The 526173-nt window shown below is 39.7% G+C and overlaps 2 protein-coding genes and 1 long non-coding RNA gene across 9 annotated transcripts; 2 read left to right on the top strand and 1 right to left on the bottom strand.

Moving 5' to 3' along the window:
• The first annotated feature begins 133105 nt into the window (after positions 1-133105).
• Positions 133106-203788, top strand: FXR1 (FMR1 autosomal homolog 1). Of its 6 annotated transcripts, XM_049881805.1 has the most exons (19): positions 133107-133121; positions 133308-133377; positions 133814-133903; positions 165201-165253; positions 166690-166783; positions 174105-174176; positions 174590-174738; positions 174969-175062; positions 175487-175603; positions 176472-176642; positions 179967-180045; positions 183896-184005; positions 190156-190242; positions 191954-192011; positions 192099-192161; positions 195538-195741; positions 197578-197778; positions 201964-202055; positions 202761-203788. In XM_049881805.1, exons 3-19 carry the CDS (start codon positions 133853-133855, stop codon positions 202929-202931), a joined length of 1866 nt encoding a protein of 621 aa, XP_049737762.1. In that variant the 5' UTR covers positions 133107-133121; positions 133308-133377; positions 133814-133852; the 3' UTR covers positions 202932-203788. The 6 variants fall into 6 exon arrangements, with proteins under 6 accessions (XP_049737742.1, XP_049737762.1, XP_049737752.1 ...); XM_049881785.1 differs by having other exon boundaries at positions 133106-133121; positions 191954-192161; XM_049881831.1 differs by lacking the exons at positions 133107-133121; positions 133308-133377 and adding an exon at positions 198464-198544 and having other exon boundaries at positions 133787-133903.
• Positions 203789-211489: 7701 nt separating this feature from the next.
• On the bottom strand, positions 211490-216253 carry DNAJC19 (DnaJ heat shock protein family (Hsp40) member C19). Its single transcript, XM_049881906.1, has 6 exons — positions 216113-216253; positions 215125-215176; positions 214974-215047; positions 213908-213987; positions 212901-212971; positions 211490-211630 (listed from the first exon to the last, which is right to left on the bottom strand). Exons 1-6 carry the CDS (start codon positions 216113-216115, stop codon positions 211560-211562), a joined length of 351 nt encoding a protein of 116 aa, XP_049737863.1. The 5' UTR covers positions 216116-216253; the 3' UTR covers positions 211490-211559.
• Positions 216254-216554: 301 nt separating this feature from the next.
• LOC126074976 (uncharacterized) lies at positions 216555-498902 on the top strand. Of its 2 annotated transcripts, none has more exons than XR_007517091.1 (3): positions 216555-216641; positions 443517-443587; positions 498815-498902. It is a non-coding gene; the product is annotated as an uncharacterized LOC126074976 (long non-coding RNA). The 2 variants fall into 2 exon arrangements; XR_007517093.1 differs by lacking the exon at positions 498815-498902 and adding an exon at positions 493319-493492.
• Positions 498903-526173: the final 27271 nt, after the last annotated feature.

Genomic DNA, 526173 nt, shown 5'->3' with positions numbered 1-526173 from the left:
TGGGGAGTAATGGCACTTTGATTACTTGTCTTCCATGGGATTTCTTGGCTCAAACTATCATTGCCAAAGTCAAAACAAGACATGAAAGAAACTTCAGCTGCTTAAGTATTTTATAAATAGAGAATTAACATATTATGGTCCAAGTTGTTGCCTGTTCTCAAAAATCTACGTTCTGACTTTTTGAGACATTTAACAAAGTTTTATTACCAGCAAATTTCATCTAGCAAATTTCAGAAGAGAGATTATTTTAAAGGCATCATAAAATTTTACATTGAATTTTAGAATTAATAATGCTGGATACTATCTTAAATAGTATCATTCATCCAGTGCTCTCAAAGTTTGTCATTAACCTTTGCCACAAGGGAAATAGCTTTATTTAAAGATTGCTGTGGCCCAACCTGAAAATGATACATTCCTCTGATATCTTACAGCAATATCATTTTTAGAATCATTTATATGGCTTTTGAGTTAAGTTTTGTTTTCTTGCAATTGTTTTTTGCACAATAAATTTTAAAATAGCATAAGTATATTTGTTACCTTTGTTTGAAAGATTTCCCCTGAAAAGGAAGAAAAATGGCTAGTTTAGTAGGTTCTTACTCTACCATACTTTCCCAAGACCCTTCATTCCCACCACACACACTCGTTTATAATTTTATTTGCATTAATTACTTCTACTATCAAGATGCTATTTAATAAACTTCGTTTGGTTATATACAAAGCTTACAGCATGACACCATGAAGAAGTACCTTAACCACAGAAACCAATGAGCATATTTTACCCTCTGGAATCAGGTTAAAACACTATTTGAGTATGTAGGCACCCTCCCAACACAAGCTACAAATCTCTTAAAAAAAAAATCTGTTTATACTGAAATTTTATGAAATGGTTTGGATGTGTTGTTATTTACTTTATCTTTTTCAGCATGAACTATGGTTGAAGTTCCTTTTCAAAATAATGTTTTGACAGCTTTGTGAACACCATGGCATTGAAAGGCTAGAGTTTCATCAATGAAGTTTATTCAGCCTGTAAAGACATGGTCACCTGATAATTCTAACAAATTTGTGATCATAATTGAACACAGTAAAATAATTGACAGAGATTAATCTTAAGTGATTGGGAACTTTGGACTTCAAAACCCTCTAGAATGAAAACTTTTCACCTGTCCTTAAAACTAAGAGGTCAAGTATTCATCGACCAATAAAGGCCCCTGTCACCTAGAAAACACCCTTTGAAATCCAACTAACTCCTTCACTCAGACACCACCATTTTCTATTTTATCAGAAAGTTAAATTTGCCATTCTACACTCCAATAAAAGTTAAGTTGTTTTTATCTGATAATTGTAAGATGTACTGTATGTATCTTAATTTGTAAGTTTGTAATGCTAAAGCTGAAGGCTGTTCAATATAACAGGAGTGCTGGAAATGAGGTACAAAATGCTGGAATTCAAATTAACCAATAAATATATTTTAAAATATATCAGCAGGACTCTAGAGGATTCCATTAATGTTGAAAAATAGAAAAGATTTAGGTTAATTTGGTAAGAAGGCAGGTCAGAACGTTTACAACAGTGGTATAGAATTGTATAGAGATGCAAAATTTTTCAAGAGAGCAGAATTTTTTCAAAAACGCTGACTCTAGCTGTCACAGCCCTGCCTTGGCTAAATCCAGTGGAGAGATAGGAGGACTTTCTAATTTGCTTTCCCTCTATTTTAATAATAGCTGTGCATAAGTAATTTATGAAAGGCCAACCAGACAGTGGGCAACAGAAAATTAAACTCATTTTATCTGAAAGCAGGTGGATTTCTATATATCATTAGCATGCATAGAATTCTCACAATGTTATTTCTCATACTGATGGAATGTAACCAAATAATATATGAGTTTTTTGCTTATGCACGAGTGAAATTTTTAGATAAAAGTGGCAGCCCCAATGGCAATTTTCTGCAAAACGAAAACTAATTCTGCCAAGCTTCTTATTACTGGAAAGGCTCGTTTGGCTTGCATTAGAGACTGACATAAGTGACTTTAGGATTTTACTAACAGATTAGATGAGATATGCCACATACTGTAATATTATTAGAGAATGTGGCAGCACTGGGATGCTTCGCAGCACTTATTAATGTGACCAGCACAAGTAAATTGTTTTCCTTTATGACACGGGCTTTTGAATTTTTTTCTCTGATTAGAGTGCTTTTTTTTTAATGGGTGTTTTTTCCTGACATTTAAAACAACTTTTATTTTACACTCCCCAAAATTGCACACAAATGATGTTTTGCATGATTCAGCTCAGTGCTACTAAATGCATTACCTATGCCTTATTTCATGATTATCACCTAGGCAGAGGGTAGATATGTATTAAGAAAGCAGTTTACACAATACTAAAGTCAGAATTATTCTAACAGAATATCATTCTAACTTACAGAAAAGACTAATCTTCACGGCTCTGAGGAATTTTTACCATTAGTACCTTCCACTAACTCAATGTTTGTGTGGGTTCTACTCTTAGTTTCTAACAAAATCTTGAAATTGGATCATTAAAAATGGTTATTATAATACGAATACCTCTATTGTTCTGTTTGACCTCCATCCCAAAATTCATGCAAGTATATGAAATATTATAGTTCTTTTTATTCTGATGAATCTTCCCTTATCAAAAATTACGTATCGAGCAAAATACTTCTTGCTAAGGTAGGCAAAAATATAGGGGGAAGATGGGAACCCTTGTCACCTTATAAAAGAATCAAAAGGAAAAATGGGAGGCACTCGAGGGCGTATTTTTGCTCAATATTTTTCCTTTTCTGTGTTATCTTTTCCTGATATAAGTTTTTACCTCTTTCCGGTTATAGAGAGCTGTTTTTTCCCCCCTTTTTAAAGTCCTTTTGCACTTCATTTTCAGAGAAGGAAATTAATGGAAACTGTACACACGGAGCTACCTAGATAACTTGGCCACAGGAATGCATTTTGGAAAGTGCTATGCAGAGTCCCAATTTACACAGTGGTGCAGGTGAGGGCTGTCACATCAGACAGATGAGAGGCCAAATCCCATCCCCACCATTTTACTACCCACCAGACTGTAGGCAAATGACTCCTCCTCTCTGAGTTCTCATTTCCTTGCCTACAAAATGGGATAATGATAGCACTGACCCTGAAGGCTCTCTGTGAAGATTACATGCAACTGCATCACCTGCTGACCTATTCTACCTGTCCCTGCAGTAGAAGGGGAGGTGCCTGGAAACACAGGGAGGTCCAATGGGTTGAAAATCATTTCAGACCAGTTCCAGTAGTTGTTCTAGGTTTCTGCAATAAGAAGTCAAGAATGCTTTAGTTGAGACACAGAACACAAAATAAGTCGGTGAGATAGTCCTCCATGAAGTTTCAGGAACTAATGACTTTTCAGCCTAGGAATGAGTGAAGTCAGCCATTCCTTTCTTAAGTCACTTCTTGGCCCAGAACTTGGAGACCTTGACCCAGCAGAGTTAATCAGAATCAACTGTGTGTCCCTAACTTCAGTTTTATTAGAGCACTTATCACACTGCCAGAAACCCTGGTGGCATAATGGTTAAGAGTTCAGCTGCTAATCACAAGGTCAGCAGTTGGAATCCACAAGCCACTCCTTGGAAACTCTATGGGGCAGTTCTACTCTGTCCTCCAGGATCGCTATGAGTTGGAATCAATTCAATTTCAACGGGTTTGATTTTTGGTTTATCACACTGCCTTGGTAATATTTACTTAAATACCTGTCTTCCTTCCATCTTGAACTCCTTGAGGTCAGGGACTTTGTCTTTCCAACTTTGTAATTCCAGGAGCTAGCACTGGATACTAAAGTGAAGTTACTAAAATGAGTATCAATGAATTTTTCATGGACTTGTAATAACGTTTGAGACCTGAAAAGAAATATTTCCTGCAAAATAAGGAACTAAAAATAAATTAATGTGTTTAATTGAATTTCCACCAACTGTCTCATTAATGTTCTCTTCACTACCTGTGAAATTTAATATTCATAAAAGTTTCATTACATTAAAAAAGTGAAGTATATTTTCTCACCACAAAAATTCCTGAGTATGAAGGATTACCAATAAATTAGTCAGTTACCACATGCATTAACGTAGCCAAATAATTTAGGGTGTAAAAGTATTAAAATCCTTTCAAATTATTTTGATGTGTATGATTTTTTTTTTATGATGTGGGGTAGGGCCTGTGAAGGTGGGAGGGCCCAGGCGCTAGGCAGTCCTAAACAGCCTGATACACAGGAGTGGAAGAGTAGGCCAGAATTTGAACAGGCTGGCTGAAGCATGGTGAGGGTAATCAGGAAAAGCTTCTTAGTGGAGGTTTCCTGACCTTCAGGATAAAGGTGGGGGGAGAGATGGTTTGGAGAAGGGAGTTATGCTCACCAGAACTAATCTTATAAGTAAGCAAAGTCAGAGCCTGGGAGTGTTTTCTGAGGTGCTAAACAGGACTCCCACCTCCCCCAAAAAACTTTTCCAATATATTTTTTGAGATCTAAAATCTACTAATCAAGAATAAGAACTTAGGTCAGCTAGTAAATGTACCTGAGAGATATGACCCTTTAAATAATAAGATTTACTTAGACCATAACTGTAATTTTAATTTGTCTTTCCTGAACTTAGCTTTGATAGGAAAAGAGGGTACGAGGGCACTAAATGGCCAAAGAGAGATATTCCTGGGATATAAGCCCCGGTGTCAGTGGCCAAAAATGACAGCAGTCTACTGAATTCACTGAACACTGCTCCTGTGGCTCCACTTGAGACAGCTTGCGTCTCTGATCCCAAGCCCAAGATAAACATAAATTGTGGTGAACCATCTGTTGGAGAAGTGTGAGTTGTATTTGATTCAGGAACCACTGAGGGCTGACTAGTTGCGGACCATCTAGGTTAAACAACAAGGATGGAGAATTACCTGAGGCTGAGAAAGGAACAGGGAGCATATATATCAGATGGAAGCAACCACATTCTTAGTGAGCCAATGCAACAGACAAGAAACAGATTCATCCTGAAAATACCCTAAAGGCAGAGCAGTATGTATATACCCAAACCCATTGCCATCAAGTTGATTCTAACTCATAGTGACCCTACAGGATAAAATAGACCTGCCCCATAAGGTTTCAGAAGCTGTAATCTTTATAGGAGCAGGCTGTCAAATCTTTCTCCCATGGAGTGGCTGGTGGGTTCGAACTGTGGACCTTTCGGTTAGCCACCAGTTGCTTAACTACTGAGCCACTGGGGTATGTATATATATATTTTTATATTTATATATATATTTGCTCTACATATTTAATTTACATTGTTTTCCCATATATCCCAACTAAAAACCCCAGCAACCCATATATCCCAACTAATATAGTAAAATGGTTTCTAGGAGAAAAATATTTAATGGCCACTGTGAAGTTTCATATCTGCATGACCTTTGGGTTGGCAATATCTGTGATCTTAACCCAACACTGGGGAAACATCCTACTGGGGCACCATAGGTTTAAAAGCAACTTAATTCAAGCCAACAAATAACACGTACGACATAATGCCAGGACATTGGCAGGCAAAGTGATAATTGGGACTCATATCTGTCTCAGATAACTCAGGGGAGGCATGGAAATTCTCAAGCCTCACTGTTGGGGTTGAGTAGACCAGGAGTTTATAGCAAGTCGTTGAGTTTATAACCATCTTTCTTATTAGTACCTAAATTTAATTTATTCTTCTAAGATATACTTTAAAGTAAAAACTACTTTAAGAAACCCATGCAGTAGTTGGAAGAAGAGTAGTTATTTTTACTCCATTGTTTTGTTTTATTTTATTTATCCTGTGTTTTCCATGCGTAAAAATGGTTGGTATCTGTAATGGATTGAATTGTGTCCCCCCAAAATATGTGCTCACTTGGTTAGGCCATGATTCCCAGTATTGTGTGGTTGTCTTCCATCTTGTGATTGTAATTTTATGTTAAAGAGCATTAGGGTGGGATTGTAACACCCTTACCAGGTCACATCCCTGATCCAATGTCAAGGGAGTTTCCCTGGGGTGTGGTCTGCACCACCTTTTGTCTCTCAAGAAATGAAAGGAAAGGGAAGCAAGCAGAGAATTGGGGACCTCATACTACCAAAAAAGCACTGCCGGGAATAGAGCATGTCCTTTGGACCCTGGGTCCTTGCACAGAGAAGCTCCTAGTCCAGGGAAGATGGATGAGAAGGACCTTCCTCCAGAGTCGACACAGAGAGAAAGCCTTCCCGTGGATCTGACCCCCTGAATTTGGACTTCTAATGTACCAGGCTGTGAGGAAATAAATTTCTCTTTGTTTAAGCCATCCACTTGTGGTATTTCTGTTATAGCAGCACTAGATGACTAAGATAGTACCTAAACAGTATTGATGAGTTTTCCAACTCTTCCCTCAACATTCTTTTTCTCTGTTCTCATCATAAAACACTAAATCTGATACTCTGTAATATTTAGATAATTTCAGTTCCATCAAATGAAGAAATCATAGAATGATTATGCTACAATTTGTCTCTATCTTCTAATTAGTGGAAGGGTCCACTTGGTCTTCTAATTTGGGGAGAGGGTCTGTTAATCATTAAAAGACTTTCATAAATGTTATTTTAAAAAATGGTTACCATTTATTTTGAGAAAACACATCAAGGGTCTTATTTAAAATAAATGATTTCATCCTTTCAATATCAGGGAATGAAAAAAAGGATATTTTTCTCAAAGTATGAATGCCATAAGGGTTTTTCACATTGATTCATTGCTTATAGATAAAAACAACTTAAGCTTATTTTTGTTGTTTATAGGGTAAGTATAAAATGTTCCACCAAAATAGGTAATGACATTTTTGTGTCCAGAAATGTGCATGTAAGTCTAATTATGTATTTGTTGTCATTTAAACATCACCACCATTATTGAAACAGAAGTGCCAGTACTAATTCTTGCTGTCATATTTTCCAAAAATGAAAATAAAGCTTTTAAGTAAAATGCTAAGGTTTTCAATGTGAATTACTCATTCTTTGCATAGCCTTAGCTGAACACCCTCAGCAAAATAGCTAAACAAAAGCCTATCAGGGTTCTGGTTTCTAATCTGGTTAAGAAATACATTACAGGATTTTTCTTTTTTTTAACTTCACAGTTAATGGAAAAGTTTTCCTTTCCTGAAACTCAGCAAAGAGTTCAAGAAAGCTTCTCTATCTGCTGCAGCCTCCATCTAATTGAAATGCCATGAGCAGACCTTGAAAACAGTGGCATTAGTCACACAGCTAAACAAACCACCTTTGAAGATAGCCATCGACCAATCAGAACCATGCCCCAGATGATCTTTGTAGCAATAGCAATCCATTAATAATAACCGAAGCAATGATCTTTCATGCCACCTTTCTTTCAGGTAGGACCACTGCAGTGGTAATCTCTTAGAGAAACTATTAAGCTACCTCAGTGTCCTTCACAGAGGGCACTCTGCCTGCTCCAACATTCATTTCCACTATAATTTTTTTTTCTCTCCCGTTGAAGTGGCTTTTATTCTCACTGTGGCACAAGCAAGATGATAGGTTTGAAGAAAAGAAGAAATGGTTGGGAGAATAAATGAATTGAGGAGAAAAACATATTTCCCGCCACACCTAACTCTGAATTTCAAAGTTTTTAAAGAAAAGGAATGCATTAAATTATAATATCCAGTAGTGGTTCATCTACACTAGTCCTTGTCATTAAAGACAATAAATGTGTCTAAGTCACTCAAACTAATTGTAAATAAAGTTTTGCAGTATTTTCTTACTCCTGATCTTAATATAACAGGAGCCCTGGGGGCCGAGTGGTTAAAGTGCTTGGCTGCTAACCAAAATGTTGGTGGTTCAAACCCACCAGCCGTTCCATGGGAGAACAACATGGCAGTCTGCTTCCATAAAGATTACAGCCCTGGAAACCCTATGGGGCAGCTCTACTCTGTCCTATAGGGTCGCTATGAGTTGGAATTGACTCGATGGCAGTGGGTTTGGTTTTGGTTTTGATCTTAATACATATGAGTTGAAAAGGTGAGAGAATGAGAGGGTAATAGGAGGTACAGTCCAAGCTGTACCCCCAGCTGCCTACCACCCATGAGCTCCACATTGCAGTCTATGTGTTATTTGTCTTTACGTGTCCAGTGTCTCACATGGCATAGGTGCTCAACAAATGTTTTATGAATAAAGGCTTGCCATAAAAGAACATATCAGGGGTAAAACCAATAACTATATTGCTAAATATGCTATAGTCTGCTCAATAGTTGCTTTTGTTTTTATTTTGAAACCACGTTTTATAGTTACCAACTTCTTTGAACTAGTCAGGGAAAACACTTCCTCAAGCCCACGAAATGTTTTAGCAGTTCCAAACTTTTCTCATCACTTTGCACATATCATGGTGAATAAATAACCAAAGGATATTTGGGATGTATCACTGAATACAACCAGAATGCTCCTTAGAAGCAAGGAGGGTTAAACTTCAGTTCACTTTGGACATGTCATTAAGAAAGGCCAGTTGCTAGAAAAGGACACCATATAAAGTAGAGGGTCAGCGAAAACAAGGAAAACCCTCAATGGGATTGACTGGCACAGTTGCCTCAACAATGGACTCAAACATACAAACGATCATGAGGATGGTGCAGCACTGGGCAGCATTTCATTCTGTTGTACTCTGGTAGCCATGAGTAAGAACTGTCTGGATGGCAAACAACAACAACAACATTAATGATTCTTATATTTAATTGTTAAAATCTTTCTCTATCCAAAGTCTGAATTGACTGGTTCATTTGTGTAATAGGTTAAGACTTTGAGATATTAACAAATGTGGATGTGAATTTTAGAAATTGAAGTCCCAGCATATCTGAATTGGGTGACTTCAGACCTAAATGAAAACTCCATTCTGGATTAAACTAAGATTTTCATTTCTACTTTTCTAAAGAAACCATTCAGCCTTTTGTCAAAGTTTTACTGCTTGAAAAACAAAGAAGGCAGAAGTCAGGATTCTAACCTGGATAAAGAATTGCTTGGTGCCTGTTAAGAATATATTCACAGCTGGGCTCAGAGAAGGCACCTTGTTCAACAGGAGGGTAAGAAATAAGACTGATAATGTTAAATAAAGTTAAAACCTATAAATAACTTCATAGTCAAGATAGATATATATCAAGGCTTAGTTCCACATCCTGACACCTAAATTAATCTTCACTCAGTGGTATTTTTCCACTGTGATTCTGCTAGTTCTTTGTAAATTTGAAACTAAGTACAGACTAAGTTTGTTAAAATAAGGAGATAGATGGTAGCTGTAAAAATCTTGACTGTCTGAAACATAAAGAGTGCATAAATTCAAGCTTTAACTTATATAAATAAGCTTATTATCTTAACTGCTTTCAAGGAATTCACCCAGTGAATACCTGAGCCCTAAATCACTCCCCCTTAGCCAGATGAACGATGTTTACATTTCAAAAGGCTTCAGATTTAGAGTTGATTTAATCTTCGCTCTTTCCTAACTAATGGTCAGTTTTGCATTTCAAAGACTCCAACAAGTTTGACTCAGTCCATAATCCATCATTAACCACCCACATCAAAAATGTTTATACGTCTCACTTTAGAAATACTTAGTCAAACTGTACCAAGAATAACAGAACTGTGCTAAGCTAGAAATCAATGTTTAGAAAGTTGTAGTTTGACGACCTCTTGTAAATTTCTCATGCCTCCCCCTGCATCCTCTTTGATGTGAAACCATTTGCTTTTGTTTACTCTGCCTTTTAAATACCCCACTGTTCTACCTGCAAGGCAGGCCACACACTGCAGTCTTTTTGAATACCATGTGTTTCTCTGTTTCATGAAATAAAATTATTCCTTCAATAAAATTTTTGTTTCAGTTTCTATCAGAGCATCAGTCTAGTGTTTACACTAAGACATAAAATTTCCCCCTTTCCTAGATTTTTATTTTACTCAGTGATTCTTCTCACTTGGTCAGAAGTATGCATTATTTCAGGGAAGAAGGGATGTCCTAAAAGAAAACAGGGTGCATCATCATTCAGTTCTTGCTTCCTGACTGCCAGAAACAGCTCTTAGAACTCATAGCTTTTTAGAAAAGGTTATTATAGAAATTTCCAAACAAACACAAAAGTAGAGAGACTAATATAATGAAATCTTATATACTCTGTCCTATAGGGTCACTATGAGTCGGAATCGACTCGACGGCACTGCGTTTTATATACACAACACCCAGTTTCAACCATTATCAACTCAAGGACAGCCCTGAATTAGCTATACCATTACCCACAGCTTTTCTGCCCTGAAGTTTTGGAAGCAAATCCCAGACATCATATCATCTAACCTATAATACAATATACAAAAGATAAGGACATTTTGTGATTCCCTATTTCACACCAGTGTATATATTGTAAAGATGTATTAGCTGAAAGAGACTAATTCTTTAAAAATACATAAAACTGATATCATTATTACACCTAAAAATGTAACAATAATTCCTTAATATCATTATATATCTACTCAGTCACACTTCTCTGATCATCTCATAAATGAAACACAGTCTTTTATTTGCAAAGTCCAATATTAAAGAGTTAAAATTTAAGCTCAGATTCAGGAGATAAAGTTTATTCATTAGGGAAAAAAAAAAGTGTGAGGAGACTGGCTGAAGAGACATAGTATCTCACCCCAAAGGCAAAATAGAGGTTATTCAGATTAGGGGAGGTAAAGAAATCATGCTAGATGTTTCAAATAAACTGGAGAACGGGTCTTGCACCCACCTCTTTGAGCCAAGAAGCCCCAGAAACCCTTGGTAAGAGAGGCAGGCCATGTAACCCCTCCAGGGTTTAGATGCAAACCTAAGTTTACATTGAATTAACTGGGCTTTGAGTATCTGCCTCTCGGTGGAATGAGGGCTAGAGATAGATATTAATTTAACCTATAGAAAAATGTGACCTGTATTTTATTCTCAACCAACTTGGTGATTTATTTTTATAGGTTGGGAACTAGGACTGTGGGTTTGACCTGCTCTGCATGGCTGGCTGGCCAGATTCTTGAAGGACACAAAAATAATATTGAAACTCCCCTGGAAAAGTTGTGTTCTTAACTGGGCCCCCAAATGAAAGAATTATCACTTTTGAAAATGATTCCTTTGTGTCCTATGAAAAAGAAAGTTTCTAAATTCTCATCCCTAGGATTATTTGGCTTCCTGTTGGTAAATTCAATACAATGTTCATTAAAAAAAAAAAAACCCAGTGCCATCGAGTAACATGCAAACAATAGATAATAATAGCTACCTTGATATGTTTAAGACTCTGCTTTAAGCACTTTATATATCCAAAAAAACTATTGCCAAACTATTGCTGTCGAGTCAATTTCAACCCATAGAGACCCTATGGGGTCTCTGCTTTAAGCACTGTAAGCACTTTATATATCAAAAAAAACTATTGCCAAATTATTGCCGTCGAGTCAATTTCAACCCATAGAGACACTATAGGACAGGTAGAACTACCCCATATGGTTTCCAAGGAGCACCTAGTGGATTTGAACTGCCGACCTTTTGGTTAGCAGCCATAGCTCTTAACCACTACGCCACCAGGGTTTCCAGCACTTTATATAGGTTACCGTATTTAATTCTCATAGAAGTCCTTTGAAGTAGCTACTATTATCCCTAATCAATAGATGAGGAAGCCAAAATCACACAGCCAGTGAGTGAAAGACCCAAGAGATTAACTCAGTGTGTTACTCATCAAAGTGTGCATATCTAATCACTACACTACCTGTGTTCCTCTCCTTCTCAGGAATAGTGTCCCCAGAAGTGACATTTCCTTGAACTCTTAACTCTTCATGAGATTTTTGTCTTCAATTTTAAACCTCAAAGTATAGAAAAGGACAAAAGATACTTGAAAAAAATAAATTCTTCAGAATACTACCTCATATTGATGCTTTACTGTTTTTTTTTTAACCACAATAAGCTTTGTATTTATTATCAAACTGCTTTTTCCAAGTCACAAGTATTGAGTCTGACCTGGTATTCATAACCAGGCTTTCTGTAATTTCACGTCAGAGTTATGAAAGAAAATTATGAGACAATGGTTGATAACATCGGAAAAAAAATCCATATTTACAGAAGATTTTTCAAGTGAGTTACTATGATTTCTATTCATTGCAAAAAAGTATTTGAAAAGACAAGTGTGTAAAGAAGTTATCCTACAGTGAACAGAACAAAGGCCATTAATGACAATGATGTGAACATTCAAGGAATTATTAAAAGAAACTTTCACTTTGAAGGAAAATTAATTTACCCAGAATTTAGTGCAATTGTTGAAATAACAAAATTAGGGAGGCAAGGCAGCAGACCTTGTGGCCAAAGTTTTACCTAAAGCTGTATCAGCTCTTCTGAAGGAGAAGACGTATGGCTTTCTCTTTTACATTTTGTCAAAAACCATACTCAATGGTCTGAATGAGATTAGAGGAATCCCGGCAGTCATGGTCCCCAAACCTTCTGTTGGCACAGGACAGGAACCATTCCCGAAGACAACTCATCAGACATGAAAGGGACTGGACAGTGGGTAGGAGAGAGATGCTGATGAAGAGTGAGCTATTTATATCAGGTGGACACTTGAGACTGTGTTGGCATCTCCTGTCTGGAGGGGGGATGGGAGGATAGAGAGAGTGGGAAGCTGGCAAAATTGTCACGAAAGGAGAGACTGGAAGGGCTGACTCATTACAGGGAGAGCAAGTGGGAGTGTGGAGTAAGGTGTATATAAACTTATATGTGACAGTCTGACTTGATTTGTAAACATTCACTTGAAGCTCAATAAAAGTTAATAAAAAAAAAAACACTAGAGGCATATGCACGAGTGGCTCTTTACATGCTTATTTCTTTAACATCATAGTTGTTGTTTTCTGTCAGAAATAATTAACACATCTTTGACCTCTGTTTTATCTATGCATATTTTAAAACTCATTTCCAAATTTTAGGGGAAAACAGCTTCATATCATCTGACTGTAGTTTAAAAAATACCTGTGACTTTTCTTGACATCAGAAATATAGAGAGCCTTAAGGACTTCTCAGGAACACTTGCCTTGAAACAAAAAGATGGCCTCTGTTTGGAGCTAGCATATTGAATAGCCATTTTTGGCCATAAAAGTAGCTTCATAGCTCTAATTCTATTTAGGAGCCTCTCTCCTCAACTGACCAACTAACCCACAAGGATAAAAAAGATATTAGGCACAACCCTTGGCTTCAAATTTCAGATAGTCTCACCTACTTTGGGTGAAATTGGCACTTCTTCTGTGGTCATACCACAGTTCGATTGTAACCTTGGTCTCCACTGTCCCAGGGAAGAGAGGCCACAGCCAAAATATTAGGGCAGAAAAATGTCACCAATTCTTGGTTTGTGAACTTCAGAGTGTGCAGACCCCACCCATTTAAATGATACTTTAAAAAATTTTCAGAGAGATAATTCCTATGTAAGATGCAATTCTACCGAATGAGTTTTGTGTCTAATGTTCTCTTTAGACCATATGTACCTGGTAAATTTTTTAAAAAGATGGTACTTTGGACTACAGTAGTGAGGGAAAGTTTCACACCTGGTATATATGAGATTTGAACTTCTCCTGGGAGAGCAGGTTGATATCAGATGAAAACAGAAAGAGCACAGGGGATATACTCAAGATTCAGCCATGGGGTCCCAAGAAAGTCCACCCAAGGGGGAATCCATCAGTGTGACTCCCAAGCCCGTTAGAGTCCCTTATCCCTAGTATACTAAGTGCTGACTTCTTTCATAAATGCCACTGGGTCAAGGATGGAAAATAACTTTTAATTACAGGGAAGATTTAGCCTCACTGTTTTGAGAATTTACCTCCAGGGCTTTACTCCATAAAAGGCCATGTGCTCTTAACAAATTATATGTGTGCTCCCTGCTTCTAGCTGAGGTTCTATCCTGTAGAACTCTATTCTCCTTCATCCTTCTAAGCCTTTAGATCTCAAGCAACCCTTACCTCAAGAATATGCTCAACCATAACATGAAGCCTTCCTGACACCTCAAATTCCTGAAACACTGTCCCTCTTTCACTATAAGTGGTATGTGTAACTTTATTATCACATAACCGTAATCATCTGTTTGCATATAGTTCTCTCTTACTAGTCTGTTCTTTCAGGACATAAATGACATCTTTATCTTTAGATTTTTAACTCCAATCCCAGTGCCTGACATATGTTAAATACTCAATTAAAGTTTCTTTTTTGTGTAATGGGAGAATGAATGGACTTTCATTATAAGTATCTAGGTGACCTCAATTAGGTAAATCAGAAGCCATAAAGATAAAAATAAGAACAGAAAAAGGGAATACGGAAGTCATTCCCCAGCCAAGCAGCACCAGACTAAATTGTGACTAAGGCCTTTTGACTTGGAAGCCCTCTTATCTCTATTTTAGGGACTCAATCTCCAGGACACCTGGTGACCTCATGATGTCCTTGAATGCTGTGAGCTTCTCACTTGGACTTACCCTCCCCAGGCAGGCTCCCATGTCCCATTTCTCTTCCTATTCCCTCTCCCCCAAATCCACCGTTCCAGTCTCTCTTTTAGCTCAATGCTCTGTGCCAGCAAACCGAAACCTTCAGCCTGTGCAAATATGTCATTATGTTTACCAAGTATGTTCTGTAGACCCAAGCCCCTTGAGATGCTTCATAAAAAGGGAATCCCCTGCTAAATTTGGAAAATGTTGTTTACAAAACTCCCCTCTTGTAGACCCAAAATATACATTTGCATATTAAAGGCTCAGAGAAGTCGCACACTAATATGGCATTCTGGAAATGCCATAAAAAATGGAACTTTAGTAGCGGACCTTCTAGAAGCTCTATTACCCCCCTCCAAAATGGGTGTGATAAAAATACAAGCTCGCCAACCAAAAGGAGTACCCCAAACTGAAGAAATTAGAGGAAATAATCTTGCTGATATGGCAGCCAAACAAGCGTCTCTCAAGTTATTTCAGCACTTATAATAAATAAAGAAAGGAACTCCCCAAATGTGTCTATTGATAGCTCCAATCTGCATGAATGAACTTTAGAAAAACCTCTAAAACCACAACAATTAGCCCAAAAAGACAAAATTAAGGCGTGGCAAATTCTGGCTGTTGCCAAAATCTTGCCACTAAGTTGTAGACTGGGCCTAATAGGAAAACTGTCTCATCCAAATTCCTGCACATTGCTATGATGCCAGCCTTACACGAAGATTCCCACGTGGGATGAGATAAAATGATTGAGACTTTAAAAAAAAATTGCTGGGAAAATTTTCTCAAGGTTGCCAAGCATGTTGCGACCAATTGCCCTACATGCCCTCACTATAATCCTGGAAAACACTTCAAAGTCCTACCTGGGCAATACCCTTTACCTTCCAGGCCTATGCTTGAATGGAAGCTAGATTTTATTCAGCTTGCACCCTCAAGTGGTTATAAATGCATATTAACAATGATTTGTGGATTTTCCCCTGCCATTTCACCAGCCTTTGTAGCAAAGAACTTCTTGAAAATATTATACCCACCTGGAGAGCACCAAAAACTCTGTAGTGATCAGGGAACTCATTTCACTGGTCAAGTCATCCTAGAACTCCTGTCAAGTTTTTTCCATTTATCAAAGGCTACAGCACCTCTCAGTCTTCTGGTCTAGTAGAGAGAGCTAATGGAATAATAAAGACCCAAATAGCAAAGCTTTGTGAAACTTTAAATATCCTGGACAAAGGCCCTTCTCTTAGTTCTTTTAAATCTGAAGTCCATACCATTTTGGATCTCACAAAATTATCCCCTGTGTAATAATTTAAGAGCTTGGCTGCTAACAAAAAAGTCAGCAGTTTGAATCCACTAGCCACTCCTTGAAAACCTTATGGGGCAGTTCTACTCTGTCCTATAGGGTCACTATGAGTCGGAATCAACTCGACAGCACCTTTTTTTTTTTAATGTGATAAATACTGGGAGACCCAAGCTGCCCGTACTGACCCTAACATTGTTCAACCTGAATTACTGAAGTTTTGCCAGTCTTTAATCCAATATTCTAAAGACTATCTTTCACAGGTTAGAGAAGCCTTTGAAGAACAGATACTAGACTCCAGAAGTCTACCTAACATTGCCTCAGGAAATTTTTTTTTTTTTTTGAAGAGACACCAAATAAAATACTCATTAGAACCCTGTTGGAAGGGGCAATGCTTGGCCTTCCTCACCAATCCATGTGCAACCAAATTAGAGGGAATAAAACCTTGGATTCATTTGCCACAGTTAAAAAAGATTAAGACTCCTCTTTGGACTAGCCAACCCACTGAAGAATTGAAGATTACATTTAAATGCCCTCGTGGCCAAAAGCAGGCGACATCTGAGGCAGATGGCTGACCCAAGACCCTGGACCAGGCCCGAAAATGCACATTTTTATCTTCCTTTTTACCTCTACTAATGTTTTCCTACATTGGGAGTATGCTTATGTTCACCATTTTAAAAGGTTTAATTGCTCGATACATGGTGCCCTCCCAACCTCAAGTCAGTTTGGCCTTCCCTGGTGGGCCTCTCCACTACAGGGATCTGATTGGGCCACTCTTGATCTGTGGATACAAGAACAACATCAAAATAGTTCATTACTATAGTAAATCACTATTACTAGATTTTTCAGCAATAAATGGCCTCTTTTTGGATCTGAACGGAACCCAAGCCATAACTTACCCTTTAGTCTTAACACAATCCTTATTTTACTAAATAAAGTCACCCAAAAAGAACTAGCTAAAGAATCTCCCAAATACACAAACAGTACTCTTCATATTGTATCAACAACTGTGGGATGGATTCACCTGGTTAACTCCCCAAGTGGGGAGGCTAAGTCAGGTTGCTCCCCTATGCTGGGAACAATCTAACCACACTCATATGAATCACCCAGCTGTCACCAGACCTATGGGATGGCTTCCATTGTCTGAATGTGCATCAGTTATAACCCTACAAACTACTGATTGGCCCACCACCAACTGGCTACAATGCTCAGGTATCTATTAGGTAACTGCTAATGATACCTTTCGGCTATGTGGAATCAACCTCTAGCCTGGTTCCTGTCAGGCTGGGTTGGAAGATGTACTCTGGGTCTGACCTGGACTCAAGGACATATTTTAATTTAACTCCCTTTGCTAGCTAATGTACCCATATTAAGGGCTTGATGGTCTCGATCATTGTTTCATTGGTGTGATCATTTAGTGGCAGTATTCACACCTCATAAAGGACTTGAAGATGTTACGGCACATACAGAAATATTAACCAAATACATACTCATTGCCCTAAATGACAGTGCCCATGGGTTTCAAGAGATCAATACTGAAATAGCAAGATGAAAAAAGTAGTACTCCAAAATACTTTCTCACTGCAGCTCAAGGAGGTACCTGCACCATAATAAAGTCTCATTGCCGTGTCTATATTCTCGACAATAATGCTAATATTACACTCTGTGTTAATCATATGCAATGTGTCGTATCTCACCTTAAATCCTCTGTTCCTTCCTTAATTGATGTAACAAATAATTGGTTTTCCTCTTGGTGTAGATGGTGGAAAAATTGCTACTTTATTTTAGGATCTTTATACTCTTCATTGTCTCTATTATTGTGATCGTCAAATCCTGTTTTGCTTTAGTTCAAGGCATTTTATCCATGAAATGCTGCACTTCAAAACCATTTGACCTTTCACATAAAATCATGCTGGTTTCACAGACTTTCACCAATAATTGTGTTGTTTAATCACCTCCCTTTTGTTTCCCTGGGTATGTTTCATCATTCTGGCCCGATGGAGAAATGTTCCTTGAATGCAGCCTTGTCTGTTAAGATGTTCCCCGTAAAACCTACTCACCTTGAAGATGAGGCCTATTAGCTTGGCAAGGTAAAGAAAATATTTTTTATTAACCAAAGTTCTTCAAAAAAAAAACAAACGAAATCCTTGCAGAAGAAAGCCTATGCTCCATTGTAGGTGATCAGCACTCCCTAGAGGAGCTTGATCAAAAGGGGTAAATGTAAATGGAAAAGTTTCAAACTGGCGGCACTTGTGCTGACATAAGAATGATGAGGCCAATGTGTATTTCCAGGAAGCAAAAGGTCAGGGTGCAAACCATTTGTTCATGGGACGAATGTGTCAAGATGTAAACAACTCGTTCCCAGGGAAAATATATTCATGACTGCAATCACGTATAAGGAAAACGGCTGATATCATTCACCTAGGTGGTAACTCACCCCCTCCCAGCCTGGTGGTGAACCTTTACATTTCAAAGGACTCCAAAGTTGAAGCTGAATCAATCATTAACCCCCTACCTTTCCTTTGTTCTCTATGCATAAAAACTTCTAAGTTGAGAAAGATAGTAGAGTGCTATGTATTTTTACTTAGTCCTGTCCAGCTCAAGCTCTATTATTGCTCAACAAAACTCCTTTCCTTTCATCTCTAACAGAGTACAAGCTTTTTTTCTCTGACAGCTTAATACCCTAAAATGATTAGTTCCTGGGGTTTTAATTTCAGGAATATCAGAAAAGCATTAATTCATAGTCTTCTGTTGACACAAAAACTCAGCAGATCTCATGATGAAAAATTCCGCTCCTGCTCTTTGTTCAGAAGAAGTGTACAGGATACTTAATGTAAATCAAAAGCCCTCATAAAACGTGTCTTCTGCAAGCTGACTTCCTACAGTGCTGTCTGGACTGTATTCTTGAAGAAAACTGTCTCCATAAGGGAAGCAAGTCCTTGGAGTCTTATGGTCAACCAAAAGAAAGTTCATACCATCTCTGGGGTTTTCAAAATGTTTTTATTAGAGACCCAGTCCACGGCCAAGGACAAGGCCTGAAAACCCAAATTTCTGTGTTTGTTTTTTCTACATTCTTCAGGCCACCCTAATCAATCTGGCCTCTTGTGAAAATTGCACTGTCAGGCCCACACCACTGAAATCTTAACTACAAATAGATACTGATCCATAGAACTACAAAATGCTGGTGGTGATTTTGTAACTATTATAAACCAGTGGACCTTTGTTTTCTTCTATTTGCATAAGCATAACTTTTAAGCAAATAATGCTGGTATGAAAATAAGTAGTTTCATATTAAGGGAATAGTTGGAAAATAATTACTGTAAAAAACCTATTGCCGTATAATTACTGTAAGGACAAAAAAAAAAAAAACAGAAAAAAGTATGTTACTCTTTCTTTAAATTATCTCAATGCAAAACCTAAATTAAATTTCACCTGCAAAAATTCCAAAAAGCAAATTTTGGGGAAAAAACAGCAAAGCATCTTTAATGAAGTTAAATTAGTTTTAACTTTTCAAGTTAATCTATTTTAGTTATTAAAGTAAAATCAACTTTTTAAATGCCTTCTATATTGGTTTATTCTATCACTCAATATACTGCTCTGCCTGGCTATCAACTATAGAAGCAGGTTCCTTAAATGCTTCTGGGGAAATTCAGGAAAGGGCTCCATCTGTTCTACAGCTCATTCTAAGGTTGGTCTAGATAGGAGGACTTTAAAAATCCTAGTTCATTATCTTAGGCGCTTCATGCTCTGACCATGGGCCCCATTACTAGTAACTGGCCTCTTGTCTCTATGACGAGGCCTTTACCTTATACCATAAAACTGGGCCCTGGCTTCATGTCCTATACTGCCTTGAGACCCTGCTTGGTTCTCCCCACTCCTCCCAGGCCCTGGAGGCTTGTCCGTGTATGCCAGCCTAGAGGTGGGGGCTCAGTCACCTAATTCCACTTTTAACTCATACTTCCTCCTTAATAGCCACATATTTTATACTCTGAAACCATCTACTGATCTTTAAGAACACCTAGTTCTCTACAGGCCCCCTAATGTTGCTGTCTAACCAGACTCTCCCTTCTCTCTGGATATTGTGGTCAGTCTAGCCGGCCTCCTCAAAGCACCTACATGACTCCAAGAGGTATATAGATTTGCCAGGTCCCCTCCATCCTGTCTGGACAGACTCTAAGCTACTCTCCAACTTCCAATCCTAACACCGATTCCTTAAGATTCTGCTTTTACTATGTCCATCAGCTTGTTAATTTTAGGTTTTTGGTGTATGCAGAAAAAAAGAAAAGCTCAGGATTCAAATGTAATATAAACAAAACAACAACAAAAAACCCAGATATTCAACGTTTATTTTAAAATTCCAGAATCTAAGAGTCAAGTAGGGATCTTACATGTGATCTTAGCTAGCTTCCTACTCATTGTACATATCCTTGACAGATGTCATCAAACCTCCCCAGGCAACCTGGCCTATTGTTAGACATTTCTTCTTTACATTGAACTGAAGTCTGTAGCACTAAGCATTCTGTGCATTTAATGAAAGATGGAAACAAAAGGGCACCTGAAACTCCTTATCATTCATTCATTCAATGAACGTTAGTTTAACTCCTACTATGTATCAGGCACTGTATTAGGCTCGGGAAAGCAAAGCCTCCTAGGAACCATTTTGAGCACCTTTTGGAGAGAGACTCACTAATAAATTCAAACTACCTTCTAGTTCCCATCAAGTCGATTATGACTTACAGCAACCCCCTGTGTGTCAGAGTAAAATTGTGCTCCACAGACTTTTCAATGGCTGATTTTTTAGTAGATCACCAGGACTTTCTTCCAAGGAGCCTCTGGGTGGACTCAGACCTCCAACCTTCCCATTAGCAGCTGAGTGCTTAACCGTTTGTGCCACCCAGCGAGACCATTTCATATTTTAATATTTCCTTATGTATCTCTGTACCTGTTCTCAGTTTGTAAATTATCACAGAAACTATCTGTCCTTGGCGCTGAGCTAAATACGAAAGATGCAACAAGGGGGGATCGGGACTGAAACGCTAAGAGACAGGTGCCAAGGAGAGGGAGATAACCAGGGTGACCGAGGCAGAGCGCTGAGTGGGCTGGAGGCCAGAGCGGTCTGTGAACTGAAAGGAAAGCTGAGATTCACGAACAGGGAGAGAAGGCAGAGGGAGAAGAGGAGGTATTTTGAATCAGAATAGAGGCAAGGCCTGTTTTTCATTGCCCTAGGGTCTCGACTGGACGGCACTGGGGAGGGTCCCAGTAATCAGAGAGATTTCTACAGCAGGGGTCGGCATTTCACAGGAAATTTTGTAAAACTACTGATTTTTTTGTTTCTTCAATGCCAATTTCCATTGCAAATTAGTTTCTTTTTCGTTTCACAGGTGAAAAGTACTTTTTTTTTTTTTTCTAAAATGGAGATAAAAATTGCCAATTTTTGAAGTAAAAATTATCCAACCTTCAATTTCCTCAGCTTGTAAGGAAGAGAACCAGAAGTCAGAATAATAATAATTAGGCCCAGACTCTAGTCTCAGATTTTAACTGCCTGATCCTGAACAAGCCATTTGACATCTCTGAACCAGAATTATTTTTCCATCTGTAAAAATCAGAGGTAAAACGTCTGACTCACTACGTCGCAGACGTGTTGCGAAGCTGTGAAAACCAAAGCCGTTGTTCATTCAAACTCTGACCCCTCGTCAGACTGTGAGCTCCCATTGCTTCTTCCGTATTTCACACTTTCGATTAATCTGCAAGTTCCACTTGTAAAATAGGAACCATGATCTTCATGTCCTGGTAGAGAAACTGAGACTTCCAAAGAGGAAGCAAAATTGACCCTGGAAATTTCATCCACACACACCTGACCCGGAAACCCTGGTGGCTTAGTGGTTAAGTGCTACGGCTGCTAACCAAAGGGTCTGGAGTTCAAGTCTGCCAGGCGCTCCTTGGAAACTCTATGGGGCAGTTCTACTCTGTCCTATAGGGTCGCTATGAGTCGGAATCGACTTGATGGCAACGGGTTTGGTTTGGTTTTTATATCTGACCCAAAGCCCATTGTCTTAACCAGGTGCTAAACTGAAAAAGAGTTAGCAACTGTAACTCCATGTGAGCACGTGGAAGGAAATGTCAGTAAGAGCTCTTGTCTTCCCTGTGATAAACCTTGTTTTAGGAACGAGGCAACGGGCTTCTTGTGACTCTTATTTCCACTGCAAAAAATAAGGCAAGCCTATTGTAAACAATTCACATACAGAACTATAAAGACTAAAACTTCAAACACACATGCTCCCCGCCCTGCCATCTTCAGTCTTGTTCCACTTCCCAATGGCAACCGCTATTAATGTGGAGAGGTATCCTTCCAGAGCTTTTCCACGCAGTGTCTGGATGTGAGCATGTACATCCTGTGAGTATACAGAGAAGATTTTACATCACTAGGGTTATTCTGTGTGTATTATTCTGAGATTTCCTTTTTTTCATTAATCAAGTGAAATGGGCCTATTTCCCTCTGTAGGTTGATCTCATTCTTATTAATGGCTACATAATATTCTACCTGGAATGTACCATAGTCAATCATCCTACTGTTGATAAACTTAGTATGCGTCTAATTTTTTGTCATTACAAGAACTGCTGTAATGAACATTTTTAGACAGGGATCTACAAACACCTTTGTAAATTATTTCTACAAGATTCTTTTTACATTTCTGGTTCAGGTAGTTTGTGCTTTTTTTGTTTTGGTAGTTGTTGCATCTATTCACATTCTTCCACAGTGTATGAGTGTGCTGCTTTCTCCACATTCTCACCATCACTGCCCATGTTGGTGAGGAGATTCTAAATCTATGCCAATTTGATGGACAAAAAATGGTAATTTGTTCTCATTTGCATTTTCCTAATTGCTAGGAAGATTAGCCATCTATATTGTATTTCCTAGTTATTTTTCTGGTTCTGAGAATGAATTATCTCTCAATATCCTTTGCTCAGGTTTTCCTTGGAATACTTTTCTTCTTCTTATTGAATTTGTAGAAGAACTTTACATATTGTGGGTAGTGTTTCCTTGAATATTATATGTACTGTAGATATTTTCTTCCAGTTTATTGCTTATCTTACAACTTTTATTATGGATTTTTTTTGACCATAGAAAATATTTTTATTCAGTTAAACCTGTCAATTCTTTCACTTATAATTTCTGAGTCTTATGTTTTGCTTAGAAACTAATTCCTTGGCTAAAGATCATAATAAAATATTCTGTATTTTCTTTTAGGACTTTCATGGTGTTATAATTTTTGTTGGCATTGTTTTCTGTCTGTTTATGTCTTTGTTAGTTACATTAAATAATTAATCCTTCTGGACTGTTTTTTCAAACAATAAGGATCTAATTTCATTTCTGAAAGGGCACTCAATTGTCCCAATACACTGAAGAGTTCATCTATTCTCACTGATTTGAAATGTGCCTTTGTCATAACTTTTCCCTCGTGTATAAACCAAAAAAACCAAACCCACTACTGTCAAGTCGATTGTGACTCCTTGCGACCCTATAGGACAGAGTAGAACTGCCCCATAGAGTTTCCAGGGAGCTCCTGGTGGACTTGAACTGCTAACCTATTGGTTAGCAGCCGTAGCACTTAACCACAGCACCACTAGGGCTCCCAGCACCTAGTAAACAAAAAACCAAGGTGCCCAATAAAGTGTGGTTGTTGCCACTGTTAACTCTGTTGTATACCTTGCAAGCATAAAGCAGCTTTCTGTTTTCACAGTGCTTTTTTTTTTTTTTTCAAGGGTCTTTTCTATTGTGTTCTTTTTTTTTGGATGAAATACAGGCCCAGGTCATTGAGATGGGGGCCGCAGCCATTATTCAGTGCTGTAGAAGGAAGCGAGGGTGAACTTGAGAAAGTGCTGGGTATTGAGGAACCTCAAGGACTCAGTTCCTCCCGTACCCGAGTCACGATGGGGGAGACAGAGCCTCTGTGAGAGCACCTGAGTGCTAAAAATTTATGAGGTTTTCATAAGATGATCCATTTTAAATAGATCATATTTAATCCTATTTAGGATCTGGTTTAGATGAGCTTTTCCTTTCAGTATAACCATTGTAAATGAAAAGTCCTGTCAAAATTCCAGCTTCTTCTTTAATTCACATTTGCATAAAATTAGCAGGAAAATAAAGTTATATTTGCATTTCGCATCGTTTATTTGAGCCTCATTTTAGACCAATAAATTCCGTGTTAAAAATCCTCAGCCTGTCCAGCTTGCTTACCTGCTAAATCAGCCAATTGACTGTGTTATAACCTTTATTTTAGGTGCTGTTTAGGGCTAAATTTAAACATAGAGGTGGTAGTTTCATTCAAACAATGAACAACTGTATTTTTTTCAACATTATAAAAAAGTATTTACTTTCTATCCATATGCCTAGAGATTTTCCTCTGGGCGCCTCTAAAGCATTGATCAACATGCTTTGTAACGTGTGCAGTTTCACATAGAATAGAAAGGGTTATAAAGAAAAAACGGAAAAAAAACACCTCTATTTGCCCGTAATGTTGGTCATCCTGCCACCAAGAGAGAGAATATATGTCTTTTGGATGGGGGACAGTAATTATTACGGACAGTAATTATTGTGTGTTTTAAAAGCAGAATATTACTTTCTGAATTTAATGTCCAACATGGATCCTTTAGAGGCACAAGATTCTAAGAAAACTAACATCAGATGTAGAACGTAGAGTGAATAATACATATTTCAGAAGTTTGCAGTACAGTATTTGAAATGCATTTGAATCTATCGGTACTGCGATAAAAATATAATTTTTAAGCCAATACTTAAACAGACAATGCAATAAACCACTACACCACCAGGGTTTCCAAATGCAATAATCACCTTTAAATGAAAAGAAAAATGAAGTTTTTTAAAAAATTAACAAAAAGGCCACTCAGTGCATACACAACCATGTATTTTTACATTTGCAAATAATGAAGCCTCACATGGGTTGTAATAATTGTTACTGGTTTTTAATATTGGGCAAAGCACAAATATAAAATGTACTTGAAGCTCAGCTTTAAGTAGATTATAAACATTTAATATAGAATGTTATCATAATTTTCAGAGCACCAAATTGCAGACTTCTGTCACCCACTTTCAAGCTTCTGAAGATCATAGTTAATTCTGCTGATTTATGGTAATACTTCAGCATTATCGTCCACAGCATCAGAAACCACTAACAAGCTTAGTATAAGCTCGGGCTGAAATGATTTGAGGTTTAAATTTCTGTAACGATTATAAAGTAGAAGGGGTAAAATCCCACTTCAGCAAAAAAAAATTGCGTTTCCACTCAATACAGCAATTATCCCCCACCCCACCCGCAGTAGCCTTCCCCCACTGCATTAAGAAAAGTAACTTTTAATGGACTGGCATTTTAAATTTGGCACATAGTCTTTTCTGAACGGTAATATTCCTAATTCAAATACATAATGCTCACAGTTATTCCTTGTTGAGGAAGATGACCGCTCTAAAAGCGATTCTGCCACCCCATCCTTCTAAAATGATTGCTCTTTTTAGAACAAATTCCATTCTAGAAGCCCCTTTTTTGAACATTAATTTACATTACATTCAATAGTACAGGAAATGGTTAGAAATCAAACATTTTAATGGCTATTATCCTCTTCTGGCCAAATTATTGTGCCTTGGTAATGTGTGGCCCTTAAGCAGATGAGGCCGGCTCATTGTCTCCTTCCTGGCTGCGGAAGTCAAAGGAAGCCCGAGGCTTGATTCAGCACAGCAGAACAGGGGTCTGTCTCCCAAGAAAAGGCATCCCCAAAACTGAGCGCATCCTTGTCAGCTAACACATGAGCAGAAGCTGAGAGACAGGAGATTTGTGGAGTCCTCAAGAGGAAAAATGTAGTAACGTCAACACTATCCCTGCTGCAAGACAGAACAGTGTTTCTGGTGGCAGAATGTAAGCAAAAGGAAGAACCCCGGGTCTCACACGTGAGGCTATATTCTCCTGCTTGGAATAAGAGAGAAACCCATTTAACAAGAACCAGCTTTGTGTTTTCTGTAAGAGAATAAATTCACGCCACCAGGCAGATCTTTAGCAAGTGTCTTTCTGTGAAGAAAAACCACCCATTGTCTTTTGTTTCTTAGAAAATAGCCACAATGGGCTAATGGGGGTGGTGGGAAGGTGCTAGAATGGCCTGGGATGGGGCAGGTTTGGGCTCAGGTTTGTACACCAAGAAGACTTCCTGAAGGAAGAAGAGATGGTCCTGCCATGTGTGCCTCCCTGACATCTAATTTTATAACCAAACAAAAAAGCAGGCTGGCACTTACAAAACAGGGAAAACACATGGGTAAAGAAAACAAAAATAATATGTGTTAATTCACATTGTTCGTCTCTGCATCAAAAACCAAAGAAGAAGGACTACCTCAGGATACCTTTTTCATTTGAGAGAGACAAGTCTGACCAAATTTTAGCAACCCTTAAGGCAAAATCTCATTCAGAATAACAACTGAAATTTCTGCAATTTGTCTCACCTCATAGAGGGTGAAAGTTGTTTTTGTTTTTTTTGGGTGGAAGAGGTCTCTTCAAAGTCTACGATGGACACAGCCTTCAGCTCCAGCGATGAGGGCTAGCTGCTGATGGAAGTGAATGAGAGTGGAAAAAGTCAAGGATTCAAGCACAGTTAGGTTACTGGGGACTAAGGCACTAAGAACAGAGATGGCAGGGACCATAAGGATTTGGTAGGGTGATGGCAAAAGCACCAGGGGAACAGGGCCTTCGTAATTAGGAACGGCCAACCAAGACACAGCAGCAGGCCAGTGGTGGATTTTCAGCATAAAGTGGGTGATGGGTCAAAACAAACAAACCAAAAAAAAAAAAAAAACCCCACGGAAGAAAGCAATTAGTCCTTTCACACATTTTGGAGCCCAGAGCTAAGCGAAGAAACCACGAGTCTCTCTAAGCTTCAGGATGGCTCCTTTTCTGAAGTTCAGACACTGACTCCTCACAGAGCTTTCTTTCCAAGATGTCATTCTCCCGCCTCCACACTCAACCACCAAACAAACAGAAATCTACTACGGTTCTCCCCATGCACTCCATTTTCTTCCAATCTGAGAGCCATTTGTGTGTATAATTGAAAATTAGCAGTGCAGCTGTTTGAAGAGAGTAATTTATCACAGCGTATTGTTCGTGCCTGACACTTTAGACCAGGCTCTAACAACCCAGTGGTTGCTGGGGGTTGAGCTGCAGAAAGTGATTCGGCTGTAATGCTCGTGCTCCGTTTCCCCTGCTTTGTTGCTAATTGTAGCCTCTTTTTCTCCATTGAATTGGGAGTTGAGTAAAAGAGCTTGTTTGCCCTGCGCGGTGAGGCTGCCAGGGCACTTGGGCTATTATCACAAGATACTCCTGATCTTTTGAAAAGCAGGAAATAGAATTTTCTCCAACAGGGAAAGTAATTTGCAATGCGTCCATTAGTTCTTCATTAAAGCAAGATTAAATTGCACGGCAAATCACATCTGTGTTTGGATGATTAAAGGGTGGCATTTTAGAGGCCAAAACTAATTACTAGTCAAAATGAATGGGAGTGAAAAAACAGTCATGTTTTTACATTAGATAGTGTGGCTTGTAATTAGATTCAAGCTAATTCCACTATTTCTTCTCTTTTAATGAGATGAGCCTGTCCTCATCTTTTTCTAGGCCATGCTAACAGCCCCAAATGTATAATTTTGATAATACTAAGAGTTTACTTTATTGAAATTTCTTTGCTACCTGCCACAAGTGAGTGTCCTCTCCAGTGGTACTTCATTACACAGAAACACAAGCTACTCGGCAATGCAGCTCACAACAAAAATCATTCCTGGAAGGAAAAGACTAATCTGAAGTGAATACCTATAAAGGTGTATATGGAAAAGTGTATGTTTTTAAATGTTACTGAAATTAGCCATCTCCAGAAATTTGCACAAAACAAATCCTCTTCAGTTGGGCAACTAAAGCAAGTACCTTCAGCAATGAGGAGTGCGGAGTGAGGTGTTACAGACATGGTTCCAAATTCAGTGTGCACTCGGGCGTTGTTTTCTCCTGCCTTGTAATGTAATTTTTCTAATATCTGCTCTATGTTTCAGCTTTTCCTGTAATTAAAGCATGTTATAATGGATTTCCCTCCGAGGTCAGTTTTTATTTTATTAAAAATGAACACTAGAAATTAAAAGCATTGCACCAAGGAAAGAAAACTTACCAAGTCTAAGGCTCTTCAAGCAACTATGATATTTCTCAAAGTAGGTCAAATTTGCTCTCCAAAATCTTTTTCCTAAGATAACAATAATCCCTTTTCCAGCTCCTATTTTTCTAATCTTCTGCATCTTCCTCTCCCCCCCAAAAAATGCCACAATGACAGTGACAGGCCTTCAAAAGACTTTTCTGTGTCCAAAGCAATGGATGCAGTCGGTCACGATGGGCAGTGTGTGCACTGGTTGTTCAAGTCCATGGTGCTTTGACTGCAGTACAGATGAATGGTTAGAGATGACCTCATTTGATACCAATTCAAGGAAACGGATACAACCAAAGTTAGTGATCTCTGTTTGGTACCACACGAACACCAAGCCAAAAACCAAACCTGTTGCCGTTGAGTCGAGTCAGACTCATAGCGACCCTATAGGACAGAGTAGAGCTGTCCCATAGAGTTTCCAAGGAGCGCCTTTTGGTTAGCAGCCGTAGCACTTAACCACTACGCCACTAGGGTTTCCCCACATCAACAAGTGGGTACTAATTGGTGCTCTTGTTAGCCATCTCTGGAGAGCGTCCAGAGTTTGAATAGTCCCTTAACCAACTGTCACCAAACTTCACCCAGGACCTACCAAGAGCTCCTTTCCCAGGTGCTTTGGGATAAGGCACAAAAGAGATACTAGACACGCTTCTTACTTTTAAGGAATTTGAACTGAGGATTCTTCTTGGTGATTTAAAAAAAAAAAAAAACTAGCAGTTATTGCACAAAATTTTTAAACCTATTTACGATTGAGATCATTGAAAACTGGAAAGTGACAATATTGGTTGTCATTCTACAAATGTTTCTTGAGGGCCCACTATGTGCCAGGCTCTGTTCTAGGTACTGGGGATGTAATAGTGAATGAAACAAAGTTTCTGCCCTCATGGAGCCTATAAAACGTAGAAACAAACAGTGACAATAACTTAAAGATGGTTTTAAGTTAGGGTGAAGAGGCCTGCCAAACACCCTATGCTGGAGGAACGCCATGGTGCTTATGAAGCAGAACATAGCTGTTCATTGTGACTTCTTCATAAAGTTCAATCCAGCACAAAAATAGTCACTGCTGCTCACCTCAGCAACCCTGGTCTGCAGGGACAGTGACCAAATGAACCATGAAGGGCTGGAAGAACAGCTGTCCTTTGATGGGGGTACCTCGATAGGGGGAGGAACCCTTCCTTGTTTATCCAAAATGCCCTACTGCTTGTTGCCATTAGCTCTTTCTTCATGGATTGGAGGCTAGTTGAGAAAGACGGATCTTTATAAAGGGTCAACCTGGCAATTTTTTTTTTTTTTTTTTGGAAATAGATAGTAATATATATATTACCCGTTGCTGTTGAGCAACCCTATAGGACAGAGTGGAACTGCCCCATAGGGTTTCAAAAGAGCAGCTGGTAGATTCAAACTGCCAACCTTTTGGTTAGCAGCTAAACGCTTAACCACTGTGCCACCAAGGGGCTATATACATATATATTTTTTCCTTTTTACAGAATCAGGCAAGCTATCCTGAGCCCAAACAATTTGACAGAGTGCCCAAGTCCCCTTATTTGCTCCATTTTGTAGGACTGAAGAGCTCCCTGCCAGTCCTACTCTGCAAATAATCTCAGAAGATACAGAATTGCTGCTGGGCAAACCTATCCTAAAGCTTCCCGTGTTGTGTTTTTCCCAAATATCTCCTGCTGGAAGAGAAACAGTTGTTAGCTCCCAAGTACCATTCAAGATTCTGAAACCCATTTGGATGTGATTATTTTCCAATTATTGGCTTAATCAGAATAACTGTGAACACAAAGAACTGCTCTGTGTATCCTGAGAGAACAAAAGGACATAAGCTTTAAATTGTGGCATAAGTAACTTGCTTTAGAAATACATTTTTAAATGTGATTATTACAATGCTTGGTTATGGGGGGCAGAACTCAGTGAACACAGTGGAGGAGACTAGGTCTATCAACTTTAACTCTGGGTTATTTGATTAGACACAAAACCAACAGACCAAAATAAAGACTTTCAAAACAAATACTCAAATTACTTCCTTTTTTAAAACTTTTTTTCCTTCCATCTATTAGTCTCCAAAGGAGTGGAGGAAATAAGATAGGAAATGACACAGATAATATCTAGGCAGATATGACAGTTTTCCTGCACTAACTACACTCCCGATAGCTTAATCACAGGAGAAACAATTGACAAATCTGAGAGGAAAGATCTTCGGGGGGCCTTCCATGTCCTACCTGCTGGAGCAGGAAGGGTGGGGAGAAGGAAGGAGGTCTACGTGTGCGAAATTAAAGCTTAAAGTGTGTTCAGCCACCCTAGCATCAGTTACACCACCTCATACATGTGTAATATGATGCCAAGTTTGCCAAAAATAATACATGTGTGTGTGCATAAATAGGTTTATATGTATGTGCATGCGTGTGTGTCTATATATATATGTTTGTTGTTGTTGTTGCTGGGTGTTGTCAAGTCAATTCTGACTCATAGCGACCACCCCTGTATTTCCATCATCAGAAATAATCACTCATTATATTTTGCTTTGTTTCCTTCTAGCCTTTTTTTTATGTAAATGTTTTATATATTCTAAGCTAGGCTTATAGCATACTGATTTTTGCCTTTGCTTTAAAAAAAGTTTAAAGGTAACACAGGCAAAACTAATCAGAATAAACCATGTGTCCTTCAGCAAATAATGGTGCCAACACACACAAAAAAATCTACACAACTATTAAAAATAATAAAATTGATCTATATAACCAACTTGGAAAGTTGTCTAGGATACATTATAAAATATGAAAAGCAAAATGCAGAACAATATGTGGTACATGGTCTCATTGAAAACAAAAAGGCTATGCACCTGTGGCTATATGTGTGCATGTACGTGTGTGTGTACATGTACCCCCATCCTCACATACATGTTTGTGTGAGCATGGAGATCTGACTGGAACAGCAGCTGTCTCTGGGGTAGAAACAGAAAGAAAAGGGGGCCATTTCACTATTTATACATTAATCCAGTGAACCAGTTCCCATTGAGCTGATTCCAACTCATAAATTTTATAATTAATATTTGTACATTAGGAATTTTTAAGAAAAAAGAAAAATCTTATCCCAAATTTCACTCCACCAGGTGTAGCCACCGTTAACAGGTGCAGAACCTTCTCATCTTTTCTCTGCGCATAGAACCGCCCACGCCCTTCACAACACGCACTTGCCATACGCACTTCCTGCTACAGCATCATACTGGCCCTATTATAAAATTTTCTTTTTTAAGGATACATGTTCTTAAACGCTAGCAAGTGGCCACCTAAGATGCATCAATTGGTCTCAACCCACCTGGAACAAAGGACAATGAAGAACATCAAGGACACAATGTAATTATGAGCCCAAGAGACTGAAAGGGCCACATAAACCAGAGACTATATCAGCCTGAGACCAGAAGAACTAGATGGTGCCTGGCTACAACTGATGACTGCCCTGACAGGGAACACAACAGTGAACCCCTGAAGGAGCAGGAGAGCAGTGGGATGCAGACCCCAAATTCTTGTAAAAAGGGCAGACTTAATGGTCTGACTGAGGCTGGAAGGACCCCGGTGGTTGTGGCCCCCAGACCTTCTGTTGGCCCAGGACAGGCACCATTCCCAAAGCCAACTCTTCAGATGGGGATTGGACAGGACAACGGGATAGAAAAAGATCCTGGTGAAGAATGAGCTTCTTGGATCAAGTAGACACTTGAGACTATGTTGGCATCTCCTATCTGGAGGGGAGATGAGAAGGGAGAGGGGTTTAGAAGCTGGCGGAATGGACACGAAAAGAGAGAGTTGAGGGAAGGAGTGAGCTGTCTCATTGAGGGAGAGCAATTAGGAGTATATAGCAAGGTGTATATAAATTTTTCTGTGACAGACTGGCTTGATTTGTAAACTTTCACTTGAAGCACAATAAAAATGAAAAAAAAAAAGAATACACGTTAACATCTTTTCCCACTTCTATCATTCTTTAACATTCTTTTTCATGGGTACAGAGAAGTACATGGCATGGTTACATCACAACTTACTTTACATGGGAAGATGTGGCTATTTCACTGGTCACATGGGTTCTATTTCCCACCCTCTTGCAACTCCTCTGGAAACCCTGCTGGCATAGTGGTTAAGAGCTCGGCTGCTAACCAAAAGGTCAGCAGCTCGAATCCACCAGGTGCTCCTTGGAAACTCTATGGGGCAGCTCTACTCTGTTCTACAGAGTCACTATGAGTCAGAATTGACTCTACGGCAATGGGTTTTTGCAACTCCTCCACACTGCACCCTGATTTCCCTCCCTGTACAGTAGTTAGTGATGAGCCACAGAATCATGTCATAAGAAGCTACCAAAAGAAAATTCCTCTATGAAACATCTTGATAATATGCTGGTGGTTGTAGATTCCTGTCATAGAATAGCCCTCTACACATTCCATGAATGAGGTTAAAAATAGCTACCATTTGTTCAGCAGTGCCTGGCACCCTTTGTACTATGCTGGGAATATTCCATAAACGTTTTCGTAACTTTCATACCATTCATTTATTTTCCTAACAACCCCATGAATAAGTGCTATTGTCCCCATTTTCACAAATAGGAACCAGGCTCATAGAAGGTAACACTCTCAAGATCACAAGTAGGTGATCTTGCTGGACAAAGCAGGTACTCAAACCCAGGTCTTTGTGACTTGCTCAGTTCCCTGCTCCCCACTGCCTTCATGAAAGTTGCATAGAAAGGCTTTGTGATGGAAAGTTGGTGTGTTCCTGAGTGAGTTTTAAGGGAAGCATGGATTTATTTAAACAGTCAAATTCCCTTGGATTTTACGTACAGTCTGAAACGAAGGTGATTTGAAGAAACAAAGCTTTACATGGCAGAAGGAATACAGTTTTTCATATCAGATTGCCTGGCTCTGAGTCCTAGTGGCAGCATTTACTCAGTAATGCATTTTGGAAGAATCACTTAACTTATGTGAGTATCTGTTTCCGCATCTTTGTAAAATGGAGAGAACAGCAGTATCTGCCTCAAAGGATCATGTCAAGGTTTCTTTAATTTGACCATGTATATTAAATGCTTTGCATGTTGGGGAGCACCAGTGCAAAGTGAGTTAGATAATCTTTGTTGTCCTGACTAATCAGCCAACCAAATTTCAGATGTGCTGTTAAGGGGAAGGCATTCATTCAACTTGGCTAGAATGTACTGTAGAGCTGTTGACGTGTTAAGTTGAAGCTATTATTTACTTCTACAGATAAATATGTAGAACATTTCTAACAGAAAAATGACTCAGAGTTAATAATTCAAACCTGACAGAGTCATCTGGGATTGTAGTGCCTCATATGCAGAAGATGTGTTAAACAATCAGATGAAAAGAAATAGAGAAACTCACCTAACGCTTGACCAGTAACACCGAGGATAAAAGCTGGTAGTGCTTTACGAGATAGTGAAAAGAGGTATTTCCAGTCATAACATAGCAATGCACTCAACTCTCATTACACGGTGCTGCCTACAGACGCTGCCAGAGTTTATTCTAACTCTGTTTCCATTATAATAAAACCTCACTTTAGAGTATTTATAATTCAGCCAAAATAATTTGCCACAGGAGTGTTTCAAAGACCTTTTTTTATAACCCTTTGAATAAAACCCTAACATCAGAAATTCTGAACAGTAAAGACTCTACCACTTGTAAAGCAGCTCTTGCTGGATGAGTGCGGAATTTTTGGTCACGTGGACTCTATTTCTATTAGATGAAGTTCTTTTAGTACACATTTGACCTTAGTTAACAGGCACTAATAAGAAGTGGAGGGCTTCAAAGCAGTTTTCTTTGGCATACCTTTTATTAAGAGGACAAATAGAAAAGACATTTGGATGTAAAGGAAAAAAAAATTAATTCATTACGTCATTCAGTCTAGCCCTGAAAATTTAGAGGTACAAAATATAAAGGTTTATGGGTTAGAACCGACTCAACCGCAACGGGTTTTGGTTTAAACGATGGTAAAGGCTATAAACTAAGGGAAGTTCGAGGTAGTAAGAAGATAATGAGAAATACTACAATAAAAAAAATCACTTCATCCAGGATTTCTCAAAATTTGTTCCCAGCGACACTAGATGTCAATAGTTGGCCTACCCCGAAACAAAACAAAACTAAGTAAAATAAACAATAAAATGAATTCAGTGGGTTATGTAAATTTGGAATATCCCAAGAGAAAAATAGCCCTTCTTGGAAAGTCACAAGGCACCTTAGCATATTAGAACTTCAAGGGATAAATCCAAACCAGCTTAATACTCAGCATTGCCAAAATTTAATTTTTACTATGTGACTCCCTTTTTGTAAGCAACCACTCTTGATCATGACACAAAAATTAGGAGCCAGTGATTTAATCCATAGAGTAGTTTCTCTTTGCAAGGTAAGAGACCATAGATTCTGAATCCCTTGTTTAAAAATACCGATTCCAGGGTCCTATTGACACTCTACTCCAGCCCAACCCCCATCTCTGTGATTATAGTGCACACTAAAGCTAGTTAGCCATTGAGATGGCATCTAGTAGAATAAACCAAGGATGTAAAATTGGTAGGCACTGTTTCTCTGGGGTATGATGTATACAATTTTTTAGAGATTCAAATGTATTTTGTTAAGAGTCAGTCTAATTGGGGAGAACATAATTGGATGAATGTTGTCATCAAATCAGTAGCTAAAAGTGCACCTGTGTGAAGTGACATTATGAGAACATTGAAAGGCCCGTTGTTGAAAATCTCTCCTATCTCCAGTCATGGCATTCAAAACTCCATTATTAGAAATTCTCTTGTTCTTGGAAACATAAATTGACATTATCTTAAAAAGCAACTTTACATTAGATACCAAGAGCCTCAAAATTGGGAAAGCCCTTAAACTCAGTGATTGTACCTCTGGAAAGAGAAATTTTTAATTCAGAAAAAAACTTGTTGTACAATGATGTTCATTGCAAAATGCATAATAATATTGGAAACAATCTAAACCTCTGACAGTGTATAAATTAATTCGTTTGTATTCATGTTATATCAGGTATCATATAAAAGTTTATATAAACATGGAAAATATATTGCTAATTTTAAAAGCAAGATTGTGTCCAGGAATTCGGGGAGAAAAGGAGGAGAGCTAAATAACTTTTAACTTCTGAACTGTTAGAATTTTTTAATAAACAACATACATCATTTTGATAATTTTTTAAATGAGATTAAAAATAGCCTAAGAATGTAAAAAAAAAAAAAAAGTTCAATGTTGCTTTGAAGTAATTTTAATTTTCTTGCTCAATCTTTTATGTATTTTTCCAAACTTTGCCTCCTAAGTATATATTCCTTTTATAATCATAATCTGAAGATTATTCTTTTTAAAATTTCACCAGCTTGAGACAGTTACTCTTATACATGGTGGTGGTGGGGAGTATAAACTGGTACAAGACATTCTGAAAACATTTTGGCATAAATATAAATTCCATTTACAATCCTAACATAAATTTTGTTTTAAAAAAATTTACCAAGAAGAATTCAACAGAGAAGTAACATTCGCCAGTCCATTGAGCAGTGATTTTCCTCTAAAACAGCTATCAGTTCTCTGAATTTCTTCCAGAGGAATGTAAATGGGAAAACTGGATGATTGACAAATCCTTAATTGTGACCCAGTCCTGGGCCTGATCTGAAGAGACTTGGGCCCTAGACCTGGCCCCACCCCACACTCATTCTGTACAAATCCTAGGCCAATTTCTTTTCCTGTAAAATAAGGAGAGTGGACTCAGCAATCTCTAAGTATCTCTCCAAAACAGAAATGCTACACAGAAGCCCAGACAGCCCAATGTTACCAACTTCTGTGAGTGTCTGCTGCCTCTAAACTTACATGAAGTGGGTTGCTTCTTTTTTACCTCCTAATTTCTTATTAATATCCACTTAGGAGCCCTGGTGGCGCAGTGGTTAAGGGTTTGTCTGCTAACTAAAAGGTTGGCAGTTCAAATTCACCAGCCATTCCTTGGAAGCCCTATGGGACAGTTGTAGTCTGTCCTATAGGGTCTCTATGAGTCAGAATCACCTCGACGGCAACAGATTTTTGTGTGTGTGTTTTTTTTTAATATCCATTTTATGTCCTGAATTGTAAAATTTCATTATCAGTCAGAATCCAGTCCAGAAAAGGATATCACATGTTCTGGGGTTGGTAACTAATGTCACAAAACAATGTATACTAATTGTTTAATGAGAAGCTGGTTTGTTCTGTAAACTTTAAAGTACAATAATATACATATATATTAGCAAATAACGTACAATAAATAAAAGATATCATCCCAGTTATTTTAACAGAAATATTTTAATAAAACTGTTGTTGACAAGATATGAAAAATTGCCAATCAGGTAATAAAAAAGGTAAAAAGAGAAATTTGTCATCGCGGTAGCGACTGAAGTAGCTTCCATCCTAGGGCTGAGCAAACAAAAGGAGGAGGTCGGAATTATTAAACTTAGAAGCTTCGAGTAGGGATCCTGAGGAGCTGAAAATCAGATCTCTGAGGGAGCGACACCACCAGCTGGCCCTATGAGAGTTGGCAACATTGCAAACAGAATTCTACTGTTGCTACAGGTACAAACTACCACTTTCAAAGTGAAGAAGTGAAGCTAGGGTGTTAGGAAGGAGGCAAATAAAAAGGAAGTCCCTTCTTCTGCCTCCAGCCTTCCAGCTTCTCTCTAGTGACCCCTACTGACGGATCTCACAGGGAGCATTTGGCAAAGCGGAAATGTGAATGCGCAGTCCGGACCTAGCAGCACACAGCTAAGTATAGAAGGGTGGGTTCGGAGCTGAGAGGTAACTGCTTAGTAACTAGCTCATCCTCCTTCCAATGGCATGGAGAGCTTTCGACTCTTGTTTCATTCTTTAAAGTCACGTTCTGTGGGAGCACTGACTCCCCCTCCTTGTCATTTCAAACAGAGCTTGATCTACAAAAGAAAATTAGGGAGATACGAAGATGATTAAAAGAAAATTAGCTTGGATGGATGTCCTTGAATGCACCTCCTTTATAACTCAAGACAGAACCTAGAGATATAACTAACACCAGTACGTAGAACTTCATAGGCTTAAGAAAGAGTGGTAAAGAAATGAGAATGGTTTGATCCTCCATGCGGGTAAGTTCAGGAGTAAGGAAAAAATAAAGCATGCTTAGATAGCTATCTGGCTGGTATGTGGTAGGAAACTAGCAGCTCTAGTTTTCAGTCTCTTTTCCCTTTTTTGTCAGTAACCAGCACGTTCTTTCCTTGCCCCTGTCCTAAAGTAACTATCTGTACTCTGATAAATGTAAAATTGAGACATTTATTTGAAAGTGAGGAGACAACTAGAGCTGGGGATAGACTGAACTCCATGCAGTGGAATCCAGTAATCCAATATAGTGGCTCAGCAGCGATGTTTTATAAGGGGGAAATGATGGATATGAAACACATTCAAATCAATCCCATTGCTGTTGAGTCCATTCCAACTCATAGTGACCCTATAGAACAGAGTAGAACTGTCCCATAGAGTTTCCAATGACAGCCCAGTGGATTGAACTGTCGACCTTTTGGTTAGCAGAGGTAGCTCTTAACCACTACCCCACAGGGTTTCTATGTAACACATTACTTGATTGGTGTTCACAAACTTATATCATCAAAAGACATTACTCGATTGGTAATTACAGGCTTAGATCATCAAAAGGCATTACTCGATTGGTAGTAGATCATTTTAAGGTGGGACTTCTAGGGCAAGAACTTGTAAGGCAGGACTTCCTGTAATGCAAGCTCGTAAGGCGATTGGCTTACAAGGGTATACGGGTCTTTCTTAGATTGGTTAAAAAGAACACTGCAGTAATTACAAGGGTATGTGGGGGCGTTTGCAATGTAGTTACGTCATCATCAGGCGACACTCCTCTTAGCAACAGCGCGGAATGCGGCTGCAGATAGTTTGAAAACAGAACCAGCAAACGAGAAATTGCACCCAGTTTTCAACCTGGCCATTTCAGATCTTCTCAGGTACGTCAATTTTTTGAACTACCTATTAAAAAAAAAAAGCCTCAAACATGTTGGCACCGAGTAGATTCCGACTCGTAGGGAGCCTATAAGACAGGGTAGAACTGCCCCATAAGATTTTCAAGGAGCAGCTGGTGGATTCGAACTGCCCACGTTTTGGTTAGCAGCAGAGCTCTTAACCAATGTACTACCAGAGCTTCAAAATTCCCTTGCTCCATATCTTAAAGAAATTGATACTACCCTTCTAATGATGGCAACTCTGAAAGCTCATTTAATAATTGCAGAGAGACATACCAAACCAAAAAACCAATCCTGTTGCCAGTGGAGTTGATTTGATTCATAGCAACCCTGTAGAACAGAGTAGAACTGCCCCATAGGGTTTTCAAGGAGTAGTTGGTGGATTCAAACTGCCAGCCTTTTGGTTAGCAGACGAACACTTAACCACTGCACCACCAGGGCTCCAAAAAGAGACCTTAGAGACCACATTTAAAAAAAATTTTTTAAATGAGATAGCTTCTTTAGAAAACTCAAAAAATGTTCTTCACAGAAAAGTATGCATCCTTTAGCTTGAACAGTTCTACTACTTGAAATTTATCCTAAGGAAAGAGTTTAGGATATGTGTGCAAAGCTAAAATCATAGGATGTTTATTATAACAATATTCATAAAATTTTTAAAAAATCATTAACAATCTAAGTGTCCAAAAACAAGAAGTTGGATAACAGCATCTCTACAATGGAGTATAATTACACACTAAAATGATGACATCGATTTATAGTCATTGGTAGAGAATATATTTACAATATTTTTAAATTTAAAAGCAGGAAATAAGATTACAAAGACTGCTGAGTGTTACCTCATTTTTTATAGAAAACATATATTTAATATATTTGGTTAGGAAAATTCTGGAAAGATACACATCAAAATGTTAGTAGTGTTCATTTCTAGGTGATACGATTTGGGGGTCATGTAATTTTTTTTCTAATTTTTTGTATTTTATAATTTTATTACAATAAACTTGTGTTATCTGTGAAATAAAAATTAAATTATAGGTGTATATGATTATTTGCCATAGAAAATTTCCAAAATCTATCAGTCAGAGTCTAGTCAGTAGAACAAAACCACACTCATTAGTTTAACAGAAATAATTTAATATAAAGAAGTGCTAACCAGGAAATGGGGAACTGAAAACTGACATGAAGACCATGAAAAACTAACAGATCAGGTTGTTTAGAAAAGATATAAGTATAAAGATAACTATTAAAACAAAAATACATGAAAGACAAGAAGAAGCTACCACACCTAGGTTTTGCCATAAAGGGAAGACATTTAAATTATTAAAATTTAAGAGCTTGGAGGAGGAGTATCAGGCAAATAGAAACAAGAAAACTTCATATGCATGGGAAAGATAAACAATTAATAACGAAGACTGAAGAAGAATTGATGCTTTTGAATTATGGTGTTGGAGAAGAGTATTAAATATACCATGGACTGTCAGAAGAACGAACAAATCTGTCTTGGAAGAAATACAGCCAGAATACTCCTTAGAAACAAGGATGGCAAGACTTCATCTCACATACTTTGGGCATGTTACCAGGAAGGACCAGTCCCTAGAGAAGGATATCATGGCTGGTAAACAGTCAGCAAAAAAGAAGACCCTCATGAAGATGGATTGACACAGTGGCTGCAACAGTGGGCTCAAACATAACAACAATTATGAGGATGGTGCAGGACCGGGCAGTGTTTCCTTCTGTTGTACATAGGGTTACTATGAGTCGGAACTGACTCGACGGCACCTAACAACAACAAGAAAGCTGTAGAAGTGATCTTGCTATCTAAACTCAAACCAAAATGCATTAAACGTGACAAAGAAGGAAGTGTTTACATGCTAAAAGCCAGAATTTGCAAGATATAAGTTATAAATTTCTATGCATCAAATAATGTAGCTACTACTTTTATGAAACAAGGTGGTACAGTCGTTAAAAGCTTGGCTGCTAACCAAAAGATTGGTAGTTCAAATCCACCAGCCACTCTTTGGAAACTCTGTGGGGCAGTGCTACTCTCTCCTACAGGGTTACTATAAGCCTGAATAGATGTGGGCAAGCATATGGGAGTACACCCATGTGCATATATAGGTTTGACTGTGGAGATTTCTACATACATATTTGTATGTGCTACATATATATTCATATATATAACAAAGTACAGAGGGAGCACAGACAAAGAAACATCCTAAACATAACCAAACACCTGGAGGGACCCTAGAGAATGGAAGAAATGATAAAGTAAAGGAGCTGAACAGACGATTTCAAAGGGCAGTTCAAGAAGACAAAGTATTATAAAACGTGCAAAGACCTGGAGTTAGAAAACCAGACGGGAACAACACGCTTGACATTCCTCAATCTGAGAGAACTGAAGAAAAAATTCAAGCCTCAAGTTTTAAGATTGAAGGATTCTAAGGGCAGAATATTGAATGACACAGGAAGCATCAAAAGAAGATGGAAGGAATATACAGAGTCACAGTACCAAAAAGAACTTGGTCTACGTTCAGCCGTTTCAGGAGGTAGCATATGAACAAGAACTGATCGTATTGAAGGAAGAAGTCCAAGCTGCGCCGAAGGCAGTGGTAAAAAACAAAGCTGCAGGAATGCACAAAATACCAATTGAGATGTTTTGACAGACGGATGCAGCACTGGAGGTGCTCACTTGTCTATGCCAAGAAATTTGGAGGACAGCTGCCTGGCCAACTGACTGGAAGAGATTCATATTTGTGCTCACTCCAAAGGTAATCCAACAGAATGCATAAATTATCAAATAATATTAATATCACACGCAAGTAAAATTTTGCTGAAGATAATTTAAAAGCCGTTGTAGCAGTACATCGACAGGGAACTTGAGAAATTTAAACTGGATTCAGAAAAGGATGTAGAATGAGGGATGTCATTGCCAATGTCAGATGGATCTTGGCTGAAAGCAGAGAATACCAGAAAGATGTTTACCTGTGTTCTATTGACTATGCAAAGGCATTTGTCTGTGTGGATAGTAACAAATTATGGATAACATTGGGAAGAATAGCGGGTTCCTGAACACCTAATTGTGCTCATGAGAAACCTATACATAGACCAAGAGGCAGTCATTCAAAAAGAATAAGGGGATACTGCATGGTTTAAAACAGAGTGTTAAAAAAAAAGCAAAGATGTCACTTTGAGAACTCAGTTGCACCTGACCCAAGCCATGGTGTTTTCAATGGCCTCATATGCATGTGAAAGCTGAACAATTAATAAGGAAGACCAAAGAATAATTGATGCCTTTGAATTGTGATGTTGGCAAAGAATATTGAATATAGCACGGACTGCCAGAAGAATGAACAAATCTGTCTTGGAAGAAGTACAACCAGAATGTTCCTTGGAAGCGAGGATGGTTAAGACTTCGTCTCACATAATTTGGACATGTTATCAGGAGGGATCAGTCCCTGGAGAAGGACATCATGCTTGGGAAAGAAGAGGATCCTTGAAAGAGAGGAAGAACTACAGGAGATGGATTGAGACAGTGGCTCAAGCACAGCAAGGATTGTGAAGATGGTGCAGGACCGGGCAGTGTTTCCTTCTGTTGTACATAGGGTCACTATGAATCTGAACCTACTCGATGACAACTAACAACAACAACATGATTAACTTTATAGCTACTGCCAAACTTTTCCAAATGGCCTTTATCATTTTGCATTCCCGTCAGTGTTTATTGAGATTTCCACTTGCACCGCCTTCTTTTCAGGTCTTGGTATCGTCAGTCTTCTGAGTTTCAACCATTCTAGTAAGTGTGTATTGGTTGTCTCTTGGTGTTTTAACTTGTATTTCCCCAGTAATTAATGATGTTGAATGTCTTATAATGTGTTTATTTGTCCTCTGTATATCTTCTTTAGTGAAATGTCATTCAATATTATATCTGCTTTTTAAAATTAGGTTGTTCTTGTTATTATTATTGAGTTGCAAGAGTTGTTATACATTCTGGATATTTTCCTCTATTAAAAAATATATACTTTTTTAGTGTGTATTATGATAAAAATGAAGAATTAGAAATGGGAAAAATTGCTGAGGGTAGCACTACAACAACTGTGATTGTTAAAACAAAGTTTACATTTAACAAACTTTATTTTCTGTATTTGTATAGTTATTTTCCTTTTTCTCTCTCTCTCTCTTCATTTCCATTTTAGAAAGCAAGTCCTCTTCATATATACGTGACACCAGGTCCTGAACACATAATTACTTCCCTCTGTTTTACTAAAATGATGATAGCCTCTTCTCAAGTTTTTCCTTGCTTCATTTCTAAAAGTAAATAAATAAAAACTTGTAATATGCAACTTTAATTAGTAAACTTGTAATTGCCGCTTAAGCAAACTATGCTTTTAATTCACCAAAATAAACTTTGGCTGTTGTCTTAGTCATCTGGTGCGGCTATAACAGAAACACCACAAGTGGATGGCTTTAACAAAGAGAAATTTATTTCCTCACAGTCTAGGAGGCTAAAAGTCCAAATTCAGGGCCTTGGTTCCAGGGGAAGGCTTTCTCTCTCTGTCAGCTCTGGAGGAAGGTCCTTGTCCTCAATCTTCCCCAGTGAAGGAGCTTCTCAGGCACAGAGACCCCAGGTCCAAAGGATGCGCTGTGCTCGTAGTTCTGCTTTCTTGATGCTTTGTTGGTCCCCCGCCTCTCTGCTTGCTTCTTTTTCTTTGTATCTCAAGAGATTGCCTCAAAACACAATCCAATCTTGTAGATTGAGTCCTGCCTCACTAACACAACTGCTGCCCATCCTCCCTCATTAACAGCATAGAGGCAGGATTTACAACATTCAGGAAAGTCACATAATACCTGGAATCATGGCTCAGCCAAATCGATACACATTTTGGGGGGGACATAATTCAATCCATGACAGCTATTAAATCGAGTTGCTACAAAGCAACATTATGTTGTAAAATCTATGCATATTTTTCTAAGTATATGTTACATCCAATCACTAGAAAGGGACCACATGTTTGGCAAAGTAGAGGATCAGTGAACACCAGGTAAACCCTCAATGAGAGGAATTGACACAATAGCCAAAACAATGGACAATGGGCTGAAACATACAAATGGTCATGAAGATGGTGAAGGACTGGGTAGCTGTTGCATTCTGTTACACATAAGGTTGCCATGAGATACCCAGTAAAGTCAACAAACAACATAAGTTGATTAATTTCCGTTCCACCTGCCTCTCTCCTGTTTTCTTTTGACGGATGAAAATAATTTTTTCCAGGCTTCAAAATGTCTGAAAAATTCCATAGTATCTAATATTTCCATCCCTCTCAGCCTTATCCCACCCTACCCTCCTCTCCCCAAATACCCACACAGGAAGTGAGGACATAGCATCAGCCTGAGCGCTGAAGAAAAACGTAAAATCCCAATAGTGTGGCATCATAGGGCTAATACAGATACCACCACTGCTTCTCAGAGTTAAGATGTTTTTAAAATTATAATTTACATACCAATTATAACCATCTTGATGACATCAAAAAGCCATATGAATTTAAAACTTAGTTTCAGATTAAAAAATTAAAAGCTTTCGTTTAATGGTAGTTGTAAATATCTCAGTTCATGAGATGTTCATTTCGGGGTAGCTGTAAATATTTCAGTTTATAGATGAAAACTGTAAAATACAGAGCAGCTAATGGGCTTACCAGGGTTCATGCCTACCACTTTGCACCCTGTTCTTTTTGTAAATTGTAGAGTTTTAATTTTATAAACATTTACTAGTGCCCTCTGGTGACAGCACACATAAGAATAGAGAAGTGATAGAGGCCTCTGTTCTCATGACGCTACTTTCCTTTAACAAATAGAGGTTGAGACTATTTAGTATTTACATAAAACAGCCTTCACTTTTTCTGCCCTGGTCCCACTGGGTGTGTCAATATGAATTTATATATATATATAGTCTTTTTCAATTTTTCTATCTCATAATTCTGGATATTGAATAATCAGCTTGGAATTGGTGCAGTGATACCATGGATATTACCCTCCACATCTTCTACGTCCAGCTTTTGTTTTTCAAAACCTTCAGCTTACATTTATCTTTTCACTTCATTCATGAAAAGAGGAGCAAAGGACAGGAAGTCATGGATGGTTCATTTATAGCTCTGCTGTGTATTACACCCAGCTGACCTCAGGCCACCCTCATTTGAATAAATAAATGACTCATAATAACCCTATAGGACAGAATAGAACTACCCCCATAGAGTTTCCAAGGAGCGCCTGGTGGATAGGAACTGCTGACCCTTTGGTTAGTAGCTGTAGCACTTAACCACTACACCACCAGAGTTTCCTTAAGATGAATAGACGTCAGCAATGGCCACAATCCACAGAAATGCCATCCCCGCTCCTGTCCAGCTGCCTCAGTCACGTTCCCTTTGTGTTTGTGGTTCCTGGGATGTCGTTTTGTGCCTTGTCTGGTGCCCCCTTGGACCTGTGGGGGTGGGGGCAAGTTCCTCCCTCTCCCCTCACCAATGCTTCTGCTTAGATTGCACCACACATGAGCTGTGCTAGCAATCTAAGGAAAACATTCTAAATGATCTGTATTTATTTATCCTCCTCTAATAAGGAATCTTGTTTTAATAATCGAAAGACCCCAGTAAATGGTTAGAAAGCAAATGAGGGTTTTAAGAAAATACCACTTGTCCTATTGTATTTCTGTGAATTTAAAGAATCAGATAGTGGCCTAGGATCTTGTGGCCTAGGAGCAAAGGGGAAAATGAACTATGATGACCACTCACAAGATAAGCCTCTTCTGAAGGGTATTCGTATCTTTTTTCCCTCTGGCAACAACTAGTGGTATTCCACAAATAACCTGTTCTCTGGTGACAGTCACATACCTTCAGTGTGCCAGGTGGGCCTGCCAGCCTCCCTGCTCTGATTCATCCGCCAACTTTGCTCAAGGCTTGATTTTCCTTGTTATCAGTTGCCATCCAGTTGATTCCAACTCAAGTGGGTTAATGTAAAGTAAAAAGATGGGAGAATACAGGGAACATAAAATAGTTCTGTTTGGAGATGGAAAGGCGGGGCCAAGATGGCGGACTAGGTAGACGCTACCTCAGATCCCTCTTGCAACAAAGACTCAGAAAAACAAGTGAATCATCACATACATAACAATCTACGAACCCTGAACAACAAACACAGATTTAGAGACGGAAAACGAACAAATACGGGGAAGCAGCGACTGTTTTCAGAGCCTGGAGCCAGCGTCCCAGTCAGGTAACCTTGGCACTGGACTTCTCGGCCCAGGGGAGCTGAACTCAAAAGTCTTGTGATGGCGCAAACAAGGGGCGCAGCCCTACCCCCCTGAACTGAACCCGGGAGGGGGCCCAGCTGGTCCGCACGGGCAGCGTGGCGACGCGGCTGGTGGGAGAAGTCCCTGGGAGGCAGTGACAGGTTTTGGAGCCGGGAGTGCAGCGTCCCAGCCAGGGAACCTTGGCGCTGGGCATTTGACTGGGTGCTGTTATGGCGGAAGCACGGGGCGCAGCCCTACTCCCCTGAACTAACCCCCGGAGGGGGCCCATCCGGTCTTCGGAGGTGGCACAGCGACGCGGCTTGTGGGACGAGAAGTCCCTGAGAGGCAGCGACTGATTTTGGAGCTGGGAGTGCAGCGTCGCAGCAGGGGAACCTTGACGCTGGGCTTTGGACTGGCAGCGGAGGATCTGACCGTGGCTTCAGTGGGCCAGACCCCCAGGGGCACTCTCCATACAGCCAGCACACATAGGCGACACGCCCCACGGGAATCTCAGATAAAATAGTCATTCCAAGCAAGACAAGCAAATTTGGCTATGTTCCGAGGTGCTACTCTCCTATCTCTCTGAACCCTCCCCCACCCTTCCCAGGCAGCTTCATTAACATTGGAATTTCCTGAGCCAGAGGGAGAACGACTCCGGATCCGCGGCGGCTTTGCTTCCCCCCCCCTTTTCTTTGGGGGGTCTTTTCCTAACCCGTTCTTCCGGCCTGAGAGAAGGAACCACAAAAAACCCAGAGACCAAAAATCCATCCCTAATTGGACTAAAAACACAGAACCAGCTCCAGCCAAGCATATATGATCCAAATCTCGGACTTCCATCCTTACAGGGAACAAGGTGGCAGTTATAATCCAAAGGCAGTTCTGATAGGGATCTAACTGCATTTTTTTTAGCAGATTTTCTGGAAAAACAAGTTTCCCAGGTCTGATATTTCTGCTTACTCAACAGAGCCCTAACTGACCCACAACAGGGAACTGAGGGCTGAAGCTACCCCCAGACAACCTAGCCTCTTGCCTTGGGGGTTTAAGGAGGGTGACACCTACCAATTAGTAGAGGTACTTGCATTGGGGGCCTAAGCTGCAGCTGCAGTGCCCTCCCACCAAGGTGCTATAGGAATAGAGACACACCTACCTCACTGACACTTGGGGGAAGCCTGTCAGCATCCTGCCCCCCCGGAGGGTGAACCCCAGCTGCTAATAGAATCTGGTGCACACAACTATCACCACTACTTCTCGACGTGGATAGGTGTTAGGGTGCAGCACACACTTGATGACCCAAAATCAGATTCTACTCAAGAATAGTGAATAGACTCAGGCATATATATCTGGCAACAGCCCAAACCAGCTGGTAATAGGTCATAAGTAAGTCAAGGGCTACAACAAACAAGATAGCACAATCTAGTAGCCCATCTACGTATATTGAAAGAAAACAAAACAAGATAAGACTCAGTGAGCAATTATAGAATAAACCACTATTTATTATATCTTAGTGATGGCTCGGAGACAGCAGTCGATATCAAACCACATAAAGAAGCAGACCATGACAGCTTCTACAACCCCCCAAACAAAAGAATCAAAATCTTTCCCAAATGAAGATACAATCCTGGAATTATCAGACACAGAATATAAAAAACTAATTTACAGAATGCTTCAAGACATCAGAAATAAAATAAGGCAAACTGCAGAAAAAGCCAAGGAACACACTGATAAAACAGTTGAAGAACTTAAAAAGATTATTCAAGAATATAGTGGAAAAATTAATAAGTTGCAAGAATCCATAGAGAGACAGCATGCAGAAATCCAAAAGATTAACAATAAAATTACAGAATTAGACAACGCAATAGGAAGTCAGAGGAGGAGACTTGAGCAATTAGAATGCAGACTGGGAAATCTGGAGGACCAGGGAATTAACACCAACGTAGCTGAAAAAAAATCAGATAAAAGAATTAAAAAAAATGAAGAAACCCTAAGAATCATGTGGGACTCTATCAAGAAGGATAACTTGCGTGTGATTGGAGTCCCAGAACAGGGAGGGAGGACAGAAAACACAGAGAAAATAGTTGAAGATCTGCTGACAGAAAACTTCCCTGACATCATGAAAGACGAAAGGATATCTATCCAAGATGCTCATCGAAAGGCATTTAAGATTGATCCAAAAAGAAAAACACCAAGACATATTATCATCAAACTTGCCAAAACCAAAGATAAAGAGAAAATTTTAAAAGCAGCCAGGGATAAAAGAAAGGTCTCCTTCAAGGGAGAATCAATAAGAATAAGTTCAGACTACTCAGTAGAAACCATGCAGGCAAGAAGGGAATGCGATGACATATACAGAGCACTGAAGGAGAAAAACTGCCAGCCAAGGATCATATATCCAGCAAAACTCTCTCTGAAATATGAAGGCGAAATTAAGATATTTACAGATAAATACAAGTTTAGAGAATTTGCAAAAACCAAACCAAAACTACAAGAAATACTAAAGGATATTCTTTGGTCAGAAAACCAATAATATCAGATACCAGCACAACACAAGGTCACAAAACAGAACATCCTGATATCAACTCAAATAGGGAAATCACAAAAACAAATTAAGATTAATTAAAAAAAAATGCTCAAAACAGGGAATCATTGAAGTCAATATGTAAAAGATCACAATAATCAAAAAGGGGGACTAAATACAGGTGGCATAGAACTGCCATATGGAGAGTGATACAAGGCGATATAGAACAATACAAGTTAGGTTTTTACTTAGAAAAATAGGGGTAAATATTAAGGTAACCACAAAGAGGTATAACAACTCCATAACTCAAGATAAAAGCCAAGAAAAACGTAACGACTCAACAAACATAAAGTCAAACACTACGAAAATGAGGATCTCACAATTTACTAAGAAAAAAGTCTCAGCACAAAAAAGTATGTGGAAAAATGAAAATGTCAACAAAACACACATAAAAAGGCATCAAAATGACAACACTAAACACTTATTTATCTGTAATTACGCTGAATGTAAATGGACTAAATGCACCAATAAAGAGACAGAGAGTCTCGGACTGGATAAAGAAACACAATCCGTCTATATGCTGCCTACAAGAGACACACCTTAGACTTAGAGACACAAACTAAAACTCAAAGGATGGAAAAAAATATATCAAGCAAACAATAAGCAAAGAAGAGGAGTAGCAATATTAATTTCTGACAAAATAGACTTTAGACTTAAATCCACCACAAAGGATAAAGAAGGACACTACATAATGATAAAAGGGACAATTGATCAGGAAGACATAACCATATTAAATATTTATGCACCCAATGACAGGGCTGCAAGATACATAAATCAAATTTTAACAGAACCGAAAAGTGAGATAGACACCTCCACAATTATAGTAGGAGACTTCAACACACCACTTTCAGAGAAGGACAGGACATCCAGTAAGAAGCTCAATAGAGACACGGAAGACCTAATTGCAGCAGTCAACCAACTTGACCTCATTGACTTATACAGAACTCTCCACCCAACTGCTGCAAAGTATACTTTTTTTCCTAGCGCACATGGAATATTCTCTAGAATAGACCACATATTAGGTCATAAAACAAACCTTTCCAGAATCCAAAACATCGAAATATTACAAAGCATCTTCTCAGACCACAAGGCAATAAAAGTAGAAATGAATAACAGAAAAACTAGGGGAAAGAAATCAAATACTTGGAAATTGAACAATACCCTGCTCAAAAAAGACTGGGTTATAGAAGACATCAAGGAGGGAATAAGGAATTTCATAGAATGCAACGAGAATGAAAATACTTCCTATCAAAACCTCTGGGACACAGCAAAAGCAGTGCTCAGAGGCCAATTTAGATCGATAAATGCACACATACAAAAAGAAGAAAGAGCCAAAAGCAGAGAACTGTCCCTACAACTTGAACAAAGAGAAACTGAGCAACAAAAGAACCCATCAGGCACCAGAAGAAAACAAATAATAAAAATTAGAGCTGAACTAAATGAATTAGAGAACAGAAAAACAATTGAAAGAATTAACAAAGCCAAAAGCTGGTTCTTTGAAAAAATTAACAAAATTGATAAGCCATTGGCTAGACTGACTAAAGAAATACAGGAAAGGAAACAAATAACCCGAATAAGAAACGAGAAGGGCCACATCACAACAGACCCAACTGAAATTAAAAGAATCATATCAGTTATTACGAAAAATTGTACTCCAACAAATTTGCAAACCTAGAAGAAATGGATGAATTCCTGGAAAAACACTACCTACCTAAACTAACACATTCAGAAGTAGAACAACTAAATAGACCCATAACAAAAAAAGAGATTGAAACGGTAATCAAAAAACTCCCAACAAAAAAAAGCCCTGGCCCGGATGGCTTCACGGCAGAGTTCTACCAAACTTTCAGAGAAGAGATAACACCACTACTACTAAAGGTATTTCAAAGCATAGAAAATGACGGAATACTACCCAACTCATTCTATGAAGCCACTATCTCCCTGATACCAAAACCAGGTAAAGACATTACAAAAACAGAAAATTACAGACCTATATCCCTCATGAACATAGATGCAAAAATCCTCAACAAAATTCTAGCCAATAGAATTCAACAACATATCAAAAAAATAATTCACCACTATCAAGTGAGATTTATATCAGGTATTATGCAAAACTGGTTTAATATTAGAAAAACCATTAATGTAATCCACCACGTAAATAAAACAAAAGACAAAAACCACATGATCTTATCAATTGATGCAGAAAAGGCATTTGACAAAGTCCAACACCCATTCATGATAAAAACTCTTAGCAAAATAGGAATTGAAGGAAAATTCCTCAACATAATAAAGGGCATCTATGCAAAGCCAACAGCCAACATCACTCTAAATGGAGAGAACCTGAAAGCATTTCCCTTGAGAACGGGAACCAGACAAGGATGCCCTTTATCACCGCTCTTATTCAACATTGTGCTAGAAGTCCTAGCCAGAGCAGTTACGCTAGACCAAGAAATAAAGGGCATCTGGATTGGCAAGGAGGAAGTAAAATTATCTCTATTTGCAGATGACATGGTCTTATACACAGAAAACCCTAAGGAATCCTCCAGAAAACTACTGAAACTAATAGAAGGGTTTGGCAGCGTCTCAGGTTATAAGATAAACATCCAAAAATCACTTGGATTCCTCTACATCAACAAAAAGAACATCGAAGAGGAAATCACCAAATCAATACCATTCACAGTAGCCCCCAAGAAGATAAAATACTTAGGAATAAATCTTACCAAGGATGTAAAAGACCTATACAAAGAAAACTACAAAGCTCTACTACAAGAAATTCAAAAGGACATACTTAAGTGGAAAAACATACCTTGCTCATGGATAGGAAGACTTAACATAGTAAAAATGCCTATTCTACCAAAAGCCATCTATACATACAATGCAATTCCGATCCAAATTCCAATGTCATTTTTTAAAGTGATAGAGAAACAAATCACCAACTTCATATGGAAGGGAAAGAAGCCATGGATAAGCAAAGCATTACTGAAAAAGAAGAAGAAAGTGGGAGGCCTCACTCTACCTGATTTCAGAACCTATTATACAGCCACAGTAGTCAAAACAGCCTGGTACTGGTACAACAACAGACACATAGACCAGTGGGACAGAATTGAGAACCCAGATATAAATCCATCCACATATGAGCAGCTGATATTTGACAAAGGCCCAGAGTCAGTTAATTGGGGAAAAGACAGTCTTTTTAACAAATGGTGCTGGCATAACTGGATATCCATTTGCAAAAAAATGAAACAGGACCCATACCTCACACCAAACACAAAAACTAACTCCAAGTGGATCAAAGACCTAAACATAAAGACTAAAACGATAAAGATCATGGAAGAAAAAATAGGGACAACCTTAGGAGCCCTAATACAAGGCATAAACAGAATACAAAACATTACCAAAAATGATGAAGAGAAACCAGATAACTGGGAGCTCCTAAAAATCAAACACCTATGCTCATCTAAAGACTTCACCAAAAGAGTAAAAAGACCACCTACAGACTGGGAAATAATTTTCAGCTATGACATCTCCGACCAGTGCCTGATCTCTAAAATCTACATGATTCTGTCAAAACTCAACCACAAAAAGACAAACAACCCAATCAAGAAGTGGCCAAAGGATATGAACACACACTTCACTAAAGAAGATATTCAGGCAGCTAACAGATACATGAGAAAATGCTCTCGATCATTAGCCATTGGAGAAATGCAAATTAAAACTACGATGAGATTCCATCTCACTCCAACAAGGCTGGCATTAATCCAAAAAACACAAAATAATAAATGTTGGAGAGGCTGCGGAGAGATTGTAACTCTTATACACTGCTGGTGGGAATGTAAAATGGTACAACCACTTTGGAAATCTATCTGGCATTATCTTAAACAGTTAGAAATAGAACTACCATACAACCCAGAAATCCCACTCCTCGGAATATACCCTAGAGAAAGAAGAGCCATCACACAAACAGATATATGCACAGCCATGGTTATTGCAGCTCTGTTTACAATAGCAAAAAGCTGGAAGCAACCAAGGTGTCCATCAACGGATGAATGGGTAAATAAATTGTGGTATATTCACACAATGGAATACTACGCATCGATAAAGAACAGTGACGAATCTGTGAAACCTTTCATAACATGGAGGAACCTGGAAGGCATTATGCCGAGCGAAATCAGTCAGAGGCAAAAGGACAAATATTGTATAAGACCACTATTATAAGATCTTGAGAAATAGTATAAACTGAGAAGAACACATACTTTTGCGGTTACGAGGCGGGGAGGGAGGGAGGGAGGGAGAGGGTTTTTTACTGATTAATTAGTAGATAAGAACTGCTTTAGGTGAAGGGAAGGACAACAAGGTCACACGACAACTAAGAGCCCAAGAGACAGAAAGGGCCACATGAGCCAGAGACCTACATCATCCTGAGAGCAGAAGAACTAGATGGTGCCTGGCCACAATCGATGTCTGCCCTGACAGGGAGCACAATAGAGAACCCCTGAGGGAGCAGGAGATCAGTGGGATGCAGACCCCAAATTCTCATAAAAAGACCATACTTAATGGTCTGACTGAGACTAGAGGAATCCCGGCAGCCATGGTCCCCAGACCTTCTGTTGGCACAGGACAGGAACCATCCCCGAAGACAACTCATCAGACATGAAAGGGACTGGACAGTGGGTAGGAGAGAGATGCTGATGAAGAGTGAGCTAATTATATCAGGTGGACACTTGAGATATGTTGGCATCTCCTGTCTGGAGGGGGGATGGGAGGATAGAGAGAGTTGGAAGCTGGCAAAATTGTCACGAAAGGAGAGACTGGAAGGGCTGACTCATTAGGGGGAGAGCAAGGAGGAGTACAGAGTAAGATGTATATAAACTTATATGTGACAGACTGACTTGATTTGTAAACGTTCACTTGAAGCTCAATAAAAGTTAATAAAAAAAAATAGTTCTGTTTGAAAATTATTTTACCATTATATTTGTTTGAAACCTGCCGTGGACTTTCTTTTACTTAGAGGATCGGTAGAGTTTCCCAGTGGGTTTTCCATGGAACAGTAGCCCCATGAAATTCTCTGCTAAATAAAGATTTCATGACCAAATAAACTTGGGAACTAATGCATATAAATCCTCCACCTGGAGATCCACAACGCACAGTAGCAAATTAAAGGTTCAGGGTTGCAGAGAAAGCTTTAATTTTGTTCACTCAGCGTTGCCCAAATTTATTTGACCACAGAACACTGTTCTTTCTTTGTAACACTCTAGCATCAGACAAGTGTTCAAAAAGCGTACTCTGGGAAATATTGACTTCAACGTTAATAGGCTAGCAAATCTTATAATTTACTTTTTCAGTGTAATGAGTAATTTTCCTTTAAAATGTGTGTGTGTGTGTGTTTGAGAATTCATAGAAATAAATCTAGGTCAGTGGTTCTCAACCACAGGTGATCTTGCCCTCAAGGACACATTTGGCAATGTCTGGAGACTGACGACGGCACTGGGTTAGGTTGGGAGACTGAAAGGCTTGGAAATCTATGCCAAAAGACCACAGCTATTGAAAAGCCTATGGAGCGCAGTTCTGCTCTGAAATACATGGGGTCGCCACAAGTCAGGGGCCAACTCAATGGAAGCTGATTTTGTTTTTTTTTGTTGGTGGTGACATTTTTAGTTGTTAAAACTGGGGGACTGTTATTACCATCTAGTGGGTAAAGGCCAGGAATGATGCTAAACACCCACAATGGACAGGACATCCCCCCCCCACCAACAAAAAATTATCTGTCCCATATGTCCAGAGTGCCATGGTTGAGAAACCCTGATCTAGACAGTGGTTAATGAGAGAGTGGGAGTGGAGGTGGGGATGAAGAGGGAGACTTTTATTTTTATTTTATACAAGCATAATTTAATTACTTTAGTAATCAAAAAAATATAGTTAAGTAATATGTATACATTATGCCCATACCCATTGCCATTGAGTCAGTTCCAATTTATAGAGACCCTATAGGGCAGAATAGAACAGTTGAAAAATATACCAAATATAAATTAAGAATTACCCAGATATAAGTGAGACCGTTCCAATATATGTCCTTTTGTGATTGACTTATTTCATTCAGCGCAGTGTCTTCCAGGTTCATCCATGTTGTAGCATGTATCAAGGCTTCATTTTTCTTTAAGGCTAAGTGGTATTCTGTTGTATGTATGTACCACATTTTATCTGTTCACCATGACAAGAATAGGTAATTATATAGAGACCAACAGTTACAGGTGACTACCAGGGGAAGGAAGAGGGGAGGGAAAGGGGATATTACTCTCTGGGAAGGAGTGAATTTTTGTCTATGGTGGTGGGAAAATTGGCACTGAAATGGTGTTGGCAAAGAATATTGAATATACATACCAGGCTGCCAGAAGAACGAACAAACCTGTCTTGGAAGAAGTACAGCCAGGATGCTCGTTAGAAGCAAGGATGGCGAGACTTCATCTCATGTACTTTGGACATTTTATTAGGAGGGACCAGTTCCTAGAGAAGGACTTCATGCTTGGTATGTTAGTCATCTAGTGCTGTTATAACAGAAATACCACAAGCGGATGGCTTTAATGACGGGAAATTTATTCTTTTCCAGCTTGGGAGGCTAGAAATCCAAATTCAGGGCGCCAGCTCTAGGGGAAGGCTTTCTCGCTGTGCTGGCTCTGGGGGAAGGTCCTTGTCACCAATCTTCCCCCTGTCTAGGAGCTTCTCAGTACAGGGACCTCAGGTCCAAAGGACATGCTTCCCTCCTGCTTCTTCATTCTTGGTGGTAGGAGGTCTCTCTCTTCTGTGCTCAATTCTCTCTTTTATACCTCAAAAGAGATTGATTCAAGATACAACCTAATCCTGTACTTTGAGTCCTGCCTCATTAATATAACTGTCTCTAATCCTGCCTCATTAACATCATAGAGGTTAGGATTTACAACACCCAAGGTAATTACATCAGACTACAAAATGGTGGACGGCCACACAATACTGGGAATCATGCCTAGCCAAGTTGATACACATTTTTCGGGAACACAGTTCAATCCATAACACTTGTTAAAGTAGAGGGTCAGTGAAAAACAGGAAGACCCTTAATGAGATGGGTTGACACAGTGGCTGCAACAATGGGTTCAAACATAGCAATTACTGTGAGGATGGTACAGGACTGGGCAGTGTTTAGTTCTGTTGTAAATAGGGTTGCTATGAGTCAGAAGTGACTCGACAGCACCTGACAGCGCATAACAAGGGTAATGGTTACACAACTTGACTAATTAACTGTTTTCATTGACCTGTGCACCCGGAAAAAAAAAAAAAAGATGAAACGGCAAAAAAAGTGTTTTATTTAATTTTATAACTACAACACCCCCCCCCCCAAAAAAAAGCAAACAGAGAAAAGCTGTGCCTTTTTTTTTTTTTTTTTTTATTGATACTACTTAGATACAACTAAACACTTTATGGGATTAATTATCTGAGTTCAAAGGTTTAGGGTCATGGTTTTTTGGGTCTATTCAGTCAAATGGCCTATAGTTGTTTTTAGTTTTTGTTCTACCTTCTAGTTCAATGAGTAGTGCCTGGGTCTTAAAAGCTTGCAAGCAGCCACCCAATATACAAAAATTGGTCTCTATTCACCTAGAACTGGAGAAGAAAAAGGAGACACAGGAATTAGAGAAAGAAATGTACTGCAGGTTTACTTGCCTCCATGAACTTCTACCTCCTCTGCCATCAGACCAGAAGAAATGGATGGTTCCTGGCTACCATTACTAAATGTTTTGATCAAGGACCCAATAGATGAATCCTTATCAAAAGGAGGCTAATCAGGGAACAGAACTTCAAATGCATCTGTAAACTAGACTTACTGAACCCAGTGAGACTCGGAGGACCCCTGAATCCATTGCCAGGAAATAATCTTTAAACTTTGAACCAAAACTATCTCATGAAGCCATCATTAAGCTAAACAAAAGTTTATCTCAATTAATGTTTTCCTTGAACATTGCATTCCTATAAAGAATTATCTATGAGTTAAGCTGACAACAGTTGATCTAAAGCACAGATGAAAATGTTAAGTCTAAATTAATGGTAACAAAAGCATGAGAAATCTCTGAAATACGAGAAACAGAGGAGGTTTCTGAAGAAGGAACTCTCCACCCAAAGTGTATAAGAGAAGATGTGTTGAAGGTGCTTGAGGGGTACTTCAAGACAAAAGCAGCAGGTACAGGGAGCTGGAGGAAGCCTGGAGAAAACAATTAGGTGATTATTTGGGAATCCACAGAAAGAGCAGCCAGGAAGGTCCAATCTTTACTATCTTGCCCTATTTATGTAATGACAGGGCTCAGATCCCAGACAAGAGTAATGAGTATAGATTTCTTAGTCCAGAGGGTAGATGGCAACTCTGAAGATACCAAGAGCCCCACACCTAGAAGATGAGGTATTGACCCACTGCATCTGCAACCCATGCTACCTCTCCGACGATCACTAGAAGCAGGTTAGAGTTAGAAGAAGAAAGAAACAGCATTTAAAATGGGACAAGAGAGAATCTGAAACAAGATGCAAAAAAATGCAGTATGACATTATCCGTAATGTTATAGTCATACTCCATGTCCTAGATAAATCTTTCTCCTAGATTTATCCCAGTTATTCAGATATATATTACATATATATACACACACATATATACACACGATATATATACATTTTAAAAAAAAAATAAAATTCTTCTACATGTGCACCAAGATACATGAGCAAGGATGTTCATAGCAACACTATTTGTAATAGTGAAACACTGGAAATAACCCAAATGTCATCAAACATTGATGAATAAATAAATTGTGGCATATTGATACAACTGACTACTATAGAACAATGAAAATGAATAACATTGCAACCCCACACCACCACATGAATGGACATACAAATTAATACTGATGAAAAAGCAATTCCAAAAGAATACATATCGTATTATTCCATTTACATAATGTTCAAAACAGGTAAAGCTATAGTATATAAGATGGTAATTAAAAAAAAGGCAAGGAAATTATTATCTCGAAAGGCAGGATGATATTTACCTCTAGAGGGTAGGATGAGGTTGTGATGGGAATGGTGATGGCATGTGTCTTTCTATCTGGCTGCTGTGAGATCCTTTCTTCTTGTTTGATGTCCTTCATTTGACTTACGTAGTAGCTAGGTGTGGATATATTTTTATTTATTATGCTTGAGATTCTTAGACTTTCTATATCTGGGCCTGGTGCCTTTCATCAGTGTTGAAATATTCTCAGCCATTATCTCTTCAAGGAGCCCCGGTGCACAGTGGTTAAGTGCTGGGCTGCTAACTGAAAGGCTGGCTGTTCAAATCCGTGAGACACTCCTAGGGACAAAGATGCGGCCGTCTGCTCCCATAAAGATTTACAGCCTTGGAAACCCTAGGGGTTAGTTTTACTCTGTCCTGTAGGATCACTGTGATTCTGAATTGACTCAACGGCAACGGGTTTGGTTTGGTTGGTTATCTCTTCTGATACTGCCTTTCCCTCCTCTCTCTAGTCCCTCTTTCCAGGATTCTGACTGGACATGAGCTTGATTTCACTCTAGCCTCCAGATATTTTATACTTCCTACATTACCGTCTTTCTGTGCTTCATTCTGCATAATTTCTTCTATTTCATCACTTTGCAACCATCATAGTAAAGATTGGTTTGAGCAAGTATCATCAAAGAATGCTAAATCTAAGGGGGAATGTTTGATGAGGAGCAAAGATATTTGCATGGTCTCAAAGGACCTCCGCACAGACAGTTTGCTAGTTGCAAGGAGGAAAACAATAGATAGTGGATAAACCAGGCAATAATAAAAATTAACACAATGAGAGGCAGATGACATCATGTGCCTCCAGGTGGGATATCCTAAGAGGGGCACGATGGCACATATGTAGCATTCTGGCCAATGACACATAACCTGAATCCAATCATGAGAAAGCATCCATCCCTTCTCATCTGAAGTCCCATGAAGAATTAAGCCCTACAGAAAATGACTTGCATGACTCTTTTCTCAATTCTTCACTCTAGATGCAGAGGAGAGAAGTTAATGCATTACATTAACTTGGAAATCCAAGGCTTCGTTCTCTGATGAAACTTTAGTTGAGAAGGGATGCCTCAGACAAATCCAGGTTGAGGCAGCCTATCAAACAACTAGCCTGTAGTCTTCCTTTATGTCAGTTTCAGGAAAGACAGCGGCACTGTTTAAGATTAAAGGAGACGTGACAATTAAATACAACTCTTGATCCTGAATTGGATTCTGTCCTAGAGAGAAAAATATAATAGATAATATTGGGACAATCAACTAAATTATAATATTGATTATAATATTAATATTATAATTTAGTAAAGTATTATATCAGTGTTAAATTCCCTGAATTCCAAAGTTGTACTATTGTCATGTAAACAGAATATCCTTGTTCATGATAAATATGCACTAAGTATTAACGGGGTAAAGAGATATGATGTACACAACCTACTCTCTAATGGTTCAGAAAATAATTGTATATATACACATCTATACATAGATGTGTATATACACCAAAAACCAAACCTGTTGCAATCAAGTCAATTCCAACCCTCTAGGGCAGAGTAGAACTGCCCCAGAGGGTTTCCAAGGAGCAGCTGGTAGATTCAAACTGCTGACCTTTTGGTTAGCCACCAGGGCTCTGTGTATGTATATGCTCCTTGGAAACCCTATGGGGCAGTTCTACTGTGTCCTAGAGGGTCGCTAGAAGTCGGAATTGACTTGATGGCATCAGGTTTTTTTGGTATATATACATACACATATGAAATCAGCTAAATTTTTAGGTAAGTGCAATATAGATGCTTTTAGCAGATACTTTGCTATGAGTCGGAATCGACTCGACGGCACTGGGTTTGGTTTTTTTGGTTTTAGCAGATACTTATATACATACTGAAGTACGTACATAGGTAAACCCCTGGTGATCTTAGAAATTCAAATTAAAACAAGATACCATTTTACACACATAAAAATGACAATTATTAAAAAATCAGGTAATGTCAAATGTGGGTGTTTTCTCCTTCCTAATGCCGTTTTGTTTGAGATTTCAGAATAAGCATGTTTTGTTTTATATGGAAAACCCTAAATTGTTTTCATTTTTAGAACAATTACAACACAATAGAGATATACCCCAAATAGGATGAACTCAGTCGGACCTTGAAGAAAGGACTCATCAATTAATAAAAATTTCCTGGATACCTGTGCCAGACATAGTTCTAGGCATATTCGGCCATAATCATGACAGATAATATTTTGCCTCCAAGTTGGTTAGGTATTCTCATGTAAGGGACCAATAATAATAATAATAGACATGAAAGCTAAAGAATAAATAAGAAAATTTCTGGTGTTGAAGAAAATAAAATTGGGTAACGTGACTGAGAGTGGGAATGAGAAGTGCCTTATCTAGTGTGATCAGAGAAGGCCTCTCTTGGAATCTACATTTATGTTACATCATGTTACGGATGGATTGAGTTGTGTCCCCCCAAAATATGTGTTGTAAACCCTAACGTCTATGCCTGTGATTATAATCGCATTTTGAGAATGAGTTGTCCTTGTCGTGTTAACAAGGCAGGATTAGTGTAGGGTGTATCTTCAGTCAATCTCTTTTGAGATATAAAAGAGATTAAACAAGCAAGCCAGTGAAGCAGAAATGGGATAAGATAGATACCACACCACATAGGGAGCTCCAACGAACCAGGAAACAAGCTGAAGAGGCAAGAACCTTCCCCTAGAACCAGCAGAGAGAGAAAGCATTCCCCTCGAGCCAGTGCCCTGAATTAGGACTTCTAGCCTCCTAAACTGTGAGAAAATAAATTCCTGTTTGTTAAAACCATTCACTTGTGGTATTTCTGTTATAGTAGTACTAGATAACTAAGGCACATCGTAAGTCATGTAAGAATCTGGGAGAAGATGTCCCAATCAGGAGAAACAAAAGGACACGAGTCTTGAGGACAATAAGCTTGGAATGTTGGATAGGCAGAAAGAAGCCCAGTGTGGCCAGAGAATAGTAAATAAGAGAGGAAATGAGAGAGAGCATCTTGGGATAGGCAAGGGCTAGATCATGGGGACCTTGGTAAGGAGTTCAGGTTTACTCTTGCTGCAGGTGGAAGCCATTAGCGTATGTTAGGGAGTGAACAGATCATATGCTTTAGAAAGATCTCTTTGTTTGCTACATGGAGGATGGATAGTATAAAGAAAGAGTGGGGACAACTATTATTTCTCCAGTTCAGTCAAGAGATGGTGGTTTGAACTAGGATTGTAGCAGTGGCAATGGTAAGAAGTGGTTGGATTCAAGGTTCATTTTGAAGGTAACGCTATTTTAGGAAATGAAGAATGAAAGCAAATAAGGTTAACTTGATTTTGGGCTCAAGCAATTGATAGATGATGGGACAGTTTACCTAGGGGCAAAGCCATGGAAAGAATCAGATTTGGATTAGGGTGGGATGAATAGTTCTCTTTTGGGCACAGTAAATTTGAGATACATATTGACATCCTTGGTGGTGTAATGGTTAAGCACTCGGTTGCTAACCAAACCCACCAGCAGCTCTGAGGGAGAAAGACCTGGAAATCTGCTCCTGTAAAGATTTCAGCCTAGGAAACCCTATGGGGCAGTTCTACTCTGTCATACAGGGTTGCTAGATGTCGGACTCAACTTGACAGCACACAACAATTGACATCCAAGAGAAGATGTGACTGAACAGTTGGATATATAAATCTGACCTACAGTGGACAGGTTTTGGCTGGAGGCATAAAATTTGTGAGTTGTCAGAGCACAGATGGAATTTAAAAGACATTGGATTGGGTGACATTATTTAGGGAGATTAGATAATAGGAAAAGAGGGATATGGTCAGAGCCCTTGGACATTCAAACATTTGGAAGTCTGGAGGAGAAGGACTAGCCACTAAGTGAGTAGGGACTTCAGGCACGTATACTGTAGCAGGAAGCTTTTTTCAAAAAAATTGAAGTGACCAACAGTTTCAAATGCTGGTAGGGGGTCAAGTAAGCCGAGAATACAGAATAAACAACAGGTGTTGGTAAAATACAGGTAATTGGTCATCTTTAAAGGTAATAGTGGTGAGGACAAAATGGAATGGTAAGAACAAAAATCTCTATGGAGTAGATTAAGAAGAGAATGAGAGGTGAGGACATGGAGCCAGTGGGTATAGACTGTGGCTAGAAAGTTTGCTGGTTTTTTAAGGATGGGTGATAATATACAAATAGAATAATCCTGTAGAGAAATGATAATCTATACTTGCTCTCATAGTTACTTGAAAGAGACAAAGAACAGGAAGGAAGGGGGGAGGAGAGAGGGAGGAAGGAAGGAAGGGAAAAAGAAGGAAACAATGAGGGGAAGGAGGGTGGGAAGAAGAAAGGGAGGGATGGATGGAAAATTGAAGGGAGGAAAGAAAAAAAAAAGTCACATTGAAATTGGTCATTAAGTCACGGCAACTTCTTAGACATAACCAAACACCTTCTGGGGTGAATTCCTAGGCTCAAATGTGAAGGACTGTAGACTCAGGGGACATCTACATCAATTGGCACAACATAGTTCATAAAGACGATGTTCTATTTTCAGTCACCTCATATGCATGAGAAAGGTGGACAACAAATAAGGAAGACCAAAGAAGAATTAATGCCTTTGAATTATGGTGTTAGCAAAGAATATTGAATATACCATGAATTACCAAAAGAATGAACAGGTCTGTCTTGGGAGAAATACAGCCAGAATGCTCCTTGGAAACGAGGATGGTGAGACTTCATCTCATATACTTCGGACATGTTATCAAGAGGGACTAGTCCCTGAAGAAGGACATCATGCTTGGTAGAGGGTCAGCGAAAAAGAAGAAGACTCTTGACGAGGTAAAATGACACAGTGGCTGCAACAGTGGACTCAAACATAACAAAGATTGTGAGGATGATGCAGGACCAGGCAGTGTTTTGTTCTGTTGTACATACGGTTCATACGAGTTGGTATCAACTCAACGGCACCTAACGACAACATAACACTGCTGATGAGAATGTAAAATGGTACAACCACTATGGAAAAATGGTATGGCACTTCCTTAACAAGCTAGAAATAGAAATACCATATGATCCAGCAATTCCACTCCTAGGTATATATCCTGGAGAAATAAGAGCCGTGACAAAGAATAGATACATGTGCACCCATGTGCATTGCAGCATTATTGACAAGAGCAGAAAGATAGAAGCAACCTAAGTGCCCATCAGCGAATGAATGGATAAAGAAACTGTACTACATACACACAATGGGATACTATGGAACTATGAAGAATAATGATAAACTCGTGAAATATCTCACGACATGGATGAATCTGGAGGACATTACGCTGAATGAAATAAATCTATCACAAAAGGACAAATATTGTATGAGATCAGTATTATAAATAGTCAAGAAAATGTTTCTATGCAGAAAGAAACATTTTTGGTGGTTACCAGGGATAGAAGGAGGAGGGAGGGAAAATCACTAACGTGTTAACTATATGGGGGAAGTCAGCACGACACAACCAAGGCAATGAAGACACTGAGAGGTACACAAGGATCAAAGGCAGTGACGGTAAATACTATAAACATACACAATCCTCCAACAACAGTAATAACAGTAATTTGTGAGTGGATATATAGGTGGAGCCCTGCTGGCACTGTGGTTAAAAACTACAGCAGCTAACCAAATGCTGGCAGTTCAAATCCACCAGCTGCTCCTTGGAAACCCTATGGTACAGTTCTATTCTGTTCTATAGGGTCGCTGTGAGTCAGAATCGACTCGACGGCAGTGGGTTCTGTTTGGATATATAGGTAGATACGTATGCTCAGTAGGCGTGTGAGGGTGTATGGGAGTACACCCAAGTGCATAGATAGGTTTGGCTGTGGATATTTCTACATATATATTTGTGTGTACTGCGTGTAAGTTCATATATATAATAGAGCACATGGGGGCACAGTCACAAAAACATCCTAGACATAGCTAAACACTTCAAGGGCCTGAGTTACTGGGCTTGAAGGCTAAGGACCATCGTATCAGGGGACATCTAGGTCAATTGGCATAACATAGTCCATAAAGACGATGTTCTACATCCTACTTTGATGAGTAGTGTCTCCGGTCTTAAAAGCTTGCCAGTGGCCATCTAAGATAACAACTATTGCTTTCTTATTGTCTGGAGCAAAGGAGTCTGAAGAAACCCAAAAGACTAATTACCAAGAGCCACAGCCTCCACTAGCCTGCGACCAGAAGAACTAGATGGTGCCCGGTTACCACTACTGACTGCTTTGACCAGGATCACAATAGAATGCCCCAGTTAGAGTGGGGAAAAAAGGTAGAACAAAATTCAAGTTCTTGAAAAAAGACCAGATTTACTGGTCTGAGAGAGTCTGGAGGAACCCATAAAACTATGACCCTCAGACACCCTTCTAATTTAGAACCAAAGCCATTCCCGGAGATCACCTTCCAGCCACATAATAGACAGGCCTATAAATAAACAATAACACATGTGAGGAAACTGCTTCTTAGAATGATCATCTATATGAGACAAAAAGCAAAGATGAGAAGGCAGGAAGAGGCAGGAAAACTGGACGAATGGAAATGGGAAACTCAGGGTGGTAACGGGGAGAGTGCTGACACATTGCAGGGATTGCAACTAATGTCATGGAACAATTAGTGTATAAACTACTGAATGGGAAATGTATTTGCTCTGTAAACCTTCACCTAAAGATCCAAAAAACAAAACAAAACATTAATATCTCCTCAGAGGAGTCTGATGAATGTTAAGATGTTTTAGCTATTCTTGAACTTAGAGCAGTTGGACTTTCTTTTTCTAATAGTCCCTCATAGTCAAAGATCATGCTATTGATGAACATTGTCAACATTGTGTATAACTGTGATGTGTAAGTATAGGAATTCTTGCCACATAAATTTGTCCTTTAGCTGATCTGCAGGCATTCCTCAAGACTCTCCATGGTCTGTAGTTCCTGTTCCTTTGATTCATAGGTCATTCGCTATACCAAATGTATTCTATTTCACACTTTATTTATCAGCAGTAAATGTCAGTGGTGCTTTTTGAAGGCTTTACATTTGACCTGATTTGGCCTGATTTCATAACTTCCTTTCTTATTGTGGTTGCTCTTCCGTTTGCATTACCTAAAGTGGTTATTTTTTGGAAACCCCGGTGGTGTAGTGGTTAAGAGCTACTGTTGCTAACCAAAAGGTATGCGGTTCGAATCCACCAGGCGCTCCTTGGAAACCGTATGGGGCATACTCGGTTATCATCTAACTAGTCATGTATTTGACTACTCCACACCGAGAATAAGGATAGCACAACTTCAATGCCATTGGCATGCCTGCACTTTAGAAATTTATTACTGTTTTTCCAAACGTGCTATATAGTGATAGGTATGGTTTAAGTGATATTAATGACAGTAGTAGCAAATTCAAGTCTCATACCCATGTAACAGTTTCAGCATTATCCTTTTCTGTATTTATTTGCCTGCATTTTAATAGACTTGACAACAACAACATAATAATATTCCACACTGAATTCTTTTGAGAACAAGAAGAAACTTATATAAATTTTAAAGTGTTAATACTTTTCATTTGCTCTTTTCATTTGTGGAGCGTTTACCCAGCACTAGGGGTTCCAGAACTCCTGCCTTTGGAGGCTTATAGCCTAATGGGGTAGACAGACAATGAAACGATGACTGTAAAGTGAAATAGAAGCTCTTCAGGCACATCACATGTCACCAGAGAAGGCTCTTGTGGTAGGCCTTGGTGTTAGTATTCAGGCCCTGCATGATGTCATGCTATGGGCAAGCCACATGGAGAGGAACCAAGTTAGCTAGGTCCTCAAGGGCTTACAATTCTGCTGCCCCTTGGACGTGAACGCATTTACCTGAGCTGTTCCTACAAAGAGGCAGACGAGGTGGCTGCTTACAGGCTCACCAGAGGCTGAAATAACCCTTTCATTGGTTTGGCTTAGCTTCCTCCTCCTTTCAAAGTAAAAAAGAAAAAAACCCAAGATAGGACACACATCTAGTGTACCTACTGGAGTATGACTGTGTTTATCAGATCCTTTCCAGAGAGCACCTTGTGATAAGAACCCTGAGAAGATACTGCTAAGGAAGAAAGAAAAAGGGACAAAAAGGGGAAGGCAGAAGACACTCAAGCTAAATGTCATCTATTCACAATTTGGCCTGAAGCAGGTTATGAATGCATTGCTATATTCATAAACACGAAGGACCCCATTTGTGCTAGTATGACCTGTGGGAGGTCCTTCACTATTCCTTTTCTAAATTTAAATCTGTGTTCTCTGCGCTGTACTTTTACTCTAGATGGCAGCAGCAGAACAAAATAGAGGAGAAAAGTCTGTTTTTCAGTGAAATTTATTCTTCTATTACATGAAAGAGGTCTCAGAATGTTATTTGAAATAAATATGCCCTTTAAAGTTTTTCTTACAGGACTGAAATACTTCAACAATTAAAAATCAATTTACAGATGTCTTCACAATTACTCAATTTGTCAGGCCACCTATGATGTGATATTTACAGATAATTTTTAACATATTCATACTTCTGTGAAGACTTACTCCTTACAGTCAAAGTTTATATCTGGAAGCCGAGATGTCAAAGTTGAATCTCAAGTATACTTTTAAAAATCGTTAACAACAACAAAAAAATTAAATTAAAAAATAATAAACATCATAGCAAGAAAAAGAAATTGACAGAAACTCATCCTATAAAGGGCCCAATAATCAGATGGATAATAGAAATTCTCTGACCAAATAGAGAAATAAAACTTTAATAATAGTTCTCCAATAAATTTTATTTTTAAGGTTGCTGATAAAAAATATACAAATGGAACTGACTCTTGTATATAATTAAAATTGTAAATAGCTTATTAACTTTCAGGAAGAAACAATTTCATCATAAAATGAAATTTTTCACCATCACTCTCCAAACTGAAAGGATTTATGATTACAGGACAGAATCTATAGATGAGATTTCAGAAACACAGAAAACATTATAGAAACAGACACTTGGAGAGGAGCCAGATGACTAAAAGAAGGATGAAAGTTGTCATGTTTTTCATAAATGGGCTTCCAGAAAATATGTTCTGCTGAGCTCGACATTATAGATAGACTCAGTGGCAATGGGTTTCACATAACTCTACCCAGACCCACATAACTCTAGGCTAGATTAAACAGGATTCCTGAGGCTTAACAAAATACAATTGTTCGGGTTTTGCGTTGTATGACCCTAGAGGGTGCAATTCACATCTGTGTATTCATAGTTTACGTATTTATTAAAAAGATTTTCCTTCAGAAGGCATTCAAATATGTTGGGGAAAGAGTCATCTTTTTTTCCTATTTGTACAGAGTTACCATTTGGACAACGAATGGCCCTGTAATCAGCAGTCAGAATGGCTTAAGTTAAAAAAAAAAAGCTCTACCAAAAAAAACAAAACTTAACACTTCTTTGTATACTATAATTTCTGGCTTGAGGAATCAGAATTAATCAGAATCTGTAGGTTAACATTGTTCAATCAATTATGTAACTGATAGATGGAACTGTAGCATAGGATAATGTTGAGGACCGGGGCTTTGGAGTGTAGATCTTAGTTGGATTTGTAGTCTACCATTTACTCGTGGGCCCTGCTAGTGTTTGTATGAACTGGAAAGTGATTTTGCACCATATACTAAGAGTCAGTTTTTTTTTAAATTGATATATTGGTATTTTATTATTATTATTTGTTCCAAACTAATTTCTTTTATTGTACTTTAGATGAAGGTTTATAGAACAAACTAGATTGTCCTTAAACAGTTAGTACACATATTGTCTTAATGCATTGGTTAACAGCCCCACAATATGTTAACACTCTCCGTTCTCGACCTTGGGTTCCCTATTACCAGCTTTTCTTTCCCCTCCTGCCTTCTCGTCCTTGCCTCTGGACTGGTGTGCCACTTTAGTCTCCTTTTGTTTTATGGGCCTTTCTAATTTCTGGATGAAGGGTAAACCTAAGGAGTGACTTCACTACTGAGCTAAAACAGTGTCCTGCGGCCATACTCTCAGGGTTTCTCCAGTCAGGCCAGTAAGTCTGGTCTTTCCTTGTGAGTTAGAATTTTGTTCTACATTTTTCTCCAGCTCTATCTGGGACCGTTTATTGTGATCCCTGTCAGAGCAATCAGTGCTGGTAGCCAGATATCATCTAGATGTGCTGGATTCAGTCTGGTGGAGGCTGTGGTAGTTGTGGTCCATTAGTCCTTTGGACTAATCTTTCCCTTATGTCTTTAGTTTTCTTCTTTCTCCCTTGCTCCCAAAGGGGTGAGACCAGTGGAGTATCTTAGATGGCCGCTCACAGAGCCTTAAAATTTTTTGTTCCCTTTGATCTGATTACTGCATTCAAGCAGTTTAACTTGAGGGAAAAATCAGGAAAATGGGCAAAGCTGTGCACAAGGAAGTTCATCATTATGTGATTTACAACAGTGAACAAACTAGAATGATGTACAATGGGGAACTATTTCAGTAAATTATAAGATACACTAAGAATCAGTAATTAAACAAATATTTATTAAGGGCATACTACATGCAATGCTTTCTACCAAGCGCTGGAGATACAGCAGTGAACGAGATAGATACAGATCCTGACTCTCCTATAGTAACAATTTAATGTCAAGTTAAAAGAAGAAGAGTAAAATCCAAACCCTTATAATAGTATATTATCTACTATATGGTTTATATATACATACATATATGTGTGTGTGCGTGTGCAGAGAAAAATGCTAGAAGAAAGTTTATCACAATGTTAATAATTATTGTCTCCAAGTGATAGTGCTACAATGATTTTTCAACACTTTTCTGTATTTTCTACAGAATGTTACTTTTTTTATTATACAAAATGGCATTGCGTGAAAGGTGGCCTTTGATAAAAAGAGAAATCAAGTATACTCAAAAGTCAGGATCACTTCATGAGGAAAATCCCTAAACATAGAAAGACAAATGACACTGTCTTTTTTTGTGCTTTGATTTCCATCACGTGCCCTTGGCAAAGCCCATCTCCTTCTTGGCGTTGTGAAGGTCTGTCCTGACGCAGAGAAGGAATGCTGGCCACACATTTCACCCAGGTGACACAGGAGGGGCACAGGTCCTGCTTCCAAAAGCTTCCTTTTGTCTTCCAGGAAAGAAAAAAAGAAAAGAAAACCCTGAAGCCCTGACATCTGATTTAGTGACAGTGAAAATGCTTTAATAGGATTACGTGTACAGTCCACGGGGTGTTTCTAACCTGACAGATCTCAGAGGGCATTATCCTCTGTTTAAAAAAAAAAAAAAAAACTCTACATAAACACATTTAATTCATAAGAAAAAATATTGCAGGAGAATGAGTGCCTTTTAAACCACACTTAGTAAAACTGGAGGCAGCCTAAATGACCAAGAATGACAGATTGTTAAATGAATTATGGTATATCATAAACAAATTAGAAAATAACCATTAGAAATAATGTTGCCGTGGAAAGGCATTCACAAATATTAAGAGTAACACAAAAAGACCAGACTTAATGGTCTGACTGAGACTAGAAGGACCCTGGTGGTCATAGTCCCCAGACCTTCTGTTAGCCCAGGACAGGAACCATTTCCAAAGCCAACTCTTCAGACAGGGATTGGACTGGACAGTGGGATCGAAAATGATACCGGTGAAGAGTGAGCTTCTTGGATCAAGTAGACACGTGAGACTATGTTGGCATCTTCTATCTGGGGGGCAGTTGGGAGGGTGGAGGGGGTCAGAAGCTGGCTGAATGGACTAGAAAAGAGAGAGTGGAGGGAAGGAGTGTGCTGTCTCATTAGGGGGAGGGCAATTAGGAGTATATAACAAGGTGTGTATTTGTAAACTTGATTTGTAAACTTTCACTTAAAGCACAATAAAAACTAAAAAAAAAATTAAGAGTAGAAAGCGATATTACAATACTATATACATGTGGAAACCCTGGTGGTGTAGTGGTTAAGTGCTACAGCTGCTAACCAAAGGGTTGGCAGTTCGAATCCGCCAGGCACTCCTTGGAAACTCTATGAGGCAGTTCTACTCTGTCCTATAGGGTCGCTATGAATTGGAATCGACTCGATGGCACTGGGTTTTTTATATACATGTACTAATTTTTTATTTTAAAATACTGTGTGCATGAAGCCACCACTCCTCTGTCAGTTTGTTGCACTGTGATAGCTTGCCTGTTGCTGTGATGCCTGATGCTATACCATCGGTATTTCAAATATCAGTAGGGTCACATATGGTGGAAAGGCTTGAGTGGAGCTTCCAGACTAAGACAGAATAAGAAGAAGGACCTGATGGTCTACTTCTGAAAAAATTGGTGAGTGAAAACTTTATGATATAGTGCCAGAAGATGAGACCCTCGGGTTGGAAGGCACTCAAAAGATGACTGGGGAAGAGCTGCCTCCTCAAAGTAGAATCAACCTTAATGACGTGGATAGAGTCAAGCTTTCCCGACCTTCATTTGCTGATGTGACAGGACTCAAAATGAGAAAAAATAGCTGCAAATATGGAATGTGGGATGTACAAAGTATGAATCTCAGAAAATTGGAAGTCATCAAAAAAGAAATGGAGCTCATGAAGATCAATATCCTAGGCATTAGTGAGCTGAAATGGGCTTGTATTGGCCATTTTGAATCAGACAATCATATGCCAGGAATGACAAATTGAAGAGGAATGGCATCGCATTCGTGGTCAGAAAGAACTTTTCAAATATATCCTGAAGCACAGTGCTGTCAGTGATAGGATAATACCTATTTGCCTACAGGGAAGACCAGTTAATGTGACTATTATTCAAATTTATGTACCAACCACTAAGGCCAAAGATGAAGAAACTGAAGACTTTTACCAACTTCTGCAGTCTGAAATTGATCAAACATGCAAACAAGGTGCATTGATAATTACTAGAGATTGGAATGTGAAAGTTGGAAACAAAGAAGAAGAATTGGTAGTTAGAAAATATGGCCTTGGTGATAGAAACGTCACCAGAGATTGCATGGGTAGAATTTTGCAAGACCAATGACTTATTCACTGCTAATACTTTTTTCAACAACATAAACAGTTAACTATAAATATGGACATGACCAGATGGAATACATAAGAATCAAATCGATTACGTCTGTAGAATGAGACGATGGAGAAGCTCAATATTGTCACTCAGAACAACACCAGGGGTCGACTGTGGCAGAACAGAACATCAGTTGCACATACGCAAGTTCAGGTTGAAGCTGAAGAAAACTAAAATAAGTCCACAAGAGCCAAAGTACAACCTTTAGTATATTCCACCTGGATTTAGAGACCATGTCAAGAATAGATTTGACACATTGAACACTAATGACCGAAGCCCAGATGAGTTGTGGGTTGACACCAAGGACATCATACATGAAGAAAGCAAAAGATCATTAAAAAGACAAGAAAAAAAGAAAAGAACAAAGCAGATGTCAGAAGACACTCTGAAACTTGCTCTTGAACGTAGAGCAGTTAAATCAAATGGAAAAAATGATGAAGTAAAAGAGATGAACAGAAGATTTCAAATGGCAGCTCAAGAAGACAAAGTATTATAATGAAACGTGCAAAGACATGGAGTTAGAAACCCAAAAAGGAAGAACACTCTTACTCTTGGCATTTCCCAAGCTGAAAGAACTGAAGAAAAAATTGAAGCCTCAAGTTGCAATATTGAAGGATTCTAAGGGCAAAGTATTGAATAACACAGGAGGCATCAAAAGAAGATGAAAGGAATACACAGAGTCACCTTACCAAAAAGAATTGGTACATGTACAAACATTTCAAGAGGAAGCATATGATCAATAACCAATGGTACTGAAGGAAGAAGTCCAAGCTGCACTGACGGCATTGGTGAAAAATAAGGCTCCAGGAACTGACAGAATACCAGGTGAGATGTTTCAACAAACAGATGCAGTGCTAGAGGTGCTCGCTTGTCTATGCCAAGAAATTTGGAAGACAGATACAACTAACAGCAACATGGCCAACCGACTGGAAGAGATCCGTATTTGTGCCCATTCCAAAGAAAGGTGATCCAACAGGATGCGCAAATTATTGAACAATATCATTAATATCCCACACAAGTAAAATTTTGCTGAAGATCATTCAAAAGTGGCTGCAGCAGTATAACAACAGGCAGGGATTTAAGCCAGATTTAGAAAGGACATGGAACCAGGGATGTCACTGCTGATGTCAGATGGATCCTAGCTGAAAACAGAGAACACCGGAGAGAGATGTTTACCTGTGTTTTATTGACCATGCATAGGCATACGACTGTGTGGATCATAACAAATTATGGATAACATTGGGAAGAAAGGGAATTCCAGAACACTTAATTGTGCTCATGAGAAACCTGTATATAGACCAAGAGGCAATCATTTGAACAGAACAAGGTGATATTGCATGGTTTAAAATTAGGAAAGGTGTGAGTCAGGTTGTATTCTTTCATCATACTTATTTCACCTGTATGCTGAGCAAATAATCTGAGAAACTGGACTATATGAAGGAGAACGCAGCATCAGGATTAGAGAAAGGCTCATTAATAACCTGAGATGGGCAGATGATACAACTTTGCTTTCTGAAAGTGAAGAAGACTTGCAGTACTCAATGATGAAGATCAAAGACTATAGCTTTCAGTATGGACAACACCTCAACATAAAGAAAACAAAAATCCTCACAACTGGACCAGTAAGCAACATCATGATAAATGGGAAAAGATTGAAGTTGCCAAGGATTTCATTTTACTTGGATCCAGAATCAGTGCTCATGGAAGCTGCAGTCAAGAAATCAAGTGATGTATTGCATTGGGCAAATTGGCTACAAAAGTGTTGAAAAGCAAAGATGTCACTTTGAGGGCTGAGGTGGGCCTCACCCAAGCCATGATGTTTTCAATCGCCTTATATTCATGTGAAAGCTGGACAATGAATAAGGAAGACTGAAGAATTGATGCCTTTGAATTGTGGTGTTGGCGAAGAATATTGAATATACCATGGACTGCCAGAAGAACAAACCAGTCTGTCTCGGAAAAAGTACAGCCAGAATAGAATGCTCCTTAGAGGTGAGTATGGCAAGAATTTGTCTCGTGTACTTTGGACATGTTACCAGGAGAGATCAGTTCCTAGAGAAGGACATCATGCTTGGTAAAGTAGAGGGTCAGCAAAAAAGAAGACCCTCAAGGAGATGAATTGACACAGTGGCTGCAGAAGTGGGCTCAAGCATAGCAACAATTGTGAGAATGGCAACAGGACCTGGCAGTGTTTCGTTCTATTGTACATAGGGTCACTATGAGTTGGAACTGACTTGGCAGCAACTAACAACAACATGCATCAACAGAAACATCTGGAGAGGTATATGCTGAAATATTAATAATGGTTATCCCTGAAAAGTGGATGACAGGTGATTTTTTAATTGCCTTCTTTCTGTGTATTTACATGTTCTCATCCTTTTCCGACGAGTGAAGATCTTAATGATAACAAGTGAGCACTCCTAAATAAAAATAAATACTGCTCCTTATGACCTTTTTTTTGAAACCCTGGTGGCGTAGTGGTTAAGAGCTATGGCTGCTAACCAAAGGTTGGCAGTTCGCATCCACCAGGTGCTCCTTGGAAACCGTATGTATAGTAGTATGAACTTTTTTAATTAAATTAAATATGTATGTAAATCATTACAAATCACCGAAAGTTATGGTTATTTGCTGCAGGCAGTTCCAACTTATGATTTTTGTGGTGGTGTAATTATTAATCGTTCTCCTATCCCTCTCAAAAATTTGAATGATGTCACCCTGTAGGTATATTTTTAAATTTTTCCTGAGGAAGTTAGCAAGCCTTGCAGCTTTCCTTTTATATCAGAAAGCTCCTTCCAATCCAAAACATCCTACTCCTTGTCTCTATCAATGTGCTAAGATACAAACTGGCCCAGAAATTCAGAGATTCCCAGGGCTGCACCAGGGTCAGTTTGGGGCCAGGACCCATCCAGACCATAGCCAAGACATGACACTCTACCTTCAGGACACCTTCTGACATGTCTTTTGGGACAGAATCTTGTCACTACAAGAATCGATAGTGTTTTCCAAAGCACCACTGTCTTCGTTAAAATTTGCTTGGTTAGAAGTAACACACACCACGCAAAGGGCAAGTAAAAATGGAAAAATTAAATAATGCTGTCTCCCAGCACTTAAAGCAGAGAGCCCTCTCACACAGGACCAAAGTCTGAGCTGGAAAGCACAGGCAACTTTCTTTTTCTAGTTCTCATTCTCATTTTAGCTCTCTCTTCTTTCTCTTTCTCCTCGTCTTCCTTGTTCTCTCCATAGATTGCATGGTCTCTGCGTCTTTGTGCTCATCTGTGTCACTCCTCTCACTCTGCAGATGTGCTTATCCTGCGACCCCACACCCAAATCAGAAGATGGCCACCCTGCTGCCCCTACGTTTCCTCTCGGGTTTAGCAACAATTACACATTACTAGAACCTCTGAGTCCTAATTCCGTATTCCTAAGGGCCAGAGTGTGCTTAATTCAGTGCAAATAATAGATTGGGTCGTCCTGGGGCAGGTGTTCACCTCGGACCCATCAATGATGTCCGGAGTGGGTGGAATAACATAGCACTAAACCAGCTGCTAGGGTCCAACCTTGTAGATTAGAGAAGAGAAATGTAGCCTGGATAGACACCCACAAGGGAATCTGCCAGCTTTCTCTCCTTCAGAGAACTTGGCAGGGTCTTCCAACTCCACTTTAACTAAACAGGCAGAAAAGATCACTTTAATTTTTATTTTTATTGTGCTGTAGGTGAAAGTCTACAGCTGAAGTTAATTTCTCATTAAAAAATTTATACACTTATTGTTTTGAGACATTAGTTGTAATCCCCACAATGTGACAGCACACTCCCCCTTCCCACCCTAAGTTCCTTGAGTCCATTCGTCCAGTTCTTGTCTCTTCCTGCCTCCTCATCCTGCTTTTGGACAAGAGCTGCCCATTTGTCCCATATATCTGACTGAACTAAGAAGCACATTCCTCACATGTATTATTTTTTGTTTTATAGGCCTGTCTAATCTTTGTCCGAAGAGTGGACTTCAGGAATGGTTTCAGCTCTGGGTTAACAGTGCATCCAGGGGCCATAGTTTCGGGGGTTCCTCTAGTCTCTGTCAGACCATTAAGTCTGGCCTTTTTATGTGAATTTGAGTTCTGTTCTACATTTTTCTCCTGCTGGATCACTTTAGTAACTCAAACCCTCACACAAGCATGGGTATTGTGGTAAAGCTTTCAATGACACTGTCTACCAAAGTTTTCCCCATAGCTGCGTCATATTTTTTAAACTCTGTTGCCAACATCTAAGGGAACTAGGGTCATAATCCTTACCCACTCTTTTCTATACCTTAAATCCTATGATGTAGAGTTATGAGCAAGTCACAAGTTACTGAAGAGCAAAATCTTTATTATTTCATTTTTACATCCATTCACTCATGCAACAAACATTTATTGCATTGCTACCGTGTACCAGGACCTGTGCTCAGTGCTGTGGGTAGAGATAAGACACGGTCCTTATTCATGGTGTACACAATATATCAAGAGAGTCAAGGAGATAAAAGAATAATTATGTTACAGTGTAATACAGGCTACAGTAGAAGTCTATAAAAGTGTGCCAAGTGCAGAGAGAAAGGGTCTAAATCAAGAAAGGAGTCCAAAGGAGATGATATTCAATTTGGACATTGAAAGGATAGGAATTCCCCTCGTGAAGATGAAGGGGAGGATTACAGACTAAAATAACAACAATAAATAAAAACCAACCCCTTGCCGTGGAGTTAATTCCCGCTCATAGTGACCCTACAGGACAGAGTAAACTGCCCCATAGGGTTTCCAAGGAGCAGGTGGTGGATTCAAACTGCCGACCTTTTAGGTAGCAGCCAAATGCTTAACCACTGCTCAATATTCACTATAGAGAGATAGCCTGCCACGTGCCTTGCGTGGATTATCTAATAAGCTTGCTGCGCAGCTGGTCAGCTCTAAGGATCAGTCAGCCATTTTAGTACCAGTGCTTTGAACCGGTTCCTTCAGGTTCGAACCCCTGCTGACAATTTGCATTTCTAACAATTTCCCAGGAAGTTATATATAAGAATCACCTGGGAGTCGGAATCGACTCAAAGCAATGGCTTAGTTTTTGGTTTTGGGGGGGATCTTACGTGTAACTTCCTGGGAACTTCTTAGAAATGCAAATTCTCAGCAGTTTGAACTGGAATGAACTGGTTTGAAGCCCTGTTTAGAACATGAGATCAAGAAGACAGAACTATGTGCATGCTCGTTAGGGCCCATGGAGTGGATTTTTCACTTAGCGGCGCCCTGTGATGGGGTAGAGCTGCCCCATGAGGTTTCCTAGGTTGTCATTTTACAGAAGCAGACCTCCAAGGAGTAACTGGGGGGGTTTGAACCACCAACCTGATGGTTCGCAGCTGAGCACTCAGCTGTTGCACCACCAGGGCTCCTGCTTGAGCACTTAGGAACTTTAAGAAATGCCAACTGATAAAGTGAAAATCCTCCATGTTAGTGACTATGTGAGAAAACATGCATTCTTATACACTGCTGGTGGAAGCAGAGGCCTTGAGGGGTGAGATGGGGGTACAGGTAGGCAGGGCACCCTGCCCTGGACTCTGCTTGAGGCTGGGCGCCAATTAGCAGTCTCTATTGGCCATCACAGTGTCCATTCCCGCTCTGGGAGATCATTCAGCAATTTAACATTAACTGCCTTAGGCGCTATTTTCCAGAGTTAAGGCCCTGGGCAGAACTAAAACTTCTTGGAAGACAGTTTGTCAACATGTATGAAAGCTCACTCCTGGAAATGTGTTTTAAAAAAAAATTGAGATTTTGGGCAAAGTTATAACTATAAGGATGTTCAGCATAGCATTGTTCATAATAATCTAAAATGTTTTCATAAAAAATGATGTAGATGTATATTTATTGAATGGAAAAATGTCCATCCAAGTTTATAAAAATTAATATATGACCATATTTTTATGCAACTTATGCACGCGTTCTACTTTTTTTTGCCAAATTTGCCCTCCCCCCCCCCCGCCAAGGTATTCTCATAAATGTGCTAGGCCAATTTTTCTTTTACATGTTGCTGTAAAAAAAAATTAGCATAGGGTCCTTACAAAATATCTTGCGGATGGAGGGCGCAGTGGGCAAACAAATGGAGAATGTGTTTGTTATTTGCATAAAAATACAGTAATATTATTTTACTTATTTTATATATGCATATATACATATATATTTATATGCACTTGTATATGTATATACAGAAATATCCTTTTGTTTTACTTAAGCATATATTTTAGTTTATAGATACACATATGAGAAACTAGAAAAATGTACATTAAAATTTGCCAGTGATTTCTCTGGCCGAGAATTCAGAGGTCAGATAATTTGCTTTTAGTTTATCTCCATTTTCAATTTTGCTTTTACATTAATCTCATATTACTTATGTAAACAAAATAAAAACGAGAGCTTAAAATGACATTTATTGACAATAATAGTCATTTAATCATCTGTTTGCATCTGTTTGTAGTGTGGCCTATGCTCAGAATCTCTGAAAGTTGTACTAAACTGTTTGCATCTTTGAACATTTTAATGGAGATTATTTACATATCGGAACTTGTGTTCTATTTAAATAAAGTTGAAGAGCACAAAAGGAGGAAGTTCTTAAACTGTCACTTACCAGTAATTTGAGCTTTGGGAAGTTACTTAACCTCTCTGAACTTCAGACAGGTTATCTATTTTAAAAAAGGAAATAATAACTTATCTAACCAGTTTTTGTAAGGGTGGAATGAAGGTGCCAGTACATATTTTATAAAACTTCGTACTAATGATGAATGAGATATTAGCTAAAATCAGGTATTGGGTCTTTCTGTTTTCCTTTTGGGAATCTTCTTTTTCAAAAATGTCCAACAGCCTTATAGACCAGGGAGCTGCATGTGAGAGGCTTGTCATTACTCAATCACTCTTGATCCAGGAGGCACTGCCAGCCCAGGAAACTGCTTTGTTCTCATTAATGGGTTTGTCCACTGCTCTGACAGCTTTGGAATGTACCATAAAAGGAATTTCGTATTGCTAGTTGAAAGCGTCTGTGAAATTGATTCAAGCTTCTTAATACATATAGTTACCCGTATTCAGTAAGGTGCTAACCCTGGTAACATTAACTCCCTTGTCTTTTCCTTAACATTTTCCAAGGATCCAAAACTGAGGAGTCACTCTTTTCCCTAGTGTGGTCAAAAAGTCTGTGATTTCAGCCACAGGAATTCCTTTCTTGGTCTAGCTCCCTTTGACCTCCCTAAACTCAGAAACACATTTCAAACATGCTGACCACCAGGCGCTCCTTGGAAACTCTATGGGGCAGTTCTACTCTGTCCTATAGGGTCGCTATGAGTCGGAATCGACTCGATGGCAGTGGGTTTGGTTTTTCTTTTGGACCATGAGACTTGTTTAACCCCATTTCATCTGTTGAGTTCTATCTCTGCCTCTTACGGCTTCCCAAAACACCTGTTTCCTGTACATTATAGGAATCCACAATATAATAGGACAGTAGAGTCCTTAGCTGTAGAAAGTAATTTTATTGTAAAGATACCTTCCGTCAGATTCCAATCTTACTGGCATTGCTGGTAAGCATATTCACTTAGAGAAACCAAGGAGATCCTAATTCGGAATCTGGAAATACTGCGGCATCTGCCAGTTTGAAAGATGACCTGGATGGTGAGCTTCTAACAGTGTGTTCTAATCTCCTTTGCGTCTATGACACAGCTGTGAACGTACCAGGGCACATATGGGCCTATTTCACTTCCCCACCCTGCCCATCATCCTCCAGCCTGGCCAACTTTTGTATACGCCTATTTTCTATCCTTAACGCATACCAGGGGGAATGATGGAATAGCAACTGCAAGAGGAAACTGAAGAAAAAGCTTTTTCTTATAGGGTTACTATGAGTCGGAATCGACTCGACTCTAACAGGTTTGGCTTTCTTTTATTTTATTGTATTTTGTTTGTTTGTTTGTTTTATTTAACTGCTTCTATAGCCATGGCATTTTATTGTGGTTGCTTGTTTTGTAAGTTGTTGTAGTTGCTTCTCTCTTAAACCATAAATTCTGCCACTGTTTATCTAACATGGTGCTTGTTACAAAGCAGGTACTCAGTAATAATTTGTTAAATGAATGAATCCTCTCTCTCAACAACCACCACCACCACAGGTGGAATTACTTGCCCAAAGTCACAGAGCTAGGAGGTGTGGAGAGCAAGGTTTGATTCAGTCTCTTACAGGCTAAACTTCCTGTTCTGAGCCACCATTCTACAGTGACTGTCATTAGCACAGCCGCGTTTGCTCAGTGGAAGTGCTTTTGTTCAGGTCTTCTGATAGCAAGGTAATATATTTATAGAAGAAAGATGTTCCTTCCTTCTATAAATTGCATGTCGTACAAAGACCCTGTGAAGGAGAGCTGACAGACTGCATCTTTAGTCTGAGGCTTAAATATGCCTTTTTCCTAAGAGAAAAGAGTGAAACATTGTGGAGAAGGTCAGCAGCATTCTGCTGAGGGTCCTGAGGACTAGATTCCGACATTACCAAGGGCAGTCAGGGCACTCTGACCTGGCCCCAAAACACACTGGAGGAGGCAGGAACCAAGACCTGGGAAGCTCCACCTTTTAAAAACGGGATGGAGCAAGCCAGAGCCTTGGAAGATAGCTGAACAGATACAAGTCTTATTCTAAGTTCAATCCAACTCCTGGAAATCAAATCCTATATTTCTTAAGACTGACAATGATCCCGCACTTCTTGAGGACAATTCATGCAGAAATAAGGTGTTGTAGCATCCAGCCTTTATTATTCAATGGTTCAACTTTGATGAAAGAAAAGTTCTGAAAAATCAGGTCTCCTTTGTTCGAGAAAAATTAGGGTTCATTTCAGAAACTGTACTTTGTTAAAGGCACAGTGTGAAATCTGAGCATATCATGAATCATTCAATAAAATTGTTTTCCCCTTTCCAGAAGGTAGAACTACAGTCTGCAGTTCTTACTTTTTCTGATAACACAGAGAAATTATTTGTACCACATACTTCAGTTCTTGAATATATGCAGCTTAAATATTTCATTTATACTAATCTTTAATTGCCCTGTCTTTGTTGGTCTGGCTTTCTTTAGCTCTTTGTGGGAGAAAAGAGGCACAAATTTCTTCTGCTGTGAAATATACGAATACTCACATTAAGCTGAATAATTAGCCTGTAATAAGCCTTGTCAGTTCAAGTTTTATACAAATTACTTACCAAAAAAATATGTTTTATTTTAGAGATTTTTAGGTTTAGGAATTACAGACAAGGGCTTTTTAACCTGTAATACTACGCTATGAAAGGAGCTTTATTTGTTTACCCTGTTTTGTTGGTGTTTGTTTGTTTATATTGAAATAGAAGTTATATTTTCAAATGAAGTAAATTACAATCCTTGGTTTAAGGATGTACACACGCAGAGAGACATGTACAGATTGCAAATAGATATTAAAGTAATTTTCTCATCTAAAAACCTTAAAAAGAGTAGATGCATTCACAAAATTGAATCAGATATTTCTTTTAAGGATGTTGATGCTATTAGCAGGATAATAACCTATTGTATCCACGTATTGCTTTATACTTTGTCCAGTACTTCCTGGTGGCACAGTGGTTACGTGCTCAGCTGCTAACCAAAAAGGTCAGCAGGTCAAATTCACCAGCCGCTCCTTGGAAACCCTAGGGGCAGTTCTCCTCTAGCCTATAGGGTCACTAAGAGTCAGAATCACCTCGACGGCAACAGGTTTGGTTTGATTTTGGTATCACATTGATATTCACACCAATTTTGTGAGGTAAAGAAGGCAGGAATTATTTATTACCTTTAAAAAAAAAAAAAAGCACATCAATTTTTATCTGGCTACCAAAGTAATACAGATTTCTTGCACGTAACGTGGAAGTAACAGAAAAGAGAAAATTCGGTTTTTTTTCCTTCCCATTTTACTGAGAAAGAAATTTAAGGGTCAGAGACGTTCGATGACCGGCCCTGGGTCAATGAGCGAGAAACAGGCAGAGCTGGAAGTGAATCTGCTGACTCCGAGGCTCTTTCATTCTTTCAGCAATACCTAGTCACCAGCTTGGTGTCAGCCACCCTGGGAAGCATATCCACCACACCGCCTCTCAGAGAAGAAACTGAAGAAAAGACACAGAATTTCAAAAACCAAAAATCCATGGGGATTTAGATCTAAGGAAAGTAATAGGAAAATACTATTAACAGAATGAGCTATTTTAATTTCAAGGGGAGTGTGTATTCTGCTAATTAAGGCAGAATCTTCCTTCTCAGATCTCTGTTTAAACTACTTGATGGGTTCCTTTAACCCAGCAATCACTTTAATGCTAGCTGGGGCCTTGATGCTAATGGGGAGTGGAGCTGCCTCAGACCAGTCAGTCCCATAAATGGCCACGCTCGCTTTGTAAGATTGAACGTTCCTTAGGATGTGTAGCTACTAGACTCTATGGATGGTTGGGGTAGGAAGGGGTGGATATAGACCAGTTCAGTGAACTACTGCAGATACTTTTGAAATCTTAGTCTTGCCTCTGATACTGTGATGAAATGGCTGTCATTAAACTGTTCTTGATGATTTTTGGAAAACTGGTTTTTAGTGAATTGACCTAGAGACATTTAGTCCAAGGGCCAACGTTATAATGAAAAAACCAAACGAAACCCATTGTTGTTGAGTTGATTCCAGCTCATAGAGATCCTACAGGACAGAGTAGGCCTGCCCCATAGGGTTTCCTAGGCTGTAATCTTTACAGGAGCAGATCACCAGGTCTTCTCTCCAGCAGAGCGGCTGGTGGGTTTGAACCATTGATCTTGCAGTTAGCAGCTGAGTGCTTAACCATTGTACTACCAGGGCTCCTTCCTGTAAAGACTACAGCCTAGAAAACCTTATGGGGCAGTCCTACTCTGTCACATGGGTTGCTATAAGTTGAAAACTGACTCAACGGCACACAACGGTGTTTGCTAACATTAGGAAGAACATAAACTATCCAGGAGAATGAAGCTTAAAAGTAGTTAAATAAAAATGATTACTTTTCCTACCACTCAAAAGCAGTTCAAATCCGCCAGGAGCTCCTTGGAAACTCTATGGGGCAGCTCTATTCTGCCCTATAGGGTCACTATGAGTCAGAATTGACTTGATGGCACTGGGACCACTCAAAAATTATATTCTTTAAATTTTCATTTCTTATTTTTAGATTCCATAGATAAGTTGTTAGTATTTATGTTTTGGGGCTGTTAGAGAGAATTTAAATCTTCACATTCTTAGGAAATATACTTGTGATATGGATGATAGTGAAGAACCCCCTTTTTGTCTGACATGTGCAGTTCTTAAAGGAATTGTCAAGCACCAAGTACACCTGTGACAACTGATGAATTTGCACATGGTGGAAAATGAATCAGAGATCTTCCTTACAAAGCATCTGTTTTTAAACCTCAGTGTAATGCTGCTTTATGTCTTAACTTCTATAAAGGAACCATAAACCAGATTAGCTTTTTTTTTTTTTTGCATCAATTTTTTAAAATCTTTATGACCATGTCAGAAAATGGGAGGTACAAACTTTCCCCTGTATGTCTGCATGATTTAAAATATCAGCCTAAAGATCAAGATGCAGTTCTAACCTGAAAAACAATGAATAAGGAGATACAGTGGGGGTACTTGACATGAAATGCATGATCTGAGGAAGCCAGTGAAAAATAAATGTGCTACTTCCATTCCCTAGTGTTTACATAAGGAGAGAGAAGGGGAAATAGTAGACATATTGGAGCTGCCAACTCTAGAGCCAGAGCAGACTCATCGTGGAGCATGGTCACTGTTACACAGTGGTGTCCAGTAGATCGCAGGATGAATGAGTGAATGACCACACTACACCACACCTTAATCATCTAATTGCTTTTTTCCTTGATTATCTCTTCCCTACCTCTAAACCTTGATTGAAGTTTTCCTAACCACAGCCAAAAACCATAGCATTCTAAAGAATGGGTTAAATAGAATAGAGGAACCCTATTTACTTTCAAAAAAATAAAGGATAGAAACTCTTGTTAAATGCTAAGAAGTTCATGATACCAGTCCAGTCAGTTGACACAGGTTTCCATTACAGAAAAACATGACGGCCAAAGTCCACAAGTGCTATCCTAATTTATTGGATTACTTCCTTAGAAAGCAAGCTTTTTGATCTGCTCTGTCAAAGAAGAACAAATGTGTAGACTTCAATGCTTAATAAAGTTGAAAGCTTCTCCCTGGGGTAACTGAAATTTTTATCAAAGGGGAGATAGACCTGGTTACAGCTGCAACAAAGAAGTGCCATATAAAGCCAAGTGGGAGGCAGTTAGACATCACTGGTGGTACAGCACCATTGAACGTGGCCGTATTAATTGGAATCTCTTGCACAGGACATTCCACAACATGCTGGGCAGGTGACCCTGAAAGTTTCAAGTCTCTCTGGTGTATAAAAAGGGTTCAGATGTAAAAATAATCATACCAATGGCGGATTCTCTGTCCTTGAGTGCTCATTGCTACCCTGGGATCTGGGTGGCAGGCAAATTTCTTTTTTAAATAATGCCCTTTGAGTGGGTTCCCATATATGCATCTACTTTTACAACCATTTGAAAACTTGTCTCCTGATAATTTCACACAGAGCTTTCAGGATTCAAAAGAATGAAAGTAATGAAACACAGCAACTTTTACGGTTTTACTTTTGTGCTTTGGGAAAATCCCGATTAAAAGATACGAGGCAGTTCAGATTGGAACTTCTTCATTGCCCCCAAATGAATAGCTTTTCCTCTAATAGAAAAATCACAGAAGTTGAAAGCACAGAACATGTCTCGGGTACATTCAGGACACAATCCTTAGGCACTCATGATTGAAATCCTTGTATCATTAGATTTTTCCTGTTTTCAGGTTTTGTGTAGAGAGCAATCAATGTGTTTGTCTTTTAGGCAGACGCCCTTCCTGGGCTTCATCATGGTCTCTCTATCCTACTCTTTAACCTGAATATTAAAAGAAATCCCCACAAGATAAATAATGTCAATGAATAATAACCTTTAAAATGTCAGAAATATTGTCAAGATATAACAAGTAGTAAGAATTATCCCTTGCGCAGATTCCCAAATTTTGCCCAGTTTTATAGATAACTTGTCTAAAATGCAAATCCTTGCTACAGGTTGAAGCTCTTTAAAAGTATTACACTTCCAGCCAACTTTCATTTACTCTAAACCGGAAGCTCCAAATTCCTGTCTATTCATCCAAGTCACACACCACATGCTAAAAAGAGGCTGAGCTTGTATTTCATCCAAGTTCTATTTCTCCCCCAGGAATCAGCACATAATGCCAGCTGGGTTTTCAGTTAACAAATTTATCCTAAACACTGAAAGTCAAAACACAGAAATCAACACACTTACAAACATCTCACCTTAAACTAATTAAGGAAAACAAAATAAACACCCTTTTTTTCCTTCTGTAGCCATAACCAGTATCCCTTTTCTATGTGCCTTTCTACCAGCAGGTGACATTTTAGTGGTTTCTACTGTTCACACGATGGTTCCTCCCCAAAAATGTGGGCATCATTATTGCTGAGGGGAGCGGGGAGGGCACTTACAACCTGAGCTGGTTAGATGTGGAGGAGTCTCTATCAATAACCTACATCTTCCGCAAGGGTAAATATCAATGAATATAATGTTTAAGCAGAAGCAACAATATCTCCTGAGTCACACTACACTGGGCAAGGTGGAGCTGATAAAAGACAAACAACAAGGAAACAGTATGACAGTCCACCGTGGGCCTTGCTTTTCCTTGAGCAGCGTCTTACGTATAGTGAGAGCCAGAACCAACATGTAATGGAGATTATGGGACAAGCATGGTGAATCCTGCCAAATCCTCTCCTTACAGTGAATAACTGGTTATCACTAGTTTCATTAATGGTTATAGTAATAATCCAATAAGTTTGTTATTAAGAAAAATGTTATCAGGACATGAAATGAACCATCTTCCTACCAAGTCACTGTATTGCCCGTGATACTTTCTCCCACAGCTCTCTGCTAAAGTGGATGTACCCATAATATTCTGTGAGAGCTGTGAGCAAGCCCTATTTGGTAAGTGTTCTCACCATAAAACACAATAGAAAGCAGTAATGGGAAAATGCCTTTTCAAGATTCCCTAGCCCCATAAATTTGCATCACTCAGCATTACGCAATTTATCAGGACACGTATTGGGTAATCAAGTAGAGAATTTTCATTCCCAGGTGTCTCGGTTATCTAGTGCTGTTAAAATAGAAATTCCACAAGTAGATGGCTTTAACAAACAGAAATTTATTCTCTCACAGGAGGCTCCAAGTCTGAATTCAGGGTGACGGCTCTAGAGGAAGACTTTCTTTCTCTGTCCTTTCAACATCTGTGGGCCCAGGGTTCTTGGAGATCCAATGTGTCTTGGCATAAATCTTCCCCTGGGTCTAGGAGGTTCTCAGCACAGGGACCTTGGGTCTAAAGGACACACTCCTCTCTCTGTTCTTTCTTGGTGGTAGGAAGTCCTCCCCTTTCTTCTCGCTTCTCTCTCCTTTTATCTTTTATGAGATAAAAGGTGATGCAGACCACACCCTAAATCCCCCCTTACATCAGATCAAGGTTGTAACCTGAGTAAAGGTATTGCATCCCACCATAATCCTCATTAACAAGACCTAATCCTGCCTAATTTGCATAATGGACCACTCACTCCCACTTGGGACCATAAGCACAGGCATAGAGGCCAGGATTTACAACACTTCTAAAATGGGGGCTAATCAGATCACAAAATGGAGGGCAACCACACAACACTGGGAATCATGGCCTAGCCAAGTTGGCACATATTTTGGGGGGAACACAATTTAATCCATGACACCAAGCCAGGGGGTAATGGTGTTCAACCAACTTGGTTATTGTTGTATTATTTTTCTTAGTGACTGGTAGACTGTGGTTATTTTACCCAGCCACAAAACCTACCAGGAAGACTTGAGGAATGCTTACTAGCCCACTTAACTAAAAGTATATCGCCGGCAATATAACATAACAGCTTTGGAATTGTACAAACCTAATTTAAATTCAGACTACAATACATAGGAATTCTGTGATTTAAATTGGGTTACATAAGTTCCCTAAGCCTCAATTTCTTCAGTTTTAAAATCAAATGATAATGCCATCGGTAAATTGTTGTAAGGGTTAATGTGATAATATATTTTAAATTCTTAGCACAGTGTCAAACACACAGTAATCACGGGGATCAAAGGTACCTATCAGGGTCACCACTGACTTTATGTTTTGTTATGGATTGAATTGTGTCCCCCCAAAATACGTACTTTAAATCATAACCCCTGTACCTATGGTTATGATCCCTTTTGGAAATGGCCATCTTTGTTACGTTAATGAGGCAGTATAAGTATGGGAGTGTCTTAAATCAATCTCTTTTGAGATATAAAAGAACAGATTAAGCTAACAAGAAAGCAAGCAGAGATGGGGAAGACAGGTGCCTTGACATGTGAAGATCAGCAAGGAGCCAAGGAATAGAAGCTGAAAAGAGACAGTACCTTTCCCTAGAACCGAGAGAGACAGAAAACCTTCCCCTAGAGCTTCAGCCCTGAATTTGAACTTCTAGCTACTTAAACTGTGAGAAAATAAATTTGTTTGTTAAAGCTACCCACTTGTTGTATTTCTGTTATAGCAGCACTAGATAACTTGGACAGGAATACTCTGCAATCACTTAAATTGCTTTTCAAAGAACTTTCAATAATAAGGTAAAAAAAAAAAAAAGGATGCAGAATTGCAATGTATATAATTCCATAAAAATAGATTTTTAAAAATCATGGCATAAACTAATAACAAAATATTTATCTCTGAATACTAGAATTACAGGTGATTTTCAATTTTTTCTTAACACATTTTTCTTAACACTGAGCATTTTTATTACTATAAGCAGAAAAAGAATTATTTTAAAAACACTTTTGGAAAAACTCAGTTGCTTAGGATAGAAGCCCTATTCTTTAGTAGGTCATTAGCCCTATTCTTTAGTAGGTCAGTTGACACACAGCACAGAGAAAGAATGGGGCACTGAGCAGGATAAGGCCATGGGCGGGAAGATGTCTGGAGTTCCTGAACTGAATTTTTGGACTGGTTTTAAATAGTGTAGATTACAGAGCAGAGGATGGCCAAGGCTGTAACCTTGGTAGGGCAAGTGGGCAGTTAAATAAAGAGTATAAGGAATTTCCGCTTCTGGTCAATATGGAGTAATAGTAATCAGATTTACATTTCCCCTCCACCCCCCCCCCTGCCCGAAATAACCAAAACCCAGGCAAAATATGTCAAATAATGGTTTCAAGATACTGGGCATCAGGCAAGGAGGATAGTGATCTCTGAGAGACAGAAAACAAAGTGAGCTTTACCATCACCCAGCTTACTGCCTATGAGAGAGTCTTCCAGTTGTGGCTCAGGAGAGGAATGACCCTGTTCTCCCTGATTTGAAGAGTTGGAGCTGGGATTTTGAGGGACCAAATCAGGTAGAGAATGGAGAGGAGAAAGTTGAACAAAGATAGAACTCCAGAGATTTGCGGAGGGTCCCCTAGAGTATTCGGCTGAGTACTGATCAGTAGGATCAGCATGTAAGGAAACTACACAAGGCCGAGGAAGGAACCATCCAAAAGATTAGTGTATAATCTGAGGCCTCATACAGGACCAATTTCCTGTTCCTGTTCTGTGTTCCTCTTCCCACCAGATAGATTGGGAAAACTTCATAATTCACACAATATAAGCCAGAGTACTAAGAAAGGTTTTGCCTCAAAAGTGAGGCAAATAGTCCTAGAATAAATACCACTCTGGGACTACCCATCAAAATTTGATCCAAAATGATCAAACTGTTTATATGTAACTTATCCCAGAACAAAGTTCAAGAACATTTAAAGGAATAGAAAAATACCCATTTTACCCAGCAAGGTAAAATTACAATGTCTGGCATCCACTCAAAAATTGCCAAACATACTGAGAAGCAGAGAAATAATGGTCTATACTGAGAAGAAAAATTAATGAGTAGAAACTGATCTAGTAATAATGCAGATAACAGAATTAGTAGACAATGATATTAAAGCTTGTATTCCAAACATTATGACTACATTCGAGGAAAGATTGAACACATAGAGATGTGGAAGATACGAAAAAAGACTCAAATGAAACTTCTCAAGATGAAAACTGCAATATCTGAAATGAAGAACACAATGGGTGGAATTAACTACAGAAAGACATTGCAAAAGAAAAGATTAGTGAATGAAATAACCTAGAAGTAGAAACTATCCAAAATTAAAAATGCAGATGGAAAAAGATACTTAGAAAAAGAGCACCTTTAAGCTGTGGAACAGCTTCAAGCAGACTAATATAAGTGTAACCTGTGTCTCTGAAGGAGGGGAGAACTAAGAAGACAGAAAAAATATTAGATGCAATAATGGCTGAAATCTCTCCAAATTTGATAAATGCTATAAACCCATAGACCCAATAATCCCAACAAACCTCAAGCACAAGAAACATGAAGAAAACTATAACAAGGAACATCTTAGACAAACTGCTTAAAATCATTGATAAAGAGGAAATCTTAAAAGCAGCCAGAGGAAAAAAGACATGTTATGTACAGAGGAACAAAGACAAGAAAGATTACAGGTTTCTCATTGGAAACAATATAAGCCAGAAGACAGTGGAGCAATATCATTAAAATATTGAAACGAATAAACCTTTAACCTAGAATTCTCTGTTAAGCAAAATATGTCAAAAATTAAGGCAAAATAAAAAAATTTCAGATATGCAATGGCTGAAAGAATTTATCACCAACAGACCTGCACTGTAAAAAAATGTTAAAGGAAGTCCTTCAGTCAGAAGGAAAATTATATCAAATGGAAATCTGGATCCACACAAAGAAATGAAGAGCACCAGAAATGGTAACTATATGAGTGGCTATAAAGATATTTTCTCTTATTATTTTAATCTCTTCAAAAGATAATTGACTGTTTAAAGCAAAAAAAAAAAAAAAAAATACATTTTGGGGTTTATAACTTACGGAGAAAGAAAATGTGTGACAACAGTAGTACAAAGGCTGGGAAGAAACAAATGGAAGCGCACTGTTGCAAGGTCCTTATGCTACATAAGAAGTGGTTTAGTATCCCTTGAAGACAGACTGTGATAAGTTGAAATCCTAAAGCAACCACTAAAACTGTCATCAAAGAATTATAGCTAATAAGCCAACAAAAGAGATGGAATATAAAAATATTTAATTAATCCAACATAAGGCAGAAAAAAAAGGGTCAGTGAACAAAGAACAGTTGGCACAAATAGAAAATAAATAGCTCATTGGTAGATTTAAACCCAAACGTTTGAATATTCACATTTAATGTAAATGATCTAAACATCCCTATTAAAAGTCAGATTAAATAAAAAAGCAAGACTTGACAATATCCTACTTATGAGAAGCCCACTTTAAAAACAAAGACACAAATAGGTTAAATGTAAAATAGTGGAAAAACATCCACCATGCTAACACTAATCAAAAGAAAGCTGTAGAGGGCATATTAATATCAAAGTAGATTTCAAAGAAAAGAATGTTTTCAGGGATAAAGAGGGTAATTTTATAATGATAAAGGGGTCAATTTATCAAGAGGACATAGTAATCCTAAACATTCATCCACCTAATAACAGAGCTTTAACATACATATGGCAAAAATTGATAGAACTGCAAGAATAAATAAGCAAAACAACCTTTAGAGTCAGAGATTTCAATTCTACTCTCTCTGTAACTGATATAACAATTAGACAGAAAATCAGTAAGAGTGCAGGATACTTGAACAACACTTCCAACCAACTAGATCTGATTGACATTTATAGAACACTCCACCCAACAAAAACAGAATACACATTCTCTTCAATGTACCTGGAACATTAACCAAGACAGACCATATATCCTGGGTCATAAAAGAAAACTTAAAAATTTTTAAAGAATTGAGATCATACAGAGTTATGTTCTCTGAATATAACAGAATTATATCAGATATGAATAATAGATATCTGGAAAATCTCCCAAAATTTGGGAACTAAAAAACACAATTCTAAATAGCCAGTGAACCAAAGAAGAAATCAATAGGGAATTTAGAAATTATTTGGAACTGAAATAGCATAAACATAACATTTCAACATTTGTGGAATACACCTTAAGCAGTATTTAGAGTGGAATTTATGTCACTAAATATCTGTATTAGAAAACAATAGAGGTTTCAGATCAATGGCCTAAGTTACCATTTTAAGAAACTAAAAAAAAAAAAAAAAATCAAATGAAACCCAAAGTAAGCAGAATAAAGGAAATAATAAGATCAGAGCAGAAATCAAAGGAATAGACCAGAGAATCGGGAAATAAACCCTTAGGTTTACTGTCAATTGATTTTTGACAAGGATGCCAAGACCATTCGATGGGCAAAAACAGCCTCTTCAACAAATGGTCCTGGGACAACTGAGTATCTACATGTAAAGAATAAAGGTGAAACCCTACCTCACACCACACATAAAAATTAACTGAAAATATATCATAGGCCTAAATGTAAGAACTAAAACCATAAAAGTATTAGAGGAAAACATAGGAATAAATCTTTGTAACCTTGGGTTAGACAATTGTTTCTTAGCTATAAGACCAAAAGCACAAACAACGAAAGATTAAATAGATAAATTGAAATTTATTAAAATTAAAAACTTTTGTACATCAAAGAATGCTATCAAGAAAATAAAAAGATATCCCACTCTATGTGAGAAAATAGTTGAAAATCTATATATTTAATAAGGGATTTATACCTAGAATGTGTAAAGAACTCTTACAACTCAATAATAAATAGATAAATATCCCAATTTAAAAATGGGCAAATGATCTGAATAAGACATTTTTCCAAAGAAGACATACAAATGGCCAAGACACATGAAAACATGCTTAACGTCATTAAAAAAAAAAAACGTCATTAGCTATTAGAAAAATGCAAATCAAAATCACACTATCACTTCAAACCCACTGAGACTGCTACAATGAAAAAGACAGACAAACCAATGTTTGTTAGGATGTGGAAAAAATGAAACTTTCATACATTGCTGGTAAGTATGTAAAATAGTGTGGCTTTGGAAAATAGTCTGGCAGTTCCTTAAACATTAAACATATCATATGACCCAGCAATTCCACTCCTGGGCATAAACCCAAGTCAAATGAAAACATACATCCACACACAACCTCATAAACAAATGTCCATAGCAACATTATTCACAATAGCCAAGAAGTAGAAACAACCCAAATGTTCATTAACTGATGAATATGTGAATAAAACAGTATATTCATATGATAGAATATTCTTCAGCAAGAAGAAGGCATGAAATTGTGACACATGATACAACATGGGTAAACCAAGAAACCATTATGCTAAGTAAAAGGATCCAGTTACAGAAGACCAGCTATTGTATAATTCCTATGATATGAAATGTCCAGAATAGGCAAATCCATAGGGACAGACAGTGGTTGCCAGGAACTTGGTGGCAGGAGGGTAGAAGGTAGGGAGAAAGGGAAGTGACTGTTAATGGACATGGGATTTCTTTTTGGGATGATGAAAATGTCCTAAATTGACAGTGATAATAGTTGTACAACTCTGTGAATATACCAAAAATCACTGAATTGTATACTTTAAATGGGTGAACTGAATGATACATGACTTATATGTCAATAAAGCTTTTTAAAATATGTATATATATGCCTTAGCCATTCCAGGTCTAGGAATACATCCTACAGAAATACTAGCATAAAAATACATTTTTTACGATAAAGATTGTAAATACTTAAATATCCATCCAAAGGAAAAAGATAATTATTCATATTTCAATCATGTAACGGAGTATTCTACCACTATTTGAAATAATAAGATTCATCATATATGCAAAGCATTAATCAGGATTCTTTAAGCTACAAGCACCAGGAAAAATACACCCAAATTAATGAGGGGGGAGGGATAAGGAAATGTATTATTTCACATAACTGGAAACTTCCAGGGTTGAATAGATTTTAGGCACAGAAGTATCCAGGGAGTTAATGATATCATCATGAACTTGAGTCTCTGACACCCTATCTTGGCTCTGTTTCCTTGTTTTATTTATTATTTTTTAGGCAAGTTCTCCCCAACATTATGGTAAACATGACCACCATAAGCTCTTTCCTGACAGCTCAAGTCAAAGTTCCTGGGAGAGGTCTGGTTGGTCTGACTATTTAGGAGCCTGTGACAGTAGTCCAAGCAAAAGCAGACTTGAATGGTAATGGTGGATGTATGCCTATTTATTTAGGAGACAGAGTTTACTGTGACAAATCAGGGTTAACTCCCAGGTTTCTGGGTCGAGACAGTTTGGATGGAGATAGAAACCCCAGGTGGAGGAACCATTCGGCTATGCAACATGGGGAACTCAACTTGGAACATGATGAGTTTGAGTTATGTATCGATAAGGTTACTTTGGACCATAAATAACAGAAATCCCCAACTCAAACTCACTTAGATGATAAATTTGTTTCTCATATAACAGGAAGTCCAGGTACGGGGTTTCAGGGTTGGGTGAGTCAGTGGTGCATCAATGTTATCAGGGACTCTGGTTCTTAGCAGTCCCCAGGACTGGCATTATCCTTAGGCTGTATCTTGAGAGGGGGTTTCCCTAATAGTTTTAAGGTGTCTACCAGTAGCAACTGAGATGCTTTTTGTTTACAACTAGAAAGAGAAAGAAAGCTCTCCCTTCAGTGTGATTAGGCCAACTTAAGTCATGTACCTTTCCCCGGACACAATACCAGATTCCAGGGGGTTACCAGGCTCTGACTGGTCTAGACTAGCAGGATTACTCTGGAGCCGGGGATGAGATAAGGGGGTGAGGAGCTTAGAATACTTGAACAAAATTGGAGTTCTTATAGGAAAGAAGAAGAGGGCAACCAACAGAGTATTTTACAAGGTGTCTCTGAAACATCCACAAGGAGCTAAGTCACACAGGTCTGGAGCTCAGGGGAGAAGACCAAAGTAGAGATGCGGAGTTGTGAATCATTGACATATGGGTGACAATTAAAAACGTAGGAATTATCAGAATTACCTAAATGGAAGGTTTAGAATGTAAAGAGGAGAAGCAGCCCTGGAATAAAGACTGAGGTGTGGCAATATTTATGGGATGAATAGAAGAGGACTTGCTGACAATAGAGAAAACTCAGAAACTCTATTACATTGTTTTCAACCAAAAGGCAGTAGAAGAACCAGGAGTTTGTGTGGTCAGTGTCAAAAGTTTTAGAAAGGTCTGGAAAGATGAGCTCTAAAAAGGCTTCCCTGAATTCAGCCATGTGGAAGTCATTAGCAGCCCTGCAAGCTATGTTCAGTGAAATAGTGAGAAGTTGTATTGCTCAGAAGCTCCAAACCAGAAACCTGTTGCTGTCAAGTCAATTCTGACTCATAGCCACCCTATAAGTTCTGGGTAGCAACCCCAAGGAAGTTGCTTGCGCCACAAGTCCACTCCTTAGATCAGTCGTTGTTCTCGGAGATGGACCTTTATGATTGTAGGTTCAGGGTCAAATGCCCACTGCCAAGGTCAAAAAGTCAAGGCCCTGGGACTGACACCTCTGTCAGGATCTCATAGATGAGGAGCAGTCCCCAAGCCTCCCCACTCCAATGCTGGGCAGATACAAATAGCAGATGCCAACTATATCAAATGTAAACAAGTTTGACTTTGTAAGGGAGTAGAGAGGTCAAAATAGCCAGAGCAGAATGTGGAGATAGGGGAGTCTTTTTAGCACAGAAGTGACCTGAGCAAGTTGAAGTGTTTGTGCGTAATTAGCCAGAGTGGTGGGAGCAGTTAAAGACACAAAGGAGGCTGATCAATGATCTATGGAGGTAATTATTTCCCACTATCTTGGAAAAATGTGATCAATAAAGAATTTCTCCCCCTGGGCCCTTCAAAGATAACCCAGTCTGTCCTCTAACACCACTTGAAATTAAATTACAATCTGTTGTTGTTGTATGCCCTGGAGTCGATTCTGAATCATAGCGACCCTATAGGACAGAGTAGAACTGCCCCGTATGGTTTCCTAGGCTGTAATCTTTACAGGAGCAGATCTCTAGGTCTTCTCTCTCATGGAGCAGGGGGTGGGTTCAAACCTCAACCCTTTGATTGCTTAACCATTGTGCTGCCAGGGCTCCTTATCACACAGTCTGGAGCCTGTAATTCCAATGCCTAGGCCATTATACTAATCAACAGTTTAATCTTTGTTAAAAATAGGATTCTTCCCTCTAGCCCCTTTTACCCAGCTTGGGCATAATTGCAGGCAGGCCACGTGCCTTTGCAAAAGGGAGTGTGGTAAGCTGCTTCTTTCTTGTTTGTTCACCTCCTCCCACATTCTCAGCTGCTGCTCCTGAGCCCTCTAAGTTGGAAGACTAGGAGGGAAGTAAGGAAAGGGAGGCAGAAAGTCCTTCCTTGCCTGGCACTATTTTAGGATGGCTTTGCACTTTGTGGTCTTGGCAGATGTTTAAAGCTGAGTCATTCTTAAAGATGGATTCATGGATTCTTTGGAGACTACTCTGCTAGACCTTTCCAGTTGCAACTCCCAAGATATGGGCCATGCATTCTCTTCCTACAGCTACTGCTCCACCCTTAGCTGCTGGCAGCAAGAGCCCACTTTCCAGAGTCTGTTGGAGGTCGGTCCATCATCTTCTCAGGCAGTCTTCTTGGAAAAATGTCTCGCTATGTGAAATTATACATTTTCCTTAATGTTTAAGTCAGTTAAGTCATGGTTTTACCTATCTGTGACCAAAGGCATTTTTATTGATATAATGATATGAGTTTAATTTTATTTTTCTCTTCCTGTTGTCCTCCTCAGCGTGTGTGTGACTTTTGCTATTTTGTTTATTTGATTGATTTCTCTTTAAGGAATCTCAGTGGTTCTTGTTTTGAAGTTCTAAGCCTAGTGCCTTCTGAGCCTCAGAGACAGGACTTCTTATGCGGCAAGAATATTGAGAAAACTAATGAATTGTGATTATGAATAAAAATTATAATAGTTTATAATAGTTTTTTTTTTTTTTTTAAGTTGTGGGAGCTTTATCCCAATACCAACGAAGGGCAAAGTTCCCAGACTTTTTTTCCTAAATGAGTTTCCGCTGAGATTGACAGACTTAATTTGGCTGCATTCTGGAAGTTAGATGCCATGACCATATGTTTTAAACATTAGCTGTAATGTGTCTGCCATGTAAAAACTGATGATAAACTAAAAGAACTAGAACAAAACACACTAATTTTGTACCCAGCTGCGTGCTAAAGATACAATGAACTGATTTGAACTCAAATATAACCACTGTTTTTAGATGTCTGATTAATTTTCATAAGTTGCATGAATATGTTCTATTTGAAAGATTCAAAAAATCTCAAAGTTCCTTTCATTTTTATCGTTGTTTGTACGCATACACACATATAACTTAAAATTGTTTATATAAATGGAGCCATAGTAAATGTATTGTTCTGTGATGTGCATTTTCAGTTAATAATTCATTTTGAAAATTTTTCCAAGTCAGTGTACAGAGCAAATTTTAACAACTGTATAATGTTCAATTACATGGATATTATATGGATAGTCAACCATATCTATTATTAGACATTTAGGTTTCTTCCAGTCTTTAGGTATTACAATGCTGCAACAGGCAATAAACATTCTTTTATTCATATCTTTCTGTAGCATTTTAAAAAATCAGTTGGAACAGTATGTACCTGGAACAACAAAATGTCCTCTGAACCACTCCCATTGCTTAAAGTTCTTGTATTAATTACATATAAAGAATTATCTGACCAAAAAAACAAAAAATTATCTGACAGATGGGTAATATGTTATTTGAACAAATAGATCACTGCCTGCGTGGATTATTACTCAAAATAGCATGCTTTATATGTGTCTCTTGTGTCTCAAAATGGAACTGCAGCATACAAGTTCATGAGCTGACTAACCAAAATGGAAATGCAAGTTGACTTTAGGCACGGTGTGTTAGACCAGATTTCCTTCCTTCCTTCTTTCTTTCCTGCCACAATTGTGTGTATCAACAACCATTTATTAAATATTGTAAAATACACCTTTCAAGTCTTGCTACTTCTGTTAAGCAGTGAGGCTCATCTGTGTAATTATTATGGATGGACAACCACTAAGCAGTGTTTCTAATTTCCAAAACCCATTAGAAGACCAAAAGATCAGTTTTGAAAAATGGTCCTCTTTTAAGCAGTCACAGATTTACACTTGCTAAACTGTGTTTCATTACAAAGAAGACTTGGGTTACATTTTTATTGCCTGAAACAAAACCCTATGGGTGCTTTTAATGTTATCATGTAGTCTATAAACAGATTTTCTTATTCAGCAGAAAGGAAACACACATTTGATAATTTTACATAAAGTATCAAATATCCCTGTGGTTCATGGTTCAACAAAGCCAACGGGGACACCAAATCTCCCTCACACATTGCAGCCTGCACTAGCAGTAGTTCTTAGTTTGGCAACCTAAAAAGAATATTGTAACAGAATCAAGGTCTGAAGGCATCAGAGGGTATTTTTAGACTTCTGTGAGGTCATGGTCTGCTCTTTTTAGGTGTAGATTTCATGTATTAAAATTCAGTAACCAGTTTTCCAAACTTTATAATGCCCTTAAGGCAAAAAGCATAATGAAAAATGCTGTGGGGTCCCAGATAGTAACAAATGATACAATTTCATTTTAATTCCAATACCGTTTTCAGTAGTTGTTCAACTTGTTCACTGCTGTGTCCTAGGTCTTTGTAGGCGGTCAGTTGTAAAAAGCTTCTGTGATTTGTCAGCGTAAGAGCCCACAAAGGAATAGACACTAAGTTATTCATTTCCAATTAGCACAAATGCCAGGTTAGATATCAGTCAAGTGGGGCAATAGATAGCAATCCTTGTATGTGTCTGAGGGACTTTAGTTAAACAAAATTTCCTGCCAGGCTGAATTTAACCACACTAAATAAAAAAAACCTTGGTGGCGTAGTGGTTAAGTGCTATGGCTGCTAACCAAAGGGTCGGCAGTTCGAATCCGCCAGATGCTCCTTGGAAACTCTATGGGGCAGTCCTACTCTGTCCTATAGGGTCGCTATGAGTCGGAATCGACTCGACGGCACTGGGTTTGGTTTAAATAAAGAAAACTTTCACAGACTTTCTAAGTAGATAACTTAGAAGGTAAGAAAACAGCGACCATTTCATATTTGGACTGGATATTGTTTTAAAAACTACTGAGTTCGAATCAAATTTGATTTTGTATCTGCAAAGGCACTTACAAAATTAGGGAGAATTTTTAAAATTCTCATTCCCATTCTGAACCAGTTGGGCAAAGATTCCCATTCTGACTCTGATTCCTTCTAAGTAATCGTAGGTAATGGTTGCAGTACTTTATGCCATTTATGATTTATAAATCAGAAGTGCCTTTTCAAATTCTGAATGTAGAATTCCAACACTAGTCAAGTTTTTCAAATGTGTATTTAAAATTATTTTATTAATCACATAGGAAAAATAAATGATTATTATCAACTCTTAATTTTGTAGCATATGCCTCTTCTTTGATTCCTGCTTAGTGGTGACCTGGGAGAGTAAGAGACAGAAGTTCCATTCATTGTTCATTTTTTATGCCTAAGGTTTACCAAATACTCGTCACTAAGCCCTTGGCTGCTTCCGTTTTACAGACAAGGAATCCAAGAGTTGGAGATGTAGGATAACTTGCCCAGGCTCATATAACATGTTAGTAACGAATCAGAATTAGCTTTCTGGAAATTTCAGGATGTGACTTAACTAATCTACCGAATGATCTTAGAATACCAATGCAGTGACTGAAGCTAGGAATGACTTGTAGCCGGTGCACAGAGCACCAGTACAGAGGCTTGTTATATTTAGCATTTTTATAAAATGCCTGCACCTAAGGGGGAAAATAAAGGACAAAGTACGTGAACAGAAAAAAGAAATACAAATGGCCAAGTAACATATAAAAATGCTTATACCCTCAGTAAGGAGTAAAGTAAATGTACTTAGAAGTCTGAAAAGATACATGCCGGTTGACAGTAGTTACTTTGGGAAACAGGGTTGTGGAGGGAAGCACTGAGTCTTAAATTTAAACATTTTTATATTGTTTACGTTTATTAAAACCAATAAATATAATATTCAACAAATGTTTGCTGAATTTCTACCATGTGCCAAGCATTCTTGAAGGTATTTGGAAAACATCAGTGAACAAAACAGAAATTCCTGTTGCCATGGAATTTACAGTCAGTTTTTTTTCTGTTAGATAAGCGTTCTGAAAGCAACTGAAGCACCTTTAATTCAAGCTTAATTCAAACAACGGTAGCAGAAAAAATTGAGAGAGAGCTTCCTTCTCAAGCAATATAAGTTACAATGAGTTTTTTTCTTTTAGTGACTGGGAGAATAAAAGACTCGGGTAAAGGTAGAAAGAAAACAAACAGAAACAATTCAGTGATACGTGATATCACAATATATAAACTATCTTTATCTTCAATACTAATTTTGTTTTAGGATTTCATGAAATCATCTAAAATATGAATCACAAAACTTAAGGTAGACCAAAATTGGGCTTAGGATTTATGTATGTAATAGAATAGGATTCGTGTAGCACATTGCAGAGAGCTTTTCTCTCTATAACTTAGGTGTCAGATGACAGGAGGAGGAATAAACCTATGAAGGAAATGAGAGTCTAACAAAATACAATTTGAGTTGGGCTTTTGAATCTTTGCTCAACTGGTTCAGCTAATTTGCTGACAAGGTATTGCAAATACTCCACAGCTGGGGCATTTATTGCACTGCTGCTGAATAAACTAAGGAGCCAAGTTATTGCTTCAAAATTTCCCTTTAAATTGATTCCCTTCTTATAGAGGTGATTCATATTTCTGATTAAATACTTTTCATTATCAAAAGGGTGGTTTATCGATGACTGCCCTGACAGGGAACACAATAGAGCACCCCTGAGGGAGCAGGAGAGCAGTGGGATGCAGACTCCAAATTCTCATAAGACCAGACTTAATGGTCTGACTGAGACTGGAAGGACCCCGGTGGTCATGGCCCCCAAACCTTCTGTTGCCCCAGGACAGGAACCATTCCCGAAGCCAACTCTTCAGATTGGACTGGACAGTCGGTTGAGGAGTGAGCTTCTTGGATCAGGTGCACACTTGAGACTATGTTGGCATCTCTTGCCTGGAGGGCAGATGAGAGGGTGGAGGGGGTTAGAAGCTGGTGAAAAGGACACGAAAAGAGAGAGTGGAGGGAGAGAGCAGGCTGTCTCATTAGGGGGAGAGTATTTGGGAGTGTGTAGCAAGGTGTATATGGGTTTTTGTGTGAGAAACTGACTTGCTTTGTAAACTTTCACTTAAAGCACAATAAAAATTATTAACAAAAAAAGGTGGTTTATAATGTTCCACACTTAGAAGATACTAATTTTTATTTATGAGCACATACATAACGTTTCAAATGTCTTTTAGACATACATGACTAAAAGCCATGGTGTGGCTTCAATCACATTTCATTTTACAACTTTCTTAAATTTATACTTGAAGAATTTCTCTGCTACATGATGCATTTTATGTGAATTTAATTTTGGTTGTAACAACAAAATTTTCAAAAGTGCTAGATATACCTTATACTATGTCAGTTATACTGAAGACAATACTAATTCATAAGTACTTACTTACCCTAATAAAATAGTAATGATCATAAAAATGGAAAACAACAGGTGTTGATGCTGTTGTGGAGAAATTGGAACCCTCATCCATTGCTGGTGGGAATGTAAAATGCAGCAGACACTGTGGAAAATGGTTTGGCGGTTCCTCAAAAGGTTGAACTACCCTATGACCCATGAATCCCAATCCTAGGTATATATTCAGAAGAAGTGAAGGCAGGAATGCAAACAGATCAGTACACCAATGTTCACTGCAGTACTTCTCACAAAAGCCAAAAGGTGGAAACAACCAAAATGTCTATCAACAGCTGAATGAATGGATAAACAAAATGTGGTATATACACAGAATGGAATACTACTCAGCCACAAAGAGAAATGAAGTCCTGATGTGTGCCACAACATGGATGAACCCTGAAAACATCATGTTGAGTGAAACCAATCAGTTGCAAAAGGACAAATACTGTATGATTTCACTTATATAAAATAAATATATAGAAACCAAAGATTATTAGTGGTTACCAGGGGTGGGAGGTGGGGAAAAGGTGAAGGTTTTGCTTAGGGTGCACTAAGTTCATGTTGATGGTGGTAGGATGATTTGGAAAAGGATAGAATGGTTGCACAACTTGAAGAATATAATTAATGTTACTGAATTGTACATGTAGAAATTGTTGTGACAGTGTATGTTTTGTTGTGTATATTTTCACCACAATAATATTAAAAAGGACACTATCAAGAAATTGAAGATGAGCCACAGAATGGGAGGAAATATTTGCAAATTAGATCTGATAAGATCTACCATCCAGAATATGTAAAGAACTCCTACAACTTAACAACAAAAAGACAAAAAAAAAAAAAAAAAAATTAAAAAACGGGCAAAAGATCTGAATAGCCATTTCTCCAAATGGCCAGTAAGTACATGAAAAGATGCTTCCAGTATGATGGATAGATGGCCTTTCTCATCATGGTCTTGTAACTCCCACCCAATTACTGTGCAAATAAGATAACTGTGGCCCGCCAAGGGTATTGGTCAGTTTTGCCTTAAAAGAGCCAATTCTAGAGCAGAGAGAAGATCCCACCACTATGAAGGAAGAACATCAAGGAGTGGAGAGTGTGTTCTTTGGATCCAGGATCCCTGCACTGAGAAGCTCCTGGAACCAACCAGAAGACCGAGAGAGAGAGAGCTGTTTAACACTGAAGACAGTGAGAAACAATGGCAGGAAAGACCAGTAGGAGACAGCGCAGCGGGCTTCCCGGCCCACAGATTGAGAAAGCTGAGTGCCTTTGGGCCAAGGCTTACTGGTGGAGTGGGGTATCTCTGGGGACTTACTGGCAGAGCCAAAAGAGCTTTGTAACACTTGCCTGAGCAGGGCAGAGGCCAAAGGGTCAGACAGAGGCGTGCCTGTGGTCACAGCAGGAAAGACACTGTCCTGATGGAAGAACTGTATCCTGAGTGTTCCTGAACCTGAATTGTTACCTGTTACTTCCTAATAAACTCCATAATCGTGAGCATTGTCTGTGAGTTCTGTGCTACCATTGCAATGAATTATTGAACTAGCAGAGGAGTAGAGAGTGCCATGGGAGGGATGGGTGGTGTCAGAACTGGTAAAGGTGATGGAGAGAGGAGACATGTCTGACCTCCGCCTCATAGAAATCAGCCATATAAAAGATTGAAATACCTCAATAAAGCTGTTATTAAAAAAAGAAGAAGAATGAAGTACTAACTCATGCCATGACAGGGATGAACCCTGAAAACATTATCCTAAGTGAAAGAAGCCAGACACCAAAGTCCAAATATTGTACAATTCCATTTATATTAAATATTCAGAATAGGCAGATCCATAGAGACAGAAAGGAGATTAGCGGTGGCTGTGAGTTAGGGGCGGGGGAAGTGGGGAACAGCTTCTAATGTAGGTCAGCTTTCTTTTTGGGGTGATAAAAATGTTCTGGGATTAAATAGTGGTGATGGTTACACAATTTTATAAATATACTAAAAACCAACAAATTGTACAATTTTAAAGGTTGAATATTATGGTATGTGAAGTATAAAGATTGCTTGATAGTGATGGCTAGAAAACCCATTTATTTTTGCTTCCTTCCAAGCTCCACTAAAATAACAGTAAAGGTTTTTGTATTAAAAAAAAAAAAAAAGGCTACATACCTGTAGCAATCATGGAGCCCTGGTGGTGCAGTGGTTAAGAGTTTGGCTGGTAACCAAAAGGTCAGCAGTTCAAATCCACCAGCCACTTCTTGGAAACCCTATGGGGAAGTTCTACTCTGTCCTATAAGGTCACTGTGAGCTGGAATCAATTCGACGGCAGCGAGTTTTTTTAGTTAAGCATTCTACATTTTTTTTTGTCATCACATTTTCCTAGGAGTGGAATAAATTATATGACAGAAATGTAATCCAAATATTCTTGATTCTTTTATACATAATTCATCTAAACGTTTCTTGGTAAAATCAAATAGTCATTCAATGGTAGGTAGACACGTTTTTTAGGATTATTTATAGTTTATCATTTAGTATCATGTTTGTTTTTACTTTTGCAAACCAGAGTTTTATTTTAGGGATGATAAATTCAATTTATATTGAAAATCTTGAGTTCGGATAGGAAAATCTGAATTTATGAAACACAAGTTAATTGGAGCAGGTTGAAAGGATTAAGTTTGTGATATTTGGAATGAAAAGGAGCATCTTGATTCTCTTTCAAATTCTACATTCACTCAATATCAATGAAAACACACATTAAAAAATTGCATTTTGTTTTAGTAGTTTTCAATAAAGGCTTGTTGTTGGTAGTTGCTGTTGAGTTGATTCCGACTCAGTGACCCCATGTGTGCAGCGTAGAACTACCTCATAGGGTTTTCAAGGCTTTTGGAAGCAAAGCTCCAGGCCTGTCTTCTGAGGCACCTCTGGGTGGGTTTGAACTGCCAACCTTTTAGGTAGCAGTCAAGCACTTAACTATTTGCGCCACCCAGGGACTCCCAATAGAGGCTTAGGGAAAAGGAAAAAAGAAATAAGTAACAATTATCAAAATGCTACATTTGCCAGGAACTGATACAAATGTTTTCTCATTAATCTTTACAACAGTATTATGACATAGGAAATACTTCGAACAGTTTAAAGATGAGGGAAAGTAACTTTCTCTATATCACACAATTAGTAAGTGGCTGTGTCGTTCAGCCCAGCACCTGTGTGCCTCCAGAAGCTTAGTCCTTGAGGACTATATTCTGCTGCCCATCTGAATGATCTTAATTTCCTTATGTCTCCTGATTTAATGTTCATTTTCTATTTTTTCCCTTTTTCTTTTTCTTCCCTTGCTCTTCCTTTCCCTTTCCAATATGAATTGAAAGAACACACACACAAAAAAAATTGCTTCATAATGTTGGAAAAAATACATCATGGAAATCCTACATGTTTTGCCTTATTTATTTTCAAATTCTTTAGAGCAAGAATCAAAAGCAGCAGAGTCCTAAAGGGTTTAACAGGGACTGGCAGGAAATAGATGGCATACTCAAACTGCATAATTTGAAGAGAGTTTTAAAAAGGGATTCTTAAAGTGCGGTTAGGGCATGAGAAAACTACATGAGACAGTGCCATGGGCCTTGGGTTTCTTTGCTACTGCTAGGCCTGAAGAACAAGGGGAAGTTGTGGCCCCTGGAGACACAGAAAGCTATGTGGAGAGGGCCATCTGACAGGTATGTTGACCTTTGGTCAAAAGATGCAAACAGGTGAGCTGGTGGAAGGAGTTCCCAAAGCTCTCCAGCAGCACTTCGATCTTTTGCTGGAATTCTCCACTGTTACTGTTGTTTTGTGCCATCGAGTCCATTCTGACTCATAGGGACCCTATAGAACAGAGTAGAACTGCCTGATGGGGTTTCCTAGGTTTTTTTTTTTTTTAATCTTTATGGGAGCAGATTGCCAGGTCTTTCTCCTGAGGAGCTGCTGCGTGGGCTTGAACTGCCAGTCTTTCCCTTAGCAGCTAAGTGCTTAACTGTGCCACTTGGACTTCTTTCAGATGGCCAGAGCCTGATAACAGGGAACACGATGTTGAGAGCAGCTATGGTCCTCAGACTATTTTTACTAGCCTGAGTCAACCTGTATTGCTCAATGCTTAAGAATAGGAGCTCTCAAGCCAGACTCTGCCACTTGCTAGCTGTATGATACTGGGTGAATTCTTCTACTTCTCTGCCTGTGTTACCTATTTGTAAAGTAGGGAATAATGATACCAACCCATTGCCGTCGAGTCAATTCTGACTCATAGTGACCCTACAGGACAGAGTAGAACTGCCGCACAGAGTTTCCAAGAAGCGCCTGGTGAATTCGAACTGCCAACCTGTTGGTTAGCAGCCGTAGCACTTAACCACTATGCCACCAGGGTTTCCATAATGATACCATCCATCTACCTGAAATGATACCATCTACTTCAAATGGTCTTTCTGAGGTTTAGATGAAGTAATACATGCAAAGCGGTTAGAGCAATGCTAGACACATAGTAAGCATTAAGTAAATGTTAGCTTTTATTATTATCTCAAAAATGATTTTTTTTTTTTTGTCTGACACAAATTGATTGTAAGGAGATTATGTGTGAGGGTAAAGGCAGATTAGCGTAAATTACTACAGCGTGCTGGTGGCTCAAAGGCTGAGCGCTCGGCTGCTAACTGAAAGGTTGACAGTTCCAACCCACCCAGCAGCTCCACAGGAGAAAGACCTGGCAATCTGCTGCTGTAAAGATCACAGCCTAGAAAACCCTATGGGGCAGTTCTGCTCTGTTACGCGGGGTCGCTGTGGCACCCCCTGGCACCCAGCAACAACAAATCTGTGAGAATAATGTAGGTTAGCATAAGTTACTACCAGAAAAGTGACTCAAAGTGACCTTGACATCACTTATATAGAAATATCAAGGCAGAAACCACAATTTTCAGGCAAACGACATAATCCCAGAAACCAGCTTTGTAGGTGGGGGTCTCATGTCAAATCTGCTTTATGTTTAGGTTGACTGTTTTATTTCCCCCATTGTACAATACTTTACCAAGTATTTTTGGATCCTTCCACGTTTGACCCCAAGCTTAGGTCAAATTGCTCTCTCTCTAACTCCCTTTCATGTATCCTACATCTCAAATGTCCTGGACCAAATTCTTCCCCTGTCTCTCTCTGCAGCTCTGCTCTTGTTTCATCTAATACCAATTCATTTTCCCTGCTCCTAGGCAAAATGCTGTCTTCACCATTCTTGTTCCTTAACTCCCTAGTTACCTTTGCCTGGTTCACACTCTACGGTCTTGAGTTAGCCACCTGTAGCCATATCAGCTTTATTCCTGTCAATCAATTTCTGCCTCACACAAAATGATTATCTTTGAGTATCCATTTTGTATATCATTCTTAACTTTTGTGAATCAAAAAAGTATAAGGGTAGTAAAAACCAAAAACAAACCCACTGTCATCAAGTCAATTCCGACTCATAGCGACCCTATAGAACAGAGTAGAACTGCCCCCACAGAGTTTTCCAAGGAGCACCTGGTGAATTCGAACTGCTGACCTGTTGGTTAGCAGCCGTAGCACTTAACCACTACACCACGAAGGTTTCCGTAAGGGTAGCCGAATGGTATAACAGATAAAGGAAAGAACATTATTAGTAATTGAACAATATCAGTGTTTTCCCAATGGAGGATCATGACTCATTGTCCATAAATTGAGTTTAATTGGTAGATTCCATAATTCTAAATTTTTTAAATTAAATCAAGTACAATTAAATAGGATGGGATAAAGTATATATACTTTATCCCATCTTATATATATCAGAAGATAACTAGAAAATAAGAGTACATATTGTTCTATGAAACTTTTTTCAGTTATTTATGTATATGTGTATACCTGGTCACCATGTAAAATTTCTCACTCCGGCTCAGAACAAAAAATTTTGAAAGCCACTATAATACATGACATTTGCTTATTTGTGCAAATGCTCTCATTCCTTCTCTTAAGGACGTTTTAATATTTTCAGTTAGATGGTAGGCTGCTCGAGAGAAGAGCTCTTTCTCATTCATTTATACAACAGACCTGGCAGTTAAAAACACTGTAGAAAGCTTTAACACATGAAATACTCTAAATGGAAAAAAAACTCAAACCCATTGTTGTCAAGTCAATTCCAACTCATAGCAACCCTATAGGACAGCAGAACTGCCCCATAGGGTTTCCAAGGCTGTAAATCTTTACGGTAGCATATTGCCACATCTTTCTCCTGCGGAGCAGCTAGTAGGTTCCAACCTCTAACCTTTTGGTTAGCAGCTCAGTGCTTAACCACTGTACCACCAGGTTAACCATCTTGTCATCTGTGTAACTAAAGTAGGGCAATGCTAGCTGAAAGGAACCTATGAATTAAATATCCAGTTACAACAGTTTACCTTGTCATTTATGGGAGACCCGCTACCATTTGTTCAATGCCATTCAATCAATTTAAAATCTTGGGTATATACTATATGCCAGACCAGGCATTTTGCTAGATGCTTAAGATAGACACGTGGTCCCTATTCCCAAAGAGTTCATGATCTGTAAGGGGTATGTGTTTCCATGAGAGAGAACTGAATTACCAGTGTTAAAGACTGCTTTTGTCTCACAACATCCTAGAGATGTTAAGGTGTAATTGGGACCCTAACATCTTTGAATCCAAAGCTCATGTTCTTTCTCCTGTATTCGCTCTGCACTTTGCCAAGTCTCAGAGTATAGAGATCCATTGCCGTTAAGTCGACTTCCACGCATAGTGGACAGAGAGAACTGCCCCATATGGTTTCCAAGGAGTGGCTGGTGGATTTGAACTACTGACCTTTTGATTAGCAACCAAATGCTTAACCACTGCACACTGTAAAATTCACACTTATCAATTAATCAGTAATTATTTTTTGAGAGCCTACTATATGCTTATGCTCTAGAAAAAAGGTAAGGAATAAACATGTGAAAGCTCAGGACAGAAATTAACCATTGAATTTTGTAAATACCGTTAAAAAAAAAAAACACCTCATTGTCATCAAATGGATTCTGACTCATAACGACCCTATAGGACAGAGTAGAACTGCCCCATAGGGTTTCCAAGGGCTCAATCTTTATGGAGCCCTGGTGGCCCAGTAATTAAGAGCTAGGGTTGCTAATCAAAAGGTTGGATATTTGAATCTACCAGTTGTCCCTTGGAAACCCTATGGGGCAGTTCTACTCTGTCCTACAGGGTTGCTATGAGTCAGAATTGACTCGACGGCAACGGGTTTTTGGAATCTTCATGGAAGCAGACTGCCACATCTTTCTCCCCCAGAGTGGCTGGTGGTTTCGAACTGCCAACCTTTTGGTTAGCAGCTGAGCACATAACCACTGTACCACCAGAGCTCCTATATAAATGCCATGAGGTTGGACAAAATCAGTTGTCTGAGGAATGGACTTAATGAAAACCACTATAGAATTTAGATAGGAGATGAACTCAAATTAGGTCTGATAAAGTCAACTATTTTAAAGTCATGGCTCTCATATCATAACACAAAAATGGAGTAGCTTTAAATAGCACTGTTTTGTGTGACTTTTTGTTTTTTAATCCTTGATTGACTCCAAATGTATAAATTTGGGCTAGAATGACTGAGAATATCAGTGGCAAGTAATTATTTACTGTAGTGGTTTTGAAAATTTTACAAAACCCACAGTTTCCTCTACGGTAAGTTTATGATGCAGCCTAAAATGTAGAAGAGAGAAATGCAGAGCTGACATGAAAAGAGCAGTTTTGCCAACCATCCCCCCTCCCTGACCAGCAGTGTCCCTAAGGTTATATGATTGCAAACTGTTCAGTAGGGCCGGTAGTCCTTGGTTACTTCCATTATTTACTAGGTACTGGAAGCAGACAACCCTGTGGAGCAGTTCTACCCTGTCCTACAGGGTGGCAGTGAGCTGGAATGGACTCGATGGCAGCAGGTTGGTTTGGTTGGTGGGAGCAGACAGGTGAGTAAAATACAGTCCCAGCTCTCAGGGAACAAAAGAAAGTTGGAGAATGTAGCTGCTAGGCATCTACAAAACACACCGTTACATTCTGTTTGGTTTTTCAAAATAATCCTATGTAGTAAGTTATGGCAAACCAAAAAACAAAACAAAACAAAAAAAATCCCATTGCCATTGAGTCAATTGCAACTCATAGCGACCCTACAGGGCAGAGTAGAACTGCCCCACCGGGTTTCCAAGGACTGGCTGGTGGATTCGAACTGCCGATCTTTTGGTTAGCAGCTGAGCTCTTAACCACTGTGCCACCAGGGCTCCAGTTCTGGCAAAGATGTTACATATTTTGCCTACGAGCTCTAAACTGACTTATTTAAGGAAAAAAAAAAAGTTTGGTTTTTCCTTCAGGGGTCCACCTACAAGTGGCTTTATAATCATGTTCTCAAGATAATTTGAAGTCAAGAAAATACTTCAAAATATTGGGTTCCATGGCAATATCAAAAAAGGTTGCCTTTTATCTGAGAATAATTATATATTTGATTAGTGATGGTGAAACACATCTATACTTTCTCATGGCCTTATTCAGTGTGCTTTGAGATTTCCCGATTAATTAAAGAGTTTCCATTCTTGGTTCTATTCCTCTGAAATTGACATGCAAGGAAAGTTTCAGCTTTTTAGGTCAAACTTAATATATTCATGTCCTTTTTTTTTTAAGCCTAAATTCCATATATATTTATTCAAAGGATTTAGAAACCCAGTTACACCTTAACGTCTCTAAACATGTTTCCTATTTCTTAAAGTGGGCATAATGGTGCCCAATGATCATCTTTGGTAAAAAAGTTGATAAAATTAACTCCCTGCCAAACATCACGTTTATGAAGGAAGGTTTATGAATGTGTTTAAGTATTATCATCATGATTCACATATTTTCCTATTACAGGTGCTTAGTGTAATTTCTTATTGTAAGATTTCAGCTTAAACCTCACTCCCCGCAGAGCCCTCCACGCATAATTATGTTTCCTGGCTCTGGGCTCTAGGAGAGCCTACTCTGTCCCCATCCTGGAACCTGACTCAGTTTATTGTAATTGCTTGTTCAGCTGCTTCTCTTGCCTGATAAACTGAAAGCTCTGAAAGAAAAGGCACTCTACCCGTCTTTCTCACCATTACACCCTAGCACAGCACCTGACATAGTAAAAGTCTAATAAACACTGTGGCATGAATGAAGAGTCAAGGTTGGATTTTTTTTTTCCATTCCATGACATTATACTTTCAGTACTGAAGATTATTACTTCAAAAAAATTTTACTAGTAATGCAATTCCCGAAGGTACCGATCATTCCGTTCTTCCTCTAATCCATTAACATGGATGTTTTTCTTTAAAAATGCAGTAATGATAATAACACAAACAAAACAACACTGTAACACCTTCACAATGTATTTGCCTAGAAAACTGGTGTTTTTGGGTGAGGGATTATCAAGAACATGAAATGCAGCTATCAGTTTTTATTGAGTCACTATGAATTAATTACATATTACTCTCAAAAATGTCACCTTACCAAGGACATCTTTTTCCCTAAGAAGATAATTTTTAGTCAAAAAGGAGACATGTTTCTATTTTTCCAGCCAAGGAAGGTAGAAAATGAATTCACAAAGCAAGCTCAGAAGAAAAAATAAATCTATAAGAAACTTTCAGGAAAAAAACTGAAATAAAATATAAAGGCTGCACACAGGTACATTAACAATTTTTTAAAGTCCTGAAGTCATTTCCCAAATGAAGCCATACATTATTCAGTCTTTCTCATGGAGAATGGCCAGTCAATCCTCATTTAAACAAACATTGTGACCCATGAGAGAGAGTATTATGATTACTATTTGTAGTAAAGTTTATGCACAATTTTGGTATGAAACTGGAAGATTCAAAGGAAAACTGAGGATTCAAGCATTATATCCTCTTTTCTTTCAATTTTCACTCCCTGGAGAGATGATGGGGAGCCCACAAAAAAACTTTTAATTTTATTCTCAACCATCAAAAGGGTATGAGGGCAAAACAGTTTTGCAGTTCCTAAAAAGGTTGAACATAGATCACATGACCCAGCCATTTCAATCATGAATAACTTTTTTGTAGACCCAAAAGAAGTGAAAGCAGGAATGCAAACAGAAACCTGTATACCAGTGTTCATTGCAGCCCTTTTCACAAGAGCTAAAAGTTGGAAACAACCGAAATGTCTGTCGACAGATGACTGGATATACAAAATGTGATATATACATAGAATGGAATATTACTCAGCCATACACAGAAACGAAGAGCTGATACTTGTTACGACATTGGTAAACCTTAAAAACATTATGCTGAGCAAAAAGTCAGTCACAAAAGGACAAATGCTGTATGATCTCACTTGTATGAAATAAGCAAATACATAGAAACCAAAGCTTATTAGTGGTTACAAGAGGTAGGGTGGAAACGGGAGAGGAAGTTTTTGCTTGAGGGGTACTGAGTTTACATTAATGGTGGTAGGACAGTTAGGAAATTTAAAAAATTGCAAAAGAAAAACAAACAAGTAAGCAAAACAGTTAAACCAGGCCAAATGGTTCATCGAGACTAAAATAACAAAAAACAAAAAATTTTCTATATCCCCTCAGTCAAAGCAGATGTCTTCTTTTCCATTTTTGCCCAACTGAATCTACCTGATTTTAATGTCCTTATATAGAAGTATCTCCCTCTCAACATCACCAAGTATAGATTTAAAGCAAAACAATTTTAATCAAATTCCCATGCAGATTATATGGGCTCCAGCCAGCTCCTCTTATCATAATTGACCAGAACTGTGGCACAGGCGTGCTTTAGTGAGTTTTAGAAGAATTTTCTTTGATGCACATTCCATGGCTTTATGAAATGACATGGTCTGTTTAAAATATGTTTCATAAAACCAATTCCCTCCCCATCTTAACTCTTGAGAATATTAAAAAAAAAAACTAAACCCACTACTCTCAAGTCCATTCCGACTCATAGCAACCCCATAGGGTTTCCAAGACTGTAAATCTTTACAGAAACAGACTGCCACATCTTTCTCCCACGGAGTGACTGGTAGGTTCAAACCGCCTCTATTAGCACCTGAGTGCTTTTGACCACTGAGTCACCGGGACTCCTCCTTGAGAGTATTAGATAGCAAAATTTTGGAAGTTATTTATTTCCCATCTTTTCAGTTCTGAAATTTCCTTCATATTAGAAATTGGAGGAAACGATTAAATTTCACTTGTGTTTCTAAGTAGTTTTACTTCTTAGTACTTACATTAAACAAGTACTGTGATAGTCTTTCAAAATGCTTTGCAGAAATGGTAGTTAAGGCAATCAATGTGCTTTCAAAGACAATTGATGTCCAAACTACAAGAAATTCTATAGTAAATGACTATCATTTTTTAGTTTGTAAATCATTTTTAAGATTTTTTGAAGTGTATCATAAACTCATAAAAGTATATAAAATTTAATTAGGTAGTGTACAGAATAATAACAGTAATAAAATGAACACTCACGAACCCATGAGCCTAAGAAATCAAACATTACTACTATCTAAGAAGCCCTTTATGTACCACTCCCAGACTGAAAAATCTTTTCCTCATCCTAAGAGGTAATTACTATCCTGACTTCTGTGTTAATCATTTCCTTGCTTTTTTAATTATAATCTGCAACACCTGTTCCTAAATAATTTGTTTATTGTTTAGTTTTAAAAACCTGAATAAAAAACCCAACCTAGATGTATATAGAAAAGGTAACATTGCCATTGTTAGATATATACTCCAAGAGAAGGAACTGAACTGTTTGTATACCATGGTCTTGCTTCAGTTTTCTTGTGAGTTTATAAGAGCCCTTTCTTAAGAAGTTGGTGAGCAAGGTCATAGGTGAACAGACAGGACATGTGGCAGGACAGTCATGTGGGTCAGCTTATTGGGGACAGAGATAATCTAAGGAAAACAGGGATAAATTATTGCAAGGAGATCATTACTCAATGTTGTTAATAAAACCAAAACCAAACCCAGTGCTGTCCAGTTGATTCTGACTCATAGCGACCCTATAGGACAGCATAGAACTGCCCCATAGAGTTTCCAAGGAGCGCCTGGTGGATTCGAATGTGCCAACCTTTAAGGTTAGCAGCCATAGCACTTAAGCAGTACGCCACCAGGGTTTCCAATGTTGCTAATAGGCCTCCATAAAATAACATGATCATATACGTACAGTATACATATATAATTCTCTGAAATATGTTATATTGCCTCTATTATATATTTATTTTAAAGAATTAGGAAGAACTTCTGGGGATTAAAAAATATTGTAGTAAAAAGTAAAAACTCAGTAGAAGAATTAAGAGATAAAGTTGAAAAAATCTCCCAGAAAACAGAGCAAAAAATTAAGAAATGGGACCCTAGGAAAGAAAAGAAAAGAAAAAAATCAGATTAATCTAGGAGAAACAATATCCAAAGAGTTGTTGTTATCACATACCTTCAAGTTGATTTGACTCATAGGACCCTATATGACAGAGTGGAACTGCTCCACAGGGTTTTCTAGGCTGTAATCTTTATGGCAGCAGATAGCCAGATCTTTTTCCCATGGATCCACTGGGTGGGTAAAAAAAACAAAAAGTGGTAGTCATTCTAAAATGAGAAAACAGAAAAGAAGGGGAAGAAGTCGTCAATGAAATAATTCAGGAACATTTCCAAAAAAGAAGCACAGGGCTCCACCTAGTTCTAATACACAGATACACATAAACTCACAACAAAGCACCTCATCAAGAAATTCCAGAAAATTTGAGATGAAAAGATATTACAAGCTTCCAGAAATAAAAGAACGATACCAAACAAAAGATGGAGGATCAGAATTGCTTTAGGCTTGTCAGTAGCAACACTGGAAACAAGAAGATACTTGACCATGACTTTTAAAAGTCTGAAGGAAAATGATGTATAACTTAGAATTTTATAGCCCCCCCAACTATCATTAGCTGTGAAACAGAATAAAGATACAGTAAGTTATAGAATACGATAGCACTTTTTTTTTTTTTAAGTTATAGAAAAATCTCAAAAAAAAAATACCTCCCTCATTCATTCTGAGGAAGCAACTGAAGATTGTGGTCCTTCAAAAAAAAAAAAGCAAACAAGGGACCCTGTCTCAGGCTGGGTTCTCAAGAGAAGCAAAACCAGTGAAGCATATACATATATACATAGAGAAAGAGAGATTTATCTCAAGGAGATGGCTCAAGAGACTGTAGAGGCTGGCAAGTCCCAAGTCCATGGGTCAGGTATCAGGCTGGTGGTTTCTCCTGACTCATGTGGCTGCAGGGACTGACAGACTCAAGATCGGCAGGTCACACAGCAGGCTGCTGGCTCACTGGCTACAAAGGCTGATGAATCCCAAGATAGGCAGGCAGTATGGCAGGCCACTGGCTCAAGCCCCGAGAACCAGAGGTCAGATGATGACAAGCTGGTTCCAGGAACCAAAGTGAGCAAAACCCAGCGAGCTTTGCCAGAATGTCCATGTATATAGGATGAAGGTCACACCCCAAGGAAACTCCCCTTACAATTGATTGGCTGATCACATCAGATCATATCATGGAGGTGATTACATTATATCACAAATGGAAGATAAACACGCTATTACATAATTTGAAAACCACTGAGAATCAGCCCAGCCAAGCTGACACTCAACCTTACCTCTCACAGACCCTAACACAGAAGAAATGTGAAGTGAATCCCCAGGATGTTGGTGAAGGGAGATCTCAGTATAACAGCTGTGTAGATGGTGAGGAGTGTAAACAGTCCAGTTTAGAGGAGACTGGGATAGACTTTTTCAAAGTGAATCTGATAGAATGCTTGTTGTGAATGAACTTTTTGAGAGGATATTTAGAAAATTATTGGAGAGTCTGGGACTGAATTTTTGCTAAGTAGCTAGGAAAATGTATGCACTGAGTTGTGCTCCCCAAAAAGATATGTTGAAGTCCTAACGCCTGTACTTGTGAATGTGACCTTGTCTTAGTCATCCAGTGCTGCTATAACAGAAATACCACAAGTGGATGGCTTTAACAAAGAGAAGTTTATTCTCTAACAGTCCAGTAGGCTAGAAGATGAATTCAGGGCACCAACTCCAAGGGAAGGCTTTCTCTCTGTTGGCTCTGGAGGAAGGTCCTTGTCATCAGTCTTCCCTTGGTCTGGGAGCATCACAGCACAGGAACTTTAGGTTCAAAGGACACGCTCTGCTACCAGCACTGCTTTCTTGGTGGTATGGGTTCCCATGTCTCTCTGCTTGCTTCTCTCTTTTACATCTCAAAAGAGATTGGCTTAAGACACTATCTAATCTTGTAGATCTCATCAATATAACTGCCACTAATCCAACTCATTACATCATAGTGATAGGATTTACAGCACATAGAGAAATCACACCAGATGATAAAATGGTAGACAATCATATAATACTGGGAATCATGGCCTAGCCAAGTTGACAGATATTTTGGGGGGACACAATCCAATCCATGATAGACCTTGTTTGGAAACAGGGTTTTCTTTTGTTATCAGTGAAATACTATTGGAGTAGGGTGGGTACTGGTCCTAATCCCTTCTGAGTGTTGTCTTATGAAAGGGAAGAACAGACACAGAGTGAGTGACTCACAGAGAGAAGACTTTATGTGAGGATCCATCTACAAGCCAAGGAATACCAAGAAACACCCAGGACTACCAAAACCTGAAAGAGATGGGGAAGAATCTTCCCCTAGAGCTCACAAAGCAATTGCATAGCCCTGCCTACACCCTGAATTTGGACTTCTAGTTTCCAGAACTGTGAGAAGATAAATTTCTCTTCTTCAAAGCCACGCACCTTGTAACGGTTTGTTATGGCATCCCTAAGAAATTAAGACAAACATTAAGCAAGCTTAAAAAAAGAAAAATTTAGGAAAATCATTCCAGAGATGTAAACCTTTATCTTATGGCCCAGCTCTGAATATATGATCACATATGTATAAACACTAAGTATCGATGCAACTTAAATTCCAGTAGAAAGTAAGCATGTGTGTAGTGGAGGTAGCAAAGAAGAGTAAAGATGTCATCTTCCATAGTGGGAAACCGATAGATAACATCCACATATTGTTTAGAGATGAGGAAGAAGATAGCAAGATAATGAGCTAAAAAGTTAAAAGTAATTGTCTATCAGAAGGGGGGAATGATTATTGAGGGAATGGAGGACTGCAGTTTTCCTAAAATTTCTGGAGAGCTAATGGTGCAGTGGTTAGGAGCTTGGCTGCTAACCAAAAAGTCGGCAGTTCAAATCCACCAGCAACTCCTTGGAAACCCCATGGGGGAAGTTCTGCTTTATCCTACAGGGTTGCTATGAGTTGGAATCTACTCCATGGCAAAAGTTTTTTTAACTGATCCTTTAAATTAGGTATAATATTCTATAGCAATAAAAAAAAGTAGATATATAATTTTTCAGAAGAAAGAACAAGTATTCTGTCTGCTCTGTGGAGAATCCAGGACTGACATGCATTAGACCAGGACTGGGATGATGAGAGTCTGAGGTCAGGTCATCCCAATGGTGACTGACAGAAGTGGAGGGGTGTTCAGAAGGTCAAGGAACAAGACGTGGTCCTCAACTTTAGACTTCTATTCCAGGCCCACACTGTCACATCATTGATCCCCTCTTTAACCGCCCTCTTTCACCATATTTTTACATCCCTTAGCATCCAAGTCATATGTCCATCCACCTTAATTAAGTTTCTAATTAAGATTTGATGTAGGCTTAAGAGCATGAACTTCTAGGATCAGAAAGAAGGAGTCTGAATTCTGACTTGATCATTTATTTGTTATATGGCCCTTGGCAAATTTCACAAGGTCTCTGAACTTTAGATTTCTCTTTTGTAAAGTTAAGAATAATAGCGAGACGTGGAGGTGGAGCCAAGATGGCGGAATAGACAGACGCTTTTGTGGAGCCATCTTTACAAAAAAGACCCCAAAAAACAAGTGAAATGAGTATATTTGTGACAAGCTAGAAGCCCTGAGCATCAAAGGTAAGCTTAGACAATGAACTGAGGGGCAGGGGAAGGAAGAGACCATTCAGAAGCGGAGAGGAATTAACAGACCTGAATTGTGGGGAGCCCTCAGGCACCATTCCCAGAGCGGTGGCGGCTGTGGTGGCGGTGGCCGGCTGGTGCTAGCGTTCCGCCGCAGTTTCCTCAGGGAGAAGCAACCAGCCACGCAGCCCACTCACACCTCCAGAACCTGAGGAGAAGGGCGCTCTCGACAAAAGCTAAGTACTTGCATATATTATACCATGCCCTCCCCCACAAGCCAGCTTCAGCAGCTGAATCCCTAGGCCTGAGATAGACCCTGGTGAGCACCTGGAGCCGTCCACCCAGCCTTGGGGAAGGAAAAAATTTGCAACTGGGGGGAAAAGATAATTTGCTAGCTCCATTAACTGGGGGAGCTCAGGACAGAAGTGGCTCCTGTCCAGGCATAAACCGTCCATGGACCTTGAGCACCTTTCCCTTCTGCATGGACCTGTATGGGCCTATTTCAGGAGAATAGGCCCTTGTTGGCAAACTCCAACCATTTCAGCGGTGTGGTGGAGAGGTGGGTGTTTGACATTTGACATTGCTTTGCCTATAAAACAAGGTCCTCACCTACCCACAACAGGGACCTAAGGACTGGTGGCTCCACTTGGGTCACCCAGCCACCCACGACAGGGGTCCAGGGATAACTGGTACCTCCCAGTCCTTACAACAAAATCTTTGGGTGCCCATGGTCCCTCTGCAGAGCCCACCCACCAGCACACTCTAGGGAACAGAGACGCGTTTTCCTCAGAGACACTTGGGGGTTGGTTCTCAGCCCCCTGCCTTGTTCAGAGCGTGACCCCCTGCTCCAATCAGATATGGGTATATAAGGAATCACCTCTGCCCCTCTAAGACTGTAGGACAGAGCCTGTACCACACACTTCATATTAGCTACCTGGAAACCTGAGCTGAATTCATACAAGAAAATTGAATGGACTCCTAGACTGATATACCTGAGAACATCTCTAGCCAGTGGAGGACAGGACACCAGAGCTCCAAAGGCGGAAAGAACCAAACTAGCTACTCAAGCAACCCATAGGGGTATACCAAAACAAAACAAAGCAAGCAGCTACAACACAGTAAGCAAGCATAAACTAATGCAATAACTTATAGATGGCTCAGAGACAACAGTCAATACCAAGTCACATAAAGAAACAGGCCATGATCACCTCAACAGGGTCTCAAAAGAAGAATCAAGGGATCTTTTAGATGAAAGTGCATTCCTGGAATTACCAGATGCAGAATACAGAAGTTTCATATACAGAACCCTTTAAGACATCAGGAAAGAAATGAGGCAACACGCAGAAAAGCCAAGGAACACACAGATAAAGCAACTACAGAAATTAGAAAGATTATTCAGGAACATAATAAAAAGTTTAATAAGCTGGAAAAATTCATAGCAATCAGAAATTCAGAAGATTAACAATAAAATTTCAGAATTAGATAACTCAATAGAAAGGCAGAGGAACAGAATTGAGCAAGTAGAAGCTAGAATTTCTGAACTCGAAGATAAATCACTTGGCACTAATATATTTGAAGAAAAATCAGATAAAATAATTTAAAAAAATGAAGAAACCTTAAGAATCATGTGGGACTCTATCAAGAGAAATAACCCACGAGCGATTGGAGTACCAGAACAGGGAGGGATAACAGAAAATACAGAGAATTGTTGGCAGAAAACTTCCCTGATAATTGTGAAAGATGGGAAGATATCTATCCAAGATGCTCCTCCAACTCTACATAAGGTGGATCTGAAAAGAAAGTCACCAGGACATATTATAATCCAGCTTGCCAAAACCAAAGATAAAGAGACAATTATAAGAGCAGCAAGGGATAAAAGAAAAGTCACCTACAAGGGAAAGCCAATAAGAATAAGCTCGGACTACTTGGCAGAAACCATGCAGGCAAGAGGGCAATGGGATGACATATTTAAAAAATTGAAGGAAATAAATTGCCTGCCAAGAATCATATATCCATCAAAACTGTCTCTTAAATATGTAGGTGAAATTAAGACATTTCCAGATAAACACAAGTTGAGGGGATTTGTAAAAACCAAACCAAAACTACAAGAAATACTAAAGGGAGTTCTTTGGTTAGAAAATCAATAATATCAGGTATCAACCCAAGACTAGAACACTGGGCACAGCAACCAGAAGTCAACCCAGACAGGGAAATCCAAAATATAAAAATAAAACAAGATTAAAAAAAAAAAAAAAAAGCCCAACCAGGGTAAAAGTGATGTTATTATATAAAGGAAGACAATATTAAAATAATAAAGAGGGACTAAGAAATGTAATCATATACCTTCCATATGGAGAGGAAGATATGGTGATACAAAGACATAAAAGTTAGTTATAAATTTAGAAAAATAGGGGTAAATAATAAGGTAACCACAAAGGAGACCAACTATCCTACTCATCAAAATAAAATACAAGGGAAAAATACAGGCTCAGCAGAAACAAAATCAACAATAACAAATAGGAGGAAAGGACAATATATAAAGAAAATCTACTCAGCACATAAAATCAAGTGGGAAAAAGAAGCTGTCAACACACAAAAAAAAGACATCAAAATGATAGCACTAAATTCATACTATCCATAATTACCCTGAATGTCAATGGACTAAATGCACCAATAAAGAGACAGAGAGTGGCAGAATGGATTAAAAACCAAGATCTGTCTATATGCTGCATACAAGAGACACACCTTAAACTTGGAGACACAAACAAAAGCTCAAAGGATGGGAAAAAATATATCAAGCAAACAACAATCAAAAAAGACCAGGAGTGGCAATATTAATTTCTGACAAAACAGACTTTAAATCCATTAGAAAGGATAAGGAAGGACACTATATAATGATTAAAGGGACAATACACTAAGAAGATATAACCATATTAAATATTTATGCACCCAATGAAAGGGCTGTAGGATACATAAAACAAACTCTATCAGCATTGAAAAGTGAGATAGACAGCTCCACAATAATAGAAGGAGACTTCAACACACCACTTTCGGTAAAAGACAGGACATCCAGAAAGAAGCTCAATAAAGACACAAAGATCTAAATGCACAATCAACCAACTTGACCTCGTAGATGTATACAGAACACTCCACCCAACAGCAACCAAGTATACTTTCTTTTCTAGTGCACATGGAACATTCTCTACAATAGACCACATATTAGGTCATAAAGCAAGCCTTAGCAGAATCCAAAACATTAAAATATTAGAAAGCATCTTCTCTGACCATAAGGCCATAAAAGTGGAAATCAATAACAGGAAAAGCAGAGAAAAGAAATCAAACACTTGGAAACTGAACAATACCCTGCTCAAAAAAGACTGTATTATAGAAGACAATAAGGATGGAATAAAAAAATTCATAGAATCCAACGAGAATGAAAACACTTCCTATCAGAACCTTTGGAACACAGCAAAAGTGGTGCTCAGAGGCCAATTTATATCAATAAATGCACACATCCAAAAAGAAGAAAGGGCCAAAATCAAAGAACTATCCCTACAACTTGAACAAATAGAAAGAGAGCAACAAAAGAAACCCACAGGCACCAGAAGAAAACAAATAATAAAAATTAGAGCTGAAATAAATGAAATAGAAAACAGAAAAACAATTGAAAGAATTAACAAGACCAAAAGCTGTTTTTTTGAAAAACTCAACAAAATTGATAAACCATTGGCCAAACTGACAAAAGAAAAACAGGAGAGGAAGCAAATAACCCGAATAAGAAATGAGATAGGAGATATTACAACAGACCCAACTGAAATTAAAAGAATCATATCAGATTACTATGAAAAACTACTCAAACAAATTTGAAAACCTAGAAGAAATGGATAAATTCCTAGAAACACACTACCTACCTAAACTAACACAAACAGAGGTAGAACAACTAAATAGACCCATTACAAAATAAGAGATTGAAAAGGAAATCAAAAAACTCCCAACAAAAAAAAGCCCTGGTCTGGAGGGCTTCACTGCAGAGTTCTACCAAACTTTCAGAGAAGAGTTAACACCACTACTACTAAAGGTATTTCAGAGCATAGAAAAGGACGGAATACTACCAAACGCATTCTATGAAGCCACCATATCCCCGATACCAAAACCAGGTAAAGACACCACAAGAAGAGAAAATTATAGACCTATATCCCTCACGAATGTAGATGCAAAAACCCTCAACAAAATTCTAGCCAATAGAATTCAACAACACATCCAAAAAATAATTCACCATGACCAAGTGGGATTCATACCAGGTATGCAGGGATGGTTCAACGTTAGAAAAACAATTAATGTAATCCACCACATAAATAAAACAAAAGACAAGAATCACATGATTTTTATCAATTGATGCAGAAAAGGCATTTGACAAAGTTCAATACTCATTCATGATAAGAACTCTCAGCAAAATAGGAATAGAAGGAAAATTTCTCAACATAATAAAAGGCATTTATACAAAGCCAACAGCCAACATCACCCTAAATGAAGAGAGCCTGAAAACATTCCCATTGAGATTGGGTACCAGAGAAGGATGCCCTTTATCACCACTCTTATTCAACATTGTGTTGGAAGTCCTAGCCAGGGGAATTAGGCTAGATAAAGAAATAAAGGGCATCCAGATTGGCAAGAAAGAAGTCAGTGTATCTCTACTTGCAGATGACATGATCTTATACACAGAAAACCCTAAGGAATCCTCCAGAAAACTACTGAAACTAAGAGTTCAGCAGAGTATCGGGATACAAGATAAACATACAAAAATCAGTTGAATTCCTCTACACCAACAAAAAGAACATCGAACAGGAAATCACCAAATCAATGCCATTTACAGTAGCCCCCAAGAAGATAAAATACTTAGGAATAAATCTTACCAGAGATGTAAAAGACTTATACAAAGAAAACTACAGAAAACTTCTACAAGAAACCAAAAGAGACTTACATAAGTGCAAGAACACACCTTGGAACACTTAACATTATAAAAATGTCTGTTCTACCAAAAACGATCTATACAGTTAATGCAATTCTGATCCAAATCCCAAAGACATTCTTTAATGAGATGGAGAAACAAATCACCAACTTCATATGCAGGGGAAAGGGGCCCCGAATAAATAAGGCATCACTGAAAAAGAAGAACAAGGTGGGAGGCCTTACTTGACCTGATTTTAGAACCTATTATACCACCACAGTAGTCAAAACAGCCTGGTACTGGTACAACAACAGATACGTGGACCAATGGAACAGAATTGAGAATCCAGACATAAATCCATCCCCATATAAGCAGCTGATATTTGGGAAAGGCCCCAAAACAGTTAAATGGGGAAAAGACAGTCTTATTAACAAATGCTGCTGGCATAACTGGATATCCATCTGTAAAAAATGAAACAAGACCCATACCTCATTCCATGCACAAAAACTAACTCAAAATGGATCAAAGACCTAAATATAAAATCTAAAACGATAAAGATCATGGAAGAAAAAATAGGGACAACGTTAGGAGCCCTAATACATGGCATTAACAGTATATTGTTGTTGTTGTTGTTAGGTGACATCGAGTCGTTTCCGACTCATAGCGACCCTATGCACAACAGAACGAAACACTCCCCGGTCCTGGCCATCTGTACAATCATTGTTATGCTTGAGCTCATTGTTGCTGCCACTGTGTCAGTCCACCTCGTTGAGGGTCTTCCTCTTTTCCGCTGACTGTGTACTTTGTCAAGCACGATGTCCTTCTCCAGGCACTGATCCCTCCTGACAACATATCCAAAGTATGTAAGATGCAGTCTCGCCATCCCTGCCTCTGAGGAGCACTCTGGCCGCACTTCTTCCAACACAGATTTGTTCGTTCTTTTGGCAGTCCATGGTATATTCAATATTCTTCGCCAACACCACAATTCAAAGCTGTCAACTCTTCTTCGGTCTTCTTTATTCATTGTCCAGCTTTCATGTGCATATAATGTGATTGAAAATACCATGGCTTGGGTCAGGCGCACCTTAGTCTTCAGGGTGACATCTTTGCTCTTCAACGCTTTGAAGAGGTCCTTTGCAGCAGATTTGCCCTTTGATTTCTTCACTGCTGCTTCCATGGCTGTTGATTGTGGATCCAAGTAAAATGAAATCCTTGACAACTTCAATCGTTTCTTCATTTATCATGATGTTGCTCATTAGTCCAGTTGTGAGGATTTTTGTTTTCTTCATGTTGACATGTAATCCATACTGAAGGCTGTGGTCTTTGATCTTCAAGTCCTCTTCACTTTCAGCAAGTAAAGTTGTGTCATCTGCATAACACAGGTTGTTAATGAGTCTTCCTCCAATCCTGATGCCCCGTTCTTCTTCATATAGTCCAGCTTCTCATATTATTTGTTCAGCATACAGATTAAATAGGTATGGTGAAAGAATACAACCCTGACGCACACCTTTCCTGACTTTAAACCAAATTGGTATCCCCTTGTTCTGTCTGAACAACTGCCTCTTGATCCATGTAAAGGTTCCTCATGAGCAGAATTAAATGTTCTGGAATTACCATTCTTCGCAGTGTTATCCATAGTTTGTTATGATCTACACAGTTGAATGCCTTTGCATAGTCAATAAAACACAGGTAAATATCTTTTTGGTAGTCTCTGCTTTCAGCCAGGATCCATCTGACATCAGCAATGATACCCCTGGTTCCACATCCTCTTCTGAAACTGGCCTGAATTTCTGGCAGTTCCCTGTCGATATACTGCTGCAGCTGTTTTTGAATGATCTTCAGCAAAATTTTCCTTGCGTGTGATATTAATGTTCAAAAACCCAGTGCTGTTCTATAATTTCTACATTCGGTTGGATCACCTTTCTTGGGAATAGGCATAAATATGGATCTCTCCCAGTCAGTTGGCCAGGAAGCTGTCTTTCATATTTCTTGGCATAGATGAGTGAGCACCTCCAGAGCTGCATCTGTTTGTTGAAACATCTCAACTGATATTCCATCAATTCCTGGAGCCTTGTTTTTCGCCAATGCCTTCAGGGCAGCTTGGACTTCTTCCTTTACTACCATCGGTTCCTGATCATATGCCACCTCTTGAAATGGTTGAATATCGACTAATTCTTTTTGTTATAATGACTCTGTGTATTACTCTCATCTTCTTTTGAGGCTTCCTGCGTTGTTTAATATTTTCCCCATGGAATCCTTCACTATTGCAACTCGAGGCTTGAATTTTTTCTTCAGTTCTTTTAGCTTGAGAAACGCTGAGCATGTTCTTCCCTTTTGGTTTTCCATCTCCAGCTCTTTGCATATGTCATTATGATACTTTACTTTGTCTTCTCGAGAGGCCCTTTGAAATCTTCTGTTCAGTTCTTTTACTTCATCAATTCTTCCTTTTGCTTTAGCTGCTCGACGCTCAAGAGCAGGTTTCAGAGTCTCCTCTGACATCCATCTTGGTCTTTTCTTTCTTTGCTGTCTTTTCAGTGACCTATTGCTGTCTTCATGGATGATGTCCTTCACATCATTCTACAACTCGTCTGGTCTTTGGTCACTAGTGTTCAATGTGTTAAATCTGTTTTTGAGATGGTCTCTAAATTCACGTTGGATATACTCAAGTTCATATTTTATTTCTCGTGGACTTGCTCTGATTTTCTTCAGTTTCAGCTTGAACTTCATAGGAGCAATTGATGGTCTGTTCCACAGTCAGCCCCTGGCCTTGTTCTGACTGATGATATTGTGCTTTTCCATCATCTCTTTCCACAGATGTAGTCAATTTGATTTCTGTGTGTTCCATCTGGCGAGGTCCATGTGTATAGTCGCCGTTTATGTTGGTGAAGCAAGGTATTTGCAATGAATAAGTTGTTGGTGTTGCAAAATTCTATCATTCGATCTCCGGCATTGTTTCTATCACCAAGGCCATATTTTCCAACTACTGATCCTTTTTCTTCGTTTCCAACTTTCACATTCCAATCACCAGTAATTATCAATGCATCTTGATTGCATGTTCGATCAATTTCAGACTGCAGCAGCTGATAAGAATCTTCTATTTCTTCATCTTTGGCCCTATCTGTTGGTGCGTAAATTTGAATAATAGTCGTAGTAACTGGTCTTCCTTGTAGGTGTATTGATATTATCTTATCATTGACAGTGTTGTAGTTCAGGATAGATCTTGAAACATTCTTTTTGACGAGGAATGTAACACCATTCCTCTTCGAGTTGTCACTCCCAGCCAATAGCAGTCCATTTCAGCTAACTAATGCCTACCGTATCTATGTTTATACGTTCCAGTTCATTTTTGACGATTTCCAATTTTCCTAGATTCATACTTCGTACATTCCAGGTTCCGATTATTAATGGATGTTTGCAGCTGTTTGTTTTGATTCGTGCCACATCAGCAAATGAAGGTCCCGAAAGCTTACTCCATCCCCGTCATTAAGGGCGACTCTACTTTGAGGAGGCAGCTCTTCCCCCGTCATCTTCTGAGTACCTTCCAGCCTGGGGGGCTCATCTTTCAGTACTACATTGAAAATGTTCCACTGCTATTCATAAGATTTTCACTGGCTAATGCTTTTCAGAAGTAGACTGCTGTGTCCTTCTTCCTAGTCTGTCTTAGTCTGGAAGCTCAGCTGAAACCTGTCCTCGATGGGTGACCCTGTTGGTATCTGAATACTGGTGGCATAGCTTCCAGCATCACAGGAACACACAAGCCCCCACAGTACACCAAACTGACAGACACGTGGGGGATAAACAGTATACAAAACATTATTAAGAATTCAGAAAAAAAACTACAGAACTGGGAGCTCCTAAAAATCAAACGGCTACGCTCATCCAAAGACTTCACGAAAAGAGTAAAAAGACTACCTACAGACTGGAAAAGAGTTTTTAGCTATGACATTTCTGATCAGCACCTGATCTCTAAAATCTACATGATACTAAAAAAAACTCAACTACAAAAAGACAAATAACCCAATTAATTTTTTAAAAGGTATGAATAGACACTTCACTAAAGAAGACATTCAGGTAGCTAACAGATATATGAGGAAATGTTCACAATCATTAGCCATTAGAGAAATGCAGATCAAAACTACAATGAGATTTCATCTCACTCCAACAAGGCTGGCATTCACCCAAAAAACACAAAATAATAAATGTTGGAGAGGCTGTGGAGAGATTGGAACACTTCTACACTGCTGGTGGGAATGTCAAATGATACAACCACTTTGGAAATCGATTTGGCGCTTTCTTAAAAAGCTAGAAATAGAACTATCATACGATCCAGCAATCCCACTCCTTGGAATATATCCTAGAGAAATAAGAGCCTTTACACGAACAGATATATTCACACCCATGTTTACTGCAGCACTGCTTACAATAGTAAAAACATGGAAGCAACCAAGGTGCCCATCAACGGATAAATGGATAAATAAATTATGGTATATTCACACAATGGAATACTACGCATTGATAAAGAACAGTGAGGAATCTGTGGAACATTTCATAACATGGAGGAACCTGGAAGGCATTATGCTGAGTGAAATTAGTCAGTTGCAAAAGGACAAATATTGTATAAGACCACTATTATAACAACTTGAGAAATAGTTTAAACTGAGAAGAAAACATTTTTTTGTGGTTAAAAGAAGGGGGAGGGAGAGAGGGTGGGAAAGTGGCATTCACTAATTAGATAGTAGATAAGAACTACTTTAGGTGAAGGGAAAGACAGCACACAATACAGGGTGGTCAGCACAATTGGACTAAACCAAAAGCAAAGAAGTTTCCTGAATAAACTGAATGCTTTGAAGGCCAGCGTAATGGGGTAGGGGTCTGGGGACCATGGTTTCAGGGGACATCTAAGTCAATTGGCATAATAAAATCTATTAAGAAAACATTCTGCATCCCACTTTGATGAGTGACGTGTGGGGTCTTAAACGCTAGCAAGCACCCATCTAAGATACATCAATTGTTCTCAACCTACCTGGTTTAGAGAAGAATGAAGAACACCAAGGACACAAGGCGATTATAAGCCCAAGAGATAGAAAGGGCCACATGAGTCAGAGACTACATCATCCTGAGACCAGAAGAACTAGATGGTGCCCGGCTACAACCGGTGACTGCCCTGACAGGGAACACAGCAGAGAACCCCTGAGGGAGCAGGAGAGCAGTGGGATGCAGACCCTAAATTCTGGCCAGACTTAATGGTCCGAGACTGGAAGGACCCTGGTGGTCATGGCCCCCAGTCCTTCTGTTGGCCCAGGACAGGAACCATTCCCGAAGCCAACTCTTCAGACATGGATTGGGCCGGATAATGGGTTGGAAAGGGATGCTGGTGAGGAGTTAGCTTCTTGGATCAGGTGGACACTTGAGACTGTGTTGACATCTCCTGCCTGGAGGGGAGATGAGAGGGTGGAGGGGGTTAGAAGCTGACGAAATGGACACAAAAAGAGAGAGTGGAGGGAGAGAGGGGGCTGTCTGTGTAGCAAGGTGTATATGGGTTTTTGCATCAGACAGTGACTTGATTTTTAAACTTTCACTTAAAGCACAATAATAATTATTAAAAAAAAACAACCCAAACTTGGTGAAGTGACACCCTCCTTCTAAAGTAGCAGTGGTTTGTTCATTATCTGACACCATCATCATCATATTTAAAATTTATTGAACCTCTAGTATATACCATTGGAGCCCTGGTTGCACAGTGGTTAAGAGCCCGGCTGCTAACCTAAAGTTTGGCAGTTCGAATCTACCAGCCGCCCCTTGGGATCCCTATTGGGCAGTTCTGCTGTGTCCTATAGGGTTGCTAGGAGTCAGAATGAACTCAACAGCAATGGTAGTTTTGGTTTTAAAATATACCATACATTTTTCATGTCTAAAAACAAAAAAAAAATTACCATCTAGTAGATTCTAACTCACAGCAACCCCATAGGACAGAGTAGAAATGCCCAGAGGGTTTCCAAGGCTGTAATCTGTACAAAAGCAGACTCCCACATCTTTCTTCTGTGGAACAGCTGTATTTGATCTGCTGGCCTTTGGGTTAGCAGGCAAGCGCTTAACCACTATGCTACCAGGGCGCCTTATTTTTCTAAATAGTTTATATGTGTTATTTAATTCTCACATCAACCCTTTTTGAAGAAGCTGCTATTTTAATTCCAATCTTACATATGAGGAAATCAGGGCAGAGAGAGGGTAAATAATTTGTACACGGTTACAAGTGTTACCTTAATCTCTGAGCTAGGCAGTCTGACTCTAGAGCCCTGGCTCTGAATATTACATTGCAGCTGCCTTTCAGAAATACGTTAACTTCAAACCTCCTAGCATGGCTTGTGGCACAGTGGCTAAGAACGTGGCTGCTAACGAAAAGGCCAGCAGTTCGAATCCACCAGCTGCTCCTTGGAAGCCCTGTGAGGGGAGCTCTCCTGTGTCCTATAGGGTCACTATGAGTCAGAATCCACTCGACGACAGCAGGTTTGGTTTTGGTTTTAGCATGGCTTGAGGTACTCTTCTAAATTTAATTCAAAATGCATCCATCCAATCATTAAATATTTATTAATTACCCAGTATAGCTGAGTATAAAAAACTTTTTCAAAGACTTTATGAGTTGATGGGAAAGAACACGAATGCAAAATATTGCAAACAATTACGGGTACAATACAACAAAATAGAAATATATCTGAGTTCTGTGTGAAGAGTGAAAACCTTCAGCCGGACTGGATTTTCTTTTTTCACACTTCTGGCCATTTTTCATGTCATTCTCTGGGTTTGTAATGTCTTTTTCCTAACAAACTACAGTTTCTTCAAGCTGTTACTGAACTGTCTCCTGTGTGGAGGCAACACTGATTTCTAACAGCAGAATTGGTGTTCTGGCTTTGAACACCCGTCTTACATGTGCAGAGTTGTGATACCGTATAAACCCATTGCTGTCGAGTCAATTCTGACTCACAGTGACCCTGTAGGACAGAGTAGAACTGCCCCCCAGGGTTTCCAGGAGTGGCTGGTGGATTCAAGCTGGTGACCTCTTGGTTAGCAGCCAAGCTCTTAACCACTGCACCACCAGGGGTCCTATTATACCCTATAGTCTGTTGAATTGTCACAGCTTCTTTAGGTGTCTGTCTGTCCCTAATCTCCAGACTACCTGTCTTATTTTTCTTGTATTCCCTTTCACTAAACCTTTTTTTTCCCTTCCACTAAACCTAGCACTGGGCATATATCTCCAAATAGCTGTTTAAAACATAAACAATGAAAATTATAGCCGTCAACACTTATGTAGTGCTTACTGTCTGCCTGACTCATTTGAATTGTGTTGTTGGCCAAGAACATTAGAAGAACAAATCGGTCTTGGAAGAAGTATAGCCAGAATGCCCGTTAGAAGCCAGGATGGCAAGACTTCATTTTGTTTACTTTGGATACATTATCAGGAGGGACCAATTGCTAGAGAAGGACATCATGCTTGGAAAAGTAGAGTGTCAGTGAAAAAGAGGGAGTTTTGCTTCATGGAAATAACACACACACTTGTGGGGGCTGATAAGTCCCAAATCCGTAGGTCAGGAGGCAGGCTGGAGACTTCTGCAGGCTTACATCCTAGGAGGTCAGGAAGAGTGCATGGTCAAAAAAAAGAGAGAGCTTTGCTGGAACATACATTTATATCATTTATATCTGGGAGGCAGGCCACACTCCCAAGGAAACTCCCCCTTCAACTGATTGGCTGACCACATCAGATCACATCATGGAAACTGATTACATTATATTACATTATGGAACAGCAACTAGTCCAGTGTCTGCCAAGCCACTGAGAACCACAGACTAGCCCAGTTAACAGATAATATTAACCATCACATATATATTTTGTCATAGTGTGGGGCTTGTGTATTGCTGTGGTGCTAGAAGCTATGCCACTGGTGTTCAAATACCAGCAGGGTCACCCATGGTGGAAAGATTTCAGCTGAGCTTCCAGACTAAGGCAGACTAGGAAGAAGGATCCAGTAGTCTATTTCTGAAAAGAATTAGCCAGTGAAAACCTTATGAATAGCAGCAGAACATTGTTTGATATAGTGCTGGAAGATGAGCCCCTCAAATTGGAAGGCACTCAAGATGCGACTGAGGAAGAGCCGCCTCTTCAAAGTAGAGTAGACCTGAATGGCGTGGAGGGAGTCAAGCTTTCAGGACCTTCATTTGCTGATGTGGCATGACTCAAAATGAGCAGAAACAGCTGCAAACATCCATTAATAATCAGAGCCCGGAATGTATGAAGTATGAATCTGGGAAAACTGGGAATCATTCAAGATGAAATGGAACCCATAAAGATGAATACCCTAGGCATAAGTGAGCTGAAATGGACTGGTATTGGTCATTATGAATAGAACTATCACATGGTCTACTATGCTGGGAATGACAACTTGAAGAGGAATGGTATTGCATTCGTTGTCAAAAAGAACATTTCAAGATCTATCCTGAAGTACAACGCTGTCAGTGATAGGATAATATCCATATGCCTACAAGGAAGACCACTTAATACGACTATTATTCAAATTCACGAACCAAGCACTAAGGCCAAAGATGAAGAAATTGAAGATTTTTACCAACTTCTGCGGTCTGAAATTGATTGAATATGCAATCAGGATGCACTGATAATTACTGGTGATTGGAATGCAAAAGTTGGAAACAAAGAAGATGGATCTGTATTTGGAAAATACAGCCTTGATCACAGAAACAATGCTGGAGACCAGACGATTAAATTTTGCAAGACCAATGAGTTCTTCACTGCAAATACCTTTTTTCAACAACATAAAAGGTGACTATACATGTGGGACCTTGCCAGATGGAATACACAGGAATAAAATTGACTATATCTGTGTAAAGAGACAATGGAAAAGCTCAATATCATCAGTCAGAACAAGGCCAGGGGCTGATTGCCAAGCAGACCATCAATCACCCGTATGCAAGTTCAAGCTGAAACTGAAGAAAATTAGAACAAGCCCACAAGAGCCAAAGTACAACCTTGAGTATATCCCACCTGAATTTAGAGACCATCTCAAGAATGGATTTGACACGTTGAACACTAATGACCAAATACCAGACAAGTTGTAGAATGGCATCAAGGACATCGCACATGAAGAAAGAGGTCATTAAAAAGACAGGAGAGAAAGAAAAGATCTAAACGGATGTCAGAAAAGACTCTGAAACTTGCTCTTGAAGCTTGAGTAACTAAAGCAAAAAGAAAAAATGATGAAGTGAAAGAGCTGAACAGAAGATTTCAAAGGGTGGCCCAAGAAGACAAGGTAAAATGTTATGAGGACATGTGCAAAGACCTAGAGATGGAAAACCAAAAGGGAAGAACATGCTTAGCATTTCTCAAGCTGAAAGAACTGAAGAAAAAATTCAAGCTTTGACTTGCAATACTGAAGGATTCTACGGGGAAAATATTAAACAATGAATGAAGCCTCAAAAGAAGATGGAAGGAATATACAGAGTCACCATACCAAAAAGAATTGGTTGATGTTCAACCATTTCAGGAGATAACATATGATCAGGAACAGATGGTACTGAAGGAAGAAATTCAAGCTGCACTGAAGGCACTGGCGAAAAACAAGGCTCCAGGAATTGATGGAATACCAGTTGAGATGTTTCAACAAACGGATGCAGTGCTGGAAGTGTTCACTCGTCTATGCCAAGAAATTTAGAAGACAGCTACCTGGCTAACCGACAGGAAGAGATCCATATTTATGCCTATTCCCAAGAAAGGTGATTCAACCGAATGCAGAAATTACTCAACGATATCATTAATAGCACATGTAAGCAAAATTTCGCTGAAGATCATTCAAAAGCAGCTGCAGTGGTATATCGACAAGGAACTGCCAGAAATTCAAGCCGGATTTAGAAGAGGATGTAGGACCAGGGATATCATTGCTGATGTCAGATGGATCCTGGCTGAAAGCAGAGAATACCAGAAAGATGTTTACCTGTGTTTTATTGACTATGCAAAGGCATTCGATTGTGTGGATCCTAACAAATTATGGATAACATTGTGGAGAATGGGAATTCTGGGACACTTAATTGTGCTCATGAGGAATCTGTACATGGATCAAGAGGCAGTCATTCAAACAAAATGAGGGGATACTGCATGGTTTAAAGTCAGGAAAGGTGTGAGTCAGGGTTGTATCCTCTCACCATACCTATTCAACCTGTTTGCTGAGCAAATAATCTGAGAAGGTGGACTATATGAAGAAGAACAGGGCATCAGGATTGGAAGAAGGCTCATTAACAACCTGTATTATGCAGATGACACAATCTTGCTTGCTGAAAGTGAAGAGGACTTGAAGCACTTACTGATGAAGCTCAAAGACCACAGCCTTCAGTATGGATTACACCTCAACATAAAGAAAACAAAAATCCTCACAACTGGACGAAAAAGTAGCATCGTGATAAACACAAAAAAGATTGAAGTTGTCAAGGATTTCATTTTACTTGGATCCACAATCAATGCCCATGGAAGCAACAGTCAAGAAATCAAAAGACACATTACATTGGGCAAATCTGCTGCAAAGGACCTCTTTAAAGTGTTGAAAAGGAAAGATGTCACCTTGAAGACTAAGGTGTGCCCGACCCAGGCCACGGTGTTTTCAATCATCTCAGATGCACGCGAAAGCTGAACAATGAATAAGGAAAACTGAGGAAGAATTGACGCCTTTGAACTGGGTTGCTGGGGAAGAATACTGAATATACCACGGACTGCCAAAAGAATGAACAAATCTGTCTTGGAAGAACTACAACCAGAATGCTCCTTAGAAGCAAAGATGGTGAGACTAAGTCTCACATACTTTGGACATATCAGGAGGGATCAGTGCCTGGAGAAGGCCATCATACTTGGTAAAGTAGAGGGTCATCAAAAAAGAGGAAAACCCTCAATGAGATGGACTGACACAGTGGTTGCAACAATGGGCTCAAGCATAGCTACAATTGTGAGGATGGTGTAGGACTGGACAGTGTTTTGTTCTGTTTGCATAGAGTTGCTATGAGTTAGAACCAACTCAATGGCATCTAACAACAACGTACGTGTATACATATATACACACACGTATGTATGTATGTATATATATACACACATGCACACGCACAGAAATACACATATCTGCACATATATTTTTTAAACATGATTATGCATGTTTTGTGACTTGCTTTTCCTTTTAATAATAGACATATTTTCAAGATGATGAAAATAGAACAATATCCAAATATTAAAGTTTATTAACGTTCCATTATGAATAGCATATGGAGCAGCAGATAGAATCATTGATCAAGAGGTGGGCTTTGGAGATAGATAATGGAGGACTTAAGTCCTAGTTCCTCCACTTAGAATTTTTGTAACCTTGGATAGGTTACTGGTTGCTACAAACCTTAGTTGCTTAAGGGAAATAATGAGGTCTACTTGGCAAGGGATAGTAAGGTATTGGCAGGGCGTCCAACTCAAATGCTTTCAGTATGAAAGACCTGAAGAGGAAGAACCCTGATTTTCAGAGTTCAGGCAGTAATGCTTTGGCATGTGTCCTAATGAGGCTTTCACAACACAACCCCAAGTCACACTGAGAAACAAAACAAAGCAATACACTGAAGGCCAAAACAAACAGAAGAAGGAAGAGAAGGAGGAGGAGGAAGAGTACAGAAAAGAAGCCCCAAAACAAAACTAGAACTCTCATACATTGATGGTGGGAATACAAAACGGTGTATCCACTTTGGAAAAGAGTCTGGCAGTTCCTCAGCAGGTTAAACATGAAGTTACAATAAAAAACCCCATTGCTGTTAAGTCCATTTGGACACATAATGACCGTATAGGATAGAGTAGAACTGCCCCACAGAGTTTACAAGAAACACCTGGTGGATTCAAACGGCTGACCTTTTGGTTACCAGCCAAACTCTTAACCACCATGGCTCCAGTAGGTGCCAGCAATTTCACTTCTAGGTATATCCCCAAAGGAAATAAACCCACACATTCATACGAAAACTTGTACAAACATGTTCATAGCAGAATTAGTCCTAATAGCCAAGAAAGTGGAAAGTCTATCAGTTGATCAATTGATGAATAGATAAATAAAATGTGGTATATCCATATAATGGAATATTCGACAATGAAAAGAATTAAGTACTGATACATGCTACAATATGGATGAACCTTGAAAACATTATGCCAAATGAAAAAAGTCAGCCAGGAAGGACCACACACAGTGTGATTCCATTCATATGAAATGCTCAGAGTGCAGGAAAATCCATATGAAGTACCCAGAGTAGGAAAATCTATAGAGACAGAAGGTAGATTAGGGAACGGAGGGTTGGGGGAAACAGAAGGTAGATAGGGAAGAGAGGGTTGGGGGAAATGGGTGGTGACTGCTAAGCAGTAAGGGGCTTCCTTCTGGTGTGATGAAAATATTCTAAAATTGACTGTGGTGATGGTTGTGCAACTTGAAAACACTAAAAGCCACTGAATTTTCAATGGGTGAATCGTATGGTATTAGATTTCTACTTCCATAAAGCTGTTTTTTAAAAAAGCAAACTAGGGCATTATGATTTTGGATCACAAGAAAATGGTATATAAATGTTGGATAGAAGAAGCCCTTAAGTTGGCTATTACTCATTGATGGGTATTTATGTTTTTCTCACAGTGATCAACATTTTTAAAAGCATAGCATGTACATAGCAACACAACATGGAGCACCTTCCCAGGCACCGTTTCCTTTGGGAGTCTTTGGAGATGCAGAAGAGGCCCACCCTCCCTCCAAAAGGGCTGTGCAGAGGGCATGTTCTTGGGAATATAGAGTGTGAGTAAAGCATCCTTTTTTAGTTAGAATTTTTCTGTCAAAATGGTAATACAACACACAAAAACAAGCCCTTCTAGTATACTTTCCAAAGCCTTGCTTTGGGTAAAAGTTTTACTATGAGCTTGTATTGTCGTAAGTTCCAGTAGGAAGTCATACGAGGTGGTTCTGCTTTGATCTCATTTATGGAACTTCCCAAGCCCTTGGAGCAGAGGAAAACGAAGCCTCCCCCTCTGTTAGGTTTCTCTGACTCCTTCTAATAACGGGTATTAACCTAAACACGCTTTGGGTTTGAACACATCAAGTCAATTTCAACTCACAGCGACCCTATAGTACAGAGCAGAAATGCCCTCATAGGGTTTCCAAGGCTGTAAATCTTTAGGAAGCAGACTGCCACACCTTCCTCCCGCGGAGCAGCTGGGGGATTCCAACCGCTGGCCTTCCGGTAAGCAGTGAGTGCTTAACCACTGTGCCGCCAGGGCTCCGAACACATCTAAGCTCCTTTGAAAATACGTTTGGCTTTTGAACAGCTGATGTGGTAACAGGTGGGGGAGAGGGCTTGGCCCGACTGTGCCAGGGGGTGTGGAAATGCGGAATTTGAGCCAGTTAATTTGAGGCCTTCTATTCAGTCAATAGAAGGCGTCAAATAAAAAAAAAAAGGGAGGGGGGGCAGGGCGCTAAAGAACTTGCAGCACAATAGGATGTACATTTCTAGCCACCCTTCCCCCCAGCAACGCGGTGCCAGTAGGCGTCTGGAGCCCAGAAAGTTGCTCTTCCCGCAACAAGGACACTACTTCCGAGGTACCAGCCTGGCTAAGCCCGGGGTGGGTGCCGGGGCAGTGGGGTGCCAAGGTGTGCGGCGCACAGGGCCTGGGACGGGGCCGGGGACGGGGACGCGGACGCGGACGCGAACGCGAACGGCGGGGTCTGGGACGGGGCCGGGGACGCGGACGGCGGGGTCTGGGACCGGGACGGGGACGTGGACGCGACCCGAGGACGAAGCGGGGAGGGCGGCGCTCGCGGGTCAGCGGAGGTCGGCGATTGTGTCGGGAACCTGCAGGGCGGTGACGGCGGGCGGAGCAGCGGCGGGTGATGTAAGGAGCCGCGGGGTCCCAGCGGGAGAGTCAACGCTGTGCGGCGAGACCCCAGGGGCGCGGGATTCCAGCCCCGCCCTGTCCTCCCCGCCCTCCCCCCGCCACCTCACGCCCTCCCCCCCTCTTCCCCTCTGGTTGGAAAGTTTCTAGAATCTCTTCCCGGCGGCCTTTGCGGTTCCAACATGGCGGAGCTGACGGTGGAGGTTCGCGGCTCCAACGGGGCTTTCTACAAGGTACTGACCTTTCTGCAGCTCGGCGGGGTCTCCGGAGGGCTGGGGCGGGCCTGAGGGAAGGTTGGCGGTCTCCAGCAGTGCGGTCTGGGGTCGCAAAGGGCGGCCAGGCCTAAGCTCAAGGCCGCCAGGCCCCTGGCTTAGCTCCCCTCGGCCCGCGGTTTAACGGTCTCGGGGTCCCGGGCTCCGTTATGTTTTTCCAAGACGTCGGACCCTCCTGGCTTTCTCCTGCTGCCGGGCCTCCCTCATGGCGGCCGGCGAGGCCAGGCCGAGTGGGTGCCCGCAGGCGGCGAGCGCCGTGGAGGCAGGCCCGACCGCCGGCGGTGGGAGCCGGGAGAGGGGGCGGTGGGTGGTGGCGGCCGCCGCTCCCCGCGCTCGCTCTGGGCGGAGGGGGCGCCCCTGCCTGCGCCCCCGACCCTCCACACCCGGAGGACGTCGCGGAGACTTAGGAATCCACCTTTCTGTTGGGCTTCAGGCCGGCCAGTTTTTCAGTCTCTAAAGGGGAAAAAGAGGGTACCAAATTGCGGGTTAGCAGCGGAAAGAGAAAACTAGAAAACCTCGAAATGTGGCGGGGAAGTATTTTTGCGGACTGGGAAGTGGGGCGGCGCCGCGGCCCCTCTGTTAACGGAAGAAAAGCAGAGAGTCCAGCGAGGCTTTAAAGTGAGACTTCAAAATGTGAAACGGATCAGGGAGACAGGTGGGGAGTATACTCGTTTCTCTGTATCCGTTACTCTTGTGTTTTTGGAGGGAGGGTGTTGTCTTTTGTTTTTTTTTCCGCGAGTTCCCCCCCTCCCCCGGTTCCCTTTGGGAGGAAAGAGATGGCATTCCTCTGAATTGGGGCAGGAAGAGGCGGAGAGGGATTCCAGAGCAGGGGAGTTTGGTGTAGTGTAGGGGCTGCCAGCGTAGGTGCCAGACAGCGAAATGAAATCTTAAAACAGTTTATTTTCATCATTACAATGTCTCCTTTTTCCGATTCTCCGTTTCTCCCTAAGTATGCCAGGATGTTACAAGATCAATACAAGATCTCTACAGCTGCTGTCTGTCAGTCACTCTCACTAAGCCAGCATCTCAAATGTTTGAGAGCCCTGGCTATTTTTATGAAGGGCCTTCTCCTGATACAAGAACACTGTGCGTACGCAGAAGGAATTCTCACTGGGCCTACCCATGGGACTTTATTTTTGGTGGTCATGTTTTCCTGTTTTCGGCGTTTTGTTTTTCCTTTCCGAGTTTACCGATTAGCTCCGTGCATTTGGTTTAACTGTCACGTGGTAATAGTATAGTGGGGAGTCACAGCTGGCGTATAAAGGATCCGTTTAAGCTTTTTCTAAGTTTAAATTTTCTTAGGTGGTCAACGTGAGAGTAGAAGCAGTGACTGCCTGGTGGAAAGGAGTCATTAATATGACCTGTTAATATGACACTACTTATATTAGCAGTCTAGGTATAAAACTTGGTGTCAGACAAAGGACCTAAGTGGAATTTGAATAATTTCATTGACTTCAGTTTTTTCTGAAACCTAGTGGTTGCATTCTTTCAACGACTGAAAATAGGATTAGTTGGGGCACGGTGGACAAAGAATTGGCTCACCATACTTTTCCTATAAAGGATAGACAGAGCGGTTCATCATTTTATGTCAACACTTTTCCCCCATGAAGAAGTTTCAGATTATCACTGTTTGGCTTTATGTTTGGCTTTATGTTTCTTGTGTCATAGATGAATTTTTCTCATGCGTTTTTCCTGCATATTCCTAAAAATAGAAAATGATCACATTACTTTAACAAATTGTTTTGCAGCCTGTAGGTGGTAGAACACATTTCGACTTTAGTCAGGTGTATGTGTTTTATTATGTTGATAGCCTGCTGTCCAAGATTTTCTTCATTTTTACTTTCTTTCTCTTTGGTTTTGTAGTATTCATTATTTAAAGTCATCAATTTGAATGGTTTAGTGAAGGTTGTTTGTAGATTGGCTTCTCATGGTGGGTTTCTTCCCCCCTGTCAAGTAACAGTAAATCAAATGTCCCCGTTCTGGAATCCTGAAGTATTTATTATTGATCTCTGTCCATACTGTGCAGATCTACTGCTTGGTTCTACTTACTTTCACTCCATGGTCCATCTTATGTAACAAAGTGAAGTGGCTTTCTGGGAAAGGTTGAGAGTAGAATGACTCAAAGGGAAGGACCCTAGCCACAATTGTGTGTACTAAAATGATATTTGCACTGGAATGTTTAGAGTTTTATAATTTGTCATAATTCACTTATACATGCACCTTTGTGGAAATTGTGGTCTGGAAGAATGAGAATGATGAAGTGGAAAGAGCCCTGGATTGAAGTACACAGATGGATACTTCAGTTTACCAGGATCTAGGAGTGTACTCCTGAACAAATCTGTCTGAGTCTTTTTTTTTTTTTTAAATGTGTGAAATGAGTACTTGAGTGGTTCTCAGTATTTTTTATCCTATGAAACTGCTTGTTTGGAAAAAAACCTGCTTACCTCACAAGGAATTTATTACTTTATCATCTGGTTTTTAAAATTGAGGTTAATTTACATGCAGTAAAATTTGACTTTCGTGTGTGAATTTTGACAGATGTTTAAACGGTTTCGTAACCACCACCGCAATGGAGAGATGGAATACTTCACCATCTCCAAGGTTGCCATCATGCCCCTTTGTAGTCAACCTCACTTCCAGCACCTAGAGTGCTTTCTGTCCCCACAGTTTTGCTTTTTCCAGAATATCATATAAATGAAATTATAGGATGTACTGTGCAGTGTTTGGAGCCTGGGTTCTTTCATTTAGTAGTGTTGTTGTTCTTGTTAGGTGCCATGTTGTTTCCGACTCATAGTGGTCCTGTGTACCATAGAATGAAACTGCCTGGTTCTGCGCCATCCTTTTACGATCGTTGTGCCTGAGCCTATTGTTGCAGCCACTGTGCCAGTCATTTACCATAGGAACAATTTAATTAATTTTGTTTAAAAATAATACGTGGTCAGTGAGGGAACTCTGGAAACTATCAGAACAAGCTAAAAGTTGACCTGAGATAACAGGGAGCGGTTGACATTTTTTTAAACCACTGGGTATTTTCAGTGTATAGGCAATTCTGATTTCCGTCCCTGTTCCCCACCCCCATACACATACACCCACACCTGTAAGTGTGAATTGTTACTGAAGCATTGCAGCCATGAAAGTAGTCACCAGGTTTCATACCTTAGGCAGGTGCTCAGTAGACATTCAAAGTTTTGTTTAGTGGAGCTGAAGCATCATTTCACAAATTAATTGGAGCCAGCTCAAGATTTTACCCAAAATTAGAGCAGTTTTTTCCCCAAAAGATATTTACAGTAATGGTAGCATACTAAACATACTGTTCTGCATTTTGCTTTTTTTACCTAACAGTGGGATCTATAGTTGTTAAAGAGAGAAATTGTCATGTGCCTTTTTGCAGCCCTGATTAAAATCTATAGGGATGGGAAAGAATGGGTAGTGTGTTAATTAAGCACTTAATAGTGGGGTACAATTTTATATAAAATACCTGCTTTTGTAGCTTTTTATATCTGGAACGACATCATAGAGTTTCTACTACTGACCTTCTCTAAGTTGCCCTAAAAAAAAAGTTTATTGAGGTAGAATTTGCGTGTTAAAAAATTCACCTATTTTAAGTGTACGATTCAATGATTGTTAATGTATTTACCGAGTCTAGTTGGAGCTCTAGTGGCGCAGTGGTTAAGAGCTCACTGGTAACTAAAAGGTCAGCAGTTGGAATTCACCAGCCCCTCCTTGGAAGCCCTATGGGGCAGTTCTACTCTTCCCCTGTAGGGTTGCTCTGAGTTAGAATTGACTCCATGCAGTGGGTTTGGAATTTTTTTTTTTAATAACCATTACCACAATCTTATTTTAGAAAATTTCAACCACACAAAAAGAAACCTTGTGCCCATTTGCAGTCATTAAAGTGCTTTTTATCTGATGCACGTGATTTTAAAGTTTGTACTAGCATTGCAACTTACATAGCTGTGGGCTGAATAGAATTTTAAATAGAAGTAGAAAGTAAGTCCTTCAGTTTCTGGCTTATGTGGAGGAAAGCTTCCATGGTGTTCAAGGAAATGTATAATCTCTAAGATGGCTAAATAAAATTTCAGACCCTGTCTATAGAAGATAGAATTAATTTCTTTTAGAGATCGGAGATTTCTGCTTTACTTACGTATTTGACTGCAAAACAAACCTGAAAGTACTCAATATTTGCAGAATTAATTTTCTTATTACTTTAGCTTAATTTAATGTTCTCATGAAATTTGAAGGTAATCGTCTAAATGAAGCAGTAGGTGTATTACCACTGATGATGGCCTGTAGAGTTGTAGTAAAAGTGTGTTAAAGTTAGTACAGAGTATTATTAGTTGATTTCCTTTTGGAGATTAGTAATTTAGGAAAAGATGGTGACTGTCCTAATTGTGTTAGGGACACTGTTAAATTAAAAACAGACAGTTTGAGATATTTTTAAAAGATAATTTTCAGTTGTACGTATTTTAAAATATAATTTTTATAAAATGTAAAAGAACTAAGTTTAACAGGGAAAATGTTACCATTAGTAGTCTTTACAAATAATGTTTAAATGTATATTTTCTTGTAAACTTTTGTTTTTGTATTACAAGAGTAATACATAATTATGAAAAATTTGAAAACAGAAAAGCAAAAGGGAAAAAAGTCATAGTCTCATCTACTTAGAGATTCGTGGTTAAGGCCTTAGCTTTATATACTTCCAGAAAACCTAGTTGGTTCAGTGTTTTCTCTTTCATGTGCCTGTATGTCTTCTAGATCATCACATCTTTGTGTACTTTCTGTGAGTAAGGTAATGGTTTACTATAAGCGCCTGTTACTAGATTTTCTATTAAGCGTCTACCTGTGTTTCTGGATTTTCTTCTCTTAGAACTCCACAAGGGAAGTATGTATTTTTATCCCCATTTTACGCATTTGCGTATTTAGTAATGGTTAGTTAACTTGACAAGATTATACTATAGATGAGATGTAACTCTAGAGCTTCTAACTTCCAGTTGTCTAGTTTAGTATAGCATTAGAGGGCCTTCAGAGGATATCCAAGGCAGTGAGCTTAAACATTAGTTTGTGGAAGCTAAGACAGACACATGATAGGATTAAAAGTCAAGGCTTGAGTTCTCTGCTGTAATGTTGAGAATATAGCAAAGCAGTTTTTTAATTTTTTTGCAGTGGCAAGAGTGATACGTGTTCCATGATTGAGCCCTAGCTCTTGTACTAACTAGTTTTGAGATCTTGATTTTTTTTCATCTGCAATACGAGAGATTCGGATTTCTTTTAGCACATATTTATTGCTAGAAAAGGGCATCATGGTTGGTAAGTATAGGGTCAGCAAAAATTAAGGAAACCCCCAGTGAGATGGATTGGCAAAGCAGTGGACTCAAACATAGCAAAAATCGTGGAGATGGCTTAGAACCTGGCAACATTCGTTCTATTATCCATAAGACCACTGTGAATTTGAGCGGACTCAGTGGCACCTAACCGCAACAGTCAAGTGGTGGAATGTGTGCTAGGTTCAGTTAGTTGACTAAGGTTCCATGTAGCTCTAGCAATAACAGGTATTATTTGTTGAGCTCTCAAACTGCCTCAGGCAATGCGGGTACTTTTCTCCTTTAATCCTCCCAATCTCAGTGAAGCAGATACTGTTATCACCAGTTGAGGAAACTGAGGCTAAGTGAACACAGATCCATAAAATTAATAAGATTCTGATTGAAGATTCAAACTCTGATCTTTCAGACTCCAGAGAGCCCAGTCTTTTAACTAGTATAGTGATTTTTTTTTGAAGCATCAGTACATGGTTTGCAAAATTGTTATTAATTACAAATTATTAGTAATTAATACAATGAAAGTTAAGAGGATTGGATTGGGTGGACTTCTGGAGAAGTGATTTGAGCTATGGCTTTGCTTTATAATATCTGCTCTTTCCAATAGTACTATTACTCTTCCCAGTAGTCTGAACTGAGATCCTTTAAGTGTAAAATAGATACTTGGTGTTTAAAGACTTAGTATGAAAACAAAGAATGTAAAATACTCAATTTTTATATTGATTACTCGTTGATAGAATATTTTGAATATATTGGGTTAAATATACCATTAAAATTTCATTCTTTTTTTTTACTTTAATAAAGCTACTGTAAAATTTAAGATTACATATATGGCTCATTATATTTCTGATTTGTACCATCCTCACTAACTTTATAATGATTATGTGAGGTATTTTGGGAAGTATTTTAAGTTTATATATTGCTTATTGTGAAACTTCTTATTCAAATAATTTTATGATATGGCACCTCTTAGTAATCTTGCCACTTAGTGTTTTTGAGTATCAAGACTATAGAAAATTCTTCTTTGGCAGATGCTTGGCTAATAAGTAGGAAGAAACTGCTGTGACGGCTCTGTTAAATTTTCTGGGACCATATCTTCATAACGAAAAGCTAGAACAAAACAAAATTACGCATACAGAACATTGTTTTATTAATCTGAACATACATACTTACAGGAATAGCAGTGTCTTCACTTAATTTGTCCTTACATTCTTCTTGTTGGTTGACTCTGACTCATGGTGACCACATGGACAACAGAACGAAATACTGCTTGATTGTGTACCATGCTCATGATCACTTGCATGCTAGAGTCCATTGTTGCTTTCCAACCTGGGGCATTGATCTTCCAGCACTGTATCTGACAATATTCTGTTGTGATCCATGGGGTTTTCATTAGCTCATTTTTGGAAGTCGATCACCAGCCCTTTTTTCTAGCCTACTTGAAAACTCTATCGGGCGGTTCTACTCTGTCCTACAGGGTCGCTATGAGTCGGAATTGACTCGACGGCACTGGGTTTTTTTTCTGGGTTACCTGAGTCTTGAAGCTCCATTGACACCTATCCACCGTGGGTGACTGTGTGGGCATTTGAAATACTTATGGCATAGTTTCCAGCATCATAGCTTCAGGCAAGCCATCACATTTATGACAAACTGACAGGTAGTGGAAGCCGTGGCAAAATTGGTAAACATTAAATCTCAGATACATTTGACAAGTTTCTGTCCCCATTGTTCCTTCTTTAGAACAGGGTTACTTGCTGTAGGGGTGGGAGGGAAAGAGAAAGGGGGAGTCATTGTTTAGGAAGCAGTGAGTGTGTGTTTATGGTGATGGGAAATATGGCAACAATTATGGGTGATGGTTGCACAGCATGATTAATGTAATTGATAATCACTAAATTGTAAACATAAAACATTGAATCGGCAAATGTTGTGTTATGTATTTTTACAACACTTAAAAAAAAGATCACTTATAGTGCAATTGTTTAACTTATGTGCCATACTCTAGCCTCAGCGTTTTTTGCCCGCCTGTATTTGGAGGATGAATAGAGGTCTCCCCTAGTATTAATAGCTATCATTGGCAAAGGAACACGTGTTCTCCTGTGACGGTTTCTTCAGGGTCAAGAGCCTCATCTCTCAGGTTCCAGCACCTCTCTCCCCTTTCTTTTTCTGGCTAGCTAATTGTAGTAAAACTTTTCTTCTTTTTTTCCCTTTACATAACTCTTTACTTATGTAGTTCTTCAGGTTATTTTCAAATGTTAAATTTTCCAGTGACTTGATATATCCACTTAGTACACAGTAGGCCCTCAGTATCTATGTGTTGAATGAACAAATGGATCCTGGCTTTGGAATACTATTTGTTGTGTAATCTTAGTAAATAACAGCATATATACAAAACTACATTTCTGATTTTGTTTTGGACTCTAAATTTAAATAACCTGTTTATTTGACAGATGGGGTTATATGTTGGTCTTGGTCCAATTGAGATATTGTAGTAGAATTTTCGACATATGTAGAAGGAACTGTAGGAGCTATCCACCACTCATCTGTTAGTTTTATGTACTGTGGTGGCTTTTGTGTTGCTGTGTAAAAACATCACGGGGGTGGCACCTGACTTGCTCTAACATCACGAGGGGGAAGGAGAATCAGGATCAACAGCTTAAGGCTGATTCCTATGTGGTGGAGACCAGACATGCCTCCTCTCTCCACTATCTTTACCAATTCTGATATCACCCATCTCTCTCACGGCACTCTCTGCTTCTCTCCTGGGTTCGATAATTCATTGAAATGGCCACACAGAACTCACAGACAATGCTCATGATCATGGGGTTTATTAGGGAAGTAACAGGTTACAATTCAGGTTCAGGAACTCTCGGTACAGTTTTTCCATCCGGGCAACCTCTTCCCAGGCTTGCTTGAAGGCACTCTTCTGTCTGGCCCTTGGCCTCTGCCCTGCTCAGGCAAGTGTTACAAAGCTCTCTTAGCTCTGCTGATAAGTGCGAAGTACCACACTCACTGCACCAGTAAGCCTCAGCCCGGAGGTACTCACCTCTCGCTCCCTCGGTTGGCAGGTGTAGCTCTACCAAGTGCCCAGAGACACCCTGCTTGGCCAGCAAGTCTGCTGCCCGGAGGCACTCAGCTTTCTTGATCTGTGGGCTGGAAATCCCACTGCACTGTCTCCTGCCAGTCTCTCCTGCCACCATTGCATTGCCACTGCTTCTTGCCTTCTTCAGTGTTAACAGCTCTCTCTTTGTCTCCTGGTTCTAGGAGCTTCTCAGTGCAGGGAGCCTGGGTCCAAAGGATGCGTTCCTCTCCTCCCTGTCCTTCCTTGGTCGTGGTGATATCTTCTTCCTCTCGCCTATGGGATGGCAAAACTGACCAATCCCCTTGTTAGGGTTCCATAGACCTTATTAGCATGGTCCCACCCAATCATTTGGTGTGAGTTAAAAGACCATGGCAAGAAAGACCACACAAAAGTGATCCATCACACCCCGTGCTGTGATGCTGGAAGCTATGCCACTGGTATTTCAAATACCAGCAGGGTCACCCATGGTGGACAGGTTTTAGCTGAGCTTCTGGATTAAGACAGACTGGGAAGAGGGACTTGGCAGTCTACTTCTGGAAAAATTAGCCAGTGAAAATCTTATCTGAATGGCAGCTGAACATTATCTGATATAGTGCCAGAAGATGAGCCCATCAAGTTGAAAGGCACTCAAAATACAACTGGGGAAGAGCCGCGGCCTCAAAGTACAGTCCACCTTAATGATGTAAATGGAGTAAGCTTTCAGGACCTTCATTTGCTGATGTGACCTGACTCTGAGAAGCAGCAGATGCAAACGTCCATTAATAATTGGAATGTGGACTGTATAAAGTATGAATCTAGGAAAACTGAAAGTCGTCAAAAAAGAAATGGAATGCATGAAGATCAAAATCTTAGGCATTAGCTAAAATGGACTGGTATTGGCCATCTTGAATAGGACAGTCATGTGGTCTAGTATGTGGGGAATGACAACTTGAAGAAGAATGGCATTACATTCATTGTTAAAAAGAGCATTTCAAGGTCTGCCCTGAAGTACAATGCTGTCAGTGATAGGCTAACAGCCGTATACCTACAAGGAAGACCAGTTAATAGGATTATGATTCAAATTTACACACCAACCACTAATGCCAACGATGAGGAAATGGAAGATTTTTACCAACTTCTGCTGAAATTGATCAAACGTGCAGTCAAGATGCATTGATAATTACTGATGATTGGAACGCGGAAGTTGCAAACAGAAAAAGGAACAGTAGTTGGAAAATACCGCCTTTGTGATAGAAACGATGCTGGAAGTCTTGTGATAGAATTTTGCAAGACCAAAGACTTCTTTATTGCAAATACCTTTTCTCACCAACATAAATGGTGACTGTACACGGGAACCTTGTCAGATACAATACACAGGAATCAAGTTGATTACATTTGTGGAAAGAGATGATGGGGAAGCTAGTATCAGTCAGAACAAGGCCAGGGGCCAACTATGGAACACACCATCAATTGCTCATATGCAGGTCAAGTGGAAACTGAAGAAACTTAGAACAAGTCCATGGGAGCCAAAGTATGACCTTGATTATATTCTGCCTAAATTTAGAGACCAATTCAAGAATAGATTTGACTTATTAAGCACTGATGACCAAAAACCAGATGAGTTGTGGAATGACATCAAGGACATCATATATGAAGAAAGCAAGAGGTCATTAAAAAGACAGGAAAGAAAGAAAAGACCAAATGGATGTCAGAAGAGACTGTGAAACTTGCTCTTGAACAGAGTAGTTAAAGGGAAAGAAAGAAATGAAGTAAAAGAGCTAAAAAGATTTCAAAGGGTGGCTTGAAAAGGCAAAGTAAAGTATTAGTAATGAAATGTGCAAAGACCTAGAGTTAGAAAACGAAAAAGGAAGAACTTTTGGCATTTCTCAAGCTGTAAGAACGGGGGGGGGGGGGGGAATTGAAGTTTCAAGTTGCTGTATTGAAGGATTTTACCAGGGAAATACTGAACGATGCAGGAAGCATCAAAAGAAGAGAGGAATACACAGAGTCACTGTACCAAAAAGAATTCACTGATGTTCAGCCATTTCAGGAGGTAGCATATGATCAAAAACTGATGGTACTGAAGGAAGAAGTCCAAGTTGCACTGAATTCATTGGCGAAAAACAAAGCTCCGGGAATTTACAGGATACCAATCGAGCTGTTTCAACAAATGGGTGCAGTGCTGGAAGTGCTGACTCGTCTATGCCAAGAAATTTGGAAGACAGCTACATAGCTGACCGACGGGAGGAGATCCATACTCTTGTGCCCATTTCAAAGAAAAATGATCCAACCAAATGTGGAATAGGGCCGCTATGAGTCGGAATCGACTCAGCGGCAGTGGGTTTGGTTTTTGGTTTTATCATTGATATCACATGCAAGTAAAATTTTGTTGAAGGTCATTCAAAAGTAGTTGCAACATCATCAACAGGGAACTACCAGACATTCAAGCTGTATTCAGAAGAGGGCGTGGAGCAAGGGATATCATTGCTGATGTCAGATGGATCTTCACTGTGCTAAGGCATTCGACTCTGTGGATCATAACAAATTATGGATGACGCTATGAAGAATGGGAATTCCAGAGCACTTAATTGCGCTCATGCGGAACGTGTACACAGCCAAAGAGAGGCAGTCGTTTGAACAAAACGGGGATACTGCATGGTTTAAAATCAGGAGAGGTGTGCATCAGGGTTGTATCCTTTCACCATACTTACTCAGTCTGTATGCTGAGCAGATAAACCAAGAAGCTGGACTATGAAGAAGAATGTGGCATCAGGATTGGAGGAAGATGCATTAACAGCCTGTGATATGCAGATGACATGACCTTGTTTTCTGAAAACGAGGACTTAAAGCACTTATTGATGAAGATAAGACTGTAGCCTTCAGTATGGATTACATTGCAGCATAAAACAAAAGTCTTCACAACTGGACCAATAAGCAACATAAAAAATGGAGAAAAGATTGAAGTTGTCAAGGATTTCATTTTACTTGGATCCACATCAAGGCCCATGGGAGCAGCAGTCAAGAAATCAAATGATGTATTGCATTGGGAAAATCTGTGGCAAAATATCTCTTTTAAGTGTTAAAAAGCGAAAATATCACTTTATGGACTAAGGTGCCCCTGACCCAAGCCATGGTGTTTTTTCAGTCACTTCACATGCATGTGAAAGCTGGACAACGAATAAAGAAGACTAAAGAATTGATGCCAATTATACTGTTGGTGAAGAATATTGAATATACCACGGACTGCTAGAAGGATGAATAAATCTGTCTTGTAAGAAGTACAGCCCTTCTGGGAGTGCACATTTATTAGCCTCTCACGTCCTTTTTGAACATTTAGAATCAAACATTAGTGAACATCTTTGCCCTGTTCTGTTCCTGTTGTTAGATAAATTCCTAGAGGGGGAATTGCTGTGTTCAAGAGTATGTGTGATAAAACCTAATAGTTATGACCTTGTTTTTTCTTATTGCAAAAGGTGGTAAAAATATTAGGATTTTTTTTAATACGAGAATATATATGTGAGTGTGTGTATATATGTATGTGTATATAACGTTCAGCAGCTAATATTCAGTATGTAATTCATGTTCAGTTTAATTCTGTTGGTTGACTGAGTAGTAGTCCAGTTGGATAGTAATACTAGCATTCATTGGTTACCATTTGTGAGGACTTTGTTTCAGGCACTGTGCTAGGTGCAGGGTGCTTTACATTATCTCATTTAATTGCAGCAACCCTACATTGGAGGTAGGCAGTGGTATTCCAGTTTTACGCCCAAGATTTTACATAGCAGAGCTGAATTTTAACCAAGGGAAGCATAGTTTGTGCAAGTTAGGGCCAAAAGAATATTGTACCAAGTCGGGGCCGAGGGTAGACTTGCAGCATGACTTAAATTTATATAAGCAAACATAAACCCATAAATTTGATATTCTTTCAGTTTTCTCTTTCAGTGCTTATTAAATATTCTGTCTAGTTTATTAAGGTTTTTTGAAAGAATTGCTTGTCAGCAGTCTTTGCAGTCCAGATATGAGATAGCTGATTTTACCTTACCCCCTGGTTTGGTAGTCCTGCCAGAAGGGAAAGGCTTGTCTGACTTGCTGTGTCCTGTTGATTATTCTTCATTTTGTAATTGATTAGAAACAGTTTTTAATAATTTGATGTAGATTTCTGCCAGAGATACGAAGCGAGCTTAACGGTCTACACTAAATTTGGCTGACTCCTTACCCAGTCTCTGTTTTGAGTGTCTGACCTACAGCTTTGGAACCTCAGTGCAGGTTATTTTTGTACCTTGGAATATTGAGCTAGGAGGCTTGAACTTAGAGCATTTTATTATGCCTCATAGCTCGGTCTCTTCTGTCAGTTTTTGGTCTATACCTTTGCAAATCAAAAGATCTTTTTTTTTTTTTTTTTTGCAAAGAGGAAAGAAGTCAGCTGATTGTTGAGGAAGTCTGCTTTCTCTTCCTTGCAACTCCAGAATAATTATTTTATTGTCATTAGGCTGTTTCCCAGAATGAAGTTGTATATTCAGAGCCTCATGACTTTTTAAGTTTTATGTTTATGTAATATGTACATAGTTTAAAATGGTTTTTGGTGGAGTTTTATGATAAGCAGATAGCCACATTCATCCAATTCCAGTCCCATATAGGCAGTCATTTTCAACTTATTTAGCTATTTCTGGTGTTATTTATCTTGATATGTTTACAGTGCTTGTACTGCTGTTTTTTGACATCCTCTCTTCTATACCACACTAACTTTAGACATATCTTGGCTTTCTGTTTTGCGAAATGAAGAATCAACTTTTCTCCTCCCTCCCTTCATACTTCTTACACCATCTGCCTCATACAGTTAACTATATTTTAAAAATCCAATTGGTATTCCTTGTTTCTGTTAGGACTGCAGACATCTACAGCTCAGCTCCGCAGTGTACAGTGGTATGATTATATTTCCTTTTTAGTACAAGTTTTTGTTTTGCTGGGATTGTTATCTTGCGTTTTTTCTTTTTACTTAGTTTTTAAAGTGTAGTTATCAATAATTTATCCTCAGTTTTCCAGAAGAACTATAAAATTCCTGTCTGTACAAACACATTAGGAACACTTGGTAAATAAATAGGATAGTTTGGATTATGTTGTGGTAACAAATCTATCCTAAAATCTGTTGCTTGAAACAAAATTTATTTCTTATATGTCTCCTGCTTATTAGCATGAGGCCATTATGTTCTACCCAGGCACTCAAGCACTGAGGCTGATGGAAGACTCCACCGTCTTGTATTTGAACCATATGAAACTAGGCCCCCATGAAACTACAAGGGTCCAGGAAATGTGGAGGAGCAGATGGAGTGTTTGAACACCACCACACATAGATTTTTGTGGTGTAGTGGTAGTGATTCCCTCTACTCAAACCCTATGTCTTGCCACTAAGCTGGACTAGTTGCTTTCCAGACTTGCCTGTATAGTTGTCATCCTCGGATCTTTCTTACTCACACCGTACAAGTTCTATTGAACTCTGTTGTTTATTGAATCACCTGTTTTCTTTTTTACTCCCTTATTTCATTGGAGCACATGCTCCAGTAACTCCAGAAAAAGGTCTGTGGAAGATAGTAGTTGTTTTGCTTTTTCATGTCTTCTCTAACACCTCATTGATAGGTGAGGTGATATAGTATTGTAGCCTGGAAATTATTTTGCTTTCCTTCTGAAAGTGTAGTGACCAGAGCAGTGGCTCCCAACCTGTGGGGGTCCACTGACTTACGAGACTTTCATGTTATTGCAAGTGAGAGATCTGTAAATAATTGTGTGTACCGATCATGTTTGAAATTCATGAGCCTTTTTGACATTAAAAAGAAATTCTTGTATTAAAAAATATGTTGGGAAGCACTAATGGCAAGCAGATAAGGATTATTTGGTGTAGTGTAGGTCTGAGCAATGAGAAGACTTGAATAGCTTTGACGCACTGGCGATGAAAGGAATAGGCAAGCATGAGTGACTTTGTAGAATTGTCAGGATGATTGGATTTGATGATTAAATTAGAAGATGACTGAAATTCTGAGCCTGGGGGTACCTTGTTGTACAGGGTGCAGGGCAACCGATGATTCTGGCTGTTTGTTGTTGGTAGGTGTTGTTGAGTTGGTTCTGACTCCTGGCAACCCCATGTGTCAGAGTAGAACTATTCCACAGGGTTTTCAAAGCTGTGACCTTTTTTAAGCATATTGACAGGTATGCCTTCTGAGATGCCTCTTGGTGGATTTGTATCGGCCAGTAGTCAAGTGCTTAACTGTTTGTGCCATCCATGTTGAATTGGAGGTATCAGTCATACATGGGTTGTTGTTAGGTGCTGTCGAGCCAGTTCCAACTCAGCGACCGTATATACAACAGAACGAGACACTGCTTGATCCTGTGCCATCTTCACAATTATTGTTATGCTTGAGCCCGTTGTTGGAACTATGTCAATCTCCTTTTACGTCTTCCTCTTTTTCGCTGACCCTTTACCTTACGTAGCATGATGTCCTTCTGGAGGAACTAATCACTCCTGATAACGCATCGAAAGTATGTGAGATATAATCTCGCCATCGTTGCTTCAGAAGAGCATTCTGAGACAGATTTGTTTACTCTTTTGGCAGTGCATGGTATAGTCAGTATTCTACGCCAACGCCACATTTCAAAGGTGTCAGTTCTTCTTGGGTCTTCCTCATTCATCCTTCAGCTTTCGCATGCATATGAGGCAGTTGAAGGTACCGTGACTTGGGTCAGGTTTACCTCAGTCCTCCAGGTGACATCTTTGCTTTTCAACACATTAAAGAGGTTTTTTGCAGGAGACTTGCCCAGTGCAGTGCATCTTTTGATTTCTTGACTGCTGTTTCCATGAGTGTTGATTGTGGATCCAGGTAAAATGAAATCCTTGACAGCTTCAGTCTTTTCTCCATTTATCATGATGTTGCTTATTGGTTCAGTTGTGAGGGTTTTAGTTTTCTTTATGTTGAGGTGTAATCCATACTGAAGGCTGTGGTCTTTGATATTCATCAGTAAGTGCTTCAGGTCCTCTTCACTTCGGCAAGCAAGGTTGTGTCATCTGCATAATGCAGGGTGTTAATGCATCTTCTTCCAATCTTGATGCCCCGTTCTTCTTCCTGGAACCCAGTCTCAGATTATTTGCTTAGCATACAGATTGAATAGGTGTGGTGAAAGGATACAACCCTGACATACACTTTTCCTGACTTAAAACCATGCAGTATCCCCTTTTTCTGCTTAAACAACTACCTCTTGATCTGTATACGGCTTCCTCATAAGCACAATTAAGTGTTCTGGAATTCCTTTTCTTCCCAGTGTTATCCATAATTTGTTATGATCCACACAATCTAATGCCTTTGCATGATCAAAACACAGGTAAACATCTTTCTGGTGTTCTCTGTTTTCAGCTAGAATCCATGTGACATCAGCATTGATATCCCTGGTTCCATGTCCTTTCAAAATCTGGCTTGAATTCCTGCCTGTTGTTACACTGCCGCAGCCACTTTTGAATGATCTTCAGCAAAATTCTACTTGTGTAATATTAATGATATTGTTTGATAATTTATGTATTCAGGTGGATCACCTTTCTTGACAATAGGCATAAATAATGGCTCTCTTCCAGTCGGTTGACCAGGTAGCTGTCTTCCAAATTTCCTGGCATAGACAAGTGATCACTTCCAGCACTGCATCCGTTTGTTGAAACATCTCAATTGGTATTCCGTCAATTCCTGCAGCCTTGTTTTTCGCCAGTGCCTTCAGTGCAGCTTGGACTTCTTCCTTCAGTACCATTGGTTCCTGATCATATGCTACCCCCGAAATGGTTGAACGTTGACTAATTCTTTTTGATATGATGACAGTGTATTCCTTCTATCTTCTTTTGATGCTTCCTGCATCATTTAATATTTTCCCCATAGAATCTTTTAGTATTGGAACTCAAGGCTTGATTTTTTTTTTTTTCTTCTGTTCTTGAGAAATGCAGAACTCATTCTGGCTTTTGGCACATGTCATTATAATACTTTGTTTTTTTTTTGAGCCACTCTGTGAAATCTTCTGTTCATCTCTTTTACTTCATCATTTCTTCCTTTTGCTTTAGCTACTTGACGTTCAAAAGCAAGTTTCAGAGTTTCTTCTCACATCCATTTTGGTCTTTTCTTTCCTGTCGTTTTAATGACCTCTTGTTTTCTTCATGTATGATGTCCTTAATGTCATTCCACAACTCATCTGGTCTTTGGTCATTAGTGTTCAACGTGTCAAATCTATTCTCGATATGGTCTCTAAATTCAGGTGGGATATACTCAGATATGGGTGGAGATGCCTATAATTAAAAAAATTAGATGCTGAGTATAGAGAGAATAGGTTGTATTTGCATATGTAGATTTACTAACACAGATTTCCATGTATAGTAGAGGATGCATGTAATTTCATTGTATCTAAAATGTCACCAGTCGTAATAGGCACTCTACCAGTATAAAAGAAAAAATGTTGATCTTTTCTATCTTTATGGGTTTTTTTTTAGTCTTTTAGCACTTGTATACATAAAATACAAGCATTGGTCAAAGCATCTTTACATTCAGATGTTTGTTCCTTCTCATGATATCTCCCTCAGTGCCATGGACAGCCTTTATGATACAAACAATTTTAAAAGGGCTCTCCTCTATTACCATCAGAATTTTCACCCATTCTGAACTTTTTGATGTTGGTGCTTTCTTGATTTTATCAGAAGGTATCAAGACAACAACCTTCTTTTAAGAAACCTCTACCCACTGCTGTCGCGTCGAAGAAACCTCTATCCTTTTAAAAATGGTCCTTCATTGGTCTGCTGACTGAAATGTCAAGAGGTTGCAGTCAGGTGCCGCGGAAATTGCAAGCAAACTAAGTTTAAGCATGCCTAAGCAGTGACAGGAAACCCTGGTGGCGTAGTTGTTAAGTGCTGCGGCTGCTGATGAAAGGGTCAGCAGTTCTAATCTGCTAGGCGCTCCTTGGAAACTCTATGGGGCAGTTCTCCTCTGTCCTGTAGGGTCGCTATGAGTTGGAATCGACTCGACGGCCCTGGGTTTGGTTTTTTTTTTTTTTTTGGTTTAAGCAGTGACATTTCCTGACTTCCACATGGCTGTCAGCTATTCTAAGATGCCATCTGTTGTAAGAAGTATCTTAATGTCGGAGATGTTAGATGGTTAGAATTGATGTGCTGGGAAGGTATGCTTGGACCAGAAAATGAATCAGTAAATAAACTGATGATTGTTCAGGGTGATAATCACGTCCGCATGGCAGTTCTTGAAAAACTAAAACTTGTGATGAATTTCACAAAAAATTGTGCTAGAAATTTTTTCCCTTATATAGGTTATTCGTCATCAAATTTATCCACAGCAGTAACCTATAACTGGTGTAGTTGGGAAAAACGGAGAGTTAACCTAGTCAAAAGAAAGACCCTTAAGCATTTAACAATCTGAACCCAGCACCTTTGGTATATAAGAAGTTTTTCTTGTTCTTCGTCACTCAGTCTGTTTTCACAAGTACAGTACTTTACCACAACTTTGTTTCAGTAATTAAGCCATCAGCTGTAAGGTAACAAAAATGTGATAGATATTTTTGACTATTGTACCAAATCTGGAGAGAAAAAGAAAATCTTTTCTTTAAGTTTATACTAGTTATCCACGAGAAAAGACATTTAAAAAGAAAAACTGGTAAAAATACTAAAATTATTAATAAAAATATTAAGTGAATCTTAAAATAATGGCTCTTCTGTATAAAAGTACATGAACAAGTTTGAAGGAGGCAGTAATATCAGTCTGATATTTCCTTTTACTTGCTCAACAGAGTAAATGTGAACTAGAGGCTTGATTCCTGAAGGGTCTATTACTTTCACCATGACAGTTTTTATAGGTTAGACTCTTTAGATTGGAGTTAGTACTAAAAAGTCAGGTTTTTGGGCTAAGGATAGTTCCTAACCTCCAGTAAGGAAGATTGCATTGTTTCTTGCTGATTGTTGTTTTCAAACTATTGCCAAATCAGTAAACTCTTTTTAATTTGACTTTTGAAATCTGGGTAAGAGTTAGAGCTTTGAAGTGTAAATTTTGGATTTTGGGGTCTGGACTTTTATTCTAAACTCTAATTGAGAATTCAGTCTAGTTTCTGACTACTTTCAGTAGCAATTTGCTGAGTACTAAGGTTTTAAAACACCCCTTGTTTGTCCAGTTTTCATACTATGGTGGCTTCCGTGTTGCTGTGCTGCTGGGAAGAGCTGCCTCTTCAAAGTAGAACCAAGGAAACTGAAGCCATCGCTATCGAGCCGATTCAGGACAGAACACAACTGCTGCGTAGGGTTCCCAGTGAGTGGCTGGTGGATTTGAACTACCAACCTTTTGGTAGCAGCCGTAGCATGCCATACCTCTTAACTACCGTGAGTTGACCTTAGTGACGTGGATAGAGTAAAGCTTTTGGGACCTTCGTTTGCTGAGGTGGCACGACTCAAAATGAGAGGAAACAGCTGCAAACGGTCCATTAATAGTGGGAATGTGGAATGTACAAACCATGAATCTAGGAAAATCAGAAGTTGTAAGAAATGAAACAGAAAGCATAAAGATTGACACCCTAGGCATTAGTGAGCTGAGATGCGCTTGTATTGGCCATTTTGAATCAGACAATCGTGTGGGTCCACTATGCCAGGAATGACAAACTGAACAGGAATGGAATTGTTAAGAAGAACATTTCAAGATCTATCCTGAAGTACGGCACCGTCAGTGATGGAAAATATCCATATGTCTACAAGGAAGACCAGTTAATATGATTGTTATTCAAATTTATGCACCAACCCCTAAGGCTAAAGATGAAGAAATTTGAGGATTTTTACCAAGTTGGTGTGAAACTGCAGTGTGAACTTGATCAAACATGCAGTCATTACTGGTGATTGGAATGCAGAAGTTGGAAACGAAGGCTTGATAATTGGAAGATATGGCCTTGGTAGTAGAAATGGTGCTGGAGATCCTGTGATAGAATTTTGCAATACCAACAACTTCTTCATTGCAGTTACCTTTTTTCAAGAACATAAATGGCGACTATACATGTGAACCTTGTTGGATGGAATACACAGGAATCAAATCGACTGTACATTGCATATCTGTGGAAAGAGATGATGGAGCAGCTCAGTATCAGTCAGAACAAGGCCAGGGGCTGACTGTAGAACAAACCATCAATTGCTCATATGCAAGTTCAGGTTGAAGCTGAAGAAAATTAAAAGAAGTCCACAAAAGCCAAAATATGACCTTGAATGTATTCCACTTGAATTTAGAGTCCATCTCAAGAATAGATCTGACACATTTGAACACCAGTGACCAAAGACCAGATGAGATGTGGGATGACATCAGGGATATCCTACATGAAGAAAGCAAAAGGTCATGAAAGAGAAAAGAAAGAAAAAACCAAAATGGATGTCAGTAGAGACTGAAGCTTGCTCTTGAACACAGAGCAGCTAAAACAAATGGAAGAAATGACAAAGTAAAAGAGTCGAACGTGGGATTTCAAGGGGCAGCTGGAGAAGACAAAGTATTATAATGAAATGTGCAAAGACCTGGAGTTAGAAAACCAAAAGGGAAGAACACAGCATTTTTCAAGCTGAAAGAACTGAAGAAAAAATTTAAGCTTTGAGTTGCAATATGGAAGGATTCTACGGAGAAAATATTAAACAACGCAGGAAGCATCAAAAGAAGATGGAAGGAATACACAGTCACTGTACCAAAAAGAGTTGGTCAATGTTCAGCCATTTCAGAAAGTAGCATATGATCAAGAACCGATGGTACTAAAGGAAGAAGTGCAAGCTGCACTGAAGGTATTGGCAAAAAACAAGGCTGCAGGAATTGACAGAATACCAATTGCGATGTTTCAGCAAAGGGATGCAGTGCTGGAAGTGCTCGCTTGTCTATGCCAGAAAATTTGGAAGCTACCTGGCCAACTGACTGGAGGAGATGCGTAGTCTCGTGTCCATTCCAAAGAAAGGTGATCCAACTGAATGCGGAAATTATCTAACGATATCATTCATCTCACGTGTAAGTAAAATTTTGCTGAAGATCATTCAAAGCAGTTGCAGCAGTATATCAACAGGGAACTACCAAAAATTCAAGCTGGATTCCGAGGAGGGCGTGAAACCAGGGATATCATTGCTAATGTCAGATGGATCCTGGCTGCAAGCAGAGTACCAGAAAGATGTTTACCTGTGTTTTACTGACTATGCAAAGGCCTTTGTTATGTGGATCATAACAAATTATGGATGACTTTGGGAAGAATGAGAATTCTAGAACACTCAGTTGTGCTCATGAGGAACCTGTACACAGATCAAGAGGCAACATTAGAGCAGAACAAGGGGATACTGTGTGGTTTAAAATCAGGAAGGGTGTGCATCAGGGCTGTATGCTTTCAACATATTTATTTAGTGTGTATGCTGAGCAAGTAATCTGAGACGCTGGACTGTATGAAGAAGAACGAAGCATGAGGATTGGAGGAAGACTCATTAACAACCTGTGGTATGCAGATGACGTAACCTTGCTTGGTGAAATAGAAGAGGACTTGAAGCATTTACTGATGAAGATCATAGACTAGAACCTTTAGTATGGATGACACCTCAACATAAAACAAAAATCCTCACAACTGGTTCAATAAAACACATTACGATGAATGAAAAAAATATAGTTGTTAAAGATTCAGTTTTACTTGGATCCACAATCAACACTCATGGAAGCAACAGTCAAGAAATCAGACAGCAAGTGTTAAAAAGCAAAGATGTCACTGTGAGAACTAAGGTGTGTCTGACCAAAGTCATGGTGTTTTTCTGTTGACTCATATGCGTGGGAAAGCTGGGCAATGAATAAGGAAGACTGAAGGAGAGTTAATACCTTTGAATTATGGTTTTGACAAAGAATGTTCAGTATACCATGGACTGCCAGAAGAATGAATACATCTGTCTTGGAAGAAGTACAGTCAGTATGCTCCTTATAAGCAAGGCTGGGGATACTTCGTCTCAAGTACTTTGGACGCGTTATTAGGAGGGCCACTTCTGGAGAACAACTTCGTGCTTTGTAGAGGGTCAGCAAAAAAGAGGAAGACCCTCAACGAGCTGATTTACTCAGTGGCTGCAACAGGGGGCCAAGAGGAGTCCCACATGGTCGAGAGGAGTTGAGAGAGCTGTCCTGTACTGAAGGGAAACTTTGCCTACGTGCTTCCTAATCCTGAGTTGTGGCCTGTTGATCCTGGTCCCTAGTTGTACTCTGTTTTTTAACAAACTACTTAACTGTAAAAAAGGTCCATGAGTTCTGTGTGACCATTGCTCCATGAGTTCTGTGTGACCATTGCAACAGATTAATTCAGAAGAGAAGTAGAGAGTGTTGTGGGAAGGTTGGCTGGTGTTAGAATTTTAGTAGAAAGTTCGGAGAGTGGAGATAATGTCTAAACTCCACCTCATAGGGATCAGCCTTGGGCTGACCTTGATTTGCATTGTCCTCCCTAAAGTTAGACTGGTTCTGATGCTGCTACTTCCCCCATTTTAGGACATCTTTAGGTTTCTATGAGTTGGAATTGAGTTGGCGGCAGTGGGTTTGGTTTGGTTTTTATAGGTTTCTAAGCTACAGCTCAAGCATTATAATTTTATTTTAACTCAGTTCCATGTTTTGGATAAGATAGCTGCCTTTCCAGTTGTGAACTAGATTTTGATGTTTTGTTCTGGAACTTTGCTTTAAATAGTTTTTTGCAATAAGTCCCTTATTTCTCTGGATTGGTATTGCTACCAGGCTTTATCCTTTTAGAATTTAAAGTTTTATGAATTGGCAAAAGCATCTCCTCTGGTTCATTATGATTTAATGTAAAAAGCTTCAGACTGAAAATGTTTTAAATTCAGTATTTATAACTTCCTAGGGAGTGTAATTTTGGGGCTGTTTTTTATAGATATGGTTGCAGCTTCCCTTTTTCTGAAATGAGGGGCCTGGAAAGTCTCCTATAAATAAATGAAATTTTGTTTATCCTTACTAAGAGTTGTTAGGTGGCTTCCCCCCGTAATTCATTTGTTGTGATTTTTGACTAAATTTATAATCTCAGTCTTTAACCTCCCGGAACGTGTCATACCATGTTTCTCTCTGCTTAAGAACCTACAACCAAAAAACAAAATGAAACCCATTGCCATTGAGTCGATTCTGACTCATAATAACCCTACAGGACAGAGTAGAACTGCCCCATAGGGTTTCCAAGGAGCTTCTGGTGGATTCAAACAGCTGATATTTTGGTTAGCAGCTGTAGCACTTAACCACTATGCCACCAGGGTTTCCTAAGAACCTTTAGAATCTTTATTTTCTGTGACTACTTCTGTCAAGTTGAAAGACCTTGTTTTTCAACTGTGTTTTTTAACCTCAAAAATGTATGAAGTTAGGCAGATACTGTGTGTTCCTCTCCTTGTCTTTCCACAGGCCATTTAAGCTTACGCAAATGTTTGCCAAGTACTTTATGCCAATGTTAAACAATGAGATTTTTATATTATCCTAAGGAAGGGTCTTCAAGATACGAAGCTGGGAGGAGAAAAACAAAGTTCAGAATAGATTACAGTAAATTTTTAGAGATTTATGTGTTCTTAAAATTACAGCTTTTTGCTTTGAATTGCGCACTCATATACAGATGTGCATCGCTTAGTTCCACGATACATCCTGTGAGATGGGACGTGACGTGATTTGGGCATTGTGCAGACACCACATCGCATACCTGTATGTAATAAGGTATTCCCACAACGTCCACGTCTCATGATGCCTGAGGTCACAGGGTTGTGTGGAGCTGTGGGCCTGAGCCCAGGTGGCTGCTGCTCTCTGCGGCTGTGGTCGTGCCCTTCTCCAGGGCACGGTGCGCCCAGCTGGTAAGGGGGTGGTGTGCTTGCCCCTGACCCTGTGGCGCTGCTGCCCCTACCACCATGGACTGTTGCAGCGGTGGGGGATGGAACCTGAGCTGAGAATGAGGGTCTGCAGCCCTATGAGATGAAGGGGCTTCCACCCTGTAGACCCCACCTCTGCTCAGACAGCAAGGGTAGGGGTTCCAGGTATGCACACCTTCACGAGGCCTTGGGGAAGATGGCAGCCTAGGGGACGATCAGGAGTCCCCTCCTACTGCTCCCCCTGTCAGTCTCTGGTCACTGGGGACCCCTCCCAGAGCCCACTACTGGGAGGAAGGAAGCCCTACTTAACCTCCGTGATCATCAGCATGATACCCTCTAGCCCTGAGGTGCTCTCCCAGCACAGCCAGAGGAAGGGCTGTCTGACCTGGAGCCGCAAGACATCCGGGAAGTGGAGATGGGGAGAAACATACCCTGGCCTGATTCTGAGTCAGAGCCCAATAAGGTGCTACTGTCTCCCCAGCCAGATGTTCCAAGGTGAGGGTGGACCAGGATGCAGGGGTGCTCAAGAGCCTGCCGAGGGCCCTCCCCGAGAGACCCAAGTGTGGGGACAGCTTTGGGTGAGAGGCCGGTGTGGAGTGGCCTGTGGGCCAGCTCTGCATGCCGAAGAGGGGTGCCTGGCGCATGACCATCTTGTCATAGGGAGCCCTGGGGACTGGCGGCAGGCCGAGTTGGGCAACGGTCTGGGCATGGGCTTCAGGTACTGGCAGGCAGGGCGGCGCGGGGTGTGTGGCAAGAGCCTCAAGTTGAGCTCGCTGCTTCTGAAGCAGCGTCGCATCCACACGGACAAGAAGTCGTGTGAGTGTGGCCAGTGCAGCAGGGCTTCACCTGGAGCTCCGTGGTCATCGCGCCAGTGCATCCACACAGGCCACAAACCTTACGGTGCTGCAAGTGCCTCAGGGCCTTCCGTGACCGCTCTTCTTCCCCCTGAGCACCTGTGGACCCATGCTGGCCTGCAGCGCCTGTGGCAAGGCCTTTGGCTGGAGCCCACGGCGCATCCAGCACCAGAGGGTCTGCTGCGGAAGTAGGTGGGGCAGCCAGGCTTGCATTAGGCTCCAGAGGGAAGGGCCCCTGCCACCCACCCTCTAGGGAGGGTGCCCAGCTCTGCATGCCCAGTGTCCCCAATAAGTTCTTTCTGGTTGCTGGAGGAAAAAGAAAAAAGCCTGTGGGACCACTATGCGGTCCGACATTGTCAGCATAGATGCTATGCGGTGCATGCCTATAGCTCATATCCAGAGTTCATATCAAATCTTTAATTTGTTGATTTAATTTTGGTGAAGTCATCCATTTTTATACCTTCCCGCAATAATTATCTAAATATTCCAGTACCGTTTGAAAATAATCTATTCTTCCCTTATTCCTAAATAATTTCCAAATTTTATGAACGATTTAGGCCTGTTTTTGAAATCTTTTTTGTTCCTTTGAAATGTCTCTCTTGTCTGTCTTGATTATTGTATATTGTAGCTTTATAATAACTTTACTGTTTAGTAGGGCTAGTGTGTTCTTGAAACCACCCCCCCAAAAGTTTCCTTTTTTGAGTGCTTTTGGGCTTTTTTTTTTTTTAAGTGTTTTATTGATTTTTTGGTGAAGTTTACACAAGTTAGGCTCCCTTTGACAGTTTCCACAGAAATTGGTGACAGTAGTTACATTTTTCACAATAAGTCATTATTCTCTTTGTGTGTAGTTTGTTCACTTTCCAGTACTCTGGTTGCCCTGTCCCTGTCTTCTCATCTTTGCCTTTGAGTAATTGCTGACATTTTGGTTTCATACTCAAGGTTTTTAAGTAGGGCACCGATCTTATGGATAATATCCTTTATTTTGTGTGCCACTACTATTTCACTAAAAGGTGATATCAGGGGCGAGGCTCGGTTCTAGGTTTAAAGAGTGCTTCAGGGCAGTAGTCTCAGGGATTTGTCTGTTCTCTGCTGTTGCAGCTTGTTTTGCTCCTTTTTTTTAAATAGTATTTGGAGCTCTGCACTGTATTTTTCTCCCATTCTGTTGTGACTCTGGTGAGAAGGTTTGTGGTGGTAGCTGGGCAGCATCTAGTTCTTCTGCTCTTAAGGTAGATGAGGTTCTGGCTCCTGTAGACTTGTTTTTTCTCTGTGCCTTTGGTGTTATCTGCTTGCCATTTTGCTTCTGATGAGTACAGACTCAGAGTTGTGTCTTAGAGGGCAGCTCTGGGCTTGTTTTTAAGATCAACTTAGGTATAATTTTATTAAGACTAGCCCCTTTCCCCGTAACAGAACACCTACACTTCCTCAGTATTTTCATGGGATCCCTTTGAATTATAGGTTGATTTTAGGGGCAAGTTGAAATTTCAGGGGCAAGACTCCTTATCTAAGAACATGATGGTGTTTTGCATTTTCTTAAATTTTCTGTTTATAGTCACTAGAAATTTCAAAGATTTCTGCACATAGTTGCTGCACATTTTTTGTTGAGTGTATTTTTAGGGTTTTATTTTTTGGTTGCTAAGTAGGGAGCCCTGGTGTCACGGTGGTTAAAAGCTAAGACTGAATCTGCTGGCCACTCCTTGGCAACCTTATGGGGCAGTTCTACTCTGTCCTATAGGGCCACGATGGGTTGGAATCAACTTGACAGCAGTGAGCTTAGTTTTTTTTTTGGTTTTGTTGTAAGTAAAGGTCTTTGGGTGGTGCACATGCTTTCGGCTCAACTACTGCTCTGAAGGTTGGTGCTTTGAATCATCCCTGCAGTGTCATGGAAGAAAGGCCTGGCAACCTACTTCTGTAAAGATTACAGCCAGGAAAACCACATGGAGCACTTCTACTCTGTGACACATGGAGTTGCCATGAGTTGAAATCGACTTCACTACAATTGATTTGGTTTTTATTCTGAGTAGAATATTTTTTCTATATTTTATTTCTCAGCTGGTTATTTTTTATATGTAGAAAGCTAATTAGTTGTCGTTTGTTAGCTTGCCACCTTACTAGATCTTTGACTAAGGGGCTTTTTGTTTTCATCTCTATTTTAGTCTAGATTGCTTTTGAAAAATCAATTCTTCGACTAGTGCATCTGCTGCTAAGAATTCCTGCTATTCCCTTCAGCTTGCCTGCTACCTCAAATTTACATTTAGTTTATGGTATTTCTGTTTTTTTTTTTCTTTTTTAAACTTGATAATGCCGTATTTATTAATTTGTCAGGCATACAGGGGTAAAGGAGCCTTGGTGGCACAGTGGTTCAGAGCTCAGCTACTAACCAAAAGATCAGCAGTTCGAGTTCACGAGCCAGTCTTGGAAACCTCATGGGGCAGTTCTGCCCTGTCCTGTAGGGTCTCTGAGTCAGAACTGACTTGACAGCTGCGAGTTGGGTTTGTTGTTGTTGTTTCATTACAGGGATAGAATTTTAAGATGTTTTGATCATTCTTCAGATGTGTCATACTGCCTTGTTATTTATTGATGAGTATCTTAAATTACCGTTAACAGATTGAAATGTAAGCATTTACTGGACTGTATGAATGAACAAATTAAACAGTCATTTTGTAATTATACCTTGGAATCTTCTATGGCTATGGGAAGAAGAAAAAGAAATGTCAATGGTTTTGTCCTGAGAAATACCTGGTCCTAGACCAGGTAAATATGAGTTAGGTACAGAGAGACAAACACACCAAAGGTTGGGCTAACACTGGGAGGATGGAAGTTATGGAGACTTGAAGGCAGAAAGCCTCTGTGCCATATGTAGACAAGTGGGGCCAATGTAATTGGTGTCTCCTGACACCCACAGATACTGGCAGAGACTCAACCCTTCCGTTTTGGGGGTCTCTTGAGCATACAGGGACAGAGCATCGTCCTTCTGGGTTGGATTGTACAAAAAACAGCTTTAAAAGTCTTGACTGTGTCCTGTATCAAATGATCTCAATTTTAAAGAGAGCTGGCCATTACAAGTTATTTTATCCCTAGGGTCTGGATTTTGGATATGCATTATATATGGAACCTAGGGTTTAGAGATTAGAATGTTTTTCTAAATGTTCAGAGGCCCAGATACTTTTAACTTCAAGGATTGAGTGTCAGGTCCTTAATCTAGTTGATCTCATGCCGGAAGGATATTAGCAGTAAGAATAGGCGTTCAGAGCTGCGTTTTCTTCTTAGGTTTGTGAAAAATACGCACCCAAAAAAAGACCAGTGCTGATGTTCGCGGTTAAGTAAAGGGGGGTAAAAGCTCTAATTTTTAGATACAAAGAAGGTTTTAATTATTATGAAAAATAGAATTCCCTAGTAGTTTGAAGTTCTGTTCTGAACCAGTTCACTATGTATTGTATAGAAATTAGAAAAATTAATGTGAAACTTGCCAAACTCTGAGAAAGTTGTTTGTGAAGGATTAGACAGTGTTAATGAAAGTTGAAAATATGACTAACCTCTGACAAGAAATGTTTTACTAATATTATTGAACTTGGAAATTCTCTGGTTCTGGAATATTTAAGAATGTCAGCGGTATAACATAGATAGATTTACTGGTACCGTAAATACGAAAGTGAACGTCTTGGTCATGTAGCACTGTTATAACAGAAATACCACAAATGGATGGCTTTAACAAAGAGAAGTTTATTCTCTGACATTCCAGGAGTCTGCTGTTGCTGCTGTTGTTAGGTGCCATCAAGTTGGTTCCGACTCATAGCGACCCTACGCACAACAGAATGAAAGACTGCCTGGTCCTGCGCCATCCTTATAATCGTTGTTATGGTTCAGCTCATTGTTGGCAGCCACTGTGTCAGTCCATCTCGTTGAGGGTCTTCCTCTTTTCCGCTGACCATATACTCTGCCAAGCATTATGTCCTTCTCCAGGGTCTGATCCCTCCTGACAACATATCCAAAGTATGTAAGACACAGTCTCACCATTCTTGCTTCTAAGGAGCATTCTGGTTGTACTTCTAAGACAGATTTGTTCGTTCTTTTGGCAGTCCCTGGTATATTCAGTATTCTTTGCCAGCACCACAATTCAAAAGTGTCAGTTCTTCTTTGGTTTTCCTTATTCATTGTCCAGCTTTCACATGCATATGATGCAATTGAAAATACCATGACAAATTCAGCCTTTTTTCTGTTTACCATGATGTTGCTCATTGGTCCAGTTGTGAGGATTTTTGTTTTCTTTATATTGGGTGCAAAAAGCATTGCTATTCAGTCAGTTCCAACTAATGATGACCCCATGTGTTACAGAGTATTACTGCTCTTTAAGGTTTTCTTGGCTGTAATCTTATTGGAAGCAGATCACCAGACTTTCTTCCGCAGTACTGCTGGGTGGGTTCGAACCTCCAACCTTTAGGTTAGTGGTGTTACTGGTGTTGGGTTGAGTTGATTCCGACTCACAGAACTGCACCACAGGAGCAGAATGCCTTGTCTTTCTCCTGCAGAGTTTCTTGGTGGGTTTGAACTGCCAACCTTTAGGTTAGCAGCTGAGTGCTTAACCATTGTACCAAACAGTTTGTACCACCTTCAGCTGGTAATCCTACATAACTAAAGAAAACAAAATGACAGGTTTTATTTTTAGCCCCATCTGTTACCTTCTCCCCTCCAGTGTGTTGTATCTTTAATTTCAAAGATTTTCTGGGGTTATAGTTCTTATCTATGTCTAATCTGTATATCTATACATTTATATCTATATGTGGTTTTATATATATAGTGCTTATTGTTTTGGTATTGTGCTTATCTAGGGTTCCTGGGTGGCACACACTGTTTGTGCTAGACTACTAACCTAAAGACTGGTGTTTGGTACATACTGGTGCCATGGAAGAAAGGCCTGGTGATCTGCTTCCGTAAAGATTGCAGCCAAGAAAACCCTATGGAGCAGTTCTACTCGTAACACATTGGGTCATCGTTAGTTGAAATTGACTCATTAGCAGTGTTTTTTTTTTTTCTAGTGCTGATCTGCTTGCGTTTGGTTTTTCCCACTGTGGGTTTGTTCCATAGTCTTAGATTTGCTAATTTGCTTAGGATAGTGTCTGACACATTTAAATATTAGTAGTTGTTGCTTTGTTTTATAATTGCTGTTACTCCTCTTTCATTTGCTTTGTAAAGTTCCTTTTTTTATTTTTTCCTGCAGTTTTGTCTTTTTTTTTTTTCTTGTGTGTTTATGCCTTAAACTCCCTTTAGTGTTTTTGAGTGGGCTTTTGGGGAGATGAGGTAAACAGATGTGTTAATAGCTGCCGTGTTTTAACCAAGTAGTCCGCGTGTGTCTGTCTTAGTTTCTTAGTGCTGCTGTAACAAACACCACAGGAGGGTCGCTTTTACAAACAGAAATTTATTTTCTCACAATTTAGGAGGCAGCAGTCCAAATTCAGAGCCCCAGCTCTAGGGGAAGGCTCTGTCTCTCTGCTCTGTGGGAAAATCCTTGTCTCAACTTTCTGTTATTCAGAGATCTCCGTGTGGCACCTGTCTTTCCCCCATTCCTGCTTGTTTGCTTTTGTGCCTCATCTGCTCTTTTTATATCTCACGAGTAATTACTTTAAGACATACCCTACACTGATATGGCCTCATTTATGTAACAGAACTATTCCCAAACGGGATTACATCCACAGTATACCAAAAACCCATTGCTGGCCAGTCAGTTCCAACTCAGCGACCCGGTAGGACAGAGTAGGACTGCCACATAGGGTTTCCAAGGCTACAGTCTTCAGGGAAGCAGACTGCCACATCTTCCTCCCACAGAGCGGCTGGTGGGTTCAAACCACCGACCTTTTGGTTAGCTGTTGAGCACTTAACCACTGCACCACCAGGGCTCCTGTCCACAGTATAGGGGTTAGGATTTACAGCACACATTTTTTTGGGGACACAGAGCAGTCCATAACTCTGTGTGTGTGTGTGTTTGTCTTTATTTTTTAGTGGATATTATAGAGCCTAGTGTGATGATGATGCTCTACAAAAGTATTTTCTAAAGTACCAGAGGTTCAAGGTATGTGTGAGAGCATTTTGACTTAGGTTGAATTCTCAGTTCTGACTGACAGTGATAAAGTGTCATTTAATGTTAATTGTGGTGATTGAAGTACTTGTCTAGCTTCCCCATTGTTCCACAGTGTGTGGCCTACAGTCACTCTACACCAAAGTCCTCTGCTCTTTCTTAAGTATGTTAGATCTTAACGAGTTCTTTCAGTTACATTAATCAAATGAAGGTAGAGTAGAAAGAATTGATTTTATGACTAGAAAATGACCATTGATTTTCACTGCGAATCTATTTGTATTTATGTTGAATTGGTTTTGAGGCAAGGGTGGTACGTACTCTAGCACAGTTTTTTGTAGGTGAAGGGGGAAGAGAAGTTGATAGGAAAAATAAGATTAATTAGAAAGCGTAGTATTCAACATGTATTTTACTAAAGATGGGCTATAATTTAATATCTATAACCTAATATTAATTTATAATAAAAGTGAGTGTTTACTCTGTGCCAGGCATTTTGCTGAACATGAATTATTTAATTCTCGTAATTCTATGAGGTCTGACATCATTATTAACTCCATTAGGTTAAAAGCATGCTCTAGGTTAGGTAAGTGATAGAACTGGAATGTGAATCCCGGCAGCCTGACTCTAAAGCCTTAGCTCTTGATCACAGTACTGAATACCCTGGAGCCTAAGCTCTTGATCACAGCACTGAATACTCTAGAGCCCGAGCTATCGATTGCAGTACTGAATACTCTAGAGCCTGAGCTCCTGATTGCAGTCTGAATACTGCCTTACTCAGTTCGACTGTGAGCTAATACCTGTGATGTTCTAGGGATGGACATTTATTTATTTATTTTTTAAACTTCCTTCTGAGGTGCGTGATACCTTTGTAAAAACTGAGGTTCAGAGGGGTTAAGTAACTTCATAAGGTCATATATCTCATAAATGGTAGTGATAGAAATCAAGCCCACATTTGCCTAATTCCAAACCCTGTGTTCTTTTCAGTACTCCATATTGCCTTTGTATTTCTAATACAGCTTTTGAACATATAACTGAATATTCATACGCTTTTAATGATATTTTTCTGTCTTCCAGGGATTTATCAAAGATGTTCACGAAGACTCCCTCACAGTTGTTTTTGAAAATAAGTAAGTTGTTTTTATTGTTGGAGATCTTAATTTTAAAGATCTGCTTCCTTTTGGATTTCCCATTGCCAGTGGGAAAATTATTTTGCTTTTGGGAGGGGACCTTTGGTTATTTGATCATCTTATGAGTTCAGATGTCTCATTTTGATAATCCTTTATTTTTCTGCCCTTAATTTACTCATCACCTTTTTCAAAACACGTGTTTTGCCAAAAGATAGGGACATGAATCACTAGTTTATGCAGAGATAAATGGCACAAATGAAATTACGATGTGCTTACAAATTTTTAAAAAAACCCTTAATGTTGAAATGATGTAGAAGGCCCTCCAAATGGCTTCTGGTAGTCAGAATAAATATTTTGCATCTTTAAATTGCTTAATATTAATAGGAAATGCTATCAATTTTATATCTTTTGTAAGAGCCAGTTAATCTTAAAATGGTGTTACAAATACGGGAACGATAGTATGTTGGACTTAGGTAGGGGTATGGAAGAAGCACCATTGAATTGAAGATCAGAAGAGAGCTGCTCTGCTTCCACTTTCTAAGCTGCTTCAGTACCTGCCTAGAAAGATCTCTGCCCAACAGCCGCTTCAAATAGAAACAAGTGTTGGGATGATTTCCGTCTTTAAGCAGCTCCTGTTGAGAAAGTCATGGTGAAAAGAAAGCACTCAGTCTTTTCCTTGTCAGCTGCTGCTTTGCATACAGCATTGGCAGATAAGCTTTAGGAACATTTTTGTGCTGTAGTACCTTCCAGGCTTGTAAATGAGTGACAAGAACTTAGAGTAGTAAAGAAATTTTAACTTTACTAATTCAGCTGGTAAGATATAACACATAAGTGTCACTTAAGCAACAGCTAAATTAATTGTTTAATACAGTCATATTTGTTACAAAGATTAAAAGTAGCCTTAAACTATTTAATCCATGATTAATTTTGTTCTGTGTTTTTGTGAGCATGTATACTAAAATGGGATTTTATAATGTATAGAATTCTGTAATCTATGAAAATGTGTTCCTTTTTGACAGCTCTCATATAGTTGTAAAAGGGTTCGAATAAGTTGATCCCTGTGCTGTTTGTTTGGCAGCTGTGTGTAGATATGATACTATTTCAGATCTAAGTAAGTTATTACTGTGAACTTAACCCAGTTCATTTGTAGGGTAATGTGTGTACTGGTCTCTGCTTAGGATGAGTAATTAGGAGGGGAATATATAGTTACTAATGGCAATATTAATTATAAACTTCACCAAGAGTCATATAAAATCTGTTCTATCTCAACAGCTAATTATTTATTAGAAGAATATGTAGCTGAAAGTTGCTCCCCTTTAGGGAAAGGTAAATGATAAATTAACTTGCATGATATTCAGCACTAAGCACAGACTATATAGCTTTCATATTAGGGGCTCTTATAATATTTTTAAATTGTTTATTTTCCAATTTCTCAGTTGGCAGCCAGAACGCCAGGTTCCCTTTAATGAAGTTAGATTACCTCCACCACCTGATATAAAAAAAGAAATTAGCGAAGGAGATGAAGTAGAGGTATGTATTTTTAAGTTTATTTTCTTGTGCCTATTTTTTTGTTTTAAATAAATGTGCTTGTAGGATAGTCTTTTGAGCCAACGAAGAATGAGCCTAATTTCTTTTCTCTCATTTTTCCTCTTGGTCATGGTTGTTTAATGTAGCTAGTGCTTAGGCAGTTCTGGAGTCAGAACTGAATGTTTGTCCCTGATCTGCTGCTTTTAGCTTTGTGGCCTTGGTCAAGTTTCTTTATCACTAAAATGGAAATAATTTGAGTTAAATATGATAATGCATTTGAAGTGCTTTGCACAGATGTGGCACAGAGAACTATGTAGGGTCAGTAGCATTTTTCGCTCATTTCTTTAAAATGTTCCCTCAGTAGCTTTGTAAAATATTGGTCATTGCCATCCTTCATTATAGTGATCATTAATATAATTCATATAGTAATATAGTAATGTGAATTATTCTATTAATAGTGTATTGCATTGTTGAATATTCTAGAAATATACCTGGAAAATTTTTAAAGTACAGAAAAGCAAAACAAAAGTTATTGATAATTGTACCACTCAGAGATAAAAACTACTGTTCGTGTTTTACATATCTTTCCAGGCTTTTCCCTGTCTCTCTTTTTCAAATAAAAATGGATTATATTATATTGCTGTAGCTTGTTTTTTTTTTATCTTACTAGCTGCTGGATGTCTCTCTGGTATTTTACTGTTCTTGATTAACATGCCTGCTGTTACATAAAAAGAAACTTTGAAAACTCTTGTCAAGTAAATGTACAATGAGTTTGATAGAGGTAAAAAATTTGATTTTTAGTTTTCACAAAATTGATACCATCATCTAAGGTAATCAGGTATGCTAAATAGATTTCTCCTAAGGAGTTGGCATGGTAATATTAATAAAAGGGATAGAGTTTCTCATCTTATTAGTACCTAGGCTGTATAGGATGGGGTAGGGTGACTGGGGGAACTTTATGGATGAAATAGCTATCTGACTTTTTTTATAGTTAAAGAACCCACTCTGCCAGCCACTGTTCTAAGTACTTTGCAAATGAACTTTAGTTATTTGCCAATTTGTTCTCATTAGCATTTTTTATGATAAAATTTTTTTGATCTTCTGTTAATCATAGACTTTATGCTAGGAAGCCAAAGAATTGCAGCACTTTAACTCCTGACAGCCTCAGTTGATTTCCATTTTAAAATTCTCCCTGGATTTTAATTAATGGCTCTAAGTTCTCTGTGCACTATTTTGCTTTTGCCAAAATAGTATGTTTTAACTTCTTAATTATGTCAGGGCTCTGCGAGCCCACCCCCTAATGCTAAGGTGTTGACTTTACTCACCTTTTTCTTTTATAGTTGATTTCTACCAAAAGTAAATACTAAGTACTTTTTTGTATGAGAGACCTGTAACTGGACTCTGATGTCGAGTTGTATGACAGGAGAACTGCCATATGGGGTTTCCTAGCCTGTAAGCTTTACGGAGCAGATCACCAGGTCTTTTCTCCCATGGAGCTGCTGTGTGGGTTTGAACTGCCGACCTTTCTCAGTTAGTTTAGCGGCTGAGTGCTTAACCATTGCACTACCAGGGCTCCTTAACTGGAGTCTAGGTGTGTGTTTTTGTGTTCTTTTGGATTTGTTTTTTTTACTATTGTGCTTTAGGTGAAAGTTTACAGCTCAAGTTAATTTCTCATTCAAAAGCTTACACACTTTATTATTTTGTGACCTTGGTTGCAATCCCCAGAATGTGACAGTGCACTCCCCGCTTCCGTCCCGAGTTCTCTATATCCATTCTTTAAGTTCCTGTCCCTTCCTGCCTTCGTGTCCTGCTTTTGGACAGGAGCTGCCCATTTGGTCTTGTATGTTTGATTGAACTAAGAAGCATGTTCCTCACGTGTTATTTTTTATTTTATTGGCCTGTCTAATCTTTGAAAAGTGGGCTTCAGAATGATTTCAGTTCTGGGTTAGCAGAGTGCCTGGGGGCCATAGTTTTGGGGGTCCCTCCCAGACCATAAATCTGGTCTTTTTGTGTGAATTTGAATTCTGTTCTACATTTTCCTTCTGTTCTGTCTGGGACTCTTTTGTGATCCCTGTTAAGGTGGTTGTTGGTCATAGCCAGGCACCATCTAGTTCTTCTGGTCTCGGGCCGGTGGAGTCTCTGGTTCATGTGGTCCTTTATTCCTTTGGGCGCTAGTATTTTCCTTGTGTCATTGATTTTCTCCATTCTCCTTTGCTCTGGGTGGGATGGGACCAATAGATGTATCTTAGTTGCTCACAGGCTTTAAGATCTCAGACACTACTCACCAAAGTGGAATCTAGAACATTTTCTTTATAAACTTTCTTATGCCAGTTGAGCTAGGTGTTCCTAAGACTGGTCCCCAGGCCCTAGCCCCAGCTACTCAGTCCCTTAGAGTGTTTGGATATGTCTAGGAAACTTCTGTGCTTTTGCTTTGGTGCAGTTGTGCTGACTTCTCCTATATTGTGTGTTGTCCTGCCCTTCTCCAAGTTGACACTTGCCTACTGTCTAGTTAGTGATTCTCCCTCCCCCTCTCTTCCCCTGGTGGTGTAGTGGTTAAGTGCTATGGCTGCTAACCAAAAAGTCGGCAGTTCGAATCCGCCAGGCGCTCCTTGGGAACTCTGCGGGGCAGTTCTGCTCTGTCCTATAGGGTCACTATGAGTCGGAATCGACTCGACGGCAGTGGGTTTGGTTTTTGGTTTGGGTTCTCTCCCCCTGGTAACCATCAACGAATGCTTTTTCCTGTGTATAAATCTTTTCTTGAGTTCTTATGATAGTGGTCTCATACAGTATTTTTCCTTTTGTGACTTAACTTCACTCAGCATAATGCCCTCCTGATTCATCCCTGTTATGAGATGTTTCGCGGACTCATCAGTGGTCTTTATCGTTGGGTAGTGTTGTGTGTAGGTACCATAGTTTGTCCATTCACCTGTTGATGGGCATTGAAGCTGTTGTTGTGTTCTTGAGGAAAATGTAAATGGTGGCATGGGGAGACATGAGGAAACAGTGACTGTTGGACGTCAGGGAGTGTGAGGTGTAGGGTGCTTGGTGTGCTCCATGGCCTGTAGCAGTGACGCTGCTGTGGACTCCAGTGAAAATGTTTTTTCCAGTGTTACATCCTTTTCTAATTAACATCTTTGTGTGAGGATGGATAGAGTTTTATGTCCATTTTTCAAAATTTGTTTTTAGTTTTTTTCTTAAGGAATTTTGGAGATGAGTCAGGTTGTCAACCAAAGAATGGTTAAGATTTGGAAATATTCTAGAATTAGAAACATATGGCAGCCAGTTTTGAGAGTAGTGCTTTTCATGCTGCTTCTGGCTGGTCAGACCATTCTTGGTAGCATAAAGGGTCAGGTTCCCACTGCGGGGTGCCAAGGGGTGTTGTAGCATGCTGTCTTCTTGGATGGTCTCTCGGGCCTCCTCGCCAAGAGCATACAAAACACTGATGCAAGAAGCAAATGGTTCAGCAATGGATGATTTCACAGGGCTTTATTTCACTTTGTGTTTGGGGATTCTGTCTTGGTAAAAGTTGCTTCCTGTAGTTTTGAAAATCATCACCTGAAATAAAGGAGTCATTATTTTTATTTTTCCACTTTTGAAATTTTTGAAAGTACGTATCAGGAAAGAAGTATAACTTAATCTTGCCACTCATGGATTTATTTTGGTCACCATTTGTTAGGAAGCTATACCTATGACCTGGAGAGTTTAGGAACTCTGGTTGTTGAAGCTTTGTTTTTTGAACTAGATAGCTTTTTGAAGCCTCTCCCCCAGCCCCTTTTTTAATTGAAAGCAGTGGAACTTACTGTAGAAAAGGAAATGATTCAGAATTCTGTAAAGTCAGAAGTGAATCTTCCTCTCAGTATAGGTGTGCCTACCTGCTCACCCCAGTGTAAACCTCATTTATCATAGTTGAGTGTCTCTTCAGACTTGTTTTGCTTTTATACAGAGTATGTATTGTTTTCTTTTAAGTTGCAAAAATTGAGAACATGTATTTATGATTTTTGGTATTCAGTTAATTAGAACATCATAAACGTTATGTCTGCACATACAGACTTGACTCATTCTGACTACCCCATCATATTTGTTAGTATAACCAAAAAACAAACCTAGTGCTGTCGGGTTGATTCTGACTCATAGTGACCCTATAGTACAGAGTAGAACTGCCCCATGGAGTTTCCAAGGAGCGCCTGGCAGATTCGAACTGCCGACCCTTTGGTTAGCAGGCGTAGCACTTAACCACTACATCACCAGGGTTTCCATTTGTTAGTATAGCTGTATCATAATTAAAAAGATGCTGAAATTATTAGCAGATTCTTTTGTTACTACAAACAAATGCCAGCTTTAGCATCCTGTGTGAATCTTCTGGTAGTATAGATCTCAGGAGGTTCAGTTGCTGAGTGAAAGAGTATGCATACTTAAATTTTCACAGTACCAGATTGTCTTTCACAAATGTCATTGTTTTTTAATTAAAAATCTACCTGTTGCTGTGGAGTTGATTCCGACTCATAGTGATCTATAGGACAGAGTAGAACTGCCCCATAGGGTTTCCAAGGCTGTACTCTTTACAGAAATAGATTGCCACATCTTTTTCCCATGGAGCCACTGGTGTGTTTGAACTGCCGAATACTTAACCACTGCGCCACCACGGCTGCTTTGTTTCTGAATTACTGCATAGTTTTTTACTGTTATGTGAAGATGTCAGTTTGTCAATTTCCCTATAGATTTACTGACTGTATTATTATTATTCTAAAATTTGGTAAACCTGATGAATGGAAGGCGTGTCTCATGAGTTTCCGTTTCCTTGATCACTAGTGATACTGAGCATCTTTTAATTTATTGGCTGTTGGTTCATGCTTTGTGGATTGGCTGTCATTATTTTTAACTCAGGTAGTTGTTGATATAGGAAATCTCTGCATTTTATGGGTAAAGGTTTTTATATATGTCGTCTGTTGTTTCCTCCCAAGCAATTTTAAGAAACCATTTGGCTTTTGCCGTTAAGAGGTTATATTTTTATGTATCCAGATCTGTCAGTTTTTCTGTGTGGCCATCCAAAATTTTCTCCTTAGAATTTCTACTTTTTTTTTTTTTTTTTTTAAAGTATTTATAGACTTGTTTTAAGTATTTAGGTTTTTAATCTATCTAACTTGATAACTTTTCTCTAGGGTAATTTATTGCATAAAATATTTTTAGTACAGGCAGTTCCCAGCTTACAAAGTATTTGAGTTTTGGCAAAGCACACTTACCAACTGTTAAGCTGTTGTTTTGGGTATGTCTTGTAGTCAGTGATACGCACTACATACAGGGTTGCAGGTGGTAATTTGCTGATGTTACCATTCTCAGGTATTCACTCACGTATGTTCAAAGATCGGATTTATAAAGATACTGGTAATAAAAGGCAATAATAATGAAAACTGAAAAAAAAAAAGGTATTCGATTTATGTCAGAACCGACTGACGACAAAACCCATTGTAAGCCGGGCAACTTACCTGTGTATCAATTTTTTTATTTAAGTCATTGGCCACTCTTTCTTCTAGTCACAAATATTTTAATAGCAGTATGCTGCAACTTGTATAAATAGCACTGACAGGCTTCTGAACAGATTATCTCAGTTTAAAATAATGGTCTCTTGAGGCTCTCTGTCCTACCAAATACTTTATTAACTTGTCCAAAGTCCAGTAGCCTAGAGGTTGGGCTCCTGATAACTAGGTTCACCTGTTGTTCTGATTGTTATTCAGCCATACATTATCATGTATTCATAGGGAGTGGTCAGTTTTGTGGCAGACTCACAACCCCTGTTCTTTTACAGCCCCCTCAGACTTTCCTCTTTGAAGAAGTAAAAGGTGACTTTGATTTGGCCATCACTTAAAAAAAGTTTAGAGGAGCCCTGGTGGCGCAGTGGTTAAGAGCTCAAGCTGCTAATCAAAAGGTCAGCAGTTCAGATCCACCCGCCGCTCCTTGGAAACACTGTGGGGCAGTTCTGGAGGGTTGCTATGAGTCGGGATTGACTTTTTTTTTTAAATAAATTTTGAATAAAAATGATCCAAGAGAGAGCTTTCCATAGAACTCTTCAGGCGTTTATTTAGAGTTGACCATACGAAATTTCCACCCTTGGAGGTCAGGAGTTGTTGAATATTGACAGTTTCTTATGGGCATATTTGGCTGCTTGATTACTAGGTTTGATTTTACAGCCAGTTTATGAGACTCGGATGAAATTACAGCGCATTAAATAATGTCATGGTCTAGTAATGGCATCAGGAAGCCATTTGTAAGTATTTGCTTTTATGGTTGGTTTTACTTGTGAAGATGACTAAGAAAGCTTATAAAGTTGAAGGTAATGTGATATTGAAGAGTTCTTTAGTTTCTCTTAAGCTGGATATATATATAGTGTTCTGGGTTATGGAGCAGGAGGGATAGTAGAAAATCTCCCCCACTCTCAGTGATTTCACATTTGAGGTGCTTTGTCTTTTATTGTAAGATACCTGCCTTGTTCAGTGAGTAAAATGTTACAGAAGATTTTTAAAAATGTATTTTTAAATGTGTATATTTAAAAATACAGTATTTGTTCTTTTCTCAGAAAAGCCTTAGTTTTATCATCAAGATTTTTGTGGGATTCTTCTTAGTTCTCTCTTCCCATATTCCTCCCCCATTTTCCACATATTGAAATTATGTCAGATAAGCTGCTACATCATAAGAATTAACTCTGATCCCTAATGAAAATTGTCCTAATCTCTCATGTTAATAAAATTGTGTGTAGTTTTTCTTGTTGCTCAGCTAAAATTTTGGTACATTTGATTTAAGTTCCTTAGCAAGGGATCTAAATGTCCTGTCTTTCAAGGAACTTTAAAATAGGCTTATCACTTTGTGAAAACAGTTCTTAATTTGGTTAAATAGTGTTGACAGAACCCGAAAAGACCCATGCCTTACACAGTGTAAAACTGCCTTGTACAAAGCATTTCTTTAAAATAGGGCTGTTTCTAAATTCCCATGAATTTGGAATAAAGGAAGAAGAATTGTTTAATTTCCAAGAAGCTGGATTGCTCAGAAAGGGTTCAGTTTTATTTTAAATAGTGAAATTTAAGTATACATATTTTCGTTAAATTTGTGCTCAGCACACCAATTTCTGTAAAGGTTATATAGCCTCAGAAACCTTATGGGGCAGTTCTCCTCGGTCCTATTGGGTCGCCGTGAGTTGAAATCTTCAACTCGACGGCAATGGATTTTAAGTTTAATGGGATTTGTCATTTAAAACAAGTTCTGATTTATATTATTGCTTTTTGGTATGAATGGATCAAGGCTTTTCCCCTCTCCTCTCCCTCCCCCGCAACAGGTTTATTCAAGAGCAAATGAGCAAGAACCATGTGGATGGTGGCTGGCTAAAGTTAGAATGATGAAAGGAGAAGTAAGTGATGTTAACAGTTGGCTTTGTGACTTGTTTCCAAGGAAGTGTTTCAGCTCTTGTTTTTCCGTAAATACTACTCCAGTGCTTAGTTTTGTTTCTGAAAGCCTACTTCAGAAACAATTGATGACGCATTTCAAAAATTCATCAGGCCATTCTTTCTATTTGTGTTCCCTGTTTGCAAACACCAAAGCTGTGCTCCAGAGGCACACCCCAAGCATGTGAGGACCATCGAGATTCATGCCCTGTGAAAACCTAGCTTAGGCAAATCAGATAGATATAACTAAGCACTGCTTAGTATTTGAGCCACAACGGGGGGAGGGTCTACTAGTTAAGCTGAGCAAGGTAATTAGAACTCATTTGAAGAACATTATTTTGTTCAGATGGGATTTTTAAAGTATTTTGGTGTCTTTTAGTTTTATGTCATTGAATATGCTGCTTGTGATGCCACTTACAATGAAATAGTCACATTTGAACGACTTCGACCTGTCAATCAAAATAAAACTGTCAAAAAAAATACCTTCTTTAAATGTACAGTGGATGTTCCTGAGGATTTGAGAGAGGCGTGAGTAATTTTGTTTACTATTGAATTGTTTTGAAAATTAAGAGGATTTTTCATTGCTACAAAAACCTTTTTTCCCCAGTAACCCAATTAAAACCTTCTGATAAAAAATCTTTTTAATAAACAAATGTTTTAATGGGGGATGTCAAAATGAAATGCTAAGTTTGCATTGTACCTGCTGTCTAAGTTCAGTCTATTATTAAGGTCTTACCCATGGATTAATCTCTCTTCAGGTGTGCTAATGAAAATGCACATAAAGATTTTAAGAAAGCAGTAGGAGCATGTAGAATTTTTTACCATCCGGAAACCACACAGCTAATGATACTGGTAAGATAGCACCTTATTTTAGGCAACTCATGGGTATTGTACAGATTTTACAGTAGATGTTTCAAAAGATGAAAGCTAAGGTGGACTTGGTGTATAGTGATTTTATTAACAGTGTGGGAGAAAAAATTTTTTTGTAGCTATAAAATGATTATTTTTTTCTCTCTTCTGGACTAAGGAGAAAAAATTCTTAATGTCATAACATTCTTAGCATGTGGGGTCCTGGATCCCCCCCCCGACATATTCTTAATATCAGATCAGAATAATATGGGAAATCAGAAAGAAAACAAGGTTTACTTGTGGAGTTAGGTATTAGGTGAGGGGAGAAGAGGAAGTAGATGACAATTAAGGAAGGTGTCATGTGAAATACTGTGTTTGTGTTATTTTGAAAAGTCCTTAAGCTTTTGAGTGATTACTTTATTTACAGTCTGCCAGTGAAGCAACTGTGAAGAGGGTAAATATTTTAAGTGACATGCATTTGCGAAGTATTCGTACAAAGTTGATGCTTATGTCCAGAAATGAAGAGGCCACGAAGCATTTAGAAGTAAGTAGGTTTGCCCTTAAAAAAGATTTTTTTGTGTGTCCCATTTGTTTCATAAGCATATTCAAGTTCCCTGGTTCAAACTACTTGACCGTTAGATAAGGCAGGTCAGGACCTGTTTTGTGGGGTTGCTGTTTGGGGTCTTGCCTCTTAAGAAGAATTGATTTTCTCTGCTTTCTCAGACACAGCCTTTTTTGTCTTACTAAATGCTGGTTGACTTTTCTGGTTGGGATTAGGTGATAGTTACCAAAAGAGCTTAGAAACTAAAAGGAACACTCCGTAGAACCGTATTGTTAGTTCTTTACTCAGTCCTTAACCTTTTTACCACCCCGTCGCCTGTCAGTCATGTCGCTCTTCCCTCAGTGACTGCTTCACTATAACAGCTCTTATGTAAAAGGAGACCAGGACAAGGCGTGGGACATCACATAGTGTGTGGTTAAAGACAGAAACTAATGCCATCACAGCTTCCTGTCCTGTCGTGTCCTAGGCACTCCATTTTCTCACTGTCACACTGTTTGGATACTTGGTCATTTTGCTGCATGCGGGCCGCCACGCCCCCCTCCTCTTCCTCCTTCCCTTCCTCCCCCGCCAGCCTAATAATACACATTCAAGTGCACACTATCCTGACTTAGAGAAATTGAGGTTTGTTTATCCTTAGGACACACTTTCCGTTGTACCTATTAATTTAAACATTCCAAATGAAGGACTTAAACATGAATTTTGAAACATGAACCATCTCAATTGGAGAGCTGACTATCAGTAATTCTGGAAAGTTGATTGTCTTTGAACTCCTGTTTTCTATAACCATGATTAAATATACTGATAAAACTTTTTAAAAAACTTTTTATATATAATTTGCTTCTTTAACTAGTGCACAAAACAACTTGCAGCAGCTTTTCATGAGGAATTTGTTGTGAGAGAAGATTTAATGGGCCTGGCAATAGGAACTCATGGTAGTAACATCCAGCAAGCCAGGAAGGTTCCTGGAGTAACAGCTATCGAGCTGGACGAAGATACGGGAACATTTAGAATCTATGGAGAGGTAAGCTGTTTCCTGCTTTGCCTAAGTGTGTTATAACACGTTAAGTGTCTGTTATTTGTTAAATGTTGTTATTTCTAACTGGAATTTCAGTTTCCCCGTACTGTAAAAATGGCACAAGGGCATCAAGTCTCTCGACTAACTTTACCAGGGGGCAGGAGAGTCATTATTGGCATCAGTAGCCCAAGGCTGATGGCTATGAGGTGGAGATCAGACATGCCTTCTCTCTCACCTTTTTACCAATTCTGACACCAGTCGTCCCTCCCATGGTACTCTCTACTTCTCTGCTGGGTTCGATAATTTGTTGCAGTGGCCACACAGAACTCAGACAATACTTGGGCTTATGGGGTTTATTAGGGAAGTAGCAGGTTAAAATTGAGGATCAGAAATGACTCGGTACAGTTCTTTGGTTAGGACAGCTTCTCGGCCATGGCCACAGGCAGGTCTCTTCTTGGTGCCTTGGCCCGTTGGGTTTCTTTGGCTGGCCCAGCCTTTGCGCTACTTGGGCAAGTATTATAACGCTCTTTAGCTCCACCGATAAGTGCTCAGAGGAACTCCAGTCCGCCAGTAAGCCTCGGTCTGAAGGTGCTCAGCTCTCTAGCTCTGTAGGTTGACAAGTGCCTGGAGGCACCTCACTCTGCCAGCAAGTGTCTACCAGAAGCACTCAGCTTTTTCAGTCTGTGGGCCTGGAAGCCCACTCTGCTGTCTCTTGGCAGCCTCCTGGTTCTGCCTACATTGCCACCATTTCTGTGCTGCTGCTGTTCACTGTCTCGCTGTCTCTAGTGTTACAGCTCGTTCTGTCTCCTGGGTCTGGGAGATTCTAAGTGCTAGGATCCTGGGTCCAAAAGACACACTGCACTTTTAGCTCTTCTTTCTTGGTGGTAGTGAGGTTCCCTGCATCTGCCTCTGGGATAGCTAATTTTAAGCCTAGCAGGCTGCAAAATTGACCATTTCCCTCATTAGGGTTCCATATACTTTATTTGCGTACTCCTTCCCCCAGAAGGGTACCATGTACCTTATTTGCATTATTCACAAGCTACCCAGTTCCGTTGGTGGGCCACAAGCACCTCATTTGCATAGCCCTACCCAGTCATTTGGTGAGAGTTACAAGACTATGGCCAGAAAGGCCATGTAAAGGCGATCCATTGCACCTCACCAGTGAGACTCCTTTTAAGGGAAATTTGAGATGAATCAGCTAGTAATCATTACTTACGCAGGTCAGTTGAAGTTCATTTTGTGCTATTTAGGGCATGCAGGATTTACTGAGTAGTACTAGTTTCAGAAGCTCTTTCATGTAACTGCTGAGTTTAACTCGGTTTTATGCCCATTACAAGATTACTCAAATGTTTTTTGAGCGCTTACTATGTGACAGGCAGTGGCAATAGTAAATAGCGTATAATAGAATAGCTTTTGTAGAATTTGAATTTGGGTAATGGTTCGTCATGGGTTGATTGTGACATTTGCACGAACATGAAAATAATAAGGTACTTAAAAATGTATATACTGGTAGATCCAACTTGCTGTGGGGCTCCTGTCTGACGACTGTGTCGGAAGTCGGTTCTGACATAAGTTGAATACTTCTTTTTCTTTCCAGTTTTCGTTATTATTGCCTTTTATTATCAGACATAGGAAACGCTGGTGGCGTAGTGGTGAAGTACTGTGGCTGTTAACCAAAAGGTCAGCAGTTTGAATCCGCCAGGTGCTCCTTGGAAACTCTACGGGGCAGTTCTACTCTGTCCTGTAGGGTCGCTATGAGTCGTAATCGACTCAACGGCAGTGGGTTTTATTATCAGACGTGTTGTTGGAGGTATAAACAGTGCAGGTGTTACAGTTAGAGAAACTTGAACAGCTCTCAGCATCAAAGTAACAACTGGTCTTATGGAATGAAACGCTGAGTGAGATTAATGCTGCAGGCCTAATCTACGTAAAGTTGGCTTCAGTGTCGTGAGGACGAAGTCAGAGTCACGGCTGTCATGTGCGTGCACAGTGCAGTTGTCGTATGTCGTTAGAGTTGAGCATTGCCCAACTTTCTATGTGTTACGACTCCTGACACCGCCTTCATTGTACACCAGGTGATAGCCTGCTATACAGCAGTTTTTGGACAGTAAATTATAAAATTGAACATCTGTGAGTGAACATCTAAGAATGATAGCATAAGCAAATTAATGCCCTGCAGCGTTGTATGTAGTACCTATTACTAATGATATGATGTACCAAAAAACCCAGACGTTAAGTGCATTTCATCATAACTTGAATATGTCATGAGTAGGGGACTGCCTTATGTAAAATTGAGACTTTTCATTGAGACCATCCTCCAAATTAGAATAAATGGATGAGTTGATTTTTTTTATTAACATTTTTTATTTGACTTTTCATATATAACTTAAGAAAAGCTTGAGTCGTATTACTAAATCTTATGAGAAGCCTTATTTTTTCTTTCTGAATCCTTAGAGGTGGGCGTTTGTAGCATCGTAGTCACGAGTGTAAGCTCAGAGCTGTGCTGCCTGCACGGGCTTGGAGAGTGCCCCCTGCATTAGTGTTCTCATTATGAAATGAGGGTGATGATAATACTTGCTTATAGTTTGTGAGAAGTGAATAAAGTTTTTAGAAATCTTTATATGATATATGATGTAGTGAGCACACAGTAAATTTGTTACGGTTGTTAGCAGACAGACATTAAAAGTGGAACTTGACAGTTATTTGAGCAGTATATATTCCCTCTAGAAACCCCCCACCTACTCTCCAGTCCTTTAAAATTGAACTCATAAGGAATGATAAATCTTATCAGTAGGTACTTTCTGAAAAAAAAAAAAAAAAAAAAATCACCTGTAAAAACAGCTTTAAGAAATCATTTTTGATGTTGAGAGTGGACTAAAAAAAAGAAAACAATAATGCAGACTTTTTAGACAATTTGAACAATGTCTGTTTTTAACATTTGCCTGGAGAAATATGACATGGGAGTATGGACCAGGATACCTAGGGCTGGGTTAAAACTTGGCTACTAAGTAGTTGTGTAACATAAGTAATTTCAGAGTTTCTCAGCAACTTAAAAGAGACTTAAGAGAGATTTCTGGCATGTTTTGGGTTCCAGTAGTACTGACAGTTTTCTTTTAGCCTTATTTTTTAATGATTACTCTGATTATTATTACTTATTCTTTAGGATTTCGTGAATTACTTAACTTGAAATGTCACTCTTGTCAGCTGAGCAGAATCTTTTAGTAGAGCGTAATAAGAATTCAGATATGTCTCCTTTCTTGTGCATGTTTCTGCTTTGAGTTGTGGGTTGCTTCAGGTTTTGACTTCATGTTTGTTGTTGCCCCTCTGCAGAGTGCTGATGCCGTCAAGAAGGCGAGAGGTTTCTTGGAATTTGTGGAGGATTTTATTCAGGTTCCTAGGAATCTCGTTGGTAGGTAATTTTACTAAACGTTTAATAAGTTAAAGATTATTTTGTTACGTACAGTGACTTAATGGAAAACTAGTCTTGGTTGTCGGATACCTTGTTCTGTTTAGTTATGTCGAGTAGTTGTATAGCAATACTTGTTTCCAGTTTTTGATGATAACATTGTGTGTGACTATACCTCGTTACTGTGATATGTTAAAAAGTAAAGATAATTTTTTTCTTTTGTACAGGGTGACCCACTGATAATAAGACCCATGATTTTTATAAGTTTGTCATGACAGTTTTTTTAAGCCTTTTCATCCCTTGGACTCTTTCCTGTTGTCATCTCTTTAATTTCTTTATCATTCATATATCCATCAACATTGTGATAGTATTTTTTGAGATGGTGTTTGTGATAATATTTTTCTCTTGTTTAGTGCAGAAGAAAAAGTAACAGTGGACTAACAGTAGGGTAATAAACTTCCACACGTAGGCCCTGAATAAGTAATAATTGGTTGTTGCAAAGGCATAGAATAAGGTAAGAAGTCGTGGGCAGGAGAAAAGCATGATGAAGACGTTACAAGGGAAGGTTTCATTGTTAAGATTTCAGCACTATCAATGGAAACTATTAAGTGACAAAACTTGAGGCTGCAACTGTACTGTAAATGCGCGTTATACCTTGGGGTGAGTTGTTTAATAGCTCTGTTATTAATAAGCACTACATCTGCGCTATTTATCCTTTTAAATGTGATTTGAGACAAATGGGAAAGCTTTAAGTATTAAATACTCAGTGATCATCTTAAACATTTAATACAAAGAAGCATTGGTATAATTAGTGAAATTATTAGGAGGGGGCTGAGTTTTTGTCCCCCACTGTCTCATTAGGTTTTTTGACCTTAAGAAAATAGTTTCAGCCCCTTGGGTACCATTTATGTAATTAGGCCTATACTGCTTGTAGGAAATGGTTTCCTAGCTCTTGTTCTGTTTGTTAAATCTTGTAAAATAATTAATAGGAGGAAAAAGCTCCCCATTATACAGAGGTGTTGGTTTCAGCCAGTGACAGGTAGTGAACTCAGAGAAAATGGTTTACAACACAAGAATTTGGACAGTTTCTTGGAATTCAGCTATCAGTGGTTATGTAAAAAGCTTTTAAGTTCTGCCTAAACAATTGGGTAGATAAGACATACTGCTGATTATGTGAACTGCATTTTATCAGTTCTTGGCGTAACATTGTTCCTTATAGACTGAACTGGAAAGATGACTTGAAATGTTAAAATTGAATGTAAGCTTCAAGAATTTTGCATAACTTTTATAAATGGTAAGGCACAAAATGCTATCAAATGTTTATCACTGTCAGATGAGATGGCTTGACAAGAAAGCATCTTTTGAAGGTACTGCCCTTGTTTGTTGGCCTCATACTTATTTTCATCTCCATCAAGTGCTAGTGTGGTGGTGGATGCTCTGCAGAATGTACCCTCCCTTTACTAGGCTTCCTCACTTGTGAAAACGACTTGGCGGGGGGGTGTGTAAGGGAGTTATGGCTCTTTCCCACTCAGCATTTCTGTAGAAGAGAGCTTTGGCCTTAAAGAGTTTGTGGGGCTGAGCAGAAATTCCTGATACTTCAGAATTTAAGGGTATTAGATAGATTAGTTCTTTGATTCTTTTTTTCCTTTATCAATGCAGTGATGTGAGTACTTGTCATGTCTATCTTTTCCTCTACCTGATCTTGGTTGGCCTTTGTTATTTGGTGGTTTGTGTGCTCTTTAGGGAATACACGGTAGCAGCAACTGTTACGTGTTGGTAAAATACTGTGGACTAGTGTACAGGCTTCCATTCTCTGCCATGGGTAATAATACTACATCTCCCTCCAGAATGTTTTATGGTTGAAGCAGTCATTTAAAAAGGGAATTCTTAGTCCAAGTTGAAGAGAAAAAAGAGGACCAAGGAGTAAAAGCAAATGAGAATCATTTGGTGGGTAAGTCCCAGAGAGGATTCCCTTGCAGTTGTGTTCCAGGAGTTGTAGGACTTAACCATTCCCACCTCTCCCAGATGAGAAGAAGAAAAGAATATGCGAACATTGCTCTGCAAATGGATCAAAGCTCAACTCCTGAAAGCTTTCTTTAATCACTTCTCAGTCCCTTTAGCATTTATGCTTAATTTATACTATAGGTCTGCTCCAGTGTGTCAGTATGCCCTGGAATTTAATCTGTGGAAATGATCAGTTAAAGTATTGACAGTCTCTGGTGGGACTAAATAAAACTTGCAGGTAGGTCCCTGCCAAGGACTCCAGAAGAGTGATGGATGTTCACTCACCATTGGAATAATTCACAGGAAGGAAGGAGCAAAGATTCTGGGGGAGGGATTATGATACATCATGATTTTTAGTTTTTTAGAAAAGGTATTTGCTTATTTTTGGCAGGGTCAAGGATGGAGTTGCTGCCTGGGATTCACTGTGCTAACAGTGAAGGTTTATGAGCTGCTGATAGGGCTGTCCAGACAAGAGAGAACATGCTGGCTTCCGTGCCCTGCTCCATTGTTACCTGTTCAGTTGCTGATGCTTTTAAATTTAGAGTGATTGATGGGGAGGAGGTTTGGGGCCAGGAATAGGAGTATAAGAAAATCCTATCTGGGATAGGGCCTTTGCTGTATTGACCAGGTTGCTGTTGCTGTTGTCCCTTGACCAGGTTGCTGTTGCTGTTGTCCCTTGACCAGGTTGCTGTTGCTGTTGTCCCCTTATTCATTCTTTAATGGAAACTGTTCTTTGAAACATGCAATAGGAAAGCTGCGAGTATAACCTCTTTCAGCCAGAATCCTTTTTTTTAGTGGAATTTTTCTGTGGAAATGGATTGCTGATTTAATAAAATAAATAGGGATGTGGACCTAATATAAGTAAGGTATTGCTGTCAGTTTTACAAGGGTTACATCTGTTCTATAAACCGAAGGTCACCTGAGTATTTGCTTCTATTACTAGGTGATGCTACCCAGTATAGCTTTGTTATTGTAGGAGTGTATGTTGTTTTTATAACTAGATAGCAAGTTTCTCAGGGGAAGAGAGCCTTCTGCCCTTGTTTTAGTTTCTCCTTTAGTTATTGGATTCTCAATAACTGCTGTTTGACAAACTGACAAGTTACAGTGTGGAGAAGGTGAATAATTTGGGCATCATGTCATTTGACAGTTCCCACACCTAGCAAGGCAGTGAGCAAGACGGTCTTCTTCTGTGTGCATCTTGGCTGGAAGGCACTTTATACATTGGGCCTAGCACTGCCTTCCTCTGTGTGCTTGCATCTTAGCCGTCAGGCACTTTATACACTGGGCCTCTCGATGCAAGGTGTGCTACTTGTTACACGTAAACATTCTGTTTTACTGAAGAGAATACTCATTTTGAAGGTGCCTTCATGTCACTGGTTATCTTGGGCAGATAGAAACATGCCAATGAAAGCAGGATTGGTGGATTCATTAATAGTATGAATAATGATATGTGTATTAAAAATAAACAAATGATAGGATTAGTGACAAAATAAGTTTCTGTTAACCTTTATGTATATATCCAGGCTTTCAAAATAGGTTAGACTTAATAAAAGTTTTAAAACAGTAAAAGCTGTGTAGGACATATAAAGTGTTTAGACTTTGAAAATGTCTTACATGTCAGGAGCATTGTAAATCCCAGGTAATAATAGGGACACTGAAGAACAAAGAAAGTGTCAGACCAAGGATTAGTTTCCTCAATAGTCTTTAGGGTGAGCAAATGAGAGTAAAAAGGAGGTGGAGCTTTGCTTGTTATAATTTGGTAGAAAGTCAGAAATTATTTGGGCTGGTATTGAAAGGATAGCAGTATTGGTTTTTAATTCATCATTATATTTGTTTTCTCTTACCAAAGGAAAAGTAATTGGAAAAAACGGCAAAGTTATTCAAGAAATAGTAGACAAATCTGGAGTGGTTCGGGTGAGAATTGAAGGAGACAATGAAAATAAGCTACCTAGAGAAGATGTAAGTGTTAAAAATGTAATTAAGTACCCCCCCCCCATGTTCTTTTATATTTTGGGTATTGTTTTAGAAACTGTTGTATCTAGTAAGCTACTTACACTCTGGTATGATGTCCTGCCCAACCACCCCTTTGTAAAATTGCTTCACACACTTAGAAGACAATTCATCTCTTGATGCGTAAGCCTTGGGTTCTTAGTTGGTTTCTCAGTACTTCAGTAAAAAAGCCAATTCTTAATGTTAAAAGTTTCAATTTGGTAATCTTAACAGTACTGTTTTATACTTGACATGTAAGATTATAGAATTAACAAGACAGTCTGTTATAAAGGAATTCTTGATAGATCATACTCGACCTTTTTGTAAAGTCTGAAAGCATTGACCATTTCTTAATTTAAATTCCTTCAAGCTTTTATGTTTAAATATATTTTATATTTAAATTCCTTTCAGCTTTTATGTTGCATTAATTCTAACCCTGGCTTTCAGGAAATTCCTTCCTTTTACACTGTCTTTTCCCATGTTGATGTTTTGTCTGCAGTTCCATTCTTTCTTCCTCCATATCACTAAAGGATCTCAGTCACATTTATGGCTCCAGCAGTGAGCTCTGTTTGCATACTTGACTTCAACTTTGTATGCCTGAACATAAGGCAAGGATTTTCCCCAAATTATCCTCCAGAAAGCAGAACCTTCACACCCTCTTTAATTTTGCATAATGGCGTACTGTTTGGGAGAACTTTATGTTAGCCTGTTGAATACAATCATTCTTTAGAAAAAAGAAAGGAAAAGAAGAAATGTATAGACATTTAAAAAATAAAATTTTTTATTTTATTTTATTTTTTTTAATGTCTTTTAGCCTGCAATAAATATCTTCACACCATGTATTGGATATTGTGTACAAACCCATTAAAGGTAGCCACTTCTTTTATTCTAAAAGGAACAAAGGAAGTGGCTATCTTTAATGGGTTTGTTGGCAATTAGGATGTGGAGATGAATATACACCTAAAAATGAATGAGAAAAGCAGATGTGTTAGTATTAGATCAGTGAGTAGTTGTGACTTGGAATACTGTTTCTGGTGGTTTTATCCTATACAGCTTCAAAAAAATTTTGTAACTTTTACAAACAACCCCCCTCCGGAGTTTTTTATGATTTTAGGATGTATTTGAGATAAGGCTTAAAATTAATGATGATGTGCCATTATAATCAGTACTTCTTCTCTTTCTACTTGGTTTGTAAAATAATGATGATCCATTTGACGTACTGCCACCACCTAAAAAATTGGTCTGAAAATGATGTTTACTGGCCGGGGCCATTAATGGCTGCAGTATAGATTTCTAAATTTGATGTTAATATCTGATCCGGTCTTCTCTTAGATTAACTTATCATCCCCAGTTGTTTTCCAGTATGTTCCATCTTGTTGTAAGCTAATTCTTCTAGGCCTTCCTTCCTAAAAAAGAAATCACTGGACTCTTCCCTGTGTTTGTAGGTTTGATCATTGTTACAGCCGTTTCTGTGCCAGAGTTGAGGATTATAGGGGCCAAGCAGAAATAGAAGTTGTTCGGAGGTTGAGCTGTATGTGACGGGTGGGGAGGATGGAGCCTTTGCTTAGGAGAAGTGGGTACTGCTCAGCTCCAGTCTGGCTGCTTTTGGTGTTGCTTTTTCTTGAGGTTTTTTTTTTTAATAATTTTTATTACGCTCTAAGTGAAAGTTTACAAGTCAAGTCAGTCTCTCACACAAAAACCCATATACACCTTGCTATGCACTCCCAATTACTCTCCCCCTAATGAGACAGCCCGCTCTCTCCCTCCACTCTCTCTTTTTGTATCCATTTCATCAGCTTCTAACCCCCTCCACCCTCTCCTCTCCCCTCCAGGCAGGAGATGCCAACATAGTCTCAAGTGTCCACCTGATCCAAGAAGCTCACTCCTCACCAGCATCCCTCTCCAACCCATTGTCCAGTCCAATCCATATCTGAAGAGTTGGCTTCGGGAGTGGTTCCTGTCCTGGGCCAAAAGAATGTCTGGGGGCCATGACCACCGGGGTCCTTCCAGTCTCAGACTGTTAAGTCTGGTCTTATGAAAATTTGGAGTCTGCATCCCACTGCTCTCCTGCTCCCTCAGGGGTTCTCTGTTGTGTTCCCTGTCAGGGCAGTCATCGGTTGTAGCTGGGCACCCATCTAGTTGTTCTGGTCTCAGGATGATGTAGTCTCTGGTTCATGTAGCCCTTTCTGTCTCTTGGGCTTGTAATTGCCTTATGTCCTTGGTGTCCTTCATTCTCCTTTGATCTAGGTGGGCTGAGACCAATTGATGCATCTTAGATGGCTGCTTGCTAGCATTTAAGACCCCAGACGCCACTCTTCAAAGTGGGATGCAGAATGTTTTGTTAATAGATTTTATTTTGCCAGTTGACTTAGATGTCCCCTGAAACCATGGTCCCCAGACCCCTGCCCCTGCTACGCTGGCCTTCGAAGCATTCAGTTTATTCAGGAAACTTTGCTTTTGGTTTAGTCCAATTGCGCTGACCTCCCCTGAATTGTGTGCTGTCTTTCCCTTCACCTAAAGTTCTTTATCTACTGTCTAATTGGTGACTGAGGTATTTTTAAGAGAAGCTGGAAGCCTGATTTTTATGTAAAATCTTTGTTTTCAAAATCATGCTTAAACAAATCCAAAGGTTGGTTTTGGATTACTGAGGGCGCAATTTCACAATATAAGCTGTTTGTAACCAGAAGTCTTTGGTGACCTACCATTTGCCTGAGGAGATCTTTCTCACCATGTGTCCTGTAGCATCAATATCTGTGTAAATCAGTATTTACTGACTGTTTTTCAATCTTATATTGTTTTCACTTAAGGTTTTTGAAACTAGGTTTGAGTTTTTAATTGTAAAACAAATATGTTCATGTAGAAGTTGAATAGCCCAGAACGGTGTAGCCTGAGAAAGAAAAGTATGTGTCCTGTCCTTCCTTCCTTGCCGTGACTTCAGGCAGCTGTCAGGCTACCTCTTCACGGCTTTGTTTGCTGTTACAAACAGCGCTGTTCCCAAGTACAACTGCAGAGCAAATTCCTGGAAGTGGATTTGTTAGATCAAAGGGGTATAAGCTATTTAAATTTTTAGATTTTGTTGGTTATTTTCCCACACATTCCCTCCACGAGTATAGGAAAATGTGCCCCTTTTCCTATATATTTGTCGCTACTGGATTTTACCAGATTTTGTTGCTCTGGAAGGGTGTACATGTTACCTTTTCATGTTTGAAAGAACATTTTTATTTTTTTTATCCTTTGCATAATTTTGTCTCTTTTTACATTTAAGGAAATATGTGGGACATATTCCTTGCTTCTTTTAACTTGAGTTTTTTCCTATATAGATTTTTTAAATTTTTAATATTGTTGTTTTTTAAAAATAATATTTTGCTTTATGATTCTGGATTTTGTCTCATGTTTGGCAAGATCTTGCTCCTAGATCATTCAGAAATCCACTCATAATTTTATTCTTTAATGTGTAATTTTTTTCTTCAACTGGAATTTATTGATGTAAATTATCAGGAATAGAAATCCAGCTTTATTTTTTCTGGAGTGTTACTTTGTTGTCTCAGTGCCATCTATTAAATAAAAATCAGTTTTTAGCATTTTTGAAAACCTTGCAGTTTTACTGAAATAACTCTTAGAAGTGTGAACTCTTTTATTCGTAATAATCGTTTAACTCTGAATTTTTTTCTTTATTAGGGCTTTAAAATAGCCAAGTAAAGTATTCTGTAAAATATATTCGTTTAAGGATTCTTTTCACTTCTCCTTTTCTTTGGAGGTAACTATTGATGATAACATCTCTCATTCAAGGTCAGGGCATTGTGTTTCTCTTATTCCTTGCAGACCCATCTGTCTGGAATGGCTTTTCCTTCTTTATCTACTTGGTAAAATTCTATTTGTTGTTAATGTCCACAGTAATAATATTTACTCTTACGAATTCCCCCAGCATTCCACACTGGGGGTGGAGTAATTCACATTTTACCTAATACTCCTCTGTTTTTTGTTCATGTCACTACTGTTGTGCAGTGAGATTATTGTAGGAATGTTTAGTATCTTTTCTGAGATTATGAGTGCCTTTAGGGCTGGGACTTGGTTTTATTGCCATCAAGTCGATTTTGACTCAGCGACCCTGTAGGACGGAGTAGAACTGCCCTATAGGGTTTCCAAGGCTATAACCTTTACGGAAGCAGACTGCCACATCTTTCTTCTATGGAGCAGTTGGTGGGTTTGAACTGCCGACCTTTCAATGAGCAGCTGAGCTCTTCTACCTTAGCATCAAACCAAAAAAAAAAACCAAAGCCAGTGCCGTCGAGTCGATTCCGACTCATAGCGACCCTATAGGACAGAGTAGAACTGCCCCATAGAGTTTCCAAGGAGCACCTGGCAGATTTGAACTGCCAGCCCTTGGGAGGTTAGCAGCTGTAGCACTTAACCACTATGCCACCAGGGTTTCCTCCTTAGCATAGATCCTGGCAATTATAAAAACGTATTATTTGGAATTAGGTCCTTCAGTAGCATGAGTGATTGTGCTTGATTAGAAGGAAAAAAAAAAAAACTGTGCCATCGTGCTCTACTACTAACTGAAAAGTTGGCGTTTGAACCCATCCACCAGTGCCACAGAAGAAAGTCCTGATGATCTGCTTCCGTAAAGATTAAAGCCAAGAAAACTCTATGGGGCTCAGGTCTACTCTGTGACGTGGGGTTGCTGAGAGTTTTAGTATTTGGAATTAGGTACGGGGATATGAAATTGGCTCTTACCAGTTGCTAATTTTGTGCCTTTGGTCAGATGATTTCTTTTGTGTCCTCAGTTGTCTCGTTCTGTAAAGTTGGGATAATAATAATTTCTTAAAGTTACTTTTTAATGAGCACTAAATAAGATATGGATGTAGGATGCATGATACAGTTCCAGAAACATGGGCTTATATTCACTTTGAATGTCTCACCTGCCTTTGAATTCCTGAGAGTAGGGCAAGGCTTCCTCACTGACTGCGGTTAAGTTAGATTTCCTTGTTTGATACTTCGCAGTTGTAACAATTTCTGCACCCTCTAGTCTCCTACTTCCAGCTGTAACGATTTCTGTGCAGTCTGGTTTCATACTTGCAGTTGTAACTATTTCTGCACAGTCTAGTCTCCTACTCCACAGAGGCTTTAGGGCTTTTCTCCAAGGTCCTCTCTAGCTGTGTTCTGTTGAATCTCTGGCACCTGCCTTGGTGCCTTCCTTCTTTTTTATTTTCCCAAGTCTAAAATTCACCAATTTCCATTTTTTAAAAATGTGTTTGGAAATAAATCAGAGAGTAGTTTCATACATAGAACCTGAGGTTCCTAAGCCACACTTAATTCCGTTTTTAGAAAAAATTCTGAAGCCAGTCTGTTTAAATAACTTGCTGGGAATTACTCTGTAAAATGAAGGAGAGGAGTTACAGTGAAACTGACTTGAAGAGTTCACTTAGGCTTGGCTGTCATTTCCTCAGCAGGAAGGTGGAGCTGTGTTTCTTTAAAGAAAAAAAAAAAAACCCTCATTTAACCCTCTTATTTCTCTCCCACTTTTTAAAACCTTAGGGTTTTGAAGTTCAGCAAAGTAAACCAGATCTGGCTTAATCCTTTGATTTGCTTTAATACTAAAGACTTTCAGTAATTCCTTGATTTTTGTATCGTGTAAATACTTTGTAGGTGATAGTTCTGTTATGGTCAGGATACACCTTGTCTGTCCAGCTCACAGGCCTTCAAACTCAAGGTTTTGTTACCTGACCACATAATATAGGGATAAGTTGGCTCAAGTGCTTTATTATGTCTTAAAGCTATCTATCAGTACTAAGTTGTTAAATCTAGTCTGTAATTCATGCCATTTTGAAGGACAATCTCTTTAAAGTTGATTTATGTACTTTGAGAATTAGAAATCAGGAAACCCTTTATAAACTATTTTTTACAACACGATTCGTGTTGTTAACTTTTTTGCGCAGATACGATGTTACTGAAAATCTTAGTACTTCAAATTAGTGACTTTAGAAGTTTTTTTTTTAGTCTTGAAGTTCAGTAGATGCAAATTGCTGTGTTCTAGGGAAGTTTTGTAAGTTATATGCCATATTCAGACTAGAGCTTTGTTCAAATGTTAAATACTGAGAATGCTGTGTTTTCTTATAGGGTATGGTTCCGTTTGTATTTGTTGGCACTAAAGAAAGCATTGGAAACGTCCAGGTTCTTCTAGAGTACCATATCGCTTATCTGAAGGTTTGTATACTTGTAATATTTCATCCCATGTGTTAAACATTTCATATGTATTCATACAGAAATTCACATCTTTGGTTAGTTCATCTTCAGCTTTTTCCTGTTTTCTATATAAGGATTTAAGAATGCTCTTTGCCAAATAAAATGATTGGCATGCATACTGTTTCCATTCTTTCCTCTGAACTTTTTTTTTTTCCTTTCCTTATTGTTTAAGCAGCAGTCACTCTTTGTGTTGTTGTAATTTGACTGGGCTGTTGTCACTTCAGACCGGGCTATAATTACTTGTGGAGCCCTGGGTGGTGCAGTGGTTAAGTGCTATGGCTGCTAACCAAAAAGTCGGCAGTTCAAATCCATCAGCTGCTCCTTGGAAACCCTACAGGCAGTTGTACTCTGTCCTATAGGGTGCTATGAGTCAGAGTCAATTCGATGGCAGCGAATGTAGTAGTAGTGTGTCATCACTTAAGTATTTGCATGTTCTGTACTGGAGCCATTTTGTTTTTTCTTTTATACTTCACATGTAAATAAGGTGTAGAACCAGAAGGAGCGTTGTTGGGCTTCCCGTGGTAACTGTGTATGGTTTAGCTGCACTACCTCCATAGAAAGAGTTTGATGGTTCTTAACCATTGTTACCGGAATAGACTGTTTGAGTTGGCACACAGAGAGCAAGGTTTGAGAATACAAATGACCTGTAAATTATTAACATTTTATTGCTATAGTAACTTTTTATTCATTCCCATCCTTTTATTCCTGCTATTGGACTAGTAAGGAGCCCTAATGTCACAGTGGTTAAAGTACTCGGGTGCTAACTGAAAGGTTGGCGGTTCAAACCCACCCGCCACTCTGCGGGAGAAAGATGTGGCAGTCTGCTTCTGTAAAGATTAACCCAAAAACACCAGCCTTGGAAACTCTATGGGGCAGTTCTACTCTTCTCTGTAGGGTTGCATAAGTCGGAGTCAACTCAAAATGGGTTTTGGGTATTAGACTAGTTTCTCTTGCCTAGGGTATTGTACTATCCTCAGTTGCTGTCTGCTTCTAGTTTCTTTTCCTTTCAGACTCTTATACATTGTTTTTTTTTTTTTTTTTTGATGTCTTGACAGCACCTGTGGTACTGTAATTCATTTTCCTTGAAAGCCATCTCTATACATAATAAGGCAGAACTCAGCCTAGCATTTTAAGCCCATGCTTTACGTTTCAGCATTCTGTTACCTTTTAGCCAAGAGCTTTCCTTAGACACGTTACCTTCACATCCTGTAATGACCTCAGTTTCTGAGTTACCAAGTCTACCAGTCCATCCAGGTCACAGCTCAGGTGTTATTACGCTGATAGAAGAGTAGCTTGTTCATGGTACCTTTTGTATGTGTGGCTTGTACCTCATTCAGCAGTTTTACCTCCTTGAGAACAAAATCTGGTATTTGTGTGATTATTAGCTATCTAATGAATAAGGGATTTTAAAGCTTGTCTGTTAAATATCTCCTAGAGTGGAGAGTCTGTGTATTTTTTTGTGTTATGTGACCATAGCACTTAGTGTGATTGGCTCATGCTAAGGCATTCAGTAAATGTTCATTGAATTGGATCAGCAAATGACTTTATAAGTTTTATTTACCAAGAGGTTGCTGCTTTATTTACACAAGTAATTGCCCAAGCTTCTTTTGTGGGTAGGAAGTACAGCTTTCAGGCTTTAAGAAGACTTTACCCATTTTTGTTTTGATTATAGGAAGTAGAACAGCTAAGAATGGAACGCCTACAGATTGATGAACAGCTACGACAGATTGGTATGGGTTTCAGACCTTCTTCCACCAGAGGGCCTGAAAAAGAAAAAGGATATGCCACTGATGAAAGTACCGTCTCTTCTGTACAAGGTTCTAGGTCTTATAGTGGAAGAGGCAGAGGTCGGCGGGGCCCTAATTACACCTCCGGTTATGGTAAAAACAATTTCTTTGTAGTAGTAGTTGCAGTTTAGGTGCTTCAGTATCTTTTGCTTATTATTACAGTCATGCAGCGCATAATGTCCATTTAGGCAACGTCCACCAGCATATACGTCTGTGATCTCGTTAGGTTATGATAGAGTTCACAAATCCTGACCAGAGAATGGGACGTAGTAGATTTAGGCATGTTGCACTCGACAGTCATGATGATCCTTGAAAACAAAAGAAAAAATTCCCCAAGCTGTTAAAGATTGGCTCTGCTCAAAGCTATGAGGCTGACAAAAATGCGAGAGGGGCCTGTATCGGATATGGAGAAATTCCTAATGACGTGGATTTAGGACCAAGCACAAAAATGAATCCCTCTCAGCACTTTGACAGTCACTGCTAAGGCACAAAATTTGTTCAGAAAGGGTAAAAGAAAAAGGAGTACCAGGCTAGAACACCGAGTTTAGTGCTAGCTCTGGGTGGTTCAAGGTTCTCAAACATTTTTCGCTGCATAATCTGAAAGCGAGTGGTGAGTCTGCGAGGGCTGATGCAAAGGCAGCAGCAGAATTTGTTGAAACCTAGGTAAACTAATCATAAAAAATAGAGGGGGGTTATTTGCCCCAGGGAATTTTTAATACAGATGGAATCTCCTTATTCTGGAAGCAAATGTCTATGAGGACCTTCATCCGTAATGTGGTGTTTGCACGGTGTCCAAATCACGTAACGTCCTATTTCACAGAACGTGTCATGGATGTTAAGCGACGCATGACTGTAGTTAGTTCATCACTCTTGTTTTGAGGCAAAGAGGTAGTTCTGAGGTCTATGTCTTTAATAGTGATAGCACATTTAATATTAATGACAGTTTCAAGCAGTTTACGTAATAAAATGAACATGTTTTTGTTAAGGGGTAGTTCATGATCATGTTTATTCTAAGTACTTAGAATAAATGTGTATGTAACTTATTTTCCTGGTATAATTTTACACGTACCCCAGTAAAAACTTAATGGTGGTGATACGCCTAGGAATCTTCTGCCCACCCTTTAAGAAATTAAAAATGAAAATTGTGCCAATCACTGTGTCAAGACTGCATATAGCAGATCTTTAGTAGCTTTTAAAATGTGCTTCACTGGCTCGTTTGGCAGGTTTGAATATTAACATCTCACAGCTGGAATCATTTTGTGTAATACACCATTCTAGTAAAATGAGGGCTTAAAAGATAGAACTTAATTAACAACTTTGTAAAAGAACATTTTTCGGAAATGTATTTCACTGTGAGAAGCAGGGCCTAACTGAGGTAGGAAGGGGGCTAGTGGTGGTAGTTGACAATTTTCTAATCCTAAATTCTTGTTTATTCTTCAGCTTTGGAGTTGTTCCATTTTTCTGCATTTGGACTTGGATGTTAGCAGTGACCTCAGTTTTTCTTCCCTCATTTTCTTTGCCTTCCGTTTCCTTTCTCCTTCTCTCTTCTTTACCCCCTGTGCTCATCTTAACTATTTTGGAAAAGTCTTCCATAAGTCTTTTTCAGAGCTCACTAATTAGGGCTTTTGGACAGAATAGAAACACATGCAAGTTTACAGAGAGTGTTTAGATTTCAGGTCCAGCTTGCTATGTGACCAAGGGTCATCCAATGATGGCAGTTATGTTAAACATTTACTACATTTCATTTGTTAAAGAAACAGAAGGTTGCTTTTCCCTCCCCTTCATGATCATATTTTCACATCTACATGTTCTTTTCTTTCCTTTTTTTGGTATTTTTTATTATTTTATTTAGCCCTGTATTGAAACCTGAAAAGCAAAATTTCAGTAAAGTAATAGAAGTGCTTAGCATATGGAGGACAAGAGCTGCAAGTTGTTGTAGTATTCCTGAAAAGATAACTTCATCAAAAGACAATTAGGCAGTAATTAAATAGATATTAAGCACATTCTGATTGATTTTTGAGGCATAAATTATTAGCACAAATAATCAAGTTTGGCTTTTTAGACGATACTGAACCCATCGAAGAATTTCATTACTCTGTGGGAAGTCTGCTTATCGAGAGGTCATCCTTTGGCACATGGTTTTTTCAAAAATAAACAACAAATTTTTGTGAGAGTATTAAAGGAATACAGCCTGGATTGAAGAGAGCTATGCAAGTTGTGCAGTAGATGGCACTCTTACCTCTCTCTGAATCTTAGTATAAAGAGTAACATTGTATTTCTTGAAATACCTGTAGAACTTGAATGGGGTTGGGAGAGAAGTAAAAACAATTTTGAATTTGATTATAAATGTATACTTAATATTCATGTACACTTAATATCAGAAGGATTTGTAGGTGACTGTATCATTAGTTCTGTAAGGAACCTCTTCCGCAGCGTGTAATCTCTGAAATTTGTGTGTATCTTATAATCAGTGACACCTTACAACTTTAATTGGCAGCATTTTCTCTCTTTTAATGGGACACAATAGTATGTCTTGTAATTGATGGATCTTGGATGTGATAAAATGTGGTATTTTTTAGCTATTAAGCTTAGCACGCGTGACCATTGAAAATGATGGAAGTGTATTTGCGTACGTGACTAGGGGCGGAAGGAAGTGGCATCCTAGGAACTAACAATAGGAATGGGAATGAGCGTTGTACGGCAGGCACTTCAGGTGCAATATGATAATGATATTGTAGGCTTCCGAAGGCATGCTGAATTTTCATCTTACTAATAAAGGTTTCAGCTCTATTGATTGTTAGGTACAATTTGTCTTACCTCTCGAAGAAGCTTTTTTAAAATTTGTTGAGTAATTTTAAATATTGTCTTCTTGTAGTCAAAGGACTGTTGCTGCTGACAAAATGTGCTTATTTTTTGCACCACTATTGAAAAACACTTCCAGTTTATAAGACACCATCGGTTATAAGAAACATCCTAATCTCAGAGTTGTTAAATTGTGAAAATAAAGTGCACCCTAGAATCAGTAAAATAATAATGGTGGAATACCCTATACAATTGAACTATTTTTCTAAACATGATGAAATTTGCTATAAATAGTGGGTATTGGTTATTTATTATTATACTAATAATCTTGGATATTAAAACAAAAATGAACAAAAATTTTTGGAGCATTACTGTATATGAAGTGCATTTGTTAAGTTTTCTGTAATTGTTTTCTTAGCTGGGTTTTAGCACATGAGAACAATTTATATGTTTAATCTCTCATGGCTGTTAGATACTATACTACTCATAGAGTGTTCACATTTGACTGTTTCTTAGTTAATCCCAAATTCATTTGAAATTTTATTTAGCTTTCTTTGAAACAGCATATCAGTATTCTTTTTAAAACAATTTTTATGAAGTAATTTTGAGAAATTCAAGCCTCTTTTCTCATGGGAATGAATTGGCTTATGTTCTCTTCTTTTCCAAGGTACAAACTCTGAGCTGTCTAACCCCTCTGAAACAGAATCGGAGCGTAAAGATGAGCTGAGTGATTGGTCTTTGGCCGGAGAAGATGACCGAGAGAGCCGACATCAGCGTGACAGCAGGAGGCGCCCAGGAGGAAGAGGCAGAAGTGTTTCAGGGGGTCGAGGTCGTGGTGGACCACGTGGTGGCAAATCCTCCATCAGTTCTGGTAGTCTTTTATATACTATGTCATTGTCCGTGTTTTGTAGACAGTATAACCGTATAAAAGTTCATATCCCAGGGTGACCCCTACCTGGGAGTTTCTCTTTCCATTCACCTTTCTATGGAAAATAATGGACAATATTGCAGTATAAGGAAAAGGCTTGTAGAGTGTTTTTTAGTGAAGGTTTATCTAGAATATTGAGGTCAGAAGCTCCGGTTGGCCGTTTTGACAGTCAGATATTCATCCCTTTGGTTTTTGAGGGCTTATGTAAGTGAAATACTTTTTTCTAAAGTTGTTGGGTTATGTATTTCTGTTTGCAAGGCAGACCCAAAGAATTCCAGTGCACAGAGAAATCTCAGTGCTTCTGTGTGCTTAATATTGAAAATGAACAGAAAAGGGAATCTTTGTCACACTGTGAACTACGTTGGGAATGGGAAAATTGTGGAATCAGCTGTTTTTAAGAAAGTTTTATTGTTTGAGGAGTTGAGCTATAAAGAGGAGTGTTTAGATGTCTCTTGAGATTTGAGGTGTATAAAAGCAACTTCTTATTCCTGTCTTTTTTAGTACTGCAAGTTAAGTAGAGTGGTAGGAGGTAGCATGGTGGGGCTGGCGGGTGTGTGAGTTTGAGTGTGAATGAGAGAATTGTCAGGGATGCATGCCCTAGAGTGCCTCAGGGATACAGCTTTGACGTTTAATTGTTGCGTACCACTTTAAGAAAACCACTCTTTCTTAATGTTACAGTATCCCCCCTCCAATATGAAAGTTTATATAGTGTTTTAAATAGTATAGAAGACATGCGTAGTATATTAAATATATGCCAGACATGCTTATAAATTACAAAAACTGGAATAAATGTAAAACTTAGACTTTTTTAAAGGTGTCCGTAGTTGCACAGTGATAATTCTTTGAGTCTAGCCCCAAGTTTACTTTATAGGCCTCCAGGGAAATACACTGTGCACTCTTAGGAAGGTCTGTAAAATTCATGTGCTGAATTGCAAAATAAATGCACTCTACCTAGTGCTTGATGGATAGATAAACTTAGTGTCTTTTGCATAGATGCTAGCTTTCTAGCTGTTACCAAAGGAAATTTAGGAAAAATCGTGATTAAGTGAATTTCTTCTATAATTTGATTGTTGCAGGCAGTAAATGCACATGGGTAAGATGGGTTTTTCTTTTATGTCTTAAAACTTTTTCTTCCCACCTGCACCCTGCCTTACCCCTACCTTCGCTGTTTGTTTCTGAAAATGGAGAACTTATCAACATTCATTTCTTTAGCCACTTAGAGTTTCAGCCTTCTTTTAGCTGCTCCTTTGTGTGGACTGGTTTTATTGCTTCAGTGCATATTAACAGATCTTAGGGACATCATGGAGTACAGGTGTTATGTGGCAATAGAAAAAAGTAACATGTCATGTTGAACTCAGTAAAGGGGAAACAGCTTTTTCTTAGAGCTTTAATTCATATTAGCTGAATATGTATTTCTCTAGCCGCAGTGCAGGTTTTGTTGGGAATGTGAATGGCAGAATTAACATGTAAACGTAGTACATTTTTTTTATAGTATATATTTTCAAAAAAATGTCAGGAATGTTAGGGCGGTGAGAAGTCTGCTTATCTTCTGCTTTAATTTTTCATCACCATTTGAAGTTTTTTCATATTTAATCGTCTTTGTTATTTTCCAGGTAACATAGTGATACAGAAAATGTTTTATTTGAAGACAGAATGTATTTTTATTGGGAAAATTAAAGTTTATTTACCATTAACTGATACAGTTCAATTTAGATCAAAACAGTCATAGTAACCGCAGCTCTCTTAAACAAATATTTCTTGCCTCTGACATGCATATAGTGCTCAAAGATCCAGACAGCAATCCATACAGCTTACTTGATAATACAGAATCAGATCAGACTGCAGACACTGATGCCAGCGAATCTCATCACAGTACTAACCGTCGTAGGCGGTCTCGTAGACGAAGGACTGATGAAGATGCTGTTCTGATGGATGGAATGACTGAATCTGATACGGCTTCAGTTAATGAAAATGGGCTAGGTATGTAAGCACTTAGGGAAAAGATACATATTGTATCCTGTTGCTAATGTATGATGCTTTTTCCAAAAAAAAAAAATACACAGTTGGCAAGTTGAATTTTTCCTAGTGTTTATTTAAAGATAGATAGCTTTGTGTCTGTCATGAATGTCTAGTTCTCAGATTTACCATAACCGAATTATTTCACCAAAACTAGGAGGGTTTACTAATGTGCCCTTTGATGCCATTTAAATCAGTAGAAATATTGAAACTATGCCAGGCACTTACTGCTCTTACTGTCTCTAAACCAAAATTGGGCTTTCAACTTGACTCTTTAAAAATTCTAAGTGTCATTTGTGAAGGTGTGTATATTAAGAGTAGCCATTCATTTCCAGAGGGCTAGAATGCTTTTGACTTTGTATGATACCTGGCAGTACTGGAGAGGAAGAAAACTTAGCTAAATGATGGAAATTTAAATTATGTCTGAGAGTTTGTTTAATTATGAGTTACAGCCTTTTAAATTTCCAGATATTTCAATTTTTAATCTATTTGGAATGATTAAGACTACAAAAATGTATTTCCAGTTAGTAATGTATGTTGTTTTATCTTCAGTGTTTACGTTTCTTTTTTCCCTTCCTTAAGTCTTTGAAGGAAAGGGGCTTTTTGTTGTTGTTGTTGGAATAGTTCATGGTAATCTTTGCAATTACAGATGATAGTGAAAAAAAACCCCAGCGACGCAATCGTAGCCGCAGGCGTCGGTTCAGGGGTCAGGCAGAAGATAGACAGCCAGGTAACTTGCGTGGACCTGCTGACAACATCAGGTCACAAGCATGAAACAAATGTCCCGTGTCTGCTTTCAGAATATACTGACATGTACACATGTGTGCGTGTGTGTTCAAGATTGGCATTGCATAAACTCTACTCACATAATGAGACTACTGCTCTTAGGAAAACGCGTTCTTCCTTCATGAGGTAGATGTAGTAATCTGTCTGATTGAACTAATGTTGTGTCTCAGTTTTTTACATGGAAATACTATTGCAAAGATCATTATTTTGTCCACTTGACAGGTCTTTCACACTTGAGATGGGGCCTGCCATCCCAGGGACTGTGTTGTAGATTGTGATTGAGGTTGATTGGCTGGGCAGCTTTTGCATGGTGCCTGCTTACTGTATCTGGATTCAGCACCTCATTTTTGTGGGAATTGTAATACCCACAGTTAAAGGTATAAAAGAGAGAAATACTTGAAAGTGTGTTTTTCCTAATCAGCAATGCATGTTATGTTCATTATTGTAGTATGATGCTTTGCCTTCCATCTACTAACTACTCAGAGTAACAGTACTCAGCTTTAGAATGTTTAGTGGTCATAACTTTTAGTAACTTCAGAGGAACTTGTTTGCTGTGTCTATTATTATTTTGACATAATTCCGTTTCCTGTGTACAGAGTATCACATGTATATTCATAATGAAGAAATTGTGTGCACCAGAAATAAACCCCTTTCAAACTAATCAATTTTTGCATTCTTTCCAAAACAGATTCTTTCCTGTGTTTTCCCCAAATAAAGAATGTAAATCTTAGTTTTAGTTTAGTATTTAAAGTTCAGTGGTTGTAGAGATAGATATTTGGGAACTGGTAAAGGTATTAGTTACCATTCTTGAAAGTTCATGTTTTAAAGATAGAAATTTTAAAAGGGATTAAATATTGTTAAAAAACAAAGTGTCCAGAAAAGATTTCTTCTTGTTTTCCCTTCCTGTTAGTGTTAGAAATATATTTTAGATCAAGAGATGATATTTATTTCTTTTTTTTTAAGGTGGCACAGCAATGAATGTATTTTTTAAGCCGGTATGGGCTTAACATAGAATAAATGACATCCTTATTTATTAGCTAGATGGCTGGTGGTTTATCACTAAGGCAGTGGACACAAAAAAGTAACATAGTGGGGCTTGTTGCAGTAGAGGCAGTTTTCTGCGTGACATTTTTCCAGATGTGAAAACATTATGAAGGTGCATTAAGAGAAACTTTTGAGTGATTTGGAGTTTCCAATAATTCGACAATGACTTGTGTTCTGCACTGAATCTTTTCCTGTTTTAGTGTTGTGGTTAGTGCTTTTCTTATTTTACAACTCCTTGCTCTCCCTGCTCCTTCCCACTGCCCCCACCCCCGCCCCGTGCAAAATAAAATAAAACTAAGGACAGTGGGGAGGGGAAAACCAGCATTACATTGTTCCTTGGTCCTGTCAGCAGCTTAGGGAGGCAGCCTTCCAGCCAGAGTCAGTGTCAGCATTCTCCTAAACACATCATCATTTCATTTCTTCTTTCAGTTTGCTCTCATTTGGCCAAAATTTCTTGTTGCCCTTCGTGTGAATTAAGCAGAGAATGTTCTTTACTAAACTTTGAATGTGACAATAGGCTGGTGTCCAGCTGATTAACTTGGGTCCCTACAGGAAATTTAGAGTTCAAATTAAGCTACACAAATCGCCTGTATTCTTGAACTTCTAAGGGGTTTGCATTATAAGGACTGGCTATAAACAGGTTGAGATTGTGTCTTTGTTTCTTCTTATTTAGGGGTGGGAGAGAGTAAATTTTTACCTTTCCAAACTTAAGTGCCTCTGAGTTGACCATAATTGATAACTGTACCAAAGTGCACTGTTCTGTGTCTGTACAGAGTGGAGGAAGGGTTCTGAGAATTGTTTAGCAGTGTGTTTGTGTAGCAGAGTTTCCAAGTAGTTGAGCTCTTGGGGTGCCATTGAGGACTGAACTATGGACACAGTGAATTCTCTATGCTGCTCCCCAAAGTGTAGCTAGAAGCCTTTTCAGAACAGCTTCGCACCATGTACGTGGGCATAGTAATGAATCGAATCTTAGAAAAATGAATGATGACAGTATCCCACCCTTCTGTTTTGTTATCTATTATCAAATGTATATAGAAAATCATTTATGATGGATAAACAACTAAAAAAATTTCCAAATGGCTACACTGAGTTTCTTAAAAATTGGAAGGAAAAAGAGGCAGTTTTAGACACAAAACGTCTTTCTGTAGTGGTGTTTCTAATAAAAATGATGTGCACAAATTATAAGTTGTTTCCTCATGATTTTAAAAGATTCATTTTAATAATATTCCCTAGAAAGTTCTTGGATCTTATAAAACTATTAGTGCTAATTCATAATCAGGGAAAGTAATTGTAAATATTCAATTTTTTAATACATCAAAATGATCTAATTATTTGCATATAATTTGAATATGGTGGACCAGTTTTCCCCATACTTGAGTTTCCATTCTTTGCATAATTAACTTGCTTCCATAATTTAAAATATACTGTATTTTCACATATCAGAGGTTTCTTCACCAGCTTGTGATTAGGAAATAATTGTCTTTGAAACAATGAATGATTATTTTGACATTTGTCCAAATCAGTGAATTTTAAATTGAGGGTCCTCCAGGGAAAAGGATTGAGGTATTTCCTTAGGTCCTTTTTAAGGGAGGCCAGTCCAGAGTACCTGTAGAGCAGGGGTCATTTGTTGCACTTGGGCTGGTGGTGGTTGCTTAGCTTAGTCCTTTACTTGTGCCTATACCACTGCAGACACACAGCGAATGGGGGGGAGGGGGAAGTCACCATAATCAGTTTCCACATTTCTAGGGTGGTGCTTTGTCATATTAGTTGGCTATGGTTTATTTTAGATAACTCAGAGTGGTTTCCAGTGTGGAATAATAGAAAGGACCCATGAACCACCACATTTGGATATCTTGTCCATTTTTTTAAAAAAAGCAAGACAACTAATAGTTGGATTAATCTTTTATAAAATTGAAGTATATCATACCATGATTTGCACCAGATTTACCCCAGTGTTTTCCACTGAAAATTGCTAACACTCTCTGGGCTTAGAACACTGCATTTTCTCTTTTTGGTTGTGGGTTTCTACACCGAATTTATTCCACAACCTTAGAGTCAGTCAGAAGCAAATGGCTGGATTCTTGGGAAAGAGGATTTAATTTAGGCTTCCCTAGTTGCCAGCTTAAAATTTTCTATTATCAGCATTAAGTCACAGGCAAATTTTTCAAGCTTTGTTTTTGGTTGGAGGTGGTACCCAAGTTTAAGAAAATATTGAAATTGGGTGACCCACCGTTAGTAATAGTGAAATTACTCTTTATCCATAAAGAAACTTTAGAAGTATTTTTTCAACACCTGTAATTTTTTTCTCATCTTTAACAGTCACAGTTGCAGATTATATTTCTAGAGCTGAGTCTCAGAGCAGACAAAGAAACCTCCCAAGGGAAACTTTGGCTAAAAACAAGAAAGAAATGGTAAGGAGAATTTAACCTGTAGGTTTTTTTTTTTTTTTTTTGTATGATTTATTTTTATTTTTTTTTACTTCTTAACTTGCTGTGTGATCACTTGTTTCCCCAAATAGATTAATAATATTTTAGTAAAGACTTTTGGTTTTGTTCTTGGCCCCTGGTAACTGAAGACATGCATGCTTGAGCTTGAAGTACCTTTCAGTTAGAACCTTAAATAGCATTTGTCAAATTTAGTCCACCCGGAGATAACTGGGAGTAAAGACTACTGCTTAATGCGGGAGCAGTAGGATGTACACCTTGTCTCAGTAATGGATACCAACCTTTTAAGCTTCAGTTCTTGGAGACGCTTGAAGGGATTTTACAAAGGGTGAGTAAAGTAGGTACTTTGGGTATTGTTTACATAGTTACATGGTGAGCTTTCTGGTGGTTTACAATACAATTAAGTACAGGTTTCATTCAGTATAAAGAATACAGATGCTGCCTGTGGCTTGGGTGCTGATGGGCATTAGGGATGCAGAGTGGACAGACCCAGAGTGGACTACATTGGGATTTGTTTTGAGTTTAAAGAACATTCATTTTAATTCTTTGATCCATTGTGATATATGAAGCTGAAATTATTTTATTAGCTATTTAATGTTTATGTAGTTATTTTCCTCCTCAGCTGTAGATTGCATTTATAAAGAAGTTGAAAAAGTTGTCTCCCTTTGGCAGGCAAAAGATGTGATTGAAGAGCATGGTCCTTCAGAAAAGGCAATAAATGGCCCAACTAGTACTTCTGGCGATGAAATTTCTAAGCTACAGCGTACTCCGGGAGAAGAAAAGATCAGTACCCTAAAAGAAGAAAATCCTCAAGCAGCAGCAGTCCTGAATGGTGTTTCATAGACTAAAGAAGTTCCTAGTTTACAGTTCTTACATTACATTTTACAATAGTGCTTGTACAAGCTTGCCAAAGATAGAATACGGATCGCCAGTCTTTCCATCGCACTTTCAGTTCCTCCATTTGGAATTCAGAAAGGGGAGGGATCCTGAAGAAATCATATGTTAAACATACTTTGACACCTACTGTGTTATAAAATATATCATCAGATGTGCCTTGAGAATAGTATATGTAACATTAAAAAAAAGTTGCTGGCTATAGGAAATGTTATTTTGTTTTCAAAAAATGGCAGAGATGGGGGGAGGTGGGTGGGGGGATCCCTAATATTCTTTATGAAAGCATTAGCTGCTTTTGTTACATTTTTAATAATATGCAACCACTTCTTCACCTGAGGAAAACTAGAGTGAAAAGCAGTCTAAGATATTTTGCACTGAATTGTAATTTCTCCATTAGTTTAGTCTGGAAACTGGTCTGTTTTAATGTGTTTTTTAAATGCTGTATGTAGGGGAAGATGTGCAGACCACTGGAATACATTTGTTAACTCTCATCTGCAGGGACACTGGGCCATGTCGGCAGTGACTGTTCTACATTGAGGCTTTGTTTGGTTTATTTATTAAAGTGTACAGTATTTAAAAATCAAACATAGCTTTAGCTAAAACACTAAGCTGAATTAGTCGTGTCCATTCAGACATAACCTGAACTACTGAAAAGGTCAATTTCCAGAAGGTGTATTCTGTATAAACTACATGTTAGTCCTCAGTAGAGTATCTTTCTCTTTCTTTTCCTTTTTTTTTTTTAATTTTGGTTGTTTGATGTGCAATATGTTTTTGTATGCAGGTAGTAAATAAACTTTGATCTTCCATTTGCTGATTTTTAACTTTCTACTTTTTACACCAGTTGTTGCAAGATAGTTGAAGCCACTTAAAGGCCTCAAACAGTGCCCTTTGATTGCTTTCTAAGAAGCATCTATACTTGCTGATAAATGGCATTAAAATATTAGGTCATCTGATCATTTTGTGACGAATCTTCTGAAATCTTAATACTTAAAATACAATCTGTTAGAATGGCTTGGGAATTGATCAACTGTTCGATCATTATGAAGAAGTCTTTGTAAAGTAAGATTCAAATCAAAAGCAGTTTTTGAAAGGCAATGAATATAAGCCAGCATTTTACTTTTGCCTTTGATTTTTTATTAAAAATGAACTTTAAAAAGAACATGAGTAATTTTTAAATAAGGAACAAATAGGCCACTAATTGGCTTTGTCATTTGATGCTCAAGGAAATAAGGTTGAATGAAGGTTCTCATACCAATAATCATGATTAAAAATCAATAATCAGACTTTTGAGGTATAAAATTATTTTAGCCAAGTAGCTTCATTTCAGACAATATTTTTTCTACAGAGTTAACAGTGATACACACTAATTCATGCTGCTACTCGTGAGGTCAGGTAGTTGTGAATTTATGGGAGGGTTTGGCTCCACAATATCGTACAGACTACTGGGCAAGAAAGGCAGAGCTTACTTGCCTGCCATGTGATGTCTGGGAAGTTTTATGTGCAGAATTTGTAATATGCATAAAAATGTTAAGTGGTTAGTTCATTTACATGAACTGAAGGAGAAGCCAAGGTATTGTTAAAAATTGTAAAACTTCCCAGGTCGGTATATTAACCCTAGCTCTGAAATACATTCTAGTCACCGTCAAGATGTGCTGGTATTAAATACTTGCCCTGAAGTCTTAATGCCCCGATAACTGAAAAAATCTCAAATACGTCCTTCTTGCAGTTTGCGTGAAGATAGTAAATAACTTCATATCTTGACCTTCAAAAATGTACCGAGTGTTTTAAACATGTTTCTCATCCCTCTAAGCTAACTTGGCTTTTTTATTCTTAGCTCTCTTTCATAATTGGATTATAGATAATAAGTATCAGAAGAATTTTAATCCCCAAAGTAGTAAATGTGCTCTAAAGAAAATGATTTTTCATTTTCTTCCATGTAGAACAGAGTCAGAACCATAAAGATGATTTCAATGGGAAAGGCAGAATCTCTAAAAGTGGGTACCGCTCAAGCCGTTCTTTAAAATAGCATTCATGCATAACCATACTTTAGGAAGTATTCAGAGTTCATTACAAATTACTAAACCCGATGTTTTACCCTTTTAAGAATACATGTACTGCAGGTTTTGGGTTTTTTGTTTTTAATTCCACAGTATATGGTCACATTCAGACGTATAAGTGAAATGGCTCACTCCCCAGAGGTAAGGTAACCATTGTTGATTCAGGTAGCCTTCCAGACTTAGAGGAATGCATCTTCTTTTTGTGGCTGCTGTCTTAGTTAACTAAGATGTTGCTGTGGGGGAACTTTCTAATAAGTGGATCACTAAACACACACTCAGGCAAAAAAAATCTAAAAGTTCTTGTGCAGCTCAGGTACTGTTTCAGCACATATATCTGAAATCGCGTGGACCCTGACCTGAGCTGAGTCATGGAGCAGGAGCTGAGATTATGTAGCACAAAAGTGACCTGCTTTCCTGAAACCCTGGGAGATAGGATTCTGTGCTGTGTCAGATCAGCCACTATTGCTAAAATTATAGTTGGGATACACAGAAATTGTAGTAGTGTTACATATTTGAATACGGGGGTGGACAAACAATACATCAAACCCATGAGTTCATGGAAACTCACCTGGGACACTGCTTAGGACAAGGCCGAGCAGGTTGCTTAAATGAATATGTTTTTAAGGAAGTATATGTGTATACTTGACAAAAAAAGTACGCATGCACACACAAAGCCCTTGAATGGTGGAAACGGTTAACGCACTGGGCTGCTAACCAGAAGATTGGGGCTTCAAGTCTACCCAGAGGCACCTGGAAAGGTTTGGCGATCTACTTCTGAAAAACCAGCCATTGGAAACCTTAACGGAGCACAATTCTGCTCTGACACAGGAGCTCACCATGAGTTGGAATTGACTGGAAGGCAACTGTAAAAAGGTGAAATGCAAATAAAGCAAAAGAACTGAAGAACAGGAAAACACTAAGCTAGTGATAAATGAAAAACAGCTGGTGTTTTTACTTGAACTCCAGGGCCCCATTCATGACAGCCATCCTTTGTAGGTTCCATCTGCTTTATGCCAAGTCACACAATTTTGTAGCTGTTTGTTGTGAGTCTGGTTTTCTGACCTGAGAAGGGTCTCTGTGAAGTTGGTCGGTTAACTGAGTGATGCACTTCTGTGGGGAGTAGAGAATCATTTGTGTCTTCTGTACATGGTTCCTAGTATCTAAAGAAAACCTGCCGATAAACGTTTAAAAACAAAAAACCTAGGTGAATCTGAATGTTACCCACATGCTGAAATCAGCATAACTGATGTACTGATTAGTATCCTCACAGGCTGTGCCTACCTACACTGAGTCTACGAAGGACAGATCAAAAACCGGACACAGTGAAGCAGGTGGGTTCTGTGTCAGGTACTGGTGGTTGATGGAAGTGAGAGTAAAGGAACATCCCTTTCACAGCTGTCCTAGAATGCTTCCAGGAACTTAGACTTGAACTGGAACTTAGCATTATGGCAAAATTCCAAAAGGCAAAGGTAGGATGTGTTATAAACTCTTCCATCTTCTTTGCTATTATGGCTTGAGTTCTATATACCCCTTTTCCTGGCGACCCATGTGTGCAGAGAATTGCTCCATTGGGTTTTGGCTGTGACCTTTTGGAAGCAGATTGCCAGCCAGTCTTCCAGGCCTCTCTCAATCAGTTTGAACCACCAACCTTTTGGTTGGCTAGTAGCGAAGTTCGTAAAACTGTTGTGCCATCCAGGGACTTCATGGCTCAGAATCGACTTGACAGCAGTTAACAAATACCTCTTTTTGTTGACCATTTTTAAGTACAAGTTTTTAATTAGGATGTGTGCAGGGGTTCAGACTAGTGCAGCCATGGCCAAGAAAGCGAAACCAGGACAAGTTGGGTCATCCAGAATAGAAAAAAATTACAGGTCAAAGTCCTGGTATGGGAGACTCCGAAGAGGCGCGTTGAACCCCTTCAGGAGCTTGATGTGTGAGACTGGATCATCAGCATGACTGTGAAGAGCCAGGCGCACTAAACGTTGTGTGGCTGGCCACCATCTTTGGATGGCGCACTGTTTCTGACTCTGCACAGAATCCAATGGCAAGAGATTTGGTTGCTGTGCACCATGTTCACTGTCCTTGTTTTCTAAGATCAGGTTTCCAGCAGGGCTTTGACCTGCAATTTTTCCCATTCTGGTTCCCCCAAATCTTAAAAAAACTCGGATCTGTTCTAGTTTCACTTTGTTGGCCATGACTGAACTGGTCTGAAGCCCTGATTTCCTTGCTAAACAAAGAGGGCTGGACTAGATAATTGTTAAGGCCCTTTCAATATTAATATAACTGGAGTCGTCATGGGGGACCCTGAATGATACTTAACTGTATTCCCAAGCACTCTCAATAAGGTGTATGCTGAGCTCAAATTGTTTCATCTGTGTCCATCCCAGCAATTTCCAGCTATGCTGTATGTAGTCTACAGATAGATAGCCAAAAACAAGGACAAATACTCGTCACTGATTTCCTGTTTTACGGCCCCACTATAAAGTACTAAATAGCTTCTCAAATTTCTTTGTATTTTCAGTGATTGGTGTGCTCTTTTTTGGATGAAATTACATGGATATTTTCTACATGCTTTTTACCCTTTTTACTTAATTGTAAAATGTACCTTCTCATTTTTAGTTAAGAAACCACATTAAACAATTTTTCATAGTTTTTCTAGAAAAAACAGTTTCTACTTAATTTTGTCTGGAGCTTAAACTTTTTTCAACTTATTTGCTGTTTTCATTATAAAAATGTTATAGGTGGCAGTAAGTGTTACCAGGTTCCAGATTACACCTCAGCATTGGGTTATGGCTTTGTGGTCAGGTGAGGAAGCTCTTCCTATCCTGTTGCTAAGGCAACGCTCAGCTCTAGGTTGGTCAACAGCATTCTGCATCGCAGTTACAGCGGCAAAAAGCACAGCTGGGGTCACTGAAGTCTCCTAGTCCTCAAGGTTACTCCCGGTCTGGGATTCTTCAGAGGACTAAAAATCTAAGCATTCTAAATAGTGTCTATACTTTCTTGATATCAAATTTACAGCGTTTTTTTCTGTCATATTCACTTTGAAGTTTTTGAGCCCAGTCTTAAATTTTCATTGGAATTTTTAACATGGTCAACATGTATAGGTAACTGTCAACAGAAAGATACCTTATAAATTCTCAGTAATTAAAACAATGTAACAGTTCTAAAGTGTTAAAACTTAAAACTTGACTCCTCATCCTTTAGGTGAAGCATGCTGCCTGTGTGGATGTTATTTTTAAATATTTTTGATGTCAGGCTTTAAAGTAGGGCAGGCCTTTCCAGTGTGCTGAATACAGTATTTCAGTGTGGAAAGGTTCAAGGGTTTTGCCCTCGTGTAAAGAATGTAGTGCCCTAATTTTTCCCAATTACGTTTCAGTGGTTTTGCTCTTGCTGTCTTCTACCCTCCTGTAATTTAGAGTAGAGCAAATCAACGATGGCAGAGAAAACTATACAACTATACAACCAAGCTTCAGAGTACACAGGCATAGGCTTACATGCACCTATTCTCACAGGAAAATCAAAGCTAATGCTGTTGAGTCGATCCTGACTCCCGGTGACCCTATAGAACACAGAACTGCCCGATAGGGTTTCCAAAGAGTGGCTGATGGGCTCGAAATGCCGACCTCTTGGTTAGCACTCACGCTCTTAACCACTATGACACCAGGGCTCGTATTCTCACCGGGTTCTCAGTTCTTCAAAGAGTTGGGTCTCATGGAATACTAAACTTCACAACTAGGCTGTTGTCTTCATTTAAATGTTTCTATAGGTAATCCCAACATTTGGAAAATATTTGAAGACGAGAATTTGTTTAAAACTCTAAAAATATTTAACTTAAGCGATCACTCATTATGGCCCATTTTCATCACCAGCAAAGCCAAGTTTTTATACAGCAGCTTAGGACTCATCTAATAATGTCAACCCAAAGGCCCCCATGAAGGCAAAACGGAAAGGGCTAAGTAGTGACAGAGAAACCAGATCTAGTATTAAGGCTGTGGATAGCAATGCCCCCAAACATATCTACTAAATAGTAATATGTAGAGAACCAAATTACAGATAAACAAAGTGACCAGGAAAAGATACCCAGGGCTTAATTCTAGTTTCACTAGCTATACAGCCTTAGAAACCACGTGCTATGTCCTTTAGTTTCCTCTTCCATAAAATGTGGAGGAAGTGTCATAATTACTGAGTAAACTTGCATCTCCTATTCCCCCAATATTGGGTTCAACCATACACCTCCCCCCTTTTTATTTTTCAGTGTATTTCTACTGGTGGTGCAGTGGTTATGAGCTTGGCTGCTAACCAAAAGGTCAGCAGTTTGAATCCACCAGCCACTCCTTGGAAACACTATGGGGCAGTTCTACTCTGTCCTATAGGGTCGTTATGAGTCAGAATTGACCTGGTGCCAACGAGTTATAGGCACTGATAATGTTTACAACTGGTTAAAAAAAGGGTCCAAACTAGATGCGTAATGATAAGTATCAAGAGTCACCTCTCAGCACCACCAAGGAATACGTCCCTGGGTTCTGAGAACTGTGAAAGGTACCACAGTATGGAGGTAAACAAATAGGGAGCTCTGGAGCTGGGACAGACCGGGCTGCACTCAGTCTCCTCATTCGGCATGTGGCCTTGGACAAGTTAATCTCCATAAACTTCAGTTTCCTGACCTGTAAAATTACATAATAGCAAGTAGCTTATTTACTGAGACAAGGAAAATGCTGAGCACTATGCCCGCACATTGTAAGTACTCAAATGTTGTCATTACAGATCAAGTATTTTGTGTAAAAAAAAAAAAAAACCAACCATTAAAGGATAAAGGTTCTTTTTTAGATCATACTGACAGCTTTTCCCCAATACAATCTAGAGTTGACACAGATAAATTTTTTCCAAGAAAAATGCTAGGTTAAACCTTCGATCAAATATGGATTGTGTTCTACTTGAAAAAGGTAAGCCTAAAGAAAATAAAACTGATGAATGTAAAAGAAAATGTGCTCTGCTATGCTCTTTAGGATTAAAATGATCTTCCACTGTCTTAATACAGGTATTCTATTTGCATGAAACACGCACAGGTATTTACACCTACTACATGAGGTTTTGTCTAGTTAAAGAGATTCATCATACACAAAAATGATTACCTTCACCTCAAAATTCCTTGTGTTCTCCATTAGTAATTGAGAACTTCTAAGATTTAAGTTTAGATGGTAGGTAGTGTAACTTATTCATCCTCAAACAAATATAAATAATCCCAGTGGTGACCGCAGCTATCTACCCCAGGTTTTATACAGGTCCTCTGGTTAAGATATAGGAGCCCTGGTGCCACAGCAGTTAAGTGTTCAGCTGCTAACTGAAAGGTCAGTGATTGGAACTCACCAGCGACCCTGGGAGAGAGAGATGTGGCAGTCTGCTTCTGTAAAGATTTCAGTCTTGGAAACCCTATGGGGCAGTTCTACTCTGTCCTACAGGGTGGCTAGGAGTCGGAATCAACTTAATGACAACAGGTTTGGTTTTATGCTTAAGATTCTTATGATACTCCATATACTGCAAGCCATTTGCTTCAAATGTCATTTAAATTTATTGGTGTGTAAATTTTTAAGAGTCCAGGCTGAATACTATTTTGATACTAAGGGCATTTCAATTTATAGTTTCGATAACAGTTAAGTTTGGTGATGGCATCTGTAAAACTTTAATTATGTCAAAAAATAAACTATAAATGGTCGATACCTTGAAGGGGCTAGTTGAATACAATGTAAATATTTTCTTGATTAAAAACAGGACTGTACTTTCAAGTCTATTTTTTGCGTACTGTTAGTTTTAGAAACCCTGGTGTCGTAGTGGTTAAGAGCTATGGCTGTTAACCAAAAGGTCGGCAGTTCGCATCCACCAGGTGCTCCTTGGAAACCTTATGGGACAGTTCTGCTCTGTCCTGTCGGGTCACTGTGAGACGGAGTTGACTTGATGGCAACAGGCAATGGGCTGTTATGGTTTTTAATGTATGAAGTCTGAATTCTGTCAGTGACATTATATACACACCTGGGTCAGTTTCTTACGTCAGAGTTATGGCTAAATATAAGATTCTACACAGGTAGGTCTTTGCTTTTTACAATGTGCTGCTTTGGACCTTGAACGGCCTTTCCTCCAAATGAGTTGAGTCCCCATTATAACAGCTTGTGCTAAATCATGACATTTATCACCTTGTGCTTTAATTAACAGTTTATCTGTCATTCTCTCATTAGACGGGGTTCCTCAAGAGCAGGGACTAACTACCATGTTCACTTTACCTTAAAAAGTGCCTATTTATACGCTACGTGAGTGTATTTCTATTCAAGTGGTATACATTTATCTATAACGATTTCCAAATATTCTAGGCCAAATACTCTAAGCTGTTCTCAAATTTAAACAGAAAAATTATATAAGCCTTTGATTTACTTTGTGCTAAATCATTTTTAAAAATCAAAGCTTTGAGGTATTTTATTATAAAAAGTCAGACTCATTCATACACACAAACTAATATGTACTTTAAAATTCATTTTTTAGCTTGACCTTCTAGTAAGTCTTTAGCTTCGTTGATTTTGGCTGCTATATAAGGTGATCCTCCTACAGGAAGAAAGAAAAAAGGAACAGTTGTAAGAAGGATTTTCTCAGCTTTTGCTTGGTGAAAACCTACTCTTGTTTCAAAGATCCCTATGCTTGTCTGAGGTGAAATTAGCAGAAATGGTGATACATTTGACCAATGTGAGATGACATATTTACATGAGTATTTCTTTAAAAATGACATTTGCCTGAAGCTTAACAAAATGGTTGAAATGGGATTAAAAAAGACATCCTCATGTACCTAGAAAATAGCCCAAGTTTACCTATTCACAGTGACTCCAAGTCATGAACAACCACTAGTTGACTGTACCATGTTGTTTTAAACCATGATATTTTCAGAGGCTTCTGTGTGAGCTCTTTGTTGCAAAGTCTCGTTTGCTTTAGATCTTCCTTTTTCTGTTATAAGCTGTCCCTTAATGATGCCATCCTGCTAATCTGCTTTGCCACTAGAGCAGGGATTTTCAGAGTGTGGTCCCCAGAGTCAGACAGGATATGCCACACAGGGAAGCCAGTAGAAATGCAAAATGTATGGGCCCCACCCTAGACTTACTGCATCAGAAGCCCTCCAGGTAATGAAGCCAAAGTCTGTAGAAGAGGCTGAGAAATCAGATCACCAAACAATTGCAATTCTGTTTAAACGGTCAAAACCCTCTTTCTTAAGGAAAGTCCTCTCTTATGGAAGTAAAAGTATTTGAACATTGGAACATGGGTTTTGTGGTCTATTATTTTGGTACTCAAAGGAATTAATGTGCTTTCTTTCCACATAGCCAAAGAAGAGGGAACTGTAAAGCTGCTTGTAGGTGTATCAGAAACTAACGACACCGTATACGTTTCTATTTAGGTCTTTTTTTTTTTTTTTTAGTTCTAAGAGTCTAACAGGTAGGGGAAAACTACATTTTTAATTTCATTAACAAACGTAGCATTTCATTCAATTATGACTATAAACAAAAAACCATGTTAGCAGCAGAGTTTATGGCTCTGTCAACATTATAAATCACATCTTCTCTAAACCGCAGATCTCCAGGCATTAATGCTCACCATTACTTCTGCATTTCAGTAATTATCGGATCTGCTCAGAGTTCTGTACGTGCATTTTCCATTCAGCATTTCTTCTTTTAAGACACCAAAAACAAATGCATCCACTTTTGGAGACAGCGCTCACACACACATCTGGGCATTTCCCTTACGGTGACCACCAGAAATTGATGTAAAATTATTCCACTATTAACAGTCATTCCAACAACACATAAAACAAGGATTTATGACCACTTACCCTTGTCTGGGTGATTTAAGAGCATAATTCGTCGATGAGCATCTCTGATTTTTCCTTTATTGGCAGTAGGGCTAATTAAAAAAAAAAAAAAAGGTATTGTTTACTTCAGTCTATTTCTGAATCACATTAAAAAAAATTGTTCATGAAATCCAATTAACGGTATTACGAAACTGTAGGAAGTCTACACGACAGTGTGAAGAGCTGCTTAGAAACTTCTTTTCTTCCACTCAAGGTGAATTTTCTCAACCAGAACTAACTGCTCCTCAGAAAAGTAAGGCGTTCTTCCATAAAAGGAAAGTATGTTTTAAAAAAATAACACCCACTGCTGTGTAGTCGATTCTGACTCCTAACGACACTATAGGAGAGAGAACTGTCCCATAGGGTTTCCAAGGCTGTAATTTTTACAGAGCAGACTGCCACATCTTTCTCCCCCAGGGCAGCTGGTGAGTTCAGTGCTTTAAGCACAAGTCATTTTATAGAAAAGGAAAGCATGTTTAGTACTTACAAATGAAGGCAGAGTTTCACCATAGAACGTATGTTTATCAGTTAAAAGTATGGAGCACTGTGATTATCTGTTGATATGTTTATCAGTAAATGAAAAAGCACCATATGCTAGTATGCCTTCTCTTCTGACTTTTGTAGGGAGTATCTAGACCTTTAAAACACGTGAAAGGAGGGAGCAGTGTAGGTACAGTTGACTAAAACTGATTACATCAATCTTCTTGGGGCAACACCCCTATTAACTCCCTCTAGTTGGAGAGAGGGAAACCCTGGTGGAGCAGTGGTTAAGTGCTACAGTGTCTAACCAGAAGTCTGGCAGTTCAAATCCACCAGGCACTCCTAGGAAACTCTATGCGGCAGTTCTACTCTGTCCTATAGGGTCACTGTGAGTCAGAATTGACTTGACAGCAATGGGTTTTTGGTTTTGTTAGAGAAAGTCATTCTTACACTTCCTCATATCTCTAGAGTTGTAGAAAAAATATCAAAAATATCAGGAATTATCAGACCTTACACCCAGTATCAATGCTGCTTCCCGTTTTGTCATTTTGGGTTCAAATCCACCTCTGTAATAGCCACCACTGAAGGCCTGCAGGAGGAGACGCATTAGTAAGAAAGCTGCTAAGAAAATGTTCGTAAATGTTCATAGAAACAACAGGAATTCATTTCAGAGAACTTTTAAGTGCAATTCCCACAGTATTTTAGATTTACAAGTAGCAACAAATGATCATTTTAACGTCATTAAATAGACCCATTTTTTTAGACAACCTTAACTGTCTTTGGAAATGTAAGACAACTGAGCAGTGACTCAAAGCTGGGAACAAAGAAAAGATTATTCCAAGGTGGCCAGGGTCTAGGTGAAAATCTGATTTCAGAATATGAGTATGTTTAAAATAACAAGTGGCTCAAGACGAGGATTTAGACACCTCCTGGAGCAAGTGGTTCAAGGGTATCATGAGACTCAAGGCAACCAATAAAACACAATTAGGCAATCAGGTCCTCTGATCTTGTTATGTCAGATCCACTGGTAAAGCCTACCATCATCCTATTTTGTCACATTCGGTCACACGCAAAAATATTTACTCAACAGCATCTACACAACAGGCTGTCAGAGCCAAACTCATTCTAAACTGTGACCACAGAAGGTACCATGGTCTGATCACTACCTGCATCATACCCCACAGCCTAAGTGCAGTTAATTACAAGTGTCCAGGTAGGGGGTGCAGAGGCCACACAGTACCAGCAGATGACTTTAAAGCCCTACAGGCCTCTGGGCTTGTGAGGCAGAGCCAAGTGGGAAGGCAAGAATGTAAACAGAGAATGAGGCTGCAGTAACAATATGCGAACAATAAAGTGATGATTTCACTCCATACTAGATTATTAACAACCTCCTCCCCGCCCCCCAACACTGTCTCATAACACTGCATGTGTGAGGGCAGCACCATTACAAAGCTTGGAACGTTGAAACCTCTCTTCTGAAAAGAGGAGAAGGGGCCCAAAGAAGAGAACTTGGTAAATGTTTGGAAATTTATCCTCTGCAGCAAAAAATTAGCAAAAAAGTTTAGTAAGTCTTACAGATTTTGGTAGACTTTGAAAGACTTGTTTTACTTGAGGCTCCACATGCTTCATGGCTCGCAAAACATAACGGCCTAAAAACAAATTAAGAGTCAATAAGCAAGTCTCCCATCTCCCCCACTTCACATCCACTCCCAAACCCTAAACGAACCTGCAAATCCTGCGGCAGCGATGGTCAGTCCGACTGCAACAACAGTGCCGGCCTGGGGGAGGGAAGAGTTATTAGTATTTACTTCTCTAACGCCCAGCCGCTCCGGTCCGGCCCACTCGCCAGCCCCGAACCACTCCAAGTTTCCCTTCCATGGGGGAAACAAGGTGAAAGTACCCTGCCCCGTGATCCTTTAAACCTCTGCTCGTTGGGATTTTCACTTGGAAGAGGGCACGTCGACTTAATGGACTCCTAACATAGTGAAAACAATTATTGCTTCCCTTTGAAAATGCCCCTTTCATCCCCGAGCAAACGAAGTCACAGGAAAGTTGCCTCCGGAGCCACCGAAATAAGGCTTGCGGTGGAAGAGGAAGAACCGATGACGGGCGTTCTCTTAGGACCTGAGGAAGCACTTCCAACGACAGACGGGGGCTGGCTGACTAGGGAGAGCCCTGGTAGCACAGTGGTTAAGAGCTCGGCTGCTAACCAGAAGATCGGCAGTTCGAATCCCCCAGGCGCTCCTCGGAAACCCAGTGGGGCAGCTCTGCTCTGCCCTATGGGGTCGCTGTCAGTCGCGACTGCTCGGCGGTTTTGGGTTAGATTAAGGAGAACGCTAGTTCTTCTGAGCGCCTTTGACACCATCTGGCCTCACGGGGAGAGCGGGAGGAAGGGCAAAGACGTCCGGGGCCCTGGGAGAAGAGCTCCATTCACAGGGGCCTGAGGGGGGGAAGGAGGGCCAGGGACGGAGGGCCAGGGCCGCGGGGCGCAGCCAGAACCCCGCGTCTCCACCAGTCCTGAGCCCGGCAGCGGCTGACCCAGCCAGCGCTGCGAGGGGCCCGGGGCCGCCTGCGAGGGGGCCGGGGCTGCCTGCGAGGGGACAGGGCTGCGAGCCTCGCTGGAAGGCGGGTAGGAGCACAAGGCTCGGGGCGCTGAGCACAAGGCCAGCCTTCTCCTGGAGGCCGGGCCGAGGGCGCCGGAAGGCCACACTCACCATGGCTCCGGCTCGGCTGCCCTACCTCCACCGGGAGGGCAGCTCATCCCAGCCCAGAGGCCGCGGCCACACAGACAGCTACGGGCCGCCCGGGAACCCGCACCAAGGAAACCGGCAGCGGCGGCCGCAAAGCTAGCCGGAAAACTGTCGTAAAGGGGGAACGAGGAGGGGGAAAGGTCGCTCAGGTAGTGGCGGGCGAAGAATACGACTTCGGATTGGGTGGTGGGTGGAAGGGGGCGGGGAAAGGTCGCTCAAGCAGTGGGCGGGCGGAGAATGAGACCGGATTGGTTGGCGGGTGGTGGGCGGAGAACAAGACTTCGGATTGGTTGGTAGGTAGAAAGAGGGGTGGAGAAAGGTAGCTCAAGTAGTGGGCGGGCGGAGAGAGCGACTTCGGATTGGGTGCTGTGTGGGTGGGCGGGTCACCTTCTACCGGGCTCGAGGGTGTGGCTTCTCGGTATCCGCTGCCCTCTGGTCCCCCTTCCCCACCTGCTTCTGGGCCAAGGGCGTTTGGAAATTCTTGCAGGGGAAGGTAAGGCATAAGCAAATACTGTGCAGCCTTACTCGGACCGTTTTTCTTTCCAGTAGCATTTATAATTTCAAAAAAGGCCAAGAAAACTAAAACTATTGTGAAGGAGTCAGTGCCGACTTTCAGCGACCCTATGTGTTACAGAGTAGAATTGTTCCTTAGAGTTTTGTTGGCTGTAATTCCTATAGAGGCAGATTGCCAGGCCTTTCTTCTGCAGTGCTGCTGGGTGGGTTCAGACCTCCAGCCTTTCTGTTAGTCCAGCGCAGACTGCTTGCTCCTCCCGAGGACCTTATAACTGTCAAGGGTAATGACTACCCCTAAATACGCAATAACAGGCTGCACCATGAAGCCAAACAAATGTGTAGCAACCGAGCATAAAAAAAAAATTTTTTTTTTAAATGAACAAAACCACAGCGTATTTCAGGAGCTCCTTGGTAGCATTCTTTTATTTGAAGTAATTTTATTTAAATACGTGACTCGACAGAACCTTGTGCGAATGTTTTGGTTTTCAGTTTTGTTGGGTGAGATTACCACCTCAAAAACTATTCTGGTCATGGGATTTCAAAATTCTCACAACTGAAAAATGCTACTTAGAATGTGTCCCCTGCCCCCAAAAGAAGTAGGGTTTGTTTTTGCCACCACAGGGCATCAGTTTTGTATATCCCTTCATACATGCTTGAAAAGATAAAAGTGGCGACAATAATGGAAGTTTTAGAATGCCGTATTTGGATCATCAACGCAGACTGCCAACAGTGCTTCAGCTCTCCAAATCCAAAACGTAGGGACTTACTTCCCTCTTAGAACTTACAAAGTGTTAGGATCTGTGAACTCTGCAGACAGATTCTGCTTTCATGGGTTCCTGTGGTGTATCAGTAAAATACCACAGCTGGGCATCTTTAAACAACAGAAATTTATTGCCTCACAGTTCTGGAGGCTGAGAGTCTGAGATCAGGGTGTCAGCTGTGTTGATTCTTTCTGAAACTGTGAGGGAGAACCTGTCCCACGCCTCTCTCCCGGCTTCTGGTAGCTCCAGGCGATCCTTGGCTTGCCGCTGCAGCATCACCTGGTGTTCTTCCTCTGCCTCCCTGCTTGTGTATCTTCTCTTTTATAAGGACACCCGTCATACAGGATTAGGACCCACACCCTTCTCCAGTGTGACCTCATCTTAACCTGATACCATCTTCAAGCATCTTATTTCCAAAGAGTTACATTCATAGGTACGACGTATTTTTTGAAGTGAAGACTTCACTATATCTTTTGAAGGGACACGATTCCATCCATAATAGCTGGTTATTAGACAAATAGCACATTTCTTGACTTTGTTTTCCTCAGCTACAAAAAGATCCTGCATTTGAATCTCCCAGGGCTCCTCAGGTTCTAAGATGTTTGTGATGTGATTCATTGTCAACAAGTGATTCAGGGTGACAGCTTGTGCTAAGACACTGGCATTAAGTGTTTAACTTCATCTTTTGCTTCTCGTTCACCTAACTTTTATCCAACAACTACAAAAGCAAGCCATCATAACAGCATGAAGAATGTAATCAATGTCACTGAATTATAACATGTAGAAATTGTCGAACTGGTAAATGTTTTGTTTCATATATTTTCACCACAATAATTAAAAAAAAAAAAAAAAGAAACCCATTAAATAACCAAAAGGTCAGCAGTTCAAATCCACCAGCCACTCCTTGGAAACCCTATGGGGCAGTTCTACTCTGTCTTATAGGGTCACTATGACTTGGAATCAACTCGATGGCATGTACCTATTGAGCACTTACATGTGGCTAGTGTGACTCAGGAAACCCTGGTGGCATAGTGGTTGAGTACTTCAGCTGCTAACCAAGAGGTTGGGAGTTTGAATCCACCAGGCACTCCTTGGAAACTCTGTGGGGTGGCTCTACTCTGTCCTGTAGGGTCGCTATGAGTCGGGATCGACTTGACGGCAGTGGGTTTGTTTTGGGTTGGGTTTGGTTTAGAGTGACTCAAAGCCCAAATTTTTAATTTTATTTCAAAGGAGCCCTCATGGTGCAGTGATCAAATGCTCGGCTGCTAACCAAAAGGTCGGTGGTTCAGGCACTCCTCAGGAGAAAGATGTGGCAGTCAGCTCCCCTAGAGATTACAGCCTTGGAAACCCTATAGGGCAGTTCTACTCTGTCCTATAGGGTCTCTGTGAGTTGGAACTGACTCGATGGCAGTGAGTTTGTTTTTAAACAGCCAAATGTGGCTAGTAGCTGTGTTATTGGACAGGGCAGAGCGAGTCTCTTTCACACTAGCTTATACAGTGAGGATGACAAACAGAAAGATTAGTTTATATTGTGGTACCGAGCAGCTGACCTAATTAATGGTGGGCTAGAAACCCTAAAAAAAAAAAAAAAAAGAAACCCTGGTTACGTAGTGGTTAAGTGCTATGGCTGCGAACCAAAGGGTCGGCAGTTCAAATCCACCAGGCACTCTTTGGAAACTCTATGGGGCAGTTTTACTCTGTCCTATAGTGTCGCTATGAGTCAGAATTGACTCGATGGCACTGGGTTTGGTTTTTTTTTTTTTTGGTTACCCCACCTGGAGATTTCTGGTTTGTGAGAGAAAAATAAACTTAAGCTGTTTTTCGATGGTGTTATGGATTGAATTGTGTCCTCCCAAATTTGTATTGGAATACTAACCCCTGTACCTGTGGAAATAATCCCATATGGGAATAGAGTTTTTCTTTGTTATCTTAATGAGCCCATATCAATGTAGGGTGTATCTTAAGCAAATCACTTTTGAGATATGAAACAGCAGATTAGGCACAGAGGCAAGGAAGTACAGATGAGGAAGATAGATACCACATGAAGAATGCCAAGGAAGCAAGGAACAGAGCTGAAAAGAGACAAGGACCTTCCCCCAGAGCTGGCAGAGAGAGAAAGCCTTCCCCTAGAGCCAGTGTCCTGAGTTTGGGCTTCTAGCCTCCAAGACTGTGAGAGAATAAATTTGCTCATTAAAGCCATCCACTCGTGCAGTTCTGTTGCAGCATCACTGGTTTACTAAGGAGTAAAATGCTGCTCTAGCAAATACCTGAAACATGAAAGTGGTTTTGGAGTTGGGTAATGGCTAGAGGCTAGAGGAATTTGGTATGCTTCATAGTAAGGCTCTTGTTTGTTTTGAAGAGACTGTTGGTAGAATTGTGGACATAACGGGCAATTTTGATGAGGGTTCAGAAGGAACTGAGAGCTGTGATAGAAGCTTCTATGGTTTTGAACAGAATGTTGCTAGATATATGGGTGTTCCCTGTGCTCTGGTGAGACTTTAGAAGGAAATGATGAGCATGAGACTGGACAGTGGAGGGAAGGTGATGCTTTTTATGTGGTAGCAAGGAACTTACCTGGATTATGTTTGAATGTTTGATGGAAGGTAGAATTTGTAAGTGGTGAACTTGGATATCTGGTTGAGAAGATTTCTAAGCAAGATCTTAAACGGGCTATGTGGTTTCTCCTTGCCTCTTAGAGTAAAAAGTGAGAGGAAAAAGATAGACTTAAAAATGAACTGTGCAAAATGAAACCAGGACTTAAAAGATTTGGAAAATTCTGTTGTACAAACTAAGGACACGTGTCCTAGAATGTTCATCAAGGACATGGCTACCCAATCTTTTGTTAAAAAGATAAGCCTGTGAGTGATGGATTGAATCCACTACCACAGCAGAAAACCCATCAGCTTAGACTAAAGGGACAGAGACAGGATATCCATTTCTTGGAATTCTACAGGCAGGAAATAGGCCAATACAGCTACTTGGTTGCAAACATCTGAGGTCCTTCAAAAAAAGAAAGTACCATTCCTGGAGCAGTTCAGAAATTAGCAGAACTGTTGGAAGGAACATGGGAAGCAGGGCTGCCTCGGTTTAGAAGGGTAGAATGCTGCCTCCATTTCAAAGATGGAAAAACAGCCTCCTAGGTTTTAAAGAGTTAGACCTCTTGCACCTTAGTGCTGAAGTGTAGGACTGCCATTTGGGTGGGCCAGGAGGATCGGACTGCCACCCAAAGCAGAGGGGGTGGGACTGCCATTCCCAAGGGCCAGGAGAATGGAACCACCCAGGGCTGAGGGGTTGTGGTCACCACTCAGATAAACTAGGATAATGGTACTGCCCAAAGCCAAGGGAGCAGAGTTGCCATCCTAGTGGACCTGGATGGGGCTGATACCCAGGACCTAGAGGCCTCCACCCAAAATCCAAAAAGCATGGCTAACACCCAGAGTATGGAGGGCAAGGCCATTGCTCAGATGGTCCTGGAGAACAGCTGATGTAATTTGTTCTGCTGGGTTTTGGACTTGCTTGGTGCCCACGAACCCCTCTTTCCCTCTGATTTCTCCCATTTGTAAAAACCCTGTGTTTGTTTCACCACTGTACTTTGGAAGCAGATAACTTGTATTCTAGGTTTCACAGGTCCACAGATGGAGAGGAATTTTGTCCCAGGATGGAACATTCCCAAAGTCTCACCCATACTTGATTTAGATGATTCAGAAGATGAGATTTTAGACTTTGAGTTCACTTAAGACTTTTGGGATGATGTGATGGGGTGAATGTGTTTTGCATGTGGGGAGGATATGAGTTTGGGGGGCCAAAAGGTGAAATGTTTAGCCACCTACTTGTGGTATTTCTGTTATCACAGTGCTAGGTAACAGATGGGTTTTCTGATTACTCACAGCTGAAACATCCTAACTGACTCAGAGATAAATAAGTGGTGGGTACATAGAAAACTAAACAATGAAAAATAAATAAGGCAAACCACAAAAAGACAAACAACCCAATCAAGAAGTGGGAAAAGCATATGAACACACATTTCACTAAAGAAGATATTCAGGCAGCCAACAGATACACGAGAAAATGCTCTCGATCATTAGCCATTAGAGAAATGCAAATTAAAACTACCATGAGATTCCATCTCACACCAGCAAGGCTGGCATTAATCCAAAAAACACAAAATAATAAATGTTGGAGAGGCTGCGGAGAGATTGGAACTCTCATACACTGCTGGTGGGAATGTAAAATGGTACAGCCACTTTGGAAATCTATCTGGCGTTATCTTAAACAGTTAGAAATAGAACTACCATACAACCCAGAAATCCCACTCCTCGGAATATACCCTAGAGATACAAGAGCCTTCATACAAACAGATATATGCACACCCATGTTTATTGCAGCTCTGTTTACAATAGCAAAAAATTGGAAGCAACCAAGGTGTCCATCAACGGATGAATGGGTAAATAAATTGTGGTATATTCACACAATGGAATACTATGCATCGATAAAGAACAGTGACGAATCTCTGAAACATTTCATAACATGGAGGAACCTGGAAGGCATTATGCTGAGCGAAATGAGTCAGAGGCAAAAGGACAAATATTGTATAAGACCACTATTATAAGATCTTGAGAAATAGTATAAACTGAGAAGAACACATACTTTTGTGGTTACGAGGGGGGGAGGGAGGGAGGGTGGGAGAGGGTTTTTTTTATTGATTAATCAGTAGATAAGAACTGCTTTAGGTGAAGGGAAAGACAACACTCAATACATGGAAGGTCAGCTCAATTGGACTGGACCAAAAGCAGAGAAGTTTCCGGGATAAAATGAATGCTTCAAAGGTCAGCGGAGCAAGCGCGGGGGTCTGGGGAACATGGTTTGCGGGGACTTCTAAGTCAATTGGCAAAATAATTCTATTATGAAATCATTCTGCATCCCACTTTGAAATGTGGCGTCTGGGGTCTTAAATGCTAACAAGCGGCCATCTAAGATGCATCAATTGGTCTCAACCCACCTGGAGCAAAGGAAAATGAAGAACACCAAGGCCACACGACAACTAAGAGCCCAAGAGACAGAAAGGGCCACATGAACCAGAGACCTACATTATCCTGAGACCAGAAGAACGAGTTGGTGCCCGGCCACAATTGATGACTGCCCTGACAGGGAGCACAGCAGAGGACCCCTGAGGGAGCAGGAGATCAGTGGGATACAGACCCCAAATTCTCATAAAAAGACCAAACTTAATGGTCTGACTGAGACTAGAGGAATCCCGGCGGCCATGCTCCCCAGACCTTCTGTTGGCACAGGACAGGAACCATCCCCGAAGACAACTCATCAGACATGAAAGGGACTGGTCAGCGGGTGGGAGAGAGACGCTGATGAAGAGTGAGCTAATTATATCAGGTGGACACTTGAGATTGTGTTGGCAACTCTTGTCTGGAGGGGGGATGGGAGGATAGAGAGAGAGGGAAGCCGGCAAAATTGTCACGAAAGGAGAGACTGAAAGGGCTGACTCAAGAGGGGAAGAGCAAGTGGGAGTAGGGAGTGAGATGTATGTAAACTTATATGACAGACTGATTGGATTTGTAAACGTTCACTTGAAGCTTAATAAAAGTTATTTAAAAAATAAATAAGGCAATTGCTAACTCCAGGAAAAACAAAAAGCATTACAAGGAAAAATATGTAATCCTAGTACACCCTTTGTCTCAAATATAAACAATATTTACACAATCATGTAATTTTATTGAAGGGATAAAAAAAAAAATCCCATTGCCGTTGAGTTGGTTCCAACTCATAGTGACCCTATAGGACAGAGTAGAACTGCCCCCATAGTGGAGAGCCTGGTGGATTTGAACTGCAAGCCTCTTGGTTAGTGGCCAGAGCACTTAACCACTATACCACCAGGGTTTCCAGAGGGATGAAAGGAGGAAAAATATGTGCACATGTGCATTGGGTGATGTATACCAAACCCAAAACTCATTGCTGTCAAGTTGATTCCGACTCAGTAACTCTATAGCACAGAGTAGAACTGCCCCAGAGGGTTTCCAAGAAGCAGCTGGTGGATTTGAACTGCCAACCTTTTTCCAGTGTGCCTCCAGAGCTACAGGTGATGTGTAGAATCAAAAAACCAAACTTGTTGCCATCGAGTCGATTTCAACTCAATAGCGAACCTATAGGACAGAGTAGAACTGCCCCACAGGGTTTCCAAGGAGTGGCTGGTGAATTTGAACTGCTGACCTTTTGGTTAGTAGCTGTAGCTCTTAACCACTGAGCCACCACCATAAAAAAAAATTTTTTTTTTTTTTTTTACCACCATAGGACAGATTAAATTTTATCTTCTATGATAGGAAATCACTGAATAATGATAAAATAGAAATAAATCAAGAAACAGCCGTATAAGGATGTTAGTTCGGATTATGTAAATAAAAGCCAGAAAAATATGTTAAAAAGTACTCCAGGGATTACCTCTGGCCTGGGAAAGGCAACGGAAGGAAGAGAGATGGAGCAAAGGACTGCCTGTTCTTTTGGCAGTCCACAGAATGAAAGGGAAGATCAATTGGGAAAACTTTATTTGGGAAAATGTACCTAAAACCCACAGCCGTTGAGTTGATTCTGAATTATAGCAACCCTGTAGGCAGAGTAGAGCTTCCCCATTGGGTTTCCAAGGCTGTAATCTTCACGAAAGCAGACTAGCACTGTGGCTGGTGGGTTCGAACAGCTGACATTTCAGTTGGCAGTAGAGCACTTTAACCACTGTGCCACCAGGGCTTCTAAAAGCTACCCCAATTCCAGGTTTCAAGTAAAATCCTGAGTGCCTCAATTTTCCTTCCTCACAGCCTGAGAAGAGAGCAGAGCCTTTATCCAGAAACACGTGCTTGCTGGGTGCTATCCCTCTGGTCAAGCACATCCCAGCTCTTACTGGCTCTCTACTCACATGCTCCAGACTAAACAAGGGCAAAATTTGTTTTTATAATTGGGAAGGAAAGTAGGGAGTCAGGCTAAAACAGATACCGTGAGAAAAATGGAACAGATTGAGCCAACTTGCTTAGCCCACTGGCCAGAGACGACCTGTCCAGACTCATCTTCTCCCCTTCATAAACTTCATAATCCTGGCAAATGGAGTTTGTCATCAGGTTTTCCAAATGTGTCCTGCAGTCCACTTCCCCTGTGTTTTTATTCAAGCCGCTCCCTCCCACCAAAGCATTCTTGTCCCATCCCATTTCCATCCAGCATTTAAAGGCCCAGATCAAATGGGCCTTTTGCAAAGTGTTCTTTGTTCATTACAAACTTTTCCTGTAACCCAAACAAAAAAACCCAGTGCCCTCGAGTCGATTCCAACTCATAGTGACCCTATAGGATGGAGTAGAACTGCCCCATAAAGTTTCCAAGGAGCGCCTGGCGGTTTGGGACAGAAAATATTTTAGGCTTTGCAGGCCACATACAGTCTCTGTTATCTTCTTTGTTTTTGTTAAAATGTAAAAGCCATTCTAAGCTCATGGGCCATACTGTGAATTTGGTTCATGGGCCATAGTTTGCCAACCCATGGTCTAGGGCTATTTATCTCTCCTTTCTCTGAACTCCTGTACAATTTCGTTTGTGCTTCACATGGCATTTACCATATCTAGCTTTTATGGAAATAATTGGTATGCAAGTCTTTTTGCTATTAGCCTGAGGATCCATGAGAGTAGAAATCATGTTTCATATACTATTTTATAGTGTTTTAAACCTAGTGTTCAAAGGATATTTGTAAAATGAATGAATAAATTACTTATAATATCTTCCAGAGAATACCAAGAAAGATGTTTACCTGTTTTATTGACTATGCAAAGGCATTTGACTGTGTGGATCATAACAAATTATGGGTAACATTGCGAAGAATGGGAATTGCAGAACACTTAATGGTGCTCATGCAGAACCTGTACACAGACGAAGAGACAGTTGTTCGAAGAGAACAAGGGGATACTGCATGATTTAAAACTGGAAAAGATGTGTGCCAGGGTTATATCCTTTCACCATACTTATTCAATCTGTATGCTGAGCAAATAATCTGAGAAGCTGGACGATATGAACATGGCATCAGGATTAGAGGAAGAATCATTAAGCTGTGATGTGCAGATGATACAATCTTGCTTACTGAAAGCAAAGAGGACTTGAAGCACTTATTGATGAAGATCAAAGACTACAGCCTTCAGTATGGATTATACCCCAACATAAAGAAAACAAAAGTCCTTACAACTGGGCCAGTGAGCAACATCATGATAAACTGAGAAAAGATTGAGGTTGTCAAGGATTTCATTTTACTTCAATTAACAATCAACGCCTGTGGAAGCAGCAGTCAAGAAATGAAACAACGTATCACATGGGGCAGATCTGCCACAGAGGACTTCTAAAATCTTAAAAAGAACTTTTATGACTAAGGTGCACCGGACCCAAGCCATGGTGTTTTCAATTGCCTCATACCCATGTGAAAGCTGAACAATGAAAAAGGAAGACCAAAGAAGAGTTGATGCTTTTGAATTATGGTGTTGGCAAAGAATATTGAACTAACGGAGGAGCAAACAAATCTGTCTTGGAGAAAGTACAGCCAGAATACTCCTTAGAAGTAAGGATGGCAAGACTTCGTCTCGCTTACTTTGGACAAGTTATTAGGAGGGACCAATCTTTGGAGAAGGACATGATGCTTAGTAAAATAAAGGGTTAGTGAAAATGAGGAAGAACTTCAATGAGATGGATTGACACAGTGGCTGCAACAATGGGCTCAGACATAGCAATGACTATGAGGATGGTGAATGACCGGGTAGTGTTTTGTTCTGTTATACATGGGATTGCTATGAGTCAGAGCCAACTTGACAGCACCTAACAACAGCATCTTCCAGAAAAAACATAATTTTTTTCCAACTTTTCCAAGCTCTTACATTTATAAGAGGTAGCTCTTCCACCCTGCCCCTACCCTGGACCCTTTAGTAAGGCCATGTGCACCATAACACAACTAGTGATTAGAGATGGAGGATTGTTTTCATTTATTAAGTATTTTATTTATTGAGCACTTAACTGTGTGCAAGACATCATTCTAGGCTCTGAGAAAGTGTCAGTAGACAAGACAGACAAAAATCTCAGGCCCTAGGGGGCTTTGCAGTCTAGGCTGAGAAGCATAATGTAATATGGGCTCTGCTCCTGATATATCTCAGTTTCACTTTCCTACTTTTCAGATCATGGACTTAATAGTAGTTGCCGCTTGGTTTCTCATGATGCAAGAAATAATAAAAATTATAATAGGTGCTCCTTGGAAATTCTGTGGGGCAGTTCTAATCTGTCCTTTAGGGTTGCTATGAGTCGGAATCGACTCGACGGCACTGGGTTGGGGTTTTTTTTATAATAGTACAAGTTGACATTTATGGTATACCTAAGGGAATTATAACTATTATCCGTTTACATATACACAGCTACATAAGAAACTTAATAAAGTAATTAACTGTATTTATTTGGTTTGTTATCACCCTGAATAAACTGGTAATTGCAGCTGTCACTCAACTAGGTTACGGAAGACGAACCAGTCTACTAGAAGTAATGTCTTCATCACAAGCTAAGCAATGTTGTTTAGAATAGACACATACCAGTTGCCCTTGAGTCAATTCTGACTTATAGTGGCCCTGTAGGGCAGGGTAAAACTGCCCCATAGGGTTTCCTAGGGTGTAATCTTCCTCCAACGGAGCAGCTGGTGGGTTCAAACCATTGACCTTTTGGTTAGCAGCTGAGTGCTTTAACCACTGCACCACCAGGACTCCTTGAATAGACATATAACTAGCACTTAACAAATTGATGATAGTTTAAAAAATTACTTAGCTGGTAGGCGAAGGAGTAGAGATTTGACTTAAGGTGTGTTTGAATCCTAAGCCCAAGCTGTTTCCAAGGTAACCAAAGTAATGTTGGATCATATTGGGTTTGAGTTTGAGCCCAGGTTTGCAAAGTAACAACAGTGAAGCAAAAAATTAAAAAACAAAAACAATTTACTCATACAATTCATTGAAAGAAATTAAAATATATTATGGTAGCTTCTAAAGAAAATACCAAAAGAGGGGGTTCAGTTTTTAATGGGATTTCTTTAAGCTTGTCTTTCCTTACCATCATCTTTCTCCATGACCGCCTCAAACAAAATCCACGGAGACAAAACTCTCAACACCGCCAATCCTCCCCTCATGCTGTTTGCTCAGCTCTTTTTCGTCTTGCCGCCAGTCCCCAGTCTATTACATTCCTTTCTTCCAGTCACGCTCTGCCTGTTCGAGATTCCTCCCATTCCCTTGTTTTCACTGGCTCCCTCCAACACGCACTGTGGTAGGCCAGATTCTAAGATGGCCCCCAAGATTCCCACTCCCAAATGTACATCTATGCATGATTCCTTCCCCCCGGAGTATGGGCTGGATTGTGATTATGGTGGGATACTTGCTCCCTTGGTTATTGTTGTTGTTAGGTGCCATTGAGTTGGTTCTGACTCATAGCAACGCCATGTGCAACAGAATAAAACACTGCCTGGTCCTATGTTTGAGCCCATTGTTGCAGCCACTGTGTTAATCCATCTCTTTAAGGGTCTTCCTCTTTTTCACTGACCCTCTACTTTACTAATCATGATGTCCTTCTCCAGGGACTGATCCCTTAGCTGTTTCTTCTCATTTTTAGTCATGCCACATCAGCAAATGAAGGTCCCAAGAGCTCGACTCCATTCATGTCATTAAGGTCAACTCTACTTTGAGGAGGCAGTTCTTCCCCAGTTGTCTTTCAAATGCCTTCCAACCTGAGGGGCTCATCTTCCAGCACTATATCAGACAATGTTTTGCTGCTATTTATAAGGTTTTCAGTGGCAAATTCTTTTCAGAAGTAGACCACCAGATCCTTCTAGTCTTTCTTGGTCTGGAAGCTCAACTGAAACTTGTCTGCCATGGGTGACCCTGCAGGCATTTGAATACCAGTGGCATAGCTTCCAGCATCGCAGCAACACACAAGCCCCCACAGTATGACAAACTGACAGATGCTTCCTCGGCTGGATTATAAAATATGGCAAAGATGATGAGATAGTCACTCCTGTAGTTACATCATATCATGTAAGACAGTAACACAGCAGACTGGAATGAGATTCTCCTGCTGGCTTTGAAGATGTAAGCCACCATGTAGTGAGAGGACCTTGTGGCTAAGATCTGAGAGTGGCCTGTAGGAGCTGAGAACAACCCCCCATCGACAGCCAGCAAGAAAATGGCGATTTCAGTCCTGTAATGCAAGGAACTGTATTCTACAACAACCTGAATGAGCTTGGAAGAGGTCCCAAGCCTCAGCTGATGCTCATTTCAGCCTTGTGAGACCTTGAGGAGAGAATCCAGCTGTGCTGTGCCCAGACTTTTGGCCCACAGAAGCTGTGAGGTAATAGACTAGTGTTCATTTAAACCCGTAAGTCTGTGGCAATTAGTTTCCAGGCAATGGAAAAGGAACACCTGAACATTAACTTGGTTTCATAATAAGGTCGAGAAACTTCTGGGGAAAGGGACAGGGGCTATGTCCATACTTTTGTCCCATGCATTTATATTTTTCTATTTGATACCATGATTCCAGCATTTCTCATCTTTTACCCCACTACAGTACACCTGAGGACGCAGCATCCTTCACCACAGTAGGGGATCCTTATAACTATTTCTCTTGAAGGACATAGTTTGTCAAAGCCCCTAGGTGGCTGGGATATGCTTTGGGTTGAGAACTACTGCACTATAATATTTTAGAGACTGCTAAAACTGAGTCTGCCACTCTTCTCTGAACTAGATCAGACACTGACTTTGATTTCAATGAAATGGAAATTTTAAGTCATCAAGTCAAAGACCAGTGAGAAAGTTTTCACATGCTTGTTTTTTCCTTATAAAATTCAGTGCCACATAATCTCTGATATAAATTGCTCTATGCCTGCCCCTAAGGAGCTCTGGTGGTGCAGTGGTTAAGCTCTCAGCTGCTAATTGGAAGGTCAGCAATTTGAACCCACCAGCTGCTCTGCCAGAGAACCCAATGGAGCAGTTCTTCTCTGTCCTGTGGGGTCACTGTGAGTCATAATTGACTGGACAGCACATGCCAACAACAGTGCCTGCTGTCTTGGCTCTCCTGGTAACTGCAGGTGGTTGGCAGAAGGGATACCTGCCCACAACTTGCGGTACATCCACAGACCTAATGGTCTACTAGAAACCCTGGTGGCGTATTGGTTAAGCGTTACAGTTGCTAACCAAAGAGTTGGCAGTTCGAATTCACCAGGCGCTCCTAGGAAACTCTATGGGGGCAGTTCTGCTCTGTCCTATAGGGTCGCTATAGGGTCTCTATGAGTTGGAATCGACTTGACGGCACTGGGTGATGGTCTACTACTGTTCAGGGGAGGTGCTGGTGGAGGTGGTGAAGACATTGTGGCCCTTTTCGTGAAATTCTCTCAGGGCAGAATTGTAGACTAGGGTGACATCTAAGACAACTCGTTTACCTCATTTAAGACATGAAGGAATGTGTTTCTCCCTATATTTTTTTCTCTTCTGTTAATAATGTTCATGTAGAGAATTATGTTGATTTCTGAATGTTAAGACAATTTTGCATTCCTCAACTTGATCATAACATATTTATTCTTTTTACATATTGCTGGATTTGGTTTGCTAATATTTTATTTAAGGTTTGCCTATATGATCATGTGTGACATTGGCCTGTAGTATGTCTTTCTCCTAATGTCATTTTCAGATATTAATGTCAAAGCTACAGTGACCTCATAAAATGATTTGGGGAGTAAAGTAGGCTCAAAATTCCGCCCCCCCCCCCAAATATCCACGCCCTAGTCCTGGAACCTGAAATGTTACCTTATTTGGAAAATGGGTCTTTACAGATGTGATTAAGAACGTTGTGATGGAGAGATTAACGAGATGGGCCTGAAATGCCATCATAAGTATCCTTATACAAGAGAGGTAGAGGGGGATTTCATACACAGAAGTGAAGGAGGTATGAAGACAGAGGCAGAGACTGGAGTGATGCAGCCATATGCAAAGGAATGTTGTCAGTCCCCAGAAGCCGGGAGAGACAAGGAACAAATTCTCTCCTAGAGCCTCCAGAGGGATTGCTGCCTTGCCAACACCTTGATTCTGGTCTACTGAAACTAATGTTGAACGCCCACCTTCCGGAACTGTAAGAATAAATTGCTGTGGTTTTAAGCTGTCCAGTTTGTGGTAAATTGTTACAGTACCCAGAGAAACTTAATACGGGGGGTGTTCCTTGTTTTTTATTTTTTTTAATTCTTTGGAAGAATTTGTGGAAATTGATGTTATTTCTTCCTGAAATGTTTGGTAGAATTCACCAGTTAAGATCTCTGAGCCTTAGTTTTCTTTTTAGAAAAGTTTTAAACTATAGATTTAATTTCTTTAATAATTGTAGGACTGTTAGTATTTTCTGTTTCTCTTAGTCATTTATATTTTCTCTAGGAAATTGTGCATTTTATCTAAAATAATAAAATTTCAAATTTAATGACATAAAGGTATTTCAAATATTCTCTTAATGTCTTTGTAATATATACATTATCTGTATGATATCCTCTTCATCAGTCCTGACTTGGGATATGCCGTTTTTCTTATTTTTTTGATGAGTCTCATCAGAGATTTATCAATTTAAATAGTTGAGAGAACCCAAATTTGACTTTTTCCCCCTTGCTGTTGACTTTATTACTTTCTTCACATATTTTTGGTATTTCCTCCCTTCCTTTTTTTTTTTTTTTTTTAATTAGTTTGTGTTTGCTCTTCATATTCTAACTTCTTGAGAAGGATGCTTAATGATTGATTTTCAGCTGTTCTTTCATAACGTACACTTTTAAAACTATAAATTCCCTTCTAAGCACTACTTTTGTTGTTCCCCTCAAATTTTGATATACTACTTTCATTATCATTCAGTTACAAGTATTTTCGAATTTCTATTGAGGTTTCTTCTTTGATCCACTGGTTGTTTAGAAGTGAATTTACACACTTTCAAACTTAAGATTACTTAAAAATTTTTTGTAATTGACTTCTAGCTTCATTGTAACATGGTCAGAAAACATATTCTTTATTATTTGATCTTTTGAAATTTCTTGAGACTACCTTTATGCCTCAGCATATGATTACTTTTTAAAAATAATTTCTTGTGTTATTAAGAAGACTATATATTCTCCCATTGTTCTATTATCAGTTAGATCATTGCTATTCATGCTATTCAAATCTTCTAATCTTACTGATTTTGTCTGTTTTATCAGATTCTAAGAGAGGTATGTTAAAATCTTCCACTATAATTATGAATTTGTCCATCTCTCCTTTTAGTTCTTTTGACATTCGCTTTATCTATTTTGAGGCTATGAAAAACTATTTGTACGAATAATTTGTAGAACTCGGAAAAGGTTATTTTCTTCCAGAAAGGATATTTTTTTTTCCTTCTTTCTCCAGATGTCTACAGGCACTAACCTTTGGGATTACATTAATCCCATTTCAAAGACTAGTATTTTTGTGCCACTTAGTTGAATCAAAACTGAGATTCCATTCTATTTTACTTAACTCCCAAGGTGTGTAGCTCTTTGGGGTGTCAGTGCAAAGGTGGAAGGTTACCTAGGGCCCTTATCGTTAGGAGGTCTGGACTGAATTCTGTCACCCTAGTCCCATGAGCCTGTCAGAAGTGTTTTTCAGTAGCTTACCCGCCTCTTCCAAAGCAGGCAGATGTCCCCAGGGAGAAGAGGCCAATATTTGGCTACCACTTCTGGATTTCTGACTTCTCCTTATCTCAAACAAATTAGCACTCTGATTCATCCAGGTCAGTTTCTTATATATGATATCCATAGTTTCCAGTTTTTCTTAGTTGGCAGGATAGTCAGAATTTCTTTGTTAACCATGCCTAGAAGCCAAAATCTCTGTGTTCTTTATAGCAATATTTAAAAATGGATAAATAAATAAAGCAAGACTTGATTACAAACAAAGGCTTTTAACAAAGAATGTACAGAAATTATATGTCCTTTTCCCTTTTTGTAAAAATATTGCTCATCTTCTGGGAGTGGACAGAGAAAGCCTTGTATCGCTTCCTTAAAGCAATCAGCAGTAGTCATCTCATCTCCTTCCAGTGAGGAGGAACATTAGTTACACAGTACAGATCTCTGGCCTCATGGATATAATTTTTCTTGGGAGCTCTTAAAACATATACTAAAAATGAATAAGCCTGTGTAGTGTTTTAAATTTAGTTGATTAAGTTGGAAGAAGAGAGGGAAAGAACACAAGAGAGGGAGAGGGGAAAGAAAACTAGTGGTCTAATGGTGATATTACTGTAAGCCTAAAAAACAAAAAAGACCCAAAACCAAACCTGCTGCCACTGAGTTGATTCCAACTCGTAGTAACCCTATAGGGCAGAGTAGAACTGTCCAGTAGTAGAACTGCTCCTAAAGGAGCAACTGGTGGATTCAAACTGTCAACCTTTTGGTTAGCAGCTAAACTCTTAACTGCTGCAGCACCAGGGATCCACTGTAAGCCTAAATAGATTTATAAGTAAGCCTGTGGGTTGAACTGTCATTCATGGGGTTTGATTGGATATGATGATGGGGAAGAGAACCTGGTACTTTGGATTTCTCTCTGAGCCTTGTGGAGAATGGAACTTCAGGCAGAAGCTGAAGGAGTTGCTTTAATGATGGACTTGTTGAAAGGAGAGCACCAGCAATGCTGTTCTGATTCTCAGTAACAAGACACAGAGACGGCAGGAGAGCTCTGGCCCTGGGAACTCTATGGGAATTAAGTGTCATTTCAGTAACTTGGTACTGTGACAATGAGACATCCAAGGAGAGCTCACCAAGAAGCTGGAATTATGGAGTGTGGATTAGAATTTAGAATAGAAGCCTAGAGGTGAGAGTTGACATCCTCAGAAACAGAGGTGAATTGTTAAAAACTGGTCATTCTATTAAAACTATGTAGCTTTGAAATTTCAAAAACTTTATTGCTTTAAAGACCCGGTTCAAGCATTTTTTAAATTCTTGGACATATTTCTGCTTTTTTTTTTTTTCTCTTTTTTAATAATTTTTATTGTGCTTTCAGTGAAAGTTTACAAATCGAGTGAGTCTGTCACACAAAAACCCATATACACCTTGCTATACACTCACAATTACTCTCTCCCTCCACTCTCTCTTTTTGTGTCCATTTTGCCAGCGTATAACCCCCTCCACCCTCTCCTCTGCCCTCCAGGCAGGAGATGCCAACATAGACTCAAGTGTCCATCTGATCCAAGAAGCTCGCTCCTCACCAGCATCCCTCTCCAACCCATTGTCCAGGCCAATCCATATCTGAAGAGTTGGCTTTGGGAATGGGTCCTGTCCTGGGGCAACAGAAGGTCTGCGGGCCGTGACCACCGGGGTCCTTCCAGTCTCAGTCAGATCATTAAGTCTGGTCTTATGAGAATCTGGAGTCTGCATCCCACTGCTCTCCTGCTCCCTCAGGGGTTCTCTGTTGTGTTCCCTGTCAGGGCAGTCATCGGTTATAGCCGGGCACCATCTAGTTGTTCTGGTCTCAGGATGATATAGTCTCTGTTTCATGTGGCCCTTTCTGTCTCTTGGGCTCGTAATCGCCTTGTGTCCTTGGTGTTCTTCATTGTCCTCTGATCCAGGTGGGTTGAGACCAATTGATGCATCTTAGATGGCTGCTTGCTAGCGTTTAAGACCCCAGATGCCACTCTTCAAAGTGGGATACAGACTGTCTTCTTAATAGGTTTTATTATGCCAATTGACTTAGATGTCCCCTGAAACCATGGTCCTGAAACCATTGCTGGATCCTACAGTAGTTCTATTTCTAGCTTTTTAAGGAAGCGCCAAATCGATTTCCAAAGTGGTTGTATCATTTGACATTCCTACCAGCAGTGTGTAAGTGTTCCAATATCTCCATAGCCTCTCCAACATTTATTATTTTGTGTTTTTTGGACTAATGCCAGCCTTGTTGGAGTGAGATGAAATCTCATTGTAGTTTTGATCTGCATTTCTCTAATGGCTAATGATCGTGAACGTTTCCTCATATATCTGTTAGCTATCTGAATGTCTTCTTTAGTGAAGTGTCTATTCATATCTTTTGCCCATTTTTTAATTGGGTTGTTTGTCTTTTTGAGGTTGGGTTTTTGCAGTATAATGTAGATTTTAGAGATCAGGCACTGATCAGAAATGTCATAGCTAACATTTTTTTTCCCAGTCCATAGATAGCCTTTTTACTCTTTTGGTGAAGTCTTTGGATGAGCACAGGTGTTTGATTTTTAGGAGCTCCCAGTTATCTAGTTTTTCTTCTAGATTCTTTAAGTTTTGTATACTGTTTATGCCATGTATTAGGGCTCCTAACGTTGTCCCTATTTTTTCTTCCATGATCTTTATCGTTTTAGATTTTATATTTAGGTCTTTAATCCATGTTGAGTTAGTTTTTGTGCATGGAGTGAGGTATGGGTCTTGTTTCATTTCTTTGCAGATGGATATACAGGTATGCCAGCACCATTTGTTAAAAAGACTGTCTTTTCCCCATTTAACTGTTTTGGGGCCTTTGTCAAATATCAACTACTCATATGTGAATGGATTGATGTCTGGATTCTCAATTCTGTTCCATTGGTCTGTGCATCTGTTGTTGTACCAGTACCAGGCTGTTTTGACTACTGTGGTGGTATAATAGGCTCTAAAATCAGGTAAAGTAAGGACTCCCACTTTGTTCTTCTTTTTCAGTAATGCCTTATTTTTCCGGGGCCTCTTTCCCTTCCATATGAAATTGGTGATTTTTTTCTCCATCTCATTAAAGAGTGTCGTTGGGATTCAGATCAGAATTGCATTAAATGTATAGATCGCTTTTGGTAGAATAGACATTTTTATAATGCTAAGTCTTCCTGTCCACGAGCGAGGTATGTTCTTCCACTTATGTTTCTTTTGGTTTCTTGCAGAAGTGTACTGTAGTTTTCTTTGTATAAGTCTTTTACATCTCTGGTAAGATTTATTCCTAAGTATTTAATCTTCTTGGGGCTACTGTAAATGGCATTGATTTGGTGATTTCCTCTTCAATGTTCTTTTTGTTGGTGTAGAGGAATCCAGCTGATTTTTGTCTGTTTATCTTGTATCCCGATACACTGCTGAACTCTTCTATTAGTTTCAGTAGTTTTCTAGAGGATTCCTTAGGGTTTTGTGTGTATAAGATCATGTCATCTGCAAATAGAGATACTTCGACTTCTTCCTTGCCAATCTGGATGCCCTTTATTTCTTTATCTAGCCTAATTGCTCTGGCTAGAACTTCTAGCATAATGTTGAGTAAGAGTGGTGATAAAGGGCATCCTTATCTGGTTCCAGATCTCAGTGGGAATGTTTTCAGGCTCTCTTCGTTTAGGGTGATGTTGGCTGTTGGCTTTGTATAAATACCCTTTATTATGTTGAGAAATTTTCTTTCTATTCCTATTTTGCAGAGAGTTTTTAATCATGAATGAGTGTTGAACTTTGTCAAATGCTTTTTCTGCATCAATTGATAAAATCATGTGAGTCTTGTCTTTTGTTTTATTTATGTGGTGGATTACATTAATTGTTTTTCTAATGTTGAACCATCCCTGCATACCTGGTGTGAATCCCACTTGGTCATGGTGAATTATTTTTTGGATATGTTGTTGAATTCTATTGGCTAGAATTTTGTTGAAGATTTTTGCATCTACATTCATGAGGGATATAAGTCTATAATTTTCTTTTCTTGTTGTGCCTTTACCTGGTTTTGGTATCAGGGATATGGAGGCTTCATACTATGAGTTTGGTAGTATTCCATCCTTTTCTGTGCTCTGAAATACCTTTAGTAGTAGTGGTGTTAACTCTTCTCTGAAAGTTTGGTAGAACTCTGCAGTGAAGCCATCTGGACCAGGGCTTTTTTTGGGGGGAGTTTTTTTTATTTCCTTTTCAATCTCTTCTTTTGTTATGGGTCTATTTAGTTGTTCTACCTCTGTTTGTTAGTATAGATAGGTAGTGTGTTTTTAGGAATTCATCCGTTTCTTCTAGGTTTTCCAATTTGTTTGAATATAGTTTTTCATAGTAATCTGATATGATTCTTTTAATTTCAGTTGGGTCTGTTGTAATATCGCCCCTCTCATTTCTTATTCGGGTTATTTGCTTCCTCTCCTGTTTTTCTTTTGTCAGTTTGGCCAGTGCTTTATCAATTTTGTTGAGTTTTTCAAAAAACCAGCTTTTGGTCTTGTTAATTCTTTCAATTGTTTTTCTGTTTTCTATTTCATTTAGTTTAGCTCTAACTTTTATTATTTATTTTCTTCTGGTGCCTGTGGGTTTCTTTTGTTGTTCTCCTTCTATTTGTTCAAGTTGTAGGGATAATTCTTTGATTTTCACCCTTTCTTCTTTTTGGATGTATGCATTTATTGATATAAATTCACCTCTGAGCACCGCCTTTGCTGTGTCCCAAAGGTTCTGATAGGAAGTGTTTTCGTTCTCATTGGATTCTCTGAATTTCTTTATTCCATCTTTAATGTCTTCTATAATGCAGTCTTTTTTGAGCAGGGTATTGTTCAGTTTCCAAGTATTTGATTTCTTTTCCCTGCTTTTCCTGTTATTGATTTCCACTTTTATGGCCTTATGGTCAGAGAAGATGCTTTGTAATATTTCAGTGTTTTGGATTCTGCTAAGGCTTGCTTTATGACCTAATATGTGGTCTATTCTAGAGAATGTTCCATGTGCACTAGAAAAGAAAGTATAGTTGGTTCCTGTTGGGTGGTGAGTTCCGTATATGTCTACGAGGTCAAGTTGGTTGATTGTAGCATTTAGATCTTCTGTGTCTTTTTTGAGCTTCTTTCTGGATGTCCTGTCCTTCACCGAAAGTGTTGTGTTAAAGTCTCCTACTATTATTGTGGAGCTGCCTATCTCACTTTTCAGTGCTGATAGAGCTCGTTTTATGCATCTTGCAGCCCTGTCATTGGGTGCATAAATATTTAATATGGTTATACCTTCTTGGTGTATTGTTCCTTTAATCCTTATATAGTGTCTTTCCTTATCCTTTCTGATGGATTTAACTTTAAAGTCTATTTTGTCAGAAATTAATATTGCCACTCCTGCTCTTTTTTGAATATTCTTTGCTTGATATATTTTTTTCCATCCTATGAGTTTTAGTTTGTTTGTGTCTCTAAGTCTAAGGTGTGTCTCTTGTAGACAGCATATAGACGGATCTTGTTTTTTAATCCATTCTGCCACTCTCTGTCTCTTTATTGGTGCATTTAGTCCATTGAAATTCAGGGTAATTATGGATAGATATGAATTTAGTGCTATCATTTTGATGTCTTTTTTTGTATGTTGACAGCTTCCTTTTCCCACATGATTTTATGTGCTGAGTAGATTTTCTTTATATATTGTCCTTTCCTCATATTTGTTGTTGTTGATTTTGTTTCAGCTGAGTCTGTATTTTTCCCTTGTACTTTATTTAGATGAGTAAGATAGTTTTTCTCCTTTGTGGTTACCTTATTATTTACCCCTATTTTTCTAATTTAAAACTAACTTTTATTTCTTTGTATCGCCGTATCTTCCTCTCCATATGCAAGGTGTAGGATTACATTTCTTAGTCCCTATTTATTATTTTAATGTTGTCTTCTTTTATATAATAACATCGCTGTTACCCTGCTTTGGGCTTTTTTTTTTTTTCTTTTAATAATCTTGCTTTGTTTTTTTGGATTTCCCTGTCTGGGTTGACTTCTGGTTGCTCTGCCCAGTGTTCCAGTCTTGGGTTGATACCTGATATTATTGATTTTCTAACCAAAGAACTCCCTTTAGTGTTTCTTGCAGTTTTGGTTTGGTTTTTATGAATTCCGTCAACTTGTCTTTACCTGGAAATGTCTAAATTTCACCTTCATATTTAAGAGACAGTTTTGATGGATATATGATTCTTGGCATTCAACTTTTTCCTTCAGTTTTTTAAATATGTCATCCCATTGCCTTCTTGCCTGCATGGTCTCTGCTGAATAATCCGAGCTTATATTGGTTTTATTCTTATTGGGTTTCCTTTGTAGGTGACTTTTCATTTATCCCTCACTCCTCTTATAATTCTCTCTTTATCTTTGGTTTTGACAACCTTGATGACAATATGTCTTGGTAACTTTCTTTTAAGATTTACCTTATGTGGAGTTTGATGAGCATCTTGGATAGATATCTTCTCATCTTTCACAATATCAGGGAAGTTTTCTGCCAACAAATCTTCAACAATTTTCTCTGTATTTTCTGTTATCCCTCCCTGTTCTGGTACTCCAGTCACTCGTAGGTTATTTCTCTTGATAGAGTTCCACATGATTCTTAAGGTTTCTTCATTTTTTAAAATTCTTTTATCTGATCTTTCTTCAAATATATTAGTGCCAAGTGATTTATCTTCGAGTTCAGAAGTTCTAGCTCCTATTTGCTCAATTCTGCTCCTCTGACTTTCTATTGAGTTATCTAATTGTGTAATTTTATTGTTAATCTTCTAAATTTCTGATTGCTGCCTGTCTATGGAATTTTCCAGCTTATTAAACTTTTCATTATGTTCCTGAATAATCTTTCTAGTTTCTTCAGTTGCTTTCTCTGTGTGTTCCTTGGCTTGTTCTGCGTATTGCCTCATTTCCTTCCTGATGTCTTGAAGGGTTCTGTATATTAAACTTTTGTATTCTGCATCTGATAATTCCAGGAATGCAGTTTCAACTAGAAGATCCCTTGATTTTTTGTTTTGAGAGCCTGTTGAGGTAATCAGGGTCTGTTTCTTTATGTGACTTGATATTGACTCTTGTCTCCGAGCCATCTGTAAAGTTATTGTATTAGTTTATGCTTGGTTACTGTGTTGTAGCTGCTTGCTTTGTTTTGGTATACCCCTATGGGTTGCTTGCGTGAGCTAGCTTGATCATTTTCACCTTTGGAGCTCTGGTGTCCTGTTCCCCGCCGGCTAGAGATGTTCTCAGGTATATCAGTCTAGGAGTCCATTCAGTTTTCTTGTATGAATTTCAGCTCAGGTTTCCAGGTAGCTGAAATCAAGTGTGTGGTACAGACTCTGTCCTACAGTCTTAGAGGAACAGGGGTGATTGGCATATATACTGGTATCTGATTGGAGCAGGGGGTCACGCTCTGAACAAGGCAGGGGGTTGAGAACCGACCTCCATGTGTCTCTGAGGAAAACACGTCTTTGTTCCCTAGAAAGTGCTGGTGGGTAGGCTCTGCAGAGGGACCATCAAAGTTTTTGTTGTAAGGACTGGGTGGTAGCAGTTATCTTTGAACCCCTGTTGTGGGTGGCTGGATGACCTGAGTGGAGCTTACCAGTCCTCAGGTCCCTGATGTGGGTAGGTGAGGACCTTGTTTAATAGTCAAAGCGATGTCAAACATCAAACACCCACCTCTCCACCACACAGCTGAAATGGTTGGAGTCTGCCAACAAGGGCCTGTTCTCCTAAAATAGGCCCACACAGGTCCACATGGAAGGGAAAGGTGCTCAAGGTCTGCGGACATTTTATGCCTGGACAGGAACCACTTCTGTCCTGAGCTCCCCCAGTTAATGGAGCTAGTAAATTATCTTTCCCCCTCCAGTTGCAAATATTTTCCTCCTCCAAGGCCGGGAGGATGGCTCTAGGTGCTCACCAGGGTCTATCTCAGGCACAGGGATTCAGCTGCTGAAGCTGGGTTGGGGGTGGGGGCAGGGTAAAATATATGCAAGTACTTAGCTTTTGCTGGGAGCGCTGTTCTCCTCAGGTTCCAGAGGTGTGAGTGGGCTGTGTGGCTGGCTGCTTTTCTCTGAGGAAACTGCAGCCAAACGCTAGGACCAGCTTGTCGCTGCCACCGCCTCCGCTCCAGGAATAGTGCCTGAGGGCTCCCCACGACTCAGGTCCAGTAACTTCTCTCCACTTCTGAACGTCCTCTTCCTCCCCCTGGCCCTCAGTTCATTGTCAAAGCTTGCCTTTGGTGCTCAGGTCTCCCAGCTTGTCACAAATATACTCGTTTCACTTGTTTTTTCAGGTGTTTATTGTAAAGAGGGCTTGATGGAAGTGTCTGTCTGTTCCGCCATCTTGGCTCCGCCTCTCATATTTCTGTTTCGAGATGACTTAAATATTTCAAAATTGAGGGATTCTGTATGTGGAATGTGTAGTACTGGTGGTTAACAGTGGTTAAGAGCTTGGGTGCTAACCAAAAGGTCGGCAGTTTTAATCCACCAGCCACTTCTTGGAGACCCTATGGGGCAGTTCTACTGTGTCCTTTAGGGTCGCTGTCAGTCTGAATTGACTCGATGGCAATGGGTTTGATTTGGTTGGATATGTGGAACATAAAGAACAGTGAAGCAGTGACCTGAACCCCACTTAAAGGAATCTGTCAAGCAACAGAATGGGATTAGCTTACAGGTGGTGGGCTTAATGAGGGTTAGGAAAATCAGAAAAAAAATTGGAATTAAGAACTGAGTCATTCATTTTCAATAAACTGAAATTTGGTTTATAATAAATGAAGTGCAATAGCTAGAAAGACATATGGGTCAACCCCTAATACTAGAAAGCATTCATCTTACTCAGAGACAGAGATAAATTTGGAGTTGAAAAGTTTCTCAGGAAAAGACAACTTTTAGTGCAGTCAGTGAGACAGAGGCATAATATGCTAACCATGCTATCTAATTTTAATATGGATTTCTAGACTAACGGCTATGTTTTTTGAGAAAAATATGCTTTTCCTCGGTGGTCAAAACCAGGATGTGAAACCATATGTCCCAAGGGGTCTTAAATCAAGTGATCATCTACAACCCTCAAATATACTCAGAAACAGTGTTGTGTGGGTTCTGTTGCCAACAAGATATTTCGGCAAGATAGACAAAGAAAATACACATAAGCATCCTGTGACCATGATCTAAGCATCCTGTGAAAGTATCCCTAACTGTACTATTAATAATCAGTAACCAGTTAGAGTGTGATTATTACAATATTCATTGACTTTGCTGTAATTGCCCTCCCTACGGTTTAGTTCCTCTTTTCACCCCATAAGAATACTCATATAATGGAACTGCCCTGGCACTACCTGGTTCCATTTTCAATGGGCTATGTAGTTCCCCAGTTGCCGTTGTTTTAAACCCTTAATAAACATCTCTGATTTAACGTGAAACAGCATTCAAGTTTTTCTCCACAACAAAGGATTCTGCAAATTTTTCTTTCTTATTCTCTCCAGGTTGCCTTTCAGTTAATGGGGAGTTTACTTCCTGGGGCAGGAGGAAGTTTCTCCTTCCCTCTTGTTTTCCTCCTCCCAGTTCTACAAATCCTCCACCTGAAGCTCCTGGCTTCATATCACCGCAGCTGCTATTAAGGGCACAACTCAACCTGTTATGGTGTAAGGTGAATGAATTATTATTCTAAATGACCTCCTTTCTATCTGGGGTGAGCATGGGGAAAGCAGAAAGAGAACTGTCCTATCCTCCTGGAAGAATGGAATGGGGCAAGGATAAGAAGGGGATAGAGACCCCAGTCCTGCCTCATACGTGAATGCTGAAGATACACATAGACTTTTTGCACGGAGATAGGGTGTTCAAGAAATGGCAACGTATTAGAAAAGGTTTTTAAATGATTCAGATGATATTTTAAGATTATCATAGCCAGGTCGAGCCACTGAAAGGAGGGGTAGAGAAATACATGAGATCGAACTGGATAGTTGGACACTGAAAGAAAAGTGGCAGCTTCTCTCAGGTAGGAAAACCATTTGTAGGCACAGACCCATGGAATCTACACCTCCCCAAAGGTTGACTGGCTTAGCTCTGCTGGATTCCTGACCTCTGTGCTAAGTTTCTGCCAGCCCTGCTGTCTAACATTGGGTATTGTTTCATGTAACCTTTCCTTTTGAGTTGGGTTCATTACCTTGGTATATCACTTAGAAAATGTATCTGTCACGGGGAGACATTGTTCCTTAGGAGCTACTGTGACCTTCATCCCTGGTTAGTTCCATGGGCTTCAGCCTGGATTGTCTAGGTACATTGTCTTCTTTTTCTAGAGCTTCTAGGACACAGCCCCATCAGAGGCTGTGTCTATGACTAGGTGGTTCAATGAGAAGTATGCTCCCTCCTGCCTACCTACCGTGGCTTTTTAATTTTATGTTCTCATTTGAAGACAAGGTAATTTCCACCTTCCCTATTTTGACTTCAGGACCATAATCTCTTGATATTTAACCTCTGTGGTCTGAACAGACCCTCAGTTATGCTTTGCTCCTGACCTGTTCTGTCTCATTATCTTTTTTCTCACTCCCTACAATTAATTGGTCATTATCTTTTGCTAATTTCAGCTTTCAATTTTTTTCCATCTTCTTTTTTAAATTTTATTGTGGTTTGTATATATATGTGTGTGTACGGTTAAAAAAGCAGTTTGTATATGTATATATACATATACACAAACTGCCATTTTTAACCATTTTTCAGTGCACAATTCAGTGATGTTAATTATATTCACTATCACTATTATCTATTTCCAGCAGTTTTTCATCACCCCAAACAGAAACTAGTAGCCCTTAAGCAATAACTCGTCACTTCCCCTTCCCTCCAGTCCCTAGTAACCACTAAAAACTTAGCCTCTGTGCATTTGCCTGTTCCAGATATTTCATTTAAGTGGGACCATATTACATTTGTCCTTGTGCATCTGACTTATTTCACTCAGTGTAATGTTTTCAAGGTTCATCAATGTCATAGCATGTACCAGAGCTTCATTTCTCTTTATTATTAAATAATATTCCATTGTATGTATTTACCACATTTTGTTTATCCATTTGTCTGTTGAAGGACACTTGAGTTGTTTCCACCTTTTGACTACTGTATAATGCTGCAGTGAACATTGGTGTACAATTATCTGTTTGATCCCTGCTCCCAAGTCTTTTGGGTATATACCTAAGAATTGCTGGATCATATAGAAACTCTATGTTTATCTTTTTGAGGAACTGCCACACTATTTTCCACAATGGTTTCACCATTGTACAGCCTTGTACTATGAATAAGGGATCCAGTTTTTCCACATCCTTTACAACACTTGCTATTTTCCTTTTTAAAAAAATTGTATCCATCCTACTGGGTATGAAGTGGCATCTCACTGTGATGTTGATTTGCATTTCCATGGTGACTAATAATGTTGAGCATTTTTTAGTGTGCTTATTGGTATACTGTCTTTGAGGAATTGTCTAGTCAAATCTTTTGCCTATTTTAAAGTTGGGTTATTTGTCTTTCTATTAAGTTGTAACAGTTCCCTGTATATTCTGGATACTAGATCCTTATTAGATAAATAATTTGCAACAATTTCCTCCCATTCTGTGGGTTGTCTTTCGCTTTCTTGATGGTTTCCTTTGAAGCTCAAAAATTTTTAGTTTTGATGTAGTCCGGTTCATCTATTTTTTCTCTGTTTGCTCATGCTTTTTTGTGTCATCTGAGAAACCACTGGCTAATCCAAGGCAGTGCAATTTATGTTTATGTCAAAGAGTTTTACAATTTTAGTTTTTACATTTAGATCTTTGATTCATTTTGTGTTAATTTTTGTGTATGGTGTGAGGTGGGGTCCAGCTGTGTTCTTTTGCATGTGACTTATAAGGCTGTTCCAGCACCATTTGTTGAAAAGACTATTCTTTCCCTGTGGAATTGTCTTGACACCCTTGTCAAAATCAATTGACCATAGAGGTATAGTTTTATTTCTGAAATCTTAATTCTGTTCCATCATTCTATATGTCTATTCTTTTGCCAGTATCACACTCTTTATAAATGTAAATTTGTGTAACTTTGTAGTAGTTAGAATTAAAAGTTGCAATTTTAAAATTGGGAATTGTGAGTCTTCCAGCTTTGTACTTTTTTTTTTTCCAGGACTTTTTTTTTTTTTTTTGGTTATTCTGGGTTCTCTGTAATTCCATTTGAATTTCATTGTTCATTTCTATAAAAAAAAAAACGCAGTTGGAATTTTAGTAGGGCTTATGTAGAATGTGGAAACCCTGGTGGTGTAGTTGTTAAAAGCTACAGCTGCTAACCAAAAGGTTGGCATTGCCAATCCACAAAGTGCTCCTTGGTAACCCTATAGGGCAGTTCTACTCTGTCCTTTGAGTTAGAATCAACTCAACTGCAAGGGGTTGTGTAGAATCTGTAGATAAATTTGAGTAATATTGCCGTATTAACAATTTTGAATCTTCCAACCCAGGAATATTGATTGTCTTTCCATTTATTTAGGTCTTCTTTAAATTTTTTTTTCAACAGTATTTTGCAGTTTTCATTGTACAAGTCTTAAACTTCTTTGGTTAAATGTATTCCTAAGTATTTTATGGAGCCCTGGTGGCACAGTGGTTAAGAGCTCAGCTGCTAACCAAAAGGTTGGCAGTTCGAATCCACCAGTCACTCCTTTGAAACCCAATGGGGCAGTTCTACTCTGTCCTATAGGGTCGCTACGAGTCGGAATCGACTCGACAGCACTGGGTGGGTTTCCTGCGCCCCGAGGGCAGAGTGGATACGGAGGCTGCACGCCGATTCTCTAGTCCACTTCACTGAGGTAACTTTCGTGACACCTACTCTTTCATTCCTGGTATTGGTAAGTTGCATCTTCTCTCTGTCTCTCCCTTTTTTAAAATCAATTTTCTTTTTCTTTTTCTTTTCTTTTCAAAGAACCAGCTTTGTTTTCATCAAGTTTTCTTTACTGTTTGTTAAAACCACTTGTCAGTAAGGTGAGTAGAGGTGTGCTCCATGAGGTTTTCAGTGGCTGAGTTTTTAGAGGTAGAGGGCCAGGCCATTCTTCTGAGAAGACTCTGAAGGGATTCAAACCTCTTGCATTTAGCTAGCTGCTGAGCATGCTCTTTGCACCACCCAGGACTGTTGGTTACTTCTCTGTTTTATTTATTTCTACCCTTACCTGTAGAATTTCTTTTCTTCCACTTGCTTTGTGTTTACTTTGTTCTTTTTCTAGCTTCTTAAGGTAGAAAACTCAATCGTTAATTTTAGACCTTCTAGGATTTAAAGTTATACTTTTCTCTCTAAACCCTGCTTTATCTGCCTTTCACTAATTTTCGTATGTTGCGTTTTTTACAATTGAATTCAGAATAATTTCAGAATCATATTTCCCTTGTAACTTCTTTTTTTGACCCGTGGGTTATTCAGAAGAAAAGAATCAAAAACCCGTTTCGGTGGAGTTGATTCCAACTCACAGCAACCCTATAGGACAGAGTAGAACTGCCCTATAGGGCTTCCAAGGAGTGGCTGGTGGATTTGAACTGCTGTCCTTATAGTTAACAGCCGAGCCCTTAACCACTGTGCCGTCAAACCCATTGCCATCGAGTTGATTCCGACTCATAGCGACCCTATAGGACAGAGTAGAACTGCCCCCTAGGCTTCCAGGGAGCACCTGGTGGATTAAAACTGCTGACCTTTTGATTAGCAGCTGTAGCTCTTAACCACTACACCACCAGTGTTTCCACTGTGCCACCAAGGCTCTGTTATTCAGAAGGAAAAAAAAAAAAAACCCATTGCTGTCCAGTTGATTCCAACTCATAGCGACAGGACAGAGCAGAACTACCCCCACAAAGTTTCCAAGGAGTGCCTAGTGGATTTGACCTGCCGACCTTTTGGTTAGCATCCCTTAGCTCTTAACCACTGAGCCACCAGGGTTTCCTTATTCGGAAAAGTGTTGCTTAATTTCCAGATATTTGAGGATTTTGAGATTCTTTTTTTTGTTACTGATTTCTAATTCAATTCTCTGTCTAATGCCAATCCCTTAAGTATACTGGAGCTATTTTTACAGTCCGGAATGTGCTCTATCCTGGTGAGTGCTCCATGGGTGCCTGACAACAGCCTGCGTTCCACCTCTGTGGAGTGCAGCGTTGCCTCTGTGTCAGTCAGTCCAGGTGAGGTGACAATGTTCAAATCTCTGTCCACATTGGTTCTCCGTACACTCTATCTACCCCTCCTGAGAGAGGACCACAGATCTCCACCTGTTATCGTAGGCTTCTCCGTTTCTCCTTTCGGTTCCGTCAGGTTTTGCTTCATGTATTTTGGGGCTCTGCTGTTCAGTGCTTACACGTTTGAGATCCTTATGTTTCGTGATGAACTGACACAGTTGTGGAATGTCCTCCTTTAACGCTGATGCTGTTCCTTGTTGTGAAGTCTACTTTGTCTAGTACTAACATAGCCACTCCTGATTTCTTATGATTAGTGTTTGCGTGGTTTTCAAATTCCAGTAAACACTTTCTGTGCTTATTTTAATCACCATTAATCTGGGGCCCTAGAGAATTGTAAGAATAGTGTTCCCAACTTTGAACCATCCTGTGTTCCTTGAGGAACGCCTTCTTAATCGTAACATTTTTTTCAACAAGCTTTTGATTTAAATTCGCTAATGTATTATTTTGGATTGGGAAGTTTTCTTTTTGTGCATTCTGTAGCAATTTAAATAATTTAGGAATTGCCTGTTACCTAAAGGTTTTATAGAATCAATTAGTAAAGCTATCAGGGCCTGGTTTTTTTTTCTTTCCTTTTTTTGGGGGGAGGCGTGGCGATCTGAGAAAATGAAAGTGTAGTTGTCTGATCACCATTTCAGTTTATTCTATCCAGTTTCTCTTTTCCCTGAGTGCTTTTGGTAACTTTCCTTTTATAACAAATCAGCCTTTTCCTCTAGACTTTTTATATCTCAGTTTAGAGTTGACTATAACAGCATTGTCTAGAGCTACAGGTACCTCTGAGGATATATGACAACGTCCTCAAGAATCTTTAGACCTTGATTGTTTTATGAGAATGTACGGATGGCATATTTTTTCTCCCTCTGAATATTTTCAAGTATATTGCTACAGGTGTCAGGATCCCAGTATATCAAACAAAAGCAAAATTTGAAATATTTGAGTCAACAAAGCCTGCTCTTAATCAATGCATACTTTTAAAATTGTTTTCTTTGGTTCCCTAGATTCTCCAGGGTCAGTTTCTTTCTTTGCTGCTATGATTTTTGTCTTTAATGCTGCAGGTTTTTCTCAAATATGTGATCATTTTTGCCTGCTCATTTGGGAAGATGGAGGCTAACGGGGAGCTCTGTGTGGGCGTGCCAGTCTGGTCAGGCTTTGCTCTACAGGGAGCAGGCAGAGGGCCAGCCATTGTGCTGGAGGATCCCAACTCCTGGACTGAGAAAACACCACTGCAGGGTCGTACACTGACAGGTGTGGAGGACCCCAATTCCAGGACTGAGAAAACACCACTGTGGGGTAACATCACGTACACTAACAGGTCTGGAGGACCCCAATTCCAGGACTGAGAAAACACCACTGTGGGGTAACATCACGTACACTAACAGGTCTGAAGGACCCCAATTCCAGAACTGAGAAAACACCACTGCAGGGTAACATCATGTACACTAATAGGTCTGGCTTTTCCTGAGTCACTGCTGTTGAGTTTCTTTCGAATGGTTTTGGTGCAGAACACTGGCACTGATGGTGGAGTTTGTTGTTGTTATTAGGTGCTATTGAGCAGTGATTGTAAATGGGCACAAGGTTGTTTTTTTTTTTTTTTTTTTTTTTTTGAGTGAGGGAAATATTCTAAAATTAGATACTGGTGAGCTCTGTTGCTAACCAAAAAGTTGGCAGTTTGAATCCACCAGCTGCTCCTTGAAAACCCTATAGGGCAGCTCTACTCTGTCCTGTAGGGTTGCTATGAGTCCGAATTGACTCGATGGCAAGGAGTTACAGGACAGTTGCATAACTGTCAATATACAAAAAATCCTTCATGCAGACGCTCCAAAAAACAAAACAAAACAGAAACCTTGTACTGATTTACAGTCACTCCTTGTTACCACTGCCAGCCCTAGGCAACCACTGGTCTACTTTTTGTCTTTATAATTTGCCATTTTACATAAATCAAATCATACATTTGCATCTGGATTCTTTCACCGAACATGTGTTTTTGAGATTCATCTGTGTTGTGCGTATCAGTATTTCCTCTCAGTCATGATTTGCCAGTTCATATTCTATAAGGTCTTTTGATGAACAAGTTTTATATTTTGATTAAATTTGATTTATTGATTCTTTTATGATTATTGCTTTGTGTCTCAAGAAACTTTACCTACCTCCAAATCATGAAGATAGTTTCCTATGTTTTTTTCTAGAAACTCTTATAATTTTAGCTTTATATTGAGGTCCTATGACCCATCTGTAATTAATTTTTGTGTTTGGCATGAGGTAGGAGTTGAGATTAATTTTTTCTCTTATGTGGATATCCTGTTGTCTGACACCATTTATGTAAAGAGCTTCCTTTCTTTATTGTATCAGTTTGGCACCATTGATGAAAATCAAGTGACTATAAATGTGGGTTTATTTTTGTGTGCTATTCTGTTCCTTTGATTGGTTTGTTAATGTTATGCTATACGATATTATCTTGATTAGTGTAGATTTATAGTAAATCTTGAAGTCAGGTAGTATAAGTCCTCAAATTCTGTTCTTTTTTTGAAATTGCTTTGGATGTTCTAGGTCCTTTGCGTTTCATATAAATTTTAGAGTCAGCTAGTCAATTTCTGCAAAAAAGACTGGTGGGGTTTTGTTTGTGATTGCATTGAATCTATAGATCAGTCTGGGGAAAATGACCTTTTGGTAACATGCAGTCTCCCAATTTATTTAAGTCATCTTTAATTTTTCTCAGCTATTTTATAATTTATAGTGTAGTGGTATTGTTTTTATTTTGTAGTTTATAGTGTAGTGGTACTGTTTTTGTTAAATTAATCCTGCACTATTTTATGTTTTTTGACTCTTCTATAGAGCATCTTTGCTCTTGGCTACTCACAGAAAGGTTAGCAGTTCAACCGACACCTGAGAGAAAGGCTTCAAATCTGCTTCTGAAAATTATAGCCAAGAAAACCGTGTGGAGTGCAGTTCTACTCTGTAGCACATGGGTTTGCCATGAGTCAGAATTGACTGGATGGCGATGGGTTCAGTTTTTGGTTTATAAATAAATGAATATATATGCTCCTAAAATATATAGAAATTAGGAAGAAAGATCTGGTAGTCTACTTCAGAAAAATCAGCCAATGAAAACCTTGGGGTGGATCACAATGGTCTGATCCACAGCTGGCCATGGGGAGCATGTAGGTCCAATGTACATGGGGTTGCCATGAGTTGGGGCCAACTTGACATCAGCCAACAAAAAGTATATAGAAATACAGTTGTGTTGTATGTTGACCTTGTATGCTGCAAACTTGCTGATTTACCTGCTAACTTCATTAATTGGTAGATTCCTTGTGATTTTCTACATAAGCAATTATGCCATCTGCAAAAGGAGACAGTTTAATTCTTCCTTTCCAGTATCTGTGCCTTTTATTTTGTTTTCCTGCCTTATTGAACTGGTTAGGACTTTTCGTACACTATGTAATAGATGTAGTGAGAGTGGGCGTTTTTTCCTGTGTTTCTGATCTTAGGGGGAAGTTATTTTACCAATGAATATGATATTACCTTTAATTTTTTGTAGAAGTCTTTTATCAGATTGAGGATATTCTATTCTGTTCCTGATTTGCAGTTTTTAAAAATTGTAAATGGATATTGAATTCTTTAACAGCTTTAAAAAAAAAAATACCATACATTTAAAGTATACAGTACAGTAGTTTTTAGTCTACTCATAGAAGCCCTGTACCTTTTATCTGTCATCCCTGTAAGCCCTGTCTTCCCATTTCCTTAAGTAACCCCTAATCTTTCTGTCTGTATTGAATTTCCTCTTCTGGATATTTCATATGAGTGAAATCATATAATATGTGGTCCTTTGTGACTGGCTTCTTTCACTCAGCATAATGTCTTCAGGGTTCATCCATGTTGTAGTATTTACTTCATTACTTTTTATGGCCAAATAAAATTTCATTTTATGGATGTAACATTTTTTGTTTATGTGTTATCAGTTGGTGAACACTCAGGTTGGTTTTATCTTTTTACTATTATGAATAATGTTACTATAGACATTTGTGTACAAATGAGGGAGACATCTGTTTTCAGTTGCCTTGGGTACATAGTTAAGAGTAGACTTGCTGGGTTATGTGATAACTCTGTTTTTAATTCTTTGAAGAACTGGCAGATTGTTTACTAGAGTGGCTGTGCAGTTTTATATTCTAATCAGCAGTATATGAGGATTCTGATTTTTCCACATCCTCACTGTGATGGTTAAGGTTGTGTGTCAACTTGGCTGGGCCATAATTCTCAGTGGTTTGGCAATTATGTAATGATGTAGTTTGGTGTTTTAATGATGTAATCACCTCCATAATGAGATCTGGTATAATGTGATCACCTCCATGATGAGATCTCTTGTGAGCAACCAGTCAGTTAAAAGGGAATTTTCTTGTGGTTGTGGCCTGCATCTAATGTAGGTAAACTTTCTGGCAAGGCTCTCTGGCTTTTGCTTGCTCTGGATCCTGTTTTTTTTTTTTTCAAGATACTGATTTCTTTTGTTGGTTCAATTCAAACTGAAAGTTCAGTGTTCTCTGTGGAGGGCAATAGCTGAAATTTCAGTTTAGTTCTTTTAGCCTCAGCTGGGCTGATAGGAGTTTTCCCTGTGCAAACTTGGTTCAGGAGCCACCAGAGATTTGGACAAAGTTTATACATAGAATTTGGAATACTTCTCTCTGATTCTCTCCTTTTTGGGATGTCCTCTCTTTTCAGATGCTGTGGTTGCCCTAAAGTTATTCTTTGGCACTTCAAGCCAGTGAGACTATATGCTTTTATTATATTTCTATCTGATTTTTAGTGCTCCAAATGTCACGTACAGGGAAGAGGAGTACTTAAGGTGATATCCCAGCACCATCTCATAGGGAAAGTTATATTGAGTATTTGGCATCTTCTTGGTCTCCTGACATAATAGAGTTCAAGGAGAGCTGAGCTTGCTCTTCCTAGCCAGGCATTTAAAATTAAAAAAAAGAAATGAATGGATAAATGAAAGAGAGAAGGAGGGAGCAGGGGAAGGGAGAGAAAGAGCCAGAGACACAGAGAAAGAGAAGTCAGCTTTCTAAAGAAAATGCCTGAAATGTGAGCTGTGTCATTGCCCACTCCTTACTGGCCAAGTGACAGTTGTTTGCCAAAACTCTCCTTGGATTTGCTTCCCTGCTAGTATAAAAAAAAAAAAAAAAAAGTATAAACAAGAGCTTATTGTATGGAAGGAGTCATCTGAATAATTATGAGTCCTACCAGTTACCAGTTGCAGTCTGACTTACGGTGACCCCATGTGTGTCAGAGTAGAACTGTGCTCCATAGGCTTTTCAATGACTGATTCTTTGGATGTGGATGACCAACCCTTTCTTCTGAAGTGCCTCTAGGTGGACTTGAACCTCCGACCTTTCAGTTGGTAGCCAAGTGCGTTAAATGTTTGCACCACCCGGGGACTCCAACTGTTTACTAGTTCCATTTAAAAGCAAAGAAATAATGATAAAAGTTAAAGCTTCCTGGTAGTCTAAGTAGAACAAGTGTAGATGCCGTTAGCAGTGAAGAAACCAGGATGCTCAGGAGTTATTCCACAAAGGGAAATCGAATCGTATAAATATCATAGTTTCCTTTTGGATGGTGCTTCGGGGATGCATACTACCTCACTGAAGAATGTTCTCTAAACACCCATAATTCAGACAGTGGTGTCAGGAGCATTGAGCTGTAGCAGATGTACTTAGTTACGGTAAAACTAGTTATGTGCAAGGTCTTCAGAATGGGAGGATGCTCTTGACTCACCAATTCATGGACATTAAAATCCCAGTAACATGCTACCTCACTATTCCTTGGACCTCTTTCCAAGAAATTGGCTTCCGCAAGATGTTAACAAGGAAATCAGCTTTAATGCCACATTCTAGGCCCGCTTCAGAGACTTGAAAGCCCCTGAGGGAGACTTGGTTCACTTTTGCGCCAATGTCATGGAGATCATGTTTTCCTAGCCAAAAAACTGGGACTCATGATCCTGGTAAAAAACCCATTGCCGCTGAGTCTATTCTGACTTATAGTGACCCTATTGGACAGTGTAGAACTGTCCTGTAGGGTTTCCAGACGGCACCTGGTGGATTCAAACTCCTGATCTTTTGGTTAGCAGCCAAGCTCTTAACCACCGCACCACCAGAGGGACCTCTGTAGGAATGGGTTGATCCTGGGTATTCTGTAAGTCTTTTTTAACAACTTCAGAAAGAAACCAGGGAGATCTGGTTCAGGTTGAACTCTAATGAAAAGGAATTGAAATATCTGTGGGAAGTCCACGCCTTCCAGTGGGTTTTATGAAGCCTGTGACCAGTATGAACTTTGTTTTTACCCTGTTTGTGAAAACCTTTTTAGCAAATTGAATGAATCTTTCTTTTGATTGTATTTCTAACTGAATTACCATCTGCTATTTGGAAATTGAAATTATTCAAAAAAATTACATTTAAAAATAAATTCTGCACTGCTACACAGATAGGTCTGAGTCTAGGATAAGAAGAAGAGAATTATTGTTACAGTTTGGTCTTATTATTCTCTCCAATGCCTCATCTAGTGCATGGTATCCCAGGTGTATCTTGAATACCCTGATTGCTGCTGTCCAGAGGCTTCAACTGCTTGTTATCCTTTCCTCTCAGCCTCCTATCTGCAGCACCTCGCATTCATTTAGGGCACAGTTTTAATTTACTTGGCCGTTTGGCTCTCTTAAAGGAATTCCGCCAAGGTTGATCAGTTCATATTTGACTTTTCTTCCTAAATGCATTTATGCATTGCCAAGATCTTTCTGCTTCCTTACATGCTTTTGATTTTAATGGTTGATGTGCTGCCAGTTGACTCAAGGACCAAGCAATTACAATAATGTCAGCCCTCAGATCTGATTGTATAAGTCCAGAACACTATGTTGCTTTTCTTTTGTACCTAAAGAATGTAACAAGAACAGCATCCAGGAATCAATTGAACAACGATAGGCTGTTGAGTTAAAGCATCACTGTCATTAGGAGGTGTTTTCACAAAGCTTGGAATTTTTCATTGGATGCAATGATTAGATCTATGTTTGCAGCCCACTCCTACCATGACTTACTGGGTGACCTTGGGCAAGTCTCTCCAATGCCCCTGAGCTTCTTTGTTTGTAAAAGAAGGAGTTGGACTGGATGTTTTACAATAGTCTTAAGTTTTCTGGATAATAGAACTATTCTGCAGAATATTTTTCAAGTTAACCCCACTTCGATGAATGAAAATAGAACCACAATGGTATTGAAGCTCAGTTAGTGTTTTACAGTAAATCTTTTAAGAAATTGGTTGAATTCCTAATTCTTTTTTTTTTTTTTTTTACTCACAATTATGGGGTTTATTAGGGAAGTAACAGGTTACAATTCAGTATCAGGGATGACACAGAATACAGTTCATCGATCAGGACAGCCTCTTCTCAGCTTGAATTCCTAATTCTTGATGCACAGTTAAACTACTTCATTGTTTTAAAACTTGAGTAATGTAAAGACTGTTTCTAGAGGATAAAGTATTTTAGACTCCTGATGTTGACTTAAGTTATTTACTGTTAAATTATTTAAATGTTTAAAAACAAAATTAGGCATACTTTCTTATGTTTATAGGTCCTACAGAACTGAAGCAAATTGATAAAGTACACCTAAACAAAATAAAAATTAATTTAATTTATGGAGTTGGATGATACTGTTTTGCTAAAATCAAACCATCTGTTACAAGTTGCATTGATCCTGACTTTTATGAGACAAGTTTCTTTGAATTTGGCGTACTTAAATTAATAGTATGGAAACCCTGGTGACGTAGTGGCTAAGTGCTACTGCTGCTAACTAAAGGGTTGGCAGTTCCAATCTGCCAGGGGGTCCTTGGAAACTCTGTGGGGCAGTTCTACTCTGTCCTATACAGTCGCTATGGGTCGTAATAGACTTGATGGCAACGGGTAATTTAATAGTGCCACATCATGACGCAGCTATTTAACCAATTTCCTTTTTTTGAACAGCAAACTTGCATGTTATTTGACCTTAGGTAAGTACAACCATCCAACTAAGTACAAACATATCACTTACTTACTCAGTCTGCCTTTTCCTCTTTAGCTTTTAGCAATTACAGTAATGCAACTTAGTGCCAGTGTGGTGGGTGTAACACAGACCTGGGCACTGATGTGAAAAGAAGGCCTTCCATGAACTGTCCACATCGATATAATTTATTTTAGCTCATAAGTTCCTAGGGATACAAACTTGGCATGGATATATAAGCTTTGGGGCAGTTTTGTGTATATGCTTTGAGATGACCAAAGGCTAAATATAGCAGGAATAATTGTCTGAAATTGAATAACTTCATTAATAGACCTGAGTCAAAATATTGTGCTCTGAATCAGGGTTCAGCATATTCAACTGCCAATACTAATAGTACTGCTACTACTAAAAATAATAATTAAAAAATAATGAAAATAATAAACACACAGTGAATGTTTACTATGTTCAGGCATGTTCTTTGTGTTTTACATAGATTAATAAACATTTATGCTTGTTTTATTCTCAAAATTCCTTAAGTAAATTATCATCACCATTTTACAAATAAGGAAAATGATGCACAGAAAAGATGGATAAATTACCTGAGGTCACATAATCCTTAAGAGTCAGAGCTAGGGTGAAATACTTAAGTACTGGTTTAAGTATTTGAAACTGTTTCCCCTCAGTGAGGGTAAATAATGCGTTACAGACATCTTTAGCTTTATTCAGAGAAATGAGGTGAGAAAGAAATTTATTTATTTATTATTTTTTAAATACTTTTTATAGTGCTTTAAGTGAAAGTTTACAAATCAAGTCAGTCTGTCACACAAAAACCCATATACTCCTTGATACACACTCCCAATTATCTGCTCTCTCCTTTCACTCTCTGTTTTCGTGTCCTTTTCACCAGCTTCTAACCCCTCCAGGCAGGAGATGCCAACATAGTCTCCAGTGTCCACCTGATCCAAGAAGCTCACTCCTCACCAGCATCCCTCTCCAACCCATTGTCCAGTCCAATCCATATCTGAAGAGTTGGCTTCGGGAATGGTTCCTGTCCTGGGGCAACAGAAGGTCTGGGGGCCATGACCACCGGGGTCCCTCCAGTCTCAGTTAGACCATTAAGTCTGGCCTTATGAAAATTTGGAGTCTGCATCCCACTGCTCTCCTGCTCCCTCAGGGGTTCTCTGTTGTGTTCCCTGTCAGGGCAGTCATCGGTTGTAGCTGGGCACCATCTAGTTCTTCTGGTCTCAGGACGACGCAGTCGCTGGTTCATGTGGCCCTTTCTGTCTCCTGGGCTCGTAATCACCTTCTCTCCTTGGTGTTCTTCATTCTCCTTTGATCCAGGAGGGCTGAGACCAATTGATGCATCTTAGATGGCTGCTTGCTAGTGTTTAAGACCCCAGATGCCACTCTTCAAAGTGGGATGCAGAATGTTTTCTTAATAGATTTTATTATGCCTGTTGACTTAGATGTCCCCTGAAACCATGGTCCCCAGACCCATGCCTCTGCTACGCTGGCCTTCAAAGCATTCAGTTTATTCAGGAAACTTCTTTGCTTTTGGTTTAGTCCAATTGTGCTGACTTCCCCTGTATTGTGTGCTGTCTTTCCCTTCACCTAAAGTAGTTCTTATCTACTATCTAATTAGTGAATACCTCTCTCCCACCCTCTCTCCCTCCCTGCTCTCCTAAGCACAAAAGAATGTTTTCTTCTCAGTTTAAACTATTTCTCACGCCCTTATAATAGTGGTCTTATACAATATTTGTCCTTTTGCAACTGACTAATTTCACTCAGCATAATGCCTTCCAGGTTCCTCCATGTTATGAAATGTTTCACAGATTCCTCACTGTTCTTTATCGATGCTTAGTATTCCATTGTGTGAATATACCATGGCTTGTTTATCCATTCATCCATTGATGGGCACCTTGGTTGCTTCCATGTGTTTGCTGTTGTAAACAGGGCTGCAATAAACATGGGTGTGCATATATCTGTTCGTGTAAAGGCTCTTATTTCTCTAGGATATATTCCAAGGAGTGGGATTGCTGGATTGTATGGTAGTTCTATTTCTAGCTTTTTAAGGAAGCACCAAATCGATTTCCAAAGTGGTTGTACCATTTGACGTTCCCACCAGCAGCGTAGAAGTGTTCCAATCTCTCCACAGCCTCTCCAACATTTATTATTTTGTGTTTTTTGGATGAATGCCAGCCTTGTTGGAGTGAGATGAAATCTCATTGCAGTTTTGATCTGCATTTCTCTAATGGCTAATGATCGTGAACATTTCCTCATGTATCTGTTAGCTACCTGAATGTCTTCTTTAGTGAAGTGTCTATTCATATCTTTTGCCCATTTTTTAACAGGCTTATTTGTCTTTTTGGAGTTGAGTTCTTGCAGTATTATGTAGATTTTAGAGATCGGGTGCTGATCAGAAATGTAATAGCTAAAAACTTTTTCCCAGTCTGTAGGTAGTCTTTTTACTCTTTTGGTGAAGTCTTTAGATGAGCATAGCTGTTTGATTTTTAGGAGCTCCCAGTTATCTAGTTTGTCTTCTACGTTCTTTATAATGTTTTCTATACTGTTTATGCCGTGTATTAGGGCTCCTAACATTGTCGCTATTTTTTCTTCCATGATCTTTATCATTTTAGATTTTATATTTAGGTCTTTGATCCATTTTGAGTTAGTTTTTGTTCATGGAGTGATGTATGGGTCTTGTTTCATTTCTTTGCAGATGGATATACAGGTATGCCAGCACCATTTGTTAAAAAGACTGTCTTTTCCCCGTTTAACTGTTTTGGGGCCTTTGTCAAATATCCGCTGCTCATATGTGGATGAATTTATGTCTGAATTCTCAATTCTGTTCCATTGGTCCATGTATCTGTTGTTGTACCAGTACCAGGCTGTTTTGACTACTGTGGTGGTATAATAGGTTCTAAAATCAGGTCAAGTAAGGCCTCCCACCTTGTTCTTCTTTTTCAGTGATGCCTTATTTATCCGGGCCTCTTTCCCTTCCATATGAAATTGGTGATTTTTTTCTCCATCTCATTAAAGAATGTCATTGGGATTTGGATCGGAATTGCATTAAATGTGTAGATCACTTTTGGTAGAATAGACATTTTTATAATATTGAGTCTTCCTATCCATGAGCAAGGTATGTTCTTCCACTTATGTAACTGTCTTTTGGTTTCTTGCAGAAGTGTACTGTAGTTTTCTTTGTATAAGTCATTTACATCTCTGGTAAGATTTATCTTCTTGGGGGCTACTGTAAATGGCATTGATTTGGCGATTTTCTCTTCGAAGTTCTTTTTGTTGGTGAAGAGGAATCCAACTGATTTTTGTCTGTGTATCTTGTATCCCTGCTGAACTCTTCTATTAGTTTCAGTAGTTTTCTGGAGGATTCCTTAGGGTTTTCTCTGTATAAGATCATGTCATCTGCAAATAGAGATACTTCGACTTCTTCCTTGCCAATCTGGATGCCCTTTATTTCTTTATCTAGCCTAATTGCTCTGGCTAGGACTTCCAGCACAATTTTGAATAAGAGTGGTGATAAAGGGCATCCTTGTCTGGTTCCCGATCTCAATGGGAATGTTTTCAGACTCTTTCCATTTAGGGTGATGTTGGGTGTTGGCTTTGTATAAATGCCCTTTATTATGTTGAGAAATTTTCCTTCTATTTCTATTTTGCTGAGAGTTTTTTTAATCGTGAATGAATTTTGAACTTTGTCAAATGCCTTTTCTGCATCAACTGATAAAATCATGTGATTCTTGTCTTTTGTTTTATTTATGTGGTGGATTACATTAATTGTTTTTCTAATGTTGAACCATCCCTGCATACCTGGTATGAATCCCACTTGGTCATGGTGAATTATTTTTTGGATATGTTGTTGAATTCTATTGGCTAGAATTTTGTTGAGGATTTTTGCATCTACATTCATGAGGGATATAGGTCTATAATTTTCTTTTCTTGTTGTGTCTTTACCTGGTTTTGGGATCAGGGATATGGTGGATTCATAGAATGAGTTTGGTAGTATTCCATCCTTTTCTATGCTCTGAAATACCTTTAGTAGTAGTGGTGTTAACTCTTCTCTGAAAGTTTGGTGGAACTCTGCAGTGAAGCCCTCTGGACCAGGGCTTTTTTTTTGTTGGGAGTTTTTTGATTTCCTTTTCAATCTCTTCTTTTGTTATGAGTCTATTTAGTTGTTCTACCTCTGTTTGTGTTAGTTTAGGTAGGTAGTGTGTTTCTAGGAATTCATCCATTTCGTCTAGGCTTTCAAATTTGTTTGCGTATAGTTTTTCATAGTAATCTGATATGATTTTCTTAATTTCAGTTGGGTCTGTTGTAATATCTCCTATCTCATTTCTTATTCGGGTTATTTGCTTCCACTCCTGTTTTTCTTTTGTCACTTTGGCCAATGGTTTATCAACTTTGTTGAGTTTTTCAAAAAATCAGCTTTTGGTCTTGTTAATTCTTTCAATTGTTTTTCTGTTTTCTATTTCATTTAGTTCAGCTCTAATTTTTATTATTTATTTTCTTCTGGTGCCTGTGGGTTTCTTTTGTTGCTCTCTTTCTATTTGCTCAATTTCTTTATTCCATCCTTAATGTATTCTATAATCCAGTCTTTTTTTGAGCAGGGTATTGTTCAGTTTCAAGTGTTTGATTTATTTTCCCTGCTTTTCCTGTTATTGATTTCCACTTTTATGGTCTTATAGTCAGAGAACATGCTTTGTAATTTTTCAGTGTTTTCGATTCTGCTAAGGCTTGCTTTATGACCTAATATGTGGTCTATTCTAGAGAATGTTCCATGTGCACTCCAAAAGAAAGTATACTTGGTTGCTGTGGGGTGAAGTGTTCTGTATATGTCTACGAGGTCACGTTGGTTGATTGTGGCATTTAGATCTTCCGTGTCTTTATTGAGCTTCTTTCTGGATGTTCTGTCCTTCATGAAAAGTGGTGTGTTGAAGTCTCCTACTATTATTGTGGAGCTGTCTATCTCACTTTTCAATGCTGATAGAGTTTGTTTTATGTATCTTGCAGCCCTGTCACTGGGTGCATAAATATTTAATATGGTTATACCTTCTTGGTGTATTATCCCTTTAATCATTATATAGTATCCTTCCTTATCCTTTCTGATGGATTTAACTTTAAAGTCTATTATGTCAGAAATTAATATTGCCACGCCTGCTGTTTTTTGATTGTTGTTTGCTTGATATATTTTTTTCCATCCTTTGAGTTTTATTTTGTTTGTGTCTCTAAGTCTAAGGTGTGTCTCTTGTAGGCAGCATATAGACAGATCTTGTTTTTTAATCCATTCTGACACTCTCTCTTTATTGGTGCATTTAGTCCATTGACATTCAGGGTAATTATGGACAGGTATGAATTTAGTGCTATCATTTTTTTTCTTTTTTTTATTATAATTTTTATTGTGCTCTAAGTGAAAGTCAGCCTCTCACACAAAAACCCATATACTCCTTGCTACACACTCCCAAGTACTCTCCCCCTAATGAGACAGCCAGCTCTCTTCCTCCACTGTCTCTTTTCCTGTCCATTTCACCAGCTTCTAACCCCCTCCACCCTCTCATCTCCCCTCCAGGCAGGAGATGCCAACATAATCTCAAGTGTCCACCTGATCCAAGAAGCTCACTCCTCACCAGCATCCCTCTCCAACCCATTGTCCAGTCCAATCCATATCTGAAGAGTTGGCTTCGGGAATGGTTCCTGTCCTGGGGCAACAGAAGGTCTGGAGGCCATGACCACTGGCATCCTTCCAGTCTCAGTCAAACCATTAAGTCTGGTCTTATGAAAATTTGGAGTCTCCATCCCACTGCTCTCCTGCTCCCTCAGGGGTTCTCTGTTGTGTTCCCTGTCAGGGCAGTCATCGGTTGTAGCCAGGCACCATCTAGTTCTGGGGGTCTCAGGATGATGTAGTCTCTGTTTCATGTGGCCCTTTCTGTCTCTTGGGCTCGTAATCGCCTTGTGTCCTTGGTGTTCTTCATTCTCCTTTGATCCAGGTGGGTTGAGACCAATTGATGCATCTTAGATGGCTGCTTGCTAGCGTTTAAGACCCCAGATGCCACTCTTCAAAGTGGGATGCAGAATGTTTTCTTAATATGCTGCCCTTCGAAGCATTCAGTTTATTTAGGAACCTTCTTTGCTTTTGGTTGAAACCATGGTCCCCAGAACCCTGCCCCTGCTACGCTGACCTTCGAAGCATTCAGTTCATTCAGGAAACTTTGCTTTTAATTTAGTTCAATTGTGCTGACCTCCCCTGCATTGTGTGCTGTCTTTCCCTTCACCTAAAGTAGCTCTTATCTACTATCTAATTAGTGAATGCCTCTCTCCCACCGCCCTCCCTCCCCACTCTCAACACAAAAGAATGTTTTCTTCTCAGTTTAAACTATTTCTTGAGTTAATATAATAGTGGTCTTATACAATATGTGTCCTTTTGCAACTGACTGATTTCACTCAGCATAATGCCTTCCAGCTTACTCCATGTTATGAAATATTTCACTGATTCCTCACTGTTCTTTATCGATGCGTAGTTTTGCATTGTGTAAATATGCCATAATTTATTTATCCATTCATCTGTTGATGGGCACTTTGGTTGCTTCCATCTTTTTGCTATTGTAAACAGTGCTGCAATTTAAACAGTGCTGCAATGAACATGGGTGTGCATATATCTGTTCATGTAAAGCTCTTATTCCGAGGAGTGGGATTGCTGGATCGTATGGTAGTTCTATTTGTAGCTTTTTAAGGAAGTGCCAAATCGATTTCCAAAGTGGTTGTACCATTTGAGATTCCTGCCAGCAGTGTATAAGTGTTCCAATCTCTCCACAGCCTCTCCAACATTTATTATTTTGTGTTTTTTTTTTTTTTTTGGATTAATGCCAGCCTTGTAGGAGCGAGGTGAAATCTCGTTGTAGTTTTTTTTTTAAAATAATTTTTATTATACTTTAAGTGAAAGTTTACAAATCAAGTCAGTCTGTCACAGATAAGCTTATATACAACTTTCTCCATACTCCCACTTACTCTCCCCCTGAGTAAGCCCGCTCCCTCCTTCCAGTCTCAACTTTTTTGACGGTTTTCCCAGTTTCTAACCCTCTCTACCCTCCTACCTCCCCTCCAGACAGGAGATACCATCACAGTCTCTCTGAAACAAGTAGGTCACTCTTCATCGGCAACTCTCTTCAACCCATTGTCCAGTCCAGTCCATGTCTGATGAGTTGTCTTCAGGAATGGTTCCTGTCCTGGGGCAACAGAAGGTTTGGGGACCATGATCGCCGGGATTCTTCCACTCTCAGTCAGACCGTTAAGTCTGCTCTTTTTATGAGAATTTGGGGTCTGCATCCCACTGTTCTCCTGCTCCCTCAGGGGTTCTCCATTGTGCTCCCTGTCAGGGCAGTCATCGGTTGTGGCCAGGCACCATCTAGTTCTTCTGGTCTCAGGATGATGTAAGTCTCTAGTTCATGTGGCCCTTTCTGTCTCTTGGGCGCATACTTATCGTGTGACCTTGGTATTTTTCATTCTCCTTTGATCCAGGTGGGTTGAGACCAATTCTTGCATTTTAGATGGCTGCTTGTTAGCATTTAAGACCCCAGACACCACACTTCAAAGTGGGATGCAGAATGGTTTCTTAATAGAATTATTTTGCCAGTTGACTTAGCAGTCCCCTTAAACCATAGTCCCCAAACCCCCGCCCTTGCTCCGCTGACCTTCGAAGCATTCAGTTTATCCTGGAAACTTCTTTGCTTTTGGTCCTGTGCAGTTGAGCTGACCTTCCGTGTATTGAGTATTGTCCTTCCCTTCACCTAAAGTAGTTCTTATCTACTAACTAATCAGTAAATAACCCTCTCCCACCCTCCCTCCCTCCCCCCCTCATAACCTCAAAAGTATATGCTCTTCTCAGTTTACGCAGTTTCTCAAGATCTTATAATAGTGGTCTTATACAATATTTGTCGTTTTGCCTCTGACTAACTTCACTCAGCATAATGCCTTCCAGGTTCCTCCATGTTATGAAATGTTTCACAGATTCGTCACTGTTCTTTATCGATGCGAAGTATTCCATTGTGTGAATATACCACAATTTATTTAACCATTCATCCGTTGATGGACACCTTGGTTGCTTCCAGCTTTTTGCTATTGTAAACAGTGCTGCAATAAACATGGGTGTGCATATATCTGTTCGTGTAAAGGCTCTTATTTCTCTAGGGTATATTCCGAGGAGTGGGATTTCTGGGTCGTATGGTAGTTCTATTTCTCACTTTTTAAGAAAACACCAGATAGATTTCCAAAGTGGTTGTACCATTTTACATTCCCACCAGCAGTGTATAAGAGTTGCAATCTCTCCACAGCCTCTCCAACATTTATTATTTTGTGTTTTTTGGATTAATGCCAGCCTTGTTGGAGTGAGATGGAATCTCATCGTAGTTTTAATTTACATTTCTCTAATGGCTAATGATCGAGAGCATTTTCTCATGTATCTGTTAGCTGCCTGAATATCTTCTTTAGTGAAGTGCGTGTTCATATCCTTTGCCCGCTTCTTGATTGGGTTGTTTGTCTTTTTGTGGTTGAGTTTTAACAGAATCATGTAGATTTTAGAGATCAGGCACTGGTCGGAGATGTCATAGCTGAAAATTCTTTCCAATCTGTAGGTGGTCTTTTTACTCTTTTGGTGACGTCTTTAGATGAGCATAGGTGTTTGATTTTTAGGAGCTCCCAGTTATCTGGTTTCTCTTCGTCATTTTTGGTAATGTTTCGTACTCTGTTTATGCCTCGTATTAGGGCTCCTAACGTTGTCCCTATTTTTAATTCCATGATCGTTATCGTTTTAGTCTTTATGTGTAGGTCTTTGATCCACTTGGAGTTAGTTTTTGTGCATGCTGTGAGGTATGGGTCCTGTTTCATTTTTTTGCAAATGGATATCCAGTTACGCCAGCACCATTTGTTAAAAAGACTGTCTTTTCCCCAATTAACTGACACTGGGCCTTTGTCAAATATCAGCTGCTCATATGTGGATGGATTTATATCTGTGTTCTCAAGTCTGTTCCATTGGTCTGTGTGCCTATTGTTGTACCAGTACCAGGCTGTTTTGACTACTGTGGCTGTATAATAGGTTCTAAAATTGGGTAGAGTGAGGCCTCCCACTTTCTTCTTCTTTTTCAGTAATGCTTTACTTATCCGGGGCTTCTTTCCCTTCCATATGAAGTTGGTGATTTGTTTCTCTATCACTTTAAAAAATGTCATTGGAATTTGGATCGGAAGTGCATTGTATTTATAGATGGCTTTTGGTAGAATAGGCATTTTTACTATGTTAAGTCTTCCTGTCCATGAGCAAGGTATGTTTTTCCACTTATGTAGCTCCTTTTTAGTTTCTTTCACTAGTACTTTGTAGTTTTCTTTGTATAGGGCCTTTACATCTTTGGTAAGATTTATTCCTAAGTATTTTATCTTCTTGGGGGCTACTGTGAACGGTATTGATTTGGTGATTTCCTCTTCGATGTTCTTTTTGTTGATGTAGAGGAATCCAAGTGATTTTTGGATGTTTGTCTTATAACCCGAGACTGTGCCAAACTCTTCTATTAATTTCAGTAGTTTTCTGGAGGATTCCTTAGGGTTTTCTGTGTATAAGATCATGTCATCTGCAAATAGAGATAACTTTACTTCCTCCTTTCCTATCTGGATGCCCTTTATTTCTTTGTCTAGCCTAATTACTCTGGCTAGGACCTCTAGCACAATGTTGAATAAGAGCGGTGGTAAAGGGCATCCTTGTCTGGTTCCCGTTCTCAAGGGAAATGCTTTCAGGCTCTCTCCATTTAGAATGATGTTGGATGTTGGCTTTGTATAGATGCCCTTTATTATGTTGAGGAGCTTTCCTTCAATTCCTATTTTGCTGAGAGTTTTTATCACGAATGGGTGTTGGACTTTGTCAAATGCCTTTTCTGCATCAATTGATAAGATCCTGTGGTTTTTGTATTTTGTTTTATTTATATTGTGGATTACATTAATGGTTTTTCTAATATTTAAACAAGCCTTGCATACCTGGTATAAATTCCACTTGGTCATGGTGGATTATTTTTTTGATATGTTGTTGAATTCTATTGGCTAGAATTTTGTTGAGGATTTTTACATCTATGTTTATGAGGGATATAGGTCTTTAATTTTCTTTTCTTGTGGTGTCTTTACCTGGTTTTGGTATCAGGGATATGGTGGCTTCATCAAATGAGTTAGGTAGAATTCCGTCATTTTCTATGCTTTGAAATACCTTTAGTAGTAGTGGTGTTAATTCTTCTCTGAAAGTTTGGTAGAACTCTGCAGTGAAGCCACCCAGGCCAGAGTTTTTTTTGTTGGGAGTTTTTTGATTACCTTTTCAATCTCTTTTTTTGTTATGGGTCTATTTAGTTGTTCTGCTTCTGATTGTGTTAGTTTAGGTAGCTGGTGTTTTTCTAGGAATTCATCCATTTCTTCTAGGTTTGCAAATTTGTTGCAGTACAATTTTTCATAATAATCTGATATGATTCTTTTAATTTCAATTGGGTCTGTTGTGATATGGCCCATCTCATTTCTTATTCGGGTTATTTGTTTCCTTTCCTGTATTTCTTTAGTCAGTCTGGCCAATGGTTTATCAATTTTGTTAATTTTTCCAAAGAACCAGCTTTTGGCTTTGTTAATTCTTTCAATTGTTTTTCTGTTCTTTAATTCATTTAGTTCAGCTCTAATTTTTATTGTTTGTTTTCTTCAGGTGCCTGATGGATTCTTTTGTTGCTCGCTTTCTATTTGTTCAAGTTGTAGGGACAGTTCTCTGATTTTGGCTCTTTCTTCTTTTAGTAGGTGTGCATTTATCGATATAAACTGACCTCTGAGCACTGCTTTTGCTGTGTCTCAGAGGTTTTGATAGGAAGTGTTTCCATTCTCGTTGCATTCTATGAATTTCTTTATTCCCTCCTTAATGTCTTCTATATCCCAGTCTTTTTGGAGCAGGGTATTGTTCAGTTTCCAAGTCTTTGATTTCTTTTCCCTGATTTTTCTGTTATTGATTTCCACTTTTATGGCCTTGTGGTCTGAGAAAATGCTTTGTAATATTTTGATGTTTTGGATTCTGCAAAGGTTTGTTTTATGACCTAATATGTGGTCTATTCTAGAGAATGTTCCATGTGCGCTAGAAAAAAAAAGTATACCTTGCAGCTGTTGGGTGGAGTGTTCTGTATAAGTCAATGATGTCAAGTTGGTTGATTGTTGTAATTAGGTCTTCCGTGTCTCTATTGAGCTTCTTACTGGAAGTCCTGTCCTTCTCCGAAAGCGGTGTGTTGAAGTCTACTATAATTGTGGAGGTGTCTATCTCACTTTTCAGTTCTGTTAAAATTTGTTTTATGTATCTTGCAGACCTGTCATTGGGTGCATAAATATTTAATATGGTTATAGCTTCCTGGTCTGTTGTCCCTTTTATCATTATGTAGTGTCCTTCTTTATCCTTTGTGATGGATTTAACTTTAAAGTCTATTTTGTCAGAAATTAATATTGCTACTCCTGCTCTTTTTTGCTTGTTGTTTGCTTGATATATTTTTTTCCATCCTATGAGTTTTAGTTTGTTTGTGTCTCTAAGTCTAAGGTGTGTCTCTTGTAGGCAGCATATAGACGGATCGTGTTTCTTTATCCAGTCTGAGACTCTGTGTCTCTTTATTGGTGCATTTAATCTGTTTACATTCAGCGTAATTATAGATAAGTATGTGTTAGCGCTGTCATTTTGATGCCATTTTGTGTGTGTTGTTGACAGTTTCATTTTTCTACTTAGCTTTTTGTGCTGAGACGTTTTTCTTTGTAACTTGTGTGTTCCTCATTTTCATAGTATTTGACTTTGTGTTTGCTGAGTCGTTACGTTTTTCTTGGTTTTTATTTTGAGTTATGGAGTTGTTATACCTCTTTGTGGTTACCTTAATATTTACCCTTATTTTTTTTAAGTAAAAACCTAACTTATATTGTCCTGTTTCACCTTGTTTCCCTCTCCATATGGCAGTTCCATGCCTCCTGTATTTAGTCCCTGTTTTTGATGATTGTGATCTTTTACATATTGACTTCAATGGTTCCCTGTTTTGAGCATTTTTTCGTTTTTAAAATTAATCTTAATTTGTTTTTGTGATTTCCCTATTTGAGTTGATATCAGGATGTTCTGTTCTGTGACCTTGTGTTGTGCTGGTATCTGATATTATTGATTTTCTGACCAAACGATTTCCTTTAGTATTTCTTGTAGCTTTGGTTTGGTTTTTGCAAATTCTCTAAGCTTGTGTTTATCTGTAAATGTTTTAATTTCGCCTTCATATTTGAGAGAGAGTTTTGCTGGATATATGATCCTTGGCTGGCAGTTTTTCTCCTTCAGTGCCCTGTATATGTCATCCCATTGCCTTCTTGACTGCATGGTTTCTGCTGAGTAGTCTGAACTTATTCTTATTGATTCTCCTTTGTAGGAGACCTTTCTTTTATCCCTGGCTGCTTTTAAAATTTTCTCTTTATCTTTGGTTTTGGCTAGTTTGATGATAATATATCTTGGTGATTTTCTTTTTGGATCAATCTTAAATGGGGTCCGATGAGCATCTTGAATAGATATCCTTTCGTCTTTCGTGATGCCGGGGAAGTTTTCTGCCAACCGATCTTCAACTATTCTCTCTGTATATTCTGTTATCCCTCCCTGTTCTGGGACTCCAATCACACGCAAGTTTTTCCTCTTGATAGATTCACACATGATTCTTAGGGTTTCTTCATGTTTTTAAATTCTTTTATCTGAATTTTTTTCAGCTATGTTCGTGTCAATTCCCTTGTCCTCCAGGTCCTCCACTCTGCATTCTAATTGCTCGCGTCTGCTCCTCTGATTTGCTATTGAGTTAATTCTGTAATTTTACTGTTAATCTTTTGGATTTCTGAATGGTGTCTCTGTATGGATTCTTGCAGCTTATTAATTTTTCCACTATGTTCTTGAACAATCTTTTTGATTTCTTCCACTGCTTTATCAGTGTGTTCCTTGGCTTTTTCTGTAGATTGCCTTATTTCATTTCTGAGATCATCCCTGATGTCTCGACGCATTCTGTAAATTAGTTTTTTATGTCCTGTATCTGGCAATTCCAGGATTGTGTCTTCATTTGGGAAAGATTTTGGTTCTTTAGTTTGGGGAGTTGTGGACACAACCATGGTCTGCTTCTTTATGTGGTTTGATATCGACTGCTGTGTCCGAGCCATCTATAAGATATTGTAGTGATTTATTCTATATTTGCTCACTGAGTCTTATCTTGTTTTGTTTTCTTTCCATATACGTAGATGGGCTACTAGATTGCGCTGTATTGATTGTTGTAGGCCTTGAATCGGTTATGTCCTCTTACCAGCTGGTTTGGGCTGTTACCAGATATATAAGCCTAGGAGTCCGTTCACTATTCTTGAGTAGAATCTGATTTTGAGTCATCAAGTGTGTGGTGTAGACTGTCACCTACCCACCTAGAGGAGTAGTGGTGATAGCTGTGTGCACCAGATTCTAGTAGCAGCAGGGGGTCACGGTCCAGGGGGGGCAGGATGCTGACAGGCTCCCCCCAAGTGCCAGTGAGGTAGGTGTGTCTCTATTCCTAAAGCACTTTGTTGGGTGGGCTCTGCAGCTGTACCTTAGGCCCCCAATGCAAGTACCTCTACAGATTGGTAGGTTTCACCCTCCTTAGACCCCTAAGGCAGGAGGCTAGGTGGTCTGGGGGGAGCTTCAGCCCTCAGTTCCCTGTTGTGGGTGAGTGAGGGCTCTGTTGAATACGCAGAGATATCAGTCATCAGACCTGGGAAACTTGTCTTTCCGGTAATCTGCTAAAACAGTTACAGTCAGATCCCTGTCAGAATTGCCTTTGCGTTACGATAGCCACCTTGTTCCCTGTAGGGATGAAAGTCCGAGACTGTGGATCTCCTATGCTTGGCTGGAGCTGGTTCTGTATTTTTAGTCCAATTAGGGAAGGATTTTTGGTCCCTGGGTTTTTTGTAGCTGCTTCTCTCAGGCCAGGAGAATGGGTTAGGAAAAGACCAAAAAAGAAAAAACAAAAAACCGCAGAGCACTTCACTCTCTGGCTCAGGAAATTCCAATGTTAATGAAGGCGCCTGGGAAGTGGAGGGGAGATATCAGATAAATAGGAGAGAGTAGCACCCCGGAATATAGACAAAGTTACTTATCTTGCTTGGGATGACTGTTTTATCTGAGATTCCTGAGGGGTGTGTGGCCTGTGTGCGTTGGCTGGGTCGAGATTGCCCCCGAGGGTCAGGCCCTCGTCCTGTGCTTGTGCTGTCTCAGAAGCCATGGTCAGTTCCTCCACTCCCAGTCCAAAGCCCAGCACCAAGGTTCCCCGGCTGGGACGCCGCACTCCAGGCTCCAAACACTCCAGGCTGCAAAACCAGTCGCTGCCTCCCGGTGACTTCTCCTCCTGTCAGCCGCTTTGCTGCGCTGCCTGCGTGCACTGGCTGGCTGAGTTTCCCCCGAGGTCACTTCTGGGGGCTAGGGCTGCGACCCGTGTTTGTGCCATCTCAGGATGCCATGCTCAGCTCCACTATGCCCAGTCCAATGCCCGGCGCCAAGGTTTTCTGACTGGGACGCTGGCTCCAGGCTCCAAAAGCAGTCGTTGCTTCCCTGTGGTTGTTTGTTCCCAGTCTCTGTCACTCAGGTCAACTCCTTAGATATGTGTTTGATGGTCAGGGTTCCTAGATTGTCATGTATCTGATCAATTCACTTGTTTTTCCGAGTCTTTGTTGCAAGAGGGATCCGAGGTAGCTTCCACCTAGTCAGCCATCTTGGCCCCGCCTCCTCTAGTGCTATCATTTTGATGTCTTTTTTTGTGTGTTGACAGCTTCTTTTTCCCAACTGATTTTATGTGCTGAGTAGATTTTCTTTATATATTGGCCTTTCCTCGTATTTGTTGTTGTTGATTTTGTTTCTGCTGAGTCTGTATATTTACCTTGTATGTTATTTTTTTGTTTGGGATAGTTTGTCTCCTTTGTTGTTACCTTATTATTTACCCCTATTTTTCCAAATTTATAACTAACTTTCATTTATTTGCATCGCTGTATCTTCCTCTCCATATGCAAGGTGCATGATTACATTTCTTATTCCCTCTTTATTATTTTAATGTTGTCTTCTTTTATGTAATAACATCACCAATACCCTGTGTTGAGCTTTTTTTTTTTTAATAATTTTTATTGGGCTTTAAGTGAACGTTTACAAATCAAGTCCGTCTGTCACATATAAGCTTATATATACCTTACTCCATACTCCCACTTACTCAGCCCTTCCAGTCTCTCCTTTTGTGACAATTTTGCCAGTTTCTAACCCTCTCTACCCTCCCATCTCCCCTCCAGATAGGAGATGCCAACACAGTCTCAAGTGTCCACCTGATACAAGTAGCTCACTCTTCATCAGCATCTCTCTCCTACCCATTGTCCAGTCCCTTCCACGTCTGCTGAGTTGTCTTTGGGAATGGTTCCTGTCCTGGACCAACAGAAGGTTTAGGGACCATGACCACTGGGATTCCTCTAGTCTCAGTCAGACCATTAAGTCTGGTCTTTTTCTGAGAATTTGGGGTCTGCATCCCACTGATCTCCTGCTCCCTCAGGGGTTCTCTATTGTGCTCCCTGTCAGGGCAGTCATCGGTTGTGGCCGGGCACCATCTAGTTCTTCTGGTCTCAGGATGATGTAAGTCTCTAGTTCCTGTGGCCCTTTTTGTCTCTTGGGCTCATAGTTATCATGTGACCTTGGTGTTCTTCATTCTCCTTTGCTCCAGGTGGGTTGAGACCAATTGATGCATCTTATATGGCTGCTTGTTAGCATTTAAGACCCTAGAAGCCACATTTCAAAGTGGGATGCAGAATGGTTTCATAATAGAATTATTTTGCCAATTGACTTAGAAGTTCCCTTAAACCATAGTCCCCAAACCCCCGCCCTTGCTCCGCTGACCTTCGAAGCATTCAGTTTATCCTGGAAACTTCTTTGCTTTTGGTCCTGTGCAGTTGAGCTGACCTTCCGTGTATTGAGTATTGTCCTTCCCTTCACCTAAAGTAGTTCTTATCTACTAACTAATCAGTAAATAACCCTCTCCCCCCCTCCCTCCCTCCCCCCCTCATAACCTCAAAAGTATATGCTCTTCTCAGTTTACGCAGTTTCTCAAGATCTTATAATAGTGGTCTTATACAATATTTGTCGTTTTGCCTCTGACTAACTTCACTCAGCATAATGCCTTCCAGGTTCCTCCATGTTATGAAATGTTTCACAGATTCGTCACTGTTCTTTATCGATGCGAAGTATTCCGTTGTGTGAATATACCACAATTTATTTAACCATTCATCCGTTGATGGACACCTTGGTTGCTTCCAGCTTTTTGCTATTGTAAACAGTGCTGCAATAAACATGGGTGTGCATATATCTGTTCGTGTAAAGGCTCTTATTTCTCTAGGGTATATTCCGAGGAGTGGGATTTCTGGGTCGTATGGTAGTTCTATTTCTCACTTTTTAAGAAAACACCAGATAGATTTCCAAAGTGGTTGTACCATTTTACATTCCCACCAGCAGTGTATAAGAGTTGCAATCTCTCCACAGCCTCTCCAACATTTATTATTTTGCGTTTTTTGGATTAATGCCAGCCTTGTTGGAGTGAGATGGAATCTCATCGTAGTTTTAATTTACATTTCTCTAATGGCTAATGATCGAGAGCATTTTCTCATGTATCTGTTAGCTGCCTGAATATCTTCTTTAGTGAAGTGCGTGTTCATATCCTTTGCCCGCTTCTTGATTGGGTTGTTTGTCTTTTTGTGGTTGAGTTTTAACAGAATCATGTAGATTTTAGAGATCAGGCACTGGTCGGAGATGTCATAGCTGAAAATTCTTTCCAATCTGTAGGTGGTCTTTTTACTCTTTTGGTGAAGTCTTTAGATGAGCATAGGTGTTTGATTTTTAGGAGCTCCCAGTTATCTGGTTTCTCTTCGTCATTTTTGGTAATGTTTCGTACTCTGTTTATGCCTCGTATTAGGGCTCCTAACGTTGTCCCTATTTTTAATTCCATGAGCGTTATCGTTTTAGTCTTTATGTGTAGGTCTTTGATCCACTTGGAGTTAGTTTTTGTGCGTGCTGTGAGGTATGGGTCCTGTTTCATTTTTTTGCAAATGGATATCCAGTTACGCCAGCACCATTTGTTAAAAAGACTGTCTTTTCCCCAATTAACTGACACTGGGCCTTTGTCAAATATCAGCTGCTCATATGTGGATGGATTTATATCTGTGTTCTCAAGTCTGTTCCATTGGTCTGTGTGCCTGTTGTTGTACCAGTACCAGGCTGTTTTGACTACTGTGGCTGTATAATAGGTTCTAAAATTGGGTAGAGTGAGGCCTCCCACTTTCTTCTTCTTTTTCAGTATTGCTTTACTTATCCGAGGCTTCTTTCCCTTCCGTATGAAGTTGGTGATTTGTTTCTCTATCACTTTAAAAAATGTCATTGGAATTTGGATCGGAAGTGCATTGTATATATAGATGGCTTTTGGTAGAATAAACATTTTTAGTATGTTAAGTCTTCCTGTCCATGTGCAAGGTATGTTTTTCCACTTAAGTAGGTCCTTTTTAGTTTCTTGTAGCAGTACTTTGTAGTTTTCTTTATGTAGGTCTTTTCCATCTTTGGTAAGATTTATTCCTAAGTATTTTATCTTCTTGGGGGCTACTGTGAACGGTATTGATTTGGTGATTTCCTCTTCGTTGTTCTTTTTGTTGATGTAGAGGAATCCAAGTGATTTTTGGATGTTTATCTTATAACCTGCGACTCTGCCAAACTCTTCTATTAGTTTCAGTAGTTTTCTGGAGGATTCCTTAGGGTTTTCTGTGTATAAGATCATGTCATCTGCAAATAGAGATAATTTTACTACCTCCTTGCCTATCCGAATGCCCTTTATTTCTTTGTCTAGCCTAATTGCTCTGGCTAGGACCTCTAGCACAATGTTGAATAAGAGCGGTGATAAAGGGCATTCTTGTCTGGTTCCCGTTCTCAAGGGAAATGCTTTCAGGCTCTCTCCATTTAGAATGATGTTGGCTGTTGGCTTTGTATAGATGCCCCTTATTATGTTGAGGAATTTTATTCAATTCCTATTTTGCTGAGAGTTTTTATCATGAGTGGGTGTTGGACTTTGTCAAATGCCTTTTCTGCATCAATTGATAAGATCCTGTGGTTTTTGTCTTTTTTTTTATTTATGTGGTGGATTGCATTAGTGGTTTTTCTAATATTAAACCAGCCTTGCATACCTGGTACAAGTCCCACTTGGTTGCGGTGGATTATTTTTTTGATATGTTCTTGAATTCTATTGGCTAGAATTTTGTTGAGGATTTTTGCATCTATGTTTATGAGGGATATAGGTCTGTAATTTTCTTTTTTTGTGATATCTTTACCTGGTTTTGGTATCTGGGATATGGTGGCTTCATAGAATGAGTTACGTAGTATTCCGTCATTTTCTATGCTTTGAAACACCTTTAGTAGTAGTGTTTTTAACTCCTCTCTGAAAGTTTGGTAGAACTGTGCAGTAAAGTCATCCGGGCCAGGGCTTTTTTTTGTTGGGAGTTTTTTGATTACCGTTTTAATCTCTTTTTTTGTTATGGGTCTATTTAGTTGTTCTACTTCTGAATATGTTAGTTTAGGTAGGTAGTGTTTTTCCAGGAATTCATCCATTTCTTCTAGGTTTACAAATTTGTTAGAGTACAATTTTCGTAATAATCTGATATGATTCTTTTTATTTCAGTTGGGTCTGTTGTGATATGGCCCATCTCATTTCTTATTTGGGTCATTTGTTTCCTTTCCTGTATTTCTTTAGTCAGTCTGGCCAATGGTTTATCAATTTTGTTAATTTTTCCAAAGAACCAGCTTTTGGCTTTGTTAATTCTTTCAATTGTTTTTCTGTTCTTTAATTCATTTAGTTCAGCTCTAGTTTTTATTATTTGTTTTCTTCAGGTGCCTGATGGATTCTTTTGTTGCTCGCTTTCTATTTGTTCAAGTTGTAGGGACAGTTCTCTGATTTTGGCTCTTTCTTCTTTTAGTAGGTGTGCATTTATCGATATAAACTGACCTCTGAGCACTGCTTTTGCTGTGTCTCAGAGGTTTTGATAGGAAGTGTTGCCATTCTCGTTGCATTCTATGAATTTCTTTATTCCCTCCTTAATGTCTTCTATAACCCAGTCTTTTTTGAGCAAGGTATTGTTCAGTTTCCAAGTGCTTGATTTCTTTTCCCTAATTTTTCTGTTATTGATTTCCTCTTTTATGGCCTTGTGGTCTGAGAAGATGCTTTGTAATATTTTGATGTTTTGGATTCTGCAAAGGTTTGTTTTATGACCTAATATGTGGTCTATTCTAGAGAATGTTCCATGTGCGCTAGAAAAAAAAAGTATACCTTGCAGCAGTTGGGTGGAGTGTTCTGTATAAGTCAGTGAGGTCAGGTTGGTTGAGTGTAGTAATTAGGTCTTCCGTGTCTCTATTGAGCTTCTTACTGGATGTCCTGTCCTTCTCCGAAAGTGGTGTCTTGAAGTCTCCTAGTATAATTGTGGAGGTGTCTATCTCACTTTTCAGTTCTGTTAAAATTTGTTTTATGTATGTTGCAGCCCTGTCATTGGGTGCATAAATATGTAATATGGTTATATCTTCCTGATCAATTGTTTCTTTTATTATTATGTAGTGTCCTTCTTTATGCTTTGTGATGGATTTAACTTTAAAGTCTATTTTGTCAGAAATTAATATTGCTACTCCTGCTCTTTTTTGCTTATTGTTTGCTTTATGTATTTTTTTCCATCCTTTGAGTTTTAGTTTGTTTGTGTCTCTAAGTCTAAGGTTTGTCTCTTGTAGGCAGCATATAGACGGGTCATGTTTCTTTATCCAGTCTGAGACTGTCTGTCTCTTTATTGGTGCGTTTTGTCTGTTTACATTCAGCGTAATTATAGATTAAAAAAAAATTTTTTTTTGATAGATAGGTATGTGTTTATGTTTTAGTGCTGTCATTTTGATGCCTTTTTATGTGTGTTGTTGACAATTTCATTTTTCCACTTACTTTTTTGTGCTGAGACATTTTTCTTTGTAACTCGTGTGTTCCTCATTTTCATAGTATTTGACTTTATGTTTGCTGAGTCGTTATGTTTTTCTTGGTTTTTATTTTGAGTTATGGAGTTGTTATACCTCTTTGTGGTTACCTTAATATTTACCCCTATTTTTCTAAGTAAAAACCTAACTTGTATTGTCCCATATCGCCTTGTATCCCTCTCCATATGGCAGTTCTATGGCACCTGTATTTAGTCCCTGTTTTTGATTATTGTGATCTTTTACATATTGACCTCAATGATTCCCTGTTTTGAGCGAATTTTTTAATTTTTTTAAAATTAATTTTAATTTGTTTTTGTGGTTTCCCTGTTTGAGTTGAGATCAGGGTGCTCTGTTCTGTGAGCTTGTGTTGTGCTGGTATCTGATATCATTGGTTTTCTTAGCAAACAATTTCCTTGGGTATTTCTTGTAGCTTTGGTTTGGTTTTTGCAAATTCTGTAAGCTTGTGTTTATCTGTAAATGTTTTAATTTCGCCTTCATATTTGAGAGAGAGTTTTGCTGGATATATGATCCTTGGCTGGCAGTTTTTCTCCTTCAGTGCTCTGTATATGTCATCCCATTGTTTTCTTGCCTGCATGGTTTCTGCTGAGTAGTCTGAACTTATTCTTATTGATTCTCCTTTGTAGGAGACCTTTCTTTTCTCCCTGGCTGCTTTTAAAATTTTCTCTTTATCTTTGGTTTTGGCTAGTTTGATAATATATCTTGGTGATTTTCTTTTTAAATCAATCTTTAATGAGATTCGATGAGTATCTTGGATAGATATCCTTTCGTCTTTCATGATGTCAGGGAAGTTTTCTACCAACAGATCTTCAAGTATTCTCTCTGTGTTTTCTGTTATCCCTCCCTGTTCTGGGTCTGCAATCACACGGAAGTTATTTTTCTTGATAGAGTCACACATGATTCTTAGGGTTTCTTCATTTTTTAAAATTCTTTTATCTGATTTTTTTAAGCTATATTGGTATTAATTCCCTGGTCCTCCAGATCTCCCAGTCTGCATCTAATTGCTCAAGTCTGCTCCTCTGACTTCCTATTGCATTGTCTAATTCTGTAATTTTATTGTTAATCTTTTGGATTTCTGAATGCTGTCTCTCTATGCATTCTTGCAACTTATTAATTTTTCTACTATGTTCTTGAATAATCTTTTTGAGTTCTTCAACTGCTTTATCAGTATGTTCCTTTGCTTTTTCTGTAGATTGCCTTATTTCATTTCTGAGGTCATCCCTGATGTCTTGAAGCATTTTGTAAATTAGTTTTTTATATTCTGTATCTGGCAATTCCAGGATTGTATCTTCATTTGGGAAAGATTTTGATTCTTTAGTTTGGGGCATTGTAGAAGCAGTCATAGTCTGCTTCTTTATGTGGTTTTATGTCGACTGCTGTCTCCGAGCCATCACTAAAATATTGTAGTGATTTATTCTGTATTTGCTCACTGAGTGTTATCTTGTTTTGTTTTCTTTCAATATATGTAGATGGGCTACTAGATTGCGCTGTCTTGAGTGTTGTAGCCCTTGACTCACTTATGTCCTATTACCAGCTGGTTTGGGCTGTTACTAGATATATTAGCCTGAGTCCATTCACTATTCTTGCAAGTGTGTGATGCAGACTGTCACCTATCCACCCCGAGAAGTAGTGGTGATAGTTGTGTGCACCAGATTCTAGTAGCATCTGGGGTTCACACTCCAGGGGGGGGGCAGGATGCTGACAGGCTTCACCCAAGTGTCAGTAAGGTAGGTGTGTCTCTATTCCTAAAGCACGTTGGTGGGTGGGCCCTGCAGCTGTACCTTAGGCTCCCAATGCAAGTACCTCTACAGATTGGTAGGTGTCACCCTCCTTAGACCCCTAAGGCAGGAGGTTAGGTGGTCTGGGGGGACCTTCAGCCCTCAGTTCCCTGTTGTGGGTGAGTGAGGGCTCTGTTGAATACTCAGAGATATCAGTCCTGGGAAACTTGTCTTTTCAGGAAACCCGCTAAAACAATTACAGTCAGATCCCTATCAGAAATGCCTTTGCAGTATAATAGCCGCCTTGTTCTCTGTAGGGATGAAAGCTGGAGACTGTGGATCACACATACTTGGCTGGAGCTGGTTCTGTGTTTTTAGTCCAACTAGGGAAGGATTTTTAGTCCCTGGTTTTTTTTAGTTGCTTCTCTCAGGCCAGGAGAATGGGTTAGGGAAAGACAAAAACAAAAGGAAGAAATAAAAACCGCAGAGCAGTTGACTTTCTGGCTCAGGAAATTCCAATGTTAATGAAGCCGCCTGGGAAGGGGAGGGGAGGGTTCAGATATGTAGGAGAGAGTAGCACCCCAGAATATAGACAAAGTTACTTATTTTGGTTGGGATGACTGTTTTTTCTGAGATTCCCGAGGGGTGCGTCGTGGACTGTGTGCACTGGCTGCGCAGAGATTGCCGCTGAGAGTCAGGCCCGCGTCCCGTGCGTTCACTGTCCCAGAATCCGCAGTCAGTTCCTCTGCTCCCAGTCCAAAGCCCAGCGCCAAGTTTCCCCAGCAGGGACACCGCACTCCCGGCCCCAAAACCAGTCGCTGCCTCCCGGCAACTTCTCCTCCCACCAGCCACGTTTCCGCGCCGCACGCGTGCACCAGCTGGGTCCCCTCTCCGAGGTCAGTTCAGGGGGCTAGGGCTGCGCCCCATGTTTTCACCGTCTCAGGTTGCTGTGCTCAGCTCCCCTGCGCCCAGTCCAAAGCCCAGCGCCAAGGTTCCCCGGCTGGGATGCCGCACCCCCGGCTCCAAAAGCAGTTGCTGCCTCCTGGTGACTTCTCATCCTGTCAGCCGCCTCACTGCGCTGCCTGCGTGCAGTTGCTGGGCTTCCCCTGAGGTCAGTTCAGGGGGTTAGGGCTGCACCCCGTTTTTATGCCATCTCAGGATGCCGTGCTCAGCTCCCCTGCGCCCAGTCCAAAGCCCGGCGCCAAGGTTTCCTAAGTGGGGCGCTGGCTCCAGGCTCCGAAAACAGCCGCTGCCTCCCCACGGTTGTTCGTTCTCAGTCTCTGTCACTCAGGTCAACTCTTTAAATCTGTGTTTGTTGTTCAGGGTTTGTAGATTGTCATGTATGTGATCGATTCACTTGTTTTTCTGCGTCTTTGTTGCAAGAGGGATCCGAGGTAGCGTCTACCTAGTCAGCCATCTTGGCCCCGCCCTCTTTTTTTTTTTTAAATCTTGTTTATTTATTTTCATTTTTTGGATTTCCCTGTCTGGGTTGACTTCTGGTTGCTCTGCCTAGTGTTCTAGTCTTGGGTCGATACCTGATATTATTGACTTTCTAACCAAAGAACTCTCTTCAGTATTTCTTATAGTTTTGGTTTGTTTTCACGAATTCCCTCAACTTGTGTTTATCTGGAAATATCTTAATTTCACCTACATATTTAAGAGACAGTTTTGATGGATATATGATTCTTGGGAGGCAATTTTTTTCCTTCAATTTTTTAAATATGTCATCCCCTTGCCTTCTTGCTTGCATGGTTTCTGCCGAGTAGTCCGAGCTTATTCTTATTGGCTCTCCCTTGTAGGTGACTTTTCTTTTATCCCTCGCTGCTCTTATAATTGTCTCCGTATCTTTGGTTTTGGCAAGCTTGATTATAATATGTCTTGGTGACTTTCTTTTAAGATCTACCTTATGTGGAGTTCGATGAGCATCTTGGATAGATATCTTCTCATCATTCACTATATCAGGGAAGTTTTCTGCCAACAAATCTTCAACAATTCTCTGTATGTTCTGTTATCCCTCCCTGTTCTGACGCTCCAATCACTTGTAGGTTATTTCTCTTGATAGAGTCCCACATGATTCTTAAGGTTTCTACATTTTTTTAAATTGTTTTATCTGATTTTTCTTCAAATATATTAGTGCTAAGTGATTTATCTTCGAGTTCAGAAATTCTAGCTTCTATTTGCTCAATTTTGCTCGTCTGACTTTCTATTGAGTTATCTAATTGTGTAATTTTATTGTTAATCTGAAATTCTGATTGCTGTCTGTCTATGGAATTTTCCAGCTTAGTAAACTTTTCATTACGTTCCTAAATAATCCTTCTGAGTTTTTCAGTTGCTTTATCTGTGTTCCTTGGCTTGTTCTGAGTATTGCCTCATTTCCTTCCTGATGGCTTGAAGGGTTCTATATATTAAACTTTTTTATTCTGCATCTGGTAATTCCAGGAATGCACTTTCATCTAAAAGATCCCTTGATTCTTTGTTTTGAGAGCCTGTTGAGGTGATCATGGCCTGTTTCTTTATGTGACTTGATACTGACTGCTGTTTCTGAGCCATCTATAAGTTATTGTATTAGTTTATGCTTGCTTACTATGTCATAGCTGCTTGCTTTGTTTTGTTTTGGTATACCCCTATTGGATGCTTGAGTGAGCTAGCTTAATCATGTTCGCCTTTGGAGCTCTGGTGTCCTGTGCCCAGCTGGCTAGAGCTGTTCTCAGATGTATCAGTCTAGGAGTCCATTCAGTTTTCTTGTATGAATTCAGTTCAGGTTTCCAGGTAGCTGATATGAAGTGTGTGGTACAGGTTCTGTCCTACAGTCTTAGAGGGGCAGAGGTGATTGGCGTATATACCCGTATCTGATTGGAGCAGGGGGTCATGCTCTGAACAAGGCAGGGGGCTGAGAACCAACCCCCAAGTGTCTCTGAGGAAAACGCGTCTCTGTTCCCTAGAGTGTGCTGGTGGCTGCGCTCTGCAGAGGGACCACGGGCACCCAGAGATTTTTTTGTAAGGACTGGGAGGTACCAGTTATCCCTGGGCCCTTGGTGCAGGTAGCTGGGTGACCCAAGTGGAGCCACCAGTCCTTAGGTCCCTGTTGTGGGTAGGTGAGGACCTTGTTTTATAGGCAAAGCAATGTCAAACGTCAAACACCCACCTCTCCAGCACACTGCTGAAATGGTTGGAGTCTGCCAACAAGGGCCTATTCTCCCGAAATAGGCCCACACAGTTCCATGCAGAAGGGAAAGGTGCTCAAGGTCCATGGACGGTTTATGCCTGGACAGGAGCAGCTTCTGTCCTGAGCTCCCCCAGTTAATGGAGCTAGCAAATCATCTTTTCCCCCCAGCTGGAAATTTTTTCCTTCCCCAAGGCCAGGGGGATGGCTCCAGGTGCTCACCAGGGCCTAGGGATTCAGCCGCTGAAGCTGGCTTGGGGGTGGGTGAGGGCGTGGTAAATTATATGCAAGTTCTTAGCTTTTGCCAAGAGTATCCTTCTCCTCAGGTTCCAGAGGTGTGAGTGGGCTGTGTGGCTGGCTGCTTCTCCCTGAGGAAACTGCGGCTGAATGCTAGGACCAGCTGGCCGCTGCAGCTACTCTGGGAATGGTGCCTGAGGGCTTCCCGCGATTCAGGTCCAGCAACTCCTCTCTGCTTCTGAATGGTCTCTTCCTTGCCCCGCCCCTCAGTTCGTTTGCTAAGCTTGCCTTTAATGCTCACGGCTCCCAGCTTGTCACAAATATACTCGTTTCACTTGTTTTTTTTGGGTCTTTGTTGTAGAGAGGGCTCAACGGAAGCGTCTGTCAATTCCGCCATCTTGGCTCTGCCTCTGTAGGTCCAGAAATTTATTTTTAAGGTATCGTTTATTCTGATGCCCCTTCTGGAGAAATGGAGGCTATGGTTGCTTCCTGGGGTTGGGGTCAGACCTCAGGTTGTATTGTCTTGAATATGGCCATTGAATTTCAGAACATAGAATCAAGGGAATGCCGAATGGCAAAGTCTAGGGCGTAGTGCACATTGTGGTTGTTTCCTCAAAGTCCATTTGCCCTGTCTCTAAGAAAGGGGCTGCATGTGCTAATCAACATAATACTAAGTCTACGTTTTGGCTCAGAGGTGGACTCATGGGCTGATCTGAGCCAAAGACACTAGAAAAGACGTTTTCTGGGGCTTCTAAGAAAGAATCCCTCTTTATCTTCCTCATCTTCTGGGCTGTTTTGTAAAGATAGGAAACCTAGAATTACTGCAGCCATATTGCATTTATGAGTGAAGCTGGCCTTAGGATAAAGCTGGTACCGTGCAAGGAAAGCCAAGAAAGGGTGAGAGACTACATTCTTGAAGGCATCTTTTAGTCACTGAATCAAGTCAACTCAGAGTACTGAACTACCACCAGATTTCTAGTTCCTCGAGCCAATAAATTCTGTGTTTTATAAAAGATAATTTGAGCTAGATTTTTTTTGTCACTTTTAACCTAATGCATGCCGTATGATGTAAGAGATAAGGGGGAAAAAAACTTAGGCTAAGGTGGTAGGTCAAATGGTATATCAGTTTGAAGGAAATTTGGATTCAAGAGGTGGAGATTAGGGATGTGATACAAGACAGAAACTGAGATATTAAAATAGAGCCAGGCAGGTTTGGAATGCTGGACAGGGAAGGCGTAGAGTTGGGAGAAATTCTCTGAGATGAGGGATTGTTTTTAGGGTGGGAGAATGAATCTAAGGGCAGCAAGCTGGATGAGAGCTCTGGATGTTCCACACTGCATATAGACTAGGCCTTGAAGATTGAGGTGAAGAAAAATTACTTTAAGATCATTAGTTTTGGCTTTAAAAACCAGATTTCTCTCCAGAGGAATGCAGACCACCAAATGTGAGGCTGACTTGTTATTGAGACTTCCAGTTCCTCTCATATGTTCATTACATCCATTATGAATAACTAGAAAATCAAACAAAATATATGAAACAACTACTGGATAGCAGATAGCCCAGAACTGTGTTCCGTGACCCCCCTAGGTGGCACAGATGGTGAAGCGCTAGTCTGCTAACCAAAAGGCTGGTGGATTGAACATATCCAGAGGCACCTTGGAAGAAAGACCTAGTGATCTGCTTCCAAATGGTCACAGCCATGAAAATCGTATGGAATGCAGTTCTACACTGAAACACATGGAGTTGGAGTGAGTCAGAATTGACTCAATGGCAACTCTTTTTGTGTGTGTGTGTGTGTGAGAGAGAGAGAGAGAGAGAAATCCTGACAGAACAGAAACAAATGACATGAGGATTGTGATTAAACCAATTTTCTTCCTGGAGGCAGTTTCTACGCTCCCGTGTGGGGAGGAAAAACCAAAACTGAGACTGGTAGCCACGTTGAATTGAAGTGGTAGGTTAGAGTTTGGAGACACCTAGGTAGGTAGCTAGACTTTGTGGGGCTGAGAACTGGAGAGAAGAGAGGTGCACTGAAAATAGTTTCAAGTCTTTGACAATTATCCTGTTCATGCATGAAAAGAAACCCATTAAGGCCAGAGAAGAGTCAGAAGAATCAGAAAGCAATGGGCTTGCAAAAGGCTGAAAAATCAAGAGATAATACACATGGCATTAAGTAGAGTCTTCAGAAGAGTCATGCCTTAGTGTTAAGATATAATTTGTTTTAGAATACAGAAACTGTCATAGTAAAGTGTAAAAGTAAACCTCAAAAGGACCAAACTGATCCACAATTTACTTAACTATGCCTCTGAACGAAATCCAACACCTTTTAAAGGTAAATAACAAAATCCACTATCCTACAATGCAAAATTTATGATGTCTGATATTTAATGAAAAATTACCAGGTATAGAAATAAGCTGAAAAAAAGACTCACAAACAGGAGAAAAATCAGTTGATAGAAAGATAACCAGAAAAGATGAAATTAGTAGACAAGGACCTAAAAAATCTATTACAAATTATATAAATATCCTGAAGGATGTAAAGGAAAACATTACAGAAATGGAAGATACAAAAAAGATCCATGTGGAACTTCTAGACATGAAAAGCATGATGACTGAAATGAAAAAAATACATTGAATGGGCTTCTGCTTACAATGTAGAAAGCTGAAGAGAACATGGCTCCCTTTCTAACCATGAACATAATCCAGATAATCTGTGTGATGGATTGAATTGTTTCCCCCCAAAATATCTGTCAGTTTGGCTAAGTCCTGATTCTCAGTATTGTGTACCATTTTGTCATCTGATGTGATTTTCCTATGTGTTGTAAATCCTGTCTCTATGATGTTAATGAGATGGGATTAGTGGCAGTTATGTAGACTCAATCTACAAGATCTAAAATTTAAGCCAACCTCTTTTGAGATATAAAAGAGAGAAGCGAGTGGAGGGACAAGGGACCTCATACCATCAAGAACGCAGCGCTGGGTGCAGAGTGCATCCTTTGGACCTGGGGTTCCTGTGCTGAGAAGCTCCTAGAGCAAGGGATGGTTGATGACAAGGACCTTCCCCCAGAGCTGACGGAGAGAGAAAGCCTTCCCCTGGAGCTGATGCCCTGAATTTGGACTTGTAGTCTACGAGACTGTGAGAGAATAAATTTCTCTTTGTTAAAGCTATCCACTGTGGTATTTCTGTTATGCCAGTGCTAGATAACTAAGACAATCTGCAAAGTCAAAACGTTTGTCAAGACCATCAGAGAGCTGAGGGTATAAAACAACTAGGGGAACTGAATTCAAGAGTGAGAAGGCCCTCCGAGGAGAGGTAGGACACATGAATTGTTTTACCTTTGTCAGAGCTTGGGAGTTGTTGTTAGGTGATGTTGAATCAGTTCTGATTCATAATGACCCTATGTACAACAGAGCAAAACACTGTCCGGTCCTGCACCTCACATTCGCTGCTATGTTTGACCACATTGTTGCAGCCAGTGTGTCAATCCGTATCATTGATGGTCTTCCTGTTTTTCACTAACCTTCTGCTTTACCAAGCACGATGCCCTTCTCCAGGGACTGGTCCCTCCTGATAATATGTCCAAAGTACATGAGACAAAGTCTCACCATCCTTGCTTCCAGGAGCGCTCTGGCTGTATGTCTTCCAAGACAGACTTGTTCGTTTTTCTGGCAATCCATGGTATATTCAATATTCTTCAACAACACAATAATTCAAAGGCATCAATTCTTCAGTCTTCCTTATTCATTGTCCAGCTGTTGCATGCGTATTGATTGATAATATCTTGGCTTGGGTCAGGTGCACCTTAGTCCTCAAGGTGACATCTTTGGTTTTCAACACTTTAAAGAGGTCTTTTGCAGCAGATTTGCCCAGTGCAATACTTCATTTGACTTCCTGACTGCTGCTTCCATGGGCGTTGACTATGGATCCAAGTGAAATGAAATTCCTCATAACTTCAGTCCTTTTTCTGTTTATCATGATGTTACTCATTGGTCAATTTGTGAGGATTTTTTTGTTTTCTTTATGTAGAGGTGTAATCCATACTGAAAGCTATAGTCTTTGGTCTTCATCAGTAAGTGCTTCAAGTCTTCTTCACTTTCAGCAAGCAAGGCTGTGTCACCTGCGTATTGCAGGTTGTTAGTCTTCCTACAATCCCGATGCCACATTCTTCCTATAGTCCCACTTCTCGAATTATTTGCTCAGCATGCCGATTGAATAAGTATGGTGAAAGGATATAACCCTGATTCACACCTTTCCTGATTTTAAACCACACAGTATCCCCTAGTTCAGTTCTAACGACTGCCTCTTGATCTATGTACAGGTTCCTCATGAGCATAATTGAGTGTTCTGGAATTCCCATTCTTCGCAATGTCATCCATAATTTGTTATGATCCACACAGTCAAATGCCTTTGCATAGTCAATAAAACACAGATAAACATCTTTCTGGTATTCTCTGTTGTCAGGCAAGATCTGTCTGACATCAGCAATGATATTCCTTGTTCCACGTCCTCTTCTGAATCTGCTTGAATTTCTGACAGTTCTCTGTCAATGTATTGCTGCAACCATTTTTGAATTATCTTTAGCAAAATTTTACTCGTGTGTGATATTGTTCGATAATTTCTGCAATCTGTTGGGTCTCCTTTCTTTGGAATGGGAATGAATATGGATCTTTTCCAGTTGGTTGGCCAGGTAGCTGTCTTCTAAATTTCTTGGCACGGACAAGTAAGCACCTCCAGCGCTGCATTCATTTGTTGAAGCATCTCAATTGGTATTCCGTCAATTCCTGGAGCCTTGTTTTTCACCAATGCTTTCAGTGTCGCTTGGACTTCTTCCTTCGGTACCATTGGTTCTTAATCATGTGGTACCTCCTGAAATGGCTGAACATCAACCAGCGACTCTGTATTCCTTCCATCTTCTTTTGATGCTTCCTGTGTCATTCAATATTTTGCCCCTAGAATCCTTCAAAATTGCAACTCAAGGCTTGAGTTTTTTCTTCAGTTCTCTCAGCTTGAGAAATGCAATGCGTGTTCTTTTTGGTTTTCTAGCTACAGGTCTTTGCATATTTCATTATAATACTTTGTCATCTTGAGCTGCCCTTTGGAATCTTCTGTTTAATTCTTTTACTTCAACATTTCTTCCATTTGCTTTAGCTACTGTACTTTCAAGAGCAAGTTTCAGAGTCTCTTTTGACTTCAATTTTGGTCTTTTCTTTCTTTCTTGTCTTTTTAATGACCTCTTTCTTTCTTAATTTATGATGTCCTTGATGTCATCCCACAACTCATCTGGTCTTTTGTCATTATTCTTCAATGTGTCATATTATTCTTGAGATGGTCTCTAAATTTAGGTGGGATGTACTCAAGGTTGTATTTTGGCTCTCACGGACTTGTTCTGATTTTTTTCAGCTTCAACTTGAACTTGCAGATGAACAATCGATGGTTTGTTCCACAAGTGGTCCCTGGCTTTGTTCTGACTGATGATATATAGAGCTTTTCCATCGTCTCTTTCCACAGATGTAGTCAATTTGATTTCTATGTTTTCCATCCAGTGAGGTCTATGTGTATAGTTGCTGTTTATGTTGTTGAAAAAAGATATTTGCAGTGAATAAGTCGTTGTTCTTACAAAATTCTATCATGCAATCTCTGGCAGATTGGAAAAGTGTCTGCCAAAAAGACAAGAGCTAAATTTTAATGAGTTTATAAAGCTGACTGTGAGTTAACATTTTAAAATAATTGGGAACCCCAGACTGAAAGGGAGGCTACACTCAACTGTAAGCTCTTTTTCATGGGCTTCCTTTGGGTACTCATAAGGAGATTTTGAGCAGGGAAGAACACCAGCTGGTGTTCAATAATGTTTTTCATCATGTTTGGAAAGTTTTGGCCATTATTTCTTCAAATATTCTTTCTACCCTTTCTCTAGAAGTAGTGAATCTTTGCCTGGGCCCTGGGAGTAGGAGGGCTTCTTGTTCCTCTCCCAGCAGCTTAAGGCTTTTACTTTGTATGAAAAGAGGAAGCAGGGAACAGGGCCCAACAAGTGCCTGAGAGAAATGAGATGGAACCAGGCTTCCCCTAGTCTCCTCAAAGCCAGTTCTCTGGATGGGGAACAAAGGAACCTGAATCCCATAAGACATTCAGGATTAGGGGGACAAGATTGAGGGTTTTTTTTTTTTTAAACAGCTTTATTGAGATATAATTCACAAAGCATAAAATTCACTCCTTTAAAGAGTACAATTTAGTGGTTTTTAGTATATTCACAGTGTTGTACAACCATTACCACGATCTAATTTTATAACATTTTTTTTCATCCCAAAAAGAAACCCTGCACCTTTTAGCCATTAGCTCCCAATCCGACTATCCAACCAATAATGTACTCTCTGTCGCTATAGATTTGTCTTTTCTGGACATTTCATATGAAATGGAGTCATATAAATATGTGGTCCTTTGTGACTGGCCTCCCTCCCTTACTGTAATGGTTTTAAGGTTCATTCATGTTGTAGCATGTTTCAGTACTTCATTACATTTCCTTTTTTTTTTTTTTTTTTACCTTTAAGGCAATATAGGCTTTTTTTAAAATTGTGTTAAAATATATATAACAAAACATTTGTGATTTTAACCATTTTTAAGTGTATAAGTCAGTGGCACTGATTACATTAACCATGTTATACAGTTGTCACCACTCTGCATTTCCAAATGTTTTCCATCACCCTAAACAGAAACTCAGTACCCCTTAAGCAATAACTCCCCATTTCCTTCTCCCACTCAGCTCCTATGCACTTGCCTATTCTAGATATTTCATGTAAATGGGATCATACAATATTTGTCCTTTGGTATCTGACTTTTCAACTTCATTACTTTTTATTGCTGAATAATATTCCATTGTACGGATATATCACAGTTGATGAAATGAGTTGTTTTCTTTTGCGGGGGGGGGCTTCGTGAAAAACATTGCCGTGAACAAGTTTTTGCCTGGATATGTGTTCTCATTTCTTTTGGATTATATATAAGAGTGGAATTCTGAGTGATATGGTAACTCCATGCTTAACATTGTGAGGAAATATCAAACTTTTTACCTAAGTGGCTGTACTCATTTTCGAATGGTGGAATAAAGACCTCAAAAATTCCACTTTACCGTAAAAGCAGTGAGTACAGTGGCAAAAATTGTCAAAATCAACTTTTTCAGAACTCTGGAAATTAATCAAATATTTTGTAACAATCTGAGGAATATTATTTTAAGAAAACAAAGCAAAACAAAAAATGACTGAATCTCAGAGAGAACGTTGAGTTTTGTGGTGTTTTAACTTTCACTAGTCCCATCCTTCTCACCCCAACTCCCTGAAAACCAGAAACCTTGCGATCATAGTGTCTGTGAAAACCAGCAGCTACTGGAGGTACACACCAGACCTAGAATGCTCCTAAAAGTCACATCCCCAAGGAATTTTCACTACTTGGCCTTTCTGAAAGATCCCTGAAATAGCCACATTTACAGGGCTTGGCGTTATTTGACCTAAGAACTCACTTTGTGAGAAAAGCCCCATTTCCAGGGTGTTAAAGAAAAAAAAAAAAAAATCAGTGGCAATTATTTAACATTGCAGCTGTCTGAGGTGGTGGTACCAGTTGGGGCAAACGAAGCTTTTACAACTGAGGGGGCTTCCAGATGTTACTGAGGAAGTTCATCTTATTCAGATTTGAGCCAGGCACTTCACATATGTTACCTTATTTCATTTTTACTTTTGACATGAATGTGTCTCAGAAATAGTAAAAATCAAGTTAAGTCCTCAAACACAGAGTCCACACTTTGGCCCATCAGCAACTTCATCCCACCCTCTCAATGAGGCACCAAGTCATAGAGATATTCCCTGCTTCTCCATGGGCCAGGCTACTCTAAAACAAGACTTCCATTTTGGTCTCCCACTGAGCATTCCAGGTCTTAGATGGTGGAGCATAGGCCAGGTCTCTGGTCTTCTGCGGGCTGGGCATTAGCCTTTTGTTTGGGCTGCGCTCCTGATGGCATCCCATGCTGACAGAACAGACACCCTGGATACAAACTCCTAAGCACTCTCTCTCTCTTTTATTTAATTTTATTTTTGCTGAAAATATACACAGCAAAACCCACTCCCACAGTTTCTATATATAATAAGTGACATTAGTTACATACTTCACATTGTGTCAACATTCTCGTTATTTCTGTTCTTGTTGTTTCACTTCCATTTACTTAATCTGCCTGTCCTCCAACCTCCTCTATGCTTTGAAATAGCTGTTGGCCATTTGGTGTTATGTATATATATAAAACTCATTGCTGTTGAGTGGATTCTGAGTCATAGTGACCCAGAGTAGAACTGCCCCATATCTTTGTCTCTGTGTTAAAGTAATGCAATACTCGGGTGATGACGCTCTTTATTCTTTGGGCTAAACTGTTACTTAGTTTATCCTAAGATCTCTTTGTCCTTTGGTTGTTGGAAGTTAGGCCTCCCAATGGCCTCTCTGAGGCCAGCTTCTGAAACATACATCATTCCCTGTTCTTTGTAGATCTGGCTTCTTCCTTTTTCTTTCCCTTAGATTCATGTTGCTGAGACTCCAGCATTCATCAGGTCTATGTGAGAGAGTATGGAAGGTACCATCATTGGCATAACCCTCTCAGGGACATTGCTGTAAGCCTCCACTCTGTTCCTTGCCCTTCAAGCCAGTCTGACACATGCACACGCTCAATCATCATACCAGCCAGGAGCCAAGCTGCTGATCTTTGAAGACTGTTCTCTGTAATCATCACACCCTTCTCTTCTTGGTTCCTAAATATTATTACTCTGATAGGCCTCTGTGAGGAATTGCTGGTGGCATAGTGGTTAAGTGATACAGCTGCTAACCAAAAGGTCGGCAGTTCAAATCCACTAGGCGCTCCTTGGAAACTCTACATGGCAGTTCTACTCTGCCCTATAGGGTCACTATGAGTCAGAATCGACTTGACGGCAACAGGTTTGGTTTTTTTTTGGTTTTATGCCTCTGTATGTTTCAGAGCTTGTGACTTGGCTGTCCTAATCCTGACCCTGTTTGTCAGCCTTTTAAATGTGGTCTCCTTGGTGTTCAACTTAAACTGTACCCAATATAAGATTCTCCTCCAGCTCTCTTCAACCTATATTGCCTTAACCTTGACACTTAGAATTCATTCCAGGTTCTGGGATCTTGGCCAGTATAGGATCAAGCTACACACACTGCCAGCATGGGGTTTTAAAGATATAGCACTCTTTTTTGTTCTTCTTCAACATTCTTATAAGATCTTGATGCTGGGTAGGGATTAATAAAAGCTTCTACACACAGAAAACATTTGGAATAACTGTTCTCAGAAAAAAAAAATACAGAAAGATTTTCACAAAGGAAGTTGCTACCCTCAAGTCACTTCACAAGTAACTTAAATCCTGGGCATATGCTGTTTTTATAAATACAAGTCTGAGGTAAGTAATATTTTTACATGTATACAATGATGCATATTTTTGTTAGAAAAACCATTCGAGATACAGTGATCACAGCTGAGATGAGGGCTTTTCTACCAATTGATCATGAGCCTGGCCATTGTGAATCACTGCCAATGTGAGATGGATTAGAGGATAAATGTCTTCTTTTAAACGAAATGATAGCTATTATTTATTGAACACTTACTATGACCAGATACTGTTCTGTCCATTCATTATCTCAACAGGGAACTGGAACAGCTGACAGGTTATTGGACTAAATGACTTCCCAGGATCCCCCACGACTCTATGAGCTAGGAAACAGCACGACATAATATGTCTGTGTGTAGTATAGCTTTGTTGGCTTCCATTTCCATTATTATCTCTAGAGAATACACTCTGTAACGACAACTGTATAAAAAACTTGAGGTTGGGTGGTAATGGTTGGTCTGACCAATGCTCTTTGCCACCCACATCCACCATCTTGCCCCCTGCAAGCTGCAACATTATGGGTACCAGGGAGTGAGAGTGTATCATCAGGGATCTGAAATGCCAGCTGCCTCTGTGTAGAACCCTATAAGAACATGCCCCTTTATAATGTCTGGGGTCATGAAAAGAACAAAAGGACCCAGATGAAAGCATTTGAGAAAGGGCCACCTCCCTCCTCTGTCCTGTGCTGGGCTCTCAGTAAAATTGTGGGATACTTTAAAAACCCGTTGGCATTGAGTCGATTGTAACACATAACCACCCTATAGGACAGGGTAGAACTGCCCCATAGGGTTTCCAAGTCTGTAGTCTTTACAGAAGCAGACTGCCACATCTTTCTTCCATGGAGCAGCTGGTAGGTTTGAACCGTTGACATTTTACAGACCTTTCCGTTTACAGCCAAGCACTTAACCACTGTGCCACCAGGGCTTCTCATGAGATACCTTAAGATTTGAAAAGAGAGTTGTCCCTTTGATCTTTTGTAGTCCTCCAGATGATCTTTTTAGAAGTTTCCAAGTCCTCTGCCAAAAACATGTCCCTTACTACTAGTAAGCCTAGGCTGAAAATGCAAGTTCAACAAAACAGTGTTTTCTGGCTTGATCTTAGGGTGGCTTTTGTAACTACTGTTTTACATGCTCATGTCAAAGTTATTAGTTCTTGTCCACTCCCTCAAATTCATTATTTTTTTCAATTAAATAGCTGGGGAAAAGTGGAAAACTATTAGCTCTCAGCTAAACAAAATGAAAAAGGTAATATTTAGATTAATACATTTTTGATGAACATGGGGAGGGGAGGGTAAAAGCAGAGGAACAAAAATAAAATTGCTATATGCTGCTGCACCTCAGGAAAAGAGTCAAGTTGAATGATAAATCTGGCCTTAGAGAACCAGCCAGAATGGGTAGGGTCTGAATAGGATTTAAAAACCCAACTGTGTGCAGAAATTAGAGTTTTGCCCCTGAATCATCTGAAATTACAGTGCTGGGTGTGTGTGCCATGCCTACACAATAAAGCCCAGAGGAAGCAGCTATTTCTGTTGGTTTTATTAAACCAACCAAGCAATTTAATTCTTTTGTTCAGGAGAGTTCTACTTCATTGATTAACAAAAGCAGGGATATAATTTTTTCAGCCTTTTTGAAAAGCTTGAAATGTCAAGCCTTTTAAAGCAGATTATTCTGCCTCTGTGCCGTGAATACAGCCAGAGTAACCTTTTGTCTACAATTAAATATTCTAGCATAAATATAAAAGAAAATCAGAGATGGGAAAGATTGACTCACGAGAGATGGGAGAGGTAGATTCACACATTGATAGTGCAAGCAGCTTGCTTCTAATTAAATATGCGACTGAGTCTCAATGCATTTGCTTTCAGCCGCAGAGAGAAGAAGCTGCCCAAGAATGGGAAGGAGGAAATATATCACATCATCATCTGTCTATCCACAGGCTTTCCTTGGGGCTTATGAAGGTATTTTAGAATTTTTATATTGGCATTTTTCAGGGGAGATAAAGGTGAACTCTCAAGGGCAGCGAGGAGGCATCAGCCTTGAAAGTTTGGGCTTCCTTGTTGGTACGCTAACCTGACTTTAATAGCTTTCTTCTTAGTCAATAAGCAAGGTTAATATCAATGACTTTGTTTTTAGGGTTGGAGCCATCACATAGGATATTGCCAGATAGATTGCTGTGGTTCAAGTGACCTTCGGTTATTTTGAATTGGGGCTAGTTATTGATTTTTCTTTATTTCAGCCTAGTTTTATGATAAATTCTTTAATGCATATTTTGGCATTTGAATCCTCATAAGTATGAACCTAGAAAGCAAAATTCAAGTATCCTTAGCTATTTCTAACAAAATGCATTTTAGAAAATGATAAGGTTTGCAGTTGGAGTCTTAGCTTTATTTATATTCATAAGCCTTTCATCTTTATACATACTCATGGCATTTTCAGTGAGGTTCTTAAATACGGCACTTATAAAATGCTGATGACATAAAATATGGTTGATCCTCTTAGGGTTTGCTGCTTACACAGAAAAATTGGAAAATAATAAGAACTGAAATTTCTCTACTCCCTAACTTTACCTTTCCATCTCAGATTTTGATGTTATTGAAATTATTGGAATTCCTTTGAGGAACTTTGCCTGTTGAGTGCCTTATATGCACGTAGGAACTTTGCCCATTTGCAGGTGAAATTTATGTTTGTTTATGAAAATAATTCATTTCAGATTTTATTGGAACAAGGTCGGAATTCAGTTGACCTTTAGCTTGTGTATTTACTGTACTTAATATGCCGTGGGTTGTGATTTTGAATAGAATCATGGCCATCCTGTGCATTCTGGAAGCCTGCCATGGGAAAGGCTTACTATTTGTAAATTAATAGTTTGTACGACTCAAAAAACTGGTTGGGGCAATAACTGAATGCTAGGAATAAAGTTTTACATTTTCCACCTTTTAAGCTCCCCCCCCCGCCTTTTAATAAATAACTTTCTCGAGTAACATTCTCTACTGAAGGAAAGAAAATTTTCAATAGGGTCTTAACGTATTATTTACCTTTCCCTTTATTAGTACACTATCCACCTTTAATTGGTATTAAACAAATGTTGAATCTTAGCTTTATTATAGGAAATTGGGAAATATCTTCGTTGTTAATATTAAATCTATTAATATGTATATCCCTATACATGAGACCCTAGGCGTGACAAAAATGAGTATTGTTTTTAATGAGAGGAAAAATCTTTTGATGATTAAAAAATTAAAATGTTTCAGCCTGATTGCTAGAGAAATATTCCATCAAGGGTAGCGGTCTTCATGTCTGTTTGACTTTCCTATCAGTTCTAAAATCATCAATGGATTTTAAAATGTTTAAATCAGATTTCCATGTCTAGGACTAAGTGCATATAATAGACACAAATATAGAATATGTGTAAGTTTTTATATGTCCACATGAAACATGATTTATATATCATAACCTCTAATACTCCGTGAGTTTAAATTTACTAATTGTATCGCTAAGGTAAATGTAAATGTCCTGCTACTTTTCTGCGAAGCAGGTTGTTCCGCTGATCAGGTATTTTTCCTGGGAAAGGGATACTACAGTGATCTAATATTTTTGCTGTGGCAGGAAAAAAAATACCAGCAACAAACAACGCAAACCAAAGAAACAAGTGAAAAAAAAAATAACAGTAATGTAACAATAATCTTCTTCAGATTCCGCTACTTTGGATGGGAATTTTCCATATTCCGATTTATTTTTGTTGGCAAGCATCAGATGTACAGTTGTACTGGGGATATATTTCTATTTTAAAGTATTTAGCATGCAGTTGACCAAGCCTTTGTTCATGTGAGGGAGCTTGTATTTAAGGGTTGTAAATGTAGAGTAAATTAACTGTGCTGAATTATTTCTGAAGTTGTTTGCACCCAGTGAAAAACAAGAAAGGTGATTTAGTTAGACATATGTAAATCCACTTTGCTGTTGCCATACCTATTGTTCTTCCAAAGCTTTGCATTCAGCTGCCCTAAAACAAAAGATGGCCACTTTACCTTTGAATGCATTGTTTTTGGTAAATCTGGATGTAGATGTTTATTTAGATTATAAAAGGCTTGGGGTTGACTTTGGCATTTTAATTTTTTTCCTTTGAAGAAAACCACTGACCTGTAGAATCTGTGTGAAAGTGACAGTTTGCGTATTTGTTATTATTTCAAAAAGGCCCAGAAGCTTCTGCTTACCAGACAGGCAGGATTAGTAACAGTGAGTTCCAATGACTATTTCCAGGTAATGTTTTGATCCTGTTTCCGAATAACAGAGTCAAATACACCTACCTCATCACAGCAACAAACACACACATTTTTCTCCCATTTCATTGTCAGGGCTTGTTATCTAAAGCTTTTGATTCTGCCTTCGTTCTTCTTCTGAAAATACTCTGATTATACTGCAACCTGGCTCTTTATAAAAGGAATATTTTAATTCCTGAGATTTAATTTTAAATCTGCCTATTAATTATATAGAGTATTTAACTGAATGACTGTAGGAAGTTGATTATGAATTATAGTCCATGTTCATATTCATTTACCGCCGTACTTATGATGAATTTAAAAATTATGCTTTAAAGTAAATATATACCGTTAAAAACAAGGTTTGGCTAAATGAAGAACAATTCAGAATTTTAATTATGCATTTTGATGGTAGGAGAGTTAACTTGCATCATATTACAAAGCATTTTTTGTCATATGCTTATTGATATGATGTAACTAAAAAAAAACTTTTTTAGTTTTTTTTTAACTAAAAATTATTTTATTAGAAGAAAATAAAAGCCCTTATAATGCAAATTTGCCAGGTGAATAGTATAGGAATATTGAGGAGCTCTAAATGTGTATTTTTCTGCTGATTCAGATAACACCCTTGTTACAGTAATAACGCAAGGCAAATGTTAGCTCAAAACCAGATGAGTACAGAGGCAGCAAACCACTGGGCATCGCTTTGAAAAATTTCCACGTCTTTGTTGTACATCTTTTGCTCCAAAAAATGTTTCTGTTACATTTTTGTCCTGATCATTATCCCTGCTCTTTTCATGAAAACATTAAACTATAGTTTTCAAATCTTTAAATCTACAATTTTCCAAAGAACTGCAGTGTATTTCCACATCAATTAAATTTGTTGCGAAAAGAATTAATTTAAAGGCTAATTTAAGATTACGAAAGCAAGTGTTTTCCACATTGGCTTTAAGTATTTTCTTTCATGCTTCCTGTGTAAACTCTGGAAGCAGGGAGCCGGAAGGGGTGCACCATCTTTGCATTAGTGCCACCTGCCTGGGAGAGAAGCACTGAACACCGCGAGAACAAGTCACCATTTTGAAGATGGGCCAGATGTGTGGTGGTGTCATGGTGGGCAGGGAAGGCTCGAAATCACACACCACAATCTGTCTATGACTCACCAGCGTGTGTGTGTGTGTGTCCTCGGGCAGTATTTTCAGCCAAATGGTGTGTAAAAATACTGACAATATTTTACCTCAGCTTGAATTTTGTGATTATCAACTGTGGATTTTCAAGAAAGAAGCAAAAAGGCAAATGACTCAAAGCATGTGTAACTTATCAAGGACCTGCAGTCAACAGGAGCACAAATTGGGAATATTGCTGAAGTAATTTGGAACCCTGGGGATAACCATTAAAAAAATATATATATATACACACACACATATATTTGTATATATATGTATGTATATACGTGTGTGTATACAAATGTATGTGTGTACGTATATGTATTTATATGTTGAACGAATTGGCCTACTTAGATAATGGAAGGACAAGCATTTTCTCGTTTCCTTCATTCTGTCCTTGTTATGGTGTTCCCTAGAAAGATCAGCTACTTTACTTTTCCGGATTTACTCAAAGATACTAAAAACAACGCTGTCCTCATTTTCCAGTCTAGAGTGCTCAGAAGACTACCGGGTCAAGGATACGTTGAGATAGTAAGGCGTTTCAAAGCTGCGGTGATGGATTCACTTTTGTATTTACACATGCTTTTATTTTAATGCCGTGATTTTACCATATTAGGAAAGATCTGAATTTTTTTGTTGTGTTTGATATTTTCACCTCATTTGATATTTCACCTTTTTGGTGAAGTCATTGGCACAGGCTTGGAGTGGTGTTCTGGCTTGGGCAAAATAATTTTGAGGTCACCTCTCCCCTGTGGGGAGGTAAAGAGGAAGAGTTAGGAGGGAGAAGGTTAAAGCTGGTGCTCAGTTGCTTGTTTTAGAAAACAGGGAGGATGAGGGAGGGGGTTGTGGAGCAAAAGGGAGAGGAGTTTCCCTGATGGCTTCCTGTGGTGCAGCAGCAGGAGAGAGACTACCCCTTCCACCACCTGAGATGCTGGTGTGAGCACTCAGTGTGAAGGGTCAAATGCGTTTTACTCAGGAAATCCAATGTATTTTATTTATTTTAAAAATTTTATTGTCAAGTAGAGCATATAATCATATGCTTAAAAATTAAAAAATATAAAAGGTTATACAGTGAAAACTCTTTGTACCCCCATGTTCTCCATCCCAGCAGCAACAGATATGATTACGTTCCTCTTCCGGAGATATTTTATGTATTTATAAGCAAATGCAAATGTATACATATTTTCTTCTTCTCTTTTACATAAATGGCAGCGTAGTATACCCATTGTTCTGCACCTTGCTTTTTCATTTTATATGTATGCTGGAAATCTTTCCTTATTCGTAAATAAAAGGAGTCCTTATTCTATTTTTATGGTTGCATAGTATCCCATTGAGAGAATGCATCATACATCATTTAACCATTCAGGTATTGGTTGATATTTAGGTTCCTGGCAATCTTTTGCAGTTATAAAGAATAGAAAAGTGAGCAACCTTGTACATCCATGATTTTGCATGCACAGACCTCATCCTCCTGATCATTTCCTAGGGTGTGTAAATGTATGTGCATTTGTAATTTTGGTAGTTATTTACCTTTCCACCATTGTGTACGAAGGTGTGTGTTTCCTCACATCCTAATGGAGTGTATTACATTTTTATCTTCCTGGCAGTCTAATAGGTGAAAAATCAATACTTTCTTAAGAATGAACAGAAACTGTGCCTGTGAAGTTCCTTGAGGTGCTGGACTTAGGATGCAGCTGGTCCTGTTTGTGGGAATGGGGAAAACGAGGCACACTAGAGCTTTTAACCCAGGCTGTAATGGGTAACAGATTGAGTGATACATTATTCATTAATTTTCAAATGATTCAGTCAGAGCTGGATTAAAAAGTTTGCCTAAATGACATAAACAGCATTGCTTCAATCTATATAATTTGCAGTTTGGGGGGAATTTCAGTTTTCTTCCAAGTTATTAGTTTATCAAACATTTAACAATAAATAAGACCTGGTCCCTGCATTTGAGGACCTTACAGTGTGATGGGGGAAGATACCTAAGTAAACAGGCAATTGCAATGCAAGACAATACGGAAGTGAGTGCGGGTAGCTAGAGAAATACAGAGTGAGTGGGACCTATCCCCAGGGTTGGGTGGAGAGGGGCAAGGAAGGCGTTCCAGAGGGGCCTGTATCTGAACTGAATCCTTTGGGACAAATGAGAGCTAAACACGTGGAGTGGGGGAGGGGAGGGAGTGGTGGGCAATTTGGGGAGACATCCTGGAAAAGGGAAGGAAGCATTCATTGCATTCATTCCTGAGGTAAGAGAAACTTGGAACCTTGGTAGCATTCCAGGTGGTCAGGTGGGCTGGCTCTTCCTGATCGGTACAGTGTTTATCTCTGATAAGCCCAGTTCTCTGACAGGTCTGAGGCTCTTTCCCTTGCCAGTGGAGTTTCTTCTGAACTGGACAGTGGGCTTTCACTTTCACCCTTGCTGAGGCCATAATTTCATCAAGGTCAAGGATAGTTTATATATATATATATATATATATATATATATATATATATATATATATATGTATATATGTATATATATATATATATATATACACACACATATATATAATATAACCCCACCAGGGTTTCATATATATATATATATATATTTTGGAAATTCTTTTGACATCAGGAAACCCTGATGGCGTAGTTATTAAGTGTTATGGCTGTTAACCAAAAGGTCGGCAGTTTGAATCCACCAGGCGCTCCTTGGAAACTCTATGGGGCAGTTCTACTCTGTCCTGTAGGGTCGCTGTGAGTCGAAATCAGCTCCATGGGAACAGATTTGCTTTTTTTTTTACATCAGAGATGTAGTATGTGAGACAACCCTAGCTCTCTCTTTTCCCTGCTTTCTCACCGCTTCCTTGATTCATTTTTTTTTTCTCCTTGGCTCATATTCTCTTATTCCTTTTCCACATCCTCCTGAAATTCCGTTTACATTATCAAGCCTCTTCTGAGGAGTCTTTCCTTGTTCTGCCCACCCCTTGCTTTTAAATCCTTTGTTTATTTTCTAAGAAGTTATTGAGCATTTATTTTGTGCTAGATACTAGGTAATAAGCTAAGGATACAAGGATGAATGAGACCAGTCCCTGTCTTCCAGAAGGTCAGGCTAATATTCTCCAGGAGTTTCTGGGTGGTACAAAGTATTAATGCACTCAGTAGCCTAAAGGTTGGAGGTTTGAATCCACCCAGAGGCATTTCAGAAGGAAGGTGTGGTGGTCTACTTCCAAAAAATGAATCATTGAAAACCCTATGTAGCAAAGTTCTACTCTGACACACATGGGGTCGCCATGAGTCAGAGTTGACTTGATGGCAACTGGTCTAATATTCTACTAGTACTTCATTACCTCTATTGTAGTGTTCATCACAGCCGGTCTTGTATTACAGGGCAACCTCATTAGTCTAAGAGCATTTTGTCTTAGCATGGAGCCTTCTGGTATAGCACAGTGCCCAGGACACCCAAATACATATATGGGACCATTTCAATTTAAAAAAGAGAAAGACGACATTTACTGAGCACTTAGTCTGTGACAGGCACTTGGATAAGTGCTTTACAAATATTATCTCATTTAAATTTTTCTCAAAACCCTGTGAAGCAGGAATAATTGGTGTCTCTGGTTCACTGAGAAACAGAAGCTTCAAATGACATGCCAGGGTCACCGTGTTAGGAGGTGGCTGAGCCAGGTTCTGGATCATGCAGGCTGGTTCCAGAGCCCTTGCTTTTAGCCATCATGCTTGACTGATATTCTCGTCTGTCGTAACTCCAGTCTTCTGTTGCACAGTCAGCGCGCAACTGCAGTCCATGTGTTCCATGGCCTGTGTTGTATGTTCTGCTGAATGCTAGGTTGTCACCCCAGCCTGTGAGTTCCGTACAGCAGGTAGTGTCTTTATTTATCTAGCTTTACTTGAAGCTTATAGACAGATGTCTGCATTTGTGTGCGCCTTTGAATGCCGTGTGATGATGATAATGAAGCGATTTATGCTGCCTACCAGATGGGTCCCCAGGGCTGCTTAGAAATTGGCATACAATCAAAGGCTACTTGTAGATAGCTGTGGAAGGACAGCTGATCTCCATTCAGGGCTCGTCTTTAGCAAGTCCTTGGCATGGTTAAGGCCAGGGAGTCACAAACTTACCCACTGAAGTATCCCTACAATAGTGGACAGTTAAGCAGATATACATGTGGTCTGGACAGGTGGCAGGCAGTGGTCAAAACATGGTCTTTCCATGAAGTCTCCCGGTTTTATCTTGAAAGGAAATGCTCACTGTAATAATATAATAATGACTAAATTACTATCTAAAAATAATAAAATAATCTAGCCACACTTCTATAAAAATGACAATGTTGTAAATAATCCAGTCAGCAGTTCGATCCACCAGCTGCTCCTTGGAAACCCCATGGGGCAGATCTACTCTCTCCTATGGTTGAAATCAACTTGATGGCAATGGGTTTGGTTTTTGGTAAATAGAAGTTATATACCAGATTTCAAGGACTTCGTACAATAAAAAAAAAAAAAAAAAAGATGTAACCTATTTCGTTAGTAGCTTTTTGTATTGATTATACGTTGAAATGCTAATATTTTGATAATATTGGTTGACATAAAACTTAATTTTTACCTATTCCTCTTAGTGTTTTAAATGTGGCTACTAGAAAATTATAAATTGCGTCTGTGGCTCACATTGTTGGCTCGTATCATAATCCTATTGGAGAGCCTTGCTCCAGACCATTGTATGGCATTCAGTGCTTGGCACCTTGGATTGTCACACTTTGTGTGCATTTGTGTCTCTGCTGCTAGAGTGCAAGTTCCCTGAGGTCAGGGGCTCGTAACATGCTGTTTCTCCCTTTCCACCCAAAGAGCCTTTCATGCAGTGGGTGTGCTAATGTGTGCTAATGAAATATGATGGAATACACTTCATGACAAGAGGTCCCATTCAAATGTCTACAGAAACAAACAAAAAAATCTCTTGCCATCCAGTCGATTCTGACTCATGGTGCCATAAGGTTTTCTTGTCTATAATCCTTATGGAAGCAGATTGCCAGGTCTTTCTTTCATGGTGCCACTGGGTAGGTTCAAACCTTTAACCTTTGGGTTAGCAGATGAGTGCAAACTGTTTGCGCCACCCAGGGACGTTTACAGAAACTAGGCAGTGGCGTAATTACATGAAGCAAGTTGGGTTTAAGAGAAATCTTGGTGCCAGGAAGACGGTAGGGGTTGGGGGAAGGATGGGCAGGGACCATGGCAACTGGAGATCACCTGCTGTGTAAAGGGGGCAGCCACCACTCAGCACCAGCTGAATTATTATCCTGGGGGAATGCAGGCTCATGGTTGCCAAAACTGTAATCAAACAAAACCCATTGCTGTTGAGTCAGTTCCTACTCAGAGCTACCCTGCAGGACAGAGTAGAACTGCCCCATAGGATTTCCAAGGAACACCTGGTGGATTCACACTGCCAGCCTTTTGGTTAGCAGCCGTAGCTCTTAACCACTATGCCACCAAAGTTTCCCATGGTTGCCAGTTTTTCCAATTTTTTGAGAGACCGGATTTCTGAATTTTTATGTGAATTTGCTGATTTTTATAAATTGACTTAAAAACTTTTTATGAGCCAACCAAAACAGATTGTGGACTGAATACAGCTCGAATATTGTGCATTCGTGCTTCTTAGCTAAAGGTTAAAATGAAATGTACTTGCAGTACCGCGTTAGAGCAGAGAAAACCAGATTCATTATTGGGGCTTCGATCAAGAAGCTACTGGAATTTGGGGGCTTGAATTTGCACATCTTTCATGAAACTTTGTTGTTGTTGTTAGCTGTTGTCGAGTTGGCCCCCATGGCAATCCCATGCATAACAGGAGAGGACTGTTGTGATCCAAAGGGTTTTCTTTGGCTGATTGTTTGGAAATAGATCACCAGGCCTTTCTTCCTAGTCTGCCTTAGCCTGGAAGCTCCACTGTCAGTAAACTTTTGACAGTTTATTGGTAGTTTGTATTAGCAACATTCCCAAATACTTGAACTATCCCTCTACAGAGTTGTTCGAGACATAGGTCCTTATGGAAATAAAAAAAGCAGGATGGGATCTGTAAAACTCAAGTTTATTGATGGGAATGTAAAACTGTCAGTTTCATGCAAAGGAGTATGAACTGTCTCATTCTCAAGTCTGTAACTGCCCAGAGTTCAGGAAGTAGTCAAAGGAACCATCACTTTCTGAGCTTTTCCTGAGCTCTTGGGACCTGTGTGTTTACAGAGGGAATCTTGTGGTGGGCTCTTTTAGCATACATGAAGTAACAAGGTTAGAATGGGCTGAATACTGGTCAGATTAATGCCATTTTTAAGTAACAGTGTCCTTCTTCCAAGGTAGATTAGCAGCACCCCTGCTCTGGTTTTCATTTCTTTCAATTCTAAAATCAATAGACCAAATAATGCAGAACAACTCTGGCTTAGAGCTTTATTGAGTGTTGAGCAGATACTTATTAGTAATTTACCTTTTTTTTTTTTTTTTTGGTCATTTTATAAAACTCAGTAACCTGTAGGCATTACAGTATCAGAATTAGCCTACCAAAAGCGTCATTATTCTGTCGAATAGGAAAATAAGTGAAGATATGTGTACTTGAACTTCAGTTTCAGCTTTATTTTGCATGTAAATAGAGTACCCAAAACCAAAGATTCTATTTACAGTGTTGCCTTTGAAAGCGATCCATCATGTATAAATGAGGATCTGAAAATTTTTTTTAAATCTGCTAACCAAATAGAAAGAAGAGCATATTGTAAGATAAAAACATTAACGAATCAAGGTAATATAGCGTTCCCTTTACCCAGGCAAATTACACTGTGTATTAACAGCCAAGAGCAGTTGGTATGGAAATATGAAATTGATCCAGATTCTTTGTCAAGTAAGCATCAGTGAGTTGTAAATCCACTCTGACTTGTGTTTAGCCTTTGAGTAAGTACTGAAATCTTTCTCTCCTCAGTTTCGCCATTTCATATTAGTTGCAATAATCCTCGCCTTTTTAAGAAAAAGTCTATATGCTTGTATGGAAGATGGTGATACCTCTGGGAAAGTGTTTTGGGATATGGGCAGAAAGATGCAGTTGTCGTGGTTGTCATTTCTATAGTGTGTTAATACAGCAAACATTTTATAGGAACAGCCCAGGTTGCTTTATAGCACCTTATTGTTTACAGAATTAAGGAGCACCTATTATAACATTGTTTAGCTCTACAAACTTGTTATTAAAAGTAAAATAACTATAAAAATTAATATGATCGTATGTCAACTATATATTGTTGCATAAATGATATAATAATAACAACAATGGAAATCTCTTAATGGGAAAAACAGAATTCTGCATAATAAATAAACTGTCATTTTCCATATTCCTTTCCAGTCCTAGTCCCTTTTACATAGTTGAATCACAACAGAGATAAAATTTAATATCTTCTTTTGTGACAACATACCTATTTCCCCATACTTCTGCATAGTTTTCAAAAATTAAACAATCAAGGTCATATAGTGTTCCCTTTACTCAGGCAAATTGTATTGTCCATTAATAGCTAATAGCAATTGGTATGGAAATACAAAATTTAGCCAGATTGTTACTCAGGTAAGTATCAATGAGTCATAAATCCAGTCTAACTTGTGTTTAGCCACAATGTCATGGATTGAATTATATCCCCCCAAAATATCTGTCCACTTGGCTAGGTCATGATTCGCAGTGTTGTATGATTGTCCACCATTTTATCTGATGTGATTTCCCTATGTGTTGTAAGTCCTATCACTATGAAGTAATAAGATGGATTAGCGGCAATTATATTGATGAAGTCTATAAGATGAGGCAGTGTCTTAAGCCAATCTCTGTTGAGATATAAAAGGGAGAAGTGAGCAGAGAGAAATGGGGACCTCATACCACCAAGAAAGCAGCACAGGGAGCAGAGCGTGGCCTTTGGACCTGGGGTTCCTGAGCAGAGAGGCTCCTGGTCCAGGGGAAGACTGATGATAGGGATCTTCCTCCAGAGCTGACAGAGTGAGGAAACCTTCCCCTGGAACTGAAGCCCTGAGTTTGGACTTCTAGCGTACTCAACTGTGAGAAAATATCTTTGTTAAATCCATCCACTTGTGGTGTTTCTGCTACAGCAACACTAGATGACTAAGACAGGCCCTTAAGTAAGTACTGAAAACTTCCTGTCCTTCAGTTTCCCCATTTCAAATTAGTTGCAATTGTCTCCTCTACCTCTTAAGCATAATACTGTATCCTTGTGTAGAAGACGGTGACACTTCTGGAAAAGTGTTTTGAGATCTGAGCAGACAGATGAAGTTGTTTTATATGGCTGCATAATGTTCTATTAAATACAGGTATCGTAATTTACATAACCATGTTTACTAATCGTTTCCCTATTGTTGGTAGTTTGGCTTTATCAACTTTCACAAGAGAGATATTCCAGAGGGAAGAGTGAAAAGTTAAACGTTCTCCACCGTGGCAGGTGGGAAATAGGTTGATGATGAGGGGAGGGCAAAGGTATCTGTTACTACTCTAAGTCTGCGTTTCCCCATCTTGTACATTGGAGGGCAGCTGGGGACCCTGGTGAAGATGCAGGTTTGGGAGTCTTCAGTAGATGGTCATTTAAGACATGGAAGTTTGATGAGATGAGCCACAGTGTGTGTAGTTCAAAGAGAATCTGACTGAAGCCAGGTAAATGTAGGCCCAGTGTCTCCGTTAATACTTGGTGTTTTCTGACTGGTTCCAGTCCAGGACAGGATCCCTCTTTCTACAGAGATCTGTTCTGATTATTTTTAAATTGTGTTAGTCCCTCAATTTATAGCACATAAAAATCTAAGAGCAGAATAAACCAAACCAGTTGCCGTCGAGTCAGTTCCGACTCACGGTGACTCCCTGTGAGTCAGAGTAGAACTGTGCTCCACAGGGTTTTCAATGGTTTATTTTTTAGAAGTAGATCACAGGCCTTCTTCAGAGGCACCTCTGGGTGGACTTGAACCTCCAACCTTTTGGTTACCAGCCGAGCACGTAAACTGTTTGCACCACCCAGGGACTCCTAAGAATAGAGTATCTTAGTATAAAAAAAATTTTTGGTGTTTCTATCAGTGTTTTATAGAAATGGTTTCCAGAAGCTGGTTCAAGGATAGCAGAGGTTCAGGCTCAGTGTATCTGAGGTGGGGTCCCCAGGTGATTTAATGATCTCCCCAGGTGATTCTGATGCACATTTTAAGGTTGAGAGCCCTCGATTTATTAACCAGAAGAATATAAAAGTATCACAGAAAATTTCAGAATGGGACATCTAGTGATTTGCTTTCCGGGGTGAATAGATGAGTGAGGCATAGTCCCAATTCTCAGGACAATTTATTCTCATGAAGAATTGACCCAGGAAGACAAGAACAGGCAAATGTAGAGACCAAAGTTTGTTAGTCCAGGGGCATGAGGAAGAGGGGGAGGGGGAGTTACTGCTTATGGTGCACTGAGTGTCTGTTTATGGTGACAGAAAATTTGCATTGATTAAGGGTGTTGGTTGCACAGTCCATTGGTGTAATTGATGTCACTAAGTTGTACACCTGTAAAAAGTTGAATTGGCAAATGTTGTGTGATATATATATTTACAGCAATAACAAGGACAGAAGAGCAGCTGCAGAGGCTGCTTATGTGGAACCAGACACCTCATGGCATTTGGTTTGTTGGTTTGGAGGTTTAGGGTCATGGTTTCATGGGACATCCCAGTTAATTGGCCTAATATTGTTTTTAGTGTTTCTCTTCTACCTCCTAGTTCATTGAGTAGTGTCTGGGGTCTTAAAATATTGCAAGCGGCCAATCAGGGTACAACAATTTGTCTCTTACTCACTTGGAGCAACAGAGAAAGAAGGAGAGTCAGGAATAGGAGGAGGAAATGGAATGTGTGGCTAATTGCCCCCATAAACAACTGCCTCCTTTGCCAGGAGACCAGAGGGACTAGATAGTGCGTGGCTATCATAACTGAATGTACTGTAGAAGAATCTTGACCAAAAGGGGGGGAAATTGTTACAGAATTTTACATTTTCGTAGAGCCATCAAGGCTGGATGAACTTCTGAAACTATTGCCCTGAGATAATCTTTAAACCTTAAACCAAAAATATCCCCTGAAGTCTTCTTTAAGCCAAACGATAGCTTGATTAGTAAAGAATGTCTTCCTTGAGCACTATCCTTTTTTGAAGAACTATATAGGATCAAATCAAATTGACAACAGCAACTAGGAAGCTTACATAGGAAGGTTGGGGGGCAATGAGTTTATGCTAATGCGGAAGGAACAACTCAGAAAAGGAGGGTGAGAATGGTTGCACAGCTTAAGAATGTGATCAATGTCACTGAATTGTACGTGTAGAAATTGTTAAATTGGTGTATGTTTTTCTGTATATATTTTCAGTAACAACAACAATAAATTAAAAAGAAAAAAGAATTGGTCCAGAGCACAGATATTTGTTAAACTTTTACTCCATTCAGAAAGTTAGGCAGGATGCTGAGGCAACTAAAAAGAAGATAGCGTAAATGAATAATGGAGTGCATTCATGAGGTATAGAGGAAAATGAGATCTCCAGAAAGGTTATTCATAAAAAAAGGAAGGCTTCAAAGACAACCACATTCAGAGGGAAAGGAGAGAGCTGTCAGAGGAAGCCTTCTTCAAGGCCACTCACACGGGGGCTTCTCCATTTCTTGGACCTCTTGATGGGAAACCACATGCTGCAGCAGAAAGTACCTGGGACTTGGCATGGGATGGCTTGGATTGGAGGTCTGCTGAGCTCCTGGCCAGCTGAATCCTGGGGTTTTTACCTGTTAAACAACGTTAAGGCCTGAGGGATGTTTTGACAATGTAACTGTGCTGTATTATTTATAATGTACTCCGAAAGGAGTAATTTCTGGTGTGCTTACTTTTGAAGGCACACTTATGAACTGTCAACTTTTAAACCGTTTTGAAATGATTCATTTAAAAGAATTATAGTATTGTTTTGGTATTTTATATACTTAAGATGGTGTTTTATAGCAGTGGTTCCCAAAGGCTTGTTCAAGGACACCAGAGGTTCTGATTTAGCAGATCTGGTTGTCGTTTGTAAACCCTTGTGGTTAAGAGCTACGGCTGCTAACCAAAAGCCAGCAGTTCAAATCCACCAGCTCCTCCTTGGAAACTCTATGGGGCAGTTCTGCCCTGTCCTATAGGGCCACTATGAGTTGGAATCGACTCAGTGGCAATGGGTTTGTTTTTGTCAGGCGCCCATATAGTTTCTAAGGAGCAGCTGGTGGATTTGAACTGCTGACATTTTGGTTAGCAGCCAAGCTCTTAACCACTGCACCACCAGGGCTCCAGTAGATCTGGAGTGAGACTTATTTAACCTATACTCCCTCTTAACGAATACAAAAATCTCAAACTCTTCTTTAATGTTGTATGAAGTTTACAGATACATTTAAATTTATGACTAAATATTAATGACTGTGTTTAGAATATGCATTAAAAATTGTACTGTCTGTCCATTGCTCCCACTGAAAATTATTGGGCTTTGTTCTTTTTTGCAAGAATTCTTGCCGTTTAAAGTCTTTCATGAATTGTTTCCCTTCATTCACATTTATTAATCCTTTCAGCTGAGCTAAAAATAGGACTTTTTAATTGCCATTTTATAGCTATCTCTAGTTCTTTTGTTTTAAAGGAGGTGGCTTTGATTTTTTTTTAATCTTGTGTTTTTAGTATTTTTCCTTTACTCTTATTATTCCCTTCATTTTAGGTCCACCTCTTAGAAACAACAGGTGTTTCTTTGTGATAAGATTTGCCTTAATTAAAATTGAGTGAAAAGAGAGGAAGGAGCCCTGTTCTATTTGATGAATAAAGGATCTTATCTTTATTTAGAGACTCAGCTAGATGCGAAAAATAATATTGAAAGAATTTGCTTTAAATAGTATCTGAAAAGGCCAATTTGATTAACAGGTAGATCTTTTCCCATAGACTTAAGGTTTAAATTTATAAATATCACCATTTTTTATTGTGAGTGATTTCCTGGCCATTGCAGATTTAAGGAGCCCTGGTGGTGCAGTTGTTAAGGGCTCGGCTGCTAACCAAAAGGCTGGCAGTTCAAATCCACCAGCTACTCCTTGGAAACCCTATGAGGCAGTTCTACTCTGTGCTAAAGGGTTGCTATGAGTCAGAATCGAGTCGATGGCAGTGGGTTTTTGGTTTTGGTATAGATTTGGAGCTTAGTTCTATTATTTGTTTTGGGGTCTTGTCAACTTGTCTATTATGTGGTTAATAATGTATCACTTTTAAACTTAATTTCAAGCACGTCTCTTAAAACAGGAATAATTACCTCCCTAATTTTTCTTTTTTTAATTTTTCTTTGGGTAAGCCCAACTTCAGAGCCATTAACAACCCTCATTTCTCTCATGCTTCAGTTCAGCAGCCTTCTCTTTCATCCTGTCTGCCTAAGGACAATCCACGCTCCAGTTAGTCTTGATAGACCCTTCAGATGCTTGATCACACTGGATGTTTCTTGCCTCTCCCTCTGCTAGACTGAGGGCACCATGAGAGCTCACTGTCATATGCCCAGAGCCTAGCAAAGTGCTTAGTACTCCCAAAATATTTGTTGAATAAATGTATGATTTTTTTAATAACAGGACACACTTGCGTAATGGGTTGTCTTGTCTGTCTTCTTATTTTTTGACCAGATTTTTATTTTTCCTCTTTGTAATCTGGAAGTCTTCCTTCCATTTTTAAGACTCTTACTATCTGCTGGGGCTGTTAAAATTCTGATTTTCGTTTGACTAGGAAGGCAGCAGAAGTTCCACCAGGAGGAGTTCATTACCAAGGGGACTTTGTGGTGTGGGCCTTGGCAGCAGAGTTGAGTGCAGTAGTCCCCCATACCAAATAATGAATCACTCATTCCATTTACATTTGATAATTACCAGTATCTTTAGAAACCCTGGTGGCTTAGTGGTTAAGAGCCATGGCTGCTAACCAGAAGGCAGGCAATTCAAATCCACCAGGCACTCCTTGGAAACCCTGTGGGGGCAGTTCTACTCTGTCCTATGGGGTTGCTATGAGTTGGAATCAACTCGAGGGCAGCGTTTTTTTTTTTAATCTTTGTTTTTAATATACCACTTAATATTTATTTTTCTTTACTTGTTTTGTGCCCCTGTATTTGTCATCTTTTTTTTTTTAATTTGTCCTCTATTGCTGCATAGCAAATTAACACAAACTTAGTCTTCAAGCCACAGACATTTATTACCTCACAGTTCCTGTGGGTCAGGATTCTGGCCGAAGTATCTCTGGGTCTTTCGCTTCAGCCTCTCTAACAGGCTGTGGTGAAGATGTTGGCTGGGCCAGCAGGTATCTTAAGGCTTATTTGGGGAAAGATTAATTTGCAGGCTTACACAGTTGTGGCAATATTCAGTTGTGTTTTAGACTAAGGGCCTCAGTTCCTTGCCGCCTGTTGGCCAGAGGTTGCTCTCAGTAACTTGCCACATGGCCTCTTGCTTTGTCAAACGTGCGAGCTGAGAAGGCTGGAGAGTCTGTCGGAGATAGAGTGAGAGAAGGAAAGAGAGAGAGAGAGTCTGTCATCAGGTGGAAGTTACAGTCATGTGTAATGTAATCACAGAAGTGACATCCCATCACCTTTGTCATATTCTGATCAAACATGCCATCAGGATTCATTGATAATTACTGGTGATTGGAATGCAAAAGTTGGAAACAAAGAAGAAGGCTCGGTAGTTGGAAAATATGGTCTTGGTGATAGAAATGACACTGGAGATCACATGGTAGACCAATAATCTATTCACTGGAAATACTTATTTTCAAAAACGTAAATGGTGACTATACATGTGCACCTTGCCAGACAGAATACACAGGAATCAAATTGACTACATGTATGGAAAGAGACAATGGAAAAGCTCAATATCATCAATCAGAATAAGGCCAGGGACCAAATGCAAAAGAGACCACCGATTGTTCATGCAAGTTCAAGTTGAAGCTGAAGAAAATTAAAACAAGTCCACGAGGGCCAAAGTAGGACCTTGAGTGTACCCCACATGAATTTAGAGACTATCTTTGGCATAGATTTAACTCACTGAACATTAATGACTGAAGACCAGACAAATTGTAGGATGATATCAAGGACATCTTACATGAGGAAAATAAAAGGTCATTAAAGAGACAAGAAAGAAAGACCAAAATGGATGTCAGAAGAAACTCTGAGACTTGCTCTTGAGCATAGAGTAGCTAAGTGAGTGGAAGAAATGATAAAGTACAAGAACTGAATAGGAGATTTCAAAGGGCAGCTTGAGAAGACAAAGTAAATCGTTATAATGAAATGTGCAAAGACCTGAAGTTAGAAAGCTGAAAGAGAGGAACGTGCTTGGCATTTCTCACACTGAAAGAACTGAATAAACAAACTCAAGCCTCGAGTTGTGATACTGAAGGATTTTAGCAGCAAAAATTGAATGACACAGGAAGCATCAAAAGAAGATGGAAGGAATACACAGAGCCACTGTACCAAAAAGAATTGGTCAAGAGCCAATGCTATTGAAGGAAGAAGTCCAAGCTGCACTAAAGGCATTGGTGAAAAACAAGGCTCCAGAAATAGATGAAATACCAACTGAGGTGTTTCAACAAACGTATGCAATGCTGGAAGTACTCACTCATTTGTGCCAAGAAATTTGGAAGATAGCTGCCTGGCCAGCTGACTGGAAGAGATCCATATTTGTGCCCATGCCAAAGAAAGGTGACCCAACAGAATGGAAATTATCAAACGATGTCATTAATATCACACACAAGTAAAATTTTACTGAAGGTAATTAAAAAATGGTTGCAGCAGTACATTGACAGGGAACTGCCAGAAATTCAAGCTGGAGTCAGAAGAGGATGTGAAGGAGGGTTATCATTTTTGATCTCAGATGGATCTTGGCTGAAAGCAGAGAATACTAGAAAGATGTTTGTGTTTTATCAACTATGCAAAGACATTTGACTGCGTGTATTTTTTTTATCATAACAGATTATGGATAACATTGCAAAGAATGAGAATTCTGGAACACTTAATTGTGCTCATGTAGAATCTGTACATAGACCAAGAGGCAGGTGTTCGAACAGAACAAGGGGGTACTGCATGGTTTAAAGTCCGGAAAGGTGTGTGTCAGGGTTGTATCCTTTCAACATATTTATGCAGTCGGTATACTGAGCAGATAATCCAAGAAGCTGGGCTATAGGAAGAACACAGCATCAAGATTGGAGAAAGACTCACTAACGACCTGAGATAAGCAGATAACACAACCTTGCTTGGTGAAAGTGAAGAGGACTTGAAGCACTTACTGATGAAAATCAAAGACCACAGCCTTCAGTACCTCAACATAAAGAAAACAAAAATCCTCATAACTGGACCAATAAGCGACATCATGGTAAATGGAGAAAAGATTGAGGTTGTCAAGGATTTCATTTTACTTGGATCCACAATCAACTCCCATGAAAGCAGCAGTCAAGAAATCAAAAGATGGATTGCACTGGGCAAATCTGCTGCAAAAGACCTCTCTAAAGTGTTGAAAAGCAAAGATGTCACTTTGAGGGCTAAGGTGTGCCTGACCCAAGGCATGGTGTTTTCAGTGGTCTGTATGCATGAGAAAGGTGGATGCTGAATAAGGAAGACCAAAGAAGAATCGATGCCTTTGAATTGTGGTGGTCATGCAGAATATTGAATTTACCATGGACTGCCAAAAGAATGAAAAAATCTGTCTTGGAAGAAGTACAACCAGAATATTCCTTAAAAGCGAGGATGGTGAGAATATGTCTCACCATGTTATCAGGGGGGATCATTCCCTGGAGAAGGACATCATACTTGGTAAAGTAGAGGGTCAGCGAAAAAGAGGAAGACCCTCAATGAGATGGATTGACACAGTGGCTGCAACAATGGGCTCAAGCATAGCAGTGATTGTGAGAATGGCGGAGGACTGGACAGTGTTTTGTTCTGTTGTGCATAGGGTCGCTATGAGTCAGAACCAACTCAAGGGCACCTAACAACAACAACAACATCTGAACTATCCAATAACCTCTGGTATTGCCCTCCCCCATTCCATTATGTACCCTGCAATCCGAGTAATCGTTCTAACTAGACATTTGATCATTCTACTCCACAACTCAGAATTCTTCAATGGCGTCATATCAACCGAGGGATTAAATCCCAGCTCCTTGGAATGGAGTGATCTGACCCTTATTCACCTTTCTAGTTACTCTAGTGTCAAACACCAACTTTGTCATGTTATCCCAGCATGTTACTGACATGTTTGAACTGGAGTTTGATTTGTGAGCATAGGGTACTAACTTATGGTTTTACATTTTCAATGAAGAACATTATTCAAAAGCCCACTAAAAAGAACTTGTGAGAAAGGTGACTGTACTTTTAGAACTGAATACAGGACATAAATACTGCCAAAGAATTTTTTTTGTATGCATATTTTTGAAGAGTATTGCTAAAGTCTAACATTAAGTGACATTGTTTAAAAGAAATATCTTTTATTAACATGACAAGAAATCGGGATTGTTCATCCTGGGAAACTTAGGATTTATGATTATCAACCCTGAGGAAAGTTTAAGGATTTAGAGCAATTTAATTTTGCTGAAAGTCTAAAATATGATTTGATAAGAATTTATTAAAAGGAGGATTTTTGCAAAATTCAGATGTGTTCTAGAATTTAACTTAGGACTTTTCTAATTTAGAACTTCTTTATGGTTCTCCTAATTGTTGTTGTTGTTAGGTGCAGTTGATTCTGACTCATAGTGACCCAGTACGGTAGAGTAGAACTGCTCCATAGAATTTCCTAGGTAATCTTTAGGGAGCAGAGTGCCAGGCCTTTTCTCCTGTGGAGAGGCTGGTGAGTTTGAACTGAAGACCTTTTGGTTAGCAGTTAAGTGCTTAACCATTGCACCACCATGGCTCCTTCAACTAACCTTGTTGACCATTATTTTTTTTCTTAGTCTTAGAGTTTTGGTCCAACCGTGGAATGTGAAAATGCCCCGAGACCTATACTTTGCTGTGTAAATGTTGTTGCTCCATGACTTTGTTGGCTTGTCTGAGGGGGAGCAGCTTTTCTTGGCACCTATGAAAATGCTCTGTGCCCACTAGTGGGGGTTCGGGGATTTTCAGGACAGTGATTCTGGGAGTTTACCATTAGAGTTTTGTTTTCACAGTCACATTTTTTTCTGTGCTTGTCCTTTAGTTTTTCCTTTGAGACAAGTCCTCATCACTCTTTAACAATTTCTTTTATTTTGGTGGCAAATTTTCTTAGTTTTATAGGTTTTAACTTAGAATAGAATTGCAACAAACCCAAAACCCACTGCTGTGGAGTCGATTCTGACTCATAGCGGCCCTATAGGACAGAGTAGAACTGCCCCATAGGGTTTCTAAGGAGCGGCTGGTGGATTCAAACTGCGAACTTTTTGGTTAGCAGCCAGGCTCTTCACTGCTGCGCCACCAGGGCTCCAGCCTTGTGACAGGCACTCAGAAATGCTTCCAAAGGCTACTTTCCCTATAGGATACAATGCAGAACTTTGTGTGCCAACAGGACCTGTTATTTACTTCATCGGAACCATCTCTACTTGACATGCTTAGACTTCTAGGTCACAGATTCTCAAATTTGAGTATCAACATCACCTGGAGCACTGGTTAAAGCACTCTTTGCTGATCCCCACTTCTGAATTTATAATTCAATTGGTCTGAGGTGTAGGTCCAAGAATTTTATTTCTAACGGGTTCAGTGATCACGCTTTCAAAACTGCCAATCTAAAACCCAGGACAGAGTTTCTCAAAATGTGTTTCAAGGACCACCTTGTTCAGAAGCACCTGGAGCTTGTTGAAGATGCATCCCAGGTCTGCGAAACTGGATTCCCTGGGTTTTGGGATCTACAGGATCCACCTCACAGGCAATTTTCTGCACCTTACTGTCTGGGAGCCACTGACTTAGATGCAATGATTCTCAACCCAGGCTATGCATTAGAATTATGTGGGGAGTTAAAAAGTTATTAATACCCAGCCCTTCCCAGCCCCCAATAGAAATTCTGACTCAAATGAGCACCAAGACTTAAAACAACAACAACAAAAAAACCCAAGGTAGTTCTACTAGTTGCCCTTGACTGGACTCCAACTCATGGCAACCCCATGTGTATCAGAGTAGAATTGTGTTGCATAGGGTCTTCAATGGCTGATTTTTTGGAACTAGATTGTCAGGCCTTTCTTTCAAGGTGCTTCTGGGTAGACTTAAACACCCAGCCTTTAGATTAGCAGCCAAGTGCTTTAACTGCTTGCACCAGCCAGGGACTCCAGGTGTTTCTAGAAACTGTGAAACTTTGAGAGCAAGGACTTTCACCATTTCTGTCTTGAGTGTTGAGTACCTGTGGGAACTGGCCGGGGTCTTCCCAGAGTCAGGTTCCTCGAGAATGCAGCTGAAAGCCTTGGTAAACTCCACCTAAGGCTAAATATAAGCACAGGACTGATGGTAACTACCGTAAGGGCAAATTCCAAAGAACTTTGAAGAGAGAGTTCTACATCTGTATGTTTGTGTGTCTATAATTGGCATTGGAAGCTGTAAATCTAATACTACTTTGCTAAAAAAAAAAAAAAAAATACTACTTTGCTAACTGTGTTTAATTTGGTCTGAGATTTAATTAAGTGTATTTGTCTTTTTTTTTTTTTACACATTAACTGGTGATGTGTCTGGTAGCTCTGTGCAAATATATGAAGGACTCTTATCTGAAGACACTTGGATTTATTCCCTACCGTATCAGAGGTCAGCAGAGGGAAGAGATAGCTGGTCACATTTCAGCTTAATGTATCAGAGCAGCTGTGCCAGTGAGGAGTTTTAGGTAGACACTGAGTGACTCAGGAGTGGGTGGACATGTTGGAGAAAGAAGAGCAAATACAAAAAATGATGGTGTTTAATCTATAGAGATTAGAATTCTAAATCCATGAGGAGGTAGGGAGTGCTGAGGCATCAGGACTAGATTTTCCTGAACTTTCTAGGAAATTTTACAACCTGCTCTTAAAGACACTTTAAACAGCTAGCTGCTTCCTTAGCCTTGGAGACCTGCAGCACTTCCTAAGGGTCTTAGGGTGTGGGGATGACAGTGCCTAAGTGGGAGGAGTTGGAGCTTCCACAGACAGCATCTAGGAGCCAATGTAGAGTCCCCGCCCCTCATGGGCTTTCTCTGGGGCTCTAAAGCTTGCAGATCAGAGGCAGAGATTTCCTGACATGTGACATCAGTGAAGCTCTCTGACTTATTGTTTGATTGATTGTTATATATATTTTAATTTGCTCAAAATATCTTTTTTAAGTCACCGTACCCCCTTCCTGAGGCCCCTGGTAACCACTAAATCCTTTGTCATGGTAAGTTTGCTTATTCTAGGTATTTCATATAATCTGGCTTATTTATTTTTGAGATGGCAGTCAGACGTTTCACGTTGTGCCATCTGGGGAAGTCACTCTGAGCTCAGTGAGCTCTTCTAACGGGGCTGTTAAGTCACAGGGCTGCTTGAGGCACTCAGAGATCTTACAGGTGCAAGATTCGGGTTGCTCTTCAAGTAGAGGGCGTTCGTGTTTCTAACAGATGTTACCCCCCACCCCGTGCCAGTGCCGCATTTAGGGCTGGGCAGCGTTCAAGGTCATCCATAGGGGACAGAGGACTTTGTACAAGTTACTTCCCTATACAAGCAGCTCCCAAACACACAGTATTTATTTCCCATCCATTTGTGGGGATTAGTTGTGGTTTTATTTGCATAGATGATACACATCTGTTCCTGAGAACAATCCACATGGTTGTCATTCCCCAGGGAGCCTGACCACAACATTTGCAGTATTTTTGGAATTCTGAAAATGAAATGAACTGCGTTTTGATCTGGCAGATTTTTCAGGAGACGTTTCTCCCCACTTTGCTTGTTTGCTTCTGTGCACCCCCTTCTCACTGACAGCCTCTTCCTGAGCCTGCACAGTGCTGCTTTCTTCGCAGCGGTGGGCTGTTCCAGCCTCTGAGCCCGCACAGTGGCCTGTCCCAGGCTCTAACAGTGCTGCCTTCTCCGCAACAGGGGACTGTCCCAGCCTCTTTCTCTTTATACCAGCCCTTTAAACAGGCGTTTGAAGCAATTATTCTGCTCAGCTTCATTATTCTGCTCTCACAGCTCCAGTCATAGCTCACTTTGAAAGAGGGCCTGGTTTTGTTGAAATTAGTGTTTGCTTTCTAGTTCCTGGAATGACACCTTTAGTCCTCCTCATCCCTGCTCCATTCGTTGTTTACCTGAGCTCTCTTTGTGGTGGGAAAGCAAATGCACCAAAGGCCAAATATTCCAAGTGAAGTCAGTCTTTTCAGTATGGTAATTTTTCAATTAATGGTCTACTATGTTTTTTTATTTTTCACAAAGAAAATTGAGACCACTCATTTTCTCTAAAACATCTTTTGTAGTCTAACAAACATATTTTCTGTTTCTTAGTACATTAAAGTTCTGATTGATTTTGATTACATATTTGTAGATGCAGTAAGGAGAAATAAAAAGGCCTTAAACATTTTCTATTTTCTCTTTGTTCTGGAAGTGTCTGAAGTAGTCACACCCACATGTGAGTGATCAGGTAGGAATGGCTGTGCCAGCTGGAAGCCCATTGGAATTTTCTTGTTCTTCCACCTGCCCTTGTTTGGTAGTGTCTTCCCCAGTCACCACTATAGACCCCAGAGCCACTTGTGGACCTCCTCCACCCCATGGGAGGCCAGTTCCTGTTTCCTGAGCTAACTTTAGTGCAATCTAGGATGGGGTTTTAGGTGTGACTTTGTCCTGACAGCAGGAATGAGAGAACAGTAAGCCCCTGAAGTGGTCTTTCACTCCTGCTCCTCTGGTCCCTGCATGGCCTTATTCTAAGCCTCTTCTACTTCCATAAAGCCCTCTTCCCAGAAGCCCCTTCTCCAGTGTTTGCCACAAAATGGGACACTGGGTGCTTTGTGGATTCACTCTGCCATGTCAGCGACTGTTACTCCATTCATGGCATCCCACATGGCCGATCAATAATACCTAAAAGCAGTCTGTGGATCCTTGTGGGTTTAGGTCTTCCTGGCTGGTCTTGAGGAGGTCCATGAACCCCCCGAAACTACATATAAGAATTATTTTTAAATGTGTGTTTATACATTTTTCTGGAAAGAGAGTCCATAGTTTATATCAGATTCTCAGATTGCTGTATGAACAAAAGATGTTTAAAAAGGTCAAAAAATAAATCACGGATGTGGTCGTGGGAGATCTGTAGACAGCAGTTTTCTAGGCTCTTGACACTTCAGTGAACAAAAAAGGCAAAAAAAATCCTAACCTCATGAAGTTTACATTCTAGTGGGGGAGATGGACAATAAACCATATGTATAATGGATTTTACAGTATGGTAGAGGATAATAAATACCATGGGAAAAATAAAGCAGGGTAAGAGACATCAGGAATATGCTGTGTAGGGGAGGGGGGTGGACAAAGTGCTGCTGTGATTTCAGGGTAGATTTTATTGAGAAAATTGACATTCTAGTAAAATCTTGGACAGGGAATTAAACATCATGTGGATATCTGAGGGAGGAGTATGCCAAGCAGAGGGAACAGCTAGTGTGATGACACGGAGATGCAATGACTTAGAGCATACCTGGTACGTCTCCAGTGGTGGACTGGAGTGAGTGAGGTGAGAGTGGTGGGGAGTGAGTCAGAGTGGAATGGTGTGTGCGTGTGCTCACGCACATACATGAAGCAGTACCTTGTAGGTCTTTGTACATGACCGTGGAAAGCCCTTGGAGAGTTTTGAAGAGAGGAGAGACGTGACCTGACTTAGGATATAAGAGGATCACTCCAGTTGGTGTGTGCCTTACTTATCTAGTGCTGCTATAACAGAAATACTGCAAATGGATGCCTTTAACAAACAGAAATTTAGTCTTTCATGGTCTAGGGGGCTAGAAGTCCGAATTCAGGGCACAAGTTTAAGGAGAATGCTTTCTCTGTCTGTCAGCTATGGAGGAAGGTCCTTGTCATCAATCTTCCCCTGGTCTAGGAGCTTCTCAGCACAAGGACCCCAGGTACAGAGGATGTGCTTGGCTCCTGGCGCATCTTTCTTGGTGTTGTGAGGTCCCTCTCCTGTCTGCTCAATTCTGTCTTTTATATCTCAGGAGATTGGCTGAAGATACAACCTAACCTGTAGATTGAGTCCTGCCTTATTAAGATGACTGCCTCTAATCTTGCCTCATTAACATCAGAGAGGTTAGGATTTACACCACATAGGATAATCACATCAGATCACAAAATGGTGGACAACCACACAATACTGGAAATCATGGTCTAGCTAAGTTAACACACATTTTTGGGGGACACAATTCAATCCATGACAAGCCTGCATACATACTTTTTCAGTAGTCCTTTTTTCTTTTAACCCCTACATCAAATCATCCAAATACAGTGCATCTTCCAAGTCCCTGCTCAAATGCTTTTTCCTCTAGGACCTTGCTGGCCAAGTTGTGGTCCAGGAGCCAACACCATCAGCATCATATGGAGGCTTATTAGAAGCACAGGACCTCATGCCCTTCCCCAGACCTATCAGGTGAGAATCTGTGTTTTGATAAGACCTCCAGGTGACTGACATGTATGTTAAGTGTTGAAGTACACTGGTCTAAGGCCTTCCTCACTCCCATTGTCCTTCTAACTAAGCATAATTGTCCCCACTTTTGACATTCCATGGCATTTTTTCAATATTTCTCTTATGGCATTTCATTAATTCAGTCGTTTAAGATACACTGATCATTTAGTATGTGTGAGCACTGTAGACATTGTAACGTATTAAGAGACTGTAAACACATTAATGAAAAGACACCAACTGTAATTACCCCTGATTACAGTCTAGTATTGGTGGCAAAAGGCGACACCAGCACATTGCAGTACAGTGTAAGTAGGGTAATAACATTCATGTCATAAAGTGTTAAAACACAGCACACATTAACTTCTACCTTTTAACTGGGATTAGTTAGAATGTGTCTTACGTCTCTTACTCTGCTGTTAGCTTCTCAAGGGTAGGATGGTGTCTCCCTTCATGCACCATAGCCCCTCCTCAGTGGTGTGCTTAGAAGAGGTACATGGTAAATGTTGAATATTTTTAATTTCCATGATAGAAAGGATAAAGTTTGTACCAGAAAAATGCTTCTTAATGTGTCTTAGTACTTTGGAAATGTCTTTTGACCACAGGGGGAGCTAATCAATGACTAAAAGAGAAAACCAAGGATTTAACTAGAATTAACTATTGTTTTTCCTTGTGTCTTTCCTTAGGAAGGATAATCAAGAAGGCATTTATTCATTCAACAAGTTATTTATTGAAGGCCTATTATATGTCCCCGTCAGACAAACCCTCCTTCTCTCCCCTAAGCTCAAAATGAAATATTGAACCAATCATGTAGAACAGGGGCTGATGTACTGTGAAGAGTGGCTGTGGGAATTCAGAGGTGGGAGAAGGGAGGAGAGAGGGAAAAGCATTTCTGCGAGAGAGAAAGCAGATATCCCTCCCTATCCTAACTCCCAGTATTTGAATATTTACTTTAATGACTTACAAGAAATTTTACACAGAAGCCACTGTCTGACTGGGAAACCAGCTACAAAGAGTTTGCAGAGGCTCATTAGTATTTGCCTGGAGGGAGGATGTGGAATGAGTGAAGGCTGCATCTTAGATGTTCTTTCAATAAGATCCTGTCTTTTTGCCTCCCTTGTGTAAAAAGGTTGAATAAAAAGGTCTTTGAAGGGTTAACCCTTCATGGGTCCTGTGTTTTCTTCTGCTAAGTACCTGGAGCTACTAATTCAGTGTTCAAATTAGATATTATTTTTATCACATTATTTCATTGTCATTTATCTTAAAAACATGTTCTTTATAGTGAGGAAGCAATTTTTATCTGATACTGTCCAGTATCAAATATCCATGTGTTCTGTCTACAAACAGACCTAGTTAATAATTTCATTAGGTTTTAATGAATAGGTTATTCGTGTGTTAAACACTTTATGATATGCAGAAATCCTTGGGTTTTTATACAGTCATTTAAGAACAGTTACTAATATTTGGGGTGATTAGTAGGGGTTTTGGATGGGTTGGGGATGCATTATTGTTTTTCTCATTTAAGACAATGAAATATAGTTGCCCATTATCTGAGGATTAGTTTCCAAATATGCTGTCAGGAGTGGCTAGGTTTAGGGTAATAAGGGATGCCAGAATTGTGAATTCAACAGTTGAGGGAAGAGTGAGTATGAACTGATGGGTAATAACGGCACATCCTTAAAGCACAATAAAAAAAAAAAAAATACAAATACAAATAAATAAATAAGGACACACCCTGCTTTTTTGATTCAAAGAACCTCACTTCCACCATTTTAATGTTTCTGAAATTAGACCGTATTTTATTACCTGCATATACATTTTGTATGATGATATTTCTGTTGTTTTTGGTGGGTTTTAATAAATGGCATCCCTCCTCTCTACCCCAGTTCAAAGCCAATTGAAAAATAAGACGATAGAATATACAGATTGAGAATAAATTTATCAGTTTCATTGGTGAAAAGCTTACTTTGAGTACTCTAAATAGTAACATTTATCTTGGTTGGTGCCTCCCACTAATCCGGGTGGAGAAAAAAGGGGAAAGAGATGTAATTTCCCATGCCAGGAGTTTGGTTAAATTAGTTTCACCAAACTGAAAAACCCGGCCCAATGGTGCTGGTCCTCCAATTGGCTAACTCACTCCACTTGCAAGGCGAGGAAATGAGAGACTGGTCGCAACGCCAGGAGTGTCAAAACTTTCCTCTTAGCATTCATTATAGGTATCACAGAGTCACTCTGATCGTCCCCAAGAGAATATAATGGTGGCTTCTCTTAAATGGGGAAGTAGTTTAGCACCTCTTGGAGGCACTGAGGTCAGCCAATTTGGAAATGGTAGGTGCAGTTAGGGACCCCGTTGTCTAGGAAAACCAAGGCTCTGAATACAAATCTGTGGTTGTTGAGTGGATTCCGACTTGTAGTGACACTGTAGAGCAGAGTAGAACTGCCCCACAGGGTTTCCAAGGAGCGGCTGGTAGATTCCGAGTGCTGACCTTTTGGTTAGCAGCTGGCTGGATATAATTCCTAATTTTTATGTTTTGAGTGTTTAAAAGGGGAAACTATCCAAGAACATGCTCTGAGAGAGAAAGCGGAGGAAGGGTAACTAGGTATTCTTCTCTGCTCTTTTGAAAACTAGGCTCATTGTCAAAATAAGCATTTGAAAACCAGCTTAATTAAACTCATCATAAAAAAAAAAAAAATTTTTTTTTTTTTTTTTTTTTTAGGCTCCTGTTTTTATGTGAGTGTATTTCAAGGAGGGGCCAGCAATTGAAAGGGGAAGAGGGGGAACGGGGGAATATAAAAATACTTTATTATTTAAAATCAAGTTACTAATAACTGTGGCCTTTATTATCTTTAATTCTTTTTAAGATAGCAGATAAATATTTAAATGGTTCAAAAGAGAATAAAAATGCATTTCCTTCCAAGTTCATTCTCTCAGAGTTCCCCTCTCAAAGGCAACTATCATTTCAAGGTTTTTTTTTTTTTTGTGTGTGAATCTTTTCAGCTATTTATGTGTAATAAGTATTTTTGTTTTACACAAATGATAAATGATAAGGATACTTCCAGATAAATACTTGGAGATAATTTATAATATTTTTTTTTTATAATATTATATGGCATTTTCTCCCCTCCCCCCCCCCCCCCAAGTAAAGGCTACTTCATTGCGTTTTGTTTTTCAATTACATTGGCTTTTTTTCTCAAGTTTTTTTTCCTCTAAGTTTTATTTATTTTATTTTTGTTGAGAATATACAGGGCAAAACATATACCAGTTCAACTGCTTCTGCGTGTACAGTTCAGTGACATTAATTATATTCTTATGGTTGTGCAGCCATTCTCACCCTCCTTTTCTGAGTTGTTCCTTCCTTATTAACATAAACTCACTGCCCTCAAAGGACCCTGCCTAATCTTTCGAGTTGCTATTGTCAAATTGATCCCATTTAGATAGTTCATTCTATGACCTCAGTATCAACTCCCCTGTGTGATCCTTATCTATCAGAATAACCCTCTTTACAATTATTAATAGATGACTTAAAATCTGTTAGAAAGAATCAAAGCATAATGGTTATTGAAAGGGACCTCTTTTGTACCAATGTATTTCAAAGTGTATATTTGAGATTTGTTTTTCCTGCAGTGTCTCTGTGATGTATGCTTCCATGGTTACCAGGTGATAGGCATAATGGGAATAAAAAGGTACAGAGAACTGAAATGGAATTATTGCAGATTTCCTCCACGGAGGACATTCATTGTTGCCCCTTTTCCCTTGGGCAATTTGGAAACCCACAGGCTCTGAATACAAAAGACAAATATATGCTTACTGGATAGCTGGTACTTTCTCCTGTTGTTGTTGTTGTTAGGTGTTGTCAGGTTGGTTCCAACTCATAGTGATCCTATGTACAATAGAATGTAACACTGTCCAGTCCTGCGCCATCCTCAGAATCGTTGCTGTGCTTGGTCCCGTTGTTGCAGCCACTGTGTCAATCCATCTCGTAGAGGGTCTTCCTCTTTTTTGATGAACCCCTGTTTTACCAAGGATGAAGCCTCTCTCCAGAGATTGGTTCCTCCTGATAACATGTCCAAAGTATGTGAGACAAAGTCTTGCCATCCTCACTTCTACGGAGCATTCTAGCTGTGTCTCTTCCAAGACAGACTTGTTCATTTTTCTGGCAGTCCATGGTATATTTGATATTCTTTACAACACCATAATTCAAAGGCATCAGTTCTTCAGTCTTTCTTATTCATTGTCCAGCTTTCCCATGCATATGAGGTGATTGAAAATACCATGGCTTGGGTTAGGTGCACCTTAATCCTCAAGGTGACATCTTTGCTTACTTTCCCCTAAGTAGGTGCTCACTTGTCTATGCCAAGAAATTTGGAAGATAGCTACCTGGCCAACCGACTGGAAGAGATCCATATTTATGCCTGTTGCCAAGAAAAGTGATCCAACTGAGTGCAAAATTATCGAACAATATCATTCATATTGCATGCAGGCAAAATTTTGCTGAAGATCATTAAAAAGCAGCTGTAGCAGTATATCCAGAAATTTAGGCCAGATTCAGAATAGGACATGGAACCAGGGATATCATTGCTGATGTCATATGGATCCTGGCTGAAAGCAGAGAATACCAGAAAGATGTTTACCTGTGTTTTATTAGCCAAAAAGGCATTCAACTATGTGGATCATAACAAATTATGGATAACGTTGTGGAGAATGGGAATTCTGGAACACTGAATTGTGCTCATGAGGGATCTGTACATGGATCAAGAGGCAGTCATTCGAACAGAACAAGGGGTTACTGCATGGCTTAAAGTCAGGAAAGGTGTGTGTCAGGGCTGTATCCTTTCACCATACATCTTCAATCTGTATGCTGAGCAAATGATCCAAGAAGCTGGACTGTATGAAGAAGAATTTGGCACCAGAATTGGAGGAAGACTCATTAACAACCTGTGTTGTGCAGATGACACAACCTTGCTTGCTGAAAGTGAAGAAAACTTGGAATACTTACTGATGAAGCTCAAAGACCACAACCTTCAGTATGGATTATGCCTCAACATAAAGAAAAGAAAAATTTTCACAACTGGACTAATAAGCTACATCGTGATAAATGGAAAAAAGTTTGAAGTTGTCAAGGATTTCATTTTATTTGGATCCGCAATCAACACCCATGGAAGAAGCAGTCAAGAAATCAAAAGACACATTGCATTGGGCAAATTGGCTGCAAAAGACCTCTTTAAAGTGCTGAAAAGCAAAGATGTGACCTTGAGGACTAAGGTGCACCTGACCCAAGCCATGGTGTTTTCTTTTTAATTGAACTTTAGATGAAGGTTCACAGAACAAACTAGTTTCTCATCACATAGCTAGTACACACATTGTTGTATAATATTGGTTAACAACCCCATGACATGTCAGCACTCTCCCTTCTCAACCCTGGGCTCCCTATTACCAGGTTTCCTGCTCCCTCCTACCTTCCAGTCCCTGCCCCAGGGCTGGTGTGCCCTTTTAGTCTTGTTTTGTTCCATGGGCCTGTTCAATCTTTGGCTGAAGGGTGAACCTCAGGAGTGGCCTATCACAGAGCTGAAAGGATATCCGGGGCCATAATCTCAGGGTTTCTCCAGTCTCTGTCAGGCCAGCAAGTCTGATCTTTCTTTTTGAGTTAGAATTTGTTTTACATTTTTCTGCAGCTCTGTCCAGGCCCCTCTATTGTGATCCCTGTCAGAGCAGTCAGTGGTGGTCGCTTGGCACCATTTAGTTGTACTGGACTCAGCCTGGTGGAGGCCATGGTAGATGTGCCCCATTAGTTCTTTTGCACTAATCTTTCCCTTGTGTCTTTAGTTTTCTTCATTCTTCCTTTCTCCTGAAGGGGTGAGACCAGGGGAATATCCTAGATGGCCGCTCACAGGCTTTTAAGACCCCAGATGCTACTCACCAAAGTAGAATGTGAACATTTTCTTTATAAACTCTGTTATGCCAATTGAGCTAAATGTTCCCTGAGACCACGGTCCCCACAGCCCTCAGCCCAGCAATTCGGTCCCTCAGGGAGTTTGGATGTGTCTATGGAGCTACCATGCAAGCCATGGTTTTTTAGTCGCCTCATATGCATGCGAAAGCTGGACAATGAATAAGGAAGACAGAAGAACTGATGGCTGTGAATTGTGGTGTTGACCAAGAATATAGAATATACCGTGGACTGCCAAAAGAATGAACACATCTGTCTTGGAAGAAGTACAACCAGAATGCTCCTTAGAAGCAAGGATGGTGAGACTACATCTTGCATACTTTGGACATGTTATCAGGAGGGATCAGTCCCTGAAGAAGGACATCATGCTTGGTAAAATAGAGGGTCAGCGAAAAAGAGGAAGACCCTCAATGAGATGGATTCATACAGTGGCTGCAACAATGGGTTTAAGCATGGCAACAATTGTGAGGATGGCACAGGACCAGACAGTGTTTCATTCTGTTGTGCGTGGTATGGCTATAAGTGGGAGCCGACTCGATAGCACCTAACAACAACATTTCTTCACCTACTTAAGAGTTACATATACTGTCTCCTAAGAACAGAATTTGAAAGGTAAGCAGTGAAGTTAATTTCTAAGTAAAAACATTTGTTGCATTTGCGAAGGTCTGAGTTCTGGCAGAAGTGCTGTGAGCAAGTGATACAAAGAAGGTCACGTGAAGAAAACTAAGAACCTGTTCTTAAGAGCAAGTCAAGACTGAAGTTACACAACTCTTTACTTTCAGTATTCTTAAGTTAAAAAAAAAAAAACAACTTCTATAACAACCAAAAGCAGGTATGGGTAGGAGGGGTGGGAAGCAGCCTTGAGGCATGGAAAATGCTATGCACCAGGAATAGACTTGGGTTGCTTGCCCAGCTTTGCCTCCCTGCGCATGACCTTGACCTTGACCTTGTATAGTTATTCCACCTCCTCAGGTGTCAGTTTATCTGTTAGACTGAGTAGGTAATCTGTCTTGTTCCTCCCTAATCCAACATCCTATTGTCCTAGGAAATGACTTCAAATGATTTATCCTTTCCTCATCTCAATAAAAAAATACAAAACTATAAATTCTACATTGAGATTCTTGTCTGATAATTTAAATAATGGCATCTCTTTCAAAATATTTAACAGCTGAGTGGTTCTGCTGGTAGCAGCAGTGTTTAGTTTTTACTCAGTAGGACACTGAGTAATCACAACTAATAGCAACTGAAAGCCTTTGGTTTTCTGTTGAAATCAGGGCAATTGTATGAACCTCTTATGTATTACATATCTTCTTTATATTTTTTTACATATTATTTCCCTCACAAGTTACAGACTGGCTGAGATTAAAATGAGATTTTAGAAATTAGTTTGCAATATTTTATTATTGTTACTTGACTACCTTTTTTTTTTAAACTCAAGTATCTTTGTTTAAAATGATTTGACTACTTTCAAAAACTTTCAGTGAAGTATAACACACATACAGAAAAGACTGCATAGACAGAATTTAGAACTCAACACATTTTCATTAAGTAAACACACCCATGTAATCCCTACCCAAGTCAAGAGCTAGAACATTGCCCCAGAAGCCTTTCTTATGGGCTGTCTGTCCCCCTCTATCTTCTTTAAAGAGGACTCAGCCCCACAGAATACTTTTGTCTGTTTTTTAAACTTTATGTGAGGAAGGTTGCATAGTATGTTGTAGTGCCATGGATTGCTTTTATATGGCCTTTCTAGCCATGATCTTGTAACTCTCACCAAGTGGTTGGGTGGGACTATACAAATAAGGTGCTTTTGGCTCACCAAAGGAATTGGAAACCTTGCTAATAATACAAATAAAGTGCCTGGCACCCTTGTGGGGATGGGACCATACAAATAAGGTGTATGGAACCCTAATGAGGGGATTGGTCAGTTTTGCTATCCTGCTAGGCTTAAAATGAGCCATCTCAGAGGCGGAAAGAGGGGTTGTCACCACCACCAAGAAAGAAGAGCTAGGAGTGGAGAGCATCCTTTGGGCCTGGGATCCCTGTGCTGCGAACCTCCCAGACCCAGGAGACAGAGAGAGAGCTGTAATCCCAGGGATGGCAAGAGATGGCGAGAAATGGTGGCAGCAGAGGCGCAGAACCAGGAGACGATGCGATGGGCTTCCCGGCCCATGGAGCAAGAAAGCTGAGTGCCTTCTTTGAGCAGGAGGCTTCCTGGAGGAGTGGGGTGCCTCTGGGCTCTTATTGTTGGAGCTAAAGAGGTTTGTAACACTTGCCCGAGCAGGACACAGACTGGACTGAGGGGCCAAAGGCAATGAAAGGTGTACCTGTGGGCATGGCTGAAAAGAGGCTGTCCTAATTGAGGAACCGTATCTTGAATTGTAACATGTTACTTCCCTGATAAACCCCATAACTGTGAGTGTGGTCTGTGAGTTCTGTGTGGCCATTGCAATGAACTATTGAACCCAGCAGAGAAGTAAAGTACCATGGGAGGGATGGCTGATGTCAGAATTGGTAAAAAGTTTGGGGAGAGGAGGTATCTCTGACCTCAGCCTCATAGGAATCAGCCTTGGGCTGTTGATTCTCCTTCAGTCTTTGAGATTAGAGGAGGTCGGACTCCCCCACCATGCCATTATTACATATATCTTTTGTTTCTAACTTCTTTCGCTAAGTATTTTTTCTGAGATTTATTTCATATCTCATATACTTATTCTTTCACTTTAATTGCTGTGTGGAATTCTGTTGTATACAACAATTTATGCATCGATTTTACTGTTAAAAGACATTAGTGGGTTTCAGATTGGGGCTAGTAAGTATACTACTGTTAGGGACATTTTTGTACTTGTATTTGGAGTCACATGTGCTCAGTTTTATACTGAGTGTATACTAGGTGTGGAATTGCTGGGTCATAGGAGATACATTTGTGATCGATAGTCTTAAAGGTTGGGCATTCCTGTGAATGTGTAGATCTTGTTGTGGTTTTAAGTGTACTTCTTTGATTATTGATGAGTTTTGTTAGTTGTTGTTGTCGCCCAGTTGGCTCTAACTTATGGCGATCATATGTATAACAGAATGAAATTTGCCAGGTCCTGTGCCATATTCATGATCATTGGTATGTTGGAGTCCATTGTAACAGCTATTATATAATGTCTTCCAACCCGAGGGGCTCACCTGCCAGCGTTATTTTCAGTGTTCTGTTGTGACCCATAAAGCTTTCATTGGCTAATTTTTGGAAGTAGATCATCAGACCTTTTTTCCTAGTCTGTCTTAGTCTGCAGTTTCCACTGAAACCTGTCCACCATGAGTGACCCTACTGATATTTGTAATACAGGTGGCGTAGCTTCCAACCTCGTAGCAACACACAAGCCACCACAGTACCACAAACTGACAGACGGGTGGTGGACTGATGAGTTTAATCAAGCCTATTTTCAAATATTTATTGGCCATTTAGGTTTTCGTTTTTGTGAAGACCCAGTCAAATCTCTTCCTATTTTTCCGTTTCCTTTTGCCAGTTATAAATTTTGCAGACATCTTTTCCCAGTCTTTAACTCAATTTTTTACTTTCTATAGTGTGCAGTATGATGAACAAAAATTCTTTATTTTAAAGTAGTCTACTTTATCAGTTTTCCATTGATAATTAGAGCTTTTTGTAGCCTGTGTAAGAAATCTTTCTCTACCCAAAGGTCATGAATATGTTCTCATCTATTATTTCTAGTAGCTTTGTTGTCTTCTTTGCACATGTAGATCTACATTCTACCTGGAACTGAATTTATTTTTTCATGTAATATGTGAGGAAGGGATCAAATTTCATTTTTTAAAGATAGCTATCCAATTGACCCTGCACGTTTTTTTTTTTGGAAAGGTGGTTATTTCTCCACTGCTCTGCAGTGTTCCATTTGATGTTCTTCAGGTGTCCCGTATGTATGCATCTGTTTCTCTGTTCTGTTAACTTTGGTTTTTCTGTGCTTGCACCAGTTCCACTACAGCTTTATAATAAATCATGTCTGACATCTAGTAGGGGCAGATTACCCAACAGGCGAGGTAAGCACGGTGCTTACCAGATCATGTAGTGAGCAATTTCACATATGAAATTGTTCCCATGCGTACCTGTCAGGGACTGTAAATTTGAAAAGAGGCTTTGATTCTGTAGGAAGATGCTGTGGGGTTAGGAGAGAGACAGATGCCAGCCATACTTAGAAGCAGAATCTTTCATGTGGTGAAAAAATGTGAAATTGTTTACTATAGATGATCTGGTAAGCAAGGTAAGCACCGTGCTTACCTTGCTTGTTGGATAATCAGCCCCTGCATCTAGTACAGTAAATTCTCCCACCTTTTTCTGTATCTCAAAAGTATCATGGTCGTTTTGGTCATTTTTGTTTCAATATGATATTAAAATCAGCTTGTCAGTTTGTACAAAATCACCTGCTGAGATTTTGAATGGGATTGTATTGAATCTATGGATGAATTTTGGGAGAAATGACATTGTAACACTATTGAATCTTCCAGTCTGTGGACATAGTATATCCATCAATTTGTTTAGAGTTTCTTCAATTTCTACCAATAAAATCTACTGTCTTTTGTGTATAGGTCTCATATATCTTTTGTTCACTGTATTCCTAGGTATTTGATACTGTTGGATACTATTGTAGATAGTGTCTTTTAAAAAAATTCATTTACTGTTTGTAGCTAATGTATAGAAATGATTGCTTTTTGCAACAGTTTATCCTGGTCAGGAGTCCTGGTTGTGCAGTGGTTAAGAGCTCAGCTGCTGACCAAAAGGTTGACAGTTTGAATCCACCAGCCACTCCTTGGAAACCCTATGGGGCAGTTCTACCCTGTCCTATAGGGTCTCTATGAGTCGGAATCCACTCGACAGCAACAGATTCTTGGTTTTTAGACCTCCCCACAGCCCCTTATTTTCATTAGAACATGTTTGACTTTCAGGTCACTATAATGCATGCATCCAGGAAATTGCTACATAGGACTTCATTTAAAAACACAGTGATGATAGAAATGATGTATCTGCGTAGCCTGCTATACTGACTCTATTGCTTATTTACTTCTTTGTAGTCACCACTAGACTATAACTGCAGGTTAGCGTTGTACTTATCTCCTTTACCTTTATATTCTCATGCCTACCAGACAACAGGTATTTATTAAGTGTGAACCAAATGAATAATAAATGATTGACAAGGAGAATGTCGAAGTATTTTACAATCTGATTTAAGTATTATAATTTGCATGTAGCTCAGATCTGAGAGATTATCCATTTATTCACAGAAAAAAAAAATTTTTTTTTTTTTTTTATTTATTGAGAACCTGCCGTCTTTAAGGTACTGAGGATACAATGGTAACCACACAGGCAATGTCCCTTCTTTTGGGTTATGTACATTCTTATGGGAGAGACAGATAAATAAGTAAATAAAAAGTAAGATTATTTCAGGCAGTGATAATCGCTTTAAAGACAATAAAACTGAGTAATGTGATAGAGAGTGACTAGAGTGACAACTTTAAATAGGGTGATTGGGAAAAGCCTTTTGAACTCTTACCTGGGAGAACATCTCAAGCTGAGGAGACAGAAGTGCAAAGCCCTGAGGTAGGAACCAGCTTGGTGAGATCAGTGGGGAGTGTGAGTGGGGAGGTGGGTCATGGGAGAAGGTGATGGGAGCTGAGACTGGAGAGGTTAGATGGAGAACCACCTAAGGCTAAATATTTCAGTCTCTCTCACATCTGTTCAACTTTGCCTTTGTACTGTGAAAGCTGTCATTAGACAATACATAAGCAAATGAGTGTGGCTGTGTTCCAACAAAACTTTATTTACAAAAATGATTTGGCTTGCAGCACATAGTTTCTAAGCCCTGGTTTAGGCTATAGTAAAGGAGATAAGAAATTATTTGAGAATTTTTCTGCTTCATGAGTAAGGAAAGACATTGAAGCTCCTTAACGTGTGTAATGGACTTAATTGCAATCTCCTAGAATAGACTGAAGATGATAGAAAAGTTGAAAGAATAGAGGGGTAGTTCATATCTCTCTTTCCACAAAGGTTGGAACAAAAGGTAGTTGGTTTAAGTTTTATCAGGAAGGTTAAGGAAGGATGATGACATAAGAATTTTTGATCTTGATGCAATGTGTCCTATAGTAGAGCCTTTAGACTCTACTATAGGACACATTGCCATGAGCTTCTCTAACAAAAAGGGATTCATGGTCCCATAATTTTGTAAGAGCATACATCCTCTCTCCCTCTTATGGAATTCCTTGTGCATTTTAGACCCTGAAGAGGCCACTGTGATAAAAATTTGTTTAACTTTGTTAATTCAACATTCCACAAAGGTATTTGATCAGGAAACTGTTGTTTTGGGTAATCTCTCATAAAGACCTCAAGCACCTGGCGATAATGAAGCATACACTTCGAGAGAGCTTTCAAAGGACTCTGTGGTTCTGGAATACAAATAAAAATATCTGAGTGAGGGTTTTTTTTTTTTAAGTTAGGCTGCTCTCTGTCACCTGAAATACTCTTAAAATCTGTTGTTCCTATTTCTGGCTACAGACAAGTTCTTCTGTGGATCTGAATTTCATGATTGCAGTCACAACACAGTGTGACGAGTAAATATGGGCAGTTCTGGTACAAGCGGCAAAGCCCCTGTAAACTGAGTTGTGCTTTGGGTTAGTGATGTCTGTAATCTGTGTGGAGGGGGCCGTCCCGATGACCCTCATGTCATGCTTTTTGTAAAATAAGGGAACAGACAATTAATTCATTACACTCTGAGGGCTGAAGTAATTCAGGAAGGGCATGGAGGAAGCACTAAATCAACCTTATCTAAAGTTCTGTTGGGATTTATTTATGGAGCGACATACTCTATCCCCAGGCACCTGTGACTCTTTCATTTAAGCCTCCGTTCATAGCATGCATTTTTCCTGTCACCTTGCTCTGCTTTCCCTTCCATTGCTAAGCTAGCTGGCATCAAGATCAGATGCTAGAGACTACCACTAAAAACACCCCAAATTTGTGGTATCCATCAGCTCCCATAGAAGAAGCAGAGGCCCTCACACTGGCCCTCACACATGGACGACATGCTGGTGACCTCAGGTCATGAGAGGACCAAGGGAAGAGCTTGGGCACTCAGTCAGCAGAAGAGCTGTCTCAGGCGTCATCATGTGCCACGGTGTGGCCTCCAGCTTCCATTCTCTCAGCTCTTCTTGTGAATTTCCGAGGAACGGGAGAAGCAGGCCCTCGTTGCAATCCCCTTCTTATCTTTGATGCTGCACACATGCAGCTCTGACGCGAGTTATATTATTAGTTCCTACTTTCTCAATTTTAATTAAAAGCAGAGATGAATTATTTTAATCTGCAGTTTTTGAGAGTCAGCATTATTGTATGTGATTATCCACTGAAATAGGCTTGGCACAGAAAAAATAATGATATTTAGAATATTATCTCTACTATTTTAGTTAGCTCTCCCAGCAAATCTTAATTTAGTCGAAAAATCTTCTTGTTACACATGATTCTAAGTAAATAGGCATTTACCCAGTGGATCAAGAATCTAAATGTTAACCTTTCAAGTGTTGTGACTTGAACTATCTTATGTCATTAAAACCTTGAAAATCTCCTGGTATCTTTAACTATACACTGCTTCTAAAAAATCCCAAATACAAACGACATAGTTTAAAAGAGTACCCAGTAAGTCTTCTGTAAGTAGGTTGGCCATATGTCACATATTTTGGTTAGGACGGTCTTGGTTTACCCTATTGTCCCGGGCCCATCATGAGTAGTAACTTCCTTCACTTGCTAAAGTGCCCTGATTTGGAGAATAAATTATATGCTTACCCTGCCTATAAACCAAGTTTATCCAATTATAGAAATGATTAGGAAATAAATAATTGTGTATTTTGGTACTTAAGGAAAATAGAAAGTTTTGATTGATCAATAAATATTCTCTGGAATTTTCTCAGCTAGGTTCGTGGTTGTGGCTGCACATCAGACTCACACTTAAATCCCTCAAACGCAGATTGAATAAGAATCTCTGAGAGGTAGGGCCCAGTGTCAGTGTCTTCTAAAGCTTCTCAGGTAATCCCAACATGCAGCTGAGGTTGAGAGCCACTGGATTGTATAGTTGGTGCATTTGAACAGTCTTCCTTTCCAGTATTATTCAAGGATGTTTTAAATAATTGTCTTAAGTTGGCATGTCAATCTAATGAGCTAATTCTGATTTGAAACTCAATAAGCATGTACAACAGATCAAATCAATGTATGCTTTTTGAACCAACCAGTGTCAGCAATTGATCAAATAACTCGCTAGAGTATTTAACCCCCTCATGAAGATAGCTCTAATAATTGGGTGGACTTTTTGGTGTCTTATTTTTTCTGCTAATTTAACAATTAGATTAACCTGAGTGGTGAATATATAGCTTGTACATTCTAGAGATGAATATTCTCTAGGGAATTATTGAAGTCATTCATAAGAAATTCAGGGGAACCTCATGGCTCAGAAGATTCTTTAGAGAAGTATACAGTGGTATACCCTGAAAATAAACCTAAATATTTGCCATAGTATAAGAGTTGTCAGCCCATAGCAATGGGATCTAAAATACTGCAAAGAGTTTGGGGGTTTCTGACTGTGAAGAACAAAAAATAGCCTGATGAGTTTCACTCAAATAGTTCCTACATATTTTCCTAGCAGATACTAAAGCCAGATTGCCCCTCAGGAGTGACCCCACGATGCACTGGGATAGGAGCAATTATGTGCTTCTGCTTGGCTAGGCTGCTTTTCCTATCACCTTGCTCTGCTTTTCTTTCCATTGCTAAGCCTAGCTGGCATCAAGATCAGATGCTAGAGACTACCACTAAAAACACCCCAAATTTGTGGTATCCGTCAGCTCCCATAGAAGAAGCAGAGGCCCTCACACTGGCCCTTACACATGGACGACATGCTGGTGACCTCAGGTCATGAGAGGACCAAGGAAAGAGCTTGGGCACCTCAGTCAGCAGAAGAGCTGTCTCAGGCGTCATCATGTGCCACGGTGTGGCCTCCAGCTTCCATTCTCTCTGCTCTTCTTGTGAATTTCCAGCATTTCAGAAGAAAGTGAGTGTCTTCAGTATTAACAAAACATTAAAATAAGTTTTTATTGTTTAAAAAGTGCTTTTTTAAAACTTATGATCACTTCACCAAACAAAAACCAGTTGCTGTCAAGCTGACCCTGACTCATGGTGACCTTATGACATGTCAGACTAGGACTGTGCTCCATAAGGCTTTCAGTGGCAGATTTTTCAGAAGCAGATCACAGGCCTTTCTTCCCAGTGGCCCCTGGGTGGAATTGAGCCTCCAGTCTTTCTGTTAGCAGCTGAATGGCTAACTGTTGGTACCACCCCAGGACTCCACAATTACCTCATAAAAAAAAAAAAATTTTTTTTTTTTTTTTAAAAAACCTCATAGCGCCTGTAAATCATTACTTTCATTCTAAATGTCTTCAACATTTTACTGGTTCATTTTTATTTTGGCTTAAAGAGTGAAATCTCCTAAATCTACCCAATTATTATACTTTGAGGAGGCCTGGTGGTGTAGTAGTTAAGGGCTTGGTTGCAAACCAAAAGGTTGGCAGTTTGAATCCACCAGCCGCTCCTTGAAAACCATATGGGGCAGTTCTACTCTGTCTTATAGGGTCACTATGAGTCAGAATCGACTTGAAGGCAATCGGTTTGGTTTGAGTTTATTATACTTTGAAGAAACTCACACATTATGAGAAGTTCTTCATAAAGAAGTCAAGGTCAGTTTGTTCTACAGTTTTTTAGAGTAGTTGATGTTGTATAATAAAACTTCCTTTGACACCTTCAGGTGAAAGCATTTAGCTGTATTGAGATTACATGACTTCAAAAGACACAGGGTAAGCATCTGAAAGGTTTCAGAACTCAAGATAATGTACCCTGTGTTTGAAGGAATTTATCTCAATTTGAATATGCTCTAAGAAAAAGAAGTTAACTTCTTTGAAAAATTTACTTAGCAAAAGATACTTTTGGAAGATCGGTTTTACCTAAAGCATATCTGGAATTAAGTGAGAAGCATACGAAAAAGCTGATTTTAGCCTTTTTCACGTATGACCTGCTATTCACACAATCAGATACATAGGCCTAAGGATGAGTTACTGGGGCCTGAGATTTTGAAAACAAACATGTGTTGGAAGATGAACATTCTAGGGCAGTGGTTCTCAAAGTGTGTCCCTGGACCAACAGCATCAGGATTACCTGGGAACTTATTACAAATGCTAATTATTGGGCCTCACTCAAGATCTACTGCCCAGAATCTCTGTGTTTTAACAAGCCTTCCAGGTGATTCTGAGGAGTCCTAAAGTTTGAAATTTCTAAGGGTTAAAGTATGGGGTTACTGAGTTAGGTATGAAATTGGTTTGATATAGTTAGATGATATGGAAACAACTAGTTTTACTGTGTCCCTTTAAGAATTTGTGGAGAGCATTTTAAAGACTGTATGTGCCTATGGGTGGCTATAATTGCTTATTGTTGTAGGACAATTGGGTAATTTTGTGAGCAAATTTACACGTAACTTGTGTGCATCTGTTTCATCTTGCTTAATTTCTTTTTTATTTCTCTCAGTGAATAAACACATTCATATTTTAGCAATATCTAGCTAACAGCTGATCCTTTGAATAACTCTTTTGCTTCAGCTTAAGTTACATAGATATTTGTAAGTTTTTTCAATATTAAGATCTGTTGAACAGTTTGTGTTTCTTAGATGAATCCTCAACAGAATGGGCATTAGGTTACAGAATTTTCTGTGATTATTTCATATCTAATATTGGTTCTTCCTAGATGGAGTGACACACAATAACTGAAAAATATACAATGCCTGGCACGTAGAAAGCGTATCACTTAACAAAACATACAAGGATTCCTGCCCTTGTAGACTTACTTTCTAACAAATATCACAGAATATAAATCCAATTTAAAAGCAAGTCATCAAAATACTTGAACTGATGGCCTTTATTCTGTGTTGGTAGACCCCTCAGTATGAACTAGGTTTTTCAAGTGTCAGGCTGGGATTGTTCGTAGAGGTGACAACAGCACCAATAACCTGTCTTTGATTCGAGAATCCATCTGAGTCTTTCAGTTCACTCACCGTATCTGTAGTCTTTGGCTCCTTGTATTCAGTAAGTAACCGTCTTCTTCTTCGGGCAGTACTCTTAATCATGAATTCAGGAGTGGTAGACCCAAAAGGATTCAAATGGTTTGCAGTAGAAATGAGACCAGTCATTTTTGGTGAGAGCTTCTCTGGGATGCAGGTATCAGAATAGGGAGGAGTGTTTAGTAAATATATGTATTTACTCCACGGTCGGGGGGATGCAGGGAGGATCTGCAGCTCTTGGTAACTTCATCTTCTCCAAGATGGACCATCAGTCCATTCAAGAATTCTGCTTTACATGGCCTTTTGTTTTTTTTCTGTCATAGTAGCAAAGTGATATGAAGTAGGAAAGTGTGTGAAGACTTTGTCTTCATAGAATTCTTGCTGCCCACTCTGGAGTCCCTTGTGATCCTTTTTCTGCATATGGTAGGTTCTTATGGTCCTTATGGGTCCAGGGGGCCCCATCCTCCCTGTGTCTTTTCAAAGAGATTATAGGATATGAAGGATATCTGTCATTTTTATTGGATCGAGATCATGATTTCAGTCAATTTCAGATACGTTGGTAATACCTCCTCACCCCAACAATCCTAGCATTATGGTTATTTATTGTGTAATAGTACATAATTTCATAGTACATAATTGTCTTCAGAGCAGTTCACCGACCTGTGTGATGAGGACTGTACAGAGAGATTGTATAACTGGGTGGGGGACCCTCCTGAAGACAGACGGCACCTGAGCAAGCTTTTGTGGAGCATAGTGGCTGGGCAGGAATTTTGTTAACTCAAATATCCCAAAGAAAAGGGAATCGTTTTCCTGAAGCATAGCCTACAGGAAGGGAAAATTGGGTTAGCCTGTAGAGGCTAGGTCCTCAGACAAGCTGTAGCTCCTAGGACAAGCAGAAGGCTAGAGCTGCACGGTGCCTCAGGCCAGTCAGGCAGGAGAGGTCCTTCCCCAGGTTTCCTGTGAGGTCACCTAGCACAGAACCACATGGGGAGGGAGAGGCTCTCAATGACGCAGTGGGAGTGAGCACTCGGTGGCCTGGGTGGTCCTGGACCTACGTATTTTCACATCTTACATGAACTTTCCTAAATTGTCTTTTGGATGTTGAATTTGTGTAAGTAAGCATCACCTGACTAATGAGGATTTTGAGTTTTCACAGGGTGGGGACTTCAATCGGTAGCAGATCTTCTAAACTTATAGGTTTCTGAATCTCTGGACTTGGCCCCTTCCCCTGGCAGCTACATTCCAGGGTAGGGGCCCACTGCAGGATGTGGTCATTTCTCATTCCTGCTCCTAGTTATTTTTCTCACAAATTAAACAGAGAAGATAGGAAGAGGAAGATAACTCTATACGAGACAACAAGGAATGAATTAGAAAAGAGTCTGGAAGGAAAAGTAACTTGAGAGAGAGAAAAGAGTTTAAAGGACAGTAAAATACCTCTAGAAGAGGAATATAGGTATACGTCATTTCATTACCCTTCACATACACTGCATTTTGTACAAATTAAAGGTTTGTGGCAACCCTGCATCGAGCAAGTGTTGGCGCCATTTTTCCAACAGTATGTGCTCACTTTGTGTGACATTTTGGTAATCCTCCAATATTTCAAACTATTTCATTATTATTGTATCTGTTATGGTGATATGTGATCAGTGATCTTTGATGTTACTATTGTAATTGTTTTGGAGTGTCATGAACCGTGCCTACATAAGACAGCGAACTTAATTGATAAATGTTGTGTGTTTTCTGACTGCTCCAGTGACCGGCCATTTCTCCATCTCTCTCCCTGTCCTCAGGCCTTGCCTCCCTATTCCCTAAGACATGATAATATTGAAATTAGGCCAGTTAATAACCCTACAATGGCCTCTAAATGTTCAAGTGACAGGAAGTCTCATGTCTCCCACTTTAAATCAAAAGCTGGAAATGATTAAGCTTAGTGAGGAAGGCATGTCAAAAGCTGAGACAGACCAAAAGTTGGGCCTCTTGCACCAAACACCCAAGTTGTGAATGCAAAGGCAAAGTTCTTGAAGGAAATTACAAGTGCTACTCCAGTGAACACATAAATTATTTCTGATGTGGAGAGAGTTTTAGTGGCCTGGATGGAATATCAAACCAACCACAGCATTCCCTCAAGCCAAAGCCAAATCCAGTGCAAGGCCCTAACTCTCTTCAATTCTGTGGAGGCTGAGAGAGGTGAGACAGCTGCAGAAGAAAAGTTTGAAACTAGGAGAGGTTGGTTCATGAGGTTTAAGGAAAAATCTGTCTCCATAACATAAAAGTACATGGTGAGGCAGCCAGTGCTGATGTAGAAGCTGCAGCAACTTATCCAGAAGATCTAGTGAAGATAATTCATGAAGGTGGCTACACGAAACAACAGATTTTCAGTGTAGACAAGACATTGGAAGAAGATGCCATCCAGGACTTTCACAGCTAGAGAGAAGTCAATGCCTGGCTTCAAAGCTTCAAAGGACACGCTGCCTCTCTTGTTAGGGGCTAATGCAGCTGGTGACTTTAAGTTGAATCCAATGCTCATTTACCATGCTGAAAATCTCACAGCCCTTAAGAATTGTCCTAAATCTACTCTGCCTATGCTCTATAAATGGAACGACAAAGCCTGGATGACAGCACGCTTGTTTACAACATGGTTTACTGACTATTTTAAGTCCACTGTTGAGACCTTCTGCTCAGATAAAAAGATTCCTTTCAAAATATTATGGCTGATTGACCATGCACCTAGTCACCCAAGAGCTCTGATGGAGATATACATGAGATTAATGTTGTTTTCATGCCTGCTAACACAGCACCCATTCTGTAGCCTATGGATCAAGGAGTACTTTTGATTTTTCAAGTCTTATTATTTAAGAAATACATTTTGTTAAGGCTATGGCGGCCGCAGATAGTGACTCCTCTGATGGATCTGGGCAAAGTAAACTGAAAACCTTCTGGAAAAGATTCACTATTCTAGATGCCATTAAAAACATTTGTGATTCATGGGAGGAGGTCAAAATATCAACATTAACAAGAGCTTGGAGAAAGTTTATTCCAGCCCTCATTGATGACTTTGAGAGATTCAACACTTCAGTGGAGGAAGTAACTGCAGATGTGGTGGAAACAGCAAGAGAACTAGAATTAGAAGTGGAGTCTGAAGATGTGACTGAATTGCTGCAATCTTATGACAAAACTTTAATGGATGAGGAGTTGCTTCTTATGGATGAGCCAAGAAAGTGGTTTGTTGAGATGGAATATACTCCTGGTGAAGATGCTGTGAACATTGTTGAAATGACAACAAAGGATTTAGAATATTACATAAACTTAGTTGATAAAGGAGTGGCGGGGTTTGAGAGGACTGACTTCAATTTTGAAAGAAGTTTTACTGCGGGTAAAATGCTATGACACACCATCACATGCTACAGAGAAATCTTTCATGAGAGGAAGAGTCAATCGATGCAGCAAACTTCATTGTTGTCTTATTTTAAGAAATTTCCACAGCCACCCTAACCTTCACCCTGATCAGTCAGCATCATCAACATTGAGGCAAGACCTTCTGCCAGCAAAAAGACCATGACTCACTGAAGGCTCAGATGATGGTTAGCATTTTTAGCAATAAAGAATTTTTTAAAGTACGTACACTATTTTTTTAGACGTGATGCTATCGCACACTGAATAGACTACAGAATAGTGTAAACATAACTTTTGTATGCACTGGGAAACCAAAAAACTCATGTGACTCACTTTATTATGATATTTGCTTTGTTGTGGTGGCCTGGAGCCCAGCCCTCAATATCTCTAAGGTGTGCCTATAAAGGAAACCGAGGGCGTAAGAGACACGGTCTTTAACAGATTTATAAACCAACCGCCAGGTTGCGCCATCATGTAAGGACAGCTTAGTTGCTTTTCGGTGTGTATGGGAAGTTTGTTCTGGGTGCAAGGGTCATCAGAGTAGAAAGAGTAAAGGACTTCCTGTTCACATGTAAGATGTGAGGGACCTACATTCAGAAGCTCTCTCAGTAATTATTGAATTAATAAGTGATGACTTACCAGCAAGCACCAGTATTTCACCCAATTCAAGTAGTCTTTCTTTTGTTTTTCTTTCGTTTGAAAGGGGCTTCACTGTTTTAGTTATCAACATGTGAACAGTATTAAAAATTTATGGTCATCTTAATAAATCTTTTTACAAAACTTTTATTTTTATGTGAATTTATGCCTATCTTTAAAAAAAGTAAAGTAGCTCTTCATATCTGGAGAATACTTTTGTGAAAGTTTGGAACACTATGGAAAAACATAGGCAAAAAAATCGGGAAAGAAAACTGGGGAAACATTAGAGATTAATAGGCAGAGGGGATAAAAGTTAGACTTTATCATATGGAAAACTTGTAGATAGTTTTAGGGATGAGAAAGATGTAGTCAAAAATGTGACTGTTGGCAGTGCCGTTTGCACTTAAAGCTACTGAGGCTTGGGAAAGGTATGAGAAGATTTTTGCAACCTATTATGAGGCAACCAGGGATTTTCCTAAAGTGACAACAGGGCTGGGTAGGTCTTGACTCTGTTTTGGAAAGAAAAGTACCTCTTTGTAAGTATCTAAATTTGTTTGTTTGAATACATAAAATGTTTATATATGCCTCTTGTCATAGTAATTAATATGAGATTTATGAAAATAAAATATAGATATAAAATATTTTGTTGATAGTTTTGTGATGCAGACTCTAGATTTGAGGGTGTTAACTTTCAAGCGGTAATATAACACTGGATTCCCCTCCCCCCTTTTTTTAAGTTAAGGGATAAATAGCAATCATAGTTAGAAAACGATGGGAAAGAACTTTCAACAAAGGAGATAAAAGCCTTTGTTTGCATAAAAAACTAAGTTTGTAGCTACTTGCCCAGACAAAAGATGAACCCTCATTTAGGTTTCAGTTGGTTGCAGAGTAGATCATCAATAAAAGGCTTTCTAAGACAAGATAATACAACAGCAGGAAAAATGTAATTTTGTGCCCCTAACCTCAAACTTCTTTCACATTAGTGGAAATTCTGTAAAAATCCACCAAGTGTTCTCATTGCTGTAGAAATAATGTACTCTTTAAGAGTATTATGAAGAAGGAAAATTCCACTGGAGAGATGAGAGAGCTGGATGTCCACACTCGACTTTTTTCCTGGGTCTCAGGCCCATATATGCATCTGTCCCTGGCATCTCCACTTGGATGTTGCACACACATCTCAAACTTGTTATGTACAAGATACCTCTCACCACCAAGGAGCTTTCCACTGAATATCCTGGCTATATTGAGTTATTTTTCAGTTCCTTGTTTGGACTGTGCTGTCTCTCCTCCTTGTGCATTTGGACACTCCCCCTCTCCTTCCCTGAACACTCACCTATCCCACCCTGGCCACCCTTAAAACTTCCATGTCTAGGTGGTAGAAATTTCGTCTTCCATACGGGAGACCCAGGTTAGATTCAATGCACCTCACTTACAGCCACCACCCATCTGTCAGTGGAGGCTTGTGTGCTGCTATAATGCTGAACAGGTTTCGCTGGTACTTCCAGATTAAGACAGACCCCTGTGGATCACAACGTCCTGATTTGCAATCAATCCTGGGATGGAGCAGGACAGGGCAGTGTTTTGTTCCATTGTGTATGAGGTCACCATTGGGTCAGGGCTGGATTGATGGCAACTAACAGCAACAACCGTATCCTGTATTTCTGCCTTTACAGCTCTTATCACACCATTCCTTGTCCATATCACCCACTGGAATGTAAGTTCTATGATGGAAGGCCAAGTTTACTTTATCTGTTATTGCATCACCAGCAACTCCCCATTCCTGGCATATGTTAAATCAATAATATTTGTTGAATGAAAGAAAACTTAAGTGTCATATTTATGGCAAAGAATCATCATAAACATTGTACCAGATATGAAAACAGGTTGGATTAATCTTTCTGTGCCACCAGCCTCTCACTGCTGCTGGAGAGGAAGGAGAGTGTGGTGGGTGGAGGGAGATGAGGAGTGAGAGGTAGGAGGTGATGATGTGGTAGAGACAAATGAAATAGAAAATCATCTTCTTCCTGGTGGGTAATGGAGCTCTCCCCAACCACCCCTCACTCTCTGCCTTTCTCACCATTCTCTCCAGTTATAATTATCACCAGCTGGAGCCACTTAATCCTAACAGTTACATGTTACTAAAACCTCTGTGGAAAGAGCCAATGGAGAAACTCAATATCATTGGTCAGAACAAGCCCAGGGACCAACTGCAGGATAGACCATCAAGAGCTCATATGCAAGTTCAAGTTGAAGTGGAAGAAAATTAAAGCAAGTCCACAGGAGCCAAAAAATTTAGGGACCGTCTCAAGAATCGGTTGGATATGAGAATTCCGGGAACACTGCTGTCCACAGAGCTGGGATGGAGCCAGGTATACTAACGAGCAGCGGTCCAGACCCTGGGCTGTCTGTCCCCTCCTCAAATTGGTTGGGGGAAGGTCCCGACTGCTGGATGCAGTGAACTAGAAGTGTCCAGGCACCCATGTCTGCTAGCCAAAGGAATCACTCCCTTCCTCTCCCTCCTGATCAGAAGCAGCAGAAGGTTCCATACCCCCACCACCCAGTCCGATCAGGGGCCACAATACGATTCTCCCTACTTTCCCCTCAGCCAGCCTTGTCTGCCACCCCCTACCCACCAAAAGAGCAGCAGTTATCTTGCACCTGCACACTCATGTACCCACCACTTACCCCTCCTGATCCAGTAAGTTGCCGTCCACTTCCTGCCCAGACCTGGTGGGTGACGGCAACTGAATGCCTGCATGTATGCATTTCCATCACTCACCCCCCAACCTGGCAGGTGGCAGGGACTGCATGACCATGCACACGCCTTCCTGCCACCGACCCCCGACATGATGAGTGGTGGCAACTGCACACCCCTGAGCTCCCCTATCCACCACCCACCCCTGTCCCTGACCTGGTGAGCAGTAGCGACTGTGCGAGTGCACATGCACCCACACTCCCACCCCCCCGACCTGGCGAGTGGTGAGGACCATGTCCCCCCACTTGCCTGCTACACCCACCACACCTGCTGTCTCATCCACTTAGTGAGTACCCCTGCCCACTCCTGTACCACTAGCTTGATGACAGATGGCAGCCAGTGCCCACCAAGCTTACCCTCAGTTGCCCTGCACAACCAGTGAATAGAGACCCACACTTACACTCCCAGCCACTGCCTCACCCTCCCAGAAACAGGTGGTCAGTGTTCCAGTGTCACGAGACTAGCAACCAGAGTAGCTAACCTGCCCCGCCCACCCAGATATATCAAAAGAAAACCAAATAAAAAATTGGGATGAAGCAAACAAACCTAAAACCAATAAACAAATATAATAACACCTCAATGTCTCAAAGACAACAGACAATATCAAATCACATAAGGAAGCAGAACAAGATTACTCAAGCAAGTGACCAAAATAAAGGGCCAGAAAACCTTCCTGTGGAAGAAATAGTAATGGAACTACCTGACAAGGAATTCAAAAGACTTATGGATAGGATCATTCAAGAGATTAAGAAAGGCATCAAGGAAAACAGACAAAACTGAAGAAACACAGACCAAACTCTAGAAGAATTCAGAAAACAATACAAGAACAAAATGACAAAATAAATAGACAATTAGAAACCACACAAAACAGCAACAAGAAATCCTGAAGATTATCAATAAAATTTCAGAAATAGATAATTCAGTGGAGGGACATATGAGTAGAATTGAATCAATGGAAGACAGAATCAGCAAAAAAGAGGACAAATCCCTTGATACTAATTCTTTGAGGGACATTCAGAAAAAAGAATGAAGAAAACCTAAGAGTTACATGGGACACTATCAAGAGGAATAATTTACATGTGATAGGAATTACAGAACAGGAGGATACCAAAAAAAAAATAAATAAATAAAAATTTTGAAGATTTGCTGGCAGAAAACTTCCCTAATATCATGAAAGATGAAAAGATATCCATCCAAGAAGCTCAACAAACCCCATACAGGATAGATCCCAAAAGAAAGTCATCAAGACATATAATCAAACTTTCCAAAACCAAAGACAAAGAAAAAATCCGGAGAGCAGCTTGAGAAACATGAACTGTCACCTACAAAGGGAAACCAATACGACTAAGCTCTGATTTCTTGGCAGAAACCATGTTGGCAAGAAGGCAATGGGATGACATACATAAAACTGAAAGAAAAGACATGCCAACCAAGAATTATATATTCAGCAAAATTGTGTCTCAAATACAATGACAAAACTAGGCCATTTCCAGATTAACAGAAATTATGGGAATTTGTAAAAACCAGACCAACCTTACAAGAAATATTAAAGGGAGTCCTCCAGGCAGAGAACCAACAGCATCAGACAACAACATGAGATAAAGACACATGACAACATCACTCAGATACCAACCAGGACAAAGAATTCATAAAAATAAAATAAAGATTGAAAACAGGGAACAAGCAATGTCAATCTGTATATGACAACTTCAAAATAAGAAGGGGGAATAAATGGTGTAGCTGTGGAACTTCCATATGGAGAGTAAGCCAAGGTGATATCAAGATATAACAGACTGTGTTTTAAACTTAGGAAGATAATGTTAAGATCAGGATAATCACAAAATTAATAAACCTACTCATCAAAATAAAAAAGAAGAAAACCATAAAGACCCAGTAAACACGAAATCAACAACAACAAAAGAAATGAAAAGAAAATCTATAAACAAAAAGAACTCACCACAGAAGAGTAAGTGAAGCAAAGAAACCGTCAACACCGTGGGAAAAAAAATCACAACAAAATGACAGCAGTGAATTCATACTTATCAGTAATCACACTGAATGTAAATGGGTTAAATGCACCAGTCAAGAGGCAGAGAATAACAGAATGGAAAAAAAAATATGACCCATCAGTAGGTTCCCTACAAGAGAAACACCTTAGACACAAAGACATAGATAGGTTATAAATCAAAGCCAACTGGAAGAGATCCATATATGTGCCCTTCCAAAGAAAGGTGATCCAACAGAATGTGGTAATTATCAAACAATATCTTTAATATCACATGCAAGTAAAATTATGCTGAAGATAATTCAAAAACGGTTGCAGCCGTACATTGACAGGGATCTGTCAGAAATTCAAGCCAGATTCAGAACAGGATGTAGAATGAAAGATGTCATTGCTGATGTCAGATGGATCTTGGCTGAAAGCAGAGAATACCAGAAAGATGTTTACCTATGTTTTCTTGACTATGAAAAGGCATTTGACTGTGTGGATCATAACAAATTATTGATGACTTTGTGAATAGAAATTCCAGAATACTTAATTGCGCTCATGTGGAACCTGTACATAGACTAAGAGGCAGTTATTTGAACAGAACAAGGGAATACTGCATTTTAAAATCAGAAAGGTGTCCATCAGGGTTGTATCCTTTCACCATACCTATTCAATCTGTATGCTGAACAAATAATCTGAGAACCTGGACTATATAAAGACGAATGGGACATCTGGATCGGAGGAAGACTCATTAACAACCTGCGTTATGCAGATGACACAACCTTGCTTGCTGAAAGTGAAGAGGACTTGAAGTACTTACTGAGGAAGATCACAGACTATGGCCTTCATTATGGATTACACACCAACATAAGGAAAACAAAAATCCTCACAACTGGACCGATAAGTAACATCACGATAAACAGAGAAAATGTTGAAATTTTCAAAGATTTCATTTTACTTGGATCCACAATCAACTCCCATGGAAGCAGCAGTCAAGAAATCAAAAGATGCATTGCATTGGGCAAATCTGCTGCAAAAGACTTGTTTAACATGTTGAAAAGCAAAGATGTCACCTCGAGGACTAAGGTGCACCTGAACCAAGCCATGTTATTTTCGATCACTTCATATGCATGCTAAAGTTGTGCAATGAATAAGGAAGACCGAAGAAGAATTGATGTATTTGAATTATGGTGCTGGCACAAAATATTGAATATACCATGAACTGTTGGAAGAATGAACAAATCTGTTTGGAAGAAGTACAGCCAGGACGCTCCTTAGAAGCAAGGATGGCGAGACTTCACTTCATGTACTTTGGATGTTATCAGAAGGGATCAGTCCCTGGAGAAGAATATCAAGCTTGGTAAAGTAAAAAAAAAGAAAAAGGGTCAGTGAAAAAGAGGATAACCCTCAGCAAGAAGGATTGACACTGTGGCTGCAATAATGGGCTCGAACATAGCAAGTATTGTGAGCATGGCGCAGGATCAGGGAGTGTTTTGTTCCGTTGTACATGGGGTTGCTATGAGTTGACAGCACCTCACAACCACAACAACAACAATAGCAAAGCATTTATGAGAACGTAGAGTGTAGGTTTCAGAGAACATCAAACCAAGTGATTTTTTTTTTTCTGATTTCTTTTGCTGTAATTTCGTCTGTTAGGATTTATTACTCTGAGGGAGGGGAAGAATGACACAGATCAGATTATTTATCAGCGATATAAGACTGCTTCCTTGTGTCAATCCCAGGAGCCAGCCACGTGTAGACGCTCCTTAATTGCAGTTGAAACAACATCGTTATTTAATTTGTGGGTTTAAATTCTGAAAAGCTAAGGACAAAATTATAAGTGTATATACATCAATGTCCATCTATCTCTATTCCTGAAGGGAATCAAAAGGGGACTTATGAGGACCTAATTCATTCTAAAAACAAACAAATGAACAAACAAAAAAAAAACAGTTTTGTACATTAGATAATGGCCAGCTTTCAGATTTGGACATTGGTTGTTTAAGGCATTAGAAGACATGAGAGATTAGTTCATTTGTCCGTTGTCTTGTAGTAAACTGACCTGCTTTTGTGTCTACCGAGTCCTTCCTTTCCCTTGTTGATTCTTCTACTCAGATACCCCTGGGGTGCCTCTCCCACATCTTTTACCTGGTAACCTCTGTGTGACCCAAAAGACATCTCAGCTGTCACCTGACCACTTTGTCCCTGCTGTCTCTAGACACGGGCCTTCCTTGAGCACTGTGTTGCCCCTTTGTCTCCACACCGCCATGTTTTACTCTCATGGTACCACGTGTCTCCTAATCTATTTTGCTCAGAGACTCAGGACTTTTCTCAGAAAACAGCCTGGGAGATGCACTCTGCTGGGAAGATTGGGCAGGGCTGACCCTTCCACAGAATGTGTCATTCATGCCTAGACAGACTAGAGCTTGGTCCACTTTCTTCTGTGTACTCTAGCTACTGTCTAAATGTCACCCCATCACCACCCCTCTTTGTTATCAAGACCTTTGATATATTGAGCACTGCCTGTCACAGGGAGTGAGCTTGTGGTATTTGTTCCTAAGAGCGGAACATGGATGTCTAAGCTCACTTTTGTGATATAGTTGGAATGCCGCTCCAGGGCCAGGTCGCCTAGATTGGAATCAGTCCCGGCTCCTCTATTCACTAATTGTGAGACCTTGGGCACGTTTCCTAACTTTTATTGTATCTCACTTTCCTAATCTGTGAAATGGAATTAACATCATTATACGTGCCACCATATTACCTATGCTTGGAGGACTGAGTCTGGTGAACGTGACCAATGCCTCACTCCAGGCCCTCTGTGGTGCTTGCAGCCCCGCCTTGCACAGAGTTGCCTGTCCTTCCCATTGGAAGACGTCTGAGCATCCTGCGAGGCAGGCTGGTATTCTTGCATCCTGGAACATTGACTGCAAACGGAGCATAAACCTTAGAAGGAAGCAGCTGAGCAGCACAGCTTGGTGTTTCTTGAGACAGTCACATCTCTCTCCCTCCTACTTCTCTGTGCACACATCTTTCCTTAGCATCCTCCCACAGGCCCACATCTAAAAATTCTTCTTTCTTTCAAGATACTGAAAAAAAAAGGCTGACAGTATATGGATCCCAGTTACTATTCTCAAATACACATCTGAGCATGCCACTCACCCTATTTTGAAAGTCCTTTAGTAATTCCTTATCTCCCAGGGGATGAACTCCAAACACCCTAGAATGACTCTCCTGGTTCTCTGCTTATATCCCTGGCATTTTGTGTTTTTCTTTCCTATTGCCCTTCATTCTCATACCTCAGCTTCTTACCTTCCCTCACATCTCCATGCCTCTTGCACTCTGTTCCCTCTACCAAGAGAGTTCTTTACTTTACCTTTTGAACTCGTCCCATTCTTGAAGACTAAGCCCAAATGTCCCTTTCCATGCTTTCCCTGACTCTCCAGGGCAAAGTTGTTGCTAGCTACCATTTGGTGACCCCATGCACAGTGGAACAAAATGCTGTGATTGGTTAGGAATGGACCGTTGTGATCCATAGGGTTTTCATTTGCTGATTTTGAGATTGCCAGGCCTTTCTTCCTAGTCCTGCTTAGTCTTGAAGCACTGCTGAAACCTGTTCAGCATCATAGGAATACACAAGCCTCTACCGACAGGTAGCAGCTGCTCACAAGGGGCATTGGCCAAGAATGGAACCCGGGCCTTCTGCATGGGAGGCAAGAATTCTGCCACTGAACCACCAATGCCCCCTGGACAAGGTTAGCTATTCTCTTTTCTACTACAGTCTTTACACCTCTTTACACTTGTTTAGGGGGAAAGGCCTCCATCTAAAAGTTGCTTGACACTTCTCTGTATGGAAAGAGATAGCATGTCACCTTCTAAAGATCATTTTTGTTCTGGGAAGGATCACTCAAGAGGCCCTTTTTAATTATATTTTGGGAGTTGGCTTGTTTGTTAACCCCTGTGATGAGTGGTTCTGAATTTTCTGAGAGAAAAATATGTATACTTTTCTTCCTGTCCAACACATTACAATATGGCTGTGCTATTAACTATATTTCGTTCAACTGGTTAACACATCTCAGAAGTGAGTGGAATGATTTCCCTGTGTTAAGGTTGGGTAAATGCCATTTTAAAAGTGCTGTTGTGTGAAGGTTTTTCCCAAGGGCAAAGCCATGATGTTAGCTTGTCATCTGTTGTATTGTTTCCGCCTGTAATTGTGCATGTGCAGTTTGCATTACATTGTGTTTCATTTACTGTTTTCAGTGTAGATGCCCTTGACCACACATTTCTAAACTCATCAGACTTGATGTTTTATGGCTTTTTGTCAACCATTTTGGGATTTGTAGTCTTTCTTACACAGTTTATGACAAGGTTGAGCACATGTTGCTCTTTATTTTGCACTTAAAGTGTTGTTATCTAGATCTGCAAAAATGCACAGACTGATAAAGTAGTGCACAGAATTTTATAACAAAATCTGGGACCTTGATCAGAGGCGTTATGTTATAGATGGTAGTACTTTTTGCTGAAACGTGAAACTCAGCTCTTTTAAATACTATAATTTTCTAGACTGAAAAAAAAAAGAGGTAGAAAGAAAATTTTAAGTTCTGAAAATTGTGACAGTGAAAATGGGGAATACTTAGATATAAGATGAGAAAGGCAGAAGGTGAAATTTATTTTACCAGGACCAGTTGCCATCGAGCTGATTCTGACTCACGGTAATCCCAGGTGTATCAAAGTAGAACCGTGTCCTGTAGGGTTTTCAATGGCTGATTTTTCGGAAGTAGATTGCTCGGCCTTTCTTCCAACGTGCCTCTGGATGGGCTCGAACCTCCAACCTTTCAGTTATCAACCAAGTGTGTCAACTGTTTGTACCACCCAGGGATTCCAAATTTAGGGATATCCAGAATTCTTATTTTTCTGTTTGGTTTAATGTTATGTGCAACAACATCTACATTGTAAGGCTAACCTTATGGAAGGTTGTCTTTGCCAAAAATGTTCAAAGCCATCTTCACGCTTAGGTTTTAGGAGGATCTGGGGAGGAGGATGGACTTGACCAGCCTCCTGAAAGTTTTCCATAGGTTGAGGGAACAGAGAAGCTGTCCTGCACGGGGAGGCGGAGGTAGGTACATCATGGGCAAGGGTGCAGAGGTGGGAGCTCATCACTCATTGCTGGAGGGCAGCAAGCTGACCAGCTGGGCCTGAAGAATTTAGAACTTGAGTGTTTATCCCTAAGAATAAGTAGGGACCAGATTGTAAAGTAACCTGTATATGGTGGTGGTTGTTGTTAGGTGCTATTGAGCCAGTTCCAACTCATAGCGATCCGTATACAACAGAACAAAACACTGCCTGGTCCTGCACCATCCTCACAATTGTTGTTATGCTTGAGCCCATTGTTGCAGTCATTGTGTCAATCCATCTTGTTGAGGGTCTACCTCTTGTTTGCTGACCATCTACTTTACCAAGCATGATGTTCTCCAGGGACTGATCCCTCCTGATAACATATCCAATGTGAGACGAAGTCTTGCCATCCTCGCTTCTAAGGAACATTCTGGCTGTACTTCTTCCAAGACAGATTTCTTTGTTCTTCTGGCAGTCCATGGTATATGCAGTATTTTTTGCCAACACCATAATTCAAAGGCATCAATTACATATATTACTAATATAAAATGTTTGGAGTTTATTCAATGGAGTGAGGAAGGCATTACTACTAAAGGGAAAAGATGGTGTCTTATCACTTTCTCCGTTCTGTCTCTAACACAGTACCTGGCGCACAGAGGGCATTCACCAATGTCTGAATTGAATGAAGAAATTAAGAGGAGTAGCCTCAGTGACCCATCAGTTTTTTCCCCCAGCCTAGAACTCTCCTTTGGGCTCCAGATTCACGTATTCGAATGCCTTCATGACATATCTGATCCAAAGGTGCTTCAAAGTCGGTATGTTCCTCACCGATGTCAGAATTTCCAACCAAAACCTGATTCTCTTTAGTTTTTCATATTTTAGTGAGTGATCCCACTACCATCTAGTTATATAAGCTGGAAACCCAGGAGTCAGCCTCGTGGTGATGGTTGTACAACATGATGTAAATAATTAATGTTATTCTACTGTAAGTGTAAAAAATTTTGATACGGCAAATTTTTTGTTTTATATATACTCACCACAATATAATTATTAATTAATTCATGGCGGGGGGGTAAGGAGAAAGCGTCAGCCTTAACCTATTCTCCTATCCACCATGTATGACCAGCTTTTATAGATTTTTCCTTCTAAGTATCAGGTCAGCCCACTTCTCCCTGTCTTCACCAGTCCATGCTGCAAGCAGTGCATCCCAGGACCACTGTAGTTGTTTCTGTATTGATCTTCTTGCAACCACTCTGATATTCCTCTAGAAAATCTCTGTTTAGCAACCAAGAGAATTTTTCTCTAGGCCAATATGATCATGTTATTATGTTCCTCCAAAGCTTAAAATGCTAAAGTACATTCCTATTGCTCTTAGGGTAAGACCAAATCGTTACCATGGCCGACAGGATCTTCACATTGTGGCCCTGCCACTTTCCCAGGCTCGTTCAGCTTTTACCCCTTTAACTCCTACTCTTGCTTTGAGTATCTACTGGATCCTCCATCTCTCCAGGCAATTCTCTCTTGTCCTCCTGACTGTTTCCTCTCCTGTAGCACCATGTACCTTGGTTTTGTAGCTCTTACCATAGTTGAAACTGTCCACTTGTTTTAATTAATACTTGTGTTTTCCACAGATTGTGAGCTTTATGAGGGTAGGGTTGGTTCACAATTGAATTCCCAGGAGTTAGCACAGGGCCTGGCTGGCAACCGGTGGATATTGAATGAATGCTTACTAATTTTACATATATATGTATGTATGTGTGTATATGTATATTGTTATTAGGTGCTGTTGAGTTGATTTCAACCCATAGTGACCTCACAAGACAGAGTAGAACTGCCCCATAGGGTTTCCTAGGCTGTAATCTTTACAGGAGTGGTTTGCCAGGTCTTTCTCCTGAGGTGCTGCTGAGTAGATTCAAACCAGCAGCGTTTCAGTTAGCAGCGAGGTGCTTAACCATTGCGCCACTAGGGCTCCTTGTGTATATGTATACATACGTATATATTATACGTATATATATATGTGCATATAGAGTGTGTGTATGTGTGTCTGGGGAAACCCTGGTGGCATAGTGGTTAAGTACTACGGTTGCTAACCAAAGTTTCAGCAGTTAGAATCTGCCAGGCGCTCCTTGAAAACTCCATGGGGCAGTTCTACTCCATACTGTAGGGTTGCTATGAGTCGGAATCGACTCGACGGCACAGGGTTTGGTTTTTTTTTTTGGTTTAATGTGTGTCTGGTTGCAGCATGGAGATAGTACAGTTGTCTGAAGAGTTGGAGGAGGCAGAATAAAGCCAGTTTAGAGTGTTCCAATCAAGATGTGATAAGAGTGTGAGCTGCTTTGGTAGCAGTGGCAAGAAAAACCTTAGATGTCGGAGATACTGTGAGGAAAGAGTTAACTAGAAAGGCAAAAACTGCAGTGAGCCCGATTTTCTGAAAACGGAGTGTCTTAGTCATCTAGTGCTGCTATAACAGAAATATCACAAGTGGATGGCTTTAACAAAGAGAGATTTATTTCTTCACAGTAAAGTAGGCTAGAAGTCCAAATTCAGTGCGTCGGCTCCAGGGGAAGGCTTTCTCTCTCTGTCGGCCTTCTCATCAGTCTTCCCCCAGACTAGGAACTTCTTCATGCAGTGACCCGGGTCCAAAGGACGTGCTCTGCTCCTGGCATTGCTTTCTTGGTGATGTGAGGTCCCCCTACTCTCTGCTTGCTTTCCTTTCCTTTTATCTCTTGTAAGATAAAAGGTGATACAGGCCACCCCCAGGGAAACTCCCTTTACATTGGCTCAGGGATGTGACCTGAGCAAGGGTGTTAAGTCCCATCCTAATTCTCTTTAACATAAAATTACAATCACAAAATGGAGGACAACCACACAATACTGGGAATCATGGCCCAGCCAAATTGATACACACATTTTTTGGGGTACATAGTTCAATCCATGACACAGAACTGTCTTCTAGAAGTCTCCAGGAGAATCATCCTGGTGTGGATTACTGCCACCACTTTCTCCTGGACACACACACTCAGAGAACCTCCAGTTTGTTCAGGTAGGGGTAAAAAGACTGATGTGGAAACAGGTACTTCTAGACGTGTTTATGTTAAGACTGCCCTTTGATTTGCAGCTGTTTTGTCTATTTGTAGAGCTTGACTAATTTTTCATTTTGGATTCCTGTTCTTCCTGTTGTTTTAGATCAGAAATAAATAGCATGCTCAGAGCCATCGATGAGGAAAGGGGCTGAAAATAACAATTTTAGTGCTATCGAACTGGCCTTTGTGATTTGTAAGACTGTAGTCAGGGTTCGTGCTCAAGAATTTACTACTGCATTATGTCAGTTACACAAAATACATAAGAGATACGCTTGGAAACTAATTAAACAGAGTTTTCCCTAACTTTTTTAGATCATAAAAACATACAAATTATTTGTGTATATTTATTTTGCATATTTTTTCTAGACTTTGAGAAATTCCTTATATGGCTCGTAGTTGCACTCATATTTCCAGTTTTATCTACCATTTTTCACTTGACATACAAAATATTTTCCCACGTTTCTATATAGTCTTTCTAAATATCCTTTTCTGTGAATCCTTGATGGTTCAATGGATGTTGTTGTTGTTAGTTGATGTCGAGCCGGTTCCAACGTGTAGCGACCCGATGTACAACAGAATGAAACACTGCCTGGTCCTGCGCCATCCTCACAATCATTACTATGCTTGAGCCCATTGTTGCAGTCATTTGTGTCAGTCCATCTCCTTGAGGGTCTTCCCCTTTTTCAGTGACCCGGTACTCTATCAAGAACGATGTCCTTCTCCAGGGACTGGTCCCTCCTGATAACATGTCCAAAGTATGTAAGATGAGGTCTCACAATCCTTGCTTCTAATGAACATTCTGGCTACGCTTCTTCCAAGACAGATTTGTTTGTTCTCCTGGCAGTCTATGGTATATTCATTATTCTTTGCCAGCAGTGTAATTCAAAAACATCAGTGGATGTAGGTACCTTGATTATTTTTATCATTCTTCTACATTGAATATTTTAGATTTATTCCCAAATGTTCACTCTTTAGATAATGTTGCAGTGCGTATGACTTTTTTCCTATGTAAATTTTTTTACCCAACATAAATTCTTCCAGGTAGGAATATTGAGCTAAACAGTATGAACCTCTTTAACTCTTAATACATATTGCTAAATTGTTTTCCAAGAGGATACAGCAACTATATATTGAAAGCATAATTCTTACCATGTACAATGTCCTGCTTTAGGTGTTGGGAAGCAAGTGACATCTTTGGGCAATGAAGAAATGGCAGTATGAGATTAAAACTGGGGATTTACTGTGGTTGGCAAAACAGAAACACAAGCAGAAGACAAGTCTTGGGAGGAAGCCCAGGGGACATCAAGAGAATATCAGGCATGTTAAAAATGAAAAACCGAGGGGCGGAGCCAAGATGGCGGACTAGGCAGACGCTACCTCGGATCCCTCTCGCAACAAAGACACGGAAAAACAAGTGAATCGATCACATACATAACAATCTACGAACCCTGAACAACAAACACAGATTTAGAGACGGAGAACGAACTAATACGGGGAAGCAGCGATTGTTTCCAGAGCCTGGAGCCAGCGTACCAGTCAGGTACGGCACAAGCACAGAGAGCTGCTCCACCCCCCTGAACTAACCCCGGGAGGGGGACCAGCCAGTTCCATGGGCGGCGTGGGACGCAGCCGGTAGGAGAAGTCCCCGGGAGGCAGTGACTGGTCTTGGAGCAGAAAGAGCAGCGTCCGAGCCGGGGAACCGTCCCGCAGGGATTTGGACTGGACGCAGGTACGGCATAAACACGGAGAGTTGCTCCACCCCCCTGAACTAACCCCGGGAAGGGGACCAGCCGGGTCACGCGGGCGGCGTGAGACGCAGCCGGTAGGAGAAGTCCCTGGGAGGCAGCGACTGGTATTGGAGCGGAGAGAACAGCGTCCCAGCCGGGACACTCGGTCACGGCACAAGCACGGGGACCTGCTCCACCCATCTGAACTAACCCTGGGAGGAGGCCCAACTGGTTCTCGGGGGCGGCACGGCCACGAGGCTGGAGGGACGAGAAGTCCCCAGGAGGCAGCAACTGATTTTGGAGTCGAGAGTGCACCGTCCCAGTAGGGGAGACTTGACGCTGGGCGTGGGGCTGGAAGCGGAGGATCTGACCGTGACTCCAGCGGGCCAGACCCCCCGGGGGCAATCTCCACACAGCCAGCACACATAGGCGACGCGCCCCGCGGGAATCTCAGATATAATAGTCATTCCAAGCAAGACAAGCAACTCTGGCTATATTCTGAGGTGCTACTCTCCTATCTCTCTGTTCCCTCCCCCACCCTCCCCAGGCGGCTTCATTAACATCTGAATAGCCTGAGCCAGAGGGAGAACTCTGATAGGGATCTGACTGCATTTTTTTTTAGTGGATTTTCTGGAAAAACTAGTTTCCCAGTGATGGCTCGGAGATAACAATCCATATCAAACCACTTAAAGAAGCAGACCATGACAGCTTCTCCAACCCCCCAAACAAAAGAATCAAAATCTTTCCCAAATGAAGATACAATCTTCGAATTATCAGATACAGAATATAAAAAACTAATTTACAGAATGCTTAATGATATCACAAATGAAATTAGGATAACTGCAGAAAAAGCCAAGGAACACACTGATAAAACTGTTGAAGAACTCAAAAAGATTATTCAAGAACATACTGGAAAAATTAATAAGTTGCAAGAATCCATAGAGAGACAACATGTAGAAATCCAAAAGATTAACAATAAAATAACAGAATTAGACAACGCACTAGGAAGTCAGAGGAACAGACTCGAGCAATTAGAATGCAGACTGGGACATCTGGAGGACCAGGGAATCGACACCAACATAGCTGAAAAAAAATCAGATAAAAGAATTAAAAAAAATGAAGAAACCCTAAGAATTATGTGGGACTCTATCAAGAAGGATAACCTGCGGGTGATTGGAGTCCCAGAACAGGGAGGGAGGACAGAAAACACAGAGAAAATAGTTGAAGAACTCCTGACAGAAAACTTCCCTGACATCATGAAAGATGAAAGGATATCTATCCAAGATGCTCATCGAACCCCATTTAAGATTGATCCAAAAAGAAAAACACCAAGACATATTATCATCAAACTCACCAAAACCAAAGATAAACAGAAAATTTTAAAAGCAGCCAGGGAGAAAAGAAAGGTTCCCTTCAAGGGAGAATCAATAAGAATATGTTCTGACTACTCAGCAGAAACCATGCAGGCAAGAAGGGAGTGGGACGACATATACAGAACACTGAAGGAGAAAAACTGCCAGCCAAGGATCATATATCCAGCAAAACTCTCTCTGAAATATGAAGGCGAAATTAAGATATTTACAGACAAACACAAGTTTAGAGAATTTGCAAAAACCAAACCAAAGCTACAAGAAATACTAAAGGATATTGTTTGGTCAGAGAACCAATAATATCAGATATCAGCACAACACAAGGTCACAAAACAGAACGTCCTGATATCAACTCAAATAGGGAAATCACAAAACCAAACAAATTAAGATTAATTAAAAAAAAAATACACATAACAGGGAATCATGGAAGTCAATAGGTAAAAGATCACGATAATCGAAAAGAGGGACTAAATACAGGAGGCATTGAACTGCCACATGGAGAGTGATACAAGGCGATATAGAACAATACAAGTTAGGTTTTTGCTTAGAAAAATAGGGGTAAATAATAAGGTAACCACAAAAAGGTATAACAACTCTATAACTCAAGATAAAAACCAAGAAAAATGTAACGACTCAACTAACATAAAGTCAAGCACTATGAAAATGAAGATCTCACAATTTACTAAGAAAAACGTCTCAGCACAAAAAAGTATGTGGAAAAATGAAATTGTCAACAACACACATAAAAAGGCATCAAAATGACAGCACTAAAAACTTATTTATCTATAATTACCCTGAATGTAAATGGACTAAATGCACCAATAAAGAGACAGAGAGTCACAGACTGGATAAAGAAACACGATCCGTCTATATGCTGCCTACAAGAGACACACCTTAGACTTAGAGACACAAACAAACTAAAACTCAAAGGATGGAAAAAAATATATCAAGCAAACAATACGCAAAAAAGAAGAGGAGTAGCCATACTAATTTCTGACAAAATAGACTTTAGACTTAAATCCACCACAAAGGATAAAGAAGGACACTATATAATGATAAAAGGGACAATTGATCAGGAAAACATAACCATATTAAATATTTATGCACCCAATGACAGGGCTGCAAGATACATAAATCAAATTTTAACCGAATTGAAAAGCGAGATAGATACCTCCACAATTATAGTAGGAGACTTCAACACACCACTTTCGGAGAAGGACAGGACATCCAGTAAGAAGCTCAACAGAGACACGGAAGATCTAATTACAACAATCAACCAACTTGACCTCATTGACTTATACAGAACTCTCCACCCAACTGCTGCAAAATATACTTTTTTTTCTAGCGCACATGGAACATCCTCTAGAATAGACCACATATTAGGTCATAAAACAAACCTTTGCAGAGTCCAAAACATCGAAATATTACAAAGCATCTTCTCAGACCACAGGGCAATAAAACTAGAGATCAATAACAGAAAAACTAAGGAAAAGAAATCAAATACTTGGAAAATGAACAATACCCTCCTGAAAAAAGACTGGGTTATAGAAGACATCAAGGAGGGAATAAGGAAATTCATAGAAAGCAACGAGAATGAAAATACTTCCTATCAAAACCTCTGGGACACAGCAAAAGCAGTGCTCAGAGGCCAATTTATATCAATAAATGCACACATACAAAAAGAAGAAAGAGCCAAAATCAGAGAACTGTCCCTACAACTTGAACAAATAGAAAGTGAGCAACAAAAGAATCCATCAGGCACCAGAAGAAAACAAATAATAAAAATTAGAGCTGAACTAAATGAATTAGAGAACAGAAAAACAATTGAAAGAATTAACAAAGCCAAAAGCTGGTTCTTTGAAAAAATTAACAATATTGATAAACCATTGGCTAGACTGACTAAAGAAATATAGGAAAGGAAACAAATAACCCGAATAAGAAACGAGAAGGGCCACATCACAACAGACCCAACTGAAATTAAAAGAATCAGATCAGATTATTACGAAAAATTGTACTCTAACAAATTTGCAAACCTAGAAGAAATGGATGAATTCCTGGAAAAACACTACCTACCTAAACTAACACATTCAGAAGTAGAACAACTAAATAGACCTATAACAAAAAAAGAGATTGAAACGGTAATCAAAAAACTCCCAACAAAAAAAAGCCCTGGCCCGGATGGCTTCACTGCAGAGTTCTACCAAACTTTCAGAGAAGAGTTAACACCACTACTACTAAAGGTATTCCAAAGCATAGAAAATGACGGAATACTACCCAACTCATTCTATGAAGCCACCATCTCCCTGATACCAAAACCAGGTAAAGACATTACAAAAAAAGAAAATTATAGACCTATATCCCTCATGAACATAGATGCAAAAATCCTCAACAAAATTCTAGCCAATAGAATCCAACAACATATCAAAAAAATAATTCACCCTGATCAAGTGGGATTTATACCAGGTATGCAAGGCTGGTTTAATATCAGAAAAACCATTAATGTAATCCATCACATAAATAAAACAAAAGACAAAAACCACATGATCTTATCAATTGATGCAGAAAAGGCATTTGACAAAGTCCAACACTCATTCATGATAAAAACTCTTACCAAAATAGGAATTGAAGGAAAATTCCTCAACATAATAAAGGGCATCTATGCAAAGCCAACAGCCAATATCACTCTAAATGGAGAGAACCTGAAAGCATTTCCCTTGAGAACGGGAACCAGACAAGGATGCCCTTTATCACCGCTCTTATTCAACATCGTGTTGGAAGTCTTAGCCAGGGCAATTAGGCTAGACAAAGAAATAAAAGGTATCCGGATTGGCAAGGAAGAAGTAAAGTTATCACTATTTGCAGATAACATGATTATATACACAGAAAACCCTAAGGAATCCTCCAGAAAACTACTGAAACTAATAGAAGAGTTTGGCAGAGTCTCAGGTTATAAAATAAACAAAGAAAAATCACTTGGATTCCTCTACATCAACAAAAAGAACACCGAAGAGGAAATAACCAAATCAATACCATTCACAGTAGCCCCCAAGAAGATAAGATACTTAGGAATAAATCTTACCAAAGATGTAAAAGACCTATACAAAGAAAACTACAAAGCTCTACTACAAGAAATTCAAAAGGACATACTTAAGTGGAAAAACATACCCTGCTCATGGATAGGAAGACTTAACATAGTAAAAATGTCTATTCTACCAAAAGCCATCTATACATTTAATGCACTTCTGATCCAAATTCCAATGTCATATTTTAAGGGGATAGAGAAACAAATCACCAATTTCATATGGAAGGGAAAGAAGCTCCGGATAAGCAAAGCACTACTGAAAAAGAAGAAGAAAGTGGGAGGCCTCACCTTACCTGACTTCAGAACCTATTATACAGCCACAGTAGTCAAAACAGCCTGGTATTGGTACAACAACAGACACATAGACCAATGGAACAGAATTGAGAACCCAGACATAGATCCATCCACGTATGAGCAGCTGATATTTGACAAAGGACCAGTGTCAATTAACTGGGGAAAAGATAGCCTTTTTAACAAATGGTGCTGGCATAACTGGATATCCATTTGCAAAAAAATGAAACAGGACCCATACCTCACACCATGCACAAAAACTAACTCCAAGTGGATCAAAGACCTAAACATAAAGACTAAAACGATAAAGATCATGGAAGAAAAAATTGGGACAACCCTAGGAGCCCTAATACAAGGTATAAACAGAATACAAAACATTACCAAAAATGATGAAGAGAAACCCGATAACTGGGAGCTCCTAAAAATCAAACACCTATGCTCATCTAAAGACTTCACCAAAAGAGTAAAAAGACCACCTACAGACTGGGAAAGAATTTTCAGCTATGACATCTCTGACCAGCGCCTGATCTCTAAAATCTACATGATTCTGTCAAAACTCAACCACAAAAAGACAAACAACCCAATCAAGAAGTGGGCAAAGCATATGAACACACATTTCACTAAAGAAGATATTCAGGCAGCCAACAGATACATGAGAAAATGCTCTCGATCATTAGCCATCAGAGAAATGCAAATTAAAACTACCATGAGATTCCATCTCACACCAGCAAGGCTGGCATTAATCCAAAAAACACAAAATAATAAATGTTGGAGAGGCTGCGGAGAGATTGGAACTCTCATACACTGCTGGTGGGAATGTAAAATGGTACAACCACTTTGGAAATCTATCTGGCGTTATCTTAAACAGTTAGAAATAGAACTACCATACAACCCAGAAATCCCACTCCTTGGAATATACCCTAGAGATACAAGAGCCTTCATACAAACAGATACATGCACGCCCATGTTTATTGCAGCTCTGTTTACAATAGCAAAAAGTTGGAAGCAACCAAGGTGTCCATCAACGGATGAATGGGTAAATAAATTGTGGTATATTCACACAATGGAATACTACGCATCGATAAAGGACAGTGACGAATCTTTGAAACATTTCACAACATGGAGGAACCTGGAAGGCATTATGCTGAGCGAAATGAGTCAGAGGCAAAAGGACAAATATTGTATAAGACCACTTTTATAAGATCTTGAGAAATAGTAAACCTGAGAAGAACACATACTTTTGTGGTTACGAGGGGGGGAGGGAGGGAGGGTGGGTGAGGGTTTTTTATTGATTAATCAGTAGATAAGAACTGCTTTAGGTGAAGGGAAAGACAACACTCAATACATGGAAGGTCAGCTCAATTGGACTGGACCAAAAGCAGAGAAGTTTCCGGGATAAAATGAATGCTTCAAAGGTCAGCGGAGCAAGTGCGGGGGTCTGGGGAGCATGGTTTGCGGGGACTTCTAAGTCAATTGGCAAGATAATTCTATTATGAAATCATTCTGCATCCCACTTTGAAATGTGGCGTCTGGGGTCTTAAATGGTAACAAGCGGCCATCTAAGATGCATCAATTGGTCTCAACCCACCTGGAGCAAAGGAAAATGAAGAACACCAAGGCCACACGACAACTAAGAGCCCAAGAGACAGAAAGGGCCACATGAACCAGAGACCTACATCATCCTGAGACCAGAAGAACTAGTTGGTGCCCGGCCACAATCGATGACTGCCCTGACAGGGAGCACAACAGAGGACCCCTGAGGGAGCAGGAGATCAGTGGGATGCAGACCCCAAATTCTCATAAAAAGACCAAACTTAATGGTCTGACTGAGACTGGAGGAATCCCGGTGGCCATGCTCCCCAGACCTTCAGTTGACACAGGACAGGAACCATCCCCGAAGACAACTCATCAGAAATGAAAGGGACTGGTCAGCGGGTGGGAGAGCGACGCTGATGAAGAGTGAGCTAATTATATCAGGTGGACACTTGAGATTGTGTTGGCAACTCTTGTGTGGAGGGGGGATGGGAGGATAGAGAGAGAGGGAAGCCGGCAAAATTGTCAAGAAAGGAGAGACTGAAAGGGCTGACTCAAGAGGGGGAGAGCATGTGGGAGTAGGGAGTGAGATGTATGTAAACTTATATGTGACAGACTGATTGGATTTGTAAACGTTCACTTGAAGCTTAATAAAAGTTATTAAAAAAAAAAAATGACAGTCTAAAAAACCCTATGGGGCAGTTCCACTCTGTCACGTGGGGTCACTATGAACCAAAATTGACTGATGGCACCTAACAACAGCAACAACATTAGTACTTACCCTCTAGGGTTGTTGTGAGCGTTAAATGAGATAGGGCATGTATAGCATTTAGCACAATGTGTGGTACACAACCTGTACTCAATAAATGTTAGATATCATCAAAAAAATGAAAAACCAGAGTTGTTAGACCCAAGGCTGAGCATGTGTGAGAGAGCTGCAGAAGTAGGATGTGTTTTAGGATGAGCCCAGAATGTGCATTTGTGAACAGGCAGGGACGGACTAGGTGCAGTAGAGTGGAGAGAGCACAAGCTTGGCAATCAGGCTGAGCTGGTGTGAGTCCCACTTTATCTGTTTATTGTTTCTGCATCTTGTTATTTAATGTCTCTGTGACTTTAGTTGACTCATCTGAAAATGGGATTAAACCTATTGCCGTTGAGTTGATCCTGACTCATAGTGACCCTAATTATGTCTACTATGCAGTGTTACTATGGGGATTGCATAATGAAAGCAAAGTATTCTGGCACAGTGCTTGGTGCTTCATCCAGTTGTGGTCGAGTTGATTCTAGCTCATGGCACCCCATGTGTGTCAGAGTAGAACTGGGTTCTGTAGGGCTTTCAATGGCTGGTTTTTCAGAAGTAGATCACCAAGCCTTTCTTCAGGGCACCCCAGGTGGACTCAAACCTTCAATCTTTTTGGTAACGGCTGAGCACATTAACCATTTGCACCACTCAGGGACTCCTGATGCTTCATAAGTGTCTGATGAGTGATAGTTTAAAAATGTTACTCTTCAGGAAAAAAAGAACCCTCATGGCACAGTGGTTAAGAGCTCAGCTGCTAACCAAAAGGCTGGCAGTTCAGATTCACCAGCTGCTCCTTGGAAATAGTATGTGGCAGTTCTACTCTGTCCTATAGGGTCGCTATGAATCGACTTGATGGCAATGGTTTTGGTTTTGGCTTAATGAGCCAGGAGATTATTTCTGAGTGGGGATATGAGCACCACAGTAAATCTCTAGTTAGGAAAGATTTTTCCCAATAAAAATTTATGATCCCAAGTCAGGACAGACTTTTTCTTTCTTTTCTTTGCATTTTCTCTGACTGCTACCTGTTTTTGGATAGATAGCTGCTTCAAAGTCCATCGCTCAAAATGACATGGAGGATCAAGGTGATAAGCCAAATGGGGTTGTACATGGTTTTGGGATTTGGTGATGCTTTGATACCAAACACTAATTTTCCTGGTGTGATTTGACATTATTAAGCACCGCTAATACTCCTCGAAAATTTAAAAAAGAAATGAGACATATGACAGGCCAGGGATTAGGCAGTATTTTCTACATTGCCTTGACGGTGAGGAAACACTCAGCCTGGGAGGTCACAGATCACTGTGCAATTTGACTGATGGCCCTCTTCCAGCTCCAGTGGATCACCCTGCAAGTAGGAAGTGTTGACGAGAGACTCAAGGTTTGATCAGAAACCTGAATAATCCTTCTTTTGCTGAATTGATCTGAATAAGGCTAAAGCTGGGGAGGAAACACTATTTGTATGTCTTTAACCTGTAGGCACGAGGAACAGTCAGTGAAGTCTGAGATGATAAAAAGAGCGAATGTAATGCTTTATTTGGCAGGTGGAGAAGAGAGAGCTTGGTGTTTTTAGGTGAAGATAACGTAACTGCAGTAAAAGACGCAGTGCCTATGGCACACCCAGAGAGGAAGACAGTACGTTTTTGTTCAGGAGGAAAGTCGGGCTGCTCATCTGTGTGCCTGACTTTCAAAACTGCCCTCTTGTCACTTGAAACCACCTGATTTATTGTGATTTTTAACTTGGAACTTTTAAAAATAAAGATGGAAATGATTAGTTGAGAATGGCCAAAATATGGTCTGAAATGAACTGTGTAAAGTTTACTGAAGTTATGATAAGCAACAAACTACTCCTAAGATTATAAATGTCTTTCTAGTCTGATCTCACTGGGAAATTAGTAAAATCCTTAGATTGGTATACCAAAAAAAAACTCAAACCCATTGCCATCGAGTCAATTCCGACTCATGGTGACCCTATAGGGCAAAGTAGAACTGCCCTGTAGGGTTTCCCAGGCTATACATCTATACAGAAGCAGGCTGCCACATCTTTCTCCTGCTAGCTTGGTACAGATAAGGAAGTATCTCTGTCTGGCCCAGGGTGCATTGTCTAGCGATCCCCACCTGCAGCCCCTGCTCGTTCACATTCCATACATCTTCTGTGTGCGTTTACTCACTGATGTCAATCGGAGTCTGCATACTCTTTGCGTAGAGTTCTCAGCCTTACTGGTTGCAGTTGCTCCAGGTTAGAACTTTAGGAATAAAATTTTGGGAATATGAAATGACACTCTTTGAATTTGTGCTATTTTTACGTGTTTTGTCCAGGGGAATGGAGAGGCTGTCTGGTTTGGTGGATGCAGTATTCAGTTAGAACAGGCCACCTCCTGAAGTCAGCAGGCACACCATGGGAGAAAAACAGGAAATTTCCCTGAAATGTCAAATTTTCTAAGACCCAGTGCATGTCCTATGAATTTTATCACTGTCCTGATATTCCAGGGATCCGGTTGTCTTCAGTGGGTTTTAATTGAGTTCAAGTAACTGTGCTTGGTCTTCTTGGTATTAAATGACAGCTAAGTCCTTGTCTGAATTTTGGGTCCACAGAAAGGTCTAATAGTTTAAGCAATAGTGTTAGGTAATCTGCTATTCCTCCCTAATACTCTAACCAAAAACTTAGTTGCCATTGAGTTGATTCTGACTCATAGCAAAGCTAAAGGATAACGTAGAGCTGCCCCATAGAGTTTCCAAAGAGCAGCTGGTGGATTACAACTGCCAACCTTTTGGTTAGCAGCCGAAGTTCACTGTAGCTCTTAACCACTGCTGATGTCACGAGGGCTCTCCTAATACTCTAAAAAAAAAAAGTGGTCAACAAATCATAGCAAGAACTTAGAAACCATAAAAAAAAAAATGCCATAGGCTCTTAAAAAAAGAGGGTATGGGAACCCTGGTGGTGCAGTGATGAAGAGCTTGGCTGCTAACCGAAGGTCGGCAGTTCGAATCTGCCAGCTGCTCCTTGGAAACCCTGTGGAACAGTTCTACTCTGTCCTATGAGGTTGCTATGAGTTGAAATCAACTCAACAGCAATGGTTTAGTTTGTTTTTGATAGGCAAGCAGCTCCTGGTTCCTCCCTCCCAGCTTAGGTCTCAGGAGGAGATAATCTCAGAGTCCTGACAGCCTTTTGTGGGGTTGATGAGGTTGGCATCAGACGCTGAAGGAATCACAGCGCTGGTTCAGGAAAGACAGAGGAGAATGGTTAAGTCTCAGTGTTGCAGATCAGGATGGATGAAGTTTGCTAGTCCTAGCAGTCAGGGCTTGAGGCCAGGGCTCAGTCTTTTCGTTGCACTGTGTCAGGCTGCCTCTCTTTCCAAGCAAGAACTTGTCTTTTGCACGCATCTCCCCTAGAGTAAGTAGGGCTCCTTTAATTGAATCAGTTGCCTTATCTTGCTTACAAAAGCAAAGCTTAATGCCACTGAAAATGAAAACGTTTTTATGGCTAATATCAATTTACAAATATAAAGTTATTTCTAACTTATTTGATCAAATGACATATTTCAAACTAAAATATGCTTAATGTGGAAACAAACATATTCAGTATGACCATTGCTTTGTCTTTACACAAATCAAAATAATTACAACTTTCTAAATGTTCCTTAGAAAGTTGCCCATATAATATTATTTAATGAGTGATCCATCATTTCCTCACAGATTTGAAATACTGCCATTATTATATTATGTTCCCACATGCGCCTAGTTTTTGTTTATGCATTCTATTTCTCTTGTTGATCTGTTTTTCAATTCCTGTATCAGGACCATGTTATTGTTTTTTTTAAATTTTATTGTGGTAAAATATAAATAACAAAAAATGATGACATTTTAATCATTTTTAAGCATGCAATTCTCTATGCATTTGCCTGTTCTAGGCAATTCACATAAGTAGGATCACACGCTATTTGTCCTTTTGTGTCTGACTTGTTTTACTTGCTGTTGCTATTAGGTGGCATCGAGTCAGTTCCCACTAATAGTGACCTTATGGACAGCAGAGCAAAACACTGCCCAGTCCTGCACCATCTTCACAATTTTTATGTTTAAGCCCCATTGTTGCACCCACTGTGTCAGTCCTTCTTGTTGAGGGTCTTCCTCTTTTTTTTTTTCCTTCTATAATTTTTTTTATTAACTTTTATTGAGCTTCAAGTGAACATTTACAAATCAAGTCAGACTGTCACATATAAGTTTATATACACCTTACTCCGTACTCCCACTTGCTCTCCCCCTAATGAGTCAGCCCTTCCAGTCTCTCCTTTCGTGACAATTTTGCCGGCTTCCAACTCACTCTATCCTCCCATCCCCCCTCCAGACAAGAGTTGCCAACACAGTCTCAAGTGTCCACCTGATATAATTAGCTCACTCTTCATCAGCATCTCTCTCCTACCCACTGTCCAGTCCCTTTCATGTCTGATGAGTTGTCTTCGGGAATGGTTCCTGTCCTGTGCCAACAGAAGGTTTGGGGACCATGACCACCGGGATTCCTCTAGTCTCAGTCAGACCATTAAGTCTGGTCTTTTTCTGAGAATTTGGTGTCTGCATCCCACTGTTCTCCTGCTCCCTCAGGGGTTCTCTGTTGTGCTCCCTGTCAGGGCAGTCATCGATTGTGGCCGGGCACCAACTAGTTCTTCTGGTCTCAGGATGATGTAAGCCTCTGGTTCATGTGGCCCTTTCTGTCTCTTGGGCTCTTAGTTATCGTGTGACCTTGGTGTTCTTCATTCTCCTTTGCTCCAGGTGGGTTGAGACCAATTGATGCATCTTATATGGCTGCTTGTTAGCATTTAAGACCCCAGATGCCACATTTCAAAGTGGGATGCAGAATCTTTTCATAATAGAATTATTTTGCCAATTGACTTAGAAGTCCCCTTAAACCATGGTCCCCAAACCCCCGCCATTGCTCTGCTGACCTTTGAAGCCTTCAGTTTATCCCAGAAACTTCTTTGCTTTTGGTCTAGTCCAGTTGAGCTCACCTTCCATGTATTGAGTATTGTCCTTCCCTTCACCTAAAGCAGTTCTTATCTACTAATTAATCAATAAAAAACCCTCTCCCACCCTCCCTCCCCCCCCACTCTCCCTCCCCCCCCACTTCGTAACCGCAAAAGTATGTGCTCTTCTCAGTTTATACTATTTCTCAATATCTTATAATAGTGGTCTTATACAATATTTGTACTTTTGCCTCTGACTCATTTCGCTCAGCATAATGCCTTCCAGGTTCCTCCATGTTATGAAATCTTTCACAGATTCGTCACTGTTCTTTATCGATGCGTAGTATTCCATTGTGTGAATATACCACATTTTATTTAACAATTCATCCGTTGATGGACACCTTGGTTGCTTCCAGCTTTTTGCTATTGTAAACAGAGCTGCAATAAACATGGGTGTGCATATATCTGTTTGTGTGAAGGCTCTTATTTCTCTAGGGTATATTCCAAGGAGTGGGATTTCTGGGTTGTATGGTAGTTCTATTTCTAACTGTTTAAGATAACGCCAGATAGATTTCCAAAGTGGTTGTACCATTTTACATTCCCACCAGCAGTGTATAAGAGTTGCAATCTCTCCACAGCCTCTCCAACATTTATTATTTTGTGTTTTTTGGATTAATGCCAGCCTTGTTGGAGTAAGATGGAATCTCATCGTAGTTTTAAGTTGCATTTCTCTAATGGCTAATGACCTAGAGCATTTTCTCATGTATCTGTTAGCTGCCTGAATATCTTCTTTAGTGAAGTGTGTGTTCATATCCTTTGCCCACTTCTTGATTGGGTTGTTTGTCTTTTTGTGGTTGAGTTTTGACAGAATCATGTAGATTTTAGAGATTAGGCGCTGGTCGGAGATGTCATAGCTGAAAATTCTTTCCCAGTCTGTAGGTGGTCTTTTTACTCTTTTGGTGAAGTCTTTAGATGAGCATAGGTGTTTGATTTTTAGGAGCTCCCTGGTTTCTCTTTGTCCTTTTTGGTAATGTTTTGTATTCTGTTTATGCCTTGTATTAGGGCTCCTAAGGTTGTCCCTATTTTTTCTTCCGTGATCTTTATCGTTTTAGTCTTTATGTTTAGGTCTTTGATCCACTTGGAGTTAGTTTTTGTGCATGGTGTGAGGTATGGGTCCTGTTTCATTTTTTTGCAAATGGGTATCCAGTTATGCCAGCACCATTTGTTAAAAAGACTCTCTTTTCCCCAATTAACTGACACTGGGCCTTTGTCAAATATCAGCTGCTCATATGTGGATGGATTGATATCTGGGTTCCCAATTCTGTTCCACTGGTCTATGTGTCTGTTGTTGTACCAGTACCAGGCTGTTTTGACTACTGTGGCTGTATAATAGGTTCTGAAATCAGGTAGAATGAGGCCTCCCACTTTCTTCTTCTTTTTCAGTAATGCTTTGCTTATCTGACCTTCTTTCCCTTCCATATGAAGTTGGTTATTTGTTTCTCTATGACATTAAAAATTGGATCGGAAGTGCATTGTATGTGTAGATGGCTTTTGGGAGAATACACATTTTTACTATGTTAAGTCTTCCTATCCATGAGCAAGGTATGTTTTTCCACTTAAGTAGGTCCTTTTTAAGAGAGCTTTGTAGTTTTCTTTGTATAGGTCTTTTACATCCTTGGTAAGATTTATTCCTAAGTATTTTATCTTCTTGGGGGCTACTGTGAATGGTATTGATTTGGTGATTTCCTCTTCGATGTTCTTTTTGTTGATGTAGAGGAATCCAAGTGATTTTTGGATGTTTATCTTATAACCTGAGACTCTGCCAAACTCTTCTATTAGTTTCAGTAGTTTTCTGGAGGATTCCTTAGGGTTTTCTGTGTATAAGATCATGTCATCTACAAATAGAGATAATTTTACTTCCTCTCTGCCAATCCGGATGCCCTTTATTTCTTTGTCTGGCCTAATTGCTCTGGCTAGGACTTCTAGCAGAGTGTTGAATAAGAGCGGTGATAAAGGGCATCCTTGTCTGGTTCCTGTTCTCAAAGGAAATGCTTTCAGGCTCTCTCCATTTAGAGTGATGTTGGCTGTTAGCTTTGCCTAGATGCCATTTATTATGTTGAGGAATTTTCCTTCAATTCCTATTTTGCTGAGAGTTTTTATCATAAAATGGTGTTGGACTTTGTCAAATGGCTTTTCTGCATCAATTGATAAGATCATGTGGTTTTTGTCTTTTGTTTTATTTATGTGATGGATTACATTAATGGTTTTTCTGATATTAAACCAGCCTTGCATACCTGGTATAAATCCCACTTGGTCGTGGTGGATTATTTTTTTGATATGTTGTTGAATTCTATTGGCTAGAATTTTGTTGAGGATTTTTGCATCTATGTTCATGAGGGATATAGGTCTGTAGTTTTCTTTTTTTGTAGTGTCTTTACCTGGTTTTGGTATCAGGGATATGGTGGATTCATAGAATGAGTTGGGTAGTATTCCGTCATTTTCTATGCTTTGAAATACCTTTAGTAGTAGTGGTGTTAACTCTTGTCTGAAAGTTTGGTAGAACTCTGCAGTGAAGCCATCCAGGCCAGGGCTTTTTTTTGGGGGGGGAGTTTTTTGATTACCGTTTCAATCTCTTTTTTTGTTATGGGTCTATTTAGTTGTTCTACTTCTGAATGTGTTAGTTTAGGTAGGTAGTGTTTTTCCAGGAATTCATCCATTTCTTCTAGGTTTGCAAATTTGTTAGAGTACAATTTTTCGTAATAATCTGATCTGATTCTTTTAATTTCAGTTGGGTCTGTTGTGATGTGGCCCTTCTCGTTTCTTATTCGGGTTATTTGTTTCCTTTCCTATATTTCTTTAGTCAGTCTAGCCAATGGTTTATCAATATTGTTAATTTTTTCAAAGAACCAGCTTTTGGCTTTGTTAATTCTTTCAATTGTTTTTCTGTTCTCTAATTCATTTAGTTCAGCTCTAATTTTTATTATTTGTTTTCTTCTGGTGCCTGATGGATTCTTTTGTTGCTCACTTTCTATTTGTTCAAGTTGTAGGGACAGTTCTCTGATTTTGGCTCTTTCTTCTTTTTGTATGTGTGCATTTATTGATATAAATTGGCCTCTGAGCACTGCTTTTGCTGTGTCCCAGAGGTTTTGATAGGAAGTATTTTCATTCTCGTTGCTTTCTATGAATTTCCTTATTCCCTCCTTGATGTCTTCTATAACCCAGTCTTTTTTCAGGAGGGTATTGTTCAGTTTCCAAGTATTTGATTTCTTTTCCCTAGTTTTTGTTATTGATTTCTAGTTTTATTGCCTTGTGGTCTGAGAAGATGCTTTGTAATATTTTGATGTTTTGGATTCTGCAAAGGTTTGTTTTATGACCTAATATGTGGTCTATTCTAGAGAATGTTCCATGTGCGCTAGAAAAGAAAGTATACTTTGCAGCAGTTGGGTGGAGAGTTCTGTATAAGTCAATGAGGTCAAGTTGGTTGATTGTTGTAATTAGGTCTCCATTGAGCTTCTTACTGGATGTCCTGTCCTTCTCCGAAAGTGGTGTGTTGAAGACTCCTACTATAATTGTGGAGGTGTCTATCTCACTTTTCAGTTCTGTTAAAATTTGATTTATGTATCTTGCAGCCCTGTCATTGGGTGCATAAATATTTAATATGGTTATATCTTCCCGGTCAATTGTCCCTTTAATCATTATGTAGTGTCCTTCTTTATCCTTTGTGGTGGATTTAAGTCTAAAGTCTATTTTGTCAGAAATTAGTATGGCTACTCCTCGTCTTTTTTGCGTATTGTTTGCTTGATATATTTTTTTCCATCCTTTGAGTTTTAGTTTGTTTGTGTCTCTAAGTCTAAGGTGTGTCTCTTGTAGGCAGCATATAGACGGATCGTGTTTCTTTATCCAGTCCGAGACTGTCTGTCTCTTTATTGGTGCATTTAGTCCATTTACATTCAGCTTAATTATAGATAAATAAGTGTTTAGTGTTGTCATTTTGATGCCTTTTTATGTGTGTTGTTGAGAATTTCATTTTTCCACTTACTTTTTTGTGCTGAGACGTTTTTCTTAGTAAATTGTGAGATCCTCATTTTCATAGTATTTGACTTTATGTTTGTTGAGTCGTTACGTTTTTCTTGGCTTTTATTTTGAGTTATGGAGTTGTTATACCTCTTTTTGGTCACCTTAATATTTACCCCTATTTTTCTAAGTAAAAACCTAACTTGTATTGTCCTATATCGCCTTGTATCCCTCTCCATATGGCAGTTCTATGCCACCTGTATTTAGTCCCTCTTTTTGATTATTGTGATTTTTTACATATTGACTGCAATGATTCCCTGTTTTGAGCATTTTTTTTTAATTAATCTTAATTTGTTTTTGTGATTTCCCTATTTGAGTTGATATCAGGATGTTCTGTTCTGTGACCTTGTGTTGTGCTGGTATCTGATATTACTGGTTTTCTGACCAATTTCCTTTAGTATTTCTTGTAGCTTTGGTTTGGTTTTTGCAAATTCTCTAAGCTTGTGTTTATCTGTAAATATCTTAATTCCGCCTTCATATTTGAGAGAGAGTTTTGCTGGGTATATGATCCTTGGCTGGCAGTTTTTCTCCTTCAGTGTTCTGTATATGTCGTCCCACTCCCTTCTTGCCTGCATGGTTTCTGCTGAGTAGTCAGAACATATTCTTATTGATTCTCCCTTGAAGGAAAGCTTTCTTTTCTCCCTGGCTGCTTTTAAAATTTTCTCTTTATCGTTGGTTTTGGCAAGTTTGATGATAATATGTCTTGGTGTTTTTCTTTTTGGATCAATCTTAAATGCCTTTCGATGAGCATCTTGGATAGATATCCTTTCATCTCTCATGATGTCAGGGAAGTTTTCTGTCAGCAGATCTTCAACTATTTTCTCTGTGTTATCTGTCCTCCCTCCCTTTTCTGGGATTCCAGTCACACGCAAGCTATCCTTCTTGATAGAGTCCCACATGATTCTTAGGGTTTCTTCATTTTTTTAAATTCTTTTATCTGATTTTTTTTCAGCTAGGTTGGTGTTAATTCCCTGGTCCTCCAGATTTCCCAGTCTGCATTCTAATTGCTCGAGTCTGCTCCTCTGACTTCCTATTGCGTTGTCTAATTCTGTAATTTTATTGTTAATCTTTTGGATTTCTGCATGCTCTCTATGGATTCTTGCAACTTATTAATTTTCCACTATGTTCTTGAATAATCTTTTTGAGTTCTTCAACAGTTTTATCAGTGTGTTCCTTGGCTTTTTCTGCAGTTTGCCTTATTTCATTTCTGAGGTCATCCCTGATGTTTTGAAGCATTCTGTAAATTAGTTTTTTATATTCTGTATCTGATTATTCCAGGATTGTATCTTCATTTGGGAAAGATTTTGATTCTTTTGTTTGGGGGTTGTAGAAGCTGTCATGGTCTGCTTCTTTATGTGGTTTGATATCAACTGCTGTCTCCGAGCCATCACTAAGAGTAGTCATTTATTCTATATTTGCTCACTGAGTCTTATCTTGTTTTGTTTTCTTTCAATGTACGTGGATGGGCTACTAGATTGTGCTGTCTTGTTTGTTGTGGCCCTTGACTTACTTATGACCTATTACCACCTGGTTTGGGCTGTTGCCAGATATATATGCCTGAGTCTATTCAGTATTCTTGAGTAGAATCTGATTTTGGGTCATCAAGTGTGTGCTGCACCCTAACACCTATCCACCTCGAGAAGTAGTGGTGATAGTTGTGTGTACCAGATTCTATTAGCAGCTGGGGTTCACACTCCAAGGGGGGCAGGATGCTGACAGGCTTCCCCCAAGTGTCTGTGAGGTAGGTGTGTCTCTATTCCTATAGCACCTTGGTGGGAGGGCTCTGCAGCTGTAGCTTAGGCCCCCAATGCAAGTACCTCTACTGATTGGGAGGTGTCACCCTCCTTAGACCCCTAAGGCAGGAGTCTAGGTGGTCTGGGGGTAGCTTCAGCCCTCAGTTCCCTGTTGTGGGTCAGTTAGGGCTCTGTTGAATAAGCAGAGATATCAGACCTGGGAAACTTGTTTTTCCAGTAAATCTGCTAAAAAAAAAAAATGCAGTCAGATCCCTATCAGAATTGCCTTTGCATTATAACAGCCACCTTTTTCCCTGTAAGGATGAAAGCCAGAGATTTGGATCATATATGCTTGGCTGGAGCTGGTTCTGTGTTTTTAGTCCAATTAGGGAAGGATTTTTGGTCCCTGGGTTTTTTGTGGTTGCTTCTCTCAGGTCGGAAGAATGGGCTAGGAAAAGACCAAAAAAAAAAAAAAAGGGGGGGAAAGCAAGGCCACGGAGCCTGAGCCGTTCTCCCTCTGGCTCAGGAAATTCCAATGTTAATGAAGCCGCCTGGGAAGGGGCGGGGAGGGTTCAGAAAAACAGGAGAGAGTAGCATCCCGGGATATAGCCAACGTTGCTTATCTTGCTTGGGATGACTATTTTATCTGAGATTCCCGAGGGGCATGTCGCCTATGTGTGCTGGCTGTGTGGAGATTGTCCCCGAGGGTCTGGCCTGCTGAAGCCGCGGTCAGATCCTCCGCTGCCAGTCCAAAGCCCAGAGTCAAGGTTCCCCTGCTGGGATGCTGCACTCCCGGCTCCAAAATCAGTCGCTGCCTCCGGGGACTTCTCATCCTGCCAGCTGCGTCGCCACGCCGCCTCTGCGGACTGGCTGGGCCCCCTCCCGGGGTTAGTTCAGGGAAGTAGGGCTGCGCCCCGTGTTAGTGCCGTGACCGGATGCCGTGTTCAGCCCCTGTGCCCAATCTAAAGCCCGGCGCCAAGGTTCCCCGCTGGGACGCTGCACTCCCAGCTCCAAAACCAGTCACTGCCTCCCGGGGACTTCTCCTCCCGCCAGCCACGTCGCCACGCTGCCCGTGCAGACCGGCTGGGCCCCCTCCCGGGGTCAGTTCAGGGGGGTAGGGCTGTGCCCCGTGTTTGCGCCGTCACAGATGTCATGTTCAGCTCCGCTGCGCCTAGTCCTAAGCCCGGCGCCAAGGTTACCTGACTGGGACGCTGGCTCCAGGCTCTGAAAACAGTCGCTGCTTCCCCGTAGTTGTTCGTTCTCCGTCTCTGTCACTCAGGTCCACTCTTTAAATATGTGTTTGTTGTTCAGGGTTCGTAGATTGTCATGTATGTGATCGATTCACTTGTTTTTCCGAGTCTTTGTTGCAAGAGGGATCCGAGGTAGTGTTTACATAGTCAGCCATTTTGGCTCCCTTCGTCTTCCTCTTTTTTGCTGACCCTCTACTTTACCAAGCATTATGTCCTTCTCCAGGAACTGGACCCTCCCTATAACGTGTCCAGAGAACCTGAGACGGAGTCTTGCCATCCTTGCTTTTAAGGAGCATACCTCTTTGAAGACATATTTGTTCTTATGGCAGTCCCTGGTATATTCAGTATTCTTTGACAACACCATAATTCAAAGGCATCAATTCTTCTTCAGTCTTTCTTATTCATCGTCCAGCTTTCGCATGCATGTGAGGCGATGGAAACACCACAGCATGGGTCAGGCGTACCTTAGTTCTCAAGGTGACATCTTTGCTTTTTAACACTTTAAAGAGGTCTTTTGCAGCAGATTTGCCCAGTGCAATATGTTGTTTGATTTCTTGACTGCTGCTTCCATGGGCGTTGATTGTGTATACAAGTAACATGAGTCAGAATCAACTCGATGGCAATGGGTTATTTTATTGTATAGAACTATCAGAATCATAGTTGTGAGTTGTAGGCATGCTTTTCTTGCCCTGGATTTATGTTCTATGATTAGTAAAGATATTTGCTCTTGGTTTCTGATAAATACTGTATATTGAATTGGAGAAGTTTAAAGTGCATAGCATTTAATTATTCCTTGAAATTTTGATAGAATTTTCATGTGGTAATACCTATGCCTGGTGTCTTTTTGAGAAATAGACTTCTGACTAATTATCAATTTTTTTTCTGTGATATAAGTCTGAATTTTAAATTTTCTCATGAAATAATCCCTTTTTTATAGTTTCAAATTTATCACTTATGGAGATGTGCATAGTGTTTCCTTGAAATTAAAAAAAAAAATTTTTTTCATGGTATGATTGCTTCTTTTTTCCCAGTCCTTTTATTTTGTAGTTGTGTCATCTCTTTTTCCTTCTTGGTTAAACTAGTTATAAATATTCCTAATTTTAGCGGTCTTTTCAAAGAACCAGTTCTAGATTTTGTCTGTTAGGGCTGCCATTTTTATTTATTTGGTTTTTTATTGTATGAATTTCTGCTTTTGTCTTTATTAATTCCTTCTATAAATTATGTTTTGAATGATTTTGTCATCCTTTTTCCTAGATACCTACTTGAATGCTTAGTTTTTTTTCAGTTGTCTTCTAGTAAATGTACTTAAACCGAAAAAAAAAAAAAAAAGCCAAACCCAGTGCCATTGAGTCGATTCCGACTCATAGTGACCCTATAGGACAGAGTAGAACTGCCCCATAGAGTTTCCAAGGAGCACCTGGTGGATTTGAACTGCCAGCCCTTTGGTTAGCACCCGTAGCACCTAACCACTACGCCACCAAGGGTTCTTAGGATTATATATTTTTGTCTAAATATCACTGTAGCTGCACCCTATGCGTTGTAATATGTAGTCTCCTCATAGTTGTTTATTTGTAAATGGTATAATTTTAGCGAATTTTTAGTGTAGTGATTAGATTATATGGCCTGGACATTTCAACTTTGAGGAATTTATTGGAAGTTTTATTTTGGTTTAACACATGGCCAATATTTTGTAGTGTTTTAGAGTTGTTTGAAAGAAAAGAATAACCTTTATGTTTGATATTCATTCTATATACATTAATAAAATACATTTGGTAGGATTAAAAAAAACCGCTTGCCACGGAGCCAATTCTGACCCATATCAACCCTATAGGACGGAGTAGAACGGCCTCATAGAGTTTCCAAGGAGCGCCTCATGGCTTTGAACTGCTGACATTTTGGTTAGCCGCAGTAGTTCTTAACCATTATATCGCCAGGATTCCACATTTGGTAATAGTGCTATTCAAATTCTCTGTAATTCTTTATTTTTGCTCACTTAACCCAGCCCTTTATGAAAGAAATGGGTTTAGGCTTTCCATTATACAGAAATTTTGAGTTAGATAAATCCACATTTTTCCTGACAGTTTTTGCTATTTAGGCATGGTCTGCTATTTAGACATGAAGATTTATGACAACTGTTATCTTCATGGGGGATTATAGCTTATAGCTTAAACTTATGTTACTATAAATCCCTCCTTATCCCATTTCAGGCTACTTGCCTTCTGTTTTGTCTGATGTTAATAATACCACACATGCTTGCTTTTATTTTGATGTGCCTTGCATGTATTTGTCTTTGCTTTATTTTTAACCTTTCTGTTGTTTATTATAAATCACATATTGCTTGAATGTTAATTTTCTTTTTTTTATGTTTATGGTCTTATTCTCTCCATCTTATTTTATGATTTCATCTTATCATGCTTTCTTATATATATTTTTTCTTATCCTAACTTTGTCTTGATTAAATTACTTTGCTCCTTTTCTCCTCCTTATGGTTTAAAAAAATTTTTTTCTATAGCTGTTCTTTATCTTAAATTTTCCAATGAACGTACTGAAACATATTTTCCTATGTAAAAAAATGGTTAGCTGTATACTAAACCCATCCCTCATCAAGATTTGTTGTAATCATCTAGATTTTGTTTCTCAGCTATTATTTATTTTTTAATGTTTGCTTTTAAATAAATTTGTTTGTTAAAGCTACCCATTTATGGCATTTCTATTACAGCAGCAGTGAGAAACTAAGACACTGTGCACAGCCCACATATAAGGGGTGGGGAGATGTGCTTCTCATCCTTGAGGGCAGAGTATCTACACAGTATTTAGAATTCTTCTGCCCAAGATACTTGTCTCTTCTTTTTCATTTATTGATTTATTCAATAATTTATTTATATCAGCATGAATTTGTGTATAATTATTTTATACGCGGGGTTATAATAATCTAATACTATTATCGTGTTGCTCAGACTGCTCCAGCTTTGCCTGTTGGGCACTCTTTCAGTGGTTCCTATGCCCATTTGACATCCCCCAATGAGTGTGGTTCACTTCTTTTGTTTGTTCGTTTGTCTTGTTTTTGAGCACTTCCTTACTTTCTGCCACTACAGAATGCTCCAGGCTTATCTTGTATATTTCCTGCCCTAGTCTTAGAAGCAGCCACATCCAGAGGAGCACTGGTTTCTTTTATTTGAGAATGATATACGAAACCAAGACCTGGGCACTAGGTTTCTGCATCGCTACTGAAGCTATCATTACTTTTAGGCCTTCTCAGCTGACAAAGCAAGTATATATGTGTGTGTATACTGACCCATATATGTAAAAAGAAAAAAACTTATATATGTACATATCTGTAAATATTTCTACATGTCAATATTAAGCTAAACATGGGTTCATACTGATGTCTCCAACCCTAATCCATTTCCACATGGATCATGTATATATACATATCTATAAATGTATATATACCCATGTATATATCTATAAATATTTCTACATGTAACGTCTGTATCAATATTAAGCTAAACATGGGTTCACACTGATGTTTCCAACCCTAATCCATTTCCACTTGGATCATTCTAGCCTTCTTCTCTTATTTATCTATAAATACTCACTCTAATGGGGCCCTTGTGGCACAGTGGTTAAACGTTTGGCTGCTAACCAAAAGGGTAGCAGTTCGAATTCACAAGCTACCCCTTGGAAATCCCATGGGGTGGTTCTACTCTGTCCTGTAGGGTCACTATAAGTCGGAATTGACTTGATGGCAACAGGTTTGGGTTTTTTTGGTTACCCACTCTTATAGTGAGAACCCTGGCTCCTCACCATCTCCCATCCATTTACTAACTGTTCAGTTCTACTTGTCCACCTGTATACTCAGGGGAAATAACTTTATCAACTAGAGTACAGGGTTTATGTACAATTCATTTCGCCTCAAGTCTCACAGACTCCACTCATTTCTACAGTTATTTAGGTCAGCATATACCCCACCCCTTCATACATTTGCAATACAGTTAGATTGTTTTGTCACAGTCTGTATTCAATCCTGGTATTTATCTACCTCATTGATTACTTGTTTAATTTTGCATTCATTAAGGTTTACTCTTTGTGCTATAAGGTTCTATGGTTTTTGACAAATGCATCGAGCCATGTATCCACCCTTAAAGGGTCATAAACAATAGTTTAATCTCCTGAAAATCCCCCATGCTTCATCTATTCAAACTCCCCTTTCCCCTTGAGCCCTGGCAACTACTGATCTTTTTACTGTCTATGGTTTTGCATTTCCCAGAATGATATATAATTGAAGTCATACGTTATGTAGGCTCTTCAGACTGGCTTCTCTCACGTAACAATATGCATTTAAGGTTGATCCATGTTTTTTGTGGCTTGATAGCTTACTTATTTTTATTGATGAATAATATTCCATTGTATGGATGTACCACAGTTTATCCACATACCTGTCGAAGTATATGTTGGTTACTTCCAATTTTTGGTGATTATGAATAAAGCTGTTATAAACATTCTTGAGCGGATTTTTGGGTGGACGTAAGTTTTCAAATCAGTTAGGAGCAAATACCTAGGAGCCTGACTGATGGGTCACATGATCAGACTATGCTCATTTTGTCAGAAACTGCCAAGCTGTCCTCCAACGTGGCTGTATCGTTTTACATTTCCACCTGCAGTGAAGAAGAGCTGCTGTTGCTCTGTATCCTTACCAGTATTTGACATAATTATTGTTGTTTTGGATTCTGGCTATTCTAATAGGTGTGTAGTGGTATCTCATACTTGTTTCATTTGCGATTCCCTGATGACAAATCATGTGGAGCATCTTCATGTATTTGCCATCTTTATACAGTTGGTTCTCATTATTTACAGAAACCCTGATGGTGTAGTGGTTAAGTGCTACAGCTGCTAACCAAGAGGTTGGCAGTTTGAATCCACCAGGCGCTCCTTGGAAACTCTATGGGGCAGTTCTACTCTGTCGTATAGGGTCACTATGAGTCGGAATCAACTCAACGGCAGTGGGTTGGGTTTTGGGTATGTTCTATAATGTCACAAGGCACTGAATTAGTGAATACTGAATCATTACTCCTGAAGGAAATACAGGGTTAAATTCCTGCAAGCCTCTGGTCACAACATTTTTGTCAAATGGTCAGTACACAACCTTGTTTTACTTATTTAATATACACTGGTCCTTCAGTATCTGCGGGGGATTGGTTCCAGGACTCCCTCCCTGCCCCATGGATACCAAAATGTGCGGATGCTCAAGTCCCTTATACGAAATGGTGTAATGTTTGTGTATAACGTAACACACATCCTCCTGTGTACTTTAAATAATCTCTAGATTACTTATAATACCAACTACAATGTAAATGCTATGTAAATAGTCGTTATACTGTATTGTTTAGGGAATAATGACAAGACTCAAGGTGAACAATGCTCAAACAAGTGCTGGAGAGACTGAGGAGCTGTGAGATGGTGGAGGCTACAGCAGGGTATGTCTACACATCGCTTCATTTTTGTTGATTCATTGTAGTGCTTGGCATGTGGCAAATTCAAGTTTTGCTTTTTGGAGCTCTCTTTTTTGCTGAATATTTTCAATCTGCAGTTGGTTGAATCCACGGATGCAGAACCCATGGGTGGGGAGGGCCAACTGCATATTGTTGATTCATTAATATTTACTCACAGCCAATATCACTATAACATGTCTCGATGGAGCTTATCTAACACATGTTTTTTCTGCATAAGGCCAAACACAGCATCCTTGCACTTAGAAACATTAGACAGCACTTCATCACTATACCTGGGAGCCATTTCAAACAGCTACCCAAACCACACTCACTGCTGTCAAATTAATTCCTACTCATAGTGACCCCATAGAGTTTCCAAGGTTGTAAATCTCTATGGAAGCAGATTGCCACCTTTCTCCTGTGGAGCCACTTGTGGCTTCGAGCCACTGACCTTTCTGTTAACAGTCGAGCACCTTAACCAGTGTACCACCAGGACTGCTGAAACAGCTAAATTGCCAACAGAAAGCACAAAAATGCAAAGAACATGGCACTTAACAGGTCATGAAAAGGACACTTGTTTGCATTATGAGAGCTTAAACAAGAAGACAGAGGTTCTCCTTGTGTGACCTCGGCTGGGACCTTGCATACCAGACCCCTCACTCTATGCATGTCTGTGAATGACTGCAGAAGTTCCAGGAGTATTGATTTCAGGCTTGCAAATAAATTTTAGTCAGTAGGCAAATTCACAAATATGGAATCTGGAATAACGAGGATTGGCTGTACCATATTTTTACACAAATGACACGCATACGTTTTTGCAAAGTACGCAACCCCTCCTCCCATTATTTTCATAAGTGTGCTATACCAGTATTTTTTAAAACATGTTGCTGACTTCATTTTCAATTTGGGATGACAGGTATTGCTGGCAATGCGGGCTGCCCCTTGGGCAGGGCCCCCGGACTCCTGTTGACAAACACTGATATATTGCTGGGTCACCCTAGGTCCGCTAGGTCCAGCTGTTGCTAACATCAAGGAGCTGTTTATGGAGCCATCTCTCCACGGACTGGCTCTAGTGTCCCCATCTCCTCTCTTTACAACCAAAGCTCATGGGGCCCTCTCTATAAGGTTCTCACCCTAGCTGGCCTGGGAAGCTTGAACCTGGGAATGTCAACTCCAGGATTCAGCTTTTGTTGCTCTGGCCCTGGGGAGGGCTGTGCCAGATACAGTTGCTCACTCCCACTGGGCACTGAACTGCTTAATTTTTAGCTCTACAGATCAGGCTTGTACAGCTGCCATCGTCGTTCCGCCCTTGCTGGGAGAGTCACTCCCCCGTTCAGTGTTTTCATTGGTGGGTGTGATGCGGGGCCTTCAAGGACCCACCAATCCAGAATCAGGAAAAATAGGGTCAGGAACATGCGTGAGAACAGAGTAGACAAGAGTTGGAGAGGCTGAGAGGGTTGGAGGCGGGAGTGCAGTATTTTAATGCAAATAACGCATACCTATTTTTTTACTCATGGTGCTCTATTGCCAGAACTTTTTAACGTAATTTTATCATTTTTGCATGTGATATGTGTGTGTGCTTTATTTATATGGGCACGCTATTTGTGAAAAAATAACAATATTCTTTGTTAAGGTATCTGTTCAGCTCTATCCATTTTTAAATCAACAGTTTGTCTTCTTACTGAGTTTTAAGTGTTCTTTGTAAATTCTGGATACGAGTCCTTTATCAGATGTGTGTTATGCAATTTTTTTGGTAAGTCTGGGTCCTGTCACTTAACAGTGTCACAGAGCAAAAGTTTTAATTTTAATAAAGTTCAGCTTATCAATTTTTTTAAATTCATGGATCGTGCTTTTGTATTGTAACTAAAAACTCATCGCTAAGCCCACTCTCGCCTAGATTTTCTCGTATGTTTTCTTCTAGAGCTCTTACAGTTTTACATTTTACTTTTAGGCTTTTGAGTAAGTTTTTGTGAAAGGTATAAGGTCTAAGTCTAGATTCTTTTTTTTTTTTCTTTTTAGCATTTGGATGTCCAGTTGTTTCAACACTGTTTGTGGAAAAGACTAGCTTTTCTCCGTTGAACTGACTTTGCTCCTTTGTCATCCCGTTTCTCACCATTAAGTACAATGGTAGCTGTAGGGTTTTGTAGGTATTCTTTATGAAATCGAGGAAGTTTCCCTCTATTCCTGGTTTGCTGAGAGTTTTTGTCATGAATGGGTGGTAGATTTTGTCAAAGGCTTTTTCTATAACTATATGACCTGCTGATGTGGTGGATTACATTAAATGATTTTTGAATATTGAGCTAATCTTTTATGCCTGGAATAAACCCCACTTGGTTGCGTTGTAAGATTATTTTTGTACTTTGTTGCTTTCAATTTGCTAATGTTTTGTTGAGGATTTTTACATTTATGTTCATAAGAGATAATTTATTTGTAATTTTCATTTCTTGTGATGTCTTTATTTGGTCTTGTTGTTAGAGTAACGCTGGCCTCATGGAATAGGTTAGGAAGTGTTCCCTTTACTTCTGTCTTCTTGATGATATCGTAGAGAACTGGTGTCATTGATAGAAACCATCTGAACCTGGTGCTTTCTTTTTTGTAATGAAGTTAAATTCATGAAAGTGTGTGTGGGGGTTCAACTACATACTTAAGGAGAGTTTTTGTAGGGGATAATACACGGCTAGTATTGCAATTTTTACGTCAATAAAAATATCTATTCATCCTTTGTACCTGAATAATACGTAGATGAGTATGGAATTCCAGGTTCAAAATCCTTTTCTCTTAGAACTTTGTAGACAATCCTTCGTTATTTCATTATGTTCTAAATTTTGGTTTTGAAAATGAGAAGTCTAATGCCAGTCTCATTTTCATTCATTAGCAAATGACCTGTGTTTTCTCTCTCTGGGAGCTCGTAGGTTTTTCTTGTAATCTTTAAAGTTCAGAAATTGCAACTGGATGTGTCTTTTTTTCTCTTATATTTAAATTTTTTTTTTCCATTATCACTGCCTTGTATTTGGTAGGTGCTTTTAGATATGAAGATTCAGATATTTCCATTTTATCCTCTGTAATTCCACTTATATGGGTATTATGTCTCTTAAATCTCCCTTTCAATGTCTCTTAATTTTTCTCATATAATTTTGATATCTTTTTCTTTTCATTCAGTCTCTGGAGACATGGGGAAGTTTCTGTTCTCTCAGTATCATTCCATGTGCTGTATGCTTTTAACTATTATATCTTTCATTGTTTCATTACTTCAGTAGCCTGGGAGAGAAATGTTATCAATTGGACTGGAAGCCTCAAAAGGGGTAGAATGTTTTAAATTCTTTGCAATGTACTTTTGACATGCTGATACTATAAACTATTGCAAAACTTTTGGTGACATTCTATTGATGCTGTTTGATTGACACTTAGGGAATTTTGTCCGCATTGCTATCTAGTAATTAAAAAAAAAAATACCCACGGCCGTCGAGTTGATTCCGACTCATAGCAACCCTGTAGGGCAGAGTAGAACTACCCCATAGAGTTCCAAGGAGCACCTGGCAGATTCAAACTGCCTACCCTTTGGTTAGCCAGCCATAGCACTTAACCACTACGCCCCCAGGGTTTCCCGTCTTGGAATAAAAGATGGACTAAATATTATTTCTTGGTCTGATGAAGTGGTCTCAGCCTGTGTACTGACATCAGAATAATCCTCATCAGCAACAGTGACTCAGTAGTCCAATGTCCTTGTTGTCCTTCCCCACTCCCTCTAGGAGTTGAGATCATTTATCAGAACACGAGGTGGAAACTTGTAGTAAATTCCTGAGGCATTTCAGCTCCTGAAGATTTCTTGTTGACTAAAAGACTTATTGATCCTAGGTTGACATCTTAGAGGGATTGTGGAAGACATTCTCTCAGGTAAGTCATGATTTCTTTGACCTTCCACTGGTATGCATTAAGTGAGCGCCTACCACCATGCACCTGGATGAGGGAGGATCAGGATACTAAACACCCCAGATTAGAAGAAGGAGGAAATACACTTTAGACCGGAGTGATGAGGTCACATTAACTAATCTCCCTAGTGGAGGACTGAATAATCACAGAGGACACAAAGTGGAAGAAATGTGGAGGGAATAGTAGGGTGTCACCCACGTGAAAAACAGATGAAATCACAAATCAGAAAGAATTATGAGAAGAAAAAGCCTAAATACAGAAAGCAGTAGTTAAATATTCCTAGAATTATGAAAATGGCATGACTTTGAGTGCATTTACTCTCCTCTGAGACTTTGGAGATGAGATGCAAGGTGTTTTGAATGATTATTGAGTGGTCTCAAGTTTCTGAGATACTTTCAGCCTATAGAACCAAAGGGACCAGGGTAGGGCCCCGAAAAGAGTTTGTAGGCAACGGCTTACTTCAGACTTGTTCAGGAGAGAGAGGAAGAGATGACCTACTTTCCTCCTTTTCTGACCCACATCGCTAGGATAGGAAAGGAGGCAGAAAGTTCAGAAATGAAAGGTGAATGTTTGCCAGAAATTTCTGAGGCATGGGGCCCTGGAGGTGCAGTGTTTAAGTGTTTGGCTGCCTACCAAAAAGTCGGCAGTTCGACTCCACCAGCTGCTCCTTGGAAACCTTATGGGGCAGTTTTGCTCTGTTCTGCAGGGTCACTACAAGTCGGAATTGACTCGAAGACAACGGTTTTTTTTTTTTTTTTTTTTGGTTCTGTGGCAAAAGAGAACCATTAAACATTTTCTGATCAGGAAATTGGATGACATAGATGTGCTTTAGAAAGTGTGATTGGCAGACAGACGTGAGATGAATCAGAGTGAAGAGAGACTTAAATGTGGAGGAGGTAAGATCATGATTATTATAGGAATTCAGGTGACTAGGTAATTAGGGTCAGAATTAGGATGGTGAGAGTAGAAATGGAAAGGGAGGGCAGATTTAAAACATGCTGCTAACCAAAAGGCCGGCAGTTCAAGTCCACCAGGTGCTCCTTGGAAACTCTATGGGGAAGTTTTACTCTGTCCTATAGGGTTGCTATGAGTTGGAATTGACTCGACAGCAATGGGTTTGGTGTTTTGTTTGTTTGTTTTTGCAAAGGTGGACTGTAAAGGAATTGGAAACTTCTGGGAAGGAGGGTGTGAAAGAGGAGAAGAAAATAACTACAATAACAATAATAAACATTTATGGGTTCTTTCTGTATTTCAGGCACTGTTATGTGTACTTTAACTGTTTTAATTTGTTTAGTCCTCTCAACAACCTTACGAAGTAGGTACTATTAGTAGCTCTATTGTATGTAGGCTCAAAGGAGGCATAAAGAGGTTATGTACTTTATTCAAGGTAGCAACTAGTGCATATGTTAGAGTCAGGGCTCAAACCTGGGGATCTGATTTCAGAGCTCACAGCCTGGCTCCAAACCACTTCATACTTCTCTCCTCAATGTCAGTGTTTTTCAAAGCTCTGAAAATTGTTGTTCTTCCTGCTTAGTTCACTCTCCCTGGGCAATCGCTACCACCTCTATGCTGATGACTAAAAAATACCTATTCTCAAACTTGACTTCTCTCCTGTGGCTCTAGAGTTGAGTTCATTTATTATCTTCCGTCACAAACCTGCTTCATCCCTCAGATAAGCTATTTTGGTGAATTTCTCACCCGCTTACTTGGCCACCCCCAAAAAACCTGGAGTCATTCTAGACTCCTCCCTCACTTCTATCTACACACCGTTTAAGTCAGTTTATCCTGTTAAATGTCTCCCGTATTCATTTGCTGCTTCTCCATCTCCACCACCCTCTTTCTAGCTCAGACACTCTCTCTCTTACCTAGTCTACTATGATATTTTACATTTAGTCTTTGAAATCCGGTGTGCGTCTTACACTCACAAAAACTCACAGCACATTTAAATTCAGGTGGGCCATATTTCAAGTGCTCAATAGCCGTGTGTGACTAGTGGCTTCTGTATTGAACAACACAGCTCTAGAGTGATCGTTCACAAGTGCAAACCTGGTTATGTCGTGTCCCTAATCAGAAACCCTTCATTACCTGCCCACTGCCTACTGGGTAATGTCCCAGCTCCACAGAGTGGCATACGAGGCTCTTTACAAACTGTGCCCTGATTAGCAGTGTGGCCTCATCATCTACTCACAGTTTACACGCCAGCCATCCTGAACAACCTGCATTGCAGAACACACCACCCTCTCTGCTGCCTTCAGGTGCATGCCTCCCCTGCTGGAATGGTCTTCCTTGCTTATCCACCAGGCAAGGATCTACTGATCCTCCCACTACCAATGTAGCATTACCTCCTCTGTGACTCCCCCCAGGTGGACCTGGGCCCCTTTTAACTTTGAATCTTGCACCTGCCTCAGTTATCACATTCATATAGAAATTGTTTCATGTCTGCTTTCATGAAGTCAAAACTTCTCCAAAGCGAGGACTGTCTTTTCACGCTCATGTTATTAGCATCTAGCTTGGGTATTTGGCACCTAGTAGGTGCCAAATAAATGCTGGTTTCATGAAAGAATAAATAAAAAATGAAAATGTACAAGATTCTGAGCCTGAGTATCTAGGGAGAGAGGCTGTATCATCAAAAGAAAGAAAAAAATCCGTGAATATTAGGAAGATAAGCTGGCCTGAGAAGGAAACTTTTCTTTGCTGGAGATGATGAAATGAGGAACAATGTCAGGAACTCAACCAAATATGTAGAGCTTTAAAAACCACATTTGTTTTTATTGGTCTTGAATTAAGAATAGATTTTTTTTTTTTTAGAAAATCTGAAATGTAAGCTGATCCTATCTATGACAATAGGAAAATTGTACCAGAATTCCCAGTGCTCTGGTAGACTGATTCCTCATCAGAAATACAGTTTAAGGACAGGACGGCAGAATAAATTGATTTATTTTAAAAACTCCAATATGGTTCTTTTTAAAAAATTATAATAAACACAAAAAAGTATAGACAAAAGATTAAAAGTGACACTCAATTGTACCACCAGAGATAAGTAAGATATATTTTGTTGCATTTGCCTCTTGAAGCGTATATTGTTTCACCTGGTTTAAATCACATTTTATAATTGTGGGGTAAAGAATTTAACTTTACCCAGAGTCATTTGTTTTTTACCCACGTTTCCAGAACGATAACTCTAAACCCTGGGAGTTTCCTGAGTAATCAAGGTACCTTTGTTATCTAGACAACACCTGAGGATTTGGGCAAATGAGTTAGGGGCTGGTCAGGCCTCAAAGACCACTTGCTAGTCTGATATCACTGATCTCAGAGAGGGAGGGGAGGATGACTCAGTCAGTCGTGCTTATGTAGTAACCCTTCATTTGCCAATGCAATGAGGCCCCAATCATGCCTATGCAGTGGGGCCTCAGTCATGATTGTAATGAAGCCAACAAAAGCTCTGGATATGGAAGCTCTGTGGGCTTCCTGGTTGGTGAAAGGCATCTGTGCATGTGGGAGGGTAGCATACCCTTTGGAACATGGAAGCTCTGTGTTGGGAACCTTTCCAGACCTCATCCTATGTGTCTCTTTGATTGTATCCTTTTTGGTATAATAAAGCTGTAATCATAAGTATAGCACTCATGTGAGTTCTGTGGGTCATTCAAGTGAATTATAGGACCCAAAGGAGTAATGGGAGCCTGCAGGTCAGAAGATAGGGAGCCTGGGGTGACTCCCAAGCTTGTGACTGACATCCTGAAGGGTAAAGGGAAACCCTAAATTTGTAGCCAGTGGGTCAGAAGTGAGGGTGTTGTGTCGACTCCCAAACTTGTGGGTGATGTTTGCGTATTTGGTAGTCTGAAAGACAGTGTCCCTTTAATGGCTAAGTGTCCTTTTAGTGTCTAAGGCCAGAGAAGGAAGTGCCACATGGGCGACTGGTATCAGAACTTAAAATAGAAGTGAAAAGTGGGGATTTTTATGTATTAGATTTGTTATATCCTCAGAGTTGAGGACAAAATAGTGAAATTCTGAGATTTTTACATGACATAGTAATCAGTTTTGCAGCTTACTTAAAATTTTATTATGAGCATTTTCTTGTGTCACTAAAAATCTCTATAAACATTTTAATGGTTACATATTATTCCGTTTCATCTTATGGATATACCATAACAGATAATTTTCCATGTAAATTATACAACCTCATTCAAAAATGTAGACAAGAAATCTAGGAGAGATTGTGACAATGTTGTTTTCTGGAAAATACTTTTTAGAGAGTGTCTTAGTCATCTAGTACTGCTGTAACAGAGACACCACAAGTGGATGGCTTTGACAAAAAGAAATGTATTCTCTCACAGTCAAGTAGGCTAGAAGTCCAAATTCAGAGTGACAGCTACAGGGGAAAGCTTTCTCTGTCTGTTGACTCTGGAGGAAGGTCTTTGTCATCAATCTTCCTTGGCCAAGGAGCTTCTTAGTGCAGGAACCTCAGGTACAGAGGATGTGTTCTGCTCCCGGCATTGCTATCTTGGTGGTATGAGGTCCCTTGACTTTATGCTCACTTCTGTCTTTTATATCTCAAAAGATTCAACCCAAACTTGTAGGTTGAGTCTTGCATTATTACCATAACTGCCTCTAATCCTGCCTCATTAACATCGTAGAGATAGTGTCATGGATTGACTTGTGTCCCCCCAAAATATTTGTCACCTTGGCTAGGTCACGATTCCCAGTATTGTATGATTGTCTACTGTTTTATCATCTGATGTCGTTTCCCTATGTTGTAAATCCTATCACTATGATGTAATGAAATGGATTAAAAATAAAATAAAATAATTTTTTTTAATGGATTAGCGGCGGTTATATTGATGAGATCTACAAGATTAGATAGTGTCTTAAGCTAATCTCTTTTGAGATACACAAGAGAAAAGCAAGCAGAGAGATGGAGGACCTTGTACCACCAAGAACACAGCACTGGGAGTAGAGCATGTCCTTTGGACCCGAGGTTCTTGGGTAGAGAAGCTCCTAGACCATGGGAAGATTGATGACAAGGACCTTCCTCCAGAGCCAACAGAGAGAAGAAAACCTTCCCCTTTAGCTGGCACCTTGAATTTGAACTTCTAGCTTACTTGACTGTGAGAGAATAAATTTCTCTTTGTTCAGACCACCCACTTGTGTTATTTCTGTTATAGCAACACTAGATGACTAAGACAGGTAGGATTTACAACACGTTGGAAAATCACATCAGATGACAAAATGGTGGACAATCACACACTGCTGGGAAACATGACTGTCTTAGTCATCTAGTGCTGCTGCAGCTTCTCTGCCGCTGCTGGTCCTCTGCTGCTTCCAGTCTGTTGCTGCTGCAGGTCCTCTATCCATTAACAGTTTCAAAACTGCTTCCATATTTTAGGTGTCTTTTAGAGCAGTACCCCACTCCAAGGTACCAAATTCTGTCTTAGTTTTCTAGTGCTGCTATAACAGAAATATCACAAATGGATGGCTTCAACAAAGAAAAATTTATTCTCTCACAGTCTAGTAGGCTACAAGTCCAAATTCAGGGCATCGGCTCCAGGGGAAGGCTTTCTCATCTGGGATCTGGAGGAAGGTCCTTGTCATCAGTCTTCCCCTGGACTAGGAGCTTCTCTGTGCAGGAACCCAGGTCCAAAGGACGCGCTCTGCTCTTGGCACTGCTTTCTTGGTGGTATGAGTTTCCCACTCCCTGCTCGCTTCCCTTTTCTTTTATCTCTTGTAAGATATAAGGTGGTGCAGGCCACACCCCAGGGAAACTCCCTTTACATTGCATCAGGGTTGTAACTTTAGTAAGGATGTTAAAATTCCACCCTAATCCTCTTTAATATAATCCAATCTTACGTCATTAACCACAGGCAGAGAGTAGGATTTACAACATATAGGAGAATTACAATCACAAAATGGAGGACAACCACACAATACTGGAAATCATGGCCTAGCCAAATTGATACACATATTTTTGGGGAACACAACAATTCAATCCATGACAATGGCCTAGCCAAACCGACACATATATTTTTGGGGGACACAGTTCAGTCCATGACAGTGAAAATTATACATCAAGTTTATGTGAATAAATACAATGCTGCTCCAATTTCAAGTCAGAGGGAATTGTCATCCAGTGTGGGTATGACACATAGAGCACATGTCTTAATGCCACAGAGTGAAAAGGGCAAATGTTTGTACAAATCTTGTTGTTAGGTGCCATCGAGTCAGCTCTGACTTATAGCAACTCTGTGTACAACTGCCCGGTCCTGCACCATCTTCACGGTCGTTATGCTTGAGCCCATTGTTGCAATCACTGTGTCAGTCCATCTGGTTGAGAGTCTTCCTCTTATTCGTTGACCCTCTGCTTTATCAAGCATGATGCCCTTCTCCTGGGACTGGTCCCTCCTGATAACATGTCCAGAGTATATGAGACATATTCTTGCCATCCTTGCTTCTAAGAAGCATTCTGGTTGTACTTCTTCCAAGACAAATTTGTTTGTTCTTTTGGCAGTCCAGCATTCTTCGCCAACGCCACAATTCAAAGGTGTCAATACTTCTTTGATCTTCTTTATTCATTGTCCAGCTTTCCTGTGCATATGAGGCGATTGAAAAAAACACATCTTGGGTCAGATGCACCTTAGTCTTCAAGGTGCCATCTTTGCTTTTCAACACTTTAAAAGTCTTCAAGGTGCCATCTTTGCTTTTCAATACTTTAAAGAGGTCTTTTGCAGCCAATTTGCCCAAAGCAGTGCATCTTTTGATTTCTTGACTGCTGCTTGATTGTGGATCCAAGTCAAATGGAATCCTCAACAACATCAATCTTTTCTCCATTTATCATGATGTTTCTTATTGGTCCAGCTGTAAGGATTTTTGTTTTCTTTATGTTGAAGTGTCATCCATGCTGAAGGCTGTGGTCTTTGATTTTCATCAGGAAGTGCTTCAAGTTCTCTTCACTTTCAGCAAGCAAGGTTGTGTCATCTGCATAACACATGTTGTTAATGAGTCTTCCTCCAATCCTGATGTCCATTTTTCTTCCAAGTAGTCCAGCTTCTTGGATTATTTGCTCAGCAGGCAGATTGAATAGGTATGGTGAAAGAATACAACCCTGACACACACCTTTCCTGACCTGCAACCATGCAGTATCCTCTTGTTCTGTTCGAACGACTGCTCTTGATCTATGTACAGGTTGCTTAGGAACACAAATAGGTGTTCTGGAATTCCCATTCTCTGCAATATTATCTGTAATTTGTTGTGATCCACACAGTTGAATGCCTTTGCATAGTCAATAAAACACAGGTAAACAAACATCTTTTCTGGTATTCTCTGTTTTCAGCTAGGATCCATCTGACATCAGCAATGATATCCCTGGTTCCACTTCCTCTTCTGAATCTAGCTTGTATTTCTGGCAGTTCCCTGTTGATATACTGCTGCAGCTGCTTTTGAATGATCTTCAAAAAATTTTACCCTCCTGTGATATTAATGATATTGTTTGATAATTTTCACATTGAGTCAGATCACCTTTCTTGGGCACAGGGATAAATATGATCTCTTCCAAGCAATTGGCCAGGTAGCTGTCTTCCAAATTTCTTGGCGTAGACCAGTGAGCACATCCAGCACTGCATGTGTTTCTTGAAACATCTCTGTTGGTATTCTGTCAATTCCCAGAACCTTGTTTTTCACCACTGCGTTCAGTGCAGCTTGAACTTCTTCCTTCAGTTCCATCAGTTCCTGATCATATGCTACCTCCTGAAATGGTTGAATGTAGACCAATTCTCTTTGGTGTAGTGACTCTGTGTGTTCCTTTCATCTTCTTTTGATGCTTCCTGTGTTGTTTAGTATTTTCCCTGTAGAATACTTCAGATTGCAACTTGAGGCTTTAATTATTTTCTTTAGTTTTTTCATGTTGAGTGCGTTCTTTCCTTTTGGTTTTCTATCTCCATGTGTTTGCACATGTCATCATAATACTTTACTTTGTCTTTTCGAGCTGCCCTTTGAAACCGTTTGTTCAGCAAATGTTAGTGTATTCAGAAGCCTGCAGAATTCTGGTACTTCAGGGGTGCCATGAGTGACGTCAAGGTCCCGCTGCCCCAGGGAGCTTTAGAGAAGTCCGTGTGACTGGTGGATGTGATGCTGGCTGATCCATTAAGCAGTTAATTTAAGAGTTCCTTTTTGATGAGGAGGCTGCAGTCTGGCATTAGGAAGGGTCTGTGGATTTATATACATGGCATTTAATTGTTATATTCTTTTCATGTAAAACATTGGGGAAAGCCCTGTTTGTGTCTCAGTCTGTTGATTTAACATGTATACTGAGGGCCAGTAACATGCCAGGAATTGTATGAAGTAACTGAAACATATGATACTGTTTCAACCTTTGAGAGCCTACGGATTTAGGTATGTAAACAGATAAATTACAATGAAATGATATAAGTGATATATAGACATAGATATGAAAAAAATAAAGTAAAAAGAGAAGAGGGTAATTAATTTTGCCTGGAGAGGTAACCTTTGAGCTAGGTCTTATAGGTTGTGTGGACATTTGGCAGATGGCAAAGGGGTGGGAGCATATGAGTTATTCTCCATTTGCCTCCCTAAACCTTTCTCTCTCCAGCTCTGTCCTGCTGTGTACCCTAGCGGGCTGTTGCATTTAGTCTGTGTCACCCAGAATCCCTTCCCTTCTGGTTACCATTTGATTCAACCAATGGGAGGCGCTGGTAGACTGTCAGAGGGTGGAGGAGAGAGGTTGGACTGTTTCTTCTCCTGCTCCTCCCCGCCCCCCCACCCCCCGGCTTTGGTGCATCCTTCTGCCAGTAGCTGCGCTGTCTGCCTACTCTGGAACAGTGGATTGGAGGCTGACGTGATCATCTCTACGTTTTAGGAAGATAACAGGGGGCACTGCCAAGCACAGAGTGAAGTGGGGAGACAGGATCTGGGAGACAAAGGAGTGGAGACTGTTATAGTCTTCTACACAAGCGATGTGGAGCATTTGCGTTAAAGCAGTGGAGGTGGGTTAGAGACGTGGGGCCACATTTGACATTTCTGAGGAAGACATTACGAGATTCAGTGATGAGTTAATATAATGGGTGAGAGAGGACTTGAATGTTTCCTCATTTGGTGAAGCTGAAGAGTTAGTTGATGACAAAGGATATGGGGGAGAAAATAATGAGTTTGGAATGCAGTTTTGACCAGATTTAAGTTTTTGTTGCCAGGAGGGCATTGGCTTAGATACGCCTATGTATTTCCTTGCATTAATCAAGGAATTTTAAATTATTGAGTATTTAGAAAAGTTTCTGGGCACAGAGCATTTAACTATGCAGTGGTTATGAAATGGGAGTCATCAGCAATGGAAGAGTTAATCTGTGCCCTTCAAATAATTTATCCATATTAGGATGAAAGAAACTTAGAACCAACGCTTTAAAAATACAGGTAGTATTTTTAAAGAGCTCCATTCCTAAGTCTGTCTTTAAGTTAAATTTGTAAGTCAGAACAGTTAGGTATGATTTGTATCTAACATCAGTCAGTCAAATGCTTGTCTTAGTATATAGTATGTAGTGTACCATTCTGTGCATAAGAAATGTTAAAAAAACTTCCAGATACACTAAGTCATCTTTAACATAATAATACAGTCGTAATAATAATTTTGATGAATGTCGTGAAGTAGCACCTGTTTGTTATTATGAACCGTTGTATGTACCTTAAAATTTTAATATAATAGGCTTTACGGGGGTTGGTTCATAACTGTGGATTGTACGTAAGTCGGCATTTGTAACCCAGGGACTGCCTGTGTTCAATCGATCATAAGTGAAAATATTTTTGCTGAATACAGAAGGGTGGAGAAGATTTGAGTCACTTGAGAAGTGAGTGAAAAAATAAAGAGGTTCTGTCCATGGTTTTATCTAAGTTTTTATTTTTAAATTTGGTATTACTCCTGGCAAAATTTATTTTTAAAAAATAACTTTATAATCCATTAATATAATCCATTACTGAAGGCTAAAGTGTGAGGGACAATACCCCTGTCATTGGAGCCTGCACTTCCAGCGCTGTGACTATTTCAAGGTGAAAGGTGAGGAGAAATGTTCCTTACAGTTTATTCAGCTGGGATGTCAGTATTGGTAATCTCAGTTGCTGTGGTATTTGAGCCCGTTGGCTGTGAAAGGATTTACTCTTTTGCACAAAGAAAGAGCAGAATGGCTGTGGCAAAGATGAAAAGAAATGAGATTTAGAAAAAGTGGATTTCTGTGTCCATAAAAGAGCTTTTTATTCAGGGAAGTTTTAATAGGAATTAGTAGTATTGTTTTCACATAAAGGGCTCTATTAACATAGTGTGATGAAAGGTGGATGAATTATAGTTTAAAAATTCATACTTCTCTGTGACACCATTTGATGAACTAAAAAAAAAATCAGGGATGGGCATAAGGCTATTTCTTGTGTTATTAAAATGATATTGTTTTACACTGGTAAGCACGTATATAGATTTAGTCTAAATATTCTACTTAGAAGGATTCTTTTGTGTGCCTGAGAAAGGTGGAATAGAGCAGATCAACCCAGGCGCTGAGGAACTAGAAATACCCTTCTTTTAATGATTTCATTGTTTGACTACAACTTCTGAAAAAAGATGGAAGAAGACAAGCTTTTGGGGGATCATTTCATACATGCTAGGAAAGTTACACTGAACAATAAAATACAATCCCACCTCTCTGGGAGTTTTCAGACTTTGAGAATATCAATGCCCTTAGAAATAAATTGATCTTTTTTTTTTTTTTTATGTGACGTAAGAATGTAACTATAATTTTTTTTAAAATAATTTTTATTGTGCTTTAAGTGAAAGTTTACACATCAGGTCAGTCTCTCACACAAAAATTTACGTATACCTAGCTATACACTCCTAATTACTTTCCCTCTAATGAGATAGCACAGTACCTCCCTCCACTCTCTCTCCTCGTGTCCATTCAGGTAGCTTCTGGCCCCCTCTGTACTCTCATCTCCCCTCCAGACAGGAGATACCAACATAGTCTCACGTGTTCACTTGATCTAAGAAGCTCGTTCTTCACCAGTGTCATCCAATCCCTGTCTGAAGGGTTGGCTTTGGGAAAGGTTCCTGCCCTGGGCTAACAGAAGGTATGGGGTCCATGGCCTCCAGGGTCCCTCCAGTCCCAGTCTGACCATTAAGTTTGGTCTTTTTACGAGAATTTGGGGTCTGCATCTCACTACTCTCCTGCTCCCCCAGGGGTTCTCTATTGAGTTCCCTGTCAGGGCAGTCATCAGTTGTCGCCGGGCACCATCTAGCTCTTCTGCTCTCAGGCTGATGTAGTCTCTGGTTTATGTGGTCCTTTCTGTCTCTTAGGCTCATAATTACTTTGTGTCTTTGGTGTTCATTCTTCCTTGTTCCAGGTGGGTTGAGACCCATTGATGCATCTTAGATGGCTGCTTGCTAGCATTTAAGACCCCAGAAGCCACTCTCCAAAGTGGGATGCAGAATGTTTTGTTAATAGATTTTATTATGCCAATTGACTTAGATGTCCCCTGAAGCCATGGTCCTCAAACCCACGCCCCTGCTACACTAGCCTTTGAATGTTCTGTTTATTAAGGAAACTTCTCAGTTTTTGGCTTAGTCCATTTGTGTTGACCTCTCCTGTTTTGTGTATTGTCTTTCCCTTCACCTACAATGAAACTTATCTACTACTTAATTAGTGAATACTCCCTCCCTCCATCCATCTCTACCCCCTCTTGTAACCATCAAAGAATATTTTCTTCTCTGATTAAACTGTTTCTCCAGTTCTTATAATAGTGGTCTTATACAATATTTGTCCTTTTCCAATTGACTGCTTTCACCCAGCATAATGTCTTCCAGATTTCTCCATGTTATGAAATGTTTCATGGATTCAACATTGTTCTTTATGGATACGTAGTATTCCATTGTGTGAATATACCATAATTTATTTACCCATTCATCCATTGATGGGCACCTTGGTTGCTTCCAACTTTTTGCTGTTGTAAACAGTGCTGCAATGAACATGGGTGTGCATATATCTGTTCTTGTAGAGGCTCTTATTTCTCTAGGATATATTCCAAGGAGTGGGATTGCTGGATCATATGGTAGTTCTATTTCTAGCTTTTTAAGGAAGTGCCAAATTGATTTCCAAGGTGGTTGTACCATTTTACATTCCCACAAGTAGTGTAGAAGTGTTCCAGTCTCTCCACAGCCTCTCCAACATTTATTATTTTGTGCTGTTTGGATTAATGCCAGCCTTGTTGGAGATGGAATCTCATTGTAGTTTTGATTTGCATTTCTAAAGGCTAATGATTGCGAGCTTTTCCTCATGTATCTGTTAGCTCCCTGAATGTCTTCTTTAGTGAAGTGCCTGTTCATATCCTTTGTCCATTTTTTAATTGGGTTATTTGTCTTTTTGTGGTTGAGTTTTAGCAGAATCATGTAGATTTTAGAGATCAGGCACTGGTCGGAAATGTCATAGCTGAAAACTTTTTCCCAGTCTGTAGATAGCCTTTTTACTTTTTTGGTGAAGTCTTTGTTTGATTTTTAGGAGCGCCCAGTTATCTGGTTTCTCTTTGGCATTTTTAGTAATGTTTTGTATTCCATTTATGCCATGTATTAGGGTTCCTAATGTTGTCCCTATTTTTTCTTCCATGATCTTCATCGTTTTAGTCTTTATGTTTAGGTCTTTGATCCACTTGGAGTTAGTTTTTGTGCACGGTGTGAGATAGGGGTCTTGTTTTATTTTTTTGCAGGTGCATATCCAGTTATGCCAGCACCATTTGTTAAAAAGACTATCTTTTCCCCCATTTAACTGACTTTGGGCCTTTGCCAAATATCAGCTGGTCCTAGGTGGATGCATTTGTGTTGGATTCTCAATTCTGTTCCACTGGTTTATGGATCTGTTGTTGTACCAGTACCAGGCTGTTTTGACTACTGTGGTGGTATAATAGGTTCTAAAATCAGGTAGAGTGAGGCCTACCACTTTGTTCTTTTTCAGTAATGCTTTACTTATCCAGGGCCTCTTTCCCTTCCTTACGAAGTTGGTGATTTGTTTCTCCATCTCATTAAAAAAAGTCATTGGAATTTGGATTGGAATTGCATTGTATCTATAGACGGCTTTTGTAGAATAGACTTTTTTTACAATGTTGAGTCTTCCTATCCATGAGCAAGGTATGTTTTTCCACTTATGTAGGTCTCTTTTGGTTTCTTGCAGTAGTGTCTTATAGTTTTCTTTGTAGAGGTTTTTTACATCTCTGGTAAGATTTATTCCTAAGTATATTATCTTCTTGGGGGCTACTGTGAATGGTATTGATTTGGTTATTTCCTCTTCAAAGTTCTTTTTGTTGGTGTAAAGGAATCCAACTGATTTTTGTATGTTTATCTTGTATCCTGATGCTCTGCTAAACTCTTAGTTTCAGTAGTTTTTCTGAGGATTCTTTAGGGTTTTCTATGTATAACATCACATCATTTGCAAATAGAGATACTTTTACTTCTTCCTTACCAATCTGCATGCTCTTTATTTCTTTATCTAGCCTAATTGGTCTGTCTAGGACCTCCAGCACAATGAGAGTGGTGATAAAGGGCATCCTTTTCTGGTTCCCGTTCTCAAGGGGAATGCTTTCAGAATCTCTCCATTTAGGATGATGTTGGCTGTTGGCTTTGTATAAATGCCCTTTATTATGTTGAGGAATTTTCCTTCTATTCCTATTTTTCTGTGAGTTTTTATCATGAATGGGTGTTGAACTTTGTCAAATGCCTTTTTTGCATCAATTAATAAAATCATGTGTTTCTCGTCTTTTGTTTTATTTATGTGATGGATTACAGTAATTGTTTTTCTAATGTTAAACCATCCCTGCATACTTGGTATAAATCCCACTTGGTCATAGTGAATTATTTTTTTGATAGGTTGTTGAATTCTATTGGCTAGAATTTTGTTGAGGATTTTTGTGTTTATGTTCATGAGGGATATAGGTCTGTAATTTTCTTTTTTTGTAGTGTCTTTACCTGGTTTTGGTATCAGGGAGATGGTGGCTTCATAGAATGAGTTAGGGAGTATTCCGTCATTTTCTATGCTTTGAAATACCTTTAGTAGTAGTGGTATTACCTCTTCTCTGAAAGTGTGGTAGAACTCTGCAGTGAAGGCGTCAGGGCCAGGGCTTTTTTTTGTTGTGACTTTTTTGATTACCTTTTCAATCTCTGTTTTTTGTTATGGGCCTATTTAGTTGTTCTACTTCTCATTGTGTTAGTTTAGGTAGGTAGTGTTTTTCTAGGAATTCGTGCATTTCTTCTAGGTTTGCAAATTTGTTAGAGTACAATTTTTCATAAAAATCTGATATGATTCTTTTAATTCCAGTTGGGTCTGTTGTGATATGGCCCATCTCATTTCTTATTTGCGTTATTTGTTTCCTTTCCTATATTTCTTTAATCAGTCTGGCCAATGGCTTATCAATTTTGTTAATTTTTCCAAAGAATCAGCTTTTGGTCTTGTTAATTTTTTTAATTGTTTTTCTTTTCTCTAATTCATTTAATTCTGCTCTAATTTTTATTATTTGTTCTGGTACCTGATGGTTTCTTTTGTTGCTCTCTTTCTATTTGTTCAAGTTGTAGGGACAGTTCTTTGATTTTGGCACTTTCTTCTTTTTGTATGTGTGCATTTATTGATATAAATTGACCTCTGAACACTGCTTTCCCTGTGTCCCAAAGGTTCTCATAGGAAGTGTTTTCATTCTTATTGGAGTCTATGCATTTTCTTATTCCCTCCTTAATGTCTTCTATAACCCAGTCTTTTTTGAGCAAGGTATTGTTTGGTTTCCAGGTATTTGATTTCTTTTCCCTGGTTTTTCTGTTAATGATTTCTGCTTTTATGGCATTATGGTCTGAGAAGATGGTTTGTAATATTTGGATGTTTTGGATTTTGTTAAGGCTTGCTTTATGACCTAATATGTGATCTATTCTAGAGAATGTTCCATGTGTCCTAGGAAAGAAAGTATACTTTGCAGCTGTTGAGCGGAGTGTTCTGTATATGTCTACGAGGTCAAGTTGGTTGATTGTGGCAATTAGATCTTCCGTGTCTTTATTGAGCTTCTTACTGGTTGTCCTGTCCTTCACCAAAAGTGGTATGTTGAAGTCTTCTACCATAATTGTGGGAATGTTTATCTCACTTTTCAGTGCTGTTAGAGTTTGTTTTATGTATCTTGCAGCCCTGTCATTGGGTGCATAAATATTTAATATGGTTATATCCTCCTGGCATATTGTCCCTTTAATCATTATATAGTGTCCTTCCTTGTCCTTTGAGGTGGATTTAACTTTAAAGTCTATTTTGTTGGAAATTAATACTGCTACTCCTGCTATTTTTTGATTGTTGTTTGCCTGATATATATTTTTTCCATCCTTTGAGTTTTAGTTTGTTTGTGTCTCTAAATCTAAGGTGTGTCTCTTGTAGGCAGCATATGGCTGGATTATGTTTTTTTATCCAATCTGCAACTCTCTGTCTCTTTATTGGTGCATTTAGTCCATTTATATTCAGCATAATTATAGATAGGTATGAGTTTAGTGCTGTCATTTTGATACCTTTTTGTGTGTGTTGTTGACAATTACATTTTTCCAGTTACTTTTTTGCACTAAGAAGTTTTTCTTTGTAAATTGTGTGTTCCTGTTTTTCATTGTAATTGAATTTATTTTTGCCGAGTCATTATGTTTTTCTTGGTTTTTATTTTGAAGTATGGAATTGTTAGTCCTCTTTGTGGTTTTTTTTTTTTTGTGGTTACCTTAATATTTACCCCTATTTTTCCAAGTAAAAACCTAAGTCGTATCGCCCTATATCGCCTTGATTTCCTCTCCATATGGAAGATCTATGAGTCCTGTATTTAGTCCCTCTTTATTGATTATTGTCATGTTTTACATAATGACATCAATGATTCCTTTTTGCGCGTTTTTTTTATTAATCTTTTTTTTTTTTTTTTTTGTTATTTCCCTATCTGAGTTGTTATCAGGATGTTCTGTTCTGTGTCCTTGTGTTGTGTTGATATCTGGTATCATTGATTTTCTTACCAAAGAATTTCCTTTAGTAATTCTTGTACCTTTGGTTTGGTTTTTGCAAATTCTCTAAGCTTGTGTTTATCTGTAAATGAATTAACTTCACCTTCATATTTGAGAGAGAGTTTTGCTGGATATATGATTCTCGGCTGAGAATTTTTCTCCTTCAGTGCTCTATATATGTCACCCGTTGCCTTCTTGACTGCATGGTTTCTGCCGAGTAGTCCGAACTTATTCTTATTGGTTCTCCTTTGTAGGTGACTTTTCATTTATCACTGGCTGCTTTTAAATTTTTCTCTTTATCTTTGGTTTTGGCAAGTTTGATGACAATATATCGTGGTGATTTTCTGTTGGGATCTATCTTGTATAGGATTCGATGAGCATCTTGGATAGATATCTTTTCATCTTTCACGATGTCAGGGAAGTTTTCTGCCAACAGATCTTCAACAATTCTCTGTATTTTCTGTTATCCCTCCCTGTTCTGGAAATCCAATCACACACGTTACTCTTCTTGATAGAGTCCCACATTATTCTTAGGGTTTCTTCATTTTTTTTTAATTCTTTTATCTGATTTTTCTTCAAATATATTGGTGCCCATTGCCTTATCATCCATCTCCCCAGTTCTGCATTCCAATTCCTTAGTTCTGCTCCTCTGACTTCCTATTGAGATGTCTAATTCTGTGATTTATTTTTAATCTTTTGAATTTCTGAATGCTGTCTCTCTATGTATTCTTGCAGCTTATTAAATTTTTCACTATGTTCTTGAATGATCTTTTTGATTTCTTCAACTGCTTTATCTGTGTGTTCCTTGGCTTTTTCTATAAAAAAAATTTTTTCTATACATTGCCTTATTTCATTTCTGATGTCATCCCTGATGTCTTGAAGTGTTCTGTATATTAGTCTTTTATATTCTACATCTGGCAATTCCAGGAATATATCTTCATCCAAGAAAGATCTTGATTCTCTGTTTTGGGGGTTTGTAGAAGCAATCATGGTCTGCTTCTTTATGTGATTTGGTATTGACTGCTGTCTCCGAGCCATCTGTACATTATTGTAATAATTTATTTTATATCTGCTCACTGAGTCTTCTTGTTTGGTTTCAATATACCCAGATGGGCTACTAGAGTGTGCTAACTTGATTGTTGGAGTCTTTCAGTCACTTATGTCCTGTTTCCAGATGATTAGAGCTGTTATCAGGTATATGAGCCTATGATTCCTTTTACTCTTCTTGAATAGGATCAGCTCAGGTGTCCTGATAGTGGGTCACCTAGTGTGTGGTGTAGGCTCTCACCTACTATCTTAGAGGAGTAATTGTGATGGTTGTATGCACTGGTTTCTAGTAGAGGCAAGGAGTCACACTCAGAGGAGGGCAGGGTGGTAACAGCCTTCCCCCAAGTGCCAGTGAGGAAGCAGCATCTCTGTTCTCTAGAGCGCTCTGGTGGGTGGGCTCTTCAGCTGTACCTAAGGCACCCAATGCTTGTACCTCTAAAGACTGGTAGGCACCACTATCCTCAGACCGCTTTCGTGGGTGGCTAGGTGGTATGGATGGAGCCTCAGCCCTCAGTTCCCTGCTGTGGGTTAGAGAGGGCTCTGTTTGATAGGTAGGATGGTATCAGACCTCCAAAACCTGCCTCTCCACTGCTCAGCTGAAACAATTACAGTCAGACCTTTAACAGAATTGCTTTTGCATTATAATAGTCACCTGGTTCCATGTAGGGGTGAATGCCAAAGACTGTAGATCTCTTATGCCTGGATGGAGCTGCTTCTGTTCTGTTCTTCCAGTTTAGGGAAGTCAGGAAAGGATTTTTCCCCTGATTGTTAATTGCTGCTTTTCCCAGGCCAGGAGAATGGGTTAGAGAAAAAAAAAAAAAAAGCAGGGCACTTCTCTATCTGGCCCAGGGAATTCAAATGTTAATGAAGCCAGCTGGAGCATGGAGGGGAGGGATCAGATAGATAGGAGAGAGTGGTGTGGTAGAATAGACAAAATCACTTATCTTGTGTGGTGAGGGCTGTTTTATCTGAGATTCCAGAGGGGTGTGTAGCCTGTGTGCTCTGGCTGGGTCCCCTCCGAGGTTGCCGCAGGGGGTTAGGGCTAAGTTCTGTGCTTGCCTTGTCTCTGGAAGCCACCATCAGCCCTGCTGCACTCACTCCAAAGCCCAGCACTAAGGGATCAGGGCTGGGGCACTGCTTCTGCACGGTCTTTCACTTCCCTGTCACTCAGGTTGGTTTGTAGCCTGTGTCTGCAGTGATGGGGGTTAGGGCTGCGTTCCGTGCTTGCCTTGTCTCAGGAAGCCACCATCAGCCCCGCCACACTCACTCGAAAGCCCAGCACCAAGGGATCAGGGCTGGGGGGCTGTGCACCAGGCTCTGGAACCAGTCGCTGCTTCCGCGCGGTCTCTCATTCCCCTGTCAGCCAGGTCGGTGTGTAGCCTGCATGCGCTGGCTGGCTCCCTGCCAAGATTGCCCCAGGGGGTTAGGGCTGTATCCCTTGCTTGCCTTGTCTCAGGAAGACACGATCAGCCCCATTGCACTGGCACCAAAGTACTGCACCAAGGGCTCAAGGCTGGGGTGCTGAGCGCCTGGCTCTGGCACTAGTCACCGCTTCAGTGCAGTCTCTCACTCCCCTATCACTCAGGTCGATTCCTTAGTTCTGTGTTTGATGGTCAGAGTTCATAGATTGTCATGTATGTAATTGATTCACTTGTTTTTTTCGAGTCTTTGTTGCAAGAGGGTTCAGCAGAAGCTTCTGCCTAGTCAGCCATCTTGGTCCCGCCTCTCATGGATCTTATTTTTATTTTAATTGCTCAAAATCTTGGGGATGGGATTTTAGAGATCTATTTTTTTTTTTTTTTTTTTATCCATCCTAGTCATTTTACAGATGAGAAAGCTGAGAAGTTAAGTAACCTGCCCAGGGTATCATAGCTAGTTCATGGGAAAGCTAAGATAATTCTTTTAAGCCTGAGGCACTTTCTGGGAAACCACACAGCTCACTTGGAGCACAACAGAGGCAAAGTGAAAAAAATGGGGGGAGGAAGTGTGTTAGTAGGGCCATTCTTCTACCATTAGAGCCTTTGGGCTTTTAAAAGTTAATGTTTGTCAGAATTTCAAACACTCAATGGAAGCCAGACTTTCTGGAGCCATTGAGACTGGATGAACCCCCGAAACTGTATCCTTGAGATAATCTTTAAACTTCAAACCATAAACTGAAACTATCCCCTGAAGTCTTCTATGAACCAAAAAATGGTTTATCTTAATAAATATATCTACCTTGAGCATTGTGCCCAATATGTATATATAAAAAAAATATGTATATATATGATCAAATTGACAGCAGCAACTCGAAAGGTTAGACGAAAAGCTTATGGGGCAGTGAGTCTAAGTCAATGGTGGTGGGACAGATTGGAGAAGGATGGCGAGAATGTTTGCACAACTTGAATGTAATTAATGTCAATGAGCTGTGTATGTACAAATTGTTGAAATGGTGTAGGACTGTGTATATTTTCACAAAAAAACCCAAAATTTAAAATTCTGCCAAAAAAATTAATGTTCTTGTTTACTTTTCTCTCAATGAAGGACTCACTACCTATTTCAGTATAGACGTTAAAGTCTGAAAATCATATGAATGGAGTGAAAAGGGAAGAAGTATGATGTAGGAGTCAGAAAGCTTGGGTTTACTTTGACACTCAGTGGTGTGGAATCCTGCAGTTTTCATGTCTCTGGGCTTTAGTTTCCTTAGCTAACACTTGCTTTTCTGGCATAATTGTGATAGGTATTTCTTCGCCACCCAGCATCCATTTCTTTTTTTTTTTTCATGACAGCAGCTTGATTTTGTTTTTGGATTTGCTTCTTCCTCTTGGTGAGACTATTATTCAAGGTGTTCTGCCTTTCCTGAGCCAAGGGGCAGACATGTGACTCAAGCTGGCCTACGAGTCTCTCTCTGGCACTTTGTTTCTTGAGAGGATTACAGAAAAATGGAAGAAACTTAGAGGTGGCTCATGTGTGGCGAGTCCCTGAAAAGACACCTGTTGTTCCTGCAAGTTAGACTCCTGGAGTTGTCCTTGTTCCTGTCCCTTCCCAGATGGTTCCCCAGCCTTTCTTCAATTCTTTGAGTTATTCAGGATCTTTTTGAAATTTCCATTGTCTGCTTAGGGTAGCTAGGTTTCGTTTCTGTTTCTTATAACCCTAGATTGATACACCTGTACAGTTATCAGAAGATAAAATAAAAAGCAAATCTCTAATCAGATGGATAGAATTATTTTTATTATTACATATGTGTATTATCCTTTATTTCTTCGGTGCTTTCTAAATTACAATTTTAGAGATACAGCGTGCAGTCTTTCTGGTGTTACGTGATTAGCTTGTTGGGCATAGTACATGCCTTTGGATTCTCAGAATTTTTGTCCAGAAAGTAAGTACCCTCCATTTTAGTATTTAAAGTTCTAGAGCAGAAAGAATCTTAATTCTTTTGGGAGGGGAGAGATATAAGAAAAAAATGTTTATGGGGTCTCACGGATGTCACTGGTAACCTGGCAAATCTTCAAGACATGAAGATCCAACAGATTCCTCTAACTAGAGGCTCTGTTTTCTCACTTTAGATGATGTGATGTTATGGATTGAATTGTGTCTCCCCAAAATGTGTGTCAACTTGGCTAGGCTGTGATTCTCAGTACTGTGGGATTTTTCAGCATTTTGTCATCTGATATGATTTTCCCATGTGTTATAAATGCTACCTCTATGATGTTAATGAGGCAGGATTAAACGCAGTTCTGGTAATGAGGCAGGACTTAATCTACAAGATTAGGTTGTGTTTTAAATCAATCTCTTTTGAGATATAAAAGAAGCAAGCAGAGAGTTAGGGGGGCTTCACACAGGAGCCAGGGGAGTAGCATGTCCTTTGGACTTGGGGTCTCTGCACTGAGAAGCTCCTCGGCCAGGCAATATTGTTGACAGAGACCTTCCCCCAGAACTGACAGAGAGAAAGCCTCCACCTGGAGTTGATGCCCTGAATTTGGACTTCTAGCCTCCTAGACTATGAGAGAATAAGTTTCTCTTTGTTAAAGTAGGCGACTTGTGGTATTTCTGTTACAGCAGCACTGAATAACCAAGACATATGACATCAAGCCTGGGGCCCAGATGGCTATTCAGAGCTTAAGACTTTGTTTTGCTGCTCGTGTTCAGAGGTGATTATCCCTATATTCCTCTTTCATTACCATGTAATTCTCCCTTTGAAGAGAAGGAATGTTAAATAGGAAATTCTTTTTCAGCCCTTTGGCCACCCAGAGTGACCCTCCTTGAATTGATACTGTGAGCTCCTCCAGGTTGGTGAGGCCTGTGAGAAACACAGATTATATACACCTTGATCATTTTAAAGGAGGATCATATATATATATATATGCGTGTGTATGTACACACACATATATATAAAACCGGCTACCAGTTGTGTCTGTGTGTGTGTATATATATATATAATAACCATTATATATATATGTAAAACCAGTTAACCAGTTGCCATTGAGTCAACTCTGACTCATGGCGATGCCATGTGTCAGAGTATGACAATAGAACTGTGCTCCACAGAGTTCTCAATGGCTATGATCTTTCAGAAGTAGGTCACCAGGCTTTTCTTCCAAGGTGCCTCTGGGTGGACTCAAATCACCAACTGTTGGATAACAGCTGAGTGTCAACCATTTGCACCACCCAGGGATCTATTGATCTATCTGTGTGTCTGTCTGTCTGCCTGTCTTTCTATCTATCTATCATTTTTATGTATCATTTTTACTCACACACACATATGCTTCTCCTGGGGGGCTCATTAAAACACAGATTTCTGGGCCCCCCTCCTAGAATTTCTGATCCAATAAGGTCTGAGAATTTGCCTTTCTAATAGTGCTGAGAACCATTGATCTAGGATAATAATTTTAAAAAGAAATTAATGTGCTTATCGCTTACATTTTGGGGCATGTGACCTGGAGGCAGGGAGAGGATTAAATCAGGATTGTTAAAGTAGGAGTACAAAGAGAAAGAATAACCAGCTGTTACAAAGACAGAATTTTCAAGCATCCAGCAAGAGAACTGGCTTGAAATCCAGACTCTGTTGAGAAGGAAAAGGATTTTGTAAATGCTTTTATCTTGTCCTTTAACATGAGAAGAAGCAAGCCTGGAAAATCTGACTAAGAAATTTTTGTTTTGGTTTTTTGATCATGGAGTTTTAACTATGGAAAGTCTTGGCAAAACAGGAAGAAAAAAAAAAAGGGAAAAGCTGGTGGACCGTGGATGAGATGTTTGTCTTTCTCTAGGCTGAAGTCTTGGAGAGTTGAGGTAAAACTATAGGGCCTTCTGCCCCAGTTCTCATTGCAGCCTGGAAGGAGATAACCTGAGAAGCCTGCAGCAGCTTTGGTGGCTCCACGTGTTTAGGCAGGAGCTGAGTTTAGGTGTCCCGGGTTTCCCTAAGATCCCACGTACTGGTAGAAGAGTCCAGAAATTCAGTCGTGCCCTGTGAAAGGATGGGGAAGGTAGCTGAAGGTGCTTATGGTGGGCTTATCTGAAGAGTTTTTGTGATGGGAACCAATCCACAGCCAACAGCTGTAGTGTGAATACATGGACCAAAGGCAAAATGGGAGCCCCCATCTACCTGAGGGAAGACAATAACCCCAGTGAGAGCTGGAGTGGGGCCCAGTTCAGCAAGAGGAGATCATCACTGCTCACTGAGTGCATTCTTCCAGTCAAAGAGAATGCTGTAGACTTCAGCAGCAGCAGATCCCCACAGAATGATCAGGGAAGGGACCGGTCACACTTAACTAATCAGGGAGCAGCAAGACCAGCCACCCTGCTGCAGAGATCAGCAAGGATCCTGAGAATAACTTGTGAGTATGAGAATCCCATTTCCCCTTGGTTGTCATCAGACCACGAAAGTCACCTTCCTCTCTTATATATCTGTTTGCTTTCTTGAAGAGGCGTAAGAGACCTCAGATCTTGAAACATGGAGATTTACTTAAGTCCCTTAAGCAGAGTCTTGCTTAAATCATTGGCTTTAGCTGAAGTTACCAGATAGGACTGGTGTTTTCTCTACATAAGCACACGCCATCTGTTACTACACAGCTATAGAGAAATAAAGAAGTTTTCTTTGTACAACTGAACGTAGAATTGTTGGCCTGCGTACTGGGAAAATCCAAGAGTTTTAGGCATTGTTACATCTAGGGATTCAAAGAATATCTTTAGGATTCCCTTTTCTTATCTCAGGTTTGCTTTATTGTGTGTTGGCTTTATTTTTTGTTTCTGCTGTTGTTTTTAGCTGCCGTTGAGTCAGCTCTAAGTAATGGGGACCCCCTTGTACAACATAATGAAATGTTGCCTGGTCTTGTGCCATCTGGATAGTAATTGGCATGTTTGAATCTATTGTTTCGGCCATTGAGTATTGCCAACCAAGGAGGCTCATCTTCCAGCACTATATTGGACAATATTCTGTTGTGATCCATAGGGTTTTTGTTGGCTAATTTTCAGAAGTAGATCACCTGGCCTTTCTTCCTACTCTGTTTAGAAGCTACCTGAAACCTGTTCACCATGGGTGACCCTGCTGGTATTTGAAATACCAATGGCATAGCCTCCAGCATTGTAACAACATTAAAGCCACCATAGTATGACAAACTGACAGACGGGTGGTACAGCTTTATTTTTTAGGCAGAATTTAGCATGTGTTGGTAAAGAAGGCCATACACAGCTCATTATCCTTAGTGAAACCCTAGCATTCCTCTGGCCCTCCTGGGTCACATGCCTTCCCATATGGTGGAAGGGGGTGGAGCTGTGTAATATACACCCTCACTAGGTGGAGGAGGAGCCTTTCTGAAAGGAATAAATGGTAGGCTAACAAACGTAACAGGTATTCACTAGAACACAATAGTGGCTTTAAGCCGTACAGTGATTGTGATTCTGCCTGATGCCTGGGAGGAAACAATCTATGAATATTTATGAGGAAGGGTCCCAGTATCATGAACTTATGTTCTGCTAGAACTTGGAATCTGCGAAAGGCTTCTTAAGGGAGTTTGAGGAATCAGGATCCCAATACATGTGACATTATGTGAGTTTGAGGGATCAGGATCCCAATACATGTGGCATTATGTAATTTTGAGTGTAAAGGAAAAGCCTCCTTTGTTAGGAGAATACTTGAGACAAGATTAGCTTCATTTGAGTGCCTTCTAGGTCCTCCATTCCTGTCTTCACTTGGTTGCTAATTTATCCTTTAATACTGACTTCAGGCAGCATCTCTTTCAGGAAGCCTCCCAGTGCTGAATTAAGTGCCTTTCCATGGTGTCCCTATGAATAAGATGATCATGTAATTTATTATTTCAACTGGGACACATTTGAGATTGAAATTATTAATACTAATTTAAAAAATTATGGTAGAACAAAAGGGGTAAACTGGAATTGTCTTAGGAAATGGGATCTGTGGTCTTCCTACCTGTGGATTCATGTCGGTGGTGTTGTTCACTTGGCTATTTTCCTAACTGGCCTGTGAGCTATTTGATGATGGAGATTGTTATCTCTTATTCTGAGTGCTTGACACATAGTGTTTAATAAATGTGTGTTTGACATTTAGCAAAGAAGCTCCACCTAGTCTTCTTTAGATATAGAGGGTTAATATGTGCTACAGGTGCATTTGATCATTTCTCTTCTGTTTATCCTTGGATGTTAGCACAGATATATATATTTTAAAGGTCTTCCTTCTGTGTCTAATGTGGATAAGGCTGATTATATGATTCTACTTTGTGAGATCTGAACCATCAACCAAAGGGAATCAGGTTGCTTCAACTAGTATTTAGGACCAGTAACTAAACCCATCTTTTAGCTTTATTTGAAAATTCTCATTTTGTATGTATCACACTATAAACCAACAGCCTAAACATAGTAATAGCTTAATTTATTTTGCTTTTTTATGACAGGTTTGTATATAAATACATTTCAAAATATAATCTTCTAAACCCACAGATATTCAAAATCATTTAGAAGTGATAAAAAAAAAAGTCGTCAAATACTTGTAATTATATAAATTGTCACTCAAATTACAGGAAGCTTAGAAGAGCTTTATTGGTGTTTAGTTTTGTTCGAATGCTCCTGAGAGTACTATTGAGAGCTTTGATAAATCAAGAGGGCTGAAAGATGGAAATGGTCATGGTGTTTAAGTTATGTTACACTTAAATCCATTTAATTGACTATGTTCACAAACATGGTGTTCTTTGTAAGAAACATTTAAATGAAAATCATTCTGTGTTTTTCTTTCCAGAACTAAAAAAAAAAAAAAAAATCCCTGCATGCTTTTGTATTTCTCATTCTTTGGTTTTCTTCCAATGCATGTATATAATTATATGTTCATGTTGTCATGGTGATTCAGGGCTAGAATTGAGAGACTGCTGGAATCATTTGCTTAAGCCTAAAACCCGCTGTCCAGCTCAGCTAAATCAGCACTGTAATGGTGGATGGTCTACACAGTCTTTGCTATGAATTAATCTGTTCTTAGGGTATTTTTGAAAATATTTCTTTAACTGCCAGGATTTATTCAGTATATATCATCAGTTTGTATTATGGAAATTAAATATTTAGTTTCTCAACTCCTTACATTTAAATTTCATTGTGATCATCATTTTTTAAAAAAGAGTCATATTAAGTCAGATGGCACATTTCTTCTCAGCTATCCAGTTTTATTTTCCTCCTAAGCATATCATTTCTTTCAAAAGAATATAAAATATAGACCTTTTAAATTTATAAAGTAGTACACAGGCATTTTAAACCTTCAAATACTATATAAATCCATAAAATAAAATTTTTTGACTCTTACGCCTCTACACTCAATTGTACCCTTGGCGTCGAGTCAATTCCTATTCTTAGTGACCCTGCAGGACAGAGAAGAACTGTCCCATTGCGTTTCCAAGGCTGTAATGTTTAGGGAAGCAGATTGCCACATCTTTTTTCCTCAGAGCAGCTGATGTGTTCGATCTGTCAGCCTTTTGGTTAGCTTAGCAGCAAAGAGCTTAACCGCTGTGATACCCTTAATAGTTGTGTCGAGCCTCTCAAAAAATTTTTTTTTAACATGAATCACACTTTACCTACTGTTTGCCATATGTTTTCATTCAGTATTTTACTGAGATTTTTTCATGTCACCGTGTATTGGTCTGCTTTATCCTTTTTAACATCTGCATAGTTTCCTATTGTACAGAAGGACCCTAATATCTTTAGTAAATCCCCTAATGCTGGTCTTTACATTGCTTCCTACTTTTTCAATTATAAATACCATAAATGGACATTGGATACCTATGTCTTTGTGGACTTCTACGAGCATTTCTGTGGGAGACACCTTCAGTCACTTTTATCTTCATGCTCATTTATACCAATCAGTCTGTGTATGCCCTGTCCCCTCTCCAAATCCTTCAACGATTCCCCTGGATTTCAGAAAAATGGCCAGTACTTCTCACCAAGTCCCAGACCAGTGTGCCCTACTAACCTCTCCAGCCTCTTCTCTGGCCTCTCCCCACCTGGCCCTTGTGCTCCAAACTCCTAAACTGCTTGAGAAATCTTGCCCATGTGAAGATGATTCACATTTTTCTAATGCCCTCTCCCTTGCGGCACACTGTCAACCAGCTGTAAGCCCTCCATGACTCCTACCCTTGGCATGACCTTCACACTAACTGAATTTTGTGTCTTTCTTGAAGCACTTGAGCCTTTCTGCCACCCTTGACCACCTATGTGTACCCAGCTTACTCATTAGATTATGAGCTGTTCCAGGATTCAAGCTTTGTCTTATCCACCTCTCTGTGCTCCATGGGGCCTGATTTAGTGTCTGGTACATTGAAGTTGGTTAATACATAATAGTTTCTGTTGAATATAGACTGCCAGCCTAACCTACCAAATGAATGATTATTATCTTGCCAAGTAGTATTATTATATTTCAGAAAATGTCCCTCATTACTAATATTACCCGCCTGTTGCTGTCCAGTTGATTCCTAATCACAGTGACCCTATAAGACAGCGTAGAACTGCCCCATAGGGTTTCCAAGGAATGGCTGGTGGATTCAAAGTTCAGAGCTCTTGGTTAGCAGCCAAACTCTTAACCAATGAACCACCAGGGATCCATTACTAATATTAAAACCAAACCCATTGCCATCAAGTCAATTCTGACTCATAGCGACCCTATAGGAGAGAGTGGAACTACCCCATAGAGTTTTCAAGGAGCGCCTGGAGGATTTGAATTGCTGACCTTTTGATTAGCAGCTGAGCTCCCAACCATTACACCATCAGGGTTTCCATTATGTTATAGTTCACAATTAAAAAAAAAATTTATATTAAAAAAAGATGTCAAAAGTATTTAAATATTTTTTATATCAAGCAGACAACAATGAAAAAAAACAGAAGTAGCAATATTAATTTCTGACAAAATAGACTTTAAACTTAAATCCACCACAAAGGATAAAGAAGGACACTACATAATGATTAAAGGGACAATTGACCAGGAAGATATAACCATATTAAATATTTATGCACCCAATGACAGGGCTGCAAGATACATAAAACAAACTTTAACAGAACTGAAAAGTGAGATAGACACCTCCACAGTTATAGTAGGAGACTTCAACACACCACTTTCAGAGAAGGATAGGACTTCCAGTAAGAAGCTCAATAGAGACACGGAAGACCTCATTGCCACAATCAACCAACTTGACCTCATAGACTTATACAGAACACTCCACCCAACAGCTGCAAAGTATACTTTTTTTTCTAGTGCACATGGAACATTCTCTAGAATAGATCACATATTAGGTCATAAAACAAACCTTTGCAGAATCCAAAACATCAAAATATTACAAAGCATCTTCTCAGACCACAAGGCCATAAAAGTGGAAATCAGTAACAGAAAAATTAGGGAAAAGAAATCAAATACTTGGAAACTGAACAATACCCTGCTCAGAAAAGACTGGGTTATAAAAGACATTAAGGAGGGAATAAAGAAATTCATACAATGCAACGAGAATGAAAACACTTCCTATCAAAACCTCTGGGACACAGCAAAAGCAGTGCTCAGAGGTCAATTTATATCGATAAATGCACACATACATAAAGAAGAAAGAGCCGAAATCAGAGAACTGTCCCTACAACTTGAACAAATAGAAAGCAAACAACAAAAGAATCCATCAGGCACCAGAAGAAAACAAATAATAAAAATTAGAGCTGAACCGAATGACTTAGAGAACAGAAAAACAACTGAAAGAAATAACAAAGCCAAAAGCTGGTTCTTTGAAAAAATTAACAAAATTGATAAACCATTGGCCAGACTGACTAAGGAAATACAAGAAAGGAAACAAATAACCCGAATAAGAAACGAGAAGGGCCACATCACAACAGATCCAACTGAACTTAAAAGAATCATATCAGATTATTACGAAAAATTGCACTCTAATAAATTTGCAAACCTAGAAGAAATGCACGAATTCCTAGAAAAGCACTACCTACCTAAACTAACACAATCAGAAGTAGAACAACTAAATAGGCCCATAACAAAAAACAGAGATTGAAAAGGTAATCAAAAAACTCCCAACAAAAAAAAGCCCTGGCCTGGATGGCTTCACTGCAGAATTCTACCAAACTTTGAGAGAAGAGGTAACACCACTACTACTAAAGGTATTTCAAAACATAGAAAATGATGAAATACTACCTAACTCATTCTATAAAGCCACCATGTCCCTGATACCAAAACCAGGTAAAGACACTACAAAAAAAAGAAAATTACAGACCTATATCCCTCATAAACATAGATGCAAAAATCCTCAACAAAATTCTAGCCAATAGAATTCAACAACATATCAAAAAAATAATCCACCACGACCAAGTGGGATTTATACCAGGTATTTATGCAAGGCTGGTTTAATATTAGAAAAACTATTAATGTAATCCACCATATAAATAAAACAAAAGACAAAAACCACATGATCTTATCAATTGATGCAGAAAAGGCATTTGACAAAGTCCAACACCCATTCATGATAAAAACTCTCAGCAAAATAGGAATTGAAGGAAAATTCCTCAACATAATAAAGGACATCTATACAAAGCCAACAGCCAACATCACTCTAAATGGAGAGAGCCTGAAAACATTTCCCCTGAGAACGGGAACCAGACAAGGATGCCCTTTAGCACCGCTCTTATTCAACATTGAGCTAGAGGTCCTAGCCAGAGTAATTAGGCTAGACAAAGAAATAAAGGGCATTCGGATTGGCAAGGAAGAAGTAAAATTATCTCCATTTGCAGATGACATGATCTTATACACAGAAAACCCTAAGGAATCCTCCAGAAAACTACTGAAACTAATAGAAGAGTTTGGCAGAGTCTCAGGTTATAAGATAAACATCCAAAAATCACTTGGATTCCTCTACATCAACAAAAAGAACATCGAAGAGGAAATCACCAAATCAATACCATTCACAATAGCCCCCAAGAAGATAAAATACTTAGGAATAAATCTTACCAAGGATGTAAAAGACCTATACAAAGAAAACTACAAAGTACTGGTGAAAGAAACTAAAAGGGACCTACATAAGTGGAAAAATACACCTTACTCATGGATAGGAAGACTTAACCTAGTAAAAATGTCTATTCTACCAAAAGCCATCTATACATACAATGCACGTCCAATCCAAATTCCAATGACATTTTTTAAAGTGATAGAGAAACAAATCACCAACTTCATATGGAAGGGAAAGAAGCCCCGGATAAGTAAAGCATTACTGAAAAAGAAGAAGAAAGTGGGAGGCCTCACTCTACTCGATTTTAGAACCTATTATACAGCCACAGTAGTCAAAACAGCCTGGTATTGGTACAACAACAGGCACATAGACCAATGGAACAGAATTGAGAACCCAGATATCAATCCATCCACATATGAGCAGCTGATATTTGACAAAGGCCCAGTGTCAGTTATGGTGCTGACATAACTGGATATCCATTTGCAAAAAAATGAAACAGGACCCATACCTCACACCATGCACAAAAACTAACTCCAAGTGGATCAGAGACCTAAACATCAAACTAAAACGATAAAGATCATGGAAGTAAAAATAGGGAAAACGTTAGGAGCCCTAATACAAGGCATAAACAGAAAACAAAACATTACTAAAAATGACGAAGAGAAACCAGATAACTGGGAGCTCCTAAAAATCAAACACCTATGCTCATCTAAAGACTTCACCAAAAGAGTAAAAAGACCACCTACAGATTGGGAAAAAGTCTTCAGCTATGACATCTCCGTCCAGTGCCTGATCTCTAAAATCTGTATGATTCTGTTAAAACTCAACCACAAAAAGACAAACAACCCAATCAAAAAGTGGGCAAAGGATATGAACACACACTTCACTAAAGAAGATATTCAGGCAGCTAACACATACATGAGAAAATGGTCTAAGTCATTAGCCATTAGAGAAATGCAAATTAAAACTACAATGAGATTCCATCTCACTCCAACAAGGCTGGCACGAATCCAAAAAACACAAAATAATAAATGTTGCAGAGGCTGTGGAGAGATTGCAACTCTTATACACTGCTGGTGGGAATGTAAAATGGTATAACCACTTTGGAAATCTATCTGGCGTTTTCTTAAACAGTTAGAACTACCATACAACCCAGAAATCCCACTCCTCGGAATATACCCTAGAGAAATAAGAGCCTTTACATGAACAGATATATGCACGCTCATGTTTATTGCAGCACTGTTTACAATAGCAAAAAGCTGGAAGCAACCAAGGTGTCCATCAACAGATGAATGGTTAAATAAATTGTGGTATATTCACACAATGGAATACTACGCATCGATAAAGAACAGTGACGAGTCTGTGAAACATTTCATAACATGGAGGAACCTGGAAGGCATTATGCTGAGTGAAATTAGTCAGATGCAAAAGGACAAATATTGTATAAGACCACTATTATAAGATCTTGAGAAATAGTATAAACTGAGAAGAACACATTCTTTTGTGGTTACGAGAGGGGGGAGGGAGGGAGGGTGGGAGAGGTTTATTTACTGATTAGTTAGTAGATAAAAACTACTTAATTGAAGGGAAGGACAACACTCAATACAGGGAAGGTCAGCTCAACTGGACTGGACCAAAAGCAAAGAAGTTTCCGAGATAAACTGAATGCTTCAAAGGTCAGCGGAGCAAGGGCGGGGGTTTGGGGACTATGGTTTAAGGGAACTTCTAAGTCAATTGGCAAAATAATTCTATTATGAAAACATTCTGCATCCCACTTTGAAGTGTGGCGTCTGGGGTCTTAAATGCTAACAAGCGGCCATCTAAGATGCATCAATTGGTCTCAACCCACCTGGATCAAAGGAGAATGAAGAACACCAGGGTCACAAGATAATTGTGAGCCCAGGAGACAGAAGGGGCCACATGAAGTAGAGATGTACATCATCCTGAGACCAGAAGAACTAGATGGTGCCTGGCTATAACTGATGACTGTCCTGACAGGGAGCACAACAGAGAACCCCTGAGGGAGCAGGAGAACAGTGGGATGCAGACCCCAAATTCTCATAAAAAGACCAGACTTAATGGTCTGACTGAGACTAGAGGAATCCCGGCGGTCATGGTCCCCAAACCTTCTGTTGGCCCAGGACAGGAACCATTCCTGAAGACAACTCATCAGACATGGAATGGACTGGACAATGGGTTGGAGAGAGATGCTGATGAAGAGTGAACTACTTGTATCAGGTGGACACTTGAGACTATGTTGGCATCTCCTGTCTGGAGGGGAGATGGGAGGGTAGAGGGGGTTAGAAACTGGCAAAACGGTCAAGAAAGGAGAGACTGGAAGGAGGGAGCAGGCTGACTCATTAGGGGGAGAGTAAATGGGAGTATGTAGTAAGATGTATATAAGCTTATGTGTGACAGACTGACTAGATTTGTAAACTTTCACTTAAAGCACAATAAAAATTATTTTTGAAAATATTTAAATATTTTTGACTTTTTTATATAAATATTTTTTAATTGTGAACTATAACAACATAGACAACTGCACAAAAATGTACAGTTTAATGTATAACTAAAAAACGAATACCCATGTAAGCTGCCACTCAGGTCAAGAGATTGAGCCCAATGACACTCCAGAAGCTTCCTGAATTGCTTGGTAATTATAACTCTTTCCTTACCCCAGAAGTCCACTACTGTTTTATGAAAATTATTTGTATGTTTTCTTCAGAATTTTCCAATTATATGTGTCTCTCGGTTTTGTCTGTTATTGAATTTTGTATGAATAAAATAATCCTGAATTCTTTTGTATCTGGCTTTGTTTGCTCAACGTTATGGTTGTAAGATTCACCATTGTGGTCGTATGTACCTATACAGTACTCCATTGTACGCATATACCTCAGCTTATTTGTCCATTCTACTATTAGTGGAAATTTTGGCTGTTTTAGCTTGAGGCTACAATGAACACTATTTATATAGACATCTTTCTCTGAACATCTATGCCAAGTTTTATTTAGAGTCTATATTCCAAAATAGAAACAACTGAAAACATGTTCAACCTCACTCAATAAAGCTAACCTGTCTCCTTAAGTTGTTGTGGTAGTTTACACTGCCACCAGCAATGTATGAGAATTCCTTTTGTTCCACAGCCTCACCAGCACTTGTTATTATCAGACTTGTAGCCAAGGTGATGGATATTAAGTAAGATCTGTTGTGGTTTAATTGTATATTTCTGTGATTACTAATGAGGTTGGTTAGTTGTTTATTGACCATTTGGAAATGTATTGACCATTTGGAAACCCTCTTTTGCAAATTTAAGTATTTTTTTTCCAATTATGTGTTTGCTGTCTTTTTTTTTAATTAATTTATAGGATTTCTTTACATATATGAATGGTTTGTTGGTAATATGTTGTTCTGACATCTTTCTTTTTAAAAATGATTGAGACCTCTTTAAATCATAATTTTGATCTCCATATTATGAGTCAAAATCGATTCAACCACAATGAGTTTGGCTTTGGTATATTATAAATGCAAGATTCAAACAAAACCATAGAAACAAATCTTAGTAAAAGAAAAACATAATGCTATAAAAAATGGTGAAGTGAAAAACTTAGTAATCTTTTCCCCTAAAGCATCAATTTAATTTGACAAAATTGTCAAAAACAAACATTTCAAGACTTTGAAATTTGACCAAAGACTTACAAAATGTATAGAACAGTTTATATAAGAAAAACTACCAACCATTGCATAAGAATAGTGGGAGTTTGTGACATCTTAACCTAGGGGTACTTTCATCTCCCCCCGCCCCACCCTGCCCCAGGTCTCACTAGCACAGTGGTTATACCAGGGTGGGGAAAGCTATGAGGACCAGTATCTTTGCTTGATTTTCTTGATTTAGGGCAATATGCAAAGAAATCCCACACCACTGGGTGTTATCAGAAACAACAGTGATCTCAGCAACAAATGGACAGGGAAGGCCAACATTACAGGGAGTCTGAGGTTGTGATTCTGGTTTGGCAAGCAAAAGGCTAGCAGACTAGCCAGAAATTTATCAAGGTTGTTCAAGTAGTGAAGTAGCCATTGTCAGCTTTGATAACTTACCCCATATCCCTAGTGGGCTGGAAGCCTATGTGCCTGCACATGGCTGTGCACACACTTAGGAGAGACTGGTGATAGCCCTAGCTATCCACGTGTGTCTGGTTGAATATGACATTTTGTGCATGTATAGAGGAGGAACGAGAGGGCCCGATGGAAAATAAAAACTGGGAAATACTTATAAATTATGTGAACTTGAATGCGTTCCCAACCCACACAGAGATACACTGGTAAAGGTTAGAGTCCTTACTGGCTCAAGGTGTTTGAGCCCAATGTCTGACCAGTCATTGGCTCACCACTAAATTATGTTGACATAGGAAGCCAGGCTTAAAAATAAAAACAATAACAGAGCAGAGACACCAGTAGCTCTACACAATAGAGACAATAGGTGGGTTGTGAAGCAAAGAAAACAAACAAAAAAGGAAAAAAAAAAATCCTTGAGAGGAGAGAACAGAACCCAGAGTTGCTACAATATATTTTCTAAAATATTCAGGGTTTTTTTTTAATTATGAGACATGCAAAGAAACAAAATGTGACCCATGTTCAGGAAGAAAGCAGTCAATGAACGTTGTCTATTAGGGGGCCTAGATACTGGACTTAGAGCACAAAGACTTCAAAGCAGCTGTTATAAATACTTGCACTTTCTATGACTCATTAAATAGAGATTCTCAATAGAGACACAGTGTAGTAGTTTCCTAGGGCTGCTGCAATAAATCACTACAAAGTGGGTGACTTAATAACAGAAATTTATGCTGTGACGTTTCTGGAGGCTGGAAGTTCAAACTCAGCATGATGGCAGAGCCATGCTTTCTCTGAATGCTCTAGGGGAAGAATGTTCCCCCCTGTTTTGACTTCTGGTGGCCGCAGGCATTCCATGACTCATGGCAGCATAACTCCAACCTCTGCCTCCTCCTTCACATGCCCATCTTCCCTCTGCTGCACTACCTGTCTTCACAAGGTGTTCTCCTCACCCTGTCCATTTTCCTCTTCCATAAGGACACCAGATACAAAGAAATTAGGACCCACCCTCCTCCAGTGTGACCTCATGTTAATTTAACTGATTATATCGGCAAAGAACCTATTTCCAAATAAAGTCGCATTCATAGGCACTGGAAGTTAAGACTTCAACATATCCTTTTGGGAGACACAATTCAACCCATAACACATAGAAGTGTCAAAAAAGCACCAAATGGAAGTTCTGGAGCTAAGAAGTAAAATAGCTGAAGTAATAGATTTTACTACAGGGGGATCAACAACAGATTTAATCTAGAAGAAGAAAGATTCAGAAAACTTGAAGATAAATCAATAGAAATTATCCAATCTGAAGAACAAAAAGAATAAAGAAAAATGATTAGAGTCTCAGAAATCTGTAGAGCAACATCAAACATACCAACATAGATGTAATGGGAGTCCCAAAAAGAGAAGAGAGAGGTAAAGAGACAGAAAAAAATATTTAAAGAAATAATGGCCAAATAATCCCCAAATTTGATATAAAATATTAATTTGCACATCCAAGAAGTTCGATGAACTGCAGATAGGTTAAACACAAAGATAACCACAACTAGTCATCAAAGTCGAACTGCTGAAAGTCAAAGACAAAGAAAAAAATCTTGAAAGCCGCAAGAGAAAAACAACTTCATGTACAGGAGTACAACAATATGATTAACAACTGACTTCTCGAAAACAGTGGAGACCAGAAAGTTGACATATTCAAAGTGGTAAAAACATAAAACAAAACAAAAGAAACCTTTGCATAACAATTCTATATACAGTAAAACTGTCCTTTAAACATGGAAGAAAAAGACATTCCCAGATAAACAAAAACTGAAAGAGTTCATTGCTAACACACCTGCCTTTCAAGAAATCCTAATGAAACTCCTTTAGGCTAAAGGAAGTGACACGAAAGGTAACTAAAATCGAAATAAAGAAATAAAGAACACCAGAAAAGGTAATCCATCTTAGAGGAAGTACAGCCAGAATGCTCCTTAGAAGGAAGTATGGTGAGACTTCTTGCTTACTTTGGACACGTCATGAAGAAAGACCAGTCACTAGAAAAATTCATCGTATTTTGTAAAGTAGAGAGTCTGTGAAAATGAGGGGAACTTTCAATAAGATAGTCTGACACCATAGCTGCAACAAGGGGCTCAAATATACTAACAATTGTGAGGATGGCATAGAACCAGGCAATGTTTTCTTCTGTTATGCATAAGGTTGTCATGAGTTGGAGCTGACTCAATGGCAACTAACAATAAAACAACAAGAAAAGGTAAATATATAGATATATAGAAAAGACTAAATAAATACACCCACTCCTCACTTATTGACATGGTTAGGTTCCAAAGACCTATCGCTATGTGAAAATTGGTATCATGGGAAAACGGAGGATGATCACCTCAGATTACAAAATGGAGGATGACTACATCATTACATAACTGCCAAATTACATCGCTACATAACTGCCAAACCACTGAGAATCATGGCCCAGCCAAGTTGACACATTACCTTAACCATCACAGCCAGCGTTATTTTCCCCTCACACCTTAGCATTCATTAGTGCCAGATGTACATCATTAATGTGCAAAATGGTTGAATAGCAGATTTTTTACTATTGTTGTTAATGTGAAATGTTGGATAATGAGATAGTCGGTAAGTGAGGATTCGGTGTATATACTTTTTCTTTTATTCTATTAACTGATTTAAAAGACCTAAGATTAAAAATAATAGCAATAAAGCTGTATTGTTGGTCTACATATATATTGCATACAAAGATTTCATATATAGGACAAGAAGAGCACAAAGGAGAGGGGATGAAATGGAACCACATTGGATAAACATTTTATTTTACTAGAATTAAGTTAATATAGATCTAAAGTAAGCTGTGATAAGTTGAGGTGCATATTGTAATCAGTAGAAAAACTACTGCTAAAAACTCAAAAATATAGTTAAAAATTAGCAAAAGAATTAAAGTGGTACATTAGTAAAGATCACCTTAACACAAAGAAGGTGTAAGAGAAACAGAGGGATAAAATAGACATGAAATATATAGAAAACAAATAGCAAAATAGAAGATTTAATTCCAACCTTATCAATAATTAAGTGTGAACAAATAAAACACTCCAGTCAAAAGGCATAGATTGTCTGACTGGATTAAAAAAAAAAAAGATCCAACTGTATATAAGCTATTTACAAGAGACACCCTTTAGATTCAGCCAAAAACTGAAATGAAATGAATAAAAAATATGTGCTATTCAAACAGTAACCATAAGAGAGCTAGACTGGCTCTATTAATATCAGACACAATAGACTTTAGGACAAAAAAAAAGTTAATAGAGGAAAAAGGACATGTCACATAATAAGACCATTAATTCATTAAGAAGATATAGTATACTTATAAATATATGTACATGTAAAAACAGAACTCTGAAATACATGCAGCAAAATCTTACAGAATTGTAAAGTGAAATAGACGATGCAAAAATAATACTTGGAGTCTTTATTACCTTACTCTGTGCTATGCATTAAATTGTGTCCCCCCAAAATATGTGTTGTAAATCATAACCTGTATGCCTGTGGTTATAATCCCATTTGTAAATAAATTCTCTTTATTATGTTAGTGAGACAGGATTAGTGTAAGAGGTTAAACAAGCAAGTGAAAGAAGCAGAGATGGGAGAAGAGAGATGCCAAGCCACATGAAAATCGCCAAGGAGCAGAAGCTCAAAGAGACAAGGAACTTCCTCCAGAGCTGACAGAGAGAGAAAGGCTTCCCCTAGAGTTGGCATCCTGAATTGGACTTCTGGCCTCCTAAACTGTGAGAAAATACATTTCTGTTTGTTAAAGCCAACCTCTTGTAGTATTTCTTTATAGCAGCACCAGATAATTAAGACACTCTCAATAACCAAAAGAACAACTCGACAGAAAATCAGTGAGGATATAGAGGACTTGAACATTGTCTTCCTACTTGACCTGACTGACTTCCATAGAACACTTCATCCAATAAAAGAAGAATTTTTTTCAAGTGGTATGGAACATTCCTCGGGATAGGCAATCCTCAAAAAAACAAAAACAAAACAAAAAAACCATTGCCGTTGAGTTGATTCCAGACATGAAATAATTCTCAATGCTTTTACAAGGGTTGAAATCATACAAGGTTTGTTCTCCAGCTGCAACTGAATTAAATTAGAAATCACAACAGAAAGATATTTGGGGAATCCCAAAATATTTGAAAATTTAAAAATATGCTTCTAAATAACCCACGAGTTAAAAAAAAAAAAAAATCACAAGGGCAATTAGAAAACGTTTTTAAATGGATGAAAATAAAAACATAACAGAACAATAGAGAAAATCAATGAAACAACAAGTTGCTTCTTTGAAGAGTAACAAAATTGATGATCAGCTAGGCTGACAAAGAAAAAAGAGAGGACACACATCAAAATCACAATGAAAGAGGGGATGTATCTACTGAGCCTACAGAAATTTAAAAACTATGCCAAAAAATTAGACAACATAGATTACATAGACAAATTTCTAGAAAGAAACAAATTACCAAAGCTGCCCAAAGAAGAAATAGAAAATGTGAATAGACCTATAGCAGGTAAAGAAATTGAATTAGTAATTTAAAATCTTTTCACAAAGGAAAGCCCAAGCCTATATGGCTTTATTGGTTTATTCTATCAGAGATTTAAGGAAGAAATTATGCCAATTCTTCACAAACTTTTCCAGGAAACAGAGGAAGAAGGATAATTATCCACTGTACACTGGCTAGAATGGCTACAATAAAAAACACAGACAATAACAAGTGTTGGTGAGCATATGGTGAGACCAGTGAGAATGTGAGATGATACATCCAATTTGGGAAACAGTTTGGCACTTTCTTAAAAAGTTAAGCAGAAACTTACCATAAAAAAAAACATACAACCCAACAATTCCACTCCTTGGAATCTCCCATGTTGTTGTTGTTAGGTGCCATCGAGTCAGTTCCGACTCATAGCAACCCTATGTACAACAGAAGGAAACACTGTCCAGTCCTGTGCCATCCTCACAATCGTTGTTATATTTAAGCCCATTGTTGCAGCCACTGTGTCAATCCATCTCTTTGAGAGTCTTCCTCTTTTTTGCTAATCCTCTTCTTTACCAAGCATGATGTCCTCCTCCAGGGATTGATCCTTCCTGATAACATGTCCAAAATATGTGAGACGTGGTCTCTCCATCCTTGCTTCTAAGGAACGTTCTGGTTGTACTTCTTCCAAGACAGATTTGTTTGTTCTTTTGGCAGTCCATAGTATATTCAATATTCTTCACCAACACCGTAATTCAAAGGCTTCAATTCTTCAGTCTTCCTTGTTCATTGCCCAGCTTATATAAGACGATTGAAAACATCATGGCTTAGATCAGGCGCACCTTAGCTTTAAGGTGACCTCTTTGCTTTTCTCCCCTAGAGACATGGAAACATGTCCACGCAAGGACTTGTATGTAGATGTTCATAGCAGCATTATGTATAACAGCCAACACTGGAACAATCAAAAATGCCCATCAACTGTGAATGTATAAACATAATGTGGTGTAGTCACACAATGAAATACTATTCAGCAATAAAAAGAGGTAGACTTCTGATATCTACTACAACATAGATGAATCTCAAAAGCATTATTTTAAGTGGAAGAAGCCGGACACAAAAGACCACATAGTGTATGATTACATTTATACAAACTTTTCAGAAAAGGCACATCTATAGAAACATAGCCCTGGTTGCGCAGTGATTAAGATCTTGGCTGCTAATCAGAAGGTCAGCAGTTTGAATCCACCAGCTGCTCCTTGGAAACCCTATAGGGCAGCTCTACACTGTCCTATAGGGTCACTATGAGTCAGAATCATCTCAACAGCAGTGTTCACAGGAACAGAAAGCAGTTTAGTGTTTGTCTGAGGCTGAGGGTGGGAGTGAGGATTTACTGAAGAAGAGCCTGAGGGATCTTTTGGGGATGCTGGAGATGTTTGTGGTGATGATTGTATAATTCTATAAATTTGATAAAAATTATTGAGGAGGTCTCCCGAAACCTCCCAGCAGAGGGTCCAGGACAGAAGGTGAAAGTTTACAAATCAAGTCAGTCTCTCATACAAAAAGCCATACACAGAGGCAGGGCCAAGATGGCGGACTAGGTAGACGCTACCCCAGATCCCTCTTGCAACAAAGACTCGGAAAAACAAGTGAATCGATCACATACATAACAATCTACGAACCCTGAACAAGAAACACAGATTTAGAGACGGAAAACGAACAAATACGGGGAAGCAGCGACTGTTTTCGGAGCCTGGAGCCAGCATCCCAGTCAGCGGAATTTCTGGAAAAACAAGTTTCCCAGTGATGGCTCGGAGACAGCAGTCGATATCAAACCACATAAAGAAGCAGACCATGACAGCTTCTACAACCCCCCAAACAAAAGAATCAAAATCTTTCCCAAATGAAGATACAATCCTGGAATAATCAGATACAGAATATAAAAAACTAATTTACAGAATGCTTCAAGACATCAGAAACGAAATAAGGCAAACTGCAGAAAAAGCCAAGGAACACACTGATGAAACAGTTGAAGAACTCAAAAAGATTATTCAAGAACATAGTGGAAAAATTGATAAGTTGCAAGAATCCATAGAGAGACAGCATGTAGAAATCCAAAAGATTAACAATAAAATTACAGAATTAGACAACGCAATAGGAAGTCAGAGGAGCAGACTCGAGCAATTAGAATGCAGACTGGGAAATCTGGAGGACCAGGGAATTAACACCAACCTAGCTGAAAAAAAAAACAGATAAAAGAATTTTAAAAAATGAAGAAACCCTAAGAATCATGTGGGACTCTATCAAGAAGGATAACCTGCGTGTGATTGGAGTCCCAGAACAGGGAGGGAGGACAGAAAACACAGAGAAAATAGTTGAAGATCTGCTGACAGAAAACTTCCCTGACATCATGAAAGATGAAAGGATATCTATCCAAGATGCTCATCGAAAGGCATTTAAGATTGATCCAAAAAGAAAAACACCAAGACATATTATCATCAAACTTGCCAAAACCAAAGATAAAGAGAAAATTTTAAAAGCAGCCAGGGATAAAAGAAAGGTCTCCTTCAAGGGAGAATCAATAAGAATAAGTTCAGACTACTCAGCAGAAACCATGCAGGCAAGAAGGGAATGGGACGACATATACAGAGCACTGAAGGAGAAAAACTGCCAGCCAAGGATCATATACCCAGCAAAACTCTCTCTGAAATATGAAGGTGAAATTAAGATATTTACAGATAAACACAAGTTTAGAGAATTTGCAAAAACCAAACCAAAGCTACAAGAAATACTAAATGATATTGTTTGGTCAGAAAACTGATAATACCGGATACCAGCACAACATGAGGTCACAAAACAGAATATCCTGATATCAACTCAAGTAGGAAAATCCAAAAACAAATTAAGATTAATTAAAAAAAAAAATGCTCAAAACAGGGAATCACTGAAGTCAAAATGTAAAAGATCACAATAATCAAAAAGAGGGACTAAATACAGGTGGCATAGAACTGCCATATGGAGAGTGATACAAGGCGATATAGAACAATACAAGTTAGGTTTTTACTTAGAAAAATAGGGGTAAATATTAAGGTAACTACAAAGAAGTATAACAACTCCATAACTCAAGATAAAAGCCAAGAAAAATGTAACAACTCAACAAACATAAAGTCAAACACTACGAAAATGAGGATCTCGCAATTTACTAAGAAAAACGTCTCAGCCAGCACAAAAAAGTATGTGGAAAAATGAAAACACAAAAACTAACTCGAAGTGGATCAAAGACCTAAACATAAAGACTAAAATGATAAAGATCATGAAAGAAAAAATAGGGACAATCCTAGGATCCCTAATACAAGGCATAAACAGAATACAAAACATTACCAAAAATGACGAAGAGAAACCCGATAACTAGGAGCTCCTAAAAATCAAAAACCTATGCTCATCTAAAGACTTCACCAAAAGAGTAAAAAGACCACCTACAGACTGGGAAAGAATTTTCAGCTATGACATCTCCAACCAGCACCTAATCTCTAAAATCTATATGATTCTGTCAAAACTCAACCACAAAAAGACAAACAACCCAATCAAGAAGCGGGCAAAGGAAATGAACACACACTTCACTAAAGAAGATATTCAGGCAGCTAACAGACACATGAGAAAATGTTCTCGATCATTAGCCATTAGAGAAATGCAACTTAAAACTACGATGAGATTCCATCTCACTCCAACAAGGCTGGCATTAATCCAAAAAACACAAAATAATAAATGTTGGAGAGGCTGCAGAGAGATTGGAACTCTTATACACTGCTGGTGGGAATGTAAAATGGTACAACCACTTTGGAAATCTATCTGGCGTTATCTTAAACAGTTAGAAATAGAACTACCATACAACCCAGAAATCCCACACCTCGGAATATACCCTAGAGAAACAAGAGCCTTCACACAAACAGATATATGCACACCCATGTTTATTGCAGCACTGTTTACAATAGCAAAAAGCTGGAAGCAACCAAGGTGTCCATCAATGGATGAATGGGTAAATAAATTGTGGTATATTCACACAATGGAATACTACGCATCGATAAAGAACAGTGACGAATCTGTGAAACATTTCATAACATGGAGGAAACTGGAAGGCATTATGCTGAGCGAAATGAGTCAGAGGCAAAAGTACAAATATTGTATAAGACCACTATTATAAGATGTTGAGAAATAGTATAAACTGAGAAGAACACATACTTTTGTGGTTACGAGGCGGGGAGGGAGGGAGGGAGTGGGTTTTTTACTGATTAATTAGTAGATAAGAACTGCTTTAGGTGAAGGGAAGGACAACACTCAATACATGGAAGGTCAGCCCAATTGGACTGGACCAAAAGCAAAGAAGTTTCCGGGATAAAATGAATGCTTCAAAGGTCAGCGGAGTAAGGGCGGGGGTTTGGGAACCATGCTCTAAGGGGACTTCTAAGTCAATTGGCAAAATAATTCTGTTATGAAAACATTCTGCATCCCACTTTGAAATGTGGCATCTCGGTTCTTAAATGCTAACAAGTGGCCATCTAAGATGCATCAATTGGTCTCAACCCACCTGGAGCAAAGGAGAATGAAGAACACCAAGGTCACACGATAACTATGAGCCCAAGAGACAGAAAGGGCCACATGAACCAGAGACCTACATTATCCTGAGACCAGAAGAACTAGTTGGTGCCCGGCCACAATCGATGACTGCCCTGACAGGGAGCACAACAGAGAACCCCTGAGGGAGCAGGAGATCAGTGGGATGCAGACCCCAAATTCTCATAAAAATACCATACTTAATGGTCTGACTGTGACTAGAGGAATCCCGGCGGGCATGGTCCCCAAACCTTCTGTTGGCACAGGACAGGAACCATTCCTGAAGACAACTCATCAGACATGAAAGGGACTGGACACTGGGTAGGAGAGAGATGCTGAAGAAGAGTGAGCTAATTATATCAGGTGGACACTTGAGACTGTGTTGGCATCTCCTGTCTGGAGGGGCAGTGGGAGGATAGAGAGAGTTGGAAGCTGGCAAAATTGTCATGAAAGGAGAGACTGGAAGGGCTGACTCATCAGGGGCAGAGCAAGTGGGAGTAAGGAGTAAGATGTATATAAACTTATATGTGACAGACTGACTTGATTTGTAAACGTTCACTTGAAGCTCAATAAAAGTTAATAAAAAAATTATTGAATTGTCACCTTAAAATTTTATGGTGTATAAAATATACCTCAACAAACTGTTTAAAAAAACATTGCTAAGAATTTGAAGCCTTTAGGAGTAGCCTCTTCAAGTTCCTAGAACCTCTTAGGTCTAAGAATGGCATTAAAATTCCATTTGTTTATGGTGTGAGTGCATTTATAGTTTGAGGGCAGGTCACAATTTTAAGAAGTAAGTTGTGTGTGCAACCTGCATTCTGCAGTTATATATTACAAAAGCAAAGAAGGAGTTGTAACTTTGCTCGCTGAAAATAAAATCAAGTCAGGAGAAATTGGTGAGATAAGAAGGAGCCAGGCATGAGGAAAGTATATATAGACATAATACCAAGTTACCTGTGTTTCCAAATTAATTTAATTTTGCCTTAATATCAAAGTTATTTCATTGATTAAATAACTCTGCCTTGATTAACGAGCCTTGATTAGTGCCATTAATCCAGGACCAATTGCTGTTGAATTGACTTCAACTCATGGCTGTTCCATGTGTGTCAGAGTAGAATGGTGCTCCACAGGGTTTTCAATGGCTGATTTTTTGGAAGTAGATCCCCAGGCTTGTCTTCTGAGACACCTCTGGGTGGACTCGAATTTCTAACCTTTCTGTTAGCAGCCGAGAACTTTAGCCATTTCCACCACCCAGAGACTCCATGCCATTAATCACCCATTGCTGTGGATTCGATTCCGACTCATGGCGACCCCGTATGTTACAGAGTAGAAGTGCTCCGTAGAGGTTTTTTTTTTGGCTGAAATCTTTATGGAAGCAAATTACCAGGCCTTTCTTCCAAGGTGCCACGAGGTGAGTTCAAACTGCCAGTCTTTAGGTTAATAGTCAAGTGCGAATCATTTGTACCCCTCAGAGACCTCCTTGCCGTTAATAAAAATTAAAAAAATCAAACCAAGTTGCCATTGAGTCGATTCCAACTCTTAGCGGCCTATAGGACAGGGTAGAGCAGCTGGTGGATTTGAACTGCTGACCTTTTAGTTACCAGCCAAGTTATTAATGTAAATAAACTGTTTTAAATTTTCACTTGTACATTAAAATTTGCCAATTCGGACTGGTTGCAAAATTGACTTGAACAGTTTGAGTTACGTAACGTTTTCAAGGAAATCAGTTTTATTACCCTGAAGTTCATAGAGCACCTCTAAATAGACTAAGAAAATACTGCCAAGTAGAAATCCCATAAGACCCTCTTTAATGGTTGACAAGACAGCTTTAATTAGCACAGCAAGTATTTGTAATTTAATGTCTCCATAATTGTTGAAATTTTTGTTCTCTGGTATAGTGAGCACGTCCATTTCAATATTACTTACATTATTTGCTTGGCAAGATCCGTTTTTAAAATAGATAATACAAATATTATTTCTGTACTCAACTTACTCCAATTTGGTACTAATGAAGTGCCAATAATGAAGCGTTCAGTTTTTGTAACATCCCAGTCAATATTTAAATGTGTCCAAGGCATACAACATTAAGTAAGTTTGGTAAAGAACTGAAGTATGGCCAGAACTGCAAAGCATCTGTGAGTGTGCCGACTGTCTTGTGCTTCTTGTCTTTAGTAGGCTATTTTATGGATCGCTTATTTATATGTACCACTTAAACATTTTTTTTTTAAACATACAGATAGGTAAATTTTAAATCATCCGAGCTCTTTTTACCCAATTTAATCATGTCTTCTAAGATTGCTTTTGCCTGGGTTGATCCAACAACCCTGACGGCGTAGTTGTTAAAAGTTTGGCTGCTAAGCAAAAGGTTGGCAGTTTGAATCCACCAGGTGCTCCTCGGAAACCCTATGGGGCAGTTCTACTCGCCTTGATGTCACTGGTTTCTGTGTGACAGCATTTCACACTGAAGTTAAAGTTTGTCAGCGAGGCACAGGGTTCAGCCCTCGGGGCAGACACGTAGAGCTGCAGTATGCACATTTAGTATGCAGCAGACTGCTAACAGACAATACGTTTAATGAGGACTTTGTGTGTGGAAAGTGGACTTTGAGCAGCTGCTTTAAAAGAATGGGTAATTCTCTGCACTACTGTACAGAGTATTCCTTAGAAGCAAGGACGGTGAGACTTTGTCTCACATGTTTTGGACATGTTATCAGGAGGGACCAGGCCCTGGAGAAGGACATCATGCATAGTAGAGTATCATCGAGAAAGAGGAAGACCCCCAATGAGACAGTGGCTGAAACAATGGCCTCAGGCCTAGCAACATTTGTGAGGATGGTGTAGGACCGGGCAGTGTTTTATTCTGACGTACTTAGTGTCACTATGAGTGGGAACCAACTCAGTGGCACCTAACAACAGCAATAACAACACTGTAATACTGAACAATGTTAATATGGTTAAGGTTAATATGGTTCCTTGACTATGTCAATGTGGTTGAGGTTTTTGTTGTTGTTTTCTTTTTTTAGCTACATCCTTACTACTAAGGCTTATTTAGAAATTAATTCCATAATCTCGGGTTTTATATCTATGACAAAAATAACACCGCAGTTAACCGCATATAATTATTTTTCATGGCGTCTCTATGAAGTTCTTCTTGGTTTTCAATGGTTAGGTAATTGAACCAGGCGATCCTACCTTCAAGTGACAATTTCTGTAAAACTTCTGAACCCAAAGGCAGAGCCAGTAATATCCGCCCTTTAAAGACAGGTATCTTAGCAGGGCTTATTACTGTCTAAATATGCTACAAGTTACCCTCACATCCCAGACACTCTCGTAATCCAACAACAAAAAAGTAGAGATGCAGTCTTTTCTGAGGGATTATTTTTACCAGTGATCAGGAAGTTTTGCATTACAAACAAAATATAGATTTTTAGGAGAAGGTAGCTTTGGTAACACTATGGTTAAGTGCTTGGCTGCTAGCTGAAAGGTTGGGGGTTCGCACTCACCCAGCGGCTCTGCAGGAGAAAGACCTGGTGATCTGCTTTCCTAAAGATTAAAGCCTAGGAAACCCTGTGGGTCAGTTCTGCTCTGTCACATTGGGTTCCTATGAGTCAGAATCAACTTGATGGCACCTAACAACAACAACAGTAACAGCCTTAAAAGACACGGCTGGAAAACGGTCACCCCTGGGTCTCTCTCAGTTCTGCATATCTTGCAAGTATAAACACGAATTGCCTTGTTCTGGACTACCTTTTCAAAGATGTTTGTTTGACACACAGCCTTGGAAGATAGAGATAGAGTCTCCCTCCACAGCAAAGAGAGGTTTGCTTACTGTCCAGTGTAATAAAGATAATGTCCCTTCTAGATTATAGGGCATGCATCCTTTTGCCGATTGTAAAAGATTCAGTTTCCCTAAGCTCAGTGTTCTTCTGTAACACACTCACCATGTGTGCAGAAGACACCCCATCATTCTCGTGTTGCTCTGCTAGAATGGGGCTCTGGGAACCAGTACAAGAAAATGCTAATATTCTGGCTACTATTATGGCCGTGAGTAGTAAAATCCTTTGTCTCTGAGAAAGACTCCTTTGTCTTCTGCCGGCATACATGGAACTGTGGCAGGCTAACTTGTTATCTTGGAGAAGGGTAAAGTCTCAGACTCTTCACGCTCCTGAAAGACATCTAGAGAAAAACTCTGAAACAATACTTGTGTTCCCTTTATACCCTTCAGCCCAACTGCTAGTTCAGCCTCTGACTCAATATCATCGGTGCCAGTTCATTCAGGACAACATTAATGTTAGACACTTATTTTTATATGTTGTGCTGCTGTGTGCTGTCAAGTGGATTCCAACTCATAGTGACCCTATGTGACAGTAGAACTGCCCACAGGGTTTCCTAGGCTGTGATTTTCATGGGAGTAGATCACCAGGTCTTTTCCCTCATGGAGAAATAACATTTCTCTCTGTAACTTTTACCCATCAGTTTTAGTTTGATCTATGGAGCTATGTAGCACAAATCATTATCCTTTTCCAAAAGAGAGTGTGTACATCCATGTGTGTATCTAGATCAATATCTTCGTCTATACCTAAGTTTGTGTCTGTATTTGTGTGTTTGTATTGTTGTTGTTAGGTGCCACTGAGTTGATTCTGACTCAGTGACCCTATGTACAACAGAATGAAACACTGCCTTGTTGCAGCCACTATACAACTTGTCTGGTCTTTGGTCATTAGTGTTCAATGCATCAAATCTATTCTTGAAGTGGTCTCCAAATTCAGGTGGGATATACTCAAGGCTCTATTTTGGTTCTTGTGGACTTGTTTTAATTTTCTTCAGCTTCAGATTGAACTTGCATATGGGTAATTGATGGTCTATTCCACAGTCAGCCCCTGGATTTGTTCTGGCTGATGATATTGAGTTTTTCCATCATCTCTTCCTACAGGTGTAGTTGATTTGATTCCTGTGTATTCCATCCTGTGAGGTCCACGTGTATAGTCTCCATTTATGTTGTTGAAAAAAGATATTTGCAATGAAGAAGCCGTTGGCCTTGCAAGATTCTATCATGTGATCTCCGGTGTCATTTCAACCACCAAGGCCATATTTTTCAACTACAGATCTTTCTTCTTTGTTTCTAACTTTTGCATTCCAATCACCGATAATTATCAATGCATTTTGATTGCATGTTTGATCAATTTCAGACTGTAGAAGTTGGTAAAAATTGTCAATTTGTTCATCTTTGGCATTAGTGGTGGGTGGGTAAATTTGAATAATAATCGTATTAACTGGTCTTCCTTGTAGGCCTATGGATATTATCCTATCACTGACAATGTTATACTTCAGGATAGATTTTGAAATGTTCTTTTTGATGGTGAATACGATGCCATTCCTCTTCAATTTGTCGTTCTTGGCATAGTAGACCATATGATGGTCTGATTCAAAATGGCCAAATACCAGTCCATTTCAGTTCACTAATGCCTAGTTGATCTTTAGGCATTCCACTTCATTTTTAATGACTTCCAGTTTTCCTAGATTCATACTTTGTGTGTTTTTATAGTCCTCTGAAAACTTCTCTTTGATGTTATTGTTGCTGAGTCATCTCCAACTCATGGTAACCTCATATATAACAGAACAAAACATTGCTGGGACCTCTACTGACTTCATGATCATTAGGATATTTGAATCCATTGTTACGGCTATTGTGTCAATCCATTTCACTGAGGGTTTCCCTTGTTTTCAGTGGCTCTCTAGTTTAACAAGCTTGATGTTTTTTTCTAGAGATTGATCTTTCCCGATGACATGTCCAAAGTAATCGAGCTGAAGTATCACTATCCCTGCTTCTAAGGAACATTCTGGTTGCATTTTTTCTAATACTGATTTGTTCATTATTACTGTGAATATCTTCATAACCTCATTTGGTATAATTATTGTTTACTTTCTTATGATAGTCTTCTAGAGGTAACACCTTCAGATTAAACAGTGAGCACAATTTGAAGTTTCAAAGAGGAAGTGTTTCTTGGAGGAGATAACTCTTAGGGTTATATTTCAAATGTGAATTATGACTCAGGAGATAAGAGGAAATACCAAATGAATTAAAAACATGCTATGTAATGTAAATAGAATGTTTTAATGGTGACCAGCGTGATTGGAGCCAATGGTTACATAGGACAGAGAGGAGAGACAAAATTGGACATATCAGGGAGGATCCAACCAATAAGGGGTGGTGAGGAACAGGGGAAGGTGCAGGAATCATATTCCAAGCTGAAGAGTTCAGATTTTTTTTACTTGACAATGAGTTTTTCATTGCCACAATTAATGCTACATATCAAACCACTCACAAATCTTGGTGGCCTAAAACAATAGTCATTTAATTAATTTACAATTCTTCAGGTCAGTTATTTAGTCTTGGATTAGTTGGGCAGTCTTTTTGGTCTCAGCTGGGCTCTGTTGTGGTCAGCTGCTGGTCAGCATTGCCGATCCTGACTGGGCTCTCACATGTGAAGGATTTTTGACCAGTATAGCTGGGCTGAGTTCATGTGGTCTCTCATCCTTTAGCAGCCTAGCCTGGGCTTGTTCACAAAAGAGTGAGAGGAAGTGTGCAAGATCTCTTGAGGTCTAGTTTTGAGACAGGCACAAGATCACTTTTGCTACATTTTATTGGCCAGAATAAGTCAAAAGGCCAGTCCTGTGTCAAGGAGTTGTGAAATACAATCCACCTTTTAATGAGAGGACCTGCAAAGCCATATTGCAAAGAGGCATGGATAGGGAGGGTTATACTTGCTACCATTTTCCAAACAATCTACCATATGAGGCAATAAGTTCTTGAGCAGTGGTTGAAGAAGACAAGATAAAAACAATTGACTTAAGCTGGCAACTGTGAGCAGAAGGAATGCTGAATGAATGGAGAAGAGTCTAATTACAGTAGAACAAAGGCTGGTTGTTATCATTATTACCATTCTTATATAACAGATACAGTCCAATCCAATCTTTACAGAAAGGCCACTGCCCTTTCCCAGGTCTGATAAAAGGAAGTTTATTCTCTGGAGAGGTTCTGTTCTTAGGGATACCAGCACAGCTGAGGGTAGAGATAAGGTGGACCAAATGTATTAGTTTACTCAGACCAAAAACCCATTGCTATCAAGTCTATTCCAACTCATAGCAACCCTATACAATAGAGTAGAACTGCTCCATAGAGTTCCTAAGGAGCACCTGGTGGATTCGAACTGCCAGCCTTTTGGTTAGCAGTTGTAGCACTTAACCACTACACCACCAGGGTTTCCTTTACTAGGACAGCTGTAATGTAATAACACAAACTAGGTGGCTTTAAACAACAGGAATTTATCATCTCACCGTTCTGGAGATTGGGAGTCTCAGATCAGTGTGTCATCATGTTGATTACTTCTGAAGCTTTGAGGGAGAACCTGTTCCATGCCTCCCTCCCAGCTTCTGGTGGCTCCAGGAGATCCTCGGTGTGCAGCTGCAGCATCACATGGCACCATTCCTCTGCCTCCCTGTCTCTGTGTGTCTCCTCTTTTATAAGGACATCAGTCTTCTGTAAGGACCCACTCTTTTCCAGTATGACTTCATGTTAACCTAACTAATAATATCTTCAAAGGCTCTATTTTCAAACAGGATCACATTTACAAGCACAGGTGTTAAGGCAGTGCAGCTCTTCTGTGTGATACTGTAATGGTGACACATGATATTACACATTTGTCAAAGCCTGTAGGCTTATACAACACAAAGAGCCAGTCCTAATGTAAACTGTGGACTTTAATTAATAATAACACATCAATATTGGTTCATCAATTGTAAAAAGTATATCACAGGAATGCAAGACAGTAACAGATGAAATAATGTACAGAGGTGAGGGGGATACAGGAGCTCTGTACTTTCTACATGGTTTTTCTGTAAACCTAAAACTGTTACAAATAATAAAGTCTATTACAATTTAAAAAGAAGTGAACATTAAGAGTTAAAGAACATTCTTGAAATCGGCATGATAGCAAAGAGAAAAAAATACTAGAAAGGGTTGGAAAGCCAGGTTGAGGAAACACTATCACAAAAAGGGAAAACAGGAAAAAAAAGATAGAAATTTTGAGGAACAGCCCTGCAAGGCCAACTTCCATTGATAGGAATTAAGGGAAAAGAAAGAAAAAGGAAGGAAGAGAGGGAGGGAGTGTTAGGAAAGACAAGAAGAAAAGAAAGAAAGGAAGGAAAAAAAGAGAAAAAAGAACGAGCAAAGAAAAAGACAGGGAACAAAGTGTCAAAGAATGAAAGAGAGAAAAGTTTCCAAAACTGAAGGACAAGTTTCCAGAATGAAAGGGACTGATATCTGGCAAAAAAAATGGCAGAAAAAAAAAAAAAAAACCAACATACATTGATGTAAGTCAGATGATTTTAAAACTGCAGGGATAAAAAGAAGATTCCTAAATTTCTACGGTGAGGGGAAAAACAGGTAAGGTAAAAAACAAAACAAAAAAACCCCTGAGAATTAGAATAACAGCAAACTTCTCAATAGCAATGCTAGAAGCTAGAAAGCAATGAGACAATGCCTTTAAATTCTGAGCGAAAGTGATTTCTATTTCAAAATACTATATACCAGGCTGGGTATAAGGATAGAGTAAAGACATTTTTCAGACATTTTACCTCTCATGAGACTCCTTTTTTTAGTATTATCATGGAAGATGTGTTTCATCAAAAAAAAAAAAAAAAAGGTGGTGATAAAAGAAGACAAAGATGTGCGGTCCAGGAAAAACAAGAGAGAGAAGCAAATAGAAATCTCATGATGATGGTGAAGGACTATCCCCAGATGTCTGGGCTCAAGAGGAACCAGTTGAGATTGAAGGAGGAAGATGGTTGGGGGAAAATGGAATTGATAAAAGGAATACCTGATTAGTATGACCAGATTAAAAAGAGTTTTGCAATGTTTTTGGAAACTTATGGATAAATCTGGAAGAGTTGCATTAAAAAAAATGCATAGAAACCACACACACACAAAAAAAAAGACAGTTACTATCTAAGTGAAAGGAAAAAGTTGTATAAGAAAAGATAGTTAATCACATGGTTTCAGTCATAATAATATAATTCTCAATCATTGATTTAAATCAAACATTTTAACATAATTCTACTGGAGAAGGAAAAATGCATGCCATGGAGTTGGTGGTATAAGAGAGCTGAAACCACATTTCATAGTGGGAAATCAATAGATAATGGCTGGAACTGAAAATCAAGATGGCGGCTTAAGTGTTTAACAGCATAGCAATGAAGAACAGAACTGCTAAAGCAGTTCTAAGTGATTGCATCTTGTGAGCAGGATGGGGGCTGGGGAAGGGTGACACAGAGAGCTGCCGTTTTACTTAACTAGACTTACAGTATTGTTTGGCTTGCTTAACTATATACAAGTAGTATTTTGATAGAAATGTCAATTTTGTTTTGGAAGTAAAACATTGTGTGTGAATTGTCCAAGCTCCTACTTCCAGTTTTAGCCCAGAGTTTGATACTTGCAATTTTTCAGGGCTCCTCCAACCACTTTCGACCATAGGAGAACTCTGGGTTACACGTATAGGAAAATGAGGCAAGCCCTTGTCCTCAAGTCCCTGGCAGTCATTGTGGTCCTTTCTGCTTGACTAGGCCTCCATGGGCCATTGAAGGTGAGTGGCTCTGTAAAGGACTGTCTACTTGGTGCTGTGATAAGCCACGGGGGTCTTTGCCATGGTGCTCAGAGTTAGGGGCTTTCACCATCTGAACTCCTGACCCCTCAGGTGCATTGAGTTCACGACCTGACTGACATTCTTAGAACTTGAAGCTTCCATGTCTACTCTCAGTTTGAGGGAATCTGTCCTTATGGGAATGAGGCCGCTTTTCTTCCACAACCATGGAACTTCACAGCCTTTGTGCTTTCCTCATCTGAAACAATCTAGTGTAGTGTGGTACAGTGAATTACTTTTGTATGGCCTTTCCAGCCATGGTCTTCTAGCTCTCTCAAAATGATTGGCTGGGCCACAGTGGTTGATGTCAGAGTGTACGTACCTCATTCCTAGCAGTCAATGGCTGCCTGGAAGTCTGAGGCACAGCCTGTCTGCGTGTGCAATGCGGACATACAGACAGACATGAACATATATGTAGTATCTATTGGTCTAGGATTTTGAAAACAAAGGCCTGTTTAGGGTTTGCTTGGGGATGGTTAACTCCACCTGGCTCTTCTCTTTTAAACCAGAAAATCCCCTTAACTTCCCCTCCAGCCAAGGCAAGTTCAAATTTGAAGGACAAAAAAGCTTGGCCAAGAATTTACTTATTCACCAAATGTAGCTACGCTCTGCCACCTACTGTTCTTGGGGCTTAGGATAGAACAATAACCAAAATAGACAAAAATTTGTGCTTTCATGGATCTTACATTCTGGTGGAGGAGACTGATGCTAAATAATAAGTGTGATATACAGTAAGCTGTATATACTGATTAAAAGTGTTAAGTGCTGTAGAGAAAAAATATAAAGCAAGCTACTCTTCTGTGAAGGGCAGAGGGGTCTCATTTCTACTTTCAAGTTAAAATAAAAAATTAAATTTATCAGTAGGTTGTTCTGTCATATTAAAAATCCCAATAAATTGCCCAGCTATGATCATAATGGCTGTCACTTGGTGCTTACAACATGGCAGATGTGTAGTAGATATTATCACATTTAATCCTTAATCAATACAGATATTGCAGAGTACTTACTGTGTTCCAGGCAAATGTGTTAAGTGCTTTATACATTATCTCACCTGTCTACCACTCCAAAAGTTAAACGTAATATCCCCATATTGCAGAGGAGAAACTTGAGAACCTGTGAGGTTGGGTAAGTTGCCCAAAGTAACACAAGTAATAAGTGAAAAAATAGGGATTCAAAATTGAAGTCAGTCTAGCTTGGAAGCCCACAGCCTTACCTTGTTCCGTGGACACTGAATCACCACCCAAAGGTTTGACTCTGCGTCTGTTGCCTTTGCCTGAACACCACAAATAATTGGCCTTTTTCTGAACAAGATGGAGTATATTTCATTAATGTCATTTATTCATTCATTCAGCATATGCTGATTTTGCTGGGAGTTGGATTTTCAAAGATGGAGAAGTTATAGTCCCTGACACAAAGGAACTCATGGTCTGGTGGAGGAAACAGAAATGCAAATAATTGCTTTGGTAGAATCCAGTTGCTTGTATAATAGAGGTATGAACACCATGGCAAAGCTCTGAAGCCCTCCTCATGAAACCTCTGAACTTGTGGGGCAACGGCTTTCAAGTTTTTTTTTGGTTGTTATCCACAGTAAAATGTGCATTTTACATCCTGACCAATGCACATGCACACATATGTAGTAGGAGTAAAAATACTTGCCCTAGTACAGACAATGTATTCTAATATCGTCTATTCTTTTTTATTCTTCTTGTTAAATAAAAGCAGTCAGCTGCTAACTGAAAGATTGGCAGTTTGAACTCACCAGCAGCTCCATGGGAGAAAGTCATGGCAGTCTGCTTCCATAAAGATTTCAGCCTGGGAAATCCCATGGGGCAGTTCTACTCCGTCCTGTAGGGTCGCTATGAGTTGGCATTGACTCGATGGCAGTGGCTTTGGTTTGGGTTTGGTGCCATGGGGAACCATTGAAGGGTGTTAATCAGCAATAGCATTGCTAGATTTCTCTTTAGAAATGTAATTGTGACAACCAAGTGGAAGAAGAATTTTGCGGACTGGAGAGGGAATCCCGTTCTGAGGTTGTAGTTGTTCGAGTCAAAGCTGCTTTGGACCCAAATTAAAGCAGCGGAAGTTGGATTGAAAAGAAGGGGAGATATTTAGAAGATGTAATTTCTAAGTCTTGGTGAATAATTAGGTACAGAGGTTGAGATAGAAGGATCAGCAAGCATGGGCCTGAGGTTTGATGACTGAGAAACTAAATGCTGCCTTTAACTAAGACAGAAAGGAAGGGGTTGTGGAATACAATAAGGTTCATTTTCATATACTGAACTTGGACTTGCTTTGGAACCTTAAGGAGGAAGATAGGTTCTAGGGAGGTGGATTTGAGAGTCATTCACATACAGATCAGGGGAAGACCTTTGAGAGGGAGAGGTGGCCAGAGTGTGCAGAGAAGAGGATTGAAGCAAGAGTGTTACGGAGATGGGGAGAGTCCGTCCTTGAAAGTGAACGTTGTGGGGCTGGGAGCGTGGAATTGGAGAGATTAAAGAATCGGGAGGTGGTCAGAAGCCAAGGATGAAGAGTTTCAGGAAGGATGAATTAGGGAGTGGATGTTGTTAACTGCCAACAAGTCAGCCCCCAATTCATGGTGACCCCATGCACAGTGAGATCACAGAGTTGTGATCCCTAGGGTTTTCACTGGCTGATTTTTCAAAAGTAGATTGCCAGGTCTTTCTTCCAGGGAGAGAGTAGACAGTGAATAAATCAAGGGCGAGAATTGCTGCTGTTCCCAAATGAGGCTGGAGAGAGAAGAGCGTCAATTAAAGAACCTACAGAAACGGTTGCATTTTCAGCATGGTGAAGACCTATATGTGGCCTTGGCAGAGTGCAGCAAGGTCTGGATATGAAACATCTGCGGTGGGGTGGGGGGGATGGACCTTTATTGACTGGCTGTGAGGCACAACGGAAATGAGGGATTCAAATATGTCATCAAAGTTTTGAGTCAGAATGCTTAGAATAACACATTAACAGAATCTGTGAAGTTAGGAGAAAGCTGTTTGTTGGTTTGATTTTTGTGGGATAGGGCAAATAGGTTTTTTGACATGTTGGTTTTTGAGGATTCAGTGTCATAGCCTAAAAGAAATGCCCTGCAGCTCACCTGAAATATGACATTAGAGTTTGGGTGGGAGGTCAGTTTTGGAAATGTAAATTTTAAATACAATCCACAGGAGGGTGGTCATAAGAATGGAATTCCCTGCAGCTATAAAAAGTGAATAGCTGATGAGACAGGATAGAAAATAGTAAAAGCCTTTCATGATGGCACTCAGTATGGCAGAGATGCCCTCCTAAGACTATTGTCTACACGTGCCTGAGAGTGAGCCTAGAAATGAAAAAGGAAAGGCCTCTGGCTATGCCGGTTGCCAATGGGCAGAGAATAAAAGGCATTCATAGAGAAAGACAGATCTTATGTGTGCAGACAAGGTGTTTGCTGAACTTTTGGTAAAGTTCGTATCTGCCAAATTACAATTTCAGGCCAAGCTCCCAGTCGTGCAAGACTACCAACTGATTCCCCAGGAAGGGATCCCGATAGTAACTTAAATCAGGTAGCAAGAGACTTCTACTCAGTTAGGCAAGACCAACGCCCCAGTCCAGCATGAAGAAGTTACAGAAGTAGGGGCCTCCATCCACATTCACATAAAGATTTATGGGTTTGAAGTCTCTCATGGGGGAGTAAGATAGGGAGCAAAGGCCCTGAGATCGGAGGGTGCCTGTTTGAGAAAGAGCGAAGAGACTGGTATGGTTAGAGGAGAAGTAAGTAAAAGAGAAATAGACTATACTATCAGGGAGGTAATAGGGGGTTGAGGGTGGAACCTAGAGACTTACTAATACAGGGAACAGAGGGGCCCCCAAATCTGCAAACAAAGTAACAAGAAAGGGGCCAGAGCACAGAAACAAAGCCATTCCCCAGAACAATGGGGCAGGGTATCTAAAAATAGCCTGCAAACTTCTTTAAAGTTGCCTTCCAGAAGCAGTTGGAGAAGACCAGGCCCATGGACGTGCACAGAACATCTACCTGTGACTGCTGGGTGACCTTCCACCAGGGGCAGTGAGGGGCTACAGCCCCAGCTGGGGAATCGAAGCCAGGGAGCAAGAGACTGCGCAGGCACGACACCCCATAATAAGTCCTGCTATGAATCCCAGAAGCCTCTGGGACAGGAGCCATCTTGGAAAGCTGCTGTGCAAGCACCTTAGTTAACATATCCCTGTCTGTGTCTATGAATAAACATGAATCTTTTCCCCCCCAAGAACTTTTAAAAACCCAGGCCAGTCTTTTGTCCTGTGAGACGGGGGTATGCGTTGCTCTAGGCCCTCCTCATCTCCGCTTGCAAGTCTCTTCAATAAAGCTTTGCTCGCGTGGAAAACTCAAAAAAAAAAAAAAAGTGAATAGCAATTGTTTTAGACCTTGAGTCGCTTTATCTTGAGTAGTGAGAAGCCCATATCTTCTCATTACTCAATCGTATTTCACCTAGAATGCACCTCAGTAAGGTGTGTGTGTGTGTGTGTGTGTGTGTGTGCGCTGTTATAATGCTAAGTTGTTTTTGATCGCAGGGAAGAGTGCGTATAGAAAAAAAGTGATGAAGCTGAAGTGCCTGTTAAATTCCTAGGAAGAAGGTTTCTCCAGGGAATTGGTGGCCAGTCCATTTACAAAGGACATGTAATCAACCTCTTTCTTTCAGTCTAAATGATCATTCTCAATCTGTCCACATATCAGCCTCACTTCCAAGACCTGCTAGCACATTCTGCAAATTAAAAAAAAGATGCCACCTCTGGGCAGATGAATTACAAAAAGGCACCACTTCCTCCCAGCTACTGAAGCCCAGCCCAGGGCATATCACTTGGACAGCATAACTTGAGTTGGATTTTACCTGTATTTGCCTCCTCTGTACAAACTGCAATACTGTACATAGCAGCCCTTTTCCTTCCTTCCTTCCTTCCTTCCTTCCTTCCTTCCTTCCTTCCTTCCTTCCTTCCTTCCTTCCTTCCTTCCTTCCTTCCTTCCTTCCTTCCTTCCTTCCTTCCTTCCTTCCTTCCTTCCTTCCTTCCTTCCTTCCTTCCTTCCTTCCTCCCTCCCTCCCTCCCTCCCTCCCTCCCTCCCTCCCTCCCTTTGTCCCCTCCTTCCTTCCATCCTTCCTTCTGTCCTCCCTTCCTTCCTTCCGTTCTTCCTTTCATCCTTCCTTCCATTCTTTGTTCCTTCCTTTTTCCCTTTGTTCCTTCATTCCTTCCATTCTTCCTTCCTTCATTCCTTCCTTTGTCCCATCCTTCTGTCCTTCCTTTGTTCCCTCCTTTCATCCTTCCTTCTGTCTTTCCTTCGTTCCTTTGTTCCTTCCTTCTGTTCTTCCTTCCTTCTTTCCTTCCTTTGTCCCTCCCTTCTTTCCTTCCTTCCTTCCTTCCTTCCGCATTACATTGGATGATAATCAAATAAAGGAATTGAAGAGTTAGGAAGCAATATTTTCATATTCTTGAACTTTGCTGTTTATCAACTGAAGTTTCTTGAGAAATCTAGCACTTAGCTTTGGCATTTTTTCTTTCCACAAAGATAATGCATTTGTAACTCTTTCACTGAGAAATCTGAATTCAGTTCTCATTTCTTCACTTTCACCTGTGCTCTGTCACTTTGCTGTCCATCTGGGAGGTTCTATAACTTTCCAGTCAGTTTTAGGTATTAAAAATTAACCGATAACCCATTGCCATCCAGTCGATTCCAACTCATAGTAAAACTGCCCCATAGGGTTTCTAAGGAACAGCTGGTGGATTCGAACTGCTGACCTTTTGGTTAGCAGCAGAGCTCCTAACCTAACCACTGCACCACCAGGGTTACTATTATTAAAAATTAGTATGGCTCAGTTAAACACTGGAAGCTCATTTCCCCTCCTCTTAGCCTGTCCTCCCCACAGTTTCAGTTTGGGAGAGAGACCAGCAGGGTTAGGGGCGAGGTCTGCTGGTCACTTCATCTGCTCTCAAGTTCTAGCTCCCCTGTGGGTAGGAAGAGGGAAAGGGACAAGTGCTTCCTTCTTGGCCTTTATTCTCCTTTTCTACACGTTTTCCTACAGTCCTTTCCTTGGCTGCAACTGCAGTCTCTCTATGTAGACACCCCTGCAATTGGTTAGGTCACTATGTGGGCCCTGGTATTAAAACTTCTTATGATTTAGTGATTTCATCCTTTTCCCCTGACTGGAGTGAAGCTGTTTGTGTTACATACAGCCGTTCTACGTTGCTAGGAGATACATTCCCAAGTTCATCCCTCAGTCATTTTGCTGGATTTCCCTTTAGCCAGAGATGGCTTTGGTAACCCAACTCTGACAACTCCTTAGGGTCAGAATTTTTGTGGATCCATTATGTTTGGATTTTACCTGTTTAAATTTTTCCCTGGGGAAACCTTTTTAGGAGTTTAACAGACAGTTTAGCCTCATCATTGTCTTCTTCACATAAAATGTTAAATCTAGATGTTAAAATTTAGCTCATTTTCCACTTGTGGAAATACATCTCCATTCCAGTCTTGGTGCTGAGCAACTACGTGAAGTGTGGCCTAGGTTCTGACTTACCTCTCAGTCTGCCCTGCCTCTGTTTAATAAACACTGTGTGCTACATAGTGCTTCTACTAGTTCTCCTCCTTCTCCATAAATGAACTCGTTAAAATAAGAGATTTTTTCTAAATATAAAAAAATTTCATAGAAAAATATATTAGAAAATTAAGCTCACTTGAAATTACATTACCTAAAAGTAGAACTACCATCTGCCACTTTTAAATACATATGTGTTTACATATTTGAGATCACATAATATATTGTTTTGTGTCCTGATTTTTTCACTTACGAGACTTTTTCTATCATCAAGAATTATTTGAAAACATGATATTTAATGGGAACATTACATTCTACTGTATTTATTTACTACAATTTAGTTAATCATTTTCTAGGTTGGAAACATAATAATAATATCTAATACTTTTCAGTACTTCCTATATACTGGACACTGCTCTAAATGCTTTGTATATGTTAACTTATTTAATTCACACAACACACTTTTGAGACCCCCATCTTACAGATGCAAAAACTGAGGCAAAGAGGTTAATAACCAAAGTTACAAGTGTGGTTAGTGGTCAGGTTGGAACCTGAGCTCAGTCTGGCTCCAGAACTTGTAATCCTAACAACTACCTATTACTGTCTGCCCCAGTGTACAGTAAGCATCATTTAAAAAAAATATTTATCTGTATTTCTGATAGCTTCTACTGGGAAGATTCTCAGAAGAAGAGTAACTGGGTCAACAGTTATAAAGGCTTCAGACTCAAGCGAGTTGTTCAGACACCCTCCAGAAAGTTCATACTGACACTCATTTATACCAGTACTGGTATGTGCCTGTCTGCCCACTGACCCCCGCCGGTGTTATTTAATTCTTCTTTATTAATCTTGAATTGAGGATCTCCCTGAATGGTCAAGATAGCAGAAAGATGTAGGTCTTCCTTCTAAGTAAAGAAAGTGTGGTTTAAAAATACATAGATGGAGAAGTGGAGTCGTTTGTGTATATGCCTCAGATAATACAATGTTCTTGCTTTATTGATCCACACATAAATGGCCTTCCAATGTCATCAGAACTATATGTGTGAAATTGCTAACATGAGTGTGTATTGAGAATGCTGTGCCCAAGGTTTGGGGGTCATTACACCTGTTGATGGTGCCTTTCAAAATGAAAATTATTTTGACAGCTGCTGTCATGGGTGATATTTTTGGTAATTTCTCAAGCTTTTAGGCTGTTGGAAGTCCTTTTACATTAATAATTATGTACTACTCTTTGGCTTTGAAAAAATAGCATAGTAAAAATACATCCTTCTCACATGTATTTTTACTCTGCGTTGGTGTTGTGTAATGTGCTTAAAGCGTTATACTGTATCTGTGCTTGCAGGTAATAGTAACTTTTTGTAAACAGGGTTTGATCTCTGGAACATAATTTCTTTGTATGATCCTGAATTCAAGGAAGGCTGAGACTAGTAGGCAGGAATCCCAATTATTTTTAGAGAAGTGTAAGAAAATTCAGTGGAAATACCACAGGGAAGAAAAATTTGGCATTTCCTGCAGTGATTTGGACAACTCCAATTGGAAATCTGAATCATGCCTTGTGATTGGATGAAAATTAATCACTCATGCCTCACTGACTTTTTGGTTTAGTATTTTACTGTGTTTTCTGAAAGAGTCTTCATTGAATCCTGCTTCATCGTGGCTAGAGGTGGTTAAGTTTCTGTGTTCTTTAGCCATAGGCACAGCTTACACTTCAATGGTTTATTTGGATTCCAAGAATAAATGTATGAGACTGGTAACCTGGAGAAATAACAAATGCATGCTCTACTCTGTGATATCTCAAAGCCTGTGTTGCTTGCAATTCTTTTTATTTTATTTTTTTAAGTGTGGCTCTTGGTAGAAGCTTTGTCTTCCATACAATGCCGTTGTTAATAGCGAGTGAAATGACTGGAGCTGTGCTGAGGGAAAAAAAAGTAGGCTGAAGGATTGAAAGCAGACCACTGCAAACCAAACATTGCAATTATCTGCAGCTGAAAACAAGTAGCTTTTAATGTGTCCATTTGGCCAAGAAGGGAGGGGAGAATTACAGCCCATGGCTCTTTCCTCCCTCACTCTTGTGCTGTGTCGTCTTCTTTATATAGTTTATCACCCATAATTTCAGGATGTATTTTGCTTCTTTAAGCTGTTTTATCTGTAGGCTTATGAGGTCACTCATGTGTGAATTCCTTTGTTAGTCATCTCACCTTTTGCCTTGATGATAGAAAATTGATCAGGCCTAAAGTACAAGTTCAATAGACAGCCCCCTTGGTCCTTTGTCTCGGGGAATAGCTACCATCGAAGGCCAGAAGCAGGTTGCTATTAATATGACAGCCTGTTCTATCTCCCACTGTAATTTATAATGAAATACCTAATCTCCATTATTTTGATCCAAGCAGGCGATCCCATGAAAAAGTCTTTTCATCCAGTTCCCAATGGCTGTTACATGAGAAATGGCAAACCAATAATTTTTGTCAAGTTTTTTAAACCAGCAGAAATGCTTTTCTACTGCTACAGTTTCAAAAGGCAGAGATAAAGCTCATTCACTGAGATGAATGAAAAAGCCATCTGGGGTTTTTCTTTTTGACTTCCTTTCCTTTTCTCCATCCTTGTAATCAAATTTGAGCAAAATCAAATGGGGCTTTCTATGAAAGTACCTTTTGTTGATCTGAACGAGCTAGTAATTTACAAAATACCCTTCCTTTGTGAGGAAGGCTAAAGAAAAAAAGAATCAGTAGCTTTTAAAGCTGGGCCTTAGTGGGACTTTAAATGCAATGAAAGCAGTCTGTGTTGGGAGATTGAAATGCATTTCAAAGCCAGGCCTGACTTGGGTACAAGGAAGAACAGACCTATGTACATTTTGTAGGGAGAAAAATCAGAATGGAACAGGGAGAAGGGGAGAGAAACAGGGAAAAGCTGGATAGTGCATGAAAATAACCATTATTTTGGAGATGCATTCATCTTACTGAAATTGTGTATGTAGCCCATGATACGAAGTTGGATATTTGCTCAACCAGGGTGTTCAACAATTTGAGCCTTAAAGTTTGGAGCTGCATGGGTTTTTGGAGCAAGTCAGCTTGTAATGTGTGTGATGTTTTTTTCCAACTTTTTCTTCTTGGCTTTGGGATGTTGTGGGAAGTACCTCAAGAAGACCTGAAGATGCTGATTTTCAGACTACTAATACTTGCTGTGTTTCCTCTTTTTGCGTGCTAGATTTCCTCATGGTAGTGATTCTTCTTCACCCCCTTTGAATCCAGAAGGCGAGCAAAGACATCATACCAATAGTAAGTAATGCTTGGCTTTTTCTTCAATTACTGTTAAAATTAACGGTAATAAAGCTGAGATTTGGTTGTTGGGAGAGGTTGAAATTATCTTGCACGCCTAGAAGGAAAATAGCTTTTGTGCCGTAGCATTTGAATGATTTGATATGAATTACTTTTGGTTTGATTTAACTGTATTGCAGTATTACTATTGTGACAATGGATATGTTTTTCACCACTGCTTTTTTTACCCTCTATGTTGTGACAGCTAAGTACCGTGTGGCATAGGATACCTGCATTCTTAGCACGTTAGTTTAAGACACAGTGCAGAATTTGCAGGGATGTTAAGTTTCCTTGCTTCCTGTACCATACAATCTTCCTCATACATTTACAGTTTTGATTCCTTACAGTCATGTCTTCTAAGGACCTTGCTATTTGTGCTTCAAATGAAATTTTCATATAAATTACTTGATCTTATTTCTTCAAAATAAATATCCAGAGAGAGGCAAGAGTTGTTTTTAAATTACAAACCAATCAATTTTTAAATGTGGTTTAAGCTACATTTCATAGAATGTCATCAAGCATTTTAACTAAAATAACAAAGCTTTGATTACAGATATTTTACCTCCCTTGGGTACAGTGAAACGTCAATTTTTAGCTTCCTAAAAATAAGACAGATGTTTGTTGTCTGAAGACATGCTAGTTTTGATTAGAGTACCTGCCACAGTATTCCTTTAAATGTAGATGCAATATTTGCGTTTCTAAGTAACTCTGGCGCATGTTTTAAATACGTGAATGCCTTAGTGAGGATGAAGCAGTATGGGGCAGGATTAGCTCTGATGTCCCCTGATGGCTGGAACAGCATATGTGTTAGTACTGGCACTGCTACAACAACCGCAACCAGAGATGAGAATTCCATGTAGGCAATCAGAGACTCCCGTTCCCAGAGCCGAGAAACAAAACAGGACTAAATGAAGCCAAGACCTGTGTTAATCAACCCTTATAGCAACTCTCAGTGTCATTTAGAGATGCTAAAATGAGGAATGGGGCACAGATAATTTCACAAAGGTCTCAGAGAGGGCCAAACTCTTTTCTAACTGCTGCTCATATCAAATCTTCATTCCTGGAAGTCCATGTGTGAGAGGAAGTCTGTCTTGCAAGCTTTTGCAGCATTAGATTTCTTTTCCAACTTCCTACAACACTTATCTTTGCCTGTGGTTTTGAGCTGTTTGCTGCCTCCTAATGCCTAACTTTAAAATAGCATGCATGGCAGATTGTCAAGAAGGTGGCAGTGGGGTATTGGTTTTATTGGTGCTGAAGTTTCAAGGTTGTTGTTATGCATTATTTACAACTGTTACTACAAAACAGGTTATTGAGACCTGAGGGGGTGCGGAGAGGGAGAAGAGCAAAATTACTTGGTGCATTTTCTAAGTGTGCTTTCTTCCTGTAAAAGCAAGTTGGATTGTTGTCTGCATGGGCATGATGTTCTAGACGATTTGTGTGGTGCCATTGTAATTATTGCCTCCAATCTTAGAGGGACAGAGAAGCACAGTATAAAAGCATTTTTTTTTGAGAGATGTGATTAGTTATACCAGTTATGCAGAATTTTATTTCATAATATTGGTTATTTCCCTTCTGTATAAATTAAGACTGCTATTAAACTAAGATTGCTGCTATTTCTGCTTTACTTCTTGAAAGAAAAAGTCATTGTTCACGACTGTCTGGTTGTTTTGTTGCTAATCCCAGTTAAGGCCTGTGCAGTAATGCTTTATCTTTTGCTTACTAGTTTCGTTTCTCGTCAGCTTTGTAAGAATTTTGTAAAATTTCTTGATAAGGACTAGAGATACTTGCCTTGGTGTAGCTGTAGAGGATCTCTGTGAAGACAGTGTAAAGGAGTAGGTAAGCCGAAAATCAGCTCAGGTTCCCGCTTGCTCGCTTTATCAGGGATTGACTGCTCCAAAGCTCTTTGTAATGGAGCTTTCTCTTGGATGCAGGTAGAAGCGTTACTCTCTAAGCACCTGCCTTTTGGGGGAAATGGAGAGATAGTTATGTCATTTTTATCCGTTGTGGCAAAGGGAATCGTCTCAGGCCTCTTGCTTTATATTCCTGGGTGTAAGAAAAATGGGTGGATCACACACTTTGCTCTGTTCTAAGCCCCAACAACACCAACAGAACCACACTGGAAAGTCTGTAAGTTCAGATCTTTGTGGTATCTTCAAAAGTTATCAGAGGTAAGAAAAAAAAAAAAAAAAAAAAAAAGGACACCTTCCTAAAGATTCCAGAGCACCTGAGGTTGACTTTAAAGCTTTGTTTTCCTTCTTGTAAACTTAAAACTTCCCTGTTTTAATGCCAGAAACTAGGTACTACCCTTCAGTTGCCGTGATGGCACTGAGGTTTAAATGCTCTCAATGACTGGCAGTAGAACCCAAAGGTGGCAAGGGAGCTCAGGCAGCCACACCCCTCCAAGGGCCAGGGCCCTCACCCTGCTTCGCGCTGTGGTAGAAGGTATTGCCAGAAAGTTGTCCTTTTATAATCTTAAGCAGGATCCAGTGAGCTTGGCCTTGCTTTGATGTGCCTCAACACGCTATGGATCATGTAAGTAATCAGTTAGGTGCTAAGTCAGCGCTCTCCAGTGTCTGGGATGCAGAACAGTGGTTGACCTGAGTTTAATTCCACCTTTGTATCGATGATGCCTTTGAGATTTGGGCCTTGCTTTCCTCAAGAGTCAAAAGGGAATGTTGCCTGTCCCTTACTTGCTTCTTTTCTTACCTGCTATGGGCAGGGCAGACATTTGGTACATACTTTTTGGCACTAATATGAGGGTTGGGTCTGGTCAACTTAGTAGGTAATAACATAGTAACAAAGAAGACAATACTGTGTTTCCAGACACTGACTTCCCTACACTCCTGAGGTGGGGGCTGACTTTTGATGACAAAGGGGACAAGGCAAGAGAATGAGGCGCAGGTATTGATCAATGCCTAGGTCATTCCAATTATTGGTCAGACAACCGCATGAAACTGTAAGCATGGCAGCAGCTTCCACCATGGAGGAAACTGTGCCATGTCTCCCATTATGTCCTGAAATTCAGAACAGGGAAACTGGGGGTATAATCAACAGAAAAAAATGTGTTTATGTCACACTTCCCACCTTTCACAAGGGCTTTGATGGCAATTGTAATAAAATCCCAGAAAAATAAGCAGTAGATAATGACTGAACAGTTCACACGGAATAGGGAAATATAATTTAGTTTAAGACTCAAGAGAAAAAAAATTTTTAAATAGTTTTTATTTTTTTGTGCCATAGGCTTGACTCAGAGTTTTCCAACAGCTAAAATAAACTGGAAAAAAAATTATCATCGAAAGGATTAAAAAAAAAAACCTTCTGTATAATTAGCCTTTTACACACATTAGTTCTAATCCTTACAGTAACCCAAAGGTGACTATTATTACCCTCATTTTTCAGTGGAGAAAATGCAGGATCAGGGGGATTCAGTGACCTGCCTGTAGTTACACAGACAGCAGATGTCTGCGCTGGGGTGAAATCCAGGTCTATGATTCCCCTGGCCTGGGCCTTCCTTGAGTGGCACAGATGCCAGGCATCCCCACAGTCTCCTGCATACCCACATGCTCTTCCTGTTTTTGCCTAAGGCTAGCCCAGATCCACAGACCTCAGCTGTTCCTTGAGGTTCTCTAATAGAATCCACTTTGAGAGAAGAGTGAGTGAGCAACGTAGGCTTTACTGTGAGTAACATAGAGGAGAGGGTTTACTTTGCATATATATCCTCCATCAAAAAACTTGAAAATCCCTGTTGAACATTATGGTCTACAAAGTGCCTTCTTAGTTTGCCACCTCTCCAGGGGTTCCTCTCTTTGCCCCTGCCCTCATGTTCTACCCATATACCCTGGCTGCTTTCTGCCATTCCTGGATCCCTCCCACCCCTGTCTCCTTTTCTCTCAATCTTTAAATTGTTGTTGTTAGGTGCCATCGAGTCAGTTCTGACTCATAGCGACCCTGTGTACAACAGAAAGAAACACTGCCCTGTCCTGCGTCATCCTCACAATCGTTGCTATGTTTGAGCCCATTGTTGTAGCCACTGTGTTAATCCATCTCGTTGAGGGTCTTCCTCTCTTTTGCTACTTTACCAAGCGTGATGTCCTTCTCCAAGGACTGATCCCTCTTTAAACTACTCATACCTTTATTATGCAGGAACAGTATAGTTTTGCCTGAGCTCATAAAACTGAACTGGCATATCAAAGCCCAGTGCCATGCTTAGCACCAGAAACCTTCCAGGAAACAGTTTTTACCCTCCTTAGAAATTATCAAACAATATCATTAATATCACACACAAAAAAAATTTGCTGAAGATCATTCAAAAGCAGCTGTGGCAGTATATTGACAGGGAACTGCCAGAAATTAAAGTTGGATTCAGAAAAGGTTGTGGAATGAGGGATATCATTGCTGATGTCGGATGAATCCTGGCTGAAAGCAGAGAATACCAGAAAGATCTTTACCTGTGTTTTATTGACTATGCAAAGGCATTCGGCTGTATGTGTCATAACAAATTGCGGACAACATTGCAAAGAATGGGAATTCCAAAACACCTAATTGTGCTCATGAGGAACCTGTACATAGGTCAAGAGGCAGTAGTTCGAACACAACAAGGGGATACTGTGTGGTTTAAAATCAGGAAAGGTGTGCATCAGGATTGTGTCCTTTCACCATACCTATTCAATATGTATGCTGAACAGATAATCTGAGAAGCTGGACTATATGAAGAAGAATTTGGCACCAGGATTGGGGAAAGACTCATTAACAACCTGCATTATGCAGATGACACAGCTTTGCTTGCTGAAAGTAAAGAAGACTTGAAGCACTTCCTGATGAAGCTCAAGGACCACAACCTTCAGTATGGATTAGACATCAACATAAAGAAAACAAAAATCCTCACAACTGAACCAGTAAGCAACATCATGACAAATGAATATTGAAGTTGTCAAGGATTCCATTTTACTTGGATCCACAATCACCACCCACGGAAGCAACAGTCAAGAAATCAAAAGACGAATTGCATTGGGCAAATCTTCTGCAAAAGACCTCTTTAAAGTGTTGAAAAGCAAAGACATCACCTTGAAGACTAAAGTGCACATGACCCAAGCCTCATATGCATGCAAAAGCTGGACAGTGGAATAAGGAAGACCGAAGAAGAATTGACACCTTTGAATTGTGGTGTTGGTGAAGAATATTGAATATACCAGGGACTGCCAAAAGAATGAATAAATCTGTCTTGGAAGAAGTACAATCAGAATATTCCTAAGAAGCAAGGATGGCAAAACATACTTTGGGCATGGTTTTTGGAGAGACTAATCCCTGGAGAAGGACATCATGCTTGGTAAAGTAGACTGGTCAGTGAAAAAGAGGAACACCCTCAATGAGATGGGTTGACACCATGGCTGCAATAATGGGCTCAAGCAAAACAATGATTGTGAGGATGGTGCATGACCGAGCAATGTTTCCTTCTATTGTGCATAGGGTCGCTATGAGTTGAAACTGACTAAACAGCACCTGACAACAACAGTAATAGTGGGGATTATGTAGCAGCTGAGAAAATTCCAGTATACGTTTTTCATTAAAATAAAACATACCAGTGTCTTAGCTTTTTAGGTACTTAGTTCTGAGAGAATATTCTTCAGTGCAACTTTATAAAGATGCAGGGGACAGTGTCTCCATCGACAAGCATAATAGAGGATTTCATTATGCCTTTGCTTATGGCTATCCCTGTTGACGGCTGAGACTAGGGTACCATAGCAAAACTGAGAAGTTTATATGGGGCAAACACTAGAGAGTTGAAGGACAGCTTTAATAGAAAGTTAAGGGTGTAGGGGGAGGTGAAGTTGAGAATGAGAAAAAATATTAAAAAAAAAAAAAAAGGGCATAGGGGGAGGTGAAGTTGAGAATAAGAAAAAATATAAACGAGAGCGAAATAACTTACCTAGTGACACATTGCTAGAAATGAATTTGACTCTTCTTTTTCAGTTTTGCCCATAAATTCCATTATACACTGCAATAGGAAAGTATATTCTAAATTTACATATTAAATGAGCAATGTCTAGTTTATTTGCATGATAATAGAGTGCTAATGCCCGTAAAGAAAAAGATGGGAGAGTGAAAAATGGAAACCAAGTCGTCTTCAGTTTAATGTCACAAAGGTTTGGACTTTCGGTGATATATATTGAATCATGTAATTAGGTAGTAGGGCTTTTACCAGTTCAGCTTTTATGTACCCTTTTTGGAAAATGGAAACCTTGGTGGCATAGTGGTTAAGTGCTACGGCTGCTAACCAAAAGGTCGGCAGTTTGAATCCGCCAGGCACTCCTTGGAAACCCTACTCTGTCCTATAGGGTCGCTGTGAGTCGGAATCGACTCCACAGCAGTGGGTTCAGTTTTTGGTTTGTTTTTTTTGGGAAAACGTGAGGAGAGAAGTGTATGAATCAACTATAATGGCTCAGCAAATATAATTTGTTTGGAGTTTTGGTTGTGCAATGAAAATTGAGAAATATTTTACAAAACCCTTTGAAGCCCCAGGTTTAGGAAGCTTTCAGCAAGTCCTTTGCCTGCATACCAGTGTGTTTTCTGCATAGGCTTTCTTTTAAGTTTCTAAGGCCTTTCCTTTTGCTTTTTGGCTTAAACAGTTGGTGTTATGTGGTTCTTGGAGCCTTGAACTGAATTGTCAGCCAGTGCAGCCCTTTCAGGAGAGAATGTCAAATCTGCCAGTTCTCCAAAATTGCTTACATTGTCATAGCTCTAATGAGTACGCCCTTCAAGAGTGAATGGAAAGCTAAAAATAAAAGCTTTCCTTATGTTCACAGATTCTTTATAAAGTGCTCTGAAATCAGTGTGAAAGAATGTAATTTTTTTTTCTTCCACTAAGACAGTTGCAAGAATGGGTTTAATAATGTATAATTTCTTTCGTTGGAAGGGCAAGCTCTCTCTTAATATGCTAGATCGTTGGGGGTGGAAAGACGTGGGCATAGCGACAAAACTGTGCTGTGAAAAAGATCCCATAGCTATTTCCAATTTCCTTTGTAAACTGAAGGAAGGGAAAAGTACTTCCAGTGAAGCAGCTTCAGACCCTAACAGTGTGAAGGGTGCAGCCATGAGGACACAGTGGAACGTAAGGTCCCCCTCCAGGTTCTGCTGTGTGGAATGTTTGACATTTGGCTATGGGTCATGCATGAATTCAGAATTTGTCTTATCTGCTGGGAAACCCAGATCTAAGCACACAGCAGTGCTTTCTTCTGTCAACCTTGGTGGATGACTTTCCCAAAACAACGTGGAATTTTTTGTTTCCTTGTTGGGCTACCAGGCAGGAGATGGTCACTTATATTTCTTCATGGAAAATTCCAAAATAAACAAGTCACTTTTCTGACCTCCAGCAAATAAATGACCAACTGCCTGCAGTGATAACACAATTCATTATCAATGCAGTGAAGACAGAAACAGAAGAGGGAGGATTTGGAAGAGTGGAGAACAGAGGAATGAGGGAGAAGAAGGGAAAACTTGGGGAGTAAACTAAATTTTAAAATAATTTGCTTGTGTTTTAAAGCTTTTCTCTAATTTGCTGAAAGTGTTAATTTAGTGCCCACTCTGGCCTCAGGAGTCAAAAAATATTTAAAGACTATAATCTAAAGTCACACAATTTTAGACTGCACTCTGCCTCAGAGATCTTCTGGGATTATCAGCTGGGAGCATGGGCTGGGGAAGGGAAAGATGATTCCCAGAGGTGTGTGTGTGTGTGTGTGTGTGTCAGGATTTCCAGGGTGCTGTACATTGTTTGAGCATGTTTAATGTTGTAATATAATTTTATATTTGGAAAATGCAAAAAAAAAAAAAAAAAAAACCCAGTGCCATCTCCAAATAATTTAAACATCAGAAACTAATGCTCTACAGAATCTTCTTGGTCTGAAGATGGTAAGTCATTCTTAGCTCCTGAAAGACTCTAGTAAAGGGTAAGCAGTTGTGTCAGAATTTTTTTGATGCTGGGGCAACATAAGACTTTTTACATATTTATTAAAAAGAGTGCAGAGGTTAAAATAGGTTAAGTAACACTGATGTGGACTAGGAAGAAGAGCACCCTTGAGGGGTGTTCTTTACTCAACAAATAGTTATTGAACATTCTGCTAGGTTTGTAAGACACCCAGATGAGGATATCTAGTACAGAATCACATGTGTAAATATGGAGCTCAAGTGAATTCTGGGCTCAAGATAGAGACCTTGGACCATCTTTCAGCAGAATTGTCAAGTAAGTTAAGGACCAAGAAGGGCCGACTGAACATAGCAACAAAGAGGTTGTGAGTGACGTTTGTGAGAACAGTGTGATGAGCTGGAAGCCAGATTACAGAGTTAAAAGGGAAGCAGAAAGGAATAGACTGGAGACTGTATCTGTGGACAGTGTCCTTTCAGCAGCTTAGATGGCAAAGAGAAAGGAGGGATAGGTTCAAAGTTGGAGAGGACCTTGGGAATCAAGGGAGAGTTCTAAGATGGGGGATAATTGAGTGTACAATATTTGAATACATATGACATAGTTAAGGAACTTTTAATTCACTGAATGTTTATCGAAGATGCATCATAACCTGGAATCTACTTGATAACAATGGGTTTTGTTTGGTTTAGAACTGCCCTATGGGGTTTCCAAGGCTCTAAATATTCATGGAAGCAGACTGCCACATCTTTCTCCTGTGGAGCAGCTGGCGGGTTCAAACTGTCTACCATTCTGTTAGCAGCCAAGCACTAAAACCACTGTGCCACCAGGGCTCTTCAAATCAAAATAAGGACCAAGAAAATGCCATTAATTTTGGTAGCTAATAATTATTGGTAGTCTTGGGAACAGCTGTTTTAGTTGATTGATCAAAACAACAGAGGCTAGATTGCACGCAGTAGGTCTTGAGTGGGATTTCTTTTTTATTGTTGCAGGGAGGGTGAGAGAAGACTTTAACATGAGCTTGTGGCAAAGCTGAGGGGGAAACCTGAACGTGTTTATATGTACAGCTATATGCAGAGAGAAATAAAGCCATCAAAGGTGAAAACTGAAGAATCAAAGAAGGTAGATAATTGATGAAGCAAGGTTGGCAGGTAGTATGATTTGGCCTCTACCTTAGTGTTTCAGCCAGAATTTAATGAGATAATGGATATAAAGTATCTGACAAGGAGTAAATCTTCAATAAATATTGCCTATAATTCTTTTTCTGATTATTAATGGATGTTTGCAGCTGTTTCTTCTCATTTTGAGTTGTGCCACATCAGTAAATGAAGGTCCCAAAAGCTTTACTTCATCCATGTCATTAAGGCCGACTCTACTTTGAGGAGGCAGCTCTTCCCCAGTCATCTTCTGAGTGCCTTCCAACCGGGGGGGCTCATCTTCCAGCACTAAATCAGACAGTGCTCTGCTGCTATTCATAAGGTTTTCACTGGCTAATGCTTTTCAGAAGTAAACTGCCGGGTCCTTCTTCCTAGTCTGTCTTAGTCTGGAAGCTCAGCTGAAACCTGTCCTCCATGGGTGACCCTGCTGGTATCTGAATACCAGTGGCATAGCTTCCAGCATCACAGCAACACACAAGCCCCCACAGTACAACAAACTGACAGACACAACCATTAATAATCGGAATCTGGAATGTACGAAGTATGAATCTAGGAAAATTGGAAATTGTGGAAAATGAAATGGAATGCATAAACATCAATATCCTAGGCATTAGTGAGCTGAAATGGACTGGTATTGGGCATTTTGAATTGGACAATCATATAGTCTACTATGCTGGGAATGACAACTCGAAGAGGAATGGTGTTGCATTCATCGTCAAAAAGAACGTTTCAAGATCTATCCTGAAGTACAACGCTGTCAGTGATAGGACAATATCCATACGCCTACAAGGAAAACCAGTTAATACGACTATTATTCAAATTTACGCACCAACCACTAGGGCCAAAGATGAAGAAATAGAAGATTTTTATCAGCTGCTACAGTCTGAAATTGATCGAACATGCAATCACGATGCATTCATAATTACTGGTGATTGGAATGCAGAAGTTGGAAACAAAGAAGAAGGATTAGTAGTTGGAAAATATGGCCTTGGTGATAGAAACGATGCCAGAGATCAAATGCTAGAATTTTGCAAGACCAACGACTTCTTCATTGCAAATACCTTCTTTCACCAACATAAACACAAACTATACACATGGACCTCGCCAGATGGAACACACAGAAATCAAATTGACTACATCTGTGGAAAGAGACGATAGAAAAGCTGAATATCATCAGTCAGAACAAGGCCAGGGGCCGATTGTGGAACAGACCATCAATTGCTCATATCCAAGTTCCAGCTGAAACTGAAGAAAATCAGAGCAAGTCCACGAGAGCCAAAATAGGACCTTGAGTATATCCCACCTGAATTTAGAGACCATCTCAAGAATAGATTTGACGCATTGAACACTAGTGACCACAGACCAGACGAGTTGTGGAATGACATCAAGGACATCATCCATGAAGAAAGCAAGAGGTCACTGAAAAGACAGGAAAGAAAGAAAAGACCAAGATGGATGTCAGAGGAGACTCTGAAACTTGCTCTTGATTATCGAGCAACTAACGCAAAAGGAAGAATTCATGAAGTAAAAGAACTGAACAGAAGATTTCAACGGGCCTCTCAAGAAGACAAAGTAAAGTATTATAATGACATGTCCAAAGAGCTGGAGATGGAAAACCAAGAGGGAAGAACACGCTTGGCATTTCTCAAGCTGAAAGAACTGAAGAGAAAATTCAAGCCTGGGTTGCAATAGTGAAGGGTTCTATGGGGAAAATGTTAAACAACACAGAAAGCATCAAAAGAAGATGGAAGGAATACACAGAGTAATTGTACTAAAAAGAATTAGTCGATAGTCAACCATTTCAAGAGGTGGCATATGATCACGAACCGATGGTACTGAAGGAAGAAGTCCAAGCTGCTCTGAAGGAATTGGTGAAAAACAAGGCTCCAGGAATTGATGGACTATCAATTGAGATGTTTCAGCAAACAGATGCAGCACTGGAGGGGCTCACTCGTCTATGCTAAGAAATATGGAAGACAGCTTCCTGGCCAACTGACTGGAAGAGATCCATATTTATGTCAATTCCCAAGAAAGGTGATCCAACCAAATGTGGAAGTTATAGAGCAATATCATTAATATCACACACAAGCAAGATTTTGCGAAGATCATTCAAAAACGGCTGCAGCAGTATATTGATAGGGAACTGCCAGAAATTCAGGCTGGTTTCAGAAGAGGACATGGAACCAGGGATATCATTGCCGATGTCAGATGGATCCTGGCTGAAAGCAGAGAATACCAGAAGGATATTTACCTGTGTTTTATTCACTATGCAGAGGCATTCGACTGTGTGGATCATATCAAATTATGGACAATATTGCAAAGAATGGGGATTCTAAAGCACTTAACTGTGCTCATGAGGAACCTTTGCATAGACCAAGAGGCAGTTTTTCGGACAGAGCAAGGGGCTACTGATTGGTTTAAAGTCAGGAAGGGTGTGTGTCAGGGTTATATTCTTTCACCATACCTATTTAATCTGTATGCTGAACAAATAATACAAGAAGCTGGACTATATGAAGAAGAATGGGGCATCAGGATTAACAACGTGCGTTATGCAGATGACACAATCTTGCTTGCTGAAACTGAAGAGGACTTGAAGCACTTACAAATGAAGATCAAGGACCACAGCCTTCAGTATGGATTACACCTCAACATAAAGAAAACAAAAATCGTCACAACTGGACCAGTGAGCAACATCATGATAAACGGAGAAAAGATTGAAGTTGTCAAGGGTTTCATTTTACTTGGATCCACAATCAACAGCCATGGAAGCAGCAGTCAAGAAATCAAAAGACGCATTGCATTGGGCAAATCTGCTGCAAAGAACCTCTTCAAAGTGTTGAAGAGCAAAGATGTCTCCCTGAAGACTAAGGTGTGCCTGACCCAAGCCATGGTATTTTCAATCACATCATATGCATGTGAAAGCTGGACAATGAATAACGAAGACCGAAGAAGAGTTGACGCCTTTGAATTGTGGTGTTGGCGAAGAACACTGAATATACCATGGACTGCCAAAAGAATGAACAAATCTGTCTCGGAAAAAGTGTGGCCTGAATGCTCCTTAGAGGCAAGGATGGCGGGACTGCGTCTTACATACTTTGGAGATGTTGTCAGGAGGGATCGGTCCCTGGAGAAGGACATCAGGCTTGGCAGAGTACAGGATCAGTGGAAAAGAGGAAGACCCTCAATGAGGTGGATTGACACAGTGGCTGGAACAATGAACTCAAGCATAACAACGATTGTAAGGATGGCACAGGACCGGGCGGTGTTTCGTTCTGTTGTGCATAGGGTCGCTATGAGTCAGAACCAACTCGACGGCACCTAACAACAACATAATTCTTTTGAAGTCAGATTAAATGAAGAAAACATCTACTAGTTGCCTACACTGTACCAAGCCCATGTTATTTAATTTCACCTTCACAACGGTCCACTGAACTAAGCATTGTCAACGTCATTTCATACACAATAAAAACAATAGATTAAGGCCTTGCCTAGAGTCACAACCAAAGAACTGGCGTAGCTGGGTTTTGAACACAAGTCTATTGAATACTAAAGCCCATTAAGCTTTACAATTTTATAAATACTTTTGGTTCCACATAGGAGTAAAGAAAGTTAGGGAAGTAACTTAAAGAATCCTTTAATGAACAATCTTTGTGTTCTTTGTAAAGCAAAAGGGGAGGTATCTGCTGACAGTGAGGAGGTCCAGATAAAGAGAATTAAAGACGACTTGAAACATTAGCTGTAGGAAGTTGGAGCATAATGAAGAGATGAAGAAAATAAGGACTTTGGGTATCATTAAATTTTAATGAACTGTGTTATACAAAGATTTCTCACAATGAGGTCTCTGATACTGCAAGAAGATCTAAGTCAGGGATCAGAAAACTTCTGTGAAGGGTCAGACGGTAAATGTTTCGTACTTGCAGGTCATATGGTCTCTGCAGTTGTAACACAAAAGTAGCCATAGATAATACATAATCAAATGAGTGCAGCTGAGTTCCAATAAAACTTTATTAATGGACATTGAAATTTGAGTATTTACAAGTCATAAAATAGTCTTTTCTTTTGACTTTTTCCCCAATTATCCAAAAATTCCATTTTTAGCTGAAGGGCAGTATAAAGACAGGCAGCGAGCAGGATTTGGCCTACAGGCTGTAGTTTGGGCACCCCACTTTAGGTACTTGTAAAAATGCAGATTCCTGGATTTCACTCTGGACTGACTCAATCAGAACAATTGGAGGTGAGGTCCAGGAATCTGCATTTTAAAGAACTCCCCAGGTGATTTTTATACTACTCTAAGACTATTGCTTAAAGACAGACCTGGTGAGTGGAGAATGATAATACACGGTTCCCTGAAAAATATAGAATCGCTAGATCTCAAATCACTGAGTTTGCAGTGCTCAGAGACACAAAACTGGGAGTTAAGGAGGACTGGCAGTGGTCTGGGCTTGTATTGGAAGGAATGGTAGAGGATGCAAGGGTGGAGGATTGTAGGCTTGTGGCTAGTACTTCACTAAATGACCATCCAGGGGACCCAGGCTTGGCCAGAAGAGAAAGAAAGACAGAAGGAGGTTGATGGACTCGAAAAGTAGAGAGGATTTGAGGGATTTTGACTTATGACGAAAGTGAGAAACAGATTTGGAAGGGCAAGGGTCAGAGGCAGAAAGCCAGAAGTTTGTGATTAGAGCAGAATTTCAGAACAAGTGTGAACCATGTTGAAGTAGAAGGCATGGCCATATCAGGAATTGACCAGTCTCATGGCGGTGTGAGTTACTGGAGGTGAGAAATCAAAGACTTGTGAGGCCAGGGGCCTAGAGAGGGTCAGTTGTCATTCAGTGTTGTAAAGGAGAAGCTCATGAAGCCTTTTTGGCCAGGACTAAATGATTGAATTAAATTCAGTTTTTGCTGAATTAAAAACCAAAAGCCAAACCCCTTGCCGTTGAGTTAATTCCAACTCATAGTAACCTAAAAGGACAGAGTAGAACTACCTCAAAGAATTTCCAAGGAGTGGCTGGTGGATTCAAACTTCCAGCCTTTTGGTTAGCAGTGAAGCTCTTAACCACTGTGCCACCAAATGGGTCGTTTTACATGCCTGCCTGGGACCCTGTATTTGCCTAGCTGCTCTCAGCAGAGTCAACCCAGACTTTTCACAGGTGCCTGCTATGTGGCTCCTTAATTGGTAGTAGGCATGGGAACTGAAGGAGTGTTTCTCTTTGTGGTCAAGCCAGGATTTAAAAGAAATACACCCAAAAGAAGAGAATCTTGACACAGGTGTCTTTTTGTGTAAAGTGAGCCTGAGAAATATATCTTTATGACAAAGATGTAATAAAGAATTGTTTTGTAAGGGTCCTGGAACCAGTCTTATCTAAAGTTTCCCAGACGACTTAAAAGAGTTTTGTATTAACAAGCCTGTTTCTGAGAAATGAGGTCCTCATACTAAATGGTTATCACAAATCCCTGAAACATCTGATTAGAACTGTTTAACATCAACTGGTGATGTTTCTATGACCCCTCCTGGAGGATGTGTAACTATGATTGAGAACTTCTGTAAGTAGTCCCTGAAATCAATCACTGTAAGCCTCTGTACACAATTATTCAATGCAAGCTCATTCCCCGCCTCCTAACCCATCCTTCTTGTGACCTCAACCAAAGACTAACCAATCAAATTATTGTATTATAATTTCTTTGTACTTTGGACTATATCTGTTCCTGTTAGAAGCTCTCTTGCTGGAGTCATCAGTTCTCACTCATGTGAACTGGTGTCCCTGCATTTAAATATACCTTTTCTGTTCTTTCTTTCTTTTTTTTTTTAAAAACTGAGTAAATCCTCCTAAGCTTAATTCAAGGACTGAGTGGTTTTGTTCTCTACAACAGTGTCCAGGAGAAAATATGGATGACCATAGGAGTGAGAGAAGAGGATTGTAAGCACGTGTTAGCCTGGCCAAGGAGGCCTAGAAAAGGGTGCATAATATTTAGGCTAGAGGAGAACAAGAAGAGAAGAAAAAGAGGAGAAATGAATGTTCACTAATCATCTGCTGTGTGCCTCTTTAGTGGGCCCTTACAGATGTAAACTCATTTGACATTTATAGCAAACTACTGAAGTGAGCATTATTCCCATTTCAAAGATGAAAAATCTAAAGTTCATAGAGATTAGAAGTACAAAGTCACACGGAGAGTAACAATAGAAGTTGGGGATTTGAACCTTGGTCTGTATAACTTGGAAGCTCATTATCTTTCTCTCATTGCCAGAATAGAAAATGTTTTATTTTGTGTGTCAACTTCAATAGATTTGTCAGTATTAGCTTCCTAAAGAACTGTGTTGAGAAGGATTCTGAGGTAGAGACTAAGGTCAGAAGGAGAGAGTACTGTGATTAATTAGTAATATTTTTCCTGGGCCCAGGAGTGGGGAGCTGCAGCTTCTATTTCTTATATTTACCATCCCTTGTACATGCTAAGGAGCCCTAGTGGTGCAGTGGTTAAGAGCTCAGCTGCTAACCAAAAACATTGGCAGTCCAAATCCACCAGCTGCTCCTTGGAAACCCGGTGGGGCAGTTCTACTCTGTCTTATAGGGTCACTATGAGTCAGAATTGCCTTGACGGCAACAGGTTTGGTTTGGTTTTACACATGCTAAAAAGAACCCTCATGGCTCAACAGTTATTAAGTGCTAAGCTGCTAACTGAAAGGTGGGCAGTTCAAATCCACCCAGCAACTCCATGAGAGAACTATCTGGCAGTCTGTAAATTGTATGTATTTATCCTATGCTTCTGTAAAGATTACAAGACTAGAAAACCATATAGGGTAGTTCTACTCTGTCACATGGGGTCACTGTGAGTCAAAAATCAACAATGGCACACAATAACAGCAACATACATGCTTACTGCCTTTTGAAGAGGAAAGATATTCTAATTTAGGAGGGGAGAGAGGGCGAGTAGGCAAAGAAAAGAAGTTGAGAATGGCCATGCTGTGTTTGGGAGCCTATGGCAAGACCAACCTGGTTGGATGGAGCACTTGGACACAGGCATGGAAGGAATAAGGCTGGTGAGTGGGATGACAAGTTCCAGGTTTTGAGTTGGGACTTGATCATGTAAATAAGGAGAGTTTTTTTTTTTTTTTTTAAGCAAGAGAACCACATAATGAAAATGATGGTTTAGGTACTGTAGTCTGGTGATCGAGGTATGATGAGCAAAGGAACTAAGAGGAAGGCTTGAGGTACAACTCTGAGGTGTTAGATGCCTAGACCAGGGAGTTAGAATAATATATAAATAGCAGGAATGGAAAATAAGGAGATACTTCAAAAGAATTATTAGGATTTGGTATGTAGATACAGAAAATAAAAGAGCAGGGAGAGTCAAGGATGACTAGGATAACATTTTGTTATGTGTTTTCCACTCTCAACTTGTCCTTTCTGAGAGAAACTTCCAGAAAAAAGTCCCATGTTTGCAAACAGTGCACACTCAGGCCCATTTTGGAGACTCACAAAGCACCTTCCAAGAAGTCCTGCAAAAAATAAACTTTTAAAATTGTATTCAATCCAATATTCCTCTGGTTTAACTGAACGTGTCTCCTCCTTACATAATCTCTTAGGGGATAAGTGTTATGTAACATGTACTCTGGGAAATGCTGGAGAAAATTGTGATGCTACGGCCAAAAAAAAAAAAAAACAGGGAAACTCTTTTGAAGAAAACATAATGAGTTCTGTTTGGGATTATGATGAATGTGAGAACACATACTCTTAGCAAAGTGGAGATATTCTGGAGCTTGGTGAGGAGGTTAGGGCTAAAGATACAGATTGGAGTCATAAACATAGGGGAAATTGCTGAAGTTGAAATTGTATAACAGAATCAATTCTCCGGGAAATAGAGGAAGGGGAAAGGGGTGCAGATGCTTGCAAGTTCTCCAGATAAGGTAAGAGGAGATGGTAGAGGAGCCAGCAAAAGGAGACAAGGAGTCAGTGGTCAGACAACTCTAAGGGCAGTGCCAGGAAAAACAAGGGAGGAAGTGATTTCAGAAGGGAATTTATGGTGTCAAGTGCTGTAGAGTATCAAGAAAGGCCATTGTATTAGGCAAGAAGGTTACTGGTTATGCAGCAGTTAATTCATGTTAGTGGCTAAGCATTCACTCCACAAAAGTGTACTGAGCATCTTCTCAAAAGAAAAAAAAAATTGTCTCCTACCCTTTAGTAACTCACATAGTCTCCTGAGGAGACAGTTGTAAATGGGAAAACAGAGGTACCAAGTGCTACTGAAGCATGGGAAGGGAGCGGTTATTCCCACTTGTCAAAAGACATAAACACCTAGTTAACAAGAGGTGGAATTGTGAAGTTGGGCCCATGCATCTGGTGTTCTTCCTGAATCCAAAGTCTCTGTGCTCCTTGTTGGTGCCTCTTCTTCACTTGTCAGAATGTCCCCAGGTCCTCTTGCTCTTAGGAAGGGATCTAAATCATCCATTCACTTGAAGGCATCTGTGATGGAAAAGTGGAAGTGTTGCTTCTTTCTAGGTATTATTACATTATAAAAAGTGAACAAAACCAAAAATAAAATGTCTCAATTCTGAGAAGGTGGTATTTTTTTTTTTTTTTTGCCTGAACACAAATTAGTTTGAGGCTTACCGTAAAAATATTCAAATGACATTTTATCATACTAATAGTACGAGAAAGGTCATATGTATTTATCCTATGTACAATATATATTATGTGAATATGTATGTATAAACATTTTGTTCAAACATACATCAAGGACATCTTACACGAAGAGAGCAAAAGGTCATTAAAAAGACAGGAGCAAAAGAAAAGACCAAAATGGATGCCAGGAGAGATTCTGAAACTTGCTCTTGAACATTTAGTAGCTAAAGTGAATAGAACAAATGATGACATAAAAGAGCTGAACAGAAGATTTGAAAAGGGTAGCTTGAGAGGACAAAGTAAAACATCGTAATGAAATGTTCAAAGACCTGGAGTTAGAAAACCGAAAGGGAAGAACACACTTGGCATTTCTCAAGCTGAAAGAACTGAAGAAAAAAATTAAAGCCTTGAGTTGCAACTTTGAAGGATTCTGTGCGCAGGAAACCTCAAAAGCAGAAGGCAGGAAATACACAGAGTCATGGTACCAAAAAGAATTGATCGATGTTCAACCATTTCTGCAGGTGGCATATGATCAAGAACTGATGCTATTGAAGGAAGAAGCTCAAGCTGCACTGAAGGCATTGGTGAAAAACCAGGCTCCAGGAACTGACAGAATACCAATTGAGATGTTTCAACAAAGGAATGCAGTGCTGGAGGTACTTCCTTGTCTATGCCAAGAAATTTGGAAGACAGCTACCTGGCCAACCAACTGGAAGAGACCTATATTTGAGCCAATTCCAAAGAAAGGTGATCCAACAGAATGCAGAAATTATCAAACAGTATCATTCATATCACACACAAGTAAAATTTTACTGAAGATCATTCAAAAGCGGCTGTAGCAGTGCATTGACAGGGAACTGCCAGAAGTTCAAGCTAGATTCAGAAAAGGACGTGAAACGAGGGATATCATTGCTGATGACAGATGCATCTTGGCTGAAAGCAGAGAATACCAGAAAGATGTTTACCTGTGTTTTATTGACTATGCAAAGGCGTTTGACTGTGTGGATCATAACAAATTATGGATAACATTGCAAAGAATGGGAATTCTAGAACACTTAATTGTGCTCTTGAGGAACCTGAACATAGACAAAGAGGCAATTGTTTGAACAGAACAAAGGGATACTGCACGGTTTAAAATAAAAAAAGGTGTGCATCAGAATTGTATCCTTTCACCATACAAAAAAAAAAAAAAAATTTTTTTTTTTTTATTCAATCTGTGTTCTGAGCAAATATCCGAGAAACTGGGCTATAGGAAGAAGAATTCGGCATCAGGATTGGTGGAAGACTCAATAACAGCCTGCGATATGCAGATAACACAACCTGGCTTGCTGAAAGTGAAGAGGACATAAAGCACTTCCTGATGAAGATCAAAGACTATAGCCATCAGTATGGATTAACCTCAACATAAAGATAACAAAAATCTTCACAACTGGGCCAATAAATAACATCATGATAAATGGAGAAAAGATTGAAGTTGTCAAGTATTTTGTTGATTCTACAATCAACACCCATGGAACCAGCAGCCAGGAAATTAAACGATGTATTGCATTGGGCAGATCTGCTGTAAAAGACCTCTTTAAAGTATTAAAAAGCAAAGATGTCACTTTGAGGGCTAAGGTGCACCTGACCCAAGCCATGATACTTTCAATTGCCTCATAGGTGTGCAAAAGCTGGACAATGAATAAGGAAGACTGAAGAAAAATTGATGACTTTGAATTATGGTGTTGGCAAAGATTATTGAACATACCGTGGACTGCCAGAAGTATGAACCAGTCTGTCTTGGAAGAAATATAGTCAGAGTGGTCCTTGGAAGCGAGGATGGTGAGATCTCGTCTCTTGTATTTGGACGTGTTATCAGGAGGGACCGGTCCCTGGAGAAGGACATCGTGCTTGGTAAAGTAGACAGTCAACGAAAACGAGGAAGACCCTCAAGGGGGAATTTAACCATGACCATTTAAGCATTTCCTTTCCTATAGGTTAAAATACAAGCAGTCCCCAGCTTATGACGGGATTTCTTTCAGACGACTCCGTACTCCGTCATAAGTTGGTTCTGACGTAATTTGAATACCTCTTTTTTTTTTTTTCTTTCAGTTTTTATTATATTCGCCTTTTATTATCAGTATCTTTATAAATCTAATCTTTATTTGTGCTCGGGGGCTGGAAACATTACATATAAACTTACAAATGTATTTTAACATTGTATGTAGTACATATTACTAATGGTAAGATACACAAAACAGAAAAAAGAGTAGACAGTCGTAAGTGTTGTAACTTCAAAAACTTAATAAATCAAGGACTATGTGTAACATAGGCATGGTAGGCCAGTATTCCCAAGCACTGCTTCCCATGATGGTGGATAATTTCGTTTCATGTTTCTAAAAAACCTACCTTATTCCTCTAGCCTGAAAGCAGTTGACAAGCTACTTCCTTCCCCACTGCTTCTGTCCAGAGTGTGCCTTTCCACTCTTCTGATCCCTCACCTCTGCTCACCACATAATGACTTCTGTTCTTGCTGGAAATCTCTGGTTCTTTTGTCTTTGTATGTTTTGTTTACCCACCCCTACCCTTGAATTGCCACTATTGCATCTTCCTGTTCTCATTGTGCTCTGCCTTTGTGGGGAGATGCATCTTCTGGGCAAACATGTTCAAAAGAAATTTACTCTGCTCTTGCAACTCTTGCTGTAATCTTGTAAAACAGCACACCTCTATTCTGTTTTTGTTGTTTCTCTTTAACCTAAGAACTTTTACAGCTTCCTCTAACTCTCTTGAAAATTTACAGTTTTTATTCTTACTTTTTTTTTTCTTTCTTCCTTCTGAGGCTCTGGGTTACTCATTTACAACATAATTGTCCAAATCCTTCTCTTCCCTCTTTATCTATATTCCCTCATGCTGTCTGCTTTTTTAATCTTGTTTCTTTTCTATCTTTCCTGTTGCTTGTTCCTTTATATCCTTGTTTTTCTTTCTTCTAGAACTCTGAGCTGAATAAACTTCCCCATAGTATTTTTCCACCATAACTTTCCTCTAAAATTCTCCTTTTTCTTTTAAACTTAATTCTTTCTTACTCTCTTATTAAATTACCCCCAAGTCCATTAACTTTTCTTCACCCTTCAACTAAAAGTCTTCCCTCAGTCTATTCCAAACCCATCAGAAATTTGATTCACTTCCTCACCTCTGACTTTCTTCCTGACCTTCTCCTAACCCCTTTCTGGCTGTCTTCTACAAAGATATTGCACGTACTTACCAAAGAAGTTCCAATTACTTCCTCCTGGATAAATTGGATGCTCTTTCATCCTCATCTTTCCTGGCAATAACTCTATTTGTGGCCTGGTGGATCATCTTTGAAATACTTTTAAATCAAGATGGGCTTCTTTTTTTTGGTGGAGGGGGGGACTAACAAAATATCTCTTAGAGTGTGCATTATTTTAGTTATTTTTCTTAGGAGACTCAGAGATAACTTGCTATTTGCATTCCCAATAGTTGTCTTTAAAGTGTTTTAACATTTCAGTTGGTTTTGTGTGGTCAATAAATGGTTTCGTGAATTTGGGCAGGGCCTTTGTCCCTGAAGGAGAAGCTTCTGAATCAATGTTATACTCCCCCCACCTCTCACCCCCCGCACTAAATTCCCCTAAATACAACTCTAAGTTATCACCAGTTAGACTTTGGAAATAATTTCCATACTCAAATTGGTTCTTGTAAATAAGCTTCAAACCTCCCAAGACTCAGCTTCAGTTCAAAATTAGAATTTTAAATATTTCTGAATTAAACTTGAAAGAGTAAAGTTTCCCTCCCAAAATTCCAGTTAATGATGAAAATTAGTATTAGCCTTTATTTGGCACCACAAATGCATTTTGTACTGCTGTGACTGTTTTTGTTCTTGGCAAATTTTAATCATCATTATGAACAACAAGAGTAAAAAGTTTCAATGATACGGAAAAAAAAAATTGTTTAGGAAGTATAAAGATTGTGACTCTGTAACAAAAGCCTTAGAATTCTAAGTTCAGGTTGCCACTGACTATTTTTCCCTGTGTTAAATGCAAGGGGGTGTAGCCCTGGTCTTCTCCAGATTCCTTCATGCAGGTTTATGCCACTGCCTATTAGCATTATTTAAATATAGCTTTCTTAATTCCTGAGAATGTTGCTGAAAATAGTGTTTTGACTAGTAAAATGGAGAAGACAAAGGATCCAAAGACAAATGCAAGATATGCACTGACTGATGTATGTCATCTTAATAACATAATTACTTGATAAGCACTTACATGATTTAGTTACTGATCTTCAACCTTTCAGAACTGGAGAATGAATTGGTGATGTATTGCTCCCAGTTACTGCCCCAAATTTAGAGTAACACTGTATTCTGAGGCATATTAGGAGACATGTTCCTGAGTTGTATCATTAAGTAGCCCATCACATAAAATAGGACAGTTTAGGGAAACATCTCATAGCAGAACTAGGTTGGTTTCTGAATTGGTGCTCTCCTTCATTTCTCCTGGATGGATACATTTTAGAGCAGGGAAGAGAATATTGTACAATCTCTTTTTCTAATGTATGGATAAGTGGGAAAATACAGAAGTGTGATCTATTCACCATTTCCAGGATTATGCAACCAACAACATTCTTCAGAACATCAAGTCTAGGCACTGTCTCTGCCTTGAACTTAGACTCATCCCATGGAGATCCATGGAGATGAGGAGTAAACACTGGTGACACTTCATAGGAGCAAACGTATTAGTCTGCAGTGAGATGCCATGCTTAGGGCAAACCATCTTTTATGACTGTCTTCTTCTTATGACTCTGCCCAGCTTCTCAATGTCAGGTTAAGATGATCATTACAAACTTCAGGTGGTAAATGTCAACCTGTATTCAATCACTGACATATATTTATTGAGGATATATTTGATGCAGACACTCTTCCATGTGTTGAAAATGAAACAGTGAGCAAGAAATTGTCCTTAATCTATTGAGAATGGCAGGCAATTAAAATTACAGGTAATTGTAGGTGATTATGGACAATTATAATAGGATAAGTGCTACAATAGTGGTAAGCCCAGGGTTCAATAGGAGTGCACAGAAAGGACATCCAGCCCAGTCTGGAGGTGCATGGAGATGGTTCATGGGAGGCTTCCTGGAAGAAGTTGTCCCCAAGTTGATATTTGAATAATAAACAGTGTTGACCAGATGAAGAGGTGCCAAGTATGGGGTGAAAAATTAGATTACCTAAAGAATTTGGTCTTTGTCTTTGGTTCCTGGGAGGTAACCCCTAAACCTTTGGAATTTCCTGAGTAATTGGGGTGTTTTTATTCTCTATACCACACCAACAGGTTATGCTAATGAGGCAACTGGAGTGGGGACTGGCTATGCTAGAAAGACTTATCATGCGATAGCAGCTTGACCTCTGGAGAGGGACCGGGGAGGGGGGCTGGAGATTGAGTTCACCCATGTGGGCAGTGACTCAATCAATCATGGCTACAATGAAGCTCCAATAAAAGCTCTGGACATTGAAGCTTGGCTCACTTTCTTGGTTGGTGAAAGACATCAAAGCACTGGAGGGTAATACATCTTTGGCACCGGGATGCTATGGATTTGAGACCTTCCCAAACCTTGCCCTATGCGTGCTTCTTTATGCTGGTCCTGATTTGTGTCCTTTATAATAAAACTGTAATCAAAAGTATAGCAGTTTCATGAGTTCTGTGAGTCATCTAGCAAATCCCCCTTCAGATATTAACGAGGGTGTCTATGTGTGCCTTCTCTGACACCAACTCTAAATCTCTTCTCTAACACCACCTGCAGATGCAATTCTCCTTCTTCTGGCCCTAACCATTCCTCCAGACTGTGCCCTTTAACTCGTGAGATCTGACCTAGCTCCAAGTGATTAGGTAGAGAAGAACTGTGTTTGCAGTTGGTGTCAGAGAGGACATTTAGAGTTGGTGTCACAAGACACAATCACACACAGAGACATCTTAGCAGGGCAAGGATAATATTCCAGGAAGTTGGAACAGCACGTGTAAAGTCCCAAAGGTGAGAAAGTGTGACCCATTCAAGGGATGCTGTACAGTGAGAGGAGAGAAGTGGGGAGAAATGAATGTGGAGAAGGGCAAAGCCCCAGTCATGGTGAGCTTATATGTCCTGCTAAGGAATGTGGTGTTTATTCTAAGGGCACCATGGAGCTATGAAAGTGTTTTGAATAGGGGAGTGAAATTGTCATATTTCTGTTCTAGGAAGATCACCTTAGTTCTGCAATGATTGTTTATTGAAGTAGGACAACATTGGAAACAGAGAGTTGATAAGGAGGCTCTTACAGTCATCTAGGTGAGGAATGATGGTGCTTGAGATGGGGCAAGTGTCAGTGGTGATGGGGCTAGTGGATAGATTTGGGAGACATGGAGGAGGTAGGACTGATGGAATTTGGTATTGGGCATGAGAATAAGGAGAAATCATAGAAGAACTCCCTGGTCTCTGTTCTGGGCCATTGATTAGAAAGCAGCACCGTTTAGTGAGTGAGAACAGAGAAGGAGTGATATGTTTAGGGGTAGAGAGTTAAGTTTGACTTTGGATACGTTGACTTTGAATGAATATATGATGGCGGGGGGATTCCATTCCTACTTAGAGTGTTGTTAGAGGAAGTTTTTTATGGGCCAACTATAGAAATAGCATTAAGATGTCTTCTCAGCATCAGTTGTTATATTTCAGAACTAATTCTCTAAGAAAGGCTGATTACTCACAAAAACAGGATCAAAGCTTGGACAAGGTCTTGTTTTTAGCTCTTCTCTCAAGGGTGGAAATTGGAGGGTGGGTGAGTGAGTAGGCTCAGGTAACAGTGGAGTTTCAGCTGGGCCATCTGATGTATATACTTGATGGAATACGTAGGCTGGGTCCTGAGGGCCTCAGGCAGGCAGAGAGAGTGTCTATTTTTGGAATACTATGTGGAAATGTAACAAGGTGAAAATTGAAGCCAGAGGTTGGGGGCGGGGTGAGAGATGATGCAGTTAGACAGGTCCTTTGGCTGTAGAATCCATTTACTTAGCTCTTGGATATGTTACTTCGCTTCTCTGTGCCTAACCCTCCCCATCTGTAAAATGGGAATATTAATTTTAGAATGCAGTTCTGAATATTATCATGAAGGTTTTCAATGCCTTGAGGAAGGACAGTACCAAACACGTCATCAAAAATAGAAACTTTGATATTTTGCTATTTTTTCTAGTGTTCCTTACAGTGCCTACTGATCCAAAGCCTTTCTAGATTTTATCTTACATGTAATGGGGGAAAATAAAATCTATTTTGACATTCTTATTTATTCCTCAGTATTCTTTATTAGCGTTCTCGATGATCACTTACATAGTGTTCTCTTCATTTTGACATCACTTCCCTTTTGGAGCAGTAGAAAGGATGTGATATGAAAACCAAACTGTCCCCACTACCTGGTAGGGAAGACCATTTGGGAATAATCTAAAATACTTAGATTTGTCAAGTGGGATAATTCAGTGTACAGGACCAGAATTAAGGACCAAGACAAATCGTTCTTCCTCTTGACCTCCTGGCAAGCTCTTTAAGCTCCAACTTCAATATCTGAAGAAAGGAAAGATAAGGTGAAGAAATAGTGGAAGATAGTGAAGATATGTTCTGAGATTGGACTCAACTTTTCCATAGATGAAAATGAAAAATGACTGGAGAAGCTATGGGAGTAATTTGAGGTATTCCCAATGGAGAGGGGAGATTGACAGAGTAGGGCTGAAAGACAGTGGAGGGAGGAAAGTAAAGGTGATTTCAGCTGATACCTAAGGAATCCAGCGCATCCAATGAACTGATTACATCTGTATACTGTCTGTGTTCCCACGGGACAATGGACTTATGAATGACAGGAACTATACGTCTTAATTTCTTGTTCAACTTTGTCTTCCTAGCAGTTTGCATATGGTGGCTAATCTTGTATTTATACTGAGTGTTAAAAAGAAATATATAGTAGGTTTGGGTCTTGGGGAAACCCTGGTGGTGTAGTGGTTAAGTGCTACGGCTGCTAACCAAAGGGTTGGCAGTTCGAATCCACCGGGTGCTCCTTGGAAACTCTATGGGGCAGTTCTACTCTGTCCTATAGGGTCGCTATGAGTCAGAATCGACTTGACAGCACGGGTTTGGTTTTTTTTTGAGGGGGGAGGTTTAGGATGGATTTCCTCAAGCAAAATGATGTGATCATGGTCTTAAAAGAGCACGAAAGAAAGTGAAGGCAGTGGTTTGTAGACTAAATCTAGTTACTCAAGCCTGAAGCCAAGAGGATTCTTTTTCTGTTTTAAAAATTGTAAATGTCTACCAAATAGACTGGCAAAGTAGTGGGGGGGACTGATACCAATTTTTTCATATATACAAAGTGAAAAAATGCCCTAACTCTTAGACCTGGAAATAATATGAAGTAACTTTTTAGTTAAATCATTGCCTCCATTCTAAATAATCTCAAATGATAACCTTATAAAGAGCTTTATTATTATTAAATGTCTCAGTAAATGGAGTCTTGTAAACTCCTGGGGAAGCTTTAATTTGTATTCATGATTTACATCCTCTTTATTTCTAAAAGTAATTTAAGTGTGCTCTTAGTAGTTAATTTCACTTTTAATCAATGAAGTTCATCTTTATTTGGCACCTGAATCGTTCTTAATTTCCTCCCAAATACCTGCATGGTAGTATTAAATGGTCCCAATTTGTTTTTGGATTTTACTAAAGAGTAAAGAGCCCCAACTATTTCCTTATAATCCAGATTGAACTCATGCATCCTACTAAGGATTTAATTGATGTTGAGTCAAGTAGTAGTATGATTTTCTAGTTACTTTATCTAATATTCCGTATTAGAATGGGGTCTAAGATATAGAGGCATCTGGTTTTCTGCCTGCCCAGATTGACTGTCAGTGGCTGAGATGGAGGAAGGCCAACCATTCAAGGGCAGCAATTCCAGCACCTCCTGGTAAAACCAGTCTGCAGATCACTAAACAGTAAGCACATGATTAAATAATTCAGTAATACTGTCAATTAATTAAGATTCCCAGAAGAAAACATTTCTATTTCCAAACTATTGGATAGTTTTAATAATTGTTAGAATTTTTTTGTCTTATTTTTGTATTTTGTTTACAAGTATTTTACAATTACAGTATTTAAATTGGTGGCAATCAGCTTCCATAAAGATTACAGCCTTGGAAACCATATGGGGCAGTTCCACTCTGTACTATAGGGTCATTACGAGTCGGAATCCACTCGATGGCAATGGGTTGTTGTTATCATTATTATTCTCACTTTGCAGATAAGGAGACCTGTAAAGACTTGGTTTATGACTTTTGTGAATTCAAGAATCATTTCTACATTCCATTGTCCACTCTAGTAATTTCAGGTATTTCTGGAATTTGAAAGGGAAATAAAAAGGTTATTTTACTTAAGCATTAATATGTATTAGTAATAAACTCCTATTAATTTTAGAAGGGTCCTTAGATCAAATTCCTGGGGATATTTAGTTTTAGACCCTTAATATTTAAGCATGTTCAGTGGACTTGCAGGTAGTATAATTAGGGAAGTGGTTACATATTTCCTTGATCATAATTTCATTTGGGATTAGCTACTTGTTAAACAGAAGTTGGAATACATAATAAATATGCATCCAACTTTTTAAAATGTGAAAAGCACAATTATCTGAACCATTACCTACATCATTGACTGTAATTAAACAAAGATAAAGGAAAAATTAAATACTGAATCTGACATTTAACATCCAAAATAATAAATGATAGAGATTCATATTTCATATCAGTATCCCAGAAATGAATGCAAAGAAAATACAGTCAGAGCTTTTGTCCAAAAATCTTCTCTCACTGTTTTTTAATGTTATTTCTCTTCCTTGTATATTTATTCAGTGGTAAATTACAGCAAAAGAAACCAAGCTCTGTCAGTCATCAACCTTTCTGGAATGACTACTGGGGCCAGATTATGGTCCCCAGTGCTCTGGAAAACTTGAAGAAGCCAAGTTCTAGATCCTTAGAAAAAAAATACTCTATCTAATGGGGAGTTGAGTCCCTGAATGGTACAAATGGTAAAAACACTTGACAGCTAACCAAAAGGTTGGTGGCCTGAGTCCACCCAGAGGTGCCTTTTTTCTACTTCTGAAAGAAATCAGGCATTGAAGACCCTGTGGAGCACGATTCTACTCTGACACACATGGGGTCACCGTGAGTCGGATTTAACTCAACAACAACTGGTTGATTAATGCGGAGCAGGAATAGATAAACAAATAGTACTCCTTATACCTTACTTCTACCTCTTGAGAATCCTGGAGATGAAATCACTCCATGAAACAAGGACAGAGAAGGTCCAGGAAGGGGGAGGAAAAGGAGGAGTGCAAGCAGGAGCAGACAAATCCTGTGCCAAGGATGTGTATTACTCTGATAACAGGCTCATTTTCTAATTCCAGAACTGAAGTTGACATCAGATTCTTGGCTCTTTAAATGAGCAGGCCTTTATGAAGAGCCACAGGCGCCCAGAGCATATATAGGCATCATTGCTAGCTCCCAGTATTTTCTAGAGGAAGGATCTCAAACTAAAGAAGCTAAATGGGTTATAGTTTCTCACCTTGAAGACTTCGATCTTTTCCATTTATCATGATGTTGCTTATTGATCCAGTTGTGAGGATTTTTGTTTTCTTTACGTTGAGGTGTAATCCATACTGAAGGCTGTAGTCTTTGATCTTCATCAGGAAGTGCTTCAAGTCCTCGTACTTTCAGCAAACAAGGTTGTGTCATCTGCATGACGCAGGTTGTTAATGAGTCTTCCTCTGATCCTGATGCCCCATTCTTCTTCACACAGTCCAGCTTCTTGGATTATTTGCTGAGCATACAGATTGAATAAGTATAGTGAAAGGATACAACCCTGATGCATACCTTTCCTGATTTTAAACCTCTCCATCCCATGGGTGGTGAGAAACTCAAGGTCTATCTGCATCTCTTGTGATTCTCATGAGTGAGGAGTTCTATTTTCTATACCTTATCTCAGTTTCCCCTCTCCTGCAAGGCAGAATTAATTGAGAGTGGAGCTTAAAGACTAGAGAAATCTACCACACTGCCTGGAAAGCTCACTCCCAGGAACTGAGAAAGAACCTTTCAGAGACTGTTAACTATTTCGAATATTCCCAGATGAAAACTTATGTGGGCATCTGGGAAAAGTTATCCTCCAAATCTTAGATATAATCAGGTCTCTGTTTTTTGAAGTTAGTGTACTTGCTTCTGGATGTGATAGACAGAGGTGGTATTGCTCAGTTACAGGAGTCGTGGTGTAGGACTGTGAGTACCCAGCTAACGCAGCAAGTGCTTCTCGTCTACCTGACCTTTGTTGTTGCTGTTAGCTGCCGCTGACTCAGCCCCCAAATCATGGCAACCCCATGCACAACAGAACGAAGTAGTGTCTGGTCCTGCACCATCCCCGTGATTGGTTGTCGATCGGACCATTATGCTCCATAGGGTTTTTGCCAGGCTTTGTGTGTATGTGTGTGTGTGGGGGGGGGGTGAGTTTTTTAATTGTCATGGGACTTAGGTGTGCAGATTCTTCTGTGTGTCATTTAGGAGATGAACCCCTTAGTATGCAAAATCTCTGTTGAAATCCAAGATTCATATTGGCTGCTTAATGCCAATATGTGGCTGGCACCATGCATGCTAAAAAGTGACTGGAAAGCCCTTAATACAAAATGGCTTTGTGTTTTATTGCTGTTCTGGAAAGTACTACCTATTGAGTATCCTCGCTTGTGTTAAATATCTTGGCGATATTTAATCTTAAGCAAGTTTTTTTTTTTTTTTTTAAATCGCCTATCACATTGCAAAGTGGTAGGTGATATTTAAAAAAAATGGTTAAGCACGCAGCTGTTAACTAAAAGGTTGGCAGTTCGAGCCCACCAGCCACTGTGCGGAGAAAGATGTGACATTCTGCTTCCGTAAAGATTACAGCCAAGGGTAGTTCTCTGTCCTGTAGGGTTGCTATGAGTCAGAATTGACTCGATGGCAAATAATAACAACGACAATGTCACATTACAGGTGACATGTAAGATTTTAAAGCAGTATTTCAGAAGGAAGCAAAATAATGCAACTAAGCTGTTCGTAAATGCTTCCGTTTTAATATAGTTTACACCAGGTAATAGCTAGTTCCAGCTCTCTCGTATCAGCAGAATAACAATTTCATCAAGTAGAATTGAACCTTGGTTTCTCAGTTTGCAGAAAAAAAGAAAAAAGCAGAACCAGAAATTAAATCGAAGTATATAAGGAAGGCGTTTTTAGTGAAAAATAATAATAAAACGTATGGCTGATTTTCCAAAGCCTGGTTTTTATGTTTTCACTATCTTCATTTTAAAGCTTCAGCAGTGTTTCCCAGTAGATGTCACTGTAAGCAAATAGAAAAGGATGAACACGTCGTTCATACAGCTTGTGTCCAGTGGTTCCTGGAGCAAAGAGCAGGTTTATATTCAGACTTCTCAATTATTTAACATCTCGACTGGGTCATTGTTGTTAAGATTACCCTCCCAGCATCACTTTCTGTTCCTACCCATGTGTTCATAACCAGCTCACATCAGCTGGTTGAATGACCAGAAGCTGCAGTGTGCACTGTGGAGTAAAGATATGACAAACATTGTTTATCACTTTATAGGAGCAAATCCTGAAATCTTGAAAAGTCAAAATAAAACATAGTATTTTAATTTCTGAAGGCTTTTGAGCATCCTTCCCTAATAGTCTTAATTATGTTTTCTGATTATTGTGGTTTCTCTGTAAGCTTTGTTACTGAAGGTCAAGTTTCATCAAGTAGGGAAAGCTCTAAAAGTAATCAGCACAGTACTTATCATTAGTCTGGGGTAGGTGTGTGAAAGAGAAAGCAGGTAATAGTACTATCAGTTACCTTGAAATTATGTTTCAATGGTTGGGTTAGAATAGAATTCACACTATTCAGCCTGCAGAGAACATCTCATTAGACCCTGGAGAAGCCATTTCTGAGCATATTATCACAAGGAAATTGCGTTGTTTCTCTTTGACCTCTTCTATTTTTTTTTTTTTTTATTGTGCTTTAAGTGAAAGTTTACAAACCAAGTTGGTCTCTCATACAAAAACTTATTACACCTTGCTATATATCCCTAGTTGCTCTCCCTCTAATGAGATGGCACACTCCTTCCCTCCACTGTCTATTTTGGCCAGCTTCTGACCCCCTCTGCCCTCTCATCTCCTCTCCAGACAGGAGCTGCCCACATAGTCTCATGTGTCTACTTGATCCAAGAAGCTCACTCTTCACCAGTATTATTTTCTATCCTATTGTCCAGTCCAATCCCTATCTGAAGAGTTGGTTTTGGGAGTGGCTCCTGTCTTGGGCTAACAGAAGATCTGGGGGCCATGACCTTCAGGGTCCTTCTAGTCTCAGTTAGACCATTTAGTCTGGTCTTTTTATGAGAATTTGAGGTCTGCATCCCACTGCTCTCCTGTTCCCTCAGGGGTTCTCTGTTGTGTTCCCTATCAGGGCAGTTATGGGTTGTAGCCCGGCACCGTCTAGTTCTTCTGGTCTCAGGCTGATGTAGTCTCTGGTTTATGTAGTCCTTTCTGTCTCTTGGGCTCATAATTACCTTGTGTCTTTGGTGTTCTTCATTCTCCTTTGCTCCAGGTGGAGCAAAGACCAATTGATGGATCTTAGATGGCCACTTGTAACCTCTTCTTTTTAACATGTACAGCATGGAGGAAGGGAAGTTGAGTGGTAAGGTACTGGCAGGAGAATTTTTCAGGAGTTATTTTTGCTGATTTCAAAGTTTTCCTGTTTGCTAGGAGCTACAAGCATATTGGTATAGCTTTCATAGCATCTAAAGCAGCATTTGGTCTGTATCTATAGTCTAGATTGGGTTGTTGATAATTTGACATACGCACATAGATTTTAAAGAGAAATGTGCACAACAGAAAGTGGCTTGGATCTCTTTCCTCAGCCCATGCCCAATAAAAAAGGCCTGACTGCTTGAAAAAGCAACTACGTTTTATACAGTACCACTCTTAGGAGGAGTAAGTTGTATTCCATGTAGCCAAGCAGGTAGGCAAAAAAAAAAATACTTTCTCCATTTTATAATCAACTCACAAACTCTCATGGAAATTGCTGGTTCCTGTGACTACAGTTCTTGAGCCCAAAATAGGATCCACATCTCCTGACTCACTTCTTTCCCCTAGAACACATTGCCTAAGATAGGGTTCTTGTTTGGAGCCTGAAAACGTCTTTTCTTTTTAATAATACTGCCTGAGTTTACTGAGGCCTGATTCTGTACCTGGCGGTTGCTAAGTACATCACACACATCCTCTCAATTAGTTTTCTCCTTACTCCCTCTTCCTGTGCGCTGGGTACTGTCGTCCTCATTTCACTGACACAGAAACAGATTCCAAGAGCAGGATTCTATAGCTAGGGAGAACAGTGAAGCCAAGCCCGTTGCTGAAGAGTCTATTCCAACTCATAGCAACCCCACAGGACAGAGTAGAACTGCCCCATAGGGTTTCCAAGGAGCAGGTGGTGGATTCGAACTGCCAACCTTTTGGTTAGCAGCCACGCTGCTAACCACTGTACCACCAGAGCACTGGGAAGGACAGAGAAGGGGCCTGGCTTTGGGTCTTTCCACGTCCAAAAGCGTTTGTTCTTAACCACTACACTTCCACAGCAAAAAGCAGGACATTATTTTATAACAATTGTTGCTGTTGTTGTTGTTAGGTGTCGGTTCTGAGTCATAGCGACCCTATAGTATAAAGGGGGAAGCAAAACCGTAACAAAATTACCGTTGGGAGTCACAAGAGAACTACACATTTTTTTTTCAGTGTAATGTCCGCTTTAGTTTAGAGCCTCATCTGTCTAAGGTGCTCAGCTGTAGTCCTGTAGAGTGATCAGCTGTCGAAATGATGATCCTGCAATCCCTGATGATGGTTCTTGTGTTTAGCTTTTTAAGCAGAACCATACATCCATAGGCTTCCCTGAGTGGTGCATATGGTTAAAGTGCTCGGCTGCTAATTGGAAGGTGTTCATTATAGAAATGTGGAAAATATAAGAAAAGAGAAATAATCCTAGCAAATGAAAACAATTGCAGTTAAGGATTTTAAGTTTTTTCCCCAAGTACATTATTTTACTTACTTATTGCAGTCTTCTATGCTTTTAAATATGCTTTTTCTCACATTACAAATTCTGCAGTAGATGTACATTTTTCTAACACATTTGAAAGTCTCTTGTAATTCATAATGGTAGCACATGGCATACTTGGCATTGGAGAAACCACTACTGAAAGCGATTTCTTTTAATTCTAGTAAGGTGTTTCTGGCAGTATTTGAATACAACAATTATCAAACTCTTTCTCCTTCAGAGGGTATTAGACACTCTAGGAAGCTCTTCCACAGAGATACTGAGGGCTGGAGCAAATGAGGAGGCCATGGATGGAGAGGAGGCCTGTACTGGGCAGAGGTTCATGAGTCAGAACATGGTATCTATGTTGTTGTTGTTAGGTGCTGTTAAGTGGGTTCCGACTCATAGCGACCCCATGTGCAACAGGACAAAACACTGCCCCATCCTGAGCCATCCTCATAATTATTGTTATGCTTGAGCCCTTTGTTGCAGCCACTGTGTCAGTCTGTCTGGTTGAGGTTCTTCCTCTTTTTTGCTGACCCTCTACTTTACCAACCATGATATCCTTCTCCAGAGACTGATCCCTCCTGACAACATGTCCAAAGTACGTGAGACAAAGTCTAGCCATCCTCACTTCTAAGGAGCATTCTGGCTTCTTAGAAAAATCAAATTGTGATTTATGGGATGTAGGGAGTGAAGGAGAGGGAGGTGGTGAATATAACTTCCAGGCTGCTGTGTGGATGTGCACACTAGTCACAGAGGAATGGAACCTGGGAGGAGGAACCCATGGGAGGACTACTGAGTTCTGTTTGGGATATTGCATTTGAGTATCTCTGAGGAGTCCAGGGGTAATAGCCAAGGTGGGTCCAGGAGCTGGGCCTGGAGATGCAGACACAGAAGTTTGCAGTGTATATGTGGAAGCTGAAGTTATGGCATAAAAAATGGCATGACTTGAGAAGAGAAGTGGGCCAAGGCTGAAACCTTGGAGGTTGTGAAAACTCTTGGGTTCTATTTATTGTGTAAAGCACTCAGAGAGTCAGGAAAAGGTAAGTTTTAAGGCACTTGGGATTGCTAGACTGTATAAAAGATTATTTTTAGTCATTCTACGCAAAATAACTTTTCCACAGAAAATGAGTTCCAGAGGATTGACTGAAAATGGTTGTCAGTAACTTTGTACTGGTTAGAGAAAGAAAAGGCAAGAGGGAGTCCTACCATTCAGGTCTTGGGGGGCTGATGGTATAGTCACAGTTGGTCTGCTGGAGAACCAGAAGCATGAAGCAGCAAAAGATCTGTAAGAGAAGTTACCCTGTGAAATGTAAGTAGATGCAATGGCCTCAAACTCAGTAGAAGAGCTAAGGTAACAAACTGGTGTTTCTTCTCTGGAGAAAGTATTAGATAGATTCTTAATAAATCATCTAATACTTAGGTAGTGTTACTAGATAATACTTAGATAAGTGTTAGAAGATTTTTAAAGGCTGTAGATGTCAAGACTTCTCCAAGGCCTTTAAATACCTGGACGCAAACAACAGAAAGATATGGATAGGCCTGGGCCTATGGTTATTTGAGGCTAGAATCCAGGATGTAATTAATAACTTAAGGCTTTCACTGCAAAGCAAAATGGAAAACTGGAATTAGGTTAAGATGGATGAACAATGGTTGAAGTATAATGGGCAAAGTACTGAATTTTAATTAAAAAAAAATTTTGTCCTAAATTATATATCATTGTTTCCTTCCGCCTTTGCACACTCTGATCACTTTATACATTGCACACCAAATGAAGGTATAAATCAGATCCCATCCCTCCTCTGCTTAAAAGTTTTCAATAACTTCTTGAATGTGGCCACTAAAATCCTTTACTCGTAATCCCTGGCGCCGCTTATCTTGAGCCCCTCCTGGACAGCTCCAACCTCTGCCTGGCTTCTCCTCCCCCTTTACCTGGTTGATGCCAGTTCTCAGGCTGGTGTCATTGCCTCCTGGACAAAGACAGTCATGGGTCTTAAAGAGAATAGATGCATCATGTTTGTGAAAAAGAGAACAGGTTGTCCCAGATCTCTAGGTACTTGGGGGTGATCAATGGCCAGACAATTGATTATGATAATTTATACACATATATGTAGGTGTCCGCACACACAGATACATAGGTGGTATCAGGCCTGGGAGCACAAAGGTCTCTAATCTTTAGGATGACATGAAACACAAATGAGACAAGCATATCCTAGAAGTTGAAGCATTTGTGGTTTGGTGTGGGTGGTTACCCGAGGTTCAAGGAGGAGCCAATTTACAAAGTATTAAAATGAGCAGAGATATTGGTAAGGGTGAAAAAATAGTCACGGATTTTTTTTTTCAACATTATAATGTCATTCTAGACAAAGATGCCTCCTCTAAGGAAAATGCCTGAAAGAAAAGCTCAGTTTTTCCATCTCTACCTCTTACTGTAGTTCCTGTGTGACTCTGAGCGAGTTATTTCTCAGAAACTCTATTTATATGTAAAGTGTGGTCTAATCCTCCTTTATTGCATTTAGATGTGAACATGCATTGAACACTGAAGATCCCTATACAAATAGGACTAATGGCCTGGGATGGGTAGCGTAAGGCAGACTTGTGGAAAGTGTGAAGTTTGTCTCTTAGCCTTGCTCATTTTCGTCTTTTCTGTTCTTCCCTGGTGCTGTTTCCCTCACCTCACCTGTAGAACAAAAGTAGACCCTTCGTAGCTGAGAGGCATCCACTCAGCTCTGACGGCATCGCCTGACAGATAGTTGGCGTTCAGGAACTTTGTATTAAATAAATGAATGGATGGACAAATTATTATATCCTGAGGCCTTTGGGAATCCAAATTTGGGAGTATGGTGTTGTTGTTAGGTGCTGTCGAGTCAGTTCTGACTCATAGCGACCCTATGTGCAACAGAATGAAACACCGCGTGGTCCTTGATCCACTGTTATTCATAAGGCTTTCACAGACCAGTTTTTTCAGAAGGTGATAGCGTATGTTTCCTGTAAAATGAACACAAAAAAATGCAAAAAGGCAAGCAAGAATCTGAGACCATCTATGTTTAACTCAGGGTAGGGCCAAGCCAGAAAGGTTAAGATCTGTCGGTGATTCTAACAGGGCCTGGTCAGAAAAACAGAGCGCAAGGCAGGTAGTTTAACACAGGGAATTTAATATGGGGAAGTTATTCCAAAGGTGTTGGAAGGCCAACAGGGACAAGAAGCTAACCCAGAAATTTGCAAGAGCAAGAAGCTGCTAGCACCCCTTGGGATGTAGAGACAAGGCATGCAGTTAGTGTCACCAAAGCCCAAAAGCCAGGACTGCCTGGTAGGTGCTGGAGCCACTGACAACACACAGATCCTGCCAAGATACCCTGGAAGCAGCGATATGGAGAGAAGTGGGCTATTCTGCCTTCTGTTTGCACCCTGATCACTTGTCACTGCCTCCCATTGACCAGGTCTAGCTCGGGGCCTATTAGCTAGAGGGCCTGGGGCTGGAATTTGCAGGAGTCAGCTGTCAGGGATACACAGCAGAATAGAGAATACGTGGAGAAGAATTTGAGAGCAAGTAGATAGACGACCAGCACAATCATGGTTGTCCTTATCTGACCTACTAATTTAAAGAGGCCATCAGGCTCAGAGTGATCATTTGTCCAAGGCTGACCCAGTAGTTTTCAGTAGAGCCAAGTCTGGAACCTGGGTGAGGAGGAGGGTAATGATTCAAGTGGGATTTATGGAGGCACTGTTATTTTCCAGGATAAATGTTAGACTTCTCACATTTATTATATCATTTAATTCTTCTAACATCCCTATACAGTAGCTCTTTGAATCCCAGTCTAGTTTGTTCCCAAAGCCAAGTGACCTAACATGTAAAATAATAATAATAACATCATTGTTGAGCCACAAAAGATTTATAGGAAAATATCTAGGAAGAGACTAAGGGCTCTTGCAGTATTGGTTGGTATCTATTCCAACTTCATTCCCTGCATTAGCCTTCTAATAGGATAAGCCTAAGGGATGCCAAGTGTGTCAATCCCAGTGTGTGGTCTGGAAGCCCTGGAGCCTGTTCATGCACACTCCTACAGGCCTAATCTATAGACTTGAGGCTGTGCTCTGCCTTACACAGCTGTATGCTGCTGCTTCTAAATGTATGTCATTGCAGGTGCAAAGGGAAAAAATACATATGCATTTAAAATTATCATCTAGTTAAAATTCGGAGTAGCTTTTGTGATTTTCCACATTCTGAAGTAATGGATAAAATGTATGTAACTACCATTACGTTTTGGTATTTGAGAAGGACTCTTCCATGGCTGGAAAGGCAGGAATCACAATGTGGGTCATTACCATGGGGAGTGGGCTATTCACACTGTGGACCATTCCTGTGGGGAGTGGGCTATTCACACTGTGGGCCATTACTATGGGGAGTGGACTTTTAGAGGGAAATCTGTCCAAATCAATGACAGCTAACATTCCTTCAAGGAGCACTGGTATCTCAGTGGTTAAGCACTTGGCTGTGAACCGAAATGTGGGCAGTTCAGACCCACCAGCCACTCCGTGGGAGAAACTTGTGGCAGCCTGCTTTCCTAAAGATTACAGCCTTAGAAACCCTATTGGGCAGTTCTGCTGTGTCCTGTAGGGTCATTATGGGTTGGAATATGCTCAATGGGAATGGGTTTGTTTGGTGTTCCTTCAGTGTTCATTCAGCTTTTCATGTATTATTAATTCTCACAGCAGCCCTATAGTTGGCCCCGTTACACCTACTCCTCACTTATCGACTGTCTGCTTAACTGACATTTCACATTTATGACAACTTTGAAAGAATTCTCAGGTGGTGCCTTTGATGGTCCAGGCCCCACACAGAGCCTGGGGTGCCCTCCAGCTGCCCGGAACAATATACCAAGGCCCATGAGCACCGGACCACGTGAGGGATGGTGACCACTAGCTGCGGCACCCCTTCTCCCTTCGTCTGCAAGGGCTTGGTCCAGCCATGGAAGGAGCGGGGTGATGGTGGGATGACATGAGGTTGTCAGCGGTCAGGGGGAGGCTGGGCTGCCTGAAGGGGGCGGAGGTCAGTGGGAACAGGTGAGAAAGAGGGAGAGGGAAAGGGACCGAAGGCTGTGGGGTCGAGCAGAGAGAGGACGAGTGGGGTCCCTGCCCCGGGCGGGTGGCAGGCAACCCCAGACCACCACCACCACCCCAACCCTCTGCGGGGTCCATGGTGGTAGGGAAGGCGTAGCGGGGAAGGGGGACCTGCCGCTCCATCTGCATCGCAATATACAATGGGGCACCTGACTGACGGTGAGCAACTGGGGGTGCGGGTGGAACACCCATGCTGAAGACAGGGCGTGGCCCCCAACTCTGGCATAAGGCCGATTTCCTTTAACAGCCTGATCTGTGGAACCTAAACATGTTGCTAAGTGTGGAGTGGCTGTACCATTAAGGTCCCCATTCTGCAGATGAGGAAGCATAGGCACAGGGAGAGTACATGAGACCTGAAGTCTTACACTTTTGACCACTGCACTATTCTACTTCCAAAATGTTCTTTTCCTCACCTGCTAGAAGTTACGCATAAGGGAGGGTATAAGGAAGATTTAAAAAAAAAAAAAAAAAATTTTTTTTTTTTTTAAGGAAGATTACAGACCCATAAAACCCATTGTCAGTTAACGATTAAAAAACTGTTTGGAATTTTTTTCTATTGTATTTAAAAAGCACCAATTTAATTTTGGCATTCTTTATAGGTAAGAATGAAATGTACATATATATCTCATCATTTTCAGGCTCACGATAATTATGTAATTTCTTTCACTTAAGGTAGCGCAGACTGCTAATAAACTGAGTGGTAGTGCTTGAAGACTGTTAAAAACCCCATCACATAACATGACAATCTCGTCTTTGCAGTAATAAAAAACCCCATCACATAACATGACAATCTCGTCTTTGCAGTAATAAAAAACCCCATCACATAACATGACAATCTCGTCTTTGCAGTAATACCAGTTGTTAATTAGCTAACTCCCCAAATACAGAAATTATAGTTAAAATGGCTTTGGGTGGGAGGTGATAATGATGCGGCATTGCCTGTTTTACAGCATGCTGTATGCCAGGCGTGTCAACTCCAGTTTTTTAAAATAAAAATGTCCAACACTATTAAGCTCCTTTTCTTAAGAGTGGTGTACACTAAAAAAATAAAGGTCTTGCCTAATTAAATAGTTCCATAGACAATGCTTCTACCAATGGGGAAACAGGCAAGAATTAAATGTTCAAGGCAGGGCATTTTTCTCCACTCTGAGTGCAGAAAAGGAAAATGTCATTCCTGTTGAACCTCTTGGAAATGCCAGCTTGAAAAAACTGAAATATATCCTGATAGTTGAATTTTTCAAAATATCTTTTATTAAAAAAAAAAAAATTTGCTTTTTAGTAGTTACCATCCTTTATAATCTTAAGCATAGTTAAAGGTCTTTCTAGTCTTAATGGCAGTGCCCCTTTCACACTTCATGCTTTCTTGGAGATGGATCTATGGTCTTTGATTGTGTCCACTTGACCAATAACAGGGTCTCCAGCTGGGGCTGTGTCTTGAGTGTCCACATTAGTTTATGTCCATATCATTCCATCACCAAACAGCATTTGCTCAGCAAACATTTCTTGAGATTTTCAGTGTTCTAGACCTTCAGCAAGATTTGGTGAATACATTCACGAGAGAAAAATGAGGCATGACCTGAACGGGCAACCAGCCTAGAGGAGAATTCTGACATGTAAGTGGAAAATTGCAAGAGAGCGTTGTTGGGGAGGTAGAGAAATAATGAGGTGTTGCTGGCCAGGACACATTTTGAAAAGGAAATGGTAGACAGCTGAGGAACATCTGAAATGATGATGAAAAAACTGTTCAAGGTGTGTTGTTGTTGTTGTTAGGTACCATCAAGACGGTTCCAGTTCATAGCGACCCTCTTCAAAACCCGATCCTGCACCATCCACGTGATTGTTATTATGTTTGAGCACGTTGCTGCAGCCACGGTGTCAATCCATCTCACCGAGGGTTTTCCACTTTTTCATTGACCCTCCACTTTGCCAAGCATGATGTCCTTCTCCAGGGACTGGTCCCTCCTGATAACATGTCCAAAGTAAATGAGATGAAGCCTTGCCATCCTTGCTTTTAAGAAGCATTCTGGCTGTACTTCTTCCAAGACAGATTTGTTCGTTCTTTTGGCAGTCCATGGTATATTCAGTATTCTTCACCAACACCATAATTCAAAGGCATCAATTCTCTTTTGGCATTCCTTATTCCTTGTCCAGCTTTCACATGCGTGTGAGGCAATTGAAAACACCATGGCTTGGGTCAGGCACACTTTAATCCTTAAAGTCACATTGTTGCTTTTTAATACTTTAAAGAGTTCTTTTGCAGCAGATTTGCCCAGTGCAATGCCTCATTTGATTTCCTGACTGCTGCTCCCATGGGCATTTATTGTAGATCCAAGTAAAAGGAAATCCTTGACAACTTCAGTCTTTTCTCCATTTATCATGATGTTGCTTATTTGTCCAGTTGTGAGGATTTTTGTTTTCATGTTGACATATAATCCATACTGAAGGCTGTAGTCTGTGATCTTCATCAATAAATGCTTCAGTCTTCTTCACTTTCAGCAAGCAAGGTTGTGTCATCTGCATATTGCAGATTGTTAATGAGGCTTCTTCCAATCCTGATGCCTGTCCTTCTTCGTATCATTGAGCTTCTTGACTTTTTTGCTCAGCATACAGACTGAATAAGTATGGTGAAAGGATATAGCCCTGACACACATCTTTCCTGATTTTGATCCACGCAGTATCTCCTTGTTCAGTTCTAACAACTGCCTCTTGGTCTATGTACAGTTTCCACATGAACACAATTGAGTATTCTGGAGTTCCCATCTTCGAAATGTTATTCATAATTTGTTATGGTCCACACAGTAGAATGCCTCTGCATAGTCAATAAAACACCAGTAAACATCTTTGTGATGTACTGCTGGAGCTGTTTTTTAATTAACTTCAGCATAATTTTACTTGCATGAGTAATGATATTGTTCAATAATTTCCTTATTCTGTTGGATCACCTTTCTTTGGAATGGGTGCTAGTATGGATCTCTTCATGTCAGTTGGCCAGGTACGTTTTCCAGATTTCTTGGCATAGACGAGTGAGCACTTCCAGTACTGTATCCATTTGTTGAAACATTTCAGTTGGTGTTCCATCAATTCCTGGAGCCTTATTTTTCATCAATGCCTTCAGTACAGCTTCAACTTCTTCCTTTAGTACAATCGATTCTTCGTCATGTGCTACCTCCTGAAGTGTTTGAATATCGACCAATTCTTTTTGGTGCAGTGACTCTGTATTCCTTCCATCTTCATTTGATGCTTCCTGCGTCAATCAATAGTTTGCCCATAGAATCTTTCAGAATTGCAACTGGAGTCTTGAATTTTTTTCTTCAATTCTTTCATCTCGAGAAATGCTGAGTGTATTCTTCCCCTTTGGTTTTCTAACTCCAGGTCTTTGCACATTTCATTATACTACTTTACTTTGTCTTCTCGGGCCGATGTTTGAAATCTTCTGTTCAGCTCTTTTTCTTTGTCATTTCTTTCATTCAGTTTAGCTACTCTGTGTTCAAGGGCAAGTTTCAGAGTCTCTTCTAATATCCATTTTGGTCTTTTCTTTCTTCTTAATAACCTTGACATTTACTGTAAAGCGAAGCCTCATAGACATGAGGACCTATGATAATTGCTTATATCTCTAATTGTTTTTTTTCTATAACACAATACAGCTTAGAACAGTCAATGTAGAAAATCAATCCTTGATGAGGAGCAAGAGGGCACAAGAGAGAAGAGCCAGGAATGTTTCCTATAAAAACTCCTGGATAGGAAAAGGAACAAGTCCCTTCCTATGTGGGTGCAGGCTAAAAAGTAAAGTCTCTTTTATTTTATAGGATACCACTCAGATAGAATTAGGACCCACCCTATTCCACATGACCTCATGTTAACTGGTAATATCTTCAAAGACCCTATTTCCAAACAAGGTCACATTCACAGATATGAGGGGTTAGTACTTCAGCATTTCTTTTTGAGGACACAACTCAATCCATAGCATTCCCCAATTTAGATTTTTATTCAGGAGGCTGTGGCTTACACTTGAAAATCTGGAGAAAAGGGAATGACCAGGATTATATTTGAATTTTAGAAAGAGCACTTTGATGGGACATGAGAACAGATTAAAAGCGACGGACTTTTGAGACTAGTTAAGGGGACTGATGAGGGCCTGAACTAAGGTGGTAAGATGGGGTGAAGAGAAAGGATTTGAAAGATATCAGGAAGAAGAATTGACCAGACTTGGTGACTGAGTGGGTATGGGAGTTTAGCATAGTGATGAAGACACCAAAACCAAACCAAACCTGTTGCCATCGAGTTGATTCTGACTCATACTTAGATTTTAGTCCTGGCTCTGTTCCTGCTTAGCTGTGTGAACTTGAATAAGCCATTCATCTGTTCCTTCATCTGTAGAATAGGAATTATAATGCTTCCTATTTCAAGCAGATTGTTGTGTGGTAAATACTCAAAAAACTTTTTTTTTTTCTTTTTTTAAATGCGGGTTATATGAAAAGGAGTTTGGAATGACTCTCAGATTTCTGACTTGGGCATCAGGTAGCATTATGATATTATTCAGTAAGAGAGTGGGCATTGCAGAAGAGTGGGTTTGGAGGCAGGATGATAAGTTCAGTTTTGAAAGTATTAAATATAAATAAAAGTAAACAAGTAAGATATTTTGGCATTCATAAAGTTCAGTTTTTATATTCTTAAATGAACAGAAAGTTTTATGTTGTCCATTAAAGATATTCTTATGTGAGAAAAGAAATGAGCACCATTGTGTTTCTAGGTTATCAGAGAAAAAGAATTACTAAAATAATATTTGTTTAAAACCCTTTAAAAAATCTGTATTGATTGAATTGACTGTTACATTGGGAGAGGGGTATTCACTAATAAGTTGGTAGATAAGAACTACTTTAGGTGAAGGGAAAGACAACACACAATACAGGGGAGGTCAGCACAACTGGACTAAACCAAAAGCAAAGAAGTTTCCTGAATAAACTGAATGCTTCAAAGGCCCATGTAGTAGGGGCAGAGGTTTGGGGACCATGATTTCAGGGGACATCTAAGTCAATTGGCATATCTGTGTGTTCCTTGGCTTGTTCTGCGTATTGTCTTATTTCCTTCCTGATGTCTTGATGGGTTCTGTATATTAAACTTTTGTATTCTGCATCTGGTAATTCCAGAAATGCACTTTCACCTAAAAGATCCCTGGATTCTTTGTTTTGAGAGCCTGTTGAGGTGATCATGGCCTGTTTCTTTATGTGACTTGATATTGACTATTGTCTCCGAGCCATCTATAAGTTATTGTATTAGTTTATGCTTGCTTACTGTGTCGTAGCTGCTTGCTTTGTTTTGTTTTGGTATACCCCTATGGGTTGCTTGAGTGAGGTAGCTTGATTATTTTTGCCTTTGAATCTCTGGTGTCCTGTCCCCAGCTGGCTAGAGCTGTAATCAGGTATATCAGTCTAGGAGTCCATTTAGTTTTCTTGTATGAATTCAGCTCAGGTTTCCAGGTAGCTGATATCAAGTGTGTGATACAGACTGTCCTACAGTCTTAGAGGGGCAGGGGTGATTGGCGTATATACCGGTATCTGATTGCAGCAGGGGGTCACGCTCTGAACAAGGCAGGGGGTTGAGAACCAACCCCCGCGTGTCTCTGAGGAAAGCATGTACCTGTTCCCTAGAGCATGCAGGTGGGTGGGTTCTGCAGCAGACCACGGGCACCCAAAGCTTTTGGGTGTAATGACTGGGAGGTACCAGTTATCTTTGGACCCCTGTCACGGGTGGCTGGATGACCTGAGTGGAGCTACCAGTCCTTATATCCCTGATGTGGTAGGTGGGGACCTTGTTTAATAGGCAAAGCAATGTCAAACATCAAACACCCACCTCTCCACCACACAGCTGAAATGGTTGGAGTCTGCCAACAAGGGCCTATTCTCCCAAAATAGGCCCACACAGGTCCATGCAGAAGGGAAAGGTGGTCAATGTCCATGGACGGTTTATGCCTGGACAGGAGCTGCTTCTGTCCTGAGCTCCCCTGGTTAATGGAGCTAGCAAATTATCTTTTCCCCCAAATGCAAATTTTTTCCTTCCCCAATACTGGGAAGATGGCTCTAGGTGCTCATCAGTGCCTATCTCAGGCCCAGGGAATTCAGCAGCTGAAGCTGGTTTGGGGGGGGAGGGTGCGGGCGTGTTAAAATATACACAAGTACTTAGCTTTTGCCGAGAGTGCTGTTCTCCTCAGGTTCTGGAGGTGTGAGTGGGCTGCGTGGCTGGCTGCTTCTCCCTGAGGAAACTGCGGCCAAACGCTAGTAGCAGCCCGCCACCACCGCTGCTCTAGGAATGGTGCCTGAGGTCTTCCCACGATTCAGGTCTAGTAACATCTCTCCACTTCTGAACGGTCTCTTCCTCCCCCTGCCCCTCAGTTCGTTTTCTAAGCTTGCCTTTGAAGCTCAGATCTCCCAGCTTGTCACAAATATACTTGTTTCACTTGTTTTTTTGGGTCTTTGTTGTAAAAAGGGCTCGCTGGAAGCATCTTCCTATTCCGCCATCTTGGCTCCGCCCCAGCTGTTTTTAAAATTGTTAGGATCATGGTCATATTTTAAGTGGATAGGGGATAATATAAGATACGATTAAATACATTGTAATTCAGGCTTTGAATCCATCTATGGGGTCTTCTTTGCTTTCTTCCAGCTCATCTATCCCTATGCCTTTTGAGTTTGAAAAGATACCATCATGGGACCATTCTGCCTCAGTCTTGAACACTCACAATCAAAGAATGGCACATGTGAGAAGGGTGGAAAGTTTTGCTTGTAAAACTGGACAAAATATTAGTTTTGCTGCCAAAATGGCAGTAGTTCGCTTGTGCTGGTCACTTCGAATGAATTCAATCTTTTGCCATAAGTAACGCTACTTTCTGACTTTTCAGAATGAGTTGTCTTCTTGCTTTCTATGACTTACTGTAATTGTGAAGTGATCATGCAGAGAGATGAAGATTATATGGGTTTCTTTTCCCAAATATTTGCTTATGCTATTTTTAAATAGATGTTAGTTGTTAAAAGAGATGAGGTCAGTTAGAAATACAGATACATTGATCTTTACTCCTAAGACGAACAAGGTAATATCAATATTTCCCAGACTACAAATGCACTGAGAAACTTGAGGTTATCTGTTTATAAAATTCTTATACTTGAAAATAAAAAAAGGCAGTAGAGGGATTTTTCCTCACCATATACCTGTTCATTGACCTGTGACCACAGAGCTACTGAGAGGACACCATGGGAGACACCTTCCTTTGTCTTCAGCAAGTAGGCACTCTCCTTTCCCACCTTGTTTTGTTCTTCAGCTTTCCAAAGTTAGGAGAGATGGGTAAAGAGATAAATCTGCAGCAAGCCTCTACCCTGGCTTCGTTGTTTTAGTATCTGGCTTTGAGGTAAAACAATGCTACAAAGGAAGGTTACAGAACCACAACAAACACATGGGGCTGTGGAAGCATTTCAGGGGATACCTAACCAATACCATGAATCGGAAAAGACTTTTTACAGGGAGCAACTTCTAAGCTGAGAGCTGAAGGATAAGTAGGAGTTGATTGTGAGGTGAGTATTCCAGGCAGAGAAAAGAGCATGTGTGAAGGGCTGAGAGATAAGAGAGAAGCCAAGTTGTTCAAAGAGTCAAAATTAGTTTTAATTTGCTGGCTAGAGTTCTAGGCCAGATTATGAAAAGTTTCATAAACCATAAGGAGAAAAATATTTAAATGACGGAGATGAATGAACTTGATGTCTGATGAGTTGTGGAGACTGAAGTGAGGGATTTTAGTACGATTTCTGAGTTTGTGGATTGGAAAACTGGCTGAATAAACTGTGACAGGATGAAAGGTAAAGGAACAGGTGTGCTGGAGCAATTGAGGAGACAGTTGAGTTTTAGGCACTCATGGATGATGAATTCATTGAACCATTCGACAAATATTTATGGAGCACCAATTACACGCCAGCTACTGTAAGTGAGGGTCCTAGGGGCAGAGCAGTAAATGCAATATTTTATGGATTATGGTTAGTGGTAGACCTGTACAGTAAATAAATTTATATAGTAAATCTGAGCACTGAATGTAGTGGAGGAAAACATAACTTATCTATTGATTAGCTTCAACTTAGAAAACATGATCACAGACATCAAGTAGGTTTCAGCACTACCTGGCAATACCTAATCAATCTCTAGTCCCTCTTCTCTCTCCTCAAACTTCCAACAACCCTTCCTTTCTCGCTTTTGACAAAATTCATGAAATGGAAGCAACTTATCTTTTTGCCAACAGATCTACTAGCCAGCTGTGTTTGTATCCACATGCCCAGTCCTCCCAACTGTGGACAGGAATGAGCTGTTCCTGCTCCTGTCCAAGGTTAGGTGCTATGCTGGTGCAGAGGAGCCAATCCCCTACTACTACTCAAGGGTAAAAAAAACTGTTGCCTTCCAGTCGATTCGGCACATAGTAGAACTGCCCCATAGGGTTTCCTAGGAGTGGCTGGTGGAGCCGAACAGTTAGCCATTGCACCACCAGGGCTCCTGGGTACTCAAGGGTATTGTGTAATAATCCCATCTTAAGAACAAAGCTCCTTCCTTGACCTTGGTCTTCCTCTACCCACAGCCTCATTTCTCTGCTCGCCTCGATAGCAAAACTGTTGCCGCTTTTTTTTTTTCAAAATTTATTTTTTTTTAATTTATTTATCGTGCTTTAGGTGAAAGTTTACAAATCAAGTCAGTCTCTCATACAAAAAGCCATACACACCCCAACGTGCACTCCCAGCTGCTCTCCCCTTAGTGAGATAGCACATTCTTCTCCGCCCTGTATTTGCCGTATCTATTCAACCAGCTCCGGTACCCCTCTTCCTTCTCATCTCACCACTAGACAGGAGTCTCCAGCATAGTCTCATGTGTCTACTTGAGCCATGAAGTTCACTCCTCACCAGCATCATTGTCTATATTATAGTCCAGGCCAATCCCTGTCAGGAATGGTTCCAATCTTGGGCTATCAGAATCTTCAGGAACCATGACCATCAGGGTCCCTCCAGTCTCAGTCAGACCATTAAGCCTGGTCTTTTTATGAGAATTTAAGATCTGCGACCCACTGTTCTCCTGCTCCATCTGGGATTCTCTGTTGTGTTCCCTGTCAAGGTAGTAGTCATCGGTGGTAGCTGGGTACCACCTAGTTCTTCAGGTCTCAGGCTGCTGGAGTCTCTGGTTCATGTGGCCCTTTCTGTCTCTTGGGCTCATATTTACCTAGTGTCTTTGGTGTTCTTCATTCTCCTTTACTCCAGGTGGGTTGAGACCAATTTATGCATCTTAGATGGCCGCTTGCTAGCGTTTAAGACCCTAGACACCTCTCATCAAAGTGGAATGCAGTCTGTTTTCTTAATACATTTCGTTATGTCGATTGACCTAGATGTCCCCTGAAACCATGGTCCCCAGACCCCTGTCCTTGCTACACTGGTCTTCAAAGCTTTTGGTTGTTTTGAGGAAATTTCTTTGCTTTTGGTTTACCCCTTCCCTTCGCCTAAAAAAATTTTTGCCTGCTATCTAGTTAGTTATTATCCTTCTCCCTCCATCCCCACCCTCGTAGCCATCAAAGAATATTTTCTTCTGTATTTAAACTTTATCTGGCGTTCTTATAATAGTGGTTTCATACAGTATTTGTCCTTTTGAGTTGACTAATTTCACTCAGAATAATGCCTTCCAGAGTCCTCCATGTTATAAAATGTTTCACAGATTCATCGTCATCCTTAATCATTGTGTAGTATTCCATTCTATGACTATACCATAATTTATTTATCCATTCATCCATTGATGGGCACCTTGGTTGCTTCCAACTTTTTGGTATTGTAAACAGTACTGCAATGAACATGGGTGTGCATGTATTTGTTCATGCGAAGGCTTATTGCTGGGTTGTATGGTAGTTCTATTTCTAGCTTTTTAAGGAGGAGCCAAATTGATTTCCAAAGTGGCTGTACCATTTTATATTCCCACCAGCAGTGTAGAGGTGTTCCAGTCTCTCCGCAGCCTCTCCAGCATTTATTATTTTATGTTTTTTGGATTAATGCCAGCCTCTTCGGAGTGAGATAGAATTTCATTGTAGTTTTGATTTGCATTTCTCTAATAGCTAGTGATCGTGAGCATTTCCTCATGTATCTGTTAGCAGCCTGAATGTCTTCTTTGGTGAAGTGCCTGTTCATAAAATTTCCCCATTTTTTAATTGGGTTATTTGTCTTTTTGTAGTTGAGTTTTTGCAGTATCATGTAGATTTTAGAGACCAGATGCTGATTGGAAATGTCATAGCTAAAAACTTCTCCCCAACCTGTAGGTAATCTTTTTACTCTTTTGGTGAAGTCTTTGGATGAGCATAGGTGTTTGACTTTTCGGAGCTCCCAGTTATCTAATTTCTCTTTTGACATTTGTACAATGTTAGTAATGTTTCGTATACTCTTTATGCCACGAATTAGGGCTCCTAGCATTGTCCCTATTTTTAATTCCATGATCTTTATCATTTGAGATTTTATATTTAGGTCTTCAATCCATTTTTGAGTTTGTTTTTGTGCATGGTGTGAGGTATGGGTCTGGTTTCAGTTTTTTGCAGATGGCTATCCAGTTATGCCAGCATCGTCTGTTGAAGAGACTGTCTTTTCCCCATTTAACAGACTTTGGGCCTTTGTCAGATATCAGTTGCTCATATATGGTTGCCTATTCTTGATATTCCACTTTCTTGCCTCCCATTCTTATAAGTCATGCCAACCAGGGTTTGTCTCAACCACTTCACTGTAGCCACCTTTCCCAAGGTCAAGAGTAATATCCATCTTGCCAAATCAATGGTTGCTTTGGGCCTCATTTTACTTTCTCAGTTACTGATGTATCTCTCCTTCTTGAAATGTCTTCACTTAGCTTCCTGGACACCACACTCTCCTGATTTCCCATCTGTTCTCCTCTGTCTCCTTTGCTGTCTCCTCTTCCTGTTAGGTAATTGTAGATATAGATTCTCTCCTTGGTTACCTCACCTATTCCTATGGATTTACATACCACATATACCCTGATGATTTCTAAATTTGTATCATAACCCTACTTCTTCTTTGAGCTACAGATATCAGTTGTTTACTTCGTACTTCCAATTGGAATGTCAGTTGGTACCAGAATTTTTGGTTCTACATCCCCCTATCCTTAGCTGTTCACCAGACTTGCTTCTCTGTCCTTCTGCACTCATTATTTGACCCTACCCTACTGTTCAACAAGATGTTCAGGCTAAAAAACTAGGCTTCATGTATTTGCCTTACTCTTTCATTTATACTTCCCACATTCAGTAGGTTCTGTTGACTCTGTCAGAATCTGTCCCAAATCTCATCAGTTTTCACTACCTTTAACACCCCAGCCCAAGCCACCACTGTCTTTCATGTGAATTAATTCTGTGTAGCCCATTATTTCTCCTGCCTCCAATCTTATTTCCGCTTCTGGCCCTACAATTCTTTCTGCCCACAACTGCCGGGGTGATCCAATAGCTTCTGTGATGGTTAAGGTTGTGTGTCAACTTGGCTGGGCTGTGATTCTCAGTGGTTTGGAAGTTATGTAATGATGTAATTTAGCAGTTATGTAATGATGTAGTCATCCTCCATGATGTGATCTGATGTAGTCAGCCAATCAGTCGTAAGGGTAGTTTCCTTGGGTTATGGCCTGCATCCAATACATATATGGATGTTCTGGCAGAGATCACTTGCTTGCTCTGATTCCTGTATCCGGCTTGTTATCATCTGACTTCCAGCTCTTGGGACATGAGCCAGTGACTTCCGTATTGCCTACTGATCTTGGGATTCGTTGACCTGTACAATCTGTGAGCCAGCAGCCTGCTCTCTTACCTGCCAATCTTGGATTCATCAGCCTCTGCAGTCTGAGTCAGCAGACTGCCTTCTGATCTGCCAATCTTGGATTCGTCAGCTCCTGCAGCTACATGAGTCAGGAGAAGCCCACACTCTGGCACCTGGCCCACAGACTTGGGACTTGCCAGTCTCTACAACTGTGTGAGCTGTTTCCTTTAGGTGAGTCTGTCTCTCTCCCTCTCTATGTATATGTGTGTGTGTGTATACGTTTCACTGGTTTTGCTTCTCTAGAGAACCCAGCCTAAGACAGCGTCCCACCATACTTGGAACAAAATCCAAACGACTTACCATAGCCTCCAAGGTCTTCCATAGTCAGCTGCATCAAGCTCTTCTTTATCTTAAACCATTCTCCCTCTTGCCTTCTATAAGCCAGTAAAGAGAAGTGGAAATATTTAGAATGTATTTTAGAGGCTGAAATAATTTTGCTGACAAATTAGGTTTAAGTGATGAGGAAAACAGGTTAATTTAGGACAACTCATAGGTTTTTGGTTCGAGCAACTGGGAGGATGACAATTTGCAGAAGCCTAACCATCAAACACTTGAAGGGATGCTGTCAAAGAGAAACTTCTGAGAGATAAAGGGAAAAAAAGGGTGGGAGGAGAAGCACGTATTTTTTATCTTTGCATTTTTCATGGAAGAGAGTAGAACAAAGCAAATTCAGGACCAAAATATAATAGCTCTCTAATTCTTTGTGATTGGAATCTTTATGTGATTGATAAATTGAAAAAGTCAATTAAAGAGTAGAATCATTAAGAATGGTACTTTCAGACCTAAGGTATTTTATTTTAACTAAAAACATGCCCATGTGTGTTCTGTTCATCCATCTTTTTATGGAGGGCTGAGGTATTTTCTTTGAGTATGGATTCGTTGATTGAAGTTCTTTCTTATCTTTCTTATCTCATATCTTTCTTATATAAACCACATCCATAGTGTAGTATTGTGTGGTAGCATTGTGTAGTATTTCCAGTTTTGACTTCTGTAAACTGAAGCTAAGATTAAAATTCATATGTGAAGAAATCTGAAGGGAAAACCCTTCCATACTTTTACAATTTTCCCCAGTCTTTCACAGTTGTGACCCCCACACCCAACTCAGCAGTTGTTACTTTTTATTGCCATTGCCCAAAGCATTCAATATACTTTTCATGTCACAATTTTTTTCTCATTCATATTTTATCAGATATTCATTAATATTTAATAAAATAATAGACTCACAATAGCAAGCATAACTGGAATAAAGAGATTTGGAAACAAATTCAGCTGATTTTTGGTAAGCCTGCAGTGCAACTGGAAGGTGCAATTGTGTTTAGATTTACTAAGGAACGATCTACTAGCTGTGACCATTTAGTGTGCTTTAGGCATCAGCCACAGTATATTTTACTGTGCGATTGGAAGGTATTGGTTAAAACTGTAAACTGAATAAGGGGAGGTTAAGAGATACTATGTGTTTACGTCATCTGTCACACACACACACACACACACACATACACCATGTAAAGATTGAAAGCGCCTCCCCCCAAGAAGTAGGATACTGCAATGGGGATCCATAAGATTAGAGGTTAGGATAGCAGTCAACAATTTGAGTAGAATTTTGCAAATGGCAGAGTGGTATCTTTAAAGAGAAAACAGAAATCAAGAGACTAAAATGGCTTTTGCTGAAGTTCAAAGTCAACATTTTAGTGCCCCCAAAATGTGCACTTGGACATAATGACTGTGTTTGTCAAGAAGGAGGATTTTCTGGGATTGAGAATGTCAGATGGTAAAGACAGCCCTGTCAAGCTCGAGAGCAGAGCTGTGTTCCTGTTTGGGAGGGCCCTGGTAGATGTGTCAACAGAGCATCCTTAATTGTCAGTGTTCACCAACACAAAGTAGATAATGATTGTTAGTCTACGACTTGTGTTAGATAAATTAAAGCCTTAACTATTGTCTTTCAAGTCAACAAACATTTATTGATTGCCTGCTATGGCATGGCCTTGTGCTTTCTGCTAGGGATACACAAATGAAGAACATGTTCCTACCACAAGTTCACATTCTGATAGCAAGGCAGACATTACACAACTAATTATGACATAAGTTAGACTAGCAAGTTGTGGGATGATCATATCAAGTTCTATTAATTTCCCTTGGAGACTAAAGGAACCACTGTGTCTTGGGTGAAAGTAAATGGGTTCCATGCTTCATGATGTGGAACAAATTGCAGAACCATTCTAACCTGATGAAGATTTCCCACCTTTCAAACAGGCTAACAGTATACTAGCAGTCAGGGTATAGCATTCAAAAAGAAGTCTTCACTTGGTAGCTCCATTTAGGAGAGGCTAATTTATTCTATATTACTTATGGATACAGGAATTTTCCTTTGGGGTCAGACTTCTGGATCATCTAGCCCAGTATTTCTTGTGGTTGGAGATTTCAGTAGTTGATCCTTCAGGCATCTTTCACTGGGTAGGCATGTATGTTGATTAAATTGGGTGCTTCAATGTTCCCTGAAAGGTAAAGGATAGTCTGGGTTTTTTATGTAGTCACTTCTGACTCTTCAACCAGTTAATTCAAATTCTACCCATCCTTCAGATATGATCACACTTGCAAACAGTGGCCTTCTGTCACTACTAGACACTATCATGGCACCCCATGTACCTTTTCTTCATAGCTTTGATCTCGTTTGTAATTTTCCATTGTTTGTGTGGTTGTTCAGCTACTATTTACCCATCATTCCACTCAGTTGACTAACCCCAGTTGACTTTAAGCTTAACAGACCAGGAACCATAAATCTAGTGCCTGGCATTGAATGGCTGAATGAACTCCTTGTTGAAGTCTATTTCCTTCTTGTGTTAACTCTCATGAGAGATGGGGAGTGGGAGGTGGTGTGTGTGAAAAGGAGATGATGCTGATGAGGTTGAATTCTGTAAATTTGCTACGCACTCCTTCTTTTGTTGTCCTAAACTTATCTTACTGAAGTTTCAAAGGTTGTTCCTCCACCTTCCTCTTTGGGGATTTGGAGAACAAGTCTGTGACCACATTATTCAGATCATTTATAATTTTGTAAATTTAAATCGAGTTCTTCATTCATGTTTGTCTTTCCTGGCTGAAGATGCCAACCTTTCAAGATGCCTGAAATAGCAACACCCTAACCCTCTGAACATGTTAGTTGCTATTTTTTCTGTTGCATGTGCCTTATCTGGTTTCATTGTTATCATTTTTAAGATGTAATGCCACAGTCTCACGTGGCATTCTATAAGCGTTAGAATTTTGTAGAATGCCAATTTCATTTGAGTTTCTAGTATCCTTCTCAGCGCATTTACGTTTTCTTCACTTTTTGACCTCAATAGACTGTTCAGTCAGTGCCCTCAACAATGTCTTTCAGGTATGTGCTTGCCCTGCCTGAAGGTGATAGTGCAGAGCCATTCTTTTTATACCTATGCTATTTATCATAAAGTACGTTACCTGTAATTACTAAGCTGAAGTCTAGTTATTATTTTTCTAGCCACTTGAACAAATTGGTAAGATTTCATACCTTATATATTACCTTTTTTCTTAGCTACAAATTAGGAGCTTTTCATATCGATCAAATTTGAGCTTTCTGAACATTTATAAAAGTGTTAAATATGATTGCCATCAGTGTTGATTCACAAAGAACTTCACTCTGAAGGAAACTACACATTTATATGTACCTATTCTGAGTAAGGAAACCCGGGTGGCATAGTGGTTAAGTGCTAGGGCTGCTAGCCAAAGGGTCGGCAGTTCGAATCCGCCAGGCGTTCCTTGGAAACTCTATGGGGCAGTTCTACTCTCTCCTATAGGATTGCTATGAGTCAGAATCGACTCGATGGCACTGGGTTTGGTTTTTGGTATTCTCAGTAAAGGTCTTTCCTGATCTAAGTCTACCCATGATGTAGCTGCTCTGTGGTACCGCAGGGTCCCCTGAGGATTTCTTTCTTCCTGCTGTTCAAGGCCAGCCGATGTGCAGCCCCAAGTATACGAGTATGGCCCTGTTGATGGCTTTTGGATTGTGTTCATTCTGACTCTTTCCGGCTTCTGCTTTGACTGCTTGGTGCCCAAACAGTGCCTGTTGTTAAATATTTTGAATATTTAAGGTATCATAAACGACATCACAATCAGCATAGTAGGACTGCCTGACAAACCTGGTGATGGCTTTAATTTCCTTAGGGGGCTGGACTTAAACTGCAGAGCGTGTACTACTGGTATATTGGTATTGTTTCTTCTTTTAGTGTTTAACTGGCATTGTATAGACACAGCTGTAAGAAGGGAACATGCCCCTAGACTACCACAGAGACTATGGTTTGTACGAAAATCAAATTATTTATTTTTGAATTCTGTAAATGATCAGTAAGAAAGAATTTAGTTTTGATTGACCTCAATAGATTGACTCCTAGGCAATTATCATTATGCAGCAGTTTTGGTTAATTGTGTAAGATTTTTCTTGAACTGGTCGCTAAAGCTTCCCATGGTCTGGACACTGGGTCCAAAAAGAGTCTGAAAATTAAGATTTCAATGGGTTTGCAAATGTCTTGGTATTTCTTGGAGTTAGAATTTCCTCTGTCATTGCCCCAAGAGTGTTCTAGGTCAGGCATGATGACCACGTGGTACGGATGTTATAGACAAAGACTTGCTTTTCAAGGTGTGATCAGTGGAATCACCTGGGAGCTTGTTAGAAATGTAGACTATCCGGTCTGCCACCCTTGACCTACTCTACTCAGTCAGACTCCACAGTGTGACAAAATGCCCAGCTGAATCATGTAGACGTTAAGGTTTGGGAAGGCTGTAGTAGAGGGCATCTTGGAGTGGAGTGGGAGGGGGGCTCTGGTAGGTCCAAATGGCCTTTTTTTTTTTTCAGTCAAGTATAATTTTTACTTAATAAATCATTTACAAGTCTAATGCTATAGACAAAATGCCTAAATCATTACATAAACATAGCTTTGCTCACAACTGTTCCCATTCTGAACCCATTAATTTTCCCTTTACCACTTCGTAAATAGCTTTGAAAATCTTCCCAAAGCTGTAAACTCAGGTTCTAGTCCCACCACTGTTTTATGCCACACTGATTACTCTGTGTCCTTGTGAAGTCATTTTTTTTTTTTATGTCCTGTAGCAATGTGGTCACTATCGTTGACCCTTAACATGTTTACTGCCTTATTATGCCCTTTACCTGTTGTTGAAGCCTTGCTATTTGTTTTTTTTTTTAATAATTTTTATTGAGCTTTAAGTCAGCGTTTACAAATCAAGTCAGTCTGTCACATATAAGCTTATATACACCTTACTCCATACTCCCACTTACTCTCCCCCTAATGAGTCAGCCCTTCCAGTCTCTCCTTTCGTGACAATTTTGCCAGCTTCTAACCCTCTCTACCCTCCCATCTCCCCTCCAGACAGGAGATGCCAACAGAGTCTCAAGTGTCCACCTGATACAAGTAGCTCACTCTTCATCAGCATCTCTCTCCAACCCATTGTCCAGTCCCTTCCATATCTGATGAGTTGTCTTCGGGAATGGTTCCTGTCCTGGGCCAGCAGAAGGTATGGGGACCATGACCGCCGGGATTCCTCTAGTCTCAGTCAGACCATTAAGTCTGGTCTTTTTCTGAGAATTTGGTGTCTGCATCCCACTGCTCTCCTGATCCCTCAGGGGTTCTCTGTTGTGCTCCCTGTCAGGGCAGTCATCGGTTGTGGCCTGGCACCATCTAGTTCTTCTGGTCTCAGGATGATGTAAGACTCTGGTTCATGTGGCCCTTTCTGTCTCTTGGGCTCATAGTTGTCATGTGATCTTGGTGTTCTTGTTCTTCATTCTCCTTTGATCCAGGTGGGTTGAGACCCATTGATGCATCTAGATGGCCGCTTGTTAGCATTTAAGACCCCAGACGCCACATGTCAAAGTGGGATGCAGAATGTTTTCATAATAGTATTATTTTCCCAATTGACGTAGAAGTTCCGTTAAGCCATAGTCCCCAAACCCCCGCCCTTGCTCCGCTGACCTTTGAAGCATTCAGTTTATCCTGGAAACTTCTTTGCTTTTGGTCCAGTCCATTTGAGCTGACCTTCTATGTATTGAGTATTGTCCTTCCCTTCACCTAAAATAGTTCTTATCTACTAACTAATCAGTAAATAACCCTCTCCCACCCTCCCTCCCTCCCCCCCTCGTAACCACAAAGTATGTGTTCTTCTCAGTTTATACTATTTCTCAAGACCTTATAATAGTGGTCTTATACAATATTTGTCCTTTTGCCTCTGACTAACTTCACTCAGCATAATGCCTTCCAGGTTCCTCCATGTTATGAAATGTTTCACAGATTCGTCACTGTTCTTTATCAATGCGTAGTATTCCATTGTGTGAATATACCACAATTTATTTACCCATTCATCCATTGATGGACACCTTGGTTGCTTCCAGCTTTTTGCTATTGTAAACAGAGCTGCAATAAACATGGGTGTGCATATATCTGTTTGTGTGAAGGCTCTTATTTCTCTAGGGTATATTCCAAGGAGTGGGATTTCTGGGTTGTATGGTAGTTCTATTTCTAACTGTTTAAGATAACGCCAGATAGATTTCCAAAGTGGTTGTACCATTTTACATTCCCACCAGCAGTGTGTAAGAGTTCCAATCTCTCCACAGCCTCTCCAACATCTATTATTTTGTGTTTTTTGGATTAATGCCAGCCTTGTTGGAGTGAGATGGAATCTCATCATAGTTTTAATTTGCATTTCTCTAATGGCTAATGATCGAGAGCAGTTTCTCATGTATCTCTTAGCTGCCTGAAAGTCTTCTTTAGTGAAGTGTGTGTTCATATCCTTTGCCCACTTCTTGATTGGGTTGTTTGTTTTTTTGTGGTTGAGTTTTAACAGAATCATATAGATTTTAGAGATCAGGTGCTGGTCGGAGATGTCATAGCTGAAAATTCTTTCCCAGTCTGTAGGTGGTCTTTTTACTCTTTTGGTGAAGTCTTTAGATGGGCATAGGTGTTTGATTTTTAGGAGCTCCCAGTTATCTGGTTTCTCTTCGTCATTTTTGGTAATATTTTGTATTCTGTTTATGCCTTGAATTAGGGCTCCTAAGGTTGTCCCTATTTTTTCTTCCATGATGTTTATCGTTTTAGTCTTTATGTTTAGGTCTTTGATCCACTTGGAGTTAGTTTTTGTGCATGGTGTGAGGTATGGGTCCTGTTTCATTTTTTTGCAAATGGATATCCAGGTATGCCAGCACCATTTGTTAAAAGGACTATCTTTTCCCCAATTAACTGACACTGGGCCTTTGTCAAATATCAGCTGTTCATATGTGGATGGGTTTATATCTGGGTTCTCAATTCTGTTCCATTGGTCTATGTGCCTGTTGTTGTACCAGTACCAGGCTGTTTTGACTACTGTGGCTGTATAATAGGTTCTGAAATCAGGTAGAGTGAGGCCTCCCACTTTCTTCTTCTCTTTCAGTAATGCTTTACTTATCCGAGGCTTCTTTCCCTTCCATGTGAAGTTGGTGATTTGTTTCTCCACCACATTAAAAAATGTCATTGGAATTTGGATCGGAAGTGCATTGTATGTATAGATGGCTTTTGGTAGAATAGACGTTTTTACTATGTTAAGTCTTCCTATCCATGAGCAAGGTATGTTTTTCCACTTCTGTAGCTCCTTTTTAGTTTCTTTCACTAGTACTTTGTAGTTTTCTTTGTATAGGTCCTTTACATCTTTGGTAAGATTTATTCCTAAGTTTTTTTTTATTTTATCTTCTTGGGGGCTACTGTGAATGGTATTGATTTGGTGATTTCCTCTTCGATGTTCTTTTTGTTGATGTAGAGGAATCCAGGTGATTTTTGTATGTTTATCTTATAACCTGAGACTCTGCCAAACTCCTCTATTAGTTTCAGTATTTTTCTGGAGGATTCCTTAGGGTTTTCTGTGTATAAGATCATGTCATCTGCAAATAGAGATAATTTTACTTCCTCCTTGCCAATCCGGATGCCCTTTATTTCTTTGTCTAGCCTAATGGCTCTGGCTAGGAGTTCTAGCACAATGTTGAATAAGAGCAGTGATAAAGGGCATCCTTGTCTGGTTCCCGTTCTCAAGGGAAATGCTTTCAGGCTCTCTCCATTTAGAGTGATGTTGGCTGTTGGCTTTGCATAGATGCCCTTTATTATGTTGAGGAATTTTCCTTCAATTCCTATTTCGGTAAGAGTTTTTATCATGAATGGGTGTTGGACTTTATCAAATGCCTTTTCTGCATCAATTGATAAGATCCTGTGGTTTTTGTCTTTTGTTTTATTTATGTGGTGGATTACATTAATGGTTTCTCTAATATTAAACCAGCCTTGCATACCTGGTATAAATCCCACTTGATCGTGGTGAATTATTTTTTTGATATGTTGTTGAATTCTCTTGGCTAGAATTTTGTTGAGGATTTTTGCATCTATGTTCATAAGGGATATAGGTCTGTAATTTTCTTTTTTTGTAGTGATTTTACCTGGTTTTGGTATCAGGGATATGGTGGCTTCATAGAATGAGTTAGGTAGTATTCCATCATTTTCTATGCTTTGAAATACCTTTAGTAGTAGTGGTGTTAACTCTTCTCTGAAAGTTTGGTAGAACTCTGCAGTGAAGCCGTCCAGGCCAGAGCTTTTTTTGTTGGGAGTTTTTTGATTACCTTTTCAATCTCTTTTTTTGTTATGGGTCTATTTAGTTGTTCTACTTCTGATTGTGTTAGATTAGGTAGGTGGTATTTTTCTAGGAATTCATCCATTTCTTCTAGGTTTGGAAATTTGTTACAGTACAATTTTTCATAATAATCTGATATTCTTTTAATTTCAGTTGGGTCTGTTGTGATATGGCCCATCACATTTCTTATTCGGGATATTTGTTTCCTGTATTTCTTTAGTCAGTCTGGGCAATGGTTTATCAATTTTGTTAATTTTTGCATAGAACCAGCTTTTGGCTTTGTTAATTCTTTCAATTGTTTCTCTGTTCTCTAATTCATTTAGTTCAGCTCTAATTTTTATTTGTTTTCTTCTGGTGCCTGATGGATTATTTTGTTGCTCACTTTCTATTTATTCAAGTTGTAGGGACAGTTCTATGATTTTGGCTCTTTCTTCTTTTTGTATGTGTGCATTTATCGATATAAATTGGCCTCTGAGCACTGCTTTTGCTGTGTCCCAGAGGTTTTGATAGGAGGTATTTTCATTCTCGTTGCTTTCTATGAATTTCTTTATTCCCTCCTTAATGTCTTCTATAACCCAGTCTTTTTTGAGCAGGGTATTGTTCAGTTTCCAAGTGTTTGATTTCTTTTCCCTGATTTTTCTGTTATTGATTTCCACTTTTATGGCCTTATGGCCTGAGAAGATGCTTTGTAATTTTTCAATTATTTGGATTCTGCAAAGGTTTGTTTTATGACCTAATTTGTGCTCTATTCTAGAGAATGTTCCATGTGCGCTAGAAAAAAAAGTATACTTTGCAGCAGTTGGGTAGAGTGTTCTGTATAAGTCAATGAGGTCAATTTGATTGATTGTAGTAATTAGGTCTTCCGTGTCTCTATTGAGCTTCTTACTGGATGTCCTGTCCTTCTCCAAAAGTGGTGTGTTGAAGTCTCCTACTACAATTGTGGAGGTGTCTATCTCACTTTTCAGTTCTGTTAAAGTTTGTTTTGTGTATCTTGCAACCTTGTCATTGGGTGCATAAATATTTAATATGGTTATATCTTCCTGTTCAATTGTCCCTTTAATCATTATGTAGTATCCTTCTTTATCCTTTGTGGTGGATTTAAGTTTTAAGTCTATTTTGTCAGAAATTAATATTGCTACTCCTCTTCTTTTTTGCTTATTATTTGCTTGATATATTTTTTTCCATCCTTTGAGTTTTAGTTTGTTTGTGTCTCTAAGTCTAAGGTGTGTCTCTTGTAGGCAGCATATAGACAGATCGTGTTTCTTTATGCAGTCTGAGACCCTCTGTCTCTTTATTGGTGCGTTCAGTCCATTTACATTCAGCGTAATTATAGATAAGTATGTGTTTAGTGCTGTCATTTTGATGCCTTTTTATGTGTGTTGTTGACAATTTCATTTTTCCACTTACTTTTTTGTGCTGAGACGTTTTTCTTTGTAAATTGTGAGATCCTCATTTTAGTAGTATTTGACTTTATGTTTGCTGAGTCATTACGTTTTTCTTGGTTTTTATTTGGAGTTATGGAGTTGTTATACCTCTTTGTGGTTACTTTAGTATTTACCCCTAGTTTTCTAAGTAAAAACCTAACTTGTATTGTCCTATATCGCTTTGTATCTCTCTCCATATAGCAGTTCTATGCCACCTGTATTTAGTCCCTCTTTTTGATTATTGTGATCTTTTACATATTGACTTCAGTGATTCCCTCTTTTGAGCGTTTTTTTCTTTTTAAAATTAATCTTAGGTTGTTTTTGTGATTTCCCTATTTGAGTTGGTATCAGGATGTTGTGTTCTGTGACCTTGTGTTGTGCTGGTATCTGATATTATTGGTTTTCTGACCAATTTCCTTTAGTGTTTCTTGTAGCTTTGGTTTGGTTTTTGCAAATTCTCTAAGCTTGTGTTTATCTGTAAATATTTTAATTTCACCTTCATATCTGAGAGAGAGTTTTGCTGGATATATGATCCTTGGCTGGCAGTTTTTCTCCTTCAGTGCTCTATATATGTCATCCCATTGCCTTCTTGACTGCATGGTTTCTGCTTAGTAGTCTGAACTTATTCTTATTGATTCTCCTTTGTAGGAGACCATTTTCTCTTTATCTTTGGTTTTGGCAAGTTTGATGATAATACGTCTTGGTGATTTTCGTTTTGGATCAGTCTTAAATGGGGTTCGATGAGCACCTTGGATAGATATCCTTTTGTCTTTCATGATGTCAGGGAAGTTTTCTGCCAACAGATCTTCAACTATTCTCTCTGTGTTTTCTGTTATTCCTCCCTGTTCTGGGACTCCAATCACACACAAGTTATTCTTCTTGATAGAGTCCCACATGATTCTTAGGGTTTCTTCATTTTTTTTAATTCTTTTATCTGATTTTTTTTTTCAGCTATATTGGTGTCGATTCCCTTGTCCTCCACATTTCCCACTCTGCATTCCCATTGCTCGAGTCTGCTCCTCTGACTTCCTATTGCGTTGTCTAATTCTGTAATTTTAGTGTTAATCTTTTGGATTCCTGAATGCTGTCTCTCTATGGATTCTTGCAACTAATTAATTTTTCCACTATGTTCTTGGATAATCTTTTTGAGTTCTTCAACTGCTTTATCAGTGTGTTTCTTGGCTTTTTCTGTAGATTGCCTTATTCATTTCTGAGGTCATCCCTGATGTCTTGAAGCATTCTGTAAATTAGTTTTTTATATTCTGCATCTGGCAATCCAGGATTGTATCTTCATTTGGGAAAGATTTTGATTCTTTAGTTTGGGGAGTTGTAGAAGCAGTCATGGTCTGCTTCTTTATGTGGTTTGATATCGACTGCTGTATCCGAGCCATCACTAAGATATTGTAGTGATTTATTCTATATTTGCTCACTGAGTCTTATCTTGTTTTGTTTTCTTTCAATATACGTAGATGGGCTACTAGATTGCTCTATTTTGATTGTTGTAGCCCTTGACTCACTTATGTCCTATTACCAGCTGGCTTGGGCTGTTACCAGATACATAAGCCTAAGAGTCCATTCACTATTCCTGAGTAGAATCTGATTTTAGGTCATGAGTTGTGTGGTGCAGACTGTCACCTATCCACCTAGAGAAGTAGTGGTGATAGTTGTGTGCACCAGATTCTAGTAGCAGCAGGGGTTCACACTCTAGGGGAGGCAGAATGCTGACAGGCTTCTCCCAAGTGACGGTGAGGTATGTGTGTCTCTATTCGTAAAGCACTTTGTTGGGTGGGCTCTGCAGCTGTACCTTAGGCCCCCAATGCAAGTACCTCTACAGATTGGTAGGTGTCACCCTCCTTAGACCCCTAAGGCAGGAGGCTAGGTGGTCTGGGGGGAGCTTCAGCCCTCAGTTCCCTGTTGTGGGTCAGTGAGGGCTCTGTTGAATACACAGAGATATCAGACCTGGGAAACTTGTCTTTCCAGTAATCCACTAAAACAGTTACAGTCAGATCCCTATCAGAAATGCCTTTGCATTATAATAGCCAACTTGTTACCTGTAGGGATGAAAGCTCAAGACTGTGGATCACATATGCTTCCCTGGAGCTGGTTCTGTGTTGTTAGTCCAATTAGGGAAGGATTTTTGGTCCCTGGGTTTTTTGTAGTTGCTTCTCTCAGGCCAGGAGAATGGTTTAGGAAAAGACAAAAAAAAAAAGAGAAAGAAAAACCGCAGAGCAGTTTACTCTCTGGCTCACGAAATTTCAATGTTAATGAAGCCGCCTGGGAAGGGGAGGGGAGGGTTCAGATAAATAGGAGCGAGTAGCACCCTGCTATATAGACAAAGTTACTTATCTTGCTTGGGATGACTGTTTTATCTGAGATTCCTGCGGGGCGTGTGGACTGTGTGAGCTGGCTGGGTAGAGATTGCCCCCAAGGGTCAGGCCCGTGTCCCGTGTTTGTGCTGTCTCCGAAGCCGCGGTTAGTTCTTCCACTCCCACTCCAAAGCCCAGCGCCCAGGTTCCCTGGCTGGGACACAGCAGTCCCGGCTCCAAAACCAGTCGCTGCCTCCCGGTGACTTCTCCTCCTGTCAGCTGCGTTTCTGCGCTGCCTGTGTGCACTGGCTGGGCTTCCCCCGAGGTCAGTTCAGGGGGCTAGGGCTGCGCCCCATATTTGTGCTGTCTCAGGATGCCGTGCTCAGCTCCCCTGTGCCCAGTCCAAAGCCCGGTGCCAAGGTTTCCTGACTGGGACGCTGGCTCCAGGCTTCGAAAACAGTCGCTGCTTCCCCGTGGTTGTTCGTTCTCGGTTTCTGTCACTCAGGTCAACTCTTTAGATCTGTGTTTGATGGTCAGAGTTCGTAGATTGTCATGTATGTGATCAATTCAGCTGTTTTTCTGAGTCTTTGTTGCAAGAGGGATCCGAGGTAGCTGCTACCTAGTCAGCCATCTTGGCCCCGCCTCCCAAATGGCCTTTTAATGTCCTTTCACTTTGGAGCCCTGGTGGTGAAGTGGCTAAGAGCTTGGCTGCTAACCAAAAGATCAGAAGTTCGAACCCACCAGCTGGTGCTTGGAAACCCTGTGGGATAGTTCTACTCTTTCCTATAGGGTCTCTGTGAGTTAGAATCTACTCAACAGTAATGGGTTTGGTTTGATTCACCTTAAGATTCTACATTAAGATTAGGATCCTGTTTGAATCTGCAGTGTATGACTACATGAAAGATGGTAAATTCTTACTGCAGGTGGCTTTGGGAGGACAATTGAATTTTCTTTTACTTTTGTACTTTAGTGTGTGTATGATATCCCAGTGGTTCTTAAAATTAATAGTTTTGATTCTGGCCTTTTTAAAAGACAACCATGGGTTTGAAAGTCCTGTGAGAAAAATCTTGAATTGTATTTGGCATTTTTGTGATTTAAAGTCATAAGCATCTATCTGTTTATACCTTTCTGTTTAGTAATTTAAAGCTGGCAGTAAAATATAATGTAATTTCTGAGAAATGAAGTGTGCCTCAAATGAGATATTCTTGGATCTGTTGACATAAAAATATAACTACCTGTTTAAAATTAGTCCACAAGTCTTTTTATTTCTACAGTTAGAGCAGTTATTCAAATATTTGTTTTGATATAAGCAGTTCTTGTATATTCTGTATATTTCTATGTCTTTTCCTTTTGCTGCTGGCTCTGGCTCTGAACGCAGCTTCTAAATATGTTTGTGTTGAAATAATTGCATTTTGAAGACTTAAATCCTGTCACAGTTTTTGTTCTTCCATCCCTGGAGTAGTACGCACACAAACTTTGTGAGAATGCTTTGGATACTTAATACTTAAAATACTTAAAGATGAATTGAAAATGTATTTTCTTCTTATGGCCTTTTCTGAATCCTTTTCTCCCCTTAAATCTGTTAAATCAGCCAGGGTGATTTGGCAATGTCTGCAGACATTTGTGGTTGCCACAACTGGGGGTGTAGGGGCAGGGAGGTGTCACTGGCATCTACTAAATAGAGACCAGGGGTGTTGCTAAACATCCTACAATGCACATGACAGCCCCTACAAAAAAAGAATTAGCCAGCCCAATATGTCAGTAGTGCCAAAGTTGACAAATCCTGTATTAAATGTACTGTCGAACTGGTTGATGTTCAAACTTGCAGTTAACTGCTAAGCAGGGTGATATGCTATTTGGAGACATAAAACTGATAACTTATTGACTCTAGACACATAGAAGTTGAAATACAGTGTCCGTAGTATTACAAAAGAAATCGAAATGTTAAAAGTCGGCCAGTAAGGTAGAAACACTAATCCAGTAGAGTCTGTAATGTTACAAACGTCAGAAATCAGTTAATGGCTGCCTCCTCCCCTTTTTCTCCTTCACCTCAGCAATTGAGTACGTTTCCTGTTAGGGGAAGCTGAGCGAAATACTGTCGTGAAAATATTGGATATTTCAATTAATAAATTCTAAATAAAAGTGGAATTAAGCTAAAAATCATAAAGAGTCCTTGAATGGCTTGTTGATTAGAAACTAATGTAACTCCTCGTCTAGTATAAAATACCAAACAGGCAGCAGCTGCTGGTAATTTGGTGCAAGTAATTGTAGAGCCAATAAGTTGAAGAAGTGCTTATTAAAAGAAACTGCTTTCCTATCTGCTCATAAGTTCAATTGAGTAATGCACTCTCCATGTGGTCTGACGCTGGGGAAATTACACACCTGATTTAAAAACACTCCATCCATGAGAGCTCCTATTTTGCTCATCCAGAAAATTTTTACTTTCTTCATTACTACTTGCAGCAGTGTATGGCATAATATCTATCAAATTAGGCTTTGAGGACATCTCAGGGTGGCACCCTGCTGACTTGAAACATGTGCTTAATAATACTGCAGTGCTTTTAACCCCTTGAGTGCCCTGCGTTGCCCACAGAGGCATGCAGAATCTGTTCCTCTTTCTGTCTCTGTGTCTCTGTCCCTGTCTCTCTCCACATCCTCCACCTACTGAGAGTGAATACCAAAGATAAAGGGGTGGGGTTAGACAGGGGCTTAGTCACAGGGTAGGAGAAACAAGTGGTTGAAATTTATAGCAAATAAGGCAGAGAAGATGAAAACTGTGTAATCTAGTATTTCACAATTTTTGAAAAAAAATTTGGAAAAAAAAAAACCCAAACATTTGAAATCAAGGTGTTCTACCTATTTGACCTCATGAACTCTAAAAAGCAAGACAAAGCTCAGTAACACTTTCTGGATGACTCACAGGAGCACCAACTTTGAAATGCATTTTATTCACATTTATCAGTGTCTGGATGATTTTAATTAGTTTTAATAAATATTGACTGTCTTCTGTCTATGAATTGCCAAGTATGAAGCCTGATGGCAGACATGCTGTGAGGAACACGTACAGGCCTTGCCATTGTAGTACGTATCGTGTATCTCAAAGGAGTCAGGATTCAACAAAACCATAAAACCTGTGAAAGCCGGAATCCATGTAAGATGGAACTGTCAGAGAAGGAAAACTCAAATATATTTCACTAATAGCATAGGAAAGCGATAAGACTGCGCCCTGTCAAAGGCAGAAAACTTTCGAGACCTGGAAAAACAAGGCAGTCCCACCGAGTTCCAGCTCTCACAGGTTTCACTGTATAATATGTATGAGAAAACATAATTGATCTCAAGATCTGTGTTCAACATTCATTCATTCACTTATTTGTTAAGGAGATATGATGTCTGACCCAATAACCTATCTGCTAGGTCCCTTAGCAGATATTAGGATCCCTAGTGGCACAGTGGTTAAGAGCTCAGCTGCTAACCCAAAGGTCAGCAGGTCGAATCCACCAGCCGCTCCATGGTAAACCCTATGGGGCTGTTCTACCCTGTCCTACAGGGTCACTATGAGTTGGAATTGGCTCAACAGCAATGGATTGGTTTGGTTTGGCAGATAGTGCCCCATTGTGGAGATGGATACACCTGTGAATCTCAGCCTGATGCCATGAAGCATTTGCGTCACGTAATTCCCTTTTTCTTATTCCATGCTGACCTAGCAGTCTTCTGATTAAAATTTCACCTCTCTTCTGGAGTGTCTGTGGAAGGAAAGCACACGTACTACAAAACTCTAGTTTTCATTCTTTTTCTGTAATAATTCTGCTCGTTCTAAAGTAACAAGCTGGTGTATTCATCATAGTTTAAATCCCTGAGTAATACTGCAGATAGAGGCTACTTTGGCAATATATTTTTCTTTAGAAATGAGTACTTTGTCATTCTCATGTTATATATTCATTGCGTGAGCTTGGTTAATGTGACTTTATCCCCAGAGAGATGGATCCACTCTCAGTGTTCTGACAAGCTGGATTCTGGGGCCAACCAGACTCCAGGAAATACAGTAAAGAATGGAAGCCAGTGGAGGATATGGGGTAATTTTACTCTGTCCTATAGGATCGCTATGAGTCAGAATTGACTCAGTGGCAAGGAGTTTGGCTTGGTTTTGGTAGTGAATGAAATTGCTGTATATGTCAACACAAAATGCTCTGACAATTTTATTCCTAGGTAAAGTGTAGAACTTTGCTAAGTAGTTAAAGGAATTTCCTGAAGAAATTACAAACTAATTTCTGGCACATTTTTGTGGAATTTGGTTAGTCTTACTCCAAGCTCCTTTCAGAAATCCAATAGCAGTCTTTCAGCTTCATATCTTTCTTTGAGTTTAAGCTGCCCTTTCTATCCCTGGAAGCCCTGGTGGCGTAGTGGTTAAGTGCTAGGGCTGTGAACCAAAGGGTCGGCAGTTTGAATCCGCCAGGCGCTCCTTGGAAACTCTATGGGGCAGTTCTACTCTGTCTATAGGGTCACTATGAGTCGGAATCCACTCAACGGCACTGGGTTTGGTTTGGTTTTTTGGTTTCTACCCCCTCTCCATTACTCTAGGTATCATCTGAAGCTCAAAAAAGTCAATCTGTAAAATCTCTGCAAGTTTTCTGCTTGCTTTATTTCCTGTTCTTTTCAACTGAGATCAATTTGGAGAGTACAGGGTTAATTTGATAAATGCATCAGCTGGCTTTTCCCTTGAGTATCTTGGTTGATGTGAACATAATCGCTTATTAATTGATTGAGAAAGTTCTACTGAGAATGAGGAAAGTTGTTGAATAATTTACTAAATTCTCTCCCTCCTTTCCCCCCACTCCTCTTAGACACATTCTTCTATTTCAGAGGATTTAAAGCATAGTTTATTGTGACTTGCTGTTCACTTTTTTTAAAAATTCAGTATAGGAAAATAGATTCACTGGAAATTATCAAAAGCTTTCCTTTTTCATGAAAGCAAGTGATAGTTTTCTAAGAATAGCAAACCTATCTACCTTTTCCTTAACCTGTTGTTTTTCTTGGTTTACGTTTCTCTCTCCTGTACAAGAAAGAGAATGCTAGTAAGTATGTAATTTTTTTAAATTGCACTTTGGAAAATAATTCTGATGGCTTCCTTTGAGAGAGGACTATCAGTGGATGACTGTGTGTGGGCTGTCCGTAAGGCTGTGGTGAAGGATTCTGAGTGGGTTTTTCCCAGGGTTCACCTCAGTGGCTCATCTGAGAACTTGGGTCTGGGAGACTCTTGTAATTGGAAATGGGAACCAAATGCTCTGTTCAGTGGAGACATAAACTCTGAAATGGGAAAAGGAGGTTTCAGATGACAGCAGGGAACTGGCATGCAGATTCCAGAGTTGAAGGTGCTGCCTATGTTCTCACCAGGATGCAAGTCTCAGGCCCATTGCGTCCTAGCTCTGTGACCTGGTCCACATCTCTTATCTTCTCTGGGGCAGCACCTTAGCCCTAAGCCTAAACTTCCTTGTCTGTAAACTGCAGGTGCTGATGCTTATGTCCCTACACAAGACAGTAGTGTGAGTTGGCTGGAAGAGCTTTGTGTGCCCCACAGAACAATACCATTCTTAGTGTTACAGTTAGGGTTAATGTGATATTAATATTAGCATAGCTGATTATCTAGGTTGGCACAGTAGTTAAAGAAGTTGAACCTTACCTAAGAGTGGAATTAGCCTTAGTTGCTGGATTGAATAGGTTTCAATAAATGTCAATGCCTCTCCTTTTAAATAAACTAAATAGGACAGAGAAACAGGAGAAGACAGGACTGAGAGGTGCCAGAACTCACTGTAGTACCTGACTCAGGTAGACAATGAAGAAGTGTAGCTTGAATGAATGTGCCAAGTTGTTGTGTGCCATTGAGTCGATTCTGACTCATGAAGACCTTACGGGGCAGTGTAGAACTGCCCCATAGGTTTCCTAGTCTGTAATCTTTATGAGAGCAGATCACCAGAGCCGTGGATGAGTTCAAACCACTGAACTTTTGGTTAGCAGCTGAGTGCTTAACCACTGTGCTACCAGGCTCATTGAATGTACCATAGAGATGTTTAAATTATTTTACCTTTCTCCTTTTGGATATTTTATAAATTTGGTACAAGAAGGGTATTTGTTTTAAAAATTAGAAATATGATAATCAAAACAAAAACAAAACATGGGGAAAGCAGAATAGCACAGAGACATCGGGGTGTGGTGTCAGTGATCGTTCATTACAGCAGGAGGCTTGGGGAATGATCAAGAGAGTTTGCATTTATCGGGCACTTGTGTGCTAGACATGATGAATGTGCCCTCTACACTGCATTTTTTAAAATCCTCTTATCGAACCTGCAGGTTAGGTATCAGTATTTTCCCATTTTACAGATCAGGAGGCAGGGTCACAGAGAAGCTTAGAGCTTGGCCAAGGTTGTATAGCTGGGTGATGGACAAGTCAGGATTCAAGCCCAGTCAGTCTGGTTCTAAAATCTCTCCTCTTAACACTGAACTATATTAACCTCAGAGAGGATGCAGACGGCTTCCCATCTTGGAAGTAACTATCAGGATCTGCTGCTTTATGTTCACCCAAGCAAGTCCAGAAAGAATTGAAGTTCATTAGTCATTGACCTGTGCCTTGGCCCCCAGTATCTCTTTGTTCCCTTTAAGCTACATCCTGTATGCTAGGTTATTCTTGTGACTGGCTAAATTATCCAACAATCTGATGTGCGCAGCTTTTACCCAGCTAGAAGCATGCCTCTGGCCTCACTCAGGGGCACACCTGGTTTTGTGGTGCCGAAGCTTACACAAAAAACAGTTCACAACTATGAATTCAAGGTAAGTAAACAATGAACATATGTTTAAAATTCAAAAACAAATTATAATATATTGCAGTTTTTTTTTTTTAGTTGACAAATACCTCAGCACCTTGCATTGCTAAGGTCTCACTCAAAACCTTGGAATTGGCCCCTGTGCATAAGAATCCTGGACTCTGAGGCCACTAGCTCTGTCCCTGATCCTTCCTCAGAGCAACTAAGCATGATTAGGCTACAACTGCTGCCAACAGCTCAGGTCCTAAGGGAAGGAGTAATTATGAAAGACTTTTTTCCTTTAGCCTCACATATAAAATCAAATTTGAACTAATAATTAAAACAAAACAAACATAAACAAAGGCTTGTTGTTGTTAGGTGCCATCTAGTTGGTTCCAACTCATAGTAACCCCATGTACAACAGAATGAAACACTGCCCGGTCCTGCACCATCCTCATAATTGTTGCTGTGTTTGAGCCCACTGTTGTAGCCACTGTGTCCATCCATCTCATCGAGGCTCTTCCTCTTTTTCGCTGACCCTCTACTTTGCCAAGCATGATGTCCTTCCCCAGGGACTGATCCCTCCTGACAACATGTCTAAAATATGTGAGACATAGTCTTGCCATTCTTGCTTCCAAGGAGCATTCTGGTTGCACTTCTTCCAAGACAGATTTGTTCATTCTTTTGGCAGTCCACAGTGTATTTAGTATTCTTCTCCAACACCACAATTCAAGGGCTTCAGTTCTTCGGTCTTCCTTATTCATTGCCCAGCTTTCACATGCATAGGAGGTGATTGAAAACACCATGGCTTGGGTCACACACACCTTAGTCCTCAAGGTGACATCTTTGCTTTTCAACACTTTAAAGAGACCTTTAAAGTCAAGAAACAAAGGCTAGGCACAGTAAAATTTGAAAAGACGGGTTTGAAATCAGACAAAACAGAAAGTAAGGGTAGGCTGGTAGCAGATATAATCCTCAGGCTTACCCCTGAATTATGTACTTTAGCAGAGGGTGGTCTCAAGGGTGAGTCTCAAGTCCCTCTGGGACCACATGAGCTTTTAGGTCGGATCCTGTGTGAGAAAGCCAGAAGGATTATTAAGTAGAGTGGCGAGTCCCCAGTCTTCTGTCTGTTTTGCCTTAATTCCTCCTGAATGGGCAAGCAGCTCTTGATCTTTGTGCTTCCAGTTCCTAAGTTGTCCTACTAGAATGTTCTCAGTGGGTTGGGCTTGCCCAGACTAGAACTCAGGCATGGCCAAAACCTTTAATTTCTGGACTTTCCATTTTATCATAAAATAGGGCCATGACCTCTTCGAACAAGTGACTTGCACCCTCAGCCACCTACCCTTCAGTACTGTCATATGACTCAATCTTGCTGCTCAGCAATCTTTGGTTCTCGAGGGGAACAGTGGCCCTATCCTACTTACCTTGACTTTATTTTTATGGATAGATGGTTGTGAAAAAGACTGGGGAAAAAAAATGAAGATAAGGAAAAGTTAAAAAGTATATGCTCAATCCCAGAGACAATGCTCCCCAGAACTTCTGATGCCACAGGACAGGAACCATCCCCGAAGACAACTCATCAGGCATGAAAAGGACTGGTCAGTGGGGGGGAGAGAGATGCTGATGAAGAGTGAGCTAATTAAATCAGGTGGACACTGGAGAGTGTGTTGACAACTCTTGACTGGAGGGGGAATGGGAAGATAGAGAGAGAGGGAAGATGGCAAAATTGGCACCAAACGAGAGACTGAAAGGGCTGACTCAATAGGGGGAGAGCAAGTGGGAGAAGGGAGTAAGATGTATGTAAACCTACATGTGACAGACTGATTGATTGGAATGGTAAATGTTCAGTTGAAGCTTAATAAAAATTAATTTAAAAAAAAATGATACGAAACTCAAAAAAAAAAAAAGTATATGCTCTACTTTTTGGAATGAAGAAGAAAGGATTTTGTCATATCACCAGCCCCATTGTGATTCAGGGGACTGTTGTTACTGAAATAAAGGTGAAATCAATCACTTTGTAATACTTCACATGTTTTCTCTCTGGTCTACCAATTTAGTCGATTCAAGTGAAGCCATGACCCAAGCCAATGGGGTGCAATGATAATAACTATATTTACATGTATATGTGTACATATGTATATGTATGTATATATGTGTGTATATCTCAATTTAGATACATAGATTGAAAGATGAGATATATAGGCTTTTGCTAGGATTAATGTAACAAAGTGATCAGCTAAGTAGGGAATTACTTATGAAGCCTGATCTGAAGTCCAAATTTCTACTTGCAGAGGAATTCAGTTTGCAATCCTATATATAATTAGTAGCAACAATGGTTAATAGCAGCTAACATTTAAGCAGTGATGTTATATGCCACATACAGGGCTCATTGTTTTATGTGCACTATCTTGTTCTCATCCCCACTTTGTTTTTTTGTTTATCTTTTTACTGAAGGTAACTGGCCTTTAATATTTTTTCTGAAATATATTTACAGATTTAAAAGGAACAGTTTTTTGGGGGGATATACATGACAATGTATACAACAATTGAATAATTTCTATATGTGCAGTTCAGTGACATTGGTTACCTTCTTCAAGTTGTACCACCTTTCTCAATAACCTTTTCCAAGTTATTTCATCATTATTAACATAAACTCAGTGCCCCCTAAGCTTCTCATCTACTCTTTCGAGTTGCTGTTGTCAGTTTGATCATATATAGATAATTCTTTAAAAGAGCACAATACTCAAGGCAAGCAGTTCTTACTAATTAAGCTAAACTTTGGTTTAAAGACTATCTCAGGGAGTAGTTTCAGTTTAAAGTTTAAAAATTTCCACAGGGCAGTAGTTTTGGTGGGTCATTCGACCTCAGTAGCTCCAGAAAGTGTGAATTCCATGAGAATTTTAAATTTCACTCTACATTTTCCCCCCTTTTGATCAGGATTCTGCCATAGAATCTTTGATCAAAATGTTCAATAATAATGTTCAAAATGTAGCTAGGTATCATCCACTTCTTCTGGTTTCATGGCAAGGGAGACAGTTGTTCATGGAGGCAATTAGACACACATTCCAGTTCCTCCTCTGATTCCCAACCCTCTGTCTTCCTCTGCTGCCCAGGTGAATAGAGACCAATTGTTGTACTTTGGCTCATCCCTGCTTTGTACCTGACAGAAAGTAGGTTAAGAACTCTGTCAGAGTCTCACCAAGCCTGAGCCACATTCAAGCCCAGGTCTGGTTGACTTAGTGCCTGGCTCCTTAGCTCCTGCACCAGTCTGCTTTCAGCCAGCAGCCACCAAACACTGACATGTTGACAACATGTTAGCTTCTTTGGGTGTTCCTCTCCCCCTCCTCAAATAGCCTCAGAGATGGACCCTGGGTAAAACTGTCCTCCTGCTACTTTTTTATTTTTCTAAGAAGCAGAGTCAAATCTATTAGGTCTCATCATGGCCATCAGCTATGCACCAGGGCTTGGCGAGGAGGTGTGTTACTGAAATGCCACCTGCATGTGTTAATGCAAATATATTGCCCCAGAATAGGCCTCTCAGGAATACCTTCCGACAGCCTGCAGCGCTAATGGCTTTGTCATTGGCTTTCAAAGGCAGTAACTTGCTGTCGGTTGGTTAATTTTTCTTTCTAACCCAGCAGAAAAGGGCAGGACATAGGTAGTAAATATACCAATCTCTTTGATGCATCATAGTGCTTGCGCAATCTTACTAAAATAGAATGAGAGACCTTTCTGTGCATTAATATATTTCCGTACATCACAGGAAAGAAAAGTTGGTACTAGGTTCTTCCTGAGTCTAAAAAATTATGAATTATTTGATGATACCAAATTAATCAAACAGAATATTTTTGGTGTGACTTTACAAGCATTGTATAAAATTATAAAAAACAAAACAAAGAAACAACCAAGATAAATATAAGGTAGCAAACCACCATATGAGAAAATTTAAAAGCCAAAACGAGTTAATTTTGGAAACCCATAGAAGGCAACAAAAGAGTTCTTTATTTGCATGACTGAATGGTTGGTCTTGTTCCTTTTCTGGCTCCAGGGTCAGCTATTGAAGTAGCAAAGGAAGTGTCTTGAAGATTCATGGAAACTTTTGTTTCCTTGCATCATGGAGGGCTGGGCAATGAACACTACAAGTGGTATTTGCCTTAGCAGAGCCAAAGAGCTGGTTTCTGCCCAGGCTCAGACAGAGCAGCTGGATCCTCTGGTGTAGACTCACAGGAAGGGACCGGGCTAGGGAAGCTTGCACTTGGGTTGTAATCACAGCTGTGCCAACATGTAGCTCTGTGATTCAGTACCCACTGCCGTCAAGTTGATTCTGACTCATGCCGACCCTATAGGACAGAGTAGAACTGCTCCATAGGGATCCCAAGGAGTGGCTCGTGGATTTGAACTGCCAACCTTTTGGGTAGCAGCCGTAGCTCTTAACCACTGCGCCAGCTGTACTCCGGTGGCAGTCACTAAACTGTGATTCTCACCATCTCCTAAGTGAGAGGCCCAGATGAGATGCTACCTAATGACTTGATAAGTTGAAAAGTCTAAGATCCCTTATTCTCACTGTTCACCTGCCGAAACCTCATGTGGGGTTCTGAGGTCTAGTTTGTGAAGGTCTGCAAAGCCTCTGCAAAAGTCAGAGCTTAGAAAATAACCTTTCAACATGTTGACTGAACAAACCCCCTTATGCATTTCTCTAGAAACGGATTCTGACCCCCATCGGGTCACCTTAATTTTTTTTTTTTTTAATTAAAAGAACACATTAGGATGTTCTCCAGTGTCATGACTCCCTGAGAGAAGAATTTGGCTTTTGTGAGATAAGGGTAGACCTTCTACCGCAACGCAGCTTCATCAATTTCCGTCTGCCCATATAGCGTGTGTAAAACAGAAGTTGTTGGATGAAATGCTTTTGGTTATAATGAGAAACTTAGCTTGTTTGGTTGTAGAAAAACCAACGAGAAACAGGAATCAGAAAGGTTTGGCAGGGTTTTTTTTTCCCCCTCAAAATTATTAGAATAGCATTTGACACTTAAACATCTACGGAAGCATTATATTAAGCTTTTTATTTGGGCTGTAAATTCACTTTTGTATCATTTCCCACGTTACACTGAAGTCTTCCATGTAGCCCCTGAATTGTTGCCTGCCACTCATGTTTAATACATGCATGTGCAGTGTTTCTTGTGGAAGGACCTTAAATAGTGCCTGTAACTCTGCATCTTGTATGTTTAAAAATATACACCTTCCTTAATATACAAGTGACTATTAAACACATACATGCACATATATGCACGCCTTCTGACACATGAAAACTTATTTGTTGGACCCCTAATACCCCATTCTGGATAAAACCTCAGAGTTTGGAAGCAAAATTCTGCTCTTTGACAAATATTTTAGAGGGACAATGGCTGCCTTTCTGGCTGTGAAAGGCATGCTGAAACCCTACTGCTAGAGAAAATCATGGACCTAATAGATCCACATTTTATACTCAGAAGACATGCAAATTAAAACAGAGGACTTTATAAATGAATATATAAAGACAGGAGTTTTGTTTTTGATTTTTTTTTTTTAATAAAAAGCTCTACTCCACAGTAAAAGCTACCCGCTCCCCTCACCCCAACAGGTTCAGAGCTATATAGAGATAGTTACATACACGGCGTCTCAAATGAGAGGGCACCATAAAAAAAAAAATACGTACATGTAATTGGTTGCTTTTTCTTTCCCTCTGCAGTCTGTAAAAAATGTGAAAATGCTTCTGCTTCCCTAGCCATTAAAAGGCAGTGGCTGCACCATACTGTGATTTGGGAGCTGAAGAAAATGGCCAGAACTGACTGATATCTGATAAACAGTAACAGGAGTCAGTTTATGGCACCAATCGTTAAATAATGGTGCTGATTATAAGGCTGCTAACTGCAGATGCTGTAATTGTCTGTCATAAATCTTAGTCGTTTGTGACAGGAGCACAATGAAACGGAGCATCTGCTTGAGGGCAAATGACTTCTGATAAATATCAGCTCCACGAAAATGTACTTGGATGTGTCTCAATATTTTGGAGAGCCATTCATGTTGCTTCCACAAATGTGAAGTTATTATTGGTTTGTATTGATTTTGCCACCTTTTTTTTTTTTTTTAAGAGACAGAGAGTGACTCAGGGTTGAGTTGAATAGCATCTCAGCTCTTTATCTGATCTACTCATTTCTCTCAAATGCATGTTTGAGTGAAAAAAAAAATAATTGCACTTTTTTTTTTTTTTCCAGTAGATTGCTGTTCAGAAACACAGCCTGGGAAATTCAATATGCAGCATATAAAGAAATATAACAAAAGCCAACATTTGTTCAAGGGGGCTGGAAGGCATTTGGAATTTCACTAAGGTTATTTTTCAGAAAAGATTTTAAGCCTTAAAATCCCAACGTGTAATGGATTTTAACTGCATGAAAATGAATTGCATGTGCTTCTATTATGCAACAGCAAAATAGTTAATATTATCGTGTTCATCATAAAAGTTACCCCAATAATAAAATCTCTGTAACAAGAAGTTTTTGTAGTTAAAAAAAAAAACTTGGGGAAAGTTCATATTACATAAAGCTAATATCCAGATTTTAAAAACAGCTAAGTTTTTGTAAGATACTTTTTTCATATAAGACATTTAGTTGCTGCTTCAAGGACATCTTAGGAGAAGTAGGAATCAAATAGAAAATTCACAGTTCCTGAGGTGGAAGTTCAACCTTGTGTTGAGATCAAACTTAAAAATGTAATTTGAAGGTAGAGAGAGTTATTTGCAATGACTGCAGGTTGCATTTGTTAGTTTGGGGCTGTTTATGGTTATCAGAGATGTGGGTCTGTAAAAATCCTTCCACACAGAGGATGAGGTGAAGAAAGTAGCTCTGCTGTCAGTTCCACACAATTGCTCCATTTGAGAGCATGCATCCAAGCGCCCCACGAGTGGCTCAGGGTGCAGGACTGAGAGGATGTCAGGATACACCACGGAAGAGGGGTGGTCAGAGATGGAATCCAAGAACAGCTTTGATGTGGACTGCCTGGAGGCTTTCCTCTGAATGGCTTTACTTCTATGTATAGCTCAGTGCCTTGGCTGAAATACCCGGTCAAGTTGTCCACACATCCCCAGAACAAAGGCACCGCAGACTGTCACAGTAACAGTATTCACTCTCTCACCATTTTGTTCACAACAGGATTTAGATGTACTATTTCTAAAAAGTCACCTCAGAAGTTGCCTGTGTCCTTGGCCGTAAAGGCACCTGAGCTCTTTGGAATCCCTGATGGCTCTGATAATTATAGATACCTAGAGCATCATGGTGCCGGCTCCCAGGAAATGGGGCAGCTTTAATTAAAGATTCCCTTAAAACAAAGTCCCTCTGGTGTTATTGTAACTAAATTTCCTGGGAGTGCTCGAAACTGACTGTAAATTTTAGATAGGCAGATTTTGACAAGGGAGGTAGTCTTGGTTGATATTTTTAAGGAATAGGAAAATGGGTCCTTAACCTCAACTTTGTATGAAAATGTGGGAGGAAGGGACATATGTGTTTTGGAGCCATACCAAACTGGATTTGATCCTAGCTCTCCCACGCAAGTTCTTAACCTTTCTCATCCTCCATTTCTGTAAGAGGGACTGTACCTACTAAGAGTGGGGTTTTTGTGAGTAAGATGTACTGCTTTTCATCATTTTGTACAGTGCTTAGCACAAAGGAGACATGCAATCAATGTCAATAGTTACTATTAACTATAATTTAATGTTTTATATTTATTAGATAACATTCTATATTAACTAATATTTATAATAATGGTAATGAATTTTGCATGCCTGTCTGGGTTTGCATTTGTATGTGGCGTCTCCTGATTTTAATATTGCGATTTGCCTCTTTCTTCTGGAAAGAGAATGTTGGGAAACTTAGGTAAATTGGGGGTTTCTATTTTTATGGGTATATTTCCATGAGTAGTGGATGAAATATATGCAAAATGAAATGAAACAAATATGTATTAGATGCCTAAGTACTGTCCTACTGGGGTTGGAGATGAGGAAAAGGGCTCATAAAAAAATAATAAATGTGCTAACATTCATCCCTGCTTTCACAGAGCTTGCCGTCTTGTTGGGTAGAAAGAACTAGCAGTTAATTATACATTAACTGTCTCATGAGCACTAAACACTGTAGTGTGATAGAAGATGAGAAGGGACTAGAGTAATTGGAGAAGGGACCTGAGATAGGGATTTAAGGCCCAATGGAAATCCTGGTGGCATAGTGGTTATTAAGAGCTATGGCTGCTAACCAGAAGGTTGGCAGTTCAAATCCACCAGGTGCTCCTTGGAAACCCTATGGGGCAGTTCTCCCCTGTCCTTTAGGATTGCAGTGAGTCAGAATTGACTCAACGGCACCAGGTTTGGTTTTTTTTTTTTTTTGGCTTTGGGATTTGGATAAGTTTGGTCACTTGATTTCACAACATGAGTAGAGACATGAAGTATGACAGAGGGAATGAACAGGACATATTTGGGGGTTAGTTGAAATAAAGCAGAGTATGTGTTGGGGCACACTGGGAAATAAATGAAGGCGAATTGATGGTGGTAGTGGAGGTTCTAGTAGTGCTGCTATTATTATTATTGTTGTTGACAGCTAGCACCTACTAACCCTTACCGTGTGCTAGGTGTTGAACTACATGCATAGTTTTAGTTAAACCCAACAGAAAGCCCATGAGGTAGATAATATTATGTCCCCACTTTTCAGGAGAGGAAACTGAAGCTTAGTAAATTTAATGAGAATCAGTATACCCTGATGGTTGAGAGTGTCAAATGTAGCCAGACTGCCTAGGTTTGCATCTCAGTTTCACTAATCAACAGCTGTGTGACCTTGAGTAATTGCTCATCCTCTGTGTTTCTGTTTCTTCATCAATGAAACAGGGATAATAATAGTACCTAGCTATGAGCTATGAGGTTATTGCAAGATCCAATGATTTAAGTTTACATATACCCTTTAGAATACTGCTCAGTCTTTCGTCAAGTGTTGAATAATGCTTGCGCTTCCTAAATAAATAACTTGTGGCTATCACATGGTGTGGGGCCTTGGTGGTGCAGTGGTTAAGAGTCTGGCTGCTAACTAAAGGTCAGTAGTTCAAATCCACCAGCCGCTCCTTCGAAACTCTATGGGGCAGTTCTACTCTGCCCTATAGGGTTGCTATGAGTCAGAATTGACTCGCTGGCAACAGTTTTGGTTTATCACATGGTGCAAATGGTTAACATACTAACTGAAAGGCTAGCTGTCGTAGTCCACCCAGAGGCACCTCAGGTGCAAGCTCTGGTGACCTACTTCTGAAAAATTAGCCATTGAAAACCCTAATATGCAAGTGAAATAAGTCAATCACAAAAGGACAAATATAAATATGGATCTCACTAATATGAAATACCTAGAATAGTAGAGCATCAGTTAAAGTTGAGAGGTTAATATATATATAATAAAATTATATATAATATATAAGTAATTTATATTCATTACAGTAGAATATATATAAGAAAGTTTAAAATCCTTAATTAGTCCATTTGTCATATATAATCATCATTTTACTGTATCATCTTTCAGAATGTGTATGTAGGTATATATATGCATATATATTTATACACACACACACACACACACACGTATTTGTCTTCTGGCCTGATTTTTCACTTAAAAATATTCGGAAACATCTTTCTATGTCAATAAATACAACTACATTATAGTTTTTAATGGTCACGTAGTATCTGGTAAATGGATGTGGCATACAAAATTGAACCAATCACTACCTTTATAGACTTTTTCAATTTCTTTTTGCTATTACAGTCAATGCTGCAGTGAGTAACCTCAGGAAATTATGGAATTACAAGTAGTTCCCATAAATATTCAATTTACAATGAACCACACTTAAGATCGTCCTTTTTTTTTTGTTAAATCTTACCTTTAGTAATACGTACTACATACAATGTTGCAGCGTGTAATTTGCTGATGTTATCATTCTCAGATGTAACATTTACAACCCCCAATGACAAATAAAGATAGGATTTATAAAGATATTGATAATAAAAGGCAATAATAATGAAAAATAAAAAAAAAAAAAAACAGAGGGCAGGGCCAAGGTGGCGGAATAGCCACACACTTCCTGCAATCCCTCCTACAACTAAGACCAGAAAAAAACAAGTGAAACGATTATATTTATGACAAGCTAGGAGCCCTGAACATCAAAGGCAAAGTTAGAAAACAGACTGAGTGGCACGAGGAGGGAGAGACAGTTCAGAAGCAGAGAGAAGTTACCGGACCTGAATTGCCAGGACCCCTCAGGCAGCATTCCCGGGAGTGGCTGCAGCAGGCTGGTGGTAACATTCAGACGCAGTTTCATCAGGGAGAAACAGCCAGCTGCACAGCCTACTCACACCTCCGGAGCCAGAGAAGAACGGCACTCTCAGCAAAAGCTAAGTACTTGCATATATTTTACTGCGCCCCCAGACCCCAAGCCAGCATTGGTGGCTGTTGATTTCCCTGGGCCTGAGATAAGCCGCTTGAGCACCGGAGCTGTCCTCCCGGCCTTGGAGTAGGAATAAATTCACAATTGGGGGGAAAGATAATTTGCCAGCTCCACTAATCAGGGGAGCTCAGGACAGAAGCGGCTCCTATCCAGGCATAAACGGACTTTGAATACCTTTCCCCTTGCATGGACCTGTGTGGGACTATTTTGGGAGAACAGGCCCTTGTTGGCAGACTGAAACCATTTCAGCTGTGCAGAGGAGAGGTGGTGGTTTGGTATTTCACACCGCTTTGCCTATTAAATAGGGTCCTCACCTACTCACATCAGGAACATAAGGACTGGTGGCTCCACTCAGGTCACCCAGCCACCTGCGACAGGGGTCCAAGGATAACTGGTACCTCCCAGTCCTTACAAATAAAAGTATTGGGTGCCCATGGTTGGTCTACAAAACCCACCCACCTCTATGCTCTAGGGAACAGGGATATGCTTTCCTCGCAGATATTTGGGGGATGGTTCTCGTCCCCTGCCTTGTTCAGAGCTTAACCCCCTGCTGTGACCAGATACTGGTACCTACACCAATCACCCCTGCCCCTCTAAGACTGTAGGACAGAGCCTGTACCACACACTTGATGATCAGCTACCTGGACACTTGAGCTGAATTCATACAATAAAAGTGAATGGACTCCTAGGCTGATATACCTAATAACAGCTCTAGCCATCTGAGGACAGGGCATCAGAGCTCTAAAGGTGAAAATAATCAAGCTAGCTCACTCAAGCAACCCATTTGGGCATATTAAAACAAAACAAAGCAAGAAGCTATGATACAGTAAGCAAACATAAAATAAACTAATACAGTAACTTATAGATGGCTCGGAGACAGCAGTCAATATCAAGTCACGTAGAGAAACAGACCATGATTGCCTCAGCAAACTCTCAAAACAAAGAATCCAGGGATCTTCTAGATGGAAGTACCTTCCTGGAATTATCAGATGCAGAATACAAAAGATTAATATACAGCACCCTTCAAGACATCAGGAAGGAAATGAGGCAATATGTAGAAGAAGCCAAGGAACACACAGATAAAGCAGTTGAAGAAATTAAAAAGATTATTCAAGAACATAATGAAAAATTTAATAAGCTGTAAGAATACACAGAGAGGAATCAGAAATTAGAAGGTTAACAATAAAATTACAGAATTAGACAAGTCAATAGAAAGTCAGAGGAGTAGAATGGAGCAAATGGAAGGCAGAATTGGTGAGCTTGAAGATAAAGCACTTGGCACCAATATATTTGAAGGAAAATCAGATAAAAGAATTTTTTAAAAATGAAGAAACCTTAAGAATCATGTGGGACTCTATCAAGAGAAATAATTTATAAGTGATTGGAGTACCAGAACAGGGAGGGACAACAGAAAATACAGAGAGAATTGTTGAAGATTTGTTGGCAGAAAACTTCCCTGATATTGTGAAAGATGAGAAGACGTCTATCCAGGATGCTCAATGAATTCCATGTAAGGTAGATTCTAAAAGAAAATCACCAAAACACATTATAATCAAATTTGCCAAAACCAAAGATAGAATTTTAAAAGCAGCTAGGAATAAACGAAAAGTCACCTACAAAGGAGAGTCAATAAGAATAACCTTGGACTACTTGGCAGAAACCATGCAGACAAGAAGGCAATGGGATGACTTACATAAAACATAGAAGGAAAAAAATTGCCAGCCAAGAATCATACATCCAGAAAAACTGTCTCTCAAATATGAAGGTGACATAAGGACATTTCCAGATAAACAGAAGTTTAGGGAATTCATAAAAACCAAACCAAAACTACAAGAGTACTAAAGGGAGCTCTTTGGTTAGAAGATCAATAATACCAGGAAGCAACCCAAGACAAGAACACTGCACAGAGCAATCAGGTGTCAACCCAGACAGGGAAAACACAAAAATAAATCAAGATTTAAAAAACACTCAAAACAGGGAAACAGCAATGTTATTATGTAAAAGAAGACAACATTAATAAAGAGGGACTAGGAAAAGTAGTCATAGATCTTTCATATGGAGAGGAAGACAAGGCGATATAAAGAAATAAAAGGTTTAAACTTAGAAAAATAGGGGTAAATATTAACGTAACCACAAAGGAGACTATCCTACTCATCAAAATAAAATACAAGAAAAAAATAGAGACTCAGCAGAAACAAAATCAACAACAATGAATAAGAGGAAAAGACAATATATGAAGATAAACTACTCATCGTAAAAAATTTAGTGGGAAAAAGAAACTGCTGGCAACACACAAAAGAAGCCATCAAAATGACAGAAGTAAACTCATACCTATCTATAATTATGCTGAATGTAAATGGACTAAATGCACCAGTAAAGAGACAGAGTGGTAGAATGGATAAAAACCATGATCCGTCTATATGCTGCCTACAAGAGACACACCTTAGACTTAGAGACACAAACAAACTAAAACTCAAAGGATGGAAAAAATATATATCAGGCAAACAACAATCAAAAAAGAACAGGAGTAGCAGTATTAATTTCTGAAAAATAGACTTTAAAGTTAAATCCACCACAAAGGACAAGGAAGGACACTATATAATGATTAAAGGGACAATATGCCAGGAGGATATAACCATATTAAATATTTATGCACCCAATGACAGGGCTGCAGGATACATAAACTCTAACAGCATTGAAAAGTAAGATAGCTCCACAATATAAGTAGGAGATTCCACACACCACTTTCAGTGAAGGACAGGATATCCAGAAAGAAGCTCAATGTATGGAAGATCTAAATGCTACAGTCAACCAACTTGACCTCATAGACATATACAGAACATTCCACCCAACAGCAACCAAGTATACTTTCTTTTCTAGTGCACATGGAACATTCTCTAGAATAGACCACATATTATGTCATAAAGCAAGCCTTAGGAGAATCCAAAACATCAAAATATTACAAAGCATCTTCTCTGACCATAATGCCATAAAAGTAGAAATCAGTAACAGAAAAAGCAGGGAAAAGAAATCAAACACTTGGAAACTGAACATACCCTGCTCAAAA

This window comes from Elephas maximus, chromosome 1, assembly GCF_024166365.1.
Source record: "Elephas maximus indicus isolate mEleMax1 chromosome 1, mEleMax1 primary haplotype, whole genome shotgun sequence".
Lineage (NCBI taxonomy): Eukaryota > Metazoa > Chordata > Mammalia > Proboscidea > Elephantidae > Elephas > Elephas maximus.
Note: the sequence above shows the minus strand (reverse complement) of the source record. Positions and strands in the feature narration are given on the sequence as shown.

Coding starts and splice junctions, on each gene's coding strand:
- FXR1 (XM_049881785.1), top strand. CDS start 133,853: ATGGCGGAGCTGACGGTGGAGGTTCGCGGCTCCAACGGGGCTTTCTAC. Junction 195,742..197,577: donor CAAATCCTCCATCAGTTCTG/GTAGTCTTTTAT, acceptor ACATGCATATAG/TGCTCAAAGATCCAGACAGC. Junction 202,056..202,760: donor CTAAAAACAAGAAAGAAATG/GTAAGGAGAATT, acceptor TCCCTTTGGCAG/GCAAAAGATGTGATTGAAGA.
- DNAJC19 (XM_049881906.1), bottom strand. Junction 213,988..214,973: donor TTCAAAGTCTACCAAAATCT/GTAAGACTTACT, acceptor CTCCTCCTGCAG/GCCTTCAGTGGTGGCTATTA. Junction 212,972..213,907: donor GCATTGATACTGGGTGTAAG/GTCTGATAATTC, acceptor TTTTTTAATTAG/CCCTACTGCCAATAAAGGAA.